The sequence below is a fragment of the Camelus bactrianus genome, chromosome 1 (assembly GCF_048773025.1).
Source record: "Camelus bactrianus isolate YW-2024 breed Bactrian camel chromosome 1, ASM4877302v1, whole genome shotgun sequence".
Lineage (NCBI taxonomy): Eukaryota > Metazoa > Chordata > Mammalia > Artiodactyla > Camelidae > Camelus > Camelus bactrianus.
In genome coordinates, this window is record NC_133539.1 from 50999652 (window position 1) to 51576367 (window position 576716).

Consider the following 576716-nt stretch of genomic DNA (forward strand, 5'->3'; position numbering starts at 1 on the left):
AGGAATATTTGAATTACCAGAAAAGCTGAAAAGCAAGGATGAGTAAGCTACTAAGGAAGAGTAGAGCATTCCTGCAGAGGGAGTCACATATGCAAAGGTGTGTGGCAAGTGCAAGGACATTGAAGAAATCCATTTTGTCTGGAGTTGAGAGAGCAGTGGGAGCTTGGTATAAGGAAGGCTGCCCTAGCTGGGTGGAGCCAAGACAGGCAAAGCTGTGTAGCCCATATTAAGAATTTTAAAAAGCACTTCATTGGAAAACAGTTAATTTGCTCCAGTAACACAACCTCCTTTAGCTCTTAGTTTTGTACTGTTAAGACACACTCATCCACGGATCAGCAAATACAATATTCAACATCTTCTAGATGCAAAGAACTGCCTTCTAATATTTTCCACTCTGGTTGAGGAGGTTAGATGTAGTTATATTTAATGATCTATCAATATAATCAATATAATCCTGCATACATCCTCAACTCCCTGCCCTTCTCTGAGTTACGGTAAACTTGGCAAAAACCACAATCCTGGCTATTTCAACACTGTATTTACTAAGTGCCTGCACCCTTACAGCTGAAACTGGAAGGAGAAAAACACTTAACCATGCTGACTTTAAATTCATGATCACCAATTTTAAGTGGGCCTTTAAAGATGACTGAAGACCGTATTACAATTCTCTGATCCATTAATTCTCCTACCCTCCTATGTGACAACTTTATACCTTCTCTCATGCTCAGTATCTCTTCCTCTGTCCTCAGCCTCAACCAGTGACCTTGCTTCCTACTTTATTGACAACACTGAAGCAATCTGAATAGAACTTTCATAAGCTTCCATCACTAATTCAATCCTCCGTCAGCATTTTTACCCACAAACCTGACTTCCAGAAGCTCAACAAAATCCAAACACAAAAAACATGAAGAATATTACATCAAGATACATAATTAATTGCTCAGAACCAGTAATAAAAAAAAATCTTTAAAGCAGCCAGAAAGAAGGCATTACAGAGTAGCAATCATATTTCTCATTAGAAACACAGAAAAAAAAAACAGTAGAAAATCTTAAATGCATTAAAAGAAAAAAAAATCTGCCAACCTACAATTCTATATCTGTCAAAAACATCTTTCAAAAATGAGGATGAAATAAAGATGCTTCCACACGTAACTGACAGAACTTATGACCAGCAGACCCCCAACTAAGAGAAATGTTAAAGTAGTCACTTGAAGCAGAAGGAAAATGATACCTGATGGAAATCTGGGTCTACATGATGAAAAGCACTGGAAAAGCTACAGGAGTAAATATATGAAAGTATGTTTCTAGTTCTTTAAATCTCTATAAAAGATAATTGAATACTTAAATATAATAAAATGTACTATAAGGCTTATATTACATGTAAAAGTAAAATGCATGGCAACAGTAACATAAAGGCCAGAGGAAGCATATTACTGTAAGGCTCTTATACTATTCCTGATGTGTTATAAAATTACTTGAAGGTAGAAGAAAATTATTTGAAGGTAGACTGTGGTAAATTAAAGATGTATACGATAAACCCTAAAGCTGTCACTAAAGTAATGAGTTAGAGCTAAAAGAGATGATATCTATAAAAAGAGATACTAGGATCCACTTGGTGACCTGAGAGTGAAGCTACAAGAGTGGACTTCTCTTCAGACAACCAAGCCTACCTCAAGACACCAGGCTGGAGAGAGGCATTTCTGTGGTGTTCTGATCACACATTTATGGAGTTTCTGAAGGGCAGTGGAGAGTACTGCCATTCACAGCAGACCTCTGTGCAGACAGGTGAACAGTAGAAATTCGTTACTACTCCACCAAGAAGCCCCCAGAAGAGTGGCTAACCTGGACATAGAAGTGTTGAATTGAAATCCACAGAGCATTTTTTACAAGAGTTCTTACCTGGGTGGGGTAATCCTCAGTGCACTTTCTTTCTATTGCCTCAGTATTACTGGATTAAAGAATAGCTGCTTCTTATTAGAAGGTTCATTTCATTTTCCATTACTTCCAACTTTATACTCAGAAGCACTGAGAATTTCAAATGGAGTATATTGAAGTAGGCTCAGTTTCTTTGCATCATTTCTGTATTCAATCTTTTTAATTCTTTCATAATCCTACTGAGTGTTTTTTAACTAAATTAACATAGCTCAAATGAACTGCCCAGCTCCTGTGGAAGTCACATACAAGAACATGAGATTTCCTATTACACACAACTAATGTGACCTTAAACAAATGTATGGAGGAACCTAAGTATGGAGTTACACAATAATAAGGGTATGTGAAGCAACTTATGACACTACTCTTGTGGAGAAAGAAGGCAGCCAGTTCTCAACTGGGCTTTTGGTGATGGTGCACCACCATCTAACCAGATTGTTGATGATTATTAAGTCTTGTGAAAATTCAGTTTCATGAAGACCCTTGTTATATTGCTGTTCATTGAGTTGCAGGCCTTGGGAGAGCTCCAGTGCTTGTCGCCCTAGCATTAATTGAAGGTGGAATGAAATATGAAGATGCAGTATAGTTCGTAAGACAAAAATAGTGTGGCACTTTTAACAGCAAGCAGCTTTTGTATTTGGAGAAGTATCGTCCTAAAAATGTGGCTGCACTTTAAAGACTCCAATGGTCATAGAAACAATTGTTGCATTCAGTAAAACTGGGGTGCCTGATGCCATTGCCTTGAAGTGGAACTTGAGATGGGACTGAATTTGTCATACATATTAGCCAACACGTTGGCTTGATGAAAAGTCTACTGAAGCTTCCATAGGAGTGTTGAAAAGCAGTTTTACCAGACCACAAGCCTGGCAGAATTACAGCCTCTATGTTTGGGTTATGATCAATCTATTTGGACACTTAGCAAAAGATTCTTGCTGTTCAGCATTTTAAGTGTGCTTATCATTTGTATCAACTGACCGTTCCTGAAATCACACAGTATTAAGTTGTCTTTAAATCTGTTCCCATGCCAGAGTCTTATCAACATGTAAGAAATTTAGAAAGATTAGGTGCCAAAATACCCAGCACAATACTTGTATATTGTTAGTATCATGTAGAACTAAAATCCCAGGAACTCTGGACACTCTGGACCTTCTGTGGTTTCTTCCTTCCATCATTTCACACATAAAAAGTATGGCCTGTATGGTTATTTGCTCACAGTATGTTTACATCTCCCACATTCATACCAGTGTACATCAGATTTGCTCCTTTTTTCTTTTTATTAACCAAGTCTTACTACGATTATTTAATGTCTTTCTATAAATCTCCTTTGCACTGTTATGAAAAACATTCATTTGAAAAATCTACATTGTATAGAAGCACATGTCTCCAGATAAAAAATCCTTACAGTTAATTTTATTGTTTGCACTTCAGGGTGCAACTTACAGGAAGGGCCTGAAAAAAGAGTGGGAGGAGGCTATTAAGTATTTTTAGTAAAATGTTGCCTTTGTCTTGTGCAGAACATGTAGAACATGCACTTTAATTTAGTAAATATTTTTAAAAGGTAGAAATATTTTGTTATTGTAGCTAAAACAATTCTTAATCATAAAATTTCTGAAACTCTTGTAATCCTTTTTCATACTTATCTGAAGTTGTTTACCAACATATTTTTGTTTGAAGTGTGATTACCAACCTCTCTTGCAAAAAAAAAAAAAGTGAATTTCTGCTAATGAATTAAGCAGACATTAATATTCTATATGCATTTTGGGCTATGTAACTTAATATTTGGATACTTGACAATTTGTTTTATTATGTAATTGATAAAATGGTAATGTGTGTTAACAAGACTGCAACCATATAATTTATACTGTCTGGGAACATACAGTTATAGTTTTGTGGGAGAAATAGTTTATCAGTGTTCACCAGCTTGTAAAAATCTAGTGCAAGAGCTTAAATATCAAATAAATAATGAAATGCAAAAAAAAAAAAAATTGTAAAAGAGATAAAAAATACTTGATTGATCTAAAAGTAGGCAGAAAAATGCAAAACAGGAAACAAGGAACAAATGAGAGAAGTAGAAAACAAATAACAAGATGATAGACACATATCAATTATTGCATTAAGTGTAAATGGTCTAAACACTTCAATTAAAAAGTAGAGTTTGTCAGATTGGATTTTTTTAATTGCTGCCTATAAGAAGAAATACACACTTAATATAAAAACGCAAGTAAGTGTACAAAGATGGAGAAAGATATATCATTCTAACACTAATCAAAAGAAAGCTGGAGTGACTTAATTAATATTAGACGAAATAGATTTCAGAGCAAAGAATATTACCAAGGGTAAATACAATCATTTTATGATAGTAAAGGAGCCATTAAATTAAAAAATATATAACAATTCTAAACATTTATGCCCCTAATAAGAGAGCTTCAAAATAAATGAAGCAAAAATTGATAGAACTGCAACGTGAAATAAAGTCAGAAATTTCAGTGGCCTTCCCTGAACAACTACAATACAAGTAGGTAGAGAATCAGCAAGGCTATAACAGGCTTGAACAACATTATCAACCATCTTGACCTGATTCACATTTATAGACTACTACTACAACAACCAGCAGAATACACGTGCTTCTCAAATAGATATAGAATTTTTAGCAATAATCTAAACCATAAAGCAAGTGTCAATAAATCTAAAAGGATAAAGTCATACTAGGTATGTTCTCTGACCATGTATAATTAAATTAGAAATCAATAACATAATGATCCTTGGCAAATTCCTCAAAATTTGGGGGAGGAAATACAGTTTTAAATAAGCCATCAAATAAGAAATCAGAACAGAAAATAGAATATATTTTGAACTGAATAGAAATGAAAATACAGAATATCAAAATTTATGGAATATAATTGAGATAGTACTTTAAGAGACTTGTAGCAACACCTATATTAGAAAAGAAAGTCTCAAATCAGTGAGCTTAGCTTCTGCCTTTAGAAATTAGACAGAGTAAGTTAAATCCAAAGTAAGAAGAAAGGAAAGAATAAAGATTAAAGCCGAATCAATAAAATAGAAAAGCAAAAACCAATGAAACTAACGGCTGAATCTTTGAGTAGATTAATTAAAACTGATGAACTTATAAACAAATTGATTAGGGGAAAAATTACATATAAATTACCAGTATCAGAAATGACAGAGGTGACAGATTCTACAAATACTTAAAGAATAATATAATACTTTGACCCTTAGTGCAGTAATTTTAACATTGTAGAAAAAATGGACAAATTCCTTGCAAGACATAGATTACCAAAGCTTTCTCAAGAAAAAAAAATGTGGATAATTTGAATAGCCCTATATCTATTAAGGAAATTAAAACTGCAATTTAAAAACACCTTACCACAAAGAAAACTACAGGCCTAGATGGCTTCACTGATGAATTCTATCAAACATTTGGGGAAGAAATATTAACAATCCTATATACACTCTTTCAAAATATTGAAGAGAAGGGAACACTTCCCAACTCACTCTGTGAGGCCGGCATTACCCTGATAGCTAAAGCAGAGAGAGGCATTACAAGAAAAGAAAATTACAGACCAACATCCCTCATGATTTCAGATGCAAAAATTCTAAGCAAAATTTTCATAAAACTCATTTAACAAAATAACTATGCTGAATGAAAGAAGCCAAACAAACAAACAAAAAAGGGCACTTACTGCATGATTCCATTCATAAAAGTCTCTAGAAAATGAAAGTTAATGTAGTAACAGAAAACAGACCACTGGTTGCCTGGGAATGCAAAAGAAGCAGGGAAGTAGGAGAGAGGTTTAAAGGAGGAAGAAAACTTCAGAGGATGCTGGATATACAGAGGATGGTTTCACAGGTATGTGTGTCTATAACACAGGTGAAATACATGCTTTAAATATGTGAAGTTTGTTGTGTGTCAGTTACACCTCAAAAAAGCTGTTTATTTAGCTTTCTCTGGGTGGTCCAGATATGAGCCAGATAAGCTCCCCAAGCCATAAGACCCCCCATTTCTGCTTAGCCCACCTCCAATTTCCCCATTCCAAATTCTAATCCGAGTATTTCTGAAGTCTTCCCTTCACTATAAAGCTTTTCTACTCCCCTCTTTTCTTTGAGTCTCTGCCAAATGCAAGTGATGGAGGATGATCCTTCCTGTATCATGCTCTGAATAAGTAGCCTCTGTTTATTCTCAAGTCGATAGTCTTTGTTTCCACAACTGCTTATATTTTTCATGACATTGATTGTTTTTAATATGGGGAAGATTTGTCTTGAGTATTACTATGAAAAGAATCATACTTTTCGTAAATTTTGATTTTTGAGATGTAAAAATACCTTAACTGGGATATAAATCTTATGGATCTCTTGTTGGTTGTGGGGAGCAAAATATAGGGAAGCTGGCCATCATAACCGAATCATGACTATTCTGGGCTGATTGTTGCAGAGGTCACGGTTTGGCTTCCTGGACTGATTACTACAGAGATTGTGGGTCAAGTTCTGTTGTTATATATCATCTGCCATTGTCTGTTTGAATATTCAGTCCCAGACCCCACCATAACTAGCAAACAAGAAACCAAGAGCGATGCAATTGTCTACCACTGCTCATGCCAATGAGTTGAGACTGGTATTCCTTCTAGATCTTATGTGGTATCATTCATAACTTCTGACAGAGTTAATGATAAATTTGTCTTACAGTCTTTTCTATTTGTATAATTCTCACCATTGAGAAAACTGCTTTGATTGTTAGGATAAACAATGAGTCAGCAACTCCTCCACGTAGAGTACCTAAACAATCAAGGGTGGTCTTCAGAATTTCCATCCTTGGTGGTTTATAGAACTAGAGTATCAATGTATAAACAAGTCTTTGGATAGTATTACTAATATGCATAAAGTCTTAGTCTGAGGCAAACAAGACTACGTGTTCTGGCTGCAAAAGAAGTAGTAGCCTTTAGGGGCCCTTGGAGATCAAGCAAAAAGATTTTATAATATGAAGTCTGAACCAAGAACTTATATGGTTGGATCTCTCTTAGTCTCTTCAAGATGGCAAGTATTTGGCCCGCCACCCTACAAAGGTTGTTGAATTCAAATTTAGAATTACCAGGGGGTCTGATCAATAGATTGTAATAACTGATTCTTTTTCTGGGAGAAGGGAAATTAGCAAAGTCATGAGTTAATGCGTTTAAGGTAATTTGTCCATGGAGGTGCAAGTGGAATGCCCATGGCTATAATTCTCTATGATCTCATTTGATGAGACTAGGATAGACTATAGGTTTTCATCGTGGGGATTCAATGATAGATAGAATATCAAATAGTAAGACTGAGGGCAGAGGGTACTATCTGGAACAATCTAAGAATAGTGTTACAATGAGTATGTTCTGATCGAACAATTATAAGAAACAGCGGGGGAAAGGAGAGAAGGGACCATTATGGATAGAAAACATCAGTGATCTATATAGCAAATGAAAAGGGGAATGACTGTAAGCAGGTCAAAAATAAAATAGGAATTAGATAGGGGTCCTGGTGCAATGTCTTAGTTGGAAGCTGTCCATTTTCTAAGCCTGTGTCCTTGTTCCAAAGGTCTTGGGTCAACTGTTTCCAAAGATCAGCTACTTCTAGAGAATCTGTGACAATCCTCAGCTTGAAGTCCCCTATTGGAGTAGCTGTCCAGTTATATGAAACTCAGTTGTTTCTTTAGCTGTGTTAAGTCAAAAGTTGACTTGCTGAAGTTTCACTAATAAATTTGTTGTGTTAAAAATGATTAAAGAAGACAATTCAGGTGACAAGCTTTATTTAACATTTCATGAAGTAGTCTCCTTTTGGAGAACTGCAAAGTGAAGTAGAAGGAAGGAAGCTTTTATAGGATAAAGAATAAAGAACAAAAAAGAGAAAAATAGAAAATATCTGATTGGCTGGGGCAACATAGTCAACCATGTTTGGATAAGAAGGCCGAGAGTTGGCTTGCATTTGAGGATTGATTGAATGACTAAGATATTTCTGGTCAAGTAGAGCATTTGCAGGGACGCAAAATTATCCAAGCTTTGGTTCATGATTGTGGCACCCTAGACAGAAGTGACTCCAACTTGGGCCTAGAAAGGTATTACAACAGTTGTTAACAGTACATAAGAAGGTCCCTTCCAGTGCAGTTCAAGAGGGTTTTTTTATTCAATGTCTCTTCCATTAGATGAAGTTTCCTAGATGATGATCATGAAAACTCAATTTAAGAAGTGTCGTGGGAAGCTGGCCTTAACTTGTTCATTAGAGGACTGGGTACAATATTGCAAGTACTCACTTGCGATATTTTGCTATATCTGCATGCAGCAGCAAAGAGTCTAATATCAGGGGTGAAATTTCTAGAAGTATGGGCCTTCCTGTCAACGATTCATAAGGATATAACCGATGGGTCCCTGAGAAAATGGATCATATGACCAAAAGAACTAGTGAGAGTATCTTTAGCCAGGAGAGCTCAAGGATTTCCAAAAGTTTTGCTAATTTTAATTTTAAAATTCCACTGGTTCATTTGATCTTTCCAGAAGTTTGTGGGTGGTAAGGACAGTCTAGTGTTTGAGAAAGACTAATGCCTTACAAAGTTCTTTTATAGAGGTTCACGTAAACCATGTGCCTTGATCACTTGATATAAAAGTTGACATACCCCAGGTTGGAAACACAAAATCAAGCAACTTTTTAGAGGCTGAAAAGAATTCTCAGCAAAGATTTTCAGTAAGGAAATGCTGTAACTTATCCTAAAAATAAACCCCATGGAGAGTGGGAGCTGGATAAAATCCACCTGAAGGTGCTCAATGGTCCTGGAGGCTTTGGTTCCTCGCTGGGCCTCATCTGTACAGTTTTTCTAGGATTATGTTGTTCACAAGTAAAGCATGTCCCCAAAATAATCTCAGCTGTCTTTTTAAAGTTTTCCCACCAATGTTGATTTAAGACAGTAATCAATTTGTCTTTACCATGATGAGTAGTTCCATGGAAAAATGCAGGTAACATCAACTTGAAGTCATCTAGTGCCACCAAATGGCTATCTCGAGGGTCCCAAGGATTATCTGAGTGAAGGAAACACCACATTTCTTCCATTCTTCCTTTTCCAAATCATGAAATTTTGAGGTGGATATTTGACAATGGCTTCTTTGACTCAGTCCAGAGATTCTTCTTTTAGGGGTTTGGCTAGTATAACCTCGGTTAAGGATGATAGTTTGGCAAAATGATCTACTAGAGCATCTTCTATCTCTGTTACCACAGGCCTCCATCTTTATAATAACCATCTCACTGGGAAGCAGAAGTGCATCTAAAACTTCCTTAACTCGTACACTTTTGATGGGGATTCCAGCAGAAGTGAGAAAACCTTTTTGTTTCTAAAGCATTATGTCCTACTCCAGAAGCTCATCTACTATCTGCATATATGTTTACTCTCTGGTCTTCAGCTAGTTGACAAGCTCTAATAAGTGTTATAAATTCTGCCATCTGGACTAACTGCCCCTCAGGGAGAGGGCTATCCTGTAACAGAGAGTTCAGATCAGTGATAGCATTAGTGATAGCGTGAGCATCTCCAGCTTCAATTTTGAAGTATGACTCATCAACAAATATCAAGTCAGGATTCTCAAGGGGAGTCTCTAATAAAGCGGAGCGAGGTACAGAAAGCTCCCTAAGATGATTGTGAAGTACCCCTTCTTCTTGTAAGGGCAGGGGAGTGGCAGAATTCAGGGTGTTGTAGCAGTTGATAGTAATGTAAGAGCGAGAGGGCAACACAAGTTCCTAAGAGGTTAACTGACTGACTTAAAAGTGTTGTGTGTCCACAGTGAAGTCTTTACTCCATGTGGAACCATAAGGTCAAGCAGGGAGCCTAGAACTAATTCAGGAGAAGCGTCAACAAGTTTTGCAGTGGTAGCGTTACCCCAGGACAAGGGGTATCAATCAACCCTGCAACTGGAGTGAGGGTGAGGCTACATTAAGTGGTTTCTTTTTAACTTAAATTTTTTATTCTGAGATAATTATAGGTCTCATGCAGTAGTAGGAAATAATACAGAGAAATCCCATGTGCCCTTGACTCCCTGTCTCCCAAAGGCAACATCTTGCAAAACTATACTGGTAATAAAGTTCACACTTTAAAAAGTGATGAGTTTTTGATGGTTCTCATGAAGTCTGTTTAAAACCAAGGTGTGTCTAGAACACTCATGTATAAATTGACAAAAGGGTTTGTTGTTGTTATTGTTGTTAGGGATATCTAGGGAGGCGGGCTGTTGAAGAGCTTTCTTCAGATTATAGAAGGCTTGTTTGATACTTGGGCTCCCAGAACAGAGTGGCTCTTAATGAAGACTTAGCCATTTCATAAAGTGATGTCACAATCTCAGAAAAATTGGCACCCACAGTGTGAAATATCCAGGTAGACCTAGGTGTCAACTTAAGTGAAATGTTGTGAGAAGTCTAGGACAAATTTGGATAGTCTTCATCCTGTCATGAGAGAATGTTTTTCCCTCCTTAAATAGGTCATGCCCTAAATAACGGACTGTGTTTTGGCAAAATTGCAATCTACCTTTTTTTGAAAGTTTATGCCCCTGTTCTGCTAAGGCTGAGAGCAAGGAAGTGGAATCTTTTTTTATCTGAATAAAATCAGATATCATCTACATATTATATCAGAACTGAATCACAAGGGAAATTTGGATCTTTTACTTCTTGATTAAGGCCTTAAAAAGAAAGGAGGGGGCTTCAGTGAACTCTTAGGGCCTAGCTGTCCATGTAGAGTGTTATCCCATCAGTTGAAGGCAAAAAGGTATTGACTGTCCTGGTGTAGAGACACACACCAGGAAAGGCAGTCAAAGACCCAAGGGTTGTACTTAAGGGCCGGAAGATTAGGAAAAACCTGTGAGTTATTTTGAATACCTACCACTTGTGTGCTATGTCTACACCAACGAAGAAGTTGAGCAAAGATGGCAGACCTTAGTGTAGAAAGATTAGTGTTGTTGGAAAATATTTTCTAGTTTATCCCAAAATCTCCTATAGTTTCATCTTTTTGCTTGTTGCATGATTGAATTATGCAATCAACTCTTATTGGAAATGTTTCAGGTGTGGCTTTTAGGAGATTTTGACCTACTTTTATGGCTTTTTTTTTTCACTCTAGAGTTTATTGAGTTTTGAGCCCTCTGATTGATCCTGCATTGGAAGCAGGGGCAAAAATTGGGGAAGTAGGCAGTCATTGACCAAGTCCTGACTTTTCTGGGTTATTTGCTGCATTTGTGGTCTAACTTCTCGAACTGGTTGCTGCAAAGGTTGTGGGTCCAGGGGCTATTGTCATATATGGTCTGGCCATTGTCTGCTTGTATGTTCAGTCTCTCACAGTGCAAGCTTGTCATTGATACTTTTAAGGCCTGGCTGGTAGACCATGTTTTACATGTGAGCTATTGAACTATATAGGTATATATATAATAACAATATTTGGACATACAGCATTTTATACTTTCTAATACAACTTCAAATACATTCTTCCCCTCTTTTATCCTTACAGAAATCTTGTGATCTGGGAGGTTAATTACCTAAGGTCACTCATAGGATTTGGGCTAGAAGTAGAGGAGTCAGTCATCATATAGGCTGATTTGTAATCTAACACTCAAATTGTCTGGTATAGCTATCACCTATAATGGCTTTAAAATAAATATCTTGGGCTCTGTGCGCTGATAAAATGTCTGTTCCAATTGCTTCTAAATTCATTATTTAAAGTTAGGATAAAGCCTTGAAGGGTTATAGCTCCCTTCAAATACCTACAAGGCTGTCATGTGGAAGAAGGATTAGGTTTATTCCTATGGCTCCAGAGGGCAGAATTCACAGCAGTGAGTGGAAGAGAGGCAGATTTCAATTGAAATTATGAAATATCTTTCTAATAATGAGACACCTGCACCCAAAAGAAGGGGCTGCCTTGTGAAAGGGCCAGTTCTTATCTCTCTTAGTGTCTTGAGTAGAACTCCATGATTCCATACCTCTAGAGAGTGCTTGAACTGGCCAGGTCAGCTAATCTCAAGGGACATCACAAATTTCAAGTTTATTAAATGTTTTTAAATCATAAAAAGAGGCATAGACATTTTAAATCCAGCCATTTAACATCATTTAAATTCTGGATGAAATTATTATGTTTCTCAAAAACAGCTCTATTTTAAACTTTACCCCTAGACTCTTCCTTGAATTATTAATTTTGTCCTTATGCCCATATATTTTCCAAAAACATTGTTTAAAAAGTGGGGGGGAAAAGTTAAGTCTTAATAAAAGTCCTAATAGGAAGTCATCTGATTCAATCTTCCATCTGCATCATTTTCTGATGGCACAGTTATAAAACTTTATACCAAATGCATTGCTCTTACTTTTGGGTGTTTTAATAAATTGTAAGAATTCAATGAGGTTTCAAAAAGAGAGAGAGAAATCCCTTCCTTTGAATGGTAAATGCTATGATTTTAATCTGTAATCGTAACTCTTTGAACGTGATCTTTTTCTTCTTTGTGGCTTCTTTTTTAATGCTCCCTCAGGTTAAACGCAGTTATATTCTTTTCTAGTTTACAAATAACTTGAAGCTGAAATACAACAGTGAGTCCCCTTCTACATCTGAATTGTGATTGTTTGATTTTGTTTTGCAAGGACTTCCGAGGAATCCTCTTCTCAATCTATCCTTTACCTGCCCCTTTTAACTGTTTACATTGAACCCCCTAATTTTTGCCTGGAGGTACTTCTTTTTGATTTTGGGTTCCTCTCTTTTGAAAGACAATATAGAATCCCGGGGATTCTGCCAAATCTAAGAAGTCATTGCAGAAGTCAAGAGGACAAGAAGCTGGGGCAGAAAGAAATGCCCTCTGCACAAATCCAGTTGCTCTGAGTCGTCTTTGACAACTTCCGGGACCAGACTTAAGGTGGCATTCGAACTGTTTTCATTACTATGTCTATATAGTTTTACATGACTGTAATATTTACATATGTATACGTATGGCAAGTGGACAGAGAAAGCAATGACGTGAGGCTCCTTGAGAATAGGTGGTGATAAGGAAATAAAACAGGTGTTTGGAGAGGGGTTCTGTAAGAGAAGGGAGAACTGAGAGTTAATACCCATCATTCAGACAGGCAGTTCTCTACAGGTAGCTGACTGGAAATGTGAACTCGTGCACCCTCTTTGGGGACAGGCTGTGTTGCTTTCTATTTCTTTGCTTGCAGCCAGGTGCACATTTATTTGAAACGGAATGAATTTTCTGCTCAATGGCCGGTCAGGTTAACGCTTCAAGACTAGTGGATATTTCTTTTTAATGTCTTCAATGCTATTTTTTCCTTTTTTTTTTTTTTTCTTTCTTTCTTTTTGAGATTGAGGAGGAAGAGCTCGGTTTAAATTCTGGTTGGGTAAGTGGGGGATTCTCAGAAATGAGAAAGGGGGAAGGAAACGGACTTAAAAGCCAGAGAGCAAAGCACCAGCCCTCGGCCCCCACATCCTGCGCACCCCCTACCTCCGCCCCGTGACCTCCCGAGGAGACCCCAGGCGGCTGCATCAATATTTGATCAGCTTTTCACCAGCGCGTTGCCAGCACTCGTCGGCGGGGCTTGCCAGGCATCGCCCGCGCTACGCTGAAGCCCGCGCCGGCGCCCGAAGGGGCTTCGGAAGGACCGGCTCTGCGCTCGCCCTCTCCGCAGGACGGCTCGGCTTCGCGGCCGGGGCGCGGCGCCCACCATGCGGGGCTGCACGCGGCTCGCGCTGCTCTGCGCGCTGCCCTGGCTCCTGCGGGCGGCCGCGCCGGGGCGCACGGCACAACCCCTAGCGCAGCGCCGCGACCCCCGCGACCCCGCCAGGGGCGCCGACTTCGATCGCATCTACAGCGGGGTGGTAAGCCTCAGCACCGAGAACATCTACTCCTTCAACTACACCAGCCAGCCCGGCCAGGTAAGGCACTCGCTCCCCTCGCTCGACTCCCAAGAACTTGCCAGATGTCAGATCCTGTTGCTGCTCTAGGTCCCCTGGGAATCGACCGCGGGAGACCTCAGGGGCAGGGGACCCTCGTTCCCTTTCTCCTTCAAGGCAATCACTGCCTTGCTCGAGCTGCTGCATCCTCTGCCACCGGCCTCAGGGACAACTCCGCCTCCTCTCGCGCCTCCCCTGGCCTGGTCGCTGGCGTTTCTGGGCTTTGCAAAGGAGCTGGTTTCCCCGCACTGTCTGCGGGTCCTGGCCCCCTGCTGGCCTTTCTCTAGGAAGGTCACGATTTCTAGGGCTGCGGAGGGAAAGGACCGCACCTCTGTTCCTAATCCCCTGCGAGGAAGGAAGCTCATCCCATTTGGATGAGTCTGCCAGACCCTTCTATTTCATAGAGCATGGGGAGGGAGAGCTGCTCAGAATCTAAAATGGGAACGTGTGAGAATGGACGCAAGCTGCAGAACCTATGTGCATGCGAGTCACTTCCTGCGTTTCTGTACCCTTGTCACACGTATGTGCTTCAGAGAAGCTAGAGGACCCGGCCAAAGATATCGGGACTGCAGCCATCAGCCGATCTATCCAGGTTTTGATTTCATGTCAGAAGGGATAGTTGTCTTAAAGTTCTAGACCCATTTATGATGAAAAATTGAGGTTAGATAAGGGGAGGAAATGACTGTTCTAGCAACTATTCCTTTGACACATATACTGATTGTATAAGGTAAGAAAACGCATAGTTAGCTTTTCCCTTCTAATACGGTGTCCTCTGAGGCACAGAGAAAACTCCTCCGTGTACTTGCCTCTAGACCTTCTTCCCAAATAAATGTATGTAAATGTATATGTATACATATGAATGAATGTATATGCATCCCTTTCTATGCCAGTATTCCCTACTCCCTCAGGAAATTCCAGAACCAGATGATTAGGATACCAAGATATGCTTCTCTCTGTGACTCTTACTTAGGAGCAGAACTCAGAAACCTGGGCGCTTGGGTAGTACTGAGCCAGAGCGACCAATGTGCCCATCACCACTCCCAGACATTTACCGAGTGTGTGTACTGAGCAAGTGCCCCATCTCCAGTGTGGCACCAAATCCTAAGCTTGGTCCTCACCCAGTCCTGTCCCCTGCTGACCTTCAGCGCACGTCCTGAAGTGAGCAGAGTGGCTGTGTGCGGAGTCATTCCATTGAGGATAAGTGGGAGGGGCAGTTTTTACTCCCCAGGTTCCTTGTAACCCACCTCTTCCAGTCCAGTGTGCAGAATTGGACCAGCTGCCATTGTACATGAGGTGTGTTCCCAGCCTTCTGACTGGCTCAGAACAAATGAAACCTCATGGTCTCTGGGTGTCTGTCACTTTTTCCCTAAACCACTGGTAAGGAAACTCAAATGATGTGTGCAAACTAAAACCTGGCATCAGGCTTCAGTGTTTCTTGCACTTCTACTCGGAGATAGAGTGACCACTTTTTAACTTTTGCTTGAGCCTTTCCGCTGGTAGTATTGGGTGAGCTCCTCTTCCACAGCACAGGTTGCACTGTTTGCAGTTGGGGTCACCTGATTGACCTTCCTAGAAAACCAGGAGATACTGAGGACGGGGCAGAGTCCTGTTCATCTCTGTACCTTAGTACCTAGCACAGTGCTAGGCACATAACAAGTTTACTGATGTTTTTGAAAAAAATGAATAAATAGGGGAAGAAAGATTTAAGGAATCTTTAAGCTAAAACTAAATAAAATATATACTTTTTAGTAGGTTAAACGTGAGATCATTTCATATAAAAACAAATTTTTAAAATTGTTCTGAGATTATACCCTTTCCATTTTGCCTGTATGTATGTATAAATGTTCTTTATTTTATGAAACAGTGGTGATAATTCATTTTTTAAATATCTTTGCATAATACAGGAGAAAGCTACCAGCCCCTAAAATTTTACTAGTCTGAGAAATACAGTTGGGAACCATGGGACTGGCAGATAACTCGAGTTTTTTAATTATTTTAATGCCAGTATGCAATAATATGAACCAGATGTCCTCAAATCTTACAGCTTTCGGAGACCTCTCTTTAATACGCAAGTAAGACAGTGGAACCCTCAGTCCACTTATTCTGGAATATTGTCCTCCTCTCCCTCCAGCCCTGTATTCCTGTCCTTTCTCCAGAGACAGCATTTTCTGAGCTAGCCATCCAAACCATTACTCTGTTTCTCTTGATGGCCTCCTCTCTTCTTGGTCTCTTTTGCTTGTGTTGGATACCAGCACTCCTTCCAATACCATGAACACAATGCTGTTGGATACAGCAGAATTTTACTGAAGGTGTGCAATACCATAAGGGAATTGCAGAACAGCACAGGACAGTAACAGATTTAATCAGAAGCCTAAGCAACACTGTCCTAACAGTTTCCAGCTATTCCCCCACCAGGAGGAATTTCAAAATGGCAGCACATCTTCTTGGCCACCCCTCACCCCATATACTAGCCTCTCAGTCTCTAAATTTTTGTTACTCTCTCACATCAAGCAGTTTTGCCTCCATTACCAACCCCAAACTCACTAAAGGGCTCTGCTAAATAAAGATCTATGACCCCAAGAGCAGAAGCTTGGCGATGACCTTTTTCCTTCAACCTGAACAAAGTCTTGGCCCGGGCTCCCTCCCCTGAACGGGTCATTTCTCATCTACCTTTCTTCAGTGCAACAAAGAATTTGGCTTAGAAAAAAAAAGGCTAATTTTTTTTAGTCTTAATCATTTTTTTCTTTCCTCTTCAAGCCATTAATATGTTTGCCGTTATTTTTCCTTCAGCTGGGAGGAGAAAGGCTATACTAAGTTTAGTTTCAGGGAAGAGAGGAAACTGCTGTGGGAGAATTTGCTCCTAATCTTTCCTGTCAGCCACTGCGTTACCCAAGCGTGTCATGCTAATTAACCAAGCTCGGCACCAGGAAAAGTCTCACATGCCTTCTAGGCAGAGAATAATGTAAATATGAAGTTGCCATTAAAAAAAATATATCACTGAAAGAATGGAGTGACTGGTTTAAAGAAGGATAATGAAAATAATGGTGGAAGGTGCAGGTTAGGCAAGATCGTGGTTCATTTCAGTACCCTGAAGGGGTAGTGTCTGGAGACTCCTTTTAAGGGGTGCAGGGTTCATTATATCAAACAGGATGTTCCATAACTGCAGGGCTAGGGCCAAACTAGAAGGAAATCACCTTGTTGAGAAAGTCACCAGGGATATGTTTGACTGGGACAGAGGGCACAAAAGCAGGTTTATTGGGAAATGAGAATAAACTTGTAGAGACAGGTGGTGACAATAATCAGATGTTTCATATGAGCTAGATGGTGATAAGCCCTTAAATAAAAATCTAACCATCCCCCAACAAGATGTCTTCTCTGAGGCTTGCAGTAACAGAACTCATTGTTCGCCACAGATTTTTGCATTTGAAATGTTTACCTGGAAATATTTCTTTTATTTTGCTTAGTAAACTGAGGCATTTATTTTAATGACATATACTTTTCTATGCCCAAGGAACAAGCTTTGGCCTTATGAATGTCAACCAGTAGTTGTATATCTAGAACCAGTTATAACAGCATCTCAGATCTAGATTCAAAAAGCCTATCCAGTTCTCATGAACAATGAAATATATGTCAGGTCATTCCAGCGGTAACTTCTAGCCTCATGCATTACTACTTACGTAGAAGAATTAAAAACTTAGATGTGACAGCCTCAGTTCTCCCAGTCTGGTAGGTGCTCTCCCTGTATTCTTTATAAACTAAGGCAGAGAAGCCTCCTCTACTGTCCTCCCACATCTTCTTACTGAACTGGACTGTGTTTGTGATGAGAGAATCATCTCATTAGCGCATTATCTGGGTGATTGGTTACAATCTCCGTCAGTTTGGGCTGTTAAGAGTACCATACACTGGGTGCCTTAGAAAACAATCATTTACTTCTCACAGTTCTGGAGGCTGGAAAGTCCGAGATCAAAGTGTCAGCAGATTTGTGTCTGGTGAGAGCTGGCTTCCGGGCTTGTAAACAACACTTACCACTGTGTGTTCACATGGCCCGGAGGAGAGCTGAGAGAGAAGTAAGCTCTCTCCTGCCTCTCCTTATAGGGGCACCAATCTCATCATGAGGGCTCCAACCTCATGATCTAATTACCTTCCAAAGTCCCTACCTCCAAATACTATCACCCTGGGGATTGGGCTTCAGCATAAGAATCTGGGGGGTGGGGGGACCACAAAGATTCAGTCTGTAGCAGTCACCTCTCACATTTTCCCCTGCAGCTCTGAACATGTCATAAGGGTGTTTAGGGGATGACATTCCTCCAGTTATGAGTCTGATTTTATGGGGAACCCATATTCTGTCTGCCTTGACCTGATCATCATATGCTAAATTGTATAATGAATTCTGTAAGCGTTTGCTGTCCAATGTGGTAGCCACTATCTACAAGTGACTGTCAAGCAACTGAAATGTGACTAGTCACAGAATGAGATGTACTGTGTAGAACACACACCAGATTTTGAAGACAGTATGAAATAAATAACATAAAATGTGTCATTAGTGTTTTTAGTGATTATATGATTAAATGCTAATATTTTGGATATATTAGGTTAAATAAAATGTATTAATACAAGTAACTTCGCCTGTTTCTTTTTACTTTCTTAATGTAGCTACTGGAAAATTTTAAAACACATACGTGGCTCATATTATATTTTTTTGGACAGCACTGCTTCAAGTACTGCAAGACTTTAGAAAAGTCATAATGTCCCACAGATATCTTTGTTGGAGGAAACAAGGCATGAAAAGGTCACGACAGATAAGCAGAACTTGGGTAGGCAGAGAGAAAGGGGAAAGACCTTTCAGATACGGAAAAATATACCCTATTTCTTTTTTGGCAAGACTACATCAGAGGTGGTGGTGTGTATATTCCTACCAGGAAGCACATAATGTCTGGTTGTTTCTTTTTTGTGGTGATAGACATCACTGATCATGACTGCCTAGTTTCATGAATTCATTAGGAACAGTAAAATAATATTTAACTGTGTCCTTTATTTTTTTCATTTATAAACTGGAATACGTCTATAATGAGAAACCTCTCGTCATCAGCTATTTGGTTGCCTTAAGCTACTGTTTGTAACAAACATGGAATAAAATCTTCATTTTTCACCTTTATTTACCAATTTTCAAAATAATGAGTTGGTCTCCTAGCATCCTATAATAGTGATCAATGAGATTTTATTTAGTGTTGTCAGGAGCTCATGAGTTTAAACATATTTGATATATTTCAATCCATGGTAGTTACTATCCTTATTCAAGTTCCAAGTGTTCATGTCTGGCCAGTGAAAGCCAACCTGCTTTGATAAAATCTAAGTGCTCTCTGCCATCTTCTGGGCTTTCTGGCATGAAAAGTTATTCCAAGCTCAACAGGCTCAGTGCCTGTCTCTGAACTGGAATCAGCCATTTCTCCAGGAAGGTCAGGTTCATTTTAAGTGAGCAGTAGTTTTTAGAGACCATAGTTTGAGAACTAGAGGCCATTACTGCTAGCTGACTTATAATTTTTTTCTAAGCCTTTTCAGTGGACAGAACTAAGGAATACATAATGGGAGTTCATACCAGTACTTCTAATTTAGATTCAGAAATGCAGGTGTTTTATTTAACCTCAATTGATTTTACATCTATATTTCATTTCCTTTCTCCTGTGCCAGAAATCTTAGTTCTCAACTAAGTTACTCATTTGCTTTTCACCCACAATATACACAGAACTGTTTTAGATAACAGTACCAACATCACCACCAACAGTAAGATTACTGGCAACACTTTAAGCTTTATTTTCACAGTTCCTTTTACCTTAGGGTATGTTTCATTATGAACGTTGAGTCAAATTACTGTATTTTTAAGTAATGTAGCATAGTTTCTTTCAGTGCAGCTATGTTATCAGCTTATTAGGGTCATTTGTTTCATTTTACTTTTGAATTTTAGGGATACTTCTTAATTTTGTTTGAAAATTAAGAAAATTCTACAAAACATGGTGTATTCAAAGATTTGGGGGTTTGTCATTTTTAAAAATTTTTGTTAATTTTAAATTTTGATATATTAGGCTAAAGTGTCCATTTTTTTAATATTATAATAATGCTTCTATTTAATCTACAGACCTTATTCAAATTTCATCAATTTCCCAATATTGCCTTTTAGAACAGTAACAAAAAAGTATTTTTTTTTTTCCTTTTTGATCCAGGATCCAATTCAAGAATACACACTGCATTTGGTTGTCATGAATCTTTAATCTCTTTGATCAGAAACAGTTCTTCATTCTTTCTTTGTCTTTCAGGACCTCAACACTTTTGAAGAGTACAGCCAGTTACTTTATAGATTGCCCCTCAATTTGGATTTGTCTGATATTTCCTCAGGATTAGATTCAGGGTATGCTTTTGGCAGAATACCACAGGAGTGATGTATCCTTAGTGCATCATAGCAGAGGCACCTGATGGTAGATTTTCCTATTACTAGTGAGGGTAACATTGATTGTTTGGTTAAGAGTCTCTCCCAGGTTTTTCCACACTGTAAAGTTACTATTTTCCTTTTGTGATTGAAAAGTAGTTTGTGGAGCAATACCTTGAGATTCTGTAAATATCCTATGCCTCATCAAAGCTTCATCCATGAGTTCTAGCATTTATTGATTATTCTTGCCTGAATCAGATATTACTACGATGGTTTCCAGCTTGTGATTTTCCTTAATTTCTTATTCCTTCTATATTTACCGGTTGACATTCTACTGTAAGAAAAAGCTTTTCTTCTTCCCTATGTATTTATTTATTCTTTATTTATATCTGTGTGGGCTCAGATTCTTTTTCCTGTTTAAAAATTTTTTAATTGAAGTATAGTTGATGTACAATATTAGGACTCCTAGATTGTTCTTTGATCCAAATACTCATTGCTTTAATTTACATTAAAGTTTTGTTATAAATAACCTATAACCTATAATTCTAAGGATTATGTGATTTTTTTTCCTCTTCAGATTAGTCATACTCTACTATTATGGGCATATTAAGAATCTCTTTGGGGGGAAGGGAAATAGCTCAGTGATGGAGCATATACTTAGCATGTATGAGGTCCTGGGTTCAATCCCCAGCACCTCCATTAAAAAAAAAAATCTCTTTCACTCTAACCTAGGAAGCAGATTTCTCCTCTTTCCTTCTTTCCTGTGATGTTGTGATTTATAATAAGAAATATACATTTGGTCTTTCACCCCATTTCTATCACAGCATTCCTAAAACACTTGGAATTTCCTGAGTTAAGAGTGATAAAGGCATCTTGTTATTCAAACATTGAGTGTATGTTAATGATGTGACTTTGGGAAAGCCTCTAAGGGGTATGGTTCTAGTTGCCAGGGGAACCAAGCAGGTGATTGGAAGGTTGGAACTTTCAGACCCACCACCTTAACCTTTGGAAAGGGGTGGAGGGGAGAGGGGCTGAAAGTTGAATCACTTGTCAATGGCCAATGATTTACTCAATTATGCTTAAGTAATGAAGCCTCCATAAAAACCCAGCAGGACAAGGTTCAGAGAGCTTCTGGGTTGGTGAGCACGTGGAGACTGAGGGAGAGTGGTGTCTCCAAGAGCATGGAAGCTCTGTGTCCTCTACCCCTCCCAATACATACCTTGCTTCATGCATCTCTAATATCTGGCTGTTCCTCAGTCGTATCCATTGTAACAAATGGGTTATCTAGTTAAGTAAAATGTTTCTCTGAGTTCTCTAAGCTGCTCTAACAAATTAATCCAACCAAAGGAGTGGGTTGTTGGAGACTGATCTATAGTTGGTCAATCAGAAGCACAGGTGACAACCTGTACTTCCAACTGGCATCTGAAGGTGAGGGAGGGCAATCTTGTAGAACCCTTAACCTTTGGGATCAGATGCTATTGAGGTAGATAGTGTCAGAATTGGGCTGACCTGTAGAACATTCAGCTAGTGTCTGAGAATTGCTTGGTGGTGTGGGGGAATAAAACTTCACATTGTAATTGGGGGTGCAGAATTATACCTCCTATCACTAGCAAAATATTTCAATGACTTTTAAGGAATCAGAAGGGAAAATGACATCATTGATTATCTTCTAAGCATCTATGGGGACCTATTATCTAGATCATCTGGGTCTCCCGAGCAGATCTGCCTTTAGACCACTTAATAAGTACAGTAATTCTCAGTTTTGAATTTGCAGTTAAAAGGATAGTCATATAATTCTTTTTTTATTCATGAGAAATTGAAAGCCAGAATAGTAAAACAAGTTATATGAGTGATAGCTGAGGCTAGAATCCCTGAGTATCTTATTTCAGGTCCATAATTTTATCCATAGTAAATCCTGGACTATAGAGTTCTTGGGATTTTTTTTAAATGTAGGTTTTCATCACTGGTTTCTGAAATATGATAAACTTTGCATGAATATGATAAACTCTCTGGGTGGTGAGATTATGAAGTATTTTAATGTTCTTTTCTGTATTTTCTAAATATTTCACAATAAAAGTTAAAAAAAAAAGGAAAATTTTACTTTTACCCAAGGCAAGGATAATAAACAACCAAGGGGCCGAGCAGGACTGGGGAAGAGCACTGGGTGTGGCACAAGGAGATGTTTGTTTTTATCCTTTTAACTATCTGCGTACCTCCAGCAACTTCTCTTCCCTCCCTCTGTTTTATTTTCCCCACTGAGAAGAGAAGATTGCATTTTTGATCCTTTTTCAAGCACTAAGATTCAGTGAGTGCTCTGACTTTTTTCTACCATGTATGAAACTGTAATTTTTTTCTTAACTATAGATAAGAAGTTTTTTCTTGCCAAAAAGATCATTTCTCTTTGTCATATAAAAATAAGTAAGTGAAAACTTTAAATTACTGTTTCCAAAAAACTACTCTTTTTTTTTTTTTTTTTTTTTTTTGGTATTTTTTTTGAGAAGTTTCCCATAAGGCTCTTCACTGCCTGGAAGTGGTTTTGTTTTGTTTTGTTTTGTTTTGTTTTTTTCCTCCAACTTTGCTACATGTGCTGAACTTGGATTCCAATTCCTTTTTGTTTCTTGCTGAATGTGCTATGTCAATAGGCTTACTGTAGTATTGGATTTGGTATTTCAGTTGTTTCGTGTAGATTTTACTGCTGTGATGGTTCCTTCTGGGGGGTATTTTAGGTTCTTATACAATATGTTGCGATCTTCAGCCATTCTGCCTTTCCTGAGCTGGTGTTACCTGAAGTATCTCCTAAGTCATTTCTCACTGTTGACTTGAATCTAAAAAACCAAGGGACTTGGAGATACTAGTGATACTGTGAAACCTCTTTGCTGCTAGAAGTGTCAGCACTTCTTTCTTTTTTGCAAATAGAAGTAACCACACCTTGTTGATAATTACACGTTGCCATGAAGCACCCCAGAGTATGTTAGCCAGCTCTTCCCACATTGTTTAATGCTGGAGATAACTCAAGTTCCGTGTCAACACACCAAGATGGAGCGTTAATGATTTAAAGGCACATCTAATGAGCTATTTGAACTGGGGCCTCACCATCCTTCCTGCTTATTTGCTAAGAAAAGTATCAAATATATCATGGGCCACCAGACAATACAGTCATAGTGTTTTCTATTTTGCTAAAAAAAAAAAAGATAAACGTTGATTTTTTTTTCTTTTCTTGATTATTTAAAAAATGGAAAACTCTGAGGGGGCAAGTATAGCTCAGTTGTAGAGTGCATGCTTAGTTTGCATGAGGTCCTGAGGGGTTCAATCCCCAGTACTTCAGTTAAAAAAGTAAAATAAATATTAACAAGTAAGCCTAATTACCCCCCCAACCAAAAAAACAAAAACAAAAAGGAAACTTGGAAACTTTGAGGTTTTTCCAGTACATTAATTGGCCATGCAAACCAAAACAAAACCTAAGGACCATGTTATACTTAAAACCTAAAGTCAGCAGTAAGAACAACACTGTATTTCATTAAGTCCTCAGTCTAGGATCCTTCAGTTTTTCTATAGAATAATAAGTTTCTAAGAGTGTATGTAAGTTGATTTACATATTAGCAGGTAGTGCTCCATTCCTGGAGAAGGAAGACCAAAGCTGAGTGTTACATAGCAAATGTAAATGATACATTAAATGTTATTAGTAATAAAATTAATTAAAATTAAATTGCTCTAGTAATTAATTACTTCAAATTCTTATTACCCTATCTCCTCAGTTTATTTGAAGTGACAGTAATAGCCAAAGACATTGATTTTACTATTGGGAAGAAGTTTTACGCAGATGTTAATTTTGTTACCAGATTGAACAAGGGAGTTTTCAATGGGTTAAACAAGAAGAATGAAGCTGGTTTGAAGGTGTCTGATACTGAAAAATGTGTCCAGAGGAAGCTGAATTATAAGCCTTCTTTCCTGATAAGAAAGATATAGGAATCTTCTTTGTCACAGCTCTCAAGAACTGGGAAATCTCTCTGTTTAGACCACTGAAAAGCTTTTTAGGGGCTAGTTCTCAACCCATGACTTTAAGGAACTTTATTTTGGACCCAGCCTTCTACAGTTGATCCCAAGAATGGCCAGAGGGTGTCAATATGGAATTATGAAAGTATTGGCTAATTAAAAGTGAATATCACCTATGTTTTGGTTAGACGCAAGTGTTTGAATAAAATACTTCATTTCTGAAAGCGGTGGCAAAATTAAAGTTTCTCTAACATCATCAAGTAACATGTTGTTCTAAGTAAAAGCATCCTCTGGCCACTTAGGGTACTTACAGTTGACACTATGGGCCTTTAAGTGTACAGATAAAAGTTCTCTTCTCCCTCTGCCTAATCTGGAATGCAAAAGATTTTTGACTTTGTTAGCTTCCTCACTGCTCCCCCACATGTATATATTTTTAACTAGGCTTTATTTTTCACAGCAGTTATAGGTTTACAGAAAAATTAAGCAGAAAGTTCAGAGTGTTCCCATATATCCTCTCCCCACTGTCACACAGTTTCCCCTATTATTAATATTTTGCATTAGGATGCTACATGAACTGATATTGATGTTATACTGGCCTAAATTATTACTAAAGTCCACAGTTTACATTAGGTCCACTCCTGATGTTGTACAGTTCTGTGGGTTTGAGAAATGCATAGTGTCATGAATCCATCATTATGGTGGATTGTACAGAATAATTTCACTCCCATAAAAATCCCCTGTGCTCCACCCTTTCATCCCTCCTTCCTTTCCCTCAAACTCTAGCAACCAATGATTTTTTTAAACTGCCTTCATAGTTATGCCTCTTCCAGAACATCATACAGTTGAAACCATACAGCATGTGGCCTTTTCAGACTTGCTTCTTTCACTTAGAAATACGCTTTTGAGTTTCCTCCATGTCTTTTCATGGCTTGATCGCTTATTTCCTTTTAATGCTAAGGAATAATATTCTATTGTTTAAATGTGCCGTAGTTTGTTTATCCATTCATCTATGAAAGACATCATGGTTGCTTCCAATTTTTGGTGGTTATGAATAAAGCTACAGGAAACATTTGGGTGCAGATTTTTGTGTGGACATAAGTTTTCAACTCATTTGGGTAAACACCAAAGAACTTAATTCCTAGATCATATGGTAAGAGTATGTTTAGTTTTTAAGAAACTGTCAAACTTGTCTTCCAAAGTGGTGTACCATTTTGTACTCCCACCAGCAATGAATGAGAGTTCCCATTGTTCCACATCCTCACCTGCATCTGGTGTTGCCAGGGCTTTAGATTTTAGCCATTTTATAGATGTATAGTGATACCTCATTGTTTTAATTTGCAATTTCTAATGGCATATGCTACTGAGTATCTTTTCATATGCTTATTTGCCATCAGTATATCTTCTTTGGTGTCTTTTCAGATCTTTCGCCCACTTTTAAATTGTTTTGTTTCTTTACTATTGAATTTTAACTATTCTTTGTAGATTTTGGGTACCAGTCCTTTATCAGATACAAGTTTTGCAAATAGTTTCTCCTTGTCTGTGGGCTTGCCTTTTCATTCTCTTAATAGAGAATTCACAGAGCAGACGCTTAATTTTTTTTTAATTTGAGGAATTAAAATTAAATGATCAATTTTCCCCCCGTGGATCATATCTTTGGTGTTGCATCTAAAAAGTTGTCATAAAATCTAAAATCACTTAGATTTTCTCCTATGTTATCTTCTGGAAGTGTTACAGTTTTGAATTTTAAATTTAAGTTTATAATCCATTTGGGATTAATTTCTGTGAAAGGTATAAGGTCTCTGTCTAGAGTTTTTGTTTGTTGGTGTTTTGTTTTTGCATATGATGTCCAACTGTTCCTGCATCATTTGTTGAAAAGATCACCCTATATTTTTAGTATTACAGTACTGTGCATGTGTATATACATTTATAGCCCGCCTTGGACCAAAGAGTTTGAAGCATCTCCTTACTTGGGGCTCATTGTTCTTACCACTGTTCCCAACCTTCTCCTCTGTTACCACCACCCCTGATCTCTACTGTTCTCTTGTTGCTCCTTTTTTCTGTGTATCTTGTGTCTCTCTGCATCTTCCATCCTTTTAGTCTTTCAAATGTTCTGTGAACACTGTGGGCTCATCAAAGGTCTTCCTCTTCTCTGGTCATTTGAGGCTTTGCTATTGGCAAAGATATTCCTTCTTCTGCATCTCAGGACATATGTTTGGTTCCTTCCTTCCTGATTCAGAGCCATGATGAATACTCTCAGTCACTGGAGATCTGGTCTCCCAATTTTTAAGGTTTTGCTATAGACTATTAATAATACCAATGGTGTAGGATGAAGAACATACATTATTTGGCCAGTCAGTATTTATTTCTGTTGGCTTCATGTGCCATTATTTCCTTTATTCAGATCAACAAGATTTTCTTTGTCAAGTCTGCTTAGCTAGAGAAGTGTGTAACTGGTTTTGCATTTGAGACTTTTTTTCTGTTTCTTTTTAATCACTAAAAGAAACATAAAATATCCCTCAAAACCATAAGAAAGGGATAATTGTATTTTAAACTTAAGAGCTAAAAGGACCTCTTAAATCACCCAATCTCTTCTCACTTAACAGAGAAAACTGAGTTGGTAAAATTAATTGCTTGTCCAAGTCCTGTAACTAGTTTGAAACAAAGCCAGGAACAAAGATCAGGTTCGTGAGGACATTTCCTCAGGATATTCCTACTAAACCACTTTCCCTCCCACAAGAGAATATCTGTCATGCTTTTCAACGGCAATAAAAATAATTTTTAAACACCATAGTTATACTGTCACAGTCAGGTCATTTGATCATACAATTTAAGGGCTTCATGTCTGACTCTCTTACAATACTGAAAATTGAAAAGATGATTCTCACTTTTGTTTTTCCCCATGAGTTGTCCACGCATCCATTTGCCTGTGTAAGTCAGGCAAGCAATGCTGACACTAAGTAAAACTGCAAGTGTGACAGGTTTTCTTCATTGTTTCCCAGAGCCACAGCCACCCACCAACCATGATCTTACCCTGACACCCTGTGGACCAGTCTTCATCTTTTCTGGGCTTTACTGTCATTGATGCTGGGTTCCTTCTTTGTGCCAGACACAGGGCAGCTTGGAGACCTAAGCAGTTAACCTGTTACTCTAGGGCAGTTGATTAATCCTGAGAACTGGTATTTCTGGATCCCCACCGAATAGCCATGAAGATAAGCCATAGCAAACAGGAATAACTGACTACTTCTGTCCATCCAGACCCAACTGCCCTTGTGTGGACAAAGTGACTCACAACTATTTTAATTTATCTAACTGAGAGTGTACGTTATGCTCCTCCCCAAATTAACATGTAAATGCTCATGGTTCTATTTTATCCTCTCCAAGAAAAGGGATCCTATATTTGTCCCCGCTCTCTCCCCACTTCATCTTCACTGAAAGGGGGTAATTATAGGTTTTTGGGAGAAAGACAATGTTCATCTGGGTAATAAAGGGATAAAAAGTGGAGGCTAAGGAGAGAGGCAAACAGGGTGAAGTCTGAGTGTGCAGACGTGGATTGGAGAGATCTGCGGACAGTAAGGCTCAAATTAGTTGTCGGGTATGAGTGAAGTAGAGAAGGAAGGAGGATGTGGGGTCAGGCAAGGTTACTGACTGCAAGCAACAGAAATCAACTGGCTACCATAAACAGAAAAAGAATTTACTAGGAGGCTATTGGGTAGCACCCAAACCTGAGTGACCAAGCTCATGCTCTGGGGACTCAGAGAGACTACACTGCAGGAAACCATAGTCACGCAGCAGGAATGGTTTGGTCAGGATGCTCATCCAGGTACCACCACCTCCTCTGTCATTGGATGTGGTCACCCTTCGATGCTGCCATGGTCCCTACTGTTGTCATCATTGCCAGTGAATGTTAAACTCTCCCTTCATCTTTGTATCATTTAATCACCATTGAAAGTACCAAGTGGGAGCATCCAGCTATCTGAGTGTGGGCCTCATATCTGCCCCTATGGCGTCCAAAGGCAGCCTCGCCTCCCGCAAAACTCATCCAGGGAGGTGGAGGGGAGGAAGTTCCTCTAAAGGATGCAGGTCATTTGGATGCTGGGTAGCCCCCAAATCAACCCTACCAAAAGTCTTCACGGGGTGTTCCCAAGCTCGGGCATTGTGGGAAGGCAGCTCTACGGACCCAAACATAAGTAATCAGAACCAAGATATGACAAGGAATATGAAAGAAATCTGGGCTGCTGCAGGCTTCTTTGCCGGTTTAAAGAAGAACATCTCATCTGAGTGTCAGAGAAGAATTCAAATCGTATATATCATCCCTGCCACAGCGTTTACTCCATGATTAGGAATAGTTTTGTCTCTTAAATGTGGCCTTCCCTGAGGCCTCTGCTGCTTGTCTCAGGACATTTTCTTTGAAGATTTTGAAGAGGAAGAAGTTTGCAGCTGATAGGTTTTGTCTTGTTTAGAAAGCAGTTTCCTTTAGGTAATATTTATATCCTGACAAAGCTTATTTAAAATTGTAAGTGGCGCCAGTCCGGCAATAAACACCACTACAGAAATAAGCAGCTGATAAGCATCAGCTCCTAACTCTGACAATCATAACAGTTTTGTGGTGCGTTTCCATCTTTAGAGCATGAATTAATTAGGGCTCAGAATAACGCTGGAAGAAACGAGCCTGCAGAGCAATCACTCAGCAAGTGGATAAAATCCTGGGAGTAGATCCTTGCATTCTGCCTTGAACCATAAAATAATTCTTTCTTCCTGTTCGACCCCCTCACAGGATAAGGAGTATAAGCAGGAAATAGAGAGGAAAAGACAGAAAAGAGGAAAAGGAGTCACACACAGAGATGCGCAGACTCGGGGACCTGAGAGTTGGTGAACTAGCAGAGGCCCCGGCTCTTTCCCAGGAGCCAAGCCCGGAGAAGCCTCATGCCAGAGGGAGGGCAGCGGGAGGGAGGAACCAGTGCAAAGTGTGTGAGAAGCCCTCGAGAGACAGAAGATGGTCGGCTCCTGGCGTGAGAGGCCCTGGGTAAGGAGTGGGTTGGGGGACAGCTTTCTCCTGGTGCTGTTCTGCCCTCCTCATGTTGGCCCACATGGACTGCCGCCTGGCCTGCCTCCTCATCCTTGTGAGGGAGGAAACTGGCAGCACCAGCCCAGGGCTGGCTGGGCTCACGGGATAATGTCTGTGGAGGCTGGAGTGGAGAAGAATAACCACTGTGCCCTTGACCACCTGACTCTGAGTGATCCCTGCTTCCCCACTGCCCTCTTCGCAGGGCAGAGGACAGCAGATAATGATGGGAGCAGGAACAGTGGGGACAGAGAAGTAGAAGTCAAATTACCAGCAGGGGGTAGAGGGGTGGGCAGACTGGATCCCTGAGGGCAGGTAAAAGGGGCTCTCCAGCCTCCCAGTTCCTGCTTCTACTCTGAACTCTCCTCACATTTAGCTCCTGCCCTTTGGGGTTCTCAGTACTACCTCAGGTAGCTGATACCCCACAGAATCAGAACTCACAGGAGAAAATAACAATAGATCTGCAGAAAGAAGTCACGTGAGAAACGTCAGCCTTTACCAAATGTAGCAGAATTAATGAGCAGAAAGAATAAGATCTCAAAATAAGCAAGTATCTTCGAAGAGATACTGATAGGGGAACACCATTAAGATGAAACAGGTTATAGTTATAAAGATGAAGCAACTGGAGCTCCCAGATTTAAAAAAAAAAATCATCCTGCCCACATAAAGACCTCAGCAGTGGGTTGGACATTAGAATGAATAACAGATTAGAGAACTGAAGGGTCCAGAACACAAACAGATGAGGAAATCGGGAGGGCAGACCCAATTATGATGTCAGCAGGGGCCCCACAAGAAGAAAACAAATGGAGAGAAAAGAAAATCTGTAGAAAGAATGCTGAAGAATTAAGAACAGCCACTTCCCTGATGTCCTGGGGTGTTTTTCAGGACTTGTCGGAAGCTACAACCTTAGCTGGGCTACCTCACTCATATAAAAACAGTAATGATGTGTAGTGTGTGTCCTAAGAGTCAAAAGCATGCTTGACTCCAAATAAGTCACAGATAAAATCCTCAAAGGGGACAAAAGAAACACATGGAACAGTTAGCAAATATTTAAAAAAACATGAAGATATGATGTAATTGAGTGCTAAATTGGGTAGTACGGGCCATAAGTTTTATGCAATTAAACGGCGAGATTAGGGTCTGTTAGGGTCTTCACTCGACTTGACACCAGTTCTTGTGAAAAAAAAAACATCTAGGCCAGCATTTCCCAAAGTGTGTTCTTGTGAACCCTTGTTCTGTAGGACAGTCTTGGCATTGGATGTGAAAGGGTTTCCAAGTGTAGTAGAATTTGGTCGTGTTTTAGACTGCCCGACATTGAGCCCTATTCCTGTAGTTCTGGGGGGAATTCCTCATTCATGAGTCTGCACTGGAGGCAGAACTCCTTCCACTATAGAAGTGGAACAGCAGGCATCTGCTTTCTCGCCACCCCCCCCCAACTCCCACCAAGCTCAGGCTTGGGCACGCAGCTCCCATGCTGCCAATCAGATCTGCCTTCCCCAAACTTTGCCTTGGGAGACAGTGATGCAGGGAAGCAGCTGCTCAGCAGCAACAGAGGCAGCGCTGGTGTCCAGGAATGGCCATGGCATTGGGGTGGTAGCACTTAAAACCTTCCAGAGGCTTTCTATTGTCCTAAAAGTAAATCCCCCATCTCCCTGACATGACTTTAAGACACTTCAGTACTGTCATGGCCCTTCACGCACATCATGGTTCAGCCAAACTGATTTTCCCTTAATTCTTCAAACTTGCTTCTTGCCTTTCTCTCCCTCTGTCTCTCTCTCTCTCTCCCCGCCCCCCTCTCCCCTACTCTCTCTACCCCCCTCTTCCCTCCTCCCCTCTCCTTCCTTCTGTCTGCTACACTGCTCCCTTTGTTTGGGCATTTCTCTTGCTCTGTCCTGCATTTTCTGGTTAATTCCTACTCATCCTTTGGGAAAATATTCCCCCTGAAAGTCTCCGTCATGCCCTTCCACAGGAACCCGAATGTTAATGCACTCGTCCATTGAACTGGTATTCTATGTGCATACCTGGGATCTCAGTGAGGGCAGAGGCTATGTCCACACTGCTTAGTAATGTCTCCTGGGCCCAGAACAATGCCTGGCACAGGAGGGAAAGTCAAATGTTTACTGAATGAACAAAGTTCATTCTAAAGTAGCTGGCAGAATCCAGACTGTGTAGGGTTCTATATTCCTGGCCTGCCAACTATTATGCCTCTCTTCAGTGACCACCCATGCTTTTATTGGAATTGAAATGTTTAAAATAAAATTTAAATCATAAACCAAAAGAGGAAAGCCTCTTTGAATTTATTTTTGTCCAGATTATTGTTGGCATAATGAAATTGGTGAGATGGGGTCTGTAAAGGAAAGTGCCCTGAATACAAAATGCTAAGAATCTAAAAGTATAGGGAATAAATAGCTCCCAAGGGATAAACTGCTCTTTTCAATGAGATGAATGAGCTGGTCCAGGAAAGCCAGAGGCCAAGTGTGAAAGAAAATTAATATCCTACGTCAGGTGGACCACATAACCTTCTCCACTGCCAGGGGCAGTTGTGCTTATAAGTGTGTCTCCACACATGGAAAACAGTCAGTAACCGATTGATTGGTGAGTGTGTGGGACTGGAAAAGCACTGCCCCAGCCCGGAGCCTGGGTGGGACGGCTCTGCCTTCTGGTCTGCCTGGTGCCCAGTAGGTCACAAAACAATGGTCACCCATAGTCTAGGGAGGTGGGTAGCCTGGGTGTTACTGTTCCCATTCTACAGGTGAGGAAACTGAGACCCAGAGAATTTAAGTGATTTGTTCAAGGTCACCCAGATAATAGAGGTTAGTGCCAGAAATAAAACCCATATCTTTCTTCACTAAAGCATAAGTTTATAGAAGATGGCTTTTCAAAGCTGAATCAGGCAAGGGAGGTTTTAAACAGTCACATCAATAACTACAGGAATTATTTTAATGCTTTTCTTTAAAAAAAAAAAAAGTATAACCTGTGATTAAAGCAGCTCAGTTCCCTGCAGTAGTTATAAAAATTGTGGGATGAAATGTTTCATTTACTAGGACTTTCTAGCCTTTAGTAAAAAAAAAAAAAAAAAAAAAAAAAAGATTCAGAACTGCAAGGCCACTTTGCTCTGGGGCAGCTGTTTTGATGCAACAGTCACACAGTGGACTCTCCCAGCAGGCCTGCCATCATTCAGCACAAAGGCGCTCGGCAGGTGGGCACAAGTCAGCAGTAAGCTGCTGGTCAGGGAGAAGTACTGAGTCTTGGAGAATGACTTCATTACTTAAAAATCCTACAAGTCTAATGCTATGGGTTGACTTCTGTCCCCCCATAATATATGTTGAAGTCCTAACCCCTGGGACCTGTGAATGGGACCTTGTTTGGAAATAGGGTGTTTGCAGATGAAATCAAGTTAAGATGAGGTCATTAAGGTGGGCCCTAATCCAGTGTGACTGAAGTCTTCAGGAGAGGGAAATCTGGACACAGGCAGGCACAGAGAGGAGAACGGAACGTGGATCAGACACACAGAGAGAGAACGCCATGGGGACAGAGGCAAAGGGCACAGTGATGCAGCTACAAGCCAAGGAACATCAAGGATTGATGGTCACCACCAGAAGCTAGGAAGGGCAGGGAAGGATTCCACCCAGGGTCTCAGAGGGAGCATAGCCTGACTGATCTTGATTCCAGACTTCTAGCCTCCAGAACTGTGAGAGAACACATTTCTGTTATTTTAAGCCACCCAGTTTGTGGTACTTTGCTATGGCAGCCCTAGGAAAGCCACACACCCAATAACATGGAATCTCGGGGGCACATTTCTGTCCAGTGCAGCACTAGCTCCATCTTCATGTTTCTTTTCCAGGGAGAACAGTGGAGAAATGAGCCCTGTTAATTAGATCAAAGACAGTGCAAAGTTCTGCAGCTGGCTGGGGGTGGGGGGTGGGAGAGACACGCACACTGTAATCAATGAAGTCAGCATAAGCAGGTCAAGCATTAGTAAAGATGGACTATGGCAAAATGAGCCAGGAAAGCCATGAGAGTATGTTTTGAGGACTGAGTGCCATATTTCTAAATAACAAAGAACCTGTATAAAGTGAGAGTTGTTGCTCAGAAGTGGGCAAACACAAACACCAGCACATCGTGACTTATTTATGATGGTGAGGATGATGACGATGGTGATGGTGATGAAATTTTCAGACATATAAACAAGGACAGAAAACGAAACGAACACCTATGTACCCACAAGTCAGCTTAGGAAACAAACAAACAAACAAAATTTAAATTCCTGCCTTACCCCCACTCATCCTCTTCTTTCATCCCCCAAAGTAACCATTTTGGGGAGGCGGTTTTTCATAGGTCTCCTGATTTCTGCATATCTTACAGAAAGATACTGACTGAAAATTTTCTATTCTGTTCTTTCAAGGACATTTGTATAGAGAACAGGCTCGGAAGATAGAGACAGTGTCCCTCTCTGAAGCAAAAGTCAGGCAGGTTTACTGCCCGTTATAAAAGATGCAGTTTCCCTAAGCTCACAGCTCCTCTCCTGTAGTTCAACCCACTGCACGTATGTAGGCATCCAACTGGGCCCATTTACATCCCCTTCATGGCACTCAGGGGCAAGAGGAACCGATGCAAATGTGAGTGTGGGTGCTCTTGATGCATGCTGTGACAAGACCAATAAAGTCTTGCCTCTAACCCAGGGGTCTGGGTCTTCTATCAGTTATCGATGGAACTGGAAAGTGGGGTAAAGTCTCAGATCCTTCAAAGCTTTTGAAAACAACTACCTTAATTTCGATGTTTATTACTTCCATGTATGTATATTTTACTAAAGATAGATAGATAGATAGATAGATAGATAGATAGATAGATAATCATTTTACTTCTTTACAGACTTTATGTAAATGGGATCATGCAGTGTATCCTTCAGCAACCTGGTCTTTCTTTTTTGGGGGGGGGGGTAGATAATTAGTCTTTCTCTTAATTTATCTTCTTCAGGGTTATCCATGCTGATCCATATTCTAGTTCATTCATTTCATTCTTGTTCATGACTCCTTGTGCGTATGTAAGAGTTTTTCTGGTGTGTAAACTTAGGAGTGGAGATGCTGGAATGTATTGTGAACTCCTCTTCAGCTTTAATAGATATTGCCAACTTGCTCTCTGAAATGGTTGTACCAAGTAATGTTTTCGTAAGCAGTATGCTAGAGTCCCTAGTTCTCAGCATCCTTGCCAATGCGGTGTTGTCACACTTTGGAGGCTTTACCTTTCTGGTGAGTGTGAAGTGTTAACATCTTTTCGCTTGTTCTTTGGTCATTCTTCTCTTCAGTTGCCGTTTATATCCTTTACTTGATTTTCTATTGTGGTGTTGTGTTTTTCTACGAGTTTTAAGGATTCTTTCTATATTAAAGATACTGATATTTTGTCTGTTAGATATGTACAAATAACATCTCCTGTTCTGTGGCTTGTCTCTCCCTTTGCTCATGTTGTTTACATAGCTTCTTGATTTCACAGTAGAATAGCAGGAGAAGCCTATATCCCCAGTGGTGTTCAGTGGAGTCGGGAATTCAAATAGTGATAATAACATGATCTGACCAAGCACTGTGCGGAGACTGGGATGTAAGAAGCTTGGGGTGTAGTCATGGTTCTTCAATAGCTGAGCATCCTTGAGGAAGTCACGTCACCTCTATGTCTCGGCTCCTCTTCTATAAATGGAACCTTTGGACTAGATGATCTCCGAGTCCCTTTCCAGATGTACGGTCCTCTAATACTGTGAGTCAGGGTCATGTGCACCAGGCAGGCAACAGCAGGACCTACGTGAACAAGCCCAGCTTCACTATAACTTGGGAAGTAACTGACCAGCCTATGTGGTTTTTCCCGTCCTCTGGGTGCCCACAGCACCTGCTCACATTGCTACTATATCATCACATTATGCTTTTGGGGATAACATCATCTGTTATCCAGATCATGAGCTCCTGAAGGACAGGGTTGCCTTTAAGATACCCTTAGTGCCTCCCCAAACTCCTGACTCAGTGAATGTTTGATGAATGATGGAGGGAGAATGGGAGGGTAAGAAGAAAGAATGGAAAGAGGGAAGGAAGGGAAGAAGGAAAGAAGGAAGGAAGGAAGGAGGGAAGAAAGGAAGGAAGGAAGGAGGGAAGAAAGGAAGGAAGGAAGAGAGAGGGAGAGAGGAAGAAGGGAAGGAGGGAGGAAAAAGGGAAGGACAGAAGGACCAAAGAACCTAAACACCTCCAAGATGTACACCCAGTGAACATAACACAGTTACTGAAACAGTTACCAAGTTATATTTGTGTTTGTAACAAATTTGTTTTACAATGTTTGTTGGATGAAGGAAGAGAACCATTAGCAAATACTATTGTAGCTATTTCACAAATGGAGTCAGTTTTTCAAGATCACACTGGAAAACAATGGTATGGCTAATAATGGAAACCAATAATCTCTGATTCTTAATCTGATGTTCCAACTAACAAAGCCTACAGTCTCATTATTTTAGCAAAACCAAACTCAATTTTGAAGCAAACTCATTTTCATCCTCTTTATGCAACAGAACTATATTACTTATAATTTTGAACTTTTCCCTACTGACATGTTCTAAAAGATTAAAAAGGGACTGTCTAAGCTTTAAGACCTTTCATAATTCTGTTCTATATAATATTAGAGATGGGAGCACTTCAATAATTCTTCTGTCTTAGTTATAATGCAATTCCCTGCTTGTAGTAAACATAGGGAAAAAACAACATATATATATAATAAAATTGCTCTTATTGTCATGACAACAGGAAAAAGCAACAGGAGGGGAAAAATCTTGGCTCTTAAGAATGGTCTGTTACAAGGTGTCAGAGTCCATTATGCATTGTCAATACCTTCATTTAGTTTTGCCTTCATATGGTTTACTTCAGGGCTGCAAATGTAATCCAACTTTCTCAGTGGCATTTAGCCTCTGGAAAAGCAAAGCAAAATTTGAACAGGACTTTTTATCCTTTCCTGGGGTGGTGCATTATCTGCTCATTTTGAAAAACTGCCCAGTGTTTTCTATCTCCTACTCTAATGTATTTTTTTAAATTATTATGTGAGTATCTCTGAGTTTTAAAATTATAATTAGTAAGATCATCATTAAATAATAAAAAAGTAAGTGGATTACAAGAGCCAGACCAGGAATAATAGGGTGTGGAGATAAAGAGCAGACTGCAGTAACCATGACAGTGACACATCTGCTCTGCTCTTCTCCCAGAACACCTACCTCCTGCTGGCCCAGTTTCAGCCCCACCAGCCCCACCAGCCTCTAGACGTGCTAGTGATGTTGGTGATCTCATGGTTGTGCATCTCGGAATAATGGGCCCTTGGCGAGTTGCTGACAAATGGGGCCATCCGCTCGATGGTTTCTTGGAACAGTACTTCCAAGGTGTGGGCTCCAATCCATGTGCATCAGAATCCCCCAGCAAGCTTATGAGAAACACATTGTTTTTAAGTTTTATTCCTGATCTGCCAAATCAGAAATGCTGGGGGTGGGCTTGAGGAATTTGAATGCTAAAAGGCACACTAAAATTTGAGAATCACTGCCTTAGGGTAAAGTGTGAAAAAGAAAAAATGGAGGGGAATCCCTTCTGGCACTAAGTACCTACGAAGGGAGGAGGAGGCTGCAGCCTAGGTAACGAAAAGGGAAGCAGACAAGCTAAAGATGAAGCTGGCCTAGTTCACAGCTTTCCTGATGTTTTTACCTCGGTTCTGACTGCCATAGATTTAAGCTGGAGAAAGTGTGCTCTAAACACATGTGATGTGTACAATGCTGGCGTGTGTTTGTGTTATGCACCTCAAAAGTGAGCCTGCTTCTAAGCTAATTAATTTTGCCAGCACCAAGGATGCCAAAGGTGATGTTTTTCAGCTTCCCAGAAGAGCCAGGCAGGTAAATAGTTAGAACATGGTATGGTCCACAATGAGACAACACTTCACACCCACTAAGATGATTATAATCTAGAAGACAGACAGTACTAAGTGCTGACAAGGATGTGGAGAAATTGGAACCTTTCACATTGCTGGTAATGCAAATTGCTAGAATATAAAATGATGCACCTTTTTGGAAGACATTTTGGCAGTCCCTCAGAAAGTTAAATGTAAGAGTTACAGCATCGTCCAGCAATTCTACTCCTAGGTAAACACTCAAAAGAATTTAAAACATATGTTCACACAAAAACTCGTTAACAAATGTTCATAGCAGCATTGCTTGTAACAGTCGAAAGGAGACACAACCAAAATTTCCATCAACTGAAGAATAAACAAATGTGGTGTATTTATACAATTGGAATATTATTACTAATAATATTTCAAAACTTGACCTAGATGAAACCTGGGTGTGGCAGGTTGAGACCTTTCCAAGAAGGGTCTAGTGGTCTAACATCCATTTTCTGAAACCCACTGTTCCAAACTGACCTTTGTATTCTCACTATTGTATCTTACACAAAGTCATTTGTGAAAGGAGTCTGTACCAGAGAAGAAGTCCCTTTCAGGAAAGTCAGGTGCTAGCAGACTTTCCTCTAAGGCTACTGGACTGAAGGTGGCGTTGGTGGTTTCCGATGCACGTGTGAGTGAATGGAAGAGTGTTTTAAAAAGGTTTATTTAATGTGGATTGATATTGTAATGGAAGGCTTAACTCGGGATCCTGGACTGTCACTTGCTCCTTTGTTCTCCACCCCCTGAAATGTACATGTGCTTCAATAAATTTTTCTCACTTGTCAAAAACAAACAAAAAAACCCCCATGAAAACCAGCAATAAACAGAAATGAAGCATTAGCACATGCTACAACATGGAAGAACCTTGAAAACATTATGCTAAGTGAAATAAGCCAGATACAAGAGAGCATATATTATATTATTCCATGTATATGAAATAGGCAAATCCATAGAGACAGAAATTAAATTAGTGCTTATTAGGCTTTGGGGAAGGAGGGAATGAGGTGTGAGTGCTAATGGGTACTGAGCTTCTTTTTGGGGTGATGAAAATATTCTGGAATTAGGTAGTGGTGATAATTGCACAGTTCTGTGAATATACTAAAAACTTCTGCATTCTACACTTTAAGAATGGGTTGTGTGGTGTGTTAACTATGTCTCAGTTTTAAAAAGTCATGGAAGAAAAGTCTAAGAAAAAAGGAATAAATTTGACTACATTAAAAAAAAAATGCTTTGTAGTTGTCTAGAGGAAAAGCTATCTTCTGTTCTCTTCTACTCACACTCACGATACTTCCAACACCAGATGTGTGGGTCTTCCACACATCAAGCAGTTTTGTGACACCGGCTGGATGTCCTACAATTGAATTCAGTTCTGACACTGTCTACCTGGTATTCACATAAGAGCTCATAGGTTAAGGGGTCAGTCCTACAAGACTGCCCACCTGCTACCTCAGATGCCCATTACAAGTCCAGATTGTCACCTATGCTCTGACCAACCATCTATAAATTGGAGGTTCTTGTGACCCACCCCCCAGGTTTGTTTAATTTGCTAGAGCATCTCAGAGAATTCAGGAAAACATTCACTTATTAGATTACTGGTCTATTATTAAAGGATATAACTCAGGATGTGCAATGTGGAAGAGATGCACAGGGTAAGGTCCAGAGGTGTCCCGAGCACAGGAGCTTCTGTCCCCATGGACATGAGGTGCTCCATACTCCTGGCATGTGGATGCATTCACCAACCCAGACGTTCTGCAAACTTTGTATCTGGGGAATTTTTATGGAGGTTTCATCACATAGGCAAGACCAATCATTAACTCAATCTCCAGCCCTCTCTCCTTCCTGGAGGATGGGAGGTAGAGCTGAAAGCTCCATGCTTCTAATCATGGCTTGGTCTTTCTGGTGACCAGTTCTCATGGTGAAGTTCTCCAGGAGCCCACAAGTTTCTTCATTAGAATGAGAGAGACTCCTATCACCCAGGAAATTACAAGGGATTTAGGAGCTCTGTCAGGAGCCAGGGGAAAGACCAAGTATTAGAACCAAAGATGCTCCTAGTGTTCTTATCACTTAGGAAATTACAAGGATTTTAGGAGTTCTGTGCCAGGAATTGGGTGCAAAGACCCTATTTTTTTCTATTATTTCACAGTGGTAGTAACATAGAATATAGAGGTAATCAGAGGCCACATGGGGCTCCCCGCAAGGGAGGGACACCTACTTATTTGGTAGGATGGGGCAGTATTAGGGAAGACTTCCCCAAAAAGGAAGAAGGGATGAAGAGGAGAGTAGAAGGCCAGTTACTGGGGATGGTGCCCTTGTGAGAAATAGCAAGTAACTGGGCTTTGGGGGCTTGGCAGACAAAGAAACTAGAGGAAGAGGCAGTGACGGAGAAGAGCCTGGAGGGATTCAGATCAGTGGAGAAAAGATTGACTTGTTAATAGGTGGTGTTGGGACAACTGGAGAGCCATGTGGAAAAAAAAAATCATTCCTCATAACCTATGTTAGTATTAACTACAAAGGAATAGAGATTTAAATATTAAAAATGTGATGCCATAAATGACTAGAAGAAAAATAGGCCTCAGTAACCTGGAGTGGTGAAAACTTTGACTCTAATTCGAAATCTAAGCAGAAGTTTGAGAACTGTGGTTACGTGAATCTAGTCAAGCCTCTAGCTCTAACTGCCTGTCTACAGGAAATACAGGAGATAAAAGATCCTGTTCAATGACACCACAGAGTGCAATCAGCAAAATGTGGAGCCTGGGTACCTCAGGTTTGTACTGCTCCTTTGTGAACTGCTTTCTTTAACAAATAAATGCAAAAACAGAAAAAAAGGAAGGAGGGTTACTTTTAGATTAAAAGATGCTCAAAATACATATCAACCAAATGCAATCTGTGGATCTTGTTTGCTCCCCCCAATTAAAAAAAACTGAAAAAAAGCACAACTTTTGAAACAAATGAAGAAATTCAAACCCTATGTGGATATTGGATAATTTTAAAGAATTGTTATTAACTTTATTAAGTATGATCATGGTAATGTGCTATGTTAAAAAGAGGAGGCCTTATCTCTTAGAGATATAGACTGATTTACAGATGAAATGGTATGATCTTTGGTATTTACTTTAAAATAATCCAAAAAGGATATGTGTGGGAAATGGGAGGTAGAAATGAAGTAAAGTGGTATGTTTGTTAATAATCATTAAAGCTGGATGGTAAGTACATGTAGATTCATTATTCTATTTTATATTCTTATAAAAATCCTGTTCTCATTCTTTTGGGAATAAATCTGAAAATTCCCAGAGCCCCTGAAGGCCTTTTCAGCAGGAAAATGCCAAGATGAAACTGGCATCTGAGGGGTATAGCCCTGGGGCTAAGAAGACTAGATAAGGTGCTGTCAGGAGGTGATGGTGATAAGGGACTGGATGAGGAGAATGTCGAGGTCAGGGAGGGGAGAGTCAGGGTACGGACAGTATGAAGGAGGCAGAAGAGGCAGAACCTGATGACCATGGACTGAGAAAGCTAAAGAAGTAGGAAGCAAGGGTGACTCTCAGGTCTCAGGCTCAGATGAACGACTGTGTGCTGAGACCATTCAACAAGCAAGGAAATCCAGAAGAAATTAAAGTTGAGGGTGAAGGAAGTGATAGGTTCCATTTCAGACAGGCTGAGTTTGAGGTGCACATGGAACATCCAGAGCTTAGGAAAGAGATCTGCACCAGAGATGGGGTGTTGGCAATGATCAGCTGCCGCAAAATTTCCATGGTAGCATGTAGAGTGTAGGCACAAGTAAGCGCTCCTGTCAAGAGTGAGCACTTCTTATCAAATTAATAAATTACTCCTGGACCGTTGTTACATTAAAAAAGCAAAGTGGCTTAATCAAGAATGATAGCAGAGACCCACACAGTAATAATCTGTGACATCCATGCTGCTCTGTTGCCTCTCAGTTTTCACCTTGAACATGTCATAGATCTCCAGGGTTTAACTGCAAGCTTTTCTTGTTTCATTTCTTTCCCCTGATAAAGGTGTTTTCAAGAGAACACTAAGGCTTGAGTGGGAAGGGATAAATTGGGAGTTCACGATTTGCAAATACTAATTACTATATAGAAAATAGATAAACAAGTTTATACTATATAGCACAGGGAACTATAATTAATATCTTGTGGTAACCTATAATGAAAAAGAATGTGAAAACATTCTTGTATATGTATGACTGAAACATTATGCTGTATTCCAGAAATTGACACATTATAAACTGACTATATTTCAATTAAAAAGAATGCAAATTTTAAAAGAGAGAGAACACTAAGGCTTTAGTATATTGGGGGAAAAGAAACATCATGAGAAAGATCAATTTTTTCTTTTACACTTCACCTTTTTCCTATTGTTCTTTCCGTGTTGCCCATGGTATTATAAAAACTGAAGGAAAACACCAAAACCATCTAGATCCAGGGGCACAGTTCAATGTCCTGTCTTTTAAACAGCCGTGGTAGCGTTCAGTCCTTGGGATGACATATGTATTCAGAAGGAGCCATGCGGCTGCTGGTGTAAAACAGCATTTTGTTTCAGGGACTGATTTATGCCTTGGAATAGGGCAAAGAGAAGACGACTCATCCCCTCTGGTATCTGTTGTTGGGGGAGCATCAGGCCATCTGCTGGGCTTTAATAAAACGTGACACTAACATTTTGGTTTGAAGCACAGAATAATTTTCCAAACCAGAATTAAAGTTTGTCAGCAGTTGAGGCACTTGCAGGTCTTTTTTTGTTTTGGGGTTTGTTTTTTTTTAATAAAGATATTTGCATCTTTAGTATTTACATTCAAATAAGAAGAGAAGCACATTACGCTCCTTTTTCTGTCCTGGGCTTATTCTTGTAATCTTGTGTTGACTGCCCAGTCCAAGCTTCTTGGCCCGGCATTTAAGGCCTCCATAATTTGGCTTCACCCAAGACCACTTAAATCAGAATTTTGGTGGGTTGGACCAACATCAGTTTTAAGTCTCCCCTGATGATTTCGTTGTGCGATCACTATTGAAACCATCAGTGGTTACAACGTGAATGTGGAGAAGACAGCGAGGGCATTTGGATTATTTATCTTATTGATCAGAAGCAAATGTGAGAAATTAAAGTTTTTCGGAGCTTCAGATGGCAGCCACGATGTTTGATGTATATGCATGTGCATGGGTGTGTGACTGGTGTTACCGCTCTCTGTCCCGGCTGCAGGTGAACGCTGTGCGGGTGTATGTGAACAGCTCCTCGGAGAACCTCGACTACCCGGTCCTGGTCGTGGTTCGCCAGCAGAAAGGGGTGCTGTCCTGGCAGGTTCCTCTGCTTTTCCAAGGACTGTAAGTGGATCTTTCCCCAACAACTTCATTACACTTGTTTTCTTTCAACATCCTAGACCTTAATTGGTTTTTTCCTTAATGAGGAGAAACCAGACATTCGGAATGCGGACATATTATGCATGCTAAGTGCAAACAGTGGTCATGGTGCATGCCCCCAACCTGCTCAGCTCTGTTTTGTTTCTGTCTTCTTTGAGGTGCCCATAAGCACTCTGCCTAGATTTGTAGCATCTGGAAGAACACTTAGCATTTTAATACTATCCAGAATGTTCTGTTGTTCTTGGTTGGTTAGTGGGTCATCCACTGAGTATTTAAGTCATACTCAACTTAAAGGAGTAACACCTCCCCCATTCTTTACAATGTTTACCACGTGTGCTTTCTTTATCTTGTAATATTTATTGAGCACTACCAAGTGCCAGATGCTGGGGACACAGTAGTGGAAAACAACAACAAAGTCCCTGCCTACTGGAGTTTATATTTTTGCAGGGAAAACTCTCCAAGTCACTAGAGCACTAGTAAGAGCAAACCCAGAAGGCATGCAGACATGGGCACATAGTACAGTGTTTAATCATTTTTGGAGGTTGAGGAGTTTGAAGATTGAAATACTCTGATAGCCTTGACTTGGACTCTGGGGCTTACTTTACGTTCATTTAGAAAAACCTTGAAGAGTGGGAAAAGGAAATCAACTGGTTGTTTTATCGGAAGAGTTTCCCCTTCAAAATCCGGTATTTTTTCCTGATTTAATTAGAAGGATGGTTTGGCGTGTTCACAGCCTAAGTGAACTGGCCAGCACTCAACAGTCCTCTCATCCCTGTTACCACGCCACACAACCCTGTGCCAAACACACTAGCTCTGCAATTACTATCAGTAAGTCCAGTATGAAATTTTAAATGTAAGGACTTGAAATGAAATTTAGGGAGAAGTGAAGTGAGGTGTTTCTTTCCCTGCTTGTTCATGGAGTCTCTTTCTACTTCTGGCTGGTTTTACCCTCGTTTGGCTGCTGCAGATACCAGAGGAGCTACAGCTACCAGGAAGTGAGCCGCACCTTGTGTCCCTCGGAAGCAACCAACGAGACAGGACCTCTGGAGCAACTGATCTTTGTGGATGTAGCATCCATGGCGCCCCTGGGTGCCCACTACAAACTGCTGGTTACCAGGATCAAGCACTTCCAGCTGCAGTAAGCGGGACTCCTTGCAGCTTTTCTCTGTTCGCTTGTCAGCACGTCCTGCGCTTGCGCATGCGCACTTCAGCTGCCTTGCTTCCTACCTTCTTTCCAGATCAACTCTCAAGAAGGAATTCATCCGCGTAGCATATTGTCTTAGCACGTTCTGAATGCTGCTGCTCCCAGCTGGGCGGCAGGGCCTTACTCCGTGCAGTGGGGAGGCAGCAGGGGGCTGGAGGAGAGGGGAAGGGTGTCTGACCTCAGAGGTGTATCTGTTTCCCAGGGTCTGTGAGGGCCCTGTCCTCTCTGTCAGGGCCCTGTCTTCTCCGTCGTCCAAGCAAGAGGCATTGGTGACGGGTGCTTTTGTGTTACTCACCAGTGCCACTCTTCTGAAGGAAGATCTTAAGCTATTTTTTATTTTTTATCATTAATACTAAGGAACTGGAAGTTTTCTCCTTCCGGTTAGGAATGTTCATAGGTTGAAAGTAATATCGTTATACGGCTTTGTCCTTTGTGCAAAAACTAATGACTATTCCCTCCTCCTTGCACTTCCATCCTTGAAATCAAATCAGTTGGGATACAGCATCTCAAATTGTTTATATTAGACATGGAGTATAATAAAGTTCAGTTGAGGGCATGGTCTCTAAAGAATCTACGTTATTCCTATAAAATATTGCATAAATCTGTGTGAAAATGTGAACAGAGAGGCTAAGGTTATTCCTTCATAAGGGCCAGAAAATTCAGGGAGTTTCCAGTCCTGTCCTACTCTAAGCCTTCTCAAGAGTTCAAACCATTTCCTCCCCTCTCTGTATTTTAAATAAATTTTTAAAAGATGTATTGTTAAATGGTTATATGAAAATTGGGATTTTTACTCATCAAAAGGTATCATTAAGAGAACAAAAAGACAAGCCATGGACAAGAGAATATATTTCCAACACACATAACTGACAAAGGGCTCATATGCAGAATATATACAGAGCCCCTAGAAATCAATAAGAAAAAACAGGCAAGCTCTTGGCTCCTGTCCCCAGTATCACCTATTCTTCTGTAGCTCTGGCTTCTTATGGGCAAGAATTTTGGAGAATATGAGTCTGGACCCTGCTCAGAGTTGAGGCTGGCACCCAGTTGGGTGCAAGGCCAGACTCAGCTTCAGTGGAACAAATAGGTTTTCTGAGGCAAAATTGTGGCGATCTTAGGAGCAGAAAATATACTTGAGAAAACAGTCTTGTGACCTGGACCTCTCACTAGAACTCTGGGACAGAGACAGAAGAATCTCAGATGGGGAATCAATGTTTATATTTACCCATTAAATATATATATTTATATATATATTTATACACACACACACACACACACACATATGTGTGTGTGTGTGTAATACAAATGGACTCAAATATGCCAAGTAAAAGACAAAGAATGTCAAATGAGATTCAGAAAAAAAATACTAAATATATGTTGCTTACAAGAGTACAATCTTTTAAAAAGAATGTATAAATGTAAATAAAAGGATAGTAAAAGAAATACCACACTCTAATACTAACCAAAAGAAAGTTGGTGCAGTATGTCATATTATACAAGATATTTCTTAATTCAAGGTGCATTACTGGATATAGAGAGGTATTTCATATCTTTAAAAGAATCATTTACCAAGAGGACAAATTTAAATTCCAAATTTGTATGTACCCCATAATGTCACTTAAAATATGTAAAGCAAAATTGCAGAATAAAAAGAACTAGACAAATCCATCGTCTCTGTTAAAGACTTCGTAGCTAATAGAATAGTGGGCCAAATTTTAAAATATACATACAAGATTCCCCCACTATGTGAAAGTAGAGCATTTCTATCAAACCTTTTACAAGCTGACTGGCATAAAGCAAAGAAGCAATTCCCTTAGGATACACCTTTCTAATGGATGCATAAAATAAATTGAGAAAAAGCACAGATGCTCACAGACACAGTTCAAAGGTATGGCAGCTTTGGTGCGTAGATGCTGAGTATAGTTCCACTATCACTGCTCAGAGTGCACACTGCAAAACAAACGCTGAGTACTGTTTTTACTTTTCACCTTTTTTCGTAAAAGCAAAACTCTCCAGATTTCTTTTGGTTAGTGAAAGCAGGTACTAACTAGAGAAGTGGCATAGAGCAAATTTTTGAAAAATGAGGAATAACAGTATACAGTAATTAGAACAGACATTGGCAAACTATGGTCCACAGACTGGCCACTGGTTTTTATAAATAAAGTTTTATTGGAAAACAGCCCTACCCATTCATTTACATATTGTCTCTGGCTGCTTTCACACTACAATGCCAAAACTGAGTAGTTGGGATGGAGACATTCTGGCCCTCTAAGAAACATAATTAATGAACTTGAGCTAATTAATGTATTTTGAAAACTGTATCTCAATATGATAGAATGCCTAAACATTTTAAGTGTAGATGCAACCTTTACCAAAATTGCCAAGCTCTCGTGCATGTCTTGATATATTTCAAAGGACTGAAATCCTTGTATATGGAATTCAGATAGAAATCAACTACAAATTGGTATCTAGAAAATCCCCAAGGGTTTGGAAGTTAAGTAGTCTACTTCTAAATAACTTATGAGTCAAAGAAATCAAAATTAAAATTAGAAAATGTTTTAAACAAATGATAATGAAAATATCCAAGCTTCTGAGATGCAAATAAAGCACAGCTTAGAGAAAAACCTGTAGCTTTCAAATGTATATGTAAGGAAAGAAGAATGACTCAAAATCAAGGTGTTAAGTAACCATTTCAAGAAGTTGGAGAACTGAAAATAAAATTCAAAGAAGGTAGAAGGAAGTACTAAAATAAAAGCACAAAACAATGAAACATAGAACAGATTGACAATGGACAAAATCAACTAAACCGCAAATCAGTTATTTGAAATATCTAGTATTATTTTTGTACCTGTGTAAAAAAAAAATTAAAATGGCTTGCCCATGGAAAAGAGACTTGAACAGACACTTCACAAAAGAAGTTATCCAAATGGTCCAAAAACACAACTTCATTAGCTATCAGAAATGCAAATTAAACCTATAATGAGATCCCACTGCGCTTCCCAAATTGCTACACTTTGAAAGAACCAACAATGTAGTTCCACTCTAGTTATATACCCAACTCCTAGATATAAAATTGTGCTATTCATTCAATGGAATACCACACAATAATATAAATGAACAAACTACTGCAGTCCCTAACAACAATAAATCTCACAAATACAATGCTGAGCAAAAGAAGCCAGACAAAAGAAATACATACTGTTTGATTGCATTTACATAAAGTTTAAAAACAAGTGAAACTATTTTGTAATATTAGAAGTTAGGACAGTGATACTTTTCAGCAAGAAAGAAGAGGTGCATGATTATGCTGACTTGGTGAGAATTCATTTAGATATATACTTACGATTTTTGCATTTTTTTTTGGTTGGAAAGAAAGGTGCTTTATTCAGGAGGCTGGCAACTGGGGAGAAGGTGGACTTGTGTCCAAGAACCAACTCCCTAACTTTTCTAGATGTTTGTTACACTTCAGTAAAAAAGTTACTTTTTGAAGAATCAGAATATTTAAAAATATTTATATGCTACTTTTTTGCAGCTTGTTTTCCATATCAGAATTTTCTGTTCTGGTACAAAGCATTCCTCAAATTTTATAAAGCAATTTATTCTGAAGTCTGTAGCCAGTGGAGTTGCTAATAGGAATCAAATATCTGTCTTGGTCTTCTCTACAGCCCTTGACAGTATATACCCTTAGATGGACAGGTGGATTAATGAAAGATCAGAAAGATGGAGAAGTAGTTACAGCATTTTTTCCAAGTCACTCCATTAATTTTGGTGTAGAAAAAAGTGACATGATAACTTCAAGAGCAAAGAATCCCCCCACCCACCAGAAGAAAAAGACAGAAAAAGATCAATTAAATCGAAGTCTCTAGGAGGGAGGTTTGAGCATTATAGAATATATATTTTTTAAGTTCCCAGGTGATTTTAATCTGCAGCCAGAGTTAAGAACAAGTACATTTGAGCAGTTTCTACATATGGTGCTTATGTTTGTTTTAATAGTAAATTTGTTTATGATATTAAATAATGTGGGAATTTGTGCTTGTAACTTGAAGGAGGTAGCAGCACATTACTGCTCTGAAGTGCAGACTGAACTTCAGAGAAGCCTTAGCTTTACTAATTGGTCTCTGTATCTGACCTGTCACTGTCACCTGGGAGCAGTGTACTTGAATTCTAGGGCTGGTATCTGTGAGGCTAATTAGACCCTTTGGAGAACTGAATTCTGTGACACTGAAGTCATAAGGTCACAACTCTGTGCGAGTGTTAGTGAATGAGATGCGTGTGGTGAAACTGCAAATCTATTCCCTCATGTTGTCTTCTGTTTCCATCTCTCACAATGTGACTTGACCTCAGCAACCAGACATTTAGAGAATTTCAAAATGCACAGTTACCAGGGCTTTTATGAGACTAAGATAAGCCTGAGAAGAGATGGTAACTGAGATCTTTGTGTCTCTTCCTCCCTGGCTCTGGATTGTCCTATACAAGCCTTGCTGGAAACCCAGAAATCCAGAGGATGATGGTAAACAGACCAGAACTGAGGGCTGTGGTGAGATCTGGCCTCACGTTGCAGTCCTTGCTGTATGTTTTTCAGCAGCAGAGTAGAAGGTATATGAAACACATTCTGGGATTTTTTTTCTCTAGAATCATAAATCTTAAGAACAGAAGGATCTTTGGAAATCAAATCCACTCATTTCATTTTTACACGTGAGCAAACTCATGCCCTGAGAGGTTAAATGATTTGTCCAAACACACAACTATGAAACGGCAAAATTAAGACTAGATTTGCCTTCTGACTTCCAGTTCTGTGCTCTTCCCACTGTAACATGCTATTTCTATTTTCTGTTGAAAATTGTCCTCCTAATTTTTGTTGCCCTAAATATGTTTCTCAATTCCATGAAGTATTTATTTAAATCCTGCTTAAAAAATAAAACTCTGCCTTAAAGCATTACTCCTTGCCATCTTAACTCTCCCCTACCTGCCTCCACATACACATACACCAGCTCTGCCACCGCTCCTTTTCCCAGACCCCACTGCCCTGGTGTTCAGTGCTGCAGAGTGTGACGTTGCAGACAGGGAAGGGCAGGAGGCTGTAGGGACTGGCAGGCACCTGATCCTGGGGTGAGAGGAGCTTGGAAGGGCTGTTAAGAAATGCAGATAGTTGTCTAAATTGTGACAATTGTGTGGAGGATGGATTCGAAGGGGACAAGACCAGACGCAGAGAAATTAGAAGGTGATGCAGTGGTCAAGATAAATAATGAGATGAGTCGAAGAATTTGGAGGTGAAATTGACAAAACTTGATTGGATACGAGGAGCAAGAGAAACGGGAGAGTCAAAGATGACCTTCTAATTTGTCGATGGCGGTGCCACTAAAAGATGAGAATTTTGAGGAGGGGAGGAAGAGATCAGTTCACTTTGGGACATGTTGAACTTGTGCAGATGCCCAGCAGAGTATTGAACATATACCAGCATGACGATCAGGAGAGAGAGCTGAGTTACAGAGAGCCGGCTGAGTAGAAATGCTTTAAGAAGGCTGGGCCACGCGATGCCTGAGGCGGAGTTACCCGAGATAAGGGGAGAGACAGGCAGTACTCAGCCCTTGATCTCTGAGATCTTGTATGCTGCACCAGGGAGTTTAGACTTCACCTTTTAGATCATGGGAGCCACTAAAGGATTTTAAGCAACAGAATATCATGAACAGATTTGATTTTTAGAGATGACTTTAGTGACCATGTGGAAGATGAACTGGAGAGAGAAGAGGCAAATACACACATGGGGATAATTTAGTAATTCAAAAAATATATGCAGCAGAATCAAAAATACAGTCCCACAAGAGTACTTGCAGCCTTCAACCCTCCTCTAGCCTACTAAGTGAAGATCTTGACACTTTGTTTTGAGAGAGAGTTTTGAGTGCGATAGCTCAGCTACTATGCTGTGAAAAGTAGAGATTTTTTAGAAAATGGATGAGTGAAAAGGCTTTTATAACATTTTGCTATGTGTCATATTATGTAATCACTCTTTAGTATTTGGGGGGTAGACTACAGTAATGATTTACATTACTTTTCAATTTTTTTTTCTTATTGGATGCTCTATTGAGCAAAGAGGTGCTTCAGGTGGAAGCACGTGTATCCAGGTTACTATTATACTAATAGAATCTTTAAGACTTGGTGAGCAATCAAATGTGGAAGTTGATTAAAAAAACAGGGAGTCCAAGATGACTCTAACAATGATGTCGTTAGTCATCTAATGACTTACTAAGAGACGTAGCAGGTCAGGGTTAGGGAGAAGATAATACATTCCACTTTGATCATATGGAGTTTGAGGTTCTTGAGGGACAGTCAAGTGCAGAAGCCCAGCAGATAATCACTCTTCTGTGACTGGAGCTCAGGAGACAGCCCTGGGCTGAACATGGAGGCTTGAGGTTCACTGGAATTGGTGTGGTTTTCTTGACAACTGAAGTGTGTGTGTGTGTGTGTGTGTGTGTGTATGACTTTAATGGCAATTTAATATATATAACTATACATATAGGAATGAAAATGTATGTGGTGATGGAAAATGAGATCAAGAATATCACTGCAGGTCACATTCTCAGTTAAGGGATGGTCTGAGAAGCAGGAATTCTTGGAAGAAATTGAGTCAGCATAGCCAGATGTGTAGGAGAAACCCAGGAAATCAGGTGTCTCAGAGCCCACGGGAAGAAAGAGTTCCAAGACGAGGGAGTGGTTGTCAGTGTCAAATGTCACTGTCACAGAGAGGTAAAGAGAGATAAGGATTAAGTCACTGGATTTAGCCATTAGAAGGTGACTGGCAGCCTCAGGGGGATGGCAGGGAAAGAATGAATGAGAGATGAGAGCAGAGTACTCTTTTACCAGGCTGGTCTGTGAAGGAGAGGGAGGCTATAGAACATCAAAGGAGGGAAATTAGGGAAAAGAGGGGAATTTTTGTTGGGCTATTTTTGTTGGTTATTTACTTTGAAAATGGTTGAGACTAGAGTATATTTCTAAACCAAGGGGTAGAAAGGCAGATAAAATTTATAGGAGAGTTGGGTTTTTGTAGAATCAAAGTCCCAGAGAAGGGAAGAAAGGTCAGTATTTAGCACATGCAGAGTTCATACTTGGACCAGAGCAATGAGGTGGAGGGGTACAGGTGATGGAGGGTTGGTGGAAGATTTGGGATAAGCAAAGGCAGTTCATGACAGATGGCAGGCAGTAAGGAGATAACAGGAAATGATACCCTGAAGTCCACAGTCCAAGTGCACAATCTGGTGTAATTTCCCTCAACAAACAAAGGGTTTTGAACGGCCACTGTGCTCAGTGGGGGGGGGCTTTGCTATTGTAAGATGAATACGATGCTCTGAATCTCACAGTCCTCTCTGGTCCTCACCTCAAAAATGACTTAGCTTTGGTCTCTGCCTGTGTTTCCACTTACTACTGCTTCCCATCCCCCTTTCCTTTTTCTTGGGCTTTATTACCCGCCTGTATATATTTCTGCGCTGCCTCCCTATGGGCCCCTCTCCTTCTTCTCCTCCTGCATCCCTTACTTGCACACCCATCTCTCTTGCCCTCTGTTCCTTTCCTCTTTCCCTCTCCCTCCAGCTAGCCAGCAGGAGGACACAAAGTCAGCTTTTAGGCTTTCTTATTTATTAAATAAACATTTGTTTCCTGTGCTTAATTTTTTTTAAACAAGTTGAATTTTTTTCTACTTCTTTCTCTAAAACTAAAGGTATACATGTGTCTCAGTTAGATTTGCTCTGTTGGCTAATGACCCCTGATAAAATAAACCTCCCCCACCTCTGTCAAGGCCCAGAGGGAAGGAAGCAGAGCCTTTCATCTGCAACAGACACTGTGTTGATTTTACACACTGTTGACTCCATGAGAAAGAGAAGACTTCAGTGTGATAGTCTTAAAAGAATGTGTTTTCAAAGTCTGCATGTGTTGTACTAGTGAATAAAACATAAAGAATAAGGGGAAAAAAAACAGAAAATTCATATTGATGTCCATACATTCAATGTTACAACAGGAATTCAAATGACAGGGGAGAATTTAAAAACAAATGTTTGGCCAAAGAAAACTCTTTGCTTCTGGAAATCTCAAGCTGTCTGTTGCTAGCCAAGAAAATCAGCATCCCCTTCTTTCCCCTGACCTGGCAACGAACAGAATTGAGGGCCCCGTGTCGCCCTGGTAACAGGAGATGACACTCCCCACACTGCTGAGAGCCACACACAGCACCTCAGGGCCTGACTTTGGCTGCGGAATCTCGGGAGCACACACACAACTGGATTGGACGTCGACTTTGGCTTCTTTAGGTGACTTTAGGCCAAGTGTTAATAACCGTGCTTCAGCAGAACCAATCCTTGACTCTGATGATGATTTCTGCTGAGAGTGGATATATAAACATTGCACCCATTGCTAAATTCTAAGCCTAGTCTGCTGACAGCCTAAATTGTCATTACCTTTAGAAATAGTGCTCAAATTTTATGACTTCTAAACAGCACCTCCAATTACAAACTTCCTACTTAAATATCTTGGCACGCCATTTCTAAAGGAATCTTTAATAAAAATTTGTTAAACTGTTTAATTTCTATAAAAGGAAAATTAGGAATGGAAAGAAAGACTCTTTAGAGTGAATCAAGGGGTGAAGCTGCGGAGGGGGCCCAGGAGAAGTTCAAGTTCAGGTTCCCAGAAATGCAGGCCACCCTGGAGGGCTGGGGTCATGCCATTCCCCAGATGCAGGCATTGAGAGGGCAGTGGGCATGTAAGAGTGATCTTCGTAACTAAAGGTGAGGCAAGAACCAGAGAGAACAAAAGCCTAAAAGCAGCCCTCATGTGACTATAGAGGAGACCAAATCTGTCACTGTGTTTTCCGGCCTCTTGAACTGCTTCACATACGTTCCTTCCAACCGCACCCTAGGCTACAGATGTCTGCGTCCCACACGCTCCTCACACTCTCCTTTTCCCAGTGCTGGCTCACTGCTGTCTTTCCCAGAAGAATGGAAATATCTAATAAAATAATTCACAGCAAATTAATAATTGGAGAGAAAGTAACTTCATTATATTCTTTTGGTGGCATGTGCATTTTAAGAAGGGTCTTAGAAGGTAATGCCTAGCCCCAAGAGACACAATCTTGGATGGAAATGGAGACAATTTGGGGGTGACCAGGGGCAGGAAGAGCTTGCTCCTATTCCTAGGGACCCTTCCGTGGTGATTATCTAGACACCACATTTTTTTAAAAAACGATCTTTTGCCATGAAGGCATCAGAATTATTTTGAAGTGCTATCTGAATTATGTAAAAGGACCTCAAGCCCTCTTTTCCTCTCTCATTCAACCCACTTCTGACACCTAAACTCTGTGCTTGATTGTAAAATCTTAAGAGAATCCAAAGACAAAAGTGTCTACAAAAGCAAACAAGTACTTACTTGTATAGGTATAACTTCATGGGTATATAAAGACATAAAATTGATCCCTTCCCCAGTTTGATCATTCTTGAGAATTGAAACCACCAAGTTCCAATGCAGTGTACTTGTCACTTTTATGGACCCAGAATTCCCTTCACAAATGGTAGGGCTGTACTTGCATCTAGTTTAAGATAGCATCCTTTTAAATAAATAATTTTTGCTCGCTAACTTCTGCTTTTCTCTCACTTTCCCTCTTTCCCTCTCCCCCTTGCACTTCTCAGGACAAATGTTGCCTTTCACTTCACTGCCAGCCCCTCTCAACCTCAGGTAAGTGAAGGGTTTCAAAGTTATCATAATTCCACCTGTTGGTGTTACCCAAAGAAACCATGGTAACAGAATCAGCATGTGGTGTTGCCCTTAATCTTTCACAACTTGAGCTATATTTGTAATTTTGGAATGTTGTTCATGTAACTGGGATGTTAGACACAGTATTTAACCTTATCACCTGAATTGGTGTGAAATAGGAGGCATGACATTTGTCTGCAGATGTTCCTGGGCTCAACCTTCATTCATCAAATTGTGAGCCTACTATGTACCAAGCACTAGGTGCCAGGGATGGAAGGTGAAGAAGAGAGAGATGCAACTGCTGCCTTCACGGACCTTATAATCTGGATGGGGGTAGGGGACAGGGAGTGGAAGGTCACCACTAAACAGATACACAAATAGTCAGTTGATCTGGAAATACAATAAAAGTAAGACAGATTTTCATTTCTACAGTGTTATGGGTAAAATAAATTAGTTTTTTATGTAATAAAGAAAGAATAGGAATGTCTAATAATAAAAATTATTAGAAGAATTGATATTTGTGTTGTGTTCTCCATTAGACTATAATCATAAATAGAATAAATAGATGAAAATTTTGATTGATTCAGGCTGCTTTTCTAATGACACTTCTAGTTACCTTCCTTTTTCCTTTCATAGCTTCTGAAAGAGTAAAGTCTATGCAAAAGCAAGCTTAAAACACATTTATTTAATGTCTTGATATTTATTGTAAATTCTGTAGGCTGCAGCTTTGGCTACTTATTTTTTGCTTTGGATATGCTAAAACTGGGATTAACATATTATATGGACACTGTTATAAATCTATTACAACCACTTGTGAGCTGGTAAATATTTAACAACGGGTTCTCAGAGAGAAAGCCCTGATTTGTAGCGTTTGCCCATTTCTGCAGTGTAAATACCTCCACCATGGCCGGTATCAGGCTGCCAGCGCCAAGTCACTGAACACTGAGTTGGGGACTGATGTGCACGATCAGCTCCCCAAACCTGCATGAGCCGACTCCCACACACCCTTTCAGAGTTAAATTTCCCACCAGCGAAAGCCTCCACAGTGCATAAATACTGCCACCCAGTGACAGAAGAGGACTCCAGGTCCACAGTCCGTTGCCTTCAAAGTTACTGGCCACTTAAAATATGAAATATTTGAAAGCACTCATTGCTAAGTGCAATGGGAGATATCTAGAAGCCGGGCGGGAGCGACCTGCACCCCAACTGCAGAAACAGTACAGTATAATAGTCCTGCACAGACCTATAGACAATATGATGTACTGAATGTTGTAACGTACTTTCAGTTTGTAGACTGAAAATCAGTGATGACTATGTATCATAGCTTCTTTGTATTAAAAAAGTATTAAATATTAAAGCCTAAATAACTTATATATAAACCCCAAACTGGAGTAAAATATACTTAGAACAAATTAATGAAACAAAATAGAAGTTCTTTGACATCTATGAAGGTCTTACTTTACTTGTAACTGTTCCCATTTTGGCCTATATTTTTATACCCTCTTCAATTGTAGGAAAAATTTTCTGTTCCTATAAACTCACCCAAACTCTTGCACATACTCAGACAATCTGCATCACCACTGTCTGCCTCTATTCCTGTAGAGAGAAGCAGGTCACAGAAACTGGGTAGGTAATCAGGGTTTAAGATGGTGATTTTCAGCCTAAATTCCAGACATTGCTTTGCATCTTTGTCATTTGCTTCTTTCTGGTAATTATCAAGGCAAGGGGTTTATTTGGTGGGGAGGGTTATGGTAATTTAGAGATAAAGAAGATTGATAATACTTTGGCATATAGATAAAGTTTCAGTAGATGTCTACTCTTTGCACAAAACCATATCTGAATATATATGATGTTCATTATTGCTAATAGTAACCATAATAATGCTTTTGAGTCACAAAGTATGGCTTCCCTAAGAACCAAGAATACCTGTGGGGAATTACAGAGTATTCACCTTCAGAAGAGCCCTGTATTATATGTATTTGAATCAAGCTCCAAACTGAAAGCACAAAATGCAGCGGGTTCTTGCGAGTGTCGCTGCCATCTGCTACGAGGCATGAACAGACTTCCAGACAGCAGCGTTGATGACACTCTTTAATCTTGAGATTATTTTTTCCCTATCAGAAGGCTTTGGGTTATTGAAAAAGTTCTATTTTTATTGCTCTGGTTCTCAGAATAAGGTTAATAAAGAGGATGTTGGAAAGCAAAATTAAGTTTACCATGTTTTGCCTCTCCTTTAATGTGGTAAATTTATTAAAGTCCTAGGATAGGGGCTTGTTTCATCTGGTTTCCTCAAAATCTTCATCACGTATTTCATGTCGAGCTTGTCAGCCTGTTACCATATTTGTAATTATTGGGCAGAAGTCCCCTTCCTTCATTGTTAGTAACATCTTTAAAACTCAGAGTTAATAAATTTTTTCAGTGGATTTATAATATAAGTATATAATTAGTATAATCCCTATTATAAATGTTTCCTTATTCTGGTGATACATGAGAAATACTTTTCAATACTTTTCTCAGCCTGCCCAAAATTGTGAACATATTTCAGGGGCATAGATGTAAGGGCTGGTCTCTTGAGTCTAAATGTCATCTCATTATATTCCAGCCAGAAAATAGATTCTTTGGCAAAAAAAAGAAGTCTAGAGGAAGGGTAGGACCAGTGCTAATTTTTGCCTATGGGAAGGTGGTTAAGATTGTTGAAGAACAGGCTTATCTGCTTTTCAAGGTGGAGCTTCATATTTCAAACTGACCACACAGAGGCAAACCTTGTCTCCTGTTACATTTCACATATCTCTAATTCAAAAGGTTGCCCAGAGGGAGGGGGAAATCTTCTTAAATCTAAATTGGAATGAAATGTAGCAAAGTTCAGTTGAGAAAAAAAGACCATAAAAATGGTAAGGCAAGACTGTATGAACTGGCTACTTTGCCTTGTTCACTGCTATACTCCTAGTGTCTGAGCTCTGCACAGAGCTTTTTCTCAACATGCAAGAGATGAATGGCTGACAGAAACACTGGAGGCTTACTGAGATTCACAGCTGAACTTCGTGCCCAATATTACTCTTACTCGTGTGAAAACAGTTTTGAGTTCGTGATTGTAAACATTTCTTAACATTAACAAGTCTTGTCTTTCTTTTCCTCATTCTCAGTATTTTCTATACAAATTTCCTGAAGATGTGGATTCAGTTATCATTAAAGTCATGTCTGAAGTGGCTTATCCATGTTCCGTTGTCTCAGTCCAGAATATCATGGTGAGTCTTAGTAACTCGTCCCCCTTCCAATTTGGAGCATTATATCGTCAAGGATAAAGGATAAAGGAGAGCAAAGGGTGAGCGCCATGTCATCCTCCTAGTATGTATCTCTGACAAAACTGCTAAGTGATAAAAACATCTTGTGCACACAAGTGGGCAGTCTATGTTTGTGGCCATTGATCTGGGGAGATAGAGAATAGCTGACGCTTCACCAAAATAGATAAAGGAAGGAAGGGAGGGAGGGAGGGAAGAAGCATCATGACGAAGAACAAGGAAGACCAAGTGGGCGGCACAAGAAAAACAGAAGCCTACTGTAGTTCTATGTTTTAAAATTTTTATTGTGTCATTAAGCCCTTTCTGCCTTGTAAGGTGTTAGTAAAAAGTGGAGAAAGTATGATATACTTTAAGACAATCTCTTAAGTTCTCTTTGATATAAAGTGACCTTGATTTTAGAGAACATGGCATCAAGTTTTAGGAAGACTCTTTTATGACTGTTCTGGGAGAAAACTCTTGATGGTTTCTGGCTCAGTAAGGACCCCTCCTCTGTGATCCAGATAGTATGTTTAGTATGTATAGTATGACATCAATGATGCTTTTTATGCCTTATGCACGTTACAGTGCCCGGTGTACGATCTCGACCACAATGTGGAATTTAATGGTATCTATCAGTCCATGACCAAGAAAGCTGCCATCACACTACAGGTAAGACAACACTTCTGTGGTCATTATTGTCAATGATAATGCACATTTTATAATCAGGTTACCTACTGGACTTAGAGAAACCTAAGGGATTACCATTCACTGTGTGCCTTGAATCTCTTTCCTTTCTGATCAATTTTAAAACAAAGATTGCTACACCTGGGTGTTGGTGGACAATGCTGCTCTGCCAGGTGCCCCACCCCCCTTGGGGAATCTTGGGAACCTATGATGCAGCAGGACATGTATATGACGGATTGCTTAGGGAGATGAGGGCAGAAGATTCCAATCTACTCAACAGGGGATGCCAATTTAGGGTAAAGTTTATCAGATCCATTTAAAGCAATTAAGCACATTCTACTGACACAATAATGTAAATCAACTATATTTCAATGAAAAAAAACACATATTCTAATAATTTATACTACTAACAGTGACCAAAAGAGAACTTCAACTCTGGGCAGAATGGACAGGTTCAAGGAAATATGAACCACATTTATGTAGCAGTTTGCCCTTTTGGTATTATAATTAAATTATTGTTTCAATGGTAATTTTATAGCAAAAATGTACACACGCATCATGTCAGTATATTTTCAAAGAGATTCCATCCCTGCCTTTAGAATGGTACTTACTTGAAGTATCTGCAATTTGATCTGTTCTCTAGGTAAGGAGATACTGTCTATTGAATAATAAGCTATAAATGAGAAAAGATTAATTATAATTTAGGGATCAGACCTAAAAGCTTCTATTAGTCAGGCTTTAATTTTCTTTTTTTTTTATCAATTGAAGTCTAGTTGATTTACAATGTTGTGTTAGTTTCAGGTGTACAGCAAGGTGATTCAGATATATATATGTATATATATGTATATATTCTTTTTCAGATTATTTTCCATTATAGGTTATTACAAGATATTGAATATAAGTCCCTGTGCTACACAGTAGGTCCTTGTTAAGCTTTAATTTTCTAATGTCTCAGATTTGATATCTCAAATATCTGCTCTTGTTTTAGTATTTATTTTTCCCTTAGCACCTTAGCATTAAGTGGTTCCAAATTAAAAAGGACAAAATAAAAAACCACAGTAGGAAACTCAGATTTTACATCATCCAGACACTAAATTAACAAAGTACAAAGCTTTTCAGTACATTCCTACTTTGAATGTGTTTGGCAATAAATTATTCTCTTTTGAGCCCATGATTCAGTCTTGGGCCATTTTCTCAGTAGGTTAAAGATAATATAGAAATTTTGAAATAATTAAAAAGTCAGAATTGTAGAAATACACTGGACCTTAAAGATCATCTTCATTCACAGATAAGAAACTGGGACACAGAGAAGCCCATATAGAGAAAGTCAAAGCCAGGACTATGACTCAGGCCTCCTGATTGGAGCCTTTGCTTCCCTAACCTAAATTATGTATTTAACTGTTGACTACGTGACTTCTGAGAAAGTCGTATTTCATTAGATTTTAAACCAATAGAAACTTAATAAAGTCAAGCTAAAACTGCTCTAAAAAGATAAAGTTTATTAATTTAAAGAACTTAATATACAATTACTACATAGGTTGTGGACATATTTTTTATATGGGATCTATGATAGTTCCAAGCACACGAGTGGGTACAAGACAGATTGAAATGAGAACAGTGTATGTACCTAATTTCTTAGCTGTAACAATTGTTTTATTGTGGATAATCTGGAGCAGATCATGGGCATGTGAAAATCCTTTCTAACGAGTTAAGGAGCAGGGGTGAGCTTTACTTTTCTTCTCTTTCCTCTTTCTTTTTGCCCCCACCTGCACCATTTTGGACTTCCTCCCTTCTTCTCACTATCTTTCTTTCTCATGCAGAAGAAGGATTTTCCAGGCGGGCAGTTCTTTGTGGTGTTTGTGATAAAGCCTGAAGATTATGCTTGTGGAGGATCTTTCTTCACCCAGGGTAAGCAATAGTGAGGAATAGTAATGCTAGTATATTATTTACATAATAAATGTTAATATATTCTCTTCTAATATGGCTACTTAGAAAAGCCGAATAGAACAGCATGGAAAGGAGCCAGTAACTGATTTTGGCGCCTTCCAATCCCTCTTGACCTTCTCTAGTTCCCACTAAGTGAGATTCGGCAGCAGTGGCTTGGCCAAGCAGTCTGAGCATATTTGAGGAAAAAAATAAAGGGAAGAAAATAATAGATCTCAAGACAGTATGGATACTACAAAATGCCATTCAGTGCGTTGAATCTGTTTAAAGTCTTGTACTCCCTCCAACCATGTGAGGTACGTTCACTCTGCTGGCCGTTCACTCAACAAATATTTATGACTATGAAGTGATGACCTTGTATGGCAGGTCAAGGATCACCTTCTAACGTCATTTTGGTAGCTAGCAGTAACGGGCCCACTTACATTTATCAGCAGTCATCATTTCCACAAGGAAAATTCAGGGGTTTCAATTCCTGTTGCCAAAATTGCCCCTTTCAAGACAGTAAGTAAGTAAAGTGGTAAGACTAATCCCAATGACAGAGACTGTGTGAGCTCTTAGGGACAGCACAAATGGTCATGGGTAACTACCCAGTAAGTATCTTGGGAATGGAATAGGCTACTGATTGAAAACACAGACCCCCAGCAGCTGATGGGGATATGTGATCAGCACGGAGAGTACTGCTGAGTGTAACATCATTCCCTCGGTAGCTAGGTGAATTTTCTTCTTGTATGTTCTTTAATCTCTTAATTACATAGCTCCAGAGTTTTGCCAATGTCTGATGTCCCCAGTAAACTAGAAGTTCTTTAATATAAGAAAAAACAAATTGTCACTGGCTAGAAAAATGCAAACCGGAAGATAAAGTAGCTATCTATTTTTTTGCTGCTGTTTTCTTCAGATGTCTGTGGCAGACTGAGTTGTATGATATCGGGAGAAGGGTCACGCCTTCTTCATTCAAGGAGGGAGGCTGCAGTCTCATTTACGTCCCTTAGTGCTACCAAAATGCACCCAAGCAAAGGCTAAATTGAAAGTTTTAACCAAAAGGAGTATTAGATGGTTTGAAGGTTGGGGGGTTGGGTTTTCCTGCAGTTTTTGCTAAAAGAAAATTCAGCAACCAGGGTTAATTCTGGACAGTTTTGAAACAACTGTTCAGAGGAGAGGTCAGGAACCTAGAATCTGATCCATTGTGCTTTGTTCTTTTTTACCAGAAAAGGAGAACCAGACCTGGAATCTACAACGTGCAAAGAACCTTAAAGTGACCATTGTTCCTTCCATTAAAAGTCAGTATTGGCACTAAGATTCAGTGAAGGGATTCCTATGGCAGGAAGTCGATCATGTAACTCAATGCTAATGTCATCCTTCCAGAGAAACATAATAAAATTAATGTTTATTTTAGAGATAGAAGAGAGAATCAAACCACTCTGTTAAATCCCTTGCAGAAGGGAAGGGAACTCAATTATGAAGTATGTATGGGAAGCCCCTTCCCGGCTTCCCCTGGGAAGTCACTGCCATGAAAGGCAGCCATTTATGGATCATGTCTGGGGGACCTCCAGTAGCTTTGCTGCTTTGAATGCAGATATCTTAGGAATTAAGAATGGGTGTGATGCAGATGGGCCCTTGACGCTGTCCTGTCCCAAACACGGTGCTCTTTTCTCCTGAGGAAATCCTGACCAAAGTTGTTTCTCTCCCCTCAGAATCCGTTTATGTGAAATCCATTCTTCTCAGTTTCCTCATCTTCCTCTCCTTCTACTTGGGATGCCTGTGTGTTGCGTTGGTTCATTTTATCAGGTATGTCAAGGATTTCAAGAAATGTCAATCCCTTCAACTGTCTCTGCTTTTAGTGATTAGCACATTAGACTTTAGAGCCATATTGACTGGATTCAGATCTACCTTAGTCACTAACCGTGTGATCTTGGGGAAGTTACTTAACATTTCTGTGCTTTGGTTTCCTCATCTGTAAAATGAGATAATAATTTACCTCATAGACTAGCATAATTGCAGTGTTTATGTCAATATTCTGCACTGAGCAAGTGCTGATAGTTATTTTCATAGTTAATGAAACTTCAATAGAAAGACAGCTTGGGTATTTTTTTAACACCAGAAAATACTCAATATAAATATGGAATGTAGGAAATGAGTTCTACCTAATATGGAGATTTAGAAACAGCTTTAAACATTCCATCAAAAAGTAAAATTAATGCCTAAGGTAAATCTTGAGGTATAATAAATAGCAAGAGTGACAGATACATCTTGATACTATATTACCAGGTGCTTTCTCATTGTGGTAGCATCAATTTTACAGTAAAATGTTCCCTGAGAGAAAAAAAAAAAAAAAAAAGAGAGAATCATGCTGTAGTTTGACCAAGGAACTTTCTCTCCCCAAGAGTTTGGAGCCCCAGTGAAAAGAGCTCCAGTCTTCCCTCACATGTCTGAGCAGGCCTGAACTTCGAGAATTCCATCGTTTGTTTTGGTCTCTGTGAAACAACTACAGAGGACTGGCAGGAGGTACAATAACAAATGTTCTCTCTCCTCTTGAGCATGGAAAGAACACAAAGCCAGCGCAGTGTTTTCAGACTGTTGGGCAAGATTAGCCTTATCTGTAGAAAAACCTCACGGCTGCCACAGTGATACAGCTATCCCAGTGATACAGGCCTACCTCTGACTTAAAAAATAACCCCCTTCTGTGATCTTTATGAAGCTTTTCTGTTGAGAAACTGACTTCAAAACCCCCAGGACTACTGTTGGTCATATCTGGGACAATTTGAGCACCAAAATAATTAAGAAGAATAGTAAGTTATAAACCACTGAGAAAAACAGAAATTCATGAATCCGTATCAATCAGAGAAGGAAGGAAGGCAGGCAGGGAATGTGAGACAGAGGGAGGGAGGGATGATGGACCTAAATGCTTGCAGATATACATCCAATGAATTCAATGAAGTTACTCAGACAGATACACATTAGGGAAAGGAGCTGTTAGCAAATACTGACATAGAAGGGAGGACTCTTGCCCACAGCAGAACACCAAACACTGGTAAATAAGGAGAGTGCTGGCCCTGGAAAATCACCATTCTGCAGAGGTCAGGTTAAGAATCATCAATGAACACTAAAACTAGGAGGAACTTCTGATGAGGATCAAGGTATCTGCATGGTCTTACAGTGGATCCCCACAAATTGCTTAGGAGTTGAAAGGGAAAAAACAGAAACTACCCAATAGAGAAACGAGATGATTGACAGGGTGATCAAAATTAATATGACCAAGGGGAAGATGGACACTGTGTGCCTCCAGATGTGACACTCTGAGAAGGACACAGTATCACTTCGGCAGTATTCTAGCCAGAAATACACATTTGGAATATAATCACGAGGGAAAATTTAGATGAACTCCAAATGATGACCATTCCATTGAAATGTGTCACAAAAGACCAAAAAAAAAATGGCTGTGGAAATGTTCCATATTGAAGGAGACTAAAGACATATGGCAGCTGAAGCCAATACCTGACCTCAGATTGGATCCTTTATTAGAAGAAAAATATGCTATAAAGGACATTATTGGGTCAATTGACAAAACTGTAATAAAGACAGTAGATTCGATAAGAGTATCATATCAATGTTAAATGTGCTGAATTTGACAACTACACTGTGGTTATATAAGAGAATATTTATTCTTTGGAAATATTCCAAAAAGTATAGAACATATATGGGTGTTCTATATTCTGTTCTTCTTCGTACAGCTTTTCTGTAGATTTGAAATTATTTTCAAATAAAAAGTTAGAAACAAAAACTCTAGCCTACAGGCCAATATTATACCTGGAAAGTATATACATTAACTGATTATCAGCTCAATTAACTTTTCAGGTCACAATCATTAACACTGAATAAGTGTTCTACATCAGGTACTGTGGGGGGCCCTCTAAGCAGATTATCTCATTTAAAGCCCCCCTACAGTAAGTACTAGCATTATCATCATTTGACAGTTGAGGAGATTCAGGCATTGAGAGGTCAAGCAATTTGACCATGAATTCACATCCAGTAAATGAAGGAGATGGGATTTGAACCCAGGCAGCCTGGCTCCAGAGCCTTAGCTCTTAAGCAAGCTGGTCAAGATAGGTCTGGAGTGGTCAGGGCATGTGAGGGAGGGCAGTCCTGATCAAGGAGACCAGATCAAAAGCCTGGCACCCCAACTTGGATTTGGTTCGAAAGGGGTGCAAAAAGCTGCCAATTTTAACTCCAATGTACTTAAACATAATGGAAAAAGAAGTTCATCTCTTCTGCCTGTCTTAGGAAGATGGTCTCTCCTGCTGATGTTTTAGATTTTAGAAAGTAAGATCTCATCTCTTTAGATAGCTAGCAGTTATAATCAACATACAAACAGACAAAAAATGAAGCTAATAGCTGGATATCAATCTCCCTAGTGTTGTTATTCGGCCTGCCTAAGCAAGCAGAGTTTTTGGAAGTTGTGGTCCAAGGCTCTGTTGAAACCTCTAGCGGCCAGACTGTTTTGCTACAGTCAACTGCATAAGCATGGATTCTTTCCAAATATAGAGAAACTGAAAATAGAAATCTGGAGACATAAGGCATAAGAACTACTTGGCATTCTAAACAGACTGAGGGAAATGCTAACAGAACTCTTCCTTCATTGAACTAAGCAGAAATAACAAAGTTTTCTTCAAAACCAAGTCGAGCCAGTCCTGGAGCAGAATGCCATTTGCTTGTTGAGCGCCCCATATGTTATTCCTAATATATATGGGCTTTGCAGTACATGCTATGAGATCAGGATGAAAACACTGATAAGTGACATGGTGCCTGCCCTCAGGGAGCTAAGAATCCAAAGTGTTTTTATGCTATATTTGCTCAACCCTAAACTCCATTCCCTTCCCTTCCCACCCTCCAGCCCCAATTCATTCAACAAGTATTTATGGAGTCCCCACAGTGAATGGCAGGCCCTGGGCCAAGCACTGCCTACATTAATCCTGCCTCTTGGTCACCCTGCCAGACATTGAGTTCAAACTGCATGATCCTGATTACTCGTCATTCCCTTGATTCCTGTATTAGTTATCTATTGCCATAATAGTGCTGCATAAAAATTGGCCATAAAACTCCACTGGCATGCAACCATATACATATATATATATATGTAGTTGCATTTGTTCCCAAGTCTATGCGTCAGCTGGAAGATTCTGCTGATCTGGATGAGGCTCAGAGATCTCAGCTGGGTGTGGTCATGGAGTGAAATCTACTAGCCGGTCAGTGAGGAGCCGGCTCTTCTAGACTGGCCTGCTGCCCTTTGTCTCTCATCCTCCAGCAGCCTAGCCCTGGGTTATTGTATCTCCGACAGGTAGAAGAAGAACGCAAGGCCTCCTTAAGATGTAGATTCAAAAGTGGCATGATATCACTTCCCCCTCCTTCTATTTATTAGCCAAAACAAGTGATGAGGCCAGTCCAGATTCAAGAGGTGAAGATATAGACTCCACTTTTGATGGAATAGCTGGATACAAGATGAGGTGTAGCCATTTTTCAACCAGTCTAGCATGGTTCTCATTTACTCTTTTCCCCTTTGTTCACTGGATACTGCCTGCCTCATCCTAGCTTCACAAATCATTTAAATCCTCTAATAAAGAATTTTATCAACTCCAAAACCTAAGACAAATGTGCATAAAGCCTGTAATAATACAAACATAATCCAAACACATCATCTCTTATGAGTTCGTGTAATTGCTTGCTAGTTAACATCACTAAAATTGTTTTTTTAAAGGGACTTCACTAGACCTTCATTTGCCAGCTAGAACATTCGGACCCAATTGTAACTGCTCTCCTTAATAACATGTCTTGTTTACTCAACAAATATTAAGTTATTTCCTGTGTGCTGGGCCCTGGCCTAAAGGTAGGAGATACAGTGGTGAACCAGACAGTCTAGATCCCAGCACTAATAGAGCTTACACTGTACAAAGGAAAAATGTATAAGCAAGCAAGCAACTAATAAGAAAATAATTTCAGCTAGTGACAGGAGGAGAACAAACAAGTGGTGTGACAGATGATTGGTTTGGGGAAGCTACTTTAGAGTTGATTTGTTCAGCAGGAAAGACTTCTCAGAACCAAGATCTGAATGGCAAGAAGGAGCCAGCCATGGAAGGATACAAGATGAGGTGTAGGAACAGAAGAGGTATGAAAAGAAGTTCTTCCCCCAAACATACCAGGATCAGGAGTGCACAACTTCTAGAGCCCCCAACAGAAAGTAAATAAGACCATGTACCAAAGCACAGGCATGTCTAGCCCCCAACTTTTCTCCCCTCTCCCCCTACTCCAACCTGACATCCAAAAGGGAGACTCATTTGGGGGAAGAAGGTAATTCACATTTTAATTTTTGATAGACATTTCCATTTAATATACCTGGTTTTAAAAATAATAGCTTTATTAAGGCATTAATTCATAGACCATAAAATTCACCCTTTTTAAAATTTAGTGGCTGTAGTATATTCACAGTTGCACAACCATCACCGCTATCTAATTTTCATCACCTCCAAAAAGAAACCGAGTTCACCAAGATTACAAGATCAATATGCATAAATCAACTGTATTTCTATACACTAGCAATGCACAATTCAAACATGAAATTAAGAAAACAATTTAATTTACAATAGCATTCAAAAATAATAAAATACTTAAGAGATTTAACAAATTAAATTTAAGATTGTATATTGAAAACTACAGAACATTCTTGAAAAAAATTAAAGAGGACATAAATAGATGAAGAGGCATTCTGTGTTCATGGATTGGAAGACTTAATATTGTTAGGATGGTATAGTAGACAGAATAACGGCCCCCAAAAGATGTCCATGTTCTAATATTCAGAACCTGTGAATACGTTACTTTATGTGGCAAAAGAGATTTTGCAGATATGATAGTTATGGAGATTATCCTGGATTATCCATGTGGGTATCATGTAATCACAAGGGTCCTTATAAGAGGGAGGCAAGAGAGTCAAAGGAAGTTGTACCCCTACTTCTCACCATATACAAAAATTAACTCAAAATACAACAAAGATCTAAATAAAAGAGCCAAATCTATAAAACTCTTAGAAGAAAACATAGGTGTAAATCTTTGTGACCTTGAATTAGGTGATAGTTTCTTAGACACAACACCAAAAGCACAAGTAACAAAAGAAAAAAAATAGGTAAATTGGGCTTCATCAAAATTAAAACTTTTGTGTTTTTAAAGGATATTGTCAAGGAAGTGAAAATATAACACACAAAATTGGATAAAATGCTTGCAAATCATATATCCCATAAGAGTCTAGTATCCCAACTAAAGAATTCTTACAACCCAGACAGAAAGAAAAATATCTCCATTTAAAAATGGCACTTTTTGAATTGAATAGACATTTCTCCAAAGGAAACACACAAATGGCCAATAAGCATGTGAAGAGATGCCCAACGTCATGAGCCATCGGCGCAATGCAAAGCAAAACTACAATGAGCTATCATTTTAAGCCACTAGGATGGTTATGATAAAATTGTTTAAATGGAAAATAACAAGAGTTGGTAAGGATTTATAGAAATTGGAACTTCCCACATTGCTTAGTGGGAATGTAAAATAGTTCCTGCTATAAAGCTGCTGTGGAAAACAGTTTAGGAAAAAAAGTTAAACATACTTGACACCCAGCACTTCCATTCCTAGGAATACACCCAAGAGAATTTAACACATATATCCACACAAATACTTGTACACAAATGTTCATAGCAGGGTTGTTCATGATAGCTAAAAAGTGGAAACAGCCAAAATGTACATCAAATGTAAACAAATAAATGAAACATGGTACACCCATACAATGCAATATTACACAGCCATAAAATGACTGAAGTGTTGATTCATGTACCACACAGATGAATCTTGAAAGCATTATGCTAAGTGAGAGAAGCCAAACAAAAAGACCACCTAAACTACTATTCCATTTATATGAAATGTCCAGAATAGGCAAATGTATAGAGACAGGAAGTGCATTAGTGGTTGCCAGGGGCTGGGAGGAAGGGAGGACGGGGAGTGATTGGTATGAGTTGAGATTTCTTTGGGAGATGATGAAAATGTTCTGGAACTAGGTAACAGTGATGGTTGCACAGCTTTGTGAACACACTAAAGTTCACTGAATTGTGCACATTTTAGGGTGCAAAATTTATCTTTAGGGTGAACTTTATGGCATGTGAACTACCTGAAAATAAATGAAGATGAAAATAAAATTAATGAATGCATATATGTATGTATGCATGTGTGTGCCTAGGCGTGGAATTGCTGGGTCATGTTGTATCTCTGTGTTTAACTTTTAAGGAATTGCCAAATGGTTTTTCAAAGTCCCTGCTCCATTTTACAGTCCCACAAGCAATGTATCAGAGTTCCAGTTTCTGCACATCCAAAGGCCCATTTTTAGGGCCCATTTGTCCTCACAGAGAAATCTGCAACAAAGTCTATAGGGAACGAGTGTAAAATGCTGGGGTTTTTGCTGTCTTAGGAGCATGTGTATGTGCTTGTTTGCAGGTTTCAGAGAAAATCCATTGATGGAAGCTTTGGTTCCAATGATGGTAAGAAAAATCCCTGATTTCGATTCAAAATGATGTCAAGAATGTGGCAACATCCCATTTGGTACTTCTGTCTCTCTGCCTTCTGTGATTTCCAAACCCCCCCGCCTTGGTTTCTATCCCCCAGAGTGGTCTAATCTGCAGTGTTTAGAAAACAGAGCTAGTGAGAGCCAATTTTTATAGTTGATAATTACTGAGATATGGAGCTCACACTAAGGACCTTCGCTTGGAGTGTTCCTTGTACTTCTCCACAGCCCATCTGTCAGCCATTCATCTTTTTTAAAAGTTTAATCTTTTCTGGGATATAAGTTGTTCATACCTATCTTATCCCAAAGCTCATTTGTGAACAACAGTAAGGATTTATTGTGTCAACACGAATGCAGAGTGTACTTTTCCCAAATTGGGATAGAGGGTTTTTTGTTTGAGGATCTAGAAAACTGAAATATTTTAATCTAGCAAGTGTAATAGAGTATAATTACTTCAGAAAATCCAGAGTAACTGATTATCCAACCATCGTAATATGCCTTTTCCTCCACTCTGATATTTTGAACAGAGAAATTCAGTTGCTTGATCTTTCAATAAAACATTTTTAAATTAAATGTCCTAATTTAAAAATTGAGATATAATTGATATATAATGTATAAATTTTGGGTGTACAACATGATTCTGTATTTGTATATATTGTAAAATGATCACCACAAGAAGTCTGATTACCATTCATCACCACACATAGTGACAATTTTTTTCTTGTGATGAGAACTCTTAAGATCTATTCTTTTAGCAAGTTTCAAATATACACACAGTATTATTAACGATAGTCATCATGTGGTCCATTACATCCCCAGGACTTATCTTTTATAACTGGAAGTTTGTGCCTTTTGCAAGTGTCTTGTTTTTGAAAAGCCTAAATCAGCATGAGTTACTCTCTGTCCACAAACTAGCTGGCATGTGGAAAAGGACTGATGAGGTGAGACCTGATTTTTAAGTCACATGCAGCAGATGTTGAGTTGTGTGTTTTCTATGCTTAAATGAGCCCACAGGATCTCAGAAAGACATAAAAGGACCCCAGGCCCCACCCAGCAGGAGCATCTCTCCCTCTGCCTTCCTTTGACTTTTGTCTTCCTTAATGTCAGTGTGTTTGTTTTTCCAGCCACCCAGGCAGTCTGTTTCAATAACATTCAACAGTCAATATAAAAGGACACATGCTCTAGTGTCTTTAAAATGCCAAGCACTACTTCCCGTTTTATTCATAAAATGTTAAGATGAAATGTCGTCTCTCTAGGTCTTATCCTTTTTCCTCCAGAGCTTTCCAGGTTTTGCTCTTCTTTCAGGCCTAGTTAAACTTAGAGAGCCTGATCAGGTGGGTCCCCCTGGTGTGCTGTGAATGGATGGGCTGTTATTTTTATTGTATGAGTGAAGTCATTTTATTACTGCAATGATAATGAAAGGAATTCCATGTTCGGAAGGGTCTCCTGCACAGTGAAGCATTGGTGGACAGAGCTGGGACTTGAGCCAGATCATTGTCTAAAATCAAGAAGGCTCTGAAAGTGAGCTGAGAGCTAGAGGCACCCTTCAGACGGCAAGCAGGAATGCATGAGGGACCCCTCCCCACTGCCAAAAGAAAGAATAAAGATGCATCAGTTGAATTCACGTGGCTGCAAGTGACAACAAAGTACATCATAAATATACCTAAACAATAAGGAATGTCTCATCTCCTGGAAGTTGAGCAGAAGAGTGGGCTTCAGGCATGACTGACTCCAGTTGTACTGGTCCTTTTTCCTGTCATTCCATTGGCTCTGCTTTGCCCCTAGGGCTGCTGGTGAGATGGCCAGGTTTATGCCCTCACCTGAGAAGGTCCAGAGGCAAGGACTTTTTCAGAAGCACCTACCAACCTCTCTCATGTTTCATTGGCCTAGAGTGGACCATATACTTATTGCTAAACCAGTCACTGCAAAGGAATAGATTTACCTACAGATTAGTCAAGCCTGCTTATAGAATTCGGGTGAGGTCTTCTTTTTTTAGACCAGGGTTCCTCAGACTTAACATTATTGACATTACAGCCAGATAGATGATTCTTTGCTGCTGGGAGCTGCCCTGTACACTGTAGGATGTTTAAATGCATCCTTCACCTCTACCTACTAGAATTCAGTAGTACACTCCCTCCCTGTGACAACTAAAAATATCTCCAGACATTATCAAGTGTCCTCTTCGGGGCAAAACGTTCCCCCCACCCCCAGTTGAGAATCACTGACTTAAAAATGTGGGCTGCCAGGCTCAGGTAGGGATGCCTGAAGAAAATCCCAGTTTAGTTAGGAAGTAGGGAATAGGAGTGCTCAGCACAAAGAGCTTTGCAATAGGGAGGAAGTAAGGAACCTTTGTAGTGCAGAGAAGCTACTGAGAAAGGTGGCGCCTGACCACTGGTGAGGCAAGACTTTGGTGCTTCAAACAAGAGCAAAGAAGACAAGCTCTACCATAGGTAAGAACCAGTTAGTGATTCTTAATCATCTCAAGCAGAGCACTGAGAAACCAGCCTGGAGGAAGAGACAGAGAATGTGTGGGACCTTATTGAAAGCTAATCTGAGACATTCAGGGGAGGAATGTCTTTGGAGAAGAGCAAGGATTCAGAAATGTCTTTATCTCCTAAGGGCCAGTATCGGTGTGACCTAGGGGGCTTCAGGAAACTTAATAGAGCTCAGAGCTACAGGAAATGCCCCAGGGGCTGATGCCCAGAAGAAATGCTAGGAGCTGTGCCTGAAAAAGGAAGGGGATCCCACTAGATTTGGCATGTTGTCTGCCCGAATCAGTGTGGAACTAGACATGTGAGGAACTGGGCCTAATGCTTGCACCTTTGATATGCCTGAGGTGGATGAAGCAGAGCCAGGTCCCTATCATGTGCCAAGTTGGTGGCAGCTCTGTGATAGTTATGTAATGATAGGAAGCAGCATTTGGAAAATCTGTCAGCTCTCCTGCATTTGTTTTTCTTTGATTTGCCTGCAGTTTTTAAAGTTGTATTTGAAAGAAGCATGCTGACAGTGGCTCCAACTGTACTAAAAAGCAGAAAAAAAAAAAGGAATTTCTTTCATACTTCCTGGAGTAAAGAAGGAAATAAGACCCTGGAGCCCAGGTGAAGTAGAAATAGTGCTAATAAACAGCAGCTTCAGGCCACAGAGGGACTTTCTTTCTGATGTAAATGGACAAACACCGTGCTCTCCGTTCATCACTTAGAGCTTAAGACAGGGGCCTCTGGTAATCTGAGGGCCTCTGTACAAGGCTCTATGCTCTAAAAACATTTCCTCCAGTGGCTCTATTAGTGGAGAAACCCTGCGTTTCACGTCCTTGTTACAGAGCCTGTGCAGAAATTCAGTTACCAACTGGAAAGAGAGACGGACAAAGCCTGCCTCCCAGGCCTCGGGGACCACGTAGGCTGTTACCACGACCTTGGGTGCAGCCCGAGAGGAGGTTCCTTTCTCAAGTGGGAGAGCTTGACAAACCTGACATGTTTGTAGATTTCAAAACCAAAGGACCAATCAGACCCTTCCCTGGATGGAGCTGTTACTGAACCAGCCTTTCAGCAAACAGCAGGGTCCAGGAGGGATGAGACAAGCCGTGCTGAGTGTAGGGCAGCTGGGAGCACAGGCTGTCTCAGTCTCTCTGGCAACCGGTCTCAGATGCCAGTCCTAACTCTCCCCTCGGCTCTACCCAATTTTAGATGACTTTCCTTGCCCAGTTTTTAATTCGAGAGGATTTTTCCTTTTACATCCTTCTGCAAAGCCTAGTGGTTTCCTTCATTTTCTCCTCAACTTTTGAAGCAAAACATGAAACTAGTCGGAATAGGTAGCCAACTGGTGTAAAAATGAAATCTCCTGGCAGCCTGTTCACGTCATTTCTGACTCCCTCCTCGGCTTCCAGCCTCCTGAGTCCAGAGATAGAGGAGCGCAGGACAATTATAAATAGAAATTCTGTCCCTGAAAGAGCCAAGCATGCTCAAAATGAAACGAAGTTTCCCTCCTCACATAGAGCATTTAACACAGAAGGCAAGCAAGCAAACATACCCTCTTCTAAGTTAGTAAAGTAGGCAGATGGCAGAGAGCTCAGAGAAAAACATTCCAGAACAAGTTTCCTCATTAAGATGAGCTCATTCACAACCTTACACATTTGCTTATTCCCAGCCAGAACGTCTTGGTCTGTCCTATAAACTGATACTTTGTGCTTCATTCTGCTTTCTAAATACCCTAGAGTTAACTAGAAATACGGCTTGCGTTCCTGGAGCATCGATCACACTTGAAGTTTGGGAGACTGTGCTTTGGGTTTTGCATTCTAAGAAGGCCTTAGACATTAGAAAAGTTAACAGTGTACCGTTATCCTGTGTCGGCCAATCTCCTAGTTAACTGTACATATGAAAGTGCGCAGATGTAAAACACTTTTATGTGCTGGCAGTTGTACTGCACGTGAACATCTTGACGCTCTTGTCCACCGCAGAACCACTGGTGCTGCGGCTGCCTCAGGGGGAAAGGGACTAGCGACTACATCAAAACCAGGTCAGGCTGGATCGCGAGCCAGAGCAGAGTGCAGAAATCAGCAGTCCATCCAAGTCTGAGCAACAGCTGGCTTTTCCCTTTTAGTGAAGTTGTCGCCTAACAAAACAATGATTGTTTTTGTTTGCTCGCTTGCTTTGATTTTATTTTTTGTAGGTTTTTTTTTTCCCTCTTTTGATTACACACACAAAAAAACTGCCTCCCACAAGCCGTTTCAACCCCCTGCTACTGCGTAACACAGGCATTCTCCTTGCTTGCTTCTATGCCCTGTACCAGAGGGCTTCCCTGGAACACCAAAATGGCAAAAAGTCTGGATTTTATGCTTTTGTATCCTTCTTCACTTACTCTTTACATATTTAATATTTTTAAAAATTACATCTTAAACAAAGGATGTAAGCTTGTGGTTAAAAGTAGGGAACTTAGGCTGGAAAAGAGAAAAATGTGAAAGATACTGAGGGAAATAGGAAAGCTATGTCACCTGGGGCTGAGATGCTAGCATGACCCAATAAGGAGTCATAAACAAGCAGCAGCAGCAGCCAATCTAAAAAGCAAACGTCGCACTTAGATACTTCTTTAAAATATGAGTTTACTCTGGTGGAGATACAAATGAGCCTCTATCTCCTTGTGTCTTGCAAAACGAGCACTTCATGAAAGTAACACTCTTACTGCGAGTCATTCTGATGTTGAAGGAAAATCCTTTTAAATTTTTTTTCAATTAAGAAAAGTTTTTTTATCATCCTGTAATTGTTTATTAATGATTCCATAATTAATGCAGTTTTTAATACATATATATTTTTTCAGATTCTTTTCCATTACAGCTCATTATAAGAAATTGGATCTAGTTCCCTGTGCTATACAGTAGGTCCTTCTTGTTTATCTGTTTTATATATAGTAATGTGTATCTGCTAATCCCAAACTCCTAATCCATCCACACCCCTTCTATTCCCCCCCACAGTTTGTTTTCTATGTCCAGGAGTCTATTTATGGTTTGTAAATAATGGGTTTTTTTTGGTTCCACATATAAGCAACATCATATGATATTTGTATTTCTCTTTCTGGCTTACTTCATTCAGAATGACAATTTCCGAGTCCATCTATATTGCTGCAAATGGCATTATTTTGTTCTTTTTTATGGCTGAGTGGTATTCCATTGTATAAAGAAATAACTTCTTTATCCAGTCATCTGTCGATGGACATTTAGGTTGTTTCTATGTAAGACAGTAAGTTTTAACTGCGACCTATACAATGACCACTACCATCCACCCACGATCGAGGAACTCTGGGCAAATTACTTGACCTATCAGTGCCTCCCTTTTGTTATCTTTAAAATGGTGATAATAAGAGTACCCACCTCAGAGGGTTGTTGAAAAATAAAAAGAATAAATTCTTGTGAGGAACTTAAAAGAGAGTCTGACACACAGTAAGTTTTCCATAAACATTAGCCAGCAGTACCGACAGTAGTAGTGATAGTAGTAGTGACGGCAGCAGTGACAGTGGCAGTGACAGTAGTAGTGACAGCAGCAGTGACGGTAGTAGTGACGGTAGCAGTGACGGTAGCAGTGACGGTAGTAGTGATAGTAGTAGTGACAGCAGTAGTGATAGCAGTAGTGATAGTAGTAGTGACAGTAGCAGTGATAGTAGTAATGACAGCAGTAGTGACAGTAGTAGTGACAGCAGTAGTGACAGTAGTGACAGCAGTACTGACAGTAGTAGTGACAGCAGTAGTGACAGCAGTAGTGATAGTAGTGACAGCAGTAGTGACAGTAGTAGTGATAGTAGCAGCAGCAGCAGCAGCCCCTGCGGCAGTGGCGATAGTAACAGAGGCATTAGTCGTAGCAGCAGTACTAGTGGTGGTGGTAATACTAGTAGTACTAGTTATAGTCAATAGTGGCAGCAGCAAAACTCTATGCTGTAACTATGGCCAAATCTGTCCTAGGCCAAAAAAAAGCCAGTCAGACTGTACCTGGTATCTTCCCGTCACTCTGTTACTGTGCTCAAAAGACTGAAACTCTCATAGTTAAGAGTCTGAAAGTAACCTGTCTCTGTGTCTTGAAGTTGGATGAAAAGCACAGATGGTGTTGGTACCATGCCGCATATTTATGGGTGAGCCCAGGAAAGCCAAGGAACATCTACTTTCTCTAAATAATAAGAATGGTATCAAGGAGTTTCCAAGCCTAGGAACCATGCCAGGGAGTCTGCATTGTGAGAGCCCTGGGAACAGCTTTGCCTGCCAGGAACGCTGCATTAGCCAAAGGCCTTGCTGTCCAGCTGAGCCAACACCTGGCTAAGCAACCAAGAGAGGGAAGGAAATTGAGTCTCCGAGGCCAGTGATGTGTCTCTCATCACCTGGCTAAATGTTTTGAACTTAGGATTTAATTATTTTCCTTCGAGGAGGAAATGAATAGGCACACAGAGTAAAAAACATGATAAAGCCTACAGACTCGCTCACAAAACTGGGAATGTGTTTTTTACTGCCCACCGGTGGAAGTGAAGTTTGAAATCTGGATGAAGAGAGTTGACTGACAAACAACAAATTGTTTGAGGCTCTTGGTTCTTTCACAAGCTTTGCACGCTGTGGCATTAATGTAAACTATAGCAAACTATGTTTTCAATGAAGAAATGGAAATATATTTACAGTGAGGATATTATAGAATATCTTCAGTTATGCGTCTTCACTGAAAATGGTTTTCTCTGCAACAGTATGTGAAGCTGACCAGTTAACTCACAGATGTCTTTGCCGGAGGTGTGATACAAGCAATCTGACCTCCCAGAAAGAAGATACTTTACTGAAATTCCCAGCAGCCTGACAATATCCCAGATCCTTGACAAAGCTCAGGAGGCAGCATCCTAGAGATTATCACACTAAGTGAAGTAAGTCAGACAGATAAAGACAAATGTTATGGTATCGCTTATATGTGGAATCTAAAAAAATAATACAAATGGATCTATATACAAAACAGAAACAGATTCACAGATGTAGAAAACAGACTTATGGTTACCAAAGGGGAAAGGGGAGGAAGAGGGATAAATTAGGAGTTTGGGATTAACAGATACAAACTACTATACTTAAAATAGATAAGCAACAAGGACCTACTGTATAGCACAGGGAACTATATTCACTATCTTGTAATAACCTATAATGGAAAATAATCAGAAAATATCATATAACTGAATCAGTTTGCTATACACCTGAAACACAATATTGTAAATCAACTATATTTCAATTAAAAAAAAAATTGGTGGCAGCAGAGAAACGTTCTCAGGCATGTTCACAGATGACTGTGGCCCCTGGAGATGAGTCAGAGAAACTGCCTTGATGCCTGCTTCCTTGTGGTTTCTGCTCTTTGTCCAGCCCTGCCTAATTCTCAGAAATGGATATGCTCGGTGGGATAGCATCTTTCCAAATAACCAGTGAGGTTGGGAGGTGTTTTTCTCAGCTGCTTGTGGTGGGGCGGCCCCAGATGACACCCCCAGCCTCTCAGAGGAATGAGTTCACTCTCCCTGCTACGAGGAGTACTTTATTGGAAAACTCTGAGGAGCATCATCTTAGGGACTGTTTTTCTCTCACTGCCAGCAACCATTTGGCAACAGATACGTCTATTCTACCTCTGAAATATCCCGAAATAACCCATATTCCTGTACATCCCTAGTTCATGTTGTCATTATATTTTGCTCCAAGGAGTGCAGATTTCCTTCCTATCGGGACTTACCCTGCCTATAGTTAGGGTACTGCTAACGGCTGTGACAAGTAAACTTCTGATTACAGTGCCTTAACAGCAGAACATCACAGGTGTTTCTGTTCAGTGGTGGCCTTCCTCCAGCAATTCCGGGACCCATGCTCCTTCGTTCTTGTGATTCTGCAGTAGTGTCAGGAGGGAATCAGCAATTTTTTTTTTTTTTGTAAAGTGCCAAATAGTGAACATTTTAGGTTCTGTGGGCCCTACAGTCTCTGTTGCAATGGATCAATGCCGCCATTGTAGCCAAAAGCAGCTACAGACATATTCAAATGAGCGTGGCTGTGTTTCAGTAGAACTTTCTATATGAATACAGAAATTTCCATTTTTACCTCTCATGAAATATTATTTTTCTTTTGATTTTTCCTCCAACTGTTCAAAAAAATTTTAAATCGTTTTTAGTTCAAGGGCCATACCAAGACAGGTGGAAAGAAAGATTTGGCCTGCAGACCTTAGAATTGGCCTGTGGACTCCTATATTAGAGTGAAAAGAAAATCAAATTTAAAATCATATGGCCTGATGATTCAAACTACTTAGAATGGTGTTCTTTCATTTTAGCAGCTGGACATAAAGTGTTCGCCTCTCTGCTTTTCTTCTCAACAGGCTCTGGAAATATGTCGGCGTCACATCCCATTGCTGCCAGCACCCCTGAAGGAAGCAATTATGGGGCAATAGGTATTTCTGACAAGAGTCCATTCAGGGAAGTGTTTCCTGGTTCTCCAGAGAACAGGATACAAAGGGCCCTCCAGCCACTGATAAACTGGGAGAGTGGGCAAGGCATTCATTGTATGAGATTGTGTTTTATTTATGAGATGAATTGGCTGGATGATCTGGAAGGTTCCTTCCAGCTCTTAACTTTCTCCAGTCCTACTGTTCTGTTTCTCCAGTCTGCTTAGCCCCACTTGAGCAGAATTTTCTCCACTAGTTGCCATCAACTCCTGTGGGGACTTTTTTCATGCCCAGCCTGAGTTTAGGGCATGAGAGATGTGTCAGAGTCTGACATCAGGGAGCCCAACACCAATTGACCAGCTGTTTCATTCTCAGGTTGCAGTGGAGTAAGGGCGATCAGAAGACTGAGGCTGTGTGTGCTGCAGGTGAACCTGGCTGAAGCCTAGCAATCTTGCATTTTGGCTAACTCCATAACTAAACCTGCTCAGTGCCACCCAGTCATTCACATGGCAGCCCCTGGACTCATTCAGTGGCCTGGAAGGGACAGAATTCTGATCCCTGTCTCCTTAGCGTTGGAGTGCATTGATGCTTCCATGCACTTCCATGACGTTTGGGGGCTGATGAATGGTGTGCCTTAAACTGTCAGTGTAGAGGGGCTGGGAATCCTGTATTCCTGCCCTGTCATTCTGTAACTTCAAGAAGCATGTGGGCTCAGTGCTGGAGACTTATTTCTGGCTCTGCGAGCACAGGGTTTTTTTTTTTAATCACTGAGCAGAAGGAATAAAGTGGAAGGTAGGCTCGGCTCATGTGCTCATTAAGCTGCACAAATTCCCATCTGCTCCGGGAAACATTCACAGGAACACAAGGATTCTTCTTCCTGAGAATGTTGTTTTCATTATATAATTATAGATACAGCATGTGGGGGAATTTCTGTGTATAAATACTTGAGCCACGAGACATGTATAGCTGCTGGATATGTGCGTGCTTACACATATATATGATAGATGCTATACATAAGGATGTGCATGTGTCTGTTTATATATTTATGCTCATATTTTAAAATATGAAACATGATATATAAGCATATTTTTGCATCTAGATAGTTAACAGAGCAGATGCCTTTATATTATGTATTCAGCCCTAGAAATAGACCATTTAAATGTAAAAATAGGAGAAGGGGAAGATTAGAAGTCCATTGAGGAGGAATGGAGAGAAAGAACAGGTGTTGTGGGTAAGGAATCGGTTTGACCGACACGACATTTTCAAGAATGAGCTAGTCCTGTGCTTTTTGCCAAGAGAAGTGAGCTCCATGGGTTCTTCTGGGCTGGGGAAAGCAGATGAGGCTTCTCCGTTTCAGATGAGTCCAGCTCCAGTCCGGGCAGGCAGGCATCCTCCTCCGACGGCGGGCAGCCGTGCCAGTCGGACTCCGACAGCTCCGTGGAGGAGAGTGACTTCGACACCATGCCAGACATTGAGAGTGACAAGAACATCATCCGGACCAAGGTACCTCTGCCTGGCCAGGCGCCGAGACAACAGGAACTTCGGGAATCGATACAACCTCAGCAATGCCCCAGTTTCCTTTAGTAGCTTTTTTAATTCGGGAAGTCAGATTTCCCAGGGGGCTTTTAATTTTTTTTATTTTAAATTTAATTTAATTTTACTTTTTTTTTTTTTAACAAGAAATTGAATACAGTTCCCTGTGCTATAGGTCCTGGTTGTTTTACCCAGGGGGCATTTTAGGTGAAACTTAACCACATACTAAAAGCACTGCTCAGTTAATGAACTCTTCTTCTGGAGGGAGGGAGTGAGAGAAGTAAAAAGAACAGCATTAAAATGCTCTCAGGGTCTGAAGTGGCTGATTGTGGACAAAAAAAAGGAGGAAGGGATCCAACCAGATGGAAGAAAATGTTCATTTGCAGACTACACCTTGAAAAACTTCCCAGTTCTGTACATAAAATCTTTTAGGAGTAAAGCTCATTTTTTTCCAGCTTGTATTTATGATAGTGTTGTATCCAGTAAGGGCTATGAAGGTGAACTGCACAGTTTCAACCCTGTAATTCCAGGACCACACAGTCGATATCACTGAAAACTGGGAAATAAATTCTTGAGATTTAAGAAACATTAGGTTTCCCACATCAGCCAATCCTTAATATTCTAAGGAAATCTTAGGATTTTTAAAGGTATCGTGGGAAAAGCACAATTAAACGTCTTGTTAAAGAACTTAATCCCTAAGGAGGTGCTGAATTGAAATGTGTAAAGTTCTCCTTTGTATTTTATGCAAGAAATCCAAGTACAGTTTTGCATTCTCTTTTTATTTGGCATCCCAGACGTTTCTTTACCTGTCAGATCTGTCCAGGAAGGACCGGAGAATTATCAGCAAGAAATATAAGATTTATTTTTGGTGAGTAGATGACCAGGAGAGCTATGGCTCTCTTTAGTAAAATTAAAGTTTTCTTTGTAAAAGCCACACTCACTTATGTGTTTAATGAGGTACAGGTATAGGCATTTAAAGGATTCATGACACATTCCATAGGAAAATGGAGATAAACCACCAAAGGCAACAGCCCTAAATTAAATAAATACAAAGCATAAAGAAGAGTGGTAGTGGAACCCCATATGTTCAGGGAGCACACTAAATCGTCTTCCAGAAAGATGTCCTGAAGATAACATTAATGTCACCATGTTCGATGAGGCATGTTAAACTGGAGCTATTCCCTCATCTCCTCACCAGGACTTGCTTTGGGGAGAGCCAGTGATTTCAGGGACAAGATGCCTCGAGCACCTCAGGGTAGCTGGACGCTACCCTGGGAGAGATGATGCCACCAGCCAATGATAAATGGACCTTTGGTAGTCACACACACACAGATGCAGCCTCCCTCCAAGAGGAGAGTCTGAAGTGCCTGATAGGGTCCCCTCCTTCCCCTCAGAAACCCCAGGCTGACACTTGTGATAGCCCTTCCCATTCTTTTCTCTGGGAGGAGGCCCTTTCTTGTGGATACAGAGAAGAGGGAAACAAGAGGCAGTAGGGGCGACACGAATTCCATAGTGGGACCATCATTTAGGAACTAAGAGATGTATCTTAAGAGAGCCACATCCCCTTGGTGTGATCCATCACCCAACCCCTACTCTCTGATCAATTTAAACTAATAATATCCTAGAGAGATAGGACCTCATTAATAATTTGGTTAAACCAGAAGCAAGTATTATTTACATTGTTTTGAAAATGATTGTATAAGAGGAAGACTGGAGAAGGAGGAACTGCATAACCAGTTTCTAACTATTTTTGTGAGTTAACGAGGGAGTTATGGGGTAGGAGGAATTGTCTTTTGAAAAAGCAAAGATTCCGTTGTTAACTGAAAATAACCATTTCTGGTTCTCTCTGCCTGCCTAGGAACATCATTACCATCGCTGTGTTTTATGCACTGCCCGTGATCCAGCTAGTCATCACCTACCAGACAGTAAGTGCTGCCCAAACCAGGAGCCCCAGCTTTCATACTGCAGGGAGAGATCTTTGCTGTGACTTACACAGGAAGGTATAACCTGAGCCCTGTCCGAGAATGAATTCCCCACTTGGGTTCCCGTTGGATTTCCCCATAGCTTCGTCTTTGACTGACCTTTAAATCTAGCTCCCGACTGTTTAATCACAGAGGAACCTGGGGCCTCTTGCATTATTCTGTCTACCAATCTGAAATGATTACCTTGCACTCATTTACTCTTGGTATCTATCAACTATGTCTATTTTTTACCAGTCTGAACTTTTGGTCAACATGGGATGATGAGTAAATAAAGTTCCAGACAAAAGCAAAGAAACCTGATGTCTCATGTAGCCTGTGCTCTGTCATTGAGGGTAAATATTTTTTTGTAAAAGTAAAAACAGCTTCACAGAACTAATAAAATATTAAAAGAAAATATACAATAAACACTAAAATAGAGAAAAAAACCAAATAAACACAAATAATAGTTCAAACAGCTCTAGAATCCCACTGCACCTTCATAGAACCCTAGGGTCCAGGTTGCTTAAGTAGCCTTCACTGGGATCTGTTATACATGAAAAAGCCCACTTAGAATAACACAAGGCTAAAGGTGTTTCTAATGCAATAGCTCTCAAACTTTGCTGTGCGTTAAAATCATCTGAGGAACTTTTTAAAAGCCCAGTGTCCAAGCTGTACCCCACACAGATGAGATCAGTCTCTGACAGGGGAGTCAGGCATCAGTATTGATTAAGCTCCCAGTGATTCCAGTGGACAGCCAAGTCTGAGAGCCAACAGTCTCACAATATTTCCCCAATTCCTTAACACCTGATGAGGACAAGGACTTTATGAAGTTTGAGCACCACAGTTTATAATCCAAATATTCCCTCAATACTTTGGGGCTCTATCAGAAGATACAGCTGTGATGTGCTCTGAGAGGGTTCTTTTTTATTTTTAAAATTTAAAATTTTATTTATTTACTTTTTTTTAGTGGAGGTACTAAGGATTGAACCGAGGACTTTGTGCATGCTACGTACACACTCTACCACTGAGCTATTCCCCTCTCACCCCCCACCCCCGGAAGGTTCTCAATGATAGAGATAGTGATAAATATGGAAAACTGACCACACCCCTCCTCGTGTCTACCCGCCCTGTGGTTATCATTTCCATGCAGAGGATGGGATACTCCTTACCCTCCCAGGATTTGACAAGAAAATAGGATGTACCCTGACAGTCCTAATAAGCAGGTCCCAATGTTAGCATCCTTTCAAAGTCTTTTTATAATGACAATAAAGGAATCATACTCAGCTGAATTCTACCCTGAAGCCACATAATGAGGGACATAGACTATTTCAATTCAAAGCAAGATGGCAGCATTTAAAGGAAATGTGTCTGTTCCACGTAGAGGTGGAAGGTAACAGCCCATCTCCTGCTGAGAAGGAGCACTGGTTACACTGTAAATCACTGACAGGTTATCATGGTGAGCACTGTCTGCTTTTTGTGATTTCAGGCTCAGGGGACGGACAAACACTGCATTGCCTCTTCTCACTCTTGGTTTTACAGGTGGTAAATATCACTGGCAACCAGGACATCTGCTACTACAACTTCCTCTGTGCTCACCCCTTGGGCGTCCTGAGGTGAGCCCAGTCCTCTGGTTGCCGTGAGGCAGTGAGAGATGCCTTTCTGTGTAAAGTGGTGGCTTCTGTTTTTAAAAACACTAGAAGCCCTTGTGGAAAACCCCCAATCAAGAGACTAGAGGAACGAAACCAGGAAGTTGAGACCAGGTTTCGGGGCCTCAGGAAACATTCCTAAGAATGATCTGCTGAGGAGAAGGCAGGGATGTTTTTGAAAATATATCGGGTCCGTAGATGTGATAACCCATGTCCATGGGCATGAGCTGCCAGTCCCTTCAACCCATTAAACAACCTTATGAGGCAGATAGGATGATTATTACCCCCATTTTAGGTGAAGATGTTAAGGCTTAATTAGAAAGGTAGGGACTTGCTGAAGGTCCCTCAACTGTTAGTGGCATTAGGACTCACCCCTGGGCTGCTGCTTCCAAGGCCAGAGCCAATGGAACACGGTTAAGTAGGAAAGGCATTTGCCCGGGAGTTGGGAGCCTGGCTTCTTGTTCCAGACCTGAATTAGCCTCGGTTTCCTGAAATAAATCTGCTGGCTGTGACCACCAGATGTTCATCCTGAAATTCACAATTACAGAGCTCAGCACTGACACATCACATGCATCCTTCGATGTGAATTCACTCTCACAGTGCAGCTGAAACACTCAGCCAAACTGCTGGTCTTTGGGGCGACTCTCTTTCCAAGGAGTCGTTCCATGCCAGGGCCACCAGGACACGAGAGGACTGGGTGGGTGTTAGGGAAGCCCAGAGGGTGTTATTGGACTCATTATCACAGGCGAAGCCTCCCAACATGAAGGAGTTAGGTTAAAGATGATCTCTGATGATTTTCAGTCCTGAAATCTTATGAAAAGATTATCAGTGGAAAACACAGAATGCTGAGTTCACTCTCTCGTTCATGCCTCCGTTCAGTCTCTGAGTCTCTCTGATGCCTTGACTCTCTCGTGTTCTCTCTCATCGCTTTAGTGCCTTCAACAACATCCTCAGCAACCTGGGCCACGTGCTCCTGGGCTTGCTCTTCCTGCTGATAGTCTTGCGCCAGGACATTCTCCATCGAAGAGCCTTGGAAGCCAAGGACATCTTCGCCATGGTGAGGAGAGGGTCGGTGGAGGTGGCAGCCAGGGAGGGTTATGGTTCCAAACAGGATCTGTGGAGGGCAGGGACATCTGGCCAGATGGTGTGACGATGGATCATGTGTAACGAACCACACAAGGCCAGAGCACGGGCTTCCTGGTTCTGTGGCCAGGTCGCTAATGAGTATCTTTCCACTGACCATGCTTCCCCTTTTTCAGGAGTATGGGATTCCCAAACACTTTGGTCTCTTCTATGCTATGGGGATCGCACTGATGACGGAAGGAGTGCTCAGTGCTTGTTACCACGTCTGCCCTAATTACTCCAACTTCCAATTCGGTAATTAGAATTTATATCAACTACACAGACTTGAGTAAGTGTCGTATCCTGGAACTGTCTCAAAAATGCCAAGGTTGTGCTTGCAAGAATTAAATGACATTTTACATGACCTGAGGGTACCTCGCCACGGGGCATGGTTTTCCCACACTGGACCATTTTGTCCACCTTTCAGGCTAGAAAATGCTCAACACTACGTGTTGATCCCGCAGCTAGATATGCAGGTGGGCAATGGGCTAAGCGTCAGGCAGTAGGTCTGGTAGAATCCACCAACAGACATCTATGGAGAGTTCCCTCAGTGTAACTTGGCTTAATTTAGCAGTTTGCTTTGGGTTGAAAGTGTAGAAAACCCAATTTAATCCAAACTGGATTAAATAGTAAGTATATTTATCAGCGCACCATCTGAATGCCCAGAGGTGGAAGGGCTTGTTGTGGGTGCTTTACCTGGTGGCTCTGGCCCCATTTCTCTGAGATCCCTTGGTTGTGCCCAGCCTGCATGCTGATTTTATCCTCAGGCTGTCTTCCCTCATGGTGGCAAAAATGGCTACATCAGGTCTTGGCTTCCTACCTCCCCACTACGATGTGTAGAGGAAGGAGCCAGCTGATTTCCAACAGGCTTCACTGGAGAGCAAGGAAACTTCTTCTCCAAAAACCCCCAGATAACAGCCCCTCACACCTTACACAGTTATAAGCCCCTCCAAAACCATTCTCTGTGTGCTGGTTAGCTCAGGACTGGGCAGCTATACCAATCACTGCAGCAAAGGAGGTGGGGTTACCTTTAGACCAATAAGACCCATCTCTGGAACCAGGGGTGCGGTTACCGATGCAAGTGGGCTGAGAGGGTGTGCATTTCTGAGCAGAAAATGGACTAAGATATTTGAGTTCGTAATGAGATGCTATTAGGAGGGAGGAAGGGAACAGCTAACGCTGGTAGAAGGCAATTAACAATGTCCTCCACACTCGAGGAAGAGGATTTTAAAAAGTCATTTTGTGTTTGTCCTCTAGCCCCTCGCTGTTAACTCAGAACACCACTGAAATTCTGTCACATTTTAATTTTTTTAAATGAGAAAACAATTGTAATAGAGAAAACCATAGAGAACAGCATCATTCACCACTCAGAATGAACAAATGCCAACGCTTTAAAATATCTGCCTTAAATCTAATTTTTTAAGGAATAAAATGTTGTGTAAAGTTGAGGTCCTGTTCTGAACTGCCTTCTAAACTTAATCCTCTCTCTCTCTCTCTCCCAGAGGCAACGACTATGATTAATTTGATATCTATCCTTCCAGTTTGCTTTTGTAGTTTTTCTACATTTGTAACAACTTAATAATTTATCACAGTGTTCTGCATCCTTTTTTCATTCAACAATATGTCCTAAGATTTATTAATATTGAATCATGGATATCCAGTTCATTCATATTTAAAGATTGTCATTCTGTGATAAAAATATACCGCATTTATCATTTCCTCTGTTGAGCAATACTTAGATGTTGCAATATTTTGCTGGTACAGACAGTGCTGCAGTGAGTATCTTCATCTATGTCTCTGTACACATGTGAGAGGAGGTTCCCTGGGACACCCAGAGGTAGAATTTGGGGATCACCTGGCTTATGCATCTTCCGTTTTACCAAAAACTGCCAAGTTTCTCTCCAGAATATTAATTCCCACTCCAAGTGAAAGTTTCCAATTCCCCCACATCATCACTAAGGTGTTATTGTTAGACTTTTAAGTGTTCTGCTACATTTTTGAGTAACACGGGACATTGCATTGTTGTTTTAGTTCGCATTTCCCTAACCCTCATGCAGCTAAGCCACATTTAACTTGCAGCTGTTTTCCATTCCTAGGCTAGAAAACTGTATGTACTAGCAGTAACCCGTGTGGTTCTATTTCAGGATGCTGAGAAGGACCTCCGACGCCCACCTAGGCGTCACATTGCCCTGTCATCATTAGGGGTCCTTTTGTTGTGCTGCCTGAACAGCAGCACTTGTACACAAACCCCCTGCAAGTAGGGATAGTCTATTATCCATCAAATCACCTGACACTCTTCTGCGAACCAGGAACACCCCTTGGAGGCGGGTAGCAGCGGAGTGTGTGGGGTTTGCCTAGAGAGGCTGGCGTGTGGAGGTCCCCACGCTGTCTGAGGGCAGCACGTACTCCAAGGCCTGAAGGGAGAGGGTTCTCTGAGGCTGAAGGGAAATGACCCTCTGGCTTCTCCTCAGACACCTCCTTCATGTACATGATCGCCGGCCTGTGCATGCTGAAGCTCTACCAGACGCGCCACCCGGATATCAACGCCAGCGCCTACGCCGCCTATGCCTCCTTCGCGGCGGTCATTACGCTCACCGTCCTCGGAGTGGTGCGTCCCTCCCCAGCCCGGCTTTCAGAAAGTACCCTCCTGAGAGGTTGTTGGTTGTTTTTTTGGCCCTCAGGCGGACAGGTTTGCATTAGTCATAATCCTTGACTCGTGACAGACTCTCATCACTGGTCCGTTCGCGGCACTGCGTTGTTTAGCTAGCATTTTTTTTAATGGAGGTAGTGGGACTTGAACCCAGGAGCTTGTGCATACTAAGCATGCACTCTACCACTGAGCTATACCCACCAACCACCTTTAGCTACTATTTTTAATAATGTAACAGGCACCTGGAATACTGCCCCCGGACAGTGCTAATATAAAGCTGGGACCTAACTCAGTGAGGCTGGAATAGAGATGTACAGGGTCTTGGAACAGAGTTTGACTTGAAAGAACAGAAAACACTTCCCAAACGTGTGTGGACAACTTTTAGTTGTCTTCTGTTACTTGAAGAGCATCAGGCCCCAACTTTAGACCTGTCGCCTCTTCACCTACTGTTCAGCTGCCTCGCCTATTTCTTCTCTTTCCCATTTTCTTTGGTCAGGTAGCCATTATTCTGACCCAGGTGCAGTAAGATCTCCATGAGCTAAGAGCAAGGGGAAAACCCAAAATGCACACACAGCTTGGATTTTGACTCCTTCTGCATACACAAGAGACGGAACAATTTCAGCGGGCTCTCTGGAGACAAACGCAGATGAAAGTAACTTCCATCTTTACTCCTAGGTGTTTGGGAAAAATGACATCTGGTTCTGGATCATCTTCTCCGCAATCCATATTCTGGCTTCTCTGGCCCTCAGCACCCAGATCTACTACATGGGGCGTTTCAAGATAGGTGAGTCACCTGTTACTTTACATGAAACACGGGGATCAACTTACCCTGAGAAAGAATTGTCTTCATTTATCCTAAACCAAAGTGTTACTGGTCACTGTGAGCACGTGCTTCGAATTCCGTGTGTGTTTAATAGCATGAATTCTCTTCAAGAGCTTCCCGTCCTGCGTAGGATTGCAATAAGCTGTTATCACTAGTTGTAACTTCAGCCGAGAAACTGAGCTTGGTATACCTCAGAGTGGGGGCATGCCTCCAGCCCCAAGTCCCAAAGGCTTTACAATTCATCAAACCTTGAAAGTGTGTTTGCAGAATGGTATATCATCACACCACTCATTCTATCTGGAAGAATATTTTTCATTTTTAGCATTTAAAAGGAGGATTTCTCTAACCAGGCTAAATGGTTATCAAGACTGAATTATATATCACTTTCAAACTTGGGAACTGGAACTTTTTGAGGCCAATTTGTCAGTCTTAGAGGCTGGACACCTGCAGAATGCTGACAATGTGGACGTATCACATTAGAACACCAAGTATTCTACAGAAACCAGCTTCTTATCTGCTGTTGGTCAGCCATCATACATAGGAGCAGGTTCAAGTCTTTTTAGAGCATTTAAATTTCACCAGTCATTTTAAGGTCCAGGAAGTCAGACTGAAAATTCATTTGTGTATTTCAAGAAAAACCATTATAATATAAACATAGGCCCATCCCTAATATTTCAGAGCCCAGAGCAAGACTGTAAAAAGAAGTACACACACTATGTATATATACTTTTAAGCTCTAAAGCAGACTGGAAAACCAACAAACTGATAAATATACTTTCATTACAACCTAGAAGGTACAGGTTCAAATTTTAAATTCTTAGGTCCGTGGAAGAACAGTCCAGAACATAGCTGTACAGGAGAGCTGGTCCCCAGCCCCTGCCCCTCTTTCCTTCCTGCCTCTGGCTCTGTCCTGCATCTAAGGGGTCTCCTTGCCCCTAGTGGTGCATACTCAAGTCGTGCCACCTGCCCTCAGGAAGATAAACCAGGGAACGGGGCTGTGCAGGCTTTGAGAGTAGGCTCAGACCATCAGAGCAGGGAATTCTGGGGTCCAAGAACTCAGAATGTGGCCTGGGAGGAGAAGGAGCAGTCCCTTTGCCCCACAGACTCGTCATTCATTGGGGAATGGAGGCCTTTAAAATATGGCACCCCTCTTGCCCAGATCTAAGAGTGACTAACTCTACTTAAACAAGTGGCTTTAAGAGTAGGACCAAATAAAATAATCTCTCATGTTGGCAGTTTGGTTTTCCCCTTTGGCATGGTCAGTAGATTTACTCTTGGCATTACAAAGCCAGTCCACCTCCAAATGCCCCAGTGGAAGCATCAACAGACAGTTGTGTAGAACATTTGGTACAGCACCCAGCGCATGCCCAATCCTCCCCACTGAAGAGTTTGTCTCCATACTGAGAGTTTAGTTTGTATGACTTCCCTCAGTCATACAAACTAAACTCTCATAAGGAAAATTATATGAGCACTGTTTTTCTAGGTTCTCTGATTTGGAAAAATAAACTTGAAAACAGATATATGTAGTGATTGTGACCATTAATACATAGAGAAGCTTTTAATACATTTATACCACCTTTGCCCCATGCAATTTTACAACACTGAATTCATTTACCTTTTTAAAAAGGAGAAATTTATTGTAGTCTATTATAACCATGTGACAGTTTGTCAGGGTCCTCACCAGAAAAAGATGTCACACGAAGACTGAGCAGAAGGACTCTTCATGAAGACAGGGGTGGGGCAGAGAAGAGTGGGAGGAAGAGCACAGTAAGTAAGCTGGGGCCAGGAGCAGAGCAGCTTTACTGTTCACAAGCCCGAAAGGTCATGGAGAAAGTAGCTACCAAAACGTGGAAGGAGGGCATCGTGGAGAGGAAGTCTCTAGGAAAGGAGCAGCGGTTTGGTTGACAGACAGGCAACCTCACAGGGAGGGCAGTGGGCGGATAATACTTTCAGCTCATTCGCCTTCCTCTGTCCCTCCAGTCTCCTGCTGGGGTTTCTCATTGTCCAAATCTATGGGCAGTGGGAGACCCACTGAATGGTCCCTACAATCAGCCTCCCCGGGCGTGGTGAGGACAGAGAGACATGGCAGTGGGTCTGTAGGGGTAAAGGGAAAATAGCCCTTGCACAACTTAACTGTTTTAAATTTCTGCACTTAGGGAATCTTCCCCAAGTGGTTACAGATTTACCAGAGTCAAAAGGAAAACCTGCTATTTCATCTTGACGATTGCACCTACATTTAGTCCAAAGGCAGGAAGCTGAGTTAGTGGACAGTTGTTCAGGCAACACCAACCTCTCCGCCCATTTCATAAGCTGCCTTTGCTTTCTTAAATCACAGACTCCTTTCTCTGTGGCCCTTGGGTCACACTTGAAAGTAAGGGTGGACACAGAAAAGGCAGCAGCAATGAGGCGGAGCATTTCTTAAGTACGACAGAAAACTGTAGAGCCACTTGCCCTGATCACTATTGTGTCCCTTGCTTCCAGAAAAGGACCACAGGGAGAGGATGGATTGTAAGTCGCCAGTGGTGCACAGAAGTATCAGGAAGAGAGAAAAGTCTGATTTGCACTTTGAAGAATAGTGAACTTCTGAATGTTTGAGACAGGCAGAAAGAGTCTATGTTCTTTATGATGAGCAAACAAGATTAAAGTCATCTGTTTTGAGAGAAAAATAAAATGACCAGTAGTTTACCTGTTTGGCTTCTTACAAATCTTTTTTTCTTTTTTTCCCCTTATTTCTCTGCTTACCACTGATTCAGATGGGTCTGACACAGGTAACGTTCAGCCATCCTCCCCAGGGTTTTCTAGATTTTTCTCTTAAAGAAGCAACCTGCCCGGCTGACCCGCCAACTCTGCTCCCTAAATACCCCCTTCCAGATTGGGCAGGACTTGGTGGGAAGGGGGTGCAGAGAGAGGCTCAGAGGCAGGGAAGCACTCCAATCCAGCCTGCAGTGCACCTCTTCTGGGCTGTTGCATGGATACAGCCCTCCCTCCTTCCTCCCTCACCGTATCTATCTGGGTTAAACTGACCCCAGGGGTAGCCTTGAAGAATAGCAGCATTCACAACAGAGCTGGGGTCCACGCTCACTGAAATCCTTGCTTTGGCAGCCCCCAGCCTTGCCTGTGACATCCACATGTGGATGGCTCACAAAATGACAGCCCCACCTGGCCCCTGACCCTGTCCATGTAACAGTTATAACCTGCACCCTCACTGTTTTTTATTCCATCCTTTTGAAGGATTGCATTAAAAAATCTTTCCTGTCTTTTTCTCTCCCATCTTAACTTATGTTCCTTTAATTATTGTTTCAATACACATTCAGGCTTTCTAAGAACATACTTAGTAGATCCCAGTATCCCCTGGTTCAATCCTGACTTATAACCACACTGAGAAATATGTTAGAATTTTTGCAAGCTAAGATTTCCCATGGTCTAGAGTCAGCAGATGTTTTAAGGTGACTTTTGAGAGGCCCCATAACATCTCTGCTGTGAACAAAGCACCACCAGAGTAAACTATAAACAGAGGAGAACTGGAAGCCGTAGGAGAGCTGGCCAGCTGCCCAGGCGCCTTGTGATTGCCTGTTACTCGTGTGGACCTTGCCTGCCTTTCTGTGCAGACACGGCACGCAGCCGTGGAAGCACAGGTGGTTGTGGGCGCCATTGTTTAAAACAAACATTTATTGCCAACCTCTCAGATGCAAAGCACTGTTTTTCTGAGGTGAAGACAGTATCGTCCTGCTTGGGCCATAGGGGAGTGTTCTGTATTCTCTCTGATTAATCCTTCTTACCATGCGACTGTGTCATCGGCAGATTTGGGGATCTTTCGGCGCGCCGCTATGGTGTTCTACACGGACTGCCTCCAGCAGTGCAGCCGGCCTCTGTACACGGTACGTGCGTGTCCCCGTGCTCCCTGCAGGAGGGGCAGGCTCGGGGCAGTTACTCAAGGCTCCCTAAACCAAGAGGGGCAGGTGGCCTAGGGTGGCTGAGGTCCAGTTAGCGAGGGAAGAGGTGTCTTGCTTACCCTTCTCACTCTAGGCAAGCTGGGATGGTTCCCTTTTTATACATGAAAAATTGCTAGTATATAAAGAATACACATATACACACTAACTATTAGACAGTGATGACTGCTGGGGGGGGAGGATCAAGATAGGGTGTCCCCAGAATCACTCCCAAAGAGGCAGATTTCATTTGTCAAAGTGAAAAAGAGGGCACAATTAGTAATGACACTTGGACTGTCCCAAGCAAACTGGGGACAAACTATCCCTCCAATCACTCTCATCAGAACTTACACTTTCCACATTAGACGTGTTTGCTTTTTATACATTGTTTGATTTTTACAGTAAGCAAGAATTTTTTCACCAATAAAAATGAAAAAAAAAGAAAAAATTTATAGAGGTTGGGGTATAGCTCAGTGGTAGAGCGCATGCTTAACGTGCATGAGGTCCTGGGTTCAATTCCCAGTACTTACAATTAAAAAAAGAATGCTTTTTCAAAATTGTAGTTATTGCTTGATGGTGGAAATACACTTTTAAAAAGTCTATCTTGTGGTTTTCAGTATACTACACATTTCTACCCTAAGCAGAGGGATCAGGGCTCTGGTCCCAGCTGCCCTGGCGTGCTGGCCATCGGCCTTGGGAAGGCTACATACCTCCTCTGAGCCACTGCTCCAACCCCTACACAGCGCTGTGGTCAGAACTAGTGATGCCATTTGGGCCTGGCATATAATGTTTATAGTCAGAAGGATTTTTACAGAAAGGTATGTGGGGATGTTTCAGCCCTCGAGAGCCTAGGCAGGAGCTGTGGGCACTAAACCTTGAGAGAATTGAGGCTGGCAGGTTTTACTCAGGTGAGAATTTAAAAGCCCATTAGGACCCGTATTCTTAGAGATAAGTGTGCCTTAGCTGTGAACCACGAGGGGCAACTAGTGGTTTGGGATTTTTACATGAATTGATGCAGGCTGTCTTTATTTTTTTTTAATAGACTATTATTAGAGCATTTTTAAAGTTTTTAGTGTTTTGGAGAATGCAGAGATTTCCCATATACCCCCTCCCCCACACAGGCACAGCCTCTCCAATTATCAACATCGCCCACCAGAGAGACACATTTGTTGCAGTCAATGAACCTATGGTAACATGTCATAATCAAAGTTCATAGTTTACATTACAGTTCACTCTTGATTTTGTACAGTCTCTGAGTTGTGACGAGTTTGTAATGACCTGTATCCATCATTAGAGCATCAAAGTCGTTTCCTGCCCTGAAACTCCTCAGTGCTCCACCTGCTCTTCCACACTCCTCGCCCCACCAACCCCTGGCAACCACTGATCTTTTTACTTTCTCTTTTGTCTTACCTTTTCCAGAATAATATAGTATGTAGCCTTTTCAGATTGGCTTCTTTCACTTAATATGCACTTACTTTTTCTCCATGTCTTTTCATGGCTGGACAGCTCATTTCTTTTTGGTACTAATATTCTATTGTCTGAATGTCCCACAGTTTATTTATTCATTCGCCTACTGAAGGATATTTTGGTTGCTTCCAAGTTTTGGCAATTATGAGTAAACCCGCTATAAAAAAAAATATGCTCAGGTTTTTGTGTAGGCATATGTTTTCAACTCCTTTCAGCAAATACCAAGGAACATGACTGCTGGATCCTATGGTCAAAGTATGTTTAGTTTTCTAGGAAACTGCCATACTGTCTTCCAGAATGGTTGGACTATTTCACATCCCCATAAGCCATGAATAAGAATTCCTGTTGCTCGCCACCAATTGGTGTTATTAGTATTTTGGATTTTAGCCTTTCTAAGAGGTGAATTTTTTTTTAAATGAAGTTATTTCCTCCAAATTTAATGGATCGCCCATAAAGAGAATCCCTACTTTTAAATAGATGAGTGGCCATGCAAATTAAAGCATAATCAGGTAGCTCCTAAAAGCTGTAAGTAGTAGATGAAGGAGCAGGAACAGATTGTGAGTAAAGCACACCAGAGGAACTGTTCTTAGAGACAGACCTTTCCTCTCTATTTTCTCCCCTACCAACAACTTTAATCTTAAGGCCATGTGTTTAGAATCCAGGAGCCCGGGAGCTGCAGGGCCTCCTTGGAGAGTAAGGGGTGGGAAACTAATTAATTACAGGTCAGTCCCAAGAGCTGCCTTAGAGCCCACCAGCTAACACAACGCAGGGGAAGAGTCCTTGGTTACGCAATACTAGTGGTAGAATTCTCTTAACTCCTGAGTACTCAGCACACACCGAGAGGTGGGCCCTGGTGACGTCCCATCTGTTTGCAGTCAGAGGCTTTGCCATTTAGTCCTCGCAGAGGATGAGTGTCCCACCATAGGTGCAGCCCTCTTCAAACCACAGAAAAGATTTTTTTCACTAAGGCGATTGTTTTCCCATATTTGATGCTTCCCCTACAGCAAGTTTTAAGAAAGCAGAGTTTGCAGCTTCTCATTTGATGCCTTCTTTCCTCCTTTCCAGGACAGAATGGTGTTGCTCGTCGTGGGCAATCTGGTTAACTGGTCCTTGTAAGTAGTCTTAGGAAAACATGTTTCTCTGTAACATTGTGGTTTAGCTCTCCTTGGCTGCCATTTTTATAAAGAAATCTGAAATTCAGGAGAGCATAGGACTGTGCTTGTTCTAGAGACTTGAAAGAAAGCTATTTTCCTCCCACAAAGAATGTACTAGGAAACTGTTGTGCACCAGAAGGGCCTCTCTTAACCCACTGAGTTCAACTCATTGATGCCTTGAGTTCAATTGTTCAATAAGACAAATGTCAAATTTGTTCTATGTGGATAAATTAGATTGAATATATATGCACATAGACACACACATATATATATAGAGAGAGATGAATTATGCCAGCAGTTGCAAAATTGCAACAGTTTTAAAGTCTTTTTTGGAACTTTCCATAAAGGCTACCTAATAGGCATTTCTCTTCCTTACTAGGTGTGCGCATAAGTCTTTCCTATTTCTTTCTTTCCCTCTGGTTCTGTCTTCCTAATCCACCTATATCATTCTTCTTCCTTTTTTCCCCTCATTATCACCTTGGCCTTGTTTCCTCAAATGACCTCAAAAGTAGAACAGTGCAACAGAAGTATATTTTTGCCAGCTGTATTTCCTGTATCTACTTTTTGCAACTTATTCACAACTTTAAAATGTGAATGAGTGATATTTTACTGATCCCTCAAAAAATAAGTTTAGCTGCTTTTCTTAGTGGTTCTTAGCTGATAGGCTCCTCTGGGTCAGTGGCCTTTGCTAGAAAGATGACTCCCTGCTCCTCCCCCCTTTGAGACATCAGATAAGAAGAAGGAGGCACACCATCAGGGAAGCCAGAATCAAGTTATGAGAATTCAAATCTTATTCGGGGGTCATATGCTTGTGGAAGAAACCTCCCACAATGTTGTCACCTCAGGGATTCCCTTGGGGAAGGTCCATACCTGTGAAGGATTGTCCTTTACTCGGGGACAAGTCGAGATGGGTGATGCCTGGCCGTGGTCACCTGCGATGCTCTCCTGATCACCCTTTCAGGGCAGACCCGACAGTCCTGGTGACTCTGTAAGACAGGGTGCAGGTAGGAGATACAGTAACCGGGTCAGAATCACCTGTCTTGCCCCTGCTTCTTACAGCCCTAAAATCAAACCCACAGTCTGTTCAAAAGACAAGGTGGACAGCCTCTTTCTTCTTAGACAGGAGCTCTGTGGGACACCAAAACCTGTGGGAGTGAATGAGGCACAACAGTCACTAGTACTGTGATTGCCCGGTGGGCGGTTACCTCCCTCAGTTTCTCCATCCTCAGTTTCCCATGAACATTACAAGAGATGGAGTGATCTAATATGAACCTTGGATGTTATTTTAAAACTCACTCTCACACAGTCCTGAAGAACAGTGGTGTGTGTATGTATTCATATATAGAGATGTATGAATAGATATGTGTATTTATGTATGTATACACAGAGACAGAATGAGAGAGAGAATACAGATGTGGCCAAATGCTAATAACTGATAAATCTGAGTGAAGGGTATACAAGAATTTTTGGTATACTGAAGATTTCAAATTCTGAGAGGGTAAAATTTCCCATATTATATAGAATAAAGTCAGCTGGAATAAAAAATTAAGAGTCCATTAATAACAGCTTTACATTAAAAATACTTAGGAATAAGCTTTGAGAGATGTGCAGAATCTTTCTGCAGAAAATTTAATTTCCTCATTCGGAGACACAGAGGAAAACTTAGCTAAATGAAGAGATAGTATGCCCTGGGTGAGATGATTATTGTAAAGATATCAATTCTCAGGCTAATGTGGAAATTTAGATTTAGAAATGGAATTAATAGGATTTTATTTTGAAATTATTTGCCTAGTAAAACAAAATTTCCAATGGTCTCTGCAAAAGAAGATTAACAGAAGAAAGGAGGGGCAGAGGTAGATAATGATGGCCCAGAATTAGCCAGTAGAACTTTCTGGAATGATGTGTCCTATACTGTACTGCCCGATACAGCAGCTATTAGCCACTTGTGGCTATTGAGCACTTGAAATGTGATGTGACTGAAGAATTGAGTTTATTTTTAATTTTTATTTAAATAGCCACACGTGACTACCATATTGGATCGTGCAAGCTAGCCTAACCAGATAATCTAACGTATTATAAAACAATAACTCCACAGAAAGGCACTGATCTGAAATTAGAAATATAAATTAGTGAATCAGAATGAAGAGGACAGAAATTCAACTATCTATGCGTGCATGGTGTATGCGTGTATTTATTAAAAACAAGCTTTTCAAAACCAGGAGATAAAGAAGGGCTACCGAATAAAGTCTTCTGTTACAACTGAATAGAAATTTGGAACAAATTAAGGCCAAACCCCAGCCAAAATGAACTTCAGAATTAGACAGCAAACATTTGATATTGCATGTCAAGCTGATTTTTAACATAATTCTACTTCTAGTAGTCTATTCTAATAAATTAATCTTAAATGCAAAAAGAAAAAAAAACACAGTATGTCTGAAGGTACTCATTTATTGTTGCAGTGTTTTTTATGAGAAATTCAACTGAAGGACAGAGAGAAAACCAGACAGGAAGGGTGATAGTACATCCACATACAGTAACTTTATAATTCATTAAAAATGAATGTTCTGGAGATGTAATAAATTGAAAGTTACTTATAAGTTTTTTTTTTCATTCCCCTCCCACCAAAAATGGGGTTGGGGGAGTGAAAAAGCCAATAATGTTACAAATCCACCTTCATGGCCACAATATAACTCCTCTGTGTGCTCAGTGCCCTCTTCGGACTGATCTATCGACCCAGGGACTTTGCTTCCTACATGCTGGGCATCTTCATCTGTAACCTGCTGCTCTACCTGGCCTTCTACATCATCATGAAGGTAAGAGTGGCGGCTGGGAGCCGGGTGCCGCAGGCCCCCCAAGGGTGGTGGGTGCAGTTTGGCGGCATCTGCTCTCACCCGCAGCTTCGCAGCTCTGAGAAGGTCCTCCCGATCCCACTCTTCTGCATCGTGGCCACTGCCGTGGTGTGGGCTGCCGCCCTGTATTTTTTCTTCCAGAATCTCAGCAGCTGGGAGGTAAGAACAGTTTTCTTTTCCAAGATGATGTCCTCTCTCCATTTTGCCTTTTTGACCTTCCTCCCTCCTTCTCCTCGTGTGCTTGTTGCTGTCTACTTTTTTATATTCTCTAATCTGAAAGCTTTCTCTAAAAGGGATGGTTTTAGGAGGGAGAGTATAGCTCAGTGGTGGAGTGCCTGCTTACCATGACAAGGTCCTGGGTTCAATCCCCAGTACCTCCATCAAAAAATTAATTAAACAAACATAATTCCCCCCGCCAAAGGGGATGGTTTTAAATATCCAAACATAAATGTTCAATAAATGGCACGTTGTCATCATTATCAGGGTGGTGGTTCATAACTGTGGAAGCCCTACCAACACTGCAAATGTGATCGTTATGTGTCGTACTTTGAGTACGACCCTGTTCCCAATGGATGTGTAATATGTACAAAGACCTTGATTAGTGTATCTTCTCCAACTTTTGCATCATAATCACCAACTGTATGCCCAGGCACAGGTTTTTATTAATCCATTTCACAGGTTTTTATTAATCCATTTCACCTAGGAAACTGGTGATATCATCTGAGGCACCGAACAGGGAGGAAGTCTTAGGTCTCCATCATCATCATCACCACAGTCAACTTTAAAATATTTTAATCACCCCAGAAAAAAACCTGCACCCATTAGCAGTGACACCCTATTTCTCCCAAACCCCTTAGCCTTGGGCAACCCCAAATCTACCCTTTGTCTCTACAGATCTACCTGTTATGGAAATTTCATATAAATGGACTCACATAACGTGTGGTCTCTGAGTCTGGCTTGCATCACTCAGCATAATGTTTTGCAGGCCCACCCATGTGTAGATGTATCAGCACTTCATGTCTTTACTGCTGAATATTCCATGGTGTGAATATCCTGCATTTTATCTGTCTGTTCATCAGCTGATGGACATTTGGGTCATTTCCACTTTTGGACTTTTATGAATGCTGGAATGCTGCTGCTGGGAACATTTGTGGACAAATTTTTGTGTGGACGTATGTTTTATTGGAAGCTAACGTTTTGACACAGGCATCTAGTAGCAATTTTGTAGATTTCCGGATACTCAGCCTTCTAAAGAGTTGAACTGTGGGCCTGCTGCCCCACATCCTGTCTCACCTTCTTCCAGGGAACCCCAGCCGAATCCCGGGAGAAGAACCGCGAGTGTATCCTGCTGGATTTCTTTGATGACCATGACATCTGGCACTTCCTCTCTGCGACTGCCCTGTTTTTCTCATTCTTGGTGAGTATATAAAACCTTTTCATTTCCTCTCTTTACATCCTGTGCTCTTTTTTCTCTTCCCTTCTTCCTTACATCCCTTTTGAATTTTTAATTTCCCTTTCCAACTCTTTATTGTAATTCATGCAGAGATTTTTTTTTTACATTGTATCCTTTGGTTAGATCTTTATTTTCCTCTTACTCTTCAATACTTTAAAGACACAGAGCGATAATGTTCCTTCAGTTGCATAGTATTTGGACTGATCTGGTGATTAGAACTCACATGCCCAGGTCCCCCAGAACCGCTTTTGGCACTGGCTACAGTTTCAACAACATTAGGTTATTCCTCCTTGTGCTGTACTCACGTTCCTCCCTGTCTTCCAGTCTCACTGAATTTCTTACAAATAGTTTACGCATTCCTGGAGCGGCTCAGGAGAGCAGCCAGGCCTCTGTTGCCTTCTAACCAGACTCATCCAATTCTCTCCTGTAGTCCCTCCATTTTTTTGCCCGAACACCTTCGCAGAAGCCATGCACACTATAACAACCCAGGACGATCATTGTTGGCATCCTTTCATCTTAATTTTGACTTTTCCAAAATAAGAGTCCGTGGTGCCTGTACACAAGGTCAGTTAACAAATAACATCCTTGCTAGGCCTTCTGGGTTCACACTGCCCACTTAGCTTTAGTCTCCACCATGTAACCTCAAGAGTGGAGCAGGGCTTCCCCCTAGTGGCCAGTTTGGGAAGTTTAACCAATCTCTACGAGAATCATTCCTTTCTGCTTTTTTGATAGGCACTTTCTCTCAGGTCGAGCTTAGAGTTCCATGGGGAGAGAGTGGTGATACAGGGAATAAAATGGAGGATGAGGGTACTGTTCTTACTCAGTAATATTCTATGCAACAAGATTTCATTCTCTTTAGGCTCTGACCCAAATGTCCCCTTCTAAATGACAGATGTCCCTGGCCACCCCCCAAAATTTTTTTTTTTACCTCTCTCCATCCCATACTTCCTATAGTCCCTCCAGTTTAATTTTTATCCTTAGTACATATTACTATCTAACGTACTAGATTTTGCTCATGCATTTGCTTCATGTCTGAAGGCCTCCATCAAATTTAAGCCCCATCAGGGTAAAAGATTTTTGTCTCTTTTGTTCCAAACATAGTTGATCTAGAATATCACATAATAGACCCTTGATTAATATTTGAATTAACTAATAAATGAGCTATATAATTATAGCAAGTGCCTGTTAAGAGCATGGCACTGCAGGAAGCTGCAGCAAACACAAAATCAAGTGAGAGCACTTGTGAGTCTGAGAGAGAAAGCAGGGACTTACTGCGACTGTGTTCCTCTGTCTCTCTGCCCCTCTCCTCTCAGGTTTTGTTAACCCTGGATGATGACCTGGATGTGGTTCGGAGAGACCAGATCCCTGTCTTTTAAGCATCCAGCATTAAGAGCGGGGAGTGGGAGTGATCGATCTTGGTGCTGTTTCATGAAAAATACAGGGACTGCAGCAAAGTAACCACTGCCAAATGCTCCACGGGTCCTCTGTCGGTCAGCTCTGTACACATTCACACAGGGAGGAGAGATGCTGCAGGGCGACTCAAACCAGCAAGAAGGGAGGCAGAAGGGAAGCCATGGCTGTGGATAGACGCAAGCCCTGCAGAGCCAAGACATTCACCACCCCTTCCATCACGACTCAGACATGGACAAAAGCTGCATCAAAGTCAGCGCTCTGTCCTGGGACTCCTCCCACCCTCACCTGAGACTTGCAGCCATAGGGGAACCATGCTGCTCTCTTGTCTCCAGCTGCCTCCCTGCCCAGAAAGGCCAGTACCTCCAATTTCCTGCCCAGAAACTCAGGGCCGGCCCCCTGTGCACCTCTGTAACATCTGCTGCTCTAGACGTCCCAGAACACAAGCCCGCTTCTCCAAGGTCCTGGGATGATGGGACTCCTTGCAGTCTGGTAGAGGACAGACCCAAGGCCCTACCCACCTGGGACAGACGTTTTATAGCACAGCTCGTCACCTCTTCAGCAGGAGTCAGGAGTGCTGTATGCATCCCTCTGGTTCCCAACCACATGAGGACTGACTCCAGGGCCATGCTGCACACTCCTGGCGGGTAACTGTCTCCGGGACCAAGGCGTGGGCACTTCCCTGTTCCTTGGTGTCTTCATGTCACCGTTGTGTGTTGACCCCATGACTCAGGCTCTGCCTTCTTGAGAAGGCCCTGTTAGTCCACCAACGAGCTCTACAGGGAAGGAGAAACCAGAAACCCCTTCCAGCAACAGGAGGAACAAGAGAAATGACCAACAGCACTAAGAGACTGGTGACATTAGCAGCAAGCAAACAAGCCTCACCCTAAGGCCGGGGCTTCTGGAGCAGATGCAGCGAAGGCAGAAGCACTTCCTCGTGCCTCCAATCCAAACAGCTCATTCTGTGCCCGCATCACCCTTGGGGAAGGAATAAGTGTTCTAACCAGGGGCACCGCACTAGGGCTCCTGTACCACCGGCCAAGCCCCCCTCTCTGCTGCTTTATGCAGATGGGGGGCTCCAGACTGGCTCCTGAAGTTCTCTCTGGAAGTCACTCTCAGGGGGAATGCATTCCACCCTCCTCTCCATTTGCAAAGAGCACGGCTGATTTAGGGTTGTCTCTTTGTTGCACCTGATTCACATCCTCTCCCCAGTACATGTGAAAAGCTCAGCGTCCCACTCCACTCTGTCTGGTAGCTCTGCCCCCAGGAAGTCCTGTTTTGACCAGATTCCCTTGTTACCTACAGGGTGATGTCATCAGAAAATTGACGTACAAATGTGCACACATGATGTATTTGCCTGTGAAATTGAAGTCCCCTGTCACTTCTCCTTTCCTGACCCTGCACTAGAGAAACCTATCAGCCACTCTTTTAAAATATATTAGTCTTTCCCTAAAATATTTGCATAATGTTCAAAAACACTTTTTGGAAGGTTGAATAGCAAACTTGCCCTGATTTTTAAAAACAAAGATATTTTCAATGAAACATCGTGTGATTTTTTTCCCAGAATGCCCCCAAATTTGTAATTGGTCTTCTGTTACTCTTCATTCCTTAAAAATTGCTGGCTTCCATAGGCCATATAAAGGCCACCTATTAAATGGTTCCATTAGTCTAACATCTAACACAAATTTCGAACCTGTTTAACTTTCGCTGATTTGACCTAATTCATTTATTTTTAGATAATAATAAATTTTAAATTTAAATAAAAGTTTCAAATCAAAAAAAAAAAAAAAAAGGAAGAGGAAATCTGAACAACAAAATCTGTGCAAATAGCCCTGTGCCTGAAGTAAACACATTGTAGGACATGTTACCTGTTTGGTAACTTGTTTGGGAAATATGTCCATAGAAATGGGGAGGGGACCCTGTAGAAATGGATGGATTGTGCTGTTGTATTTTTTTTTTCTGGATGCTTTTTGACAATGTCTTGTGCTATAAACTCACACATTGTGGTCAGCTTTGTTCTCAGCAGCAGGACTAAAAACCCAACCCTGCTCTTATAAACATCAGTTCTAAATGTACGTGTTGCAAGTTCTTTCTGCAATGCCGACTCCAGGTTGGAGGACACAAGGAAGCCGTTCAGCTGCACCTGTGGGGCTGACAGGACCACGGGTGGAGGGGCAGCCAGAGTTACTCCTGGTCCCTCATCCACATGCAGTGCAGGCCACATGCAGTGCGAATTCTGTCTGTGCTCATGGCTTCACTCTCCAAAAGAGAAGGGAACTGAAAGCCAAGTGCAGCAGGAGGGTAACCGGAGAAAGATAGCCACTGTGAAGAGGCTCTTGGCAGAGAGGCACCGAGTAACAAGAGCAGTCCAGCTGGCGGACAGAGACGTGGTGGCCAGAGGGGCAAAATGGTGCACATTAAAAAAAAAAAAAAAAGGCCTCTTCGCACCTCTGATGAATGCGGGAGAGGCAGCCCCACCTGTTAACGCTGGAGGGTTGAGGGATTAGCTCGGTTTTATTTTAGCAGCAGCAAAAGCCAGTGGAAAACCAGAGTCTATCTGGGGAAGGGACTTTCCATGACCGAAGGCAATCACCAAGTCAGCACCTGGGGCAAAGAAAGTGGCAGCTGCTGCTTTGTAGCTCCAAGCAGCCACCAGAATGTTCTGTGGGGTAGCAAAATGCATGTCAGTAAAACAAATACTCAATTGTTTCTCCTCCTGGGAGATTGTCTCTCTGAAACTTGGGGAGGGAGGGAGGAAAAACAAAGATAAACATTCTTCGTAGAAGGAATAGTTGAGTCCGAGAAAAATTCTTAAGTCAGACTTTAGTCACCTGCTTGCTGTGTGACCTTGGGCAAGTTGCTGGAACTCTCTGATCTTCACCTACCACATCTACATGACACTACTTGAGGGTGATAAAGGTGGAGATGTGCAAAGTACCAGGAGCAGTGCCTGCACAGAGATGATCCTCACATGCACCTCTTGAATCCCGCAGAGCTGCTGGGCAAGGGCAGGTCTCCCTGCTCAGCTGGCAGCTCATGCCTCTAGGCGCCCTTCATTGAAACCAGCTGTGCAATTTCCTGTCCTCAGTTACAGGAGGCCCTGAAGAGGCTGGGAGGCCTCTTCACCTTCAGACAAACTGCCCAGAGTTATCAAACCTCCCCGCCCGCCCCAGCATCCCCTACCCACCTTTATTGCTGCATTTCACTACTCTTACTCCAACACAGATGAAAAATCACTACCAAAGCTGGGGCCACGTGGAAAGTCTGGCTATGTACAGTTACACCTCATTACTGCCAGCTCTACCCTGGGAATCTCAAAGAAAACCTAGATTTTTCTCCTCTCTCTCGAGTAGCTATTACTACCTCGGTCCAGGGGATGCCATTTATAAACATTCCTGCCTCCCCTGCCCACCCCCTACCCCTCGCCGCCACCACCACCCTTATCACCAGCTGTTCTATAGGGAAAGCCTAGATGAAGGGGGACTTCAACCTGTGGGACAAAAACAGGTCCCAGGAAGAGAAGGTCTGGGAGGGTCACTCCGGTTTTGAAGTAATTCTAACGTCTTCTGGTGAAACTAAAGAAAAGCGTTATGAGTAAAGAAACAACAGGCCTCTGCCTGAGGCAGTGTAAAGCCTTTGCTTACCATTATTCTGCCCAGATTACAGCCGCTTTTGTTTTCTTCGGCCGTATTACGGAACCAGGTTCGTTTCGCCTGATTTACAGCAACCAAAACGCTGAGACGCAGCGGTTTGCAGCATGGAGTTAATTCCGCCAAGGAAACCCCGCAAGAAGAGGGGGGAAACAAATCTCAAATCTTCCTCTCAGAAGGCAATGGACCAGGGTATACAGGGGCTAGGGGATGAAGAAGCAGGCTGGTCTGAGGTGTGGGGAGTGTAAGGACAGCGATCAGGAAAAGGTGCGGGATTGTGGTTCTGCGCAGGGGTACTTAGGCTACAGGCCTCTGCTCGCGGAAAGGTCACCGAGGGCGCCGACCCTCGCGCATGCCCAGTTGAGGGATCGTGGTCCCATCTAGTCTTAACCAGCTCAGCTCCAACTGGAAGCGGCTTATGCTTGGCTCAGCTGAGCTAGACTCCACCGGTTCACAACAACTTGGGCAAACATCTTATTGTTTAAGCTAACTGCCCTTCGAAGGACAGGCAAGTTTTAAAACAACCTTGATTAGTGAAGGCAGGTGAAATGGATTTGACTAATTACCCACAGTTTCAGTGGGGACAAGATATATTTGCGTGACTACGTTTTACTGTATTCTCGATATTAAGGCAACATCGTCAACAAGTTTAAGTGGCTGCTAAATCTCAGGCCTTAGCACACATGAATTCAAATGAATGTGGCGAGGGTTATGAATCAGCTTTCGTCAGTGAGTTTCCTAAAGGCCATAGTGGTGGAGTTTTCCCTTGGACTGGATTCCTCTGCAAAAAGACACACACACACACACACACACACACACACACACACACACACACACACACACCTCTTTTTTTTTTTTTTTTTTACTTTTTTGACCCCAATGAACTCCAAGGGTAAGGGGGCTGCATTTCTTCCTGAGGTTTCCTGAAGGGTGGTCTTGCTATTCTTGGTGAAGCACGGAGAGTACTAATTGGTGACCATCCTTCACGTGGAATTACCTTCTGCTCCCCAGTCTTAGGGAAACAGAGCTCTGCTCTCTTTCTGAATAGGTCTAGATTGGAAGTTTTCGTAATTTTCCCTGAACAATAAATTTTTTAAAATTCCCTGGCTCTGTCCTACATCTTTTTCATTGCCTTGAAGTTCCTGTCACCTAAGACTTACTGTTTCATCGGAGATGAAAAATAGCTAACCACCACGAAATAGCCTTGAAGTCATATCACATTTTAGTCGTGCTAGATAAAGTCTGGGTTTCCCATCTCGTGTCCCAGGATTAGAGTTATGATTTAGTAAACAAGAGATTTGAACAGAGAGATTTTCAAGTCTGGACATACAACCCCACCGTGGCTGGCTCCTGGACCCCTAATTTCCTCTAACTCTTGACGTTCTTTGTGAATTAGGACACTACGGCCTTTAAACGGAGGATTATCCAAAATAATTCAAAAGCACCCTCTTTTAGGGTGCTGTAATGCTGCCATCACACAAAAAAAAGTTGATTTGCATTTTATGATTTTTATTACACTGCTTATCTGAGCCTTTCGCAAGCCTGCACACCCAGATCTAGGCAGGCCCCTTAGAGGAAGAGGACAAATTCAGGCCTGAGGTTTATTCTGCTTCTCTCTCCACGTGGGACACTTTATAAAGTAACTTGCTTTTCGGGGGCCCATTTCCCCTCTATCCTCTCCTTCACCACTTCTCTTTTCACTTGCACAGAATCAGAAATACTGCTTCAGTCAGTAGTAAATCAAGAAGTATTTGGTGGGGAGGGTATAGCTCAGTGGTAGAGTGTGTGCTTAGCCTGCATGAAGTCCTCGGTTCGATCCCCAGTATTTCCATTTAAAAAAAAAAGAAAGAAAGAAAAGAAATATTTGGGCCAAACACTGTGAGGAACTGGGCACAGCAATGGGCAAAACACACAGGGTGTTTTCTGTCATGGGGTCTGTGGTCCAAAAGGGAAGATACACATAAAACAAATAATTTGTTAATTATAAGTAGGCAAAGAGCTCCAAGGAGAGAATGGCCTTAGGAGAATTTTATCGTTAGGTGTAGAACAAAAAAAGTCCAAATAATTATCAGCAAATTTTATCCCCAGACATGAAGCCCTACATTACTGATACAACATAGCATCTCTCTCAAAACCAAATTCCTAGAAAGGATATTTAGAAGGTCTCCAGAAGAGACCTCTGCAGGGAGGTGCAGGCTTTTTCCACTTGTGGTCTCCAGATCTACTACACAATGAAACAAAGAAACAAAATAATCAGAGGGGACTCTGCTCAGTATCAGAGAGAGGGTACCAGTTCTCAGGGATGTACAACTTTGAAATTTGTACATTTGAAAATTGACTGTTGCTAAGATTGCTCCAACCACGTCAGAGGATTTCAAATTGACTTTCAAGTGCTAGAACAATGTAATAACTAGGTGGCTGGAGCATTCAGAAGAAGGAAAACTGAGATGAGGCAAGAAATCTAAATCTAAATCTGAAAGACTGAATTGAGATTCAGTTGAAGGTCAGGTTCAAGCGGAAGGGCTTTATGAAAGCCTTGGGGGAAGAGAACTATGAGATTTCAGCCTGAACCATCCCTAGAAACTACAAATTTGGAAGAGGGCATTAAACAAGAAGGTAAACTGAGGCTTAATTGGGACATGGAGGGGAAAATAGCTACTTCTTTGAGTAATGGAAGTTAAAGAGTAAACTGGAAGGAAAAGAAAGTTGTTTAACTTCCCGAGAAGCACCAGATGGTGGAGTTGGTGGCACACAGGATGGAAAGAGCCTAGAGCATGTTGTTTTAGTGAGAACTCTGTAAAAAGGGTGGGGGAAGAGGACTGGGCCAGAGGGGGATGGATAAACTTTTGATGTGATGCATTTATGGGTTTGATTTTGTTTGTTTTCAGGATGGCTAAAAGCAAAATGAAAGGGACACTTGGGCTCCACTGAGCTGAGGCTGCTGAGCTGGGCAGTATTTGAAAATATGGTATTTGAACTAGCAGGAAGCTTAAACCTATTGGGCTCTCACAACATGCTGTGTCATGCCCAGAGGAGGAGAATATTGTGTCCTCTCCAGGTAAAAGGGGAGAAATCAGAAAAATAAGAGAGATAATTTGAACTGACAACCTCAAAGTTTTCATAAGAAAAATGAAAGTCCCGGTTTTAATCCCAGCAGAGAACAGAGATCTGGGGACCGAGATGGTTGGGGTGGGGATCCTTTTAATCCATCCTTGAAGAAACAACAGCTACAAACAACAGCTACATCCCCCTAATTGTTAGGAATTCTTAGGAATTGCAACAACCCCTTCCTGCTGTCCTTTTACTGGGATTTTACTGTTGAAAACTATTGCCCTCAATTCCCATCTCCCAACCTCTACCAGAGTAAAGTTGGCAGAACTGATCATTAAAACAGCAAACATCTGTCATCAGGCATTCTGCCAAAGGTTTTATATACACTCCATGTTTAATCCTGAGATACTTACCACCACCAGCCCCGTGAAGTCAGTATTATTACTATTATCCCCATTTCCCAGATGGAGAAACTGAAACTTAGAGAAGTCAGTGTTCACCAGGTGAAGTGAAAGGTTCAGAAACTTAGATGAACAGCCAGAAATGAGTAACAAATTAGGTAACAAAACCTGAAACAGGGAAGACAGTGTTGCAATGAAGATTCAACTTTTATTGGCGCTTGTATCTGTACATGCAAAACACACAGCTTAGAATTATATAACCATTGACCATGTTAACAAAAAGAGATTTTTCAAAACTTCGGAAGGTATGTGTCTGTTATATAAACCTGAGTAACAATGAAACCTATTGTGCTTTAGGAAAGCCAACCAGTAAAATTGCAACTTTGGATCATTTGGGCTCTCTAAACTGGAATAGCAGCGTTCATATGAGGACTCTTCCTTAAATTTCTAAGTTTATAAGGTTAAGGACCAAAGTCCTTTTTATACATTCAGTGATTGCATCTGGCAAAGGTGTCAGGTTTCAATTGGGAGCCCGTTAGTTCAGAAACAACAGTGGAGAGAAAGCCCAGGAATACAGTGGTTTTTTAAATTTCCTAAAACACATTCAGAGACTCAAAAAAACTGTCAAGAGTCAAAAAGTCCTCCAAAGCTGCTCTCAAAGTGATCTTTGCTGGTCCAGTAGATCAGGCAGAGTCTACAACTCCCATGCATGGCTGAACCATCTTTGTTCCTGGTGGCTGGGAGTGGTTTCATTCCACCACGCTGAGACAGATACTATACCAACAGTCAACAAATGGTACTTTCCCAACGATTATTTAAAACTATATCAGTGAATTTTTCATGTTTTGTAATGTTAAAATCCATTGGTCTGTCTTTCATTTTGAATGGATCTTTTCACCCCTGCATGGTTTTGTAGCAGCATGCCTTGGTCACTTGGAAAATATTGGTTCACTAAATTGTGCAAATCTTTCAAACATTCACACATGTAATTATATAATCACTAACTTTAAATATATATCTACACATATTATTCATTTATATCACTACTTATCTCATCAGAGAGGTCTTAATGGGAACCTGTCAAGCTCACTATAGTGGATACAGTGAAGGGCTCATTCCACTTACTTTGTGAGAAAATGTCCGCCAGATACCAAGTCTGAATAACCACAGGTTGTGGTCATTTTCTCAGCTAATAATAGTAGCCCATAAAGGAAGCCACGATTTCATTCTGCAATTCAGCGCTAGTGCTTTTCCTTATGAAAACCACCATCCTCCAGTTTGCAGTGGAAGTGCTTTACGTTTGCTTTCCATATGCTCATGCAATACTAATTTGATGTTTCAAAAGAATATTAAAAGGAAGTGTACTCAAGAGTGAAGATTTAATGAAATTATTAACTTGTGCTTCATCAAGGAGATTCTAAAGCAAAACTGCCTTTTTTTTTTACTGTGAGTTTATGATTATTAAAAATACAGTGATTGTTAGCACAGTTGTCATGCCACTGCCTAAAGTCCCAGCAGTTTTACCCACCGTTCCTTTTGCGCCATCAGTGCACATGTCAACACAGTATACAGGCATGCCATATCTTAGTATATTTCGATGTCACAGGTCCCCTAAATGGGTCTCGGAGCGCTCCAGGGCTACACTTTAAGAACCACTGCTCTAGAAGTGTTAGTGTTTTACCTTTTACATTTAGGTCTATGATCCAACTCAAATTAATTTCTGTATGTGGTGTGAGGCAGGGGGGTCTAGGGCTTTTTTCTCTTACTATACTGATATCCAATTGCTCCAGCCCTAATAATTGAAAAGACCGTCAAAAGATACTCACTGAAATGGCACTGGCACCTTTGTCATCAGTCAGGTTTACTATATGTGTATAATCTATTTCTGAAATTTCTGTTCCCTTCCATGGGTCTATTGTCTATGCTTGTGCCAGTAATACACTGTTTTAATTATTAGAGCTTTATGGTAGTTTAAAAAAATATGAGGTATAATTGACATATGACATTATATTAGTTTCAGGTGCACAACATAATGGTTTGATATTTGTGTGTGTTGTGAAGTGATTACCACAGTAAGTCTAGTCAACATCTGTCACCATACATAGTTACAAAATATTTTTTTCTTGTGATGAGGACTTTTAAGATCTACCCTACTAGAGCAATTTTTGAAATCTGGTCCTTTTAGGTCTTTTAACTTTGTCTTCTTAAGATAGGCTAGACTATAGGACTTTTACATGTATATAATATAAATGTATATTTTAAATATTATATTTATATTAAATATTATATAAATTTTAGGATCAGGTTGTCCATTTCTATCCAAAAAAAAAAAAATCCCTGCAGTGATTGCAGTGGCAATTGCATGAATCTGCAAAAAAAAAAAAACTTGAGGAGAATTGTCATCTTAATGACATAGTATCATTTCTGCATTTTGGGGGGGTCTCCCTTAATTTCTCCAAGCAATATTTTAAATTTTGGTAAGTAGTTTTATTCCTTGGTAATGCACTGGCTGAGAACACCAATAAAATGTTGAGTAGATGGGTGATAATGATTATCTTTGTCTTGATCCCAACTTCAGGGGGAAATTATTAAGTATGATGTTAGCTATAGTTTGTTTCTTGGTTTTTTTTCTGGAGATATGCTTTATCACATTGCAGATGGTCCCTTCTCTTTCTCTTTTGTTTAGAGTTTTGACCATAAATAGATGCTGAATTTTAGCAACTGTCTGAGTTATATTTTTTTGCCTTTATTCTCTTAATACAATGAATTGCATAAATTGATTTTAAAATGTTGAAACAATTTTGCACTCGTGAAATAAACCCCATTTGGTCATGATGTACTATTCTTTTCCTATATCACTAAATTCAATTTGCTGACATTTTGTTTAGAATTTTAACATGCATGTTTATTAGGGATATTGGGCTATAATTTTCTTTTAGTATAATGTTGTGACAGATTTAGTATCAAGGTTATGTTAACTTCCTAAAACATGGAAATGACCCCTGTTTCTCATAAGTTTGGGCAGATTGGTATTACTTTTTCCTTTAATATTTAGAGGAATTTCCCACTAAAACCTTGAGGGTTTTTTTTTTTATGGGAAGGTCTTTAAAAAACAAAACAGCTTTATTGAGATATAATTCACATACCATGAAATTCACCCATTTAAAGTGTACAATTCAACAGTCTTTAGTGTATTCACAGAGATGTTCAACCATCATCACAATCAATTTTAGAACATTTCATCACTCCTCAAAAAACCCCATAAACATTCACAGTCACTCCTCACTTTCTCTGAAACTCCCCAACCCTAGGCAACTGCAAATCCACTTTCTGTCTCTTTAGGTTTGCCTATTCTGAACATTTCATAGAAATGGAATTATACAATACGTGGTAAGAAGGTTTTTAATTGTAGATTCAACTTGGCTAACAGGTATAGGAGTATAAAGATTTTCTGTTTTTTCTTGTGTTCATTTTGGTAAATTGTATTTTTCAAGAATTTTGTCCATTTCATTTAAATTGTCAGTAATATTGGCATAAAGTTGTAAGTAATCTTTTATGATTTTAATTTTTGATAATCTTTTGTGATGTCCCCTTTTCCATTCATTTTATTGATAATTTATATTTTCTTCTTTTGTCCTGATCAGTCTTTCTAGGAGCTCTTTTGTTTCCTTTTTAATCTTTTTCAAAAATCAACTTTTGGATTTGTTTATTTTCTCTGTCCTATGTTTGCTTTTTCCTCTGCTTATTTGTCACATTTTCCTGGACATTGTATATATTTCCTGGATATTGTACATAAATGAGCTGCAAAGACAGAAGTTGTGTCCTTTGCCACGAGGGAGGGGTCACACTTTTCCTCTGTTAGAAGGTGGTTGGGCTGGGAGCTGGATGCAGCGGTAGTTAGAATCGGTTCTCTTCTGATTTTCAACGTCTTGAAGGTGAGACAGCTTCATCCAGCAATTTAACTCCTAAGCTTCATAAACCTGTGGGAGCGTTCACTCTGCCTTTTCAACCCATACTCATCCAACGTCCCCAGAGGGCAAAAAGTAAGGCCAGAGATCTCACCGCACCTATGGAGGGCTTTTCTCCCTCTGAAATTTTGTTCAGATATATTCATATAATCAGAGGAATTTTGTCTTCTTATATTGATGGGTTTTAGTATCTTTTAAAACATGATTTTTCTAATTTATCTCTTTGTTCTAGTTGGTGCAGTGGGATTGATAACCTGCCAGGATCTACTACATTCTATCTAAAAGTGAAAAGTCCCTGGATACCTTTTTAAAGAGATGTTATTAAAATCACTTTCCTTTAAACATCGAACTGAACTGGAAAGCTAACAAAACGTTAAAGTATATACAGCTGTTATAACTTTGCACATTCACTTTAGGGAGGTTGAATTTATGCATAGTGGTTGCATTTTTATGGGTTGTATATCCTTTGGGGCATAGTGGGGCTCCTTGTCTAATCAAAATATATCCTACATCTGTGTCCTCTGAATGAGAGGCAGTGTGCGCTGGTGGAAAGAACACTAAACCCTTGATAGTCAGAATATTGAGTTTTATTCTGAACTCGAAAGAAGCTAGACAAGGAAAATATTATGAGCATTAATTTCCTGGAGTACATGTGGGAGTAGACGATCCCTAAGGTCATCATTTTACCTGTTTTAATACTAGGATATGTTTTATACATTCATAAGACAAACATTTCAGGTGTAAGTGAGATGACCACCCAAGTGTCTGCTATCCAATTCAGCAGAACATACCGATAGTTTTGAAGTACCTCTCTTGATACCATCCCCTTCTCCTTTCCAAGTATCCATTATCCTGAACTTTGGGCCTATCATTTCTTTAACTGATCATTTTTACTATATCTGTAGGCTAACACTAAAAAATAAATTTTTTGATTTATAGGCATTTAAATTTTTTATAGCTTTACACTGTGCAAGTTCCTCTACAACTTTTTTCCCCTCAAACTTCATGCCTGTGAGATGTGACCAAGCTGATGTGGGTAGTTGTAATCAAAGACCTAATTCTTGTCCCAAAGTTCTGTGCTTCTGGTTCCTCTACTACAAATAAACGAGGAGAGTGTAAACTGAACCATCTCTCAGTTCTCTGCCAGGTCTGAAATTCTACTTCTACTATTTACAGGAAGTATAGAGGTGCATAGTTTGCTCCAATAATCTAGCATGGATCATAATTATGATTTATTTGAGGTTGACTCTGATCAGAAACACAATCCCCATGGGAAATGTGTCATGGCATCCTTTTTAGTCATTTTGGCAAAATTTAAATATTACTTGACTATGCAACTTCAATATGCAAGATAAATCGCTTCAATACAAGATTTGAAGTGGCACATGCAATGATCAGAAAAGACAGAATTCACAATGCAAAAATGCAAAGTTTATTTTCTTAAATAAAATACTATATTCATATCTATACAAATAATTATTACAACCATTAAAATGTTACATTTACCAATAAAAATTTTAAAACTTTAAACAAGAGCATGGTTCAGAATATTCACACCCTAATACAATGCATTTGTAAAAAGATGTCAAAATAAACGGGACCTATTCTTATTTACAACTGTAGGACAATCCTGATCATATTATACATATCTGCTCTGGATTCCATTACAAAACAAATTAGTTCCCATTAGAATTATAAACCAGGTGATTTACAGTAATAGGACACAGTGCACAGCAGACATTGCTGGCGTGAGAATAGATACAAATATTACATACACTATCGAAAGCACTACAGTTAGATTTTTTCTGGTGATTGCCCTACAGTAAGCTTCTCACCCAGTGTATCTATAAATAATTTGTGAAGGTAACTATGTTCTCAGATTTTTCCACCCATTTTTACTGAAATGAATATATATGTGTGTATACACACACATACACACACACATACACGTATATATATATATATCTCTTGTTGAAAGTGGAAGCAAATCTTTTCTTCACAGTAACACAGCTGCAGCATTTTGAGCAACACTGTCTGGTCCCTTTCTTCTTGGAAGATCAACAGTTCAACTCCCTGTAAAGGTTAACCAATATAGTCAAGTCCAGTGCCTCAGTGACCTCACAGATGAAAAATGGTTCTAAGACTTAGGGGATGAGGGAGCAGAGATCCAGAAAAGTGAAGAGAGGATTTACATGGAGTAAACTTTTAGTTCCTATGACATAGTTTGGTGTATAGTTGTACACACAAATGGGCCAAAAAAAAAAATTAATGATCTTTAAAAAAAGTGTTAAATTACAAATGAAGAATTATCTTCTATGTCTCATGAAATCTCTAGTGACAGATTTTGCAGTCATCCAAAATAACACCAATTTGGATATTATCCCCAATGTTTTCAACCGGAGTTGGCTGATGTTTTTGAAGCATCTGAACACATGCGTGTGCCAGACAAAGATTACAGTTGATGGGGTTTGTGCAAATCTAGAAATAAGGATGTTGAATGACCACCACATTCAAGCTCTGAGTTTAAAAGGAGTTTTGCTTCTAACTAGTAAGATTTTTACAAGATCGGCATCAAGGATGGCTCAGAGAACGTAAGGCAACAGTGAGAAAAATCAGCTGTACTTGGCGTCGAGGTGTTGGATTACACTGAGCACGTGCCATCCTGGCTGGCCCGTTGCTCTTAACAGGGGAGTGGGTGAGCAGTGCGTTCCAATGGCCAGCCTTAGGACCAGAGGCACGGCTGCGGGTAAAGTGCGGTCCCAGGGTAGAGGCAGGTGGGCGTTAGAAGCTCTGGGTCTGAGAAGGCCCTCAACACTTCTTACCTGCACACCCGGATTGCCTCCATCTACACTTGTCCCTCACAGACTCCAGCAGAAACACTCTTAAGTGCACAAAGGAAGTGTAGAATGCAGGGAGAATATGGTTAAGTGGAAAAGAAAAAAAAGACCTTTTTACGTTGAATTCTGGGGAAGGAGAAATGATATCACTCAGCCAAAAAGGTATCTGAGAAGCAACTAATTTCTGCCCTTTAATTTGCATACAGGTTTCATAACATTATCACTGAGTATTATTGCCCTCTGGAAGTACACAGCCATAGGTGATGATCTCCGGGCAAAGGCAGGATTAACAGAGACAACAGAACAATGACTTCCAGGTTCCTAAGGATATCAACCCAAAGCCATCTGATTTTGGTACCACCTTTGCCTTTCTTTACTCCTCCATGGGATTGAAAAAAACAAGTTCTCCAAAACAAGGAACAGAACTATATGGCACATCAAATATTTTAAATCAACTTGAACTACTTCTGTTTTGAGAAATTCTTGTTACCCCTTAGTAGAGAAGGAGATGCAGTGGTTCCCAAAGCCAGGCACTGGGAGTCACTGATTTGGGAGCATGAGTCCCTTTCACACGCTGATCCTGTAGATGCTGGACCCCACCCAATCAGTGTTTCAAGGCAGAGGCTAATCACCCTGCTAAGGAAATGACCACGGTCCCTGCCACCTGTTTGACATGGTGCAGATGGAAGAAAATAAGGGCCTGGGTATTTATGTATCAAAGGAAGGACAGAGCTAAGAGGAGGCGTATTAGTGAGTCTTTACACTTTCTCAAATTTTCAAAACTTTACTCTCATTAAAATGTATTTCCACATTTTTTTGGAGTATAAATTTTAGCCTCTCCATAAAATAGCTCATGTCAGAAGGCAAGAGCAAGGCAAATGAATTATCTTTAAAGTGTTTGAATAATTTTGTATTTTAAGAAGGCTGATTTTTAAAAGTTGATCCTCATTGCAGTTCACCCTGATATGTGACTGAAAATCGCTACAAAAGAACATTCCCTCCTCAATCTTCTCTGATACGTTACATTTTATAAAGCATGATCACTCTGGAATTCTCACTCCTTACTTAGAAGAAGGGTGCCAGCTCTGGTACACCCCAGAGATCTTATGATAAAAACAAAAATAAATTTCCTGAAGCAGTATAAAACATCCCAAAACGACCTATATGTACAAAAAAAAAAACAAAACCAAAGTTGATTTCTTTTATCCGTAACTGACACATTTAAGTTTTTACATGATGAGAAATCTAAAATTATTCACGTCGTCAGAAGCTACTGTGTTAAATGTTTAGATGAACCAACTACTTTCTGAAGCTGATTCTGTATGACCAATAACAATATGAGAGAGAAAAATTATTTAATCAAGGACTCACTTATACATAAGTCTGTGTATTTCTAGAAATTACAAATTTATTTGTGAAAGTGGCTTTATATTCTATAGACATATATTAGTGAGGCATGAATAACATTAAATTTACTATAACCAAAATTGACGATTTCTCTGCCATTCCTTCACCAAAAACTATAATCCAGAGATCACTAGATATTAAATAATAAATTTCCTTCCCCAAATCATGTAGCTCTAATTATTAAAATACTTAATACTGCTGGTAAATCTCATACATTCATGCTTATAAATCAAATAAGATTACTGTGCTCTGAACACCTTCAGAATTTAATTTCTATATAAAATGGCCTCATATATGCACACGCCTATAAGATAATTAGAGCTACATGTAAGCAGGGGCCCTGTTACTTGCAGATGGTCACCTCTTTCCTCAGATGGTCAAATAAGCCTTACTTCGGGGTAGAGACTCGCTTGGAATGAAAGCCCTGAGGAATGTAAATGCTATCTCTAAACATTGCTGAGCAGAAAAATACAATTGATGCAACAGAGAATTGCCTGCAAGTACCAACCAGGCTTGAGGCTCTTCCACTGCAATGTTCAAATCGAGCTTCTCCTTACCTGTGACCTTAGTTTCAATTCCAACAGTCCCTGGTTCTTCAGAACCTAACAGCCACTGTGCGGGGGGAGCGGGGCTGAGGGGGCGAGGTGGGAGGGCAGAGACAGAAAGAGCCATGAGAAAGGGAGAGGGAGGGAGGATGAACAGCTGAACCCATTGAAAACCTTCCTTGAAACTGGCAGATTGGACCTTTCAAGTTCAAAGAAAAATCTGAATGTTGAAGCTTAAAACTTAGTTACGATGATTTTTTTAAGTTATAAATCTCACATTTTTTCTCAATTAAACGTTAATATGGTGTTGCCTTGTGTAAGTAACTTATTCACAAAGCTCTCCTATTCCTCCCTGAAACCATTTTGAAGGGAGAAAATATAGATGTTTCTCTTGTTTTCAGTATTTTTTTGCCCTTAGGAGGTGGCTTCAGCCGGCGGCGGGAAGAGACAGGAGGGTCCGGTGAGAACAGCTGAAGAGGCACAGACGACCCTTTTGCTGAGTCTTTAGTAGAGGTATCCGCTGGAGTTAACTGCTCTTACCAAGCCTTAGGAGGCTTTTTTAAGCAGAAAAAAAACAAAATGCTGGTCCTTGGCTTCACTTTGTTAACAGAGCAGACACAACACTGTCTCTGCATCTCTCCCTCTCCACCCCATTTTTGGCAGAATGTAACCACAACAAAAAAGTAATGGGTTTAGAATATGAGTGTATATAACTGTTTTCTTAGTTTTTAATAAAATTTTCAGAATTCAATAGATGAATTTTGAGTATACATTTTAAAAAATGTATTACTAACTTTAGTGGAGCTTTAAAGAAGCCCTACATCAGGTTCTTCTACATGTCAGCAGGTCTCAGGTCCCAATTTCCCATTTTCAGATGGCAGGCCTGTTTTTAAAGAGCCACTTTAAAATCTATGTCTGAGTGCACACACACTCACATACGCAGACGTATATAAAGACCATTTTTTGAAGCACCATTTCACATCTACCATCAGAAAAAATAATGAACAAATTCATCCTCTCATGATGATTCTACTATGAAGGGTAATAATGCAATACACAATGTCATATTTTAAATATAAATATCAGCAAATGAAAATATTGACAGAGCTTAAGACTCTGCTCAGAAATACTCAAAAAGTAAGGCTCACATAATTATGTAGATTCCAAACGCACTATTTACTGATCAGCCCCTGATGATTAAACAAATGTAAAAGAACTTATGTCAAGATCGAATAAATAGAATGAAGAGAGAAAACTAAAACAACACTCAACTGATGAAGCAACCATCTTTAACTGAACACGTGCACAACTCCACAGCACAGCCGCTTCTATCCTGATGCAGTGCGCAAGCACAAGATGGAGAACATCGATGTACTACGCTCTTTAGCTTTCCATTTTTAAGGCTACTTGTTTAAGGAAGACCTTTGCTTTACAGGATCTTGGCACATTAGAGGATAACACGGCTCCCTCATTTGGAGAACAAGACATGAAATTCAGACAATTTATGCATTGTTATAATCAAGAAAGAAGCCTCTACCTAAACCAAACCTGGGTAATAAAGGTTGATTAAAGAACTCATTTATTTGCTAACTGCTCGACTTTAATCATGCACATTCATTCTACATGAATTCAAGACCTGCCGTGGATGAGAGACTGTTCTACACACTGACACTGGCCCGCAGTTGGTTATGAGCCATTGTGTTACATCGAACTGTCTGTATTTTTGGAGAGCAACTCAACTACCTCAACTATCTATTTTACAAATTATCAACAATCAAGTAAGATTAAAATCTAGGTTCCTTCCTACCACCCAAGCACACTCCAAGATGACCTCCCCCAACTTCCAGTCAATGAGTATCTAGGGGATATCAGATTACAAATCAAACTTGAAAATGCAAATCTGCTTGGAAAATTTCAAAAGCACACCATGCAGTTGAAAATGAATGATAATTTGTTTTTGACAACCCAGTATTCACATCGTTTCTGACATGGCTTCCTTACATTCAGAAGATAATTGGAAATTGATTATACAGACACAAGGAGATACACACACAATCTCTCTCTTCCTGTGCAGGTATGTGTGTATAAACACACAAATACATGTCTATAATCTCACCCATTACATTTACGTTCAGTTGATCGGCATTTAAACAGCTGAACTGCAATCATGACCTAAAATATGGCTTATGTTGTGGGCAGGTCTGTTTGAGGACTGCTTGGAAGAGTCGGAGGCAGAGGAGTTTGCTATTGTAAGCAAAGGTGACATTGCTGAGCCATCGGGAAGAGCTGTAGCTATTTCTGGAAACAAAGATGTCATATTAAAATTGGATAAGTGAGAGTTGGTCATGTGCATTGGTGGCATATCAGGGAGAAGAGGAAAACTTGGTTGGGCAAAACCAACAGGTCTGGGAGGAGATAAAATGGATCCAAATCGGTTATTTAAAGTTCCACTGTTTACCTTCTCTGTGCTAGGATTTGAGAACATTTGATTAGAAAAGTAGGGGATGGAAATATCATTGGACAGTGTAGGGTGAGCAGGAGAGTATGGGGGATAGAAGGAAGGTAGAGTATTTTGGGGATCTACAGGGATAAGGGCTGGAGTCCGAGTGGCACTAGGCTGAGTAACCTGTGGAATGAAAGAAGTATTCGCGTTTATTGGTGGATTCATGCCACCCTCGGGAATAAAAGGAAAACCAAAATTTTGTGATAGTGTGTGCTGGTCAGGTGCTGAATTGTCATTCGGAACTTGTGGGCTATCAGGCATGAAACGAACAATACTTCCTCTCTTTTCTGCAGTGGGTTGCTGGCGTCCAAGAATCATACTGCCACTAGTAGACAGAGGAAGGTGGGGAAGACTTGGATCAAAGACATTACTATGTCTTTGGTTTCCAGAGCGATTCCTTTCAGGCTGACGAATTTTGGAACCACTGCTGTCTTGCAAGGGATGTCTTGATCGCTGGGGAACTGAAGAATTAGTCTGACGTACGGGAGGCCCTTGGTCAGTGTTTCCATGAGACACAGACGGATGTGGCAGAGCTGGCCTTGCAACCCCATGCATGTTGCTTGTGACTGGAGGGTTCATGTGGCCCTTGGTCCCGTGACTGTCAGTAATCCTCATGGGATTGGACTTCTGCACAGAAACATTGGGACTTGTATTTCGACCTTGAATATCTCCTGAAGAAGAAGAACTCGAAAAAGGAATATTCAAGGTGCTGTTCCTGGTGTTAATTGCCCCTAGGGACATGTCACAACTCTCCCGATTCTGACTCTCACCCTCTCTTCTAATATGGACACTTTCATGAGTTGGGGGACAATTATATTCAATTGCAGAAGGTGGGCCACACTGTGTATTCCTCTGATGTTCTGAGAGCGATCTCTGGCTCCCAATGACCTGATCACCAAGGTGAGGGGCAAGTAAACTCTGCATGAAACTCTGGTGACACGTATTTTCACTGTCCCTTGGTGGGATGGCATTTCCGGTCGGGATGCTCTGAACTGGTGGATAAGGTAATCTCTTTTGGCGGTCGATTGGTGGTGGACCAGGGTTCTGACTAATTCGAAAAGCCTGGGACTGCATACTCCTCAAGGAGGACACAGGGTTACCTATTTCATTATTTCTTGAAGACTGTACTTCAAAATTACTCTGAGGCTGCTGACTGGCTCCACTTGGTTTAAATGTCTGACAGTCAGAAAGGCGGATATCTGAGGCAACGGTATGGTCCACACGACCCTGCATATTATGAATGGCCAAACTCTTATTTCTGGGAACATCAAGGTAGCTTCTCATTTCAAGCTGATCGGAAACTCTGGAACCCTGAATCGATATACCCATTCTCTGCTCTGAATTAGAAGATGTCTTTCCAATGAGTGCCTCCGCAGAATAACTTGAAACTCTATTTCTCTCTGGCCTGTGTGGAGTACAGGTCATGTCGGAAGGCCTCGTCACAATACTTGGTTGGGAGACCATCTGCTGCTCTATGCCTCTTGATGTCAAAAGCCTCTGCATTGGATTATGCCCAGGTACATGTTCAGAAGAAACCCCTGAGCCTTGTGGCCGGCTTCCTACATCCTGCTGCTGGTGCATAATGTCTTGGTTGAGATGGTTCTGGGGATGGTTATGGTGGTTCCGGCTCGTTGAGGGGTTTTCACAACTCTTCTCGGGCTGGGAGCTCCCGAAGTGCTGCTGCATCTGCTGCTGCATCTGCTGATGGTGGGGGTGAGGCTGACCACTCTTGGGTCGGGACTGGTCATTTCCGTGGTGCTTGGGTTGTAAAGCAAGCTGAGAGGTCTGAGTGCCCTGAACAAGATTCCTCTTCTTCTGCATCTGAACTTCCTGTTGCAGAGTTCTCTGTTGGTGGATGCTGTGGGGCTGAGAGTGGACAGAGCTCTCTGCGTGAGGGACGTGATGCTGCAGTTGATATAAGTGATGCCTTTCTCTTAACTGCCCTGCTTGCTGCTGTTGCTGCTGCTGCTGCTGCTGCTTTAAGTAGAGATGATTACTGTGCAGGTGAGGGACCCCTTGAGCTGGAACATGCTGTTGCAGGGCCTGCAGATGTTGGCTGGCCTGGGTTTGTTGCTGCTCAGCAACAGAAGGCTGAGAACTGCACTGAACCTCATTCTGCCTCAGTGCAGGGGCCACGAAGTTGTTACCGGGTGGAAATAATCGTGTAAGGCCATCTCCATGGGTGGGGTTGCTGATTGGCACAACAGAATTTGAAGAGTTGGGAGGGATCTGACCAATCATCATTTGAGTTTGCTCGGAAATGCTGTCTGGAGTTCGGCTCATCAGGGACAGACCCTCAAGCCGGAGGGGGGCTGGTTGACAGTGCTTTTGACGTTTGGCTGAAGACAGTAAGAGGTCATCTTGGACAGCACGCTTAGCAGAGTCTTTGCGGTTTTCATGACTTGGCTTTAAGAGGGACTCTTGAATCTGTGGATTTGGTAGGGTACCAGCCATGGTATTTAGCTGTTCTTGGGAGTATTCGGTCATCAGAGACGGTCCGGGGGGCTGACTGCCATAGGAGCTAGATGAAACCGTCAGATTAACCGTGGCTGGAACAGTTGCTTGCTCTGAAGTTTGGGATAAACCAGCGCAGCTGACCAGAGGATGGTTGATGCTGCTCTGATGGATAAGATTGTTCACACTTAAACTGGTGATGGTTGGTGGCTGAGAAGTGGAAACCTGTAAAGCAGCATTTGACGTTTTAATTCCTATAGAACAACTTGGTTTTTCAAGGGGCCTATCCACAGTTGCTTCGACCGAATCCTGAGAATGAAATTCATTTGGTGTTGCTTCTGCCTGTCCTGGGCCATTCTCTTTAGATATCTGTGTTTTGAAAGGCTGGTCTCCCTCTAAAGAGGATGCTTCAGAAGATTTTGAAGTAACTTCCCTTATATCAGCCTGGGTGCCAGCTCTTCCCTTCTCGAGGTTCTCCTGGTCAAAAATAGCCCTCGCTGCCAGAGCGACGATATCAGTTTGCTCCACAAAGGTGCAGCTGTCACACGTATTAGTCGTCGCATTGCTGGTGACATCCTCTCTAGTTGTCTCAGGAAGCATGGATGCAACTGAGAAACTACGACTACTGCCCGAGCTGGTCGACATGGGAGAGTCAGCCTGCCTACTGAGCAAAGAGCCATTAATAACCTCCTGATCAGGGATGCAGGAATGATGCTGTCCTGGATCTCTGTCATCACTGTTCATCAGTAACAGCTCCTGTTTCGGATGTAAATCAACATTTGAATCAACTATCTTAGAATTTCCTGAAGAAAAGTCAGGAGGGTCCACCTGGACTGAAAGAGATGATTTCTGAGGGTTTTTTTCTTTAGCAAGACCAGACAGCAATGCAGTTAAACCCTGCCCCTTTAAGAGACCTGTGGTTTGCACTGTATCTGATGGATCTTGCTCAGCCCTGCAAGGTTCAGCAATGACTTCTACCTCAGAAACACAGTCTGTACTTGAAGTGCTCGTGGTAGATGACAAATCAGAAACCTGAGAAACCAAAGCATGGGGATCAGTTGCAGGTGAAATCAACACGTTGGCGGAAGTGCAGGATTTGGCAGCATCTGGCAATGCCAAACCAATTGGTGGCTTATCCTGAGACATCTCTCGTTGCAAAATGGGGGAAGAATCTTTGGATTTTGCTGGGGCTACTGCAAAATGTTCACTTGTCACGGATTCTTGGGAGGGCAAGCTAGACTCTTCTGCTGACTTAGATTTAGGTACAGACTCAGGTATCACGGGTTCAGAGTTGAGAACATCCAAAGAATGTGAACCAGAAACACTTACACTATTTGCCTGGGACACAGTGACAGAGGGCAACACAACAGGGAGGCTGTCCAGCAGTCCATCATTACACGATGGCTCTGCTGAGCCTTCGGTGCTGGGGAGGTCTAACTTGCCCACATCTCTGACTGGATTCAGGGTGCAGGCTGACTTGTTAACAGCTAAGTGTTTCTTGCCACTTGGCTTCTTATTCAACCTTTTGGACTTCATGTTAGGCAAACAAGCCACAGTGTTCACTGAGGGAGTGGTCACTAGATTATAAGTACTGGGTAGTGTGGCTGAATTATCTGTTGTCATAGGAGGTGCTACAGTGGTTGTTAATGAAACACAGTTAGCCAGGGTGGTCTGACTATTTGCAGCAATCGGAGGATTCGCAGGCTGGCTAATAGACAATTGTACACAGCTTTGCCCAGCCATCTGTGATATACTTTGATTGAGGCTGGCCAAAGCGCCAAATGTATTCAGGGCAACATTGGTATTTGGATCTTCGCTGGTGGTGGGCTGAATAATTTGCATAGGGGTTTGACTTGTAGTTCCTGATGAAGACATCACAGGCTGCAAAGCAAAGAGCTGTCCATTTAAAGAAATGGTTTGAGGCTGTTGTGGTTGGTTTGACATGGTAACAGAGAAAGTTTGTGTTGAATTAGATGTTGATAAAGATGAAGGTCTTGGTAATATGTGGACAAGATGTTTACCTCCAAAAGTTTGTGGAGTCGAAACATTTTGCACTGAATTATTAGACCCTATTATCGCATTGGCTCCATTGACAGGGAGTCGAACAGAACCAGGGGGTGGAGCCGAGAGGAGTGGCAAAGGATTCTGATTAGCTGCCTGTATGATCACTATCTGCTGACCTACTGTTTGGTTGGGAACCTCTGCCCTCATCATTGTTGGGCACGGGGTGGTGCTGGGTGGCTGAAGAATGATCACGTTTGGATTAGCTGGGGCTGCATTCACAGCCGACCCCACTGGCTGAGCCATCTGAATCACTTGCATTGCTGAATTCAATGGAAGGATATTTTTTGGAGGCTGAGATTTAACTTGTGGCTGGGCAATCAGTGGCTGCATAGGTAAGGATGGACAAGAAGGCAAGGTTACAACTACTTGCTCAACTGGCTGCACATCTGCTAGAAAGGAAGTATTCAGGTTGATGCCTGGAGCCACCTGTCTACTGTGGTTGGCTGTGGTGAGGCTGGTACCAGACTCACTTAATACTGGAGTCACAGCAGAAGACGGTGTCTGGCTTAAGGGCTGAATAGTGTTTCCTGCCAATTGCAAAGTAGTCCATGTCGTCTGCGTGTTTCCAGCTGAGGAAATTCGGGTAAGGCTATTCATGTTTTTTAAATCTGAAGCACTAACAGCTGAAGAAGGCAAAGAACAAGAAAGGGTCCAACCATTGTCTATTGGGTTTGCAGAAAGGGAGCTGACAGGAGTGGTGGTCTTCCCTCCTCCAGGGGCAGATGAGGCCACCACGGCGGTAACACTTGTCAAGTCTGCACCCTTGCTCGTGCTCACTGGACAAGAGTCACTCACAGATCTGGGAGGCTGGGAGCAGATCGTGGTGGTAACAGAAACAACAAAAGTGGTTTGAAAATCACTTCTGAAATCCTGTGTGCTTGAGCAGGACTTGCTTCCAGAGTGCACTTTAGTGGCAGTTGCTGAGGGGATGGAGATGCTTGTGGCACAAGGGACTGTTTTCTTCAATAATTTGGGGCTCTCGTGCCCGTTCTTATTTTCAGAAGAATTTTGATCATTTAGACATGGGTGCAGGGAACGATGCTGCGGAGGTTCAGGCCCAACAGGAACAGCGATCAGTGAGCCACTGGTGGCACTGAGCATACTCGATTCGCTTTCGGAGGTGGAAAGCTCGAGAATATTTTGAGCAGAAATGGTAGCAGGAAGACAAAGGGGAACAGGCTGGTTGGCAGCCAATGCAGAAACTGTAGTCTGCTGCCATGGCTTGTTTTCGGGAGGGTAAACTCCAGAAATAGACACTGGAGTCACAAGATTGCAAGTCCTCTGCACTGGCACCACGTTGGCAGTCTGCTTTTGTAAATTATGACCAACATTAAAGGTTATCCCTTGAACAGCTGTTCCCTGGCTGTTTCCACCAGGCTGACTCCCATTGGAATAAACAATGATATTTTTTTGAACCTGGTCACTGGGAATAACAACAGAGACCTTTGAGTTTTTAAGATTTCCTTTCCAGTGGATGGTAGGGTCATCATATAAACATATGTCGTTTGCTTTTAGTAATTCAATGTATCGGCCGTTTTCCTTTTGAATTTCTTCCAGTTGTTTACGTAGCTTTTTAATTTCTTCAGCTACAGTATCGAAAATAAAAATGAAAAAAATTATCTCTAAATGTCAGTATTTACAATAATTTAAGAAAGCGTTTGTATAGCAAGCTACTGAATCTAATCTTAGCATTTGAAATACCTCAGTTGAGAACCTTCAGCTCTTTTCTAATACAAGTTCTTTCTTCTTCTTAGAATGGTACCTCAAACCTCTATCCCAGTCCTTTTAAAAGTATATATATATATATATATATCTTTAAAGGTCAACAAGGCAAAGGTCAAAAGTTACTCATAATGTAGAAATCTCAATAATCCCAAATTCAAAAATTCCCAAGTGGGCAGCTACCAAGGTGATGCAAGGAAAGACATATGGATATCATGGTAAGATGCTGGGAAAATAACACTATCAATATAATAGCATTTAAATGCTGCAACAGCCTACATTACTTATGATGGTAATAGTCTCTTTTATAAATGGCTTTAAACTAGTTTCTATTTTACCCTTTGAAATAACAGAGACCAAGTAGAACACATAAGAAGTAGGGAGGTAGAGCACTGAAGAAAGCAAAAACAGTGAAACTTGCATTTTCCTTGGCAGGGCCAGTGTATGCAGACTACTGAATAGTGAAGATGTCTGTGACACCCTACACCCTTCCAAGGGGCAGCATCACCCAAAGGTCCTACTAAGAGTCAGCCCTGGCAGCTGGTATTTATGTTCTGTGACCCACACACCCCCACCTGCCTTGTCACAGTGGTAGGTACTCCCCCCTCCGCCCCCTGCCCCTGCCAAAGCCAGCCAATCCTCAAGGCCAATCCCCTATAAGGTAACCTGATACAAAAAGTTCTGTTCTAACAAGGATGAGTTGAGACTAGCAGATTATTTTTTTCAGATATTTAAACTGAGAGACACAGAAGAAAGAGGCCCATGTGCCATGGACATTAGAAATTAAAGGACAATTATAATGGACCAAATAATAATGATGATTGTTCTCGCTTACTGCACACTTACTCTACACCTGGCACTTTTCATTCATTGTCTCATTTAATGACGATGATGACAACAAGGACAAGAAGCACTTATCAAGCATTTACGATGTGCCAGGCTTTGCTCGAAGTGCTTCACCCGCACCACCTCCTCTAATCCTCACAGGAACCCTGAGATGGGACTGCGTATTGTCATCACCACTTTCAGATTTCAGAGACGGGCTCAGAGTAGTTACAGAACTTGCCTAAAGTCAACCAGACAGATGCTGTGATTATCCTCATTTGAAGACAGGGAAACTGAGACCTGGAGAGGGTAAGTAACTGGCCAGAGGTGCTGAGTGAGTAAAGGAAGCAGAGACTCAAACCCAGGTGGGCCTGACTCCCAAGGCCACCGCCCTGACCACTATGCTAGACCGTCGCGTGGACAGGGAGTATGTGGAGGGAGCTGCTGGGAGAAGAGAGAGCGCGTGCATGGAAAAGAACTAAGGAAAGAACGATGCCGGAGACGATGACACACTCGGACTTAAGCTGCCTCAGGTGCCACCCTAACCCCTGGCCTGGCTGTTCAGCTTTCCCTGAGCCTCCTGCAACCTGTATTTTTTCAGGTTTCCCTTTTCTCTAAGATCAGTTGATTGCCTCAGACTCTGGGCTGTGAAACAAAGGAGCCCTCATTAGAAAAGTCTGTACATCACTCTAGCTTTAGCATCCCTTTGGTGGGTACCTCAAAACGGTGACCAAACACTCACTATATATCTAACTGCCTGGCAGCATCATAAAACAGGGCCTGGGTCATAAAAGACAGCTGACCGCGGGGAGCAGGTAAGTTGTTATCCAACTAGAAGTAAACGAGAATTTGGAATGCCGAGCTTCTGGATCTGCTTTCCAATATCCTCACTTCTTTTACAGTGCACACAGCCCAGCACTGCCCCCACCTCCGCAAATCCTGCCTTTGTTTCGCTCCTTGTAAGGTGACCTACTGACTCGTCACAGGCATTTCTCTTTGCTCTCGTCAGAGACATAAATAAAAGACAGTTCAAACTGGCTTCCTACTTGAAGTTTCATGCTTGCCTGGGGTATTTTTCTTTTCTGCTGTTATAAGGAAACTTCTCCAGTGCAAGTGGGAAAACAGAACTCACCTGACAGCGTAAGAAAGTCACCTCTAAAAATCAAGTATCATTAAATGATCAGGCAGTCTGACATACACATTACATGCAATATAAACAACTGTGAACTCAATGTTTTGGCCTTCTGAGTTAATTCACAGTTACGTCTTGGTGCAGGCATATGTTTATCTGTGTTTAAGTTACACTGAGCAGGAGTCTTCCTACATCCTCTTGTGGGATTCCCCTAGCTGGAAGAGCCAAATAGAATAAAGGAGATTCAGTATTATTTGTACCATGAGTTAAGTAAACTGGAAGCACAGGAAGAGTATAAAATCAAAATTATTTATGCCTACAAGATTAGAGTCGCTCAAAGAGGGAAAGAGGTAAACTGGGATGAATTTATTTGCAGCACTATTCTCACAGACACACTGAATGCATGGTCTTAATAATGGTTTTGGGTAAAAAAAAAACCCTTCCGTACGCTAATATAAGTCGCATTGTGACACAAAGGCCTGAACACTGAAAAAACAACAAAGTAAGAATCTTAACATCTTTACCTTGTTCATTGTTTCCTCCGTTAAGCAGGAGTTCATCATTTTGCCTTTTCAACTCTGTTATATATTTAAAGGCTTGGTCCAGGATCATATTCTTGCTCTGCCAAAGAAAATCGACCATTTAAAGGTTTCACTGAGGGGTAAGAACTCGCCAGAAGAAAGTTACAGCTTTGGCTTTATCACATGTATGTGATATGTATCTTTTCAGAATCTAAAACTGGCACAATATTCAAATGCTTCTACTGCTCATCTTTCATTTATGAAGTGTTTATTGAGGCTCTGTTCTAAGCACTGGGGATGTAATAAAAAGGGGGACAAAGTTCCTGACCTTGAGGAATGTTATTTTATTTCTGAGGAATTATTATATATTTCATATACATTTATATAAAAATCAGGTAGTGATAAGTGTTATGAAGAAAAATACAGTAGGGTAAGGAGGGGGCCAGAGAGATGGCAGAGGCTACTCTGTGCTATGGACTGAATGTTTGTGTCCCCCTACAATTCATGGTGCAACCCCAATCCTGAAGTGATGGCATCTGAAGATGGGGTCTTTGGGAGGGAATTAGGTCATGAGGGTAGATCCCTCGTGAATGAGATCCCTGCCCTTAAAAGAAAAGACATGAGAGAGGTGACCACTCTCTCTGTGATGTGAGTTCACAACCAGGAAGAAAGCCCACACTAGGAACCGAACCAGCTGGCACCTTGATCTTACACTTCCCAGCCTCCAGACCTGTGAGAAATAAATTTCTGTTGTTGAAGCCACCCAGTCTATGGTAATTTTCTTATAGCAACCCAAACTAAGACATTCTGCTATAATCTATTTTGCATAGGGAGGCTGGGGAAGGCCTCCCTGTAAGGTGATATTTGAGCAAAAACCTGAAGGGAGTACCAGGAGGTACACCCTGTGGATATCTGGAAGAGGAGGGCTCAGGCAGCAGGATGAGCAAGGGCACAGTCCCCCAGGTGGGGCTGAGCCTGGCCTGTCAGAGAAATAGAAAGGAGGTGAGCGGTCTAGAGCAAAGTGCAGAGGGGAAGAGCGGTAGGAGAGAGGCCAGAGAGGGCCATCAAGAGCATGAAGAGAGTTTAGATTCAGTGTTATTCTTCATTCTGTCAACTACAATCACAAACTATTCTAAACAATAGGTTGAGATAATGTCACTTGATTGAGTTTGTCATCATGCTCCCAGTACATTCTATTCCTAATCTTTTCCAAAGACTATATTTTATGTCAAAGTTCCGTTACTCTTTAAACTTTTAAAATTGATAACATAATATATGCATATGTCAAAAAAATATAAATAATATGAAGGGATATAAAACGAAAAGTACGTTCCTTTTGACTTTAGCCCTCCAGACCCCTTTCCAGAGTCAATGTCCATAAAGTTACTTGTGTATCCTTCCAGAAATCTATGCCAATACATGCATATACATGTGTGTGTATATATATGTATATAACTTTTAAAAAATCTTTTTTAAAAACCCAGATAGAAGGATACTATTAACAGTATGTTACATTATTTTGTTCTAATTAAAAAATATATACCTTGGATAGAATGGTCATTTTAATAATGTTAATTCTTTGAATCCTTGAGCATGATATATCTTTTCATCCATTTGTGTCATCTATGATTTCTTTCATCAACGTCTTAGTTTTCCAAGTACAGGTTTTTAACCTCGTTAGTCAGCTTTAGTCCTAGGTATTTTAATCTTTCTGATATAACTGTAAATGGAATTGTTTTCTTAATTTCTTTTTCAGATAGTTTGCTGTTAGTGTGTAGAAATGTAACAGACTTCTGTATTAATTTTGTATCTTACAACTTTATTAAATTCATTAACACATTGATCACCTACTATGGATCGGGTGCCCAGAGGAAACACAACTGTTACCCAGATTTGGTGATGTGATGATCAATGTGTTAATGAATTCTAGTAGTTTTCTGGCGGCATCGTTAGGATTTTCTATGTCTAATATCATGTCATTTGCAAACAGTGACAGTTTTACTTCTTCCTTTCCAATTTGGATTCCTTTTATTTGTGCTTCTTATCTGATTTCTGTTGCTAGGACTGTCAATACTATGTTGAATAGAAGTGGCAAGAGTGGACATCTTGTTAAAGGACATGTTTTCAGCTTTTTACCATTGAGTATGATACTAGCTGGGACTTGTCATTCATGGCCTTTATTATATTGAGGTATATTTTCTCTACACCTCCTCTGTTGAGAGTTTTTATCATAAATGAATGCTGAATTTTGTCAAAAGTTTTTTCTGCATCTACTGAGATGATTGGATTATTTTTATTCTTCAATTTGTTAATCTGCTGTAACACATTGACTGCTTTGTAGATACTGAACCATCCTTGCATCCCAGGGATAAGTCCCTCCTGATCATTGTTTATGATCCTTTTAATATACTGTTGAATTTGATTTGCTAATATTTTGTTGAGGATTTTTGCATCTATGTTAATCATATTAGTCTGTGATTTTTATGGTCATGGATTAGAAGGATTAATATTGTTAAAATGACCATATTACTCAAGATACTCTACAGATTCAATGCAATCCCTATGAAAATGCCAATGGTATTTTTCACAGAACTAGTACAAATAATTTCAATATTTGCATGGAAACACAGAAGATCCAAAGTAGCCAAAATAATCTTGAGAAAGAAGAACAAAGCTGGAGGTATCATGCTACTTAATTTCAAAGTATCCTACAAAGTTACAGTCAACAAAACAGTATGGTACCGACACAAAAACAGACAGACAGAGCAATGAAACAGAATAGAGAGCTTAGAAATAACTCCATGTGCTGATGGTCAATCAATCTATGACAAAGGAGGCATAATATACAATAGGGAAAAGACAACTTCTTCAATAAGTGGTGCTGGGGAAATGGACAGCTACATGTAAAAGAATGAAATTAGAACATTTTCTCACACCATATACAAAAATAAACTCAAAATGGATTAGAGATCTAAATGTAAGACCAGAAACCATAAAAATCCTAGAAGAAAACATAGATAGAACATTCTTTGATATAAATCATAGTAATATTTCTTTGGATCTTCTCCTCAGGCAAGGGAAACAATAGCAAAAATAATCAGAAGGGACTACATCAAACTAAAAAGCTTTTGCACAGTGAAAAAAACTATCAACAAAACAAAAAGGCCGCCCACTCAATGGGAGAAGATATTTGCAAGTGATATATCAAATAAGGAGTTAATATCCAAAATATACAGAGAACTCATACAACTCAATGTTAAAAAAACAAACAATCCAATTAAAAAATGGGCAGAGAACTTGAATAGATATTTTTCCAAAGAGAACATGCAGATGGCCAACAGGCACATGAAGAGATGCTGGACATCATTATTACCAGGGAAATGTAAATCAAAACCACAATGAGGTATCACCTCTCACCTATCAGAATGGCTATAATGAAGACAACGACAAATAACAAGTGTTGGCAAAGAGGTGAAGAAAAGAGAAACCCTGTGCACTGTTGGTGAAATTTTAAATTGGTGTAGCCACTATGGAAAACAGTATGGAGATTCCTCAAAAAATTAAAAATAGAATGACGATATGATTCAACAATTCCACTCTTGGGTATTTATCGGAAGAAAACAAAAACGCTAATTTCAGAAGATATATGCACCCCTGTTCACTGCAGCATTATTTACAATAGCCAAGGTATGGAAGTAACCTAAGTGCCCATCAACAGATGAATGGATAAAGATGATGTGGTATATAAATATACACAGTTGTAAAAATTTTGCTACTTGTGACAACATGGATGGATCTAGAGGGTATTATACTAAGGTATTATACTAGAGGGTATTATACTTATTATACTGAAATAAGTCAGACAAGAAAGTCAAATACTATATGAAGTCACTTATATGTAGCATCTGAAAAAACAAAACAAATAAACAAGCATAACCAAACAGAAACAGAGTCATAGATACAGAGAACAAACAGGTGACTCCCAGAGGGGAAGTGGGTAGGAAGGGAAGAGAAATAAGTGAGGGAGATTAATAGGTATAACCACCAATTACAAAATAGATAAGTTATGGATATGGAATGTACAGTGTAGGGAATACAGTCAATAATTATGTAATATCTTTGTATGGTGACTGATGGTAACTAGCCTTATCACATTTATCATTTTGAAACAGACAGAAATATCAAATCATTATGTTGTGCACCAGGAACTAACATAGTTTGTCTGTCAATTATATTTCAAAAGCAAGCCAACAAACAAACTTACAGAAAAAGAGATCAGATTTGTTGTTACTAGGGACAGGGAGAGGAGGAGGGGAAACTGGATGAAGGTGGTCAAAAGATACAAACTTCCATTTGTAAGATAAATAAATACTAGCAATGTAACATATAACATGATTAATATAATTAACACTACTGAACATTATATACAAATGTTAAGAGAGTAAATCCTAAGAGTTCTCATCACAAGGAAAAAAATTCTTTTTCTATTTCTTTAATGTTATATCTACATGAGTTGATAGATGTTCACTAAACTTATTGTGGTCATCACTTCATGATGTATTAAGTCAAATCTTTATGCTATATACCTTACACTTATACAATGCTGTATGTCAGTTATATCTCAATAGAGCTGGAAGAAAAAAATAGAAGTTAAAAAAATATATATATCTTGGAGATACTTTCATATAGCATTTAAATAACTTTATCTATGCTATATTTTCTAAAGGTGTGTCTATTTTATTTACAAGTTTATTACTGATAAATATTTAAGCTGTGAAAGAGAAATTTCAGTTTTTTATTCTTCAGTTATGTTGCAGTAAATGTTTAAGTTCTACTCCAGTATGTATATTATTAAATATCTCCAGTATTTGATCAATAGTTGTCTTCATGTAGGAGTCAGTGATTTAGGGCTTTGGTTCAGCAAGTTACAATTTTGGGTTCCTTAGGCTGAGTCCCAGTAGAAAACCAGTATAACCCAGAAAACACTTTACTTCAGACAAAAGAAACTAAGATAATGTCCTTTCTTAGAGCAAAAGCTGAGACAAAGGTAGAATCTGATAATGCCCACCTACTGCTTCTCTGTTGCAGATGGAGGTGGGGACATGTAGCAATGATGAAGAAAATTTTAATCTACTCAGCTTCTGGGAACCAGAGACTGACTTCCATTGCACACTCTAGGACATCAGAAAAAAGAAATAATTATGGTTTCCTTTCAGAGAAACTTGTAGGGAGTAAAAGCCAAGAGGAGGAATAGTTTACTGGGCAAACACCAATACCTACTGAGCAGCTACTCCACATTGAGATATGGAGAAAGAAAAACAATCAGAAGACAGAGTGCCTGTCCTTAAGTTTGCTTTTGTGTTAAGGAAACCGAAAGTCCATTTTAAAGAAGACTAAACACATTTATGTAATATTAGGTACCACCTTGCAGGGGAGAATGACAAGAAATTAAAGTGTAAGACCTTGCTGAGAGAAACAGTGTTGAGAAGTGAACAAATTCTGGCCCTCCCCTCTGAAAGCCTGGGAAAGTTGAGGATTGTGAAGCTTCAAATGCCACAGAAGGTGGGGGGAGGTATGGGGTTAAACTAGAAGGGACTGGTAGAAAGACTCTTCCTTTGCAGTAATAAGAACTGATCCCCTACATAAGCGTCCTATACATCTGGACGACTTCCCCTTCCTCCCCAACCGCAGGAGACAAGTTTATTTTCTGTGAAATTTGAACCAAGGCCTCAAGGACAGTTACTTGGCAGAGAAGTGGACAAGATGAGACTTGGACAAGATGAGGTTCCAAAGTGAATGGGTGGGGGGGGGTGGGGGAGGGTGGGGTATAAAGAAAACTCTGCTTCCTAAAGCACAAGACTATAGCACCCTTTCCCCAACCCAGCTCCCAGAATAATGGCAACTAGCCTTACACTCCTCTTCCAACCATTCTCATTCCTAGGCAGGAGGCTGAAGAAATCCTCTCTGGAAAATAAAAATTAATAGCTATCCCCCCAAAAAGAAAATCTACAATACTGATATTTTTCAGTTCAACAACAATAACACTAGCTCACCAGCTAATCACTAAACAGGGGCACCAAAAAACAAGCCTGTTCAATCAGCTTTTTAATGCCTCATTCTCAAATATGAAAAAAACAGTTAATTATCACTAAACATTTAAGGAACATCTCCAAAAAGAAAGACAAAACATCAGAACAGAGGGGGAAGAAAGGAAATCAAAAGAAACAAAGACAATATAGAAAATAGAAGAAAAAATTTTAAAAAGCAAAATGCTGTGTAATATTCTCAAAGATGAAATGATATTATATCTACAAAACAAACGTGGTAAGAAAAGGAACAAAGAGAATAAGAAAAAAAGACTTAGAAATTAAAAACATGAGAGCTGAAATTAAAAACAGAAGAGTTGGAAGAGACTAACTAATTGAGATTGAAAAAGAAGGGTAGAGAGTTCTAGAAGTAAAGTCTCAAAGGAAAAACAGGAAAAATGGAGATTATGTGGCAAATTTGACCATGTAGAAAACTGTACTAAGAGACTCTTGGAAATGTGAAAAGAATTAAAGATAGATATATAGAAAATTGAGAAAATGAAAAACACTGAAGCAATTATTAACTTCAAAAAACCAAAAGTAACATATAAAATGAAACATAATAATAGCACATTGTGGGGAGAGTATAGCTCAACAGTTAGAGTGCATGCTTAGCATGCACGAGGCCCTGGGTTCACTCCCCAGTACCTCTATTTAATAAACAAACAAAACCTAATTATCCCCCCCAAGATAAAAATAGTAGATTACTTGGGTCAGCTGTAAACAATATTTATACAGTCTTGACAACACGAAAACTGAATACTGATTTAATCTAAAGTGATACAATTATATTAGAAGGATTAGGCAAGGAGAAGCCAAGGGAAAAGCATAATAAAAAGTCAAAAGATAATATGTAAAATGGAGAAAAGATTTAAGCATGTTATTTTGAAACATAAAGGTAAATACTAGAAGGAACATTTGAGAACGGGCACCTCCAAGGGGCTATATTAGAGTTGGGAAGCAGGTAGGTAGGAAACTATTTGCTATTTTTAGCTTTTTAGTGCTATTTGCTATGTGTATATATTAATTTTTGCATATATTACTTTAATTAACAATTAACCAAAAAAGGCTAACACAAATTATGATATCTTATTTTTAATGGAATATCATATAACCATTGGAAAGGAAGGCGATCATATGCCATATGTATCATATCATATCTACAAGCAAAATGTGTCCCACTGAGTGAAAATGAAAAGCAGGTTATAAAACAGCACTGGGTGTGTATGAAGATATATTTATAAAGCAACGTCTGGGGAGATGTGTAACAAGATTTTAATAGTGGTTATAACTTGGGAGTAGGATGTCTACTTTTTAAACTTTTTTATGCTTTCCATATTGTTTTATTCTGTTTTCAGTGAGCATGCTTTATCATCATTATCAGAAGAACCAAAGAGTTATTTCATTAGGGAGAACTGTTAGCCTTAATAAACTGAGATATAAGTACCAGTGAAGGTTGACAGGGCGTGGGGAATAAAATAGGAGGAGATCCTTAAAAGAGTCTAGGTAAGAACTTAAGGAGAGTAAAGAACATGACTGGCAGAAAATAAATTAAATCCCTGGTACATACAGTGGCAAATACATAAATATAATCACAGGACTGATTAATTCAAGACCTTAATGATCTAGAAATTATATGGTCCATTTGATCGTGTAGAAGACTGTACCAGAAGACTGTTGGAGGTGTGGGAAGAATTAAAGACAGGTATACGGAAAATTAAGCAAAAGAAAACCAATGAGGTAATTATTAACTCCAAAAAACCATTAGTGGCATGGAACAAAAATAATCACTCCGAGCATAGAAACAACTTAGGAAATTATCTGTTCACAAGTAATGAATGAAAGTAAGAGTGGATCTCTTACCTGTTTCAGGGCAGGGGAACATGGGATCAGCTCTCCAATTCTGTTTATCCCAGCATTGATTTTCTTCTTTCTATGCCTCTCCACTAGACAAAAGAGAAAAACCATTTATCAAACCTTACAGTACTACTGCCAACGTGCCTCATTCTTCCTGGGTAAAGAAATTTTAGGTAAAAAAATCCCTAAGAAAGTCTTATCAAGCAGTATCTACTGAATACAAACAGCTACAATAAGATCTCTAAGAATGTCATACTCAAAGTCTAGTGTTATGGAAATGGATTTAAGCCATACTTTTATTAGGATTTTTTAAATGGGACCTATAATAATTAAATTCAAATTATAAACAAAAATTTCTAATATTATATTGTTAGGCCATTATTATATTTAAAGTAATTATTAGAGACTTGAATAATAACTAAATTTCAAGAACTCACTAACAAGTTATGTTACTAGAAAGCTGCTTCTTTATATACCTTTCTAGACAGATTAAAAAACCTTAAAACACCTTCTAGGCTATGACCAGAAGGCATTTTTGGAATAGTAACAGCTATTAGTTGTGACTTAAATAGGGGGTCTGGGCTATTCATTTTGGCCATGTCTGATTTTCCCATCTAAGAAACTGGGACAACTGACAACTTCTCAATTAAATGAGAAATGTTCCAAGCTTGTGTGTGACAATTTAAAAGGTTGTGTGAAAGGGGCAAAAAGATACAATAAATGATCTAAATAGTTTCTATAATACACTGTAAACAGAAAAATTAGTCTTGGCTATTTTCTGTTAGTTTTCTAAAATCTTCTTTTTTAACAAAGGATTTTAGTGCTTCTAAGAGGATGAGTTTTCAGACTGTAGCATAAGTAGGTTTTGTTTTGTAAAATATATACTTTTTACTTCATAATCTAGCAGTAAGGACATCCTTTTTGATGACATTGATTTACTCCCTCTTAATAAATTACTATCAGGTCATATTTATGGCCCCCTGTGACATTCGATTCCAATCATAAAATTTAGTTCACATGGCCAAAAAATTAGAGTTATTTATATGGCCAAAAAAACAAAAAACAAAAGAACCCCAAAGCAATAAAGTATAGCTCACTTTTCTTCTCAATTCTCTAACAATAGTATTTGTTGTTATCTAAGAGCCGATTTTTTAGTGCATGTAGGTTAAAAAACAGTAACAACATTAATACTCTATCCACAGTGATGAAGGGGAATTCAAAGGCAGAAACTCTCTGGAAAATAGCAATATCCCACCAGTATTCAACATATCTTTCCACAGATTTAAAAAAAAAATCCAAAGGGTCCTTCCCTTAGTGAAGGGAAGATATTATTTACAGAGTAATAGAAATAAACTCTAAAATTTAACTGAGGACTCCACAGCTTAATTTAAGACTATTCACATTTCAGGTATCTTTAAGATCTACAGCTTGCTGCTCATTTCCTTCCTACTCCTGTAGGTAACCAGTCCCTCTATAATTTCCTCAGAGACATGTACTCTTCATTCTATTCAGGAGAAGTACATCTGGAATTCCTAAGAGGGTGAAATCACTTAAAACACTAGCTCCAGGGTTATATCAATCCTTAAATTATCTGAATAGACAATGAATCAGAAGATGATAAGGAATCTATCCTCATGAGATTTAGGGAGCATTTTGTCAATTAAAAACAATAAAGTACAAACAATTATATATGAAATAAATAAGCTAAAAGGATACGTTGTACCACACAGGGACTACAGCCAATATTTTATAATATCTATAAATGGAATACAACCTTTAAAAATTGTTAATCACTATGTCGTACAGCTGTAACTTACATAATATTATATATCAAGTATACTTCAATTTTTAAAAATGCAAAAAGAAACAATAAGGAACACTTTCTTAAAACATAATGAATAATGGTTCTGTGCTTATAACATAAGAACATAATCAACTGAAGCATAATTTCATTTTGAACGCAACAAATGGAAATAAATAAAATTTAAATTGTTGTTTCTACCTGCATTGTGTGTCTCCCGGTTTTTCTTTCTGAAACAAAAAGTATAGATAAAAGAAACATGAAAATTACAGGAAAAGATTTTACCACTTTATATTTTGAGAACCATTAAAATTAATTTTATGAATTTGTATTTGTTGCATCAATAAGAAGCCATTTGAAGAAAAATTTTCTTAATACATATTATGGTATAAAAATCTAACTGCAGATACAGCAATATAAATTTTGAATCCACAATTTCTAAAAATAACTACAATTCTCTATTTTTCCATACCCATCAGCTGGGAAGTAAGTCAATCATTAAAAACCTTACCTATGTGGAAAATGTAATTAAGGAGCTAGTCAGCTCTCAAAGTGATGTGGCAAGTACTGCTGACTTGAACAACATGGGTTTGAACTACATGAGTCTACTTACGGAGTTTTTTCAATAGTAAACACTACAGTATTACAGGATCCACAGTTGGTGGATATGGAGGAACCATGGGTAGGAGGGTCGACTACAAATTACACATGATATTCCACTGTTTGGAGGTAGGTGCCCCTAACTACAGTGTTGTTCAAGGGTCAACTGCAGATGATTTCTGATGTTTGCTCTGGCATCTGGCCAGGGGTAGGGATGAGTGTGTATAGGAACCTCATAATCCCCAGGGAGGGAGGCGTGGCAGCCACCAGCACCTATGCACTAACAATTGGCATCTGAGCCATCCTTTGCATTCTTGTACCTGAGATTTTCCAAACACTTACATTTTCTTAAAAGCTAATCTACTAAAAATACCGATTTTCCCATTTATGTACAATAACTCAATACATTAGCATTCTCTAATAGCTATTTGATAAGGAAAGAGAATAGTGATTTTAATATTTTAAAATGGAGGCATTGGCCATGCAATTCTAAGCAGAAACACTGCCCAAAATGCGAGAAATTCTCAAGGATATATTATATAAAGAACCAGAATTAACATTGTAATGTGCATACTGTGATGTGCACATTGGCATTAATGGTTTGTAATGTCACAAAAATGTCTATTCAGACTGGCTTCAGCCTAAATGAACTTAGCATCTACCACAAAGACTAATATTGAATGCAAGTGAAAACTTCAGGAGAAACAAAACATTTAGTGTGCATTAGGTATCATATTATTTTAACTACTGATAGTCATATGACTTGCTATACTGCTAGTAGAATTAAAAGGACAGGTAAATTTTAATTACATACTCCCTTTCAGTAAATCTATTTATATTTATCCACATCTGTTTTTGAAGAGTAATGGTTTTCTAGGCATCTCAGTGAAAGTTCCCTAAGAACTACCTGTTTAGTGAAATGGGGACTCACTCAGTTTCTTATCTGCCAAAACAACATTGTTTTTGGACTGTGTCTTCATACCTGTGCTGCTTTTTTGTAGGAGTCTCATTTTCTGTCATTTCTGGCATGGTTACAGTGATAGGAACCTGCAAGGTAGGGAAAGACATATCAGAAAGTTTAAAGTCATTCTAGTATCTTAAAGAAATGGATTAATAGCAACTTGAGTATCAAGATGCTAGAAAAATAAAAGTGATACTGTGAAAAAGCACTATACTATGTGGTATGGATAGAAGAAAGTATAAGAAAACAGGACAAGAAATATAACTAGCAGATGGAGAACATGATGAATGTCAAATGTGACGTATAGCCAGAAAGTGCTTGAGAAGATTGGAGGAGAGAAAGATCATTATAGGCTTGGAAATCAAGAAAAGCCTAAAGAGGGTGTAGGTTTGAGCAAGACCTGGAAAGACAGGTAAAACATACTTGAGCTGGGAGAGTATATTCTTTAATCATGATACTGTTTGTTCGTGACACAAAATTTAAAACAATGATCCTCCTCTCTGTACACAGAAAAAATAAAAGTGACACGTGCACAAACATGTCATATTCCATACATGGAGGCATTCATTCATTCACTCATTCATTCCCTCATTCGCTAGGCTTCCTTTAAACTGTTAGAAGTCTTAAACATTATCTTTGGAGAATCATTAGAATCTGAGTTTGAGAATGAAAATTCTATTTCTATTTAAAATATCATGATAGTAAAGCATGTATGCACTACAGGGAAATATACACTGATGCCAGAAAAGCCTGAAAGCAAATACATTAAAATAGTAATCATATTTAAATAAGGTCAGGAATATTATAAGTGACCTCTTTTCCTTTTCTGCTTTGCAAAAATTTTGTAATGACAATTTTAATGCTTGGGATTAAATCCCAGGGCTTGACAGCCTTTCAAAAGAGGTCTGTCCAGGTGGGATGCCTGCTCTGATACACCCAAGGAGGTGCAGGTGTATGTTCCCATTTTCTCTCTAAGAGAAAAAGAAGGCAACAAGTATGGAAGTGAAGTCAGCGTGAGTTCAAAATCCAGTTCTGCCTTTTCCTAGCTGTGAGGTCCTGGGCAAGCCTTGTAACCTCTTGGAATCTCGGCTGTGTCATCTATAAAACGGATCATAATCCCAGGATCTAGATCATAGGGTTGTTTTGAGAAAGGAATGAAATAATGCAGGGAGAGCACAGCAGCCTGGCGCCTCGCAGGGGTAAGAATTCAGTCAACATCAGCCATGAATAGTGAGGAGGTATTTCAGGTATGGCTTTAGCTCTAGAAAGGAGGGGAAGGGTCCTGGGAAAGAAGCAGAAGTAGATGCAGATAAGGTCCCGACTGGAGCAGACTGAGGAGAAATGAGTGCTCTTAATCCACTTCCAGCAGCTAATTCCACCTTCTCCGTAACGTTTATGAAGTCCCATAGGAGTTCACATTAGCTAACCATATACTGATAATGTGGGACACGTGAGTAAATAAATCAATCCCTGTCCTCTTTCTCACCCACAGGCTTGCAGAATTTCTTCACTTTTGACTCCTGGTTTCCAACGCCTCCCGTTTCTGATCCAAATCTATCATCTTCTGCCAGAAGATGGTCTATAAGTTATGTCTTCTTCTTACTACACAAGAGAAAAATCAGTAAATGTTTATAGGTTTCCATTAGCAGCATGTGAAACAAGGACTGGCAACCTTGGCAGGCAAATTTTCCATGGTATGAAGGATGATCCTGAATTCTCCCCACCACCTGAAGGCTGATGAACCTTAGTTGCTTTCAAGTCACTTCCCAGTGGGTAAATGCATGCTCCACCCCCACAAAGAGGTAGTACTGCAGCCATTGGACAGTCTCCAGGGGGCGAGTCTCTCCTTTCTTATGCATGCTCCCTGTCCTTAGGTTTTCCTTGCCCTCTACCTAGCTCTTACTCTAATTGTCCTCAATTCTAAAATTATCTTTCCTTCAATCTCCTACTTCCCCATTCTCTCTTGTGAGAGTGACTGAAAACTTACTCATGGACCTTCCTCTAAGGCACTAGGAAGACAGCTCTCAGATCTGTACACTGTATGTACTCCAAAAAAAAAAAAAAAAAATGCAGATTTGCAGGCTTCATCTCAGACAAATGACAAGTGCTAGGTAATGCCTAGGAATCTGTATTTTCGACAAGACATCTGGGTGATTTTCTTTTTTCTTCCTTTTTTTTTTTTTCAATACAAAAAAAAAGTTTGAGAAACTTAGTTCTACTTTAGGGCAATGTTTCCTAAACATTCTGGATGATAAGAATTACCTGAAGGTACTAGTTAAAAAATACAAATTCTCAGCCCATCCCAGACCCGTTGAGTCAGTCTCTAAGGAAGGAATTCCAGCCTCTAAGGGAGGGGTCTGAAATTCAGTAAGTGCCCCCAGGTGGTTCTCATCAGGTTAATTAGGAAGCACAAGCAGGTATCTTTGGTGAAATTTCAGGCACCTGACTAATAGTCTAATGTAGGAGAGATTGTTTGGGACATGGAAGACAGTTGACCAGATGATTTTACCTACAAACCAGTAACGTCAGATGTGCCTTGTACCCATCTGAGTCAGCATTTGGTCATTAGTAGCACAGTTCCAGTTGTTCCGCTGCAGCACTTTTGAAGGTTTGTGGATTCACGTTACAATTAAGACGCAGTTAAGTAAAAGTTTTAATTTTTTAAACATCTAGAATCTTAAAGTAAATGACACCAGAGGCCTATCACATAAGTGAACACATTTAATAAACTGCACTGGGCTGAAAACCAGTAGTTTACTGAAAGAGGAATGCAAGTGCAAATCAAAATCATCCAGTTTACCAAATGTCCTCCTAAATACCCATCTCAAAAACATTTTTACCAATTCAATTAATCTAATTCAATGCAAAATTATTTCCATGTCCAACTTCTCCAGATAGTAAAATTGCATTCCTAACACTGAAAAAGAACATTTATTGGAATAAAGAACTATGTAATACTGTCATAAATCCTTGTCCAGTTATTAATTAACCTACTAATAATAAAATGGCACTTTTAATACAATATTTATATAACTAAATATGAAAATACCTTTTAAGGTGTCATGAATTTTTAAAGAAAATTGTCAAAATATTATATTAGTAATCTATAAATTACTTTTCATGGTAAGAAAGAATTATTTCTGAAATAAGTCAAACTCAGTGGTTCTCAAAGTGTGATCTTCAGATCACTTGCATCAAAATCACATCTTTTAAAATGTTTTTTCTCCTTGAGGTAAAGCTTCCATGTAAGTAAAATGCACAAATTTTAGTGTAACATTCAATGGGTTTTGACAAATGCATACACCTGTGTGACCTAACCCCTATCAAGGTACAGGATGCTATTATCATCAGAGAAGTTCTTTGACAACCCTTTCCAACCAATCCCTTCCCCTGTTCTCACAGAGGCAGCCAGTATTCTCTCCACCAGAGAACTTTATAATGTACTAATTGAGAATTCTACTGCGTCGAGCTTTTTATTCAGCATGTTTTTGAAATTCATGTTGTAGTTGGTTCTTTTTTTACTTCTGAGTATGAATAACTGTGTGTGAGTTTAAAACACAGTTTATTTATTTTTCTGTTGATGGATACCTGGACTGTTTCCATGTTTTGGTTACTATGAGTAAAGCTGCTACCGAAGAACTTTGTTGTATACAAACAATAAATGCTGGAAAGGGTGTGGAGAAAAGGGAACCCTCCTACACTGTTGGAGGGAATGTAGTTTGGTGCAGCCACTATGGAGGACAGTATGGAGGTTCCTTAAAAAACTAAAAATAGAGTTCCCGTATGTTCCAGCAATCCCTTTCCTGGGCATATATCTGGAGAAAACTCCAAATCGAAAAGACACACATACCCCAATGTTTATAGCAGCACAATTTACAGTAGGCAAGACAAGGAAGCAACCCAAATGTCTATGGACAGATGATTGGATAAAGAAGTTGTGGTGTACAGATACAATGGAATACTACTCAGCCATAAAAAGGAGTGAAATAATGTCATTGGCAGCAACATGGATGGACATAGAGATGATCGTATTAAGTGAAGTAAGTCAGACAGAGAAAGACAAATATCATGTGATTTCACTTATATGTGGAATCTAAAAAAATGAGACAAATGAACTTATTTATAATACAGAAACAGACTCACAGACACAGAAAATGAACTTAGTAACCAAAGGGGAAGGGGGGGGAAGGGATAAATTAGGAATTTGGGATTATCAGATACAAACTACTATATATAAAATAGATAAACAACAAAGTCTAATGATATAGCACAGGGAACTATATATTCAAAGGCTTGTAGTAACCTGTAATAAAAGAGTGTGTGAAAAAGAATACATATATATGTATGATTGAATCACTATGCTGTACAACAGAAACTAACACAACATTGTAAATCAACTAGACTTCAATTAAAAAAAAAAAGAACGTTGTTGTTTAAGTCTTTTTTGTGGATATAGTCTTTCATTTCTCTCAGGTAAATACCTAGGAGTGGAACTGCTTATCAACTGCAGTTTCACTGCAAGGTATTGATCCAAGAGAAATGAAAAACTGTATCTACAAAAAGACTTATGTAAAGAACATTTATCACACTTTCCTGAGAGTGATAGTGCCATTTTGCACTTCCATCCACAATGGTGGAAGAGTTCTGGTTGCTGCACAGCCTCACCAACACTGGGCTTTTCCTGTCTATTAATTTTAGCCATGCTGGTCGGTATATAGTGGTATTCCATTATAGTTTAATTTGCACTTCCTGGATGACTGATAATACTGAATGCTTTTTTACGTGCATAATAAACCATTTGTAGAACTTCTTTTATCTACTCATTTCTTTTACCAGCTTTTTAATTGGCTTGTATACCTTTTTATTATTAATTTATAGGAAGTCTTTATATATTCTGAGTTATTTATATCTTCTGGATACTTGTCCTTTGAAATATATTTTAAAATACTCTGTCCCATTATGTAGCTTGTCTATGCATTCTCTCAATTGTGTCTTTTGGTGAACAAAATTTCTTGATGAAGTATAACATCAATTTTTCTTATCAAATTTTTCTTCTATGATCATTTCTTTTTGTATCTCGTCCAAAATACCCTTACCAATCCTCAAGATATTCTCCCATCATTGCTTCTAGAAGATTTATAATTATAAATTAATTAATCATTATATTTAGGTCAATGATCCATATTATTTATGGCATGAGGAAGGGGTCAAAGTTCTTTTTTTCACCCATATGGACATTTAGTTGTTTCAACACCATTTGTTGAAAAGATGTCCTTTCTTCAGTGATATTTTTGTTAAAAATCAAATATCCATATAAGTGCAATTCCATTTCTAGGCTCTCTATTCTATTGCTCTCTATTCCAATCTGTCCTTACAGTATTGCCACACAGTCTTGATTAAGCATGTGTTTATTTATTTTATTTTTTATTTTTCCCTTAATGGAGGCACGGAGGATTGAACCCAGGACCTTGTGCATGCCAAGTAAGCACTCTACCACTAAGCTATACTTCCACCCCCACAATATGTTTAAAATACAGATTCCTATACTCCACCCCAGACCTACTGAATCAAAAACATGAGAGGGAGTGTGCCAGGAATATGCAGTTCTAACAAGCTGCCTAGTTAATTCTCATATACCCCGAAGTCTGAGAAATATTACATCACTTTAACACTCCTTCTTCTAAAACTGATATAAATTGATGAGCTCACAAAGTAGGGTTCACATGGAAAGACCAGTGAACTTGGAAATAGGAAACCCGAACTCTACCTCTAAACTTGCTACTCAATACCTAGATTTCATTTTATTTACCATAACCTAGGGCCTAAGTTTCTTCATATGTAAAGCAAGAGGGTAGGTCTAGACTCAACCATTCAAGTATGGATTGAGTACTTACACTGCCTAGGAATTGCAGAAATAAGGATGAATACAGTCTAGAACAGGGCTGTCCAAAAAGACTCTGTTCAATGGAAACGACACTGTCCATGAAGTCACCATTAGTCACAGGCAGCTCTTAAGCATTTGAAACATGGCTAGTGAGATCATGGAATTAGTTTTTTAATTTTATATATTTTAAGTAATTTAAATGGCCACTTTTGCCTAGAGGCTACTGTATTGGACAGCACAGAGAATGGAAAAAATTAGTAAAAAGATGAATTAAAAGACTGGTTAATGCATGTCAACTTCCTGGTTTTGGTACTGTCCTACAGTTATAAAAGATGCCACCTTTGGGGGAAGCTGGGTGAAGAACTCATGGACTCTATACTGTGTATCTCCTTTTGAGTCTGTAATTATTTTAAAATAAAAAGGTTTTAAAAGTGAATTTAAAAATTGGTAACTGCTGGGGAGAGGGTATAGCCCAGTGGTAGAGTGCATGCCTACCATGCATGAGGTCCTGGGTTCAATCTCCAGTATCTCCACCAAAAATATAAATAAATAAACCTAATTACCTCCCCCTTAAAAAAAAAAAAGAAGAACTTCATTCCTTTTTATTAAAAAAAAATTGATAAGTGCTACCTTAGAGATTTATTAATAAATAAACAGGTAAGAACAGAGCATCAAGCATGTTTCTTGTGGGACCCAAAGAAAACTAGGTCTTGGAGACTGTATACAGGATTTTGCCAGGTGGAGACGGACAGGGAAAATGATAGGAAGTAGAAGGAACAGCAGTTGCAAGAGCAGTGAAGTAAGAGCAGTCTGAGGACTGCACCAGGACTACACAAAACACGGGAGGGAGGGAAAGAGACAGGAGGGGAGGGCAGGAAAGGAACTTGGCCCAGACTACAAAGGAATTTTCTGTGCCTAACACATTCATTGTATTCAGATTTTATCTTAAGATCAGTGGGTCTCAAATAGCAATCCACAGAAACTAGCATTGGTCTGAAGTAAAATGAAGCCCGCTGGTCCACAGTAAAATGAAAAAAAGGACAATGCCAGATAGGATACTTACTTTTTTATTGACATACAACTTACATACAATAAGTCACTAACTTAAGTTCATTGCTCCATGCATTTTTATATATGAATACTCCCATGCAACCGCCACTCAGATCAAGATACAGAATATTACCAGCATCTGAAAAGGCTCTTTCGAGGTCCCTGCCACTGAATCCCTTGAAGTTTCTTTTAAAAATATATATTCAAAGAAGAATATATATTTCCAAAGAAGACATACAAATGACAAACAGGTATCTGAAAAGATGCTCAACATCATTAAAACCACAACAAGATCTCACTTCACACCTGTTAGAATGGCCACTATCAAAAAGTCGAAAGATAAGTGTTGGCAAGGATGCGAAGAAAAGGGAATCCTTGTACACTGTTGGTGGAAACATAAATTGGTTACAGTCATTATGGAAAACAGTATGGAGGTTCCTCAAAAAATTAAAAATAGAACTACCATATGTTCCAGCAACCACACTTCTGGGTATATATCCAAAGGAAATAAAATCACAATCTTGAAAAAATATCTGTACTCTCATTTATTGCAGCATCATTCCCAGTAGCCAAGATATGGAAACAACCTAAGTGTCCATTTACATGAATGTTTGTAGCAGCAATGTCCATAATAGCTAAAGAGTTGGAACAAGCTAAATGTCCATCAAATGATGAATAAATAAAATGGAATAGCCACACAATGGAATATCACTCAGCAATAAAGAGATATAGTACTGATACATGCCACAGCATGGGTGATCCTTGAAAATATTACAGTAAGTGCAATAAGTCTGATCCAGAAGGTCACATACTGTGACCTTTACATATTCCATTTATATGAAATGTCCGTAACAGGCAAATCCATAGAGAAAGAAAGTAGATTGGTGGTTGCCAGGGGCTGAAGAGGATGGGGAATGACTGCCAATGAGGAAGAGGGGCATCTTTTGGGAATGATGAAATGTTCTAAGATGAGATTATGGTGATGGTTGCACAACTCTACAAATATACTAAAAACCACTGAATTACACTTTAACTGGTAAACTTCATGGTATATGAATTATATCTCAATCAAGATCTTCAGGAAAAAAAGAAACTATTTGATAGAAGTTTCTTTGGACAATTTGAAATTCTCTACCCATTCATCTTTTTCATCAGTTGATGAATCAGCTTTCTTTCAGCATACAATTTCAAAATTCTACTTTGCTGCCAATCATTGCCAGTTTCCCTAATATGGGGAAAATGTGAAGCCACCAGAAATAAATACTGGCATTTACTTAAGATTAAACTCAGTCTAACTGTTCAGTGGCAAGTTGTGTTTTCTTCCCACCAGGAGCAAATTAGTGGTAAAGGTTAATTTAATTTGTGTCTTTAGATACAATGAAGAGAAAAACCTAATTTCTTATCATAAAATTTTTAAGTTGGAGTTCAAGTATCCTAAGTGAAAATATTTTATGGCACATTACTGTAACATTGTCCATGGGTTGAGGACAAATCTCTGTATTTAATTGTTTTGCTGCTGTTTAATGCATTCCTAAGTATTTTGCAATTATTTTATATGTTTAAAAAAATGGCTACATAGATATGCAATTTTAAAATGTGTTTTATTTCTTCATATGAGATCTCTACTAAATCCTTAGTCCTCTCCAATCAAAATGACTTAGCCTCCTGAACTAGAACATGATCCATGGAAATTATAACACAACTAAGTTTAAATTCCTGGTCTGGGTCACAGCCATTAAACCACTAGCCCATTTTATATTCTAACAAAAATGATCTCTATTTATTTTAACTGCCTTGCTTTAACAGTTTTTCCTTGTAATAAAAGTAATATATACCTAGAAAACAAAACAAGGCATAAAGAAAAAAATTTAAACTATTTTCAATCACATCACTCAATAAGAACTCACAAGAATCCCTGCTAACATTTTTATGAGTTTCCTTATGGATATTTTTCTATACATATCCAATTTTTTACAAATATTAGGCCATAAGCAATGTTCTGCTTTTTATGTAAGGTGGGCATTTCTCCATGTCATTAGATATTGAAAACTGTGATTACAGAATTTATGTTTAATATCTTAAATACAGTACTGTATCATCTTATTAGTGCTTTGAGGCATCTTTGCTCTCTGAATTTTGCTAGATGAGCTACTATTTGCATTTATCTTCTCCAGCATTTTAGGTTAATAACTCTCTACTGGGATGTTCTGTCACCTGGTCTACCTGGTTTAACTCATTAAATATTGAAATCTGGCATACTTGTATCATAGTGAAGAATAGCACAGGGGTGCTTTCCACACACAAAAGAATCCCTCCTCTATCTGTGTGGTTTCCGCAGCTGCTCTCCATCTCTGTGGGACATTGAGGAGCTGTCTGAGTATGCTGTGTTGTCTTCTGTGTTGTGTAACTGCTCTCAGAGGTTCTAATTTCCCTTGCCATTAAGGAAATATGACATCCTTTAACAGTGTCCTTTGGCTCCTTCCGGTCAATCACAGCACCATCATGCTTGGTGCAGTCAGTCATGGAGGTTTCATATATGCCAACCTTGAGACACCATGACATATAAAAGAACATGAAATAACAAAGACCTGCTTCCATTGTGAAGTTGAGTCAAACTACATCTCGAGAAAAAGAAATCAGCCAAAGGCATAGTAATTTGCTGAACACAGTTTACATTTTTTATTTTTAAGCTACACAAATGAACTGTTTGTAAAAAATAATTATTTTATTGAGATATAATTGGCATATAACAGTTTCAGGTGTACAACATAATGATTTGCTATTTGTATATACAGCAAAATGTTTACCACAATAAGTCTAGTTAACATCCATCATGACACATAGTTACAATATTTTTCTTGTGACAAGAACTTTTGATATCTGCTGTCTAAGCAACTTTCAAATATTCAATACAGTATTATTTCAGAACTCATTTCTGAAGAGTATAGAAATGCGTAAGTTAAATGGAAAAGTTACTGAGCTCTATAATCACACTCTTCAAGAATAACCACTGTAAACAGTTGGCATTTTTTAGACCTTTTCCTTGCTCTTGGCCATACAAACTACAAATTCTTCTGGCTCAGAAACTATATCATAATTTAAGTCAAAGAGAACTCCATGCTTTAAAGCTTTTTCATAAAAACTCAGTTGTAAAAACAATCCCTGCTCTTTGTAAAAATTTGAAACAATATAGATGTACATGAAGTACTAATGCCCCTCTGCTTTTAACAGTCTGGTGGTATCAACTGTAGATATTTTTCCTATGTATGTCCAAGCAATTACTTATGTACATACTAGTAACTGTTATACTGAAAGAGCAGGACACATAAAATGCAAATAGTATAAAACACCTTCCAGTCCCAGTTCAAATCTCCCCTGTGGGGTGATCTTGCTCCTTGGATAAAGTTTAAGGCATATCCCATGACTTTACTGATCACAATTACATATTAAAAATCCTCTAGTCATTTCTTGTCACAAAACAAACCATTGGGAATACATCAATACAGTTCCTTTAATGTGGGTAATGCCTCCCACCACCCAATCTCTTGCACTCTCTCCCCACCCTCCAACTTCTGCCTCTGTTCTTACAGCTCCAAGTTCTTTCTGCTGAGGAGCCCTTGCCCCTGTCAGAAAGTGCCCAGACCAGCCCCCTCCTGAAGGAATGTGGAGTCACATCTGGTCCACAGAAACACATACCTCTCCAATGCAACAACTCCTAGAAATTTACCAAAGTATATCCATGCATGTGCCAAAAGACATTTATTCAGGGATACACAAGCAGCAAAAGACAAGGAAAGGCTCATCAAAAGGAGACTGATTAAATATGTCATAGTATTATGTTGAACCACCTGAAATTGCTCAAATTTGTTATTTTCTGCCTCTAGAAACTGTAATTTCACATGGTTCAATCTAATAGCTTTATCCATACAAAGCAGTTATATGCACTGATAGTCAAATATATAAATTTATTTATTTATTAATTCATTCATTTGTTATAGGCCGTTTTGTGCCTTCCCCAAATACACATGTTGAAGTCCTAACCCCCAATACTTCAGAATGTGACTGTATTTGAGAATGGGATCTTTAAAGATGTAATTAAGTTAACATGGGGTCATTAGGGTAGGCTCAAATCCAATATGACTGGTGCTCTTATAAGAAAAGGAGATTAGAACATAGACCAAACAGACATAGAGACAACCACATGAAGACACAGCGGGAAAGCAACCATCTAAAAGCCAAGAAGCAGCTTCAGAAGAAACTAAACCTGCTGACACCTTGATCTTAGACTGAGCCTCCAGAACTGTAAGAAAATTAATTTTTCTGTTTAAGCCATCCAGTCTGTGTATTTTGTTACAGCAGCCCTAGTAAACACATATAAACATATATATATATATATTTACACACACACACACACACATATGTACAGTACTATGTAGGCAATATATTACAAGTTTACTTATAACATACATACATACACACACATGAATATATGTAATATATACCTGTAACATATATATACACATACACACATATATATATATTCATATACACATACATATTCATATACATATGTGTGTATGTGTATATATGTTACAAGTAAACTTGTAATATAATACTTATCCTTTGGGATGGGGAGAACATGTTAATAAATGCACAGAATTTCTCTGGAAGGATTGCCCTTCAGGAGGGGAACTGGGGAATAGGGTACAAGGGAGACCTACTGTATATCCTCATATGCAATTTTAATTTTGCCACATGTACACATTATGAATTAATCTTTGTCTTTCTAATAAATGCATTTAAGACTGTATTTCCTCAAGGTACAAGTTGGTCCACAGCCCATAGATTTTGATATGTAATATTTTCAATAGTTATTAATTTCTAAATAGTATACAGTTTTAGTTACATTTTACAATCATTTTTATATTTTTCAATTTTTTTAAACTTTATTATAATTGGGGGGTAATTAGGTTTATTTATTTATTTAACTTTTAACAGAGGTACTGGGAATTGAACCTAGAACCTCATGCATGCTAAGTAAATCATTTTTAAATGCTATACTGAAAAACAAATAGTAAACATTACTCCTAACCCTGTCCTTTTTTTGGAGGAGGAAAATTAAAGTCTCCATTACCACCTATTCAGTTCCACCCTTTCCAGTTGCTAGTCAATTTGACACCAAATTTCTTTCTTTCTACAAAGTTATTTACATGTACATATAATTACTTGCACATAAATTTATAAAAATGGAGCCATGCTCTATGTCACTCTGAAATATGCTTAGTTTTTACTTAGAAATACATTATGGACATCTTTTCAGGTAAGTACATATCAATTTAACTTATTCTTTTTAATACCTGCATAGCATTATGCAGCATGGATGAGCCATAATTTATTTGTTTCCCATTGATGAATACCCCTTTTACCCCTCTTCCTTTTTTTATTTCTGAGACTTTTTGCTTGTTTTGCTATTAAAAACAATGCTGACAAAAAAGGGCTGCAATCAACATCTCTCTTTTTTTTTCCAGTTGAAAGCAACAAAAAATATCTTATTGCTTAACTTTCACCTCCATGATGACTGGTGAGGCTGAATACCCTTTCACATGTTATGAATCATTTATATTTCTTTTTCTGTTGTCTTTATTATCTTGACTTTTTCTTTCTTATAATTTCAACTTTTATATCCTCTTCAAACTGAGTTAAAGTAAAAAGTTTTCCTAGTATCATAGCAGTTTTATTTCTTCTTTTTTGGTTCCCTTTTTTTGTTAATTGTGTGCATGTGTGTGTGTGAACTGTTTCCTTGCAACATGACTGGCAATAAATAATTTTCAATTTTCAGAATTTGAGATTTTCTTTGTAGCCCTCTTACATGATATATTTTTGTTAAGTGTTATATGAGTATTTAAGAAGAGTGTATTTTTAGCTCCTTAGGTATAAAGTTTTATCAACTATTTTTAAAAGTTTGTTGTCTGGAATTAAACTTTGAAAACAAATTACTATGCATTTTCTTCCATTCAACATTTGCCTGGAGTGTGTATGTGTGTATTTTATTTTTAACCTTTCTGCATTATTTTGTTTATATTTGTCAAAAATAACACATATCTGGAGATTTGTTTTTACACAATTTAAAAGCTTTGTTTTTAAAAATGAGAATGTATTACAGTCACATTTATTTTAACTATTGCTATATTTGGTCATACTTTGCTCTTTCTCTCTTCCCTCCTCCACTGTTTTTACTTTTCCTTGGCTGATTTTTTGTTTCTCTCTATTTTCCTCAGAGTCTTTTTCCTCTTATATCTACTCTATTCATAAATAACCTTAACAATTTTAAGAAACACAGTGAAGTGGACATTTGTTCGATATCTTCTCCTGTCCACCTCATGAAGTTCCCCTCCCCAGCACAGCCCCTGTGCTTCAGTAAATGGGCCCTAGTAGGTCTTGGCAAATGATTTTTTTCTGACCACAGTGATTGGTCTCAGACTGGTCCAGTTAAAGCAAAGCTCAGGACTTTTCTTTGACAATGTGGGTTCCCAATTTAAAGAGAGAGCATGTAACTCCAAATACTTAACTTGCAGGCATCTTGCAAAAGAGGGAAGTCAGTCTGAGGATAAAACTGACACATAAAGAAAAGCAAAGCTGACAGGACAATGCTAAGAGAATAGGAATCACATTCCAGTAACTTAAAATATAGTAATATTAAATTTAAATATATTTTTTTCAATTAAAAACAGTATCTATGGTCTCCTCCTCTACAACTACAGAAGCTGAACATACTCTAATTCTTACCACCAACTGTCCACCATCCCCCTCTGCCTGGGATTCACTGAAATTGTGCAGAATTTTAGCTCTGGGGTGTTAGTTCTCCTCCTAGATACATATTTCATGTCCAACAGCTCATAATTTTCTTCTTTGTTCTTTTGTACCACATTTTGGAAGAACTCCTTGGCCTGATCTTCTAGCTCATAATTAGTCATCTATGACAACCATGCTGCCTGCTATTGAAGTTTTCATTTCAGAAAATATGTTTTCAATTTCTAAAAACCTTCTTATTCTTGTTTCTTTTTAATAGCACTCCATTGCTATTTTATGGAAATTATATTCTCTAAAATCTTTGAGGATATTTTTGAAGATCAAATATTATCTTTTATGTATTACATTGAATTTGTTTCCTCAAAGATCAATTTCTCTATGTGTTCAGCTTGGTGTCCCTCTTTCATCCTGCTGATTTTCCTGAAATATTTAGCAGGTCTCGGTTAGCCAAACTGGTAGCGAAAGTTGGTTTTCCCAGCACAGTGATTCTCAAGTCTGGATATGCTGTAGAAGTCACCTTTCTAAAAAAAGCTCCGTGATTTTAATGTGCATCCACCACTAAGAACCACTGCTTTAACATATGTGAATATCACTCTTATCTAGTAGCTTAGCCCGTTAAGAAAACATTGCAATTAGCTGTTTTAATTAGTCCTAGTACAGCTGTTCTGAAGTCCAGCTGTTTCGATCACTGTTACCATCTGAATGCATCCCCTTCAAAATTCATATGTTGAAATCCTAATCCCTAAGGTGATGGTCTAAGGAAGTGGGACCTTTGGGAGATGATTAAGTCATGAGGGCAGAACTCGCATGAATGGGATTGGTGCCCTTATAAAAGAAGGCCCGGAGCGCTTGCTTGCCCCTTGCACCACATGAGGATGCAGCAAGAAAACAGGCAGTCTGCCACTCGGAAGAAGCCTTCACCAGAACCCAGCAGTGCTGGCACCCTGATCGGGACTTCTGGCCTCCAGAACTGTGAGAAATAAGTTTCCGCTGTGCCACCCAGTCTATGGTACTTTGTTATAGCAACCAAAATGGATAGCTGAGATAACCAACTCAACTTTCAGTCTCTGAGCTTTAGGGTCTTCTGGAATTGTGTTGAGAAAACTCACCTTTTTAGTGTTTCCCCTGTACTGGGTTGCAGATTTCTCCATATTGTAAGGTTTTCCATCAACCTGATCCTTAATGCTTTTCATTTTTCATAAAGCCCTCAATGTTTCAGATCTTTAGATGATATCTTTCCCAGCTTTTCAAACTAACAAGGATGTGTCCTTACTCTCCCATTTTTAAATTCTTTTTGTTACTGAACTAGATTTTTTTCATTATACAAATTAAACATCCTTATATTACTTACATTATTCTGAAGGATTTAAGTTGTAAAAGAAGTAGTCTTCCCCTATCAACTGTCCTCCTCAAACTTCCTAACACTACTCAAGTGGTCACAGCTATGTTCCTGTTCTTCCCTTTCCACACTCTAGTCCTTGGAAGCGAGTATTAAGTCTAGCCCACGCTCAAGGAGAGGGGCATTAATCTCCAACTCTTGGAGAAAGGAATATCTAAATACACATTTTCTAGAATTCTTCTGCAAAGAAGATTTGTCTCCTCTCCTCCATTTATTTATTTAGTCACTTATATCATTATGGACTCACAATATTTATTTTATTCTTTTTAATGCTGTATTTATTATTCAAATTATTCAAGCTTTGGCCATTGGGTACTCTGGTGTCCTTTTCACATGCCCCTCACCTTCCCCCACCCCTGCTTTTTAGTACTTCCTTACTTTTTGGCACTGCAAGATGCTCCAGACTCGTCTTGTGATATATATATATTCTATTGGTTCTGTTTCTCTGGAAAACCATGACTAATATCATGAGTAATCAATGAGTATGTTGATGAAGGAATGAGTCTAACAGGGGCAAAGTAAAGAAATTTTACTGTTATCAGTAATACAGACCCTCTCAAGGCCCCCCATATTCTTTACTTCACATGAATGAATGAATGGTAGAGTGGTATGGGACTAGCCTTAGATATCAGACCAAGGATCAAATCTCAAAGTTGACATTTACTAGCTATTTGGTTTTAAAATAAGTATTCCTTGAAGTCTTAGCATCCTCACATTTAAAATTGGGAGATGATCACGAACCCCTCAAAGAACTGTTACGAGTTTACATGATAATACATTTAATGGGTCAAAGTTTCTGGTACATAGCAAGAGCTCAATACATGCTTGCTGCCTTTCTTCCATTTCACCCCTCCTCCTCCCCCAATTCACTGGGAAGATGAAGGTCATCTGGTTCGAGTTCCTTAACTGGATCCTACATGTACCATAACAGACCTCTGTCTATACATCTATCCTTTCAGCTTAGCAGAACATCCTAAAGCTAACTCCATCATCTGTAGACAGGGATTCTATTCTTGATCTTTTCCTCTTTAGCACTTTATTTCCTCCTTAACTATTCCTCTCTTGCTTCCAAAACACAAAGAGTTTCCTCATATTGAACAAGAATTTACTGCCTTTTCTGTCAATCATTCTGTTTCTCTCCTCCTGTTCCTGTGAAACTTCTCACCTTTCCTTCACTGGCCAATCCCTCCTAAACCCATGGCAGTATGCCTTTCGATCGCTCCTGTCAGCTGAAAATGCTTTCTTAGAGATTGGGGACTAGTTTTCACCAGACCAGAGGTCTTTTCTCTGTCTTCCTTCTCCTCTCTGCAGGATGTGAGGCTGCTAATCTCTCCCTTTTCTTGAAATTCTCTCTCCCAGGCTGTCTTCCTCTCCTCCAATTGTGCATCATCTTTCTCTAACAGGAATCCTTGTCTTTCTCTCACTTTGACTTCCAAGGCTGAATGCTTTTTTTCTATTTGCTTTCTCCTTACAAAGTTTCAAGTTGTTTCTGTGTAAGGGCTGTTTATGTTTTTACAATAAAGCTATCTTTCAACACTGCTCTTGTTCCAAATCCCTGGTTAGGCAAAGCTCTTTTCAGAATCATTCATTTCCAAACCAATGAACAAGTCTGTCTGCAACATGTTAAATGGCCTTGAGTCTTAAGAGACCTGCTTCCAATTTCTCCAATTTATCATTGACACCAAAACTTTAATCTGGCTCTAAACCCCAAAATAATCTTCAGCTCTTCTCACCGAATCCTATCAATTTTTTTCCCCACAATGTTCATCTCCTCATGTTTGTTACTACCCCCTTAGATGAGTCCCCATTTTACACAAGTCTGGCTCTTAACAGTCTTTTGCTCCAGTCTTTTCCCTATCCTTCAATGGTTCTGCACTCCAGTATCTCAGTAACCCTTCTGTTGCACGGTATCCCATCAAGTGCTTCTCCTGCTCCAGAATCGACAGTACCATTTCCCAAGATCTACTGTATCAAATCCAGACTCCTGGATCCTAGCTCTCATGACTCTGCCTGACTCTACCTTTGTCACTGACCGGCCTCACTCATCCACTTCCCCCTAGGACAGCACGCATAGGAGCAGGGCTAAATAGCAAATCATGTCATCTACTCTTCCTTCCTCTCTCTCTGATTCAGAAAGACTCTTCCCTGTGCTTCTTATCAGCTAGTGTATTTCTTGCTAAGTCTGTGTATTTTCCCCCTGAAATAATCTTTCCACTTTGCTCTGCTTATCTAAATCCTATTAAACTCTTCAAAGCCAAGTGCAAGTCTGTCCTCCTCTAGGAAACCTTCCCTAATATTTCCAGCTAACACCTTCTACCTTCGTTCTGGAATCTATCACTCCAACTTCTTAGCCATCTTGTTACAAAAAACATATTGTTTCTCTCACATATTATTAACCTCTCCTTCCCTATTAGTGCTTTTACATTAAAATATATTATTCCTTTTTTCCATTTAAAAGACCCAGAATTTTTTTCTTTCTTTTTCTGACCTTGCCACAGCTCCTTAGGTGTTCCCATTCTTTTCTCCCTCCCTACCGTCAGGCTCCTTGAACAGGTAATTTATACCCACTGCCCTTTCTTTCTCACTTCCATTCACTCTTGCACATGCTCTACCACTGAGCTATACCCTCCCCCACCCCTTCACTCTTCAACTCCCTGTTACCTGGTTTTTATTCCTAAAACTGCTTACATCAAGCTCACCAAAAGATCTCCACCCTGCCAGATCCCATGAACTCTGTAGGAAATACCTTATTTGGGGGCTTCTGGCAGCAATACCTCGCTTTTCCTTTGGTGAGCTTCTCTGCCTCACTCCTGGGGTCTGACAGGACCATCAAACATGGGCTCACCTCTGAGGTGGGCACAGGGCTGACCCTAAGACTGTGCACAAGGAGGAAAACTGTCTGAGGCCAAGTTAGCCCCACAGATCATGTGACCCTAGAAGCTGCTTTCTGTGGTCTTCCCAAGGCTTTATCATTCATTCTACGTTTCTTCACTTCTGTGAGTTTACCCAGGACCTACCCATCAACTGCCATCTGCTTACATTAGTCAAAGGCAATTTCTGTTGCTCATAACCAAAGCAAAATGGGTCCTGCAAGTGGAGTAGAGGTAGAAGTGGTACCTCTCATGGTTACATTACAAATTTCTTCTCCCTGTCCCCTTCACTATGGCTTCTGCTGCTTAAGAAACTACATTAGCTAAGGGGAGAATGCTTTTGCCAAGGGATCCTACAATGACTTCATTAATTTGGAGGGAACAATGTCTGGGGCTCTTCGTGCAGCCAGGCAACAGATAAAAGGGAAGTTACAAGGACCAGAGATGGGAGTTGGGAGAACCCTGGGGCACCTCTTTTTCCTAAATAGCACTACAGTTATTTACTACTGCTACACTACATAGACAAGACCTGCAAGGGCTCAGACCTCTCAGGAATAAAAGTTTGCAAACCACATGTGTCTGACTCTAAAGTCTACGCATACCACTCTCTACTGATGTCAATCCACCTGCAGCTCCTTAATCAAGACATGCCATCTCTCATGGCCATACCTTTGTACCTGTTACTCCATTTGGAATGCTCATATCAACCTTCTTACTGGGAACTTCTACTTATCCTCTTTGAAACCTTCTCTGATCCTTGGAAGTTAGTCCCAAACATCCTGACATAATACATACTCCACCGTGTCTTAACATGAAATACACTCTATATGCTTATTAGCTTCTCCCACTAGCCTGTAAGGTTCTAAATGGTAGAAGCTACATCTTCCAAATTTCTATCCTCAACAATTAGTACTGAGTATGGGGGTAATAAATGTCTATTGAAAGAATATCTGATCTACCTTAATTTCCAATGTTATTAATCATTGCATCATCAATTTTGAGTACTTATGTTTAAATTAGTTAATGAATAATGTATTTAATCCTTTAATTGTTTGATATGATGTTCTCCAATTCTCCTAATAAGTCTAAAAACTTTTAAGACCTTAGTTCACACCATTTACTACTTTCATATTCTCTTTAGCACCTAAGAGTAATGGGCACATGGTAAATATTCAATAAATTCTTGATGAACTGAATTAAAAACACAGTATTAGCACATTAATGGGAGCAACTTATCATGCCCTACTGATCTAAGTAAAAGATCTGGCCTTCTGAAGTAGTGCAATTGTACCAATACGGAAAATTTAATGAGAAAAAGAAAAATTATCCAATTGGACAGTTAACAGCTTTTCTCTTAGAGTTCCACAAATATTTTATGGATAACTAGAGTCAACTTCTAGAGCTCAGAGTAAAAGACTCAAGGTATATATCTCCATGCATACTGGCAGGAAGATTACATGTTTAAGGGGTCTATCACAATCATAATTACTTAAATTCCACTAATCCTTAACAAGTCCATAATAGGGGTATAGGACAAAGAATTTAATAGCAAAAGCAATTAATGCCAAATCAACCTATGCTAAAGATGTATATGGCCATTCTTGCATAATTTATAACAAAACAGACATTTACCCATTCAACATTTTTGCAGTGACTACTAATGACAACTGCTATATTAGGTCCCAGAAATACAAAGATGAAGAAAACACAGTTCCTATGTTGGTGGGGTTCTAGCTCCACCATGTTGCAATGGTGTTTAAGAGTACAATTAAATGGTACCTCCTGGAGTTGCTCAAACATGGATGATCTGGGTAGCAGCCTGGTGGAGAAGGTGGATAAACACATACTTAAAGGCAATGTGTGTTAACAGAGAAATAAGTACAAGCTGTTATGGGCCACTGAAGAGAAAACAATTAACCTACTGGAGAAATCAGGAAAAGATATGGAAGAAACTGACATCCATACAAGAATTCAATGTGAATTAAGGTATGAGGAAGCTACCCAGACAGAAACATCTGGGATGGACTCTAACCTGAAACTACAGTTGCAGGCAGAATTGGAGGGTTTCAAAGCAAACCAATCCAATTGAAAGCAAATTGCTGCAGAAGAGCAAAAAATAAAATACTCTTGGCCATTAAGTTTGAGAATGAAACACATATCCAAAAGAAGTTAAACTACCACATGTTGTAAGCATAAAGGGAGTCTGTTAAACAGTATATAGAATGAAAGTTCAAAGGAAGCCAATCACTAAGAGAGAGAGCTGTCCAGGAAAACCTTAATTAGAGCAGAATTGGAAATACTACTGATGGGGAGAGGAAGTACAGGGAGGGGCATCCACATGCCTAGGAAGACAAATGTCATTAGCAAAAGCAGGAACCTGAACTGCCTATGTGTGGGACCACAGGGAGGTTCATGTTGGGAAGCAGGTGGGGGGTAAGTTGGACACGTGAGTGAAGGCCTAATTTAGAAGAGCCTGGAACACAAGCGTGGTAGATTGGACATTATTCTAGACACACAGCAAGTAGTTCTCAACACTGACTGCTGAGTAAAAACACCTAGGGAGCTTTAAAAAGTACACCTATGGCTGAGGTCACCCCATATCAAAAGAGAATCTCTGGGGGGAGCAGCCTGGGCATTAACATGTAAAAGCACTAAGATGATTCTACCGAACAGCTGAACAGTGAACAGTCGGGATGGAGACTCACGGGGTTAAGAAGACAGAAAGGGAAGGCATGGCAGATATCGTTAAGACTAAAACTTGATAAACCCTGTTTATAAGCAACAGTTTTGAGCTGACTGCCTATTGAAGCTTATCTTCTAACCTGAGTTAAACATTCTGTTTTCTTAGTGTTTCTTTTCCTTTGTTGACAATGCCAAACTCTGAAAATAGGAAAACAGCCCATTAATTTCTCTTGTGTGACTGTTTCACCATACAGCTCACAACTTCAGAATTTTATTCCATGATGTCCCACAAACAACTAACATAAAAAGCAATTATTTCAATCCTATGCTGCCCTTATATCTCTGCAATGAGGTGCTTTTATTGTAAGGAATGTTCTAGGCTGCATTCACGTTTGGATTTTATAAAACTTCTCTTTTAAATAAGAGAGCATGTAATACCTATGTGTATAAAATTGCTTGTACTAGAGCAAAATGTAAGATTAAGTAGTCATTCTTTACACTCTTCCTGCGATAGGATTCTGTTCCTAGTTTCAGATGATTACAAAGTATTTTGCTTATTTTGTAACAAATTATCAAATACTTTTGCAGTACTTCACAAATAAAGGGAAACAACAAATGTATCCCATACAGTAACTCTGTACTACATCAAAGTGTCCTGTGTAGGAGGAAAAAGTCATCAAGGTGATTATAAAGTTTGACAGCCTGTTGATCCTTCTAAAAGCAGGTTTGCTTGTCTGCTTGTTTTTTTTGTTTTGTTTTGTTTTTTACGAAAAAGCAAGGTACAAAATATGCTTCAGAATCCATGTTACTCACGGAAGGGTTTATTCAAGAAATATGCATTTTGTTTATAAGTAAGCAACTGTCTTTGTTATGCAAACTTCAGTTAGCCACAACTGTCTTGTTTTGTGTGGCGTTAAGTCAACATATCTACTTAATAGTAAAAATGGCAGGAGAACATAAGTTGGAAGTCTATAGCTGGGATCCCACGTGTAGGTTTATTCCCAGATAAAGTTAATAAATTCGAAGGACCGTATCTCAGTGTGTAACCATAGTGAGGGGGAGTGGGGAAGAGGAAAAGGGGGCAATGAGTATAGGAGAACTCAACAATCACAGTGTTAAACAGGAGTCCAAAAATATTTCCTCATAAACATGGAACTAGATTTCAAGAGTTGGCCATTCGCTTGTACCGCTCCTATTCAGTAAGGAAAAGAAAGGCTTCTAAAAAGAAGACGAAAGCCTAACTCTCCGACATAGGTGTTAGAGTTAAAAAGCAAGTCACTGGAGTCTGACCAGTGGGTCCGAAGGAAATTCGGAGGGCAAGGAAAGAAGAGGAGATGAAGGAGACAGGAAAAGGTGAAGGTGGCGGGCAAAGGCCATCCGGTGTGAACCTGGATGCCCAGCTCTTTATGCCCCGGGCAGCGTGGAGGCTCTCTCGCCCCGCGGGCATCGGGGGGTCGGGACGCAGCGCGAGCCCCCCACAGGCCTGGCACCAGGGGGCGCGGGGCGTCTGGAGGTCGGGGAGAAGAGGGGTGCGCGCACCTTCCGCGCTCGCGCCCCACCGGGCTCCGTGCGCAGGGGTCCCCAGGAAGAAGGCACACTTTGCGCAGCCCTTGCCTCCGGGTGCAGGGAGGGGGTGGGTGGAGCAGAGCCCGGGGCCGCCCCCCGGAGCCGCCCCCGCAGCCCCGGCCCCGGCCCCCGGCCCTGGCTGTCAGCGGCCCCCTCCCGCAGTCACTCACCCGCGGGCTGCGTGGTCTTGGCCGCGGCGGCGGCGGCGGTGGCGGCGGCGACCCCCGCCTGGGTCATGATCTCAGGCGGGTACGGCAGGGGTGTCCGACCACCCGGGCGAATCTCTCCGTCCGCGGCCGCCGCCTGCTCCTCTGGGGCTGGGGGAGCGCGGGCCCAAGCCCTCCTCTCCCCCCGCCCCCGCCGCCTCTTCTTGCGGCCACCGCCGCCGCTGCGAGCTCTAGCCCTCAAGGCCGGAGACCCGGCAGCAGCGCGGCCTCAACTTTCCCAGCCCCCCTCCCCCCGCCCCTCCCCGTCCCTCACCACCCCTCCCGCGGCCGCCGCTGGGCAAGCGAACAGCCTACCCTGGGTGCGCTGCGGTCCCGCCCCTGCCATTCAGCCCACCAACCCGGACCCGGGGAGGCTGCCATGATAGCCAATCAGGACCCGAGACGCTGTTGCGCTAGGCTAGAGGGCGGGAGGAGGTGGAGGGAAAACCGAAGAGCGAACGGGCCTCGGGCGGCCCAATGAGGAGGGCCGGGGGGCGGAGGTGTGCAAGTTGGGTTGAAGGAACAGGAAATATTCTTAAAGGTAGAATGATGGGCAGGACGGAAAGCCAGTACGTGAATGGGAAAGAGGTGGGCCTGGTTCCTTAAAGGGGACGCCTTGAGAATCTAGCAAAAGAGGTGTTTTAAGAAACTTCTTTGTATCCTGTTTTCTGTTCTGTTTTCTACGTCTTCGATAGGAGTTTGGGACTGGAACAACTGAAAAGGAAGAGGGCACAGAAAACTTTCAAGAACGATTAGAGAGCTCCTCTTAGCCTAGAGGGCAGGAAGGCGGCATGATACCTCTGAAACAGGAGGTGGGGAAGAGAAGAGATTGAGGACGCCTCCCGCTGCCCCTTCACTGAAAGATCGTTGCCGACCTGAAGCTGCTGGAACTTGTAGGCTGTGGTCATCTGTCGTTTTTCATTTGCCGCAAAGACGGATTCCTGCGAATTGGAGATGACCGTGTTCAGCAATGTCTTGGTGGCCTTCTAGCTGGGGGAAGAGAGTATGTGGCATTGGGGGATGGGGTTTGAAACTTCAAGCTTGGGATTCTAGAAACCTAGATCTGGGAGATATAGCGCCGCCGTGACCGAATGGAAACCCAAGGGTCTCTAACTCCAAGATGGGTTTGGGGCCCTGGAGCTGTGGTTACAACTCCTTTTTCCCTGGTTTCACTTCATATTTCATAATTCCTCCCCTCCTGAAACAGGTGTCCTCCACCTAGCGGTGGTTGAAGATTTCCTAGCGCTTCCACAACCAGGTTATAAATGTCCCAGATGCTACATGTCCAAGGGCTAGACCAGATAACTTCCAGAAGGTGCACGCAGAGCATGGCATAGTGGGAATTACTTGAGCCTTTCTGCAGAGGAAGCTGACCTTGTATGGGATAAAGGGTAAAGTTAAACAGTAACCACACCTTATGTTTGTACAGCAGTTTAAAAGCTATGATGAAACAGAAGGTCTCAGTGTTACTTACAAACTACTGCACTGTAAACAGTCTAGAAATTTTCTTTAACTCCTGCATCTTGGCATACGAAGTTCTAATTAGTCTCTGAGTGGATTTAGCACACTCAAATCAAAGCTGCAGATGAGAAGGACCCTAGGATTCAGAGCCTAATAGTAATGCTAATAGGACCTCCATGAATTTGTATTAGTTAGCATGTCTAGCTGTTGGAAATTTACATTGTGATCAGAATATAAGGTATTCTGATTTAAAAACTATTCTGGTTAATACATACCATACCTAGGGTGTGTATGATTTTCTAAGCAACTATGATGCATCGAGTTTAAAGTAAAATAAATAGTTTTTTGATGGTTCAGAAAACAGACATTAAGAGATTCTTTAGACTACCGTTAAAAACATACATTAATACCTTTCAGGCACAATTTAGGTGTGTTAAGAGAAATTTATATTTAATAAAAGGTCTGAATGTTAGCTTTTTCATTTAAAAAATGAAGCCCAAATCATGGATCTTTTCATTGACTTTGCTTATTCAACATTGGTGTACTGCTCAAGATATGAGAGGATAATATCGAATAATCCACCAGTTTTCAGGCTGACTGACATGCTTATAGTGCCTACACATATAAACTATGGTGGCCAAATGAAACTGGTCTCTGCCTCCAGGCCAAGTCCATTTTCACAGGGCTCGAGTGAATCTGATTTTCACCCACATAGTTAAGACCTTTCAGTGGCTCTAATACTCTTTGCATGACTTAAAAGCCTCTTGCTTTTATCTCCAGTTTCATTTCGTGGTATCTCTTTTTTTTCCTACTCCTGGGGATTAATGACTAGTGGAGGGGGCCCGCTGACAGCTGGGCCAGGGCCAGGCTGCGGGGACAGCTCTGAGCCCTGTTCTACCCACCTATTCCCTGTTTCCAGAGGCCAGGGAGGGCTGAGCAGTGTGCCTCCTTCCGGAGGACCTCTGTGTGCAGACCCTGTTTGGGCGTGACCGTAAGAGTGCACGCACCCCTCTTCTTCTCGTCCTTGCCCCCAGGTGCCAGGCCCGTGGAGGACAGGGGCTCACTCTGTGCATGGGGTTAGATAGGCTCCTTGCTTGCATCTTGTTTTTAGACATTTTCAGAAATGAATGGCAGCGGTCAACTGTTTTGCAAAGTGGCTGTAATATTCTGCATTTTCAACAGCAATATATGCAGATTCCAGGTACTCCACATCATCACCAATCCTTGATATTGTCAGTCTTTTTAATTCTAGCCCTTATAGTAGGTGTTGAAGTGGTCTCTTGTATTTTAATTTGCACTTCTCTAAGTACTAGTGTGTTGTGCATATGTTCATGTATTTATTGGACAGTTACATATCTTCTTTGGTAAAGTGTTCAAATCTTTAGCCCATTTAAAAATCATGATGCCTGCCTTATTATTGAATTGTAAATGCTCTATATATTATGGATAAAAGTTCTTTCTCAGATGTACGTTGTGCAGATATTTTCACCTAGTCTATATCTTGAAAAACAAAATTGCTTTTTTGAGGTATGATTGATCTACAATAAACTGAACATATTTAAAATGTACAGCGTGGCAAGTTTTGACGTTTGTAAACATCTGTGAACCATCTCCACAATCAAAAATGGACATATCCATCCTGCTCTCAGTTTTCCTTCTTTCACTCCTTCCTCTTGCCCTCATCCTGTTCTCCAGGCAACCACTAACCTGTTTTGTCACTATACATTCGTTTCACTTTCTAGAATTTTATATAAATGGATTTTTCCCATTTATACTCACTTCTGTTTACTTTCAATCAGCATACTTTTTTTTTTTGATATTCATCCCCTCTGTTGTGTGTATCAGTAATTCATTAGCTTTTGTTGCTAGGTAGTATTCCATTGTTTGGATATATTGTATATATTCACATTGGTGGACAGTTGTATTGTTTTTGGGTTTTGACTATTACAAATAAAGATGCTAGAACATTTGTGTACAAATCTTTGTAGGATATCTACTTTCATTTTCCTTGGGTAATACTTGGGTAAATATCCAGTGGAATGGCTGAGTCAGAATCTAAATGTACCTTTTTAAAAAAATTGCCAAACTATTTTCCAAACATTTTATATTCCCACTAGTAGAGTATGAGATTTCTGAATTGTACCATCTCCTTGTCAACACTTAATATGGTAAGTCTTTTAAAATTTTAGTCATTCTAATAGGTGTATAGTGGTATTTCATTGTGACTTTAATTAGTATTTCCCTAATGGCTGATGATACTGAGCATCTTTTCATGTACTTATCAACTATTTGTATATCTTTTGTGAAGTTATGTTTAAATTTTTTGCCCATGTTAATTGGGTTGTTCATTATATATTGAGTTTTAAGAGTTTTTTTTTTTTTAATGAATTCTGGATACATATCCTTTATCAGATATGTGATATGCAATATATTCTCCCAGTTCTGGGTTGTCATTTTATTCTCTTAATATTGTTTTTCAAATAGTAGTTCTTAATTTTAAGTCCAATTTATCAAATATTTCTTTTATTAATTGTGCTTATGGGATCATACCTAAGAAATCTTTGACTAACATAAGGTCACACAGATTTTTCTTCTGTTCAAGAAGTTTTATAGTTTTGTTTTATATTTAGATCCATGGTGCATTTTAAATTATTACATATTGTGGGAGTATGGATCAAAACTTGTATTGTATTGGTAATATGGATTATATTTTTGTATTGGGAAATCCAGCTTTTCAAGTACCAGTTGTAAAGATTGTCCTTCCTCCTCTGAGTTGTCTTTGGGCAAAAATTAATTGACCATGTATGTGCAGCCCATATTTCTAGACTCTATTCTGTTCCATTGATCTATTTGTCAATCTTGACACCAATACTGCACTGTTTTTTGTTTTGTCTTTTAAAATTTATTTTTTAATTGAGGTATACTTGATTTACAATGTGTTAGTTCACATGTACAGCAAAATGACTGTTATACATATACATGTATGTTCTTTTTGAGATTCTTTTCCACTATAGGTTATTACAAGATATTGAATATAGTTCCCACTGCTAAACAGTAGGTCCTTGTTGTTTATGTATTATATATATCATACCACACTGTTTTAATTGGTGCAGCTTTATAAGCCTTGAAGTCAGGTAGTGTAACTTCTCCAATTTTCTTGTTCTTTAAAAATTTGTTTTCACTATTCTAGGTCCTTTGCATTTCCATTTAAGCTTGTCAAGTTAAAAAAAAAAAAGCCTGCTAGAATCTTAACTGGAATTTACAATTCAATGTGGGGAGAAATTATAACTTAGTATTGTCTTTTGATTCATGAATGTGTTCTCTCCATTCATTTGTGTCTTTTAATGTTTCTCCTAGGATTGCTTTATAGCTTTCTGTATACAGGTTTTACATATATTTGCTAAATTTATCCATAAATATCTCATATGTTTATGCTATTGTAAATTTTTTTAGTTTAAATTTCTAGTTTTTATAGCTGGAAAAACAATTGATATTTGTATACTATGGCCTTGTTGTACTAACTTACTAGTCCTAGCAGTTTTTTTTGTCATAGTATTTTTTACTTCATCATGTTATCTGCAAATGAAGACCATTTTCTTTCTTTCTATGCAATCTGCATGCTTATTATTTCTTTTTCTTGTCTTACTGTACTGGCTAGGGCTTCCAGTGCAACATTATATAGAAGAGGTGAAAGGAGTTATCCTTGTCTTCTTCCCAATCTCACATATAAAGCATGAAGTTTTTCACTATTAAGTATGATGGCAGCTGTAGGCTTTTTATAGATGACCTTCCCAAATTAAATTCTTTTTTATTCTTTTGTCACTGAAAGTTTTTGCCATGAATGAATGTTGAATTTTTTTCTGCAGCTATTGAGATAATCATGACTGATATTGTTTACTGTTTTCTTGTAATGTCTTTGCCTGGTTTTGGTACCAGTATAATGCTGTTCTCATAATATGAATTAGGCAATCAATATTCATTTCTCTACTATTTTCTTGAAGAGTGTAGAATTGGTATTATTTCTTCCTTAAATGCTTAATAGAATTCACAAGAAAAGCCACTTGGACCTGAAATTTTTTTTTTGTGGGACTACAAATTCAATTTCTTTCATACAGTTAAAGCTATTCAAATTACCTTTTTAAAAATATATTTGACTTTTTTTTGGTAGCAGCTTGAGATATAATTCACATACCATACAATTCACCCACTATGGCTGAATAATATACCATTTTATCGATAGGAAATACTTTGATAATCATTCAGGTAATGAACATTGGGTTGCATCTACTCTTTGGCTACTATGAGTAACACTGCTATGAACAGTCATGTATGAGTTTTTGTGTGAATGTATGTTTTCTCTTGAAATTATATACCTATATACCTAGGAGTGGAATTGTGGAGTCATATGGTGACTCTATGTTTAACCTTTTGAAAGAACTTCTAGACTCTTTTTGGGTAACCTGAATGATTGGCATCGTTCAAAAAATTTGTCCATGTCATTTAAGTTGTTGAATTTATTGAATAAAATTGCTTGCAATATTCCTATTATCTTTTTATTGACAGTAAGTTCTGAAGTGACGTCCTCTCTTTCATTACTGATGTTGGTAATTTGTGTCTTCTCTGTAAGGGGTTGGGGTGGGGATTGGTCAGTCTGGTTAGAGGGTAAGTTTATCGATTTTATTTTTTCAAAGAAGTAGCTTTTGGTTTCATATAGTTTTTCTACTCTTTATTATTTTCAATTTTATGACTTTCTGCTCTTTATTTCCTTCTTTCAGCTTACTTTACTGAACTGGCTCTGAAATGGCTCTTCTTTTTTGGTTTCTTAAGGTGAAAGCTTAGGTCTTTGATTCAAGATCCCATATACAAGCAACAAGGATCTACTGTGTAGCACAGGGAACTATATTCAGTATCTTATAACAACTATCATGGAAAACAATCTGAATCACTTTGCTGTGCACCTGAAACAATACTGTAAATCAACTATACTTCAAAAAAAAATCTCATATACACATTTAATGCTATATATTATCTTTTAGTTTTATCCAAGAGCTTTGATATATTTTCATTTTCCTTCTCTTCAAATTTTTTCTAATTTCTACTGCAATACCTTCTTAAGACACCTAAGTTATTTTGAAGTGTGTTGTTTAATTTCCAAATATTTGGGAGATTTTTTCCAGATTTATTATTTTCTTATTTAATTCTGGTGTGGTTAAAGGACATCATTTGCATGTATCAATCCTCTTTTATTATATTGTGACTTACTGTTTACCAAGAGTTTGAAATCTCCAGTTGTAATTGTGGATTTGCCTATTTCTCGTCAGTTTTTTCATCATATATTTTGAAGCTATGTTGTTATGGTCATACTCATTTAAGATTATAGTCTCTTGGTAAATTATCCTTTACCATAAACATCCCTCTTTATTTCCTGGAAATACATTTTGTTCCAAAATTTACTTTGGTGTAATTTAGTCACTCCAGCTTTCCTTTGATTAGTGTGCATGGTATATCTTTTCCATCCTTTTTCTTCTAACTTACGGGTTCACTTATATTTAACATGGGTTTCTTATAGGTAACATGTTTTTGGCTTTTTCAATCCAGTATGAAAAATCTCTGCCTTTTAATTGGTGTGTTTAGACTATTTACATTCAATATAATGATCAATAGGGTTGTATTTGAAGTTTCCATCTTACTATTTGTCCTATCTCTCCTTTGTTTTGTACAATTTTACACCTTGCCTTCTTCCACTTTAATATTGTTCTTTGTAAAAGCTGGGTAATATGGAAATGTGGTATTTCAACTTTTCCCTTATTAGTCAGCATTTTGGTTGCTTCTAGTTACTTACTGTGAACATTATCATACAGGTGGCTGGCTTCCCTCCATTTAACCCCAGTTTGGCCTCTTAACTGTGACCTTGATAAAGTTACCTTCTCTAAGCCCATTTCTGAACCTGTAAAATGGAGCTAATGAAAGTTTCTACCAAAAAACATTGTTGTATGAGTTAAATAACTTATATAAGAGCATCAATCATAGTGCCTGATTCTTGGTAACCCTTCAATAAATGTTACAGTAGCCAGTGAATCCAATGCAAGACAGTGGGTTAGGCCTGGCAGTACATAAATATTTTCAAATTCCCCTCACTTAGGCAAAAATAAAGCCATAGTTTTGTGAATTGCCTTATTAGAGTTCCTTTTTCCATTATTAATTGTATTTCCTTTGTGAATTACGTCCTTTCACTAGGAAAAGATTTCAATGTCTTTCTTAGATATGAGCTCTTTAAACAGAGTAACTTTGAATGCAACATTTTGTAGGCCTTTTAAATACACATTATTTGTAATTTTGTTAAATCTGACCATATTTTTAAAACTCTGTGATTTTTATAACTTACCTGAAGGATATGCCTGTGAGAATTTTTAAAAACTTCACTGTTTTGCAGACATTTTTATAGGCATTTTATATTTACATTCATGAATGTCGTATATCACTTTATCTCTTCCATTAGTTTATTCACCAAGTTTCAAAGGAACTTCATGTCTTGTATAAACTCATAGTTTCTACGAATTCCTGATACTTGTGTCTAGTTTTTATTAAATTTAGTTGGTTCTGTATTGAAATGTTGCTGAGATACCATGGGCTTTTCAGTTCCAAAGATTTTACAGTGACTATTGCCCCCTACCTTTAGGTATTAAAAGAGTAATACCAACATTTGTTTTGTATTGAAAGCCAAAGTAAAAATTGACTTGAATGTTTTCTCTAAAATTCTGTAGTTTATTACGCCTCCCAATCCAACACAGTATCTCATGGCAACTGGAATAATGAAACAATGTCATGTTTGTTTCCTACCTGACTGATCACAGGGCAGGGCCATGCCCCTCTCTTTCACTGCTGTACTGTCAGTGCCTGAGCCCTTGTGGGTACACTCCCTGACCAAATCTCTGTACTGAATTCTACAAGTTACAGGAACATTTTTTTTTAAAGGACTGGCAGTAATCCAGGAACCATTCTCTAAATTTGTCCCAGGTTACATATTATTAGCTGGATTTTGATTTGGAGGAGAGACACTATACTAGTTTACATAGGGAAAGAGGGCTTGGCGAGAGGAAGCTTTCAAGTATGTGGCAGTTTCGTTGTTAAAACTACACTAAACTAAACACAACCAACTAAATAACACAAGTCTGAGGAAATGTGCACAGTATAAACAAAGGTCATATAGACTTGCTTATATGTAAAATAAATGAATTGAATCAAGTCCCTAATAGGTGGTCATTCCTAATGTCAGTCATCAGGGGACAAAGTTTGTGTTAGAGAATAGAAACCAAAATGATGAAGACCTAGGGAGGAAGAAATTTACTCTTTGGATCCTGATGCTAAAGGTCAAATTGTGTGGAAGATCTTTCCTAACTTGGCTGATAATATAATCTCCAGCTAAAATGCAGTTGAGCTGGTCTGCTGTTTCTAAATTGTAGCTTTCTCAAGGCAGTTTACAATGGGATAGGCTCAGTCCAGGGGGACAAACAGCAGCTCCACAATGTAGGTTGTATGGTCTCTGTTATATAAATTCTGAATTTGTATACCTTTTGCACTCCTTTTCATACTTTTAGTCTCAGCTCTTCTATGGGAATTAGGCTTGTTTATACTCAAACCAATGTTAAAAGAAATCAAGTCAGTGTACAGAATATTCCTCTCCACTAAGTTTCTTTCGAAGTTAAATTCAAGACCCTTGGAGACCGCGGCTGTTATTTTAGTAAAGCTGGCCTCTACTTAGACATGAATTCTACATAAATTAGAATTTTACTTCCCTTTAAAGAGACCATGATTATCTGCCTGGTTCATTTACACATCCCTAGAGCTTAAAATAGCAGGTGCTCAATAAACTCAAAAACAATTTACGTCAGCGAAAGGCAGATAACTTTCACACAAAGGAGATGGTAAGGATAAAGTTATGAAACTGCTTTTAGGGTGCTATAATAAAGCCCTCATCTTACCAGATTTTACTGTTCTGTATACTAATTACTTTAAGTTGTGTATTCAAATTTCACCTGCATAAGCAGCTATGCTTATATTACCTGTCTTATTTTAGTACAGACAGTTTGATTTTACTTTAGTATACAGCCTGCTAGTGACGAATAGGATTCAAGATTGTTCAAATACTCATAGAGAACTTTTAATATTGCCAATTTGGTTTCTAAAAGATGAACTAACTAGATGAGCTCATAAGTTTGGTCAAGGAAACGAAGAAAAACATTGTATCCTGCACCTCCTCTATAGTTAAATTAACTTTTAAGCAGAGTACCTTCTTTCCTTAAAATGGTATATAGCTTCCTGTGCCCTTTCAAAGGTATTAATTTTTACATTAAAAACAAAGAAAAACATTATAGTCAGGTATCTTTTTGAAGCTCAGCGATTTAACACACGATTTAATTTATATTACTTAGATTCCTTTATAAACTCATATGTCTTGAGTTTTTGAAGATAGCAAATAAGAGTAAAAGCTGTGACTAAATTCAGCTATGCAGCAAATTACTTTCAATAAATCAGGAAAATTTAATTCAAAGTCCACAAATTCCAAAACATCCCTTCTCCCCTATAGACTGTATCTTCCCAAATGTTGGACTTAAGCTTCCATCACAAATTAATGTAAAACAGGCCATATTTCTTTGAGATTTAAATTCTAGGCTGTTAAAGCAGTTATTGATTCTTACTAACTTTATGCTCTCAACTATTCCTGAAGCGGACTTTGATTCTAGATGAATAGTTTTCACTGAGGAAACTGTTTTAAATTTAGAGAATTGGAAAGGTTGAGAACTTCTGTCCCAGTAACAGATTTCGTATTCTCTGACTTCACATTCCTCAATGTTCTATCAAAATAACTACACATACATTTAAAAATCTGACTCAAGGCCTTTTTTCCATAGGGCTATGCTACTTGGCTGTATCTTAAACTAGGACTAAATTCCTATAGTACAGCATTGTAAGGGAAGTCCAATTCAGGACCCTCTGCCACACGGTTTATTTCCCGAAAAAATTCTCATAGGCTCACCACTCCTACTCACTACAGTACCCAACTTCCCAGGAATGTTCACATCACACAGCTAGAAAAGCACCTATCTGGGAAATGGATTAGTGTTATGAGCCCACCTAGCTGAAAAACTCAATTATAAGAGCAGAACTATTAGGCCCACTCCCTATTTCTTTAACATTCTGAATAACAGCGCTTTCTAACCTTCATTTAGCAAATTAAGCCCTTTAGAAGAGTCTTTTCCAACTTTCTTGCTTTGGTTGTCAACAAAGTCCAACATTTTCTCCAAGCATAATGTGGTAGCCAGGTCCACTGATCTCCACCTTCTGGTATTAATATCCTGTGTATTCTCCTCCCAAACTGTACCAGGCTGGTACAATAGTTAGTCTGTGTAACTAACGAAATATGGCAGAAATAATAGGTATGTTATTCTGAAGGTAGGTCATACAAGCGTATGGTTTCTGCTCACTCTCTTGGATCACTTGCTCTGGGGCAAGCCAGCTGCCAGCTGTTAAGACAGGCAGCCCTGTGGAGACACCCACATAGTGAGGAACTGAGTTCCTCCAATAGCCAAGTGAGTCAGTCATCTCAGAAGTGGCTCACCCAGCCCTAGTCAAGCCTTCAAGATGATGTAGCCCTGGCTGACAGTTCTGTAACCCGATGAGACCTCAAGCCAGAGCCATCCAGCTAAGCTGCCCTTGGACTGCAGATTCAGAAACTATATACGACGATAAATGTTTGTTGTTTTAAGCTGTCAAATTTTGGGATTATGTGATTAAGACACATCTGACAAAGATCACCCATTGTTTCTTGAATGGAATAAGCAAAACTCTAATTCTAACCCTTTTTACTAAGATATTGAGTTAATTTTGTTAAAGACAAAATTCTAAATTCATGTTTGTTTGATACTCAGAAAAAAACTTAAAAAATAATTCCCAATTCATTCAACATAACTATCCTTTCTCACTGTTGAGAGAAAAAAATGTGAATATACATTATCTGTAGTCAATGTACAATGCTAATTAGATGACAACCTAAGGTGTCAGTTTTTTTTTTTTTTTAAAACAACAATTTACTTTCAAAATATAGCAGCAGTTAAGACAGCTCTTTAGATCTTATATTTTCTCTCACTGGGACTGAACTACAGATTCTGGGCAGTGTTTGTAGCAAGTTCCAAATGGTCTGAATTAGGAGGGTCTGATTACACTTGGCCTATTTTAGTTAGTTTTAAAGTTAGATTTTAAAGAAAGGTGAAAATAAATAACGTAGTATGGGCAATAGTAAACAGTGACTACATATAGTTGCTGATCTCAGAATTCAACACAAAATGGGGTTTTCTTTGACATTTACCAGACATCACAGATAACTACCAGAACATCACATAAGTTTATTTCAGATGTAACAGCAATGTTAAAATCAACAAGTTTAAATCTTAACTGCACCAAGTAAACTTAGCCATTTAAGTATTTTTAAAGTTATTCCCTCCAAAAAACTGAGGGAGCTTTTCTTTTCCACCCCACATACCATGGTTTCCCAATAGTTCTGTTTTTGGAGGACTTTCAATTGATGAATAAACTGCTTTGGGGGTATTTCAGAACTTCTTTCCCCAAATGAAAACTAATCTGGACAAATTATATATTGCATAGATTACTCAGCAGATTCTTTTCTTTAGAACCTCAATGCAACTACCATACAGTATAATTTTTAACCTATTTGCCCCACAGAAAAAACTATCTGTCCTGAAAAAAATGATGGATATATCCTGTGATCTTCCAGTTAAAAGAATTGTTTTACCTCACTGATAATTTTTATCATGTTTCAAAATAACCAACTCAACATGGGACATTATTTCAGTCTTTACTGACCCATAAGCATATGAACTAGTGCCCAGCTTCTACCTTTTCTACATCCTCCTCCTCCATTAAGTGGATGGAATTAATATAAGTTTGAAGTAGGACAATTATCCCTTTACAAACATTTACAATTTAGGTGAAAGTCATTGACTAGTGTGAAAAAAGAAACACTATGATAGGGAGCCTACACACTCAGTTCAAAATTTTATATTTTTTCCTCCATAAATAACATGTACTTAATTGTCATGAGGCAGCTATTCGGTTTTCAATAACCACATTTAGGGATACATTCATAGGACTGAGTAGATAGTCCAGGTGAAATGGTTATAGAAATAGAGGCAGTGTCATCTCACAAAACTCATTTATATATCAAAATCTATTATGATATCTGGACATTTACAAAAAGGATGAATTCTTCAAACTAATTATGCCTTCTGTAACTCAAGCACTCTTCTCTTGGCAAGAGCAAGCTGAAGCTTATCTATGAAGGTAAAGGTGCTTAATGCTAAATTTTTCTAAGCTTAGACTTGGACTGCTTAATAATCTGACACCCAAGAAACCAGCATAGTCTTTCTACATTTTTACTATCCTAAGATTAGAACCCTATAAACTCATTCTTCAAATATCTTCCTTTTCTATATTATTCTTGGCACTCAACTAAGACTGTTGAAGTCTACTATACCTTGTACTTTCACATTCTCAAATAAGAACTTAAGATCATAAAATGTGCATAAGCATCATGTAAAATAATTTTGTCACTCAACATATTTGGAGAGATGAGACTTTTATGCCAGAATTTACATAAGAGGATAAATATTATGAATCAATCTTCCTTTCAAAGTCAAATGAAAATTCAAGCCCTGTGCATTGTTTTAATTAAGTCTAATGAAAACATTTCTTGGGCCACCAGTATTGGCAATCTAGAAAATTTTAAATATTGGAGATGGGACTATGGAGGAAAACATGAAAATTTCAAATGTCTTCTATCTTACAGAAAGTTATCAACCTGTCAAAGCTACTCCCTATGTGCCAGAAAATGATCGGACATAAACCAGTCCCGTCAGTAGAGGAGGTCACAGTGACATTTGCGTTATTAACACTCACTTTTCCAAGAATAGAAGCAATATGTTTAACAATCCCCACTCCCCCAAATCCTTAAACTCAATATCATAGGCACAGAATGTAAGCAAATCTGGGATGTTCTCCAACAGATAAGCAATAGCACAACTATGTTATTCTCAAAAATACTGTCTAGATATTCTTTCCTATATAATCAAATGCTCAGTGGCCACACTTCTAACAGCCTGCATTAGCTGACTTTAAATGAATTTATTGTGTCACAAGTCCATCTAAGCTTCCTTTTAGGTATTTTTAAATATGTCCAAGAGACAATACCTGTTTCAGGTTTATTTAGGGGCATCGATCTATAAGGACATCAACTCCATTTTTTAAGGTTAGACTAACTATTGTGGGTTTACTGAAGAAAAAGGACAGGAGAAAAAAAAAAAGCGAATCACAACAAACCTCTTTAGGTTAGTTAAAGGACTTATCTCTAGCTGGGATATTAAAAAAAATTAATCTCACCAGCCCACACTCTAAAAGTTAATGCCACTAATAACAATCAACAGCAGGAAAAGTAAACCTGCCAACAACCAGCCCACTCATTAGCAAAAAAGCAGTTTAACTCAAATACTGAGACCAAAGTATAACACTACCTACCCAAACTGTCCCACCCACCCTCAGCCGCCAGCAAGGAAGGAAGAAATAACTGCTGAACAGAACAAAATAAGCTTAGTATTTCTTACAAGGATAACAATGGTCCAACTCCTGAGATAATACTCAGAAGGACAAAAGGTGGAGTGAAGGCAATGTACAGGGATTAGTATCCCACAAACAGTCTTGAAACATCCAAAGTACCACAAGCACACTAAACTTGTCTATGAATTAGAGGACAGGATATTGCTGCTGCTTCTTTTTGTCCTTTGAAATATACAATACTTTGTAGACTCTGCCCTTCAATGTGAAAGCAGGACACTTAAGGAAAAAGAAATTGACACCCCAATTTTGAGACCATATATCTTAACTGTGAAACTAAACAGATCTATACCTTTTCCTTCCTACAATCAAAACACCTCACAAAAATAGGAAAACTAAAACAACCCAAACATGATTAATTTTCAAAGTCCTTGAAAGTTTAAAACTTTTAGCGAAAGGGAAGGAAGGAAAAGAGGAAAAACAAGAATAAGGAAGGGGGAAGGCTTTAAAAGAAAGAGGGGGGAAAAAAATCAATGGGCCTCTCTTTTATTTGGCGACAAGCAAGTGCAAGAAAGTTCATTTGTAACTTGTTCAGTTGTCTGTCTTTTGCACATCTGCGTTCTGGCCAGAAGGGACTTTGAGGTTTTTCTGCAGCACATGAGCATCTGCAGGCTCTATTCTCTTATAGTAGTTCTTCTTTGTCTCAATAATCTCAAAGCCAAACTTCCTGTAGAAGTCAATTGCAGACTCATTGCTGATCTGGACATGCCTGAGATATAACAGGGCAACAGAAAAAAATAAATAAAAATAAATTAAGATTCCATCAGCTTTTATCTGTCCTTCACAGATAGCTTCAAATTGGTTGGCACTGGAATACCGCAGATATTTTAGATTCTCTTTAGTAATCAACAAAGATTTAGGTATTCATTTCAGGGAAACTTTTGATAACAAATTTACACTTCTAACTCTTAACATTTGCAAGACAGCTGGCTGAGATTAGGAAATGCAGGAATAGTGCTTACTCTTAAAATCAATCAAGATTGGGGGAGGGAATAGCTCAGTGGTAGAATGCATGCTTAGCATGCATGAGGTCCTGGGTTCAATCCCCAGTACCTCAGTTAAAATAAATAAACCTAATTACCTCCCCTCCACCCCCACCAAATCAATCAATCAATCAATCAGTCAGTCAGTCAGTCAGTCAAGGTTAAAGTACCCTAGCTATCATAACATTTTGTATTGTAAGGGGAGAAAGATTCCTGTAATAACACATAAAAAACAAACAAAAGACTAGGGTCTCAAATGCTTGAATATATCCTCCTTCTGACTGATAAAAAACATGCTAGATTTTGATAGTAAATAATTTGTGCTTCCTCAATTACTCCTCAAAAGAGCATTATATAATTTACTCTCTCCTCTGCCAAAGTGAAAACGAGAATAATCTTAGTATCTGTACTTTAAAGACTCCACAGTTGTGATCTCAGCCTTGGCTCTGAGGTCTCTTAAGATCCAAGTACAGATCAGCTAGGTACTCTCTGACTTTGACTATTAAATTCTACTACTAACTGAGCATGTCACTGAGCCTTGAGCAGAACTCAGAGAGTGCAAACAGATGGCATGAGAAAAGTAATATTAATGGTATTAATTTCTCAAATGATGAAGACTTGAATTTTAATCTTGGTTTCACATCTGTGAGTTTGGAGCTCCCACTCCAACGTAATAAAGCAAAACGAGAATGTTTATCTCCCAGGCTCCTTGTCTATTATTAAACCAAAACAAAATAAACTTCTAACTACTACTTCTATGGTATTTCCAAAAGACAATGAAATGAGTGACTGGATTTTAGATTTTCTTGTAAAACTTTTCATTGCCAATTTATTAAATTCTTTAGATAAGAAGATTAAATATGACTTTACTTACAGATAGATGTTGTCAAAAGTGCCATCTTTTTCACAGATGTTTAAGACATGATTTAACATTTTAGTTCCTATTAACAAGACAAAGAAGTAAGTAATCTCATAAAAATCAATCTTTAAATTATATACATCCAACCCCCACCTTGACACTTACTGAGTCCTAATAGAATCTGAGGTAAACACTAAACATCCTGAATTTCCAAAATTGTTCTCTCTACATTACCTACTGTGTTTCAAACTGGTAGCAGAAAAGCAATCTTTATATACAGCCCTTCCAGGAAGAAGGAAAACAGAAAAGGCAAAAAGGATATTAATAACAAATATATAAAGGGCTTTCGATTGAATTACGTTAACAAATAAACAGTTCTTTTTCACCTTATTTTACAAGTAATTCAGTATCCCTTTCCCAATATTCCTAGAAGAGACAGTTTGACTTACTGGGTCAGAAACTGTAGCAATGTACTTATGTTTCTTTGAAGAAAAAAATAAAAACAGGGACAAAAACACAAACAATTTTACCTATTCCTAGCCTTCGGTATGGTGCCAGACATCCTAGCGTCATGATGTAAAGTCTCTTCTGGTTCTGTGAATGATCCACCCTACAGCATACTGCACCTACTGCAATGTCATTGAAATAGGCTGCCATGGAAAATATAAAGATACAAAGTTCAACAGACAAAATGACACTTTTTGTTGATTTTTTTCCCCTCCCTTTCTATAAGGACTAAATTGTTGCTATCAGCATTAAATTTTATCAGCTACTTTGAACATCAGTAAGCCTCAAAAATATCCCATACCTTAAGAATTTAAGCCTCCTCTAGAGTAAAGTTAAATATGTGAAAATACAGACATAGCCTAAATAAGAAAAGATATTTAGCATTTCCTTTTAAAATTCAAGTATGTTATCTTGATTTTTCTCAGAACTTGGTCAGCCCTATTTTCTCACTTGTTGTAAAACTAGGAGATTACATCAGTTAACTGTTCCCCTCCCCATATTAAAAATTAGAGGTGAAGAACATGAATAAACAATTGAAGGGAAGGGGTGGGGGAAGAAAAACATATCATACCAAGTTTTGCTAGCTCGCCAACCTCCAGCACATCTTTGTAGAACTTGTCATTGTAGCTGACTGGAAAGATGACCTGGTTTAATCTCTTCAACTGTTTAATATTGTGTGGTGTCACATCTCCCAGCTCGATCCGGCTACTGGAACAAACCAAAATGTACTCAATAAAATATAATTAGCTTCATTTGTTAAGATTAACATATTAAAAGGGTACAAAGCCTTTTTTACATGATTGATAAATCCAACCCTTTCTTAAGTGATTTTCTATTCCTATGAAGATTTCCACTTTTAAGCAGATTTTGCCAGTCATTCCATCCAGATTCCAACTCATAGCTCTTATACAATTGTATATATTTAGAGACAAATACAGTAAACAACAATTACTAAGAAGGCCAGAATAATATTTTCCATAAATGGCAAAATTTTCAGAAAAACTTAAAGGTATCTATTACTGATCAAAAAGAGTGACGATACCTAATTGGCAAAAGGGTGGCAAATAAGATTTTCATACTCTGCTGGCAGGGATGAAAACAGATACAGTATCTCTGAAAGACAATCTAGCACTAAGTACTAAAAAAAAGTCTAAAGAGTATACATCTCCTTTTGTCCAACGTATCTCATTCTAGGAATTTATTCTAAGGAAATATCAAAATATGCAAATACCATGCATATCAAATAGAATATACATTTGACACAGGAAACACACACATCAGAGTCACATGGGGTGGTATTCACAATCTAGACTCCTGGATCCCATCCCATACCTTCAGAAGCAGAATCTCTGGAAATGGAACATGGGAATCTGTATTTCAAAAACAAAAAAATCCAAACAACAAACCCCAACCTGAAAACTACTTATCAAGAACACAACAGTAGCATTGTTAAGAAACCATTCTTAATCAAAACAATGGGTTCCATGGGAAAAAATTAAAACTATAAAGTTACAGACTCAGTAACAAAGTCATTTTGCCTACAGAGCTGTCAACAAAAGAAATTAATAGCTCAAGTCAATTTCACTATCATAAGCTAAAGGTTGATCAAAAGTGACAAGACAAACCTAAATAGAATCTACATAATTCTTCTTCCTATTACCATTAGCACTATTATTAGCTACTTATATACATTATTTGCCTTCTTAAAAATTTTAACAGTGGGTGGTAAAAATATTTAAAGAAAATGTCAAATCAAAATAAAAATGAGTTCAAAAATAAGTAAAACAATCTAATGCCAACCAAGCAGCTAGGAAATGATATAGGTTCTACCACTAGGTGCTAGTTCTGGATCAGAATGGTATTAGTCAATAGCAGGGAAACGCAAACAATACAATCTAATTAATCATTTACATCATATGCACATAGATTTTGAAAACTCTCTGTTGGAGAAATGACTAAACAAGAGGGTTAATCATCACACTTTTATAATGGTAAAAAAGAGAAAAAAAAAAAAGAAATAGAAGGATCTGAACGTCCACCAATAGGGGGACTATTAATGAAATAAAGCATGATACATTTATATTATTAGCATAGTAAGATGCTGATATACTGGTTCCTGGGGGAAAAAAGCATATTCCAAACATATATTTATATATATTTCCAACTTTTGTTAATATACACAAAAATGTTTGAAAACATATTAAAAAAATGTGTAGTTAAAACTGTAGATAATTTCCACGTAAGTAAATATGCAGTAACTATGGCCTTTCTCCAGAATATTTGAGAACTAAAATGAATTCTCTTTCTGAGATTCATGTCTTCCTTAACTAGGTTACATCTCATTCACAGAACAACTTCCCTCTTCATTAAGGTACATCCTGGCTTTCTCTTCTTTAAGGCTGAAGTAAACATTTCATCTTAAAATACAGGATTCCTTAAAATATAGGGATCACATCTTACCTAGTCTATTTTTGTTTTTTAAAGAGGATTCCGCCCATTTAGTTAATTAACATAACCATCACCTCACTTCTTATAGCTGGAAGTTTGTATTCTTTTACCAACTTTTCCCTATGTCCCCTACTCTGGCAAGCACTTTTCTACTCTTTCTATGAGTTTGACTCCTTTTTTTTCCCCCCAGATCCCACATGTAAGTGATAACATGCAGTATTTACTTATCTTTCTTTATTTGGCTTATTTCACTTAGTATAATGCTACTTTTTAATTTATTATTGCATCACAAATTGGGTTCAGTAATTTTTAAAAATGTAATATAGCTCATTATATTGATTATACTTAGAACACACCATTTAAAAATTACTCCACTGCACTTAAAAGCCAGTGTCTGACAATAGTCAAGACACAGAAGCAACCTAAATGTTCATCGACATGACTGGATAAAGAAACTGTGGTATATTTATACAGTGGAATACTACTCAGTGATAAAAAAGAATAAAATAATGCCATTTGCAGCAACATGGATGGACCTGGAGATTGTCATTCTAAGTGAAATAAGCCAGAAGGAGAAAGAAAATACCATATATCACTCATATGTGGAATCTAAAAGAAAAAAAAAGGAAAAAGAGGACACTAATGAACTCATCTACAAAATAAAAACAGACTCACAAACATAGTAAACAATTTTATGGTTACCGGGGAAAGGGATAAATTTGAGAGTTTGAGACTTGCAAATGATAACCTCTGTATATAAAAACAGATTAAAAAACAAATTTCTTCTGTATAGCAGGGAACTATATTCAACATCATGTAATAACCTTTAATGAAAAAGAATATGAAAACGAATATATACATATACATGCATGACTGGGACATTGTGCTGTGCACCAGAAATTGACACACTGTAACTGACTATATACTTCAATAAAAAATTTTAAAAAACTGATCAATAAATAAACTAAGAAATTTTTAAAAAAGCCAATGTCTGTATTTTAAGAATGACTGAAAAATTACATTATGAAATCTAATAGTAAAACAATAAAGGAAAACTTAACAATCTAGGAAGTTAAGCTTCTAAATTATAAGTGAAAGAACTTGTTTTTTTTAAAGGTTTAAGAATAATTTCTAGGAAATTACCATGTTTCAAGTATATTTACAGTTTTTTAAAGGACCACAACCAGGTTATTTCTTGATTTCATACAGAAGGTGTGGTAGACTGAAACTAATAAAAGTTAAGTACTAAAAAAGTTTCCATTAAGGGTGGGCAGATCAAGACTAAATATAGAACACAATATTGAATCTTTAGGGAATAAATAGCTTAATCTTTCCCGCCTAATTAAAAAGAAGTATGTCTTGATTAAAAAAAAAAGTCCAACACCATAGAAATGAGTTAGATGTACTTAGTCTTCTAATATCCTTTTATGTACATATATACAGATATTTTAAATTTGAATATTGTTTGGTAGCCATTTAAGAAAGAAATTTATCAAGTTTGATTATTAACAGACTGTCAGCCTGTGCTAGAAACATAATTTCAAAATGTCTATTAAATATAACTTTGTCAGCAAAATTCGCCTTCAAATACAGTTTAACTTTTGTGAACATGATATGTCTGATTGAAATGGAACACTTCTGTAATCCTGATCACTTAGCTCCAAATTATTTTAAGATGTGGATATTCTAAATATATCAGAGTAATATCATCAACTTGTAAATATAATTCAGCAAAGAACAGGCAGTATCAAAGGCATAAACATAGAGGGCTATGTAGAAATGTCAACTAAATGAGAACATCACTTGACTGTAAACAACCAAAAAGCTTTTAAAAGTTAAAAGAACTTGATTAGAAAATTAAATAGAGATTTTAAAAATTCTACCCGTGGATCTAAAATTTTCTAGAGTTCTTAAGAACATAATAGTTGCCTATTCAAAGCATAAGTCAGTTGTACTTCAATAGATATTTGAGCAGCTATGAGTTAACACATGGAATGCAAAGGAGTTCCTACCTAGCAGGAAATAGGGGTACACATAATGCAAAGAACAAAAATAATACTATAATGGAAGTAACTGTAGAAAAAGTAGTGAAGGATGAATAGGAGTTTGTTATGTGGGAGGGCAAGAATTTCAATCTAAGGGAAGGGTAGAACAGGAACAAAATAGCAATCATGTGTTCCTGAAACTAGAGGCAGTTTGATATGGTAAAACAAAGTATGCCTTGTGTAAATGTGGAAACTGGGGCTGGAGAAGAAGGAGAACCAATTTCATGCTACATGTTACTTTCTTACTTCCTTTAAGTCTCTTCAAATGATACTTAAGAAGTCTTAAGACCATACGTATTTGAAAATGTTTTAAGTTGATGAATCTATCCTTTTATCATTTTGCAATGTCTCTCTTTTTGCTGTAATATTCCCTGCCTTAAAAGTCTACTTTGTTCATCAATACAGACATACCATTTTCTTCTAAATAATGTTGTATGGTGTATCTTCTACCATCTTTTTACTTTAAATGTCTGTGTCCTTATATGTAAAGTGTGTCTTTTTCATAGAGATCATCATGTTAAGTGAAGTAAGTCACACAGAAAGACAAACATCATGTATCACTTATATGTGGAACCTAAATAAAGATACAAACTTTATTTACAAACCAGAAATACACTCACAGACATAGAAAACAAACTATGGTTACCAAAGGGGACAGGGGAGGTGGAGAGATAAATTAGGAGTTTGGGATTAACCGATACTTACTACTGTATATAAAATAGATAAACAAAAAAGATCTACTGTACAAGAAGGATCTACTCTATAGCACAAGGAACTATTCAATTTCTTGTAATCAGCTGTAATGGAAAAGAATCTGGAAATGTATTTATATATGTATGGATATGTACAACTCAACTGCTCTCCTGTACACCTGAAACTAACATTGTAAATCAACTACACTTCAATAAAAGAAAAAAAAAATTTAAAGTACATCTTTTTGTAAACAGCATATGCTTAGAGTATTGTTCTTTTAGTGTGACAGAGTATTTAGTCTGTTCAGATTTAATGTAATTATTGGTTGCATTCTATTCAAGTCTACCAGCTTGTAGGTTTCTATTTGTACCAACTATTAGATGTTCCTTTATTTTCCAGCCTTTTGGGGGATCGATTTTCCTTCTTAGCTTAGAAAAAAAACTTTTAATAGTTTATATAAAATTAAATTCACTTTTTTAGGTGGAGAGTTCTGAGTTTTGACAACTATGGATAATCACACCTAACTACCACGATTATCAAGATACAGAATGGCTCTATCACCCCAATAATCACCCACATGACCCTCTGTAGTTCAGCTCTACCACCATTCCCAGGCAGCCATTAATCTGTTTTCTCATTCCCGATAGTTTTGCCTTTTCAAGAATATCACATAAACAGAATCACACAATACACAGCCATTTGCTAGGCTTGTTTCATTCAGCATAATGCTTTGAGATTCACCACACTGTTGTATCAACATTCATTCCTTGTTATTGCTCCATTGTATGGCTGTACCATGGTTTATCTTTTGGTTGAAGGGCATTTGGGTTATTTCCAGTTTTTGGAGATTATGAATAAAGTTGCTATAAACAAATTTCTGCATAGGTTCTTGGGTAAACATAAGTTTTTCTTTCTCTTGAGTAAATACCTAGGAGAGTTAAGAAACTTTCAGTTGCTCTGCATCTAAACCAGCATTTGGCACTAGCAACTTTTTAAATTTATGCCATTCTAATAGGTGTATAGTGACATTTCACTATGGTTTTCATTTGCATATCCCTAAAAAATGATGAACATCTTTTCATGTACTTTTCTGCCACCCATATATCTTCTTTGGTAAAGGAGCTCTTGAAATCTTTCGCCCATTTAAAAACGAAACAAAACAAAACAAAACAAAACAAAACCAAAACAAAACAAAAACACCCTTGGTTCTCTTATTACAGTATACTATGAATACATGTCCTTTGTAAGATAAGCACCGAGCTATACCGTCCCGACTGCATGTGGGGTTTTTTTTTGGTGGGGGGTGTAATTAGGTTTAGTTATCTATTTTTTTCTCTTTGAAGTACTGTGGATTGAACCCAGGACATTGTGCATGATAGGCATGCGCTCCACCACTGGGCTATATACCCTCCCCCTTGTACTTTTTAAGCTATGTATGTCGCAAAGGATTTCTCCCAGTCTGTGTGACTTTTTTTCCTTTCTTAATAGTGTTTTTTAAACAGAAGTTATACATTTTGATGAATTTCTTTTGAGGATCATGCTTTTCAAGGTCATATCTAAGAAATCTTTGCCTAAGCCAAGGTCACTAACATTTAGATTTTTGTTTTCTTCTACAAGTTTTACTACATTTAGGTGTATACGCCTCCACCCCTTATATCCCTCTCATTGATTTTTCTCTTAAATGGCCTCTTGAGGTATGATTTATAAACTATAAAATTCACCTGTTTTAGAATATGAAAATGAATTTATGTATATTCATGTATGACTGAAGCATTGTTCTATATACCAGAAATGGACCCAACATTGTAAACTGACTATACCTCAATAATTAACAAAATTCATCTGTTTTAATTGTACAATTCAATGGCTTTAGACTATTTACAAAGTTGCACAACCATCACTTCAATTAACCTGTAGAACACTCACATTATACCCTAAAATCCCTTGCAAACATCTGAGACAAATCCCCTTTCTTACTCTAAGCTGGCCAATCTACCTTCTATAGACTTATCATTTCTGAACATTTCATACAATATATGTGATTTCTTGAACTAGACTCCTTTCACTCGGCATGTTTTTGCGGTTCATCCATGTTGCAATTTGTGTCAGTAGCTGAATAGTATTCCACTATATGAATATACTACATTTTGTTTATCCATTCATCACTTGATGGACATTTTAACTGTATTTACTTTGAGATTATAAATAATGCTGCTATGAATACTGCATACAAGTCTATGTGCAGACGTGCTTCAGTTTTTTTTTTTTTCTAGTAGATAGCTAGAAGTGGGACTGCTGGGTTGTATGGCAAATATGTTTTACTTTTTAAAGAAACTGCCTTGGTAGACAGAATAACGGCCCCCAAAGTATGTTCATGTTCTCATCCCAGGAACCTTTATTAATATATTATTTTATATGGAAAATGGACTTTGCAGACGTTATTAAGACCTTGAGATGGGAAAATTTCCCAAACTTCGTGGGTGGACCCGCTGTAATCGCACAGGTCCTTAGGAGTCAGAGATGATGATGTGATAAAAGCAGAGACGAGAGATTAAAAGATGCTATGCCGCTGACTTTGAAGACAAAAAGGGTCATGAACCAAGGAATGCAAAGCAATCTGTAGAAGCTGAAAAGGCAAAGAAACAGTTTATCATCTAGAGACTCTAGAAGAAACAATCCTGTTGTATCAATTTCCTAGGGCTGCCTTAACAAATTACCACAAACTCAGTGGCTTAAAACAACAGAAATGCATTCTAAGTTTTGGAGGCTGGAAGTCCAAAATCAGAATGTCAGCAGAGCCATGCTCTCTAGGCTCTGGAGCAGAATCTTTCCTTGCCTTTGTCAGCTTCTGGTGGCCTCAGGTGTTTCTTGGCTTGTGGCAGCCTAACTCTAATGTCTGCCTTTATCTTCACATGGTCTTCTGTGTGTATATGTTTATGCTCTCTTATTCTTATAAGGACATTAGTCATTGGATTTAGGCCCACCCTAATTGAGTATGATCTCATCTTTATTACATTTGCCAAGATCCTATTCCTAAATAAGGTTACACACTGAGGTTCCAGGTAGACATCAATCAGGTAGGCTATACCTACCTTGATTTTAGCATAGTGAAATCCATTTCAGACTTTTGATCTCAAGAACTAAGATAATATGTCCGTGTTGTTTAAGCCACTAAACTTGTAGTAATTTGTTACAGCAGTAACGGAAAACTAATACATTGCTAAACTATTTCCCAAAGTGGCCACATCATTTACATTCCCACTAGTAATATATTAGGGTTCCAGTTTCTCCACATCCTCACCAATGCTTTTTATTGAATGTCTGTTTACAGCTATTCTAAGTGGTGTGAAGTGATAATTTCACTGGATTTGCATTTCTCTGACTAATGATGCTAAAACATCTTTCCATATGATCATTAGCAATTTATGTATCTTCTCTGGTGAAACGTCTATTTAAATCTTTTGCCTATGGTCTAGGCCTGGGAATAAACCTAGAATTTTTGTTAAGTCATTAAGAAAATTCTCATTTTAAAATTGAATTGCTTATCTTATTGAGTTGCAAGGTTCTTTACATATTCTGGATACAAGTCCTTTGTCAGGTATATAATTTACAACTATTTTTTCCCAATTTGTGGCTTGTCTTTTCATTTTCTTAACAGTGTACCATACTACTGTAGGTTGTTACTAATAGGGGAAACTGGGAACTATCTGTACTGTCTTCACAAATATAAATCTAAAACCATAACTAGAACTATTCTGAAGTAAATTTGTTTTTTTTTTAAAGGAAGAACTGTCAGATTAAGAGATGGTGAGACATTTCAGCCAACTGCAACATGAGGACCTTTATAGATTCCGATTTAACAAACCTATTTTAAAAACACATCTGTAAGACATATGAGAAAAACCAAATACAGACCAGGTATCAGATCACAATATGGCATTAGGTGTAACAGTACTGTAGTTATTTATGATATTACCTTTAATACTAAAACTCAAGAGTAGAAAGCACTTGAAGACTCATTTATTCTTTACTATCTGAAAGAACATAAGGAGGATAGAGCTTCAAACCTTTAACAAACTACAACTTCTCTATTTCCAGCTGTACCAAACTTTCAGTTTATAGAAGGGAAGCTGAATGAGATGAGAATAAGCCTTCCATACTGATACAGACCTAATCTTCTAAAGTCAGCAGTCTCTAGCCTGTCTTTGTCTTTGGTGTAAATGGCTACATGTCGTGACTTGTGTTCCTAACTGAAACTACAATGTCCCTTGATATCCACTGGGGACTGGTTCCAGTACCCCTTGACGTACCCAAATCCATAGATGTTCAAGGCCCTTATGTAAAATCGCATAGTACAGTTGGCTCTCCATATGATACTGTCAAACGCTTTTTAGAATGATCATTTTAAAAAAATGCATTTATGTAACAGTTTAAATGCCACCTAATGTGACTGGATGCAATGCTGCCATTAAGTAGATACAAATAATTAGCAGAGAGAATGAACATGGACCTTTTACATTAAGTTAATTTGCAAGGAAAGAATTCCCTTTTGTAACATCGCTTTAATAGTTGTTTCCTGGAATAGAAATAAATAATGTACAATGTACATCCTCTGATTATGGGAACACATCACATTACCAAGAATGTCTGCAGTGAGAACATGTGAAAACAGAACTATTAATACTTGAATTTTAGGGGTAAAAGAGTATGAGCCCATAAAGGTGTCTGAGAAACAACTGTCAACAGAGTAGGGGAAAAATCTGGGGTAGTAGTGTTGTGAAAGTCAAGAATGGGTTCCAAACTTGGCTATATGGCAGAATCACTTTGCCAGTTAAAATTTCAGATTCCTACATTCTACCTTGGACTCTTTACTTTTATAATAAGCATGTTACTTTTACCACACAAATTTAACACCTACTCAAATTAATAAACTTCCCACTGCATGTGTGTAGATTTCTAAGTCCAAGGGGTCTGATGAGGGACATAGAGACTAAAGATGGGCATAGACAAGTGGAAGAGACCACTGGAAAAAATATGCTATATGATCAGGGTGGATTTCACATAAAAACGTTAAACATCTCCCTTATGCAAGCAGTACAGTATGTTATACTATAGCTTTAATGTGTGTAACATAGTACTGAGGAACTGACTCAAACTGGCCCGACTCTGAAGCTGCCTTTAAATCACTACACTGACTGCTTGCTTCAGATAAGATTTCAATATAATTTAACAATATAGACTATCTTAATTTATCAGTTTAAGACCTCTACTCTATAGATAAGCTCCAAATTCCTGGCCTAAAGGTTAAATCAGCTGTGTGGCCACACAAATTTGACTCAATAGTTTTTTGCTTTTTCAAGTTAAGTTGGTTGCTAATATTTAAATCAGAAGACTTTACACAGTCTACATTTCTTATCTTATTTTACTCATTTACCTTTGTCTGCTTAGTCCCAGGTTCCTGTTGGCACTAGAGTTCACAACCCTAACTAAAAAACTGAAGACAGTAGTTGTTAAAGAAACTAAGTCATTCTCTTAGCTCAAGTAAACGCATGTGACATTTCATTTTCCTTGTTTTTCAAATCTGTAAGAAACCCCAATGCATCTTCATACCAAAGTTTTTAGATAGAGGATCTAAAAGAGAGGGTCAGGCTGACATAGCAGAAGTATGCATAGAAATATGAACCAAGTCTTTAGATCTGGAAAACACAGCTACTTGCCTCCTACTTTAGGGAGCCCATTAATTTGTGTCAGCATCACAACATTGGTCTGTTACTGAGTGGAATCTCATATAGTCTTAGCACTTACAATATGGTAGTAGGTTTATAAGAACCTTTGGCTTATAAAACAAGCAGTGTGATAAAATGAGGTAATGCTTGTTAAGTATTTAGCACAGCAATATCAGCTAATAAGCACTCAAATGTTCCTAGCTTTCAAAAGTAACATCAATTATGGCCACAACTGTAAAAACTATATTTAGTAGCAATATTCTGAAAGGCCACAAGATGGAGATATGACTACACTAAAGTGGGTCTTTTTATACAAAGTATGAATTTTAAAGTAGTTATATAGCAAAAAGAGAAAATGATGTACAGAAAAAGCTTGAAGCTTTTACACTTTAGATGGGTATTTAAGTGCACCTTGGTACAAAATTTTAGTTCCTTGGTCACTTGTTATGATGAATGTTTGATCTGGAAGGGATCTTAGAAGCCACTGGTTCTACTCCCTTTCATTTCAGATGATGGAATGGAGACAGATGTGCCTGGAGTTATACGACAATTATCAATAAAGCCAGAATCAGGCCTTTGTGAATTCCCACTATGGTGCATTATCAGCCACATTATATGACTTCCTTCAAAAGAGTCTTCTTTACTCCTCAAGGTTAGGAGAGAGAAATACCTAACCCAGAACACTTACCTAAGGTGTACTGATAAAAGGTATCTGTATAAAATCTAAAGTCTTTTAGCAAGGATCAAAGCATGTCCAGGGTCCTTTAATAAAAAATTTCAAGAGGCTTAGAGGATAGATTATTTTTTTTCCTAGCTAGCAGTAATCTGGTTCTAAATACTTGCCTTCAAGCAAATTGCATGAAAGAGTTATACCTCTAAAGTATAAATTCCTTCAACCTAAAAGTAAGCCTACTCAGTGTTTATCAAAGCACAGCTTAAATATTAACTGCTCATGAGGCCTTAACCTGCCATCTTGCTGATTTCCACCTCATCTGAACTATGGTACATAGTAGTACTCTTCCATGGCACAGAACCTCTGCACTGACGAAGTGTTTATTTTCAATCTTACCTCTTCTATCAAACTACAAGACTTAGGAAAGGACCTCAAATGTTTCAAGGAACTAACTTACTTTAAGTAAATCCAAGAATCTCTAGGCCTTTACTATAACTGAAAAACTCTCACCTCATCTATATTTTAGAGCAGAGTTTCTCAATCCTTGTACTATTGATATTTGGGGCTGGATAATTCTTTGTTGTAAGGGGCTTTCTGGAGCACCGTGGGATGTTCAGCAGGACCTCTAGCTTTATCCACTAGATTCCAGGAACCATCTCACCCCATTGTGACAACTAAAAACATCTCCAGGTATTATCAGATGTCTGGAGTGGGGTGATGGGAGGTGTGCTACTCGTTGAGAGTCACTGTTCTAGTGGTTTAGCAGGTATCAAAAAAAAAAAAGTGGTGGTGAGTCAATCATTTCTCCAAGCTACATGACTGCCAAGTATTAGGTGTGTAAAAATCTCAGCAATTATTTGACTGGGTACCAGAAGTGCTAAATACACACAAGGACAAAATATACTCAAGGCTATACCCTAAAAAGAATAAAATTACTCTGAAAAATTTTTTCCCATGTTCAGTATGTTCAATTAAGAGAACTCTTTCCCAGCTTTGGCTTTTCCCCTACTATCAGCTAGGTGTTAATGTTTTTACTTCCAAATCTCTGAATTCAAGCACATATTCCCAATTGCTTACTGGGTATCTCTGTAGGAATCTCAAATTCAACACAACAAGAACAAAACTCATTATTCTCTATCAGAAATTAGAACATCTACCTCTATTCTCTACCTTGATGAATAGCCTCATGATTCATCCAATACAAAAATTTAGTTTTAGATGTACTCTTATATCCCATTTTAATCCCTATTAATTCTGCCTCCCAAATATCTTCATAACCTGCTCCTATATCCTCTGTCTTAGCAGTATGGTTCAGGCCATCATTTCAACCCAAATTGTAATAGCCTAATGAAGGGGATTAAGACTAGATCCAAGGAGACAAAGCCATCACAATGCAGTCAGAATAATCCTTCTAAAACACAAATCTGACCACTTTACTTCTCAGCTTAAAATCTTCCAAAAATTGCACACGATCTACAAAGTAAAATTCACTTGGCCCTTCATCACCTAGCTGTGGCCCCTGGCCTAGGTGTCTTCCCTCCCTCTCCCTCCCACATTGTTTTTTGGCCATATAAAACTACTCAAACCCCTAGAACCAACCAAGCTTTATTTCCTTCTTCACCCACCTATGTGTCTGTTTTATACTATACTTATTGATACATCAGTAGACTATGGATCCTATCTGAGAGCTGTTATGAGGATTACACAAGAATCATTGCCTCGCACATAGTAGGTACTTAACAGTGGAGGACAATACATAGCTATAAAAAAAGTAAAAGTGGCATGAAGGGGAAGGATGGGAGAGCAGGTCTCAAAAAGCAGACACAAGAGCAAAATGAAGAAAGCAGCTTAAAAGAGAACAATTCATACATGATTTCAAAGTTTTATTTCTTGGTATCATAGAAAGCTAGAGCTGATAGAAACCAAGGATGGCAAACATGTGGCACACATGCCATTAGTAATTAATGACATAACCTTTTTTATTATTATTTTTTTGCAGTCTGAGAACTCATCAAAGCTTTCATCAGATTAAACACAATACTGATAAGACACTATCCACAGATTAGAACTGACACAAAAACTTGAATCTTTGGCCTTTCCCATTCAGATTCAAGTTGTTCTCTTTAAAGACAAAGAAATAAAGGCCCAGAAGTCAAGGAACTTATTAGTGACTCTACTGATAATTATTATTGGTGGCACACTGAACTATAAAATGTGGTTATTTCAGTTCAAATGTTTTGCCTTATAAGTCTCCTTTTTGAAGATAAATTATAGAACAAATAATACACTATACAGACTGTGGGTAGGGGGAACGCAATATATCTTTAAACATACTTTAGTTTTCTGGAAAGAAAAATAAGAAATGTTTAAAATGCTCCCAAGTACAAAATATTTTTCTTGCTTACCCTAGTTTAACAAGCTCTACATATAAATAATATTCTTTCTAATGATTTGGGTCCTATACTGGCACCACTGACAGTACTTACTAAAATTTGAAAGTCTCAATCCCATTTTCTAAAGTACATTTTGTGTTGATAAATGCTGGAGAGGGTGTGTAGAAAAGGGAACTCTCCTACACTGCTGGTGGGAATGCAGTTTGGTGCAGCCACTGTGGAAAGCTGTATGGAGATTTTGCAAAAAAACTAGGAATAGACTTGCCATATGACCCAGGAATCCCACTCCTGGGCATATATCCAGAAGGAACCCTAATTCAAAAAGACACCAGCACCCCAATGTTCACAGCAAAACTATTTACAATAGCCAAGACATGGAAACAGCCTAAATGTCCACCAACAGATGACTGGATAAAGAAGTTGTGGTATATTTATACAATGGAATACTATTCAGCCATAAAAATGACAACATAATGCCATTTGCAGCAACATGGATGTCCCTGGAGAATGTCATTCTAAGTGAAGTAAGCCAGAAAGAGAAAGAAAAATACTGTATGATATCACTCATATATGGAATCTTAAAAAAAAAGACAAACAAATAAAAACAGAAACAGACTCATAGACATAGAATACAAACTTGTGGTTGCCAGGGGAGAGGGAGTGGGAAGGAACAGAAAGGGAGTTCGAAATTTGTGGATACTGACAGGTATATATAAAATAGATAAACAAGTTTATACTGCATAGCACAGGGAAATACATACAAGATCTTGTGGTAGCTCACAGTGAAAAAGAATGTAACAATAAATATATGTATGTTTATGCATGACTGAAAAATTGTGCTCTGCACCAGAAATTGACACAACATTGTAAACTGACTATAACTCAATAAAAAACAAAAAAAGAACGTTTTGTGTTCTGTAATTTGAAGTCAAAAAGCAATCAGTAATCGAATTAAAAACCGGGAAGTTATGTAAGTAAGTTACATCACAAAAACATAAAAATGGCCAGCAAAAGTGGGAAATGTCCAACTTCACCAAGTAATCAATAAGAAAGAAAGAAACAGAAGGAAAGAGAAGGACCATTTATCACCTGATCAGGACAGTAAAACTAGAGTTAAGGCTATATGTGTATTATGTCCTCTAAACCAACTTGAAAAGAAATTGTTACTTCTATCATTTGTAGAAATACTCAATGTATGCCACTTATCCTAGACAAAGGTAACTTATACCACCCATGACTAGAATGACAGCCACAATGTCTTCCTCCATTTCCTTGAGGTTTCTGCAAGTTCAGCCCTTGGAAAAGAGTACACTCTCAAAATTGCTACTGTCTTTCTGGAGGTCAACTGGAAACAAATATCAGAGCTTTAAAAATGTCAGTACCTTCTGATCCAAAAAATTCACCTCTAGTGAATTATCCAAAATAATTTAGGATGTGTATCAAGTAGTTTTATATACAAGCATTCACTACAGCTCTATCAAGGACTGAGACAAGAAACCTGAACTTGGAAAACAAGGTTTTTCCCTTAAGAACCGTTTCAGCAGTGACAGGGGTACGATACAGGGTGTACCAGCTCAGGCAAGGCAACTATATACTTCTAATCCCCTCCCCAGACAAGATGACTGGATTACAGTATTTTAATCTAAAAACAGGAGTGGTCTCAGAATCCTTTACCACAGAGATATAAACAGCCACACCTTATATTTACCATCTGGGAACTAGATCCTAAGGAAGGAGATTATGTTTTAGACAAATTTGGTTTTTTCAGGGTCTAGCACAGCACAATCTAAGAGAAATATAATTTGAGTTACATAATTAAAATTTTTTTAGTATCTATAGTAATAAAGACAAAATAAAACACATGAAATCATGGCAAAACGTAATCAGAATTTAAATTAATGTTTTATCTTTAAAAAATCTTTTTTTCACACTAAGTCTTTAAATCCAGTGTGCATTACACTTACGGCACATCTCAATTCAGATGCTAATTTTCCTTCGAAATATTTTATCTGTACTTCCATTTCATAAAATTCATAGTAGGTTCACATACCCAAGTTGTTCCAAACATACATAAAATCATCAGTTTTAAATATTAACTTAAAATTTTAATTCAGTTTCTCATTAACACAAGACACATTTCAACTGCTCAATAGCCAAATGTAGCTAGTCACTACTGTATTGGACAGGACAGGACTAACATTTTGCCAAAAAGGTAGGCACTGAATGGCATATGGGAGATGATGGAAAAGAAAAACACAAGAAAAAGCAGTGTTTAATGATAGCACAATAATAATTTTGTAGTTATTAAACTATAATCCATACAATTCTCACTTCCATGAAGAAAAAAATGTTTCTATTGGTTACTACTGGTATCCTAATGGTTTTTGTAGTCTGTGCTTTTTTTTCCTTTCAAACACATAAAACTTTACTTAAAATATGAGTTTAATAAATGCAAAGTCATACCACATGACAGGAAGGGGAAACAATTTTATAAATCCGTCTAGCTTCTCTCAAGTTCACTGGTAAATTAAACAAGTTAAATTAAAATTTCAATGTGACTTTTTTTCTAAACTTAACAAAAATCATTCCAGAAAACACCTGAAAGAATAAACAGTTGAAAATAATTGAGAAATTTTTGAAACTAATGATGAGGATTTGTTATTAAATACTTGGACAAAATATCTGTTGTGTGTATATAATAACATGTAACCAAAATTTATAATATGGAAAAAAACCTTTTATGACTTAATAATGAAAAAGCAACCCAATTTAAACATGGACAATGATTTAAACAAAGACTTCACAAAGGGATATGGATAATAAACACATGAAAAGATGTTCAACAGCGGTTGCCATTTGGTAAATGCAAAATAAAACCACAATGAGGTATCACTACTCACATACTAGGATAGTTAAAACTTTAAGAGACTGACAATATCAAGTGTTTGCAAGTGTGTGGAACAATCAGAACTGATGTGCAAAATGGTGAAAGCACTTGTGCTTTAAAAAAAAAAAAGAAAACAGGGGCGGGGGGAGGGGATAGAGACAGGCACTCAGTGGTAGAGTGCCTGCTTAGCATGCATGAGGTCCTAGGTTCAATCCCCAGTACCTCCATCAAAAAAAAAGTAAATAAAAAATTTAAAAAAAGAAAAAGAAAAAAGGACAGCCATTTAAATAATTGAGAAGGTATATCTTTTCAGTTGGCACAAAGCTGGAAGCCATAGCTAATACTGGGAAGAGAAAATTAGGAGTCAAAAGGATTTCCACAGGCCAAAATAGACAATATAGCTATTAGTTTGGTCTGGCAAAAGTACTGGCTTTGAAAGATAATTCTTTAGACGGGTGGCCTTTAAAAATCTTTTCCAACCCACAAATTCTTTATTATACTTTGTTTTGTTTAGAACTTTACCAAGAGCTGTCCACAATCTGGGGAAGAAATTACAACACTGATGGCAACAAAGCATTACTCACCAAGGCACACATCTGAATTGGTAGTAAATGTATTTTCTAAATTATACAATGATTTTATTTATAGACAGATGCAAACATCTTATGATCTGTGGTGTAGATGTACTTGCTTATTTGCATATTGAAATAGGTATCTTATTACAATTTACTTTCCTTTTATTTCTCCTTTATATTAGTTAGGACATAAATTTTTTAAAATTGTGGTACAGATAGATTATATCTTACACGAATTCATCTCAACATAGCAAGGGGACAAAACAAAGTGTTTGTTAAAGTCCACTATCTTAATTAACATCCCACAAATTACTGGATTCACAGAAGCAACACGTATGAATTGCAGGTTTACTGAATTTCCTGAATCCACTTCAGCCTCACTAGCCTTTTCAGTTTTTCCTGAAAAAAAAAAAAAACAAAACCCAAAACCAAAACCAACACTTTTTTATTGAAGTAGAAAATACACATGGTAAAGAGCACAAATCTTGTCACAGCTCAATGATTTTTAACATATGTATACACCCGGGTAAATCAATGCCCAAGGTAAAGATACTTCACAAAACTCCCTTGCGTCCCTTCCCAGTCCATAAACATTTCACTTACTGTTCTATACTATATTATTGCTGTTTACTTTCCTATCTTTACTTTGTTCATATGTATTCACATCTTGTTAAAGACATTTTCATTAGAACTAGTTTACATCTCTTTACTACAATTGAAGGGGAAGTGGATTCAGTTTTACTTTATATTATATTGACTAATTACATTGCCATCTCAGTCATGGCTGTGTATGACATACCTTCTTGTTTGAATATAACCTTTCCCAGAGAGGAACAACAGATAAAAATAATCAGCTTACCATCCACAAATTCAACCTACAACGTCCCTGGTTCATAAAAACAAGCAACCTCAGTAAAAAGGAAGTAACATCTTGTAATATATCCCAAATTTCTAGACCATGCATATAAATACATGCAGCAATTAATAACTGGAAATTTATCTACTACGGAGGAAAGGCAAATACATGCCAATATCATGGAATGTCCCACTGCTACTAATAAAAACTAAAAATATGAAGAAAAAGCAGGTAAAATGGTAAGTTTTTAAAGTTTCAGAATGGTAGACAATATATGCAACAATGTAAATATTTAAACAGCAGACTAATTCAGAGCCAGGAGTTCTGCATGTTTCCAATTTTAGATATTTCTATTCAACTTAAACTTCAGTTAGCTAAATATATGAAATAAACACAGCAAATAAAATTTCATACAAAAACCACATAATCAGGACCACTTATGTTTCATTTTCACGGGCCTTTACAAATCAAGAGTCAGGACTGGTAACACTGACGACCTTGTTCGGGGTGATACAGAGCTTGAACTCAAGGAACTTAAAATCTTTTAAATAACATCCACTGTCTTCATTTGTTCAGTGTCTTAAGGACAAGACTTACAACTGGAAAAAATTTTTAAGTCCCATCTTAACTAGGATTTAGTTCATCTGTGAAGTTAAAGGGACTATTCCTGCAAAATCATCTTGGAAGTTTACCATTAAGAACATAATCTTAAATTCCCAATCGTAAGAGGTGATAGGAACTAGTCTAAAGGACTCTATATTTTAGGCATAGTTGTTAGCATAAGGCACAGATTCAATAACTATAAATTTCCACTAAATTCGGCAATTATTCATTTTTGAAGATTTGTCTCTATCAGGTTGTTACATATAAACAACCAATTTAAATAAAAAGATAATTGCCTCATGAATATATCAACAGAAGGTAGACTGTGAATAATACTGCTTCTTGACCCCACTCCTATTACCAAGTTAGTACCAAGAAGAACATTGCGTCGTAGACAGACTGAGCTAGATCAAAGATATGGGATCTAAACATTCCGAATAATTTAAGTTCCTCCTCTTTAAATCTATGCACAATCTCAACACCAGTAACTCTTCAGCCTCATTTTTATCACTTTAACAAAGACAAATGAGTACTGAGTGCCAATGAGAATACAAAAACAAGTAAGAAACTGCATCTATACTCAAGGAGGAAAAAAAAAAAACTCGCCAAATTATACTGGATCATATATAAAATAGCCAAACTTCCTAGATCATGATTTAAGTGCAGCACATACTTCCCATATCCCTCAATTAATATCCTGATAGGAACTCTTTAGAACTTGATGTAGAATAAAGCAGGTACTGTGAAAATTTCTTCATGATTTCTAAACTTTAACACAAAACACGCAATTCAACATCACAGTGAATTTCCAGTATTTAAAGCAAAATCAGAGTAAAAGAATCACGTTACAAACATTAGGTCAAATTCAACTTTCTTGGACCTCTTCTGCGACCTCACTCACACATACACACCCAGGCAATATTCAGACCCTTGTTTTAGGCAATATGTGATTACTTCGAACACTGACTTTTATTTCATTCTCAAAAGGGCTGCTGAATAGTTTGAAAAGCTTCACTAACTCAAAACACAGTTACAATTCTTTAACTGACTTGGTATAACAGCAAAAAACTCAGCCATCTCAAAAAGCTTTTAACATTGGTAAGATTCCATTTCTTTCTCTAAGGAGGGTAAAGGCAAGCTCTAAAATGGCTAATTTAGTCAATATTTTACAACACCATGTTATGTAAATAATACCTTAACAGTACGTAATTCAATAGTAAGGTGACATTTTATCCAAATGGAACAGTCGAACCAAAATAATCCCCAACTGTATCCAAAAGGAAACGTGTGAAAGAATATAAACTTTACCAAACACCTGAAGAAAGCTTCATAGTAACCAAGGACCACCTTGAGGCACAGGGGCAATAGTGAACTGCTGGAGCAACAGCTCCACCTACTGATCAACAATACTTCCTTAAACATTTTGGCACACCCCAAGTCTACAGTGCTCACGCTCTCCCCCTCCTCCACTCGCTCTGACCCAACCCAAATCCAGTTGAGTCACTAGCTCTTAATACTCATCTCCTCGCTCTTTATTCCAATTCCTTCTCCGTCCAGAAGGTTCTGTACGGCTTCCAAGTGTGAATAAACCCGAAAAGTGTCAAAGACCACAGTTCTCAGTGTTGAGCCTGGATCTGAAGAGGACAACCAGCCCGCTCCACTTGGAGTGGCGGGCTGGGGGTGGCTCTACTGTCTGCTCTCCTCCGGGGTAGGAGGCCCCACGCATCTAACGAGAGCTTTTCCCCGCGGCCCAATCCGCTGCTGGTCTCCACTCAACCCGCACTCGTCCTCCGAGCCCAAATCTTGGGTTCCCCGGTCGTGCCTCAGCTGGCCCTTCAGCCCGCCAACAGCCGGAGTCGAGCCTCCGCCCCCTCAGTGAGCAGAGGAGCCCAGAAACCTCCCTCCGCCGGGTCTTCGCCCAGTCTCTCCCTTCCTTCGCAGCCCCTCTCCCCCGCCAGTCGGGCCCTGCCCGGCTGCCCTTCCTCACCCTTTCATCTTCCCCGCCTGCTGAGGCCGTTGTTACCACCGATATCAACGCCGTTGTCGTCGCCGCCCTGAGCTCTCCGCGCCCTCAGCTCGGGCCACTCAACCCCACCAGCCGGCCTCCTCGCCTCGAGCAGGGAGCTGAGAGAGTGACGGAGGCCGCGAAAGTCGAGCGCGGCCCTGCGTCTCCGGAGGGGGCGGGGGTGTCTCCTGCCGCCGCGCTGGGGCCGCCGCTTCTCCACACGTGCACACGGGGCACTTGCCTCCCGCCTGCCGCCGCCGCAGCCAGCCAGACCCGCTGCCGCGCTGTGACCTTTCACCCCGCCCCCTCTGCGCGCCGGCGCGTCGGCCGCCTCGCGCGCAGCCGCACTGCAGGCCTCCGCGCACCCTTCCCCCTCCATCTCAGGACCTCCATCTTTCTACTGGGTTCGGCCCTCTGGCGTCATCTTCCTCCTCCCATCCCTTACGACACAACTTGTGGGGCTGGCCCGGTAGGCCCTGGCGGTAAAATCCGGATTTTTCCACCCCTCCCTTTCCTCTCCCACTTCTACAAGATCAGTCTTCCCCGACCCAGTTCTTCCCAATTGGTAGTCTCCAGAATGACCTTCAAACGCTCCTGTCTTCCTAATAAAATTTTATAAAGCTGGTTCTTCTAATTGTAAAGAAGTCTGTGGAAGACTTAAGTAAATGAGGTGATTTTAATACAAATAAACTTAATAACACTTGGTCGGATAACTTGGCTTCCGTCCAGCACGTTTCAAATTCTGGTATCACGTGACTGCCTCAAACCTTTAAGCCTGGGATTTTACCGGCGGGCCCCAAGGGGACGGAACTCCATCGCCATTTCCGGTCCCTAGATCTTGGCGTGTACGTCACTTCCTTAGCAATGCACTTTAACCCATTGCACCCACGCGTTCTGCATTGCTCTTTACAACATAATCTTTGTGAACGTATTTGTTTTTTTCCTAAAATCTAATCGCAAGGAAATTAATGTTCAAACAATCCGCAAAAATACAGGCCCCCACGATGCAGCGAGCCCGGCTGGGGAGCACAGGGCGGAGCTCGATGTCACGTGACTGTCTAGGCCCGCCCCCCTCTGCAGCTGAAGACTTCCCCTCCCGCTGTGACAGAGCCTCTGGGTCTGTGATCGGTACAGTTTCTGCATCTCGCGCCCCGGCAGGTGAGCAGCGACCGGTAACCGGCGGCTAGTGGGGATGGAAGAGGTGGGAGGAGGAAGAGAAGGGAGAGTGTGAACGTTGGCCTCTGCTGTCCGAGGTTTCCTCCCCGCTGTCATCCTGCACTGGCGAGGAGCTCATTTCTTCAGTTCTCTTGACCTGCTCCCCACTGTGGTCGCCCCTACAACCTAGGGATTTGAGATGTACACCTTTTCTGGGGTTGGGGGTGAGTGCGGCCATTATGGCTTCCTATTCGGAGTCTTTGGGGCTTCGGATAGTGGGCTTGGTTTCAGGCATTCCTTGTGGTCTGCAGTAGCCTCCTGGTCTCAATTCCCAAAGCCCATTCTTTGATGAAGGCCTTGCACGGTCTTTACCTTCAGCCTAGGGCTGGGGAGCGGGGAGATAGGAAAAACCCTGGAGGCAGAGGCGTCTCCTGTGAGACAGGCTTGGGAGAGAATGTCACTGATGTGGCCCTCACTGCGGAGTCATTGTAAAGCTTGCTTCCGAATGTGCATTCTCAGTAATTCTGAGTTTTTATCTGACATCCCTACAAGAGGCGTTTTATAGATGTTCATAAGCTTTGGATGGAACTGGAAGGATATAAGGGGGCCTTTTATCTTTCTCTTACCTGATTTTATGGTGCAGGAAGGGAGAGGACAGTTAAAAGAATAAAGATACACTAGGTTCAAAATAGGCGATATTGGTAATGCGACAGTCTCGTTTGAATGGGGAGGTGCTGAAAGATGGTATTGCGATGTCACGATCTGCCGGAGACCCAGGCTACCTTACGAAAAGTGACTTCCCTGAAAGGGAAGTGATTCTTCAGAAATTAATTGGGCTGGAAAAATAGTTAAACCAAATGTATTTGACGGTAAACTTAAAGGTAAGGAGGTTAAGTCGAGATATTGTTGACTTCATATTTTTGGCCTTTGACATCCTCTTTTGCCGTTTCTCCCTAAAATCCTACTTAATTGCCACTCTCAATCAATTCCTTGACCAGTGGTAAATTTATATTAAGTAGCATTTGTATCCCTCCTTAGCTTTCCCCATTTGTAAACCTCCAGGTGACCTGTTCAGATTTTGATGAAAAGTATTTTGTGAAAACATAGAAATTATGTTGTTTAGGTTTTTGCCCAATCCAGTGTGCTCCCATTTCATAGGTAATATAGTAACCAGTGTTTTGACCCCAAACAATGTGCTTTAGGGAAGAGTGTTTTTCTGTTTGAGGTTAAACTCTTTTATTTATACTGCAAACTCTGAAAGTCCCTTGGTTCTTTTAAATTGGAAGTCCTTACAGAAATTACAAATTTTATTTTTAAAATTTAAGTTATACTTTTTCTTGGTCTGAAAAATCGTATTCTTAGATAAGCCTTGTAGTTTTCTAGCCAGTGTGATTGAAAGAATCCATTAAAAAGCCGAAAAATGAGGAAATTGGAATCATTATCTTTGGTGGGTGTGATTTTTGTTGTTCTGTATCTTCCAAATTCTCTACAATAGACTGTTCTTATTAAGGGGAAATTAAAATTCTAGAGTAAGAGCAATTTAACAAAATATTTTATAATAAGTTCCAAATAGAAAAAACTAGCCTATGGATACTCCTTACTAGAAAATATAATCTTTGAGGTCTTTCTTGCTTTCCTAATAGAGAAGACTACTATTTATAATTTATAATTTTAGTATTTTATACATATGACTTATATTGGACAATAGCACTAATCTATTGATATATCTATGTATCCATGCCTACTACCAATATAAATATAGTTTTATCCCTTAATTTATTCCAGTGTGAGGTTCCCTGATCTCTGGAGGAGAGAAGAACATAAGCAGTGTTACCTTATTGCTCAGGTGACATTCCACCAATAAGAGGAATTCTTTAAGTGTCCTTGAAATCCAAACCAGTCCTTTCTGGGTGAGACTAAAATGGGATAGAGAAAAACCAGCTAAAAAGGATGGAGTACTAGAGGGGAAAATATCAATATGAAAGAGGATGAATGAGTTTGCAGTTTTACTTCACAATTTCCCTTATTTTAGAGAACTTACAAAAGCAATAATTTAACCACTGATGGAATTTGGAAGATTGGCAGTGGGAATTTATGACTAAATTACTACTAAAGTTGAATTTGAAAAAGAGCTTTGACATTATATACAATTTGCACACACAAACAAGTGATTTGAAGCTCAGAAGCCATTTCTGAGGCTAGCTTTATCAGTTTATGAGTATTACATGTAGAAATCTTAACATTCATTAGGGAATTGTGATGTATTCCATCATTAAGTGACACACAAATGTTTCTGTGTTAGGTCTCTGACACCTCTTATGTGCTTATTCTTAGGTTTTTTCTCTGTCACTGCCTTTATAGATTATGGCCACCACCAAGAATGCTTTCTTCCATTGTGCACACAACTAGCTACTCAGTCCTGTAGACTATTACGCAATATTTTCTGTTTCTCTATTTTCTCTTCTGGCAGATTGTATTTAATTACTATTTGCTGGGCTGTTCCTTAGTAAACTATAAAGCTCCTAGCAATTCAAGGACAGTGTCTTTACTGTTACATCTTTAACACCACAATTCTGAAGTACCTGGTAGGCACTCAATAAATTATTGAATGAATGTTTGACAATTGGGCAGGGAGATTAAACTACTTTTAAAAAATTCTACTGACCAACTTATTTTCATAACATGTATGTTCATATACATGTTTGCAGCATGTTTGGATGATATGGAAGGGAAGAAAAGAGGAATGAGTTGTATTTAATGAAAAATGTGGCTCTGAATAGGCTACACGTGATATAGCACTAGACTAAAAGTCAGAAGACCATCATTTAGCACTGCCACTTTAACTACCTGCTCTTTTAAGTAAAGTTGGGGTTGACGGTTTAGGATTTGATACTGAGGAACCTTCCTGTCAAGGATATTGTGATTGCAAGTGAAATAAACCCTAGATAATCCCTATGAAAGTATTTTAAATACTTAGTGTTATTTAAATGTAAAGCAACATATTGCAGACTTTAAGAGTAGATTTCATAATCCTGTAAACCTGGGTTCAAGTTCTGGTTTTACCACTTATTTAAGTTGTGTGACCTTGGACAATTTACTTAATCTAAAATATTTCCTTAAGTTTAAGTCTATTCCATAGGTACTATTAAATTAGATTATGAATGCAGAGGGCCTAGTACATACAACGTACATGTAAAAAATTAACTTTACTGATATCTAATTTGATTTTATATATTGAATTTCTAAAGGAGACTTTTAGATAATCCTATAAAGTTGAGCAACAAGTTTGGTGTATGCAGAATGGGGTAGAATTTGAAATGAGGCTGTTAGAAAAAAAAACAGCAAGAAAAATATACCTTCTAGTAAAGATTCTAAAACAGATTTATTAATAGGTGCCGAGAATACCAACATAAAGCCTATTATCTTGGTAACTGCAGTGACTTAATATTTCCTATATAAAGATTTTCCAAATCTTATGATCGTTAATATGTGGAATCAATTTAAGGGGGTATTCTATTTCTAATTAATATTCCTGTATACAGTGGACTATAAAAATATATTAAAATTGTACTGAGTAGGTACAATGTATAGTAGGGACTTTTGAGTTTATGCTCATGTTTAAAATTTTTGCCTTTTATTTTAAATATTTTTATATCTTATTTTTTCCTCATTTGGAGTAGATGTAGGAATATAGAGAACACAGCAGAGATGTGAACTAGAGTAAAATTTTTCCTTTCCTAGATTGATGATTCACAACAATTAGTGGTTTTGTAATGGAAAATATCAGTAAATTAAACAGTAACCGAAGTATAACTATCATGAGTTTATTTTTCACCTTACCCTGAAAAAAAAGATTACTCATTTGTTCTAAGGAAAAATTTTATTAAGAGATTATTGAATATTCTCTTTAATGTTGTTTTTGATTGTAATGAAATAAATTGTGATCAGCAACCATGTTTTCCATTTAATTTCTTTCTTAGAGACTTTAAAAGTTTATTTTCTTTTTTCCTGTTGTGGACTGAAAGTGACTGGTTTTTATAAGTGTATTCTTTTATGTATATATAGTATGTACATAATATATATGTAGTAAAGACAGCTGAAATAAATATATATTTTCATAGTAATAAATGTTTGTTTTTACTTCAAACTATTAAAGCCATCTTTAAAATTACTCACTACTGTGAATAAAATTATTTAATGATTATTTGAAACTCCTCTTTATATTTGTTCATAGTTAGCTCTGTTTAATAAATTTCACAACTGCAATTAGGTTTTAAAAATTGATGATATTTCATAGATATTTTCAGATTTAAGTTATGTTTTTTTGCTTGCTTTTTTTTGGTGTCACTCTTATGGCTAGCTACTACGATAAAAATTTCAGTTTTGAATCTTAATGCTATCTGTTGAAACTATTGTTCTTTTGTTGATAAACCTTTTAAAAGTTACATCAACAACATGCTATGTTTTATTTTCTGAAAAATAATTAAACTCACTTCATTGAAAATAAAATGGTTAATGCATACAAATGATACAAAAACTATATATGTAGAAATAATTGTATATGCATATTGAAAAGATGAACAGAAATGCATGAAAATAAGGAATTATCTCTAGATTAGGAAATTAAAGAAAGATTTAAAATTTATTACTATACTTTCTATATATTTGAGTTCCTACAATCACTAGTCGTTGCTTGGGCAGCAAAAATTTTATTTGATGTGGAGAATTAAGGCATTTAAATAATGATTTCTTCTTAATTACTTGGATGTCTTAAGTGAAAAATTTTGTGTGTGTCTTAATTGAAGTATAGTGGATTTACAATGTTGTGTTAGTGTCTAGTATATAGTAAAGTGATTCAGTTATACATATATATACGTATTACTTTTCATATTCTTTTCCATTATGGTTTATTACAGGATATTGAATTTAATTTACTGTGCTGTACAGTAGGACCTTGTGTATCTGTTGTATATATAGTAGTTTGTATCTGCTAATCCCGAACTCCTAATTTATTCCTCCCCTGACCCCTTTCCCCTTTGGTAACCATAAATTGTTTTTCTATGTCTGTCAATCTGTTTGTGTTTCATAAATAAGCTCATTTGTGTCATATTTTAGATTCCACATATAAGTGATATCATATGGTATTTGTGTTTCTGACTTATTAAGTGGAAAATTTTGACTTATCCAGATAATTGAAAAAGTTATTTAATTTTTTAAGTGCAGATTTATTTTTAGGCCTACGTCAGTGCAGCAGAATTTTAAAAAGCAGAAGTAAATCCCAGCATATAAAGGAATTTAATACATGGTAAAGTGATACATATTTTAATCCCATGGGAAAAAAGGCACATCTATAATAAATATAACTGATGCAACTTGTCTGTCTAGAAGAAAATTAAATTGAGCCAGTACTTTGCAGCATATGCAGAAACCAATTTCAGATGGATTAAAAGCCTAAATATTTTAAACAATAAAAATATTAACTCCTAAAATTTTTCTACATACACCCTCTAGACGTAGTAATGACCTTTTAAGCTGACATAGGAAATCTAAAAGTCGTAAAAGTAAACTTAGATATATGAAACTACATAGAAATGAAGAATTTTTCAATGGCAAAAATAAAGGACAAAAAACAGAATGAAAAAATATTTGAAATATGTATAACAGATATGGAGTTAACATTTGTAAGAACTATTACATATTAAGGAAAAGTGCACACAGTAGAAAAATGGGTAAAACATGACCAGAACTTCAAGAAGAGATATCCAAACATTCCACAAACTTATGAAAAGATGTATAACTCCGCTAGTAATCAATATACTAACAATGAAATATTCTTTTCTGATTAGCAAAAATTAAGCTAGTGGAGATGTAAATTGTTAGTTTTTTAGTATACAGTCAGGCAATATCTGTTAATACTGAAAAAACATATTGTATCCAGCAATCCCACTCTGTTGGACTCTTTCCTTAGAAATAAAAACACTAGTAAGTAAGTGTTCACATAAATGTTGATTGCAGCATTGTTTGTAGTAGCAAAAACCTGGGAACAAAAGGAATGCCTGTCAATAGGGGTTTTGATATGTAACTTATAGCACAGGCATATTATAGAATGTTTTTGAAGTCAGTTAAAAGTAGGAGTTAAATTGATGCTAGTGAATCAAAAGGATTTCCAAATAAAAGAATTTCCATCACTTATCTTAAGTGAGAAAGGCAGAGTTTAGAGAAATGTATAGAATGAGATTCCATTTTTGTAAAACAGTTGAAAAACACCATGAGTTTTGTATATGCCTGTATGATTGTCAACATTGGAAGGAGGAAATAAGCAAAAGAGAAAAAGAAAAAAGACAGGGGTGTCCACAGTAATGTGTGCGTGTAAAACTACATGTTTATGCCAATCTGTACAAGACAAATTACAGGAAAGACTAGTCATCAAAATGTTTAGTGGTTATCTCAGTTCATGGATGGGCATTTCAGGTAATTTTTATTTTCTTAACCCTTTTCTATATTATGAGTTTTTATTTTTACAATGAACATGTAGTAGTGTTTCTCTAATTAGAAAAAAAACCAATACTACCTTTTTAAAAAGAAAAGATCTGATAGGTCAAAGAAGGAATTAACAAAAGGAAAAGTTCCATTTGAAATGGCTAGAAATGGCAATTGTCTGGAATTTTTTTGTTTTGATTCCTTAGGTATCTGAGGGGAAACTGTATAAATTACCCCAATAATTCCGTAAATTCTCCTTATTTTTGTGTATGTGATAACCCAATAAGAAATTATCACTAAAAATGTACAGGAAAGTGATAGGCATTACCAGATAGGGTTACAAATTGTATCTCTGGTGTGAGTATTAAGTCCTCCAGAAGTGCTTTCTGTCTGAGAGTTATAGAGCATATTGTGCAAGTATGGAGTCTGTCACCTGACTTCTCATGATAGTCAGTACAAGGAAAAGCTCACATTTGAGTTTGGTTAATAAAAAAATCAGATACAAGAGTAACTCTCCTTAAGAAAGCGTCAAATAAGAATGCCTTTGAAGAAGCAAAGTTTAAAGTATTTGTAGTTATTTAATACTTGATTTCAGTCCTTTTAAGAATCTGAAGTTAATATATCAGTCAAAGCCAAAATAGAAAATGGCAGGTGCTGTAGAGTGAGATTTGTTGGATGTTTAAAGCATCTGTATTTGTTTTCTTATGTTGATTTTTTTGTTTTCCCCTTTTCCTTACCAATTTTATTAACTTAATTATATGAATATGTTCTTTATTATAAACTGTACAAATTTTTTTCTTCCAGTTTTTTTGAGATATAATTGACATACAGCATTGTATAAGTTTAAGGTGTAGGGCATAATGATTTGACATACATACATTATAGAATGAGTACCACAATAAATTTAGCGACATCCATTGTCTCATTTGGTACAAATTAACAAAATTTAAAAAAAAAGTTTTTTTCATTGTGATGAGAACTCTTAGGATTTACTCTCTTAACAACATGCATGTATAATATTCAGCAGTGTTAATTATATTTATCATGTTATACATTATATCCCTAGTACTTATTTATATTATAACTGGAAGTTTCTATGTTTTGACCACCTTCATCCAGTTACTCCTCCCCCTGCTCTCCTACCTCTGGTAAGCACAAATCTAATCTCTTTTTATATGAATTTATTTGTTTTTGAAGTATAATTGACCTACAACAAATACTAATTTAGTTCCTGCTACACAACATACTGATTCAATATTTCTGTACATTTCAAAATAATCACAAGTCTAGTTATGTCACCCTGCAAAGATACTACATACTTATTGACTATATTCCCCACACTGTACATTTTATACCTATGACTGATTTCTTCTGCAACTAGAAGTTTGTACCTCTTAATCTCTCCCACCTATTTCTTTCCTCCCCGAGTCCCCTTCACTCTGGCAACCACCTGTTTGTCCTCTCTATTTATGACTCTGTTTCTGTTTGGTGATGTTTGATCATTTGTTTTGTTTTTTAGATTCTACCTATATGTGAAATCATATAGTATTTGTCTTTCTCTGTCTAACTGATTTCACTAATACCCTCTGGGTCATCCACGTTGTTGCAAATGGCAAGATTTCGTTCTTTTTTATGTCTTGAGTAATACTCCATTTTATGCCTACACCACATTATCTTTATTCATTCATCTATTGGTAGGCACTTAGGGTGCTTCCTTATCTTAGCAATTGTAAATAATACTGCAGTAAACACAGTGGGGTGCATGTATCTTTTCTAATTAGTGATTTTGTTTTCTTCAAATAAATACACAAGAGTGGAATTACTGAATCATATGGTAGTTCTATTTTTAATTTTTTGAGGAATGTACAAATTCTTTTTGACAAAAGTTTGAGTATATGTAAATAAAAAGTAATTTTAGAGAAGCAACATAGCAAGCACAGAGGTTAGGGGTGTAGGCACTGGAGTCAGACTGTCTGGCTCAAATCCTGGCTCTGCTACTTCCTAGCAGTGTGACTTCGGGGAAGTTCCTTTTATCTTTCTGTATTACGTTTTTCTCACCTTTAAAATAAGGATATTAAGAGTATATTTATTTCATTAAGTGTTGTCAGTATTAAATGAATAAGTGATTAGAGGAGTAACTGGTACATAATAAAAACTATATAAATATTTAGTTACTATGTTCTTTGCTCAGTTAATTATATAATTTATCACTTGGCTTAATTGTTTTAGCACTCATTGAATCACTCAGTATTTTCTTTCTTTTTTTTTTTTTTTTTTGCTTTACAATTTTCAAGCTTCACACACATGATTTCATATAATCCTATAATAACCTTTGTTTTTCTCCTACCCCTATGTTGCCCCTCCCCCTTTTCTCTTCTCCACTGATAACCGCTAGTTTATTCTCTATATCTGTGAGTCTGCATCTGTTTTGTTTTATTCACTAGTTTGTTTTTTTTTTAGATTCTGCATATAAGTGATTTATTATAGTATTTGTCTTTCTCTGTCGACTTATGTCACTTAGCTTAATGCCCTCCAAGTCCATCCATATTGCTGCATATGGCAAAATTTCATTCCTTTTATGGCTTTGTAGTATTCCATTTTGTGTGTGTGTGTGTGTGTGTGTGTGTGTGTGTGTGTATCACATCTTCTTTATCCATTCATCTGTTGATGGACACTTAGATTGCTTCCATACCTTGGCCATTGTAAATAATGCTGCTATGAACATTGGGGTGCATGTATCTTTCAGATTAGTGGGGGTTTTTTTTTCCAGCTATATACCCAGGAGTGGAATTGCTGAGTATATAGTAGTTCTTTTTTTTTTTTTTTTTTTTGAGAAACCTCCATACTGTTTTCCACACTGGCTGTACCAGTTTATATTCCCACTAACTGTACAAGGTACCCTTTTCTCCACATCCTCTCCAGCATTTATTACTTGCAGACTTTTTACTGATAGCCTTTCTGACAGGTGTGAGGTGACATATCACTGTGGTTTTTTTGGGTGGGGTGGGGTGGGAGCTAATTAGTTTTGTTTGTATATTTATCTAATGGAGGTGCTTGAAATTGAACCGAGGACCTCCAGCATGCTAAGTATGCATTCTACCACTGAGCTATACCTTTCCCCCCTGACTGTGGTTTTGATTTGTATTTCCCTGATGATTAGTGACAATGAGCATCTTTTCATGTGCCTATTGGCCATCTGCATTTTCTCTTTGGAAAGATTCACTTCTGCCCATTTTTTTAACTGGGGTTTTTTTTTTAATTTCTAATTAAGTTGAATGGATAATACCTGTACAAACATAGTAAAAATTATGTATTCATTCATGTGTATGTTTTTTCCCTCTCTCCATCCTTACTCTTTTTTCCCCATATATTTGTTCACAAAAGTAGCATTTCTTCATGTCATTCTAGACCTTACATTTTTCGCTTAACAGTGTTACCTTGGAGATTTTTCCACATTGATATGGTTAAAGATACCTTATTCTTTTTTAATAATAGTCTAATATTCAATAGTACTAATATACCATCATCATCATATGTAACATTTATTGAGAGTTTACTACTGTTTCAGACACTTTTCTTAATACTTTATTTAAATTAATTCATAGAAGGATCACAATAACTTTATGAGATAGGTTTTTTTTATCCTTATTTAACAAATGAGACAATTTAGGCATGGCATGTTTAAATGCCCAACAGTTACACACAGTTCATGAGTAACAGGACTTTGGATTTGAACCCACAGAGTCTCTTTCCACAGATAACTATCTTAATACCTCTGAATGTGTGTGTGTATATATACATATATTCTCTCATACTGCCACGAGTTACTTATGTAGTCTCCATTTAACTGTGAAGTATGTAAGTTAATGGACATTCCAATCTTTTACTATAAGAAACAGTGCTGTAATAGATATTTTGTTAATAGGACATGTTGTATACATAAAGTAAATTTCTAGAAATGAAACAGCTGGATCCAAAGGATTTTGTACATTTTGAATTTTGGTGCCAAATTATTCTCCAATTTAGTGATACCCTGAAGGTCAGATTTGTCCTCAGTATTTAGCAAAAATCTGCCATTTATCTTAAGTCTTTGGTAAGCTGAATAGCTGAATGCCTATAACATTTCTTTCATCCCTAGATTATGTGTTATCTGCTATCATGTAATATCATAGTTTACCATCATATCTAATCATTGAAACAGGTCAGTATAAGAATAAGTTTGACAAATGTCATGACTTTTTGTTACTTTCAAATAACGGTAAGCAGTCTAGATATAACTCAAAGTACTCTTTATGTGATTCATGCATTGAAATTCTTATCAATTGAAGTTTGAATGTAAATTATTGGAGGAGTGAAATGCTACAATTGTTAATAATTGTGGAAATCGCTGATTTTAATGTACCAAAACAATTATGTTAGAACTTTCAAATAGTAAATAGGGAATCAGATTGCCAACTAATATGAACATTGAGAATTTGATAGCTAGTCAAATGTAGGAATAACTATCTTTTCATGTGAAAAATGGGTTGTCACTCTATGAGTCCTAGTCTTAGGTAATGCAGAATTAGGCAGTGAGGGGCTTTACTAGAGCTACAACATGCACAAATTATTTTGAATATAACATACTTCTGTTCAGTTTTCTCTATTTTTTCACTGTTTCAAGAAAGGGAAAAATATCTCTTATTAATCCAAAGAACAGGCTAATTGATACCAAAGTCTTCAATGTGATCCAAAGCAAACACTTAAAATGCAGAATGCTCAAGTCCCAACTTGGTACACCTACAGTGCTTGAATGCAGATTTATAGTACCTGCTATTGTTCAGTGGTGTGTATGTGTGTATTTTAAATATGATCGCATCCTCATGCAAAGATACTGTTGGATAAGGAGAGTGGGGGAGGTCCCTATGAATAGGAAAAGACAAACGGACTGTTAATTCTTTATCATGAGTTATTTCTACCTCAGATAAGAGTGGTATGAAACAACAGACAATAACTATTTCTCTACCTTCACCTTCCAAATGAATCACTGAACCATAGCAACTTTGATATCCAAAATATTACTTAGCTTGAGTCTTGGGCGACAGACCCTTCTTTGCCTCATGGCTCAAAAGTTCACTCAAGATAGGGTTAAGATTTTCCTAAATCCTCACCCAAGATACTGCCATTAAGCCCTGTTCTGAAACATAGATGAGTAAGTACTTTAGAGGCATATCTGACTAGTATACTCCTGAACTAATAAGGGACTGTGGAAATTCCCAGGATTTGCTGAACTTGACCGGACAAGAAGGTGCCCACACAGCCTTGTCAGGAGCCACATAAGTTCATTCTAAACAAACAGGCAAAAACCGGTTTGGTTGTTTTCAATGGTTCCCCTTACAGTGCTACTAGGGTTAAGATTCTCCATTAGTCTCATAAGCCATATAATCTTTTATAACTATTAGTTGACAAGTAAAAAGAAAATGCGATGTGTTCGGTGTAAGCATTATGCCTTTATAGGATTCATATTGTCAATACTTTGTCCTTTTTTAAAAGAAGTTTTATGGAGGCATAATTGACGTAATCACATATATTTCAGGTGTGCTGTTTGATGTTTTGATGTATGTGTAGATACTTGTGAAACTGTCAGTATAGTGAACGTATCCATCCACCCCCAAAAGAAGTTTCCTCATGCCTCATCCCTACCTTCTATACCGCCCCACTACCCGTCCCCAAGGAACCACTGATTTGTTTTCTATCACTATAGGTTAGTTTGCATTTTTTAGAATTTTGTATAAATGGAACTCTTTTTTGGAGTGGTCTGCCTTTTACATGTTTCAGTGATGCATTTCTTTTTTATTTCTGCACTCAGCAATGTGTATTCACTGTAAACCAAAAATACCACAATTTGTTTATCCCTTCACTTATTGATGGATATTTGCATTGTGTTTCTACTTTTTGGCTATTATGAATAAAACTGCTTTGAACAGTCTTAAAAGTCTTGGGATATAAGCTTTCATTTCTCGTGGGTAAATACTGAGGAGTAGAATGACTGGATCGTATGGTAGGTGCATGTTTAACTTTGTAAGAAACTGCCACATTGTTTTCCACAGTGGTTGTGTATTTTACATTCCTAGCAGCAGTATATGAGAGTTCTAGTTCTGCGTCCTTACCAACACTTCCTATGGTCAGTATTTTAAAATTTTAGCCATTCTACTAGGTGTGGAGTGGCATTTAATTGTGGTTTTCATTTGCGTTTTCCTAATGGTGTTAAGCATGTACTTACTTATTTTTCATGTATTTTTTTGCCATCCGTAATATATCTTCTTTGGTGAAGTATATGTTCAGATCATTCGCCCATCATTTTATTTTTATTTTTTTCTTATTTGTTTGTTTGTTTTGATTTTGATTTCTTTTGATGGAGGTACTAAAGGTTGAACCCATGATCTCATGAATGCTAAATAAGCATGTGTTCTACCACTGAGCTATGCCACCTGCCCGCCCATCATTTTAATTATGTTGTTTTCTTATTGAGTTTTGAGAGTCCGTTTTATATTCTAGATCTAAGTCATTTATCAGACGTGTGCTTTACAAATATTTTCTCCCAGTCTGTTACTTGTCTTTCTGTTCTATTTTAAAGAGCAGAAGTAATTTTTATGAAGTATAATTTTCCAATTTGTTCTCTTATGGATTGTGCTTTCTAGTGTTGTATCCAATAAATCTACTTAATCCAAGGTCACAAGAAAGTTTTTTTTTAACATTTCTTTATTGATTTATAATCATTTTACAATGTTGTGTCAAATTCCAGTGTAGAGCACAATTTTTCAGTTGTACATGAACATATATATATTCATTGTCACATTTTTTTTTTCTCTGTGAGCTTCCATAAGATCTTGTATATATTTCCCTGTGCTATACAGTATAATCTTGTTTATCTATTCTACAATTTTGAAATCCCAGTCTATCCCTTCCCACCCCCTGCCCCCTTGGCAACCACAAGTTTGTATTCTATGTCTGTGAGTCTATTTCTGTTTTGTATTTATGCTTTGTTTGTTTTTAGATTCCACATATGAGCGATCTCATATGGTATTTTTCTTTCTCTTTCTGGCTTACTTCACTTAAAATGACATTCTCTAGGAGCATCCATGTTGCTGCAAATGGCATTATGTTGTCGGTTTTTATGGCTGAGTAGTATTCCATTGTATAAATATACCACATCTTCTTTATCCAGTTGTCTGTTGATGGACATTTAGGCTGTTTCCATGTCTTGGCTCACAAGAAAGTTTTATAGTTTTAGGTTTTACATTTTGGTCTGCCATCCATGCCTATTTATTTTGTATATGGTGCAAGATATGGATTGAAGTACCCTTTTCGCATTTATATATCAACTTGATCTACCACCAACTGTATTTTCTCCACTAAATTGCCTTTTCACTTATATCAGGAATCAGTTTTCCATTTATGTGTGCGGTTGTATAGCCTTTTTGTGCTAATATTTGTTTGTAAAATTTAAAATAATAGTAACAGGTGGAATAATAGGAATAAGATTTTATCTATTCTTTGTAGAATTATTTGGTGCACTAGCACTCATAATGTCAAACAAAACAACCACTAAAACTATAACATTTATAACTTTTAACACATATTTTTCTTCTTTTATATCAGAAGGTCATTCTGTGGTGGTAATATTTGGCTTCAGCTTTGACCTCAGGTAAATACTGATTTTTAAAATCTTGGCCATTGGGCATTAGGCCGAAATGTGTATTTAGTGCCCTTCAGAGGGGTTGTATCAATTATCACTCAGTGAATGTGAATGCCTGTTTCCCACACACCTTTACCAGTACTGTCACTAAGCGATATTTAATAATAGCCTGCTGTGTGTCAAGGCGCTTTACTATCTAATTGTGGTGCTCATTGAACAAAGCAAATATGGTCCCTGTTTTCCTCACACTTACAGTAGAGACAAACATTGAAAAATTCTGTTCACAGATTTTTAATTACAGCAGTGGCAAGTGCTAGAGAGGTGCAATATTGAAGGCTATGAGTGCATTCCAGGGGAAACTGGAAGTTAATTCCTTAGCAAACCATACTATTGAAAACCTCCATCTGTAATTAAGTCCTTCTCTCCCTACAGCCAATTCAGTTAAATAAATCCTGGTTATTAATCATAGAATACTAGGCAAACATGTTGAAAGGCAAATGTCTTGCCCTCTAAATTGAAAACATCTGTGCACTTTTGACTGAAGTTATAACTTAAAATCCGCATTGTGAAGTGTTTTTTCACCTATATTAATCAGGATTCTTTTCCTCTTTCATCCTCAGTTTATGCTTTACGTCATATTTTTATTGCAAAGATTTCATGAATTCCTGAGTTGGTGGTGAACCTATTTAGGGTGATGCTTTAGTTTAGTTTGTTGGCTCTTTTCTTCATAGTACATCAAATAGAAGAGTATGATATTACTGATAGTATCTTAGATTAGATGAAATATGGTATTATTTCTAGGTAGGAGAGTGTGTGTAGGGGTTGCTCCTGTGAGACAGCAGCGTAAGAGTACCCTTATGGATCCTTAGTTGGTTGCCTTACCTTGGCTTCACCTAGTCGGTGAGTTAAAGTGAATGAAAGTATACTAGCAAAATGTAAAAATTAAAAATACTGCTTCTGAAAATAAATCCTAAGGAAAAGTATATAACAAATGCTTATTTTCTTTATTGTTTGTATCATTTGACTACCTACATTCTTGGTAAGTTAAGATATAAAATCAGTGACTCATTTTTTCTTTGTAACCTGCAATCAAGAAATATTCTAAAAGTTCACACAAAAGTCTTATGGGTATTAATGTTAGCTTCACTATAACTTTTAACTCTTCTGTAAGTTTTATCTAAGAAATAAGAAAAATAAGAATTTCTCACTGAGATACTGTTTTAGATAACTTCATTATTCCAAATTTATGATAGTATATTAAATAGAAATTTTCCACTGCTATTCCCTATAGCAAAATTGTGTTGAATCTGTTTTCAGTAATATTCGTATTAGTCCCAAATTTGCCCATTAACTTTGCAATTAAATTTATATATGTTTTTACTATTATAATCAGTTATTTATGTTTGTGTTATAAATGTAGGCATTAATAAAATACAGCGTTATGTGTTGTTATTGAAAAATCTTGGTTTTTTAGGAGATAGATATTTTAGGAACAGTCAATTCATAGTTGTTTCTCTACTTCCGCTTTAGTTTGTCGATGATCTGTTACGTCATCTTTTTTCATCTCTTCCCTTTTGCCTGCATATTATCATTTGTCACTGTAATGTAGTCAGTTAATAATAGAAAAGAGGCATCTTTTTTTTTTTTTAAGGTAATGAAGGTTAAAGCTACTGGCTAAAATAAAGTCTTCTGAATTATTTGTTATTAAAAGCTAATTTTTTTAATTGAAGTACAGTCAGTTACAATGTGTCAGTTTCTGGTGTACAGCATAATGTCCCAGTCATGCATCTATTACGAACATATACATACATTCGTAAAAGTTTATATGTTAAAATCAGACTAAATTTGGGCTTCTTTGTGCCAAAGCTCTAATCTTGAGTGGATTGCTTAAGTCTCAAAACCTGTTTCCCAATCAAACACTTGCCTCATAGGACTGTTTTTAAGGGTTAAATGAGATGTGTTTGTTATAATGCTTGGAATGTGATATATGCTTAACAAGCAGTAGTTGATATTATTTATTCCTAATTTCAGAACATTTTATTGAGTTACTGCTGTGCAAGGCTCTATCCTACATGGAGGGAAGGGAGTAAGAAAACAATACATATACTCCTTGAAGGCAGGGATACTTGAGTCTGTTCATATGACAGTTCTACCATTGGTCATAGGCTTCGAGCCTGTAAACTCATACCATAGAACTTATACACTAAACACAGTATTTTGTTATTCCGGTTAAAACTTTGGATTGTCACACTCAGTATAGTTCAGTTTTATTTATAAAAATTTGAAGTGGAAGGAATCTGTGATTGTTTGCTTCTAGGAATGCTATCAAAACTGTTTATGGCTAAGCTTGTCAACAAGCCATAAGCATATGTGGCTGATATGATTTGAATTCTAGCCCCCACTTAATTGTCCACTATAACTTTTATCTTTACTATTTCTTTTACAGAAATGCCTTTATTTTGATAAATGAAGAGGTGTATGTGCCCTCAAAAATTTTTATTCTTTTAGGAATAGATTTTTCCTGATTCTGTTAGTCCAGTTTGCCACCTGTGATTTTTCTGTACTTCCCTACGCTGATTCCCCCTTTTGTCTGCACATTTCCTTGTAGTCCATCTCAGTAATTTTTGTGAACTATTTAAGTAATGGCCTTATGTTTGCCTGTATTCTTAACCTTTTGGTCTATCCATTTAAAAAAATAGCAGTATGAAATATGTATAGTATATAAAAATATTTATTCTTGAAACCCTTTCCTTTTTTGTTATGTTGGCTAATTCAGTGGACTCGTAAAGGCAACAAGAACCCAGATGCTTTCTGTCTTTCAGTTTTGCCATCCTTAGCAAGGTGGCCTATCGGCTTAGATTTGCTTTCTTTAGGATCTCACGGTGGCTGCATGTCCCATGCAGATGACCCAGTCACGATGGAAAAGGTATTTCTCATGGCCTGTATCTTTTGAAAAAGCAAATAAATCGTTCCCAGAGGCTCCCCAACAGACTTTACCTTACTGTTTATTGGTCAGAATATCATGACATGCTCATTTCCAAACCATTCATTGGCAAGGGAACTGGAATTACCTTGAAAGCTTACCAAAATTTGAACCAATTTAGGGTTTTGCTAGCAAGATAAAAATTGGGAACTAGTTACGCTAATCAGTAATCTGCCACATAAGCCTCTCTAACGGTGTTGCTAGGTAGGTAGAGTAAATAAAATGAATAGGAAAGTGCTTCACAAAATGATTTAGTACTATATAAATATAAGGTAATGTTATTTCCTGGAATTCTGCCTATTCTATACTTTTGTTATAATTTATAACAAGCATAAAAATATTAAACAGATCATGATGCATTTCCATAGGTAAATTATGTGTGAAAACAAGTATTTGCTTTTGACCAACTAGATTCTTCATCTTAAAAAAAAAATCTGTTATTTCCAAAGACAGTCTTCAATCAATTGGATAGAATGTATTTTTTTCAAGTGTTACGTTAAAACAATACTTCATTGTCAAAGAAGTGCCCCTGTGTCAATGAAGAATTTTGTGTGTAAATAAATATTGTCTTGGAATCTTGGTATTTAGCTTTTATATGACACGTCACTCTTGACTCTAGCAGCTCTATCATCCAACATTGGTAGTAAAAACATTCCTGGAATAGTGAAATTACTAGGTATAATGCATTAACCAGTAGCAGTTTGGAGGAGACCTTGTAAAATGGAAGGAACAAAAGCGAGCCTCTGCTGTTGGGATTTGCCACTGCAGTGTTCTGCAGTGTGTGGGAGAGACTGATGACTCATTAGATCAGATGGTTGCCTGTGCTATCTGGATTTTTCCCCTTCTATAGCAGGGTATTTTTTTTTTCCTCAATCTTTCACAAATATGAGGGTAAGGGGTTTCAGTGTGTGACTATTAGAATCTTGGCTGTAAATTGCATTTACTTTTTATCCTCAAAATAGGAGTCCAACAGCTAAAGGTAAATTTTAAAAAATACAATCATTAAGTTGATTTCTCTGAGTGCAGCTATATATACTACATGTTTTCATGAAGAAACTATTTTTTGGGGGTAGGGGAGATAATTAGGTTAATTTATTTTTGTTATTATTATTATTATTATTTTAATAGAGCTATTGGGGATTGAACCCAGGATCTCATGCATGCTAAGCAAGCACTCTACCACTGAGCTATACCCTCCCCCTGAAAGCAACTATTTTTAAAGTAGGTATCATGCTTTTATTTTTTAGATTGAGAGTAACAATAATAGCTGCATATTGTATTAGAAAGGAATTATTAAGTAGCATATAAAATTTCATGTAGCATTAAATCATATCATGGTAGTTTGGATTGTATGGAGATTTGGCATTAGATTAAATTTCAATATAATCCAACTTAAAATATAATTTGCTTATTGCAAGTTAAAACATTTTAGGAGGTTATTGTCTTAACATTTTTAAAAGCCTGTGCCTTTTCATATAGAAGCATAAGCATTTAATGGTGAAGCACAAGGTTTTAGTGGGGCATTTTTATTTCACTGTTTTCATAGATAACAATGAAGGGTGATTAATGGATATAAATTAGTATGTTGTGTGGCCATGCCTATCAAACTGCTATATGCTTTGCCCTATTCAGTTGCTAAGTCAGTATAATATATCTATCTAATTTATCATTTTTATTTTATTGTGAGGAAGAAGCACTTTCACATTTTTCTTATAAAACAGATATTGTATATGATGAAGTAGAGTGCAAAACTTGTTTGGATTAAGAGAATTTATAAGAACATACAAAATCCCAGCTAAAACTGCTATAACATCTTACTGTCTGTCAAGATTCTGGAAGGTGGTGGGAAGGTATTCATTTTCATGTTTACTTGTTTTTCTGCAGTTGGGGTGCTTTGGTGAAAAAGCTTTAGAAGTGCAATAGGAACCCTTATTTCAGTGCTGTGGGAACTGCAAATTGTAATGTTCAGAGAGCCTGTTACCTTGGAGCAATCCTTGGAAGTTTCTCAAAATGTTTAAATGTTAAAAAGTTGGAACCTGAAACTTTTGGACCAAAGAAAACACATTTTCCAACTCTATCAGAAAATAGTACTTGAGGCTTCTTTTCCTGTAACTACTGGTGTTGGGCTCTATGTAGGGTTTATGTTGAAGGAGGAGGAGCAAGTTCTTTGTAGAAATGAAGGCTTTCTTTGTACGGGGACCTGAGCTCTATACTCGTTACCTGAGTTAACCTGATGTAACTAATTTCAAAATAACTAAGAAGACAGGACAAAAATTGTAGTACTTCAAATGTGAGTCTTAAGTTTCAGTTACATAAGGAGTAATCAGTTTGTTCGTTATTTAATTATTTATTTTTATTTTTTTATTTTATTTTTTAAACATTTTTTTACTGAGTTATAGTCATTTTACAATCTTGTGTCAATTTCCAGTGTAGAGCACAATTTTTCAGTTATACTTAAACATACATATATTCATTGTCACATTTTTTTCGCTGTGAACTACCACAAGATCTTGTATATATTTTCCTGTGCTATACCGTATAATCTTGTTTATCTATTCTGCATACACCTGTCAGTATCTACAGATTTTGAAATCCTGGTCTGTCCTTTTCCACCCTCCGCCCCCTTGGCAATCACAAGTTTGTAAGTTTGTATTCTATGTTAAGTCTATTTCTGTTTTGTATTTATGTTCTTTTTTTTTTTTTTTTTTTTTAGATTCCACATATGAGTGATCTCATATGGTATTTTTCTTTCTCTTTCTGGCTTACTTCACTTAGAATGACATTCTCCAGAGACATCCATGTTGCTGCAAATGGTGTTATGTTGTCAGTTTTTATGGCTGAGTAGTATTCCATTGTATAAATATACCACATCTTCTTTATCCAGTCATCTGTTGATGGACATTTAGGCTGTTTCCATGTCTTGGCTATTGTAAATAGTGCTGCTATAAACATTGGGGTGCAGGTGTCCTTTTGAATTAGGGTTCCTTCTGGATATATGCCCAGGAGCAGGATTACTGGGTCATATGGCATATCACTTCACACCAGTCAGAATGGCCGTCATTCAAAAGTCCACAAATGACAAACGCTGGAGAGGCTGTGGAGAAAGGGGAACCCTCCTACACTGCTGGTGGGAATGCAGCTTGGTGCAGCCACTGTGGAGAATGGAGATTCCTCAAAAGACTAGGAATAGTTTAGTTTGTTCATTATTTAAGTATTCTGGTTTCTCTGGAATCAGGTGTCAAGAGGGAGTCTGGTATGTAGGATGTTTCTTAGGGATCAACACATGTGAAAGGAAGGGACAGAAGCAAAGTTGGGCAGGGGAAGAAGTTGGAATGCAATGCAAGCCTGATAAAGCCTCAGCCAATTGGGTGGGGTATGTGGAGTGAGTATTTATTGCTTGTAAGAGTGTCCCACATTGGGCTGACGTGGTGGAGTTTTTATACCAGTCTTTTATGCTCTGTGAAGAGTGTGAATGTGGACAAGGCACCTCTCTGCATCTGAGGCCGACCCTGAAGGGCTGACACCTGTTGGCTATCTACTGACAACCCTCCCCGTCCTTCCTTGAAGAGGAATCTGGGTGTTGCATCTCTGTATCTGATAAGACATGTCTTAAGGCAGAGATGGTTGTCCTCTGTACCATGAAGGATTGTTTGGATGCATACAATAGAAATCAGTGTAGTTAATTTAGAAGTCACAGAAGGCAAGTGCTTAAAGAGCATCGGCTTTGGAATCAGACTGCCTCAGTTCATAATCCCACCTTTATTTGCTGGTTTTGTGATCTTGGGCAAAGTTACTTGCATCTCTAGTCTTTAGTTTCCCCATTTATGAAGTGGAGGTGGTATTAGGGGGTATGGAGTTACTCTGCAACTGTTCCCTAAGTGCTTATTCCTGGCCCAGGCACTGTTTTATTTGCCCTCATGAAACTTGGCATTCTGGAGAGTGTACAGACAAAAAACAAATAAATTAAAAAGAAAAATTATATTCCTTCAGGTGCTATGAAGAAAAGCAGGGTAAGAGAATTGAGGACGACAGTGGGAAGAGGGGGCTATTTCATGGGAGTGAGGAGAAAACATTCTAGACAGGCACAGCAAGTGTAAAAGTCTGAGTCGCTGGAGCCAAGATTAAAATTTAACATGTTAAAACATTTAAAGTGGACAAAAGTGCTTGGAGTTCCTGCATTTTATACTTTAAAAACTGGTATTTTTATAATTTTCTTATTTTTTCCTGAAAGATCTTTTAAGAGCTCGTTTTAGGATGTATTTGCAAACACTTCTCTGCATAAAACACAGTGGGATACAAAAAGTAAAATTACTCGTAACCATCATATTTTTCTCCTCTTAACATTGACCTTTTTTTTTCCTTCTAGTTTTCTGCTTATTGACTATATTCCCCACACTGTACATTTCATGCCTGTGACTCATTTATTTTGCAACTGAAAGTCTGTGCCTCTTAATCTCGCATTTCTTTCCTCCTCCCACTTCTCTCTCCCCTCTGGCAACCACCTGTTTGTTCACTTTGGAATGTTGATTTGTTTTTTAAATTCCACATATAAGTGAAATCATCGAGTATTTGTCTTCTTCTGTCTGGTATATTTCACTAAGCATAATACCCTCTGAGTCCATCCATGTCATCACAGGTGACAAAATTTCATTCTTTTTTACAATACCCCATTGTATGTGTATATATATTTTACATATATATATACACACACATGTACTGATGGGCACTTAGGTTACTTTCATATCTTGACTGTTGTAAACATTGACTTTTAAAAAAGTAGAATAATCTTGATTTGCTATGTAAGACTATTAATCAGATGAATGCAAATTTATGGATCTGGTGAAAAGCAGATAGATACTCAGATACTAAGTAAATTTATAGAATTATGAGTTAGGCTGTCGATTCTCTTCCTGGTATGATGTCACTGTTCCAGATACCTGCTGTCTTTGGAGTAAATTAACCAATATATGCCTAAAACTAAAGTTAAAAACTATAGAATCATCAGTTTCCTATGATGGCTAGGATTATTCAGCTGAATGATAAGTCTACAAGGTATCTGACTCATGGACAAATTCATTTGATTTCCACTAATTATTGCTCGTAACATTTGGAGCTTCTCACTGTTGTTTTAAAGAGAAAATGTGTAAATACCTATTTTAAAAAATCAGAATAGATACCATTATTACCTCATGAACTCTCTAGGACACCTTCATGAACCCTAGGAGATTTGAAGCATCTGTAAGGAAGATCTACGGTATATTCTAATGCCTCCTTGTTCATCTTTCAAATTTCAACTTAGCCTCCTCTAATCATGCTTGTCCTGACTTGAGTCTAGGTTAGATGCCTCTGCTTTGTGCCCTTCTAAATCAGCCTGCACTGTTCTTATGAGAGCATGTTTGTCACTTTGTAACTACTTTTGCCTTTTTATCTACCAGACCAGAAGCTCCTTGAAGGAGAGATTGTGTCTACTTACTCCATCATATTCTTAGGCTATAATATAGCACCTGGCACATCATCAATGCTTAAAATAAAATCTACTTAGTTTTAGAAAATAAAGTTACAGTAAAATATACATACTAGCTAAGAAAAAAAAAAACTAACCAAGTGACTAGATTTGGTTCAAGTAACAAGAAAATAAATATATTAAGCACTTTTTAGAAATTAGGCAGTATTAGCTTGTACTAACAGAATAAAGTTAATAGCCATGAGTATTACTTTTCTGTCAGGCTTACTGTTAGGTGTTTCACATCAACCCTAATAGATTTTACAGATGAAATGAGGCTCGAAAGATTGAAAGAATTTGATTTGCTCAAGGACACAACTTATAAATTCATACTCAATTTGTCTGACTCAAAGCCTTGGTCTGTTTTTCAATGTAAAGAAGCAGCAAGAACAGATGAAGAGGTACTCTTCAGTACTTAAATAACGTTTAGAATACAGTTTTTAATTTTGTTTGCTCTGTTTTAAAAGGAATATTGACATCATGAAATACTTCCAGAATAGGATAGCCTCAGGGGAGAAGGATCTGAAAGAAGATTGTCCTTTGAGGGACAGCTGAAGACCACTAAAGAATTTCCATGGAAAGGGAACATACTCTGTGTGGCCACAGTAGTTGGAAGAAATAAGGCCAGAGGGTAGAAGTTATGGGGAAGTAGATTAGAGCAGATTTCTAAAAATAGAATTGAAGCCCTGTTTAAATTGTAGGTATTACTGATGGAATTTTTGTAAGCATTTTACATGGAACATTTTTGACAAATTGTGATTTAGTCATAATTCTGGGATAGGTGGTATTTTCAAATGAAGATATTAAGAAAGTTCAATTTATCCACCATCTCCTGCAACATGTCACTGGTAGAATCAGGATATTTCCTAAGTCTGCTGACTCAGTATTTCATGCTATTTCCACTTAAACAGGCAGATGACTGTGTATCATGCATGCTTTGTACGAAATGCCCTACAAATTTGGGAAAGAAGTTAGACTGTATGGTTATCAAGTTCTCTTCTGACTTTGAAAATCTTTGATTTTCTGAAGATTGAAATTTGACCTCATTTGCTTGTTGACCACTTCTTTAATGACTTTGCCCAACTCTTTTACCAAATGTTTTCATCTTTAGACTTTGGTTTTTTCCTTATTATCTAAGTAGTTTCTAGAAAAACTTGTTTCATCTTTTTATATTCGAATCTTTCGCAGTCTCATTCCTGCTTACTCAACAGTCCCTTCCACGCATCTTTAGGAGCCTGGAAAATCCTAGTAAGCCAATTTCCCCTTTTCTTTATTTACTTCCTCCCTCAAATGCTCTTCCAATTTTATCTTCCTAATGGAACCAAAATCTTTGCCTCCTTTTTTTTTGACATTGTGGTGGCAGTATCAGGTTTATTTTTTCTGATGTCATAATACGCACTAACTTCATCTTTATCAATAAATTACCAACATGGTGCTAAGTCTCTGTCTTATCATCGATATCGTCTTTAAGTTATTGGTACTTGCCTCTTTGATCATATTCTCACTTGGAAGTTCTCCCATATCTCCATGTGGTTTTTCTCTTTAACTGTTTTTACTCTTGGCTTGTTTCTTTAATCACTAGATTCTTCCCTCAGTCCTGTCCATCAGACAGACCCTTCTGACCACACTAAGTGTATTAAACGAGAATTCCACTGTTAATGACTTTATTGTTAATTCGTTGATACCTTAGTTAATGGATTACAAATTGTGTTCCATGGAGCTTCCTTCAGGGGCTCCAGAAAGACTGAAAAACGCTACTCAGCCCTTCCTGAATTAATCCCCAAGGCTCAGCACTTGGTTTTCTTCTTTCTGTATTCTTTCTATCTGGGCTCAACTCAGCTTTGAAACTTACTTTCCCCTCACCTGTTCCCCCCTCTCATCCCCATTGGTTTACACTTTACCCACATCCGAATCAGTTTTAACTCTGCTCCCAAAGTGTTGTCATTTTGAACACTTAAGTCATTTTGCCTTATGGTACAGTTGTTTAAAGCCAGTGGAAGCTCCTTTTACTCACAATCCTTATTCCCTAAGTTTAACCCAGTGCCTTTTCCTTGGTGGGGACTCAATAAACACTTAATAAAGTGAATTCCATTTGTTACCGAATTAAGTAAGGATCCCTGTTTGGGCTCTAGCCTAGCCTAGGCCCTCTGCCTGCCTCTGTAGGGAATTGTTCGTGCAGCCAAGAGTGAAAGGGAAGTTGAGATTGAAGCAGGGCAAGGTTTTAGTCAATGGCCAGAGAATTGAGAAGCAGGAACTTAGTTTACAAATCAACTTCTCCCCTTAATAGCTAGAGGGATTCGCTTTTAGAGAGGAAGGACAGTGGGGGTAGAAGTGAGACTAATGATGGGGAGGCATATGCATTAGTTTTCTAGGAAAGAGGCAGGGTTTTCCTGGAAATGGGGTGCTACCCCTTTTCTGTCCTTTTTTGGTCGGTGACTTTCCATCTTGGCTGCCAGTAGGTGTGTCACTAGGACACTGATGTAGTAAAATCAGTGTAGAATGAGACTCAGAGTCTGTCGGAGGTCAGATTCATCTCTGTCTTCGTTTCATTTGGTTCTGTCTGGTTTTGTTTTTCTCTTTCTATGGCTTCCTTTCTTTGTGTCCAGAACCGGTGATTTAAAGATGTTATGTTAGTTCCTGTTCAAGGGAGGGGTTGGTGGTTTTCAGCAATGGTCTGGTAGTGCTGTGACACTCAACCAATAACTATTTCCAGAGCTTTTCAACTTCTCACAATGCCTGCATTCCCTCCCCTACTCTGATATAATATATGAATTAAACATCATTCTTCTCCTAACAGTTCTTCCTCAATCTTTGGTTATTTCCTATTGTTTGTAGGATAAAGTGCACCAGGCATTCAATTTAAGACCAACAAATTAGTCTCTCTGCCTTTGCATCCTTATTTCTCACTAACTGTTAACTGTTCCTGAATGGAATTTTATTTCCATTCTTCTGTTCTTGTTATTTCCCCACCTGGAATGCCTTTGCTCTCTGTCTTTTCTTAGTTTAGGCTAATTTTACCTGACCTTCAAGATGTCTTCCCTAAACAGTCTACTCCCTGAACTTTTAGTAAATAAGTCTATTATTTGGCACTTTATCACATATTGATCTGTGACCCTTTATGTTTGTTTGGAGACATTATTTAGCTTTTTGTATATATATATAAAATATATATATTTTATCTCCATTATTAAATTGTTAATAATTATATGTTAGACCAGCAGTCACAAAGCAACTTTCTACTTTGGGATCTGTAACCAGTTTTCCATCTGGACCTAAATAGAAGTCTTTAGGTTTTTCAGATTACACATCTATACAATAAAGACGTTGAATTTCTTAAACTGTTCTGTATTGTGCTGAAAAAAGGAAAAAAGGGGGGGGGATGAACCAGAAAAAATTTAAAGATAGATTATTCATTTAAAATTTTTAATGTAAGATATAATGTTTTAGATGGTAAAAAATAAAGTAGTGAAAGAGGAGGGAGTCATGCTGCAATTTTAAGTAGTTGGGCGAATAGTCAGAGAAGCCTCTCAGAGGAGGGGACTTCTGAGTGAAGACCTGAAGATGGTTACAGATGCTGGTATCTGAGAGCAGAGTACTGTAGGCAGGAGGAACAAGATGTACAGAGACCCTGAGGCAGAATGTGTGTGTGTTTTGAGAAATAGCAAAGACTTCCGTGTTTATGCAGCATGATTAAGAGGAAGAGTCAGGGAGATAATGGGAGGGCAGGATGTTGTAGGGCTAGATAAGCCATTGGAAAGACTTCACATTGTTTGTTACACTCCTTGGTATTTTGTATGGAATATCTTGCATAGGGATATATAATCCTGAATTTTAATAACTGTAGACCATCCAGGAATGAGGTACTTTTAACCAAATCTTACGAATTTTATATTATCTTTTACTTTGAATAAATGGTAATTACTCAAGAATACAGCAGTTTACTACCTATATTGGTTCTTTTGCTTTAAGGTTTGTAATTATACTTTTTTTTCCTTTTTTACCATAGTTAAATTAACATGATGGATTTCTCCAAGCTACCCAAAATACGTGATGAAGATAAAGAAAGCACGTTTGGTTATGTCCATGGGGTTTCTGGACCTGGTAAGTAATATATAATAATCTCAATAGTAAAAATTCCTAACATCAATTAATGTCTTTTCAGGTGTTTTAGGCAGAAATTCAGGAGTTTCTGTTCCTCTACATAAATTCTACCTGTTCTTAAAAGATTTCATAGCTGCTATGAGACTGAAGTAATGCCTTCATCATAAGAGCTCCTGTAACATTTATTATCAAAATTTGATAATTATTGAGGTACTAACTTGGGATATCCTGTTAATTATGTAAGTGTATAATTGATGTTATACTTCTTAATTTCTTTTGTTAAATCTGAGCTTAAAAAGCTATAAAGTTTATGGATTAAATATCTGTTAATGCAGTTTGAATTTTGATAATTGCTTTTAGAGCATTTCTCAGAAATATCAACCTTGGGTCTTTGCATATATAAATCCTTCTGAAGGGTTACTTCATATATCACATAACTAGCTATCTGTCGGAAAAGACTCGGTAATGAGAATGGAAAACAGTTTGTTCTGCCTATACTTGGGGTATTGCATTTTAAATAATAAATCTCTTTCTAGTATTCATTTTGTTATCCCACACTTCCACAGCAAATTATGATTCACAGTTTCCATAGATAAAATCTGCTCATTGATTTATAATCTTTAGTGCCATGGAAATTCATTTTTCCTTATGTCTTTTTATAAACCCCATGTTATAGTCTTTTTTGGTTGTTGTTCTAATCACAGTGGGTGATGACCCTTTCTTGGTGTTAATGCAAATGAAGACCTTCAGTCACCGTGTGTTTTTATTTTTCCCTAAAAAGCTTTTACCGCTTAGAACTTGGTGTTTGAGCTTGAAGCTTAAACTACACATAAGAACTTTCAGGAAAAAGGCAAAAGAATACCATCAAAAGAGTTTAGTTTTCTGAAACTTACAGTAAACTCCTGGAACCTGTTTATGATTCTTAAGTACTTAATGAGATAAGAGAGAAATGCAATCCTTTTTGTTTATGAAATATGGTTTTAAATTTCAGTTATCTCTGGCATTTCTGTGCATTTTAATTATTCTTAATATGGTAGGTACAGAGATTTAAGTATTTATAAAATTAATACATTTTCTAACAAAAGTTTATGTTAGTTTATGTTCTAACATAAGTTAAATATTAATACTTTAATAGTTTCCACTTGAATATCACCTAACTCATAGTTCTAATTAATTGTATCAGAAAGCTAAATATTAAAATAGATTTATTCTTACACATATCTGAAAATGTGCAACCTTCACTCCCTACCAGAAAAATAATTTTTGCTGATAACTGTGTGGCATTCTACCATGCTACTAGCTAAAGCTCTTCTTCTAATTTTAGTTTTAAAGCTTTTTTAAAAATTGTTCCAAAAACCATCATTCCATGTAGTATAGTGAGCCAGGTTGATCAAAACTTGCCTCACTGCTACTAGGTAGAGTTTGCCTTATAGAACTTCAAAACAAAAATAGTTTTCATGTGTATTTTATAAATTTTATAAAATTTATTTATAATTTATAAATAATCTTTAGCCTAACAAATTTATTCTTTTTAGCCCTACTGTATCATATGCTAAAAATGTACCTTTTTGATCAACAAAACAAAAAGACAATGTAAGGGATGAGATATGACTGGCAAGGGGTTAATATCCAAAATATACAAACAACTCACATAACTCAATATCTAAAAATCAAACAACACAATCAGAAAATGGGCAGAAGACCTACATAGACATTTTACCAAAGAAAACATACAAATGGCCAAAAAAGGCATGAAAAGATACTCAACATCACTAATTAGAGAAATGCAAATCAAAACCACAATAAGGTATCCCCTTACAGTAGTCAGAATGGCCATATCATCAAAAAGCCTGCAAATAATAAATGCTAGAGAGGGTGTGGAGAAAAGGGAACCCTTGTACACTGTTGGTGGGAAAGTAAATTGGTGCAACCACTTTGGAAAACAGTATAGAGCTTCCTTAAAAAACTAAAAGTAGAGGTACCATATGATCTAGCAATCTCATCCTGGGTATATATCTGGAAAAGATGAAAACTCTAATTTGAAAAGATACATGCATTCCCAGTGTTCATAGCATCACTATTTAGAATAGACAAGACATGGAAACAACCCAGGTGCCCATCAAAAAGACAATTGGCTTAAGAAAATACAGATACAGATATAGATATATAGATGTAATGGAATATTACTCAGCCATAAAAAAGAATGAAATATTGCCATTTGCAGCAACATGGATGGACCTAGAAAATATTATTGTTAGTAAGTCAGGCAGAGGAAAAACAAATATTATATGATATCACTTACATGTGGAATCTAAAAAATAATACAAATGAATCTATATACAAAGCAGAAACAGACTGACAGACATAGAAAACAAACTTAATGGTTATCAAAGGGGAGAGGGTGGGGAGGAGGGACAAATTAGAAGTATGGGATTAACAGATACAGACTACTGTACATAAAATTGATAAGCAACAAGGATTTCCTTTACATAGCACAGAGAATTATATTCAATATCTTAAATAATCTATAATGGAAAATAATTGGAAAATATGTGTATATATGTATATATATCTACACATATGTATCTGTCTATATATAGGCATATATATATATGTCTATATATATATATACCTGAATCACTTTGTTATACACCTGAAAGTGACACAATATTGTAAATCAACTATACTTTGGTTTTTTTTAATGTATCTTTTTGTGATACTGTATGTTCCATAGTAGGCATTTTATTTTTCCTATGAATATATGAGGGAAGTATATTATTGGATTGATTGGATGTTTTAATTATCTGAAACTGTTCAGTCTTAAGTCATCAAAATACTCACTTGTTCCTTACAGTGGTTACAGCCTGTGACATGGCAGGTGCTGCCATGTATGAACTGGTGAGAGTGGGCCACAGTGAGTTGGTTGGAGAGATTATCCGATTGGAGGGCGACATGGCAACTATCCAGGTATATGAAGAAACCTGTATCCTTTTTGGTTCAATTTCTGGCCATTTTCTACAAATCAAAATTTGAAGATTTATGGCAGCATCAGTGCTATCAGAAATGTGAAATGTTGGTGTTGAAAGAAACCTGATTTATATAGGAGTTTATTGAAGAAAGGTACTAGGAATTAGTGCTCTTATTTTAAGAAGTTAGTGTTATCTTCTGAACTTTCATTGTTCTTAATATTTTAGTAGCTCACAAACTTTAGGGAGAACCAATTAGAATTTTTCTACAGAGGGACACATATTGTAGAAGATATCATCAACAGAGTAACAACATCCATTTGTACAGTTAAAAATCTCCAATCATGATTTCTACTTAAAATAGTAAAGCCAGTATTATGTCAAATCACTGTGTTGTACACTTGAAACTAATATAATATTGTATGTCAACTATATAGTTCCATAAAAAAAATGAAGTTAATAAACAGCTCATATTTATTAATCTTTGAAGTTTTATGTACAAGGAATATAATAAAAAAAAGTAAATCCATAAATAAATCACAACTCTCTTTGTTCTGGGTGATATGTTACAGTATAGCTTCAGCACTAGGAAATATTTACTATTTGGGTACCATAATTTTGACTTTTAAATATAGTATTTTCAATTTTCTATGAAAAATAAAGATAAAAGATTAAACTTTATGGGGAGGAATGACTTTTTTTCCTTCTCATTTATGTGTTTTACTTAGATTGATTCTTACTTAGGTTGATTTATGTATTTTACTTAGAAGATGAGCATTATGTCTTTGACTATCTATCAAGATTTATTTGGTATAACTTTTTTGCCATATTAAAATATATGCTTAAGGTACCTTTTCTCTCTGTGTTAGTACTGGAGTGCTAATTCTAAGCAAAATAATCTGAAAATTTTAATAAAATTAAGTCTTTATAGCTATGAAATCATCACTAATCAAAAGGATTTTTTCTGTTAGATTTATCTTTAATCTTTTACATGGTTTGAAGATTTAAGATAAACAAATGAACATATGTGTAGTGACAACCCACTCCACCTTTGTCATCCTGTATCTGGCCCATTTTCAAAACAGAGATGCATGTATGAAGCCAATTTTGTTAATTTTGCTTATTGTGTATTCTTCTAGTTTGTTATATGAACCAATATAAATATATATTTTTCTTTTTCTTTCTTTTTTTCCCAAAAGATAGCATATTATATCCACTGTTTTGCACCTTGTGTTTTTCACTTAAAAATACATATATTGTGAAAGATAGATAGATACATGATAAATATAGTAAAATGTATGTAGATCACTGAAAAATTCAACTTTTCTGTAGGTTTGAAATATTTCATAATCAAATATTGGAAATGAAAATATATTTTGGAGATCTTTCTAGAGCAGTTCATAAAAGTGCCTATTCCTTTTTACAGCTACATGAAATTCCAGCATATGAGTATGCCATCATTTATTAGTCTCTTAATGATCGTTAAGTCTTAAGTTTTTTGGTCCTTTCTCAGTCTAAAGAGTTTAGGTCTTTGTCCAGATACTAATATCCTTTTTAGAGAACTGATCTTCCTCACCAGTGTAGTTGAAGCAATGTATTATGGAGAGGCCTTTGCTACTATTTTTAGCCCTGTGGTTCCCAAATTATGTACCAAGGCACTCTGGACAGCTGTAGTAAACTCATGTGATGCTCCAGGATATTTTAAGTTTTTGCGGTTAACACAGGAATATTAGACATCTTGTCAGATACCACATAAACTAGTAGCTTGAGATAATAAACAGTTTTATTATTTGACTGCACTATGTTCTTGTCAGTGATGTCATATCTTTGTGAAGCTGAGTTTTTGGCAATTGCTAAGCTAAAAATCAAGTATATGAAAATGATTGTGGAATAGGCATTCAATCTGATTCTAAGGTTTGAAGATTGTAGAATACCCAGCAGGCATATAAACCCTATTTGTAAGAATTGAGGTTATTTAAAAATGAAGTTAAAATATTCTCTTTTTCTTTCAATTTATGTATATTTTTCTTTCAAAGTCCTACTTAGTTATGAGGATGTATATATTTATTAAGATATTTGGACATAACTATTTAATATCTAGAAGTTTTAAATATATCTTTTGTTGTGGGTCACTATGAAAAAGTTACTGAAACACTTAAGATGCTGTGGACTGAAAGTCTGAGAATATCTGGTTTAGCTCCTTAATTATCATTTCTTGTTAAACTGTGGTATTTCCTTTTTAGAGAATCTCTTAACTTTCATAGTGAGTTTTCCTCAACTACTGTTTCCAGCTGGTGTGTCTGTTGGAGATCCTGTACTCCGTACTGGTAAACCCCTCTCGGTAGAGCTTGGTCCTGGCATCATGGGAGCCATTTTTGATGGTATTCAGAGACCTTTGTCAGATATCAGCAGTCAGACTCAAAGTATTTACATTCCCAGAGGAGTAAACGTGTCTGCTCTGAGCAGAGATGTCAAATGGGATTTCACACCTTGCAAAAACCTACGGGTATGTTCTTGTAACCAAGAATTCTAAAGTTGTTGAAAGAATGTGAAATGAGTGTTTCGTGAACTATTTTGTACTCTTAGTCAAAATAAAAATAAAGCACAGAAACATAGTTTACACTTTTCTTTAGATCTACTAGAAGGATTATAGAACTAATATATTTTATTGATAAGTGAGGCAAATGATTTAAATAATAGCAACTGTGAATCTACTTGATGTTTATTGAATGTTAAACAGCTTGACATTGATTTGAACATTAAACAGCAAGTGCATTTGTTCTCTAGGTTGGTAGTCATATCACTGGTGGAGATATTTATGGAATTGTCAACGAGAACTCACTCATCAAACACAAAATAATGTTGCCCCCACGAAACAGAGGGACTGTAACTTACATTGCTCCACCTGGTAATTATGACACCTCTGTAAGTATCATAGAAACCTTTTCTCACAGGTGACCCTACTTGTGTATGATAGTTGCCCAGCTTTAGTGCTCTAAATAGTTATATAATTCATTTAATATGTAGGTTTTAAGTAACTCCCATAATTGTTTTTTCTTTAAGATTTTTTTCTTTAAAACTTGGGCTTGGAAATACAGAAAACAAAATATACTGTTTCTTTTTGAGGAGAAATAGCTAGTATAAGCTACCTTCTTAACTTACGCTACATTATTTAAAGCCCTGATTCTTTAGACATAGAGTAGATTTTGATTTTAATTGTCAGTCTCTATTTACTTAATGAATTGTATAATGGATTACATGAATTCTTACTCTGAGTGACTGATGGTCACATCATATCAAATACAGGAGCCACATAATAGTCTTTTGGGTATGAAGATAGCTTTATTGAGAAGACCATTGTAACGTATAACTTTTTCCCAATAAAAAATGATAAAAGAACAATTTTTTAATCATTTCACAAGAATAGGTCTGTATTCTACAACATATAGAAAACAAAAGAGTTAAGATTGAGATTCTGGGCAATCAGCTAACCTTACTGACTAGCTTAGAGACTCACCTGTACATGAAAGAGCAACCCTGAAGTAGATATTTCAGATTCATGCATCAATGAAATTACAGGTTTCTCTAGGTGTATGGACTTTGGGATTGTTTATGAAGAGGTAAAGCCATCTCAGTGTTCACAAATATTAAAGAGTATTACTCATTGTCTTTTTGCTTTTATAAGTGATTTAAAATATTTAACTATATTAAATATTTTAGGGTTCTTAATAGACTAATATTTTTCATTAAAGCATTATAAGAGCATTATAATAAAATAAACAAAACAAAGAATGGAAAATAGATTATAAAGGCTTTCATTTCTTCCTTGTCAGTCCCAGGAGTATCTTCTGTAGCCTTTATGAATTTTCCCTGTGCGTAGTCATATAATTTATTTAACTATTCTTCTGTTACTTGAGTTACCTCTTTCTCAAAAACTTCTAAATTTCTTTTTTAAATCATTAAAATGGTAATAAATGCACTTGGTTGAAAAAAATGAGAATGATATATAAAGATTGACAGTAAAAAGTGTAGATCTCCCTCATCACCTCCCTACCCCTGGAGAGAAATCTGGATTCACTTTGTTCTTAGGGGAAGGAATGTTCATAAATTTGAGTGTACTTAAAATTCTGCTGTATTTTTATAGGATGTTGTCTTGGAGCTTGAATTTGAAGGGATAAAGGAGAAATTCAGCATGGTCCAGATATGGCCAGTACGTCAGGTTCGGCCTGTCACTGAGAAGTTGCCAGCTAATCATCCTCTGTTGACTGGCCAGAGAGTCCTTGATGCCCTTTTTCCGTAAGTTTGAGCTGTGTCCCATGGTTTTCCCTTAGAGTTATTATAGGTCATTATTTTTTCACTTTTTTGTGGGTAAAGGTTTTATGTGCTAATCCTATAAGTTTTATCTAGAGAAATATATTTATATTTTTTCCAATGCTTATTAGAGTCAAACCATTGAAGATTTATTTTTTCATAGTTGCAAAGGGAAAGTATTCTTAAATTTTCTGAAAAAATAAAATGTACAGAAGGAAACCTGTGCCAAAACACTATAACTATTTTTCTTAAGTTATTCTAGAATTAGTAGATTGATGTTACTATAAATTGATGATTTCTAAAATCATCTGCATTCTCTATGCTACCCAGCAATCTTTCTTAATTTGTAGTCTGCTCTTTGCCATTTTCTTCATTGACTGCTTAAAAACGTCCTTTCTCTTTAAATTGTAGACGTCACCATATCCTGCTTTACTTTCAGCGAATGACTTCATCATTTGATTCACAGAAAAGGCTGAAGCAATGATATAATAACTCCTTCACCTTCTCATTACCAACCCATATGTGTCCCACTTACCTTTTAAACTCTTACCCTTCAAAACTGCTTTCTGTGTTGTTCTCACCATTCTCTCTCATAAGATCTTCAGTCTTAGACTCTTATTAGTCAGTACCTCCTGTTTCCATATCCTTCACTATCCGGCTTACATTTAATAGTCTATCACTTTTACAAATATTTGCCAGTATTATTAAATTCTCTTGTTTCTTTGTCTTCTGTCACACCCACCTGGCAAATACCAACTGTGAATCAGTCCAGCTGTCTCCTTCTCCCGAATCTCCACAGGCTGCTGAGAAAAAGAAATAATAGGTGCAAGTTGGTATCTCACTACTGTGGCACAATCTTTCTACATTCCCCTAATTATCATTCTCCTGCTCTCCTCGGTGACTATTTCAGCCCTCTCCTCTTGCCTCAGACCTTCAGCTCCACTCTTCTTTCTCCTTCATTCTTGGCAAATGATCATGCTAGATCCTTCACAGAGAAATTCTCATGAGAGCCCATCAGATTTGGAACTCCTTCAGTTAACATGCATTCTCATCCATCCCTTATTCTCTTCCTTTTTTTGGAGTTTATTCCACCTCATGTCTCCTCAAAGACCTCTCATTAAGTGATCCTCCCTTAACTCCCATGTAATGAAAAAATGTCTACCCTCTACCCTTCCTCCATTCTACCTTCCACTGCTTGTCTCCTCATCTTCACAGCCAAACCTCTTGAAAGAATGAATTAGTTGTCTTCGCTTGTCCCCCTCTAATTCACTGTACTCCTGCTCCACACCTCACTCCAGACTGCTCTTGCTAACATCGTCAGTTACTCCTATACTGGTAACTCAATAACCAAGTTTTAGTATTTTCTTAATTCTTACAACTTGGGATATTGCTCTCTACTCCCCTCTTTCTTTGCTCTTCTGGTTAGCTTCTGTCTACAAGAAGCTATTGCTTATTCTCCGTTGCAGGTTTCTTCTCCCTTAACTTTAATATTTCTTCCGAGTTTTTCCCTCCTCTAGGGCTTCCTCTTTCCTCACTATATATCCTATCCTCTGTGGATGACTTCATTGTATGTGATGATTCCTTAATCTGTATCTTCATCCCAGATCTCTTCTGAGTTCCAGGCTCACATATCCACTTCTGATTATACCTCTCCTTTTAAATACAGGTGCCTCAAAGTCAGTATGTTTAAAACTAAAATCATCATCTAATCACCACTCTTTTCCTTGAAACTTTGCTGCCTCTCTCAACAAATGGCATTATCATACGTCTCATGGATGCCTAATTTAAAACCTGTGACTTCTCTCAAGGATCAGTCTTACCCTTCCCCCACATCTAAGTAGTGAACTAGTGCTATTACTCTATTCCCTAAATATTTTGTATCTGCATTTTCATCCTAACTCCACGTCATTAAGGATCTTACCCTAATTCCTGCAATAATCACATTTAATCAGACTTCCCATCTTCAGTCTTGCCTTCTTTCTAAGTGGTTGTCCAAATTACATAGTGATCCAACTAAAACACATACGTGATCCTGCACTGTTTTGCTCAAAACCCCTATGTGCTCTTTATTGCTCTCAAGTCAAACACATACTCCGTAACTCTTTACAATACTACCCATGATCTGGCTACTGCTTACCTTCCAGTTTTGTCTCAGCCAGTTGACAGCCCAACTGCTTCATTATACACCATCTTCCAGGCTTACTGAAGGACTTTTAATTCCTTAAGCAATGCTCCCTTTTGCCCCTGGACCTTTGTGCATGCTTTTGCCTCTGTGTGGAATGTTATTTCCCTGTATCTGGCTAATTTCTATTTCCTTTTAGGCCTTAGCTTCTTTTGGAAAGAATTTCCTAACCCCACTCCAGTACATTGTCAGACTTTGTACCCCTTCCTATGTACTCCCACAAACCTTGGATGGTCTCTATGATAGCACTTTTCACATTGGATTGTTGAACTTCTAAAGTGGGGCACACTCAGCCCCACCTCACTACCCCAGCTTAAAAGTGATTTGAAAGAGGTATACAGAGCCACAGGATGAATAGATATACCTTCTTAGTTTATCAGAGTCACTGAAATGTTTGAAGGAGAAAACATTTTAATGCATATTAGTTTTATATGAGAAAGTTCTGTTATGATTATTAAGGAAGCAGTGTTTCTGTGAATTTTGTGATAAAACACACTATTACAAAGGAATTTCCGTTAGCATTATATCTCATTTCTTCTGCCCAGACCGTCCTGCCACACACACACACACACACACACACAGAGTGACATTCACTTTCCTCTGTCTTTGAGGGTATTTCACTCTTCACTGCCACTTTTTAGGGAAAGTGTGAAAGTGGTTGCTATATGGTATTGTAACCACCAGCTGACTCTCCAGTGTACCACACTGGAGGGTGAGCTCTGTGAGTACAGAAACATGGCTATCTTCTTTGCTGTTGTCTCTCCAGCATCTCCAAGCATAATTTTTAGTACCTAGGAAGTACTTCATAAATAGTTATTGAATAGGCAGAAGGGGTTTGACTTAACACCTTAATAAAAGCCTTTGTTCATTAACCTTTGTAGCAAGATACAAATTTCTTAGGTCTTCTTATTTATTTCAGAAGGCAACTTTCCAAAGTATTTATAATTTTCTTTTAGCTTTAATTCTTACATTGTCCTTTCATAAACTATGTAAGCATTCAGAATATCTTTAGTACTATCTTATCTACCTGATTTTTATATTCCTGTCCTCCAGTTACCTTACAGAATGTATTTTAGCTGTTAAAGACGATAGAGATGATTAATTATAATGAACAACATACACTACTATAGGTGCAAACTAGGGGAGCAATTACTGTATATCTGTATATCTATCTTTGTAAGCGTGTATATAGATACAGATGACAATATTTTAAAGTGCTTTCTTTCTTTAACTTACATTTCCATGTCATCTACTTTATTTATTGGTATTTATTAGCAAGGAAAGTAATCCATACTTGTTTTCTTTGTTTAGATGTGTACAGGGAGGAACTACTGCAATCCCTGGGGCGTTTGGCTGTGGAAAGACAGTGATATCGCAGTCTCTATCCAAGTATTCCAACAGCGATGTGATCATCTATGTGGGATGTGGTGAAAGAGGAAATGAGATGTCTGAAGTCCTCCGGGACTTCCCAGAGGTCCGTATCTGTGAAGCTTTAAATACTATTCTGGAGAAAAATACCACAAAATGACATTTAATAAAACTTTATGTTGGGTCTGGAGCAATGCTCTCATTTGTTAGGATCTTTTAGGGAATTTTCTAATTATATTTGTGATTCAGTTTGTATATTCACAGAAAGGAATTTGAATTTTTCAGTTAAACACTTGAAAGTCTCTTTTTGCGTTCTGGTGGTTTTCAGTTAATTGGGAGGAAGTTGAAATAGACAAAACACTTATAAGTATGAACTTTACATAGAATTTTATGATCTACTTTGTTACTATAGTAATATTTCTTTTTCCATAAAATAATGGACTTCACTTATGAAATGGAAATAATGGCTATTTACTTTACAGCACAGTGGGATAGAGGGAAGAGGTTGGAGTGATGGGGAGTATTACTTTGGGAACACAGATTATAAGAGGAATTAAATATAGACAAGCTGTGGGAAAGGGACTATTTCTATTCTATTTCTGTTTAGAAGCAAAGGGATCACTAATAGATTGTTTGCCTGTAGCTCACGATGGAAGTTGATGGTAAGGTAGAGTCAATTATGAAGAGAACAGCCCTGGTAGCCAATACCTCCAATATGCCTGTTGCTGCTAGAGAAGCCTCTATTTATACTGGTGAGTATATGCATTGGAATAAAAGCAGTTAACATCGGTTCTTAAGTTTAAAGCTAGCACCGAACTTTTTCTTTTACAAAGAGCTTTTCCTTCATTCTAAAATACATTCACACATATAACCATATTCCTAGTTTTAAAAGGTATTTCATTTATTGACTTATCTTAAGAATATGTCAATATAAGACATTTATAGAGCTGCCCCAATCTTTTTTTTTTAACATTTTTTTATTGAGTTATAATCATTTTACAATCTTTTTTTTTTTTTTTTAGCAGAAATGCTGGGGATTGAACCCAGGATCGCATGGCGTACATGCTAAGCATGCACTCTACCATTGAGCTACATATATTCCCCACCCCAGTCTTTTTAATGATTTTAAAATGATACACCCTCTACTACTGTTTGTTTTTTCCATTACATGCTTTACCATTGATCTATCTCTGAATATATGTGTAACTCTGTAACTTGAATTATGAGCTTTGAATTGTTGTACTATTACTGCTGGATACAGAAGATAAGAGTGTGTTCACATACTATCTTCTATCTTTGTACCCACTTCCATCTCAGCTTTCGGTACTTTTATTTCTACATTTCAGGATTTATAATATTCACATTCTGTTCTGTAACCATAAATCCAATATTTGTGCTAGCCTTAGACCTAGTAAATGGAGTCAGTGCCTGCTGGCAGCCTCTTTAATTTCTCCAATTATTTCATGATTGAAGAAAATTTGACTTTTGGAAGTTTCTTCAAGAAAGGCTCGTGGAAACTATGTTCCCTGAATTCTTGTTTCTTTGTCAGTTTGGATTTTTTTTCTAAATTTTAACAGTTGTTTGGCTTGAGTGTGAAAATTTTAGATCAGTATTCCTTTCCTTGAGAACTCTTATTCCAGCATTAAATGTTGAGGAGAGATCTGACACTAGCCTACTTTTTCTCATTTTACAGGTGATTTTTCTTTTTGCCCAAACGAATGTCTCCTTAACTTTGAAATCTTATAGCTTTCTTAGGATATATCCCAGTATTGCTAGTTTTGATGAGTTTTTCCTGAGACATAGTGTACGCTGCCCCCCACCTTTTTTTGTTTTTGGTTTTTTTTTTTTTTGGTGGAGGTGCTAGGGATTGAACCCAGGACCTTGTGCGTGCTAAGCACATGCTCTACACTGAGCTGTTACCATTCCGCCCCAGTGCCCCCTTTCAATCTATGAATATGTCTTTTATTTTGGAAAATTTTTGAGAATTCTTTCTGAATTGTTTTCTCTTCCTCTATGGTCATCTTCTTCAAACTAAACATATTGTGTCTCCTTTATCTGGTTCCACATGCATCATTTCCTCTCTAATTCTTTTTATTTAGCCTTTTGCCCATTTTTTCACAAGATAATCAGTGTTGCTTCTAAAACAACCTTTATTTTCTTCTAGCTCTCTGTCAAGTTCTGCTGGCTCATGAAACATCTTTTGTGATCTTACTGTGTATTCCTTAAGATTTTTATTTTGTGGTAGGATGCATTATTAAGATTTTTTAAAGTTAATTAATTGTGGTCACAGTTTTCATCTGTTCCTTGGCAAGTTCATTGTTGTATTCTGCTCATCTGTCTTTTTTCCTGCTTGTATTTTTGTTTAGTTCCCTGCTTTATTATTACTACTGTTCATTTTTGCTGAAGTTGGGAGGGTGTGGTTGTTACTATGGTCCAGGGTAGTAGGAATTCTTCCTGGTAATCTGTAAAGTTTGTTATGGCATGGAGTTGTGTAAGTTATTTTACTTTTTCTTCTTTCCTGCCAACAAAAATCTGCAGCTGCAAGGCCACCTACAATGAATTCTTTCTCTTCTACCCTGCCTCATCCACTGTTTACTCACTGAAAAGGAGTGCCTACCTGTGTTTTATTTGTCCTCATCTCCCTGCTTCTCCTTGATGCCAGACTCAGTTCAAGGAAGCCCTGCCATTAGCCCTGTACCCCTTTTGCTCTAGACAAAGAATTCTTGGTTTTGCCCCTCAGGATGTAGCTTCTTTGGAGAAACTTAATCTGGGATGTACAGCCTCAGGTGAATTCTTGGTGTCTTCACACGCCCTTGTTTGTTTTTTTATCTCATTTAGTTGGCTTTCCTCACTGTTTTGTTGTGAAGCTAAATATAGCCTCTAGTTTTTAACAATAGAGTTCATATTTCTGTTTTTCTTGTTCTCCTTGCTTGGTGGTTATTTTTATGAGAAGGAGAAAGTGACATATTCATCTACTGTTTTAAGACAGGACGTCTTCCTACTTCTTTTAAGTGGCTGCATGTATTCCTTTGTATGGATATATGATAATCTATTTAACCTTTTGGTGGACACTTGGATTATTTTTTGCTCTCACAAACTTCACCCCATAAAACATCCTAATGCTTGTTTTTAACACATTTATATGTTTTACATGCATGTTTCTTTGTATGTTTGTCAGATAAGTTCTTGGAAGTAAAATTGCTAAGAATACAACTGTTAATGCAGATTTTAGATTCTGATAGATCTTCAAAAGGGGTAACAGTGGACAAGAATTCTGTTCCTTCACATATTCACCAGTGCTAACTTTTTCAACACTTTCTGATTGATGATAATTGTCAAACATACAGGAAAGTTCAAAGAATGTTACAGTGAACATCCATGTACCCCACGCCTAGATTCAGCAATTACATTTTACTGTCCCTGCTTTATTAGATGCCTATTCAGTCTGTACTTCTTACAGTGAGTGAGCATCTTTCCTGTGTGTACTAACCATTTGAAAACTACCTTCTGTCCATTTTCCTGGTGGATAGTAGTTCTTCATCATACTGATTGGTAAAGCCCTTTGAAATCAGTCTTTCATCTGTTATGCATTGCAGATGTTTTCACGGTTTGCCCACCTTTTGATTGTCTGAGGTTATTTTTTTTTTCTTAAGACTTTGTTCATGGATTCATGTTTTGGAAGCCACAGAAGTCAGCATTTTTTATTCTGAAAGATGTAATGTGATAAATAGTAAAGTTCTGAATTTTCCAGCAGCAATTTTGTTTTGCTTATATAGGCCTCTGTTTCTTTACTGGTAAAATAAAGGAATTAGGGTGGGAGATTTGTGGGTTCTTATACTGTAGCAACAGATACATTTCTAGTATCTTAGAGTTGTATAGTACTTTGTACTTTTCAGAGGACATTTACATACCATTTGATCAGATACGTACAGATAGAGGAGGCAAGAGTTATTCCATTTTAACAGATTAGGAAACCACACTGGGAAATGAAGTTACTTTGCTAGGGTTGATGACAGAACAGGAACTAGAACTTTTTTCTGTATATTAGCTTCTTCTAACTGGTTTAGTGTATGTCATTTTACAGAACAGGACCTGATCTGCATGGCAGAATGATTTGGATGATTAAGATTATTACTCATGTTAATAACTTTTGTTGCTTTTGAAAAATAACCAAACAAGCTAATCGGTTGAGGATTTTTTTGGTGCATATGTATGTGAGATATATAGACAAAGCTACATTGGAAATTAATTTCAGACTTAATTATCTCAACAAAGAATGGGGGGAGAATCTTTTCCTGCATTTAAAAAATGTATATTAGGGTAGACTGGGCTATGATAAGCCCAAACGTAGAATTGCTCAATATAATAGATATTTATTTCAGATGGTCAGGGGACTCTTTACTTTTTGGGGCTGGGACCCAGGCTGAAAAGAGCTCTTTCATTTCAACACATACCTTCCAGGGGCCCTTGGGAGTTCTCTTGCTCAGTAAGCAAGAAGGGAGAAGTAACATGGAAGGATGTGTGGCTTTACTGGAGATGGAGCACATTACTCTGACTTACATTCCATTAGCTAGGGGTGAGTGAGTTACTTGCATATCTAGATGCAAAGGAGGCTAAACAATAGAATTCAGCTGTGTGCCTGAAAGAACAGATTTTGGTGAGCAGCTAGCAGTCTAACTTAGGAACATATTGCTTTAAAGTTTTCTTAAGGGTGGAAGAATCAGGATTACACATTATAGGATTTTAACTTGTAATATTCTTCCCAACTTAGGAATTACACTGTCAGAATATTTCCGTGACATGGGCTATCACGTCAGTATGATGGCCGACTCTACCTCTCGATGGGCTGAGGCCCTGAGAGAAATCTCCGGTCGCTTAGCTGAAATGCCTGCAGGTGAGTCTCGGTATTGCTTATTATATAAGCAAGACTGATAGGATTTGGGGGCTGGCTTAGAACCTGTCTTTGAAAATTTCTTTCCATTTTTCAGACAGTGGATATCCTGCATATCTTGGTGCCCGTCTGGCCTCTTTCTATGAGCGAGCCGGCAGAGTGAAATGTCTCGGAAATCCTGAAAGAGAAGGGAGTGTCAGCATTGTAGGAGCGTAAGCACCCAAACTGTTTACTTTCCAGGAGAAAAATATGTCATTTATTTTAAAGAGACAGTATTTAGCCCCCTGAGGGTAGTGATTTTTAACCAAGGTTGCACTCCAGAGTCACCCAAGGAGCTCTTTAAAATACACATGTTTAGGTCATCTCTACATCTTTTGATTCCATAGATTTGTCTTGACTGATTTGTTATATTCAAGTCACAATATCCTAGGAATAACTTAGAAAATTATAGACATGTTAAGGTAAGATTGTATCATGATAAAAACAGTGTGAAGATTCACAGTCCCTACATAAAGCCATACATTGTTCTCAGAGCTTTTCCTTCCTTTTGTTTCATCTGTTTGATTAGAACAGTGAAACTGACTATAATTAAATATCCATCTCACTTCTCAAACTAGAAAGCATTTAATAGTTATCATTCTTATTTGTAACTTAGTACTGGTTTTTAAGGTTTTTGAACAAGATTTTCTTTCCAAAGTTCATTTCTAAAGTTATTTATACAAAAAGTGGCTTTCAAAAAATTGCTTTTATATGCAAGTTATTTTTCATAAGCATTTCTAATGACTTTTTCTTCTTTTAAATTTAGAGTTTCTCCACCTGGTGGTGATTTTTCTGATCCAGTTACATCTGCTACGCTTGGTATTGTTCAGGTATATCTTTTCCTAGTGTAGTCAACTTCTGAGCCCCACCTATAGGCTGTCCTAATGTTATCCATGTCATTGTGAAGTATTAATATAATCATTAAAGAGTAGGCAATGGTAAAGTCTGTTTTAGGAGCATTCTTACTACTAAAGGCCTTTAAAGCTGTCTGTTCTTTCTTAGCTCTTTACCTAGAGTTTATAGTAGACTTAGTATCCAGAAATGGAAAATATATCCAGGGTAGCAAAGGTTTATTAGTGTTATAGTAATACCACACTTTGAGGTAGAGTAACCCTAGGTATAGAACAAATGGGCCCAAAAACACATAATGGCAAAAGCTCCATGGCAGTTTCTTTCTCCTTATGGTCTGGCCCAAGGCAGATGATCCATCCAAGAGTGGCTCTTTTCCATTCGGTGGTGGTTTCGGAGACCAGTGCTTCTTCCATATTGTGGTTCTACCTAGCCTGGCAGTCATCTGCATCTGCCTGGTACAGGGGAAACTGGAGAAAGCACCCCCACTTTTTGAACCTTGGGCTCAGACATGGTCACCACACTCATTCTGTTAGCCACACCCAGATGAAAGCACAGTGGAAAAGGTAGTTTCTGCCTAGGCAGCAGCTTCCCAGTGACAAGGCATGAATTTTAGTGGATAGCCAGCCAAGTTGGCCATTAAAAGACACCTAATTAAAAAATGTATATAAACCAGGACTATAATTTTTTTTACTGTTGATGTATTTATGAGTCTCTGCATTGTTCATATGGGAAAAGTAGAATATTTGCCTATGTTTCTGTCGGTATCAGATAAAAGGAAGTGGCAGGGTCTCAATTTACAACTTTCAAGGTGTTTTCACCTTTGCTAAAATTTTGAATTTTAAATTGCAGGGAAAAGAGGAGCCAAGTTAGGAATTCATAAAATTTATGTGAATGTTTGGTCTCAGAAAAATGACAGATCTTTTTGGATTGGCCCTTAATGATTAGGAACTGAATTTATTCAAAACATTTAGAGGTTTTAATTAAAGTGAAGTGGCTATCTTAGTAAATATTTTGTGGTTTCTGTGGTCCACCTGTTTATATTATACAGTAATAATCTTTAAAACTGTACATTTTTTTATCCTATTAGATTTGACACACTATTAAGGAAATCCAGATAAATTTTGAATTTGATTTGTAGATACTGTCTATACTGAAACTGAAAGGAATACATTTTTTAATTGCAAATTTTATTCTGTTTCATCTAAACTTGTGTATACCAAAAAGACAAATAATTTGACCAGAAAACTATAGAATTGCATATTTAGGACAAACAAATAATACTTTAAAAATTTTTTTTCTATTTTTTAAGAAAAATCTTTTGTTTTTTAATCAGGTGTTCTGGGGCTTAGATAAGAAACTAGCTCAACGTAAGCATTTCCCCTCTGTCAACTGGCTGATCAGCTACAGCAAGTACATGCGTGCCTTGGATGAGTACTATGACAAACACTTCACGGAGTTCGTTCCTCTGAGGACCAAAGCTAAGGAGATTCTGCAGGAAGAAGAAGACTTGGCAGAAATTGTGCAGCTTGTGGGAAAGGTGAGTTGTAAAATCCCTTGAGGACAGATCTGTGAGTACACTGGAGTGTTTTAAGGACATATAGAACCTTGGATATGCAGATTCTCACCTGGCAAAGTGAGTAGTTATTAAATATCTTTTAAACTAATAGAATTTTAGATTATTCCTTTATCCAGCAGACATTTGAGGAGCCTGCTTGTACTGTGTAAGGTAGAAAGATGATTGATTATCTATTGTTGAGTAACAAACCACTCTGGTATTTAGTAGCTTAAACAGTGTTTTATTGCTCATGGTCTTGGGGTTGGTTGGCTCAGTTGGGCCTTTTTGCTTGGAGTTCCCCTTACAGCTGCAGTCATATGGTGGCTGAGACTGAAGTCATCTGAAAGTTTCTTCCCTCACAAGTCTAGTGCCTGGGCTAGGAAGATCAGAACTGCTAAGCGTTGTCTGGGCATTTCTCTGTCCGTGTGGTGTCTCCACATGGCAGTTCTGGGCTCCCAGAGTGAGTATTAAAAAAAACAAGTGGAAACCAACAGCCTCTTAAGGCTGGGCCCCAAAACTAGTAATAACATCACTTTTGTCTTACTGTTTTGGTCAGAACAGCCACAGAGCTTGCCCAGAGTCAAGGGGAAGGGCTTGTACTTCACAGCAGTCAATTAAAAGAAGTAACTAAATTGTTAGGGCCTTTATATTCTTTTTGACCCTTTGGTCCTGGTTATATTGTGGATGAGAAAGAAACACTCATACAATTTTATTTCTTGAAACAGAATGTACCCATTATCCACCAAATTAGAGGTGGTAGATTTAGGATCTATTAACATACATATTTGCAGGAGTACCAGGGCCAGGAATTTAGAAGGATTGGAATCTAGTTCATTCAGTAATTAGCTGTGTGACCTTAAACAAGTGACTTACATTCTTGTGTCTGTGTGTTGACGTTTCAAAAGAGAATAGTCCAATTAAACTTAGCCAAATTAAATTTCGAAGTTGAATAACTTCTCAGATAGTATGCAGTACTAGTCAGGACCTCAGAATTCTCTGTCTGGTTCTGTTCTTTTTATTATATTGTAAAGTCACCTCCTAAATTGTTTCTAACAAAGGATAGTATTATTAGATAACTAGTACATATTAAATGCTCATTATTATAAATGAGTACTGTGGCTTTATAAGAGGAACTAGGAACAGAAGTCCTTCAAAATCAGACAAAGACAATACAAAAAAAGATAATTACAGGCTCATTTTGTTTATGAATGTGGGTATAGAAATTTAAAATTAAATTTTAGCCTCCTAAATTCAGCAAAGTATTAAAAAATAATAAAGTAATACATTATGAGCAAGTGAAGTTTAGTGCTCATAGATAACGCTACAGTCTTCTGCAGTTAATTCACTGGGCCTGTCCCTTTCCCACAACTCCCAAGAATCTTTACTTGTTAGGCTGTTGGGGTGGATGCAAAAGTTAAAGCTTTCAAGGCAATGATATTTCAAGAGTGAAGTTCTGGAAGAGCAGCACTAATAAAGTAGCTCTTAGATACAGATAAGTAGTACATGCTTACTGCACTTTGCATTTACATAGTTCTAAACATCATGTAATATAAAAAACAACTCTTTGTGGACTGTATAGATTTTTGTGAAACAAATTTTAGACTGAGATAGTTCAAGTAGTTATAATAGCAAGCCAGAATGTGAAGAAGAAAGCATTTAAAAAGAAAAAAAAAATCTGTCTATTTGTATACCCATGTTCATAGCAGCACTTACAATAGCTGAGAGGTGGAAGCAACCCAGATGTCTTTTAATACACACACACACACACACACACGGGAATATTACTCAGCCTTTAAAAGGAAGAAAAATTCTAACACATGCTACATGGATGAACCTTGAGGACAATATGTTAAATGAAACAAACCAGTCACAAAAAGACAAATACTTATATATAAGGTATCTAAAATAATCAAATTCATAGAAACAGGAAATACAATGGTGGTTACCAGGGGCCAGAAGGTGGGGGAAGAAGAGTTGTTTTATGGGTATAGAGTTTCAAATTGGTGAGATGAAAAGTCATAGAAATTTGTTTCACAACAATGTGAATGTACTTAACACTACTGAACTACACTTAAAAATGTTAAGATGGTAAATTATATGTTTTTCACAGCAAAACAAAAAAAGGATATCAATCAGGAAGCAATTGTGAGGTGAATTTATTAATGATAGGTGATTATGTGTTCATTACGTGGTTTTGGCTTGCTAATTGATTCCAACCATTGGTCCCACATCATTGCAGTAAATTTCTAAAATGTATTTTTTTTCTCTTCTAGGCTTCTCTAGCAGAAACAGATAAAATCACCCTGGAGGTAGCAAAGCTTATCAAAGATGATTTCCTACAGCAAAATGGATATACTCCTTACGATAGGTATCCCATCCTGATTTTCTTTTTTTATTTGAGGATATTCTGTTGAGTTTTAAAGAAAGAGCTGCCTACACATTAAGAACTTTTTTCCCCTCATACAGACACGCTCTGACTCAAAGTATAGGTTTATTTTATTTTCATAGCAGATACCTAATGATCCAGTTTGTCCCCTTGTTTTGATTTGGCTCATGTGCCCAGTTGTGACAGTATTTTCACTCATTATCCAACCATCTTTAATGAGATTAAATTGTGGCTTAGTGTGCAGAGCCTGGGGACCATTGCCTCCTTCAGAGGCTTTTCTCACTGCCTGTTACCACAGCCCATGCCCTTCTACTCTTCACCTAAATAATTATACTTTTCTGCCTCATTTTCCACAAGTCCATTCTTTTTCTTTCTACCGGAGTCCCTGTTGGACGTCCCACCAGCCCATTCTACTACTGCCCAGGGCTTGCTTTTTTTCATTACTGTCTCTGCTACTGCCATGGCTTACTTAAAGTTCCCATTTCTTTCAAACTTTAATAATTTGAGCCCTTTCATCACGGGCTAGCTTTTCTCCCTTAAATCATATTTGGCCCCATATGGGACTGAAAGGGAACTGAGCAAATAGGTAGATTACCAGAATGTAGTACAAGCAGAAAATATGACGGATATCATCAGTAAGACTCAAAAATCTATATCAGGAACTTAAGAAGCTCTCAGAATCACCCACACAAAGATAACTCCACAAAGGGAAAATTCTTTGAGAAGAGTGTAATGGAGAGTGGGAATGAAATTGTGTATGCGCATGGGTTTAAATTTCTCAGAAAGTTGATTAGAGTGCATGTGATCCAAGTTGAATATTAACTTGTGTGTCTTTATTATTAAAAGGTATGGATAAATGGAAATGAACACATTAACAGGGAAGCGGACGGCTTATTAACTTTAGGAAATTGCCGTTTCCTGCTTTCCTATTATTTATTAAACCTTAACCCACTATCACAAGGGAATCTTCACAACTCAGTTATTTTACCATTTGGGTTATGCCTTTAACTGCACTGTACAAAAACAAACCCTCAGAGAGTCATTAGATTGTAGCAGTACTGTTTTGTCATTCTTTCTGTTTGATTATTTTAACAGATAAAAATCAACATCGCTCTTAAATAAAAGAATACATAGCTCCATCTCCCCATCCACCCTATATCCTGAGACATCTCTGTCCAAAAACTCTGGTTAAATATTACTGATCTTTTCCACTGTCATTTTTCATTCCTTATGTATCATGCACTAACTATAAGTAGTATACATATTTAAATAAAGAAACTAATGCTCTGGCATTTTATGGATGAAGTAAAGAGTATGAACTTGCTTTGCATTTTGTTTTTGTGTATTATTTTGACTTTCATTTATCCTAGGTTCTGCCCATTCTACAAGACAGTGGGGATGCTGTCGAACATGATTGCGTTTTATGACATGGCTCGCAGAGCTGTTGAAACCACTGCCCAGAGTGACAATAAAATCACGTGGTCCATTATCCGTGAGCACATGGGGGAGATCCTCTATAAGCTTTCCTCCATGAAATTCAAGGTACATGTCTTTCTACTATAACCTTTATTTAGTAGGAACTGTTTCTTTTAAATTTTTTAAATATTTGGGTCCCAAACCTGGTGTGTGAAACTTGTACTTACCATTTTTACGCACGCTTAGGTTTTATAAAACCAGAACAGACCTCAAAGTTATGTTCAAATAGGAATTCTAGTGATAAAGATTATAGTATGTCACGTCTGAAATAAATGCTGACATATTTTGCCTTTTGTCTTAACTGCCGGGCAATTTAGAGCTAAAATCACTGCTAAGCAGCAATTACCTTACCTCAAGAGCCTGTTAATATCTAACCCCGTGCTCATCTGAAATGACTTCTGCTGTTTACTTCTTTCAAGTATCCTATTACACATCATTTTTAACTGTTAAGTGGACTCTTACGGACTCTCATTCTTTGGAAAGTACACAAGATATAAATAGATAATTAAATGAAATTATCTGTGGAAACTCAAATGCATAAGACTGTTTTTAAAATATTTGATCCATCAAATTGTATTTATTTCTAAGTCAAAACATCTAAGTATATTTAATAATCTCCTATTGAGAAATTGAGAATGATTCTCTGAATGCATATGTTATGAATATAGTGTTTGCGCTGTAGGCTGAAAGTAAATTTGAACAAATAGACACTTACTATAGCAAGAATTTTAAAATATTTACACCCTTGAGTCCTGTCATTCTACTTCAAAACATATAAGCCACGAAAATAATCAGAGATTTTGATATGGATGTATGTAGAAGATTATTTATTAAACTTCTTAAATGTCATCCAAAAATGAACAGAGCAAACAGTACATTGTGACATGTACATTATGTCAAAAATATTATGAAGGCATTAACAGCTTTTTTTCAAAGACTATCCAAGACATAGGGAAATAATTATGGTATAGTGAGTGAAAACAGTCAGGTTGCAAAGAGATTCCATATGAAATTTGATCCAAATTTTATTTTTAGAAATTATACATTCGTAGGAAGAGGATAAAAAAATATATGCAGTAACAGAGTGATGACTTCTGGTAATATGACTTAAGGTGTCTTTTTTCTGTTTACAAGTACATTGTTTCAAATTAACATCTCATTTATTTTTTAATGTCATAAGGTATTTTTCTGTCGCACTGTTTTGTGGCTGAAGAATAATATTTGCCTGTTCTTAGGTATTTAGGAAATTTTTAGTTGTTGGTATGGACAATTTTGTTCATGGAGTTGGGTTTTGTGTATTTTCCTAGTATATGTTCTCAGAAGTGGAATGATTGGGTTAGAGAGCTTAATCACTTTAAAGTCTCTTTTATACATATTACTCAATTAAGTTGCTTTCCATAAGGATTCTAAATGTGATGCATTTTAAGATTATTTCAGAAGTCTTATTCCCTGTCCCAGTGTGATACTACCAGATCTTGAATAGTAAATTCTATCTGGTTGGTTGGACTGTTCCTTCATTTATATGCTTCTACTCTTGAAAAAAGAAAAATAAGGTAATTCTGCCTCCTGCCTATGTTTTACCAGTGTACCTCACTTAGCCTAGTATTCAAATATATTAAATAAAAATAACTTACTATGTGTTCTGAAAATTATTTCCCAAAGGTAAATTGAATTCTGCAATGTCTTTTTTTCAGGATCCAGTGAAAGATGGTGAGGCAAAGATCAAGGCCGACTATGCACAACTTCTTGAAGACATGCAAAATGCATTCCGTAGCCTTGAAGATTAGAACTGTGATTTCTTTCCTCCTGTTCCTCAGCAAGCTCTCATATGTGTATATTTTCCTAAATTTCTCATCTCAAACCCTTTGCTTCTTTGTTGTACAGCTTTGAGACTAGTGCCTAAGTGTGTTATCATTTGTCTCCCTGTTTATTTGGTAGGTCTTATATAAACCAAACATTCCTTTGTTCCAGTGTTTGAAGAGCCTCCCTGATCCTTTCTCCGAAGTGGTGAATGTAGTAAATATGATACACAATGGCTACACTACTGTAAACTTGTATGTAGGGCGATGTCTCTCCTTGTCCTAGGTTTGCCCTTTCCTCATCACCATTAAATTGTAAACAGGACTACTGCATGTACTCTCTTTGCAACGGATTTGGAGTAGAAGGACAGACTGCTATACATTTTGACAGGTACTTTGTGAAACAACTCAATATCTTTATGGTAAAGTTATTTGCCACTTAGCATTTTTCTAAGTAATGCTTTGCAGGAAATAATTGCTTTTTTTTTTTAACATTAATGTTAATGTTCCAATTATGCATCCCTTCTCCCAGTATAAATCAAGAATATTTATGGGGAACTGTAGTGTTTTTAAAACAAGCGTTTGTGGGGCTCAGCACAGTATATGAATCAGTAAACTCTAAAGAAGTGAAAAAGGAGCCAGGTGGTCAAACTTAGATTAACATCACCTTGTTAAAGCCTATTTTATTTCATTAGGAAAAATTCAGGATCAAGGACTATTCTACTCCATTACTAGGAAATTCTTTTTAAAATTACATTTAAAACAATCACTGAGAACTTGATCCACATCACACCCTCTTCCTTTTCTCAAACGTCTTAGAAGCCTGAGCTTCTAAGAATCATATGGCAGTGTGATGGGCAGTAAGATGCCACAGGAAAAGATACTTAGTCTTGGTTGAAAGCTCTCTGCACCTTTAAGGACCAGCTGGGCTATAGTGATTCTTGGGGCCAGAGTGGCATGATGTTTTTACAAGATAATGACATGTGTCACATGTTTCTTTGCTTATTGAATTTTTGAACTACCAGTTTACTGATTGTAGAAAATACTGCTTTCTTTCATGTGGTTTTTTGATTCACTGGCTCAAAAGATTTTCCAGAGTGTCTGTAGCTATAGCAGCATAACAGTTTCCATTCTGTTTCGTAGGGATGAAATTAATCCTTGTAACTTGCTGATAACAGAATCTGGGTCATGTGAAAAAAAAGATCAGTTCTTCCTATCTTTTAAGTATATGTTTTAAAGTAACTAATAGTTTCTGCATTTGTATGATATGGCACACTGCAGAACAGTTCTGAGAACAGCATCAGTTTCCCATTAACTCTTTCTGACCAATTGTGCTGGCACCATTGCTTCCTCTTTGGGACAAGGAAAGCATTATGTGAACAAGTGCAACAATCTCAAATACCCAAATGTAATAGCATAAATAAAGTATTTATTTTATGCCTCAGTATATTATTATTTAAATTTTTTGGTAATGTATTTCTTTTGGTCCATTAAGGAAAGACACAGTGAAGTAGAGAATTCAGCTGTGTTGGTTTAAATCCTTGCAGATTGCATGTTCTTACAGTGGCCTGCTGTTCAGGATGGGAATTCTCCCATGCACCTTCTTTTAACCTTTCAGAATAATTGAAGATAAAAATTATGCAGTGGTTTGTTGAGATGTGGACGTAATGGTGCTGCTTAATCAGTTTGCTTCCAATGTGGCCTTCTACCCAGAGGCCCTAAGACCAGTGGAAATTAAAATAATTTCAGAAACTTCCGATTCCTACCTTAAACCTACCAGCAAACTAGGATTGTGATAGTAATGAATGATACATGATGAAGAAAGTTTGACCAAGTTTGTTTTTTATTGTTCTCAATTTGCAATGTACATTCTTACACCTTTTAAGACTGTGGATGAATGGGTGTGAAGACGCTAGAGAAGCTTTGCTCAGATATTCATTGTAAGTGTCCCTTCACCTGTATGTTGTAGAATTTCAGGTTGGTCACTGATCATATTTAGTAAGAATGTGTTAAAATTACAACAATCTTTTAAAAAGAGGATGCAGTTCTATATTTATTGTGCTGTGCCTGGTCCCAAGTGGGGCCAGTTAAACAGATTCGTATGTATTTTTCCAGTGTTAAATCTCACACATTGTACCCTTTGAAAATTTCCTTCCATCCTGAAGAACAAATAGAAGAGGTCATGTACATTGCCTCCTTATCCTTGAGGCTTCACTATCTTTGTGTTAAAAGTTGTGTAAAATTGTTCAAGTCTATGAAAGAATAAAAAGTTGATTTAAATTAACACTTTTTCTTTTTTTGTGAGTGTGGCAAGATCTGCTAAAAAGCATGTCACCTTATTGTATTTTGACTTGTTTTCAGTATGAACTTTAAATTTTTTTATTTCTCCCTTTATAGATTGTTACTTAAGATCATGAAACTGAATTAGGCCCTCGCTATAGACTGCAAAAAATCCTGTAATTATATATCAGTGTGCTTTGGAAATGTACACAGAATCCCATAGCACTCTGAATATTACATTAAATTGGGAAAGTGTATGGTTTCTAAAAATACACTTATAAATTAAAGGAAATCAGTGTACTCTATTCTATTTTTGGTAGGTGAACTAAAAACTTGTAATTCATGATTTTGCAATTATTTACAATCCAGTGTACCAACATGTTACATGGTATTTTATTTCTTAAAATGTATTTTTAACAATTTCCAAGGGACTAAAGAAGCAGTGTGAAAAGCAACTCTACATTGCTATCAAGTGCCAAGTTTATGTAAAGAAATACTTTTTTTTAATTGAAGTATAGTCAGTTTACAGTGTTGTATCAATTTCTGGTGTACAGCAAAATGCTTCAGTCATACCTGAACGTACATATATTTGTTTTCATATTCTTTTTCACCGTAAGCTACTACAAGGTATCGAATATAGTTCCCTGTGCTATACAGTATAAACTTGTTTATCTGTTTTATATATACCTGTCAGTATCTGTAAATCTCGAACTCCCAGTTTATCCCTTCCCACCCCTTTTCCCCCTGGTAACCATAAGTTTGTTTTCTATGTCTGTGAGTCTGTTTCTGTTTTATAGATAAGTTCATTTGTCTTTTTTCTTTGAGATTCCACATATAAGTGATATCATATGGTGAGAAATATTTTAAAATTTACAGGAACACTTATTCATTACAGAATATTTGGGTGGTTTTTAGTCTTTTTTGGTTAAAATAACCCAATACCCTCGGGTTATCAGTTTTAGTGAATTGCTACAATATAAGAGCAATTTTCCCAGGTCGGGTGTGATAAAATGCTACTAAAGCTGTTCTAAGGGCTCCCTTTTAGTTTGAATTCCCCCAGAAGTTGACCCTGAGACACATTTTTGAATGCAGGCAGTTTATTTGAGATGTAATCCCAGGAAAGCACCAGTGGGGGAATAGAGAATTGAGACAGGATAGAAGGAAGTCAGTAAGTGTTCTTATCAAGCAAGTCAACACTTTGGAGCACAATCCTCCTGGGGAGCTGTGGGAGCAACTGAAAAATCTACACGTCAGTTATCTCACCTGGGGTGCAAGGGGACTGGCACTTTCAGCAGTCACTGGTTGACATCCAGCTCCTGTCAGTTGTCCACTGAAGTCTGTGCCCACAAAGAGTCAGTGCCCAGCACGTGCATATAGGTAGACCAGGCTCCGGTGGCCACAAAAAACCCTCTGCAGAGAGATGTAGGTGCTGGCAGTTGGGAGGTCAGCGGAAATAGCAGTCGTGGCCAAGGAGATTTGGGTGGGGCACTCCTAGCAACCACTTCAGGCCTCTTAAGAACCCAGGGGAAAAGATCATTGAATCAGTAACTGAAAAGCCATTGTTCTGCAACATAAAGAAGCACCTGTAAAAGATCAGGACACTTTTTGAAAAGAGTTTTTTTTAAAGAGAATCTTTTCAGAAAGATGTTTTTTAAAGAGCAGATAGTACACACACCAGGTACGGTTATAAATAGCAGATGTGGGGTTTAATGCTCCTGAAAGTAAAGCAGCTTCTTGGTTTAATGGGGATTTTGATCATATATTCCAACTTCCTCATAATACAGAAGAGAAATTGAAGTCCAGAGAGTTTGTTGATTTGCCCAGTGTCACACAGCTACTTAACATCAGATTCGGGCCTCCTAACGTCTAATGTCTCTTTACACTAAATTATACTGTATATATTTTCTTTATGTATGTATTCTTCATTCAGACTAGGAAGTTGGGTTGAAAAGATGTGACATAAAGTAACTAGAAGAAATGTAGGGAGAAATGACTGGCTAGCCAAGGTGCTTGTGGGCAGTGTGTTGACTCAAATCATTTTTTAGAAAGGAAATGTGTTTGAGTAACTTAGAGTTTGAGCCAGAGTTTAGGAAGATAAGCCTAGAAATAGATCACCATTTTTACCAAAATTATATAGAGTTCTTTAAAGTGGGAGAAACAAGAATATAAACAAAAATAAATATCTTACAAAGGACTTGTATCCAGAATATATGAAGAACTCCTACAAGTCAAAAAAAAAAAAAGGACAGATCTTAATAGATAAATGGATGAAAGATCTGAACAAGCACCTCACAAAATTGCTGAATAATGTATGAAAAAGATGCTCAGCTTCTAGTCATCAGGGAAATGCAAATTAAAATTACCAGATGATACCATTTTATATGCACTAGACTGACTAAAATGGAAAGGACAGAGAATACCAGGTATTGGTAAGATGTGGAGCAACCGGAACAGTCATACATTTTTGGTGGGAGCATAAATTTCTACACATTTGGAGAACTATTTTGGTGGTAACTACAAAAGTTGAATTGGGAATAGCTAATACACAACAGAAATGGATACTTACATGTTCACCAAAAGACATGATCGAAAACATTAATAGCAGCACTATGTGTAACAGCTCCAAACTGGAAAGTTCCCAAATAGTAGTTTAGAAGAATGTATAAGTGGATTGTAGTATATTCACACAATGAAATACTATAAATATTCTCCAAATATTAACAGTTTTACATGAGAGTTAATGCAACAACATTCATGAATCTCACTAACAGTGTTTAAAGAAGCCAAACAAAAGAAAGTGTACTGTATGATTCCATTTATACAGGATTCAAAAGCATAGTATATGGTGTTGGAAGTCAGGATAGCAGTTACGCATGGTGGGGAAGGAGATGGTAACAAGAGGGTGGAATGTGGGGGGCTTCTAGAGTGTCAGTAATGCTCTAATCCTTTAAATTTTTTAATTTTTGTATTTTTTTAATTGAAGTATAGTCAGTTTACAAAGTTGTGTCAGTTTCTGGTGTACAGCACAATGCTTCAGTCATACATGAATATACATATTGATTCTTGATGTGGATCGTGCCATAGATGTTTTTATCTTGTCAAAATTTACACACGTGATTCAAGTACTTTTCTGTAAATAGGTCATACTTAATGTTAACCCAAAACACGATTACCCTTAAAGGATTTCTATTTATTTAAAGTAATTTTGCACTAAGATATGTATAGGGGTGGCTTTTAAATGCTTTTAAATTTTACCTAATAGTAAAGTGATCACATTTTTGTTTGATTTTTAAACTTGCACTTTTCTAGCAGTGGTGATAGATTTGAATTTTTTGATTCAGAAGCTCTTGGTTCTGTTTGCAGTTAGTAACTTACTTTGCCAGACAGCTGACCAGGACTTGGGGAATAGATTGTTCCTGGAACAGAGTGACACTCACCAGACTGCACAGTCACGGAATGCAGAAACTGTTGGCTCATTAACAGTGCTATATAGCAAGTTATATACAAATATGTATTCAGATGTCCATGAATACATATCACAGCCCTCAAAGCAGCAATGGATGACTGATAAAAGCAGGTTTGATGTTTTAAATAATTATACATGTCTTAATTAGCTCTTTCCCAAACTTGTCTGAATATAGGAAACATGGGACTGTGTTAATGGAACAGATTCCCAGGCTCTGCACCAAAGCAACTGAATTGGATTCCATTCTAGTGGAAAGGTATAGGAGTCAATTTAACAAACATCCCAGGTTAATTCTTACCACAGGGCAAGTTTTGGAAAACAAATATCTTTATTCAATGCTTAGATATTAAAAGTTACATAGAAGACTTAAGACTTTATATATGCTCCAAATATTAAGTTTTACCACAATCTCAGTATTTTAAGAATTTGCTTTTTACTGGCTTTAAACAGTGCTCTACAGATTCACATGTATTCTGACTAATTTTATTTATTTATTTATAACTTTTTTTAATTGAGTTATAGTCATTTTACAATGTTGTGTCAAATTCCACACTTAGGCTTAATTTGTCAATAAAATTATAGAAGAATATAATTTAGTTCCATATTTTTAAAAAAGCGTTTATCCTGGGATTCAAAATTCCTTTTTCTTTAATCCATTAATAATTTTTAGTCTGATTTTCAACTATCATCTGAGCAGCTCTTAGACTGTTATAACTCCCAAGTAGGCAGTACATCTAGCATTTACTAATGACTTAAAATTGCACTCAGAGTTTTGGACTCCTTGTCTAAAAGCCAAATTACTTCCAATCACATAAAATCATATTCATGGCCTTTATTTTTAAATTATGTGCTTCATTTCAAATTCTTTATAAAGACCTTTTGACACTTATCCTAAAAAATTGATTTAGGGCAGTATTTCCTCAAGCATAGCATTGCAGGTTGGGTTCTTTGGAAACATGCTGAGACAGAGATGTGGGTACATGTTGTTCATTTGGAATCAACACTTGAGAAACACTGGAGAAAGGAAGGGAGTGAAGCAGGGTTGGTCATAGAGGAAATCAAAATACAAAGCAGGGTTGGCAAAGCTTTGGCCTCTCCAGTGGGGAAGCTCTGGAGCAAATATTGCTGATCAGTGTTGACATGCATCAGGCTGAGACACCCAGGCCTTAATACCCCTGCCTCTCTCTGTTGACCTCCAGGTTCAGGCTGCCCTGTAGGGATGTGACCTCAGGTAAGGTGACATCTGTAGACCTGATCTAGAAGGAGCTGGCAGCTGAAGGCTGTCTGCTGACCACACTCCTGGCAGCTGGGCAACAAGTCGTCTTTGAGGGGAGAATCCGTACAGCACACCTCTGTGTCTGTGAGATAGTTTTCAGAGAGAGACAGGTAAATAGTATCCACTTTAATTCACAGAGGCGAACATGTACTTCATATCCAAGCTTTCAAGAATTTGCTTAGGAAGGAGGCCAAGCTAGTAAATTTTTTTTGAAGTGAGTCATTTTTAAGAAAAACTATTAAATATGGAAAAGTACAGGCAATAGGAAGATATGGCAAAATCATGAAGGCAGTCTTCAAACCAGACATTTTAGCAACTCTGCTAAACAGCCTGACTGTCTTAGTGCTTGTTGAAATAGAAGTGCTTACTTTACCTCAAGTAAATATTGGCTTGATTCCATATAGAAATTCATCATCAAATGCAAAACTCTTCAGGAACTGACTAAATCGAAAATAATAAAACATTTCTTTACATTTGAACCATGTGACTGTTAACCTAGTCAAAAACTTAAAATTAAAAATGAAATAGAATAAACTGACAAGAACCGTTTCAAATATATTTCTTTCCTGTAACAGCATTTATTGGTATTAGTTTGACTAAACTATTGCCAGATTAGTAGTAGTTTTGTGGTGAGCAGAATTAAATAAATCTCTCATCTTTATAGAGTTGCTCAGGCAAGAAATTACACAATGTACCTCTGTAGCTACTTTGTATCTTTGAGGTGTTTTTTTTGGCTTCTCAAAGGAAATTTTGCATATACCACATTGCCTGTATTTTACCCCAAGTTCTGTGACTAACTTATTTGAACCTTCCATTTGTTAGATTATAACTTTAGTTACAATTTTTTGCTCATAAAAAAGACCTATGTCATAGCAAGTCATCTATCTATATGATATCCTCAAAATGTATTTTCATGAGAAAATTAAATTAATCCCTAGAAACTTTGTAAATAGAAACACAGGCTATTGAGTCCATATATTGAGCAGAAGGGGAAACATGCATCTTGATTTTACAGCAAATTGGGTTGAAGTATAAGCAATATCCATTTAAATGTTATGAAGTTAAGATGTTATAATTACACTTCATTAAGATAACTTACTCCATAAACATGACAGAAGCAAGTAAAAAAAGATGAGCTTGCTCTTTTGGAAAAGAATTCCTGAGTTATAGCTACATAATATGTTTAAATGAATGTAAATATAATTTCTTTAACATAAGCAGTTCTCACTACTGTCCCCATCATCTCCTGAGAAGTCTGCTTTAACAATTATCTCATACTTAAAAGACTATCAACTATTCTGGTAGGCTCTTTCCCCTTCATCTAGTAGCAGCGATAAAATATGGTCAGTAAGACATAAGTTCTTAAATTAGCTTGTCCAACTTCAAATCCCAACTCTGTTACTTACTAGCTGTATGACGTTGGCAGTCAAGTTACCTCTTTTTTCCCATCTGTAAAATAAGGATGATAAAAATATCTCCCCGTTTTAGTTAGGATTAGGTTCAGCTTGAGTGACAGAAATCCGAAACAGAGTAGTTAAAATGAGGTTGAAATTTATTTCTTTCACATAACCGTGAGCATTCCAGTACTGGGAAGGTGGATAGTGAACTTCAGGTACTCAAATTTGTTCTTCTCCATCCTCAGTACATGTTTTTCCTCCTACTTGGCTGCTCCAGCTCCTACCATCAAACCTACATAACATATTCCAACCATCAGGAATAAGAAAAACATGTCCTTCCCATTAGGACATTTCTGATAACATAAAATTGACCAGCCATCAGTTACAAGGCCACACCTAAATACAAAGAAATTAGGAGATGTAGCCTTTATTCCAGGTAACCATGCATCAAGACAAAGATCAGCGTTTCTCAATGATGGTAGCATCATCCTTAGGGTGTTCTGGAAACTTAAGGGTGTTAAAATTTGTCACAATGAATGTATATTTGTGTGTGTGTGTGTGTGTGTGTGTGTGTTCTTTGAGTGGGGAGTTCTTTGCAAGTGATATTTAGTGGGCAGAGCAAAGATGTTATTTATTTCAAAACATGAAGGAATAAAGAATCATCCTGTATCCTGAATAAATTTCACATGTTCCACCAGACATTCTCATAGGTTAAACACTTGCCTATCATTGTGTCTTCATTAATAGAAGTTCTGAATTTTAATACTGTCAAATTTATCTATTCTTTATGATTGGTACTTCTTTGTGTCTTGTTTTGGAAATCCTGGAATCCATGAAGATATTCTCTATTATCTTCCAGAAGTTATATTATTTGTCTTTCACATTTAGGTGTGATGGGAGGTAGAAGAATCCAGATTCATTTCTCCACACGAATGCCTTATGGTCTCAGAACCACTTACTGTAAAGTCCATCCTTTCCCTATGACTGTGCAGCACCACTTCTATCACAAATCAAGTATTCTCACAAGCGAGGAGTTTCTGGGTTCCCTGGTATTTTTCATTGCCCATATTTGTTTATCCCTGTACTATTACTACTTTGTCTTTATGACTATAGTTCTTTAAGTTTTGATATATAGTGGGACAAATCTTACTACTTTGTTGTTCTTCAAAGTCATCTTGGCTATTCTTTGCAATTCTATATAACTTTCAGAACTACACTGTAATTTTAGTTAGAATTACATTGGTAGTATTTGACATTTTAAAATATTGAGTTTCCAATATATGAATATGGTACATCTCTCTATATTTTGTTTCTTTAAAGCCTCTTAATATTGATTTATGAAAAAATTTTCAAAAATGAACCTGATACAACTCTTGATAGATTTATTCTCAAGCACTTAATTTTATAATTGGCAATGCCTGTATTTATTTAGTGATTTTAAAAAGTTTTTAACCAGTCATAGGGGAGGAACCCACAGATATTTGCCCATTCACACTCAGAGCAGCATTATTCACAATTGCCAAAAGATGAAAGCAACTCAAGTGTCTAATTATGAATGAATGGATAAATTAAATGTGGTATGTACATGCAATCGAATATTATTCAGCCGTAAAAATGAAGGAAATTTCTGACCCATACTATAACATGGATGAACCTTGAAGACACTACACTAAGTGAAACAAACCAGTATTAAAGGACAAATACTGTATGATTCCACCTATATGAGGTTCCTATGGTAGTCAAATTCATAGACAGAAAGTATAATGGTGACCAGAAGCTGGAGTAAAGAGGTATGGGAAAATCATTGTGTAATGGATAAGGAATTTCAGTTAGGAAAAATGAAAAGTTTTGGAGATGGATGATGGTGATGCTTGCACAACATTGTGAATGTATTTAATGCCACTAAATTGTATACTTAAAAATAAAGTGGTAAATTTTGTGTTATGTATATTTTACCACAACAAAATTCAAAAATGAAAAGAAATGGCATAAGGTGTACTCCACAGAGGTGACTACTTTTGTTTGTTTACACTTCTGAAAAATTTCCATACACACAAATACATACTTAAAAACACTCAGAAGCATAACATACATGTTATTCTGTATCTGTGTTCTTTTGTACTTAATAGTATGTGTTGGAGAGGTAACCATTTGACTAAATAAACTTCTATATCATCCTTTATAAAGGATGTCCATCCATAGATGACTGGATAAAGAAGATGTGGTCTAATTATGTGGCCCACTCTGTTACCTGAACTACAGATGGAACTCTATCATGTGTTCTTTAAATCTCTCAACAACTCTAAGAAGGGCTTACTATTATTTTTCCTCTTTTTTCCAGATAAAGAAGCAGATGAAGCACATAAAAGAAACTTGCAGAATAGATAAACAAGATTACACTGTATAGCACAGAGAAATATACACAAAATGTTAATAACTCACAGAGAAAAAAATGTGACAATGAGTGTGTATATGTCCATGAATGACTGAAAAATTGTGCTGAACACTGGAATTTGACACAACATTGTAAAGTGATTATAAATCAATAAAAAATGTTAAAAAAAAAAAGAAACTTGCATACAATCATACAGCTAGTGAACATTGGAGCCAGGATTTAAAGCCTCTTTTATTTTACTCAAAGCTTTTTCCCTCAACCACTCAAAAATATACCTTCTGTAGATTGAAGACTTTCAATGACTCTTATGAAAAGTAATTTAACCTTTTTCTTTTGATTTTTTAAAGTATTAGATAGCAGTGAACCCAGATGCTAAATAAAAAGGTGTCTGAATATTAAAATCCAGTTTTATTTTTAACATATTAATGGCTACTACCAAAAATGTTTTGGAGTTAAAATGTGCAACTGAAGTAAACGGTGAGGTGTTAGGAAAAAAGAGAAAAGAACACAAGTAAAAAAATTATTCGTAGTTGACCCTGTTGGTGAACCGCCCGTAGGCACTTTACCAGGCCAGTTCACGTTGTCCACATGAGTGCTGACTGCTAAGATGCACAGCAGCACGTTTGTACTGAAACTTGCCCTCAACCAACAGAAGTAGCCGCATCTGGCAATGCCTAGAAGGTTAAGCATTCTGTGTCTGTGCTCCCCCCACCCCCCACCCAGTGGTCCTAAGCCAAGTAAGGGTATCATCCTGCCTCAAGGTGACATGTCTGTGATGACATGCACACTCTAGAGCTCCCTGTGGGATCAGGCTGAGGATAAACTTCAGCTACACTTACATAAGTATCTAGTTCTTTTCTTTCCTGCTTCCCTTGTAAGTTTCCCCTGCGCAGCACTCCCTCAGCAAGTCACTTGTACAGGAATCTCTCAGGCTCAGCTTCTTGGGAACGGAATCAAACCCATTATCTTCCATTTCCTCCCTCTGTACCATTTTCTTCTCTTCTTAAATTCTTACTCAGTGGAAATAACTACCACGATTTTTCCAACCATGTACAATATGGTCAGACATTTTATTCTGAGAAGTTTTCACTGAAAGAAATCCTTCAAACTGTAGCCTTCATTTTGAGAGAATTGAGAATTCAAGTGCACATATTTTCCTTCTGTGACTTTCTTCTGTTCAAGGATCTGAACCACATACGGATGCTGTTTTCCGGGGGTTGGACTTATTTTAAAATGCACCGTTGTGTGGTTCAAGGCAAGATATTAACTGATGTTAATGTTCTCTTCTCCGTTCCCAACAAATATAGCTACACAAAAAAAATACTATAAATTTTACAATTTATATATATTTAGCATTGGGTTCTAATTATCGTAAGTACAATTTCTGTTCTTATCTTTCTTAGGCAGAATTAATACTTATCCATGAATCATTATGATTCAATGCTAAATTGCTAATGCTCTTGCTAAAGATTTTGAAAAAATAATACTCCTGTGGCCTGTTAGATTCAATGAAATAGATAATGTAGTTTCTATATATGTCTAATTGCCAGGAAGAGTATTTCATAAAGGAAAACATTGTCTCAACATGTTTGATGATCTCTGAATTTAATTACACTATCAATAGCCTATCGGAAAACATTTGCTTATATCTCCGTAAAAGCAAAGCATTCCTACTTAAAATAGTGATGCTGAAATTGTGAGTGAGGTTAATAAATATTACTAAAGCAAAGGAATAGGAGAGGAAAGTGAGAGATGGCAGGTCAAATATGGGTATGTTTATTTATTTAGCACCATCGGTTATAAAGCTACGTTCGATAATATAAGGAATCCCATTTCAGAAATTGGCTCGAGGTGGATGTAAATAATTTACAGTTTAATGAAATGAAATCTAGAAACCCAATACCTCTAGCAAATGATGTAAGAGCTCTCTCAGCTTGCTCTTTTCTCTTTTTATCCCAACATCAGTTTCTCTTTCACGTGTATCCTTAGATTTTGCTAGTCTCTAAAGTTGTTCTGTCCAGTGGATCTTATCCTAGTCTCCCAGGAAATATGACCCCTTTCCTTATCTTAAGCCACGTTTTCTCTTTTGGCTTTTTCCTATTAGGCTAAAAATATATTCAGGCCACTTGCATCTTACAAAAATGATTCAAATCAAATCCGAAATCTTCCTGTCAGTCCAACATTCAATGAGCAACATTTGCATAGAAAGACAATTACTTTTGTTAATTGTTTATTTTTTATTAACTTAAAAATACTATGAAATGTATCATACATACAGAAGAATATATAATATTTACAGGGGCAATTTAAAAAATAGCATAAATATGTATGTACCCATTACTCAGATTAAGAAATAAAACATTCAAGGAACATAGAAACCCTCTGTGTTTCTACTCAGTTGCATCTATCTTCCTCCCCCTAAGGATACAAATCACTCTGAATTTTGTATTAATAGGTCCCTTGTTTTATTTGCAGATTTACCACCCATGTAGGTGTTCCTCAATAATATATTCCTTAATTTAAAAAAAAAGAAAAAAAATCTGAGAAGCATGCACCAATCTTCCTGTGTAAAGGAAGAGTGACATTGCCCCATCAGATAAAGCATCTAGAAGAAAATAAACTGAACAGAGCCTATGATTTGACATCAGGTTCCCTGAGCATTAACAAGAACCTCTTGTAGGGAAGTCAGGAGACAAGGGCTTTACAGAGTCCTGAGAGCATAGGACTCATCATAGTTTGGGCCCCTGGACCTGATAACAGATATTTAGCAAAAATATGGTCAGAGAGAGTGGACTGCTCTGTGTTTTCTGCTTTTTAACCTCTTCTGGCTACTTCCTACTCTCAGAAGGACGTCAAAGCAGAAACCTGTGGAGTGAAGCAGCAGAGCCCAGAGGGAGAATAGGAACTTCACAAACTAAGTGCGGGAAGACTCTGAGCGAGGCCCTGGGGGGATTCTGTCCTCAGCTAAAAGAAGGTCGATGGCTACAGGGATCTTGGAGATGACAGAGCTCAACTGGTGTGTCCCCTGAGTTGCACTGCCCTCCTCTAAGGTGGATGTCTTCTGTAGCTCAGCCCCAGCTGTCATTCTGGGATCTGCCTTCAGCATCTTCTTGGGAGTTCCCTTCATCTCTCTCCTGGTTCCATTTCCTGTTTTTTGGCATCCCACATTTTGTCTTTACTGGTCTCTCAATGAGCAGTTTCTCCTGTAGCTTCTTTCTCATGTAGGGTGGTAACTTTTTTGAGACACTGTACACCTTAAAATTTTAGAGTTGCCTAGTAGCCTGGAGGTGGGGAGATGATCTAGGGAAGTAACTGCTTCTCAAACAACTTTGACTTTCATTTTTTTCCCTTATTTTGGCTACTATTCTACTTCTTCTCTCCTTTTTATTGATCACCAATTCCACACCAGTATTTTGGTACTGCTAATTCTTATGCTTTTTGAGGATTCTGTGATATGAATTTGGTCTCAGTTTTCCCCACTACCAGTTTAGGACTTCGCTTTCTTAGTTTTATAAGTCAGTTTAAGTCAGTTACCATTTGTCCCCCTGCTTTCCAGAATGAATCACGGCCGACCCTTTGATCCCAAATGTGTGTGAGTGACATTGTGTAACTTCCAAGGCTAGGTCATTAAAAGGCGTTGCAGCTTTCACCTTGGTCTCTTGGATCAGCATGCTCTGAGGAAAGGCACTGCCAAGCAGCATCTTGGAGAAGCTCATGTGGAGAGGAACTGAGGCCTCAAACAAACAGCCAGCACCGGGTTGCCAGCCATTGCATGAGACACCTTGACTGTGCTTCCTCCAGCCTCAGTCAAGCCTTCTGATGACTGGAGCCACACAGGATTACTAAGGGCAATCTCACTAGAGATGGTGAGCCAGAACTGCCTACCTAAGCTGCTCCCAAATTCCTGATCCACAGAGACTGTGAGAGATAATGATTATCATTATTTTCAAGGCACTAAGGTCTTGGGTGATTTGTCATATAGCTCTACTAATTGGAACACCACTGAGCCCAGAGAAAAACTGATTGCCTTTCTTTCTGCTATTACTTCCAGACTCTTCTACTTCACTTTTCCCCTAAAACCCCAGCTCTGACTTTCATGCCAGAAAACCACGCCACAGACTGCCTCTCTTTATTGCAGTCATCTGTCAACTCAGTTTATATACTCTTTTTTATTGAAGATTTTTGTAAGTTGTTCACGGTCACTTTTCTCTGTACTTGCTATTCTTTTTTATGCTTGGTTCCTTTATTTGAGGTGCTATAACAAAATACCAGAGACTGGGTGGCTAGTAGACAATAGAAATTTATTTCTCACAGTTCTGGAGGCTGGATGTCCAAGATCAAGGTGCCAGCATGGTTGTGTTTTGGGGAGCTCCCTCTTCTTGGTTCAGAGCTGATGACTTTTCTCTTGTGTCCTTACTTGATGAAAGGGTGAGGACCCTCTCTGAGGTCTCTTTTATAAGGACACTAATTTCATTCATGAGGACTCTACGCTCATGACCCGAGCACCTCCCAAAGGCCCCACTTCCTATTACCATCACATTTGGTCATCAGGATTCAGCATATAAATTTTGAGGGGACACATATAAACCATAGCACTTGGTGATTTCAATACCTACCAAGATCGTATCTCCAATCCCTTGCTTCTTAGTTCCTTGACCTCTCTCTCCCCCATGATCTTATCACCCACTCTAGTCAGCCATCTACTCTCATATTCGCATCAGAGAACTTTATAACCACAACTTGTCCACAATCTCAATTTCAAGCACCATTCTTATATTTCCAACTCACTACCTCTAATTTTTTTCTTTAAAAAATTAATTTGTTTAGCACAATGTCTATGAATTTTGCAGATAAGAAACAAAATGAGCTTCTTCCCATCACATTATTATTTACATAGAACCTACAACTTTTAAAATTGTAGTTATTACCAGCAATCCTTCAATTCCAACTAGATTTACAGACCTTTAATCCTAACACTTTTCATTGTCCTTCACACTCTTATAACCTTGCTTTCTTCTTACCCAGGATCCAGGGACAATCATTATTATCAAACACTTGCATGCACACTCATCTCCCTTGCTCCTCTTGTGCTTTGGCATAGTCACCTGGTAAAAATCAACTCTAATGAAATCCAATTCCACTTATTCTGTGCTTGCACTTGTGCAACTGTAGAAAAAACATCTGTGCAGGCTGGTTTCCCTTTATTGATTTATTTTTCATTGGTTATAATAGTTTTTAATTATTTGAAATAAGGAAAACTGCAAGAATAGTACAAACACTTCCCATAAACCCTTGATTCAGATTCTTCAGTTATTAACATTTCTGTGTTTGCTTTATTTGTTTTATTATTCCCTCTCTCTACACATAATTTTTTTCTGAATCATTTGAGCATGAGTGAAACCTAAATACATCAGTTAAAACTAAATAAATATATATCAATATATTTCCTAAAACAAAGACATTCTCATCCCTAACCACAGTCCAATAATCAAAAACAGGAAATTAGCATTGAATAAATGCTATTATCTGCAAACTTTTTTCAAAGTTTTCCAGTTGTCCCAATAATGTTCTTTATAAAACTTTTTTTTTTTTTCTGTTTCAGGGTCCAATTCAAGATCACCTATTGCATTTAGTTGCCGTATGTCTTTTGTCTTCTTTAATTTGGAGCAATACTTCAGTCTTCCTGTGGCTTCATGAGCTTGGTATTTCTGAAGAATTCAAGTCAGTTATTTTATAGAACGTCCCTCGAATTGAATATGTCTGATGTCTCCTCATGATTAGATTCACAGCATGCATTTTTGGCACTACACAGGTACTTTGCTTTTCTTGTTGAATGATATGTTTTATAGATCTTTCCATATCAACACTTAATCAGTACTTAAGAGTTTTATTACTGTTATTATTATTTGGCTATTATTTTCCTCAGTTATTCTTTCTGTCCCTTTCTCTCTTTTCTCTCCTTCTGGGACTTCCATTATGGGTATGTTGGTACACTTACTGATGCAGCAAAATCTCTTAGTTTCCGTTCATTTTTCATTTTTTTTCTTTCTGCTCCTTAGACCGGATAATCTCAACCAAACTATCTTCAAGGTTGCTGATTCTTCCTTCTGTCTGCTCAAAGCTGTTCTTGGACCCCTGTAATTTTTCATTTCAGCTAGTGTATTTTTCAACTCCAGACTTCCTATGTAGTTGCTATTATTTCTTTATGGACATTCTCTGTTTAGTGAGAAATTGTTCTCACGGTTTCCATTTTTGTATATGGTTTCCTTTAGCTGTTTGAGCATGTATAAGATAGTTGATTTAAAGTTTTGTCTGTCCAATGTCTGGGCTTCATTACAGGCCAGTTTCCATTAATTCTTCTATCTGGACCATACCTTTTTGCTTTGTCTTACAAAAGCCTTGTAATTTTTTGTGTTGAAAATTGAACATTTGGAATATTATAATGTGGCAACTCCTGAAATCAGCTTGTCTACCTCCTCAGAGTTTGTTGCTTGTTCTAGCTGGTTGTTTGGTGACTTCTATGAACTTTTTTTTTGTCGTAAAAAACACATAACATAAAATTTACCATTTTATCCATTTTAAGTGTACAGTGCAGAGGCATTAAGTGCATTCATATTGTTGTGCAGCCATCACTACCATCCACTCTTCGGAACATCTTCATCTTCCCAAACTGAAACTCCACATCCATTAAACAACAGATTCCCCACTCTGCCCTGCCCCCAGCCCCTTGAAACCACCGTTCTACTTTCTGTCTTTATGAATCTGACTACTCTACATACCTCATAAGGTGAATTAATTTTGGAAAGTTTATGCTCTTTATCATGGGTGGCATGGAAATCTCTATTCTGTTAGCTTACTGATTTGACAGAGATTTCCTTAAACTTCGAGAATAAAAAAGAGAGAGAGAGAGAAAAGAAAGGAAAAAGATCTCCCAGTCTTTGCATACGGGCTGCATGTGTGTTTTGGCCTGCCTTCAGCACTCAGCCTGGCAATTTAGAGCTCTGCCTTAGCTTTCCCTTTCTGCAGAGGCTGAAGGTCGGCCAGAGGTGAGAGCTTAGGGCCTTAAGTCTTTTCTGTGCCTGCTCCCAGCTCTGAAAATGTGTGTGACTTTCTAGATTCCTTGGAATTTGTGGGGGCTTTTGAAAGCCCTTATTCCCAGCCTTTCCTCCCAGACTTTTCAGATCGGCTATTGTTTGCTTCAACTGTTTTCCCTTGTCCCAGGTGGCAGGAGCTATTACAGAATTTGCCTTCAAATGGTTTCCATAAATCCCACCCTCTTCCTCTTGCTTTAGGTAGAGGGCCCTGGGCGATGCTGAGTTAGGTGGAATAAAGGCAAATCCTTGAGCTAGTCCTTTAGGGAGCCACCAGACGGGGCAAAGCAAACAACCAGAATTCTTTAAAAGGTTCTCTGCTCCAGTAGTAGAAACTGGTCCCAGGAATGTGGGCTACTGTGAAGCAGGGGGTGGTACCAGGGTAAATTAAAGTGTCATAGAGCTCGCTTACTGAGACTCAGCTGTTTTTTTCTTAATTAAGCATTCCCCTGATCATTGTAAGCTTTTGGTTGGGCTCCAGAGTTCCAAATAATTAGGTCCGGACAGTTTTTGCCAGCTTAATTGTTGCTTTCGTGGAGGTACCGACTTTTAGAGTTCCCTACTCTTGCCGTTTTTGTTGCTGTTACTCCCTCTCATTCCCCCCCCCCTTTTTTTTTAAATCGAAGTATCGTTGATTTACAATAGTATATTAGTTTCAGGTATACAACATAGTAATCTTCCTTCTATTCTTTAAAAAAAAGAATTGGGCATAGAATTCCCACGGGCAGATGCACATAGTTTATTTAGCCAGGCCTTCCTTCATTGATAAACATTTATTTCCAAATTTTCCTAATGCAAACTTTTCTCCAGTGAATATCATTGCACATTATTTTGTGTGTATGCAATTAAATCTACAGGAAAAGCCCCAGAGGTGGAGCTGCTGCAAGAGTAACTGCATTTTGTGATTTTTATAACTATTGCCAAAGTGCTATATCATTTTATGTTCCCACATGAGAATTCCCGTCAACAGAATGTGTTCTCAAACTTCTGTTCTTTTGTCAATCTAGAGGTGAAAATGATATTTCTGTGTGGTTTTAATTTCTGTTTCTTTTATTCTGAGTGAAATTGGGCACCTGTCTTTTATATTTTTTAACTTGTATTTCATTTCTGGGAACTTTATGACATGTACTCTTATCATTTTTTTCCTTGAATGTGGTTTTTCCATTTCAGTTTCCAGGAGCTCTTTATTTATTAGTGTGATCTCACTTTAAATACATGAGCATGAATCTCAGTTAAGTATTGGTGTTGCCCAGCAGGCCTACTGTTTCCCTACTACGTCAGTCCATTTGTTTTCCTAAGGTCCCAAGTAAGTATTTCGTAATTTCTCCATTCTCCTCAAGCTTCCAACAACTTGGCCTCCATATTCAGTTTCAGCTTTGGGTGTTATTTCACTGAGAAATATCCCTGCCCTTCAGCCAAAGGAACACACCTGTAGGGGAACAACACTGGGTTCATTGGCTCATTGCCGTGAGGGTGAAAGTCCACTCTGGAGAGCCACAAGGGCATCTCAGTAAAAGGGTGATGGAAAGGATTTACCATAGGGCTTGGGTTTATGGGAGGTGATTTTGGGAGTCAGGATTCAAGAAGCGGGGATTTTCCCTGAATTATATGCTGTCAAAAAGCTGCAGGAATTCTTTGACTGAGTATCTTCATAAATCTTACCTAGAAGATGGGAGGGACAAAGTGAAACTAAACTGTCACTCATATTAGCCAGTTTAGGGGGACATTTGGTCATTTTGGTGGTTTGAACCAGGTGCACATCTTTGTTTAGACATGGATATGGAAATGGTCTTGTTTTTGTCTTGCTCTGCCAGGGTCACAGAGCGGCTTTGTTTAACATGGGTGTTGTGTGAAACCTTTTATGTTCAGCAGGGCACCACAGCCTGGCTCTGAACACCCTCTTTCGACCCTAAATCCCCCCTCCAGCCACCATCCTATTTCACTGCCTCACTTAAAGCAGAAGTCTTCCCATCAGTTGTTTATCCATGCTGCCTTCTACTCCTTTCCCTTTTCTCTTGAATCTGCTCTCCACTGAAATTGTTCCCGTCAAGGTCACTAATGACCTCCAGATTGTTAACACAGAGTAAAACAGAACTAGTTTCAGTTCTCATTCATCTGTTGGCAATATCTGTCATCTTTGACTTTTCCATCTTCCTCGAAATACTTTCTTTATTTGACTTCAGGGTAAAGTCCTCAGCCTCACTGACCATCCCTTCTCAGAATCTTTGCTCTTTCCTCTTCACTCCTCAACTTCTACATCTTGGGGTGTTGCAGGAACAAGTTATGAGATGTTTTTACTATTTATGCTCACTCACTGAGTGATCTCATCCACGTTCATAGATTTAAAAACCACTGATATTCTGATAATTCCCAAATCTTTATCCTCAGAACTTCAAGTTTCCGAATACAATTTCCTATTCCATATTTCCACTTGGATGTCTAACTGGCACCTCAAACTTAACACATTTAAAACCAAACTTAGGTTGAGCCAAGTTGGCAGAGTAGAGAGACTCACAGCTCGCCCTCTCCCACAAATACACCAAGAATTACATCTACAAACCCATTGAATCGCCCAGAACACCTACTGAACTCTGGCAGAGTGTCTCTCATTTTGAAATGTAGGAGGAGTCTCACAAAATCCGATAAACAATAAATTTATACTATATAGCACAGGAACTATATTTAATATCTTATAGTAACTTATGGTTAAAATGAATATGAAATATATGTATGAAAATGAATATATGTATGTTCCTATATGACTGAAGTATTGTGCTGTATACCAGAAATTGATGTAACACTGTAACATTGTAAACTGACTATACTTCAATAAAAATATATTTTAAAAACCCAAATGCATAGCTGTTCCCAAATTGATCTTCTCTTAGGCTTCCTTAGCTCAGTAAATAGTTGCCGTATTCTTTCAAGTGTCCAGGCCAGTAGTTTCAGAGTGCTCCTTGACTTCTCTTTCTCATACTACACAAGCAATCCACCAGAACATTATTTTAACTTTCCTTCAAAATGCTGCATCTGCAGAAGCTGATCATTTCTCACCGCTACACTGGTCTGCAACACATGTACCACCACCATGCTGGTTCAAGTCATCATCTCTCATCTGAGTTATTGCAGTAGCCTTATAATTGGTCTCTTTGATTCTGTTGTCCTTTTTTAACCATTAAAAAAAATCTTGTTGAGGTGGGTGGGGGAGGTTATTAGGTTTATTTATTTATTTTTAATGGAGGTGCTGGGGATTGAACCCAGGACCTTGTGCACGCTAGGCACATGCTCTACCACTGAGCTATGCCCTCCCCACCATCACTGCCCTTTTATCACCTCTGCCCCTAACATTTGTGGAGCTTGGGACAAGAATATAAATGGATGCCCACATTTGTGTAAATCTGTAAAAATTATAAAGCAATAACTTAAAATATCTTCTACTTTCCTACCTTGGCAAATATACCTCTACAAAGACCTAAAAGACCAATTAGAATTTAGAGTTCTTGGACTACCCAGAGTTCTATGACCGAAGTAAGTGATGTAGAGATAACAATTTCTTGGTCACTAGCTCACAACCTGCCTTTCTTCCATTCCAGCTCTGTCTCCACTCCCCACAGCAGGGACCATTGTGTTCATAGGCATACGGACATTCTAGTCTGTATGTCCAAGCTCCATCCACACCCGTTACAAAGAGCCACCCCTTGGTAACTCCACAGGACTTGGGTGTGCACAACACTGATGTCAGCCACTCTTGGAAGAACAGACTTACGGAGGAAGCCTTTGTGGTTCTTAGAAGTGGACTTGGGGCAGTTTGGGCAAGGAATTCAGGATTCTGGTTATTTGGAGTGTGGTCTAGAAAGGGAGGAATGTGGCCAGAGGAGGCCTAGAGTAGAGCCCTCTAAAGTAAGGCTCAAGGCAGGGAACTTTCTTATCTGGAGGTGAGGTCAGACTCCCCTTTACAGTCTGTAAGGGGAAAGGACAGCAATGAGGAGACCAGTCAGGAGGCCGGGGGTCCTTTTATAAAGCAGGTCTGATCATTCTCACAAACCTCCACGGGCTTCCATCTCATGCAAAGGAAAAGCCAGTCTGTACGATACCTAAGATTCTAGAGATCTGACTTGTCCTCATCCACCTTGCCCGACTGATCTGGTTTACTCTACTCCTTCCCTTGCTAACTTGCCTCTGTCCACACTGGGTTCCCTTGTTGCTCCTCAAACAGGCCCGGTACTCTCCTACCCTAGAGACTTTTAATTGAAAATTTGCTCTGTGCTAGAGGTTCTGCTATTATATACAGATTATAAAATCTGAGCCCATTATTCATACTTATTATGGACTGAATTATTTGTATCCCCTCTAAATTAATATGTTGGAGCCCTAACACATAGGGAGGCTGTATTTGGAGTCAGGTAGTAATTAAAGTTCAGTGAGGGTGTAACATTGGGCTCTTAATCCAATAGGATTAGTGTCCTTATAAGAAGAGGCACCAGGGAGCACACCATGTGAGGACATGGCAAGAAGGCGCCATTTGTAAGACAGGGAGAGAATCCTTATTAGAAATCAAATTGGGTGGAACCTTCGTCTTGGACTTCTAGCCTCCAGGACTGTGAGAAAATACATTTCTGTTGTTTAAGACATGCAGTCTGTGGTATTTTGTTATGCAGCCCAAGCTGACTAACACAGTACTATGCCTTATGTATCAAATGAGGACACAGGCAACACGAGATTAGATGAGCTGCTAATGTATATGGTGGAGCCAAAGTTTGAATCCAGACACTTTTTACTTTGGGGCCAGACATTTGTTCTGTCTGGCCAATGGTATTGTCTACTCATGTCCTTTGTTCATTTTATCTATGAAGGGTCTTATTTTTATAAATTACTTTTATTGAATATTGAGTAGATAGAATAAGTACATAATAGAATACATACATATATTTTGAAAGGTACCCAGAATGACTATGTAACAACTTTATATCCCTGTCCAGTTTGAATTTCCCTATGCACCTCCCTGATTCTAAACCCTTTCTTACCATCTCAAAGGGAAATTTGTTCCTATCATTTTTTTCTTTTTGCTTCTCTTACAGTTTTATTATATTTGTATCCTTTAACTGTATTTACAGTATACAAATTTTTGGTTTTATGTGTTTTGAAATGTTATAAACTGAATCTTATTGTATTTTTCTGTGACTCATTCATTGTAAATTGGGTCTAAAATCTAAATAGTGATTGACCTAGCCCAACCTCAGGCTTTTCCTTTATTAGATTATTTTCATCTTTTCAGCCTTTACAAATGATTTAAACTGTTTAGTGGAGGCAGCACTGTCAGGGGTTCTAGCAGGGAAGGATGAGGAGAGTGAAGGATGCAGTGACGGCTGGGCAAGGGGTGTTAAGGTGGGATGGATGAGGACGGAGTCTGTGCAGCGGATGAGCTTAATATTGCACATTGACGGATATATGGCCACTAACTGTAACTCATGATGTAGGACTAGATTCTTTTGCTATAAAGCACATTCTTGGGACAATTGGTATAACTCTAATGGGGTGTGAGAATTAAGAAGTAGCAATATAATGTTAATTTCTCAGTTTGGTTGGTCATGTTGTTGTTGTTGTTGTTATTATTATTATTAATGTAGGAAATACCAAAGCATTCCAAGTTGATGGGGCACAGTGTTAACTGCCAAGTCTGAAATGGTTCAGGGAAAAGGTTATTGTAACATATTTGCCACTTTTTTGTAAGCCTGAAATTGTTTCAAAATTTAAAAAAAATTTAAATAGTTTAAAAATATTTTGCATACCAACCACATTCATCTTGTACCATTAAAAAAAAAAATCCTGGCATTTTAAAACTATTTCAATCCAAAGAAAAATTCTTGGTGTGGCTTCTGGTTCAAAGAATTGGCAGTCATTATTTTTCTCTTTTCAGCCTCTCCTTGTATCCCAAATTGAAGGACAACACAACTCATGCAAAGTTTTGCAGGACAAGGACAAGAACCTATCCTTCTTGATTATCTTATTAGGTAATATGTCCTTCAGCATGCAATATATATTTTAAAAATATATTCAATATCTGTCTTTTTGTGGAACTGGATTTGCCTCTTTCCCTCTCCTCAGTTTTACATTATGATTATATTCAAACATACAGAAATAGAAGAAGAGTCACCGAACAGGGGTATATCCCCCACATAGATGAAATAATTGTTAACATTTTGCTATTTTGCTCTCTCTCTATTATCTTTGTCTGTTCAGGCTGCTGTAACAAAAACACACAGACTGTGCAGCTTAAACAACAAACTTTTATTTCTCAGGGTTGTGGAGTCTGGGAAGCCGGAGCTCAAGACACTGGAAGACTAGTGTCTGGTGAGAACCCACATCTGTAAACAGACCGCAGTCTTAGTATGTTCCTACAAGGTGGAAGCCGACTATGTGTCAGTACATGAATTTGGGAGTAACACATTCATTCTCTGGCACTATCTTTGTTGAAGCATTTGAAATCAAGTTGCAGACATCACAACATTTCACTCTTAAATCGTTGAGCATGAATTTTCTAATAACAAAGGCACTCTTCAACATAACCCAAAGTATTAATTATGCATATCAATACATTTATCCTAAATCGTTCACTATTCTGTGACACCAGCTCTAATATACATTTCATATTATAAGATACATTCCCTAGTTGCCCTAGAATGTCTTTTATAGCTTTTTTCTTTTTTGGAACCAGGATCTGCAACACTCAATAGCCTTTTACCAATAAGTTCAATCCCTCATTTGAAGGAACAAGACCTTGCCATGCAATTCATTTTTCTGCACATTGGAGCAGGGTACATATTATGAGAAGCAGAGCAAAGGCTTTGCGAGGGTGATTTGTGCCTACAAGCCATTTCACGGTAGGTGCAGGAGTTTGAGACTGGGAGGTAGGAAAGGACAGGTTTTCATCCTGATGCCTTGCAAAGACAGGCCTACAGGCTAACAAATTAACATTACATCTTCAGGAGTTAGCCAAAGGCGGGGATCCTCAACGACCGCCAGAGGGCGCAAGGGGCGCCGACAAGGTGGCCCTCGGAGAGCGGGCGGGTGGACTGGACGTTCAGGGCTGGGAGCCTCGAGCGCGCGTCGGGGGTGGGCGCGGGGCGCGCGCCTGGCCGCCCCTTCCCCGCGGCGGGGCGCGCGTGCGCGGTTCCTTGGCGGCGGAGGGATCAGCGATGGAAGGCGCTCTGATCGTTCGCCAGGTAAGCGGCGCCTGGCTGGGACGGGTTTCCAAACGGTGGTTTTGCCCGGCGGCTTTCTTCACGGAGGTTTTTTGAACCCTCTCAGCTTGTGAAAATTACTTCCTCTCTTCCCTTTTCTGGGTGCCCTTTGGGATAATGTGGAAAGTTGTTACCGAGGAAACGGTTTCCTGTGCTTCCTGCGAGCTTTTTCCCCTGGGCCGTGGTGGGAAGTCTCCCCTGTGGGCGCGCAGTGCTGGCTTTTGGTCCCCCAAGAAGTCCTAGTCCAGACGCCTCAGCCCCAGACCCCACTGTCGTGGTTCTGACCCGGTATTACGTTGATCGGTCTCACGCCGTTCCCTTCACTAACAGCTCTTGATAAAAGGGCTCCGAACTCTAGTTTAAATCACTGTGCTGTCAACCACGTTTTTGGTTTCAACTAGTTCTGGTATTTGTTTACTACTTGTAATTTGTTATTTGATAAACTTTTGTTGCAGGACTACCTGCGTTTCTGAGCGCTACCCTCATTGCTTTTACATTGGCTGTGAGTGTATGTTTTACTTTTAGAGGATCGCAGTCAGTGCAACAGCTTTTATTGGGGAGCATTTTACAGTTTATAAATCGGTAGAGGCAGAGAACTGCTGGATGAACAAATAAATGAATGCATTATTTCTGTTGATTCTCAAAACATTACCATAAAATAGGCCAGGTAGATATTCATGAACCCAAGCTGTCACTCATTCAACTGTTTTCCTTGGCACTGCGTGTTTGGGATAAGACGGTGAGCTGCACGGACGTGATCCCTGCTCTCAATGAGCTTGCTGTCTGGCCTAGAGAGCGTTGTTGCCCCTATGGAGAAAGCTGATTTAGAGAGATTGAGTGACTGCCGGTGACCACACAGCTAACAAGTTAGAGAGATAGGATTCTGTTGTGGCCACTCTACAAAGCCAGAATGGACCAACCACCCTACATTTGATTTGAAGATAGAAAATGATGATGCCAAACACACACACCATGAAGAGGTTTATTACTTATATATAAAGGCTTTTACTTATATGTGTACACAGTGAAGAGGGAAGAGCAGGGCGGTCTTCTCAAGCAGATCCCAAATGACTTGAAAGGGCAAGGAAGGAGGCTGGCTCCGGGATTTTATTGTGGTTAGGGGTAGGGTCAGGGGTCCTCTATTTGGACAGAAGCTTGCTTGTTTGACTCTCCCACCCACACCCAGGCTCTCTTAACAGTTTGCCCATTTGAGGGACAGAAAGGATGCAGGAGACGTGGGGCTTAAAAGCTGTTAGCAGGTTAACATAAAAAATGGAATGAGACTCTTTATTACAATTCACCCCTGATATCTGATGACTGAAATGTACCATTTTCATTTAGTTGAATTTGAACTTGTTTAAATAAGCCTTTGTGGCTCTTGGATGAAGCCTGCAGCCTGAAACCAGTAAGGAAGATGAAAGTTCCCTTGAATGCTTTGTTCAGGAATCCAACGATGTGTATTTTGAGAAATAAAATGAGTACCTTGGTCACTGTCGGTAATGTCTGGAACTCTTGATGGGGATAAGGAGTGTCTTGATGAGGCCTTTTATTGTGGCTTTAGTATTTGGATAGACACACGTGACCTTGATTTATATTCTGAGTATCTGAAAGAGAATTCCAGAGTTCTTTACTCTACAGGGTGTAACTCTTAGGCAGTGGCCCAAGGGTCTGTAAAAATGTGCAGAGGGAGCCAGTTGTTGGCCAGAGCATTCAATGTTAAGATAAGATAACTGTGGGAAGGTCAGCCAGTTGTGCTGACCTCCGAGTCCTTTCCTTCAACAGGAACATCCTGGTTCAGGGATGACAAGCAGTAGGTGCTCAGTGAGCTCCAGCATGTGCGTGCTGGTGTTGCTGTCTACCGAACAGCAGGTTCGCCCATCAGACTTCAGATGGGAGCTTGAAGTCTTGAAATCCTATTGCTGTTCACTCCGTTGAACCCAGATCAGTCTCCAGGTATTGAAGGGGTTCAGGAGAGAGGTGACCTCTTCTAGCACCATGACATCTGACAAAGGAATGAGGTCAGGGGAGGCCATTCCCACCTGTAGGTGGGATATGCCAGAGGGCCCACATTTGGTTCTGTCCTGCATCAGGAAGTCCTCAGTGGCTGTGCTGACCTTACAAGGTGCAGCTTCCAGGACCCAAGGGATAATGGGCAGCTGGGTATGGAGGGTCACAGGCTCAGAGCTGGTGAGAGCCTCTGCTTCCAGGAGAGTTTAGTGTGCTGTCAGTAATTGCTGCTTAAATGGCATATAGTGTGGAGTGAGGACATAGTTTCTTGCATCAGAAGCCTATGGATAACTTATGGACATCACAGGTGGTCCAGAGACTCCAGGAGTCCTGAAAAGAGGCTGCTAAAGTCTCTACAGTGAAGGATTCTTTGTGTGTATATGCGTGTGTTTTTTATGGGGAGCAGCAGGGAGGAAGTAGCACTGTTGGGAGTGTCTGTTATATTATCATTTTGACAAATTCTAGAATCTTTTTTGGGAGGGGGCCCTATTCAGGGTGGACTGACCTGCAAGTAACAGCATAAGTAGGCATTAAGTAAAATTTATAAATGAATACTATATTGCCTGCAGAATCCAAAAGGACCTAAAAGATGTTGGACTTGTTTTAATGTTGTGGGTGCAGACACGGTCAGTAGATGTTTCTTGACATTGTCATGGATGGAGTGGACCTTGGGTTACTAAATAGTTTTCAGGAATTTATCCAAGATAGTAGGCCTTACACTATGTGTGGGGCAATGACCCATCCTCTTTTCATGAGTATTTGTATGCCCTGAATGGGTGTGTCAAAAGAATGTCCTCAGAGGAGGATATAATCAATGTAACATCACACCCGTTCTCCTGGAGAGATTTGGATACAGTTACCTGTAAGGTTGTATGTGGTGGCAAGGCTTTTTAAGGTACCCTGTGGGTAGCCAGGTAAAAGTATATTGTGTTCCTCTGGAGTGAAGGCAAACTGTGACTGAGAGGTCATTGAAAGAGGCATTGAACAGAGCATATCCATCACATTTATAACATCAAAATATCTACCAGTTTCTGATTGGATGGTGTCAGTAACTTCAGTAGTATTAGGTATAGGGGCCTTCATGGACCACAGCATCAGGGATACAGTAATCACCTGTGAGGCACCATTAATTTCCCACCTTTACCAGGTCACATTGGGCTATTAAATGGAGAAGCAGTAGGGATAATCACTCTTTCACTAATTAGGTCTTATATAATAAACCTCAATCTTTGAAGTCCCTGTTTTATTTTACGTTGAGCTATAATAACTATTTTAACTAGGGGTTGGGAAGTCATCCATGGGTTCCCACTTTTTAAAAAGCCTTTTTGTAAGCCCCAAAGACTTGAGTTAAATTTATTACCATTGAGTCAGAGCATCCTTTGGCACTGTGGGATATTCTAGGGTGAACTATACTACAACCAGGGAGAATTTAGGCAAGGTGGCAGTTCTGGTAGTTAAGGTGAGACATACCTATTTGTTGTCTATTTTATGTTGAGTAATTCCCCTAAGATTACAGACGGTATCTTGTTTAAATTTAGTGATCTCCATGTATAACTATAGTTTGAGCTCAGTATTGATAAAAGGCGTAAAGATCTTCCAGTTGATGCATTTTAGCAGGTGTTGAAGTTCATTCAAAACCTATGCTGTAGAGGTGCAAAAGCCAGCCTTTATCTTTTGTTATATAAATTATTTTAATACATTTTGGATTTCCAGCTGGGTCAAGTTATGGACTTCTGTTTCAATTTTTTTTTTTTTTTGATTGGTTGGTTTATGTCTCCTCCCTGTATCCAGCTATGTTTGTTTCTTTTTCTCTCTCTTTTTGGTAGTTAGTCAATGTACTTTGGGAGGAGGGGGTCTTCTCTATCCTCAATTTCTTCCTCCAGAGAGCCTCAAATCAGGATCACCAGGGTTGGGGGCTTCCCTCATAGCAGTGGTTACTTCATAGAGATCAGGAAACTCAACCTTAAGTTGAGTTTGAATTAGTTCTTCGCTGTACTGTGCGAGTGCCACGGTGCTTTCCCTGTAACCTTGAGGGTCAACATTTTTGTTACAACAGAGGCATAGGTGGCAGTGTCAGTTTTTGAGTCCTTTTCTCTCCCTTTTTTACTCCATAGTGACGGCTCTTTCATGAGTGACCACCCCATGGGCCCCTGTCTCGCACAGTGTATAATCTTGCCCCTGAGTACTCTGTAGGTTGAGGCCAGGGCCTGGTTGAGACATCTGATTCTGATATTTTATTTCTTCATTGTTTGTATAAAGCAAAGGTAATTACCCAATTTCCCTACCAGTGGATAGTCAGGTTGTTTCCACTTTCTTAGTATTAAAAACATTGTTGACCTCATGTCCACATTAAATCTCTGGGGCGTAGTACATCTATACCCATCTTGGACCCTACCAGGCATTGCAAATTATCCTCCAAAGAGATGGAACCAATTATTACTCCTGTTACATTGTATTTTTTACTGTTTAATTGTTCCTCTAGCTGACTGTGAACTTCTGGAGGTTAAGGACTTTATTTTACTCATTTTTGTTTGTTTGTTTATTATTTTGGGGGAGTGGGGTGGGGAGGTAATTAGGTTTACTTATTTATTTTTAGAGGGGGTACTGGGGATTGAACCCAGGACTATCTGTATGCTAAGCATGCGCTCTACCACTTGAGCTATATCCTCTCCCTTTATTTTATTCATTTTTGAATTCTAGTGCCAACTAAAAACTACCTAATAAAATAGTAGTAGTTGGAAAATATTTGTTGTATGTGTAACTCTATGAACTATAGAAGGGAAAACATATTGATTGCTGTTTTCTAAAAGCTTAAATATTGTCCTTTTAATGTTTACTTGTGTATTTTGAATATTAACTCTTTTCTTTTTTAAAATGGGCATTTCTCAGTAAGTAATTTAAATTGTTTGATACTTGTTTCCAGGTAATAAATGAAGGAGATTCAAGCTTTGCTGCTGAATTCCAGGAAGAGTTAGAGCAAAATCCTAGTCCAGTTGTGGATGAGAATAATATAGCTAAAAAACAGGGGCTAAATTTATATAACTGGAGTGGTGACTGGAGCTTTTGGGTAATATATATTTTTCTCTTATATCTTCATTTTAATCATAAATGCAAGTTTTCTTTCAGTCTACAGCAATTCTTATACTATTTATAATATTTTCTTATTAGCTTCTAGATTTTAGATATTTAAATTTTAATCCAGAGTCCCACAGACATTTCTGGTTCTGCTCTCCTTTGGCCACTAGGGTGCACTGTTGTCTGGCTTGATGGAGTAGAATTGTCTGCTTCAGTTTCCCTGGGAGAAAACTACACCACAGAATTGGACTCCACTCACATGGTGTTCATTATATCGGCAAGAGACTAATGTTGTACAGAAACTGTATTTCTCAATGTTAGTGAGAAGCCAGCTATTTTACATGATTTTGGTTAAAGAATTGCTTCCTGTACCTAAAAGAAAGTTTGACGATGTTTGACCTGCAGTGTACAGTGATTATAAGGTAGGTTTCAAAGCTAGGAGTTTCATGTTCTGTTTGCACTGTGCTCACCTGGTTGCGTATCCTGGATGTGCTTCAGGTTTCCCCGCTGTGAAATGAGATAGCTGCTTGTTGACTAGGTGCAGAGAGTCTTTTGGTAAGAACATTTCTGTTACCATATGAATGCCAGCAGTTACTGCATTGAAGGGCTCATTCTAAATCTAATAATTCCTGTGAGACTTATGAACCATTTGGTAGAATCTGGTGTAATGCAACTGTAAGTGAAATTTATATAAGATTATAAGGAATATATAGTTCTAATATTAATTCATTAGAAAGCTCATCTCTAGAGGATCAGATATACTTGGTAGCAGAATTTCTTCTAATTTTAAAGTAGACTAAAAAATAATAATAGGTTGTAAGGATCAGGACAAGCACCATCGTTCTGTTCATAATTAGCAGCTCACTTATTGAATGCTATTGAATCTTAATATAAATAATAGATTCTTACTTCCCTTTAAACCACTTACCTCATGAGTTTTTTTTTTTTTGAGCCATATCCTAAGGAAAATATTTAATTGCTAAGAAATATACTAAAATAACTACACATCCTAAAAATCATGCCATCTATATTGATTCAATTATTTTGGTTGCATTTTGAGAAAGCTTATGACTGTTGGAGTGTTCTCGTCCTTCTGCACTGTGATTTTTATAGCTTCCGTTATAGTGTGGAAAATCTTTATAGCTCCAAGGGCTATCTACAGGGCTAAACAGTTACTGTGGCAGACTTAAAACAACAAAAAGGGTAAAGCAAGAAAAGGAGAAAGCAAAGGAATGAGGGGATTTAGAAATACAAGGAGAGGAGGGGAAGGTGTAGCTCCAGAGGTAAGAGTGCATACTTAGCATGCACAAGGTCCTGGGTTCAATCCCCAGTCCTCCTATAACAGTAAATAAATAAATAAGCCCAATTACTTACCCACCAAAGGGAAAAAAAATAAGAGAGAGGAAAACAGAGGTCCATGTTCTAAAGCTCTGCTACTCAAAGTAGAGTACATGGCCCCAGAGCCAGGCATCACCTGATTAGAAATGCAGAATGCCAGGCCCAGCCTCAAACCTACTGAGTCAGAATCTTCATTTTCACACGATCTCCAGGTGATTCGTATGCACATTCAAGTTTGAGAAGCGCTGATTTAGAGTGTTGAATGTCCACTTTGGCTCAGTTTAAGTTTCTATGCTAATTGCAAACCCTTTATTTTGAGGACTTTTTATATGAATTCAGATGGACTAGACTGAGACAAATACAACATCTCAGAAGTTTTACTGACCTTTCCAAAGGTCACTTATCCAGAAACCAGAATTATCAGAACTTAGACGCAAACAACAAAATGGAGCCTGAATAGCTAAATCAGAGGTCATGCTGATGGCTCTCATAAGAGGAGAATCCCTCAAGCCTTCGTTTGGAATTTCTTTAATGTATTTTTGATATTTTTTTTTAATAAGCCTAAATAAGTAGGTTCCCATTGTGTAGTTGAATAAATTATTGGAAACAGGAATTATTTGGTGATAACACATGGACAAGAGCAAGAAATGACAGCAGAAACTCAAAAAGTGTAGGAACCTGGGCCTCTTACTGTGGAGGCCAATGGCCCATGCTGATCGTTGGCTCTAATGTAACTGGTAAAAACGATGGCTAAGAAATCTGGAAAATAAATAATGCATTTTTTTCCCCTCTGCCATTTTAAATCCACACGTTTCTACTACTTGTTCCACCATGTTGCCATTTTCATGTTCTCGTGGCAATAACACAGGAGCTGAATCAGTACAGTGAGATGGCAGAGTTCACGGAGGGAACCAGAATTAACACAAGGAAGACCAGTAGCCTGACAGGAAAAGATTCATGAGGCACAGGACCTGGTAGTTAAGCAAGGAATTAGTGTCTGAGCCATTTTACTGCAACATCGAAGGAAATCTGTGCCTTTTCACTTTAGGGAAGTTTCTACCAAAAAAGACTGGTAACTTTGTAAAGTTTGGTATTTAAAGAGTTAAGCCCCAAGAACCTGAAAAATTCACTCATGTGGAATACCTCATGTATTCTGGCCAGGCTAACTGCATTGATCTAAATGTAGTGAATTTAGAGGGCAGCGTGATATCATTGAACAAATTAGAGTTTGGGAACAAAACATCTGGGATAGAGTGCGTGCATCTGTTTAACCTGTTTCCTTCTGGTGCCTCACTTGTAAAGTTAGAGACTGGGCCACAGTATTGCAGCAACGGTGTGTCTTGAATCAATAGGAGAGAAAGAGGGGTTTATGGCCAGCAAGTGATCGTAATTTACAGCCCTGAAAGCTGTGTGTCGGTCATAAAAAACTCTGGGCATACTCAGTGAGAGTATATCACACGGGGAACACTTCCCCTTAACGTTGTCCCAGTGGTTGAAAAGGTTGAAAGGTCCTGGATAAGATTATATACTATTTGTAATATTAGAAAATTATTTTGATGCTTCCCACAGATACAAAAAAAATTGTGAAAAAGTAACAAAAAGATACAAGAAAGTGAACCAAAGTTTACTGAAGTTTTTTTCCCCTCCTGAGGTTGATTTCTTTTACACCCTATCCATTTAACTTTATGCTACTTATTAGATTGGCAAGTGTCTTTCTGACAGTGGGACTTTAATTTAAATGAGTATGATTAAATCGCCATAGCATTTGATAATGAGATCAACAGCTGCAGATTTTCACTTTCAATCTTGTAATATAAACATAGGAATCTTGTTTCATTTGTTTTTTAATTTTAAAATGAAAATATTTAATCATAGTATGTGGGAAATGAGTTTTGTCGTTGACTTAATTTTTTTAATTTTAAAAATATATTTTATTTTATATTTATTTATTTTTATTATTCTTATTTTTTAGTAAAGTATAGTCGATTTTACAATGTTAGTTTCAGGTATACAGCAAAGCGATTCGGTTATGCGTATACATACATATGTATTTATTATTTTATATATATGTATTTTTAGTTTCTTTTCCATTATGGCTTATTACAAGAAACTAATATAGTTCCCTGGGCTATACAGTAGGTTCTTGGTGCTTATCCACTTCACAGATAGTAATATCGTTAACTTTTTTTTTTTTTGAGTATAGTCAGTTTACAATGTTGTGTCAATTTCTGGTGTACAGCATAATGTTTCAGTCACACATATACATACATATATTCCTTTTCATTATAGGTTACTACAAGGTATTGAATATGGTTCCCTGTGCTATACAGAAGAAGCTTGTTTATCTATCTTATATATAGTAGTTAGCATCTGCAAATCTCGAACTCCCGATTTATCCTTTTCTATCCCCTTTATCCCCTGGTAACCAAAGTTTATTTTCTATGTCTGTGAGTCTTTCTGCTTTGTAAATAAGTTCATTTGTGTTTTTTGTTTAGATTCCACTTGTAAGTGACATCGTATGGTATTTTTCTTTCTCTTTCTGGCTTACTTCACTTAGAATGGTGATCTCCAGGTCCATCCATGTTGCTGCAAATGGCATTATTTTATTCTTTTGTATGGCTGAGTAGTATCCCATTATATAAATATACCACATCTTCTTTATCCAGTCTTCTGTTGATGGACATTTAGGTTGTTTCCATGTCTTGGCTGTTGTAAATAGTGCTGCTATGAACATTGGGTGCATGTATCTTTTTGAATTAGAATTCCCTCTGGATATAAGCCCAGGAGTGGGATTGCTGGATCATCCAGGGTAAATCTGTTTTTAGTTTTTTGAGGAAATCTCTATGCTGTTTATTATGATGGCTGCACCAAACTACATTCCCACCAACAGGAGGGAGGGTTCCCTTTTCTCCACACCCTCTCCAGCATTTATTGTTCGTGGACTTTTTAATGATGGCCATTCTGACTGGTGTGAGGTGATACCTCATTGTAGTTTTGATTTGCATTTCTCTGATAATTAGCAATACTGAGCATTTTTTCATGTGCCTATTGGCCATTTGTATGTCGTCATTGGAGAACTGCTTGTTTGGGTCTTCTGCCCATTTTTGGATTGGGTTGTTTGTTTGTTATTAAGTTGTATAAGCTGTTTATATATTCTGGAAATTAAGCCCTTGGGAGTCACATCATTTACAAATATTTTCTCCCATTCTGTAGGTTGTCTTTTTGCTTTGCTTATGGTTTCCTTTGCTGTGCAAAAGCTTAAATTAGGTCCATTTGTTTATTTTTGCTTTTAAGTCGTATCATTAACTTTTAAATCTTAATATAACAATAAAAATTATGTGAAATGAAGAAATTAAATTTAAAATAAAGTTAATAGCAGATAAATATTTATGCTTTGCCCTTTAACGGTTAACAAACATACATAGCAAAAGAAAAAAATATCAAAAAACAAAGACTTTTTTTTCTTTCTGTCTAAAATAGTGGTGTATTCCAGGTGGATTAGGTCCCGGAGGAAAAGCATACAGAGATCTGCAGCAGATGCATTGATTTAGCGTAACTTCTCTTAGTGATGTAGAGCTAGCAACTATTGGGAGCAGAAAAACACCTTTGAGATGTTCTCTTATGTATGTTTAGAAGATGACATACTTTCCTGGATTTTTAAATAGTAGTATTAATGCTTTGGGCAAGGTACTTACTATTAAGCAATCTTTGTACTTTGGTATTTTGTAAATATTAAGTTCCCATTTAAAAACATTTGTCACTTGTAAATATTTATTTTTTAGTAGCTGATTTAGTTGATATCTGCATTTTAAAAGTGGAGGGATTTATAAAATTTTCTGAATTATGTGATTAAAATTATAATTAAATTTGTTTAGAGGTTCTTGATGTGTTTTTCTTCAAATAATTGTGTATTTGGAAATCTTGGCAAATACACATAGAATAAAGAAGATATGAAATATCAGATCCCTCAGATCTTTGATTTAGGACAGGAAATAGGAAAAAAAGAAAGATGAAGTAGGAGAATTTTAAAAGAGGTTAGAATTCAAATTTGTCTTTTTTTTGGTTCTAAAATATTTTAAGAACAACATAACTCTAGATTTTCAAATATTATGCACATACACAGAAATAATAACTAGTATACCTATGTTTTAATAAAAATATTAAATTTGAATTTTTCTAGATCATAATTTAGTTTTTCTAATTGTACAAAAACCAGAAGTCTTGATTGTGTGCTTTGTCATTGACTTATGATCATAGTCATGTTATTCATAGGTAAGCATTTCTGCTTATAAGTGGGGCATAAAACTTGCCACAAACTTGATTTATAGGTATATCATGATGATTAACTAATGTTGCACTATAAAATTTTTAAAAAGCCCAAAAGGGTTAATTAGTATGTTTGTAACATACTTCGGCAACTTTGGAGAAGAAGCTTCCTGTAATATGTGATCTTCCACAACATATCTTGGATTTATTCAAGCTAAAAATGATATTTTGGGTTTTCACTTTGGAAACTGATAAAAAGAGTAAACTCATTTTCCAATTTCTGTTGAATTAAAAAAGATATTTTACCCAATTAAAAAATTCAATTATAGACAGATATTGTTTGAAAAATAGATATCTTTTAACACTTTTAGATTTAATTGTAAGGTGACAGGAACTAACATTTCTGGAAATATGGAGAGAGAACTATTTAACTTTAAAACTCTTCTGCTACGAAGTACCTGGAAATGCTGGATGAAATGTTACAAACATCTTTAAAAAATGCTTTTCTAGGCTCACAAGATAGCAAGTGAAATACCTAGGGCCAAAAGGAGAAGAGGGAACTGATTATGGGAGTTGAAAGCACGTGAGCTGATGCTGAGGCAGCCCTGAGAAGGTTATTCGTCTCAGTACAGGTTTAATGGCCACACTGGGATCAGAGGTGATGCTTTGGATTTGTAGGAATTGGAACTGAGAACTCTTTATAAAGCCACGAGTCTTGAAGAGTTTTGCCCTCTGTGAAAGGGGGACTAGGAAAAAAATCCACCTACATCTGCAAATTAAAGACAAGGAAGCTTGTCTATCTAAACTAGGCTTGGGGTGCCTAACTTAGGAGGGGAGTCTTCCAAAGAGTACATAACTGTGGTCCATCTCTCATGAAGTTTTGGGACTTGGATTTAATACTTCATTAGTAAGCAGGGGGAAACCCTGCAAAACTTCATGTAAAACTACCAGAGTGATCTTGTATTACCCTAGTCACACTTTGCTCAATCATTAGGCTAAATAATTTTAATTGCACTATTTCTCTGGTCAATATGTTAATGAGTAGTATAATGCCTAATGGTAGGCAGTACAAAGAAGGGTATGGGGTATTGACATCTGAATCAGCCTTAATAGTCCTTCAAACATTGTCACCTCTCACATAGGATTAACACTTTATTTAAACCCTACCAACCTTTCCATCTTTTACTTTTTTTTTCACTTGTAGTTTGAGATAATTTTAGATTCACATGTAGTTGTAAGAAATCATAGAGATACTCTGTATCCTTTAAACAGTTTTGCCTAATGGTGACATCCTGAAAAACTGTACTAGAGTATCACAGCTAGCATATCGACATTGATAAGGTCAAGATATGGAACATTTCCATCGCAGCAAGAATCCTTTTTATAGACACAACCCTTTTATAGACACTGCCACTCTCTTTCTGCTCCCTGCCCCTACTTAACCCTTGGCAACCACAAATCTGTTTTCCATTTCTATAATTATGTCATCTCAAGAGTATTATATAAATGGAATCATACAGTTATGTAATATTTTATATTGGTTACTTTCACTCATCATAATTCCCTGGAGATCCATCCATTTTGCTTTATGTACCAACAGTTCATTCCTTTTTAATGCTGAGTAGTATTCCATGGTATGGATGTATCACAGTTTAACCATTCATCCACTGAAGAACATCTGGGCTGTTTCCAGTTTTTGACTGTGATGACTAAAGCTGCTATAAACATCTGTGTACAGGTTTTTGTGTGAACATACGTTTTCCTCTGGGATAAATGCCCAGGAGTGCAATTGCTGGGTCATCTGATAGTTATGTGTTTAGTTTTTAAGAAACTACCAAACTTGCCCAGAGTTGCTGTACCATTTTACATTCCCACTAGCAAAGTGTGAGTGATCTAATTTCTCTGCGTTCTTGACTTCTTGCTGAGTGTTTTTTATCGTGAAAAGGGTCCTTCCATATAAATTTAAATTTTAGAATCCAGCCATATTACATTTTATTGTGCTTCGCTTTATTGCACATCACAGACATTGCATCTTTTTTTTTTTTTACACATTGAAGGTTTGTAGCAACACTGTTGAGCAAGTCTATTGGTACCATTTTTCCAACATTTGCTCACTTTATGTCTCTGTGTCATGTTTTGGTAATTCTTACAACATTTCAAACCTTTTCATTGTTATATTTGTTATGGTGATCTGTGATTAGTGATCTTTGATGTTACTGTTGTAATTGATTTGGGAGCGCTGTGAACCACGCCCATGTAAGAAAGCTATCTTGATCAGTAAGTGTTTTGTGTGTTCTGACTGCTCCACTGAGCTGCCGTTCCCCCATCTCTCTCCCTCTCCTTGGGCCTCCCTATTCCCTTAGACACACTATTGAGATTAGGTCAGTTAATAACCCTGACATGGCCTCTAAGTGTTCAAGTGAAAGGAAGAGACATCTTTCACTTTAAATCAAAAACTAGAAATGATTAAGCTTAGTGAAGACGGCATGTGGAAAGCTGAGAGGGGCTGAAAGCTAAGATTTTTGCATCATTTAGCCAAGTTGTGAATGTGAAGGAAAATTTTTTGAAGGAAATTAAAAGTGCTACTTCAGGGAACACACGAATGATAAGAAAATGAAATAGCCTTATTGCTGATATGGAGGAAATTTCAGTGGTCTGGATAGAAGATCAGACCAACCACAATATTCCCTTAAGCCAGAGCAAGGCCCTAACTCTCTTCAACTCAGTGAAGGCTGAGAGAGGGGAGGAAGCTGCAGAAGGAAAGTTTGAAACTAACAGAGGTTGTTTCATGAGGTTTAAGAAAGGAAGCCATCTCTGTGACATCAAAATCCAAAGTGAAGCTGCAGTAAAGTTATCTAAAATATCTAGCTAAGATAATTAATGAAGATGGCTACAGTAAACAACAGACTTTCAGTGTAGACAAAGTAGCCTAACATTGGTTTATGGTCCAATACACTTGATATTACCAGTCTTTAAAGTTTTGCTAAACTTAACGCATTTGAAAATAATACCTTAGAGAACCTACAAGAACAAGACAGCTTCCTAGAAAAACACTAACCTCTGAAAGACTCAAGAAGAAATAGAAAATCTGAATAGACCTGTAACAAGCAAAGAGATTGAATTACTAAAGAAACCAAACCAAAATAAGAACACTTCACAGAGAAAAGCTTAGTGCCAGATGGTTTCACAGGCATATTCTACCACATGTGTAGAAGAACTAACACAGATCCTTCAACAGCTCTTCCATTTAAAAAAAAAAAAAAAAAAAAAAGGAGGAATACTTCCTAAGTCATTCACTGAGGCTAGTATTACCCTGATTCTAAAACCAAAATTAATTGGTTTTATACGCTGCATTGAACAACCTGAAAGTGAAATTTTGGGAAGAATTCCATTTATAATAGCATCAAAAGAATAAAATACTTAGGAATAAATATAACAAAAGAATTAAAGACATGGACACTGAAACTACAAAGCCTCATGAAAGAAATTTTAAATTACATAAAGAAATGTGAAAAGATATCCTGTGTTCATGGATTGGAAGATTTAATATTAAGATTGCAATACTTCTCAAACTGATCGACACATTCAGTGCCATCCCTATCAATATCCCAACTTTTTTTGAAATTTACAAGCTGACTATGAAAATGCAAGGACCAAGAGTATCCAGGAGAATCTTGAAAAAGAACAAAATTGGAAGATGCAAACATCTTGATTTCAAAACTTACTACAAAGCTACTGTAATGAAGACAATGTGGCCCTGATAGTAAGGCTAGCCATCTTATTTTAATAATCTTAGATTAATGGAATGGAATAGAGAGTCTAGAAATAAACTCACATATATGGTCAATTGATCTTTGACAAAAGTGCCAAAATAATTCTCTGAGGGAAATAGTCTTTTTCAACAAATGATGTTGGGACAATTAGATATCTACATGCAAAGGAACAAATTTGGACCCCCTATTTCATACTACATATAAAAATTCAAAATGGATCATAGACCTAAATGTAAGAATTAAAATGATAAAACTTTTAGAAGAAGAAAACATAGTCGTAAACCTTCATGACCTTTGTATTAGGCAATAGTTTCTTAGATATGATATGAAAAGCTCAAGGGGCAAAAGAAAAAAATAAATAAATCGTACTTCATCAAAGTTATAAGCTTTTGTGATTCAAGGAGTCCATTAAGAAAATGAAAAGACAACTCACAGACTGTGAGACTATATTTGCAGATCAAGTATCTGATAAGGGACTTGAATCTATAAAGAAGTCTTACAGCTTAATAATAAAATAAAACTAACCCAATTAAAATGTGCAGAAATTTAATAGACATTTTCCCAAATGTATGCAAATGGTGAATAAGCACAGGAAAGGGTATTCAATATCAATCATCGTTATCTAAATGCAAATCAAAAGTACAGTAGGATACTGTTTCATACCCTCTAGGATGACTGTAGAGAAAAAGACAGACACTAAGTGTTGGCGAATATGTGGAGAAACAGGAATCCTCATACATTGCTTGTGAGAATGTAAAATGGTACAGCCAATTTGGAAAATAGTTTGACAGTTCCTCAAAATGTTAAAAATAGTTACCATATAAGCCAGCAATTCCACTCTTAGATCTATACCAAGAGAACTTGAACATGTCACACAAGAATTTGCACATGAATGTTCATAGTGGCAATATTCATAATAGCCAAAAAGTGGAAACAAAGCTCATGTCCATCAATTGATGAATACATAGATAAAATATGGTATATTCATATAGTAGAATAATATTCATTTATGAACTGAAATGAAGTAATGTTTCATGCTACAATATGGATGTACTTTGAATACATTATGCTAAGTGATGGAAGAGAGACACAAAAACTACATTATTCCATGGCTCCACTTATATGAAATTTCCAGAATAAGCAAATCTACAGAGACAGTGGATCAGTGGTTGCTAGCTGAGTGGAGGGGGGAATGGGGAATGACTGCTAATAGATATGGGGTTTCTTTTGGGGATGATAAAATTTTTTGAGAATTAGATGGTGGTGATGGTTGCACAGCTTGTGTAATTATACCAAAAGCCACTGAATTGTACATTGTGGAAGGGTGAATTTTATGGCATGTGAATTATATTTCCATTTTAAAAAGTGAGTGTCTTGTTGGCATGGCACTCTAAGTGGATATATTCTTTTGAATTGAATGGAGATTGCTTGGGGAGAAATGGGCTCTCGGACGAGATTCATTTACCTCTCTAGTAGTACCATAATTCTTAATTTAGCCCATTCAGTAAACTTAAATAATCATTAATTCTGCCCATCAGTATTTTTGTTTCATTTCTTTCTGTGTACATATTAGATATGTGTTTCTCTATGTTACTGAAATGAATGTAGCCATGTGGCTATTTTTTGTCAATGAAACGTGAACAAAATGATGTAAGTCATTTTTAGGTGGAAGCCCTTAGAGTCGGTACACTATTTGCCATGTTTCTGTCCCCGGATGTAGAGCCTTTATGTCCCTGTATTAGGACAGTGTAAAGTTAAGCCTTTCGCCAACCCACAATGTTCATTTATATTTAAATGAGAAGTAAACCATTGTTCGTGTAACCACCGAGATTTGGGGATTTCTTATTACTACATTACAATCTAGTCTTTTATGACTAATGTACCAAGTTAGTTTACTCTTTATTTTTTTGTCACTTTCTTTTCTTCCAATCTGCTATCAAAACTGCTTTAAACACCTGCTTGTGAGGTTATGGAGTGGCCACAGATACTGATCACTGAGACTGTCCAGATCATTTTTGATTAGCTGGATGCCAGCCATTAGGATTTTTGGACCGCAAGATGATAGCTTACTGAATTTTACTGTGTTTACATACATAACTATGTACCGAAAGTATTGGAATTACTTAGAGTGAGAAGATTTTGTTTTTGAAAATGATTTTAGAGAAAGGAGAAATTGGGACCTTTCAGGACAGATACTTAAAATAATTAAAAAAACACTTATCTTCTTGAGGGCATTATGTTAAGTGACGTAAGTTAGACAGAAAGATAAATACTGTATGATATTTCTGTACGTGGAATCTAAAAAAGCTGAACTTGTGGAAACAGTAAAATGGTGGTTACCAGAGGTTAAGGAATGGGAGGATTTGGGTAGATGTTGGTCAAAGGGTACAACTTACATTTAGAAGATGAGTAGTTTTGGAGATCTGATGCACAGCATTGTGACTATAATTACACAGAATATAGTTATACAGTTAATAATACTGTATTTATATATTTAAAGATGCTGAGAAACTAAATCTTAAATGGTCTTACCACAAAAAGAAATGATAATTATGGGACATGAGGGAGTTGTTAGCTAATGCTATGGTGGTAATCATATTGCAATATATAAATGTATCAAATCAACATGCTGTGTACCTCAAACTTACACAATCTTATATGTCAATTCTCAAAATATTTTTTTAAAATGGAGAAAGACTAAATGCTTTCTAATATGAGAAAAAAATTTTTTCTTCAATATAAAATAGAATGAAATAATTTTGAATAAATTACGCTGTTTCCATGTTGTAAAACTTAAAATTGTAATATAATTTTTGTATGATTTCAATTTTGATAAATTTTAGGTATTTTTTTAAAATTTGGAAATTGAAAAAAAATGAAGAAAAAAAGTAAAAAAGATTACCATAAGTGGAATTACTTGATTAAAGTCTATGTGTTGTCTTTTGATATGGATAGCCAACTTTTTTTAATGTATCAATTTACACTCCTAGCTGTAGTATGAGAGTATATACTAGTCTCATTACACTTTATCCTTATTATGTAATTTTAGCTTAGTATAAATTATGTAATTTTCGTTTAAAATAAATTTGACATCTTCATTTTTAGGAAACTCTAAAATTAGATGAACCTTGATGAAACATGTCATCATTATGAACACTAATTATTGCCTAATCTTGTTATTCAATTGTTGCATGTAAGTGCTTCTCAAAGTGTAGGCTGATTTATAAAATGGAATTAATTATTTTTTTAATGAGTGGTAGAGAGGATTAATTGTTTTATTGCCTTCAACCGCATATGCAGTTTTGTGTGGGTCAGTATCTGACTTTCTCTAATTTAGGAGGGGAATGTATGACACGTTCACAGTGGTATCAATGGTACTTTTTAATGAGATCCTTTCCCCAGATGTCTCTGTTGGATCCTGACCTCTAGGATTTTTGCTTAGAGGAATTTTTTTTGTATAAAGATGCTCTGAGTCAGTTATTTTGAAGTATTCAACAAGGTCATATGCATATTAATTTTTGACTTGCAGGATTCTTCACAGCACTTCTTATGTCATTCTGGCCAATGAATATGACTCACATCCTTTATCCTAGTATTGCTCTCTATTTGTTGATCTTGTTTAGAGTTTGTTGGTCTTCTTGAAAATTTGCTGGTTTTCATCAGCTTTGGAAAGTTTGTAGCCGTTAGTGCTTTCATATATTACGTCTACTGCATTCTCTCTCTTCTCCTGGGACTCCAGGTATGTTAGACCTTCTGACTGTATCGTCAGACTTTTATCCTTTCTTCTGTGTTTTCCGTTATTTTTATAGAAACATTTTTTTATTGAGTTACAGTCCTTTTACAATGTTGTGTCAAATTCCAGTGTAGAGCACAATTTTTCAGTTATACATGAACATACATATATTCTTTGTCACATTTTTTTTCGCTGTGAGCTACCACAAGATCTTTTATGTATTTCCCTGTGCTATACGGTATAATCTTGTTTATCTATTCTACATTTTGAAATCCCAATCTGTCCCTTCCCACCCCCCGCCCCGTTGGCAACCACAAATTTGTATTCTATGTCTATGAGTCTGTTTCTGTTTTGTATTTATGTTTTGTTTTGTTTTGTTTTTTTAGATTCCACATATGAGCGATCTCATATGGTATTTTTCTTTCTCTTTCTGGCTTATTTCACTTAGAATGACATTCTCCAGGAACATCCATGTTGCTGCAAATGGCGTTATGTTGTCAGTTTTTATGGCTGAAAAGTATTCCATTGTATAAATATACCACAACTTCTTTATCCAGTTATCTGTTGATGGACATTTGGGCTGTTTTCATGTCTTGGCTATTGTAAATAGTGCTGCTATGAACATTGGGGTGCAGGTGTCATTTTGAAGTAGAATTCCTTCTGGATATATGCACAGGAGTGGGATTCCTGGCTCATATGGTAAATCTATTCCTAGTCTTTTGAGGAATCTCCATACTGTTTTCCACAGTGGCTGCACCAAACTGCATTCCCACCAGCAGTGTAGGAGCATTCCCTTTTCTCCACAGCCTCTCCAGCATTTGTCATTTGTGGACGTTTGAATGATGGCCATTCTGACTGGTGTGAGGTGATACCTCATTGTAGTTTTGATTTGCATTTCTCTGATAATTAGTGATATTGAGCATTTTTTCATGTGCCTATTGATCATTTGTATTTCCTCCTTGGAGAATTGCTTGTTTAGGTCTTTTGCCCATTTTTGAATTGGGTCGTTTGTTTTTTTCTTATTAAGTCATATGAGCTGCTTATATATTCTGGAGATCAAGCCTTTGTCAGTTTCATTTGCAAAAATTTTCTCCCATTCCGTAGGTTATCATTTTGTTTTGCTAATGGTTTTATAGAAACATTTTGAGTCCTAGCATGATGTTGTCTTTACTGGAGGGGATTTTCATAAACAGGTACACCTTGATTTATTGTGCTTGACTTTAGAGTGTTTCACAGATACTGCATTTTTCACAAATTGAAGGTTTGTGACAACCCTGTGTTGTTAGATGATAACATTTTTTAGCAATAAGTGTTTTAAAATTAAAGTATATAGATTATTTTTCAAGATATAATTCTAGTGCATACTTAATAGACTACAGTAGAGTGTAAACATAACTTTTATATGCACTAGGAAACCAAAGAATTCATGTGATTCACTTTATTGAGATATTTGCTTTATTGTGGTAGCCTGGAACCAAACTTGCAATATCTCCAGCATATGCCTGTGTTCTGTCATGCAGTCTGAGATTGCCTTTTTCCAGTTTTAAGGATTAAGATGACTTGAAGCTGGGCTCTGTTATTCCCTGTGTTATTGATCTCTGATTTTATTGTGTTGTTGACAGAGAACATATTTTGTATGGTTTTAATCCTTTAAAATGTATTGAAACGTGTTTTCATATTGTCTATCCTGGAGGATGTTCAATGTGTGGTTGAAAAAAATGTGTGTTCTGCAGCTGTTGAATAGAGTGTTTTATAAAATGCTAGTTAGGTATAGTTGGGTGGATAATGTTTTTTTCCCCTCCAGCTTTACTAAGGTATAATTGACAAAATTACAAACTATTGAGAATGTACATCATGATTTGATGTAATATACATTGTGAAAGGATATCTCCCATCTAGTTAATTAACACATCCATTAATATTATTATTATTTTTGTGTGAGTGAGAACATTTAAGTTCTACTCTCTTAGCAAATTTCAATTTTGGTTATACAATGCAGGGTTATCAACTATAGTCTTCATGTTCTACATTAGATCCTCAGACCTTATTCATCTTCTAGCTAAAAGTCTGTACCATTTTACCAAACTTTTCTTCTTTCATATACCCCTAACCCCTGGCAACCACTTTTCGACTGTTTGTTTCTGTGAGTTTGACTTTTTATTTAGATTCTGCATAAAAGTGATACCACCAGAATTTGTCTTTCTCTGTCTTGCTTATTTCACTTAGCATAATACTCTTAAGTTCTATCTATGTTGTTGCAAATGGCTGGATAATGTTGTTAAAGTCTTCTATATCCTTGCTGGTTTCCTGTCTAGTGGTTCTATGTGTTACTGAGAATGGATTATTGATATTTCCAGCTGCTGTTGATGGATCTGTTTTTTTCAATCGTGTCATGTCAGTCTTTGCTTTATGTGTTTTGGGACTCTGTTGTTAGTTGTGTATACATTTATCATTAGAAACATTGCTTGAGGGAATACAGTATACATCTTAACTTCTCACAGTATACTTCAGATTACTACTTTAATTCTGCTGAAGTATTAAACGTTTGCTCTAACCTAGCTCCAGTATCTCTCCCCTACTTTGTATAATTATATATCTATATCTATTTCAACATCTACATAAAATTTACATATTTCATGTAAATTTAACTTTGTGTTATCATATTATACATACATTGCATCTATATATTTCATAAACCAAACAATACTATAATTATTACTTTGCAGGCTCTTAGGTCTTAAAGATGTTAAGAGAAAAACTGGAAAATAGATTTGTATTCTCTTGTATACTTGTCCCATACTACCACTTCTGGTGCTCTTCACTTCTTCTTACTATTTAATAATTATTTTTTTTATTTTTGTAGGGGGAGGTAATTAGGTTTGTTTATTTTTAGAGGAGATAATGGGGATTGAACCCAGGACCTCATGCATGCTCAGCATGTGCTCTATCACTTGAGCTATACCCTTGCCCTCACTTCTTCTTATGAATTTGAGTCACTATATGGTGTTATTTCCTTGCAGCCTGAAGGAATTCCTTTAGTATTTCTTACAAGGCAGGTGTTCCATTGTTTATGATGAGAAGACAGCCGTTACTCATACTGTTTTTCACCTTTATGTGATGAGTCATTTTTCTCCTGCTGCTTCCAAGTTGTCCTCTGTCTTTCAACAATTTAAACTGTGATATGTCTAAGTGTGAATCTCTTTTCTTTATCCTATTTGGGGTTCATTGAACTTCTTTGATATATGCACTGTTTTTCATCAAATTTTGAATATTTCGGCTACGATTTATTCACCTTTTCCTGCCTCCCTTTCCTTCTGATACTCCCATTACATGTATTTTGATTCAGTTAATGTTGCCACAGGTCTCTGAGTCTCTTCTTTATTTTTTTCAAAATTTTATCTCTGTTCTTCAAATTGGTTAAGTTTTACTAATCTATTTTCAATTTATTGATTCTTTCTCTGCCATTTTGAATCTTTTGTTGAGCCCCTCTCATGAATTTTTTATTTTGGTGATTATCATTTTCAAGTCCAGAATGTCCATTTTGTTTCTTTAAAATTAAAAAAAGATCTATTTGTTGAGATTCTCTACTTGTGGAGTCATTGTTGTCATACTTTTCCTTAATTCTTTAAACATTATTCTCATCAGTTCTTTGAAAATATTGTTAATAACTGCTTTGATGTTTTTTGATGCTAAATCCGTATCTGGGTACTATGAAGGACTCTATTGCCTGCTTTTTTCTTTTCTTAGTATGAATCACATTTTCCTATTTCTTTTCATATTTCATAATTTTTGTTGAAAATTGGACAGCTTAGATAATATATTGTAGCAATTGTGGATTCTGATTGAATTTTTTATGCCCCTAAAGCTTGTCATTGCCGATTTTTGTTTAGTAACTTGTGTAGAGTAAATCTGTAAAATTATGTGGAAGAGAATGTCTTTGCTCAGTTTATTATTATTGTTGTTTTCTTGTTAAGACTGGCTTCCTGTGGTCACCTTTTATGTCAGCTAATGATTGGTCAGAAATAGTGCTCAAACACATAGAGCCAGTAAGGCTTTTCCCTTCTGCTGACAGATCTGTGTATTGGGTAATTGGGTAATGTATTTGAAGTTCAGGTCATTTTTCAAGTTTGTCCCAGTTTTTATGTTCCCCTGAGACTTCTTGTATCTCCAACCAGGAATGCGTGGATAGTTTGGGATTTCTCCACTCTCTGTTACACATGCCTGTAGTCTCTGTTTAGCTAAGTACATGGAGAGTCTATCAAGTTCATCTATGGCTGTCTCTCCTCCAAGATCTCTCTGTTAAGCCCCTTACTAATCTGACAGTCTACTTGTTTTTTGTCCTAGTTGAAACTTCAACCTTGCACTTACTTGGATAGCTTCAGAATTTTTCCTTTTACTTCTGGGCATAGGTTTCTGTTTTCCACTCTGAATCATCTCAGCCTCCCTCTGTCACCATAGCTGCTAGTTTTCATGGCCTGTTCCACTTTTGTAGAACTACTACATTGAATTAACTGGTGGGGGAGGAAGGGTAATGGGAGCAGGCAGAAAACAGTGTCACAGACTTCTGATGTTCACACACAACTTCAGTAGATTTTCATGAGAACATATTTCTCAGCTGATTGTATGCCTTTGGTCAGTTTCCAGTCATTTGAGATGATTGTTTTTTGACAAGTTTTTTTTTTCAGCTATATATTTGATTTTACAGAGAAGATTTGCTGAACTCCTCATTCCATCATCCTGGAAGCATCCTTTGCTTTCTTTTGGTGTTTTTTGAAGTGTTTTTTAAAATGTGGTTTTTCATATAAAGGCATACAAAATATTGCATAAAAAGCATATAATTTTAAAGTCCATTTTACTGTTATTTTGTAAGAGACTATAGTTCATTTAATGAAGATTATAATTAAACAGAAAATTAATCTTTTTATGTTGCAGATTTCAAGTTCCACCTATAAAGACAGGAATGAGGAGTATAAAAGACAGTTCACACACCTACCTGATACAGAGAAGCTGATAGCAGGTAAAAAAGACAGGAAGTTACAAAAAACCACTTTACTACTTCATCAAAATAGAGCTCATGAGTGACAGTATTTGTAGAAAGTTTAAGTCTTTATACTCAACAGAAATTGTTTTTCAATATAAGCAGCATCTTGTTATTTGTAATTAGGCAATGTAAAACTGAGTTGTAATTTGGGGAGGAGTGATTTCTGAAATACTAAGTACAGTTGACCCTTGAACATTGAGGGGGTTAGGAGCGCTGACTCTGCAGAGTCAAAAATCCATGTATAACTTACAGTCAGCCCTCCATATCCACTGTCCCTTTGTGTCTGTGGTTCCACATCCACAGATTCAACCAATCACAGATTGTGTAGTACTGGAGTATTTATTATTTTTAAAAAGTTCACATATATGTGGGCCTGCACAATTCAAACCCACGTTATTCAAGGGTCAACTGTAATCACTAGGACCTAAGAGGAAATTATTTGTCAGTTTCTTCTGGTGCTTATTTCGTGTGGTTTTATGGGGAAATTTTAAATTTGATGTTTAATATATATTACCTTTCCTCAGAAAAAGGTGCTCCTTAACGGTTATAGAGCATTTTTTATAAATTTTTAAGGCTTTATCATTACTCATGTAATCTTTCAGGTAGTTTTTTTGAAATAAGCTTTAAGAGGAAAACTTAGTTATAGTTCTTACAGAAGTGCTTTATTTTGCATATAAGCATAATATAGATTCTTTACAATCAAAATGAAGAGCAAGGTTTTAGTTTTAGTGTATACTTCATTTAAACCATTTATTCATGGGAGTTTCTCAAATTTCTGCTGCTGTTGGTCAATATTCAGTTCAGTGTAACTGAATTTCTAGAGAGTTCAGTTCTTTAAATATCATAGTAATGAATTAAAACAACTTTTAAAAACATTGGGAAGTAATAGTCTCATGAGAAAATGTTCAAATATGGCATAAGAGTGTATGGTGAAAAGTGCATGGCCCTTCCAACCAAGACCACTCTGACCTTCTTCTTGAGTAGTAGCCACTTTTAGCAAGTTCTTATATATATTTCCAGAAATTTTCTGCATGTATAACAAGGAGAATGTACATATATTCCTAACAGAACTTAAACAGGTGCACACTCTTCTTACTGTTTTCAATCTTGTTTAGAGCTCTTTCTATTAGCACTACTTATGGATCTAGTTCATTCTTTTAATGGCTGCCTAGTAGTCAGCTGAATGAATTTTGTACCATAATTTGTTTAACAAATCCCCTGCTGATGGACATTTTGATTGATTCCTGTCTTTCACTACTACTACTGGTGTTACACTGAAACTTCTCGTCTATTTGTTTTGGCACACATGTGCCACATGTATTGTAGGATAAATTACATGAAGTGGAATTGTGATAAAAAGGTAATGAGCATTTAAAAGGTTTACATTATTGCCAAATTGTCCTTCAAAAAGGCTACACCAATATTTATTCTCATCAACAGCATAGGTGACTTCCTGTTGTGCCACACCACAGGAACTTTGCTTAGGCAAAATTTGGTAGGTAGAAATGGCATTTAAATATGCATTTCTTTAATTATGAGCGAGGTTGAATATCTGTCTATAAACCATTTGTATTTCTTTTTCTATGAAACTTTCTCTTCATAAACTTTGCCCATTTTTTTCCTAGTGGATATTTTTCTTTTTCTTAATTTGTAATAGCTTGTTAGATGCTAAAAAATATGTGTTTTCATGTGTATTGCAAATGTTTCTTGCCAGTTTGTCACTTGAAATCAATGACTTTTCATGGAAAACTTTATGAAATGTATTAAATTCATCACTGCTTTCTTAAAAAAAATTAATCAGATGATACAGTGATACATACTCATGATAAAGCATTAAAGCCATATAGAAAAATATATATAAAACATTGAAAATCATTGGTGATCCTACTACCTATGTGTAATTTTGTTTAATATTTTATAGACAAATTTCTGAACATCTTTTAGTGTGTATATATGTTTTCAAAAATTTACATTTTATATTTTTCCTCACTGTTATAATAAACTTGTTCATTGTGTAAAACTTGGAAAATATCAACATTTACAAAGTAGAAATCCAAAGCCACTTACAATTGTATTATTCAGAAATAATGTCAATGACACACACACCTATAAAATTAAAATATAACATTGGGATCATTCTGTACAAGTGCCTTTAAGTTCTTAGCTTTAACCATATATTGGATCACTGTCTTCTGAAACAGAATGTCCTAACTTTAACCTTTCATTTATTAAAACAACTCAGTATTATTTCAGATCCACAATATTGTACCTTATAACTTAGTTCAATAAACATTTATTAGCACTCATTATGTGCCAGACACATGCTGTTTCTGAAGAACTTGCAGTCTGGTGGGAGAGCAGACATATAAAAAAATCACTAAGATTCAGGGTGACATGAGCAGTTTTAACAAGATACAGAAGTAGTACAAAGGAAGATGTAACATCTTGGAGGAAGACAAGTATTTTAATTTGGAACATGTTGAGTTTGAGTTGCCAAGACAACTAAAAATATACATATTTTATGTATATAAAATATTATCTGGAAATAAAATTTAGTATATGCTACAGAAGCCTTTAACTGATCTCTGCCCTAGCTTTCCATGCCTTTAATCTATTTGGTACTGCAGCTTTAGAGGTTTTTCTACAGTGCAGATCTGATCAGATCAAAACCCTTCATGGATGGTATTCCAGTGACCTTGGAGTAAAGCTGGCTTATGTGGTCTTTCATATATTTTAAATATCCTCTCACCCCTCATCTTTCATCAAGTTCCCTTTAGTCTGTAGCTTTTTTATGGCTGGCAACAGATAAAATGGACTAATTCCTTAAAAAATACAAACCACCAAACCTAACCTAAGAAGAAACAAATAGTTTGAATTAAAGAAGTTGAATCTGTAGCTTAAAAACCTTCCAAAAAATAAAAAGAAAAGAAAGAAAGAAAGGAAAACAAACCTCTGGGCCTGGATAATGTCGGTGGTGAAATCTATCAACGATTTATGGAAAAACTATTATCTTCCCTTCCAAAAATAAGAAGGATCACTTCCCAACTCATTTTATGAGACTAGTATTAGGAAAATCCCAAAACCAGACAAAAACATTCCAAGGAAAGAAAGACCAATAGCTGTCATGAACATAGAAATGAAAAGCTGAAACAAAATATTAGCAATTGAAATTCATCAGTTTATTAAAAGGATTGTGGTTCATGACCAAGTGAGGTTCATTCCAGGAATTCCAGACTAGTGCAACACACACAAAAAAACCCCCAAAAAATCAATCAATGTAATTTATCATCTTAACAGACTAACTGAAAAACCATGTGTAGCTCACAGCGAAAAAAAAATGTGACAATGAATATATGTATGTTCACGTATAACTGAAAAATTGTGCTCTACACTGGAATTTGATACAACATTGTAAAATGACTATAACTCAATAAAAAAAAAAAGGAAAGAAAAACCACGTGATCATCTCAATAGATGCAGAGAAAGTATTTTATGAAATTCAACATTCATTCATAATTAAACTCTCAGCAAGTTAGGGATAGAACTTCTTCAACCCTCCTTAGAATTAACTATGAGAAAGCTACATCTGACAGCTTACTTAATAATGAACGAGTGGATGCCTTGCACCTTAAATTAGAAAGAAGGCAAAGATGTACTCTCTCACTCCTCTTACTCAGCATCATACTAGACGTCATAAGTGCAGTAAGTGCAATACACTTGAAAGGAAATAAAAGGCATATACAGATTAGAAAAATAGGGAAAAAAACTAACTTTATTGGAAATAGACATGATTATTCATGTAGAAAATCTCAGATAATCTACAAAAAAAGTTCTAGATTTAATGAGTGAGTTTAGTCACGTCTCAGGATTGAAGATCATTTGAGGGTAAAAGAGAATCATATTCATTTATACGAGTGATGAGCAATTGGAATTAAAAATATGCAGTTTACATCAGAACCTCCCAATAATAGAAGTACTTAAGTATAAATCTAACAAATACGCAGGCTTTATATGCTGACAACTGTAATGTATTGATATTGGAAGTCTAAATAAATGTTTTTAGATTGGAAGACTCAATATTGTTAAGGTCTTAATTCTCTCAAGTGAAAAATCCCAGCAAGCTTTTTTGTGGATGAAGGAACAGACTGATTCTAAAATTTATATGGAAAAGCAAAGGAATTAGAATAGCCAAAACAATTCTGAAAAAGAAGAACAAAGCTGGAAGACACACATTACTCAATTTCAAGACTTATGAAGCTACAGTAATCAAGACAGTCTGCGATTTGCCAAAGGATTGACATTTAGATCAACGGAACAGAAAAAAGCCCAGATATAAAATCATACAAATACTGTGAACTGATTTTTGACAAAGGTGCAACAAAGGCAATTCAATGGAGAAGATTTAGTTTTTTCAACAAATGGTGCTAGAACAAATTAGATGTCCATATGCGGAGAAATGAACCTTGATGTTTACTTCACACTTTATACAGAAATTACCTCAGAATGGATCAGTTACATGAATAAATATAAAACATTGAACTGTAGATCTTCTACAAGAAAACATCTGGGTTTTTCTAGAGAAAATCTCTGTGACTTTGGATTTGATAGTGACTTTTTATATGCAGCACCAAAAGCATGATTCATACAAGGAAAAACTGATAAATTGCACTTTATGAAAATTAAAATCTTCTGCTATGCAAAAGATGCTGTATGAAGAGTGAAAATAGCAAGCCACAAACGAGGAGAAAATAGTTGTTATCTGATTTGAAAAAAAAAAAAAAACCCACTTCTATCCAGAATAGAAACTGTTCTTAAAAGTTAATAGTAAGAACACAAACAATCTAGTAAAAAATGGGCAGACACTTGACCAGAGGAGATATATGGGTGGCAAATAAGTGTATGAAAAATTGCACACTATCATTTGTTACAGGAAAATGCAAGTTAAAAGCGCAGTTAAATAAACGACATACCTAATAGAACTGCTAAAATTAAAAATGAAAACAACTGACAACACCAAATGATGCTGAGGCTGCAAAGCTATAGGAACTCCACCTTGCTGGAGGACGTGAGTGTGGCTGACTCTCCCACATGGAGCTCACCGGTCAGGTACCCGATACCTGTCCCTGGTCTAACCAGCCCTCTTTGTACCTGCTGATTCTAAGTGTGGAATCTCTGCGGTGGCACAGGGAAGGGTGGCTGTTGTCTCTACTGCAGACTTCTCTGGTATGTTTTTTGAGCTGAGGCTTTCTGTTTGGTTTATCCATTAGTATCAACTTTCTGTCTTCTAAGAATGTATTAGAACTGCTAGTTGGCTTATGTACCGTTCTTATACCCACCCCTCAGCATTGTTATAAATCGAATCTCTTTTATACGTCTTCCCTGTCATTTCAAAGGAATTTTGGAGAAGGAGGGGAAGTAAACCCATGTCAACTTCATCAAGAAGGTCTATGTACTAGTTTTGTACTAAAATAAGTGTTTACACTTCTAAGTATGTTTATCGTTTTGAATGTATTCACCTTGGAAGGAACAGATGCTTACTTCAGTGATGTTATTGCTCAAAACATTTTTTAATTTCTCTGATTAAATGAGTGAAGAACCTAGATTTTCATGCTGGAAAATGTTGTGTTGGGGAAATATAATTAAAAACAAAATATCCTGCCAACCCAGAAAACCTCTCTAACAAAAGTAAAAGAGAAAGGAAACACTTTGCTTTATTATTGAATAAACATTAATTTAGAATGTGATGTGCATCACAGGGGATCTGCAAGAGACTGTAAAGGCGGAAAGAAATCTTTCCCTTTTATATAGGCAGGTGGATACAACCCATTACACATGTTCTAAAGATAAATGATAACTAGTCCTCAAGAAAGAGGACTTGACAGCACCATATGTCACATCAGTTCATCTTAAATTCACCAGGTAATTGGGGCGACTGTGTTAGCTGATTGACTTTATCCAAAGGAAAAAAAAACTCACATCTTAATGTTGCAAGTTAGTTTTGCAACTTGGAGCCAGGTGCCCTCAGAAGTTAGGCTCCCACCCACTGACAGAAATGGGTCATATCTTTACTGATGTTTACATTTGAAAGAGATGGCTCCCAGGTCCTGGAGAAAACTTACCTGTGTTATAAAATTGGCAGGAGGCTTCTTTTGCTTTTAAAGAGATTTGCATCTCAAAGGTGCAGAGAAAGAATTTTCAAGTTTTCTAGAGAAAATACTCTAAGAGAGGAGGAGAGTCTTTTTCTCTTTTCACCAGGGAAAATTAAGTTTTTTCTTTTTCAATTTGTATTTACCTTTACAGTTTTCTCGGGTAAAAAGCAAAGGAAAAAAAATCAACATCAGGTATAAAAAATGAGGATGATTATCTTTTGTATTTTGTGTACTAAATCTCAAAGCAGTCCTAAAAATGTTGTTCCAAAGAGTCTTAAGCTGTATCAGCTTCATTGGGCTACCAAAGATGATTGCTGCTAGGAAAGAATATTTTGGGATATGTATTTCCTGACATGATTGTTTAAAAAACATATTCTCTTAATTCATTGTCATTTCCCTCATGTAGATATGCCTAAATTCTTCTGTAAAACTGAATAGTGCATCTTGTTCATTTAAATATGTGTATACTACTTATTGTGCAAGCTTACTGTGGAAGTATATGGTGCTGATTCACTCCATCTGTATTCCTGTAACACTTACATGTTTCCAGTGTATTCTTTGTTATAGTTATTAAAGTAAATCTTTAAGGGTTGGAGCTATTCAGTTGTGCTGAAGTTGATCATGTGATAACTTGTGAGTTGATGTTAACACACACATTAAAGTGACGTATGTTGCTTGGTTAATTTTCTTAATGTAATTCTAACTTTCCAACCACCAATAATAAAGTTATAAAATCCATAAAGCAATTTTTGACACACGTTATTTTCTTATTCCATTGTAGATGAATCAGACTGTTAATATGACTCAAGTCAGGTAGAATGTTGCCTTCTGAAGTGCTGATTATTACTGTGGTGCATGTTTGTTTATCTGTAGGGAAATTGAGAGCAAAAAAAAAAAGTAAAATCCTTCTGCTTTTTAAAAAAAATTTTCCACTTTTTGCTTAGGACATATTGCTAGGAAGCCATTTTACAAAAAATCAATTTTAGAGAGGTATAAGTACATTGCAACAAAACACACCTGTTTTAGGGAGACTGTTTTTAAAAAACTACTGAGAAAAGTCTGTCAATCTATATCAAATAGTCTTCAGTTGAAATAATCCAGTTAGTTAGTGTGGCTGTGAATAGAGTTAATGTAAAATAGTGCAGTGGTTCTCCAAGTGTGGTCCACAGACTCGCAACTTCAGCGTCACCTGGGACCTTGCTGTAACGGCAGACTCTTTGTCTGAGCCCAGACATATTTAATGAGAAACTCTGGGGAAGGGGCCTAGCTATTATCTGTATTTTAATAAATCTGCCAAGTATTTCTGATATGATGGTTGAGAAGCATCTAATTAATAAAATGTTTCAGTGATTTAGACAAAAATTTCAGGATACCTCAAGTGACCTTTAGCCTAACCCCTGTTTTAGAGATACATACTAGTAAATGGGTAACTCAATTTGCTCAATTATTTACTAGGATTTTTTTGTTTGTTTGTTTGGTGGCATCTCAGTTTTATTTTGCTGAAGGAAGCATTGTGAAAGACTGAATTCCTTTGCTCAATTTTTAGTATTTGCTTAGAAATTTAACATGACCACATTTAAATATTTTGAAGTTCATAACCACAATAACTTTTTCCTAAAATTGCTAATCATTTTATATAGTTTAAAAATTTTCTGTTAGCCTAAATCTCCTCATAGAAGCTCTTTATATCTTGTATTACCAGTAATTTAGCAATTCTGTTTACATTAGCCGCAGAGCCAGATCTTCATCTTAGAGGCATGGTATTAACTTGTTGGTAGGCACTGGCATTTTTCAGAGCACTCTTGATTTTGCTGGACGCTTGTGCTGAGGTAGGGAGGATCAAATTTGAAAGTAACTTAAAATGTATACAATTTTTAGTTATCCTTGCTCCTTCCTTTACCCTTACCCAGTATCTAATTAGCTACCAATTCCCCATCAGTACTACCCCTTAAATACCTCTGAATCTAACTACTTCTTTCTCTAGCACTGTCCTCTCCTGGTCTGAGTCATCATCAGTTTCCCCCTGGATTTCCAGTGGATTTATCTGAAGTCATTCTCACAGTGTGATTGAAGTAGTCTTTAATAATTTACATCTGACCATGTCCCTTCCATTTAAAATTCACTGATGGCTTTTCATAAAGTCCAGAGTCTGCCATGGCCTGTGAAACCTTACATGATCTAGCTTCTCCAGCTTCTCTAGTGAAAGAGATCTGTCTTTGTATAGTTGCGCAAAGGTGCTGTTTTCCCCCCATACCACAGGGCCTTTGCACATGCTATTCCAGCATGGTCCAGCTGACCCTTTACTGATCTTTAGATCTCAGCTTAAAGATCACATTTTTGGAGAACTTTTCTGAATATTCTCTCCCTACCTCATCCCTCATACCTGTACACCCCTTGTTATATGGTCTCAGCTTTGTCCACATTTTGATCATTATACTTATTTTTGTATTTTCTTTTTATTGTATGCCTTCCCCTCTAGACAGTGTTCCATGAGGGTGAGGTCCATTTCCGGTAACCCTAGCAACTAGCAAAATATCTGGTTATCTGGTGTTTGGTGCCTGAAGTATATGGATAAATGAATGAATGAATGAATTAGCTAATGAATAGAGCGATGACTTTCCATGTGTTAAAATAGCGTAAGATTTACGAAGTTGCCAGATTTTTTTGGTATGTGTAAGTAACCTGTTCCTTATTTTTTTTGTGTGTATGTAGATTATGCTTGTGCTCTTCAGAGGGACATTTTGCTTCAGGGACGACTATACCTTTCAGAAAACTGGCTTTGTTTCCATAGCAACATCTTCAGATGGGAAACTACAGTAAGACATATTTTCACTTGATTTGCTGATACAGATAATTGCATAGATAGAAATGTATCCAGCCAGCTTAAAAATAATGTAATTAGATTTCAAAGCAAGTTTGTATTTATATATCTATACTTGTATACATCCAAATATATTTATGTGTAGTGTAAGTGTGTAATATATATTTCTTAATACATTGAGCTCCATTTGTACACATTTAATATAGTTGGGAAAAGAGATTTCAGGTTGAAAAAAGCTTGAATATACCTCCTTTTGGCTGCCAAAATCATGTCTTATGTGACAGACTGAATTTTGCTTGTGCATTTGTGTGTATGTGTTAATGTGGAACATAAAATGTGACAGACTGAATTTTGCTTGTGTATTTGTGTGTATGTGTTAATGTGGAACATAAAATGTGACAGACTGAATTTTGCTTGTGTATTTGTGTGTATGTGTTAATGTGGAACATAAACACCCACGTGTCTTCTCACACTGTATCCTAATATTAGATATAGGAGCTGATGGAGGAAATTACTGAAAGGAAGATGTCTGTTTACTGTGTTTTTCTCAGAGAATGTAAGCCTGTGCTTATTAACTCCTTCAGGTTTTTCGCCTGAATATTCTGGATTAGATTGATGTAATGTTGGTATTTTGTGTTGTATATGTTTCTGAGAAATGCATTTTGCAATTTTTCATTCTTTGTTATGTGTTTAGATTTCTATTGCTTTAAAGAACATAACCTTCATGACCAAGGAGAAAACTGCTCGACTCATCCCGAATGCTATCCAGATTGTTACAGAGGGTGAAAAGGTGAAAAACGTTTCTGCCTTTGCCTTATTACATGATGTGGAGAAAATCTGCCTCATACTGGTCATCAGTGTTGGGAATATAGGCAATTGTTGGAGTTAGGAATATCTAATAGAGATACACTGTATTTAATACTAGATTTCTGTGTACTTATTGGTTGCTGATTAACTTTAAATGACAGCTAACATTTTTTGTACTTTATAGTTTACAGAGCACTTTCTCCCAGGTTTTTTCATTTCTTCATTATTAGAGGTGGATAAGGTAAGCATTATCAGAACATCCTTATTATTTCTAAACACCCTAATAATTCTGTGATTGTTGGTGAGTCAATAATATGTGCACAATAGAAACTTAATGAAAACCAGTGGTTCTGGTGAACAGAGATTTGGTAACATACAAATAAGCACAGGATCATTACAGTCTTCTTTTAGAATGGCGACTTTCTTTAACTGCCATCATTTTTTATTATCCACTACAATATCCATCATTTCTTGGTATGAAGAATCTTTCTCTCTCCACCTGGAAAATTAGTAAGGGCTTTGTATGTGACATTAGAAACATAATGATGAGAAAGAAATAAGGAAGGAAGGAAAAACAGGAAAGTATGGAAGGGAATTATGGAGAAGGGAGGATAGAAGAAAGGAAGGAATGAAGTGAAAGAGAAAAGAGGAAAGAGACAAAGGAAAGAGTAGGGGTGGGGAGAGAAACACAATCGAGATTGAATCATTGTCATGATACATTTTAATCTTGTAAAGTTTCTTTCACATGAGCTTTCAACTTTCAGTTTTATTTTTAAACGATCTCATCCCTACACTTCCGGGTACAGTACAGAGAACTCTTCTCCTCTGAACCATTTGAGAATAAGTTGTCAATAACGTTCTGAAGCCTCATCATCCCAGACATCACTCCAGATAGTCTAGCATGTACTTCCAACAACGACATTCTCCTATATAACCACAACATCACCATCAAATTCAAGAAATTACCATTGATGGTTATCACCATCCAATCCTCAAACCCCCTTCAGTTTCCTTGGTTATCCCAGTAATATCCCTTATAACAGATAGATCGATTTGGAAATATATGTTACATTTGGTTGTCATGTTCTTTAATTTCCTTATTTTGGGCTAGTCTCTTAGTCTTTCCTTGACTTTTGTGCCCTGACACTTCTAAAGATTACAGGTCAGTTATTTTCTAGGATGTCCCTCAATTGTGTTTGATTTTTTTCTTATGATTAAGTTTAGGTCATGCAATTTTCACAGAAATAACACAGAAGTGATGCTCTGTTCTTTCCATTGCATCCCATTAGATGGTACATGATTTAATTTCTACCATTACTGGTGATATTCACTTTAATCACTTGAATGAGGTGGTGTCTTCAGATTCTACTGTAAAGTTAGACTATTTTCCTTTGTAATAGCGTTTTGTGGTAAGCTACTTTGAAACTATGTAAATATACTATACCTCATCAAACTTTAAATTTATTCACTTACTTATATCAGTATGACTTCATAGTTTCTTATTTTATTCAGTGAATAAATGCCATTATTATTTATTTTGACGCTAAAATTGTCCCACATTTGGTCAGTGGGAGCTCCCTCAAGCTGACTCTTGTGTCCTTTTGACTATTCCCAGCATTGTTTGAACATTTCCTTGGTTTTTAGCATAAGATGTTATATAGGCCTTCCCTGCCTCAGCCCTGGAATCAGCCATTTCTCTAAGTAGTCCTGGTTTCTTTTAGGGGAGACTGATTTTTAGAAGCCAGTGTGTTCATTGCTATTGAGGTGTCACTGTTTGAACCCTCTAATGGGCAGAACAAGGGGATATACAATGAATATATAAATTACACACCCCTACACATAATACACATACATATATATCCCCACTTACACATCTGTGTTTACCTACCTACCTACCTGTCTGTCTATGACAAATCACCAGTTCACACCAGTACCTCTAATTCCAGTGCAACACCACAGAGTTCATTTTTGTTTTCTTCCTTTTGTATTTAGCTCCCTTCTCTGACTGAGACAAACCAGCCTCTTCTTATCCTTAATATGTTTACTTCGTTGATCAGTAACCCATCTTCACCTCCCCTGCTGCTCCTTCCCCACGCTTGGCTTCTGACACTTTGAGTCAGGCTGCTTCCCATCCCACTGCCACACGGGTGCTCCCATCCCGTGAGAGCTCCGCTCACCCTGCTTGGGGTGACACCCCCTGCCGAGCACCCTCCCTGTTTTCCCTGTACGCTGCGCCAGGTCACCGCTCCAGAGGGATGCCCTCCGTCTTCTGCTTGTGCTCTGACATTCTGTGCTGGTCCACCACCGTGCGCAGCTGCCCTCCTCACCCTGCTTGGGCTCTGACTCCCCAGCACAAATCCTCCTCATGGATTCCATCACACTGCGTTGCCCTTGCCCGCTCTGGCTCTGATGTGCCTTGGTGGGCGCCCTGTCCATGGCTACACTGTTCAGCGTGCTTGGGTTTGGACATCCACACCAGGCTCCCCCATTCCATGGTCGCCCTCCTTGGGCTCTGATTTGTGCCCCTCACCCCATCCTTGTTTTCATGCTGTGCTCCAGATCACCCCCATATGTGGAAGTCATTCTTACCTCCTTGGGCTCTGACACTCCACACAGGGCAGCCCTTCTCTGCAGACCGCTTCTCATTTTTGTCTGGTTCTGACAATCTGCCTTGGGCTACTGCAGCTCCTCTGCCCTTCCCCTCCCCTCGCCTCCTCTTCTAGGTGGAAGGGAAGGGAACAAGACCTAAAATAAACATTCTTAATTTTACAATTAATATATGTGATGAGGAAAAATCATAAATTTCTTTATGGCAGGACAGTCAAACTAAATCAGAACTGAAACACACATAACAACCACCTACACACCCATTTGGGACGAGCCTTTCCCGGTGTCTGGTGTGCACCTGCATTACACATTAACCAGACCTCCTCAAGGCAGGAGGATGTAACCAGCCTTTGAGAAGAATGGTCCCATTCTTCAGACGTCAGCACTGTAATTTTAAGATTACTATTTCTCTTTCCATCCTGTACAGGGAGTTGCAGAGACCTAAAGGCTTGCTCTGTACATGCACACCTGAACAAACATCTCTGATTAACTTTATTTATAATGTTAACCTGTTAATGTGATACATCATTCTTTGTCTAACCATATCTCTAATGCTTGACCAGTGGAACAGACCTCAGAGCTTTCTGAAAGACTGTCTCCTGGGTTATAACCCTCAGTTTGGCTCAAATAAAATTCTCTCTTTTCTTTCTAGCTTGATAGTTAATTTGAGTTTTTGTCGACATAGATATCCATTGCTAACAATCCATTAAACAATTCAAAAACTACCATCCTACTTCCATGCCTGTAATCCCCGATTGCCTGGCTTTTTTAAAGGCAAATACTGTTATCAGTTTGGTATGTATCTTTTCAGACCTTTCAGACCTTCTTCCTTTGTACTTACGTGTATGTATGCATCTACATAAGCATATAGTTTTGCTTTGTCTTTAAAGTAAATGCTGTGTTTTACATGTTATTCTTCAGTTCTCTTTTCTTAAAAAATAGTGTAACATTATCTCTTGGCATCACAGGTTAGCACATAGGATAGGCCCATCTCTGTTTATTAAAGTGCTATATAGTATATTTCATAGGACGGACTTACCATAGTTTCCTTGACTGTTAGTTCATTTCCATTGTTCTGTTGTTACAAGTAGTGCTGCACTGAACTGTCTGACCATGCTTTCTTAAGCTCACATGTGTCTCTTTCTCATATAGGTAATGGAATTTCAAGGTCAAGCATTTTAACTTCAGTAATGATAACAACTAGGATTTGCTGAACATACTTGTTCTAGACACTGTATTAAGTTTTTTACATATATTTTCTCAGTTCTCACAAAAAATTGCTAGTATAATTATTCTCATTTTGTAGATGAGGAAACCAAAGAAAAGTGACTCAGAGTCATAGAACTAAGTGGTAGAGCCGGCACATGAACCCAGGTAGTTTATTTGCAGAGACCCTTGTCCGGATTACCTCACTATATTGATTCGGTGATCTCTTTTCCCATCATCATGGGAACAAAAGTCTACACTACTAAATATTTATCCCTTCCATGTACTCTGTGATTAAAGGAAGGTTAATCAGGGCACTTTTAGTTGTCTTAGGTTTTAACACACATTCTGTGCCCCAGCGGCTTAGAGATGTCATTATCCAGAACTCCTTCCAAACTAAGCTTATTATTGAATCAAGATTTATTAATAAATTTTTAAAATTACATATCTAACAAGGAATAAAATAAGATGGCAATTTACATAGATTACCCAGAAAGATGGGAGTGTTAAAGAGCTGAAAATGTGATTCTGTACAGAGAGGATAAAGTCCATAGCAAGGCCTTTAGTTTAAGAAGAGGGAATTAGTAAGCATAATACCGTGGTGAAAAGTGGTGGACTATGACATTTTTCTTATCTGTATATGTACATACAAGGTTGTAAGGTGATTAAAATACAAAAAGCAAAACAGTTTGGTCTAAGAAAAGGAAATAGTAAATAGTAAATAGTGATCATTAGATCCCATATTACATATGCAATTATATTTGGAAGAGCTCCCAGATATATGGGCCCCTGTTATCGAAAGTTTTGCTTTTTGAAGAATATTATATAAACAAGATTTCAATTTATTAACTGGCAAATATTACTTGAAAATCTTTCTATGAAAAGTATAAATACCCCAAATATAATTTTGTTTGGCATTTTATTTAATAAATCAAACAGAACTGGGCTTTCTCATTCCTAAAAATAACCAATCTGAAAAGTCACTAACTGGGGGATGAGAAGAGATGGTACACTGAGAGACTGTATTTAGTGCTGCCACTTGTCATATTTTCTCATAAAATCCTATTTTATGATGTGACTTTGCAAAAATCAGTTATATGCAGAGGAAGAGATAGGGCTAAAAGCCAACATGGGATTATAGATTGAAACATGCTGTTTTTCTTCTACAACATGTAAATCAAAGTTTAGTGTTAACATGGGGATTTTGTATCTATAATCAGTTGAGATTAGGTATTTCTGGATTTTTTAGAAGATAATATAATTTTGAATTAGGATACTTAAAAAAAATCTATCTCTGAAATCCACTTGTATTTTTTTTCTTATTGTTTGTGTATATTTGACTCAAATGGCCACCATATCATATCTCTTTGCAAAGTTCAGAATAAATAAAATTTTAATTTTTTCATAAGTTTACTTAGATTGACTTTAATAGTTAAACTACAATAAACATAAATAGCTACCCATTTCAAGCTCCTTTCCCTAGTAAATATTGATAAAATTGTATTTGGTGTAAGGCACAATTTAAAAAAATAATTTGTTCATGCACCAATTACCTGTTTTTCTTCTGTTGTAACAAAAAGTTTAACAAAAATAGTATATGAAGTAGGCAGTGGTGACCTACTAGTTTGCTTTGACCATAGCAAGTGCCAGCAGACCATTGTGACAGATACTTTCCCCTTTTTTTCCATGATGCTAAAATTGTTGTATTATTTGTCTTTGCAGTTTTTCTTTACATCTTTTGGTGCCAGGGATAGAAGTTACCTCAGTATCTTTAGGTTGTGGCAGAACGTACTATTAGACAAGGTAAGTGTTCACACCAGAGGTGAGTGCTTGTTATAACAGCGACCTCCCAATGTGTACCTAAACAGTGTTTGTGAGTTGAAAGCTCCTTTTTATTTTTATGGAGTTAATTTTGACTAGACTCTTCAAATTCCAACAAGAAACTTGAAGTAACATAAAATCCATAGTTACAAGTTAAGATGTTAATTGTAACCCCCAGGGTAACCACTCAGAAAATAACTTTAAAAATATGGTAAAAGAAACATAAAGGGAATGAAAATGGCACACTAGAAACATCTGTTTAACACATAAGAAGGCAGTAATGGAGAAATAGAGGGACAAAAAGACCTAAGACACAGAAAACAAATTACAAAATAGCCGACATTACATTAAATTGTTAAACCTAAGTGGATTAAACACTTCTAGCAGAAGGCAGAGGTAAGCAGAATGAATGAAAAAAACATGATTTGACTATATGCTGTCTAAAAGAAACACCTTAGAGGTAAAGATAGAAATTGATGGAAAGTAAAATGATGGAAAAAGATACACGATGCAAACAATGATCAAAAGAGAGCTGGAGTAACTATAGTAATATCGGACTAAATAGGCTGAAAGATAAAAATTACTAGAGACAAGGAAGAAGATTTTGTAATAATGAAAGGGTCAATCCACCTGGAATTCATAACAATTGTACACTTACATGCATCTAATAAGAGAACTGTAAGATTCATGGAATAAAAACTGACAGAACTGAAGAGAAAAATTGACAATTCAACAATAATTGTTGGGAGATTTCAGTACCCCACTATCACTGATATATAGAATACCCAGACAGAAGATCAAGGAAACAGAGGAGTTGAACAACACTATAAACTAACTAGACTTAAAAGACATCTATGGGACATTCCACTCATAACAGAATATACATCCTTCTCAAGTGTACACGGAACATTCTCCAGGAGAGAGGCCATATACTACGTCATTAAACAAGCCTTAATAAATTCGAAAGGATTGAAATAATACAAAATATGTTCTCTAACCACACTGGAATGACATTAGAATTCAGTAACAGAAGTAAATTTGGGAAATTCACACAAAAAAAGTGGATATAAAGCAGAACACTCCTAGAAAGCCAAGGGGTGAAAAAAGAAATCACAAGGGAAATTAGAAAATACTTTGAGTTAACTGAAAGCAAAAAACCCCAGCATACCAAAGCTTATGAGATATAGATAAAGCAGTGCTTAGTGGGTAGTTTATAACTATAAACACCTATATTAAAAAAGAAAAATGATCTTGAATTAACTTTCCACCTTAAGAAATTAGAAAAAAAGAGAGAGGTGAAGCTCCAAGCAAGTAGAAGCAAGGAAATAATAAAGATTAGAACAGAAATTAATGAAATATAGGATAAAAAATAGTGGTAATCAACATAACCAGAAGTTCTTTATTTGAAAAGATCAACAAAATTGACAAACCTTTAGCTAAGTTTACCAAGAAAAAAGAAGATTAAAATGATTTCATCCAGAAGTAAGAGTGGTAACATTACTACTGACCTTACAAAAATAAAGGGTTCATTCTCTGAGCAATTGTGTGCCAACAGATTAGTTAGCCTAAGTGAAATGGACAAATGCCTAGAAAGTCACAAACTATTGAAAGTGACTCAAGCAGAAATAGAAAATCTGGATAGACCTATGTCAAGGAAAGAGATTGAACTAGTAATAAAAAAATCTACCTATAAAGAAAAGCACAGGCCCAGATGGCTTCATTGGTGAATTCTGCCATATGTTACAGTAGAATTAACACCAGTCCTTCACAAAATATTCCAAAAAACAAAAGAGGAGGTAACACTTCCCAGCTCACTCTATGAAACCAGTATTACCTTGATAGCAAAACCAGACAAAGAACCCCACAAGAAAACTACAGACCAGTATTTATGCTCAATGTAGACACAAAAATCCTCAACAAAATAGTAGCAAACCAAAACCAGCAATACACAAGAAACATTATATGCCATGATTTATACAAGGTTGTTCAACATATGAAAATCAATCAATATAATACACTATATTAGAATAGAGGACAAAAACACGACGTGATCATTTCAATCAGTACAGAAAAAAATTTTAACAAAACCCATCATCCTTTCATGATTAAAAAACAAAACAAATTAGGTCTAGCAGGGAATTTCATTAACCTCATAAAGCTCATAGCTAGCATATTTAATGGTGGAAGACTATAATGCTTCCCTCTTAAGGCCAGGAACACAACAAGGATGCTCTTTCTTGCCACTTCTATTCAACATTGTATTGAAGGTTCTAGCCAGAGAAATTAGGCAAGAAAAATAAGTAAAAGACATCCAGACTAAAAGTGTAGAAATAAAATTGTCTCCATTGGCAGATGACATGTTTTTGTATGTATAGAATTCTAAGAGCACCAATAAAAACATGTTAGAACTAATAAGTTCAGCAAGGTTGCAGAATACATGACCAAAATACAGAAATAAGTTGTATTTCTATATATTCACAATAAAAAAACTGAAAATAAAATTTAAAAAGTTTATAATAACATCAAAAAAGAATAAAATACTTGGGAATACATTTAACAGAAGTATAATACATGTACACTGAAAGCTGCTAAACATTGTTGGAAGAAATTAGACTTAAGTAACGAAAAGAATCTCATGCTTACGGATTGGAAGACTTAATATTGCTAAGATGGCTGTACTCCCCAAATTGACCTGCAGTTCAGTGTGATCCCTATCAGAGTTCCAACTGGTATTTTTGTAGAAATTGACAAGTGAACCCTAAAATTCATATGGAAATAGAAGGTACCCACAATAGCAAACAAATCTTAAAAAAGAAGAACAAAGTTGGATAAATTAGTCTGTTAGGGCTGCCATAACAAAATGCCATAGAGTGGCTTAAACAACAGAAAGTTATTTTCTTAGAGTTCTGGAACCCAGAGGCCCCATCTCCAAATGCCATCACATTGGGATTTGGGGATTCTACATATGAATTGGGGGGGGCATAATTCAGTCCACAGCAACCTCATTTAACCTAATTTCCTCCTTAAAGTCTCCATCTCCAAGTATAATCATATTGGGGGTTAGAACTTCAACATGTGCATTTAGGGGGATACAATTCTGTTCCTAACATTGGAGGACTTACACTTCTTGATTTCAGTGTTTACTACAAAGCTGCAGTAATCAAGGCAATATATCTCCTGGCATAAATCTAGATATACAGGTTAATGGCATAGAATTGAGACTCCAGAGATAAAATCTTACACTTAACCAATCATAAATTGATTTTTGACAAGGGTGCCAAAACAATTCAATGGGGGAAAGAATAGTCTTTTCACAAAATGGTGTTAGAATAACTAGATATCTACATGCAAAATAATAAATTTTAACCCCTACTTCATATTATATACAAAAATTAACTGAAAATGGATCATCGACCTAAGTGCAAGATCTATAAGTATAAAACCCTCAGAAAAAACTGTAGCTGTAAATCCTCAAGCCCTTTGGATTAGACATTGGTTTCTTAGATAGGACATTAAAGCTCAAATGACAAAAGAAAAAAATAAGATAAATTGGCCTTCATCAAAATTAAAAACTTTTGTGCTTGAAGGGGTCCATTAAAAGAGGGAAAAAGACAACTAACTCATTGAGAGAAAATATGTACAAGTTATATATCTGATAGGTATTTGTGTCTAGAATATATAAAGAACTCTTACAACTCAACAAGAAAAAGACATATAACCAATTAAAAATGGGCAAAGGATTTAAATAGTAATTTCTCCGAAGAAGTTATACAAATGACCAAGTGCATAGAAGATGCTTAGTGTCATTTGCTATTAGAGAAATGTAAATCAAAACCATGAGATACCCCTTCACACCCATTGGAATGGCTAAAATAAAAAGACAGATTAGCAGATGTTGAAGATGTGAATAAATTGGACTGCTCATGCATTGCTGTCGCATCATAAAACTGAAAAAATTGATAAACAGTTTTGTAGTCTCTCAAAATGTTGAACATAGAGTTAGCATATGAACCAGCAATTCCATTTCTAGGTTTCTATGCAGGGGAATGGAAAGCTTACGTTCACACAACAACTTGTACTAAAATATTCATAGCTTTATTCATAGTGACCAAAAAATGGAAACATCCTCAATGTCCATTAACAGAAGAAAGTGTACATACAGATATACAAAATGTATAGTCATACAATGGAATAGTATTTAGCAATAAAAAGGAGTGAAGTACTGATACATGTTACAACATGGGTAAACCTTGAAACATTATGCTACGTGAAAGAAGCCAGTCCTCAAAGAACACATATTTGATGATTCTATTTTTATTAAATGTCCAAAATCGGCAAATTCATAGAAATTGAAAATAAATTTGTGAACAGGGGAGGGAGGAATGAGGAGTGACTGCTAATGAATTTGGGCATCTTTTTGGGTTGATGAAAATATTCTAAAATTAGTACTGATAGTTGTACAACTCAGGATATGCTAAAAACTACTGGATTGTATGCTTTTAGAAAAGTGAATTTTATGGTTTGTGAGTTATATCTAAGTAAAGCTGTTACTGAAACAACTGGTTTGGGAGAAGAATAGAGCTTTCCAGCTGATAAGAAAGGCTCCTCTGCAGTGAGAGCTCAAACACCACTGGTGGGAACTTGACCTCTCCCCACCACTCCCCAGATAAGCCCCTCATTGGAGTGGACGAATTTTGCCTGCGGGATTTTAGGATTGAATGCTGTAACGAATTTTCAAACTTTAGGGAACCTGCTAAGATTTGGCTCTTTCAAACAGTGCTTTGCTCAGATGCTTTCACTTTCCTGGAGTTCAGGGTAGGGGTGGGGTGGAGGGGCAGGGGGAGTGGGATACGATGCGAAGTGACCTGGAAGTCGGGAGGTGGAGGAGAGAGAGAAGAGAGAAGCGGGTCGTGTAGGGAAGCGTGCCAAGCACAGACCCTCCTCCCTCCCTTGCATAACAGACAAGGCTGGCAGGGCAGCCCCAAGACCAACCCCCACTTCCTTGAGTCTTTCTTGGCGTTTGGGCGCCCAGTCTCCCTCGGAGCCCGATGCCCATGCTCCTGGCCTGGGAGATGCTCAGGCTGGCAGGCCTGCGGGTGCCGGGACCAGCAGTGCCTGGCAGCCAACTGCAAGAGCACAAAACCGCTGCACTGAGGTGTGCGGCCCGACAGCCCCACTCTGCCCTTCCAGGTCGTGCTGTGGAAAGCCTCCGCCCCGCAACTGCAGGCCCGCCGCGTTCAGACGCATCATCATAATTACAGATGGCTGCTCTTACTGGCATAGGGCTGAAAACTACAATGTTGCCATAGGGACATGGCTAACTCTACCCCAAACACCAAGTTGTTTTGATTGCTCTGGAAATACCCCGGGTGCATTATTTAATTCTAACAAGGAGCTGCTACCGCATCCCACGTTCGGTGATACGCTGGATCAGAGCGGCCTCTCCAAATCACTTTCGAGCTTACTGCACGAGAGGAAATTGGGATGCAGCCTCAGGAAAACAAATACCTCCAGGGAAGTGATAAAGTGCAGGCTTAGCCAGGGGGAAAACTGAGATCTGAAATGTAATGAAAAAAGAAAAACAAACAAACAAACAAAAACCTCTTTGAAGTGGGAGGAAGAGAGGGAATTCCAGGACTCTCCTGAGGCCACTATAGCGGATAAACGCTGTCTACCGACTGGAAGTAAAATCTAACCCTCTTTGGAAAGATCCTGATGTCAGCTGTGTTCTTGATGTGCTCAGAGGAGTATCAATGTTTTTACGGTAGTTCTACCTTTCAGATCTTTGGATTATTTGGTTATCTTTAATGTTGAACATGCAATTCTATTCCAAGTAGACGCAGTGCTCTCATTTTAATAAATAGAACGATGACCATTTCTGCTCTATGGTAGGACAAAAATCCACATTTACGCATATACTATATGTTAAGTGCTATACAGAACTTAATGAAAGTTTAAGGTGAGATCTCAGTTTTAAAATTATCCTAATTGGAATTTTAAACTCTGTAGAATTCACCCAGAAAAGGAATTAGAAAATAAAATCAACAACAAAACTACCCTTCCTAGTGATCTTTGAAGAACATTTTTTTAATATACTAATATCTATAACAATAATAGTAACTCTCACTTATGAAGTATTAGGTGCCAGACATAGTGCTAGGTGCTTCGTGTAGTCTCAATATTGTTTGTAATTTTACAAGTCTCAGTTGTCTTCTAGTTTTTTTAAAGAAATTAAATTTTGGTTAGATTTCTTGATCTTTTGTAATACTATTTTTAAAAAGAAGGAAAAAATCAAAATCCATAAAATATACAGACTAACTAAATTCTGTAAGACAAGTAATGTGAATAATAAATTTTACATATATTCAAAATATTTTTAGAAGATTTAAATTTAGAATATTATATTTATTACCGGATTTTGATATAATGAAGGAATTTGAGAATAAAAGTAAATATGTCTGATTTTTGCTTACTTCTTGCATAAGGGGGCCTTAAAAACAAAGCAGATTAATCTAGATAAAAGATTAGTCCATTAAGATTAATACAACAGAGTGATTTTAACTCTATGTGTATGTATGTGTGTTTGTGTGTATTTGTTTCTTCAGTAAAATAAATCCACAAAAAGGAAAAAAAGCTGGAGGCAAATATAATGCCTTTGAAAAAGAATGCTTTTTTAAATTTTATTGACGTATTGAAGTTGATTTACAATATGTTAATTTCTGGTGTACAGCATAGTGATTCAGTTATATATACATATGTATACATATTCCTTTTCATATTCTTTTTCATTATAGGTTATTATAAAATATCAAATGTAGTTCCCTGTGCTGTATAGTAGGACCTTGTTGTTTATCTCAAAGAATGCTTTTTTAAAAAAAATTTCATTTCATTTTTTGTTTTTGGCAAAGAATGCTTTTAAAAGTACATTTTTTTTTCATTCATTAGGTTCCTCTGATGCATTGCTTCAGAAAGAACAGTTTATTTCAGATATTTGGCTTAGCTTGCCATAAGTCTTCAATGTTTAGACATGCTTACATTATCACCGTGGTCATTCATGCTGTAATTGATATCCCTTCAACTTAGTTCACAACCCTTGAGTTTGGCACCCTTCTCTAGATAGCACATTGAGTATTTGGGGTTCGTAGGGCCAGAAGAGCGTGTCAGCTCCGTTCTTTGAAACAAACAATTGATGTTTTCTTTTTTTTGTATAGAACCTTGGTTTAAGATGAGTCCCTAGGCCCTTCCCTACTTGATTCCTCCACTATTTTGTTGCATTTAAGCCCCTCCCCCTTCCATGTTCTGTACCAGGTCAGACAGTCTTGCTACCTGTTTTTGCATGGTCCACAAAGTAGAAGTGATTTTACAATTATGTTTCATGACACAATTATATGAAATTCAAATTTCAGTGTCCATTAATAAAATTTTATTGAAACACAGCCATGCTCATTCTTTCTGTGTTGTCTGTGGTTGCTTTCACACTGCAGTGGCAAAGTTGAGTAGTTGCAACAGAGACTGAATGGGCCACAAGGCCTGAAATATTTACTCTGTGGTCTTTTACAGAAACAGTTTTTGGACCTCTGAACTATACTGAAGCCAGATTTATTTATTTTTTTGTTTTTTTTAACATGTATGCCTGCTAGTATTAGCTTCTTGCTTAATACCCATTACCCTTGGAATAAAATTTTAAAGTTTTATGTAAGGACTGTATGATTTGGCCCCAGCATGCTACTCCAGCCTCATTAATACTTTTCTGTTTCTAGTGATATTATTGTATTATTAGATTTGGGATTACTGATACTAATAATATAGGCAGGATGTGTACAGAATCAAATTATTCATTTTGCACTATTTTTCTCTCAGAGAGATAATAGCAGTCTCTCTTGCCAGTACATGGGAGCTACTAGGAAGCTAGCTCTTCATGGAAATTGAAGAGTACATTTTGAAAGTGAATATTTAAATCCAGGGCCTGGTAGAGCAGAAATCTGTGCTCATTTTAAATTATAAAGCTTAAAGAGACAGAATGGCTTTTAGGCTTATTCCCAAAGGGCAGAAGGAAGGGGCATGTGTCAGGACTAGGGATGAGGTGATGAGGGGAGCTTTTTCAATGTATACAAACCCCTCCCTCTCCAAATTCTGTTACATGTCTCTCCAGCTTCTATTTTGGGAGTCTCTGATTGAAGGATGACAGAAGGGTATCCTGTTTCTCAAGTGGGTTAAAAGAGTTTAAAATAGTTGATTAATTGTACTAGTATGTATACAGAAAGAATATGTCAATCTGGAGGATGCTTGGCCAGACTTAGGCTGAGAATTTAGGACTTAGGGCAGAAAAGCAATCACAGAGGCAGACTTTGATCACTAGAAAAATATACAGAGATGAGTCATCAGGCCCTACCAGTGTCACAGTAAATTGTCCCTTAAAACTATCTACCTGTGCTGTACTCCATGTTTATCATGCACATTTCTGGTGACAGTCTGACTTCCAAGGTATTCAGGCACCTGGATGGTAGAATGATTGAAATTTGAAATCTAGAAAGGATCTTTTCCCTACTATGCATTAGTGTATTTACTACAGAGCATGTACATGCAGCCTGTGAGTGTGGCTCGTTTAAGTCGGCCACTCTGAGTGCTCCTGTGGGATGTTGACAGTGCTGAGGCCTTCCTCCAAATAGTGGTCAATTTATCAAGGTTATGTCACCTTTGAGACCTTTTGGAGGCCTGTCATCTAGCCTTCTCCAGTAGACTCCTCAGCCTTATCAAATCCTCTTACTCTTCCTAATGCCCCTCTCCAGTGATTTTGGAATTACTTGGAAATCTAGAAGTTTTCCAGTAGTGCTATGAATCTAATAAGTGTAACAGCCAGACCTAAATGGAAAAAATAAAGGCACATTGATAGCTATTTTAAGTTCCATTTTCTATATACTAGCCTGGCAGAATAGAAATATTTGTATTCATATATATTGTTTCCTATTTTTTAACCTTTCTGGTTGGTAGAACCCTCCACCTGTTTTCCCTTGGTCAGCAAAGTGTGCCTCATCCTGCCCAGTCACCTAAGCCAGAAACCTGGTACATCCTTGTTTCTTATGTCTTCTTTGCTAACTTGCCATGTCCGTCATTAAAGCTCTCAACGTTTCTAGCTTGAACCGTTATAATAATCTCCTAAAGATCTTTTTTTTTAATTGAAGAAAAATTGATTTACAACATTGTGTTAGTTCCTGGTAGACAGCATAATGATTCAGCTCTACGTATATATAAATATTCTTTTTCATATTTTTCATTATAGGTTATTACAAGCTATCGAATATAGTTCTTTGTGTTAAAGATCTCTTTTTAATACTCTCATCTGTCCTTTTGGTTGTTTCCAAAGTAATAGTAATTTTAAAAGTGTATCTTTTAGAACACATTTCTGAATTTGTTACTTTTCAATGTGAAACTAGAAGGTGGCTTTTTATATTTTGACACTGTGGACTCCATGTTCTTTAGCGTGACATACAGGCTCTTCATGACCTGGCTGCTGCCCCTCCCCCATGGACTCTTTCCTTCTCCCTCCCTGTGTCCCCCTAGTCACCCAGGTGCTGCTTCACTCCTCTGCACACTTGCATTTGCCATACATGAGCTCATCTTGGCTATTTCAGCAGCATCTCACACCACCGCATGCTCTATTTTGAAACACCTTCTTCCCTTAATTTCCATATCATTCTTTCTGAACTGGCCTCTACCTCTCAGATATTTCCCTTGTTCTTTTTTTTTGCTGGGCACCCGTCTCCTACTCAGCCTTTGTGTGCCAGGCTCTCTTGGGGCCCAGTCTTAGGTTCTATTTTCCCTCTTAAACCTATTAAGCTTAGTTCTGCTCTCTATCCAGTGGTTGACTATAAGGGATTTTTATATTTAGCAGAAGTATATAAAATCATTTACAGTAGAGTTAATGTATATTTTTCTCATAGCTATTTGGTTACCGTAGTAGAGTGAGGATACCTATCTATGGTTTCGGTCAGTGAGAACTGCTATAATATGTCAAAAGCACTGGTTTTTAGGGAGTAGAACCTAGCCCCCTCGTGTGCTCTCTTCAGTTTGAGCAAGTGGTATCCTTCAGGGTCACTCTGGTCCCTCATTCTGCTGTTGTATGAAATGATTAGGTTTTAACAACCCTTCCCCTCCCCCAAAAGGTTGATCCTTGCAGTGCATCAGGTAGCATTTGACTTATCTATACACCTTACTGAATTAAATGGAACAGCTAGGTAGAAATTAGGGCAAGATTTGATGTTTCATTTAGAGGAAGATTTTTCTTCTGGGAAATAAATTAGAACTGATAGATGGGACTCTCCTCAATGTTTATTATAGTCCAGGTCCCTGCCAGGAAGTTATTCTGAATAAAGTAAAAAAGTATTTGTAAAGGAAAGAATTATTGAATAATCAAGATGTAAACTTTTCAATGATGAAAAATATGCTGAATACTTATTGGAATTGCTCCACCTGAACAGCTGGTTCTTCCTGCCATTTCTTGATGTTCCATTTCCAGTACTCAAGAGATGCAGTCCTTGATCGTTGTAAAGGGTTAATGCAGGCATCTGATGAGGATGCCAGTACTGAAGAAGTGGTATATGAAGAAATGATGACATTGCCAGAATGGAATAGGAAGTATTAGCATGGAAAAGAAAATTTAACCCTTAATATATTTAATTTAAAAAACGAGGTTAAAATAGTATTGCGTAGGCAATTTACATAATTGAGCATAAGCAAGATATTTTCATTTGCATTTTATTTTTTCTAATTGATGTGTAGAACTGCAAAAATTGGATACTGTCCCTTTAATAAAACCCTGTTTACCTACCCTGTTCAAGTAGGAGTGGCTTTAGGAACCTGTAGAGCGAGGTGTAACTTCCAATTCTGCGTTCTGTCTGGCAGCCTTGGAAAGAGTGCTGATACTACAAACCAGGAAGTGACAAATAATGTGCTTTAAATTATAATAGAACTAGCCTTTTATAAGGAAAAGCTTCTCATAATAAAACTAGAAGATTGAAGCAGTGATTCTACATAGTTGTCATTAAATGTTTGGAACTCTGCTGCAGATACAGACTTCAAGCATGCTTAGAATACAAAGCTTTCTGGGCCAGACATTGATCTGACTTTTAAGCCTTATCTGATTACTGCTTGATTGTCTTTATTTTGTTCAAGTGCTCATCAGGGTGAACGGGGGCTGGGGGGGGGGCCTCCCTCCCGCTGTTTGCAGGTAAGTGTTCAGTCTTTGTTTAAAATTTAGGTTGTTTCTTATGGTTACTTAACCTTGGCTCTGCTGGTGATTATTGAAAGAATTGTGAATATCAGTCTCGGTATATATTTTAATGTTTGAATGTTCAGCATGACTGTAAATAACCATTTTTGTCACTTTGCCAATTTTGTAGAAAAGTTCATTTTTACAAATTAGCAAATCTATAAGATTCTGAATTAAATGGGTTCTATTTTGTTTACCATTAACATTATTTATATTTAATTAATAGATTTTAAAGTATAATGAAAGTACTGTGCTATTAACCCCTGAGAGTTTTTTGATAGTATTTAAGACATTTACTTACATAGTCAAATAAAATTGTATTTTTGTTATTACTATTTTACTTAAAAGCTTTATTTCTTTCACTCTTAGGTAGCTGTCTCAGTGTTTATCATTGTCCATATACTTGCTTTAGTTTGTTTTTGGAATAGTTTGATACCTATTATTTCAGAATAGTTTTTATAAAAGATTAATCTTCCACAAGTATATTGAAATATTGCTTGTTTCTCTTTATAAAGTTAACCATCCACTTGTGACACTAAAAGTACTTCAAAGATAATGTCTTTGGAATATTGAGTTAATTATTAGTATGAGCTAACTGCTACTGTGGAAAAAAAAAGCTCACAAATGGCTCTTGCTGAGTGGGAGTCAGAAAAGAAATGTCTAGGGGTGTACCTTCAGGGTCGAGGACAGTGGTTCCTTAACTTTCTCTACCACTAGTGATTTTTAAAGTTTTTTTTCGATGAACAGTATGCTTCAAAAGACTTTTTGTCCACCAAATAAGTGGTGTATATTAAATAATAAAATGTTAGAATATTATTGTTTATTAAGCCTGAGATAACCCCTCTAGGATAATAAAATTCAGCCCCAAACAAAGAGGCCTGACATTTTACTTAGCTTGAACAACTTTATTGTAGGTAACTGTTTGGGTATTTTTGACTTTTTGAAATGCTTATAATAATATCTAAAGTTTCATCAACTACTGTTGTGGATCCTAGGAATTTGAGAACTAGTAGTCTAAAGTGCAGGAATTTTCTTCCGAATGTCTTTGAGTTTCCATGAAATGTAATAATGAAGGTCGCATAGTGTAATGTAACAGACAAAGATACCATAGCTACTAGACAGAGAGGACAAACAAGGAGAAAGAAAAAAGGAAGTGTGGTACTTATCGCTGGGAGTATCGGGGAGGAATTCAAGGCATTTGTATGTTTTAGCCCCGTAAAATCTCTCTATATTTATTCCAACTATTTCCCCACTTAAAATTTTACTCCAGTTAGGCTGATAAACTACTCATTGACTTCCAAACAAATATTATTTATATTTTTCATGTATTTATTCTGTATTTTTATGTAGGTTCCCTCTCCTGAAATTTCTTCGTTTCTCCATTTCCTCCATTCATGTCCTTCCTTCAGCTCAGCTGAAGACCCTTCTCTAATGTGAAGCCTTATCTGACCACCCTAATCCACAGTGATATTTCTTTCCTTTAGACTTCTGTATCATGTTGATTCTACTGTACTTTAGTACATAATAATGTTACAGTTTGTCATATTTAATTTTTACTTAAAAGTCTCTCACGTTTCTTCAGCTGTAAGTTGTTTGAGAGCAAGTAGTACATCATTTTTATCCTCCTTGGCATCTACTGCGGTGGGACACATTTGGTAGGTTCTGAATAAATGTCTGTTGAATGAATGAGGGATGTAAAGAATCTTGCCAATGGTTGCTTCAAGTGTTATGCTGCCTACCTCTACCTTGCTTAATCATGTGTTAACCATCTAAATGTTTCTAAGAATCAGACCGATGGTTATCATTACTATTGTTGTTTTTGTTTTGCTTTATAACACACGAGGTTTCTGTATTAGATAATTTAATAGTGATATGATACCTACAAAGAAAGACAAGCTGAACTTTATTAAAGGTAAATCAAAAGAAATATTCTGAATTCTCGCCTCTTGCATTTTATATTTTAGAAAAATGTAATTTAAAGTTTATTGATATATGAGGTTTTAACTGGAGTTAAAATATTCAGATACATTATGGATTAAGAAGAGGGGTTCTGAATTGATGATTAGAACTCTGAATGGTGACCCAGTGGTCATGGTAAACTGATTGGCTTGCAGAATTTAAATTGCAGATTAGTAGTTGCCAGGAACTACGAACAGAATATTTTATGGAAAGGAAATTTTAAGTCTTAACCTCACATTGACAGTAGTTACTCTATTACACAGTTTAAAATCATCATTTACGTATTCTCAGTATCGGCTATGCCAGATAGGTTTTGTTAACTCACTTTTTATAGATGCGGAAAACTGATGTCTAGAAGTCAAGTAACGACCAAAGCCACACACCAGTTGCTGCACAGCGGGTCATTTTGACTTCACTGTGTTATATACTATGTTGTTTCCCAATGGTCAGTGTGACTTTTCTGTTGTTCTAGAGCCTGACCAGACAGGAATTCTGGCAGCTGCTCCAGCAGAACTATGGCACTGAGCTAGGCCTAAATGCTGAAGAGATGGAGAACTTGTCCCTATCGATTGAGGATAATGTGCAGCCAAGGTACCGCAGAACATTTTGAAATGTTAAAATTTTATTTATTATTAATCAAAGCAGATTTATTTTAGATTTTACTAATTGAGACTTTCAAATTATTTATTCACCCTTGGGTGAAATTTGCCTCTCGGTTCTCCGGTTCTCCAGTTTTCTGTAGTGGAATGAGTGAAAGGTGAGGACAGAAAATAGTTTGCTAAATTGGCAAGCAAATTCAGGTCATATGAGGAAATGTTAACTTTGTAACATTTGTCACCTAGGATTTGCTTAAAGCTTGATGTTAGCAAATCTTTTTACTAAGGATCTGGAGAAGTACCTAGTGAAATCTCTGCACTTATAAATAACAATAAAGTAAATTAGCTGGTCGGTATTTAGAGGGATACAAAGATAATACGACTTTTTCTCAATGATACCCTAGCATAGTGCTTGTCATGTAATTGGCACTCAATAAATATTGAGAGCATTAATGAAAGGAGCTTACAGCACTACAGGGAGTGCAAATAATTGTGATAATAATTGTTGAAAATGACAAGGGCCAAAAAGAGCAATAGATAATGTCAGAAAAATTCAGAGCAGAGAGAGATTATTTTTGACTGATGGGAATTCATTTGGAAGAGTGGACATTTTTATTAACCTGTACAAATAAAAGTGCATTTTGTCCAGTGGTAATTGAGGTCATAACAATAAAAACAGCTAAGGATAATACACTACAGTTCTATAGCAAACATTAGCTGAGTGAAAGGAGCCAGCCACCAAAGACCATATATTGTGTGATTCCACTGTTACGAAATGGAGTCCAGAATCAGTATTATCCATAGAGACAGAAAGTAGCATAGTGTTGGCCAGGGTCCGGGAGTGACTGCTGATGGGCATGGGGTTTCTTTTGGGGTGTTGAAAATGTTCTAAAATTAAACAGTAGTGATGGCTGCACAACTCTGTAAACCACTGTACTGTACACTTTAAATAGGGTGAATTTTATGGTATATGAATTATATCTTAATGAAAATTATGTAAATTATTTATTAAAAAATTCTGTGGCAAGTAAGTCTTAAAATGGAAATCTTTTGAAGTTTCCATGTGTGTACAAAAATTTTTCTCTGTCTAGATAGTCCTCTAGCTATGCTGATCCTATTATCCTATTTATATTGTGTCAGTTCAGCATTAATATTTTACAGTCTTTTTTACACAGTTGCACATGCATACTTTATTAGTTTTCTCTAAAGTTAAAAATTTCAATTGTACTTCTCTCCTTGTAAAGTTTACTAGCCTCTCTCAGGTACTGGAGTTGGGTAGAAAAGCAATTGACATAATGCAGAGAACCTAACATTTTTGTAAAGAAGATCTGGATTCTAGTCTGGAGTTTGCCACCAAGTAGCTGAGCAACGTCAGGCAAATTGCTTAACCGTTCTGATCCTCACTTTATTCATCTGTGGAAGGAGGCAGTTAATCTGGATGATCTCCAAGGTCCTTGCTGACTTGAAAAGTTTCTAGTCTTTGAAGACAGAAAGAATAAATATTTTTGATCAGCTGCTCTACACACTCCAATGTCCAGCTTTTCTCTTGGTGACTGAATGTTCTCTAAGAAAAGGTGTGCAGGGGGCAGGGTATAGCTCAGTGGTAGAGTGTGTGCTTAGCATGCCCGAGGTCCTGGGTTCAGTCCCCAGTTCCTCTATTAAATTTAAAAAAAAAAAAAAAAAAAAGAAAAGGAAAACGTGTGCAGGATCCTTGCTCTCTCTTCTGCTCTTTTCCCTATTCTTCCAACCTCTGAGAGAAACATGTGTCTCAAACCTTTATTTCCCCAGCACCTCCATCTTCTTTCTCTTCATTTTCAATCTTCCCTTCAGTCTCCTTCCTCCTTTTTTCTTTATTTCTCCATAAGCCATCTCCATCCTAAAAATCCTCAAGTTCAGACACACGGCTAGTGGTCTAGTTGGTTTAGGAGTTGGTTTTGTTTGTTTGTTTGTTTGTTTGTTTGTTTGATTCCCTCAGAGTCCTGCCATTCTGCCCGACCAGGAGTGACTGACTGGAGAAGAATAGAGTTGAGAGGCTTTTTTAGCTTTTCTGTTTCTTCCTCAGGATAATATGGCTTAAGATGTCAGGCTGTTACTTTATTTTAGAAGAGCTTTAAGTCTAAATGTAGCAGTGATTGCATGGGAATAATAATTGCTCAGTAGAGTTGAACACTGGAAATTAGATCCATTGTGCTTCTTTATTATTTAATATACTTTTTTCTTCTCCTTGAAAGAGGAAAAGCAGTTCCCAAGACATTTATTATAGACTTGTCCCTATAACTACTTGAAAGCTGTTTCTTCAGCCTTAGGAATTTCTGTTATAAGAATGAGAAGAGCAAGAAGGGAGGCATGGAATGTGAATGGGCTCTGTGCTCAGACATTAAGAGCTTCCACTTCTGGGAGGTATTTGCTATGGCAGCTGGGACTGAATCCCAAGGAAGGAGATCTAAAAGTGCCTTCTGGTGCTGCTTGGCATCCAGTTCAAATATCTACCCTGCACCTTTTGAAGATTCTTCATTGTCCACAACTAAAATTTAAACAAGCAATGTTCATTTTATTAGTTGCTGTTATGGCCACTTGTATTTGGTTAATTTTTAATGGTTTCTGAAGCTTATAAAATCTTTTATGAGCATGTATTATTTTTTGCAATGATGTCAATTTGCATGGGATTTAAGAAGATAGCTTTGTTATAAGTAGAAGCTTGTTTGTTACATTACAAAAAACGTTTGTTGTCAAAATGCTTTATTACAGAAAAGGACCTCGATGAGGAGGCTACATCAGTCATTTGTGTGGCAGTGACCTTGTTTATGTTTCTATGGTGTGTTTCTTACAGAAGTCCAGGAAGAAGCAGCTTGGATGACTGTGGGGAGAGAGATGAAAAACTATCCAAGTCAATCAGTTTTACCCGTGAATCAATTAGTCGGGTTTCAGAAACAGAGTCAATCGATGGAAATCCACCGAAAGGGGTTAGTGCATGATATCCTTTTTAAAATCTAATACTGCCATATACTCATCATAATGGAAGATCAAATAAAAACGCAATATACAAAATGTTTAAAAACTTTAGATGTCAGACTGCTCCGGTATTTTAAGTGAAGAGTTTTAAGCCTGTAAGTAGCAGAGGTTATATGGGAATGAGATGTGGTTCTGTTCGGAATTGGATATGGTTCAGAGTTACCAGACAGGTCCCTGAGCATCAGTCTGTAAGGCGGATAGACACCATTAAAAATATAATAGGGTAGAGAAAGTCGTAATTAGCAGAATTTTTCTCTGAGTAGGTAGAGTGTATACTGGAAAGAATCTGTGTTGAAGGGGAGATGAGAACCCTTAGCAGCATGCTTGAGTAACAACAGACGCTTGTTAAGGTGAAGACTAAGGCAGGCACGTCCAGTTAATTACTGGGTTTCATAATTAGTTTCTTCCTTTATTTTATTCAAGCATTAGTATAAGCCCATTAACTTTTTTATTTTGGTGAGTTTCTATCGCTTGAAGTCATTATAGTATTATTATTATTATTATTACTATTATTATTATTATTATTATTATTATTATTATTATTATTATTATTATCATTTATACTCAGCTTTTCCCCTCTGCCAGTAGGAGCCCCTTCAGGTTGGCTCCTTTGTCCTTTTGGAATAATCAGTAATCTTTGATGGCTTCCTTTCTTTCTGGTACCATAATGTGTCACAGGCACAATTTGTACACTTCTGTCCCAGACTTAGCATCAGCCATTCTCCTAATGAACCACAGTTCTTAGTGAAGAGTGGTACTTAGAGACCACATGAGGGCCAAGAGTGTGCAGCTTTTGTTCTTCTGACTAGGGATGCAAGTTTGGGGCCAATGTTGAATTTCTTGGTTTAGATCAGAGCATTGGCTTCAGATTCTACCTCTGCTTAACCTTCTATGCCTTTGTTTTCTTAACTATGAGGACACTAATACTCCATGGAGGTTTTTTTAAAATAAAGATTAAATGAATTGATACATGTGAAAGTGCTTTGAACAGCCCCTAGTACATATTAAGTATTCAGCGACCATAAGCAGATTATAACGGAAGGTGAATCTGTGTGTGGCCAGCACTGGACCTTTTCTACCGTCTCTCGTGGAGCTCCCAGTGTCTTCTGTGAAAATAATGTTGGGAAGACATTGAAACAGAATATATTTATGTGAAAGCCCACCAGATTATCAGCTTACCAATCAAGCATCTATCTCAGTTGAATTTTGTGTTGTAGATTTCATGTAAAACTTCAAGATACCCTTAGGAACTTACTGCTGGTGCAAGGGAGGTGATTCTGAATGCTAATCCCTTTATACATTCCTATTGAGAAGACCAAACCACTCAATTTTGGGGTGGTAACAGGACAAGGGATCTCTTGCAGTCCTCTCATTCTTCTACAAAAGTTTGACTTTGAGAACTGATTTCTTGAGTCCTTCATAGAGCTTCTTTGACAATGTGTTCTGTACCCGCTCTTGGGATAGTCAGCCTGTTGGTTCTTCCTTCTAGTTTTGTCCCTAAAGGAAGTCATATTTTCTCTAAGGAAAGGGAATGGAATGTAGAGGAGTAATTTAATGTTTTAAGATTGATTATACATTCATTGATGTTTAGCGTAGATGTTTTCAGGTTGGGAAATAGAAATAATATAGAGATTTGGTCCTTTCCTTCCTTTTGCATTCAAGAGCAGTAAGGGAAGATTCTCAGATGTCATAAATATCATATGTCACTTATTTTGTTTCATTTTTACTTACAACAAGGTTGTAAATAATAAAAAGTTAGAAATAACATTTTTTGAAGAAGAAAATAAGTTTCTCTCAAGTTATAAAATAAATAGGCTTTGTGAAAATTCAGGAAATGTAGAAAAGTATACAAAGAAAGAAAAATTGTCCAGATGCCAGCCGTTCAAAGATAGTGACTGTTACTTTTCCTGTATCTGTCCATGCTCTTTACAATAGGAACTGTATCTTAATTAGAAACAAGAGAAATATGTGTGGAAACTTACTCTGCTTAGCATCTAAAGAGGCCCTGGGTCAGCTAAATAAGCATGTTGCCTTGTAATGTGGAAATCCCAGATAAATCAAGGCTTGATTTTAGCAATAATCTCTGCTTGAAAAAAATCAGTCCTCTGACTAGGATAGTATAATCCTTTAATAAATTGCGTCCTGGGTCCCAGTTGTTATTCTGCTTTCTCGGTGGCCAGTGGAAACCGATATCCTCTCTAGAGCTGCTTCTGTTGTTCAGTGCTGCTCAAGATCTCTTGGGGCAGGAAGTATAAAGATTATATATATGTTTTTGCTCTCTTTCATCTGCTTATACACAGGCAGTACAAGAAAGTACATTGCTGTGTAGTGTATATTTTTCACACTGTTCTGTTAAGCCTAATTATAATACTATTCTTTTCTACTTGAATACTAACACAGCAATAGCATTCATACTTTAAAGCCTAACATTAAATTTATTATAGAAATGACATATCTTTATTAAACCATTCCCAGATAGTATGGATAACATTATATATTGAATATATTTTGATGCCCAATTCTTTAGTCCCTTAACAGCAAAGCAACTGTGTTCTTGAGTTTGCTGTGAAATTAATTTTCCTTTTTAATTCTCTCTCCCACACTGTACTCTTATGTGACTTTTCTCTCTCTATTTTCTTTTCCTTTCCCCTTTAGTTACTGGTCTTGAGAGATGGGTGAGTTCTCTCCTCTGAAATGATGGGGCAGGTATTGTCTGGGGAACTAACTGGGTTTGACTCCTCTCCCTACTGCACTCCAAAGAACTGACTGTTCTGTTATTTTTAACTCTGTCCCCTTTCCCTTTGACTTACATGAGTCACATGTTGTTAACTGTGAGTTCTTTCTGTATGATGTTCTTCATACATTTGCTGTTCAATAATGTGTAAGAAGATGACTTTAGAATGGTCTATACTATCTACCAATATTTTATGAATTGAATTGGAAATTTAATGCAAAGATAGCAGACAAATTTTTCAAAGAGCAGTATTTCCAAATGTCTTTATTATTTAAGATCTCACTGTTTGCCTTTTAGGGATTAGGGAAAGAGGAACCCCAAAGTGAAAAACAGACCAAGAGTCCTTCACTAACTTCAGAGAAGAGGTTAAGTAGAGTGCCGTCAAAATCACTGGATGTGAATAAAAATGAGTATCTTTCTTTGGACAAAAGCAGCACTTCAGATTCTTTTGATGAAGGTAAAGAATTTCTTATTTAACCTTTAGTAAAATTTAAGTTACATCTTTTAATGTTTATGTCTTACATGTGCGCAGCTTGAGACTTTAGTTGCGTTAGATACAATCTCACTCTATAAAGAACCAAAGAAGGATGGAAGTTAACAGGAAATAGGGGAAAAGGGCTGCTAAGTCTAACCTGTCATTTCTACTTTTCAGAAGCCTGGAATTTGAAAATCTTCATCACAGTTAACTTTTAACATTCCAAACCTGAAGTCAGTGGAGATGGAGCAGTAGCAATGGACAAGCAAACTTTTTTTCCTTTGTACCTCTTAATCTCCCTAACCTGCTTTTCTCCTCTCCCACGCCCTTCCCCTCTGGCAGTCACCTGTTTGTTCTCTGTATCTATGAATTCTGTTTCTGTTTAGTTGTGTTTGTTCATCATTTTGTTTTTTACATTCCTCATATAAGTGAAATTATACAGTATTTATCTTTCTCTCTCTGACTTCTTTCACTTAGCATAATATCCTCTAGGTCCATCCATGTTGTCAAAATGTCTAGATTTCATTCTTTTTTTGTGGTTGAGTAATATTCCATTATATATATATAATGTATATGTATGTGCATTTTCTTTATCCATTTATCAGTTAATGGGCACTTAGGTTGCTTCCATATCTTGACTATTGTAGCTAATGCTGCAGTGAACATAGTGGGGTACGTATCATATAATCTTTTTGAGTTAGTCTTTTTGTTTTCTTTGGATAAATACCCAGGAGTAGAATTGCTGGATTGTATGGTAGTTGTATTTTTAATTTTTTGAGGAACCTACATACTATTTTCCATAGTGACTGCACTAGTTTACATTATCACCAGCGGGGTTGGTGATATCATACACGGGGTTTCCTTTTCTCCACATCCTCATCAACACTTGTTATTTGCTGTCTATCTTTTTTAATCCTTTTTGGGGGGGGGTAATTAGATTTATTTATTTATTTATTTATTTAATGGAGGTACTGGGGATTGAACCCAGCACCTCATGCATGCTAGGCATGCACTCTACCACTGAGCTATATACTTTCCCCCTTTTGCTGTCTTTTTGATAATAGCCATTCTGACAGGTGTGAGGCGGTACCTCATGGTGGTTTTGCTTTGTGTTTCCCTGATGATTAGTGATGTTTTCATGTGCCCGTTGGCCATCAGTATATCTTCTCTGGAAAAATGTCTGCTCAGGCCCTCTGTCCATTTTTTAATCGGGTGGGGTTTTTTGCTGTTGAATCGTATGAGTTCTTTGTATATTTTGAATATTAATCCCTTATAGGATGTATTGTTTGCAATTATCTTCTCCCATTCAGTAGGCGGCCTTTTCTTTTGGATTATAGTTTCCTTGGCTGTGGAAAAAGCTTTTTAGTTTGATGTAGTCCCATTTGTTTATTTTTGCTTTTGTTTACTTTGCCAGGGGAGACAAATCTTCATAAAAATCTGCATAGTGTAACACTATAATTTTACTATTTTCTTTAACCACAAAAGAGAGAGTTTCAAATCATGTTTTTTTTTTTTACTTTCTCTAAGTTAGAACCAGTTGCCTGGGGCTTATCATGCTTATCAAATGGACATTTTAAGGAATCTTTTTTTTTTTTTTTTTAGCTGTAAGATTATTGACATTGAAGTCAGTGAAGCGAGGAGACAATGGGAAAGATCAAGAACCAGGGCAGTGACTGACTACATTCAAATTTCAGGAAAGGGAACAATGCCAGTGGAGTTTTGCTGTACCTGCTTTTGTACCAGCATGTTATTTTAATATTTCTACTAGAGTATTAGTAACGGGGACTTATTGTGGTTTGGACCTGTCCGAATGATTGTACTTGCTAGTCCACTTACTATTCAGCTTAGATCTGGTTTGGGAACCCCTGATGTCTGTTTATTACTATTAGTGAAAACCAAATCTATGAAAACCAAAACTAAATCCAAGTCAAATCTAAATCAAATCCAAATCAAGTCCAAGTCTAAAATCAAATCCAAATCAGGTTCAACCTTGGTTTGGGAATACTGAAGTATCTTTGATGGAAACCAAATCCACACTCTCAAAAACAGAAAAAAAAAATTGAATAGTTCCTAAAAATCATAGAATGCATTAAGAAGACAGTTTTTGAGTTCTTTTGAAAAGATAGTTGAGAGGAAGTTTTTTTTAGAAGGCTTGAGCACCATGAATGACTAGCCGCTCTTAGTGTCCTGGCCGCTGATGAGCAGCAGGTGTGAATTAGCTATCCCCTGCCTGGCTGAGTCTCTAACCATAGGAAGATCTGCTCTGGCACCCAGTGGCCAGACACGTAAGTGACACCAAAACAAAGAATTTGTTTCCCCCTCACCTTCTCTTTTATAAGAATGGTCCTTAAAAAAAATCCTTAGTTTCTTTACTGAGTATCTATAAAATTAACATCAATGGTAAGTTACTTAAAAGTTAACATTAAAACTCATATAAGCTGTTGTCTAAATCTAGAAATAAAGAAAGAGCAGTAGCGATGTGGTTTCTGTGTTGCATATGAGCCCCAATCACATTTTGCTCCTTGTTGGCACCCCTTTGGCTTTGCAGTAGTAAGACCTCCCATGTAACATTCAGCCTTCTGTTTGTGGAGGCTTTCTTAAAGGTGTATGAGGAGACTTTTTTTTCCTTCTTAGATTATCATTAGCTAAGCAATCGAACTCTCCTATTGCTTTCCCTAAGCGGGTTCCAAAATCTCAGGCTTATCATATTAAGTGGGTGTTACAATGAATTTAATTTTTACCTTCTGAATGTTGTGAGGTTCTGAAGACACTTCATGTCAATGAACTGGGGAGACAATGGGAAAAGTCAGAAGAAGTAAACCATCCTAGGAATTCTGGACGTGTGTATGTGGATTTAGAGGGAACTAGGTAGATGGCAGACTATTTTATTTTATTATTATTATTTTTTTCGTCGTTCACCTTTTTTTTACTTTTTTTTATTGAGTGATTGTCATTTTACAATGTTGTGTCAAATTCTAGTGCAGAGCACAATTTTTCAGTTATGCATGAACATATATATATTCATTGTCACATTTTTTTTCTGCTATGAGCTACCACAAGATCTTGTATATATTTCCCTGTGCTGTACAGTATAATCTTGTTTATCTATTCTGCATTTTAAAATCCCAGTCTGTCCCTTCCCACCCCCCCCACCCCCTTGGCAACCACAAGTTTGTATTCTATGTCTGTGAGTCTGTTTCTGTTTTGTATTTATGTTTGTTTTTTTTTTTTAGATTCTTCATATGAGCGATCTCATATGGTATTTTTCTTTCTCTTTCTGGCTTCACTTAGAATGACATTCTCCAGGAACATCCATGTTGCCGCAGATGGCGTTACGTTGTCAGTTTTTATGGCTGAATAGTATTCCATCATATAAATACACCACATCTTCTTTACTCAGTCATCTGCTGATGGACATTTAGGCTGTTTCCATGTCTTGGCTATTGTAAATAGTGCTGCTATGAACAATGGGGTGCAGGTGTCATTTTGAAGTAGGGTTCCTTCTGGATATATGCCCAGGAGCAGGATTCCTGGGTCATAGGGTAAGTCTATTCCTAGTCTTTTGAGGAATCTCCATGCTGTTTTCCACAGTGTCTTGCTTCGTGCCTCGATGGCAGACTATTTTAAACTGAACATCATTTTATTTAAAATGATAGTACTTGGATGTACCATAGTGAGCAGGCAGAATGAAAAAATAAGAGGATCTCTCTCTTTTCTTTCTACCACCCATAGACTGTGATCTCTGGACTATTTGATGTAGAGATTCACTCTAGACCCACATGTCCCTGAGAGGACTCACAAAGCAGAGCATCGGGAACTGCCTCATGGAGAGAGCTGAAGTAACTCCTAGCCCAGTCCCTTTGTGTGGAGTTTAACTGAAGCCCAGAGAGGGGAAGTTAGCCTAGGATCTGCTTTGACTGGCTGCTTCTTTTTTTAATGTTCTTATGCTACACTGGGCAGTATAGAACCCACGAAGATGGAAGGGTACGCTTTTTAGGGATATTCCTGTACTTTCAGAAATAGGTTCTTGGCTTCCAGCTCCTGAACAAAATGCTAAGCATTGTGTTCTCATCTGTTAAACCATATTACTAACTTAGAACTTTGATATATAATGATTCACAGAATGAGCTACAGAACCTTATTTTTCTGGAGGGTTGTTGCTGATAGGCTTTTCTGAGCTTATTAAGTATTTGCCCAGTTTGGGGGAGGAGTTCAGAGTATCTGAGAGGATGCTGGGACTTCCCTGGCAAATGAAGATGAGTTGACACAATGTATCCACATCCACTAATACAAGGAAATTATGAGTGTGTTTTCCACCAGTATAATGTTTGTGTTGCTGTCAGGATTTACGTCTTCACCTGCCCTACTCTATCATGTCGTGGATAGCCTGAGACATCTGCCCCAGGAGGTAGAGCCTTAAGTGGAAGCTGACAAACTGGCCTATGGCATGAGACACCTGGGCTAGGTCATGATAACACAAAAGTTAAATTCAATTTTCTATGGCTAGGATTAGAACTTGGTGTGACAAGGTTCCCTAAATAAAGTCACTTTTGCTGAGAATGGAAGCTGGTTCAGGCAGAGATTATGGAGGTTCACTTCAGAGGAGTGAAATTGGAATCCACGATCTATGGCTGGCAAAACAAGGTGAATTCGAGGCAGTGCCACACAAAGAGGAAGCATCAGGTGGTGCTTATGAGTTAATAAAGGTGAGGACAAGTAGACCTTTGGGGAAACCCAGAGAAATAGCCATGGGATAGTCTTGCATGTCGGGGAAGCCGCCATGAGACTAAACCAGGTAACTATGACCCAGTTACCCAAGTCAGGGTTTTGAACAAAACTCTCAAATTAAACTTGGTCTTCCAGGTGTAAAGAAAGCCCTCAATCTGAGTCAAAAAGACAGCAGATCACCAGTTTTTAGAAAATGGAAGATAAGTTGTATGTCCTTAGTTACTCAATTAAACTCCAAATTACCTGCCCAGTACATTTCCTTGCATACGTACCTAATACATTTTTCATGTACCCTTAAAACACTGTCAGCATATGGTTTCAGTTTTATTCATGTCCACATCCTTCTCAAACTTATCTCACTTTTCCTACCATTTTGCCTGGTCACTTTCAAATTGATATGTTTGAAATAGTATTTCTTTATTGGAAATAGTTAGCAACCTCCTACTGGGTTGAATGGTGTTCCTTTCCCCATTTAAAATGCCACCTGTTAGCTTAATATGTTCCAGCAATATTATTGGTAATGTTACTTGCATAGGAGGCTTTAAAGTACCATGACTTTCATAAATAAATAATTCCAGATGGAAATAGTTTATTTTATATCCTTACTTCCTTGAACAAATTTTCACACAAAAGGTATTACTGTTAATTTCTGGTAGTGATACCACAAATTATATTTTTATGTCATGATATAGAACATTTTATCTAATAATGGAGTTTAAATGAAATAGAAGATATTGTACTGAAATACTTATATGAGTGTAATTTATTTCCTTCTTAAATGTGAACAAGAAACTTAAACTTTTGACGTTCCAGGACTCCTTAGAGAAATGGCTGCCTCTAGGGCTGGGATGGGGAATGTACAATATGAGCCTGGAACATCTCGTCGTGCCAGAATAGAAAGAAGTGCTTGTGAAAGGAAAAAAGAGGCATGTCAGAAAGACATAGGAGTCAGCCTGAAAGAGCTTCTAATGGCCAAATTAAAAAAACTGTGAGCAGCAAAATGAATAGTGCTAGTACTAGATTATAACCTAAAGTATGAAATAACTATTCACAAGTCCACACTGATCCAAATGATTAAATAAATACACAAATGGGGGAGAAAGCACGAGTCTGCCTTAAAGAGTTCCAAATGATAAACGTAGACACTCCCTCTTCCAGGAGGTAGAGTTTAACTCTCCCCTTGAGTATTGGCTGAACTTAGTGACTCATTTCTAACAAATAGAACATGGAAAGGGGGAAATAGTACCTTTGCAGTGGAGAGGCCTGCCAGACACTGCCTTAACCAAGTAATTAAGGTTAACATCGTCATAAATCATGTTGTTATGTGTACCCTCTGAGTTTGAGAAGAAGGGCACTTCACCTTTGTGGTCTTCTTCCCCAAGATCCAAACCCCAGTCTAGTCATGAAAAAACCTCACATGAGCCCAAATTGAAGGACATTCCCTGTAATACCTGACCAGGACTTTTTTGATATGTAAGGCCACTGAGAAACAAGGAAAAAGTGAAGGACTGTCAATAGGTTGGAGAACACTAAGGAGGTAACAGCTAAATGCCACATGGTATTTGGGGCTGCATCCTCGTACAGAAAAAGACATTACTGGAAAAAATAGGAATAAAGCCTCATTTAGTTAATTGTACATCTAAAATTAATTTAAAAAAATAAAAGAAAAAACATGGTTGCAAATTCAAAGTCCTATAAATAAAAACAGACCCTCAGATATTTTTAGTGTTTTCAATAGTCACTTATTCATTAAAAAAGTTATTTAACACTTACGGTGTGCCAAGCACATAATGTACTTAGGTGTTTGAAATCAACATGGTCCCTGCTCAGATGGAACTTAGAGTCTAGTGCAGGAGAGAGTCAATAAGCAGATCACTAAGCCAGTAAAAGTATAATTACAAGTCAGGATGAGCTCTGTGAAGGAGATGGGCAGGATCAACAGACCCACCTATACTTGTTTGCTCTCTCTGAGTATATGAATTATTTTTACAATGTACGTATATTACTTCTGTGTCAGAAAAAGCTATTTCTCAAGCCTAACTGGGAAGTTACCTCACAGAACCTTAGCAAATTACCTTGTTACAGTGATTCATTTCTATGCCAAAGGAGCCATTACTTGCAGTGAGAGCTTTTGCCTACACATAGTATTGTTGCAGGGAGAAGGTAAATCAATATCTACCTGAGATCCCTAAGTTCTTTGCACCTGCAGCAAAATAGGGAGACACAAACCATTTCACGGAGGAGAAAAAGCAATAGGTGGGGTGAAGGAAGGCAGAGCTAGAAGAGTTTTTCTGATTCGTAGACCACTGCCTTTTACTGTGAGACTGCCCTCCATGGCTTAATGTGGATAGACGCTTGACACAGATAATTCTTAGAGCTTGAGTTCTGAAATATGAGGAGCTTTTGTCACAGTTTTATTCTGTACTGATGGGGCATAATCCTTGAAATAATCAATAATTCCAGTCCTGAAACCACTGAAATTTCACATTGGATTGCTTTACTCTATTTCCTGTATTCTACCAGGCTCCTATTCCTAGCTGTCCTTTTTCTTTTCTTTTCTGTTCTTTTCTTCTAAGTTAAACTCCTCGCAGTATAAAATAGAGGTTGTTTGTGTGCTCTGGAGCTGGAGTGAATTCAGGTTCCAAGTCAGTCACTTACTTGCCTTGGAGCTTTGGCAGCTCTCTCAGTGCCTCAGTTTCCTCATCTATACGATGGAGATGAAGATGTTCGTTCCTCTTATCTCACAGGACTGCTGTGAGGATGAGATAAGTGAATACTTGCAGGGCACTTAGCACAATGCCTGACATATGATGAGCATCACAGATGCATGGGCTATTTTATATAGTGTTTCCAGGGAATATGAGGAGAGGTGAGCAGCTGTTGCTTCTTCACTCACTACCAAGAACTTTCAGCATCATTATCGGTCAGGTTCTTAGAAGAATGTCATATTCCACTGGGCTTTATTTAGCTTTGAAGGATACTTTCTGGAAGGATTTTTTTTTAATGTGTGTTACTGAGAATAGGTTGTGAATACAGTGATACTTGTCTTGGGGGAGTGAGCTTTAAGTCAAGTTTGAAATATTATTCAGGCTAGTAAGTTAGTGAGTGCAGAAGATATTAGAGCCATTCATGATTTTATATGTGAGCATTCAGAAATAGTACCTGCTAATTGCTGTGGTAGATACCACCCTGTGTGTCTCAGTATTGCCCTTGTCACTTTTGAAATACTCTTTTGAGTGCTTGCTTTGGCAGCATGTATGCTAAAATTGGAATGATACAGAGAACATTAGCATGGCCCCTGCACATGGATGACGCACAAATTCCTGAGATATTCTTTTGAATGATGTATTATGGGAGTTTGATATGATTCAAGTTAAATATTTCTATATCTTTTGGGTTTTGATGACTGACATATTGATCATATACATATACATATTAATTGCTATACATCATTATGTATAGTTATATAGAGTACACATGTATGTAATACCAACCATAGTTTTAATAGTCCTCTAATGTGCTGATCATTGTACTCACATTTAAAAACCATTTTGTGCTCCCAAACAAATAAAACAAAACCTTGAAATTACCTTTACTTGATTTTCTTCCCTTTTTGTTCTGTTTTTTTTGTTTCTCCAGAAAATATTCCTGAGAAAGATCTTCGTGGAAGACTTTATATCAACCGTGTTTTTCATATCAGTGCTGAGAGGATGTTTGAATTGCTCTTCACCAGTTCACGTTTTATGCAGAGATTTTCCAATTCTAGAAATATAATAGGTTGGTCTTGTGTTTTTGTCTAACGATAAATTTGGGAGAATTTTATTATCCTTAGTGGGTTGAGCGTGTATAAATTGATTTATGTTGTCGGGAAAAATTAGACGGGCTTTGATCTTATTTTGGTGATGTATAAACTAGTATTTAGATATTTTGGCTAAATGCACATATAAATAGTATAATTGTTCAATCACTCAGATCCTACCTACAATTAAGTTCAGACACTTTGAGAACTAAAATTCCCTTTATTTATTAACGTAGCAGTTCACTTGGGTTGAACCCTGTTTAAAAGGGTTCCACTGTGTAACAATTAGATTCTAGTAGAGTATAAATTGGTACGATTACTTTGCGAAATGGTTTAGCAGTATCTACTAAAGCTGACTCAGCAAGTCTTTCATTAGGTATATGTATCCTTCAGGTACACATGTACTCTGAATGACATGTATTGCAGTGTTCATAGCAGCATTATTTATAATGGCCCCCAAACTCAAAACAGCCCAAATATCCACCAGTAATAGAATGGATGAACAAATTGTGTATGTTTACATGGAAGAATTCTATATAGCAATGAAAAAATGCAAACTGCTACTACTTATAACAGTTTGAGTAAATCTTACAGATATACTGCTGTTATTAAGCAAAAGAAGCAAGACACAAGAGTACATACCATCATTTCTTTGTACAAAGTTCAAAGACAAGCAAAACTAATTTATGGAAATAAAATCAGCACAGTAGTTAACTGCTGTGGGAATCTGGGTGGGTGAAGACTGGGAAGGAGCTTTTGGGATACTGGTAAAGTTCCCTAAGTTGATCTGAGTAGTGGTACACGTGTGTGTTTTCTCTGTGCAATTTCATGGAGATTTGAGATTGCAATGTCTATGGTCTACCTTAATGAAACTACCAAAAATGTTCCAGTTAGGAAATCAGTTATAAAAGAGATTTCACTGATTAAATGTTCAGAGTTCTGTTTTGGTTAACATCTCAAATAAACTTGTCATTAATTGGAAATTGAATTTATCCTAAATATTTCAAGGTATTTTATAAACTTTGGGAGCACATGATTTAGCTTGCTCTATAAAATTAATTTGACAACTGCACTAGCAGAGATCCGTATGAGCTGAGTTGTTTGACATAGTCAAAGAGAAGGTTGTTCTAGGATCAATTTAAATGTAGTTTATAATCTAGCCATTTTATTAGCCACTAGATATTATTCCTTTATTTGAAAGGTTTATGTAACCATAGCTACATATTCATAGATTACATCATTGATAGGGATTCTAGATACAAAAAAATTTTTTCCTTACTTTCATAGTAGAGTAGCAAAACAATTTCTAATTGGTATCTATTGAGTCTTGTGATTATATTAAGAATGCCATGTTTTCAGAAGTCATTAATTTTTGCTGTTCTTCCAATTTTAAAAATGTGGAATACCTGAGGGCTATAAATCTTTCTTTTCACTCAGTAGCTTATACTTAACTTATTTAAAAATGTTTTATTGAAGTATAATTCATTTATAATGTTTTAGTTTCAGGGGTACAGCAAAGTGATTCAGTTATACATATGTATATGTATATATTCTTTTTCAGTTTCTTTTCCATTATAGGTTATTACAAGATATTGAATATAGTTCCCTGTGCTATATAGTAGGTCCTTGTTATTTATCTATTTTATATGTAGTAGTATACCTATAACTTGTTATATCTGTTCTGAATCTATTTGGTATTTTCTTGCTATTCATGTCTACCTGAAGAACTTGGTATTTGAAGCGTTTGATACATTATTTCTCTTAATTTTCTAAGATGATGACTGTTGATATTGCACTGCCATTTTTATGGCTGAAAAGCCCTCAAGGAACTAGTATGTTATTCCACGATGATACTAAATGAAGTTTGTTTTTTGAATCACAGCTGCATTTGGTGTCTGATAGCATATCCAGCTTCAATTTGAATAGCTTTATTTGCTATCTGATGTTATAAATGGCTTTGGCTAATCCCAAGTATAAACACTCCCAGACAAGTTGCTGTTAGACCTAGAATTAGTCAGAGGATTTGCCCCAAAAGAGATAATCTGTTTATGACTGCACAGCATTATGCTATCTTCTGAACCTGTTACCTGGTTATCAAAGTTTTATTTCTTGAGAACGGGTTTCAAAGTCTTCCTTTAAAAAATACTAAGAATTTAATGAAAAAAATTTAGTATAGTCAGTTATTTGTGGATTTAACCTACTTGCAGCACTAACATGGCTATTACTGGATTTTTTTTTTTTTTAGTTAGAGAGCTTTTAAATTGATATTCTTTTAAATCTTTGCTTACAGTTGCTTGACACTACTTTTGTCATTCAAAGCTCAATTTTAAGTCTTTTTATTCAACTTTTTATTTTTGAAAAAATATGAATCTTGAGTAAAGTTGCATAAATAGTATAATAAAATCTATACCTATTACCTAGATTCACCAGTCTTTTTTTATTGCAATAAAATGTACATAACATAAAATTTACTATTTAACCATTTTTAAGCATACATTCACATTGTTGTGCAGCCATCACCATCACCCATCCCTAGAACTCTTCCATCTTCCCATACTGAAACTGTGTACCTATTAAACAGTGACTCTCCATTCCCCCTCTCTGCATCTCCCGATGACCGTTCTACTTTCTGTCTCTACGAATTTGACTACTTTAGGTACCCTCATGTAAGTGGAATCTTACAATGTTTCTGTCTTTGTGACTGGCTTATTTCACTTAGCATAGTGTCTTCAGGGTTTATCCATGTAGTAGTATGTGTCAGAATTTCATTCCTTGTTAAGGCTGAATATTATACCATTGTATGTCTGTGCCACATCTTGTATACTTACTCATATATCAGTGGAGTTTTGAGTTGTTTCCACTTTTTAGTTATTGTGAGTCATGCTGCTGTGAACACTGATATACAGGTATCTGAGTCCCTGCTTTCAGTTCCTTTGGGAATATACCTGGAAGTAGAATTGGCTCATAAGGTAGTTCTATGTTTAATTTTTTGAAGAACAGCCATACTGTTTTCCACAATGGCTGCATCATTTTACATTCCCACCAGTAATGCATAAAGGTTCCAGTTTCTCCCCATCCTAGCCAACACTCTTAGTTTCAGTTTTTTTGTGATAATAATTATCCTAATGGGTGTGAAGATTCACCAATTTTAAAACTTAATTACATGAGAGGATTCTTAAATTACTTGTTCTGCAGATCTTGCTTTTTTCTCTTTTCTTTCTTTTTATTGAAGTATAGTTGATTTACAATGTTGTGTTAGTTTCTGGTGTACAGTATAGTGATTCAGTTATATATATAATTCTTTTTCATATTCTTTTTCTTTATAGGCTATTACAAGTTATTGAATATGGTTCCCCTGTGCTATGCAGTAGGACCTTGTTGTTTATTTATTCTGTATGCAATTCTTGCTTTTAATTACTTCAACTCATTATATCAAAATGGCGCATATGTCTTTTTGTATACTGTTGCCATTTTTCCTTATAATTTCTTCCCCAGTTTTTTGTATCATGATGAGCTTTACCTAGGTATTGGGGGCTTGACTAGTCCAAAATTTTGTTAGATGATGTTCTGGCACATGATATTCCATAGGCTTGTTGGTAACATTGGTGAAAATACAAGTGGAAGAGACACTTTTATCTTTGTTGATAGTTGCTTTGTTGAATGGTGTGCAGTTTCAGTGGCAGAATTCAATGACATCTTTAAATTCTGTTGCTGATTAACAATGGATTGTTTGTATAGTTTTTCTAAAACAGGCTGACATATGACCAAAGTGATCTTTTGAAAAGCGTTTTAGAATTAATTTTGTGTCTTCTTTGTTGCACACCTAAAATAAATCATTTTTACAGCAATTTCTCTATCATAGATTCCATGGTTTGTGATGTTGTCTTTTTAATTTATTTGAAGAATTTTTCTAGATATGCACAACTCAACTTCAAGATCTCTTATTAAATCCCTAGACCTAGCTGTATCAAAGAGGTTGAGTAAAATTGGATATATCATAAAGTGTTGCTTCATTCCTTTGGTAATGGGCAGTGAATTAGATAAAGGCTTCTTTGTTTTAGGATTTGATGACTAGCAGCCAAACATACTAATTGCCTAAGTCCATTGTGCTGACAGCATTAGGCAATTGAGTCAGATCTTTGAGTAGAGTTCATGATGCTGTTACTGATGTTTTCCTAGCTTGTTAAGTGACCTTTGCTGTCTGGTGCTATGTCCTAAAGATATATTTCTGTTCAAAGTATGTTTTTACTCACTGTGTTGTAGCTAAACAAAAGAAAATTTTGACCAAGATCTTGCTGTAAGTACAGAGAGATTATTCTATAGTTTTCTTAATATAGAAAAGGTTATATAGTTTATTTCTACTACAGCGCCCCCCCCCCTTGATTAAAGATCTTGGCAGATAAGCCATTAACATTATGTGATTTCTCATTGACATGATTTCTCCACAAGTTGGGATCAGCTCATATTGCTGTATAAAGACAAATGTCTTTCAGGGTTTTGTCCTCAGCACTGGAAATGTTGAAGCGTTCTGTGTCTGTTAGATAAGGCCAGCACCATTACTTCTCTTCACAGGTACAGGGAACTTTACAAAGAAGCCTACGGGTGAAACGACTTTTAATTTTATCTTCTAGAGAAAAGGAAAAAAAGTGTATTAACAGACAACAGTTCAGAAGTAAATGAATCAGAGATGGGGTATATGTCACATAAAAGAAGAGTACCTAACGTGTAATTTTAAACTAATAACACACTTACAGGGAAGTTAGGACTGCTCAAGAATAAAAATTTAAAAAATTCAAAGCTTCTTCTTTGATTCCATTATAAGCCATACCCTTCAAATTTCTAGAACTAACTCTTTATATTTGCTGTGATTAGATGTAGTATCTACCCCTTGGAATGTAGAACCTGGAGGTGACCAACTGAGAACCATGACCTACAATATAGTCCTTAATAATCCACTAACTGGAAAGTGCACCACTGCCACTGAAAAGCAGGTATGTCTACACTGCTGGTATTTCAAAAGAATTGCGTGTGGGAAGAGAGAAGATGCCTGTCATAGTCACCAATTTACAGGACACTTTCAACAGATAAATGGCAAGGAGGAGAAACTGTTTGCAGTTTAAAAGAGATTTAAGAAGTATATCAGCTAAATCAACCCAATCCTGATTAAAACAAAGCAACTGTAAAAATGTATTTCTGAGATTTAAGGAATTGTTCATTTTTATGTGCAATAATGGTATTGTAGCTATATTTTAAAGAAAAGACTATTTATCTTTTAAAGGGATATACTGAAGAATTTATAAAGAGATATCCTGACATATTTATGGGTGAACTTATATTGATGTCCAGGATCTCTTTTAAAAGTAATCTGACAAGACAGAGGATGGTGGTGGAGGGAGGGCTTGGGGGAGGGGTGCAGATGAAGCAGGACTGGGTAGGAGTTGATGCTGTGGAAGCTGGTTGATGAGCTTAGGAGGGTTCATCATACTTCATTCCTACTCTTGTATACGTTTGAAATTTTTCATAATAAATGGTCTAAAAAAAGACACTACTAGAATCTGATTTACAGGATCATGTCAAAGATTAGGGCCAAATAACTAGATGACTGCTCTGACATAAGAGGAGGAGGCTGTAAGTTATTTAATGTCCTGTCTACTCTGTGGCCAGAGTGGCTCTGTCATACTGTGGGGTTTGTGTTTGGCCAGCTTGGGTTGAAGTATAGTGTATCTGTTCTGCAAAGTTAGAAAATATCTTTTAACATCTGAATTAGTTGTGCTACCGTAGTTTTTGCCTGTTAGTGTTAAAAAGGACTTAAAATTTTTTCTTCAGAAGATTTTCAAACATTTAAGAAAAGTTTGGTATTTTGGTATTGGAGAGTCTTTGATAACCTCAGAAGATAAGTAGAACAGGTAAGGCTAAAATGAGAAAGGTTTGACCAGCAACCACTTCACATCCTGATTGGGGAAAACAATGTTTTATTTGGTTATCTCCTCCCTTCACTTTTTTGGTGAAGGGTGGTTTTGTTAAACTTTGATTAATTTTTGGGTGGAGTCTTTGCTTTTGTTTAATTGAATTTTGAATTGTTCCTCTACCAGGAACATTTAAAATTCTTTATAAACTAATACTACCCATAAGCGATGATATAGTTCCTTTCTCCTCATGCCTCAAACAAAGAAAAAAAATAGGTATACAGTGAAATAATAAAGAGGTGGCAAATCCTATTTCTGTAGGTCCCTTCTTCATTCATAGAGCGCACAGCTAACTTGCAGCTCTTCTGGCTTTGCACATGGGCTTCTCATGTCTTTTGTAATTTGTGAGAAGGAATGCTAGTCTATATGTTCTAAATTGGCAAGGAATTTGAAGTATGAAGCACGTACATGCAAGAATAATTAATCTTATTTTGGCAGAGACTGTATAAAGACAGCCGGGAAGCACAATTTTATTTGGTAGATGCAGAAGTACTGACACATGATGTCCCCTACCATGACTACTTCTATACCCTGAACAGATACTGTATCATCCGATCTTCAAAGCAGAAATGCCGGCTGAGGTGAGCTGCTGTAAATGAGTGTTTTAGTCAGGATAGGCTAGATAATGCCCCAGTAACATATTAATCCTGAAACCTTAGCAGTAGCTTTACACAACAAAGCTTTATTTCTTGCTCAGATTACATGTCCAGCTGTGGTCAGCAGAGGGATGGGGATCCTCACTTGAGGTCCCAGGCTGAAGAAGGCTTTATATCCTGGAGCTGCATGATTGGGAATATGTGTCATTTCGGTTGCCACAGGAAGAGAGAGCTGTAGACTTGTGCTCAGAGTCCAGTGGCCAGAACTGTTCACAGGACCCTGTTTAATGGCAGAGGGGCTGGGATACTTGAGCATGTGGTGAGAGGTAAACGACTCTGCTGCGCTGGGGAATCAGAAACGTGGGTGCGTTGAAGACAGTGCTGGGCCATCGCACACGTGGCCTCGTCTCAGCTGGTATAGTTACTTTCAACTAATGTGTGACCACTGGAGGCTTTTTATACAGGGCATGTAAAAAATCTAAAACTTATTTTGAGCCTTTATTGCTATTTAAGTAAAGAAAATTCAGAGTGTGAGAAAGGAAAGAAATAAAATACCAAGTTTTTAGAAGGAAAATCTGATGAAATTATTAGCAGTGCCCAGTAATTTTTTAAAGAAGTCATTATCAATGAACAATTTTTTTAAATAATCATAATGACTTTAAATCCTTTTGGCTTTCCACTGAATTCAATTTTACATTTAATTGCAATGTTAATATAATTAAATCCTGTCCTTTAAATATTCTTCTTTCCTCCTTATTCATTAGGGTTTCCACAGATGTGAAATACAAAAAACAACCGTGGGCCATTGTCAAGTCTTTAATTGAGAAGAATACCTGGAGTTCGTTGGCGGAGTATTTCAAACAGCTTGGTTTGTCAATTTCTTGATTTATCTACTTTTGTGAGATGGCATTTATTAACAGAATGGATTAACTTTTCATTTGGATTCATAGCAGGAAGTGATCGATGATGTTGGAATAACCACTGAAGTGGTTCCAACTACCCCACTTGGAATTTCAAAACTTCTAGTTTTCATTGGTCTACCAAACACTTAAATAATGCTTATATGCCAGACGTTGTTCTGTGTGCTTTATAAATATCAACTCATTACAACTCTGTGAGATGTAACCACTTTCCCCCCATTTTACTGAAGAAGAAGTATTGAAACACAGAGAGAGAAGTTAAGTGAATTGTCTAAGATCACACAGTTAGGAGCTGTCACACTCTTCCCTCTGCAAGGGGCCAAGGAAGCTGATTGTAATGAGGGACTGCGTAACATGATCACAGATATGCACTTGTGCTCACTAAGGTCCGAGAGTCCTTGGACCCACACCTCCCTTACCAACACTGCTCTCCTGGATTAATGCAGCCCCACTTAGCAGTGGTACCATGTGCATGTGTGGATTTGGTGGAGGTGGGCACTAGACGCGGGGAAGCGATTTAGTTCTGCTTGGATATTCCTTAAAATATACATGAGGGAAAAATATATATATGCATACATGAGCATAATTAATTCTAGTTAAAGAAAAGCTGGTTGGCCAGTCAACTCAGGGTAATTTAAGGCTTCATCATCCAGTTTGTTGATTATTTTCTGTGTTTTTTTGGTTTTTTTTTGCCTCTTTGACTATTTCATTATTAAACTCCTAATCAGGAGCAAACAAAATGAAATTGAAAAATGAGTTTGGCCACTGGATAATGAGCTTCTGATAAAAAATCTGGTGGAGGAGAAGGTTGAAACAGGTGACAAAAATGAGGTTTTTTGGTTGTTTGCAGATTTTCTTTACTAATGCTTCCTTTTTTGAAAACCCTCATTGTAAATTAGAACTATTGTATGCTTTGAGTTTGACAATCAAGTACTATAATCTATCTTGGAAATCTTTCTAATGCTCCAGTATAAGTGGGTAGCCTGTTGGTTCCATAGCTGAAATTGTTACATTAATATTTAGTAAGGCACACGGTGAATTTGCTCTGATAATTCCATCATTTATTAAATAATACAGTTCATTCTTTCTAGAATAATGAAGCTTCATTATGGGATCACTGTACACTCCAAAACTTTTCATTAAGAGTAAGGTTTGCAGGGGTGGGTATAGCTCAGGTAGAGCACACGCTTGGTATACCCAAGGTCCTGGGTTCAATCCCCAGTACCTCCATTAAAAAAAAAAAAAGAGTAAGGTTTCAATCTAGGCATTAAGAAACTAAGTAATAGTTAAAGAAAGTTACCAAGACTTAAGAAAAAAAAAAGCTGAAAACAAAACAACCACCAACGCCCCTGTGTCTGATGGTTGAGATGGTTTCTCCACTGCTTAAAGATTTTCTTCCTTCTTAGAATCAGATTTGTTAATGGAAGAATCTATCATAAATCAGTCCATTGAAGACCCTGGGAAGCTTAGTGGCCTGCGAAGGAGAAGGCGAACATTTAACAGAACAGCAGAAGCAGCTCCTAAGCTTTCCTCTCAGCGTTCTTCTGGAGACATGGGCTTAGATGCCAAAGGGGATATTACAGGTAGCTGTTACCTGGTAAACAGATGAAAGATTTCAGTTTACTTATATGGAGCAGAATATGCCTTTTGTTTATATGACAATGTCTATTAGGAGATCTCCCTTTCTCCTCTTCTTTGCTGATAATGTTTGTCCAACTCTGAATTCCTTAACGGTAACTACAATATAAATATAAAGGAGCAGTTGCAGAATGGTGGGTGTGTGGTCAAAGAAATATTTTATTGGGCCCACATAGCAATTTAAAAATTGGACATTTTTATATAAAAACTCAGATATGACAGCCCTGGACCCACATCCCTTCATAGCAACAGTCAGTTGGTACTTAGTAGTAGCTGCCCATTGACTGAGTGTGCGCTCCCCCAGGTCACCAGTCTCCACCGCTGTTACCCACTGCTGGATGCTTCACTCATTAATTTCCTGCCAAGCATTTACAGACATTTGATTTCTACCCTGGAATCTACTACAATGATTGTATGCTTTTAATCCTTATGTACTGTCAGGGCCAGCGCAGCAAAACTGTAAACATGGAATTTGACTTCTGTTTTTCCCCACCCTCAATTTTGAAGACATCCTGCCCCTACTGTTATTCCCTCCCTCTCAGAGCTATGAACCTGTCAGACCTTCTCATCCTACATTATCAAATCCTCTTCTAAGGCCTATATCTTAGTGTGAATATGCTTTTCTGCCGTTTAAAATTAATGGCTCTTTAATTTTGGAATTTAAAAGTTTGGGCAACAGAGGACAGATGAGGATGATTAAAATATTTTTTTAAGGAGGGAAGCATTATACATAAACCTAGCTCAAATATTATTTGCAGAGATGGAACTTAGCTAGAGATTGTACATGATATATTGCATTGCGTATTTAATTTTAGAACAAACTGATTTGTAATACAGGCCAAATTTGCAGGACCGATACAGGATTTCTTTTTGTAACTTTGTTTTGTATTACTGAGGATATCAGAAGTCAAATGAGGGGGTGCAGGGAATTCACCCTAAATCACTTTGTCTTTACAAATAATTTTCGAAGTTTCTTTTCTGGGTTATTTTTTCAAGTAGAATTAAACTTTTACCAGTTATAATCACAGTCTTGATTCTAATGTGGCCTTTTTTTGTGATCTGCAGGAAAGAAAAAGGAAATTGAGAGCTATAATACCGTCCTTATCGTGGTAATGAGTATTTTGTAAGTATTTGGCTTTTTTGTTTGTTTTTGGAGATCCAAATCTGTAAGTATTTGTTTTGAATGCTTATTACTTGTGCCTTCACTTGTCTTTTAATGGTTTTCAAAGGGATTTGAACGTATCTATATTATTGTAGAGATTGCACTATTTGAACAATTTTGACCTATAAAACCAGTAATTTTATATGCTTTAGTCTGATAGTTTTTGAATGATTTTCAGAGTAACTGTTAAAGTTGAGGGAATACCAAATACAGACTCAGTAAATGTTTTTGTTTTTTAAACTAATCTGATTTGTTTCTACCATCATAGGTTTTTACGGCAAGTTCCCTAAATTTAGAGGCAGTATTTATATATGCAGGCTGGGGAAATCCCAGTAATGCTGTTTTACTCTGTTTAGACCAGAGGTCCTTACCCTTTAAGAATCACTTGCTAAAATACATCTTTCTCAGCCCCAATCCTACAGAGTAAGTCAGTAGGTCTCAAGCAGGGATCTGGAATGAGTAGTTATCTAAAACACACTGCGCAGGTTATTCTGGTGCAAGTGACCCGAGGATCGTACGGCGAGAAATCCTGGGGCAGTGAGTCTGAATCTCTATTGGAGTCTATTCAGCCAGTCATAGTTAGACCACTGTTATCTCCATGGCTGTACTTGAATGTTTTTTTTTAAATCTTTTTATTTTTAATTTTTTCTTTGTTGTTGTTGTTGCTTATTTTTGTTTTTGGGGTTTTTTTTTGAGGGGGGTGGTAACTAGGTTTACTTACTTATTTTAATTGGAAGTACTGGGATTGAACCCAGGATCTCGTGCATGCTAAGCACACACTCCACTGCTGAGCTGTACCCGCTCCACTGTGCTCGAATCATGAGGTAGTCCATCAGATTTGATAGAATTGCTTCTGACTGGGTGATACACTCTGTGTATTTTTTGAAATGAAGTTCTTATATCAGCTGTTTTTCCTAATTATTGACTTGAGAACATAAAAAATGTTTGTTGTGTCTTTGAGTTTTATAAATGGTTTCCACATTCTGCTTCAGTTGGTTTGCTATGACAGTTTTGAATAGTAAATGTTATCTGTGATGTGTTGTATTACTTTGCTGAAAATTTATAGTCAGATGTTGAACTGTTGGTCTATATACCATTTCAGTGCCACAGTAATTTCATAGATTTGATTTTCTTGCTACTACCTTGGTTTTCATGTAGGAAATTTCTTCTTCTGGATGGGCAAAGGTGAATTCTGTGTATTTTTAAGGGGAAGTCAATATTTTAACAGAAAAGATGAGAGATATGATGCCACTTATATATTTGCATGTGTGTGTAATTAGAGATACATTCATTCAAAATGCTGCTGTGAGAATCAACCGAGTAAGTTCATTTAATACATAACATTCTATATATGACACCGTTAATGTATGTTTGGGATTTGACACTTTGTCTAAGTTGAACTAGAAGAAATTTTTGCTGAATGGTGATTTTTATAAAATTTGTTTTGGCTTCCACTGGGAATAAGAGGTACATCACAATCTACCTAAGATCAAATCCATATTGATCATTTCCTTTCTGAAGTGCAGTATTATGCCTGTGTAATTACTTAAGACAAAAGCACCCAAAAATAGATCTTGAAAGCTAACACAGTAGACTTCTCAGCTGGTGGTCACACGTCAGCACTGGCCGGGCTTCCTAGCAGAGAGAAGAGATGTCGCGGTCAATCCCAGTCTGCTTATTTGAGGACTTCATTGTCACTAATTACCTTCCAGCTTTTCCCTCAACATCCACTTAAAACTGAAAAGTAATTATTTCATAAAAGAAAATAGGAATACTTGATTTAAATAATAATAATTGGAAACCAGTATGGATAATACACATTTTTTAAGCTTTTGCATGTATATTCTGTATTAGCAATGCTTTGGGTCTGAATAAGAACGGATTAATCAGGTCTGATTTGTGCCACCTAGTTTGCTGTTGCTGGTTTTATTGAATGTGACGCTGTTTCTGAAGCTGTCAAAGATAGAATCCGCTGCTCAGTCCTTTTACCGCCTTCACCTCCAAGAAGAGAAATCTTCAAAGTAAGTCTTTTCTTCCCCCCAACCTCTTATTATTTCAATAATGCCTTTGCTGCAGAAAACTTAACTCCAGTTTTAGAGGTTTTGGTCTGCCAAACTGTTCTGCAGTCATAAACTTTTTTGTTTTGTCTGCAGACTTATAGGGCACTGATGATTTCTTGAAATGAAAGACTAGAAGCTATTCCCTCGATTTTTAAGATGGTATTTTTCTTTCAGTTTGGCCTCCGATGTGGTGTCAAGTACAGAAAAAATTCGAAAGAGCACAGACCAGGCCCATCATTTAAAAGGAGTGCTCCGGGAGTCCATTGTGATGCTCGAACAGGTCGGCAACTCTGGGTACCACAGCACTTACTGCTCTCATCCCAGTGCGGGTCAGCTGCCCCTCTGGTTGTGATGGAGTGTTTACTATCCCTTTAATTGAAGAAATCCCCCCTCCCAGAGGCAACTGTCCTTACCAGCTTCTGAATTATGCCTTTTATGTATATAGTCACTTGTCCTTTTTTTTTTTTCACAAAATGGGAGCATACTATACTCATCATTGCATACCCTCTTTTTTCAATATATTTTGAAGATGTTCCCATATCAGCTTGTGTACATCTACCACATTCTTTTTATTGATCCTTCTATATAAAATTTTATACTTCATATTAGCTCTTTTTGTAGAAATGGTAGATATTGTATGCACTGCTCATTATTTTGTTTTTATCTATTAATTATGTATCATGGAGAAACTTCCATACCAGCATATACAGTGCTTCCTCTTTTAACAGCTGCATAGAATTCAGCTGTGCATGTATGCCAAAATTATTTTACCAGTTCTCCATGAGCATTTAGGTTATTTTGATGTTTTGCTATACGCTTTATCTCTTGAACATAGTGTCATCAATATATACTGCTTGGTACTATAAACCAAAACTTAGGATTCCCTTTGAAAAATAAAGATTAATACTTCCATCATCATATATAACATGCATAGTTTTCAAAATTGAAAAATAGAGAATAGCTGAAGAGAAGAAAACCTACAGTTCTAGTATTCAGACATAATCACTGTTAAAATTTTGTTTTATTTCCTTCCTTCCTTTTCTTCTATGCATTGGTTTGTTTTTTCGAAGATTCAGTTATTGAGCATACCTTAGGGTACCATGCAGGGCACCAAAGGTTACAGCTTCAACTCATGCTTTTCAGATGCACAGTTATCTCCTGTTAGCAACTTTCTCCTCCCACTTAGCAGGGAATGGATCATTTTCTCATTTTCCCTTTCAGCCTCTCCGCCCCTTTCCCTCTGACTCTTAACTTAATGGCTATGCCACAAGGAGAAAAGAGGCTTCCCCTCTCCTTCTGTAACCAAATCTACAAACCTCTGTAACACTGCACCCCTGTCCTATTTTGCGCTCCCGTTAGAGGCACTGCTCTGCCGACCCGGAGGCAAGTCCCAACACTAGTTGGCAGGAGACTCCATCCATCACCCCTCCCGCTTCCCCATCTTCAGTCTCCCTCATTCAGCTGGATCTTTACCATCCGCACAAGCCCCTGCTCCCTTACCTCCTCCGTTAGAACACCCATGTTGTCCACGTCCTTCTCTACCCACTCACCCATGTCTGCTCCCTTTCACAGTCAAGCTCCCAGAGCTGCTACTCTGGCTGTCACTGTTTTATCCTTCAGAACTCATCACTTTTTTAAAGGTTTTGTTTTCGCCAAAATCACTCACTCACATAAAGAGTTAACTTGTCCTACAAGGTTTGTTCAGAAAAATAGCAACCCCAGTACCCTGGGCTCCATTTCTTTCCCAAAGAACAATCTTCAACTCTTTTGGTTCATTCTCTGGGTGTTCACCTCCGTGTTTATAAACAACAAGCATGTATTGATACTTCCTGATTGTTCAGTTTTAGACATTATCTTTTGACGTGCTATTCTGGAAGACCAGGATTTTGTTTTCTTTTACCTCTTCTTGCTCCCATTTCTAATTCCCCCATCCTCCCAAGGAAGTTAGAGTTTTGGTTAGCTCAGTATTCAGTGTTGGCTTTGTTTTGAGTAAGTTTACTGTTCTGAGCTGAGCCACAGTATGGGCCATGACTACTTTTTCTTTTCTGTGCTTTTTCTTACCCCTGAAATTGTCTTATTACAGTCGATTCATTTATTATATTATTTATAAGTGTTTCATCCCGATGCTCCCCCTCCTCTCATAATCTTCAGTCACTTAGGTGTTCTGTCCATGGAGCCTCTGCCTGGCTCCAGGCAGGCCTGATGGCTTCTCTCTGGGTGCACAGCTGGCATCCTGGGGTCCCTGTTTCCTTTATCCCTTGCTTTCTGCTTTCTTGGTTTCCTCCCTCGTTTTCATGGAGCATATCCTCTAGTAGAAGGAGGGTACGGAGGTAGGTATTTTAAGACTTCATCTGTCTGGAAAGTTTTTATTCTACTCTTCCCCTTGATGAATAGTTTGACAGGGAAGAGAATTCTAGCTTGGAAATAACATGCCTTCAGAACATGAAAGGCATTGCCCCGTGGCCTTTTGGCTCCCAGTGTTTACTACTGAGAATTCTGAGGCTGCTCTCATTCCTGATCCTTTCATCTGGGAATTCAGGCCCTTTTGTTCTGGGAAATGCTGAGCTGTATGGCTGATGACTTCCTCCCCCTACTCTCTCTCCCCGACTATCTGTAGTGCCTGTAATCAGACATTGGCTTTCTGTTGGACAGGTTGTCTAATCTTACCTCTTCTTTCCAGCTTCCATCTCTTTGTCCTTTTGTTCTGCTTCCTCAGAGGTTTCCTAACTTAATCTTCAAATTCTTCTATCAAGCATTTCAATTTTTGCAGGCAAGTTTTTAATTTCAAAGAGCTGTTTTCTGAATTTTCTTTTTTCAACTGGCATTGTGATCTTTTTAAGTGACTATATCTTTCTCTCTGACCATATTACTGATAATTAAAAAAATTTTTTCTTCTTCTTCTTGCATACCTGCTTTCCAGCAAGATCCTTTCCCCCTGTTTTGATTTCTATCCTTAGGGCTAGAGGATTTCTTTAGATGACTGTAGTTTTTTATTGTCTGCCTGTGTGGATTAAAAGTTCCTAACATGTGGGTCAGACTGGTCTACCCTGAACTTCTTGGTAGACCTGGCTGGGCCATTGGTTGAGAAATCCTGATGTCAGTATCTTTAGGTCTTTCCTCTTGGACTGGTCAGTTTCCACAGAGAAGACTCTTCCAGTCTCCTATCTGAAGGATTAAGGGCTGGCTGCCAGCACTTTAGGAGCCTAGTGAGAGTAAGGGATGGAGGACAGCAGGGCAAAGGGATGGTCTCAACTTTCAATATACATATTTTTGTATAATCCCCATTTTTGGTACAGTGTCTTTAAAGATGTCTTGGTGTCCTCCTGGCCAGATAGTCAAAGACCCTCTGTTTTATCCTCTCCAGAAAATAAAATTTTAGGCTTCTGCCCAGGTAGTAGAAGAGGCCACATGTCCAGAGGTTCAGCTAGTCCTTCTTATTTCAGTCCCTTTCTCTTTATTCCCACTTTCAGAGACGCCTGTCAATCCCTGGGGCTTTTGAGGATGTCTCAGGGTAAATTTGGTTGGTTTTCAGCTTTCTGTACTGTTAGCTTAGGATTCAGCGTTTTCAGGGCTGCTAAGTCACCTGTCTGCTTTCCAGTTTCCAAAGTTGTGTTACTGTTGTTACCTTTTCTGTTTTTCCCGTCCTTGTGGATTTATGCCTTAAAAAAATCCCTTTGCTGTGCTCTTGGTGGGGTTTCAGGAGGGAGCAAAATTGGATGCATGTATTTCATCCACTCACTCAGTCTTCAGCCCACTCCTGCCAGGACTTGTTCCCCTATACCTTCTGCTGATACTGCACAAGCTAAGTTCCCCAGTGACCTCTGGCTTTTAAAGTTAATGTACCTTTTTTTAGTTTTCATCTTACAGTGCCAGCATTTGACAGAGCTGATCATTCCTTTTTTGAAATGTATCTAATCTTGCCTTCTTTAGAACTATGGAAAAACCCCCAGCTTTATTGTGATATAATTCACATACTATAAATTCACCTTTTAAAGAATTTTTAGTATATTCATGAAGTTGTGCAACCATCATCACTATCTAAGTCCAGAGCATTTTTATCACCCCTAAAAGAAACCCTGTATCCATGAGCGGTCACTCCAATCCCTCACTCTCTCTGCTCCTGGTGATCACTAATCTACTTTCTCTTTCTGTGGGTTTGCCTATCTGGACATTTCATATAAATAGGACCATATAATATATGGTCTTTCATGCCTGGCTTCTTTCACTTAGCACGATGTTAAATTGCTTTTTGCTGGTTACAGCCATCTCCTCTACCTGACCTTGTCCTGACCCAGTGCTCCAGGCTCTGCCTTAGATTGGTTTCCCTTCTCCTCTGCTGCCCTTTAGGTGATCTCAGCCACTCCCCTAACTTGGAAAACCACATGTGTCAATGGCTCCCAAAGCATCTCTCTCACCCTGACCTCTTCCCTGAGCACCAGACTCAGACAGCAGCTTGCCAACTTGGCATCTTTGCTTGGATGCTAACCAGGCATCTCAAACTAATCGTATCCAAAACAGAACTCAGTTTTCATCCTGAATCGAGCCCATTTCTCCTCTAGTTGACCTAATCTCAGAAAATGATACTATCACCCTCCAGTTGTTCAAGTCAAAAACTTAATACAGTGTGTAAAAACACATATACATACGCGATTATTTGCTTTAGTTCTGTTTCCCTCACTAGTCTGCAAGTCCCGTGAAGGCAGAGACAGTGCCTATTTGGTTCACCGTTGTATATACCCAGTGCTTAGCACGGTGCCCAGCATATCACAGGCAAGCAAAGGATATTTGTTGAATGAATGACTGGACGAATGAACACAAAAAAAGAATAAGACCTAATTCTTGCTCTCAAGTTGCCTACAGTTTTACTAGAGAAATCAGATACCTATATGTATTGTTAAAGACTGTTGAACAAGTATAAAATTAAGTGTCAAAGTAAGTAGTAATGCTTTGGGAGGTTAGAGGCAGAACGATTAGGGAAAACTACATGGAAACAGGGGGTACAGTAAGTTTTAGAGAGGTGAAGACAAACATGAGCCTAAGAACAAATAAAGGAAGGGACGTGGAACTTGAGTTGTTTAGGGGCTAGTGAGGAGACCACTGCAGCTTCAGAAATCATTTAAGAAAACAAACCCTTCACCGTGGAGAATTTGATGAATAGACCTACTGGGAGGTGGCGCACACAGCAGTACGCTGTAGGAAGACGGGCAGTGCTAGGGCACGTGGGAGGAACTGCAGCAGTCCTACGACAGATACCCTAAGGAATCAGTCAGTCTTTTGTTTGGGCACCAGTAAAAACAAGGTTCTATTAAATGTAAACTCCTGGCATACAAATAATCAAAACATTTCAACAATCTGATTTTGAAAATTATCTTTGCAGTTGAAGAGCTCACTCATTATGCTTCAGAGAACCTTTGAGCTACTAAATAAGAACAAGACTGGCCTGGTTGTCAAAAGCTAGTGATCTTAAGGACTGAAATTGTAGGACCTACCTGGAACCAAAAGAAAACATCTTGAAGGAAACCAGAGGATGAAGGATTTCAATCGTCATAGGAATATTTCCGTATTTTCTCCTTATTCATATTAATATGAACGTTCTTTTTAATAACATTTGAGAATTAGTCTCTGATGGCCTTAAGAAACCATCCTTTCATTATACGTAATTCTAAGCTGTGAATTTCTCCAGTGAAGTGTGAAATATTTGGGGATTTGAATTTCTGCGACACAAAAAGAAAAAGAGATTCTGAACTGAGCTGTACGGCCTCGTTTTCACAGTGAGGTTTGAAGTTTGATGCTTTATGTTTATCTGTTAGCACAGAACCAGTATGCATCCAATAGGCTGCTCTCACAGTTGAGATACATTGGAGAGGATAAAGAAGACAATATAAGAAGAAATCTCTTAAATCATTACTAACTTTGAAGGATCAGTTTTCAGGCATATAATGTTCAGAGGTTTGTGTACTGTAAATACTGCAATGTCTTCATTTATGTATCATGCAAATTCAGTAGTCAGACCCTTTGAATCTGCATGTTGATTATGATCTGAAAGATTCTTCAAGCCATGTTGTATCTCTCTGAAAGAAATAACTGTTTCTTCTTCCGTTAGCTATCAAAGATGAGATTATCTTGCCTCTTCATACCTCAAATGGCAGAAGAGTCAATTCTGGAAAAGGGAACATGTTGGATACCAACTCTCAGAACGAAGAACCATGCTCTGAGTTTTAGAAACCAGAAGATTATGTTAAAATCTGGGCATTTAGTGACAGATCAAATGAATACTTGAACTAAGCTTGGCTTCAGCTTAGCAAACTTTCACAGTGGAAATGAGCTGTCTGGTTGAAAATAATTTGTGGATTACTTTTAAGTAGCCACGTAAGGCTTCATTTACTCATTCATGTGTGTGGCTTTAGTCAGTAAGTTATAAGCCAGACACAAACATTAGCACTTTGATAAAGACTTTGAGGGGCATCATCTCCCAATACAAGTGCACTGACGAGTTGTAAGTCATACATTAGCTTTCATTAAACTTTTTAGGCATATGTGTTTCAAGTCAAGTGATGTTGCTGGAACAAGAGAAGGAGAATGCAGAATAATTTGTATATATTCTCACTGTTTGAATAACAATTGCCTTTGGCTAAATATTGTTTTTTTTGCCCAGAGTCACCCAAAGTACATGGATTGCTAAAGTCATTTTTGAGATGTGGGTAGAGAATGAAAATATTGACTGGATTAGAGGGAAATGGGTTTCTCTGGCTGAATCCCAATTAACTCACCTTGGGGTGCCAGTGTACCTACCTGAAAGTTTTTTTGGTAAGGATTTATGAAGTGTGTGGCTGTGAGCAAGAGTGGATTGTCAACTTGAGATCTTGTTCTCTGTTAAATTCACAGAAATGATCAGTGACAAGCTGCATATTTTTGTGATGTTTCTTTAAAACTTGTACTTCATAAAATACCTCAAAGAAAATTACCAAAGTAAGTCGCTTTATAAATTATGACTAAATATGTATGCAGAATTCAATTAATTGTATTTGAGCCTATGTAAATTAGACATCAATAAAACTCAAAATCTCTAGGTTGTTTTTCTTCTTTTTCTGTTAAACCCTCCCAAATCTAGAAGGCCTATTTTAGTGAAAACATATACATGGGCCTACACTCTTTTTAAAAATGTGTAAAAATAAAATCCCAAGAGGACTCTTAGGACTCTTCTCTTAGGGCAGTTTCGTTTCAAATATGCAGCCTGCTGGAACTAAAGTACCAGATAGGCCTGCTGGTCCAGTGTAGCGACTGCTAGCCAGAAATCATGAAAAAGAACAAGTTGGGTAATTAACAGATCAGGGACAGTGATGGGCCTTTAAGAAAAAGGTAGCGAATTTGGGGGCGGTACGGCGGTAATATTTTGCAATGGAGCTCTCCCCCAACGCCTGTTGCTGGCGTCTGAATGAAGGCAAACCGACCCACGGGTCTCACGTACTTAGGAAACCCTCCGGGTTCCAGGGTTTCCCGCATTTCCGTCCCGGCGCCTTCCCGGACCCGAAGCCTTTGGAGGCTGCCCCGCCCACGCGCCGCCAGCGGGCACCGGCGGGGCGGGCGGGGTCCGGGCGGCCACCCCTGGGGAAGGGCGGGGCGGAGGTGCGGGGCCAGCCCTGCGCCCCGCCTCCGGGGCCCACTCCCGGGAGCGCGTTCTGCGCTCTACCGCTCCTCCAGGCGTCAGGGCCGCGGGCCGGGGAGGGGCCTCGCCGGCGGGCTCTGCACGTGCGAGCGGGCGGGCGGGGATCCCCGGCGCCGGGGGCGGGGCACCCGGAAGCGCGCCGACCTGCCGCGCGGAGCCCTGCGGGCTGGGGGTCGGCGCGGACGCCACGGGGAGGCGGGCGCACCGCCCCGGCGGCGGCGGCGGCGGCCGGCTGTGGTCACAGGTGGGCGGCGGCGGCGGCGGCGAGGGCGCGGCGGAGTGGAGCCGGAGGCCCGGAGACTCCAGCCATCACGCCCCGCGGAGCAGACACCGGGAAACGTGTCCGCGCCTCCGGAGGAGCCGACCCTTCTTCCCTCCGCCTTGGCTTCCTTGGCTTCAGCCTCACCTTGGCCCCGGAGCGCAGGTAACTTCCCTCTCAAGGTCATTCTTCGGGCGGGGCGGTGTTCACGGCCCGCCCACGTCCTCACGTTTGGCGGGGGCGGGAGAGGCGCGCCCAGCTCGCTACGGAGAAGTCGGGTTGGACGGCGACCCCGGGCGCCTGGTGGCCTCTCCGGAGCCGGGTCGCCGGCCCCAGCAGCCGGGGACGTTCGCCGGCTCCAGCGGGTGCACGCTTTGTCTCTGCCCGCGTCCCTGACGGTGTTTCCACCCACGCCTAGGCTGCGGGCGGGGACCGCTCGGCCCTCCCTAGCCCGCACCCGCAGGTGAGCGCAACCACCCGCGCCCCGGCTGTCCCGGGCCGCGTAGTCGGCTGTCGCTATGGGAACGGCTGGTGCCCAGACAGCGCCTGTTCTGGGTGGGGACCCCGCGGTGAAGGCAGCTTGGAGCCCCTAAAGCCCTAGAGCTGTCTGTCTCGACAGGTCGAGCCAGAAAAGCCTGATGAAAAGGGGGTCCCCCATCCCCCTCTTCTCATTTTTTATTTCTCAGGCATTGGCGGTTAATCAGAGAGAGGCGTGGATGGGTTTACAAGATGTGAGTTGTGTTCTTTCCACCTTTACCTTCTGAGGGCCTCTTATGCCTCACGGTGACAGGTGGAAATCACGACCGAGAGGGGCAGCATGAAGCCGGTGAAGAAAAACAAAGCGGAAGAACCTGAATTGGAGCCCCTGTGCTGCTGCGAGTACATAGATCGAAATGGGGAAAAGAACCACGTGGCTGCTTGTTTGTGTGATTGCCAAGATCTCGATGAAGGGTGTGATAGGTAAGAGCAGAGTGTTTCTTGATGCTGACCCTACTGGCCCTTTTGAGAACTACCGCGTATACTTTCGGCTTGGCCATCCGCAGCATTGGAATTTGCTCTTCATCCTGTTTCCAGTTATCTACAGTTGAGAGTGTCAAGTGTGAGAATTTTTAAAAGATACATTATCACTCAGTAGTGCTCTGAGTATTGTTCAGCTCAGTTTACTAAGACATTATTAGTTTTCATTTAAAGGGAGAAGATGATGGAGAGAATGGGCGGATAAAGGGACAGTAGACAAGATAAATGTATGAAAAATGCAGGCCAACAGAATCTGTAAGTTTAAAATGAACACATTAGTACTGGAAAGTTCCTACATTCTCAGTGTTCTCTGCATTCAGAGACTGACACCTTGGGCCCAGATTGCACTTGGCCGAAAAAGGCCTTGAGGGTTTAAAGATCATTTTCATGCTGTTGGAATCAGTCTCACTCCTTGTTTCTGGGGAGGAAGTGCAACCAGAAGGCATGTCCCTCCCCTGGACTGGCTGTTTTCAACATGAGCAGCAATACTGTCTTGATTGATCCTATCGTATTTGGCTCTTATTTTCTCCATTATCTCGTGTTGGAAATTGCTATCCAAAAAAGGTAATTTTTTAACATCTCTGAAAAAACTTTGTACCAAATGGTAATAATCTGGTTTTTATCCATCTTCTAGATAATTATATATTTAAAACTTTTTATCACATGGAAAGCATAATGTGGGGAGAAAAAGAATGGGGGAAACTTGCTTTCCCCATTAATAATTACTTCTGGTTGAAAAAAATCATTGCAATGGCAAATCGCTGACTTAGAGCTTAGTGGGTTAATCTCGCCATGAGAAACATTCTTGTAGACTTCTGTAGTCTAGTACCCATAATCCCTTTGTGATTCTTCCTTAACAGTGTCTATTGTCTTTCTTACGGGTGTCTTTAAACATGGGTTCTTTAAACTTAGTCTGAAATCCATACTGAAAAAATGGAGCACTTTGCTCTAAATGCAGAAATAATGCCTTTTCCATAATCTCTATCACTCAAGTCTGCAGCTCTTCCATTAACCTGGCTCTTCCTCCCTCCCAGCCCTTGAGTCCTTAGCTGTCCCTGAGTTCTCTTCTCTCCATACCCTTCTCTGGAGATAAGCTTCCAGAATTTCCACAGACCCTGTGTTCTATATGTCTTCCATTCACATCCAAGTCTAGCCCTATTGTTTAAAGTTCTAAATTTCTAAAATCAACGTTATCATTCCTTAAACTGTTCCTTTCCCTGCTAGCCCAAGTGTGCAAAAAAGTCAGTACCACCTGTCACCAAGCTCGCTCATTCGACTCTTCCTTATGTAGACCTGTGCCCTACGGAACTGGTTTGCTCCCTGGGCCCAGGACAGGTTTTGAGCTGCACACACCTCTCTCCACTGGAACGCCTCCCTGCCCCCTCTCCACCTGTATAGATAACTGGCTGGCAGTCAAAATCGAGCACAGATCCCACCTTCCCCACGCCTCTGATGACTCTACCCAGAAGTGTTTCCTCTCCTCCAAGCACACTGTCTGAATGTAATAGTTCATTGGGCAATTTTGCTGCTGTCACTTATCTAACATTTCTTGAATTCCTGTGTTGTTTTCACAGCTAGATTGTAAATTTGGGATTTTTATGTCTCTACACCCACCCGAGTCTGAACAGTGCTTGTATGGACTATGTATGTATTCCTATGTATTTGTTTCATGGAGAAGTGGTTTTAACTGTTAAATACCTAAGCATTATTTTCTCATTCATATTAGAAAGTGATACATGAATCTGAAAAACTCATGGTTAGTAGTAAGGAGGTAGAATGCTTGGCCTTTGGCTCCTTTATCAGTTATCTGCTGTTTGGCCTACAGTGTTGAGTGGTTTTTAATTCAGCAAACCCATGTGAAGCGCCTTCTCTCTGTGCTCTTTCTGAATAGATGGATCACATGTAAGTCCGTGGGGCCAGAGACCTGTGAAAGAATCATGGATACGATCTCTGACCGCCTCCGAATTCCTTGGCTCAGGGGAGCCAGAAAAGTTAACATTAGCATCCTCCCCCCACTCTTCCTGCTGCCTGTCTTCCTCCGCGTGGCTTCCTGGCACTTCCTCCTGGGGGTGGTGGTTTTGACCTCCCTCCCTGTGCTGGCTCTGTGGTACTACTACCTCACTCACAGAAGGAAAGAACAGACTCTGTTTTTCCTGAGCCTCGGACTCTTCTCTCTGGGCTACATGTACTACGTCTTCCTGCAGGAAGTGGTCCCCAAAGGGCGTGTGGGGCCCACCCGGCTGGCTCTCCTGACCTGCGGGTTATTTCTGATACTCCTCGCCTTGTACAGAGCCAAGGGCAATCCAGGCTACCTCAGAAACCCAGCGAGCAATGACAGGTCTCCAAGCGGCAGCCAGACTGAGTGCCTGATCAGAAAAGGGCCGGACAAGACCAAAGGGTTCCCTGGTGCGGATCTGTCGGGCGGTCTCAACAACCGCACGCCCAAGGACGAGGCCAAGGGTTCCTGCAGGACGGCGGCTGGCAGCCCCACCAAGGTGAAGGAGGACTGGTGTGCCAGGTGCCAGCTGGTGCGGCCGGCCCGGGCGTGGCACTGCCGGATCTGCGGCGTCTGTGTGAAGAGGATGGATCACCACTGTGTCTGGTATGTTGGAGAAATCTGGAGGCTTGCGGAGGGTACATTCACATGAGATTCTGGCCGGGCTTGATCTCCCTTTGTGCCGTCCTCAAGTCTCTCTCCTTCCCAGCTTTACACCTTGCGGATATTTGTGGGCTGTTCTGATGTTCCCACTTAGTCATCAGTTTTTCAAGTTTCACAAATTTAGTTCTTTTCAGTCATTTCCTGAGGTTTTTTTTCCCCCTTTTGCTTTCTCTTTTGAGCTGCCCCTCGTTTTTCTTCTCCTTTCTGAGAGGAGTATCTACAGTTGAAAGATTTGTTTTACAAATTGTTTTTCGGAATTGGTATAGGTGTATGTCCCCGTGCTCACAGAGATCAAGGAAGTGTTTTCCTGTATTTTTAAGTGACTCTTGTCCTCTGACGATGTATACATCCCTCATCATTTTGATGCTACCAGGGATTTCTAGTCTACCTTATTGAGTGAAGGCCTTGCCGGATAAGTCCCTATTTGGTTATTTGTGGAGAGCTGGGCTTTTTTGGTACCTCCCTGCTGGCCAGTGACAGATAAGGACACGTGATGCCCCTAAGATGTGCAGTACAACTTTTAAAGAAAATGTTGTAGCTTTACTGCACAAATCATGCCATTTGTTTTTTATTTTTGTTGAGGGAGAAGTGAGGAGGTAATTAGGTTTATTTATTTATTTTAATGGAGGTACTGGGGATTGAACCCAGGACCTCATGCTTGCCAAACACACATTCTACCACTGAGCTATACCATTCCCCCAACTGCATCAATCTTAAAGGGGTGTGATTAATTCAGATGTGAATGCTTTAAGTAGCTGTTTGCAACTTTATCACTCTTGAGGTGTTTGTGGTCAGTGAATTATGCTTTTTATGTCTAGGATTCTGGTCTCCTCAGAAAGGGATGTGGGGCAGGGTAAGGGTGCAGACAGCCAGGAGGGCACAGGACCCAGGGACAGCTCTTTTCTGGGGCTTTGTCTTTAGGAGTAAACAGGTGTTTTCATTCTTAGGTTTTCCTCGTCTCTGTCTTCATTTATCCTCATGAGTTGCCTGTGTGTGCCTGTGTTTGTGTGCATGCGGGATGGTGGTGGTGGTGGGGGCCCGTTTACAAGTGCTGGTTTGCAGAGGGCCTGACAGCCTCAACTGTGAGCTGGTCTCTGCCCACTGGGGCGTCCTGTGCTTGTCCTTTAACTAATGATAGATTTCCCTCTGCAAAGAGCAGAGAATAGAAGACTGTATCTCTCAGCAGACAGGTTTTTAATTCCCTAAAATTGAAAAACAAGAAAACTTACTTTTTAATAACTGAAATTCACATTATCCCTGTTTTAAAAGCTTTCTTGTTTATAAGTGAATTATACAGAGAACTTCTTAAAACATGTTTGCTTTTCTCCCCCCTGTGCTGTTTTGAGGATAAATAGCTGTGTCGGAGAATCAAATCATCAAGCATTTATACTTGCCCTTTTGATCTTCCTGCTCACCTCGATGTATGGGATAACACTGACCTTGGACACCATTTGTAGAGACAGAAGTGTCTTCACAGCTCTCTTCTATTGCCCTGGAGTTTATGCAAATTACAGGTGAGACATGGATACCATGCACAGGGGCCCCCGAAGGAGGGAGTGGATTTGCCGTGAAGTACAGGGCTGTGATTTGCTGCTAGGTGGGGCGTTTTCACCCAGAACAGAGCAGCTCTGGGATGCTGGGTATCCCTGAAATTGCCAGCACCGTTGTGTGGCGGACATGAGCATTTTTCTAGGGGGATGTCAGAAGGAATGTTGACCTTAGAAAGTGAGGAACTAGTGCTCTCCACATAGGACGAGACTGACTCAGGGTCTGCAGAGTCAAATGACCCCTGGCATGCCCGAGGTAGTGACGGCGGACCTGAGATGATAACTGAAGTAGCAGTGTCCAGTCTCTGTGTTGTACAGGGTCTCTTTTGTCATGAATATCAGGGAACTCCTCACTTGACTGCTGCTTCCTGGTGCTTTTTAGCCCAATCTTGATTTACTGCTTCTGACGCTTTTGTGAAGTGCTCACAATCTCTGTGACCTTTCTTTTCTATTTAACCTCCATTGGTTTCTCCTGTTCTACTTTTTTTTTTTTAAAATCACCACTCATGATTACTGTGGTATCTAGGTCAAAATTTCCTTCAGTGTGTTTAGGTTGGGGCACATTTATATAGCGTGAAGATCTCCGTGCTTTAGCAGAAGCTGGAATTTTTTAGCTTTGGCCCAGCCTCCCCCTCCCCTAAAGCCACAGCCCCCCCCCCACCTATGTTCTTTGTTTCACCCCCTCCAGCAGTTTCCTGACATGGGTGCCCTGTGGGGCTCTGGTCCCCTGTCTGAGCTGGGGCAGCTCTGCCCCCAAGGTCTTTTACTTTCTTCTCACTGTTTTCAGTGCAGGCACTTCTTTTTACGAGTCACCATTAAAGATCTAGACATTCTTGGCACTGGAATAGATGGGCCCTCCTCCTGAGGTTAAGGTCCTTTCTCCTCGGTGCTGAGTCTCACAGGTTGTAAAATACTTAAGTAACTACTCTTAGTGGGTTGTGATAAGTGTCCTAGAGCAGAGCGTGTCTGTTTGTAAGCACGAGTTTTCTAGACTTTCTGTGGGCCACGTAAACGAAATGAGGAACGTAGTCTTGCCACTGGCTCTCACTGCTGTTGGCAGGCAATTCGTGTCTCCTTGTGGGGCCTTAACTGTGGTGGTTTAATCATCTCTGAGGTCCCTTTCAGCTTAACAAGTGAGGACTCTGAATTTATTTTCTGCTATCTCATTTACAAACACTGAAAATAATCAATTGGCGGACAGGAACAGGCAGCCTCTCACCGTCTTATTAATAAGCTGGCGGACTTTCTTGTCCCGTGTGATCCTGTGTGGGTTTAGGAAGCAGGATTTGAACTGGGCAGGGGCTCCTCCAGAGCCGCCGAGAGGAGGGCAGCTGGTGCGGGCAGTGGTCCTACCTGCGTCCACCAGCATCGCACCGAAAAGAATGGAGATGTGCGGCTCCGCGCTGTTCCTGGGTTCGCACTCCCAGCTTCCTTGAGGACGTTTATAGCAATCTCATGGTGCCTGCCTTTTCTTCTGAGTTAAGAATAATTGAGGGATTATTCACTTAACAAACACATTTTGAATGCTGTGATGGCAGGCACTTTGTTGGGTGTGTGGGGGATGCAAAATGCAAACATTCGTTTAGTATCACCTACTAGAAAGAGAGTCCCCAATAATTATAAAACAGAGCATGTTAGCAGTCTTGAGTTAAGCAGGCTGTTGGTGTTGCGGGGATAGAAAAGTATCTTCCAGTTGGGGTGAGGGGAAGGCGCCAGAGGCCTTAGGAGTAAGTCCTGCATGTGTGCAATGTCACAACGGGGACAGCTCCCTGCCTGTGAAGTGGGCAGCCCTGACCCGCCTCTTCCCGCTCTTAGCTCGGCTCTGTGCTTCACCTGCGTGTGGTACTCTGTGATCATCACAGCGGGCATGGCCTACATCTTCCTGATCCAGCTGATAAACATCAGCTACAATGTGACCGAGAGGGAAGTGCAGCAGGCCCTTCGGCAGAAGACGGGGCGCCGGCTGCTCTGCGGGCTCGTCGTGGACACAGGCCAGTACAGTCGGGGCTTCCTGCGGAACTGGCACCAGTTCTCCACCCTGGGCACACACCCCTTCCACCACCCTGCTGAGGACATTGTCTGAAGTGCCTTCCGTGCGGATCCGGGGTGGCTCCCTGCTCTGCTCCCTTGCATCGTGCACTTCAGTACATGCAGGATGCTCGCGTTTATCCCCAGTTTCTTAAAGGCATTTAGGGCCATGCTCAGGTTTAGACACTGGACTGGGAAGAAATTAATTTTTCTGACTTCACAACTTAAGGGATTTTTATATCGAAGCAGTAAAAGTAGAGCCATTCCTTTCCAGTCACCTTATTAACTAACTCAGTCACCGGAAGTTGAAAGGGTGTGGATTGCTGATGCACAAATTGATAGAAGCAGTTCCCATCCATTAGTATGCAGGGGGGAGGGAGCTTTGCATTAGGGTGGTTCTAGTCTCTTTCAATTCCTAATAGCCATGTGACCCTTAGTCGAATCACTTCCCCAAGTCTCAGGTTTATCTGTCACATGGGGTTCTGATGCCTGCCCTGGTACCTCACGGACTGGCTGGGGGTAGGGGGGTTACGTGAGGGTCACGTGAGGGATGAGGTGTGTGGAAAGCACTGAAAAACGACTAAAGCACCAGAGAGGCGTGAGTACTATTAGGAGAATCCTAAGACTGGAAAAAATGTTTGTAGGCCAGAACATTGAAGCCAATATTATTAGAGTAATCCATTTTCAGCATTTCAGTGAAAAAAAATCCCCAAACACCATGTTGTACAGTTCTGGGAACTTCTGTTTCTGAAGTATTAGACATTAACTACTCAAAGAGGGTAGAAGATGACCAGGTGGATTTACGCTGTTGTCTCATCTTGGAAGGACAGTTGATAATAATTATAATTATTGCTAGTATAATGTACAGTGAGTGGTCATGAGTTTAGGTGATGAGTTCTTACATTTATCTTATGTCTTCTGTATGTATTCTGTTTGGATTTACTCTGAGTAACTCCACTAGGCATCAGTGTTTTTTCCTTTTCCTTGTTTTGCCTGGTCAGGTGCTAGCACACTTGTGACGATGGCTGGGTGAGAACAGACACTCCTGTGGGGAACATTTGACTCTTTCCTGGGCAGGGTGGCTGGTTAATATCAAGGGCTTGACTTTTTTGTTCATGTAAGTAATTCAGACACTGTCAGTAATAGCGCTAACCAGTAATATAGCAAAACCCAGCCTTCTGGTGTTCACGTTATTCTGGCCTGAACTCTTCTTTGAGGGGCTGATGGACGCCTTCCCACTTAACTTGCACATGACTTCTCATATACCTTTCTCGAGATACAAGTATCTCACTAGGAGAGAAGAAACAGGGCATATATGGTTTCCACTAATTAATGGATTACTGTTCTTCCTTAGCTCTTTCTGACTTGTTTCTTTAATCATAACTCAAAAGGAAAAACGTGTAAAGGATTAAATATTTAGAGTGGGTCTGTGCTACCACCGAATTAAGATGAGGCAGTTTCAGATGGGGAGCAAACCCTCTTGGAATATTTGGTTCTGTACATGCACGTTTTTTTGGAACCTCAAAGAATTCATGAGCCATTACATTTGCCTTAGCTTATAGCTTAATATGGGGGAAATATTGCCAGCTTTTTCAGTCTTTCTGTGCATGCTGCTGTAGCAAGAGGTTTATAAAGGTTGAGAAAAAATATTGCTACTTCTACGACTCTACCCTCTGCAGCACCATCCCTAGCCCTGCCGTTTATCAGGGCTGTCCTTAAGCCAGGCACCACGTCGCTATACAAGCTTGTCGTTGGTCTCCCCAGAGACGGATTGTTTAACGAACGAGAGGCTCTGTATTCCACAGGGATGAGCCAAAGAGCACGTGTGGGGATGTTAGCTGAGTCTGTGGTTTACTGTACGGTGATGCCCTATCTCTGGCCCAGAATCAAGCATTCATTTGGAATTAACATTGGAGCTGATAAAACTAATTCCTTTCCATATAGGTTTGAGATAAGAGAGAGGGCAGTAATGTCAAAGACAGCACACATGGCCTGAAATCTCTGCTTGTAGTCTCTTGAGTGCCAGATGTATAGCCAAATCTGATTGTCTAGTGATTGATAATGAAATTCAAATTAATATAGTCAGCAATTTTGGCCTCTTGCTAGATATTTAACAATCAAAATGTGGTGTGCTGACGATGAAGAGCACCCAGGAGACCAGCCATTTGGCGGAATTAGGAATGATACCACTTTTATAACCACCACCCCTAACGGGGTTACCGGGATGGGGCAACTCACTCAGATGAGGACTCCCTGTGTATTATTCTGACTTGGAGTTAAGGTGCTTGTTTGAAGTTCCTTGAGAACTTCATGATTGGCAGCTTACAGAAGAAAGCTCAAGCCTTTGAAAAGCTCAGTGGGTTTGTAGACGTAAAAGCCTATTGAAGTATTTGTACCAAAAGGAGCAGCAAACAAGGGGCAATCTGTGAGCTGTTTCTGTAGACTCGGGGACTTCCTTGGTCGGTGCTCCTGGACTTTTAAGCCTTTGTATGATCTGGAACTGTTAGAGGGATTTTTGTCCTTTTAAAGGACAAGGCCTCTGAATGAGTGAGTCCCAGAGACACATGGGGTGGTGGTGGCCGTGGGGACTTGCCCTCCAGACCTATAACCAGCAGTGTCTTGGCCATAGGAGCAGCACCCCCCAACATATTTCAAACAAGTGGGTTCCCTCCTTTCACCCCGCATCCTCAGCCTCTGTTAATAAACATACTGGATGTGGAGTTCAGTAAATGATCTACTATATTCTGACCACTTACATTACTCTCAGGCCATGTACTATTCCTGGGGAAGAGAAACGAGTCCATTTGGAAGATTTGAGGTTGAAATAGTTAAGGATCAGGATTGCACAAAGGGAGAAAATCCTTCAATATTTAGAAATGTTATGATGCTCAAAGAGTACTTTGTGGCTCCAGCTGGGCCCATCTGAAGTGAACTGACCATTAACAGTGCCTCTTTGATAGGTATCTTGATGCTGCTGAAGTCAAGCCATAAGTGTGTTTTAGGGCCCTGGGCTGCTCATGTCAGGCACCTGTGTGTCTGTGTTTACGAGACTGTCAGTCTCTGCTTCCCAAGTACTGGTGGCTTCCTTTGGTGGATGAAGTCATGTTGTCTTCCACTGCACCATCTGCCTAGCAGAAAGACTGCTACAAACTTTCTCTTATGCAATAGTCCTTGGTATTTCTAAAATTTTTGGCAAGAGAAAATTTTCTATACTAGAATCTTCCACTGCCAGAAAACAATGCTGGTAAGGTTCTCTGTAATAGTGACCATCTGCTTAATAGACTATTTCCTTTGGGTAGGACATCAGCTTTTTATTATAAAACAACTAATAGAAGCAAAAATAAGAGTATCTAGAAGCACAGCTTTAACCAGGATGTTGAAAAATTAATGTTTTGTGAGGTTTAAGGATCTCTTTAAATTAGGTAGGTTTATACTGACAGCTTCATTTTAGCCACATTTTGGTACACTGCATTTTAAAAAGAATTTTCTCAAAGAAGAAATGCATAATGGAGACTTTTGTTTGAGGCGCCCATTTGGAATCTGGTTTTCTCAGCAGCAGCTTGGCGGGTGTGCCATTTTGTCTGAGACACTGCAAAGGTGATGCGGGGTGAGAGTGAGCTGTGCTTCACTGAATGCGGAGTAAAATTCGTTACGTTCTTGTGGATATCTGTTGTGATTCATATAAACTTCTTCTGCAAAATCAGCTACATTTAGTCCTGTTTCTAATGGACAGTTATCCCCACTTCCCCAAGTGTTTCGTTGTAGTAGCAGCAGCAGCAGGCCAAAGACGGGATAGTTCACGGAGACAGATTTCCTCAGAGGCTGTGACTATTGCTGAGCTGGGCTTGTGACTTTTTACGACTGTAGCCTCCCTGATGGCGCCTTTCACTTTTAGAAAATTCATTCTTTCACAGCAGAGCTTTAAAACTAGAGCTAGTCTGTTTCAGTTATCGATGCAACTAAAACTCTGTTTCTTCAGACGACGCCCCTGACCAGATGCCACGTTACACAGCTGGCAGGCTCAGCTTGTCGTCCTGTGGTCTGAGTGATGTGATGGTTTGAGTTGTTAGGGCTTCGGAGCCTTTTCATTTGATCACACTTCTGGGTCTGACAGACTAAAGGAAAGCCAGGAAAATTTATGGAATGTTAAATTCCGTGTTAGAGTTCATATTTAATGTAACTGGCTCAGCACCGTTAAACGGGATTTCCGAAGCCAGCTCTGGAGGCCGTGGGCTGAACATTTTGCACTGTTTTGTACTTGTGATCGTATCCTCTTATCACCTCAGACTCAGACACAAGGCCTTTTAAATGGAGATTTAAAAAATTACTGCCATTTATGTGAAATAATGTACTGTGACCAAGTTGTTTAAATGGAAAATAAAGTGCTTTCTTTAAGGAAAAGAGTTGATGTTTCTTGGTGTGTCTCCTGAACTCTTCAGCTTTAAGAAAAGCCTGCTTTAGGGCTGGGCTGCCTCTTTGGCAACCTGGATGTCCCCATCCTATGGATTTAGAGTGTCCCTACCCCTGAGCTACTGTTTTCCTCATGGTTACCGTTCCAGTTCTGTAGGCCAGGAATACTGCCTACTTGGGCATTTCATTAGCAGTACCATTTTAAACCATATCTTTTAAGATAGTGCAGCAAGAAACATAGGTCATTTATTAAGTTATTTACTAAGTAGGTCATTTTCTAAGTTATTTTCCTGCATCTCTTTAGAAGGTTGTAAAAGTAGATAAAATGTCCTCGCTGGCCCAATCAGAATGTGGGCTGCTGAAGACTCAATTTCTAATTGATGCTTGAGGTGAAATAAAAATAAAATAAAGCTGAAGAGAGAAAAAACTTAAGCTTTATGGGATTTATTTAGGCCCCTGGCAGGTTTACTTGAGGAATTCACCCTTCCTTGTCTATAGGCTTGGCATTAAAATAAAATTGGTATTTTATTTCTGGGTGCCAATATCAGCCAATATTCTGTAATTGTACTATAGATAAGAAAAAACAGTGATTTAGATGGAAAGAGGTTAACTATGAGCTACTTTTAGTCCCATTTCTTCAGTGGCCATTAGTCTTAAAAAGGTTTCAGATGATGACTGTATAATCATATCAAAGGAAAAGATGAGTGGGGACAGGGACATTGTGGAAGAAACCAAGTTCGGTGTAGGGTGCTCTTTCCTATCCGAGTAAATCATAGCACATCTTCCATAGAAAACAGATCTAAGTGTTGTAGCTAGATAGCCCTTCTAGGGAGTAAGAGACAATAACAGTTTATTGAGCAACACACACAATTTTATTTTACCAACTCAAATTTTCAACTTACCAAATAGTAGTTACCTCGGGGCTCAAGGGACTATTCTCATTTTACTCTGATTTTACCTGTGCATCTACTACCTGAATTTGTTGTAATGAACATGTATTTTGTAATGAAGATTTTTTTCTAGCAGGTACCCTTTCAGACAGTTCACAGGAGTGTTTTGTCAGTCTTTATGTTCTTCAGCACTTTGAAGATGAAAACATTCTTTGAATTCAAGATAAGTATCTCAACAGATCAAACTGAGCTGAGGACTAGAAGACAGAACGAGTGTGTTGTTTAGAAGTTGCAATCAGGAGAGTGAACAAACTGCTGGGCTGCTTTGATAGAGTCTTTAACTTTTGGAACTGCCTTCTTGCTTATCAGAGTGCACCGAAGAGAGGTATCTTTGGTGCCCCCACTTCTCTGAAGCCAGGACACGCTGCTATCCTTGGCAGCAGCTGCCTAGAGAACCTTTTGATCTGTGGTTTTCCATCGGGGTGGGCAAAAGGGACAGGGTCTGGCAGAATGCCTGTTGCTGCTGCTAAGGTACTAGACGGCTGACCCTCCTTTTCTAAGTACTCACTACTTTTAATTTGTATTTAATTAAAATTACATTTGTCAGCAATTCACCTTACATTATAAGGACCCATTTTCCTTCACAGCCTCAGGCAAGCAAACACTTGTCTTTTTTAAAGTTTATGATACTATAAATAGATAGGATAGGATACATTTGAACAGCAGAGCTCTAGACTGTTCGACTGTTCCTTTGGATGGTCCCGCTGTGGTAAATGCTTCAGCGGACTGACAAGCAATCCACGAGAAATCAAGAAGTTCAAAGTCACAAAATACTTTCTCTGATCCAAGAGGTATGTGACAGAACATAAGCCAGGTATATGTGTGTCTGTGAGCGGGTGGAGATAACACACAGACACACAGACTGACGCCGACCCCGTTGGCAGCCCTGGTCCGTGTTCACCGGCACACCAAGGCCTCCTCCCACCCAAGGGCCGAGCACCCGACTGCTGTATGAGTCACAGCGGTGCGAACATCCGGAAATCTGGAAGAATTTCAGCAACCTTCCTACGGAGCTGCTCTCGCCTTTCTTCTTTGCCTCTTTCTTCCTTTGTAAATTTTGCAAACTTCTTCCATGTCTGAAATGTGGTCCAGAGAATCCTCCTTTAAGAATAAGAAGGAAAAATGTGAAATGCTAAGGAAAAGCTGACTTTCCATTGAACTGCACTGCAAACTTTATGGAAGGAATCTTTATGTGAACAAAATATGAAAGGTATGGAAATCACAATATGGGTTCAGACAGTAATTTTATGAAGATGATAGAGCAACTGAGGAGGATGGGAGTGACTAGTAGGTTATCTTTTCCATCAGGTGGTCAGTGAAGCCCTCTGTGAGGTGACACCTGAGCAGAGCAGCTGGTGCCTCTGAGTGCAGGCTGTGAGATGTCCTCCTCAGGGGACCTGATGGCAGCCCGCACCCTGTGTGCAAGACAGGACAGCGGAGTAAGGGCTCCAGTGGTGTAAGCCCTCCAGGCAGAGATGCAGGGAAAGCACATGCAGCACGTGCCAGTTATAAGCATCAAGGTCCTGGTGCTCGGCCCACTGGTAACCTCAACTCCAACAATGGTCTTTTGAATTTGAAGACAAGATACCCTAGCATTACATCCTGAAAAATTGGTTCTGGAGGGTCACATGTTGAAGCAAGGGTGTCTGCTGTCGTAGGGAGGCAGGCGATGGCCTTTTAAAGTAGCACAACTATGGGATTCCTTAGTGTCCACTAAAGCTGAGCACCAGGGATACAGAGGCAGACCAGTCTGCCCAGGAAGGGTTCACCTGGGGGAGAGATCACCTCAGTGCAGTGGGGGCTGCAGGGCTGGAGGTAAGTGCTGGTAGATCAGGATACTGCCTGGTCTGGTGGTGAGGAGCATCAGAAGTTTTTTTAAGAGATGATGTCTGAACTGGGTTTTTTTGTTTGTTTTTTTTTTTTAATATATAACTTTGATTTGTATTTTTAGTGGCGGTTGTAATTTTAAAGTGATAATTTGAATAGAATTGTTTTTATTTATGTTGTACTATTTTATGTGAATAGAAAGTGGTATTTGTTAAATGGATGCTAAATTGTTCATAATCTTTAAAACTTTTTTCCTTTTTTACAGATTTCTTTATAGATTATTACAAGATAGTGGGTATGATTCCCTGTGCTATATGGTAAATCCTTGTTGCTTATCTATTTTATGTACAGTAGTTTGTATCTGCTAATCCCATATTCCCATTTGTCCTTTCATCTATCCTTTCCCCTTTGGGAATTGTAAGTTTGTTTTCTGTGTCTGTGAGTCTGTTTCTGTTTTGTATATACATTCATTTGTATTATTTTTAGATTCCACATATAAGTGCTATCATATAATAATTTGTTTTTCTATCTGACTTAATTCATTAAGTATAATATTCTTTAGGTCCATCCATGTTGCCACAATGGCAATATTTCATTCTTTTTAATGGCTGAGTAATATTCCATTGTGTGTGTGTGTGTGTGTGTGTGTGTGTGTGTGTGTGTGAAATATATATTGTGTATGGGGATACATACACACACACATTTTAAGCCAGTTGTTTGTTGATGGGCACTTGGGCTCCTTCTATGTCTTGGTTATTTTAAATTATGAGCATTGCTGCTATGAACATTGGGATGCATGTATCTTTTTGAATTAGAGTTTTCGTTTTTTCTGGACATATACCCTGGAGGGAATTGCTGGATCATATGGTAGCTGTATTTTTAGTTTCATAAGGAAACTCCATACTGTTTTCTATAGTGGATACACCAATTTACATTCCCATGAACAATGTACAAGGATTCTTCCCTTTTTCCACACCCTCTCCAGCATTTATTACTTGTAGACTTTTTGATGATGGCCATTCTGACCAGTTTTGATTTGCATTTCTCTAATAATTACTGATGTTGAAGATCTCTTCCTGTGCCTGTTGGCCATCTGTGTGTCTTTGGAAAAATGTCTGTTTAGGTCTTCTGCCCCTTTTTTGATTGGGTTTTTTCAATATTGAGTTGTATGAGCTATTTGTTTATTCTGGATATTAACCCCTTGTGAGTCCTGTCATTTGCAAATATTTCCCCCCATTACATAGGTTATCTTTTCATTTTGTTGATAGTATCCTTTGCTATGCAAAAGCTTTTAAGTTTGATTAGATCTCATTTGTTTACTTTTATTTCTTTTGCTTTCGGAGACAGATCTAAGAAAATATTGCTATGGTTTATGTCCAGGAATGTCTTGCCTATGTTCTCTTCTAGGAGGTTTTATGGTGATATATCTTAACATTTAGGTCTTTAAAATGATTTTGAGTTTTATTTTTGTATATGGTGTGAGGGAATGTTCTAATTTCACTGGTTTACATATAAGCAGTCCAGCTTTCCCAGCACCACTTGTTGAAGACACTGTCTTTTCTGCACTGTACATTCCTGCCTGCGTTGTCATACACTAACTGACCACAGGTGCGCGACTTTATTTCTGGGCTCTCTGTTCTGTTCTGCTGACCTGTTTTTGTGCCAGTACTACTCTGTTTTGATTACAGAGTAATCATAGATCTTGTATGTTGCTTTTATTTGTTTTTCATTTGTCTTTCTGTCTGCTGTTCTGATTGGGTGATTTTCATTATTCTATCTTTCAGATCATTTATGTGTTCTGTGTCATTTAGTTGGCTATCCATTGCTTTTAGATTGCATTTTATCTCAGAAATTGAATTCTACATTTTTGACGGGTTCATCTTTTTAGTTTCTAGTTCCTTGTTACAGTGATCTGTGTTTCTTTTGATAAGCTTTCTTAATTTAGTCAGCATTTTTATTACCATCTTTTTGAACTTGGAATCTGGTAGACTGGTGAGCTCTTGTTTCATTATTTGTTCTTTCAGGGGATTTTTCTTGCTCTTTTTATTGGGACCAGTTCCTCTGTCTTTTCATTTTACTTAACTGTTTTTCTCTTGAATTTATAGAGACAGAGAAAGTTATCTACTGGTCTTGAAAGAGTGTTTTTATGTGGGAGCATCCCCGTGTAGACTGTTTGTGTCCAGTATTTTTGGTGCGAGGGTTGGTTTTGATACGGATGCCAGCCACGTCATTCCTCAGGGTGTGCTGGCCGTTATCACCTTGATGGGGGGTGGTTGGTGTTGGGGGATCTAAATCCCAAGCAGAGCGTGAGGCAGGACTTCCTCTCTGCTCGGTGGCAGTCGCCGCCCTGTCAGGTTCCCAATGGTTGGAGTAGAAGCCCTGAGGGTGAGGCCCGATCAGACTGCATTCCCCTGAGCGCGTGCCCTGCCCCAGAGTTGGGGGAGCGCTGAAGTGGGGGAGGCTCGTGCACTTAGAGGTCCAGTGCCCCGCCTGTGTAGGTGTCCGTGGCTCTGCTCAGATGCAGCCCAACGTCACGTCTCTTCCCGTTGTGTTTGTCCCACATTTAGTGCAAGGTGTGGTGTGGACTGGCTGGGGCTGGAACGTTCACGAGGCTGGGGCTGGGGGGTCAGGGAATTATGGCTGCAGGAAGTGACGTGGCTGTGCTGCCACCTGAGATCTGGGCTGCTTCTGTGGCACTCTTCTCCCAGGACCTGTCTGCCCCAGGTCCAGTGCTAAGCTGTGGTGCGGAGTGGGTGGCTCTGGGAGAGGAACCCTGGTGTGTTCCTGCAGCACCGCAGGAGTGAGCTCTGACAATGGCCGCTGCTGCCGCCCCACCCAGCTCACACCCCAGTCCCCCTGGGCCGTCTCTGAGCAGCTAGGCTGAGCCTTCTCCCTGGGCTTGCCTGTCCCAGATCCTGCACTAAGCTGCAGTGTGGAGTGTTTGCTCGGCGGGAGGGTGAACCACCACGTGCTCCTGGGGTCCCGTCCGGGTGAACGCTGACCATGGCTGCTGCCACTCCACCGAAATCACACCCCAGGCTCCCCGGCGCTCTCTGCGTAGCTTGACCGAGTCTTTTCCCAGCGCCCAGGTGGCCCAGATCTTGCACCACGTGGGTGTGGAGGGGGCAGGGCAGAAGTGTTCTCCCTGTTCTGATTAGGGAGTCCAGGAAGGTGGAGCCACCGGTGCAAGGCTCTCTCGCCATGGCTGTTGGCAAGACAACTTGTGTGCGCTGCTTGAAAGTAGAGTCTAGGCTTCTCCAGCCCTTCTCTCTGTCCCAGCAGTTCTCCCAGCAGCCAAGGGGGCTGTCTCCTCTGTGCAGGACCCCAGGACTGGGATGCCCAGATTGTGGCTCCACCTGCTCCCTCCCCAGGGCGAGGTTCCATCTGTGCAGACCTCCTCTTTTCAGATCCCTCCCAGGGGCGCAGGTCCTGGCCTGATGCCTCTTCTCCATCCTACCCAGTTAAGTGGAGATCTTTCTTGCAGCTTTGGTTATATGGGAGATCTTCTGCCAGTTTCCAGTTTTCTGTGAGAATTGTTCCACATGTAGATGTATTTTTGTGTTTCTGGGAGAGGTGAGCACCACATATTCCTACTCTGCCATCTTGATCCCTCCTGAGCTGAATTTTTATCAAAGAAACAGCTTTCCTAGAAGAGGACACATCTTGAGTACAGGCAGAGGCAAGAATAGCTTTTATATTTTCACAACTAGAGGCATAGATGGAATTTATTCTGGCTTTCTTGACCTTTTAATGAAGCTCCCCTAGAATGTATTTCAGTCTCCATTAATTTTATGGCTGATGGCTGTTTGATGTTTCTGATAATGTTGATTTTTTTGTTGTTGTTGGAGGAGGTATTACTGTTAAGTTAAAAACAAAACAAGAGCCTCAAGGAGTGGCGCTGCTTCATCTGCTTTCTTCCATCCATCCAGTCCATCACTTACAGCTTCCTGTACTCGGCCGTATGACCCACTCCCAGTCCTTGACCCCACTGCCCACTCTCACCTGCTGTTCACACCTTTTTCTAAATGGGGCTACATTCCCATTTTCTGACTTCTACATTTTAGCTCCTACTGTTCTACCCTAACTGAAGTGCTCTGCCCCCTGGGGGGAATCTTCCTAGATCATCTTCACCTCCATTTATTTTCCCGTCCTCCAAACTCCTAAAGCGCGTGGTCACAGTCACTGGTTTGGTGCTTATTTATAGTATCTACCTACCTACCATCCATGTCCATCTATGTCCATCTACCTACATCTGTCCCCCTGAGGTCCACAAGCTCCTTGACGTTTTGTGTGAAGCTCTGTGTGATGTGCACGTGTGCATTTTCTGGGGAGCAGGTCTGTGACTTTCATTACTACCTCACAGGGCTCTAAGACTCCAAAGTAGTTAAGAACTGCAGTACCAAGGCAATATCAGAAATTTACCCAGAAGTACTGGTTCAGCTGGGAAGGACTGGGCAAGTGCATGGCTGGGCTCTACCTGCACAGCAACACAGTGCCTGCTGATGATGAAGACTTAGGTCTGCTGACATCTCTTAGTCCTGCCATGTATAAAATACCAGACTTTTTATAAGTCTATATTCTTTCATTCAAATAAAACTGAATTAAGAACTCTGAATGTCAATTTTAAGTGTTAAAGTTCCTTTTAAAAGATCTGTGACTACATATTAGTATCACTCCTGCAGTAAAACTCATTCATTCATTCATTCGTGTACCAAGTACTATCACATACCCATGTATTGGGCTCTGTCATGCTGAGAATACAGCAGTGAGCAAGATGTGGTGGGGACGGACAGACAACAAACATATAAACAGTGATAATTTCAGAGAGTCTTAAGTGCTATGAAGAAAACAGGGCAGGTTATTGGACAGACAGGGATGGAGGCCAGTGGTGTGCATTTGAGTGGAAACCTGAATGGTGAGGAGATACAGGTCACGTGAGAGCTCTGAAGCAGGTATGAGTGTGGTTTGTCCAAGGAGCACTGAGAGAGGCCAGTGGGGCTGGACCAGGGAGAACGAGGAGATGCATGGGAAGGGATGAAGTCACAGCAGTGCTTTTACATCAGGCAGACCCTGGCTGAGAATTTATTTCTTGTTGAATGCATGGATTTCCATACCGATTACGTAACTTCAAACCCTGAATAGGACCACCATCTTACTATTTTATTTTAATTGACAGATGAGATCGAATTATTAGAAAAATTGGGAAGAAGACTGATTTAGCAAGAAGAGAATGATTTGGAGTCAGAAAACCTGACGGAGTCCAGGGTCCACCATTTGTTATTTGAGCACCTTGGGCAATTCACCAACCTGGTTGTAACTTCAGTTTCCTTCCCTGAAAACGGGAATCCTGACGTCCGCCCCCCTCCCCTCCGGCCTACACTGCGGTCAGATGAGGTGGTGTGTGAAAGCCCCCTCACTGTCCTGTCACATCAGGCAGCTGCCCCAGGGAATCTTTCATTCTGTTTTTGGCAGCTGAGAAGCAGAAAACAAAAGATGTTTAATAATAATACATTAACATGACAATAAACAAAAAAACAGCTATTATTTTGGGCCAAGCAGTGCATTAATTGAGGTCCCTTGTTACCTTGTTTTGTCTTTACAACAACCCCATAAAGACTGTGGTTCTGTGGTTATCCTCGTATAAACGAGGACCAGGGAGGTTCAAATGAAAGCATTTATTCAAAGGCAAGTCCTCTGAATCCCCTGATTCATTGCCTATTTATTTTAGACAAAATTAGAATCAACTTGCTTACGTTTTCCCAGCCCACGGATTTCAGTATCTGTAAACAAAGATGAGCAGGTGTTGCTGGAGGTGGGCGCCCTCCCAGCGACACAACAGGAGTACTTATAGAAAAACAGACACACACACCACTCCACAAATGAAAACAAGGCAACCCAAAAGTCAGTGTAGTGAGAAAAGGGACACGTCTACACGTCCACAACTGTCTGCACACCTCAGAACCTGGACGCACGGGCCCGCCGTGGTAACTGATGCTCGGAAGGAATGACATTAAATCCCCAAAAAAGGGCAGGCAGGTCACTTGTTTACTCTCAAAGGGAAGTGCAAGATGGAAATTTAGAACATTCCTATCCAAAATGCTTAAAGTTAGAAGACAAAGAAAAAGTGTACTTACATGGAATACTTACTCCTCAAGGACTGAATTAAAGACATCACTATATTATAAATGTTAATAAGACATAGTATGATTCTACTTTTATAAAGTTCCAAGCCTTGAAGTCTGCATACTTAGGAGGTAAAAATAAAAAGACGTACCAGGAAGTGTTCTCCACAAAGGTCAGGAGAATAGTTTACCTTCAGGAGGGAGAGGCAAGGCCTGTGATTGGGAAGGAGCCTGGAGGGACTTCAGAGGACAGCAGTGTCCTAGACCTCACGGTGGTAACCAGGGTGTCCATTTTATACAAGTTCTGGATATTAAGCTTTATTTGTATTATTTAACCACTTTTCTATATTTGTGTTATATTTCACAATAGATAATGTTTAAAAGAAAGAAACTTAAAACTATATGACAGAGAACACAGTACCTCTGCTTAGGTGTGTTTCAGGTATTCCCATCACTTTATTCTCTTGCCAGTCCTGTGAGGAAGGGAGGGCAGGCTTCCTCCTCCACCTCCTCATTTTAAAGATGGGCCCCTGGAGTGCCAGGGGATTTCCTATCTTGTCTGCACCCATGTGGTCGGGGGTGAGCTGGGACTCCCTCCCCTGCCCAGTATCTCTGAGTGCCCAGCTCTCCTAGCCCCCGCCTCAGCTTTTCAGACCCATTCCAGGCACAGAATCTACTGCAGAGCAGTTGTGAAGCCAGTGAGTGAATTTCTGTAAAGATCAAAGCCTCACCTGTCACTGTGCTCCACCGCAGTCCTGTGCTTGTTCTGAGAATCGATCTTGGCCTCCCTGACCATGTTGCACCAGGCCTGGAAAACCTTCTTCTGAAGAAACTGTGCACACAGTTTTTGTAATTCTTCCTCAAGATCAATCAGGTACTGGGGACGAGGACAGGAAAAAAGTGAGACATTATATCACAAAGAATTCGAGCAAATAAACAGTACAAAAGAGAAAGACAAAACAAAGGAACAACGGATAAAACACAAAACAAAGGAACAAAGGACACTGGAGGCATAAGGAAAAAGGCTAACGTATCAGCTCAGGTCATATCCTCGGTAATGTATTAAGAAGATAATAATGTAGTCAGAGGAACAGAAAACTAAAGGGACAGGTTTCTTGTAAAATCACTTAAGCAATTATGGGACAAGAAACTAATATAAAAACAAAAGCTGATGTAATGATGTTACAGGTGGAGGGATACTCTGTGTGAAAGGAAATGTGCTTAAGATTTTTTACAAAAAAAAAATTGATTTGACATTTTCAAATTCATTTCAAAGCAATGAATTGACTCTTCCATATTGTTCCTGAAAGAACACCATGACTGTTGATGGCTGGAGTGCACCTGATTTTCTTACACAGGGTTGAGCAGAGACATGTATTTATAACTCCCTTGCCTGTGGCCTTACCTGCAGCCAGCTCCGGAAGACTCTCCTAAGCAGTATTTGGTCATAAAATTGATCAGCCCGGGCCACTTTCCTAGCCAGGCTTTCCTGACTCCACTGGAACCAGGTCAGCAGGCATTTCCTCTGGAGGGCCAAAGAGTGATGCTCTTTGGCCACCTGAACAATTTTTTAAATGAGAAAAGGAAATTATTCCTTGTATCTTAAAACATCAAAGGAAATACACATCACTGTGGCAAGTGATGCTGTAAACCACATGTAGGCAGTTACCAGAGAGAATAATCTTAAAGACATTCAGCCTACGTCCTAAAAGCTTTGACTGCTGGCTGTATTACACAGGGATTTTAGATTCACAACATGCATAGCTTTTCAGTGCTGACTCCCTGAAGACCACAGTGACTGGCTGGTTATTAAGGACATGGGATAAACAACCTCCAAAACCATCATGTCACTTGCATTGAGTTTTGAAGCGAGTGGCTGGCAACATTCTTGGTTTGTTCTCCTGGAGCTTGGGCAGCAACTCCCTAACAAACTTCTCTTTATTACGTAGTTAACCACTGTCTAATTGAGGAAATGCCAATACTTTCAATTAGTTGTGCAGAATGAGCTATCACAAGCACTGAAATTTAGACATTATTAATAAACCACAAAAACATTTGATAGAAAAATAACATGATGAATAATTTAATGTCTTACCAACTTAAAAGGCTCAGAGTATCATTCTATCAGAATAAACACACAACTCAGACTCTGTAGATTTAAAAAAGTAACTGTTACATTCTTTCAAGAGGTCAGAAGGAAAAGCCCTCTGTTTAGTCCTCTCCAGACAATTACACATTTTTCTAAGTCTCGTCCTGCCACAGCACTGTGCATGTGACCGATTCAGGCGAGTCCCTTGGCAATCATACACAGTGGCCTAAATCCCCGTCACAGGAAGTCTCTGTGGCACCTGGGAGCCAGAAACATACAGCCCCCTACCCTCCTCCCTGCGCTCCATCCTCTGGGAAAACACAGAGATCCAGGGAGAGAAAGATGGTCAGAAGATCCCTTAAAAGTTCTGAAAATGGTTGTTGGAACAAATGGAATACAGCACATTTGAATTTAAGGGGAATGCTAAATAACTCTTCTGGGGGGAAAATGTTAAGCCAGGAACTGTTTAACTGGACCCCTTTTCTTTCTTAATTTCTTCTATCCCTTCCTGGGAGCCGACTCTCGTGGATGAAGAAGCTGCCCTTTCCTCTTACTGTCCTCCAGAATGTCTCCTTTTATTTATTTTTTTTACTTTCAGCTGACAGTTGGTATCTAAACACACCTCTGATTTCTATATAGCATAAAAGACACGCCCGAACTGGGCAGGAGTTTTGGAGGAAGGCGTTGCTGAACTCTGTTCTAGCTTTGTAACCAGTGTGCTTGTAACCTTAGCAAGTCAGTTCTCCTCTAAGGCTCAGTTCCCTTATTTACAAACTGAAATAGATGGAAGAGAATTGCTGATGTTCTAAAATTCCATTATTCTTTGTGGTAGGCTGAATAGTGGCCCTCAGGGATGGCCACATCCTAACCCTGGAAATACGTTATTTTACATGGTAAAAGGGATTTTGCACATGTGATTATGTAAAGGATCTTAAAATGGGGAGATGATCCTGGATTATATGGAAGAGCCCTAAATTAATCACAAGAGTCCCTGTAAGAGGATCAGCATCAATGTGAGCTGTGGCGTCGAGGAAGGTGCTGTGGGCAATGAATGCAGGCAGCCACGAGAAGTTAAAAAAGGCAAGGAAACAGTCTCTCCTGGGACCCTCCACAAGGAACCTGTCCTGCTAACACACTGACTTTGGTCCAGTAAGTCTGATTTTGGACTTCTGACCTCCAGAATTTTAAGATGATAAATCTGTTGTTTTAAGCTACTGTATTTGGGGTAATTTGTTATAACAGCAATAGGAGACTAACACACTTGTTACAAACTAGAGAGGTGATTCTCAAAATGTGGTGCTCAGGTCACTGGGATCAGAATCCCCTGGGTTACTTTTTAAAAATGCAGATTCCCTGACACACTGTCCTCCACCCCACCTTTGCCAAAACCCCAGACCCACTGAGAAGACCTGGAGGTGGGAACAGAGAGATGCATTTTTTCGTTTTTAAGTTCTCCAGATGGTGTTATGGATAGGAAAGTTTGGAAATGGTTTCAGGTCTGTGTTTTCCTGTTTTTATTTTAATTAGATTTTTAAATATTTAAAGCCTATAATTGTCATTTTGAGCTCAAACTCCTTTTTCTATTTTTACATTCTTATGAATAAATTTTTAAAAATTTAATTTGGTTATTCACTCATAGATTATTTTATTTCTAAACTTTATACCTTTCTTGATTTTACTTGGTCAAAATCAGGGACCAAAAAAGCAGAGCTGATAAGTCTGTTAGAGTGTTTTCCACTCCCTGTCTGCTTTTCTTTTGTGTATTAATAATTAAAAATAATAGACAACAATCAGATAAAATAAAACAAAACTAGGAGCACTCAACTGGATAACAAACTATCTGATAAAACCAGTCTTTGTGGCAGTATATTACAAGAAGCAAATTTCCATTCAAATTTCAAATTTCATTTCCAGACTCATTCACTCAGAAGACTAAGGGTCAGCCCTTCCACATCATTACTAGGAAAAAGCCAAAGCAAAACAGCAATGGCTTAGGGCACAGATGGGCCCAGGCCTCCAAACAGGAGCCTAAGTCACATTCACAAAGGTATGGTACTGAATTTAGTGAGATTCTTAGGATATAGAACATTACTGTTCATTTTTAATCCTGGTTTCCATAACCAAAAACATTAACCTACTTTTCAGTATTAACCTGACCAAATGTGTAAGTAAGAGTAGTCATAACCAGCATGCATTACTAACCTTATTATTAAATAGAATTCTAAAGAAAACATTTTATTTATTTAGAGCTTCTTGATCATGTAGTTAACACCCTATTCTATGCACTGGATATATCTGAATTTCAGTGGGATTTGATTTCATTTGTCTGTGTGGTAGGGTGGATTACTGTTCCTGATAATAAGATTATACACTCACACTTGCATGTGTTTTCATCCTGCCTCCCAGGGGAATAGATGTGGCCTCTTTCTCTGCTCAGTGACCTTGAGTTTGGCCCTGTGACTTGTTTGGCCAGTGGAATGTTAGTGAACATGATACAGGCAGACGTTTCATATGCGTTCACGTAACTGGGTTTGGCCTTTACGTGTCAGACATCTGCCAGGTGAAAAGCATGCCCCGAGTAACTGCTGGAGCCAGAAAGAGAGGCTGTGGAGAGACCTGAGCCTGATCCAGACTGGCCCACAGATACGTGAACGGGAAATAAACAGCTGGGCTGTAATCCATGATGTGCTGAGGCTGATTGTTAGGCAGCTTTATTGTAGCAGAAGCCTGATTAGTATACCTTACGATAATTATTTTTCTCTTTATTACAGAGCTATACACTGCTGAAGCTGAGAGAGGCCTCTATTTATCTCACCTTATAGGTCTCTAATCAAAAATTTGCTCTAGTTTTTTCTTTAACCTATTCAATTACAGAAATCTTTATCTACCTTGGAAGACCAAATCCAAACTTCTACCCAAAACAAATACACACACTCAACTCATTTATCTTTCTGACTTTTAAATCACAAAACAACCTCCAAAGCCTAACTGGGTGTTTATCCTATTTGAAAAATCCACTTGCTAATTTAAGGGGTTCAGAGTGTGACACTATACCTGGACGTTTTGCTTGCTTTGCAATCTCAACCTCTTCCAAGGTTCCAGACCTTTTCTTCTTAGCAACATCTTTTCATAATGTTCTTTGGCTATTGCTTCCAGCTGCTGGTTCCTTTTAATTCTCTTCTGCTTCTCTAGTTCTTTCTGGAAAAAATAAAAGAGGCAAAATGCCAAGGAGGACCCAAGATGGTGACATAGGAGGTTCGTGAATGTCCCTCCTCCCTTGGATGCATTGAATGTGTAGCTACACAGGGAGCAATTCCCTCTGAAAGAAATCCAGAAACTAGCTGTGTGATTTTTCCATATCAGACAAATGAGAAAATACCCACATGGATACACAGAAAACAGCCACAGGAAAGGCTGAGACACGCTCTCATCACAAGCCCCATCCCTGCCACAGTGCAATATATAGGGAGGGAACTCCCAACTCCCAGCTTCTCCCTGAGGACTGAAGGGTTTGGACTGTACACCTAGCAACCAACTTTAAAGACAACCATTCAACCAAGGGATGGCCCTTGCCAAGACACCTAGCTCTGAAAGCCAACAAGGCATGTGTCATGAGACACACAAGACTATACCAAACAAAGAAACAGGTCTTAATGGATGTGTGAGTACTCACTGTGGCTATCCTGCTAGGGCTCAGCCCCGAGAAAGCAGGCAAAAAAGCCTGTCTCCCAGTCTTTCTCTGAAAGGGATTTGACTACATACATTACAAGCTGCTGCCTGAGAGTCCAAGTTTTAATTGAGCAGCATCTAGAGGGCCGGGCTGCATCCTCTCCAGAGGCTCAGGGAGCCTCTGGGTACTTCCTTTGCCTTTCCCCTCTGGTTTACTCCAAAGATAAAGTCAGATTGCCAGCATCTCTCTAAAAGGAGCTTGTACACACATCTGGCACCCTAATTTTTTGACTGCCACCCAAGGGATGGATCCCTGGATTGCCAATGAAACTTATATTCTTAAGTCCCATAGGACTGTAGCAAATGAGCAGGTTTTAAATGGGCAGAGGAGAACCCCACTCCCACCACCTTGGCCACCCAGTCCTGTGCTTATACACCTGGGTTCAGTGAAAGGGAGCAGGAAAAACACACATCTAGTTTCTCCCTGGAAGGGTCTTAACTACCTACATTCTCAGCAGCTGCCTGAGGGTACAGCTTCTAATCAGCCTGCATCAAAATGCCGACTGAGATCCCTCCCTTTGGGACAATGATAGGTCTTGGAACACGCTCAAGTACAGGAGTTACTAGGGAGAAGAGAAAATGGGGCAGAAAGCTTATTCAAAGAAATACTGGCTGAAAATTTCCCTAACTTGGAGAAAAAAACAGATACCCAGATCCAGGAAGCCCAAAAAGTACCAAATAAGATGAATTAAGGATACATACACCAAGATACTTTATACTTAAACTGTCAAAAATTAAAGAAAAGGAGAGAATCTTAAAAGTAGTGACAGAAAAGAAACTTGTTATGTATAAGGGCACTCCCATCAGACTATCAGTGGATTTTTCAGCATAAATCTTGTAGGCCAGAGAAGTGGGATGTTACATTCAAAATGCTGAAAGAAAAAAAGCTGCCAGTCAAGAATACTCTACCCAGAAAAGGTGTTCTTCAGAATGAAAGGAAGAGAGCGTTTTCCAGACAAACAAAAGCTGAAAGAGTTCATTACCACTAGACCAGCCTTACAAGAAATGTTAAATGGACTTCTTCAAGGTGAAATGAAAGGATACGAATTAGTAATATGAAAACATATGGAAGTATAAACTTACTGGGAAAGGTAAACATATAGTTAAATTCAGAACATTCTTAATATTGTAATGATGGTGGGTGGGTGAATCACTTAAAACTCTAGGGTAGGTTAAAAGACAAAAGTATTAAAAATAACTATAACTAAAATAATTTGTTAATGGATACACAATATAAAGAGATGTAAATTGTGACATTAAGCACATAAACTGGGGAGGGGATGAAGTGTAAAAATGTAAAGCTTTTGTATGCATTCAAAGTAATCAGCTTAAAATAGACTATTATAACTACAAAATGTTTTATTTAAACCTCATGATAACCACAAAGCATAAACATACAGTAGATGCAAAAAATACAAAGAGAAAGGAATCAAAGTATATCACTACTGAGAATCATCCAAACATACAAGAATAAAGCAAGAGAGGAAGAAAGAAACAAAGGAACCACAAAACTGTTAGAAAATAATTAACAAAGTGGCCATAGCAATTATACACCTATTAATAATTATTTTCAATGTACATAAATTAAATTCTTCATTCAAAGACAGAGTAGCTGAATGGGTTAAAAAAAAAAAAACAAGACCCAACTATATGCTTTCTATGAGAGGCTCACTTCAGCCTTAAGGATACATATAGACTGAAATTGAAGGGATGGGAAAAGATATTCCATGCAAATGGGAACCAAAAGAGAGCAGGGGTAGTTATAATTATATCAGACAATATAGACATTAAGCCAAAAACTATTAACAAGAGACAAAGAAGGTCATTATATCATGATAAAGGGGTCAATTCATCAAGAGGATTTTAAATTATTTTAATATTTATGCACCCAACATTGGAGCACCTAAATAAAGCAAATACTCACATTTTGAAGGGAGAACTAGGCAGCAATACCATCATGGTAGGGGACCCACTTTACACAACTGATCTTCTAGGCAGAAAATCAGCAAGGAAATGTTGGACTTAAATGACACATTAGACCAGAGGGACTTAACACATACACAGAACATTTCATCCAACAGCAGCAGTGTACAAATGTACATGGAACATTCTCCAGGATGTTAGGCCACAAAACAAGTCTCAATAAATTATAAAAGACTGAAATCATATCAAGCGTATTTTCCAAATACAATGTAATGAAATTCGAAATCAATTACAAGAGGAAAACCGGAAAATTCACAAATATGTGGAGATTTGACAACATGCTTGTGAACAATCAATGGGTCAAATAAGGAACCAAAAGGAAAATTAAAAAATGACACAAATGAAAATGGGAACACAACATACCAAAACTTATGGGATGCAGCAAAAGCAGTTCTATGAGGGAAGTTTAAATGCTTACATTAAGAAAAAAGAAAGCTCTCAAAAAAACAACCTAACTATACACCTCAAGGACCTAGAAGAAGAACAAATTAAACCCAAAGTTAGTAGTAGGAAGGAATAAAGATCAGAGCAGAAATAAATGAAACAGAGATAGAACGGCAATTGAAAAGATCAAAGAAACTAAGAGCTGTTTTTTTTAAAAAAGGATAAACAAAATAGACAAATCTTTAGCTAGACTAAGAAAAAAAGTTCATACAGAAGACAAATAAAATCAGAAATGAAAGAGAAGACATTACAACAGATAACTGAGAGACACTAAGAATCATAAAAATACTATGAAAAATTAAATGGCAACAAGTTAGATAACCTAGAAAAAATAGATATATTCTAGAAACATGGATCACAAAGAATTAGAAAATCTGAACAGACCAATTACTAGTAAGGAGACCGAATTGGTAATCATAATCTTGGATTTTACACCAAAAGCAAAGGTAACAAAAGCCAAAATAAATAAGCAAGACTATATCAAACTAAAAAACCTTTTGTACAGCAAAAAAAAAAAAAAAAAAAAAAAAAAAAAAAATTAACAACAAAATAAAAAGGCAACCTATGGAATAGGAAAAATATTTGTAACCACATATCCAATAAAGGGTTAATATCCAAAATATAACTCATATAACTCAGTAGCAAAAAATCCCATATAACTCATTTGAAAAAAATGGGTAAAGGATCTGAATAGACATTTGGTCCACAGAAGACATACAAATGGCCAAAAGGTACGTGAAAAGGTGCTCAACATCACTAATCATCAGGGATATGCGAATCAAAACCACAATGAACTATCACCTCACACCTGTTAGGATGGCTATGATCAAAAAGACAAGAGGTAACAAATGCCAGTGATGTGGAGAAAAGTGAACCCCTTGTTCACTGTTGGGGAATGTAAACTGGTACAATCACTATGGAAAACAGATGGAGGTTCTTTAAGAAATTAAAAATAGAACTACCATATTATCCAGCAATCCTACTCCTGAGTATATATCTATAGGAAACAAAATCACTATCTCAAAGATATCTCTGTACTTCCATGCGTGTTGCAGCATTATACACAGTAGCCAAGGAATGGAAACAAACTAGGTATCCATTGATGTATGAATGGATTAAAAAAAGCACTAAAAAATATACAGTGGAATATTATTCAGCCCTTAAAAAGGAAATCCTGCCATTGTTGATAATATGGATAAACCTTGAGGGTATTATGCTCAGTAAAATAAGCCAGACAGAGAAGAAGAAATACTAAGTGGTTCACTTATATGTGGAATCTTAGGGAAAAAAAAAAAACAAAACAGGTTGAACTTACAGAAACAGAGTAGGATGGTTGTGCCTGAGGGGTGGGAGAAATCCTTCTTAAGAGAACTTAAGTGTTCTCCTCTCTTAGTAAATTTCAACTATACAATACAATATTATCAACTATAGTCACCATGTTATACATTAGGTCGTCAGACCTTATTCATACACAGAAAATATATGAGGTGATAGATATATTAATTAACTTGATAGGAATCCTTTTATAATGCATATGTATATCAAATTATCGTATATGTATGTACATTTTATCTTACAATTTTGTCAATTACACCTCAATAAAGCTGAAGAAAAAGTAAAGATGCAATGATCTAAAGACTCAACAAATAGCTAATTAATTTAATTTGAATATATAACCACTAAAAATTATGTTAATCATAGTAACATAACTCTGGAGCATTAAAAAAAAAGGAAACAATTCTGCCAAGAGAGTGAAGAAAAGTTCTTCATGAATCCTACAAGAATCAGGGCTATGCACATCCTTGGATTTATTCAGCATTATTCACAGAATGATTTACATCTCAGCAAGTTACTAGAAAGGAAAACATTCAGTTAGGGGAGCAATCCGTATTTTTCCCTCACTGTTATGGGCAACCTAGCAATATAGCCCCTTCCTTCAGATTATGGGGTAGAAATTTATATATAAATAATCTTATTCAAATTTTAAAATACTCCATACTGCATTAAAAGTCTAGTGTCACTCATGCAAGTCACAGAGCAAAAACAAAGACTTTCGACTGTCTTCACAGTAGTTGTCATCTATGCAGTAAATACACAAAAAACACTTATTTTAAGCTTCTTTTTCTTTATTTCCCACAATTTCACTTCAAGAAAACTGTTGTGAATTGGCTGGTTCTGACAAGCTACCTAATTGTCCAAACCTTCTCTGAGAAAAAAAAAAGAGACCATCAATAAAACGAAAAGACACCTACAGAATGGGTGAAACTATTTGCCAATGATGTGACCGACAAGGGACTAATTTCCAAAATATACAAAAAGCTCATACAGCTTAATAGCAAAAAAAACCCCAAGCAGTCCAATAAAAAAATGGGCAAAAGACCTCAACAGACATTTCTCCAAAGAAGACATCCAGATGGCCAACAGGCATGTGAAAAGATGCTCAATATCACTAGTTATCAGAGAAATGCAAATCAAAACTACGATGAGGTATCACCTCACATCAGTCAGAACAGACATCATTAAAAATAAAAAAATGCTGGAGAGGATGTGGTGAAAGGGAATCCTACACTGTTGGTGGGAATGTAAATTGGTGCAGCCACTTAAAAAACTTAAACAGAGGTTCCTTAAAAAAAATAGACTTACCATATGATCCAGCAATCCCACTCCTGGGCATATATTTGGAGAAAACTATAATTCAAAAAGACACATGCACCCCAAAGTTCATAGCAGCACTATTTACAACAGCCAAGGCATAGAAACAACCTAAATGTCCATCCATAGATGAATGGATAAAGAAGTTGAGACTACATATATATATTTATATATGTGCACACACACACACAATGGAATACTACTCAGCCATAAAAGAACAAAATAATGCCATTTGCAGCAACATGGATGGACCTGGAGATTGTCATTCTAAGTGAAGTAAGCCAGAAAGAGAAAAAAAATACCATATGATATCACTTATAAGTGGAATCTAAAAAAAGACACAAATGAACTTATTTACAAAACAGAAACAGACTCACAGACATAGAGAACAAACTTATGGTTACCGGGGGGAGGGGGTGGGAAGAGATAAACTGCGAGTTTAAGATCTGCAGATACTAATATATATAAAATAGATAAACAGTAAGTTTCTACCATACAGCACAGGGAACTATATTCCATATTTTGTGGTAACCTATAATGGAAAAGAATATGAAAAGGAATATTTGTATGTATATGTATGATGGAAACATTCTGCTGTACATCAGAAATTGACACAACATTGTAAACTGATTATACTTCAATAAAGAAAAAATAGAGAAGTCATTGGAACATTTCTAATATGGAAGGGAGATTTGCTCTATCTTCCAATCTAAACTACCTGTATCTGTACCAATTCCTCAATGAATATGAAATTTCCATATTTTCTAAAGCATTAAACCAAAATTACCTTTATAATCTTTATTACAGATGCTTGAGATATTGAATTGTATGGCCAGAAATAAAAATTATTTATGAGAATTTTCTTATGACTAGCAAGAGGAAGTGGAGGGCTAAGTAAGGAAGAAAACAAAAACTGGCCATTTTCACATCCACTTAAATGTCCCTGCAGCACTGAGGCAGCAGTTGCAACCTGCAGACAGGAACCTAACACAGACAGTAAGCCTCTGCAGAAGCTCTATGGCTTGGCCAACCCTGTTCACAAGCACACCTAAGTGATCTCCCTAGAATTACAACTCTACCGCTGGTGTTTTAGGCTCCAAAAGAAAACCATTTGTGATGGCTTGTGGGGAAAAATAGCCTTTTTAAAAGTCTACTTCTCCATGGAAAAATAGAAAAATATTTAATAAATCAGAGATCTGCTTTAGTCAAAATTTTGTATTCTTACACAGAAATTTAATTTAAATGTGTATTTCCTCCCTTGATTAAGGATTCCTCAATAAAGTTGATTGTATTTCATTAGTATTATTATACTTTTCATTTCCTTGTATGTAGAATGTTTATAACACACGCGTTTAAGATTTACTGGGAGGATTGCATGAAATGATGCTGTCTGCTTTGAGATGGCACTTACATTGGGGATCTATGCAGCCAGGGTTTCATAGAGCAAAATTCACTTAGGCTGAAAAGGGATACAAAATCACAGTGTCTTTCTGATTTGAACTATTCAGCAAATGACATGCAACAAATAAGACTCATTTGAATGAATATATTTACACATATCCATATATAATATATCCATATATAAATGTATATGTATGTGTGTGTGTGTGTGTGTGTGTGTGTGTGTGTGTATCTCACTACTGCTTTGAAAGACAAACAAGGAATTACAGCAAGAATTAAGAATCATACAGGGCAGTTGACACCACTCCTGCACTCTCCGCTTTCCATCCATTAAAGCCACCCTTCCATTGTGTTCTGGAACATATTCCCACTTATGTACTCCTGTAATTTATAGTTTTTGCTCTCTTGAAATCATGAATTTCTCCCTCACTACTAGATCATTCCCATTAACATGCAAATATGTGCTAGTATTTCCCATCTTTAAAAAACAAACCACCACCAAAAAAAAATCCCAATCATCAACAGAAACAAATCCTTCTTTGATCCCATGTGACCCCTATTACATGCATGGTCTCTGTTTCCTCACCTCCTATTCTCTCCTCAGCTCCCTGGAATAGGGCTTTCTTCCGAGCAACTCCACTGAAAACACTCCTGTCTATGTCATGAATAATCTCCAGATTGCCAAATCAAAGTGTCACTTGTCTATCCTCTTTTTAATTGAATCCAGCAGAATGTAGCCTGGTTAACCACCGTCACCTGTTACCAGAAATACTTTGTCCTCTCAGCTTCTCAACGGAAGATTCTCCAGGTTTTCTATCTCATTAGCTCCTCATCCTCTGAGTAATTATTCATATACTCTAGGACTTGGTCTTAAATCCTCATATTTCTTCTCTCTCTCTCCAGACTATGTCCCAAGTTGATTTCATTCACTTCCAGAGCATTAAAAACATTGACATGTTGTTGACTCCCAGATTCCTTACTACAATCTTTATGTCCAGGCTTATATATTCAGCTGCCTATTAGACGTATCCATTTGGATGTCCAACAGGCATCTCACATTCAACATCTCTTAAGGCCCCGAGTGGACCTTGGCAGAGGCCTCCTCAGCATCTGGCAGCTCAAACATCGTTTCTTCAGAGAGGCCTTTCCCATGTTGCTTTCCCCACCATACCTCTCCCTCTCTACTTCTTTAGTTGTTGGCTTGCTTACTGCCTGTTTTCCACAACTAGCACATAAGACTTGCGAGGGCAGGGCTACGGTCTGTCTTCTTTACTGCTCTATTCTGCTACCTAGGACAATGTTGAGCACATAGTAGGTGCTCTACAGACATTTGTTAAATGAATATAAATATGCTTGTTAGGCAATCATGAAAGACTTCACATCCTGCCTGGTTTTCTCTAATGAATTTATCTTTTCAACCATAAACTTGACCAACTGTCTATCAATGAAAAGCACATTTATACACCCATAAAAGTTACTGATAAGTATTTCTAAAAAGTAAGGTTTTAATAAAAATAAAGCAATAGGATGTTAAAAGGAATTCAGATTTTTATTTTCAAAAGGTCACTGTGGGAGACCTGTGAGTGGCTATCTTACTGCTGCACTCGACAGGCTATCCTGTCAGGGTCACAGGGACATTAAGCCACCACTTGGACCACCAGTGACCATGCTGCTGCAGGTGGTACTTCCTGTCATCACTACTGTGGCCCCCTCTTTGAAGAATGCAGCATTTCCAGGTCCAGGGGAATTGCAGGTAACAAGAATCTTTCCCAGGGGGCAGTCAGTCTTGACCCTGAACCACTTCTTCCTGAACATGGAGGACTTTGTCATGGGCTTATCCCTGCGGGATTCTTCTAGTTCCTTTATCTTAAAACTGGTGTCACAGGACTTATCTTGTATTTTCTATCCAAATAAATATATGTGATTCCCTAGAGACCTTTTCTATCATATCAAACAGTAGGTTTGCTCATCTATGTAATGAGAAAATATGGTCCCTCTGTTGTACAATTTGCTAATAAACTCAAAGAGCAAAAAACTGCCCACCTAGAAGAGATGAAGCAGGCTTCCATCAAACTCATCCAGGATGCAACGGATTTGGAAAATTCACAGCAGGCACTGGTTCAGAAGTGTCATTATCTTCTTGATGGTCAGAAGAATAACACCGCTATGGCCTTGGAGATTGCTAACTGGTAACAACTATATAAAGTATACAAGGAGGTAAAGAATCGCCTGTGCAGAAAATGATGTATCAAAAAGAATACGACCACATGAAAAACTGGGTAGAGAAACACCTTGCGCAGAGCATCTTTGCCCAGAAGCAAAAGAAGACAATTAGCAAGTGCATTTTAGATCTAAAGCTGCTTGCAAGGAAAGCTCAAACACAGCCAATCTATAAATGCATCTACCTCATTTGAGGCAGCTACAAACAGTTGATTTATAAAATGGAAACTAGTCCATGTGACAAAATCATTTTGTCTATTATTATAGACTGAAGTTACATTTTACCTTTCCAAAAAAAGAAAAGATTTGGCCTTGATACAGTAAGAGAAATAGAACAACCTATTAGCTAGTAATGTATTTCTCATCCTTCTTGCTCTGTATAAGCAGTTTGCTTCCAGCAAGAACAAAGCTGGACAGACAGCAAATTTGTGACTTTTTCTGAACCAATCAGAGAACTGAAGCCATCCCCAAATCTGGAAACAGGCACCTTCAGGGAGACACAACACCTAAACATTTGCGTATCTGAGGCAGAAGCTATCCTACACCACGAGCCAGTAAGATGATTAAATTTTGGTGACTTGCTGCAAGCCAAGGGTGGGCAGGCATTAGAAGGGTGAAGTTCCTAGGGGTCACAGTCATAGGGAAATTCCCACCTTTTTGCTCTAGAAATCCACGAGGCTCTCACAGAGAGGATCAGGGAAAATCCAGAGTTCCCACTGTGGTTCTGGTTGGCAGAAAGCAACACCAACCACTGAAAAATCTGCCCAGACTCTTTTCTCTGGCTTCACCTGCAAGCAGCATCACGTGAAAGCACTAGTGTAATGCCACTCCAGCTGGAGGAAGGGAACTCTGCCTAGACTAGCTTCCGTATCTCACCTAAGTGAAGGAGGAACCTCACAGAGGGAAGAGCTTTAAGGTCACAGACTGAGACACTGGATACTGAAAGGAGGGAACACAGGGCCAGGGAAAGGCTCTACCTCTAGAGAGCAGCAGAAATTCTTCTGAATGCCCAATACGGTGCACTCCAAAGAGTGAGACTTAATCAGAACGTTAGAGAATGCTCCCCTCATCCACAGCCCACCAGCACACTAGCAAACCTCTAGTAGTAACAGTGGAGTACAGCTGAAGAACTGCAAGAGAAAGACTCGTTCTGGGGACCAGCAGAAAGAAAGACCTACAGCCAAAAGAGGAGACAAAAAAAAAAAAAAAAAAAATCACTAGCAAAAACTGAAGTCTATGATGCCCATAGCAACAACAAACCTCAACAATGGTAACCACAGAAACAACAACCTCCAACATAGCCCAACTCCTGGCTAGATTAACACAAATCTCCACTACTAATGGCTCATTTATCTCAGTTTCTATTGCCCTGTACAATATGTCTGGCTTTCAACAACAACAAAAATAAGATATCAAAAGACAAGAGATAAACATAGTCTGAAAAGATAAAGTAACCATCAGAACAAGACTCAAATATGACAGAGATGTTGGAACTATCAGAGAGGAAGTTTTACATAACTTACGATAATATTAAAGACTCCAGTGGAAAAGGTGGTCATCATTTAAGATCAGATAGGTAATTTTACCAGAGACATGGAAACTATAATAGTCAAATGAAAATGCTAGAAATCAAAAACACATGGTAACCAAGAGGGCCTTCAATGTGCTTATCACTAGACTTGACACAGCTGAGGAAAGAATCACGTAACTTGAAGTTAGGGCAATAGAAATCACACAAACTGAAACGCAAAGAGAAAAAAAAGAGTGAAAAAAACAACAGAGCATCCAAGAGCTGTGGGACAGTATCAAACAATGTAATACAAGCATAACTGGAATCCGAGAAGGAAAAGGAAAAAAATGAGACGGGTAAAGCATTTCAAGAAATAATGGGTAAATAAGTCCTAAAGTTACTGTGAGACACAAAACCACATACCCACGGAACTTAGAGATCACCAAGAAGGGAAAACAAACAAACTACACCTAGACATCATATTCAATCTACTAAAAAACAAAGACAGAAAAAATCTGGAAGGCAGCTGAGGGGAAAAACCCATGTTACCTACTATTATGAACTTAATGTTTGTGTTCCCCTCCAGATTCATATATTCATGCCCTAACCCCACCCCGACTACGTGTGGCTGTATTTGGACATGGGGCCTCTAAAGAAGTAATTAAGGTAAATGAAGTCCTGCAGGGTGGGATTGTATCCTTATAAAAGAGACACCAGAGAGTTGACATACTCTATCTCTCCATCTGTGTGCATGCACTGCGGAAAGGACATGGGATGATGTGGTGAGAAGGTGACCTACTATATACCAGAAAAAGCGCTCTCACCAGAAACCAACAATGCTGGCACCTTGACCTTGGACATCCATCCTCCAGCACTGTGAGAAAATTAATTTCTGTTGTTTAAGCCACCTGCTCTGAGCTATTTTGTTATGGCAGCCTGAGCAGACTAAGATGCCTACAAAGGAACAAAGATAAGAATTAAAGCAAACTTCTTGCCAGAAACCAGACAAACAAAAAGACAACAGAGTCACATTTTAAAAATGTTGAAAGAAAAATAACTGTAACCCAGAATTCTTTACCTAGTAAAAATATCCTTCAAAGGTGAAGGAGAAATAAAGACTTCCTCAAACAAACAAAACTAAAGGAATTCACTACCAGTAGACCAACACTATAAGAAATGTTAAAGGACGTTCTTTAGGTAGAAGGAATACAATATAGTTAAAAACTCAGATCTACGTAAAGAAATAAAGAGCATCAGAAATGGAAGAAATGAAGTAAAATATAATTTTCAGCTTATTTTTAATTACACTAAAATATAACTGTTTAAAGCAATAACAGTAACAAGATGATGGGTATTTATAGTATATATGAAAGTAAAATATATGACATATATGACAATAATGGTGACCACACTCAGTCTTCCCCTTGAGATCTGAAATAAGGCAAGGATGCCTTCTCTCATTACTATTCAACCTTGCACTGGAAGTCCTAGCTAATGTAATAAGGCAAGAAAAGGAAAGAAAAGTATACAGACTAGAAAGGGAGAAATAAAACTGCCTTTATTGGCAGACAACATGGTGCTCTATGTAGAAAATTCCAAAAAGTCTATTAAAAAAAACCTCTTAGAACTAATGAGTTTATCATGGTTGCAGGATACAAGGTCAACATACAAAAATGAATTGTGTTCCTACCTACTAGCAATGAATAAACAGAATCTGAAATTTTAAAAAGACACTATTTACAACAGCATCACAAAAAGAAGTACCTGGGTATAAATCTAACAAAATATATATAAGATGTGTGGAAAGCTACAAACATAGCTCATAAACAGATCAAAGATCTAAATAAATGGAGAGCTATACCATGTTTACAGATTAAAGACTCGATGTTGTAAAAATGTCAATTCTCCCAATTTGATCTACAGATTCAATATGATCCCAGTCAATCACAACATGGTGCCAAATGTAGCAAGCTTTTTTGTACATATTGACAAGATTGTTCTAAAACTTACACAGAAAAATCAAGAAACCAGAATAGCCATATTCCGAAAAAGAATAAAGTGGGAAAATTCACACTGTGAGATTGTAAGATTATAAAGCTACAGCAATCAAAGACAATGTGGCATCAGCAAAGGACTACACACAAAGATCAACAGAACAGAACAGAGCTCCCAAAAAGACCCACACAAATGTAGTCAACTGATTTTTTTAAAAAGATTTATTTATTTATTTTAATGGAGGTGCTGGGGATTGAACCTAGGACTTCATGCATGCTAAGCACACACTCTGCCACTCCCTCTCAAATGATTTTTGACAAAGGTATAAATGTAATTCAACAGAGAAAAGACAGCTTTCTAAACAAATAATACTGGACAATTGGATGTCTATATGCAAAAATAAAAACAAAAACATGACACATACTTTACACCTAATGTAAAAATTATCCCCAAATGTACAATAAACCTAAAAGTATAACATAAAGCTATAAAAACTTCTTGAAGAAAACATAAGAGAAAATCTGAGTGACTTGGGTTTGATAATTAGTTTTTGGATATAACACTAAAAGCATATCCACTGAAAGAAAAAAATTCAATAAATTGGACTTCATCAAAATTAAACCTCTTCCTCTGTGAAAATCACTGCTAAGTGAATTAAAATACAAGCCCCAAACTGGAGAAAATATTTACAATCACATATCTAGTAGAGGACTTGGTCTGGAATATATAAAGGACCCTTAAAGGCCAGCAATAAGAAAATAACTCAAGTGAAAAATGGGCAAAAGATCTGAACAGACACTTTACCATATAAGACACAGAGACAGCAAGTAAACAAATAAAAGGATGCTCAACATTATTTGTTGTTTGGTAAATGCAAATAAACACCACAGTAAGATACCACTCACTACACACCTATTAGAATGGCTAAAATGCAAAAATAATTAAAAATTGCTGGCAAGGATGCTGGGACAAGAGGAACCTTCTGGTGGGTATGTGAAATGGAAAAGCCACTTTGGAAGAGAATTTGGCAGTTAACTATAAAGTTAAACATAGACTTAGCACACTACCCAGCAACCACACTTCTAGGTATTTACCTAAATTAGCTGAAAACTTATGTCCAAACAAAAACCTGTATGTGAATGTTTGTAGCAGCTTAATTCATAACTGCTAGGACCTGGAAGCAATATCAACAGAGAAATAGAGAAAGTATTCCAGAATAAAAAGGCTGTTTTTAAAAACTGGCCTTCAACATATAAATAAAAAGATTTTGAAGGATTCTGAGTAATGAGTTGAAAATACTCATGATAAAATCTTAGATGAAAAAAGAAGCTTAAAAACTACATCTACCAGGAGGAAGGTATAGCTCAGTGGTAGAGTGCATGCTTAGCATGCGAGAGGTCCTGGGTTCAATCCCCAGTACTGCCATTAAATAAATAAATAAACCTAATTACTTCCCCATCCCCTCCCCCAAAACTATATACACCTACACACACAAATTATCAACTTAACTATTAAAAGACAGCATTGCACAGAGAAAAAGAACAGAAGTAGGTATTCTAAGATTTTAAGAGTAGTTACTTCACTCCTGAGTTCATAGGTATTTTTTCCATCTTTTTTATATTTCCCCAATGTTCTACAATGAACATATATGAGAGGGGAAACTTTTTATACTGTTTATTTTTAAAATTGTCTCACTGCTTTACAGTAGCATGACCCGAAATTACTGAGTGGTCTATAAAAAGGGTTCTGTGGTCAGATATGTGTGGCTACTTGGCACACTGTGTCCCTCTTCTGGAAACTCCTGATTCCTGGTAGGATGCTGAAGGTTCTGAGAAATCAGCTAATAAAGAATCTTGTTTAACATGGCATTAACCAGCATTTAGCAAAGTTTTTTGACCACAGGACTTTTATTTTCTCAAAACAACTTAGTATCTCAGGAATGCCAGAATGGTGGAAAGGCCTTTTGAAGACTCAGCTTCAGCACCAGCTAGATGGCAATACCTTGCAGGTCTGGGGTAAGATTCTTCAGAAGGCTGTATATGCTCTGAGTCAGCATTCAATATACATGGTGCTCTTTTTCTCCCACAGCCAGTATTCATGGGGGCCAGGAGTCAAGGGGTGGAAATGGGATTGGCACCACTCACTACTATTAGCAAAATTTTTGCTTCCTTTTCCTTTAATGTTTCTGTTGGCCTAGAGGTCTTGGTTCCCAATGGGGAAAAGCTTCTACAAGTAGACACAACAATGTTCAATTGAACTGGAAGTTACAACTGCCACCTAGTCATTTTAGGCTCCTCATACATCTGAATCAACAGATAAAGAAGGAAGTGCTGGCTGGCGTGATTGGTCCTGACTACTAAGGGAAGACTGGACTACTGCTCCACAATAGAGGTGAGGGAGACGATGCCTGGAATACAGAGGACCCCTCAGGGTATCTCTTAGTACTACCATGCCCTGTGATTAAGGTCAAAGGAAAACTACAACCCAATCCATGCTGGCCTACTAACGGTCCAGACCCTTCAGGTCCCCCCACGACTGGCAGAGATGCTTGCTGAAGACAAAGGATAGGGTGGGGAGTGGAAGAAGGTAATTATAAATACCAGCTACACCCACTTGACCGGTTACAGAGCTGAAGACTGTAATTGTCATGAGTATTCCCTTCCTATTTTGCAACGAATATGTTTGTGTGTATACAAATCTTTGTTTCCTTTCCTCTCTTATTGTCTAATCATGTAACATAAGATGTACTGACTCTGTGTCATGGTATTTAAGTATTGTTAATTTCACATCATAACATTTAAGTTATGGGATACAAGGGGAAGAATAAACATCATTCAAGGAATTTACCTCCTCTTCCAGGAAAGGGGTTAGTTCATTTTTGGTTGTATCCTGGGTAGCTGTATCATATTAGGCGGAATAATCACTTTGTTGTTGTCTTTATTTGGAGACCAGGTACAGTTTAAGGAGATGTGTATGGGTGCCAAGTTGATAATGGCTGCTTGTGATTTTAATTTTATGTGTCAACTTGACTGTGCCAACATGGTGCCCACATTAAACATTTCTGAGTGTGTGTGAGGGTGTTTCCAGATGAGATTAGCCTTTGAATCCATGGACTCAGTAAAGTAGACTGTCCTGCCAAATGTGTACTGGCATTATCAAATCCTTGAGGGCCTGAAGAGGGCAAAAAGGCAGAGAAGAGAGGAATTTGCTTGTTTTATGCTTCCCGGCTGCCTGCTGAGCTGGGACATTGGTCTTCTCCTGCCCTGAACTGGGATTTATACCATCAGCTGCCCTGGTTTCAGGCCTTCGGACTTGGACTGGAACTACACCTCTGGCTTTCCTGGGTCTCCAGCTTACAGATAGCAGATCCTGGGACTTCTCAGCCTCCATAAGCCTATGAGCCAGTTCTTCATAATAAATCTCTTCCTATACATACAGCTTATTGGCTCTGTTTTTCTGGAGAACCCTGACTAACACAATTTCCAATTCAAATCTCTTTTCTATGAAAATATCTCTAATTTCTCCAAAATCCTCATGGATCTAGTCCTGTGTGAACTTCTTGTCCTCTTTTGGTCTCTGGGAGGCACAAGACAGGTGTATATTTTTAGATCTTACCTTCCTTTCTACCTAGATTTAATAACCTTGAAAGTAAGAATTTTCTCCAATGTTCATAGCAGCACTATTTACAACAGCCAAGACATGGAAGCAATCTAAATGTCCATTGACAGACGACTGGATAAAGAAGTTATGGCATACCGATACAATGAAATACTGCTCAGTGATTTAAAAAAAAGAGTAAAATAATGTCATTTGCAGCAACATGGATGGACCTGGAGATTGTCATTCTAAGTGAAGTAAGCCAGAAAGAGAAAGAAAAATACCATATGATATTACTCATATGTGGAATCTAAAAAAAAAAAAAAGGAAAAAAGATGACACTAATGAGCTCACCTACAGACTCAAAGAGATAGTAAAAGTAAACAATCTATGGTTACCGAGGGAAAGGGGGTGGGAAGGGATAAATTTGGGAGCTTGTGATTTGCAAATGATAACCTCTCTATATAAAAATAGATAAAAACCAAATTTCTTCTGTATAGCACAGGGAATTATATTCAACATCTTGTAATAATAACCTTTAATGAAAAAGAATATAAAAACAAAAACATGTATATATATGCATGCATGACTACGACACTATGCTGTACACCAGAAACTGACCATTGTAACTGACTATACTTCAAAAAAAAATCATGAAAAAGAAAAGAATTTTCTCTCTTATTTCTTCTGTATTTTCTTCCATTTGTTCATTCATCTACTCATTCAGTACGCTTTCTGAGTTCCTATGATATGCCAGGTGCATTTCTAGCTAATACAACAGTGAGCAACATCAGAATGTTCCCTTTACTCTTAAGGAGGTTACAGTCTATTTGCGGATTCAGAAATGAATAAAACAACAAAGAAACAGATACATAACTATAAGCCCCGGTAATGCTTTGAAGGAAATAGACTCTGAGTCCTAACCTAACCTTGCGTATTGAGGAGGGTGGGGCAAGGCAGGAAAGGCTAATCATGTTGAGCTAAGATCTGAGGAAAGAGTAGGTTTTCATTAAGTAGGTAGAGAAGAGGGGGGAGGTGAGAGAAGAGTGTTCTAGACAGAAGTTCTCAGGAGGGAAGGTGCACAGGACCACAGTATTGCACACAACAGGCTTCAAGGAGCAGGCGACTGAGCAAAGAGACAATACTAACCATTTTCTTCAGTCTTTTCTCCTCTCGTTTTTTCTCAAGCTGAGCCTCCTTTTCTTCTGCTTCTCTTTTCTGACGCTCCTCCTCTTGGGCTTTTAACTGGGCCTGATCAAGATTAGAATTTGTAAAAATCAGAACCCTCTCGTATTGTATGGAAATAAGATCTTTTACGCTGAGGGAAGTATCTACAAAAGTGCTTACCCAGTCTCTGGAAGAAGCCTGCACTTTGTATTAAACGTAGAAAACCTGACCTATAACTTAAATGTTTCTCCAAAAGAATCCTTCTCTACTTGGGAAGATGACACTAAACATGAATAAGACCATTAACTTTCCATCATAAAATGGTTACTTTTTAGTTCTTATTTTCATCTGTGAAACACTAGATCCAAACTATATACAGTATAAGAAAAAATTTCCTTCCATTTCACACACACACAAAAACCCCCTAACTGTTAGAAATGTTTATTTTTTCTTAGAAGGTACAACATTTACTTCTGGTAGTCAGGGTCAAAACTTTGAAAGGTAAGAATTACCCACGTTTGTAAACTTATCACGTTGAACACCTACCTATAACACGTTAGTATTGGTTATGCATAAATCTTCCAAGTTGCTGGCTCCCATCGACTTTCGTCGCATTTCCTTCCTGCTATACTAATGATGCTGACGTTTCCCCTTTCATCACAGAGCTCAGGCCAGGAGGCAAAGAGCCATTTCCAAAGCTGGTGTTACTCTACTGCCTTAGCAACCTTAAAACAAGCTAGGTCTTATTTTTTAATAAAGACCTATACAAATCCTTTTTCTTGCCTCAGTTTGCATTCTTGACTTATTACCAATTTCTCCTCTTCTTGTTTTTTCTTCCTCTCTGCCAAGATCCGCCTACGTTCAGCTCGCTGAACTGCTCTCTCTTCCATTGCTAGAAAATAGTAACAGAGTTCCAATATAAAAAATATAAGGAACACTGTAAAAGAAACTTCTCCATTTTACAGAACAGTTTAGTGTTACTGTTGAAGTCTTCTTTTAGGTTGAGAGTTCACAATCTCAGAAACATATATGTGTGTGCATAAAATTTATATAAAAATATAAATGTAGAAATTGTAGGTATACACATACACACCTCCTACAGGTTAAAGACCTACAATCCTATCCTCCACAATGATGAACAATTTGCAATTATGTTTTTGTTCACATCTATTAGAATAACCGTTTACTGCTTTAAATATTAAGATTATGTGTCTTGATGATACTTTTAGTATGTGAAACCCAGAAACCAGAATTTTAACTTGATAGTTCCTTTAATGAAAATAGAAAACTTTAATTACATCTAACAAATACTTTGAGAATAGAATCACTCCTCAAATCCCACTGAGTTTGCTACTTTTCCCTAAGTCACTGCATATATATATATATATATATATCTGTATATGCAACAACCACCACCACCAAACTGAAGTTTGGGGTCATGACGATTACATTTCAAACTAGTTTTAAGGCTTGGATATCCAGATGGGCAGGAAATGGAATTGTGTTAGGCATCTGAGAACTGGCATCTGAATGAATTTGAGTGTCAGACTCTTGTTCTTGACAGTCTATTAAATATCGATCCAAAAGAAGCAAATGTGCAAGATGGCCTGATAATATGACTCTGTCATCAGTTGGGGTTTCACAGGCAGAGGGGCGTGGGTGGGAGGGGTACCAAGTTCTGCTCCCGTAAGTCAGCCAATGGTTACTTTCAGTTCCTTGTGCTAATTTACAGAGAGGAAAATTTAAGTCCAAGTTTCAAGAAATAATCAAAAAACTTGCCAGGCTATTTCTTACAGATATTAAGTGTCTACTTTGCTGGAGAAAGAACAGTGGGGGTGCCACAGATGGCAGGAATGAGACGGTCTCTGGAGGCAGAAATAGACTAGAGGATTAAACTGCGAGAGCCCTGAAAAGCAGTCTGTAGCAATATGACTTTTTCTCACCTTTCCTAGAGCTAGTCATCAAAGACTACTTGAAAAGTAGCCTGGTGTTCCAAAATTTACTAACTCTTTGATCAATCAAGTATAAAAAAAAATCACACCAAACTGAGCATTTCCTGACCATCCTCAGTGGTGGGCAAAGATGGCATAAACTGCTGAACTTGGCAGAGAGTCAATACAAAGCATGCTAATTTCTTCACTAATAGGAATGGACTTCAGGCACAGTGTCCTCATCACTTCCTGTTAGGGCAGCAATCTTGCCATAGGTTAAAAATCAGATTTACAAACCACAGTATAACAGTGAAAGTGCCTACCACTACATATAAACAAATGTTCAGTGCATGGCTAAGTACATAGTGAGAACAATTAGCAGATTCACTAGGTGGGTTCTGAGGAATGCTTTTCTTCTCATAGTACTGTTTGGTTTAATAAGGATTTCTATGCACATCAAAAATGTTCTTAAAATGTCTGGCTTGTAGATTTCATTTCAAAAGCCTATCATCAAGGCACAACTCATGACAAAATGATGTAATTACTTGATGTGGATTGCTGTAAACTGGTCAATATTTTAATATTCACAAAATACAATGACAGGTGATCTTTATCAGTGTTTATTCTTAGCAGCTACTCAGTTTTCTCATTTGTGTAATTTGCCCTTTTTTAACTCACGTCCAAATCTCAAATTATACAAAAATTATAAAGCCTTTCAGCGTGTTTGTTTTTTTGTTTCTTGTTTTTTGTTTTTTTGTTGGCTGGAAAGGACAAAAAATTTGGCAGAAAGGGCAGGAAGAAAGTCATGGTGCTCTCTGGTGTATCCACTCCTCACATGTCTACTCATTTTAGACTTTGACCGAGTTCTGCCAAGTCTCCAAACCCAAGAAGGTTCAGTCCCAGCACATTCTACTCCAGGAGGAAAGATAACCATCCCCAAGGCCCCACCAAGATAGCCCTGCCTTTCAGTATGGGGTGAGGTGCCATCAGCTGCCTCCGGTTCCTTCTGGGTCCAGAAAGAGAATTTCGGGAGTCACTTCTACCACCTTCAGTCCCAGGGGAAGCAACAGGTGAACTGGGAAAAAAAAAGGGAAAAGAATTTAGACCAATCACCAGCTCATTCAAAGTCCTTGCACCTGAGGAACTCAAAGCATGTTACAAACTTTAATTAATCCTTACTCTCTGAGAGTATTATTATACCCATTCGATAAATTAGTATAATAAGGCATGGAAAGGTTGAGTGATTGGCCTGAATCTACAATGTGAGTCAGGCTTTCTGACTCCCATCCCATTGCTTCAAATCAATAGGTACCACCCACTTCTTATCCTCTCATACATATCGAGTATGTCACAAGTACCTCTAAAACCATCTTCAGTGGCTTTTGAGAAATTTGGGCTCTTATTTTAGGCTCAAAGATGTTTACTTTTAATCAAAACAACTACAAACTTAAGTGAGGTAATTGGCCATCCCCAAGGGCTGCTCCATTTGGACCTGATATTGTCCGACCTGGCTTCTCAGCCCTAAATATAATCAGAAACTCAGAAATCAAGTTAGAGCAAGTAAGCATTTTTCTTTTTTACTGGAGGAATAGTGACAGAACTCCTTAGACAAAGGGAGCCACAATGCAAATGCTAACTGTACAACTGGATCCTTATAAGCAGCCCCTTGCCTTAAATACTTGTTTGTCCCTGTCATACCAATCACAATGTATGAGACTTCTGTTTTGTGACTGCACAATAAAAGAAAAGGAGAGATTGTGGATTCTGGAAGCTGGGCAAAGTTCAGGAGCCTTTTGACCACAAAGTGGAAAACCCCAAAGAATGAGTACCAAGAGTGTTCTGACACAACGGACATACTTTGGAAGCACCTGGCAGGTTCTTTTTGGTTCCTCTTCTCCTCTCGGGCGTGACAGCAGGCAGCTCTGGGTGTCAGCATGCTCTGCTGCCCACCGAGCCTCTGCCAGCCGCTGGCTTTCCTTCAACTCCAGAATTGTTTTCTGCTGTTCCTGGAGTTTCTTCTTCTGCTTTTCAATCAGCTGTTGCTGGAAGATATGGCGGTTGTGGAAATGACCCATGCAAATAGGTTCTGCTTTCTGGCTGCTGGTTCTGAGCTTCTCGTTGCTGCCAGGCCGTTGGGAGGGCTCAACGTCTAGGGTCTCGAGCGGCTTATCGTCAGATGTATCCAGACGGACATTCTGGAGGGGAACCTGCAAGACACTCTTTGCTGATCTTCCCAGGTCAGGGCTAGACATACAACCACTGCTCCCTGAGGCAGGCTTTTCCCACAAAGAGGGCACGGCAGCCACCTAAGAGAGAAGGAACGTGTTACAGCTCAGCTATTTAAAGGACTGTGCTGATGAGACCCAATCCACCTACTGAGCACTGTTTTGTTCAATGGCATAACTGCCCTGCAACCCGGCCAGAGGCCACCAGCCTTAGTCCTGCGCATCACTCTTAGAACGTGCACTGCTGCTCACCACAAAAGCTGGGTAGGAGAGTGGGTTCAGCTGAATAAACCACTACCACGGTTAGGATATTTGTAATCAGAAAAATGTACTCTTAGAAATATCTCATTTGGACAGATCATTTGTGAATTATGCAAGGTTACTCCAGATATATATTATACAGGAGTTTAATCTGCATGAATTGACTCTGAATTCTGCAGGAAGCTGAAAATATTGTGGCAAAGGATAGAGTCTTTCTCAAGAATGTCTGAAAACTAAGGAATAATTACAAATCAGTAATAGCTCTTTAATGGTAATAATAGCTCTTTAATAACACTTCTTTCAATGCATCTCTTGCCACCAGTAAACTAATCACAGGGTACTTGTCTATTTCAGGATCAAAGCCTGGATTAAAGTTTACCATCTTCAGCTATTCCCAGACAATCTATTTGTGGGAAATATTTGTAAGCCCAAGATCACTGGGCAAATATCTGCAGTACATAAGAATAATGCTATCTAATTATATTTTGTATTAGTATATGGCTTAACAGTTTTCAAGTCTTCATCATGCAAGTCTCATTCAACAGACTGAGGTATCACACTCAATTACAAATTCTATACGAGGGGGAAAGAAACAGAATTCTTAATCAGAAAAACTTATCCTGGCTAAAATAATGTCACAGTTAAAATATCTCTTCTAGAATGGTTTGATTCCACGGACTAAGGTCTGGTAAGTTTTTAATTCTGCCATCTGCAGTGGTGCAAAGAGAAAAATACTGTGAACTACCTTATATCTTAGAAGTTTTTCGCTCTAACAGGGTGCCATACTTGGGAACTCAAAGATGTTTTTCATGATGATGGAAATACTGTCTATAGACTCAGCCAAAGTAAAAGATGTGATATATGGAAACTCTGAAATGTTAAATACTTTAAAAAATAGCCTTCTATTTCACAAATGTCAGTGGACATTTATTCATGAGAACACCTGCTTAAGCAATTTAGCATCAAGCAGTGTATATGTTTTAGGCCCTTTTAAATTCTGTGGTAATGATACATTATTAACCTAGCAAGACTATATAAAAGCCTTTTGAATACAGCAACAAGATTTCTTTTGGATCATGGTAACTTTTTAAGGTTACAATAAGAGAATGAAAGAAAAGCTTAATGGTACAAATTGTACTTAGTATAACAGGATTGAACAGCTTGAGTTAATTGGAGAAAACCACCTATTAGCTAACTGATAATTAAAAAAAATTCAAGATAGAATATATGTGTGCATGGTACATGAGTTTCTGTGACTGTATAATTAATGAGCATCTAACTATAGATTTTATATATTCATTTGTTTACTTTATATTATATGCTCTGGACAAGATTAGAGTTTAATAACCTACAGAGTCTTAGTATAGCCTTTTATTTTCATTTGCTCTATTTTTTACAATATTATCCTTTCTTGATAAAATCTTTTGTTCTTGATTTCAGAGATTTGGAGCCTTTTTTCTTGATTCTACATTATATATATGTGTATCTATCTAATATATATATATATAGACAGAGTAATTTTTCTGGTTTATGCAGATAACAAAAGATTTTCTGCTTACTTTTTTCCATTTAAAAATAACAGTGGAACTTTGTTAAGTAAAAGGTTTCAGACAGATTTTTCCTAAGATAGAAGATTATCTTGGGTCTCAATGGAAACAAGGTTATCTAACTGACATAAAGAAGGATAAATTGCCTATGGGAAGGGACCAAATGTTATGTAAGTCCAAAGAAGTATCCTCATGATCCCCCTTTGCTGAGAGACTAGGCTTAAATTAAAACCAGCCTACTTGCTGGCAGTACTCAGAATAAAAACCAACGCTGGGGACCCTCCAGTGCCCAGTTTAACTTCACACATCTGAGTTAGGTACTAGCAGTACCATGTGGAGGGATGGAAGGGGCCTGGGGTGGAGGTGAGGGGGCAGAGGACCTTCTCCAAAAGGCTTTTCAAACATGCCAAATGCAATTATGAAAGAAAAAACATAGAACTGTCTGTATAAAAATGTGTATAATACCCCAAACCATAAATTAACCAAAAAGACAAAACAAAATGAAAAAATTATAAAGTATATAATAAGTCAATAGTCTTAAAAATATAAAGAACTCCTATAAATAAGAAAAAGATAAATATTCAAGTAGAAAAATGTACAAAAGGCATGATGAGACAAGTCATTATTCATCTTTCCATACCCATTTTCAGATATATACATGATATATGTAAATGGCCAATATTAAAGTGTTTAACCTCACTAGTAATAAGAAAAAGTAAATGTCGAAGCAATAATAATATGAAAAACATTCTACCTGTCAACTTGGCAAAAATGATAAATATGTTATCAGGCAGGAAAACAGGCACTTCTTTGGTACAACCTTTCTGGAAGGGCAATTTGGTATAAGTTCTTAAAATATACACTCTATTTTTAGGTATTTATCCTAAGAGAAGCCTTATGGATGGGTGCAAAGACGTAGTTACTTATTCACTAAAGCTTTGTTTGTAATAGTGACAAACTGGAAACAACTTAAATGTCCAGCAACAGAGAAGGAGGTACACAGATTCTAGCTTGTGGTTCATGACAGAATATCACGCAGCCATTAAAAAGGGTGGCGCTGGATGGCTGTCCTTAACCAGGAGTTATTCATCAGGTTCACCTATGGAACTTTAAAAAAAAATATGGTGCCCCCCACCCAGAAATTGATATAGTAGGTCTGATTCTGTAGTATACTGTCACCTGAGAACTACTGTTGCAGAAGTAGACTTAGTGACATAGAAAATTCTCATGTTATATTGCAGAAAATAATTTTAGACAAACAGAATAATTCGATTATTATTACAAAGAAAAATACACTCCTACCAAAGTTGGTATAGAGAGAACATATCTCAACACATTAAAGGCATTTACAACAAACCCACAGCCAACATGATACTCAATGGTGAAAAGCTGAAAGCCTTCCCAATAAATTCAGAAACAAGACAAAGATACCCACTCTCACTATTTCTATTCAAATTGTACTGTAAGTCCTAGCCACAGCAATCAACAAGAAAAAGAAGTAAAAAGTATCCAAATTGGAAGGGAAGAGGTAAAACTGTGTAGTTGTAGATGGCATGATTCTCTATACAGAGAATCCTAAAGATTCCACACAAAAACTATTGGAATAAATGAATTCAGCAAGGTAGCAGAATATAAGATTACTATATACAGAAATCTGTTGCATTTATTTACACTAATAATGAAATATCAGAAAGATACCCCTCCCCCCTGCCAAATCCCATTTAAAATCACATCAAAAAATATCTAGGAATAAACTTATTCAAGGAGGTGAAAGACCTATACTCTGAAAACTACAAAACACGGATAAAGGAAACTTAAGGTGATTCAAAGAAATGGAAAGATATCCCATCCTCTTGGATTGGAAGAATATTGTTAAAATGGCCATACTACCCAAAGCAATCTACAGATTTCATGCAATCCTATCAAAATACTCATGACACTTTTCACAGAACTAGAACAAATAATCCTAATATTTATATGGAATCACAGAAGACCCAGAATTGTCAAGCAGTCCTGAGGAAAAAGAACAAAGCTGGAGGCATAACCCTTCCAGACTTGAGACTGTACTACAAAGCTACAGTAATCAAAACAGCATGGTACTGGCACAAAAAGAGACATACAAATCAATGGAACAGAACAGAGAGCACAGAAATAAACCCACATACCTACAGTCAGTTAATCTATGACAAAAGAGGCAGCACATCCAATAGAGTAAAGAGTCTCTTAAGTACGTAGTGTTGGGAAAGCTAGACAGCTCCATGAAAATCAATGAGATTAGAACACTCCCTCACATTATATATAAAGATAAACTCAAAATGGCTTAAAGACTTAAACATAAGACACGACACCATAAAACTCCTAAAAAAGAACATAGGCAATTCTTGGACCTAAATCATAGCAGTATTTTCTTAGATCAGTTTCCCAAGGCAAAAGAAATAAAAGCAAAAATAAATAAATGGGACCTATTCAAACTTATAAGCTTTTGCGTAGCAAAGGAAACCATCAACAAAACAAAAAGACAACCTATGGAATGGGAGAAAATATTTGCAAATGATGCAACTGACAAGGGCTTAATTTCCAGAATATACAAACAGCTCACATAACTCAATAACAAAAAAACAAACAACCCAATCAAAAAACAGGCAGAAGACCTAAATAGACATGTCTCCTAAGAAGACAGACAGATGGCCAATAGGCCCATGAAAAGATGCTCAACATCACTATTAGAGAAATGCAAATCCAAACCACAATGAGGTATCATCTCTGGTCAGAGTGGCTATCATCAAAAAAATCTACAAATAAATGCTGGAGAGGCTGCGAAGAAGAAGGGAGTCCTCGTACACTGTTGGTGGGAATGTAAATTGGTTCAGCCACCATGGAAAACAGAATGGAGGTTTCTCAAAAAAACTAAAAATAAAGCTACCATATGATCTAGCAATCCCACTTCTGGGCATATAGCCAGAAAAAATGAAAACTAATTCAAAAAGACACTTGCACAATGTTCACTGCAGCACTATTTACAATAGCCAAGACATGGAAACAATCCAAGTGTCCATCAACACGCAATTGGTTTAAGAAGATATTACACACACACACACACACACACACACACACACACACACCCCAGAATATTACTCAGCCATAAAAAAGAATGCAATGTTGCCATTTGTAGCAACTTGGATGGACCAAGAGAATATTATACTAAGTGAAGTAAGACAGAAAAAAACATAATATCACTTATATGTGGAATCTAAAAAATGATACAAATGAATCTATATACAAAACAGAAATAGCCTCACAGTCACAGAAAACAAACTTATGATTCTCAAAGGGGAAAGGGAGAGGGGGTGGTAATAAATTAGGAGTATGGGATTAACAGATACAAACTACTATATATAAAACAAATAAGCAACAAGGATTTACTGCATAGCACAGGGAACTATATTCCATATTTTGTAATAACTTATAATGGGAAATAATCTGAAATATATATGTATGTGTGTGTGTGTGTATGTGTGTGTATATATATATAAAACTGAATCACTTTCCTGTACATCTGAAACACAATATTGTAAATAAGCTATACTTCAATTTAAAAAAAAGAATATGACAAATAAATGGACTTCCTTTTCCTGTCTTATATCAAATTAGATACCCAATGACTTGACTGAAGAAAATGTAAAAGCTAAATACAATAAAAAGAGAAAAACCTGCATATGCCTGAATAGAGAAAAGACCAGATGGCTACATTTCAACGTGTTTTTGGCGGTATCTCTAAATGATGGAATTATTGCCTATTTTTCTTTTTTTCCTGTCATTTTCTCCTACCAAATTGCTACAATTAATACATACGATTTTTCTTATTAAGAAAATAAAAACTTAAATATTCCCCTCTTATAAATCACAAGCTTATTTAGACAGGAAATGCCTGATGATCAAGTAAGAGGCTTTCAAGAGTGGTAAACAATGCTTTACATATCTGTTCCTGAAGGAATCTTTCACTTAGCTGTTTTAAATTCCCTCTCTATATTACATTACTACCAAGTTTCAACTATACCAAAGTTTATGTGGGATTATAAAAGAAGACTCAGTTCAAGAAAATCAGCACTGACTGAAAGGTAACATCTGTGTACTGTAGCAGCTCTCATCTTTTGGATAGCCCAGGCCAGGCGACCTGACAACAGCTAACATACCCCAGGCTACACAAGTGTAAAACTCAAATGCAAGTGTTCAATAAACAGAAAGGCTAAGCAAAGGAAAAGCAATGCACCTCTCCATTTCTAGGTGGCTCCTCCACGGCTGCTGCTTCCTCAAGTAGACTGGTGCCTGATGACACGTTTACACTGAGTTTCCCTAGTGATGCTGCCTTCAGCAACTCGTTCATTTTCTTCCTAGTTTCCTCCTTTGTTACAGCCAGCTCTCTCTTCAGGATCTCTGCACGATGCCAATGCTGCCATTCTGTGAAGTGGCGCTGGAGAACTTGTTTCCGGTTATACTCAGCGGCCAGTTGTTGTTTTCTAAGCAACAAAGCGCTTCCATTAAAAAAAAAAGAAGTCATTTACAGCTTTTTAGTTGATAATATAAATGAAACACAAGTCCAAAGGAGTACCAGAAATGCTCCATCTTAACTCCAGCTTATCCCTTTTTTTTTTTTAAGCTCAGAGGAATCGTTTTATAAAATTCCCTAATGCAAAGGGTCTGCTCATAGAAGGCATTGGCACCTCAAGGCATTGCCTCAGAAGGAGTGACTGTTTTGGTCTATCACATCACAAAGGCATATTAAAATGTTTGATTACCATAAAACAGTTTCTGAGAGCTTTTAGAGGGGAAGGAGCAGAAATAATAGGTATACAGACAACTACTCTTAAAAATATGAATGCATGAGGGAGACATTCAGCTATACTTGCAAATTAAGGAAGACAAAGGTTTGCAAGAAAAAGAAAGGAATGAAAATTAATTACTGACAATTCACTTGTTAAGTAAGTATAAGACTTATACAAATCAACATGAAATTATGAGGGTAGATTTTTCAAAGAAGGACTTCATCAGAGAAAGAATCTCTAAAGAGAAGAACTCATTTACCAAAGCCACAAACTGAATGAATGAAGGACTGCCTTATGAAGATACTAAACACTAGAAATGTGAGAAGAACATACACAAGGCACTTGCTCTCACGGAACTCAATCACAGTCTAGTAGGCAATCTGGTTCACTTTCTTCCTAAGGAAGACCCCCTTTTGATTCCTGGAAATTTCATGATGTTAGGGGACATGACTGATTATCGAGCTGGGAACAACCTGCTACATTCCCCTCCTGAAGGGACTCTCCATTAGGAGATTTTTGTGGTACCAGCTGAGAATTCAAGAGTAGACGTCTCTGAGATCATTCTGTAAGTGGATGATTATCATCTCTGAAGAAGTGAGCAGTAGAGCTTGGAACTTATGTCACATCAGGGGTCAGTTTTGAGGTTTAAAGTCTAATATTGTTTAGACACCTACTTGATTTTATCTTGTAAAGGTGACTTGAATAAGTTCTCTATAACACTATTTGCATATCCATTTCTGTTCAACATATGTAATTCTTAGCTCATGAAATTTTGAGGATCATATAAAAAATTACAACGTTCTTAAGTCAATAAGTCAGGAGAACATTTCTACAATTCTTAAAAGCTTAAGTGACTTTTAAACCCTTTTTGAGTGGCACTTACAGTAAAAAAAAAAAAGTACTACTCTATGGCTGAATATAAGTTTATATGGGTATCTGTGTGTGTGTATGAAACAAAAGTATATATAATTGAAACAAAAGTTTCACCAAACAGTGTTTACCCTTACTACCAGAGATGTACTCTGATATGTCTTTTCTAATCTATTTTATTTTTTAAAAAATACACCTCATCTTGAGCCTGATTTTAGGATCCGTTAATGAGTTAAAACCCTTAAGTTGAAAGAGGCTACTCTGGAGTCACAGAATTTAACCTATGTCAGAGGAGATGGGTGAAACAATTAGTGAGAGTAGTGTCAACTGAAATAATGAAATTCAGGATAAACACTAGGAGCAATTCTGCCAACAGTATACCTCATTATATATAAGTGCTTCTTTCTAATGCAATGATAGGTACTCAATAAATACTTGGTGATTGACTGATGGTTTTTATAATAAAAACACAATATAGGCGGTAATTAACATTTATATATAATATTTTACTTTGATGGAGAAAAAGAAAGTATCTGAGACTGAACAACCTTAAAATAAAAATTTTAGAAGAAACAGAACAATAATCAGGTAGCAATGCAAGTAAGAACAAAGCTCCAAAAATATCAATGTTTAAATGGTGAAACAAACAAAAAAGCCCTACAGCATTTTACTCAAGTAAGTGGAAATCATAAATTTCCACAGGCTAGAAGATGTATGTTGCTCTGTCTGATTAATGTGAAATTTGATTTATATCAATCTGCTTAGGAAGAAGGAGTATGAAATTTACCGGATGTGTTAATTTCATGTTTTCACAGCGTAAACAGCCAAAAGATGCACTGGGGTTTTGACTGTCAAGGAGAGGATTATTTGGACAGTATGAAAAGAGAAAAATATTTCTGTAAATATAACAAGAAGACTAAACAGTTAAAAAAAATGTATGTTCATCATCGAGGTTAGAGCCCTCTCTATAATGATTACGTAGGGGATTTGAAGATGTGCATAAGATACCTATGTTTGTGGGAAGGGTAGAAACACAGAAGTTAGGGATCCAGAGACAAGACTGGTTGTACTCCTGCTCCTTTGCAGTACACTTCAGCAGAGTGGCAATATTCCAGATAAGCCAGCTTCTGCACTTTTTAAATGATGGCACTAAAAACATACATAATTCTGAAAGTGAAAAACCACTTAAAATTTCTTAAAAGCTCAGACATGATTTACTTGGGTATGCTAACCCAAGGAAATGGTTCCACAGTTCTCACATAATCATAAAATGAAGAACAGTGTTCCTTTATGGAAAACATCCTGCCCTAGTATGTTTCCAAGCTGAAATCGGGGAATTTCTGGCAAGAATATATAAATTGATCATTACAATGCAGAGAAAGGCAGCCTCTAAAGAACTAAGACTATAAAATATAATAGGTTTAAATAGGAATTTAAATATTAACCATGCTGCTTAGACTTAACACCTCAAATGGTACTTAGTTACTGATGTACATTCTAAAACACAGTAGTCAGAAGAACACTAACTAGGTACGGGACACTGGGCAAGCAACCGAAAGTTTCTAAGATAACTCCTCATTAACGGTGTCACCCTAACAACAACAACAAGCCTATCCTACAGGATTTTGTTTTTAAAGATGTAATTAAATTAAAAAAGAAGCATGAAGTATAAAACAAATTCATGTGTAAGGCAATAACACTATCTTAGGACAAGATTACTAGATATCTAAAAAGGGTCTTGAGTTTTTTAAAAGGAACTGAGAAATGATAAATAACCACATACGAGTGATCTTATTGAATGCTGAAATCTGATGCAGGACATAAAAATAGCAATGATGCAAACAGCTGCATTTGGGATGAGCAGGTTCAGCAGGAATAGTAATGAATAAGTTAATAATGCATTCAGTAATGCACCAGGTAGCTCCCAGGGAAAAAGTGGAAGATCACACAATTCTGTTTGAAAGAGTTTTAATAAAGTGAGTCGCCAATGCAAGAATGGTCCTCCTGCCTCTCTGGTAGACATAACAGGAGCTTTATCAGCTTTAGATGTCATGCATTTCTAGACTCTCTCTTGGGTACCCAGGTGAGCACAGAGGGAAGAACAGTCAAACATGACTGCCCTAAAGCATGCTGAAATCAGGAGTGCTAGGAATGGGGACTATCTGATAGTCCCTTTCAATTCAGCCTCCCCACCTCTAGGCTAGCCAGGTGAGTCCACATATGTGCTGGTTTACCAGTTTTCCCTCTAACTGAAAAAAATGCTGTCTTCCATTTAGTGATGATCTGTCACTCTCAGAAGATGGGACCTAAGAATTTCTATTTTTAAAAAGTTGTTTGGAAGACTGTAAAGTATGATAGCCAAGTCTATGTCACCCTTAAGTTTCTATCCTACTGTGCCTTCTGTTGCAATTATTTTTAATATTTGGGTATAATTTTTGACTTCTCCAGTTAGATTAAAAACTCCTAGAAGGCAGGAATGTTTAATAACTTTTTTAGTCCCCCTGCAGGTACTTAAGAAAGAGTCTAGTACATCGTAAGCATCAGTAAAGCTGACTGACTGAATGAATATATGCTATCAAACAGAACAAATGAATGAGTGGATGAATGAATGCCACAGTTTGAGGGATGTCAAAGGGCTGGTTTTTCCCCTGGCCTGCCACAGTACCTTCAAATTCCCATCACCTGCATCTTGGGCACTGCTTCCAGAAAATGCCTATTAAAGTATAACTTTCTTGGGAGGGTTAACATCAATTGAGTATTATAGAGACAGAGTGTAAGGGGCCACACGGACACAGGGAAGAGCTAAAAGTATGTTCCAGGGAAGACTCAAAACACTGGTTCAAGAGAGGGCAGGACTGAGGACAGTGCAGAGGTTAATAAGGGAAGGACAGAGATGCTTCCCAGGAAAAGAACTGAGAAATCAGGGAAGTAGGCTCAGGAAGGGCAGGTGGAGGATGCTGAAAACAAACCCTGCTTCTTCCCAGTTTGTCTAGGGCTGGCTGTAAACTGAGAGAGGAGGAATGGAAGACCTGGAGCCAACTTGCAAAAGTGAATATGCTAAAGAAATTAAAAATACAGTTCAAATTCCAATACCACCATGTCCAAAGGTCTGACTTAGCATGTGTACCAGAATTTGATTGTATTACCTTAGTGAGTGGATCCTTAGTTTAAGAGTCTGGGAATATCTGTCAACATTGCAATTGTATTACAATATTGTACTGAACTTTTATAACACTATTACCAAAACTACTTTAAAAAGAAAAGAGACAAGAAGGAGGGAGGGTATAGCTCAGTGGTAGAGAGTGTGCTTAGCATGCACGAGGTCCTGAGTTCAATCTCCAGTACCTCCATTAAAAAATTATAAACAAACAAACAAACCTAATGACCTCCTCCCAAAAAAATTAAAAAGAAAGAAAGAAAAATAAAAGACAAAAATTCCTATTAGGGAAAGCAAGGTGCATTTTTCAGAATAAAGAGATGGATGAGCCCTTGGGGTGGAGGTGAGGCTCTGAGCACAGGCTCAGTAAGAAAAGATGGTGGCTAAGTTATGACTAAGAAGAAAAGAGGGATCTCTTTTGATCCAAAGAGATACTGGGAAGAACAAAAAGGAAAGAAGGAAAAGAAAGAATCCCAAAAAGGCTGGGCCTTGCATGGGGGACAGGCCAGTAAGAGGAAAGCCCAGGTGGCAAAAGCAAATGTGGATGCAAGAGCTGGAGGGTAAGGACACAGCTGACATCTGAGAAACAGACATAGCAAATGTCTTCCATGTCCAGGTGGATGGGCCAAAGAACCACCTATGTTTTGTCAATCTGGTAAGAGTTTAGTTTCTACAATGAGTAACCCATTATAATAAATACTCTGTATCTCTTGAGCTCACTATTTAGAAAAAAAAATGCTTGAAAACGTTGAGTTAAACTGCAGGGGAGGAAGTAACTGAGCTCTTCATTCATCCACTGACTCACCCCTTATTTAACAAATATGTATTCAGCGTCCACAGAGGAACTGGGAGAAACTCCTATGCGCTTGGTGAAGAGAGTCCCAACTCTCCTGACACCCTCAGTCCCACTGACATTTCTTGTCTTTCTGCTTATAGTAGCTACGTTTGAGCTTTTTTCTCCACCTCTACTACCCTAACCTTCTTTGAACAAAATCACCCAACAATTTCCTAAAACTGTCTGCTCTAGAACAAAAAACAACATGCAGAGAGTCAGGGATTTGTAGGAAAGCAGCATCAAGGACAGTTTGTATCTAATACCTCCTTTCTTCTCATATATTTCTAGCATGACTTGTCATTTGTTAATTACTGTTCTCATTTTACATCTGTAACCATCTGAAGTCAGCTGCAATGTAACTGAAAACCATGGTTGTCTTAGGGAGCCATCACCTAGATGCCATTTAACTAGCAGCAGCATGGAGTAGGAAAAAGCACCTGACTCAGAATCAAAAGCACCAGGCTCTAGTCCTGGACTGGCTACTGCATGACCCTGAGAGAGCTGTTTACCTTTTCTGTGCCTTACTTTTATCATCTGTAAAGTGAGGAGCTGGATCAGATGCTCCTTGAGGTGCTTTCCTGCTTTAAGAATTTTCTGCTATAAAGTTTTATAGTAAAAAAAAAATATTATAAGTTAAATATTTTCTAACTCTGACAGTTAAAAAAATGTAGTACCCATTCTGAGCATTTAAAAATAGACACGTGAAAATAATTCACAGATATGAGACAAGAAGTTCTCAGAGGATCTTTAAAAAAAATTGGCACATAATGCTATTATGAAATCCTCACTTAGTGCTTTTATATTTAAATAGTTTAGTTGGAATGGAATCTCACATTCTTCAGATTTTTCTTCCAGCATGTAAATTTCCTAGACCACTTTTAACATGTCAGTTTCCACTCCCTTCATGCCCTCACTCATGATGCTTCTCCTTTCCAACACCTCCAATTTCTCTTCTTTATTCAACAAATCCAGCGTTCAGCAAGCTATCACCCCAAGTTCTTAGATCAATCACTAGGCCCTGAGAATTTAGAAACAAATTTTGAAAGAGCTTTTTTTTCCCCACTGAAGATTTCCTCCAGCATACTTGAAGAAAGGAAAAATTATCTAGGTCACCCTCCTGCTTAAAAATCTTTAGAAATTCACCTTTATTTACCAAAAAATGCTTCAACTCCCTATTCCAGCATCCAAGGCCCTTCACAAGTTGATGAACGTGACAACTATATGTTTGATGCTTTCCAGCCACACTTCGTACCATCACCTCGTTTCCCCATTTCTACCTAGAACATCCTACTTACTGTGCAGAGCCTGGCTCAAGACCCATCATCTTCTTTTTTTTTTTTTTTTTAAATTTTTTTTTTTTTTGTTGGCGGGGAGGGCAGATAATTAGGTTTATTTATTTTTTTAGAGGGGGTACTGGTGATTGAACTCAGGACCTCATGCATGCTTAGCATGCACTCTACCACTTGAGCTATACCCTCCCCCAAGACCCATCTTCTTGATAAAGCCTTTCCTGGCACTCTGTAGGAGCCTCCTCAGTTACTTCCCTCTACAAAGTTCTCAGCAGCAGCAGAGATGCATTGTGAAGTTTGTAATGCTAATCCATACCTGTACTGTTTCTAGATCTTGTTTTCCCCACAAAACTTAAGTTCTTTGAGGACAAGGGACCATGTGTCAGGCTCCTATGTATCCTCCCCAGGGCTGTCACAGGGATGCACAACTCCAGGGGGCACCATTCCCTCCTACATAGCAATGCTTTCACATACTACTCATTCAATTTTTCACCCAGGATGAATAACAGACGTGCTGGCAGAGAAGTGATTAAACAGAAGAATACGAACCACTCTCCACCCTCTTCCCACCACTAAACAAATGGTTCCTTCCACCTTCAATGATTTTGGTTCAAGAATGCAAAGTTGAACTTGGGAATGAAAAGAAAATGTATTTAATTTGAAGATATTTGAAGACAAATTCTGTGTAATTCACAAGCATTAGAGAAAGCTGATACAAAGGTGTCAAAAACCTCTAAATAAGGTGTGGAACAAAAAATGGGGGAATGGGAGAAGTCATTCTTACAGGTCTGCCTTCCCAGATGGATGTTCCTTGTGTCCCAATTAACTCTCTATGTGCAGACAGTGATTTTTATCAATGAGAATTACTGGAATATAAACCAAATTCTGTCTTCTAAAATGTAAGATGGTCCAGGGTGCAATGCTACTACATCAAAGGACAAGGAAAAAAGGAAACAAGTATGCACATTGGTATATTTTAATCAAATAATTTTTGCTTACAATTTTCAGTTAAATTTTTCTAGTTTGGGAGTAACAGAGAAAAACAGTGATGATCATATTTCATAAGTGGATGAGATGATTCCAGGGAACAGTATTTTTAATTTACTGTTAAAAAATATTTTATTTATTAATTTTTTTGTTTTTGTTTTGGGGGGAGGTAATTAGGTTTATTTATTTACTTATTTATTTTCATGGAGGTACTGGGGATTGAACCCAGGACCTCTGCATGCTAAGCATGCACTCTACCACTGAGCTATACCCTCATCCCCAGTAAACAGTATTTTTAGAATGTATTTCTGTATTCTTCAGGACGAAAGACATCCTAGACAAACATACTAGAAGGATTTTCATGGTATAAATAATAGTACCTGTTTTCTTCCCTAAGGTCATTTTCCATGGCTTGAGTCTCCCGCCCTAACTTCTGGGACCTTGTGTAGTCTCTCCAGGCCCGCAGGACCTTCAGTTGAAACTTCCAGTCAGACAGGGTCCCAGCTTTCCCCAGCTTAATTCTATGATCAAGAATCAGCTTGTGCCAGGCAGAGAAATACCGTTTTTGACACTGCAATGGAAACATTTGGAAAATCACTACTGATTAGTGTTTCTAATATTTACTAACGAGAACCCTTTCCTCAGATTTTTCCTTCACACTTTTTCTAACAAATGTAGGAACTGTTGTCTTGATGGAAGGGGAACAAAGCATAATTCTTTTATGTTAATAATGACAAGAAATATTCAAGTTATGCAACTAAGGCACCTCATGACTTAAACTAAAATACTTAATTCTCATTGTAAGGCACCAGTCCTATGGGAAGCTAGAGTAATCATCACATCTAAGATCTAAGTGAAGAGGCTTGTGTGAGAGGCTTGAAAGGCCTGCTTCCAACAGAACTCTCCTACCAGGTTGTCCTGGAGTTTAAAATACCAACGATTTAATTCATTCCTGTAATTAACACCACTGATGTCCTGCACAAAGGAACACGGGCGATCCCATAGGATGGAATGGGGTTTCTGGTCCCTGGGAACAAGACAGCTAGAAACAGCTTCAGCTGGGCCACCAATGACCATGTCAGGGCTTTTGTGAATAGTACCAGAGAAACCAGATACTCAGGCTGCTTGTGATCTTGCACTATGTGCATCTGGCAACATATCAGACAAGGTCTACTGACCTTAAGGATGTCCCCAGAGAAGTACTTACGGTCCTGGTCTAAGAAAATCTCTTGAGCTCTAGGCCTTGACTAGATCTTCTATCTTCACAGCAAACTTTATGTTACTACTACATCCAATTACTTTCAGCTCTTGGCCTTTCACCAGCCAAACTGTTTCATACTTCTGTCTGTGGTCATACTAATTTCTCTGTCCTTCTCTGCCCTCTCTCTGCCTACTTCAGGAGGCACCTGTCTCAGGAAGCCCTCCTTTTACCAATCACTCTCCCCAAATGTTGGTGCCATTCTACTGTGTTCCCAGAGGAATCTACACTTTTGGTCAAAACACTCATCACACTGTATTATAATCACCTGTTTACTAGTTTCCACAAGACTGTGAGCCTCCAGAAGGAGGGACTGGGTCCCATAAATGGGCATGGTAGATCTGAGAGTGGTACCAAGGGTGGGGAGCACTAAAACGGAACGTAACCTCAAAGGAGGTGACTCCGCGGGAGATACAGGAGATGCCTGCTGACCAGCTTCAAGAACTTGGTAGCCATACCAAGGTCAGCCCAATTTACTGTTTCTTTCTCTTTAAAAATACTTATCTTTCACAATTTCAGCATTAGTAAGCACCCACCACTGTGTCTGAATTTCAGAATTCTGAATAAAGTTGCTTAAGAGATCATTTCTACTTTTGAGAGGTTATAAGGAGAGAGAATATACAAATTAAAAGACCAATGACATACGGAAGCATATGTTAGAATTCTTAGAAATAGCCCATTTGGCCTGAAATCTTCTCTACATGAGAATCCAATTATACTCTCATTTAGACAAACTACAAAATCTTATTTTTTATAATTTTCCATTAGGAGAAACCATGGTAGTCTTTAAAAAGCCTTCATTCCCCTTTCATTGTGTCAAATGAGGGCACATTTTCTAGGCCTTCACCTTAGATCCCACGAAGGGAAAGGAGGGAGAAAGGAAGAAAGGGAGGGCAAAAGGGGGAAGAGAGGAATGGATGAAGAGAGATTTGCTGAACATAAGGTATGCCTTCAGTCATAACAAGGAAAAGACACACAGCTGCCTGGCTGAGGGGGTATGCCTTCTGCATTATTATCTGCTTATCTATCCCACAAAATACAGCATGAAAAAAAATAGTGTTTACTTGTGCACCACAGTCAAAAGAAAATATCCTGTATCTATTTACCAGATTCATTTAAGAGGTTTCTCTTAAATGGCTTGATGAAATAGTCTAGGAATAGCTAGTAATCTCTAATGTTAACTCCTGGAATATTTCTAATGATGTAACAGTACAAACATAATCCACCTTGACAATAATAGCACTACTAATGGTGTCTTTCTTGGATTTCTACGTTCTTTTTCTCTGTAAAGTTCAAAGCACCTCATGTATATTGTTTTATTAATTCATAGACCATCATTACAAAACAGAGAGACTGCAGATATAACTATGATTTACCTTACCAAGTTAAACTTCAAATAGAGAAGGGTTAAGGATTAAATTCACAAAGTAAAGAATTAGTAGTACACCTAATGCTAAAACTGAAGCATTCTGGCATCCTGATGACCCTTATCTACTAGGACAAAGTCTCTTCTAAAGAGAAAGAGCAAATTATTTGCTTCTTTTATCCTGAAAGAGAAAGAATTTTATACATAACTTCCTAGAGTAGAAAAGCATTGCTGGAAAATATCTGAATTAAGAAGGAGAAAATATGAGCTTATAAAATGCTATAGTCAATATATTTCTTTAAAAATACTTAAGTTCAGCCTTTGAGGGCAAAATGATCAGTTCTGACGGTCTATAATTCAGTTTCACTGCACAGAGGTTAACAGCAAAGTGACATATTAGTACAGCAACTGCTGTCCTGAAATCGACTTGCCATTGGTTTTTTTCCTTGTCTACTCAAAAGAGCAATCCCATTGAAACTTAACCCAACAAAAATAAAAGTATGAATCAGGAAAAGCCACTTGGTTATTCTTCATTCACAGCAAACATTATTCAAACAGGAGTCCCATAAATGTGTTTGGAGGAAAATATTTGGGAAAGGAAATACTCTGTCCTGTCTCCTCTGGGAGGAGAAGCTAGCACTCTGCTCTTAATGAGAAGGGACAAGACACAGACATACTTCCACAGCCCGTCTGTTCCCGCTCTCTATTACCCTCCCCCAAGCAGAGTCCCGGCGGGCTCAGGCCAGCTTCTCTTCAGCTCCACACTCTGGAACTACAGCAGCACTCTTGCCTTTTGCTCTTTGAAACAACAACTATTATTTAAAAACCACAATTGGGCTGGAAGAGGAATACGTTCTGTTTAAGCCGGGGAACTCAACGTCTTCACTAGACAGGCAACTAGTCTGACCTCCCTCCGTTTCTTACCTAGTTCATTTATTTCTGCACCATCCTTTTATTTCTGATAGATTCTCAAATGTGGTCATGCATTCTTTCACTAACTTTGACCATCTCTTTATTATAGTTGTGGTGATAATTAACGCTTGTTTCAGGTAAGTAAAATACTGAAAATCATTGTGGGAAGAACTGCTCCTAAGCATATATCTACAGTAATTTTTAAAATAAAATACTACAAAGTGAAATTCAGAAAGTTTTTAAATGAAATGCTTTTCTCTCTCCTCTCAAAATCTTCCACAAGACATTATTTGGTCGTTAAGGATTCCACTCAAGAGAAGAAATGACAGCTCACCCTGCTAAATTTATTACCTGCACTGGAGCTGCCCTCCTTCTGTTGGCAAGAAAAGCTCTTCCCTGAAGTGTAATCACATTGCTGTCACTGGGAATGATTGACGTTAGGTAGAACAGCAATTTGCTATCTAATCTTCATTGTAATTCTAATCCTGTCACTAGAGATGCTTGTTCTGATTAATGAAGTGGGTAACTCATCAAAATTCCTCAGCTATTTCCCTTTTGTCAGAAAGCTCGGTGATAATTGCATCAAAATTCTCAGTCATGGAAAAATAAACAACGAATTGTAAAGAGGACAAAAATGTCAACAACTTTACAATTTATTTTTGCCAAATGGAACTAGCCACGGTGCAACTAGTGGTCTAGGGGAGCTGGCCAAAGACGGAATGCTAGAAATAAAGCTACACTCCCCCAGGGCCCCAACAGACTCCTTTGCTGCTCCTGGGCCACAAGGAGCAGACGCCCTAATACTACACAGGAAAGCAATCCTTCACGTCCTTTTTCCTTTTTGGGGACCACTACAGCTAGGCAGAAGACGCCACGGATGCTAAGAAGTGCTTGGGATCTTTAAAAGGAGGATCTTTATCATGACAGAATGAATGTCCTGGGGAAGGAGCAGCACTGAAAAGCTGCTCAAAGAAAGGAGAGGAAATCACTGCGCCCCTTGCCCCCACCCACATACTTCTACAACTACATACATACTTTAGGGAAAATACATCCAGTTTTCAGTACACAGAGCTAAGACCTGGACTTTCTGTTGGGTCCTGTGGAAAAGCCCAGAGGCTTAGACTTTGACAACCACTGCTGTGTGAAATGCCAACACTGGCTACAGACAAAAAGCTACTTGTGTTATATACTTGAAGCTGTGATGATCGTTTTACTTCTGTATTTAACTTTTTTCCCTTCATTTTTTAAACTTAAAAACCCCCACCTTATTACAGAAATTTAACAAACATACCGAAAAGTAGAATAGAAGAATAAACCCCTTATTCAGCTCCAAAAATGATCAGTATTGTGCTAATCTTGTTTCATTTCTCTTCCACTAGCTGGAGTATTTAAAAATACACTCTAGACATCAGACATTGTATCGTCTCACCCATAAATGCATCAATATGTATTGCTAACAAAAGGACATTTTGTAAATTCTTACTATTTCTGCTAAGAAGTTTCAATCAATAATCTTGCTGTAATTATCTAATACTGTTTCACTGCAGAAGTAGAATTTCAAAAAGCAATTGCTTAGTCCCACCATATTAAATTCTCAATCAATAAAATGCTCTGGGGTCTTACAGAAGAATGCCCACAATGCAGCCTATAACCTGACTCTTCGCTAGGACAGGGCTCCTTTCCCAACAAAGTCTGGACCAGTTTTCATGACCTCATGCCTTTAGGGAAGTCAGACCTACTGTTCCCATTACATTCTCTTTCCTCTTTCTTCCCCTTTTAGACCCTCTTCCCCTCTCTACCAATCTCCACCTCCTGCCCATTCTCCCCCACTCCCAGGCCCTTCACCCCCTCTATGCCAAAAGTACGGCTTACCTCAGACTATATTAGACAAATGCTGGAGTCACCTCCAGGAGAGTCTGACAGTAAGACAATGACGTGATGTCGTTTGTTCCGCACCCATACGGTTCTTAAGATCCTTATAAATATTCACCAGAAATGTCCCATGTTTAGGGGAAAAGATACTCTATTCTGTATAATTTTAGAGAACGAGTTTATGCCAAAGGCTCTTAACTTTTTTAAAAGTAGAATTTAATCAGTACTTTTTCAAAAGACAAGGGGAAAAAAAGAACCTGAGATTAAAACAGCATTTTGAAAAGCAAATTGCAAATTTTGCAATGTTTTAGTAAACTAGCTCTCACTGTTTCTTCTGTGAGGAGGGGAAACCTGGGTTACTTGCAGCATGAGGGTAAGGAAGAGTATAATAACCAACTAAACACACAACCTCCCTGCCAACAACAACAAAACGTTACTTGGAAATTTTCCATAGAGTGGCTGTATGAAATAATACATAATAAGGCTTCAAACCCCTTCTAAAATGCACACCACACACTGTCCCTGGCAATAAACTTAGAGGGGAGAGTTAAATGAATTCCAGTATTCCTCATGTGTGTGCCCAGTATTCCAATATTTTTCTTATTCTTTAGTTTTATTTGCAAAGAGGCTTTCTCTTCCTTTCCTTCCCCAAACATAGGACAACATTACTGAAAGGGTGGCTGCTATGTTTCAGCTCAGAAATGGTTTTACTTTTATCAGGACCACCTCTATTACACAAAAGCAAGATCTTTGGGAAGGAATCATGCTACATGAATGAAGTTCTTAACTATAGTTTTCATCACCTTGTAAGAAAAAAAAAAAAAAAGCAGGCTGCTTTTCCATGTAGTTCCGCATCACCTCAGCTGAGTTTGGGCAGCCATTTGGAAGGCTCTATGCCACAAGCTTAACATCAGCAATGCCTCCTTCGGTCATTATTATCTTATTCTCTAACAGAGATAACTAACCAAACAAGCAAACCAACATCTTCCCCCACAGAATTCAGATTTAGGTTAGTGTCAACCCATCTTTCCTTGTTTTCTTCAACTTTCACAAGCAGGAAAGATCATAGATTTTCTTACCTAAAGAAGACATAAAATGTATTCCAGAATAGGGTGAGAATTAAGAAGGCCACTTTCCAAATAGTATAAGAATTTCATGGTTATCCCTTTTTGTTTCTACTAATTAGCAATGACAAGTGGATTGCTGAATCTTCCCAAGAGATTTCACTACAAGATCAAAGAGAAAATAGGATAGGATAGAAGTAGGAAGTTTCTATACAAAAACAGATGTTTTTGATAAAATAAAGAGGCCTGGCAATGAAGTGAGAGGGGAAAAAGCATAAATAGTACTGCACCTGAACTTGTGTTTTGGTATGAAAGCCTGCTCTGTCTCTCTCAGAAAGTCTCCTGCTAAATACTGTGAGAAGAGGGACCCCTCCTACACTGCTGGTGGGAATGCAGTTTGGTGCAGCCACCGTGGAAAACAGTATGGAGATTTCTCAGAAGACTAGGAATAGACTTAACCGTATGACCCAGGAATCCCACTCCTGGGCATATATCCAGAAGGAACCCTACTTCAGGATGACACTTGTACCCCAATGTTCACAGCAGCACTATTTACAATAGCCAAGACATGGAAACAGCCTAAATGTCCATCAACAGATGACCGGATAAAGAAGAGGTAGTATATTTATACAATGGAATACTACTCAGCCACAAAAATGATAACATAATGCCATTTGCAGCAACATGGATGTCCCTGGAGAATGTCATTCTAAGTGAAGTAAGCCAAAAAGAGAAAGAAAAATACCATATGATATCACTTATATATGGAATCTAAAAAAAACAAAAAGAAGAAGACAAATGAACTTAAATATAAAATAGAAACAGACTCATAGACATAGAATACAAACTGTGGTTGCCAGGGGGGAGGGGGTGGGAAGGGACAGCCTGGGAGTTCAAAATTTGTAGATACTGACAGATACATATAGAATAGATAAACAAATTTATACTGTTTAGCACAGGGAAATATATACAAGATCTTGTGGTAGCTCACGGTGAAAAAGAATGTGACAATGAATATATGTATTATGTATGACTGAAAAATTGTGCTCTACACTGGAAATTGACACAACATTGTAAACTGACTATAACTCAATAAAATAAAATTTTAGAAACATACTGTGGCCCAAATGTGATGTTAGAAGATTAGGGGAACAACAGAATCCAGAGTCAAAGCACAAAGAATACAGGAACCAGAAGAGTCTGAACTAGAGCAACTCCTAGAAACAGATGCTTTAAAGTCTCCCTGCAAAAGTTACTTGCCATTGGTTTTGTGCCAGGGAGCGGTTCTGTGCATGCTGACAAGAGCTTCCTATTATCCAGCTGCTCACTGCAAGCCAGGCAGGCACTTTCCACCTTTTCATCCCGCGGGCATATTTAGGCTGCGGAGTATCCAAGTTCCATTACCCAAGGGCAGTTTCAGCCTCCTTCAGAACTAGGCCAGGAATGTGGACTGGGAACAAGGAAGTGACCCCAGAGGGCCGGCTACTCTGGTGGTGTTTACCAGAGGACAGTCCCACCTCCAGCCAAGGCTGTAAAAGCCTGAAGAATCTGGTAGGTGGATTTTCCCTTGTCTCAGTTATGTCCATATGCCCCGAGGACATCTAAATGGGAGGTTCACTAACAAGACTACACATGAGTGACATAATCACAGTCACGGGGAAAGGGAAAGAAAGAACCCACCTAAGGAACTTTGGAAACAATTTTGGCTGATTAAGGCTAAAAATAAAAATAACTGTACAAATTTTACACTATAGTTAGTAAATTTGTTTCCATAGCAGTAGAGGTTAGCAATACTGAAACTACTTTTATGGTATACTAGGACTGAAGAAATAAGTAAATATATTTTAGGTAATAAGCTCCAGGTTTCTGACTGTCAGAGAAAGATATAAACAAGCAAGGGGAAAGGCTACACTAAAGCCTGTGGTGCTGAATTAGGGCTGGAGTTATCACTATGAAGTCACAATTACTTTAAAATATATACAGATAGATACAGAAATAAGTCACAAGTAAGGAAGGGGAAACGATAGTATGACCCTTGTGTTGTTGCCCTGGAATTGGCTGTATCAATATAAACCCATGGATTTTTAATTTGTACACAGACAGATACAGAAATTAATATAGTGTGTATGTATGTGTAGGACAGTATAAGTACATCCATTTCCCAGCTCTGTCTGCTGAGAGGGCCCGGAAACAGTGACACCCCAGTACCAGTGAGCAGGGCTAGTACTGGCTTGTGGTTTCTAAATATTATTCTCCAATAAAAGGAACCAAGATTCCATGTAGAAGTGGTTGATTCCAGAGCCAGGGCAGGGGAAATACAGGATGAGCCTGCAACATCTTGTGGTGCTAGAAAGAAAGGAAGTACCCAGAAAAGGACTTTGAAAGGGCAAAGGCATCAATCTGAAAGATTTCCTAAGGGCCAAGGCTAGAACAATTTGAGTAACAAAGTAAACAATAATATTTGAATATAACCCATCGGATAAATAGCCACAAGCCCACCCTGATGCAAATAAATAACTGAATCACTGAATAAAGAAGTGGGGGAGGAGGGACAGTTTTTCCTTCTAGAAGAATTTCAGTGAATAAATGAAGACAAGAAGAGGGAAACACAAAATCATTGTTAGACAAATACCACATTAATCACTGTTACAGGCAAGATCCACCAGTGGATGCTAAAACTGGTAGGCGAAAGTTTAAGGATGATAAACAGGATATTTGCATAGTTTCACAATATTTCCTCCAAGACTGTTACGAATTAAAAAGGGAAGAAACAGTGGAGGAAACCAGCAGACACAATCTTAAGTGACTGAGGTTGACATCAACAGAAATAAGACATATTAACAGTATGCACCCCTGACAGGAGTCACTGAGAGAGGCACAGCAGCACTGCTTACAGTATTCTTACCAAAAACGCGTAATCTCAACCTAAGCAGAAGAGAATGTCGCAAAGCCCAAACTGAGACACATTCTACAAAACACCTGACCAGAACTCTTCAAAAATGTCGAAGTCCTAAAAGACAAGGAAAGATTGAGGAACTGTCACAAACTGGAGTAGACTAAGACGTGACAACCACGGATGGAAAAAGGACATCAGTGGAAAAACAGGTGACATTCTAATAAGGTCTGTAGTTTTCTTAACTGTATTTAATGGTATTGTACCAATGTCAATTTCCTAGTTTTGAAAACTATACTGTGATTATGTAAGATGTTAACACCAAGGAAAGCTGAGTGAAGGGTACTCAGGAACTCCATGCACTGTTTTTTGCAATTTTTCTGTATGTCTAAAATTATTTCAAAATAAAGACTTACAAATATAGGTTCAAATCAAGCAGAATTTGTGGCAAAGTGGAGATAATTTATTCATAGTCTCTCATTTTTAAAGTATATCAGCTGGTCCTCTTAAAGCTGAGTAATCTGTTTTAATATGCCACTAAAGAGTTTTGTAGAACTCTTTATATGTGTCTAAAATTCACACCTAGCACTTCTTTCTAAAGCACATACAGTCAGCGTTCTGTATCCGCCAGATTCTACATCTGCAGATTCAACCGACTGTGGATGGAAAATATACGGGAGAAAAAATTTCCAGACAGTTCCAAAAACCCAAAACTTGATTTGCCGTGCTGGCAACTATTTACATAGCATTTACATTGTATTTACAATTATTTACATAGTTTTATGTTTTATTAGGTGTTGACCTGGAACAAATAGACTGCCAGGTATTACTCCGGTAAAGACGTATTACTCCAACAAAGATGGGTTTATTTGGGCTCTGCAACCATGGCGGGCCACGTTCAAGTTCTCACATGGCCAGGGAAGGAGAACTCTCATACAGGGGAAAAGGAAGCTGATAGGACTATAGTAAACAAAATGTCCATGGCTTTTCATTGGCTGAGTCCTTGCCAGAAAAGAAGTCTTTCTTCTTCCTGTTGGGCTCTGTTACTGTCACAGGGCATGAGGGCTCCCCTTTCTGGTCTTCTGACTCTACTTAATTCAAGGTTGTTTATTAATTTTTTGCATCGGTGTCATAAATAATCTAGAGATAATTCAAAGTATACAGAAGAATGTACATAGGTTATACGCAAACAACTACACTATTTTATATAAGGGACTTGAGAATTTGCAGACTTTGGTATACCGCTTGGAGTCTTGGAACCAATTCCCCATGAATACTAAGGGATGACTGAATTATTTCTACTTGTACAGCGGGCTTCAATAAAATAAAAAACTTAATCTTACAGGGAACACAGGTCTTACCCATCTCTTATTGGTTGGGTAACATAAGATGGCACTTTTTCCTTACTCCTTCCCAAGATGTACCCTTGAGTACTCATTTCCTTTTCTATTTTCTCTCAGAAACCTGAACTGTTACTGCAGGAGGATGTAATAACTCCATCTGTCTCTGAAGGACACAGCATCGGAGAGTCTTTGCCAATTTTTCCCAAAATGTTAATCCCAACTCTTAGTATTTCCTCCTACCACACTTCCCTCTCTATTCCTAAAGCCAAAACTCTGACCAAACTCTTGTTGTTTTATATCTGAATAATTATGACTTCTTGCCCATCAGTCCAAAACGCTGCCATCAAATATGTCTAGCTTTCTTAAGTGACTGCTTTACTTTACTACTTTACTTTTTCCCTCATATCTTAGTTATTCATATCATATTCAAATTTCTATCATTGATTTCCAGGGCCTTTGTAAACTATCCTACACTTATCAAGTCCCCTCAATCTCTTCTTGACATTCTCTTTTCTCTTGTTAAATCCATTTCACTTATACATTCATTCCATTAACTGTCACTGAATTTCATCAGTGCCTAAGGCCCTGGGGTGGGTGTTGTAGGAGATATAAAATAGATATATTTAGTATTTATCTCTTCTCATCTGACCTTCTCATTTACAAATCTTCCAAGTAATTCCTTTCACCTGAAATGTAATAGACCCCAAACTTACACTGTTGTCAATCCAACATCACTGAAAAAAATTTCTACTTAAGTAGCTAGAGGAAGTTGCTCATTTGTCAATAAAAAATTTGCCAGTTAATTTTTCAAAAAGTGAAACCAAAGAAAGAGAAAGGAGAGTAAAATAAAATGCAGACCATTATAGTAGAAGCACAAATATATCACTGTTTAGGATCTGAGCTACCAAAAGGCAAGTAACTTTCTGAATAATTCTTCTGCATAATCCAGAACACAAAGGTCCATAAGACTGTCAATGTGGAAGCCAAGCTTTCAAAAACAGCCTGAAATCTACAATAGTAGTTACACACTATTCTGAAAAAGGTTATTTAGTGAGACATCCCAAATTCATACCCCGACTTCCTTGGATCATAGAGTATGTATGAGTAGCCCCTGAACAGAGGATTGAAGCACCGCCCTATGCAATCGGCCGGCTGAGTAGCCGGGAACAAATGGTGTGGCCAATTCTGGCACTTGGGATGAGGCTCCACTGGGCTCAGTGTTACACTGTCCCATCTCTGATGGAGCCCTTTGTCATTTGTGCTACAGAATGCTGAATAAAGAGACACTGCAATTCCTACCTGGTGATTTTCCTTGAAAGTTTGGATTAATAACTCTTTCAGTTTCTTCTTTCTTTCTTTTGCCATTTTTTCTTCATCTAGAACAGTATGAACATTTTGAAACATGCCTTTCTCTGGATTTTTTAGAGAATTTTCTTCTTGCTTTTTCTTCTCTCTATTAATAACAATTAAAAAATACATGTATGAACAACAGACTTAACAATGAGTAATTACAACCTATCACAGTGGAATGAACACTGAATTTTCCATCAGAAGATAGCAATTTTTAGATCTGGTCCTAAAACTACATAGTAGGGAGATTTTTTTTTTTCTTTTTAGTCTTAGTTTATTCCTTTATACAATACAGTTAAATAAAATAAAATTGTTTTAATGTATTCTGAAAAGTAGAAAGCCCTATAGATATTTAAGTATTTTTATTGAATGATGCTTTGATGAAAATTTGAGAGATAACAACTACTAGGTAATCTCTAATACAGACATAAGTTCTCTCTCTTCTTATAAAGGGAGGCAAATAAGGACCCTTGGGTAAGAAAGGAATGAGATTCTTACCACAAGGCTTTTACAAGGTTTCTAGGACGAAAAATAATAAAAGAGTCAGGTGTTACTGAGGAAGGAGAAAATGGAATTTATATTAACTCTAGGACAGCTGAAAAGCGAAAAAATAAAACTTAATAAGGAAAAGGACTGCAGGCAAGTAGCAAGAACCTCTTAGAAACTTTGTCACTCATCTTTGTGATTATCTCTTTCTCACCTACCTATCTGTACTTTCCCCTCCAGGTCATCCCTCTTACACTCACCAATCCAAGCAAGCTCATAGCCATCGCCTTCTAATTGGAGTACATTAAACCACATAGGTATGTGTATATACATTATCAATGACATAGTAAAGCCAGCACCTAGTCAAGGCTCAGGATTCATGGGCTCTGGCCACAAACCAGCTGTGAAAACTCAGGCAAGTCACCTAGCCTTTCTGAATTTCACTTCACAGTTGTAGAAACTCAAATGGAAAGAGGAATGCCAGAATTACCTGCAGACATTCTTTCATTAATTCTCATATATCATACAGGCGACACATAACGTTGTATCTTATTACTGGTGATGTTAATCATCATTTGGTTAAGGTGGCTTCTCCAGTGTAAAGTTGATATTTTTCTCTTTGTAGTTAATAAACCTTTTAGAGAAGACTCTTTTAAACTATGCAATGAAGCAGATTTAGGGTACCTTACAAATAAACTAAAAAGCCTTATCAACAATATAATTTTACTGACTCTTTCCAAACTTACTAATGCATTAACAACATTATGTTAGATAGTTATCAGCAGACCAGAGCGGGCATTTAAAGAAACACAGTTTTAGCAAGGCAAGGCATAACTCAGTGGTTAAGAGCATGCCTACAAGGTCCTGGATTCAATACCCAGTACCTTCAGAAAAAATTAATAAAAACCTAATTACCTCCTCCCCACCCCCAAAATAATAAAAATGTGAAATTGTAAAAAAAAACTCTAAAAAAAATTGAAAATTAAAAAAAAATACAGTTCTAACACCATGGATCAAATTTTTAAAATAACACTAAAATATCTATCTGTTACGAAAGTAATATCTGCTCATTGTGAAAAACTGGAGAGGTATAAAAGCCATCCATCTATATTTCTACCCAGAAAAAAACCACTGATTAACATGTCAGTGCTGTTTCACTGTACAACCATTAATTATTAATTTCTCCAATATTTATGAATGTCTGTTATTATAAATAATGTTATTTTCATTATCTTTGTGCACAAATCTTTGTCTGGATTTCTGGTCATTTTCTTAGGATAATATTCCTATAACTGGAATTCCCAGGTCAAATGATAACATTTTCATGGCTCTTATTGTTTATTGCCAAATTGCTTTCTGTTAAGTTTAAATCAGTTCAACTACATAGAAGTACTGCATATTATCTGTCTCACTGCATCCACAGATAAGATTTTTAACTTTTAAAAGAAATGACTGGTCAGTGAATGTTCGCTGAGTGCCCACTGTGAGCAGTGCTTCCTGCTACCATCAAATGTTACTTGTTTTCCCAATTTATTTTAAGTCAGCCTAGATTTTTCAGGGCTTGAGAGCAATCTGAAAAGCAAGGCCGACCTTAGCAAGAACTCACTAACACTGGTGATTGCTTCCTGAAAGGAAAAGCATCTGGAGGAGGTCTGAGCCTGGTACTTGAAAGAATGAAGCCCACGTCCACTGCAGAGCAGTTTTAAATTGGGGAGGATGAGAGCAATCAAGAACGCAGTGGGGAAAGCTGTGGAGGCTGAGGGGGTGGAAGAGATTATCTAATAGGTCTTTGTGGCCTCTCAGTTTGAGTATTCAGCCACTTCAGGCACGTTGTTCCAAGGCTTTTGCAGTTTATGCATCCGTGCTGTTTCTCAGAACAAATACATTAGTTATTTCATTTACAAAGCTCATTTTCTGCATGAAGAAACACAACAGTACTACATCCAGTAAGGGCTACTTTGATTTCCCTTTTATGTTAGATATTGTTTTTCTTTATCAGTGGCAGTAAGGCAGTGGTGACTCTCTGTATCATTATTGGAAGATAAGACACTGAGGCAATTCACAATAGGATGAGGCACAATTAGCCAATGTGTATAAGGAAACGTGCCCAATCTTAAAAACATTCAGGAACCCAAGGAAATGCAAACTAACCAATATAATACCTATTAAAAGTGCAAAAATATTGAAAATGATAACACCTCCCCAATGCTGAGTGTGGTCCACTGCCAGCAATCGCGTAAATAAGTACAAGCCATTTGGAAAGAAATTTGGCAATGTTTCAAGAGTCACAAGAAGCCTATACCATTTAACTCTGTAATTACAACCCTAAGAACATAATTCAAAAGAATGAAAAAGCTCTATGCTTAAGGATGCTCACTGCACTACTGGTGAAAAGTCTGAAATAGCCGAAATGCTCACCAGTATGGGGAGTGGAGGTCATTATATAAATTATGGTATAAGAATTCAATGCAGTAATATACAGACCTTAGGATTCCAGGCAATGTGGTAATCACAACAAGCAGAATAACAAATTATATGTACTTTATGATTGCAATTAAGTACATAAACGGATCAAGAACAGGAGGAAACACGGAAAAAATGAAAATAGTTCATTTGTTAAGACGGTGCAAGAGTGGGTGATTTCTCTTCTGTGTTTTGTTATTGCATTGTTTGTGCATTTTAAAGAACTTTAGAGTCCTTCCAAAATGACTGCCTAAACAACATAACAAACCTTAATACTGCTCATCACAGCTGACTTACATTTTCCATGCCTCTTCCACAGTGCGTCTCCTCTCAATTATCTCCCTCCGAAGCTTTACCATCTCCCTTTGAATCTCCTCCTCCTCTTTCTTGGCCTCTAGAGCCTTTCTTTTCTTCTCTTCTTGCACCAGATACTGAGCCTCTAAGAAGGCCGATTTTTTCAGGGTCTTTTCAATTCTCTGGCGCTCCAGTTCTTTCTCACGCCTTAAGCGATTTTCTTTTACCTTGAGGAGAATACAACAAGGGTGAAAGCAGCCTTTCAAGTAGAAAGGGATATGCAAAACCTTAGAACAAATTTTGAAGATCAGAATACAATCACTTTGAAACATTCTGGCCCAGAACCCCATGGTATATCAGAAAAACAGGGGAAATTCTTTTGTTTACTGAGTAATGATCAATAGGAAGTTTTAAATGAAGTCAGGTAAGACCATTCCAAACAATTTGGGAACAATCTGCACCATGGAGAAGTTGAAAATCTAATGGGTCTGATGCCAAATTCTGGATTCTGATTTAGTAATGATTTCCTACTCATAAGATTTTCCAAGGTGTACATTACTGCTATTTATTCAGTCTGTATGCTAATTATAACTTAAGAAAAAGAATAAGGTTATTTGGGGGAGGATAAATTGTGAAGGCTAGAACAGTGATTTATTACCTTAAGGAACATCACGGCCTTTTATTCACGTCTATCATTTTAATATATAGATGATTCTGGATTATTTGGAAAACAAAATCATGAACTTCACAAATATTTCTGAATAAGCACAATCATTTTTTTCAAACCCATTAACTCTTTAAAGGCTTGACTAGCTATGAACTAAGGGGTGATCCTTTCTGTTCGTTAACTCTACCCTTATCTTACTCTCATGATAAGACTTCTAGATAATGGCTTTCTCTTAGTGAACCTTCTTTCCTCCCTTTTATCATAAATCCAAACCAGGATCATACTTCTACCCCAGTTTCTCTATCATCCCTAGTGCTGATTGAGCACGCCTTATGGTTTAAAGTAATCAGAAATTCATTGTTACAAAAAGACTAGACCGTAATTCTAGTCCGGTCTTGGTTCTGGACATATGGGAAAGACTTGGTCATTCTGACTTCCTGAAGTTCCTCTACAAAGCATTGAGATGTATCTTCTTCCTATAATCTACTATTGTCTTTGGAGACAAGAAAGTTCCCATATGCCTTTCTAATTCAAAACAGCTGAACTAGATTTAATTCAGATCTGCCCTCCCTTTCAAATTATAATCACAAAATGAGTGAATTTTTCAGTTGCCTAGAGAAGAATCATCATTATAACATTCACCAGAATATTCATGATATTAATATATTGATGTCATAATTAAAAAAACAAATTCAAGCAAACCCCAATCTACATATTTATATTCGGAAGTACCACATGTAAACTAATAAAGTTTAGCTCACTTCTCTCTTGGTCAAAATCAATTATTCTTTTGCTTGGTTCTCTTAAATAAATTGTTTCCTATCCTCAGTTTATGAGCATTATTTTTCTTCTGAAGTTCTTATATTTTATTTTTATTCTTTCTAACCAAACCACAGATGGCATCCTTTTTCATAATAAAGCCTAAATCTTTATTTAAGCTTATTAAATGTGTCACACAAAGATTGCTTCCTGTTATCCATTTTAATTTTGCTTTTCCCTCCCACCTGCTTATGTCTCATCTCCATGGTAAGACGAGGATCCTTCTGCCACTTCTTGTCTTGGTTTTCATTCATTCCAAGATCTTCCAGCATCCCAGAATCCACCACATCTTTATGGAGCAGATGGTCTATAAATTTTTGAACGATGGTACTTTCCTCTTCTTCCTCCAAGTAACCACATAAATCTGGGAGAAAGAGAACAACAACAAAAAAAGGAAAATTAAAAAAAAATTTTACTTCAGTATAATTTCCATATTTATATAAATAATCCTGGTACAATAAAAATAAAAAGCTATGAATGTTCAATAAATAGTAACTGATAATGCCAACTGGATGAGTAAATCCCTCAGCAAGTACCTTCAACTAAGAGGGAAAAACCTTCACTCACGAGGAACTTCCCTCACCCAAGTCACTAAAGACCCCCTCACTACCAAACTGAAAAGATACTACTTTTACATTTATATTACAAGGACCTAAACATCCTTGAGGAATCTATTGCTCTTTTTCAAAAAGGCTCTAATGTGGTATAACTGACATACAATAAACTTGTAAATATTTAAAGTCTACAGTACATTTTGACATATATAATTACCAGTAAAACCATCATTACAATCAAGATAATGAGTGTATCTGTTAGCCCCAAAAAGGGTCTTCATGCTGATTTGCAATCTCTTCCTCCCACTCCTCCCCATGCTCTCTGCCCTATCCAGGCAACCACAGACCTGCTTCTGCCAAAAGATTAGTTTAAATTTTCCAGAATTTTGTATCAATTAAATCATATACTATGTACTCTTTTTGGTCATGCTTCTTTTACTCAGCATAACTATTCTGAGATTCATCCATGTTGTTGTATCAATCGTTCAACCCTCTTTATTGCTGAGTAGTATTCTACTGTATGGGCATACGACAATTTGTTTATTCATTCATCTGGGGATAGACATTTGCTTCCAGATTTGGGCTATTACAAATAAAACTGTTATGAACATTTGTGTACACATATTTGTATGAATGTATGCTTTCTTTTCTCTTAGGAAAATGCCTAGGAGTGGAATGGTTGGATCATATAATAAGTATTTGTTTAACTTTTGTAAGAAACTGTCAAACTGTTTTCCAAAGTAGTTATATAATTTCACATTCTCACAAGCAAGGTAGGAGTGTTCCACTCCTCCACTTCCTTACCAATACTTGGTATGGTCAGTCTTTCAATTTAAGCCATTTTAATAGGTGTGTAGTGGTTACTCATGGTAATTTTAATTTGCTTTTTCCTAATGACTAATGATACTGAGTATCTTTCTTGCTAATGTTCTATTTAGTTCCATACATTATTGAAAATGGGGTTACTGAAGTTTCCAACTGTTACTGTTGAATTACCTATTTTTCCCTTCAATTTTCTCAGGTATGCATCATGTATTTGGGGGTTCTTTTGCTAGGTGTATACATGTTAACACTTGTTATGTTTTCTGATGGATTGACCCTTTTATTATTATAGAATGCCCTTCTTTGTCTTGAGTAACAATTTCTTATCATAATCTATCTTTTTCCTGATATTAACAAGCTGCTCTCACACTCTTTTGGCTACTATTTGCATGGTACATCTTTTCCTATCTTTTTACTTTCAACCTGTTTGTGTCTTTGAATCTAGAATGTCTCTTGTAGACAGCATATAGTTAGATATTTTTAAGTTCATTCTGCCAGTCTCCATCTTTTAATTAAAGCATTTAATCCATTTATATGTAATGTAATTCTTGATAAGGTAAGATTTACATTTGTCACTTTGGTGTTTTTCTTCTATACATCTCATGTAAGTGCTCTTTGTCAGGCTGAAGAATTTACCTTCTATTACTAGTCTGCTAAGGTTTTAATCAGAAATAGATGTCACATTTTGTCAAGTATTTTTTTCTTTATCTACTGACATAATCATATGTTAATAGTTTTAATAAACATTCTTTTTTAATAGCCAGGTAATATTTTTGTTCAATGTTCTGATCCAAAAACAAAAAGTAACTCTAGAAGCATAAGATGAGTGAAGTCTGGTAAGATACTAGATAGTAACAACAAATCTCAGAGATAGAACTAGATCCATTAGCACCAGATCTATTAGCAGTCTTATTGTATTCCAGATGTTTCAGAATAAATATTAAGTACTGAAATGCCTCATTTTAATAATGACACCACTAAACTAGAAAATATCCAGAAGGTGGCAATCAGTATATCTAGAAACAATGTGATACAAAGAACTGTTGAGAGTACTGGTGCTATTTAATCTAGAAAACTGACGAATATGAAGGATCAGATATGATGACAGCTCCCACAAAAAACGAAAAGACTGTTCTTGAAAGAGAGGACATGATATTACTTCCTATTACACTAAAGGGTAAAAGTTACTGAGGACAAAATCCTAATTTTCCTAGCAGAGAATTTATGAAGATTAGAGCCTCACAACAGCTGAATGGGCACCTCCCAGAGTGCAGGCTCCCTGTGCTGGGAGGTGTTCAGGTATAGAGTCTATCACCCCATGTTATGGATACTATAGAAGGATCTCTATTTGAGGGGGTGAAGAGGGTAGATCAGATTAGGTGATCTTGAGGATTCCCCTAACTTTAAGAGCTCATGACTTTGTGATTCCCAAGCTGGGGATTTTGTAGAGTCCTAAACAAGAGGAATGCTGCCAGATGAGTTCACCAGGGATGTATGAGTTATACATGGGGAGCTGCCCCACCATTGCCATGCCTACCCTTATGCCCAGGGAAAAAAATCTTTCTCTTTGGATGCCTTTGAGGAACCCTCACAAGCTAGCTATTTAACTTGTCTAACACTAGCTGTGTGTGCAAGTAATAACCTCCTTTATAAAGATACATGAAGCATTTTCTAAGTACAAAATGATATACCAATGTTTAAACATAGTAAAACATTTAAATAGCCATCAAGGTAAATGGTCATCCAACATATATAGGGGAAAAGGCACTCTTAAACAGCATTAGTTGCCATTATAATCATAAGAAGAATTGCAATTAATAAGACTATTTTAATTTTTAAAACATGAATTTACTGAGGATATAGATAAGTAAATTGAATCAAGAAAAACTAAAGCCAATTATAAAACTAAGCAAAACACCAAAAAGTCAAATAATATATCATTTATTATTCAAAACAAAAAGATTTCTTGGATACATCCATTGATGTTAAATCTTAGAACAATCAGATAAGTTCTTACCATCAAACCTGTCGTATTTCAAATGCCTGTTGGCTTCTGGCACAAGAGGGATACTCGACACAGTGTCTTCATCACCACCTTCCCCATCACTTGCTAGTTCTTGCTTAAGTTTGGTGTCTAACCAGTCATTGACCAATTCCTGAGCTACCAATAAAACAAAAGCATCTATTTAATATTTCAGTTACTTCAGAAACTTTCTTCATTCAGTTTTCATTCATTCAACAAATGTTAAGTGAGCACAGCATGTGTCAGATAGTGTTCTAGATGCTGGGAATACAGCAGTGACCAAAACAGGAAATATAAAACCTACCACCATGAAACTTATGTTCTAACTGGGGAAGAAAGACAATGAGCAAGTAAGTCAGAAAAACAGAGCAGGGGAAGGAGAAATGGTGTACAGGAGATGGAAGATGGGTGTTGACAGTTTTAAAGTTTTTTTCGTGGGAGGAGGTAATTAGGTTTATCTATTTAATTTTTTTAATGGAGGTACTGAGGCTTGAACCCGGGACCTCATACATGCTAAGCACACACTCTACCACTTGAGCCATACCCTCCCTCCTGATAGTTTTAAACTGGGTTATCAAAGGAGGCCTCACTGAGAAAATATTTTGAGCAAAAGAGGGAAGGAAGTGAGGAAGGGAGCTACGTGGCTACATAAGGGAATATTATTGCATACGCAGGGAAAACAAGAGCAGAGGCCCTAAGGTAGGAGAGTGTCTAGCGTACTGGAGAAACAGCATGGGGGCAGTATGGAAGGATGAATGAGATGAGGTGGAAGAGGTAATACTGGATCAGATTTGGAGCAGTGGTTCTAGATCAGGGGTGATTTTGCCCCCCAGTGGATGGCTGGCAATGTCTGGAGCCATTTCTGGTTATTACAACTGGGGGAGGTGATATTAGCATCTACTGGGTAGAGCACAAAGATGCTGCTAATAAACACCCTATAATGCACAGGACAGCCCCCACAACAAAAGTTATCTGGCCCAAAATAACAATAGTGCTGAGGTTGAAAATCCTTTCTTTGGGTAAGTCTTGACATTCTAGGTACTTTGGCTTTTATTCTGCGTGCAATGGGAAGCCATGGGGGCGGAGGGTTACAAGCAAAGAGGTGATGTATTTTAAGAGCATCAACTCCAACTACTATGTTAAAATAGACTACAGAGGAACAAACACAGAAGCAGGAGACTCCAGTTGGGAGACAAATATCCAGGAGAGAGGCGATAGTGACCTGGACCCAGAGTGGAGGTACTAAAAATGGTCAGATTCTAGAAAGTAATGTTTTGAGGTAGAGTTGACATGATCTGCTGATGGATTGGACACAGGATATGAGAAAAAGAAATCTATAAGGTTTTTGGCCTAAGCAACTGCAAGGATGGAGGTGCCATTTACTGAGACGGGGAAGGCCAAGGGAATAGCAAGTTTGGACAGAAGATCAGTTCAGTTTCAAACGAGTTAGGATGAGATGCTTATGAGACATCCAAATAGGGATGTCAAATAGGTATTGGCTATATCATCTGGACTTCAAGGGAGAGCTGAAGAAATAAATGTGGGTATGGTCAGCATACAGATCATATTCAAATCCAAAGGGGATATTTAAAGTGGATGAGATCCCCAAAGGAGGAAGGTGGATAGAGAATTGGTTCAAGGATTAAGCCCTGAGGAGCTCTGGTATTCAGGGGTGAAGAGAGAAGGCAGAACCAGGAAAGTAGATTAGGAAAGAGAAACCACTGAGGCAGGAGGAAAATCAGAGAGTATGATATCCTGGAAACCAATTTCCACTTGGATTTCTTTTTTAGTGACATTCAGAAAATCTTCTTAAATATATAGTTACGAGAGAAAATGTCTTGTTAGCATCACTCTCATCATTATAATCACTGTCAAACAGCTCTTACAGACAGGGCATGGGGGTTTCAACAAAGAAAAATGTCTATTTCAGCATTACCTTCATCACTGTTATCATCATTATTGCACAGCTCTAAGGCAATGGAGTGTCTCCATATAGTAAATAACGACAAAAGACATTTAATATAGATGGGAATGCATGATACAACAGAGAAAAACGAATCAAAGTGATAGAAACTAAGTGTAAAAAAGTATACTAGCAACAGACTCTACTGGCTTTCAGAGGAAGGTAGAGAAAGGGGGCAGATATTTACTGTGTAACCCTGTGTACAACAGTTTAGATATTTATGTGTAGAATAATTTATTTGTAGAATAATTCAGATCTACTGTATGCCATTCATATTAAATAGAGGTGTACTGTGAAGTTTCCAAAAAAACAAAGAAAGGGAATGTCCTGTGGAGGGTTCAACTGTAGGAACATTGTTCGATCAGAGGCTCGAAGCCTACCCTAAATCAGACTTTCTCAAAGCATGTTCCTCAGCACACTAGCTCTTACTGAATATCAATAGATAGTTAATGAGAGGAGAAAGAAGGATATAAACCTTTGAAAACCTTGTTCCATTCAGACACTAGTACTTTCTAAAGTAGATCACTAGTTTCTTAGAATATTAATACGTATTTCAAGATAAAAAGGGTTTAAGTCTAGGAAGCTTAGGAAATGGGGTAAGTAAGCTTTTTTTTTTTAAACTGCAGGACTTCTTGTAACCTTAAGCAGCTGAAGTATATTATATATTCCTATTGGTGGGGTGTGAGATGGGGTGGGCTAGACACAGCCTTGCCAATTTCTGAATCAATCTCCTTTCTCCATCTCCAGTGCTACCAACCACCTGAGACCAAGTGCCATTTCTGCCCACACAGACCACTGCAACAGTCTCCCACCGATCTTCCTTTCCTTCTTTTTCCCCTATAATCCATTCTTCATATATTTAAAAAACTATTACACTTCTGCTTAAAACCCTTCAATGATGTCTAACCATACTCAGAATAAAATCTAAATTCTTTCCCCAGGCCTACAAGCCCCCGTGTGCCATGTCTAGGCTCACTCCTGTAAGCTCATCTCCAGTGGGAAGCTCCAGCAACACTGGTCTTCCGTCAGTTCCTCAAGCACACCAAGCTTCGACTTTAACTCTTTTTGCCACCTTTCCCACTGCCTGGGATGCTTTTCCTCCATCACAGCTCACCTGACTCCTTTCTGTTATTCAGGTCCAAACTCGGATGACTTACGACTGCCTGCTCCTTCGTTTTTCATTTTCTTTATTCCCACTCTAGAATGTATACTTCATGAAGGCAAGGACTTGGTCTCCTGCTCAACATACCCTGTTCCTTCAGTGCCTAAAACAGTACCTGGCACAGACTAATAATTTAATATATATGCTGAATAAATGAAGAAATAATCTGAATAACTGGAGACATAAATAATCCAAATGGAAAATGGCTTCTGACTTTCCTCCAACCTCAGGGGCCTCTCCTTTCCAGGCTTCTTTGCTGGTCCCTTCTGATCTCTTCATCCCTAAATGGTGGAGTTCCTTAGGGCATCAGTAACTAAAATACTCAATTCCAGAGGAGCAAATGCTTTAGGGACGCAGAGAGGTGAGGTCAGCTTTAGACTCTCTTCATAAGGAACAAAGGTGATTTATAAACTAGTGGTCAAATTAACTGTATGATACTAGATCAAGTTAACACACTGCCCTCTGTGCCACAGGACTAATATCTATACTAACTAGTTAACTATGTTATGTCAAAACTGCCTCTGGATGTGGTTCTATTTCAAGAGACAAAATGGGCCTTGAATACAGCTGTACTTATGATACTGGAGTTAATTCCAGAGTAAATTAGCTTCAGGAAGTAGAAAGAAACAAAAATTAAGAACAAGAGAAAAAAACGCTTTCATTCTGTACTCTGGAATACATTATGATTTACGCTTTAGTAAGCTGTACTCCAAAGACTTGCTAACATCGTAGCGAAAAACGTATTCTCCTACCTTCTGCGTAGACTTCATCGTAATCCTCTATTTGCTCAGGTGTTTCCAAATCTACGATTTGGTCCCAAAGCCTTCTGGATAAATCTGAATTTCCAGCAGAAAATGCTTTCGAAACTGCAAATTCTGACGCTTTCTCAACTCTCTTCAATATGACAGGAAAAAAGAAAAAAGCCACTAAGACAACTTTCTTCAGGGTTAGAGAATTTTTCCCTTATTCAAGAATCTACTTTTCTACCAACCACCAAGACACGTTCAGTTTTTCATTTTTAAAGGAACTCTGATGTTGAAACATCCACCCTAAACAATTTCATTCATTAAACATGAAATTAATTATAGTATTTAACCAACTTTTAACAGGTGTCCACAATGTTTATATTTAAACAAAAAGCTATTTAAGCTTTAGATAACTTCTGTTTAGAGCATTAGTAATGGGTTCCTGACACCCTGGATATTTTATTTTAATAATAAAATATAATATTTTATTATAATATTTTATTAGTTTCCATGCCACTAGGACTTGCATATGAATGTGAACCAGAGGCAGGTAGCTACACTTCCTCAAATTACTACCCGTGAAAGGAATTTCCCATTGTGTATTAGGCAAACTGTAGGCTCAATAAAATTAGGATAAACAGAGTCATCGAACGTAGTCATCCAGAATATTTTAACTCAACAGTGAGAATATAGTAGAAACATGGCCAAATTCATGGCTGGGGAAGGGATTGGCAAAGGTGGGAAAACTCTTGGCATTCTGGTTTACCTGCGCAGTATTTAAAAATGTATTTTACAAGTAACCTCCCTGGCTTTGCCACTCCCCACAAACCAGCTTTTCTCCAGGCCTGCTGTGTTCACAGTTTTCCAACTCAGGTAATGACAACTCTATTCTTTCAGTTGCTCAGGATGAAAACCTTGGAGTCCTTCTTGAATCTACTCTCTGTTACTCCACATATAATCTGTCAGGAAATCTGTTGACTCTAATTTCAAAATATATCCAGAAGCTGACCCCTTCTTGTTACCTCCACTGCCATCACCCTGGTCCAAGGCACCACCCTTCCTGACAGGTTTTCTGGAATAGCCTCGTACCACAGCAGCCAGAGAAACCCCTTTAAAATGAAAGCCGTCTCATGTTAACTCCACTTAAACAGAGTTCCCTATCTCCCTCAGAATAAAAACTGAAGTTCTTCCACAGTGCTTCATGGTCCTGCACCATCAGGCCTCATGTGGGCTCTCCAACTTCGCCTGCTGCTCCTCCCGCTGCCCACTCCTCTTTGGCCACACTGAACTCCTTGTTCATTCCTCCTCAAAGATGACAAGTGTGGTTCCACCTCAGGCCTCTGTGCTTTCCTCCCCTCTGCTGACTGCTCTCCCCCTCACCTTCTCAAGTCTTTACTCATATGTCACCTTCGCAGGAAGGCCTTCTCTGACTATCCCATAGGGAAGTGTAAGCATCCTCCTCCTGGCTCTCCCCGTTCCCCTCCTCGGTTCTGACTTCCACTACAGCACTTATGACCTTATAATGTATTTTATTGGTTATTGTCTCCCTTAATGAGAACGTAAGCAGGGATTTTTGTCTTCTTCATAAGTGAAACCCCTAGCACCTAGAACAGTGCTCGGCAACAGATGCCCCATAAATATTTGTTAAAGAATGAATACGTAAAAGATTTATTTTAAAAAAGCTGCACTTTCCCGTAATTTATATTGTTGCCTGATCTATTTTGAGAATGATTTTTCCTCTTGTCCTCTGTGGAAAGACTGGGAGTACAACTGTCAAGACTTGCCAAGGGCTTTATCTTTTAAACTCTCAAAGGTTTCATATATTAAGTTTGAATCAGACAGAAGCAGAGGAATAAAGTTGTAAAATCAAGGGTAACTTGAAAAATACGTAGAAAATAGAACATATGTGAAAAGCTACAAATGAGAAGAAGGCATGATACAATCAGGGTCAGGAAAATTTCATTCATTCTTTATGAAGTCACTCAGATTTATTCTCTCTCGGTCTCTGATGTGCCCAAATCTATGCTGGTGGTATATGTCCTTTATTGGATGGTCACAGTATGCTTGGTACACAGTCCTTCCCTTTAAGGTTCTTAAATTCTAAGGCAAAAAAAAAAATGACATATGTTGTATGTGTTTGTATGTATGTACATATATATATATAAAAATATCTATTTGTAACTAATGTACAGATAATCAACTCTAATTTTTTAAATCAATCCCCACAAACAAAAAATAAACAACAAAAACAAGATTGTAGACTTAGCTCCTCAGGATATGGGTGAAAGAAATGACTTCACATGATACATCATCTCACCTGAGTTGGAATTTGTGCAGATTTTAACAAAGGAGGTAGAGAGCTTGGAGACAGGAGAAGGAAGGTTGATCTGGATCCTAGTGAAGGACAGAGACTGGTACAGATAAGTCAGGGAGTAACGAAAAATGTCTGCTTGGCTCTAATAGAGCAAGTGCTTGGGATATCACTTAAAATGAAGATTTGGGGAAAAAATACTAGATGATAGTAAGGATTAGAAATAATCTCTATTTCCTTGTTTTAAAATATTATATCCTTACAATATTTTTTTCAATTTAAATACACAGGAGACAGGAGAGGGCTCACGTGTCTATTTAAGAACTTATTCTTTAGATAAGTTGACTGAGGGTCGTTCTATTCCCAGGTCTGTGGGCACTAAGCGGAAAACAAAAGTAAAAGTTCTGTTTTCAAAGTTCACTTTAGTTTTGGTTTCATATACCATGTGTGCAGCAAACAACTCAAGAATGGTCTTAAAGCAATATAAGATGATTTTTTAAAAAACTGAGTATCTTCAAAATTTATTACTCAGTAACTATGCTATACAGAAGTATATAATTTATAAAGGAGCTTTCCTGGCATTCCTGTGACCTTAGAAACGCTTACTACGTGCTCCTCATGTCCCCCAGCACACATCATGACCCACTGGGGGCCTTTGGAACCTGCTGCCGCCAGTGCAGAAAGAGTAGCTACACGCTCTCCTCCACCTCCTCAGGGCCAGCAGGTACAAACACGAGTTCCTTGGCACATCACTATATAATAGTTCTGTGAGCAATATATTTTTTGAAAGTACTCAATTCTTTCTTATTCACCCTGGATGTAAGCAAATGCTTGATGCTGTATCTGTGTATATGAATGCCAAAATAGCTCCAAGGAAAAGAGTATTAGAAGATGGGATTAAAGCCAGAAAAAGATATCACAAAAAAAGAAAATTACAGGCCAATATCACTGATGAACATGCGTGTAAAAATCCTCAACAATCCAATTTAAAGATGAGTGGAAGACTTGAACAAACATTTTTCCAAAGAAGACACACAGATGGCCAACAGGCATATGTAAAGAGCTCAGTATCATTAACCATCAGAGATATGCAATTAAAACCACAATGAGGTATCACTCACACCTATCAGAATGGCTATCATCAAAAGGACCACAAATAATAAATGCTGGCAAGGACGTGGAGAAAAAGGAACCCTCGTATGCTGTTGGTGGGAATATAAATTGGTGTAGCCATTGTAGAAAACAGTAGGGAGATTTCTCAGAAAACTTAAAATAGAACTACCATATGATCCAGCAATTGCACTCCTAGATATGTATCTGAAAAAATGAAAACACTAAGTCAAAAAGGTACACACACTGCAATTTTCATAACAGCATTATGTGTAATTGCCAAGATATGGAAGCAACCTAACTGTCCATCAACAGAGGAATGGATAAAGATGTGTACATATATAATAGAATACTACTCAGTCACAAAGAAGAATGAAATTTTGCCATTTGCAAAACATGGATGAACTTGGAGGATATAATACTAAGTGAAATAAGTCAGGCAGAGAAAGATCAATACTGTATGACTCACTTAAATGTGGAATCTAAAAAATAAAACAAACTAGTAAATATACCAAAAAGGAAACAGACTCACAAATATAGAGAATGAAATAGTGGTTATCTGTGGGGAAAGGGAAGGGGAGAGGGGCAAGATAGGGGCAGGAGATTAAGAGGTATGAACCATTATGTATAAAATAAGCTACAAGGATATATTGTGCAACACAGGGAATAGATCCAGTATTTCAGAATAACTATAAATGGAGTATAACCTTTAGAAATTGTGAATCACTATGTTGTACACCTGTAACCTATGTAATGTACATCAACTACATCTCAATTAAAAAAAAGAAGATGGGATTAGGTGGTTGAGGGGTTCACTGAGGGGGGCATCTCAAGCTGAGCTTTAAGGGAAGGATCTGGATTGGCCTCTGAGAGAGGCTGGGGATCAGCATGAATCAAAGTAAAAGGAAGACTTGTCTGTTAGAGGGGAAGGAGATTGGCCTGAGAGGAGTCATGCAGCGTATCAGTAAAAGGGCTGTTATAGGTAGACTGATGTTACAGGTAGATTGATAGAGGACCTTCAATGCCCATTTGGAATTTATGGAGTTTCCTCTGATGGCAGGCAGAATCACTGAAGGTTCAAGAGTAGAGAACTGACACAATGGAAATGTTTAGAAAGCTCAAAGTGGCAGAATACACTGGACCAGAAAGTCAAGTCAGTCTATCAAATCAGGATGAAGATGAATTGTAAATCACGGTAGACTACTGCATTTGGATGACCTGCCGCAAGACTTAGAGTTCTATCAAGATCTGCCTGAGTCTAAATAACTTCAACATCCCTGAGGATGACTCACCGACATTTCAGCCTCAAGGTTTTCTTGATCTCTTGTATGCCAACAGCCTTCCCCTCAACTGTGCTTCAGCAACCCACTGACATGGTCATCCTGATCCAGGTCCCCCAGAAAATTTTCCATTGTTCAAACCAGATGCTGATAACCTCCTCTCCAACATCAACCTCCTACCCATCTCCCTCTTTCATTCTTCCTAATCCACACATTAGCGGTGTACCTAATCAAGTCCTCTAGTCACCATATGCCTTCTCCTTCTCCCAACCTATGAGTCCTTTACAGGGTGCCTTTCCTTCACTACTCTGTGTGGATACTCAGTTACTTTCCTACATAAGCCTCAAATCTCTTGTTCCTTTGCCTCTCCAATGAAAACCTTCAAGCCTGGACCAATCTGATCTACCAGTTCTTGGTACCACAAAAAATTATGGTTATCTGCTTCAGCCAAGTACCCAGTGACCTTCCTTTTCTGTCCTGAAGAAAGCCCTTTCTCAACCTTCACCATGTTCCACATCCTTTCCATGTATGTCCCTCTCTTCCACTTGAGTGGTCTATTCAAGTGGATTTGGAAGTCTTAGGTCTAGAGGCTATAACTGTTTAGGGTAGACCTGGAGTTGGGATTTATTATGAAACAAAGTCAGAAAAGAAGAGAGAAGTGAACAGAAGAGAAGCAAGAGGAAAGAGTGTTAGAAGAAGACAATGGAGGAGAGGGTTTCTAGGATAAAAAAGTGATAGCTGTTATCAAACAAACTAAAAAGTTTGAGGGCAAAGAAGAGACCACTAGATTTGGTCAGGAAGTCATTTATGACAACTTTCTGTGGAGTGGTAAGAAATGGAAACCGAAGGAAAATAATTGTGGACACAAGAGGGTAATAACAAATACAAGGGCAAGGAGTCCAGGCTGTATATCCAAAGACACTGGAAAAGAAAAAGAAATAGTATGGCTATCAGAATGGACTGTGGATGAAATGAGGACTTGCTGATTTTTTTTAAGAAAGGAAAGTTTGAGAGTATAATGAAGAAAGAGCTACTGCAGAAGTTTTAGAGGAATGATAAAAGAAATGAGAAAAAACTAACCAAGTCAAGCTGGCTGTCAACTGCATGAAAGAGGAAAATGGTGCAGACAAGTCAGAGCAGAATTTTTTCCTTGTTTTACCTAAATCTTCCACTCTGGAGGAGCCAGGAACTAAACGTACAGTTAAGCCTCACAGGGGCTTGGCACTGGGACTTTCAACACTGACATGCAAGCTAAGCCTAAAGGAGGCTGAGGAGTGGGCTTCCCAGAGGTAGCATCAAGGATGGTGGACCCATCTTACTGCCTTCTAAGTCAGGCTTTCTGCAGGAGCCAGGAAGCTTCCCTGGCCCCATCTAAATGAGAGCCCCCGACCATGTGCTTCCATTACATCCTTAATTCTCTCAACAGTTTAAACTAAGTTATTTAGCCCACACTGGACTATAAACTCTGGGAAGGCAGAAACTGTACCTGTCCCCTGCACTCTTTTACCTCCAGTGCCCAACACAGTGAGCTAGGACTTAGTAAGAACTTTATAAATAGTGGCTGGGTGAAAAAATGGTTAACAATGATTATATCCAGTCTAGGTTCCATCTGGCCTGATGCTCACAATGCCTGTCAATTTACATAAGTAACAGATCTTCAAAATACTATCAGGCTGAAGGATATTTCCTTAGGAAAATACTGCATGATTTTGAAACACGTGGTACACAAATGAATTGAGTATAGCAAGTTGCCAAAATGACACTCAGAGGTATGCACCTGAAGTGGTTTAACAGTACTTTCAACTTAAATGGTACTTGGACTCAAAAGTATACATCTCAGGCCTAGAAGAGGCCTCAGAGGTTATCTAACCCAATCCCCCCTTCACTAAGTGCTCAGATACTACTCCTCATTAGCCCTAACAAGTGACCGTTTAGAATCCATTTGAATACCTCCAGTGATAGAAAATACACCTCTGTAAGACTGCCTGCTCCATCCTAGGGTTGCTCTAGTCATTAGAAGATTCTTACTTGTGATGCATGTGTAACTTTTACCTATTGTATTGGTCCCACAGGTCAATGTAACTATAGTACAGTCTTTCCAGTTATCTGAGGAAGGCCACAATGTCTTCTCCTAAGGCTTGTCCTCCCCTCCTCCTTTAATCCTCTTCAGGTCATCCTCATGGCATTTGAGAGAGATGTCTACACCTGTTCTGTCACTCACACTTTCATAAGAATTACCATATCAAGAAAAAATACTAAGTATAAAACTGAGGCAACTTATACAGTCACATGGGAATGAAAATAGCGAAGTATGTGCAAAATGGAGACCTCTTAGTATTCCTATTCCATCTGATTATGTTTGACTCTAAATTCTCTTTCTATCTTAATTACGAAATATCCTTACCTTAATCCAGTGTTCCACATTATCAGGATCAAACACAGGCTGTAGAAAATATACACAAAATATGAGTACACAGCAGTATATTTATCAACTTTGCCATTTTAATCTGGCCTTCTGATTAAAGCACATAGACAAGTGTCCTTTAGTCTTTCTCCAAAGCATTTCATTAGAAAGTTCAGCAAAAAAGAATACAGAATGCCAACGGGAGGAAGAAACATGAAGGCTTCTCTGGAACATCTTCTGACTGTTTTTATCTCTTACCTAGGCCTATCTTGAGATTCTGATTAAACTGGTCTGGGGTAGGGCCCATGCATCAGTATTTTTTAAAGCTCCCCAGGGTTGAGAGCCAAGATAGAGGAGTGCTGCATATAATAATCCTTATAAAAACCTAAGCATCACTGATTAATTAGCCAGATCTTTCAAGTGTTAGGGAAGTAAATCTGCTTGGAGAAAGGTATGCACCTGTCCTCAGGCTCATCTTCTCAGGAATAATCTGTATTTACTTACAGCAGGGAGACCATTTGGTTCAATAAGAACTGGGGGGTGGAGTGAGTGATAACCAATTTCCCACTGTTTTACAAAGCAGAAAATGAGGCAGAAATCACATAAATTTCCACTCAGGTCAGTCAAATATTAATCTGAAATTAGAAATCAGATTAGTAGGATACCTCTTTTCTTCACTTTCTGTAACTTTTAGATGTTTGCAGAATTCCCTCTAATAGTCACTTAACAAATAGAGGTATTTGCTTTGCTAATAATTCAGGTAGGTTTTTAAGTAAATAAGGGGTTATCTAAACTAGCAACTGACACGTGGAGGAGGGAAAGGTATTATACTCTCACTTACATAACACTTCCCTTCAAAGAACTAATTAACCCAGCTGTACTGCTGAATAATTTTGTCACTGCAACAAAGAAACAGCTGATCCTGTTAAAGCACAATCGAACTTCAAGGCTCTTGTGATTTTACCTTTTTATCCTCTAGGCAGTAACAATGAGCAGTAGCAGCAAAAAAAATCGTCCATTTGGGGTCCCAAAAATTGTCCCCAATTTTTATCTTTCATCATCAAGTTTATACCCGTAACTCATTATGGATCCAGTCCATTATGGAACCTGGACAATAGGAGCAGACTGTTTCCAAGTCTCTCTAGTGGTCCAGTCTGCACCCTCCAGCATCTGGAACAAGATATTCCCCAAGTGGAGTATGTCCAGTGCATTATTTAGCTGGTATACTTAGAATAAACTGCAAGCACAATTGCCCAGGGAACTCAAAAAAGGTCATATGTGTGTACATATATATATTTAAGAAAGTGTAACTTAAGAGTGAAAACAGCTGTGAAGCTGCTCTGGCACTGAAAGGTGAGAAGCCACGCCTTTTGGTACTCTCATTTACATTTAAAGCATTTATTTTTGTGTCTGTTAAAAAGGTAGTCTGTAGAAAGCACACATCGTGTGACTATGACTTTGCACATGTCATTTATATATGTTTCAAGTTTAAAGAACGGTTATCAGTTTTCCCTGTCTGTGGGTGCTAATGCATCAAAGGAGTGACAAATATAAAGAGGCTCTGTTTTTTCAGTGTTGCTTGGAAATGAAAATAGCAAGGTTAATCAAGTATTGATATTGTCATTAACTACTTGCATTCCTGAGTTCATTTTAGATACTTTATGTAAAACTAGAAGGGAAGAGATATGAGGCAGAGGACTTAACATGAAGATCTTAGCCATCCAATAAAGTACAGTGCCCTGTGATTTGCAAAACATAAAAAAGAAAAGAAAAGAAAAGAAACCGTGTGGGAACTTCCCTAAAACCAGGAGTGGTTGGGAGATAGTTCTCGAATTCTCTTCACCAGGATGGGCATTACCAGGACTCTCCGGTTTTTGAGAAAAGCATTAGATAGAAAAAGTTCTTCCACAACGCTACCCAACAAAGCCGTAAGGTACCCAAACCCCAAAGTTTCTAGGCTCCCTTAGGGCGATGCTGGCTCTGTGTCGGTCAAGGCAGGGACGGGCCAGGTAAGGATGCCCCTTGGGGAAGGGGGAAGAGGGAAGAGGGAAGAAGAGCAGGTGGAGCCGCGGCTGGTCTCAGGGCTGGTCCCCTCCTTCCCTCCCCATCTCCACGAACTCCCGACAGGTATGGATCACCTTGGTGGGACTCGTCTTCCTTGTAAACTGTTTCCAGCGATTCAAACCCGTCCTCTTCCTAGAGGAGGACCTTTCCTGGGGCGCCAGCAGCATTTTCCAGGTTCAGGCTCGGACTTCAGGCAAAGCTGGAACAACCGCTCCTTTGCCTAGGATGCTTCCGGGACTCCCTGGGAGTTGTAGTTCCTCTGCCCACAAGGAAGGTGTATGTGGGGAGCCGCCGAACCACCACTCCCAGGAGGCTTTGCGCAGGCGGAACGAGTCCTCTTAGTTACCCATGGCAACAGCAGCGGTCTCTCCGCCTTGCAGTCGCCGGAGCTCGCTTTGCTCTTACCTTTGCCTTTTCCGGGCGCCCGGTGATGACGCAATGCTCCTTGATTGGCTCTGCATCGGAGGCGGTGGTCTAGGGAGTCGAGAATTCTGCAAGCCAGACACGTGGTAGCGGACGGCGAGGAGTTTGAGGGGTCTTAAGCCCAAAAAAGTTAGGAGTTTTGCAGGTAGGTGCCCCCTTTCTTCGTTGGTGTAGTGGCTGCTACGGGTGGATGAGTCGCGTGGCACCCAGACGCTTCCTGGTTGTGCTGCAGTACAGCAATTGTACTCCCGCCATGTCTCTTTCCCTCTTCTGGGTCTCCTGGTGGATTCTGGCTTCTGTAAAAAATAGATTCTCCCAAATCGTGTGAGCTTCATGGCATCTCTGAGAGAAAAATTCCTCCTTTCCACTGGCCTCTGCTCAAGGGTCACGTTTTCATGTGAAAGTTTTTTCTAGACTCCCAAGTCACTTAGGAGGTTAGGACCGATCTCGAATACCTCAGCTAAGGGCTTCGTAAGATCTGGGGCCGCTGGAGATGACCCATGGAGTGAAGATAAGTCCCTCGTTATTGACTAAGCCTAGATGTTCCAGGGCACGGTCCAAGCTGGGATACATCAATTCATAAGACAAGGTAAAGATTTAGAGCAGGAGCTTTGGACCCAACTACTTTGTCGTTGTATGACCTTGGGCAACTTGTTTAATAACTCTCGGACCTTCAGTTTAGTCATCTGCAAAATGAGGGAGATAGTACCTAAATCATTGGACTGTGATAACCATTAAAAATCAATATATGTATAGAACTCTGTTGGGAAACGTTAACTAAAGTAGTTTTGAGATTTGTGAAAATCTCAAGAGATCAGGGAAGCTGTTCCCTCAGACTATTAAAGTAATCAAAGGACCTGCTCTGTAACTTGAGTGTCCATCAGAAGGGTGATGGTTGATTAAACTGTTATGTCCAAACTATGCAATATCATGAAGTAGTTATTTTAAAAGTTAGCTCTGTGTCTCTTCTTCAGGAAGAATATTCATTGTGTATTTCTTGGAGAAAAGCAAATTGCAGAGAAGTGCTTACAGTATATTATGTTTCCATTTTTTATATTAAAAAACAACCCTCTCCCATATACAAGTATGTTTAAATGTGTGAGTTAGAGGCTGGGAGGATGGATAGATACAGAGGGGCAGATAAGGGAAAACAAGAACAGTTATAAGAATAGTATGGCAAAATGGAAAATATGACTATAAAATTACATCTTAACAGAACAGTTAATATATAAACATTGCATATGTTAATAAACAAGATGGAACTTCAAGTAGACTACCGGCCTGTTAGAGCACAGCCTCTAAAGCCAGACTTCTGTTATTTAAGACCTGGCTCTGCCACTTCCCAAATTGTACTTTACTAGCCTCTGTTTCCTCATCTGTAAAATGCACATAATAATAGCATCTGTCTTAGGCTGATATGATGATAGATACTAGTGGAGTTAATATGTGAAGAATGGTACCTGATACATAGTAAATGCCCAATAAATGTTGCTAGTATTGTTGTTATGTCTTTAAATAGGTGAAACTAATTTGTTAACTTTTATTGCAATTACTGATATATTTGGACTTACTTCTACCATTTTATTTTGTATTTTATTTTTTGGATGTGCTTTTTGGTCTCTTTTCCTGTTTCTTGCCCTTAGTTGTATTAACCAATTTTTCTTTATCTTCTCCTGCCCCTCCCCAGTGGGTTTGGAAGTTATCCATTGCAGTAATCTTTTAGTGGTTATTTAAAAATTCTTAACACACATACTTAAAAGTTTAACATTAGCATCATCTCTCTCCTCTTCCCAAATAGCATAGGATTTTTATAATGCTCTCCTTCTGAATGATTAATCTCCTCATCTTCCGTTACTGGTTCCTAGAACTTTAGAGTCCCTCATTTCTGTGTGTCTTTCTGAGTCAGCTCAGTGCACCATATTTTTTAGGAGTCCTTCAGACTTACTTCTATGCCATATATAAACAGTGTAGAGTGTGTATGTATGTGTGCATATTTATAAATATGTATGTACAGTTTTTCTTTCAGAAAAAATATGTTCACCTAAGCTTGCTCTTTTCCCTTAGCATATCGTGATCATTCTTCCATGACAGTCTGTAGAGAATTCATTAAGAAGCATTTAAAAATTCCTACTCTCTGGAGGGAATGGGGAGAGGGGAGAACTATGTGGCAGTGGAGGTGTCAGGACAGGTCCAATGCTGCCACACATGCAGGGAATCTTTGTTAGCCCTTGTAAAGGCACAGATCTACATATAGCCTGTCACTTGTCCTTCGAGTGATGAGTTTTTCCATTAACCATTATTTCCAAGTGGCTTTTCTAATGATTTTTTCTTAAGGCTCTCCCAGGAAGTGAAAGTGAATGTTGTATATTGAAAAAAGCACAACACCAGAAATCTTAGAAGAGACCCACAATGAGTGAAAGAGGAAAGAAAGGGATATGATATGAAGGCAAATAAAAACCAGATAATATTTTGAACAGATTCAACAATTTTCAGCATTTCTTTATATATATATATGTGTGTGTGTGTGTGTGTGTATATATTTATTTATTTAATATATTTAATTGAAGTATAGTCAGTTTAAATGTAGTGTCAATCTATTTTCAGCATTTCTAAAGTCTAATGGCAATCATATGTAACCTGGGATGTTAAACAGAGGTTAACTAAAGTGTTGGGTTTTGTTGTTTTTACCTGGAATTGAGTTAACTCAGCACAGAGGCATAGAAAAGCACATTATCTCATGCTCATCGGAAGGTTTGATTGTGAATCTTTTACGCTATTTATTAATAAACTGGAAAAAAGAAAGGATGAGTTTGATGGGGAGAGATAATGATAAAAATTAGTAGCATTCCAGAATCATGAACTTCATTTTTCAAACATAACTAGTTTTATCCTATGAAGGTTCTTCCTACCTTTATATGAATTTAGGTAAAAAAATACAACTCATGTGTATGTGTAAACTCTACAAAACTTAAACAACTGGAGTAAGGGGAGAAATGAGCAAATTCTTATCCTTAGCCCTTTCTGAAAAAACCCCAGACAATACAATTTCTTCCATTTTCAGATGTGTGTGACAGTAATTAAGTGCTGAGTTACTGTAGTATTTAATAACCTTAGTCCATTAAATTTTTATTAGTTCTTATTTATGTTTCAAAATCCTGTTGTTCTATTAATCTAATGCTCAGAATAATAGTTGATTCATTAACTTTAAAGTGAATTTCTCACCTTTGTGCTTTCCCCTGCTTCCGTTCCCTAGAACTTACTTAGGTTGTGAAATACATTCTTTAACTTTGCTACAAATGGCTTTAGAGCTCTGTTTAAAAAATTTTTTGTCACTTAAAATAAGGAGGTTATGTGTATTATCTGATAAATCAATAAGGAATATGATGGTATAAGCTAATGATTCTTGTATTTTCTATATTACATTCTTATTAGCCTGTACTTATATATTTTTTTAGCATAAACTTTATTTTACTTTAACAATTGTAATGTATAATAGCACGGCTTTAAAAAATAGCTTTTATATTACCCTTTGTTAAAACAAAACTTTTTCCCCTTAATACTCTCCATTTTTATGGGTTTCCATGTCACTTATTTTTGTGTCTATCTTTGTGATAACTTGAAAAAATTGGTCATAGAAAATTGACCAGCCTTTCTGCAAACACTTATACTTTTTTTATAATTCATGTTTAACATGAAATCACTTATTGAACTACACAGAAAATAGTTATTCTTATTTCTAAAATTCTAAAGACTATATTGACTATTTTATTTCAGTATAAAACTTATGACTCCCCAAAATATAATATTTGCATTCCTGAATATTTTTGAACTAAAGATAAATAATGTTTATTTATTTGTCTATTATTAAAACTGGGCTTAGCCTAACTGGCAAGAATTCCGGAGGATATGGTACTTACTGTAGAGGTGTAGTTTTTTAAAAATGCTAGATATCCAGTGACATTTTGCAAATTATCTTGCATGCCTGGTTACTGTTTTTCAGGGCATTTAAAAAAGTGATTTCCTTCAGTGAGCAATACTTAACTAATATAAATCCAACAAAGTAATTGACAATGTTTTCTGAATTTTTCCCCTGTGTATCTATGGCATTTAGAAAGTGTATCATTTTTTAAGTCAAATATTTTTCCTTCTCAGTTATAAAAGTAGTGGAACATTGCTTATAAATTGCATGGATACTCCACACAGTTTCTCGCCTCTACGTGGACACCATATGAGAACAGACTGGAAAATAATCCCTCCTCTCAGAGATAATGTCTGTTTATCTTTTGATGTATATTCTTCCATGTATTTTAGTAAACGCCAGAATGCTGCTTTGGAACCTGTTTTCTTCATTTAATTACATGTTAGGAAAACTTGCTATGTTGCCTAGTATTCTCTCAAATTAGAGAAGGAAAAAATGGATCGAATCAGTCATAAATATTCCCCAAGTCATGTGATCTTTCTCTATGTACATTTTCAAGGCTGGGAGAAAGTCTTGGCTTCATAGGACTCTTTCCATGGTTAGTCTTTACTTCCATCCTTCTGTTTGGTTTTCATCCACTCAGACAAAACTTCCATGACTGAATTTAAATGTGGTTGATGTCATCATATGGCTTTGGGACTTTGGGGAAGGTGTCTTAGTCTCCGTGTCTTTTCCCATTCTCCTATTCCTATTATCTAAAAAAATTCTAGACTGGAAGTAGTAACAACCATGCTGTCTTTTTTTTTTTTTTTTTTTTTTTTTTTTTGTAAGTTGCTTTCTTAGCAAAATGTTTAGCCTACAGATGTTATGGAACTTCTCCTGAATGTAAATGTTCTTTTCTTATCAGGACCTGGAAGAATCCCTGAGGATGAAGCTAAATCTTACAAAGGTAGTTAATGGCTGCCGCCTGGGAAAAATAAAAAACCTAGGCAAAACAGGGGACTGCACCATGGACATTCCGGGCTGCCTTCTGTACACCAAGACTGGGTCTGCCCCACACCTGACCCATCACACACTGCATAAAATCCATGGGGTTCCTGCCATGACTCAGCTTACGCTGTCATCACTGTAAGTATGAGACCTGATCATCCACATGTCAACTCAGGCAGCAGCTTGGTTACCTTAGTAAGGTGCAATAAAGAGAAAGACTTTTTTGCTTTTGTGTACAAAATTGGTAGATATTTTAGGATGAAATCAGAAGATAGATAACACGTCTTAGACGTCATCTGGCTCTAGTCTGGAAGCCATGGGCCAGGTCTACTTGTTAGAGCTGCTTCACTTTTCCATCCTGCCCTCATTGCCACTGCTCCCAGCGGCAACAGGGCAGGGAATGCTCTTAGGGGCTAAACTTGGGACCTAGGGGCTGTCTTCATGCACCAGCCTCAAAGTTTTCTCTGTCTCTGCACATGTACTTGCTGGTGCACTCTGGGGAAACAGAACTAATGGAGTTAGATCACTTGGTGTAATGTACAGACTTATCTTGCCCTTAATTGGAGAATCTGCTATATGGTCAAATAACTGCAGGACTGTGTTAATAACAGTGATTTTAAAGGGGCAAGGGGGAGAGGGAAATCCACATATTTTGAAGCAGTTGATCGTTGCCAATTCCTTTTCTCACAGAACCAACAAAAGGTCTTGCAAATTGAAGACCTTTATTCTGGCTAATGAACCCAACCTAATGAGTGGAGACTCTTAAATAATGGTGTCCTCAGTTGTTTGAGGCCACATTTACTGTCATGTAGCTGGTTTTGGTGAGGAGAGGAGGGCTTCATTTGTTGCATAACACGTACATTATTATGCTTCATATTTCCTGTTTTGCTTATAGGGCAGAACATCATGAAGTCCTGGCAGAATATAAGGAAGGAGTTGGAAAGTTTATAGGTAAAAATTCATCAAATTATTTGTGTGTGCCATGTGATGTATCGATTTGGAGGTTGGAGAGATTCTGTTTATTCTTTGATCTTTCATTCATACATTTACTTATTCATTAATTTAATAAGTATTTGTTGAGCACCTAAGAACCAGTCAGTGGGGATTCAAAGATGAGTAGGATATAGTTGCTGCCCTCGTGAAACTCAGAGCCTGGTTAGGATAAAGATAAACAGGTAGTTCTAGTAGAGTGTGGTGACTGCATCTGAAGGGTTAGGCTGGGACACATGTATCGTGAAAGCCCCGAGGGAGGAACACGTAACCTGCTGTAGGGTGAATATGGAGGGAGGTCAGAATAAAGACAGGATTCTGGAGAGAGAAAATGAAGAGCACCTTAGCTGGGTCAAGGGAGAGTAGGAGTTAGCCAGGGCAGGAGGTGGGTGCGGTGGTGCTGGTAGACAGGTGTGGGCAGACTAGGCGTAGAGCGAAGACCTAGGGGTGAGGAGCCACTTGGGACGTACCCAAGACTCCAAGTGGTCTTGTCATGTTTGAGCCTTAAGCATAAAGCAGAGAATGAAGACTTTACACTTAGCTATATTCTGACATGTTAATATTATCTTCTGTTCCAGAAATAGGATTTTAAATGCTGTTATGTTTGTCCATTTATTTATAGGAAAAGCTTAGTAGTGACAGCTAGAGAACCAATTCTTCTGTAGACCACTTTCTCCTGAAGCTTTTGTCCCCATTATCTAGGACTCACTTAAGTACATGAAAATCTTGCCTCCATTAGTTTTTCAGTCCTCTGCTTCTGAGGGAAACTGTGTGATGACTCGGTTGTCACCAAGCCCTGTATTTCAGTAGAGGGATTTATATAATATAGTTTTCCTTGATCTGAGACCAGGTTTAATAACCAGCTTTGGGTACAAGCATATAATTAAGTGAAAATAGCTAATATAAGCTTTCTGGAGATAATTGTAATAATTGAAATTGTGGAAAATAAGGTGGAGAACTGCAGAGATTTTTGTTGTTTGCTTTATATTTTTGGTCTTTTTCCAGCAAAATCCTACTTTTTTTTCTGCTGAAAATGTAGCATATGAAATTTAAGTACTATGTTTTACTAAACATTTTGAGGGATTTTTTTTTTAAACAAATACCTTTTTTGACTCAAGAACCTAAAAAAAAGGTCATATTGAGTCAATGAAACTTACTGAAAAGGAGATCAATTTGCAGTGTCCTACAGCTTTTCTGTAATTATGACCGTAGGGAACCATGATGTGGGGTGGATTTATTATTAATGAGATTACCTTTTGAGTGTATCATTTCATCTTTCCATCTTTCTAGTTCCCCTTGAATGGTACCCAGAATGAACATACTTGATGTTAAATTTCAAAGCAAATTGTGTAGGGTCAACATATCATTAAACACTTTTATTGTATCTCATATTTCAAGATAAACCTTTCCTTCATAGCAACTCACTATGTCATTAGGAATGAACCTTTACATTTAGTTCTTTTAGATTAGTAGATTTGAAAGTAATCTTTTCATTCACATTGATAGGCCTTCTATAATTCAAAGATCAGGTGTGTGCAATTTACTGTGTTTTAGAGTTGCTTTATCTGGCAGTACACATTATGAAGCTGCTCTCTGTTGTGACACAGTATGATTGTTGTTGTGAGTTGTTTCAAAGTTCCTTTTTGTGTTTTTACAGGCATGCCAGAATCGCTTTTGTACTGCTCCCTGCACGATCCAGTCAGTCCCTGCCCAGCTGGTTATGTCACAAATAAGGTGTGTTCTCAGAAAGTCCTCTGAGGCTGCAGTTCTGTCCCAGGAAGTCAGCCTGTTGTACCCCTCAGATTGAAGGATCCCCCTTCCTGCGATGCTGGCCCATTCCTGACCCCTTTAAACCTTCTCTCTATTTCTGTGATGCAGTGGCTGGTGCGGTTTATAGGACTTAGAGTAGGGCTGCCCAAGGATGAGGTTAAGGTAAGGAGTATGTCCTCAGCTTTTTCACTGCTGCCAAAAATTTGGGGGTCGAGAAAGGTCAAGTACATACCAAAAAAAGAAATTGCTATGATGGTAAAGAAAACAATAGTTTTTTGATACCATACTTTATTTGCAGTTTCAACAGCCTCAGGAAGAGTGGGGGAAAGTTGCTGATGGATGTTATCACATGTATGACTATATATAATAGAACCTCAGTACAGTACTGGTTGCTTTTAGAACAGAATTTGAAAAAGCTGGGTCTACAGCCAGAGATTTTAGCTTGTGAAAAAACAGTATCAAAAGAACTTCATTAAAAGTTTTAACCTGAGATGTGGCCCTATTGCATTATCCCTGAGGACAGCATTCTGGAAAAGCTTCAATATGTACCACTACTTTACAGGCACAGTTACTTTTCTTGCACCCACTTTTTTGTTATCAACAATATCTATTAATCTTGCTTAAGATAACTACTTTAAATTAGTCCTGAAACTTCTTTTTATTTTGTAATTTGATCTCAAAAGAAACAGTTTTGACCTTGATTTCTTAAATCCCATTTTAGAAGGGAGAAATGATTCATTTAAACATTGTTCTTATGCCAGAATAAAAAATTGTAGTTTTTATTCTGGCATAAGAAGATTGTATGCAGCCTCTCCGTTTACGTCTTTGTTAATCTTTTCTAAGAGGATAGATGCAGTAGGGGAACGAGTAGCCACAGAACATATAGAGAGTCTTGTGTACCGTGGGGTTTATGTCTTTTCATAGAATTCTGTATCTAACTCAATCTAGTAAACACTTATTAAACATTAATATTGTGTGCCCCAGACTGCTTTTGGAGTACAGCCATGGGTTGGGATACTCTAGTCAGACAAATATACAGTGGTGTGATAAGGGCTATCTTTTCTATGGAAGAGATTAGCACGAATAGCTGAAAGAGCTTGTTAGAGTGAACAGTTGGCTGTGCCTAGGGAAGTTGGGGAAACACTTTAGAGTAGGTGATATTTGAACTCTTTGTCTTGAGGATGCATAGTATTTTACCAGGCAAAGAGGTATGGGAAGGACATTTCAGTCAAAAGGAACAATGTGATCAAAGACAGAAGAATTGAAGTCTGTGGTGTATTCAGGAACAGCATGGGGTGGGAGAGAGTGGAAGACTGGGCTTCTGGAAAAGTAATAACAGAGAATTCTTGGATGCTAGCTCAGAAGTTGGCTTGTATGGCCACTGAAGGACTCTGTGACCTATCAGATCCCTCCTCTTTTACCCACTGTGTCAAGGATATTGAATTGCCACCCTCTCTCCAGCTGTAAAGAAGAATTAAATTCAGAATTGCTTTAAATCATTTTATTATTTTCTTTTTATCCGCATGTTACTCTGGCTAATTCCTCACCGTCTTGTTCCATGGCAGTCTGTGTCTGTGTGGGGTGTTGGAGGACGAGTGGAAATTACTGCGTCCAAGTTCATGGCAATGCAGCAGGCCCTTCAGCCAGACTGGTTCCAGTGCCTTGCAGATGGAGAGGCAACTTGTGATGAAGCGACTTCCATGAAAAGGGCCAGAAAGTCTGTTGACCGATCACTTCTCTTCCTGGATAATTGTTTGAAGCTACAGGAAGAGTCTGAGGTAGAGCTGTGCCCCCCACCACTCCTTTCTCTCAGAAACTCCAATTTTACATTCCATGGGACGCCTTTTCTGCTACTCCTCCTGCTGCTCCGCTCCTCACTTCTTGGTCTCTTTGACACTCTCCTGATTTTTCTCCTGAACGTTTAGATATTCTTGCTCCTTAGGATTCTGTCTTAGGCTCTCTTTTCATTCCACACTGTATGTTTTCCCTGGGTAGTCTTAACTGCTGAAAATTCTAAAATTGTGTGTATAATCAAGATCCCTCTGCTTAGCTTCGGAATTACACAACGATAGGCCTTTAGCTATGTTCTGTCGCTGGATTATTCCTCACATGCACCTCAGACTCAGACATAACCAAACTCAGTATCTTCTCTCCTCACATGTGCTCTTCTGTTTGCTCTGTCTCCCTTCCCACCCCAGAGATGGGTGTCTTTCAGGACTCCTTTTAATTATTAATTAGTATTCAGTGGGCCACTCCCCCTTGGTTCTGGGTCCCTAAATCTGTCTGGAATTACCACCTGAAGGCACAGTAACCTTATCACCCTGTGAGCTGGGGAAGATGAAGCTGGAGCAGTAAATAAGGGGTCTTGATAGCAGAGTTAATAAAGCTGGAAAAGGCAGCATTCATCAGGGGAGAGCAGAGGAGGCAGGAGAACAGAAGAGAGTGGTCAGAGGAGAAACTTCAGTATCTGTGATCATTCATGTGGAGTGATCCTGAGCAGTGATCAGATCCCCCTACAGCAGAGCACACTGAATTTGAGAAACATTGCTCTTTTGAGTTCATCAAAAAATATATATATATAATTTGGATAATAGGGTTAACATACATGAAATAACTAGAGGAAACTAACTTGTCCTTGTGAATAGAACTCTCAGTATCTGCGGTGAGAGTTCAGCGTGGGGATGTTGCTGTGGGTCTGAATTGTTAACTTTGCCAACAATTGTTTTGAGCCAGTACCTGTCCTTGTAGGATGAGTGATGTTTGGCTGAGTGGAAAGGAGGACAGGGAGTGTGACAGAGCATTATTAGAAAGGCTGGATGAGCCTCAAACTTGCCTCCCATGTTAAGTCAGCCTCACCATTTCCCATGATTTCTGTGTTGCTCAAATGCTGGGGTCCCTCTCTGTAGCCTGGGGTCCTACCCCTAGGCTACTGCCTTGGCATGATTATTGATAGGGCCACCTTTTACTCTTAAATATGTTCCATTTCAGGTAATAAATTATGTGATTATACTTCTTATACCCATGAGAATGGTTTCCCAGATAGCGCCGTGCCAGTCTCAGAAAGGGGCAGGCCTGTATAACTATCCGCTTTGTATGTCTAAGTATACCTTTTCCTCTTCCTGTGATTTCTCTCCTTCCTATTCACTGGATCTTCCTGTTCTGAATGCCCTTAAATATTGAAGCTTCCCCAAGGTTCTGCTGTCGGCTTTCTTTCCTACTCCATATGTTCCCTAGGCCAGGGGTGGCAAGTGGGTTTCATCTCAAGGTACTTGGAGCTGTGCCCAGTGCAGCAGGGGGACAGTGGTCTGCTGGCTGTGTCCGCCCCGGCAGCAGGCGTGCTGGGTGGCAGCACTGTGCCCAGCACCTCCCATTCTAACCTGGACAATCACACTTTCGGGTACATATCCATAACGTTCAGTCCATGTAGTCAGTGGCTAATACCTCAAAGTCAGAACACACAAAACAGAATAATCATCTTGCCTCAGCCTTCACTGTTTCCCTCAGATTCCCTATCTGCTCTTCTCATCATCTCCCTGGACTTCAGAATAGGAGCCAGGAGCCATCCTACGTTGTCTTCATCTCCTCCTCTGGCAACTCATCAGTCAAGTTGTGTTGATCTGACGAGGTTTCAGATCCTCTCTCTCTTTACCCCACTGCTGCCGTTGCCTTAGTCCAGATTCTCTTCCACTGGATGATGAACGTCATCTCCTGCCCTGTCCTTTAGCCCCACTCACCCTTAATTCATTCTCCACACACAGCCAAATCATCCTTACTAGAGGAACGGTCCGGTTGTGTCCCTCTTGCTTAAACCAAGAAAGGAAATTCCTTCCTCATAACATTCCAGGCTCCCTCCCCGTCCCTCTTCTCCCAGAGAGCCTCTGTTGACTTATGTTTTTCCTTGCAAGCCTTATTTTTTTACGGTTCCATACTTGTAATATGTACACGCCTGTGTGTGGTTTCCATTACATGAATATGATCATATATTCAGAAATGTGCTTATTGTTGCTTAACTCTATCTCAAATCTCTTTTCCTATCAATGTATACATTGCTAGATGTGCTGCTTTCTTTTTTAAAACAGCTGTATAGGAAGCCATACTGTGAATATATTATCATTTATTTAAGCCTTTATTGATGACACTTAGGTTGTTTCCAGTTTCTCATTATTCTAAACATCTTTGTAAATATACCGTGCTGCATATGAATGAATAGATTTGTAGGGAAGACGCTTTGAAGTGGAATTTTAGGTATAAAGATAAAAGCATTGACATTTTGATAAGTGTTGTTTATTTGCCCTCCCAAGAGGCTGAACTAATTTTTATTCTCTCTAGTTTTCAAGGCACACAAGTGCATTTCTCTTAACACTTTTACCTCATTATGTTGATGTCTGTCTTCTAACTTTTTTATCAGTGTGATGGGTGAAAATGGTATCTAATTGTTCCCAGTTTCCATTTCCTTACTTGTGAGGTTTAGTAAGCTCTCCATTTGTGTATGGAGCATTCACGTGTTTGCCTACATTTCATATTCACATATTTGCCTGGATTTCTGTGGGGTTTCATTTCCTTAGAGGATTTGTTGGAGCTTTATGTATCGTGTACACATTTATCTATTCCTCCAATGAATAAGTGAATAAGTTTGCCTTTGCCTTTATTGATAGTGTATTTCCCTAGGGAAATTTTAATGTTTTTGTACTCAAATATGTCAGCCTTCTCCTGTAAGCTTTGGCTTGCGTTGGAAGGCCTTCCTTATCCCAAGACTATAAAAATATTCAATATATTCTTCTAATGCTTATATAACTGTATTTTTTATGTTTAGATCTTGGAATTTATTTTTGAGGATGGTGTGCAGTAGTAATATTTGTTTTATTTTTTCCCAAATGAACAGTCAGTTGTCCCCCTCAAACGGTTCCACAGTTCCTAAATTTATTTCTAAGAGATTTGGAGGTAGTCTAAAGTAGACCAGGATAGTCATTTAAACAAATCAAAACTGTTGCTTTTGTTCTTTTCCTCTTGTACCAGCTTGGTGTGTGTTTAATTTAATCGAAGCTAAATCATGGGTACCTATGTGGCTTTCAAATTGTGTTCTCTGGAGCCCTGATTCTTGGGAAGGAAGGAGGGAGCACCAGCCCTCTGCACGCTTCACTTGAGATCTTGTCTGTCCATCAGGCTGCTGTGTAAGGCTCATTTAAATGAAGGTCTCTGCTACTGGAAACAGTTAAAAGCATTCAGTCCTTTCTTGCCTTAGGTCCTTCAGAAAAGCATGATCATCGGAGTGATTGAAGGTGGAGACGTTTTGGAAGAAAGGCTGAGGTCAGCACGAGAGACAGCCAAGCGGCCTGTAGGTGGCTTCCTTCTGGACGGCTTGCAAGGGAATCCAGCGACCCTGGAGACGCGACTGCACTTGCTGTCATCAGTCACTGCGGAGCTGCCCGAGGACAAACCGAGGCTAGTGATCGGTTAGGGGGCAGGCCGAACCTCCGGGGCTGCAGAGCAGGGGTGCTGCGGAGTGTGCATGGGTGTGTCCTTTGATATCTTGTTGATGTTCTTTCTGGGCTGATTCTGCTGAGGCAGACTTGGGGGGTAGTTCCCGTCAAGGTTTTCCTGCCTTTGATTTCAGAACGTAAACCAGAGGACATTGCCATGTGAATTAGTTTATTTGATCCTCATTGTAAGTGAGGGCAAGTGTTTCCCCTCATTCTTGTGCCAAATACAAATACTGTTCTTTATTCATTATAACCTGGTGCCTGGGGACAGGTATAAAGTCATATAGAACTCTGGCCTTAGTCAAGAGAAGCTGAGGATAGATCTGGGCTGCCTAGAGGAATGAATATGGGTCTACCAATAAGGACCTTTAAGAAGTTCTTACATTTGAGGCAGGTAGTTAATGGCATTATTTTTTGAAATCGAGGGAACTGGCAGCCCTAGTGTGGCTGGTTCTTTGCATAAATCACAGAATTCACTAGGTACTGGAGAGAAGAGTGATCTGCAAGATTCAAAGCTAAAAATCCCAAGGTTTTACTGTAGTCTGTTATCCCATTTGGTATGAATATTCATGCTTTTTTCTTGCAGACCTATTAAGAGGTTTGATTTTAGGGTGCTGCTTTATACCCCTCGGGCTGTTGAATAGTGAGTGTGTGTGTGTGTACATATATGTAATTTTATGCTTTCTGAAAAGTCCAGGTACAGCTTACAGTTAAGTGTATGAATCTTATGTATAGCTCAATGAATTTTACCCATATGTATGCTTGTGTAAACACCAGCCAGAACAAGATATTTCCATCATCCCGGCCAGCATTTGCCCCCCTCAATTTTAACCTAATTCTCTGTGTTCATTGCTTTCCCTCCTGTGCTCATTTCATTCTGGTGCAGATGACAATTCAGCACTAGTGTTTCTAGTCATTTTCTGGACTTCTTTTGAGTTAAGTGCTCACAGATGTCTGTTACTGGATTTGAAAGCTGGGATTGTCTTTTTTTCTACAAGTATGTAGAAATGCCAGCTTCATTTGGAGATGAGTTCTAAAACATTACATTACTTGAAGGAAACTGTAGACAGAAAAACCAGCACATATTTAAGGGTTCTGGTTGTTTAATATTACATAAGCCTTTTTTTTGGAGTTCTTTTAGAAATCAGGGCATCTATAAGCTTTTCTCCGCCAGTCTATAAGAGGGACTCTGGGTAGAAAAACAAACGTAAAACATAGCAGCCAGCCAGCCCAGAGCTAGTGCTTCTCCCCATCTCGTTTTAGTGGGAAAACCTGGTTGAATATTACTAACACTCTCGGAAAGCCTTACCCATTACCTCTAGAAATACCATCTCACTCTACCGTGCAGACTTTTTTAATGGAGAAAATACAAAGAATCAGAAAGTGAACTAGCTTCTCAGATCCTATGGGCCGAGTTGAAACTCTGAGAGCAAGAATTGCTCTGTAAATGAACTTACGAAGAATACAGTGGATAAAAAATGTCTTTCTTGAACCAATTATGAAAAATAATTATAAGCAAAATATAGTTAAAACATAGAAAAGTATTTGAAGGGGAAATAAAGCACATAGCTTTACACTCTCAAAAGACCTGCCTCTGTAGTGGGTAGAAAGGCCATAAAGTTCAGCCTGAGACTGTGGGGGTCATTTCAGAAGGAATGAGGGGAAAGGAAACTAACCTTTATTAAGCTCCTCTTTGGGGCCAGAAACTACACTGTGTGCTTTGTCAAATATATCATTAATCCTCATAATCAGTCTGTGAGGTATATATTATTGTTCTTGTTTTTAAACTGAGAAAACTGAAATACAGAGAGGTTAAGAAACCTTCCCAAAGTAACACAGCAAGTAAATAAATGGCAGAGCTGGGATAATAGTCCAGGTCTCTCTTCCTCCAAAGCCCTGTGTTCTTTCCATCACACCTTATTATCTGCTTCCTGCCACGCTAACCATGATTTTCACTATTATTCCTTTTAGTGCTTCTGGAAAGACTCCCTGATTTCATTCCTGGCGTTGTCCTCATGTCACCGTTCTTATTATTTTCACAGGCTCATCTGCGGTGTTAGCCGGCCAGATGAGGTGCTCGAGTGTATTGAAAGAGGAGTGGACTTATTTGAGAGCTTTTTCCCGTATCAAGTGACAGAGCGGGGATGCGCCCTGACTTTCAGCTTTGATTACCAGCCGAATCCTGAAGAGACATGTAGGTCTTGTGAAATTAATCTCGGTGTTATCCTTAAATGTCTTCTATTTCCTATCAACTTTTGGCTTGAGTCACAAGCCAGAAATATGTGCATGCTATAAAGCCAGACTTTTATAAAACTATGTCTTTGTTTCTTATCTGTGCGCCCTGGCATGTTGGCACACAAAACCAGGTACTTATTACTATATACATAGCTCATCGTTACTAGGAAGTGATTTTGTAGAGAGCAGAACCAAGAAAAACAAAACCTCTTCTATTAACCCGAAGAAAAAGAACAGTCAGAGTGAATTGTGATGAAAATCTAAGAAAAGAGAACCTTTGAACTTCTTGGTAAAAGTTTAATTTGTTTTTTCACAAAAGAATTCTTGTCTGCTTTTTGCCAACCCCATGCTATTAAAATACAGGAGTCTTACCTCCTCTGATCCTAGTGTTACTTTTGCTTTTTGGGGTTTTTTCACATACTGAGATGTGAAAGCTGTTTTCCTCTGCTAAGGTTACTTTGAAGCACTGCCATTTTCTTTTATTGCTCAAGTTATTCAGAAGTCGAGAAAATTAGTTTCAGATTCTAACATTTAACTGGCAGTAGGAAAGGAACCAGGATGTAGACTTTGGGTTGGGGTCCCTTGAAGTGTCTCCGCAGCGTCAGCCTCAGGAGAACATCACACCGCCTTCCCTCAGGCCTTCAGGGTGTGCTTTCCTTTCCCACTTCTTGCTCTCCTTTGATCTCTTCCTCTGTCACTGCCAGCCTTAAATTTGAGGAAGGCCAGAGACTTCTTTAAAGGTTTATCTTATTCCCTACAAGCCATTAAAATTTCATTCAGAACATGTTACACTTTTATAAGCTTAACCATTCATCTGAATGGAATTACTCTAGAAACAGAATAAATCAAGTTGATCAAATTCTTACATATAGGAGGTCAACTTTACTGTCTTTTAGGCAGACTAGAATGTAATGTATGTGGACAGGCATAGCGTAAACACTTTATAAATGTTCATGACTTCATTTACAAGCTAAATTATCTCTACCAGGACATAGGTGACTGTTAGTCATTCTGTACCGAAGAATATGCAAAACTCTGCCAAGAACCTGATATTGAGTTCTCTGGGGCAAACAAGTTCCTCTTGGGCCAGAGAAAGCCAAATTTCTCAGGAAAACTGAGTTCAGACGTTTTTATTAAACTATTATTATGAATCATATTTGCATGTGTGTATATAGTGAATTGAAGTTTATTGCCAATCACAAAGTGAAAATTCCAAAGGAATAAGTTGCCTAACATAGGCAGCAGTTCCCCCAGTGACAAGGACTTTCCGGAAAGCCAGGGCTTTATCATGCTTTCCCACATCAACATGCCAGTAAATGGCAACAAAATTAGAACAGCCCCGTGCTCAGTGCTCAGATTACGTTGCTTTTTTCTTTGACCTGGACACATTTACCTTCCTAGGACCATCTGCGCATTCTCCTTGGGTCAACCCTGAGATTGTTGTTACTTGAACCGAGAAGTACTTATCTACTTGACCCGCTTCAAAGCTGCTGGCTCTTTCATAGTAACTGGTGTTTCTTTTGCAATTCCAAGAATGTTCTTTCTTAAAGCCAAAAGTTCAAGGGAACAACTCAAGTCTCATTTAATTCTGGATTATCTGAGTTCCCTGGAGGGCCAGAGTCTCCATACAGAATACATAAATTGAAACCATATTCTATTTTTAATCTGTTTGGAACATACGTACAAAGCCCAATTAATTTGCATGTACATTATGGGAAGACATAACTCTTAACACATGCACACATATTTGTTCTTTCTCTCTCTCCCTCCCTCTCTCTTTCACACACATACACACACACACACCCAGCCAGACTTTTAAAATCATTACTTTACAGTGAGATTATATAATATATACTTGTAACTGTAATTGGCTTAGACACAGTTGAATTCCCAAGTTTTGATACTATAATATAGATAATAGGCCAGTGATCATCTTGGTACATATTGCTTTTATTTTCTTGTGCTATTTCCGTAGGATAAATTCTGAGGAATGGAATTACAGGGTCAAAGATCATGAAATAGAAACTAAAATAAATAAGGCCACTCTTTATCTGATCTTCATTCAAGACTTTTTGTTGGTTTGTCCTTCAGTATTACAACAAAATGGGACACAGGAAGAAATAAAATGTGTGGATCAAACAAAGAAAATTAAAACAACCAGTTGCAACCAAGAAATGACGTCATTTGAAATTAATCTGAAGGAAAAAAAGTAAGGAATTTTTTTGAGGTTAGATTTTGATTTCTGACTCTTTGATTTCAGTCTGTTTTAAAACTTTATGTAACTGTTCCCTTTTCAGTTGATGACTTCATAAAATATTTATAGTTGGTTATTGTTTGGGCCTTCTCAAATTCAGTTCCAGCAGAACTCTTTTTTTCTACAGATGAATCTGTGTACTTTGTCTTGTCAGAAAACTGAGGCTAGATAACTGCTGTCTTAGAAGAGCTGTCAGGAAGATTCGACCAAATCGACTGTTTGGTATTCTTCACTCTTTATGCTTACTTTAAATAACGACAGAGTGAAATAAGGATTTCAAGATAAAATACAACAAAAGTCTTAAATTTTAAGGAATTTAAGCCATCTTGATTATATACAGATTATAAATCTTGAATAAAATATTTGCCTTTATAAAGAATGAACTAAGTAAGATATCTTATAACTTTGTATTTGGCCAAAAGTGGTGATAATCAGTGAACCAGTGAGTGGTTTTTCTGTCAGCTTGGTCCACTCACTTCACTGCTGCAGTATTTTCGGTTTTATGTAAAGGGACATTCTAGGGATTCAGACTTATTCATGTCTATCTAGTAACAGTACAGACTTGAAAATTTATGAAAGAATATGAAATTCCTAGTTCTTATTTCTGCTGGGGCTTGTTGATTGTACGTCTGAAATGGTAATGTTTTCTACATTTAACTTCTTGAAAAATAGCCAAGGAGATATTCATTCATTTTTTAAAACAGGGTAATGTAAATGGTTACTACTAAAATTCCGTGTACATTATAGATTTAATTAGTAACTGCAGTATTCTTATTATCAGCACTGGACTTCAAGTTTTGGAGATTTGGCATTCAGATTGTAGCACTGCTCATGACTGTGACCTTGGTCAAGTCATGTGACTTCTTTCTAGTAGCTGATACAAGGTAGCACACACATTGTGGTTGGCATGTGCCCAGGAGGGTTCAAGCCCTTTACCATAATAACTCATTTAATTCTTGCAGCAACTCTGTAAGGTAGGCACTGTTATTACCTTGTTACATGACAGATGAGAAAGCGAAGGCACAGAAGGAGGTGAAGTGACTTTGCCGAGTGAGTTGTGAGCCAGGATCCAGCCCCAGGCGTGGCAGCTCCTGAGCCCTCCCACTCAGCCTCCTTAGCCGTCTTCATCAGTAAAGTGACAGTATAGTGCCCGTTTTCACTGGCGATTGCAGAGATTAAATGAGACAGTATAGGTAGAAGTTTTTTGTAAACTGCAAAAAAGCTCTGCAAGTAAAAGGTTGTACCGTGTCTTCTAACATTAATTCTGGAGGCGAGTGGGAGAAAAGTGTCATTCATCAGAACAGCGGCTCCTGACACTGCGTGCCTCTGCAGTGTGACTGCCCATGCTCAGCAGGAGGGAGTGCGCACCGACTCTTGCTGCTCCTCTGTAAGCCTCAGTCTACGAGGCTGCATCCATCAGAGGAAGATCCGAGTCTCCTGACTCATTGTGCTCTCCGTTAACTTGGACCACGTTGCTGTCTTGAGCAGTGCCCAGCACTGTGTTTGCCCAAGGTGTTATTAACTGTTGGTTTTACAGCAGCGGCAGAATAGGTAGCCTGGGTTGTAGATTTCTTGTTTTCCTCACTTTCTGGAATATCATGTAACTTCATTTCTCAGGTACCAGGAGGACTTCGGTCCGCTCGTGAGGGGTTGTTCCTGTTACTGCTGTAAGAATCACACTCGTGCGTACATCCACCATCTGCTGGTGACCAACGAGCTGTTGGCCGGGGTCCTGCTTATGATGCACAACTTTGAACACTACTTTGGATTTTTCCACTCCATCCGGGAAGCACTGAAAAGTGACAGACTGGCCCAGTTGAAAGAGCTCATCCACAGGCAAGCATCTTGAGACCCAGCAAACGCAGTCTGACCCTCACATGGAGCCTGTACCATTGCTGTGACGTGAGAAGAGAGAGCAAGAAGTGATCTTAGCGTTAATCACTTATATTTGAAAATAAAGTCTGCTCGAGTAAGGAACGTCTGTACCAAACTCTGCCCACGTGAGGCTAAAGAGACTTCTTCTTAAGACTTAAATGACCTAGATGGATCAGAATCGAAACATGACCTTTAATATTTCTACGCTAACTCTTTTAGGCAACAGAGATTCATTTAGTCAAAGATAAAAGCTTTAGATGTGAAGGGACAGCCTTGAAGTGAGGAAGATGAGATTCTGAGGGTTCACTGAGTTAGACTGGAGCTTGAAGGGAGATGATGGGTCAAAAGTAGCATGACCTCTGGACACATGCCTGCTGACCGAGAAGGCATCTGGCTGCTTCAAGTGTTCTCTTCATTTTGATCCTTATATTCTCAGGGGCCTCTTTTGGACACTTCTGCCTTCCAAGCTGTCCCAGCCGTGCAATCAACCAGAAATGACTTTTGTGACTTAACCAGGCTCATATCTCCATGGAATGTGGTGCTCACACATTGCCCCAGTGATCCATTGGCCCAGGGCACACTCTTCATTTGACCATATGGTCTTTCTGTGATTTGTCTCCCTAGAGTCAATGCAGTTGCCTATGAGGAGCTGAAAGTCTGCCTAACTGCTTTTATCTGTTTATACAGATCCACTGTGGTCTGCCCTTCAGGCTCATTCGTAGTCTAACCACATAATAACCATAGCTCCATCACTTGGGGAGATTCAGTCACCGTGTGTTTACTTGGACAGAGCCCTGGCCTGGCAGTTAAAGAACTGGGTTTCAGTTTTACTCAGCTGTGACACTTGGGCAAATCATTAACCTCTCCATGCCTGTTTCCTCCGGATTAAGTGGGCACAGGCATCGTGGATAGGAAATGTCTAAGATTCTGTCTAGCTCTAATCTTTGGGGAACAAGAAGTTTTAGGTTAGAGCTGTAGCCTTACTTGTGTCCTTGTTTATTGATCACTATTGACCCGATTTAAAAAAAAAAAAATGCAGTGGTGTCAGGACTCGGGCAACAGTAGAGATATCTGAGAGCCTAAAAAGAGATTTGGCCTGTGGATTTTAAAGTGGTTGGTAAATCAGCAGATCCTGAGGCTAGGAAGAACTTCCCTGATCACCTCTGATTCTATGAATTTTTTTTCTGCTCTCATTAGAGGAGTGATGTTCATGTTGATGGTGTGACAGGTGTTTTTTATTTTCTTTGTGCTTTTCTATATTTGTCAAGTCTTCTGTAAGTATATACATACATGCACGTGTACATACATAGTTTTTATAAAAACAGCCGCAGAACCAAAATGACGCCTTTGTTTTATTTATACCAGTGTGAAATATATTTGTCTTACATTCTTAAGCTATAGTTTTCTGTTTGTTCATTTTAGTGGGCATTACTGAACATTGTTTTTAATAATTTTGTGGTTACTGTACTTTTATGTGTTGGGTGCCCCTCGATGTGGCTTTATTAGTGCTTTAGGAATGCCCATGAATTTCAAAGTTAATAAATTCTGGAATTCATAGATATTCCTATAACCTCTCCAATGAATGGCAAGGGTACTTATGAAAGAAAAAGTTTCTATTATCAGGGATCTGATTGTTTTGAAATATATTGGATTGGACTTGTTCATATATTTATATTCCTGTTCAATTCCAAACCCATTGTTGGAGGAATATTAGTAAATATCCCAGAATCATATAAAATTTAGGAGTTTTATTTGTGTATAAAACACTGAATTCTGCCCAACATTGTCCATTTTTCTCGGTCTTTTTCTTATTAGCACATTTGAAAAAAATGTTTCTTTCTTTTAATGTAAATCTATTAAGGTCAATAGCCAAAAACATTTTTAATTAAAAAAATATACTAGTCTGGTTTCTTGTAAATAGTAATGAGTCTATTAAACAAAACATTAAATTTCCATGGTACCAGAAATGTTCTCCATTAGAAAAGAATTTTTTCTATGTTTACTCCATCTGGAGTCATTGTTTTAAATGCATTCACATTTAAATGCAGAGTCCAAGAAGGAGATTCAGGGATGCACCTGTCTCTTTAAATTATATAATCAGGGGCCTTGAGGCTGTGCTAGCACATAATAAAAAAATAATAAAAGTCACAATCTATGGGAGTACTTTATACGTGCCAGGCATCTTAGGAAATGCTTTCCATACATATCTCATTGACTCTTAGAACGTGGCTGTGAGGTGTTGATATTCTTATTCCTATCCTGAGTTTTTAGGAAGGTTGAATAGCCTGCCTGAGGGCTTACCAGGCATTTCTGTAAGGGGGAGTCATTTGCCTAAGGCCCCACCGCCAATCACCTCCCAGGTTAGACTTGGCGCCACCTGACTGTAACTCAACGGTTAACCACTGCACTGGCTCCTTGTGACTTGCTCCTGAGTTGCAGGGGCTACGAGAAGCAAGGACTAAATAGAGGAGCCTTCTGGCCCTGAGGTATAGGGTGCTTCCGGAGCTTTGCTACAGCTCGGTCCTGGCTCCCACTCCGGGGGGGAATAGCTGGCACTGGCTTATGTAGCCCACGGTACCTTGCTGGCACTGGTAGGTCTGCTGGTGCTCATCCCTCCTGCCCCTACTCTGGGGACTAATCACACCTTGAATGGAATTGAAAGGGTTTGGGTCTGTGATCAGTTAAAGTGGATTCTTGGGGAGGAATATTTTATTATGCCTGTATGCCTTGGTGGAGGAATATTTTAATATTCTCTGGGAATAAAGGGAAAAGATTCTTTTAAAACATTTTTTCAAACCAAATACTTGTGTAATTAAAGCATTTTAATAAAAATTTCAAACAAAGACCATCAAAAGGTCAAGACGGGAGTGTGTAAGCAACCGTCTTAGCCAGGATGTTTTTTTTTGTTGAGGCAGCTTGGAGCTCACTGAGACACCACAGAGTTAAATGATTATCTTGTGCCTTCCTGATTAGAAACAGGCTGCTCTCTGCAGTTTGATTAGTCTCATTCGTAGCTACGGGATTACAGCTTATTAAAACTGACAGTGCTGTGTAGGGCAGGGAGCCAGGAAGGTCAGCCTTACATGCTGGGCGAGCCACCAGCAAGGCTCTGACTACCTGAAGGTTTGGTGTAATTGGCATTTAATTTTTTTTTTCATTTCTTCTTTTTTTTTTTCTTCCTCCTTTTACACCTTTTCTCTCACTTCTTCCTCATGGGAGATCTTGACTTATGACAACATAACCCAAATAACAGTTGGGCAAACAAGAAAAGCAAGCCCAGTGTAAGCAGCATGAATTAGGGCAACCATACACCCTTGTTGCCCACAACAGTCCTGCTTTATGCCTGTGGTCCAGGCATAATTACTAACAGCACTCCCTTTTACTCTCAAAAGTGTGCCACTTTGGATGTGGTCACCCTAACGTGAGTGGTAGGGATGGTCAAGCTAGACAGCAGATACACCATCTAAATGGGACAGCTGCTACCCACCTCTCGCTAATTGCTGCTGTGAGTCCAGTGCTGTCAGACCTTTCAGACTCTCAGAGAAGCCCCCAAATCTGGATTTTCAGGCAAAAGCTCAGGAGTTTTAAATAGCCAGACAAATACCTCGGTGTGCCTAGTCTCCCACCTGTGGTGGAGAATCTGGAGGGAAGACTTTGGCATCTTTCACATTTAAGAGTTTCTCAATGATGCATCAAAATATATAGAAAAAGCACCTAGAGTTTGTAGCTCCTGCAGCTGATTATCAATTCCCACATTGAGATCCCCGTGTTGTGCCAACTCCCTGGCATGATCCCCAGGTAACTCCCAGAGCCTTTCTAAATCTGCCCAAAGGGAAGGATGTATCACCTTACTTGAGGGATGAGAACTGCTAGGCCTGGAGAAGAAAGACGAGCAGTCACTTAAGGAGGTTAAACAGACACATATTTCTTTCCAGTTGGCGTTCTGGCTCTCCTGCATCCTACCCTCTTATCCCTGGGCTGTGCCCTTCCAGGGTCAGCAGTGATTTCCCAGTACTCACTTTCCAACAATCCTTTCTGACTCTCAAGACCAGTCGGTACAAGGACTGAAGGGCTCCTTTTGCCCCTTCTGCCTTAAGAGCAATAGTCCTGGCTGACACAGTAAGAGCTCGATTACTGTTTGTCAAGTGAAAGAATACTCTCAGAGCAACGGAGGCATTATCTTCAGATTTTCCGCCCGCTGAGTACTGGTTAGACGTGACTGGCACAGCAGTACGTGGTAGGACCTAGTCTTGTCAGGGGCGGTTTCATCTCCCTTTACACTAGACAAGCTCCCAGGGACCTGACACATTTTTATTTTCTTCTTTTTCTCTGCTCCGCTTTCTACCATTAGCATCTTCCAGTGCTGGCCTCAAAGCAATTTCCCCTGCTCTGACAAGAGGAACTCATGAAGTTTTCTTTTGTTCTCATTCCTCACAATCCACTTTGAGACCAAGTTGAAGTTGCCAAGGAGTTGAAAAGGCCGGGCTCCCACCGGTAAGATTCAGAGAGGGATTAGTACGTCCCCTCTGCACTCTCTCACTAATGTTCTCTTCTTTCCCTGAACTGCCGTCCCCTGCTGTCTGCTCCTTTGTCTGAGAAACACATTTTCTCTTATTATTACCTTGTTCCTTGCCTCTCTCGGATGGCTTCGGAACAAAATCAAGATGTGGCTATTCATGGTCTTCTCTTTCTTAACAGCTTAGAGTCACTTCCTTTTATTTAGTCCATTTTCCCTTCCCTCGCGAACAACATAGTCACCTCTGCTTCAAATAAAAGTTTCAAAACCATTTTATAACTACTGCTTTATAGTCACTATCAATAAGGCACAAGAGGGAGGAGATCAAAGTAAGGGAAGAGAAACCAAAAGATTGAGGGGCTGAGGGAATTTCCAATAACTGAGAAACAGGGCAAGCATCTTTAGGACCCTTTCATGAACAAATTAGGCAAGATTAGCCCTCAAGCCTGAACATTACAAGCCCAATGGTCAGGTGAAGTTTTCCTCTAATTTTTATGAACAGAATGGGAAGATGGTCTCCCCTCTGATGATCTGTTTTCCTTTCAAACAGGTAAAGATAGTGCTTAGGACCATCCCAGGACCATTGATGTTGGTCATAAATCCTTTCACAGAACTTAATTACATAATAGAGATGAGTTTTCTAAGTCACACCTCTAAAAAGCTGAAGTATTCACCCACATTTTCCAGCATTTTCCATTCCCTACTCATTTATTCGTATTTTTGTTTAACAAACTTGTATTTTCATCACAATTCCATTTATCATTCCCCAGGATGCCTGCTGAAAAACAATACAAACTATGCAAATATATTCAGTTCCCCACATAGTAATTACACATCAAAAGAGAGAGAGTGACAGAGTAGGTTCAATTTTTTTCTTTTTTTACCCTGTATCTGACTTTGGTTAGACTCCAATTTCATGTTGTTTGAATAGAAAAGTCGCTTCCAGTCATGTTAAAAAGTCCAACTTCATTTTTCTACTTGAACATTCAGCTATTATCGCAAATCCAACATGTCAAAAACCAGATTTATTATCTACCTTCCTTCAATCAAACTTGTTCTCCACTTCAACTTCCTTGCCTGTCAATGGCACCTGTCTACTAGTCAATCCAGCTGGAAAACTTATTCCCCAGATGAATGATATACTTCATAAAAGGGACGGAGGTAAGATATTTTAAGGGAGAGATCAACAAGACTTGATGAGGGGTTCAGAGGATGCGCTTAAGGCATGACTCAAGGAAGACTATCACCTGTCCTTCCCTCAACCCCTTCTTGCCCGATCTCTCCTTTAGTTGTACTAGTCACTGCTACCAGGCTAAGCTGTCACAAATGTTATCTTCATTGAGATACTCCCTGGCTAAAAACCTGCAATGGCCCCCCAGTGCTATTGAGATCAACACTAAGGTGGCTGTATGAATTTCCAGGCCCGTCATAATCTGATGCTATCCAATCACCATGGGCTTTCCCACTTTTCCCAATGGTCCTCTTAACCCTACCGTTCTTCAAGGTCCAGCCCCAGAACAAAATCTCCCATAAAAACTTGCTTGTCTAGAGCCCTAGACTCTCAGGATTGGAAGAGGAGGAGCTTCTATTCTGGCTTCCCCTTTTCATAAAGGCGCCAACAACCAGTGCTCTAGGATCTGGTTTGCTCCAACCTACAATTCTGTTAAGCCTCATCTCCCAACCAGAGCATCAGCTCTGTGAGGGAAGGGTAATTCCTCAATATTTTCCTTGTCTGCAGCCTGCCCCAGCCTGCAATAATTGAAGGGGGAACATGAGGCTAGTCTTCTTCCCACCACATGCCTCTGTAGTATGCCCTCTGCTCCTTTGTCTTTCACGCATTGCTTGTCGCATTCCTCTTTTCATTGTGATTTGTTCAGTATTTCCTGTGTTCTAGCACATTGCCTTCTTTACTGTTCATGGTAAACCTCTGAAGTCAATAATCTCCCATTTATAAAGGAGAAACTGGGGCTCAGGTTAAGTAACTTGCTCAAGGATACAAAACAGGAGATCTAGAATTTGAACTGGGGCTCTGAAGCCCAGGATTTCCCACGTCATTCCCTGACCGCCCTAAATTGAGAGCATCTGCTCTCCTTTGGGAATGAAGGTCAGAGGTAAGTGAAGGCTTATGCCAAACCAAATGTCCTTGTGTCATCATCTCCTCTCCTGTTTGCCCTCTGGGCTATCCCCCATAATGACTCCCTGTTGCTCTAGGACACGTAAGTCAGGATGACTTAGTAGCTGTTTTCTTTTCCCTTTCTGGTCCCAGAAATCTGCAGCTGCATTTTAATGATGAGAGGGCTGAGGAGTCACCTAGAGATGGTAATTTTGTTTTGGTCAAAGTCTCATACATTTACATACAAATGAAACAAAGGGACATTTAAATTGTAGAAAGGGGGAAAAAATAGCTTAGCTTTTCTCCTTGTCAAAAAGAGGATTCTTTGGTGACACAGAGTATATAATAATAAAATAATTTATCAACCTCCCTCATTTTATACATAGAGATAGAACCCAGGCCCAGACAGAGTATGACTAACCCAAGGTCCAATAGGAAATGAGGGGCAAGACTGGCACAGGAGTGTAGGTTTCCTATCTCAGCCCTTCTCCCTGCCCCATCTCTTGTTCTGCCTCTATGCAGCCTTAGTTCTCTTAAACAGCTCCTACGTCATATACTGGGTGCTTGTGAAGGTTAATTTTATGTGTCAACTTGACTGAGCGAAGGGATCAAGGGATGCCCACATAGGTGGTTAAACATTATTTCTGAGTGTGTCTGTGAGAGTGTTTCTGGAAGGGTTAGCATTTGAACCCACAGGCTGAGTAAAGATCTCCCTCACCAACGTGGTGCGCATCATTCAATTTCTTGGGGGCCTGAGTAGAACCAAAAGGTGGAGGAAGGATGAGTTAGCTCTATTGTTGAGCTGGGACATCCATCTTCTCCTGTTCCCCAGATATCGATGCTCCTGATTCTCGGCCCTTTGGATTCAGATTGGAACTTACACCATTTGTTCTCAGGACTTTGAGTTTGGACTGCAATTACACCACTAGCTTCTCTGGGCCACCGAATATATATGTATCTCCTTACCATCCCAATTCTTTCCAATACCTAGCATTTACTCATTCATTCAGTCAAGAAAAACTTAACCACTTCCAACTAAGTGTCAAGTATTCTCTACACTTGGAATTCAATGGCAAACATCCCACAGAGAGCACCTGTTTTCTTGGACCTTACAGACCAGGAGTAAACTCAAAATTACATACATTCTATAGAATTAGAGAGCTTCACTTTGCTGAATAATCTATCAAATCATACCCTAACCACAAAAGAAGACTATTAAACTGTCCTAAGAAATGGGGGAATGTGGAAAATCACTAGATGACAATACCCACAGATAAAGAAAAATAAAAATGTTAAGAGGTGGGTTTTTTTTTTTTTTTTTCACTACTCATTATTGAAGATGTAGAACTGCCAGCCAAATGAGTGAGCCAAGCTTGCCCCTTAGCTGGCTGCCTGGAGGGCTCACACTAATTCAGTGTGAGTGGTCTTCGTTTTAAGGCTCCCAACAAATCTACAATCCCTCAAAAAATATGTTCCCATTTATATTTGAGAAAACATGGCTGGAACAATCAAATAACTACTTACAACTGTGTACTTTTGTTCCAGGAATATCTGGTTTGGATCCTATGCTGTAATTCCAACCTCACCCCCTTCCCACTCACTGGCACTTGGGGTCCAGAGTAAGACACTGCAATGGATTTATAGTCCATCTTCTCTTAATAAATGTGTCTCTACAGAGACATGCCATTGATTTTTTTAAACAGAATTTTGAAACAAGTGATCTAATCTCGATGCCTAGAAGATAATCACAGGAGTAGAGACCTTTTCTAATGACCCTACAATTACTCAAAACCTTTTTGGAGCAATATTTGGAAACAGAGTTTGGGAAAGGAGTTTGGACTGGAAAGCACATCTAGTTGAGTGTTCATAACCATAGCATTGTACATGTGCTTTACATTTTAGAAAATAACAAAAGGTCAGTTGAATCCATGCCTCATGAGAAGGTCAAGCTAAGTGATTCTGGTTATGATTTTTCTTTAAAGGCTGTGGGTATATGGGTCTGAGTAACTGCAAAGTAATCTACAACTGGTTTTCATATGCGATTTTGAAGTCAGTAACAAGATCCTAGTTAGGAAGCCACATTTGGAGTGTTCATCTGGAAAATAAAAAATTAAAGAATGAAATGGCAACTACTAACCTGTTTGGATGCCCGGTAATGTTCGCTGACAGGCGATCTATTCATTCCACAAACATATATTGCCTGCTTATATGTCCCGCATAAGCTGGGTGGTGGAGATTCAAAGCTGAACATGTCAGAGTTTTTTCTTTTGAAATCACAGCTTAATGAAGATAAACACTTCATTGCAAAACAACACAGTAGCCACTTTGCTGGTGGGATATACCAAGTGCCATGATATGAAAGGTTTTGTCACCATGTTTTTTGAACCAAAATAAGAACATATAGTTTGATGAATATAAATCTATTTGTGGGGGCAATAAGGGAAATAGTTGACTTTGTAATTTAAAAAAGGATGTGTAGAGTTTTAAGAAGGCAAGAGAATTCCAGGCTACTAACAGAGTGGTCTGGGACTTCCTCCCTGACTTGCCTGTGTTCTTTCCATGATGCCATGCTGTCTCTGATTACCCTTCTGTTATTCATCACTTACTCAACCAACCAGTTTGCTGACCGACTACACAGGCAACGCAAGTGATACAAAAGAAAGGAGTGTTGTCTCCTTTGATAAAATAAAACCCAGAACCCCCGAAATTTAGCAATCAATAAAGAAACAAACACAGCACTGCTATTCCACTTGAAAGGAATAATACCCTACTATAACCAAATAACCTAGACAGTATTCAGATTTCCTCCACCATCTCATTATTTTTTTAGAATTGGTGTGTTTGAATCAGCATCCATGTAGCTAACTAGTGCTTGAAATGTGGCTCGTCTGAATTGTGAGACACTTAGAGTGTAAAATGTACAACAGATTTCAGAAATTAAGCACATAAAAAAGCTGCAAACAGTAATTTTTACATTTGGAGACATATATATATATATAGATATACCGGAATGTTGAATGATATATATATATCGTCAATCTTCCCTTTTTTTATAAGGACACTGGTCCTATTGGGTTAGAGGCCTCTCTAATGGCCTCATTTAAACTCGATTACCCTTGTAAAGACCCCATCTCCAGAGGTCATGCTCTGAAGTATTGGGGTTTAGAACATCAACATATGTTTTTGGAGGGATATAATTCAACCCATAACAATGATATAAGCTTCAATCTGTGTAAAACTGAAGGTTCAATTAGTAAATTGAAGATAGTATGCATTGAGAAATTCACCCAGAATGTAGCCCAGAGATACACACATATACGTGTGTGTTATGTCCTGAATGTTTGTGTCCCCCCTCCAAACTCCTATACTGAAACCCTAAGCCCAGTGTGATGGAATTGGGAGGTGGGGCCTTCGGGAGTTAATTAAAATTAGATGAAGGCATGGGGGTGGAGGCCTCAGGAATAGGATTAGTGCCCTTGTAAGAGCCACTGAGTGCTTGCTTCCCTTCTCTGCTCGTTGCCACGTGAGGACACAAGAAGTCAGCAGGAGAGAACTCTCACCAGAACCCGACCGTGCTGGCGGCCTGATCGAGGACTTCCAGCCCCCAGAACTGTGAGAAACAAATTTCTGTTGGTTCTAAGCCACTCAGTCTGTGCTATTTTTGTTATAACTGCCTGAATAAGACAATGTATGTGTATTTATTCAGAGTACATATGTGTGTTATGTGTATTTATTTATTTAATTGATTTGCTTCAGTTAAGAGACGTGAAGGATAGAGTCAAAGGTTCCAGCATTCCGGTATATCTAATGGGATTTTTATTTCAGAAGGCATTGCTAGCAGCCTACCCAATCACCCTTGCCATTTCTCCATCCTTAATTGCAGTACCTTGATATTTTTCATGGAGGAAATGTGCCTAGCTAAAAATACTTGACTTCCTACTCTCCCTTGCAACTCAGTTAGTCATGTGACCAGTTCTGGATGGTGAGATATCTGCAGGAATCCCTGGGTAGGCCATTCTTTCCTTAATACAAAATCAAAGCTCCATTAGGAGAGAGTTCTTCACCCTATAGCGTTTCTCCCATTGCCTCTTACCAATAGACGAAAGTCTCAGTAGATTTTTTACAGAGTAATTTAACAAACTTGCAACAAACATAATCTCTACCTTTTGAAAAAGAAATAACCCTGACCAAGATGAACTGACCCCCAAAATGCAAAATGATTTCACATCGAGAAATCTATTAATATACTACACCACACAACCAACTAAAAGGGAAAAAACTGTATGATTAACTTAGTAGATACAGAAAAAAGAAAGCACATTTGATAAAATTAAACATTCATGCATTCTCTTATTTGTTCATTTAAAGGATAAAAGCAGCAGAGTAAGTTGGGGAGTTGAGAGTTGCTATTATATATAAAGTGTGCCTTTTATGGGTGACCCTTGAGTAGAGACCTGAAGGAAGTGAGGCAGAGAGCCTTGCTGATGTCTGGGGGAGAATGTTAGGGATATAGACTCTGAGAAGGGAACACATGTGCTTTTTAAGTCATAAAGACACAAACAACTAAACTTTAAGGGTAAAAGGAAACACCCTTAATTGGACAAAAGTTATCTATCAAAACCTTGCAGAAAGTTAATAATGAAACTAGTAAACTATATCACCACTTCTATTCCATATTTTTTCTGAACATCCTAGACAACGTAGTAAGATGAGAAAAAGAGCAAGAGGTACAAAAATTACAAAGACGTTCCAAAACAGATCTCATCATCAGTCAGCTTATCTGATGACGTAGGAAACGTAGAGAATCTATAAACTGTAAGAGTTAATCTGAGAGTCACTGAAGATTTCTGGATACAAGAGCAATATAAAATGATTAATTGTATTTCTATATTCCTGTAATAAGCAAATTGCAATTGCAACAAATAATGATATTTCATCAACAGTAACAAGAAAACTAGAAAGTGTCTAAGAACAAATAATACCCATTAGATCAGCAACTGAAATAGTTAACAACTCAAAAGATTTGAAAGAATATGAATAAATGGGATCTCATACAATAAAGATGGGGAAGTAAATTAATACAATCACTTTGGAGAAAAAATTTGATAATATCTACTAAAGTAGAAGCTGTGCAAAGCTTTCTACAATAATTTCTTTTATAGATTTATATCCTAGAGAAAATTCAGCAGGTACGCTCAAGGATATATGTATAAAAATATTCATGATAGCTTTTTAAAACAATGAAGACTTGGGAACAGATTGAATGATTATCAACAGGAAAATGGTATGTTTATACAGAGTTAAAATGAATGATTGAACTAAACCTACATGTATCAGCTTATGTGAAAAGAGAATTATCAGAGAATAGTACTTATATATGCTTCAAAAGCATAAAATACAGTACAATGTGGCTATATTCATATGTAGCAAAGCATAAACCATGATGAAAATGATAAACATTCAATGCCAAATAGTGATTCCTTCTGGGCATGGAAGGAGGAAAATGATATGAGGATGATTACTGAGTGTATTTGTAATGTAACCTTTCTTTTAAAAGATCTGAAATGAATATGACAAAATGTTACGGCAAAATTTTACAGAAAAATGTTAACATTTGATAAAGATAACAGGTGCACTATTATTCTCTAAAGTTTTCTGAGTGTTTGATACTTTTATAGTATTTTCAAAAGTGAAATAAATCATCTAAGAAGACATTTTTAATATCATGGACCACTCCCAGGGTTGCAGAGTTTAGTGTTCCTACCATTTGGACGTTCCAACTCCCTTCTGCACTCCTTGTCTTCACTTTAAAAAGTTAGTATGAGGTCATGTCTGTGTAATCGCCAGGGCAGCCCGACAAGAATCAACTATTTATTTATTCTATTTTTTTCCCCCCTCTCCTGACAGGAATTAAAACTCATGTTCTATCTCCAACCCCATGGTGTTGCTCATGGATTGATGTTATTAAATGAATAAGAATTTTGAAGTTTCTCCTACATTTTCTCAGATCAAAACCTGATAAAGGTTTGAAGGTGATGGTGGTGGGGAGTGGGAACACGGGTGGGACCGCATTACCTGACAAGCTTTGTTTTCTTCATTGAAAGTATTTACTCCTCTGCATTCGTAGCTTCTTTCTAGCTTCTCACTGAATTCTTTATTTCTTTTATTAAAACTTTTCTTTTTAAATTGAAGTACTGTTAGTTACAATGTGTCAATTTCTGGTGTACAGTGCAATGTCCCAACTGTGCATATACATACATATATTAGTTTTCATATTCTTTTTCATTTAAGGTTATTACAAGATATTGAACATAGTTCCCTATGCTATACAGAAGAAACTTATTTTAAAATCTATTTTTATATATAGTGGCTAATATTTGTAAATCTCAAACTCCCAAATTTATCCCTTCCCACCCCCTTTCCCCAGTAACCATAAGATAGTTTACTATGTCTGTGAGTCTGTTTCTATAGAACATTTTTTACTGGTGTAGTTGATTTACAATATTAGTTTCAGATGTACTGCCAAGTGATTCAGTTATACATATACATACATATATATTTTCTTTTCAGATTTTTTCCATTATGTTATTACATAGAAATCGAATATATTTCTTTGTGCTATATAATAAGTTCTTTATTTCTTACTAACATACCTTGCAACTTCTCTCTCTTTTTTCTAAACCATAATTTAATTTGTTTTCACTTGATAAAGCTGTTTTCCTACTTCCTTTCTATTTCTACTCTAGGCAGCACAATATCCCTTATCTCCCAGAACCTTTGCTCCCTCACTTGACCTCTTTTTGCAAATCCTGAGCAAGCCTCACCCTTATCTCCCCTTTCCTCACTCCATCTCAGTCTTCTGGACGGCTTTGTCTTTATAATATTTTCAAAAGTGAAATGAATCACCTAAGAGGACAGTAACATTGTTATCTCCTGAAACACTCCTACTTCCTCAGCCTTTCTTTAATCCCCTTGTGTGTGAGAACAGGGTAATTTTTTATTAAAAACAAACAAATGAACAAACCCTTAGTTCTCAGTGTTCCTTGCTCAAAATCCTCCCTAAAGATTGTTCATTTCTACCGGATGTACACTCAAAACTCTCATCTTTGCTATTTTCAGGCAACATATCCATGGTTAAGCACAAGTAGTAGACATTCTTTTATAGATAGATAATGTTTTCCAGTTTATACTTTCTTACACATGATTTTTTTTTTTCCTCCAACAACTCTGTAGACAGTACAGAGATCACTGCCCTCATTTTACCCCTGAAGAGGCTGAGGCATAGATTTACTCCTTAGAGTTAGTCAGCAGAAGAAGCTGGACTTTAATTGAAGTTGATAGAAGCAGAAAAGGTAGGAAATAGAAACCCCCACCTGTCAGGGGTTCCAGACAGAGACAGCCAACTCCCTGCAGAAGTGCTTCCTCCACTGGGCTCCACTCATGGGCTTTTTTGGAGGCAGGTGGTAGGTGAGTTTGCCTGGTACAACAAAGGCTCACTCCAATACAGGAACAGAAAGTATTTCAGTTCAACATAAGCAGAGTCTGGGAGAGAAGCCCAGGGACCTTGTGCAGATCCTGGAAGGAGGCAGGAAAACACCCAGAGGGGAAAAGGACAGGAGGAGAGTGGGAGGGGGACGGAGAGTAAGCAACGGAGAAGAAAAAAGGTGTGAAATAATTTGCCCCTAACTTGGCTTTATGAAAATTTGATATATGAAAATTCCTGCTTGAAAATGAGATAAATAAAGAGGTAATTATTTGCATTACAAATCAACTCTTCACTTCAAAAGAGTATTTACCGCAGGTGTGATTCTGTGATGTGCAACTTTAGAAAGGAATGTGACTTGGGGGAGGTGAGAGATTTAAACAATAAAATCCTGATTATAATATAATAGGAAATAATCCAGTGGTAAAGGGGGAGACATCTAAAGAAGGGAGTGGTTGTACAGGGAGCTCTCTGCAGAGCTCAGGCTTTTAAAAGGACATGCACAAAAGACAGAGAAAAGGGATTATAGATAAGCTTGAACACAAAGACTGTCATGAACCTTCAAGAACAGAATAAAGAAGACTAAAGTCAAGAATAAGCCTAGCCTTACAAAAAGTGGTAAAGACTGCTGTAAGGACCCTAAAATTTTTGTTAGGGTAAGGAGAACAAACATGGAGTAAGTAAGGTGGTGTAATGTTTAACAGAAGTTAAGTAGTTCTTACTTTTTCCTATTGTTTATTTTGCTTCTGTCTTCACCAGTGTGCAAAAAGGTGGAACAAACTGTATTTCTCTCAGATAACGTGGAAAGAGCATATTGATATTATCCCATTTGGAAAAGGAATGAAGATTCCCAGGGTCTGGGCATCAAAGACAGAAGACTTAGGAGCCCCAAGGCCAAATTTGGGGGGGAAATGGTGAAGAGAAGAAAAAGGAGGGAGATCAAGCCAGGAAGATGTTGAACTGCCCCTCCCCCGCTTCCCCACTGTGCCCAGATCTTGAGTAAATTCTACTAATACTTGGTAATTGGTTAATGTGAGTGGATTTCTTATGGAAATAGGAGATGGAACTCAGCACGGTTCCCTAGGGTACCTGGGGAAAATAAAAACCTACTTTCAGATGTAGGAGCCAGAGGAAGAGGACACCAGGATACATACCACATTCAGTTTTGAAAGGAAGGTGCAGGGAGAATGGAAGTCCCGCATAAGCGAGCAATTAAGAAAACACAGACCCTCTCTAAGTGGATTTATGTTCCTAGAGCTGGAGAAATGAAATGCCAGTAAACTGAAATAGTGTGCAGCACAGAGGGATTCTGAGAGCCTCTATCAGTAATCCTCTGGGGATTACAGCAATGGGAGAGGAGCCCAAAGGCTGAAGGCTTTTCACACAGAGGAACGGATTAGATTCTATCAACTGTGGATCAGGAAGCCTTGACATCCATGCCATTGCAGATGATTGGTTAAAGTCTAAACCAATCATAGTATTCCATTCCCCTTACCAGGATGGATTTTAGAGTGCTACAGACTTAGTCCTGGTTAATAAGACACAAGGGGAAATGGCCTGGGGAAACAGGTAAGGAAATGACATGAGGAGAAGTGTGATTCTGTTAGTGGATAGAGGGACCCCTAAATTAGGAGTCCCACCAAAGTGTGGGTCCTTGCCGCCAGCTGGGAAAGAATTCACTTAGCAGAGGCAGAGGGATGAAGTGAACAGCAGCTTTATTGCTCAGAAGGGGAAATGGAAGGAAAGTGCTTGAGCAGGGAGAACGAAAGCAAAGTGCTCAAACAAGGAAAAGGCACTCCAGCCGGGAGCCGTCAGCCAAGATGCCTGAGACAGCTCCGGCTGCCAACTGGGCCTCGGGGTTTTTTATTAGAAGCCTCTGCCATTGTTATCTTCATTCTGGTGGTGGTGTTAATTATTTTCTGTTACAGACTCCTTCCTCCCTTGGAGAAACTTCAGCGGGAACAAAGGAAGAGCTACTGGGGTATGTCCTGGATTTTAAGGAGCCAGCTGTGGGATAAGAGAAACGTCCTGCCTTTCCATCAGCTGGGTACATCCTTCCCCTTGTTAATTAGCCAGGGTCAGTAAGCCTGCCTGATCACCTCTCTCAGTTCTGCTGATGCAGCTGGGCAATGTTGTATCAAATAGGATTCCTGGCATTGCTCCATCATAACCTTGTGTTCATGGAGGTGGGGAGGCGGGGGGAACCAGCTTGGGTGCCAGTACTCTGAGACATTAGCAGAGAGGTGATCTGGAAAGAGCTTGAATTCATGGTGACATTGCTAAACCACTGAATCTGCCAGCCTGAAGCTCATACTTCTTGTTGATGTCTTCATAAGTTGTCATAACAAACTTTCTCAATACTTAAGGCAATTTCGAGTGAGGGGCTTTTGATATTTGGGCAAAGAAATTCTGATACAAAGGTATATATTGAATTCAACATTTCATTGATATTTTTATAATATTCTGGTTACAAAAGTACCTTGTGGTCCAGATAATGATAACTGTAAGTACATTTGTGGATGGCTGAGAGTGGTGAGAACCGGTGCAAGTTCTACAAATATTGTCTGACTCTGAAGATCGAAGCCTCAATGTTTCATCTGTAATATGGCAACATTTGCTCTGATGTCTCCTTCCCATTTGAAGATAACTCAAATCTCAAAGAAAATCTAAGGCAGAAGATGGAATTAAAATTCAAAGTGACTTCCCAGGCTGGCATGCTAGGATGAAACCAATAAGTTGAATAGATGACAAATCCAACATCCAGCACTGGCTCCAAAAATCTACGTCAGAAGTTCAAGATGAGGGAGACTTGGTTTAGTAGAACTTTAGTGGGAAACACCTGGGAACTTTAGTTGAGCACATATAGTGGATGCTGTTGTCTACTGCCTAGATTGTTCCTTCAGAATAAGGCAGTAATTCCCCCAGCTAATAGCCAATGACTCTCTGCTGAGTTCCTCTTCAGGTATGGTCCTCAGCTGAAGGGAGCCAGGTTGGGCCACAATTTTGGAGACAACTGTTTTTAATCATTGATCAATATGAGTTTATGAAAACCTAGTCCCCATGCCCAAGGGCAGGAGGAGTCTAAAGGGCCACCCCAAATCCAGAGAACTCTGTGGGATCTGCTGAAGCCCTTGTTACAACTGAGTCAGTGTGACTTGAGTCATATGACCTGGTGGAGCCTATGGTATAGAAAAGACCACTGATAGGAAGAGTACTGTGAGGATTTTATAGCAAGCCTCAATAGGAAAACCCAAATAGACTCCAGGACTCATAAGTGAGGCAAGTTATCTGTAGCCAAGAACTATACACGTTTCAAAAAACAGCTCCTGCTGTGCTATGGCTTTTGGTGGAAGTAGAGCACCTGACCATGGTTACCAAGCATCCATGCAGCCAGAACCGTCCATCATACGTCATGCCAGACCCCCAGCAACAATCATAAGGGAAAAAGTTATACATCTGGGATCAGGCATGAGCAGAGCCAGAGAGCACAAGTAAGCTGCATGGTAGGTGCCCCAGACTTCTGTGTCGTTCACCGCTCTTGCACTGATGCTTCACCCGTACTTCACACTTAAGGCTGCCTGGAGTGAGGGGAAAAGTTGAGTTTGGTTATGGACCAGTAAGATCAGTGGGTGACTGCAAGCCAAATATAGACTATTGTGGTCCTTCGTGGGTGTAGCCCCACTCAGGGGTGTCTCTGAGAGACAGAGATGAGGGGAATTCTTCTTAATGGACAAAGCCTCAGGCAGTATGACTCTCAAGAGAAATATTTTCAGTTATGAATATATGTCTTTCATGGGCAGCAGTGAATGACTTGGCCAGTCGACTCACCACAATTGAAGAAACAGAATGTCTTAGCTGGTCAATGTCAGCCAACTTCTACCAGTGCTGGTGCAAGAGGCACATGCATGTGCTAGAAGGTAAGAGATGGAGTCACCAGCCTAGCAAGGCAAACTGACTTTGATCACCAGGAGGAGGTAGTTCTGCTCTTACATAATGGAGACTGAAAAGAATACTCACTTGCCCATTTATGATGGTAATGGACGAGTACAACAACCATGGCCTGTGAAAGAGTGGCAAGGATAGGGTCTATGCATGGCCCCAAAACGTGGGCTCCCACTAGCTAAGTCTGATCTAATTATTGCGGCTGTTGAATATCCAGCCTGCCAGCAAAAGACACCAACATTGAGCGCCCAATGTGGCTCTAGCTCTCAAAGTGATCTATCAGCTTCTTAATGGCAAGTTTATTACAATAGGTCCTTCTATCTTGTGATGCCTCCTGATAGGAATTGACTGAGTTGACACATATTCCAGTATACATTTACCTTTCCTACTCAGTCTCAGCTCCACAGTGCTTATGTAATATTTGATCCACTGGAAATACAATCCTGTCAAACATTTCATCAGACCAAGGTAATTGGTTATATGATGGAAGTAAGGCTGTGTGCATGTGACCATGTGATCAGCTGCTTCTGTAACATATTATACCTCCCGGAAGCTGCTAGCCTAACAGAATGTGCAATAGCTTTTTCGATGCACAGTAGAGGCATCAGCCTGGAGATGATACCTTCTGATGATGGGGCAGCAGACTTCGGACAGAATATACACTCTAAATTGAAAACCGATATGTGGTGCTGATGCAATCAGTAGAATACGTGGATCTGGGAAACAAGAAGCAGAAGTACAAGCACCTCTGCTTGACATTATTCTCCCTGACGCACTGGAGGAATTTTGTACTTCTTGTCCCTGCAATTATGGACTCTGCAGATTTACAGGTCCTTGTTATTTTTTAATAATAATTTTATTGAGGCATACTGTACATAGAGTATAATTTACATATTTCAAGTGTATAATTCAGTGATTTTTAGCAAGTTTACCAAACTGTACAACCATCACAATAAATCAGTTTTGAAACATTGGTATTCTCCCAATAAGCTCCTCATGCCCATTACATCCCTGTTCCCAACCCCTGAACCAGGCAACACTGATCTGCTCTCTGTCTCTGTAAATTTGCCTTTTTGGACATTTCATATAAAAAGAATCATACAACATACAGTCTCCTGTGGCTTGCTTATTTCACTTATTAAAGTTTCTGACATTTGTCTGTGTCATAGCATATGTCACTAGTTGATTACTTCTCATTGTTGAATAATATTTTGTTGTACAGATACACTGCATTTTGTCTATCCATTCATCAATTGATGGACATTTGAGTTGTTTTTAACTTTTGGCTATTATGAATAACGTTGCAAAGAATAATAATGTGCAAGTCTTTGTATGGATATTTGTTTTAATTTCTCCTGGGTCGATGCCCAGGAGCAGAATCACTGGATGATACAGTAAATTTGTTTAAGTTTTTAAGAGACTGCCAAATTGTTCTCCAAAGTGATTGCACCATTTTACATTCCCATCAGCAATCTAGGAGGGTTCCCATTTCTCCACCTCCTAACATTTGTTATTGTCCGTCTCAAAGATTTCTACCTACATTTTCTATTAGAAGTTGTATTGTTTAGCTCTTACATTTAATTCTATGATCCATTTTTAGTTAATTTTGGGGGATGACATGAGGTATGGGCCTAAATTAATGTTTATGCATATGAATATCCAACTGTCCTAACACCATTTGTTTAAAAGGCTCTCCTTTCCCCAACAAATTGCCTTTGTTGAAAATCAGTTAACAATAAATGTAAGAATTTCTTTCTAGACTTTTAATTCTGTTCAATTGATCTATGTATCTATCCTTATGCCAATCCTATACTGTCTTGATAATTGTAGCTTTATAGTGAGTTTTGAAATTGGGAAGTAAACATTCTCCAACTTAGTTCTTCTTTTCAAAATTATTTTGGCTACTCTGAATCTTTTGCATTTCTATATAAATTTTATAGCCTGCTTATAAGTTTCTGGGAAAAAAGGAAGGTCGGTTTGACTTTTGGGAGGCATTGTATGAAATACATAGATCAATTTGGAGAAAATTGCCATCTTAATGATATTGAGTCTTCCAATCCAAGGCCATAGAATCTCTAATTCCTTGTTCTTTTAAATTTCTTTTTAAAATTTAAAAAAATTATTGAGATGAAATTCACATAACATGAAATCAACTATTTTGAAGTGAGCAATTCAGTAGCATTTAGTACCTCTATCTATTATGCAACCACTACCTATATAGTTCCAAAACATTTCCGTCACCCCTAAAGAAAACCATGTACCCATTAAGCAGTTACTTCCTATTCCCTCTCTTCCCACCCTTGGGAACCACCAGTCATCTTTCTGTCTCTATGGATTTACCTATTCTGGGTATTTCATATAAATGAAATCATAATATTTGACTTTTCTTGTCTGACTTCCTCCATTTATCATGTTTTTGAGGTTCACTCACATTGTAACATGTATTGTTAATTTGTTCCTTTTTATGGCTGAATAATATTCATATATAGATATACCATAATTTATTTGTTGATTAATCAGTTGATGGACATTTGGCTTCTTTCTTAAATTTTGGCTATTATGAATAGTGCTACACTATGTACATTTCCATGCAAGTATTTGAACATTCATTTTCAATTTGGGGATATATACATAGGAATTGCTGGCTCATATAGCAATGCTATGCTTGACTTTTTGAGATAAAGATCTTTCTTCTTAAAGGAGGAACATGTCCACTATGGGATAAGAATCCCATTAAGCTTTAAGTTATAGCTTCCACCTAGTCATCTGGAGCTCCTTGTGCCAGGAGACCAACAGGTAAGTGATGGAGCATCCTGGCAATTATACTTGAATCATGATCATTAGAAGTTAGGGATGTTGTTACACAGTGGGAACAGGGAAGAATACACCTGCTATCTGGATAGAATCCATGGAGGTATCTCTTTGTATTCCCTCACTTAATTTTAATGGTAATGGGGGAGTGCAGAACCTATAGCCTGAGAAAGTTACCATGTCCCTCAGGGTCATTGCAACAGGTAAGCCACCTAGACCAGTAGGGTGTTAATCAATAGTGAAGGAAATGTAGAGTAGATAGTAGTAGGGGCGATGATGAGAATTGCTTTGGATTTGAAACCAGTTGCTGTGGCAGAAGTTATAGTCCATCCCCCTGAACTTCCATAGGAAGAGAGACCAACTAGAATCCTGAGGAAGCTGTTTCTAGAATTTATTATTATATGAAGAAAGTGAAGTGGAATGTCACAAAGGGTGAGCGGTAGTGGATGTTGTGGTGTGCCACTCAGATCCCTCTTCAGGACTGAGGAATGTGTTCCCCCAGTTGCTAGGAGTGTTAACAGTCGAAAGCTTTCAACTGAAGAGCGAGTCCTTGCCTAAGTCCCGCCTCCGCCCCAGAGGTAGCCCTCATCCAATTACTGGCTGGGGCTGTAAAGGCCCTGCCCTCTCCAGAACTCCCTGTAGTATCATCTGAGTTCTTTGTGTGACTGCATCACAGTTCAACTCCTCCCTCTGCTGATCCTGTCTTCAAGTATAGGTGTTGATCCTTAAGGCATGTCACATTAAACATAACCATTCAGGATGCAAATTTCTTTCTTAGAGTTTCAATATGGGTCATGAAAAATTGAATATTCCAATCATGCAGAATAATGAGTCCACAGTTAAACAACATATAGAAGATTGAATTCCATTTTGGGGTCTCATATTTTAACAGAAATACTAATAACATGGCTACAACCAGAGGAAAGCAACCAAGATGAACAGTGTAAGAACATGTAACTTGAAGTAGAGATACAGGGATTGAAACTTTGGAGAACTGTCTTAATCACACAAAGGCTGTCATTGAGAAGAAACAGAGGAGAGAATAGGGACCAAGAGGTAGATTTTATAAGAGGGTGAATTTTGGTTTGAAGGAGGGAGGAATTTTCTAAAGGATGATTTGTCATATGTCTTGGGAAGAAGTGAGCTAACTCCTTATTACAGTTGGGTGATTGTAGATCAGAGATGTTAGAGAGAATTTCTACAATAACTAATGGATTGGACTAAAGTCCCCTCCAACTCACAAACCCCATAATTATACATTGTGGTGAATTTCAAACTTTTTAAGGGTCTTTACTATGGAGTCTTCTGGAGTCTGCTCAGATCACAATGCAAGAATCAATTCTGTCAGTTTTTCTTAAAGGGACCCTCCCCTTCACCTTAGTCAGTCTGAAGTGGTGCTGCATGGAGGGGGAGAGCCACATGATAGTTCCTCAGCTCTATTCCTCAATCCAGGGAGTTTCCTTTTGAATTCCTTTCTTTCTTTCTTTCCTTTTTTTAAGACACAGAGAAGCAACTGAGAATTGTCTTTGGACAGTTTTGATTTTCATTAATAAGCATGTTTGTAAGACTTTAGGGCTCAGAAGATAATTTATATCCTTCTAGAATTGTGTCTTGTCAGAGCTTAGAAATTCAGACTTATCACTTTTACTGTTAAGAAAGTTGAGCTCCAGGAAGTTTGCAGACTTGACTTGGGCCACTGAGAGGACTATATGCCGAGGTTGGAAACTGACCTCTTACATACTGAATGCCAGAGCTTTTGTACACTTCCCCAAGTCATCCAAGTTCCAAGTCCTCTTGCCTTTGGCGATCATGTTCACCATATTTTATGGATTTATTTGTATTCCCACAAAAAGATATGTTGAAGTCTTAATCCCCCCAGAACCTGTCAATGTGATCTTATTTAAAATAGGGTCACTGCAGACGTACTCAAGTTAACATGAGGTTATGCTGGATTGGGGTGAGACCTAACTCAGTGATTTATAAGAAGAGGGAAATTGGGCCTGGACACACAAGACAGAACCCCGTATGAAGATGGAAGCAGAGACTGGAGTTATGCTGTCAAGCTAAGAAACACCAAGGGTTGCTGGCAGCCACCAGAAACAAGGAAGAGGCAAAAAAAAGATTTTTCCTTACCGGCTTCAGAGATAGTATGGCCCTGCCAACACCTTGATTTTGGGCTCCAGCTCCTGGAACTGTGAAAAAATAGAGTTCTCTTGTTTTAAGTCACCCAGTTTGTGGTAATTTGTTACAGTAGCCCCATGAAACTAGAGCACCAGATCCAATGCTCTTGTCTCAGGCAGGAAAAGATGGAGTAAAGGCTCAGAGATCATGAGGAACGAAGATGGAGAGTCTTGAGGAATAGATGTGTTCTGCTCCTTTCTCCTAGCCCGGGGAGGAACAGAGGTCCGGAGGTCGCTTTAGCAAGCCAGCATCTGCCGTCAGTCTGGTGTTAGATCACGCCACACTCGGGCACTTGGCTGTGTGAGCAGGGAAGAGTGCCCTGTTAGGGACTCTCCAATTGCTTAACAATCTGACTACAAATTCAGCCAAGTATCCTGGGCACATGTAGGGAATAAAAAAGACAAGAGAAAAATCAGATTTCATGTGGGAGGCTGTACAGACTGTGCCTAATAACTTGAGACAATTAGAGAATCAGCAAAGAGAGAGCAAGGTGGGCTGTGAACCAGTTAGTTGTTGCTTAGGGGGAAATAATAATATCAATGATAATAATCTCTTATATTTGTTAGAGCTATTATAGTTGACAAAACACTTCTAATATTAGCCATTTAATCTTTAAATGGTCTATGGGGAAGGCCTTCAGGTCACCATTATATTAATGAGGAAGTTGAGGCGCATGGAGGTTAAACACTTGCCCAAGGTCGCTTGTCCCTGCCTGCACTCCAGTCTTCGAATCATTTCTGTCCGTCGTTTTTCCCAAAAGGGGGTCAGAGCCATCTTGGACGCAGCCCAGCTCTCTCTCTAGGGCACATCCTCAGAGGCCTACGGCCGTCTCTCCTCTCCTCCCAGTACCCAGCAAACTGCACCGCAGGCACTTGATGCACGACGGAGGAGGCTGGGCGATTAACTGAGGTGAGGGTAGGCGGAGCAAGAGGTCTTGCTCCTGGCGCACACTCCCAGGTTCTGCCTCTTCCGGTGTGTGTGCTCCGGAGCCGGAGCCGACACTGGCATCACCCTCGACTGAGTCTCTATGTCAGGAGGTAGTCATGGAAACTCACTCCCTTTCTAAGCTGATGAGGAGAGAATTAGGTAGAAAGGAGGAATCAAGTTAATTGCCTGTCATCTCCTCTCTGCTCTCTGTGTGTTGATTCAAATTAAGCTTTTTCAGTTTTCTGATGTCAGCAGGTACCATATGAACGGAGCGCAGGTCTTGGGAGTCAGGACCTCCAGGAAACAGCGAGTTCTCAGCGAATCCTTTAACCATTCTGCTTCTTTGTTTAGTTCTGACCCAAGCATTCAGGAAGACAAATCTCTTCACCTGACCTCTCTTGATTTCTGACCCAAACTCTCTGAACTGCCTTAATTTTAACAATCTTTAACTCTACAGCCGCTCAACTAGCCATTTCTCTTGTAGAGAAAAGAGCAGAGACTTCAAATCGAATTCCGCGTCTGTTAAAATTCACTGTAGCTCAGAGAGAAGTAAAGTGAGTCAATAATAAATGTTCTGCCATGTGTGTTGCCCACATGCAGGGAAGCAGAAGATCTTGAGATCTTCTGCCAGAGGTGTCACCACCAGCTCAGCTGCCACATGAGCAGAGCTGGAGGAGGTCTCCAAAGATAAGGCCCTTTCCTTCCCTGTCCTGTCCTGTCCCTAGGGTCTCGTCTCTACAGCCAGATGGGGTTATTTGAGATTCCTTGCATATTCCTTGCTTGTTCTTTTCCTTAGCTTTTCAGAAGTTTTCTCTGCCTGGAACACTCTTCCTACTTTTTAATTATGTCTCAACTCTGACAATACATACCTGGGAAGCCTTCTCAAGGCTGAATACGGAATTCCAAACGTCATGAATCCCTTTATTGTAGACAACAAATAGGTCATCACTGCAACCAGGATTTCATCCTCCCCACTGGACTATGAACTTCTCAAAGCAAGGACTATGTCTTCCTTGACCATGTTGCCCAGCACCAAGCACCATGCTTGGCGCATACAAAGTAATCAATCAACATTTATTGAGTAAGAGATTGATTTAGTTAATGAGTAATGAATAGAATATTTTTTTAGGATGGCGTCCTAGAAGAAGGAAATATTTACGTAAGGTCTTGAGTTGAATGTTGGTTGTAATCTACTTGAGTTTCCCTACTATTTGCATTTCACCCAAATAGTATGTGGGCTGCTGTGAGGTGTCTTTGGGCTCCAGACCTGGTTTGCCCCAAGAACTCTGCTCTGCTTTATTCAGGCCAACATCTCTCCTGGGATTTTTGGCCATACTGGCTCTCAATGTAGCACGCTCTGAGGTTAAGAATGTGGTTCATGGTGGGAAGTAGAGGTAGAGAGGACAGAATGCAGAATCCCAGGATGAAGAGGCCGAAGTGAGTGTTTGGGATTCCCCTAGGAGGATCTTCCAGGATCAGAAGGGAATTCTGGGAAGGAGATGTTGTCTAGGGGAAAAGTGCCTCTCAGTTTAATTATGAAGGTGACAATATGACTTTCTCCTTGTATCTGTATAGAGTGTATAGTTTTCATGGGGCTCTCAGGGAGTGCGGTGAAGTAGAAAGAGCACTGAACTAGGATTCAGCAGATTTGAGTACTTGTCTGTCATTAAGCAGCTGTGGGACAATTCTGAACCTCTGCTTCCTTTTCTGTAATTGAAGGAGAGGGTGGAATCAAATAGTCCCTCAGGTCTGTTCCATGATTCTGTGGAAGTAGACTTTGGGTGTTCCGTGTGACTGTTTCAGAAGTTGGACTTGGCAGTGGAGTGAGAGTAATGCCTTGGGCTGGGTTCTTCAGAAAGTCTAAGGTGGAGGTGGGTGGGGCAGGGTGAGGCTCTCTCAGGGATTTTTTTGTTCCATCTTTTTCTCACCACCCCTTTACCCCTCTGGTGGGAGGTGATGTGTCATAGTGTTTAATTTATGAGCTTGGGAATCAGGCAGATGCACACTTGACTCCCAGCTCTGCCACTTACTGACTGTGTGACCTGAGGCAAATTTCTTAACCTCACCCTGCCCCAGTTTCCTCATCTGTAAAATGATTATCTCCCTAAAGTTATCATAAGGGTTGAATTTGCTATCATTCTTCCTCACAAATATATTAATACCTATGCTGTTTATACCTCTCTCTTTGAAACTCTGATTTTGACATGAAATTCTGTAAGCTTTCACCCCACTGTCCCACCCGTTTGCTGTTTATTTTGCATGGAAAAACTTAGGTATCACGTACTTTTACTTCTTCTGATATTCAGTTGTCTCCATCTCCAGTTCTACTTGTACATTAAACCTATTAAGCTAGATGGTACCAGGTACAAAAACTAGTGGGCAGACAGCATTGTTATAGACAGTAACTTTTAAAAATTTTGGCATTGAAAGCGTTCAGGAGTAACAGTAGCTGACTCACTAAGGAGTATGTATTTCCTTCTAATAAATACTTAAGGGTTAGAGGAATGGGGCAAGGGAAGCCTTGGATTCCATATAAAGTTCCTGTGCATTCTGAGATTTTCATAGCATTGCAGCAAGTATCTATCATGCCTATGCACTAACAGGTCTTCACAGTAAATTTACTGAAGTTCAGGATGATAACATTTCATAAATTATCCACAAATTGTATCTTGATTCTGCAATCAATAAGAAATAGCTTCTATAGGTGAAAGGAAAAAAAAATGGTAAGAATATTCAAGTTCCTCACAGATGCAATTTTGAACGACATTAGCATGTTACTTCTATTATACCTTTCATCTCAGTTGTTGGAGTGATGATGTTTAGGATCTGCACTAGGACTTTACAAAGACTGTCCCAGTGATGGCTTTGGACTGCTACTCCGCCTGGTGTCCTTTGTTCTGAGGTCCCCTGGCCATCTAGGTGAGTCCCCACCACCTTTCAACAAGTAAATGGCCAAACACAGGAGAAGGTGGTGGGCTCCTTGCGGGCAGGAGCTGTGTTATTGATTGTCATATATTCAGAGCCTGGGAGGTGAAGAGCATTTTATAGACACTTAATACTCAATGGGCTTCAGGGTCTGAAAGTAATGGATCTCTGTTAAGCAGGAGACGGAGATGCCTGAGTAGGAAAACCTTACAGTGCTATGAAAAGCGTGTCTAAAGCACATCCTGAACCACAAGGTTCAACAGTGGTGCTACAGTGGGAATTGTCATTGCTTTTTCACTTCATATCCCCATATTGCATTACTGTGGAGTTTAAACTCTGAGAGTAAGGGGATGGAATCAAAGGGGCTTCTTAGCTAGAGCTAAAATACAGGGGGAGTAAGGTTAGAAATGAAGCACAGGTCCTAATGTGGGACCATGTCTTCCTCAGGGTGACGAATTTCTCTCACCAAAGGTAACCAATCAGATTCTATAGAAAGACAGAAGCCCTGGCCTTGCAGTTATATTTCAGGATAGAGTGAAGGAAAGCAATGACCAAAGGGAGTGAGCCCACGAAAATACAAGGTTAGCCTGACAGTCAATTAGAAGTTTGAAGGAAGAGAGACTGGCTGTTCTGCAAGATGGTTTACTGCCTGCGTTTTCAAGGACCCCTGGCAACTGGAGAGTTATGAGATCTGTTCCTTTTTCCTTCACTGCAATGAATCATGCCTCTGATGACAATCGTGTGTGTGTGTGTGTGGAGTCGTGTTCTATCAGCTTCTCTCTGAATTATTGCTTATCACTCAGGGGCCCCCCAACCACTTGAAGATTGCCAGGATGACATTCAGAGTTGAGCTGGGAAGGTAAGCCATTCTGTTCTGGAGGACGCGGTTGGTTACACCTGCCACTCAGGGATGTCCTGGCTCCAGGAATCTTCTCGCTGCCACATGCCAGAGGACATCGTATAGTCGTTCTGAGCAGCCCTGGCAGTGGCCCAGTGGCCTGGCAGCGAGAGGTGGGCACAGGGAGTGTTCTGTCCTCTCCTCCTTCAGCAAGACAGGATCTTGAGGAAGGCTTTGCGGAACTCGACATTGAAGGTGGTATAGATCACGGGGTTGAGGGCGCTGTTCACGTAGCCCAGCCACGTTGTGGCACTGTAAAGCTCCGGGGACACATGGCATGCTTGGCAATGCGTATTGAGAACGTGGGTCAAGAAGAAAGGCAGCCAGCAGACAATGAAGGTCCCTACGTTGCAAAGGACAAGAAAAACTGGGTAAGGGGTTTGCTTACTCCCTCTGTTGTAACATAAAAATGAGTCACAGCTGTCTCCTTTGTGGCAGCCACTATGCTGGAAGTTTTAATACCCTTTTAATTTTCACACCAACTCTATGAAGTAGGTGTGATTAGTAACTTTTTTTTTTGGATGAGAAAACTACATGCTAACGTCTTTGACTCTTCCCAGGCCTTTGCTCCTAAATCAATTTTCTAGTTTGATCTCTAGATAGTTCTTTACTAGTTTTTTTCTACTTCTCAATTCAATTCAAATATTTATTTAATGTCTGTCCGTACATGACATAAGCCTAGGCGCTCACGGGATAGAGAAGCAGACCTTAAAGGCACAATTGACACAGTTAGGTCTGCTGAGATTAACATAGGGGCTCCCTAGATGTGAGAAGTCCCTGAGATAGGAGAAGTTTGCAGCTCTTCAGTGACAATGAGCAGTGACAATGAAAGTCAGTGAACTGCCTTCACTAACTCCATGGTACCTGTGACCTTCCAATTTTTTGTTTCTTTATTTAAATAAAGTTGGTATTTTTCTACTATAAAAACTAGCACTGATTTTATTATGGAAAACTTGGTAAATGTGGAAAAATAGAGAAAAGCAAAATAATCACCCACCACCCAAAGACAATCAATCACTTTGACATCTTAGTGAATTAATTTTCAGTCTTTTTTCCTCTGTATTTAAAATAATCTCGATGTTATAATGCCATATGACAGTAGTTTTTTGTATCTCTGTTTTTTCACTTTATATTTGAAAATAGGTAAGCATTTAGTAAATATCCAATATGTGCCAGACACTTCTATTGAATCATTATTTATTGTTTGATTTATTCATTATAATTCCAAGTGATACACAAAATCTACAGCTCAATTAGGTGATATGTTTGGTTTCATAAATTTCAGTTTAGGTCTTTTGAATTTCCATCAGAGTTAACATTTACACACAAACTCCTTTCATTTATATTATAAACATTTATCATTAAGTACAATCATTGGATTTCCAATTTCTGTCAAAAATGGTTACCTTAGTATCCTCTGCCAGCTCCACTAAACTCAGTCTAACCCATCAAAATCCAACCCATCCCAACTTCACCTGACTCAAACTCACCGAGTACGATGACCAGCATCTGGGTGGCCTTCTTCTCCCGAAGTGGCATTCCCCGAGGTTGTAAGGGCCCCAGCTTCAGGGATGTCGACAACCTGCCGTTACTGAGTTTTCGAACCTCTAAGCTGAGCTTGGGTGCCATGGTGGGGCTGAGGGAGTTCCGAGTCCTCCCCTCCCTTTTCAACTCTCCTTCCCCTTCTTGGAAGCCTGGTCTTCCCAAGGCAGTATCTTGGCAGATGCTGTAGTAACGTTTCAGCTCCATGTGTGTCCTGCCAGGGGAGAGGGGCTGCAGGTGTAACAAGAGAGAGTCCTGACATTTCTGGGGATATTGTTTGTCTTCTGACTGTTCCTGAAAGGGAAACAGAATACAAAGAAGGAAGAAAAAAACATCATTGTGTGAAACCTACCGACAGTACATCTGAGAGTGGTGGGCTCGTGGGAAGTTAAGGTGAAAAAAATCTGCTTCTGTCTTTACAGCTAAAAAGTGTCTACCACATATAGAACATTTGAGAATCACAACAATCCCTTGGGGAGGGTAGCACAGAATTATAGCCTGGCCTTTTTGATTTGGAATGACCTGGGTAGACGGAGGAACATATTAAATGACACCCCTGGGATATAAACAGAAAAATCTGAATGTGGAAAACTACAAAACAAATTACTCAGCTTCTTCAACAAGTGAGTTGCAATGACAACACCACCACCATTTACCAGGTGCAAAGGGTGGGTCCTTTTTAAATTTGGTTCAAATAAACCAACTATAAAAAATTTACAAGACAATTGGGGAAATCTGAACATTGGATATTCAGTGATACTAGGGAATTGTTAATATTTTTGTGTGTGTGTGTGATATCTTGTGGTTAAGTGTTTTTATAAAAGAGCCTATATTCTTTAGAGGGTTTTACAGAAATATTTTTGGTTGAAATGTTATGTTTGAGATCTGCTTTATAACAATCCAATAGGGGTGTGTGACATAGGTGGGAGTGTCAGTTGAAGTAAGATGGGCCATGAGTTGACAATTGCTGAAGCTGGCTGATGGCTATTGAAGGATTAGTTATATTTATCTTTCTATTTTTTTATTTTTGAAATTTTCAATAATAAAAAATATAAAAAAGTAGGATTTTGGTCTCAGCTTCCTACTTAGTGGACACATCCTTGGGGAAGTTTAATTAACTTTCAATTAACAGAGGCATTTAATTAATGTCCCTGAGCCTCATTTGTAAAACAAAAAAGAAATGAAAATAAGTGGATTGGGATGAGTAGACTGAGAGTAGAAACTGAAGACATGCGGCTGTTTCCGGTGTTTTGGGAGGATGCATGTGTGCTCAGCCTCTGAACTTCATCCCGTGTTTGAAGAGTCAGATGCTGTGTCAATCTTGGGTAGAAGGTAGGATTCCCCAGCACCCTTACTGAAGCCATAAAAGCCAGATACTCGCTCTCCGCGACCTCCCCACCGGGCAGCTAGAACTCTGGTACATGAACCAAGCCCAGCCAGTCGGAGACTTGCACCTACGACCATGAACTGGAGCACAGGAAGCAGGGAGACTTCAGAATTCACTGAGCAGTGGTGACAGTCAGTGTCCAGCGTCCCAGGTATTCTACGCAGAGTCTTCCCTGGGTGTGAACAGCATCTTCTGAAGCTGTCCTTCAGCCTTCTCACTGAGTCTGAGCGCCTTGATATCCTCCCAGTAAATTCCCTTTTTGCGTAAGTTAGTCAGTGTCGGCAACCAAAACCCTCATTAGTCTCTCTTTAGTTCAAGGAACCATAGTTTTCCACTTACAGAGGGCCAAGTACACAGTACACACTCAGAAATATTGCTGAATAAATGAATGAATAAATGAATGCAAGTGGCCTTCAAGATGATTTAATGTTTTAAAAACTGCTCCACAGAGGTATTTGTAGGGATTTTATCATAACATTTTTTTTTTAAATTTGTTTTTCGTTTTGATGGGATTTTCTAATAACTAATATAAGTATATTGTGTCTTACCTGAATGACCATTGTAACCAAGATTATATTTATGATTGAGCTGGTGTCTAGTGATCTTCTAAAAGTGACAATATTTAACTTCAAATGCATTATATCTGAAACTAAAGGACTGGGGACACAGTTCTGAGAGTACTTAGGAAATCTCAGGTTTGAGAACTCTGATCTAGTACAGCTTGTCCCCATTTCTCAGATTTGGAAATTCATTCCTATAGAAGGAAAGTGATTCTTTCAAAACTGTGTATTAGTGAGTGTATTTTTCGGCTCTCTCTGCAAACTTTTATCACGACCTCCATGACTGACATGAAAAACACTGGGTTCCTTTGGATCTGGCTGGCGGAGCCCTCCACTCCCAGATGGCAGGACAGAACCTAATTCTCCACACACCGGGCAGTGCCAGCTTCTTGGTTCTCTAATCTCATTGTGGTCACCACTCTTCCTTCTTTTGTCCTTGGAGCCTTCTCAGAACTTGAATTTGCCATAGGCAACTTTAAAGCTATTATCCATTAAAAAAAATCATTTACAGCAGGAATCTGTAACTGCTACATGAGGCCTGTGTAAGAGTGGTTAATTAATTATACAGAGATTAGACAAGGCTCAGACCTTCATCATTATGGGCTTTTGAAGTTTCATTCCTAATATTTACTTGGCTGTGGTGTTCAGGGAGAAGAATACTGGTCTTTTATTTAACACCTTCAGGCCCCACTCCACACATGGCTTGCTTGGGGAGGCAGGGCTGGCTTGAATTGGAAGAACAAGAGTCACAGATCATGAAATTGTCTTGGCTTTTCCCACACTTAGTGGCAAATAGGCACTTAAAAGTCTCCCATTAACCTCCCTTGGCTCTGCGCATACCTGTTACCATGATGCGCTCCCTGTTCCCTCTAATGCAGGTGGTTCTGGGTGGTATCTTTATAACACATACATCCAAGAGTCATTGGCTCCAATCATCGGGATCCAGCCAATAGTCATGTGCTTTCTGAATATCATTAGATAGTTCCTATTCTGAAGCTCAAATCAGATAGGATCTCAGATCTGTTGTTTAGTATAGATACAACTGTGGGACTGGGGATAGATTCCATTTGAGGGTAGAAGTGAAATCAAGTCAAGCCAATGTCTTGAGAAAAGATCTCTTAATCTTTTCCTACAATCAGAGGTATGGCTTACTTACCATTTTCCCTGTGGCATCTGATGGAAATCTGGCCCTTATTGAAAACTGCCGAATGGGGTGCAGCCGCAGACAGGAGGACTAGGGTGGGTTGAATGGGAAACAGTTGTGGGTTAAGCTCTACGTAGTTGGGTCATTCAGATGACAATGCTTTGAATACAATATATTCATATCCTCAGCTTTGGGTCCTGACCTCCTGTTTCAGGGGGACCAATATTCTTATTCTACACAAGCCTTGGGATTTGAGTTTAAGACACTGACTCTGACTCAAGTCATCATAGGTTGATCAAGACATCCAATTTGGACCTGCCTTCAAGATCAAACTCAGTTTTTACTCTGTCTATGAAGCCCTTGAACATATTGACTTCTATTATCTCATAACCTCACCAGAATTTAATATTTAGCTGCTTAATTGTCTTCATCTCACATTTGGCAAACATCCCATTCAGTTTTAGGCTGCTCATTAACCTTGGCTGGAGGTGTGTTTTATTTGTTTGTCTAGGATTCCAAGCTGTATAATATTCCTTCTGTTTCTTTCCTAGCAAATTTCAAGTGATTGGCAATCATCCATTCATGCTTCAAGTACATCTTAAAGTGTTTGCCAGGCACGGGAATAAGCAGAATTTACAACCCAAGCAATTGGAAGATTTCCATGACCTTCCTTTTCAGAGTCTCGAAAGATCTAATAAAATCTGTCATCAGCACCCCATCCCACCAGCTGGTTAGGGTTTTGGCACAGAGGCAGAGTAAGGAAAAGAAGTTTCAGTGGATACCCAGTGATTCTTGATATGAATGGTCTGGCCAAAAAGCCATTTCTGGGAACCCACCAGCAGTGAATGGTAAAGCTGCCGCACTAAAACTTCATACCTGTGTGACATCTGAACTGCGGGCCATTTGGGGGCCATGGAAGACTTTGGAGGGAAGTAGAACAAGCCCAGAAACTATCCTATCAATTTACCAAGTAAAGTGTGCTCTAGGCAAGACTATCAACGCACTTTTGAGATTGGATTTCCTACTTCTAAAGCACAGCCAATGCCTGCAGATTAAAAGGTGGGTGTCAAACGTGTGTCCCCAGTGTAGCAGTACAGGCAAGGACATGCACTGCTGGACACAAGTCGGGGAGGCCTGGGGCTGGGTGCTGTCTTCCTCCTGCCCCTCCAGGGTGCTTACCTGCTGGGGGAAGCCAGGCCTGACACTGAGGCACTGACTGTTCTGTCGAGTGAGGATCCGTTTCCGTCTCCTCTGTCTCAACACCACATAGATCCTGGCATAGACGAGGACAGTCACTCCAAAGGGCAAGTAGAAGGACACCACTGACGAGTAGAGGACAAAGTCGGGGTTGGAGATGGAGCAGACGCTGGGGTCCCCTGTGAGTGAGAGAAGGGGAGAAAGCAAAGCCGTCGGCCAAGTAGGGACCTCAGCAGGGAGCACAAAACATGGCGTCTCCACCGCCTAATCTACATGGAGCATTGAGAAGCACTGGGGGCCGGTCCCATCTACCCCATCTTCATGTCCCAGGTTATGTGCTGCCTCCTCCATGGAGGCTTCCTTGCTTGAGTTTCTCAGTCAGAAGCAACTCTCACTTCCTTTATGTCCCACAGCCCTTTACTTTTGCCACTTTTGTGTGTTTAAGTTGTGAGGGTGGGGGTAGGGGACAGTCTCAGACACCTACAATGTCAACTTGCTGAGGATACGAGGTCTCATTCATCATTGTGCAGCTCACAGGTCACTTAAAAAGAAAATTTACCAGTGATTATATGCCAGACACTGCTCTACACTGGGGCTGCAAAGATGAATAAGATATGGTGTCCGCCCTTGAAGGAGCTCACGGTCTAGACAGACAGATGATCCCTTCCGCATACTGTGCTAAGTGTCACAGAGGAACGTGGCCTGGGGCGCTGGGTGGAGGGCCACAGAGCAGCTGACCAGAGGCTCCCTGGAGGGCTGGAGCTCCCAGTAAAGGGCCTGCTGGTGTGGAGGCATCAAAGGATGGGTGAATGCAATGAAAGAAAGGAGAAAGACTTCTTTGCTGAGAATGCCAGGTCTCCAATTGTGAATCCCAATTGTGGGGCAGGTGGTGGCTGAATGTAGGCAATTCTATTTTTCAGAGAATCCCAGTTATGCTCAGGAGTGCGATGGGAAAAGAGCCAGTGAACATATTGTCATCGTGGACAATGTGAATTGAGTTGTGTCCTTGTCCTTGCTTTATGTCCTGAAATGCTCCTGCCACTCTTCCTGAGGAGGTCCCTGGAGCCTTTTCTTCTGAACTCTATATTTTACACACTAACTACTACTTTAAAAAAAAACAGGAGCAAAAGTAGGTATAGCATGCTTCCATCTGTGTAAAAATCGACACACACACACACACACACACTCACAGGTGTGCTGCATGAGTGTGTGTATGTACTTGTTTCAAGTGTTATCTTTTAAGAATATTGGTGTTTACTTTTAGGGAGGGAGACAGGGGAACTGGTAATCTACATGTAAGGGTATATGTGTATATATATATATATATATATATATATATATATATATATATCTCATTACACCTTATATTTTATCATGTGCCAGTATTTATTTTTCCATTAAAAATATTGAAAGCATATGTCTGAAAAACGGAAAGTGAAGAGAGAACACAGAGCTATTTTGGGATCGCTGATCAAAGGAAGGCCCTCGATATACAATCACTGAACCCGCGCTGTCATCCCTTCCTTCCTCCCCTACATAAAAAACTGCTGCTTGTCCTTAGACTGAGTTTTGCAGCCTCTCCTGTGCATCCCATGAGGCTTGTCAGTAGGCGGAGTGACACTGGGCAGTGAGTGGGGCCCTGCCCCAACCTTCAGTGACCTGGCCTGGCCTGGGTGTGTGTCCTGCGGGCAGGGCAGAGTGAAGCACCACACATGGCAATTCTGAAAGCTTCTCTCTGCTGATTCCCCAGGGAAGTGGCAAGGGCAGTGAGGCACCCAGGAGCTATGCTTCTCCAGGAGATGAGGTACCTGGTCCTAATTATTTAACTGAAACAGCACAGTGCTGTCAGCACCATGGTCATTGAATGAATATATGAAAGATGAATAAATGAGCCAAGTGTACAGATGAGCATTTAGTTAAGCAGTCACTAGCTGATAATGGGGAAGGCCGGTAGGGGGACTCCCCATTCTCTGAGATTGGGATGTTTGTCCCAGTGAATCACAGCAGTTAAGGAGGAAAAAATGATGACGAGGACCCATCCACGTACTCATTCAACACACGCTTACAGAGTACCTGCTGTATTCCAGGCACTGTGCTGGGTGGTAAAACACCAAATATCTTTTGTGGGCTAGCCTAGGAACTCAGGTCCTGCAGTGACGTGAACGGCAAGGCCACAAGCAAGTTAACTTGAGAGATTCATGAACTTCTGGCTCTTTGAAGGATTTGTCCTCAACTTGTTTCCAAGATAGGAGATCCTGATGAATTTGATTTTACAATAAGCCTTTTAACTTTGTGCTTCTCAACCAAGCCCCACCACACCCAGCTCCAGTGTTCTGAAAGCCAGGTGAGGCGTTCTGTTGCTAAAATCTAAAAAGCCATCCTCTGTTTCCTTGTTTCCAAGGAAAATTAAGGCAGTTGATAAGACTTTAAGTTTTCCTGTCCTTGAAAGTTTCTTAAACCCTCGTCACCAGCTATTGCTTATCCATTCTGGAATTTTTAATAACACAATAGCTACCTGATTTAGCAGAAATTTTTATTTTTAAATTTTTTTATTGAAGTATAGTCAGTTACAATGTGTCAATTTCTGGTGTACAGCAGAATGTTTCAGTCATGCATATACATACATATATTTGTTTTCATATTCTTTTTTATTGTAGGTATTGAATATGGTTCCCTGAGCTATACAGAAAAAAACTGTTTTATATCTATTTTACATATAGTAGTTAGTATCTGCAAATCTCGAACTCTCAATTTATCCCTTCCTACCTCCTTTCCCCCAGTAACCATGTTTGTTTACTATGTCTGTGAGTCTGATTTAGCAGAAATTTAAATACTAGTTATTTTTCTTATCTGTGAAATGAAAGGGTCAGTGACCTTTAGGGTTTCCTCTAGTATTACCACTCCATCCTCCGCTGCCATGAGGGGCTCTTGATGTGATATTTGGCTCCTGATGGCTGGGCCTCTGCTGGGAGTGGGGGCAACACGGGTCAGCCAGACCCCAAGGCCTTGGAACTCTCTGTGACCCAAGATCCTGCCTTCTGTGTGTGCGCCCAGAAAGGCATGTCACTCTTTTCTTAGACAATAAGAGTGATTCCAAGTTGGAAGAAACTGAAGTTCAACTTTGCTCTGCCTCATGCGCTCTGACAATTCACAATCCCCCTGGCAGCCCATTTCATAAAGAGAAGAGCTATGCCAGGAAGTTCTGTTTTGTGTCGCACTTAGTGAACATCCAGCCACTGGTGTTGTTGGCAGAATCCTGCCCTTTCCTCCTCTACTTTTCATGAAGGGAGTAGGAAAAAAATGGCTGAGAGAAGTCATTTATATTGGGCTTTCGAATGAAGTAGGGAACTTCCTTACAGATGCAAGAGGTGCTCGAGGAATCCACATCCATCAAGATAATGAAGCTATGCTGTGAAGGTCGGACTGAGGCAGAGCAGGACTGGGCTCACGAGTCCTGCTCGCAAATTCCCTGAACTGCATTCTGGGGTGGGACTACCAGGCTCCTTTCTGACCACCAGCAGAGCTACCACTGTTTAGATTGTCCTTGGAGCAGGGGCATAGTTAAATGTGGAGGCAGAGGAACCTTTTCTTATACATAATAATAACAACAATAACACTAGCTAATATCTATCGGGTTTTTTACAATGGACCTGACACTTTAACACAGTATATGAATAAGTGGAGAGCTTAATCTAGTTAGTGCCTCTAAAAGTACTGGATTTGCAGATACTAACTACTATGCATAAAATAGATAAACAACAAGGTCCTACTGTATAGCATAGGGGACTATATTCAATAACTTGTAATAACCTATAATGGAAAAGAATATGAAAAGGAATACATATATGTATATATGTATAACTAAATCACTGCTATGCACCAAAAATGAACACAACATTGTAAATCAACTATAATTCAATAAAAATTTTTTAATTAAAAAATAAATAAAAAAATAAAAGTAAAGGAGAGAGAGATGAGAGAGAAGTGAGCCTGTATGTGCTAAGTCACAAGCCTTTTTTGCCTTCTCAATTCTATTTGAAAATTCTTTTGGAAAGATTTTTCTGAATTTTGTTTCTGGAACAATGATCTCACTGGTGGCAACAACACTGCAAGTAGTTCATCATTCTCCTTCACTTTATATGTTGACATTAACTGGGAACCCTGTCTAACGTCAGATTTTGAGACTAAATGTTACCAGCATGTGTGTATGTCTGTGTCTGTGAGCATGAGTAAGGCCACCCCCGTCAGCCTCCAAGAATGAGTAAGAGGAATCACACAGCCCAGTGAACGTTGGTGGGGGTTTGCTGCTGGCCGGGGTGAGGACTGCCTCAGTCTATCAGTGGTAGTAAGTGCCCTGTACTACAAATTCTAACTTAGAATGCATTTTCTTCCAGAAACAAGGATATAGAAGGTGGCTTAGTTATCAGACTAACCCAAAAAGCCCATTTAGAGTCATCAAAATGGCATTTTAGTGCCAGAGTCAGCCTCTCTAGTGGTGTTTGAGAATGTTGCGTTGGTGTGATGCACACGCATGTTTGTGTGTATAACGTGTCATTGCTGAGTGGTAATGGTAAGTGGCACTGAGTCATGCAAAGACAATAATGGCATATTTTAGGGACACTTTGAGTTAGCCAGGCAACTATTTGTTGGATAACTTGGCTACTTAACCTCTAATGTGGCAGAGAAACAAGTCTGACCTTGAGCAGGTGGTATGTGCTTGGCATGTCTATGTGTGTTATCCCAAATTAATCCTCACTTAATTGTAAAAAAAAGCTCTGTGAAGGAGGCAGAGGGAAATTATACCCTATGTAGGCTTAGATTCTAAAGTCAATGATTAAAACGAAAATTATATAGAGTCAAAATTCAATTAGTAAGTCCCCTCAATCACATAAAGATTTACAGGGTTTGATTACAACCTTGAACAGTAACAAGTAAAGCTGTATGACACATGCAGTAAGATGTCAAGTATTATAAAGAGTTAAAAACATGTAATTTCACTTTTTTTTAAAATTATTTTTTTTTTGGGGGGGTGGTAATCAGGTTTATTTATTTACTTAAATGGAGGTACTGGGGATCGAACCCAGGACCTCGTGCATGCTAGGCAGCCACTCTACCACCGAGCTATACCCTCCCCTCAAACATGTAATTTTAGAGATGAAGTTGCTGGACTTATTTGCAGGAAGCCATATATAAAAATAAATGTTGAAAACTTCCTAACTAAATACATAGACTGAATCTACATACTCGATTTTGCTCAGGTTTCTGGCCCGCTGTATTATCATTCCACATTTAGCAGTAGGGAAGTGTAACTCAGAAGTCAAGTAACTTGTTCAAGGGAGACACAGCTGTTAAGTGGTGGAACTGGAGTTCGAATCTAGGTTTTTCTGACTCCAGAACCTCTGTCTTCCAAAATGGATTTTGACTTCTAAATAATTGTCCAGCAAATGCCTCTTTGAAGACAATTTAAAAGTTAAGATTTGCCTGTATTTATACGTAATGTGTTACAATATAATATATCTGTGTAAACACAAGTACACAGCTATGTGACTTGTACATATATACTAGAAATTTATGAACTTGGAACATAGGAAATGAACAAGCCACTTCAAACGGACAGAACAAGAAATCTACATGAACACCAGAACATGAGTCCATTGGTTCTCAGTGAACACTCAGAGCTTATTGTCAACACCTACAACTTTACTGTATGTGCTAATAGTTTTCATTCAACACATGAAATTCCTGAGGTTGGAAGATCATGGTCATGGAACAGACACTGAAGGCACTGACCCTTATGAGGTGCAAATCTGGATCAGTGTCATAGCTAAAAATCCCAGACGTCTAGGTATACACAGTGTTCATCCATGTGTTCGTCCATCCATCCATCCATCCATCCAAAAGAAGATTTACTATGTGCCAAGTATCATGGCCAGAACTTTCATATATTAAAAAATATAAAATACATCTTGCAATAATTTAGGAATTTATTATGCTAGAAATGATTCTTACTGAGTAAAAAGTTAGAAATGGATATCCCACTCCAGGGCTTTTATGATGTTATTTTGCATTGTAAATCCATTATGAATTATTGTTTTTTCACTAGCAAAACCTCACCTGAATTATTCATATAGCATAGCTTTTTAACTGGCACATTTCTTCAAATGAATACAATGGCATTTCTTTCAAAATAGGAATAAGTCAGACGTTTCATTAATTAGGGCAGAACTTTATTCCTATGCCATTAACTGAAGAGGCTTTGCTTTCTGTTTTATTTATAATCAGTAAAGGCCAAAGCCTTGCAGTCTATAGCAACCTCATTTGATTACAAAGTGCCTTGACCAGGGGCCAGACATTTCAGCGCTGAGCACCACTCACAGCCACTCAGATGTGCTGTGACTCAAGCAGGCGTTGGAAGTGGGGGCATCATTGTTACCTGTAGTGTTGAAGCCAAAGAGGAGAGGGCAGGACACAGCAAAAGCCAGTACCCAGACGGCTGTGATCATGAGGGCCACGCGCCGACAGGAGCCCTGGCCTGTGCCATGTTGGTAGTGCACTGGCATGACCACTGCAGTGTACCTAGAAAAGGAAGGGGAGAGAGGATAGACGTGATGAGAGAGATTCAAAAGACAGGCTGAAAGAGATCACTGGAGAAACAATCGGGTTGATATGTGCGGCAGGAGAAAAATAAGTTGGTTGGAGAAACGTAGAGAGAGGATATTTGAGTGAATATGGAAGAAAGATTGAGATAAGACAGATGACGAACTCATTGGGAAAGGTGAGCAGAGAAAGGAAGAAAGAATAAAAAGGTTAGCAGAGCAACACGAGGCTGTCGGAGAGCTTCTCTCCCCAGTGCTGGTTGACAGCCCAGCAGATCCCAGCCTTGTATTCACACACCCTTGACCCTGAAGTCTCTGGGGATGGTTTTGGTGCCTTCAATTTCTCCCACAGTTTTTCAGATAATGATGGAACTGTGCCCAAAGAGGATGTTTATCCCTGCTTGTACCATAACATTAATTCTAACCCTCATAGTGACAACTATTCCAAGTAGCAGAGATTTTGTAAGTAGAGATGAGTAATATCTAAGGAAGGCTTATTTTAAAATCAAGTTTTCATGCTGTCTTAGTCAGTTCAGGCTGCTATTTCAAAAATACCATAGACTGGGTGGCTTAAACAACAAATACTTATTTTTCACAGACCAGGAGGCTGGGAAGTCCCAGAGCAACGTGCCGGCAGATCTGGTGTCTGGCGAAAGCCCACTGCTTGGTTTGTAGACGGCTGTCTTCTTGCTGTGTTTTCACATGGTGGGAGGGATGAGGGAGCTTTCTGGGGTCTCTTTTAGTAGGGGACTAATCCCATTCATGAGAGTGGAGCCCTAATCACCACCCATAGGTCCCATCTCCTACTCCCATCACACTGGGGGTTAGGATTTTGAGGGGACACAAAATTCAGCCTACAGCACAGGCCTTTACCTGGTCAAAGCATGGTTCCTTATTCTTATTGGATCTTGTCTTTTCTGTGGTATCTCCTCACATACATTTCCAGCTGCTTACTGGACTTACCTGAACAACTGTTCCATGGTTGTCTCAAACTGAAATTGTCTGAAACAGATGTAATTCCTTACATCTCTAAATCTGACTTTACTTCCTGCCTTTCTTCAAGACATCCACATCCAATACTTAGGCTTTTTTACTTTTCTTTGGCCCTTCCATGTCATTTGATCACCCATTCCTTTAACCTTTCATTCATTCAGTATTTATTGACTTCTTACTATACATCAGGCTCTGTTCTGGAAATATAGAGATGTGCAAATGGGACATTGCCTCTGTCCTTATCGAGCTTGGAGCTGAGTGGAGTGGAGGGAAAAACATGTTAATATAAAATGAAGAGTATTATGAAAGAAATAAGCTGGGTGGCATGTTTAAGGATAAGGGAGGCCGTAAGAAGGAGCAAAGCAACATAAGTGGATAGAGGAATGAGTGAGGCCAGAAGGCGCCAGCCATGAGTTAAGGCAGAAGAGCATTTTGGACAGAAGGATAGCAGGTCCTGTGAATGTGCCCATTATGGTGTCTTCCCCATTTATCCCTGCATTTCTTTTCTACCACCGTTCTCTATGATGGCCACAGCCCCCTGGCTGGTCTCCTGCAGCCAGATCCCAAAATAGATTTCATTATTCCCCTCCCTTACCCCGTGGCCCCCCAGTTGAAAACGGAGACGGGCAGGATTCTAAGATGGCCTCCCAAATTTATGCCCTGTAGAGCTAGAGGAACTCTGTGGTTAGATCACATAGCAGTAGATGGAGTTCATCAAAAAGGAGATTATCAGCAACCGAAACATCCATCAACAGAAAGATGTGGTACAAATATACACAATGGAATACTACCCACCGTAAAAAAGAATGAAATAGTGCCACTTGTAGCAACATAGATGGACCTAGAGATTATCATACTAAATAAAGTAAGTCAGACAGAGAAAGACAAATACCATATAATACCACTTAAACATAGAATCTAAAAAATGATACAAATGAACTAATTTACAAAACAGAAATAGACTCACAGACATAGAAAACAAACTTATGGGTAACAAAGGGGAAAGGAGGGGAGGGATAAATTGGGAGTTTGGGATTAGTGGATAGAAACTACTATATATAAAACAGATAAACAACAAGATCTTACTGTACAGCACAGGGAACTATATTCAGTATCTTATAATAACCTAAAATAAAAAAGAATATGAAAACGAATATATATGTATAACTGAAATACTCTGCTGTACATCGGTAACTAATGCAACATTGTAAAATGAACTATATATCCAAAACAACAACAACAAAAAAAAAAAAAAAAAAAAGAAAGAAAAGAAAAGAAAAGGGAGATTATCCTGGGTGGGCTTGACCTAATCAGGCAAGCCCTTAAAAGGGACTGGGCCCTCTTTAATCCAGAGAGATTCAAAACATGAGAAATAATCCTGCTGGTGTTGAAGGGGCAAATGGCCATGTTTTGGAAAAGATCATTTGGCAGAGAACTGCAAAAGGCCTATAGAAGCTGAGAACGGCCCCTGGTTGACAACAGCCAAGGAGGTGGGGACCTCAGTCCTGTAACTGCCAGGAACTGAATTCCACTGACAACCAGAATGAGTTTGGAAGATGAAAACCCAAGTCAGCCTACATCTCGTTTTCGCCCCGAGAGACCCTGAGCAGAGAAGCTACCTACACTGTGCACAGATTTCTAACCTGTGAGGTAAAAAAATGGATACAGTTTGTCACTGCATTTGTGATCATTAGTTACACAGCAACAGAAGACAAATACAATGTCAATTCTTAGCCTTTCCCAACATGACCTCAACTTGCCTTGCCAACCTGACCTCCTGTTGGTCCCTGACACTTACTTATAACTGCAGCCAAACTGTCTAAGTGATGGGGAAACTTCAACAGCCTTTGTTCAATCCATTATCCCTTTTCCTTCCCTGGATAGCTCATTCCTTCCTTCCTTTCATCCCACATCAGCTCTTCAGTAACTTGCCCAGTCCTCTCCATCTTACAGAGACCTCTAACTCTGAATGCAGAGCACTCCTATCTAATCAATCACGTTTCCCTTCTGCATGCAGTTGTCTTGCCTCATTACTGAACTTGCCTCATGGCTGCAGAGAGATAGCCCCTGATATGATTTAAATTACATGATGGCTCAAATCATCTTATAGCCTTGGTATTCCATGTAGGTCTTTGCACAAAGCAAGTCTTAAGAAGCTGTTGACTGACTGCCTCGTGGATCCTGAAGGCCTCCTTCCCCATAAGAGAACAATGTTAACCCTATGCCAGCTCAAAGGAGCTAATATGTACAGCTGGGTCTAAGCATGCTCGATTTTTCATGTCTTCTCAGCATCCAGGGAACCTGGAGGCCAGATGCAGAGCAGGAGCCTCCTTAATCCTCTTGTGCACCTCAAGGCTTGAGGCTGAGGAAGGAAAGGACAGACCCTGGGCTGGAGCATGTGGGGCACTGCTCCCTGATGCCCCTCCTGTATGTGCCAGCTGCCTGAATTTTCTGTGTCTGACATCTGAACATCTGGCCTTAGAGTTCATGTGTTAACATTTGTATTCCCAAAAGAACAGCTGGAGGGCTGAGATGGAGGCAGACTCTGTGGAACTTACCCTTGGCACCCTGATGGGTGACAGAGGTGGCTTCTTTCTCAAAAGAGAGAAATAGAGGTTCTTATTTAATAAGGTCAAATGAAGATCCCACTACCAACCCCAAGGGAAGCCCATGAGCATCCAGTTCCCTTCCCCTGGTGCACATACACTACCACTCCTCCCCTGAAGCCCTGACTTGGCAATGAAGGAGCAGGGCAAGTAGCACCTGACATTCTTCCGGGCCTCTCACTCACCCCAGGACTTTAGACTCTGCTGGGGCAGTGAGTTGGGGCTTCAAGTCAAATATGCTGACCAGAGCCTAGCCCTCAGCTGTGATCCCCGAGGTACCTCGGAGGAGAGGCTGAGCCTTGAGCCTGCAGCTGTCATGGCCAAACAGCTGTTGATGGTCGGGAAGGAAAGGTATGACCCTTCCTCCTGTTCAGACCTGCAGTTGGGCCCAGGCCTTCATTTGCATAATGGCCTTTGATGCAAAAGAACCTGACCATCCCATACCTTCAGTGGCCTGCTGCTTGATGGCTAACAACTGGCTCTCCAAGTGAAAAAAGCCCTAATTTATACCATTTGTCAACTTCTGTGGTACCAACACTCCCACCGTTGTCCATTTCAAGTTACACCTCAGGTTTAATAACTGGCTCAAAAAGCTCCCAGAATTGTGCCAGTCATCTCTCACCAGCCGTTTCGAGCTGACACCAAGCCCATCATTGAGAGCTGTGCACTTCCCTGAATCTGCTTTAATGTTCAGCAAAGGCTTGGAGGCTCCCACTAATTCAATGAGTCAGTGAGTATAGGGAGCATTGGCTCCATTTTATAAAGGAGGAATCAGCCACAGAGAGGTTACCTGATGACCCCAAGGTCTCACAGCAGGTGGTGGCAGAGCCCCGGAGGCTAGGTCTCTTCTGGGTGCCTCACTCCCTCTAAAGGGCACTGTTAAGTCTCTGAGGCCTTGTGGGGACAAGGGCGTCTCCAGGAAAGGTGGCGCTGAAGGGTGGTTTATACTCTGAGACCACCCGCGGCTGCCCAGAACGGAGCTTCTCCAATTAGCTTGATTCTATTAATTACCTAGGGGGTCCTGTTAAAAACACATTTCAAGGCCACGCCCTTGGGCATTTTGTTCCACTCCAGAAGTGTGTATTTCTAACAAGCAAGTACATCTTACGATTAGACAAGTTCCAGAAAGTGCATTAGGGAAAACCTGTATCAAAAGTTCTTGTTCACTTGGGTAAGAAGTGAGAGATGAGATTACATTTACATTAATCTTTTTTCTCCTTATTTTAAACACACAATTAAACTTTTAGCATACATGAGGCCCCTCAATCGGCTCCCAGGGTTTTTCCCCCGCTAGGAAGTTTGCCATAGGGGCTGAGACCGAGGCTGTTCCGCAATTGGCCACCGGAGGGCACCAGAATGCAGCAAGAACGGCGCCAGCTCGGCGGGGTGAGAAGTTCACTGCTCACCTGCGGGCTCTCCAGGCCCGGTGGGGAGGCTGGGAGGGAAAGCTCGGCACCCCCAGCTTCCTGCAGCCCTGCAGGGACCCTGAATTCCCACTCAAGCGGACCGCTCAGCCTCTGGTCTCCTCCCCATGACCGGCCTCAGGCGAGGGCAGGGCTGGGCGTGGGCCGCGTGCGCTCACGCCTCTCTTCTCGCTCCAGCGCGCGTGCATTGCGCGCCGTCCCGGCCGCTCCCTCGTCAGGCCCCCTCCCTTTGCGCTCCCAGCTTTCTGGGTCCTTCCTGGAGTGGCCCGCACACTGGCAGTGTGCACAGTGGGTAAGTCAATGGGCGTTGGAAACAGACTGATTAGCGTCTGAATCCCACTTGGCCTGCCGCCTATATTCCGTGTGGCCGTGGACCAGAGATCTGACTCCTGGGAGACTCAGGTTCTTCACGTGCACGATGGGGATGATGATTCTGCCCAACAGGGCTGTTACGAATATTGAATGAGATGATCTCTGTGAAGATTTTTTTTTAGCACAATGCCTGGTACATAGTAAACATTAAAAAAACAGTATTATTATTATTACTACTACTATTGACATTATTATTGTGCTAGCCCAAGAAATCTGTGATTGTTCATACCAGTGAGAGTTTAGAGGTGTCTGCCCCTTATTCCTGATTAGCAGGAAACATTAAATGTATTTATTTATCAAACAAACAAGTATACAGCACTTTCTATGTGCCAGGCGACTATTTGAAGTGCTTTACAAATATTAACTCATTTAATCATAACAACACTTTTGCTATTATCTCTACTCAACAGATAAGGGAACTGAGGGCCAGAGAGGTTAACTGACTTGCTCAAGGTCACACTGCTATTCAGTGGCAGAGCCAGGATTTCCAGCCAGGCAGTGTGGCTCAGAGCTAGGGGGCCCAGAGGACGGCTAAGTGCCTCAGAAAGGCAGTGAGCTGGAGTAGAAAGAGGCTGACTGTGCCCTTACTCCTGCACCTACCAGCTGTGTGACCTGGGCAAGCTTACCTACACAGTCTAGCCTCAAGAGTCTTGCGAAATGCAGCTAATATACCTCCCTTGCTGCAGTGTTGGGAAGGTTAGCAAAAGTGAAACGCTCTTGGTGCCTGGCCCGTAGTACATGCTGAAGAAACGGTAGCTATTGCTCCTGAGGTTGCTTTTAGACTTCCTCAAGTTAGGATTAGCACAGAGGAGCCAGGTCATTGCAGACAAAGGAAACGTGCCTGATTTTACAGTCCCAGGAAATAGCACCTAGAGAGGTGGACTGCCGGCATGGCCAAGGCCCCTCCCTCGGAGTCCCATCCCCACCTCCACCAATGAAGGGCCGCTCATTGGAACAGAATCCTGGTAGGGGCGTCAAAAGACGCCGGTTCTAATCCCAGACCTAAGAGGCTGCAGGACCCCACGTGTGCATGTAACATTTCCGCACGAATGAGTTAAGCTCGAATGCTCCTTCTGATTCCTAGTTCTATGACTGGGGTTTGCGCGCTTGTCACTCTGCTAAAGGTCTCAGGATCCTCGCGGGATTCTGCCTCCACCTGGAGCCCTGTCCCCGGGAGGGAGGTGTGTGTGGGGAACTGCTGACTGCGCCTCAGAGGAAGCTGCAGTGGGGGAGGAAGGAGGCTGGGCTGGGTGGGAGGGCCTGAGTCTAACTCCCCGCCTGGGTTTAATGAGCCCCGAGCTTTGTGAGGGCTGCTTTTCACCACCTTTTATTTGGTCAGACAGGGGGCTCAATAAAGCTTTAGTTCTGTGGACTCCCCTCATGGAATTGTTGAAGGAGAAAGCTTTTTGCAAATGACTGGAAAGCCCTTTGCAAATATAAAGTGCTTATTTAGATGCAAACGAAAAATCCAAGGTGCCTGTGACTCATCTGGTACCTATTGTGCTCGCTGCAAAGACGCGGAGGCTTGCCTGTGTGATGGGTGCCATTTGAGAGCCACTTAAAGAACTCCCTGGTGAATGAATTTGGTTGCATTATTCCTGGGCTCCTCGCGGAGGACTCGAATTCTCACTGCTCGCATGGTGTCCTCCTCCTCTGACACTTTCTCAGCCCTCTCCCCCAGTTAGTTCTGACCCAGATGCGGTGGGAGGGGGCTGGCCTACTGGGAGGCAGGAAGCCAAGGGGGGAGCGTGGGGGGTTGTCCTCACCCACTCTGCTTTTTAAAAAAGAAAAGGCGGCATTGATCCCAGCATCCAGAGCTCTGCCTGAGAATCTAATGACAATAGTATTACTTGCTTTCAAAACCCCTTTTATCATTTCCTTTTCTTTCCTATCTCTTACTACCCTGTTATTACAGATCAGGGCTTCATGACCAAAAACTGCTGAATCCATTTGGTCAAGTTTGTCAGCCGGGTGACTAGCATTGTGTGAAGACCAAAGGTCTGCGTGAGTGACTGCATTTTTAATGAATTGACCAGCTATTTGGCATCCCATGAACAGAATTTAATGCTGTGTACTGCAAACTGCTGTGAAGGATAATGGAGACAGCTTTTCCAAGGCCTATTTTCTTTCCTAGAAGAGGGAGGAGGCTCCATTTGGAAGTTTGGTGAGGACTGATTCCTATAGACTGCAAGCCAAGACGGAAGCATCCTTGTCCACTGGGGTCTAAGGCAGGACTTGTTCCTCGGGCTTCAGGTAGGTGAGTGCTGTGCATTCTGGGGGTTCTCCCCATATGGAACAGAAGCCAGTTCAAGGATTGTTCTTGTTGGTTGTGTCTTAAATGGTTCAAGTAGAAGTGACTATTAAGCATGACTGCTGCCAGCAGAATGGTGCTCTTGTGCAAGTTAGAATAAGATGCCCTCTCCTGGCTGACCAGTTGCAGAAAGGCACCCTCTCCTGATCCACTCCAGGCCTGGCAGTGGAGCCCTGGCCGAACTCGGTTCCCACAGCCCAGTGCAGGGAGCAGCCTGCAGTCTCCCCTGCCTGCCCGCCGTGTGTGAAGGTGTGAGGGTGGAGTGTCTAGGCACATTCTCAAAGATGGCAGAGAGCAGGGTCAGAACTGGGAGGCTGGGAGGGGGCTGTTCAGAGCGTCTCCTAGAAGCTGTCTTTATCCAGTTCCTCCCTCCCTCCTCCACAGCTGATCTTCTCCTCTCGCTCATGTCCTTTCTGAAGATGCATACTGTGATAGAAACCTTGACTACCTTCAGGCAGGGACCATGGAATTCAGTTTAATATTCTTTGTTCAAAGCTCTGTCCTGGGCACATCAGGGAGCCTCACAAGTGAGGAGGAGTAGGACTAGCATCATAGCTTGTGGTGGTGGAGGTGATGATGTAGTAAACCAGATGTAGTCCACGAGTTCTGTAAATAATATATTCCTGAAACTATCTACTGATTGTCCAGAAATCACACAAAAGACATAGATATTATAAGAGGAGTTCTGTTCTCAGAGGGCTAAGAATATTATAAAATCCCTAGCGATCCCTTTGCTTTTGAACAGCTTTATCAAGATATAGTTCACACACCACACAATTCATCCAATTTAAAGTGTAAAAACCAGTGTTTTGGGGGTATATTTACAGCGTTATGCAACCACGTCCCTTTATTTTTAAACACATTCTTTAACGGTTTTAGTTCCAACATTATGGACACATATTTAATGTTCCTTCTCAGGGTAGCTGATCAAGTAATGAAAGTCCAGTGATAGCCAATCAAATGCTGTAGGTCAAAAGGCCATCGAGTTGACTGGTTGGTTTGCAGTGCCACATTAGGATAGGGTTTTCAGGTACCTATCCTAATCCCTTTGGTTGCACACACGCAAGGATATTTAGGGCTGTTGATACAGAGGGCACAATGCTAGATCGTATGAATGTCACACTTGGGGAAGTGAGGAGGACCTGCATTAGGACTCTTGGCAAAGGGCAGCCTGGAGATGCCGCAACACCATGACAGAGGAAGCAGGGGAGAGTTCAGGCGTGACTGAATTCCGTTGTGGACATTTGGAAGGGCTTCACAGAAAAGGAGGCCGGTGTGATAAGAGTTGGAATGTGAGAGGGCTGGAGAGCAACCCAGACAGAGATGAGATGGGAAAGGTAGACTGAGGCCATAGAGTGGACAGCTCTGAATCTTAGGCTGTGAAGGTAACTTTAATTTTTATTCCAGGGACCAAGGAGACACTGAAGGGGTTAGAGTAAGGCAGTGGACATTTGGCCTTTACTTCTGGGGGAATAATTCTGAGAGTGGTTGAAGGGCCAGTTAGGGGGCTGTGGCAGAAGCCTGGGTGAGAGGACATAGGAACCTAAAATAAGCAGGTGCAGTAAGAAAGGATAGATGGGGCACTTTTAGAAAAAACTTCTGTAAGCACTAACTGCTAAGATGTGGGAGATGAGGGAGAGAAAGGAGTCAAACAAAATCCAAGATTCCAGGAAAATGACGTTGCCAGTAAGAGATAACCAAGTCCAGCTGGTTTGGTGCTTTGATGGTTTGAAGGTTTGGTTTTTAACATTTTGCCTTGTATGGAGCCAGAGATATATCCAGGCAGTGATGTGGTCTGGAAATCAGGGGAGAAATTAGAGGTGTAGCTGGAGATTTGAGAGGGCTTAGCACAAAGCCTAAATTATTCACTCATAGTCAGATAGACATGAATTCAAATCCTGGCACTGCTTCATACTAGCTATGTGACTTTGGGCAGATTCCTTAATTATTCTAAGAAGCTGGAAGTACCTAAGAGTTGTGAAGATGGAATGAGGAAGGCTTTGACTTGCCTTAGCACAAAGTGGTAAATTCTCAATAAATGGCGGATCCTATGTGGGGTCACCCGTTAGAGCAATGGAGTGGATGGATACTAGTCCTGGGAGAAAGAGTGTCAGAAGAGAAGAGGTGGCCGGGGACTCAGAGAAGGGAAGATCGGAGACTCTTGACTGGCAACAGAGGCCATAGCTGGAAAGCGACCTCCCTTCCCCAGGCACGCAGGGGGCCTGGAGATGTCCATGGAGCCATGGCAAATCTAAGACTGGCAGGGGACATGGAAAGAGGAGAGGAAACAAAAGGAGGAGGGCAGTGAGGAGCACAGGGCCCCAGAGCCAGGGCAGGGCATGCTGAGGGACAGAAAGCAATGTTATACTGGTGGAACGAACACATAGAGTCAAGTCAAAGATCATGGAAACCCACTCCAGCAACCAAAAGGCAGTTCTAAAAAACATCATTCTTTACTTGTTTTTCTTCAACTCTATGAAGGAAAGTAATAAATAGATCACGGAAGTAAATAACTAGATATGAAGATATCATTTATATCTTTCTGTAAGTAATAGTAAAGGACCCTTCTTCCCTACCCGCTCCTCTCCCCTTGCCCTCCTCCCAAAGACTCCCAAGATTTCCTGTCCCCTATCTCTGTCTTCCCTCCCTTTACCACAAACAAACAAAATGACAACAGGAGAATTTTCTCCCAACCGTGTCAGCTCACCTCAACTCCTTGTCCTCCTTCCCCCTTTCTCTGCACAAAAAATTATGAATCACAAAAGCCCCAAGGATAGTGGAAAAGCAAAACCAGGATCCTCTTTAGGGATCTGGGGGAAAGGGAAGCTTATATGATAGTTATTTCTCTTGGGGGACAGGAGTTTCATCTCACCTACAGACCATAGTTGAAAAGAAAAAGAGAGGAAAGACAATGTCCCAGTGGTAAGTTGTGCTTGGCAGTGACCCCAGTGCCCTCAGGGGCAAAGCCCGTGTGTCGAATGCAGCAAGAGCAGCTTCCCCGGGTGGCTTCCCTCACCGCCTGACCTAGGCACCCCCTCCTAAGCTGGGAGGGGAAGCCCAGCCCTACCTGTCGATGCTGATGGCACAGAGGTTCAGGATGCTGGCTGTACACATCATGACATCCAGAGTGACAAAAACATCGCAGCAAACTCGGCTGAAAGTCCAGACTCCGCCTGTCACCTGGGCATCAGAGACAAGGATGTTAGTGTTTCCCCCAGTGAAGGGACAACAACCCAATCAACTCTGCTGCCTTCCCTAGGCTGCCTGGTGCAGACTCAGACACGCCCTCACTTTTGGTACATCATTACCAAGGGTAGGTAGACGCCGAAGGAATGTCAGGCTGCCTAAGGTTGATTGCCTAAGAAAGGACGAATTTACGGATTGGGAGTGCTGGAAGGGATCTTCCAAATCATTTAGTGCAGCGTTTCTCCAAGTGTGGTCCGCAGTGGGGTGCTCATGAAAGATGGAGATTTCCCTAGACCTACTGAGTGGGAGTCTCTGGATCTGAGGCCCATGAATCTTCATTTTTAAATAAACAAACTCCCCTCTGTCCCATCACACCAATGTTTGCGAATCACCAGTTGGGTTCAAACTCAGGAGGCAACTAAAGCTCGTTGTGGTTAAGTGATCCTCCCTTCGATGCACAGCTGGTAGCAGGAGAGCTTGGGGACTGCCAGGTGCGTGCACTGTGCCAGAACCACCTCTCCGAGCTCTCCGCCCGGTGGAGAGCTCACCGTGTTCCAGGAAATAAGCTGAGAACACATTTTTCATAAAACTTAACTCCGAAATGGAAATCTCTCTGGCTGCTGGTTTTAAAGCTTGGAAGCTTTACCAACATCTGTAAGTGTCTATGTAAAATAAGTCAGTGTCAGTGGGCCTGCCTTCCACATCATGGTCCTAATCACTGAGAGTGGTGGGGAGGTGGTGGTGGGGGGCAGAAAGGTGTGTTCAGGGCATTGGAAAGGGGCCCAGATCCTCTTTGCCACTCACAGAATCAGTGAGATGGTTCTGACCTCCCGCATTTACACGTGTATTCCAAGTTCCATAACTCCTCTGAGTAGCACTCACAGGTAAGTCAGGAATTTAGGTAATTTATATTCTAGCACACTTCTGTTTTATTTGAAAAGATTTTGACGTAAACTAATTGAGCCAGAGAGATGTGTCAGGGAGACTATGACTTTGGTCCACAGGTGCCACTCTTGGGGCCCTGAGGCTTTTCTGCTCTTGCCAGCTTCCTGTCCCTGGGGCTGCCATTCTAGGGGACCATAGTTCTCAGGGAGAAACGTGGGCAGCTTTGTGCTCCTGGCTGTAGCTGGGTGTTCATGATATCCCTGCTGGGCAGACCCACCGACTATGTAAGAGAAAGGGGAGTGAAGCAGAGGGACAGTAGCTTCTTAAGGAAAAAACAGTGCAAGTGACAGTGCATGAAGACGTTGTTCTCATCTAGGACGCTTGTTACATCACGAGGTCATGTACCGCACATCCTTGTTTTATGGCACTAAGGCAAGGTCCTGAGAGGCTCTCTCCCTTTCCCCTTCCCTCATCACTTCTTTCCCCTTGGATTTATTTCCTTTTCAGCATCCAGTCTTCTCCCTATATTTGGCCCTCTCCAAACTCCATCATGAGAAACTCTACCAAAAATACTTCGTTTAAAAGCAGCAATGAGAAGTTCAAACTAGTGATGAAGTCATCATTTTTGTTCATTTAGGTGTGGATTTACTTTTTCTCTTTTAGTCCAACCATTTGACTATATAAATAAAGGCTTAGTAAGAATTTATGGAATTCTGAGAATGAAAAACTTTTTTAAAGGGACATGTATAGTCATAACATAATGATTTAAGGGGCCAGGAGAATAGAAGGTGGTTTTGCTCAGTCCATGGGACAGTTGTAAGCTGTAAAACTTCTTGCAAAAGGTGAATCTTGTATACTAAATCTCTCTTAACATATGTCTACTATGCAATTTGTGTCTTAAATTGGGGAAGAAAATCACTTTTTTGTGCAAAATTGTGAGTGCCTGTCTGTGAATGTGTGTTGGGGGACTGTGTAGGCGAGAGAGGGTAGTTAGAACAATAGTGAACTCCAGTGCTTGCTCCGTGTCTGTTTGTTTATTGGCTCATTCATTCATAAAGTGAGAATTTGTGATACTCCTAATACTTAGTTCATAGAAGGAGGGTATGTTATGTGTTTTAAGAGGTTTTTGAAAAAGTTCTTCAGGCCCTGTCCTTGAAGAACTTACAACTGGAGAAGCAAGGCATTCTTAAATAGAATAATTAGATATGAGACCCTAATATTGTTAATACAAACTAAAATTTATTGAGAACTCAGTCTACATGGGTCACCGGCTCACATGACCCATTCCAGAAATTTCTATAACCTTGACACTTTAGATTCTGATAACTTGTTATCAGTCACATTATCAGACTTCACCCACCCGACAGGAACAGGGACTTTTCCTTGTTGGTTGCTGCAGTCGGCCCCTAGAGCAGAGTCCTGCATGTAAATATATTCTGAAAGAATGAATGGTCTCTGACATAATCTGTGTTAATACTAAGAATTACCATTTATTGAATGCTTACTAAGTGCCCGATGTCTGCCATGCATTTTTTATGTACATGGCCTCTATTGCTGATCATTGTCCTGAAAGCACCATTGTTATCTTCATTGCAGAGAAAGAGGATAAAGCTTAGAAAGGTTCAGGGTGGCGTGGCTGGTAGAGGCAGCTGGAATGCAGGCTGTTACACACCCTGCTGTAGGGGAGTGTCAGGTGAGGAGGGGCGGCTGTTGGAAAGGAATGGAGGTGGGTGGACACAAGGCGGGAAGGAGGAAACTGTATGCTCATCAAAGATTTTATGGGACAGACTGCACCATCTCCCTTCTAGGGAACCAGACACCATCTGATTGCCTGTATCGCAGGGTAGCAGAGAAACAGTGCAGAACAGTGGAGGCTGCTGACTCTGGGCCTAGTGAAAGTACACACCTGGCAGGTTTCTTTGGTCCCTGGTTTCCTGAGCCCCGCAAGCTGCCCTCTGGCTTCCAGCCCCCACTGTGCGAGCCCATTCTGGGTGTCTTCTCTTCCTGTCTTTGATTCTAACATCAAAATCCCCCTTCCCTCCGTGATCTCAGCTAAGTGTCAAGAAGAAAACAATCTGATTAGTAATTCCCGCTACGGTGCCATCTCTTGGCCTTTCCTGGAGCTTACTCATCAAGATGAGTCTCTAATTGGTGGGATGAGTAATGGAAATACTTTTTTTTTTTTTTAACTGGAATCCTCCACACCAAGTAAATAATAGTGAGTGATCAATAAAGAGCTGAAAGGGCCAGGAACAAGCTAAGCAACTCTCACAGCAAGCGAATGAGGTAAATATTATTTCCAATTTGTAGATAAAGAAATAGAGCCTGAGGGGGGTTGAATAATTTGCCTATGGGCACACAGCTAGTAAAAGTCGTGGGAATTTCAAGCCCTTAATATTAACCGTTACCGTGTTTCACGGCTCGGAGGTCAGCACCTTGACACGCTGCTTCTGGGAAATGTGCTGTTTAACTCCATTCTGGTATCACAGGAGGGAGGGGAGTCCGCACGTCCGTCCACCCACCCACCCACATGCCCAGTGTTTACTGAGTGCCGTCTAGGGCTGCTCCTTCACTGGGCGGGTGTACTGACATGCATTAAACCGGTGTCTGTCCCCAAGGCCTCAGAACACAGTGTGTGCCTGTCAAGGGGAGTAATGTGTGAATGGGAACGGGTGAACCGAGGGCCCGGGAGATGGACACCGAGAAACTGACTATGAGGCGATACAATGAATGCTGACAGTGAGATGAGTACAGAATTGGGAGAACGTGAAAAGTAAGGTGATTTTTGAAATTAAAGCTGAAGGAAAACAAACAAAAAAAGCCTGATTGATTGAAGGCTTTTTAGAGACATGATTCTACCTTCCTCCTAAATTTTAATGAATAACTCACTTCTGAATTATACAGCAGCCAGGTGGTGTTACTCTCAGTTGCTAATGAATATAACTAACTCCCTTTGGCAATACAGAAGGTGGGAGAAGCACTAGAGTGTCTTCAGGTACTAAAGTTGGCTATTGATTTTCAACAGACACAGCCTAAGGCAGCATTTCCCAAATTTACTGATAAGGCAACATTTCCCAAATCACCTGAGGCTCTTGTTAAAATGATTCTTAGTCCCCACACAGAATGATAAGTCCCTCCAGGGATTCCTGCTGCCTGGGAGGTTTAGGAACCACTGGTCTAGGGGGTGTGGGGAGCATGACTTGATCTTCGGAGATGCTGGTCCCTAGGACTCCTTAAGCATCCTTTATTCCTTGGGTCCCTTTGGCCTCCTGGTTCCTTCGCAGAAGAATGTTTTTAAATGCGTAAATAGAAAACAATTGCTCACAAAAGATACGAGTTGTATTAAAATACAGTTACCAAAAATTTTTAAAAATATATGTGATTCTTTAATAATGCATTAAATGACAAGACCTAGGGGCAGGTTCAAAATTCCCGTAGTTTCAATGTACTGATGAATGGAAATGGTATTTCAGTGTCTGCAACAACTGTGATGCAATTTGAAAATATAAATATCTGCAGTTTCTACCTATGACACTAAGGATTTCTTCTGCTGTGGGTTGATACTTGCATTCATAATTGAAGCAAGTGCTTAATTTCGGTTTAGTGAAAATAAAGAAGTGATTTTGTTTATATCCAAGTTGATGGACTCCCCAGATTAAGAACTCCTGCTCTAAGGGATGGATTTTTAGTTGTTTTGGGGAGATATCCAAGGCTCAAAGATGGAGTTATTTCTCTGATTAGCCTCTTCACTCCATTTTTGTTTGCCACATTTTGGCATCTTTTCTTTCTTCTCTCTCTCTCTCTCTCTCTCTTCAGGAAAGGATGGCTATGGGACAAGATAGGGCAATTTGCAAGGATTTTTCACTTCTCTGAATCCTGATTTCCTCATCTGTGAAATGGGGGTTTTACAGATTAGTGGTTCCTACAAGTCAGTTTGTAGCACATGGCCAGCTGCCTGCGCAAATCAGCTGGAGTGGGAGTGGGCCAAGATGAGAGGCAGTTGCTATAAACTTCCAGGACCCCTCCCCTTGGACTTGCAGTTTGGTAGATCTGGGGTAGACCCAACAGTCTGTATTTTGAACAAGCATCTCCCTGTAGTGAAGGTTTAGCTGAGGTGCATAAGAATTATGAAGGAGCCCACTTACAGTACAGACTTTGAGGCCCATCCCCACAGAGAACCCCGTTCACTAGGATGTGGCCAGACATTTCTTGAGGTCAGATTACACTTTAGAAATGACAAGGGACATGATCTCCAAGCCCTCCAGCTTCAACAGTCTACAGCTTTCATCAAAATCCAGACTTTGGTGGAGAGACCATAAGAATCTCCTGTTTTTGTTTTCCAGTGGGGAGCTTTTAAATTGCTATCATCTGGGGTTTTTTGAACACTGGTACAAGTCTCCTTAAAAGAGTGTTGATTTTTAATAATTAATATGATTACAAGGTCCAAAGGCACCCAGAACAGTGTTTCTTTCCTGTCATCTCTATCTGACCAGGATCACTCTACGTGAGTTTCTCTACCTGAATCCACCTGGTACTTTTTGGATTGTCTGTATTACCTAACCCTCAAATCTTTCCTCCGATCCACAGTGGGATGCAAGTCCTCTGAGTTTAGTATTCTAAATGGTCCCTGGCTGCTTACACTGCCTTTCTGCCCTGATACAAGTGCATTAAACATCACAAAAGGTGCTTAACCGAGTGGAACAAAATGGGATGTTTGTGCTTGGAGAGGGAGCTCCAAACAGACGGCAGCTTCTAAAGCAGGAAATTAAAAACTTGAGAGGGAATCTGAGACAGAACTGTTTGGTACAGCACAGTAAAGAGTTTTCATGAAAATGTTGCAAACTGGATTAAAGAGACAGCCAGGCCAGGGTGCTCTGGAATATAACTTCCTCTGAGGTCACCGGCACGGTTTTATCCTCAACTTCTCTGCTAGGCCTGAGGGCAGAGAAAACTGAAAAAGGTCGGTGACTGGCTCCTGCTAGTCCTTTTTTATATATTGCTCAAGCCCAGGCTTCGTGTGCCCTATGTTGAAAATGGTACCAGTGAAAGCCACTGTGGTGCATATTTGCTGACTGTCTTCTTTTCCTCTTTCTAATAGTCCTTGGATTCCACTGGGAACCCATGAGATTCCTGAGCTGTTGGTGTGTTCTGTGGAAGGTACACATAACCTATGCTAAACCACTATTCTATTCAGTGATTAGTTCAGAGAAAATCGTGTACCATAAGCCAGTCCAATCAAAGGACATCTTGCCTCTTCTACTAGCACATGGATTTTCAATCTTGCTGTGAATGACGTGGTGTGTACACATGAGGTCTGTAGTTTACCCTTTACTTATGGATAAAGCCAATATATGGAAGAAGACGGAGCTGAGAGAATTGTACAGAAGTAGAACTGGAGCCCTGTTCAGACTCTGCCTGCAGTCCACCCTGCCACAGGACTTTTAAAGTTCTTGGTATGAGAGCCAATGCATTTTGTTCATTGCTTAAGTCAATCGGAGTCAAGTTTTCTTTTACTTACAACTAAAATTGTCTTAACTGAGATATTTATAGATCGTACTTTTTAGTTATCAAAGCACTTTTTCAACTGATGACAGTTGAGCTTAAATCAACCCTGAGATAGGGAAAATGTAGTTGTCACACTCATTTTATTCATTTAATTCCATGCCTTCTGACTCCCAGTTCTGAGTCTTTCTCATAGCATGACCCTGCTATCAGAATAACATTCATCCCAGTGAATTCCAGCAGAAGCACAATGTTATGTGACATTTTATTGTCTACCTCACCCTCGTATCTTCTTTTTTAATAAAACCCACCCTTTCGCTTTTTCTTTTCTGTCCTCCCTCATAGCTTAAAGTGGCCTTATGTTCCCGTTCTGGCCAGTTAAACTTAAATGAGGTCCCTTAGGGAGATGTTTCAAGCCACTCCAGGGAAAGGAATCTTTTTTTCTTTCTCTGCTGTTCCTGCCCATCCTAGTTTTGAATAATGCCATGATGCTGGGGGCTCTTGTGAGAAGCATGAGGAAGGGAACCAGTTTACCAAGGATGGTGAACAGGAAGAATGGGAGAGTCTGGTCCTTGATGACATCTGAGACAGCGGAACCAACACCAGCAGAACTTCCTCCAGAATTTTTGTGGTTATGTGAGAAAAGTAACTCCTATTTGTTTAAGCCACGGTGAGTCAGATTTTCCAATATTTACAGCCAAAACCTAGTTAACTCATATATACTGGTGTCTGGCATGATGAGCCATTTTTCCTTTGAAGAAAGATGTCTGGCCAATGTGAGCTGGTATTCCTTTCAAACAAGATGGATATATTCAAGTCAAAGCACAGGAAGGTGTGAATTTGGCAGCTAATTTCCCTCCTTCGTGGTGTTCTTCTCATTTGTCTTTCCTCCTGGGGGCCCTCAAGCCTGTAGCAGTCTCTGTGGTCAACACCGCACCCTTTCCTCTTTTCAGGGGGGCCTTCGGGTATGATCATGTAATTACTAGACCTGCTACTCAAACCGCACCATCATTAGGACAAGTTAGTGAGAGTAACACTTTGCTCTTCTCCGAGACACAGAAATTTATATATTCACAATCCCTTTGAGAGATTAAAGTGCTCTTTTTTCTCATTAAAGCACCCAGTCTGCTTCTGGGGTCTGCAGAAAGCAGGCAGGCATTTAAGATTAAGGAAAATATGTAGACTGGGGTGGATGGGGGACCTGGTCCTTTGGAACAGAACCTTCTGTTATCTTGGCTAGCTGTCTGCTGATGATGGCTACTTAACGTCATGCTCTAGTTGAGACAGACCCTTAGTTGACTGTTGGGGAAAGTGATGCAGAGATATTAAGTTGCATTTCCTGGAGCCTTGAGGCAAGCGGGTAGGACCAAAAAGATGTCCCAAAGCCTTTTTCCCAGGGGAGAGATGCCTCTGCTCCCTCAAATCTTTTTTGTATAATTGCAGACTTATGTGACCATACTCTTGATTATTGAACACCTACCTGTTATAAATCACCTGTTGGACAGAGGTCATATTCGTTTTTATGAGGGGAAACAAGAGCTCCCCCAGAGCTCTTCTCACAGGGGGAAACCCACAGGTAGAACCCGTAGAGAGAGAGTCCACTTCACTAAGACCAGATTTCATGCTGGTCCTCTGCAGACTCAGGTGCTCTTCTGTGCTCATTAGTAGAGTGGGGCACCATCCATATTGGCAGGTGTGGCTCGAAAGGGATGCCATGGGAGTCTAGTGTGGGAAAGTCACTATGTCCGTCTCCTATTCCCGTATCTGCAGATGTTTTCCAATGTGGTCCATCCAGGTCCCTGGAAGCAATCACAGGTGGACAGCCAAAGAGTGCCCCAAGTGGCTTTGTTACAGGCACCAAAAACCTGGCTTTATTTCAGAGGCAATTAAAATGCTTATCAGAATAAAGGTCCTCTTCCTGCACTTCTTTCTGATATTCATCTTCCTGGAAGACTTAAGAATTCTTGTAGTATATAGGGATGGACAGGAATACTTTTGAGGGAGGTATGGTGATGTTGTGAATCATGGACTCATCCATCCCTACTGGGCTGTAGCACCTAAAATCTGCCTCACTCTTGAACAGAAATATCATTTGCCTCTAACTCCTTTTCAGTGTCATTCTTAAAAGATAAAATAAAAGTAAATAGTTCATTGTAACAATAAACGTAGCTGCAGATGAGAGAAGCAAGAGTTGCCCATCTAATGCATACACTGCAGAACAGATTCATTTACTCATTCATATATCAAGTATTTATTTGGCACATATTATGTGCCAGGTAGTGTGTTTGGACTACAGGAAAAAAAAAAAAAGAACAAAGACATAGCTTCTGGCTTCAAGGATGTCTCAGCCTAAGTGGGTTGACAGAAAAGTGAAGGTAATTACGAGACCCTTTGCTATCAGGATTATCCTAACTGGGAAAAATAAATGCATATTTTTTCCTCCAAAGTATTCCCTTGGCCTTTAGATCCATCCCAGTCAGCCTAGTTGTTTTTATTCTTTTCCTTTTCTTTTCTATCTTCTTGATTTCTTTCCTTTCTGTCTCCCCATTGAGATCATAAGTCTAATTTTAGTTCCCAGTCATTCTTTAACGCGGGTACTCGCCTAAGCAGTCTATGTTCAAGGTTTTTGCTCTCCTGTGATATGTCATACTTAATTAACTGTCATCTTTACTATTAATATTAACTGAGATATTAATTTGATGAATTTTAATTTCTCTTAATCATAGCATCATTTTGAGCCTTCATTGGATACCTCTTTAGAATGATACACAGTGCAGAGGAGAAATATTAATAGTATGTTAAGGTGTTTTAAAAAAAAACCTCTTTAGTAATTGCGTGTTTTCCTGGTAGGAATATCTGTTCTTGAACAGGTGCAGGCATCTCGATTTCCTTGTTAGCAAGTGGATGTTTTGTCTTGATCACCTCCTGACTCTGTTTTGCACTTTCAAATGAAAATACTTTCAAATTTAGGAAATGTTTCTCTCCAGAAGAATTCTCCAGGGTCTGCTGCATTATCTAACTGGTGAGGGCTCTGTACTATTAATGGAGGCATCAAAAATATAAATTTGGTCTGTTCCTTTGGAAGCAGAATCTGTGGAGTGCTGGTACCCAGGAGGAAAATGCCGAGTCTGAGGGCAACTGAACCATCAGAAGAGGTCTGATCTATTTGCAGACTGTTCTTTCTCTCTTTTCCTCTCATTAATTTTTTTTTTTTAATAATTGCTTTTGCCCCTGCGTGCCTCCTGCACATCCTCACCCCTGTATACATTGAAACACTGATGAAGATGGCCACTGGACTGCCTTCCCCAACCCCCCATGTCTTTGCGACATGAGTGGCACAGAAAGTAAACCTGGTGCATTTTTAGGAAGAGTCCCATCGCTCAAGTCCAGTCACCCAGATGCTGGAGGCCCAGGAACGGAATCATTCCCATCTCCCTGGTTTTGATGTGGTTAAGTGATAAAGGATATTGGCTGCTCTCAAGACCTTCAGTTCCCTCATGAAAGGGAGAATGACAGGAGCTCTCCTGCCTCAGACTCTGATCATGGCTGGGAGAATTCTGAGCCCAGAAGGATAGGAGTTCAGGGAAGACAAAGACAAGCACGACATGTGGGCATCTTGCACTCGCAGCCTACTCACCTCCAGGTACACCACCCAGGGCATCACCAAGGTGGCCACCAGCAGGTCTGCCACGGCCAGGCTCACCACCAGGTAGTTGGTGGTGGTCTGCAGGGCCCGTTCCCTCAGCACGGCCACACACACCAGACCATTGCCGAAGACGATGGCCAGGATGAGCGCGCAGTAGGAGAGGGCATAGTAGGCGTGTGGGCGGGCCCGGCTGGCCCCTGTGGCGTTCTCTGCCGCACAGGTGGAGTTGATGTGGCCACCCAGCTGGCTCAGAGATGCCATGGCCTCGAGGGAGAGGAGCAACCCCAACACGTTTCCTGGGAGGAGATGGAGAACAGTGTCGGTAAAGTCAGACCTTTTGAGTTTGGCTGCTTGGATACGTTTTAGAATTTATCGCTTCAACAAATATTTTATTGAGCACTTTTAATATGCCGGGCAATATTCTAAGCACTGGATATACAGCAATGAAAAAAGCGATAAAAATCCCTGCCCTCATTAAGCCTCCATTCTAGAGAAGAAGACAGTAATAAACAAGATGAAAAAAAGATGTAGTTTATTCGATGATGATATGTGTTTTGGAGAACAATAAATTAGGGAAGGGAGTGAGGACAGGGTGAAGATGGTGTGTGTGTGAGTAGGGTGTCTGAGTGCAGTTCTTAACTGCGGTTATCAGGAAGCCCTCAGGGAGATGGTGACAACTGAGTCAGGACCTGGAGGACCTGAGGGAGCCGTCTGTGCAGATATCCAAGCAGGAGGAACAGCAGGTCCAAAGGCAGGGCAGCTGGCATGTGGAGAGCACAGCAGGGAGGCCAGTGTGGCTGGAGCCAGGCGAGGCAGGGGCAGAGGGGAAGGATGTGAGGTCGAGAGGTTGCACAGGGCCGCTGGAAGAACCATGCATGGACTCTGAGTGAGATGGGGAGTTGCTGCAGGATGGGAAGCCCAGCTCTGCCGCTTCCTAGCTCTGGGGCCTTGGGCATGTTACTCCACCTGTCTGAGCTTCATTTTACTTCTCTGTAAAATGGGGGAAGTAATGGGACTCATCGCATAGGGATTTTGTAAAGATTAAATGAGCTATTATGTATGTAAGACATTGACAGATGTAGAAAGCTATGTGAGCATTAGCTCTTTTTCTCTTTTTGGTCTGTTTCTCTTAGCTTCCCATCCCTCTTTCCTTGTTTCCTCTCTCCCACCCTCTGTTGCCCCCATTTGCCTTTTCCCCTGCCTCTCTCTGTCTCTCTTCACTTCCTTCAATCTCCCACTTTCTCTTTTGGATCTTACGAGGTAGGACATGGTGGGTTTGGGAGACTGGGTTGTGGGAGAAAATCTCGAGAGTAATGGGGGTTAGAGGTAGCTCAGTGGTTTTTATATTTAGGGGAAAATCCACGTGTGATATTTTATTTGAAACATCCTAATTTTTAAAGATTCCTTACCAGTTTAAAAAATCTTTAAGCCTATGAAGTCTCCCATCTCTCCCCCAAATTCCACATCCATGGCCAATGACCCATGCATCACCAGGTTTTAACCTCTGACCTAGTCCAATGCCCTCATTTTTCAAACAGGGAAACTAGACCCAGAGAGGTGAGTGACACACCTTAAGTCATACAGCTTCTTATGGGCAGAACCAGCATGCAGGGCCTGTTCCCTCAGCACGGCCACAGACACCAGACTATTGCCAAAGATGATGGCCAGGATGAGCACGCAGTAGGAGAGGGCATAGTAGGCATGCAGGTGGGCGGCCCTGTGGAGTTCTCTGCTGCACAATGCTCTGCTTTGGCATCTGACAGCCATAGCAACTGTCATGCCACTATTGCAATGGGAAAAGCCAATCCGCCAACTGTGAGGACTTTGGACGCAGAGTGGGAAAGGCATCAGAGCCCATCAGCTGCCCCAAGACATGAGCCTGTTGGGGCCAGAAGGGGCCCTGGGCTCTTAAACTTAGGTTTGTGTGTGTCTGTGGGGGACAAAAGTGACCATGTCCTGAAGAAAAATAAAGAAATACCTGTGTGCCAAGGGTAGGAGTGCATCAAAGCCATGCTTGGGGAAGCACAGGCTTATCGCCCATGGTGTGGCTCTGAGACCTGGGTAAGAGTGACTCCTGCCCCGGGCTCTGTGCTTCCGAGGACCCTACTCTGGACCCCATCTGGTTGTACCCTCCCCCCAGGATGAGGTCATGCCCTCCCATGGCACCAAGGAGCAGATCCACCAAAAGTCCACACCCATCCTAGACCACACTCTGGGTACCATGATCACAGGATTCTCTGTCCAAACTCCTTGGAGCCTATTTCTAGGGTGACATGGGCTTTGTTTTAGATCTGTTGCCTCAAGGGTAGACTGTGCCAATATGTGTGGGACCCCAGGGTTCAAGGCGTAGCTCATGGAGGAGCTCAGATGAATAGCTTGGATGTATCCTGAGGTGGAGGGTGAAGAGGACAAAGTCCCTGAGATGGAGTCCCTGAGGGCTTCTTCTGCCCTCTCACATTTTGTGTGCAACTCTTGAAGGGCCTAGGAATCCTGAATTCAAACCTGGCCTTCCAGATTATTAAGAAGGTACCTTTATCAAGACAGGAGGATTAAATATCTCATTCAATGGTCTGTTGGTTATAACTAAAATATGTAGACACGGAGTATATGGGCCTCCATGGGAACTCTTGCTCCAGGCCCCTGGCAGAGGTAGAGGCTGGCTTGGTGGCCAGGATTTGCTCTCAATTCTACTAACTGCAGCTCTCCTTTGATTAGGAGATTGGCTTAATCGTGGCTGTCATTTTATACCTCATTTTGAATGTTTCAGCCTGGAATGTGAACCTGTTAAAATGAGCAAATAATTGTAAGGGGCGAGTGACTTGGAATGAATTCAGAGAATTGTTAAAAAAAATTGTTCTTTATCTTGGCACACTGTTTGCACTCAATATATTTTAAAGCATAATAATAATTTTTGATAATAATTATAATTTTCTCATTATTTGGAGAAGGGCAGCCACTACCCCAGAGATAGCACTGTTGCTGCCAAGAGCTTTCGGAAAAATGCAATGCTTTCTGATTGTTCAAGGATATTTTCACCTTTGAGGCAGGCTCAGTCCCAGAATGCCTTTCCCTCTGCAACTGGGCCACCTTGGAAAGCAGTGGCCAGAAATCACTCTTTCCTGGGATCTGCAGTTGGCTAATGATGTCGTAGCCTCATCTCACCTGTCAGGTAGGAGGGAAGCATAAAACCTCAGGATATTTGTTACCATCTTGCTGGACATTTTACTCTGCTGAGGTTTGACAGCTACTTAAAAATAGTACAGCTGAGTGTCAATGACTAATTGTATGAAGGGAACCCCTCAGCTCTGAAAATCAATTCTGAGCCTGTTGTTGGAATTACACTCTCATGAATTTCTGATTGACTTATTTTTTGCATTGCATGGTCTCTGGTCTTAGATTCTTTATCATGGCAGGTGGGGGTTAAGCCTTGGTTGTCCAGGCAGTTCCTGATGCGTTGTGGGTGTGGGAGATGAAAGCAGAAAATGAGAGAGATGCTAGATTACTCTCTACTCCTACTTCTCAGCTAATTATTTCAACTTCCTCCCTCCTTAGATCTATTTTTTTTTTAAAACCGGCATTGGTTATATAACAAAGAACTGGGCTAGGTTTTCTCTTTTCTTTCTCCTTTTGATAGATATGCTAACAGAACTCAGGCAGGAGAAGTAAAGAGCCTAGAGAATGCATTCACTTAATAATCACTCCTTAAGTATTTCATGATAGCCTGGCTTCCTCATCATAAAATGAGGATAATCATATCCACTCTATAGGGTTATTGTGGCAGTTAAATAAAATTATATATGTAAATACTTGGCACTATTGACAGCCACGGCTGGATAGTTCTTTGCTGTGGGGGGCTGGCCTGTGCTTTGCAGGATATTTAGCACATCACTCACTGGATGCCAGTAGCGCTCCCCTTCTCCCAAATTGTGACAATAAAAAATGTCTCCAGACACCATCAAATGTTCCCTGTGGGCCAACATTGCTCTTCCCGTTGAGAATCATGGCTCAAACAGAATGTCTGGCACAGAGCACTTGAAATGTAGCTTTTATTGTTAAAGGGCAAGTGGGGATAGGTGAAGGGGTCAAATAAACTACAACTGCAGACTGTCTAATGGACTTGAAAATTAAAAGATTACTGATGACCTTGGCAAAGAGCATTAGTGAAGAGTGGGTGAGAGGTGAGAAAGTGGAGAAACTAAAGACTAGAAGATTACTGCTGGTCTTACTCTTTTAAGAATCATTACATAGAACATTACTGACAAATTTTCATGAACCTTAGAGTTTCTTACAAAGTATTGACTTATCTTGGTCTTTACAGTTTATTCTAGCATCTCTTAAACTGAGTGCATGATCTAATAAAAAGCAGAGGGACAGAGTGTGGTCAGGCCCCCATCCTCTGTGACACACATCCTGCTTTGCTGATACTCAGTCCCTTGGTGTGGACCTAGAGTCTGCCTGGAACAGCTGTGAGTTGCCTTGTTTGGGCTTCTGGTTCCGTTTCAGGCTCCCACTGAGTTTGTTGGGAAGATATTCATTATGACTTACAGGGTTTTAATTATTTGTTCTCTTTCCTTAAGAAAATTGAGTTAAGCCAAAAAAACAAACAAGAAAAACAAAAACACCTTGGGTTCTTCAAACTCCTTTTGAAGACACTAGTCACTCCCACTCCTGGCACTAATACTTTACAGACGTTACCTTGGGTTAATGTTTATAGTAACTCTGAAGGTGGTTATTGATATCTTTCTTTTACAGATTAAAAAACTAAGACAGAAGGTCTGTAACTTTCCCAAGATTACACAGTGTGCAGGGAGCTACATTGAGCCCAGCTTTGGTCTTGTGGCTCCCTAAATCCAAAGCTTGGGACTTATTTATTGTGTCTATGCTGGGGGTGGAAGTTGAGGTGGGCAGTCATTTCTAGATAGAAATGATTTCTCCTAAACCCAGAACAAAACACCTTGATAGCAGAGTTGCAAGACCAGTTAGCTATATCATAGATCCCTGTCTTTTGCCGTCTCTAGCTTTTCACTCAGTTATATCCTGACCTCTAGTCTCCAGAGCTTTTCTGGCTCTGGGCTTCAGTGCAGACTTGCTGTATTGCCTGAAAAAAATGGATGATTATAGCTAACATTTAAAAGCATTATCTTATTTAAACCTCACAAAAACCTGATGAAGGAAATAGGTGCTATTATCCCCATTTTTGCAGATGAAGAAAATAAGAAAGGTTAAGTATCCTGCTGAGGTCATACACTAGTAATTATGAAAGTGATTCAACGCAAGATCTGTCTGTTTCCAGAGCTCCATGTTCTTCACTTCTCCATTATTGGGGTGAGGGAAAGAAACTTGAAATGGGGACTAATTTTAAAACCTTGCTTTTTCAGAATATCTTGTGCATGTCACCTGACCAAGCTCAATGAAGTCAATGCAGGTGCACACTGCACATAGAAACAGTGGGAGTTACATTGTCATTATTATTAGAGGTAGTCTTTAGCATTTCTATGTCACTTTATTCTTGAAAATTGCTGTCTAGTTTATTTTCTGAGTGAAAATTCACAAGTGCATTGAAATACACAGCATATTTATATATTTGGGCACATTTATATTGGGCCAATGTATAGAGAAAAATTAGAGATGGTTACTGAGATCCAGTAGCTAAGTAATATAGTTTTTTTTTCCCTTAATTAAACTTGCCCAATAAAGTGGAGCATCCCCACTTTTCATCACAAATTCTAATATCTGATCATCCTACCATTCTATTCAGAGATAAAATGGGGAGCTCAGCAGATTAGTCAATCAATCAATAAGCAAATATTAATTGATAACAAACTTCAACACATTAGAAATTGAATTTAATATTGGGTAAAATCTGCTTGATGTTTTCTTTAATTCATATTCCATAAAAAGCAACCTTCTGTATAGATGCTTTAATATCAGACATTCATTTGGAAACTGCCAATATTTTTCTTGCTCAACACCCCTATACAGTGCTAGCCAAGCAGACCCTTGAAAATGTTCAAACTATAAATAAACAAGTGTCTAAGTAAGAATCTTTTTCATATTGTATCTGCTTCTCTTTGGCTACAAAGGATCCAATGTTGTGTCAAGCAGCGATTTTTCACTCTTACCCAAGTACAGACATTTTACTGACCTTTTAGTGTCAGTTAGCAAAGGGCTTCACCTGTAAAGTGCAAACAGGCATGCAGAATGAGTTTAGAATCCAAGTTGCACTTTGCTATTGCTGCATTATTACTGTGCATTCATTCTGATAGTATTTGATTAAGCTAAAGGCATGAACTGGAACAAATGCCTAATTGCAACAACTTCCATTGACCCAATAAGCTACATTAAGTAATGAAAGTCCCCCAATTAAACAACAGTACCTTCAAAATCATATGCCATCATTAAAGAAAATATACACAATCATCATCTCAAGTACTGTATATCTCTGTTGGGAACAATTGGATTCTGACTTGGAAACAGCCTGACTTAAAATAGACCATGGAAAACAGTGCCTCTCCAAACCCTCAGCCCTGGATTACCAGGGTGCTGAATTGGGGAGTTTAAAATAAGAGACCCTTTCAATTAAGTAAAACCCTTAAGAGGAAAACAATCAACTTTTTTACAAATCCCAGGAATAGAAACAGCTTTTTGATTTTCCACCTTTTAATTCTGCCTAAATATAGATTCTAGAGCCCATGAGGATCTAATTTTGGGGAAAAAAAGAGAAAGAGAACAGGTTTCTACTGACCAGAAAATAAGGAGAAAATGAACACAGTTTCCTTAGGGGTTCAGGTTTTTAAATAAGAGAGGGTTCAGAGTTTTAATGCGTATTCTTAGAGAACCACGGAACCCCAAGCTGATTAAATAACCTGTCAGAAAAACACTGTGTTTTAAATTAGAAACAGAAAGAGAAATTACTTACCCTGGAAATTTCTTCTGGTTTCTGGAGACCGTGGGGTTTAGCACCTCAGGTCCTGCAGCCATTTACTGACAGCAGACATACCCAAGCAAAGCAAACTTTACCTTTCCCAGGACACAGAAGCTGTGAAAATAAGCAGAAAGAAAATCACCCATTTTTGCCTCTAAGGTGAAATCACTTGTATGCTGCTCTTCCAGCTTCCCTATTAGACCTTACTGCATGTTTCATAGCTGCTTTTGAATGCATCGTTTTCTCTAGAGGATTTGGGAGGGACCCTAACTGAGTGTTGCTTGGGTCAGCCCTTCAGAGGCTCTGTCCTTGGTGCTGAAAGAGAGTTGTGGCAGGCAGAAGCAGGATCCGTTTTCTACCTCGCTCTCCTCTCTTCCCTCTGCCTCTATGTGCTCGGTGCTATGCTTTTTAGTACATGTGTGTTTCCCCTTCAGTGCTCTTTTGAATCCCAGTTTTTCCATTGTCTTTACTTCTATACTTTAATTTCTCTTGAATAATTTTCACCTTCCTCAGTTTAATTCTCATTCCGGCTTTTGGTGGGTGTAAAGATGATTGGTATAGAAGAAGGAACAGATCAACAAATTGATACAAGTGGTTAATAGAAATCAGTACAATTTAAAACACAATTGACAGAGTAATTGAACTTGGAGGTGTAAGCCTGTCTTGGAAAGTAACGTTAAAGGAAATATATTACAGTGGGTGCAAAACTGAGGCATGAAGTATAACTAGTGATAAAGATGAAATAAGCTTGATACTGTGAGAAATGTTAAAGGTTTATTTAACAGGACTCCTTGTTTTCAGAGAACTTTACAAAAATATTGGCCAATTCATTCTTACTGCTCCTCTGAGATACATGCGAGTATTATTTCTTCATTTAACTTTAGACCTGGCTAAAGGGAGATGCAATGAAGGGCAATGTCTGTGAAAGTCAGTCTCTGAGGCAACAGTAGAATTTAGACAATCTTCATTCATGGGCACCTTCTCTTATAATATTTAACCATAGAATCCTAACTATTCCCTACTCTCTTGTTTTTGATTTCTTCTCCTTCCTTCAGAAAGTGTGGTAATTCTTTCACCACTTTCTCTGCCAGTAGTCCATTTGCTTGGCAGCTGCAGGGCAGACTGTCCTGGGGAAGCTAGTCCTAGTCTGACAATGATGGAGACCTCTTCTGGCTGAGAAAAGCAGCAGCAACATGGTCTAAATACTGCTATTAATAACAGCTATCATTTATTGAGCACATTCTATTAGCCAGTCATTTTAACGCATTCTCTCTTTTAATCTTTCAACAACCCTAAAAGGTAGGTACTGCTTTTACATCTATAATTTATATATAGGATAATAGAAGCTTAGAGAAGTTGAAATTATTTCTGAAAGTCACACAGCTAACAAGTAGTTAGCTAGAGCCAGAATTTGGATCTAGACATCTTAATTCTGGAGCATGTTCTCTTAACTGCTATGCTACATTTCTCCCAAAGGTGGAAAACATAGATTTCCTGGGAGACTGACAATATGTCATAGAGAGTAAGAGTTATGATGACAAAAATGATGATATCAATGATACAATATTGTTATGGTGACTTACAATTTATGAGGCATTTTCTAATTCATGTTCCCATCTACATCTTACATAAATCCTCCTGATGCCCATTTCTACAGAGGTTATTTTGGGTTGAATTGTATGCCTCCTAAATGCATATGTTGAAGCCTTAACCTCAGAATGTGATTATATTTGGAGATAAGGCCTTTAAAGAAGTTATCAAGTAAAAATGAGGCTGTTACGGTATGCCCTTATCCAGTCTGACTGGTGTCCTTATAAGAAGAGGGGGAGACACCGGGGTGACACATACAGAGGAAAGGCCATGCACGTGAGGACACAGCAAGGAGGTAGCGTTCTGCAAGCCAAGAAGAGAGTCCTTAGGAGAAACTAAACTTGCCAACAAGTTGATTTTGAACTTCTAGCCTCCAGGATTGTGAGAAAATTAATTTGTGTTGTTTAAGCCACCCAGTCTGTGGGATTTTGCTGTGTAAACCCTAGCAAACTAATACCGAGGTTTAGTGAGGTCAGGTGACATATTCAAGGTTGCTCATGATTTATGGGGCATAAATGTACCGATATGTGGCATAACTATATTGAGCATGCCCTAAAACTGGAGCTCCCAGCTTGAATGTAAATCCCCAGAGTCTTCTTTCCTTGGATTTGAGGACCAAGAAGATATGCACTGTCAAGGTTTGGCCTGCCAGATATGCAAAAGCAGAGAGTGTGAGTAGAATTAAGCAGAGTCATATTGAAGAACTCAGGGCCTTAATTGCTCATTTTCAGCATCATGGTTCCACTTTGAGTATCCTATGTTTATTTTCTTTACCATTTGATGATAACTCTGCCTGATAATGCATGAATGAAGCAGGAAAGCTCATATTTCTAAACCTTCAGTGTTGAGAGTATGTGATGTATCCTCACAGAGGACATATAAATGTGGTGGGCAAAATTTTCCTCAGCATTTTTGTAATGCCTTCTTTGGCAAAGTTCAAAGGACGAGAAAGAGGGATAAAGTCTTATTCTAATTCTATGCAGGAGCAACAGATAGAGAAATTAACTGATGTGCACAAAGTCACACATCTAGGCAGCCAACTCAGTCTCCACTCAGCTGTCTCTCTGGTAGATTCCCTGACTGCCTTGGAGACAGGAAGGGAATGGTGAATGAGGGGGGTCCTTTCTCTCAGAACAGCAGTGTAGGTGAAGATCAGCAATTGCTCCTTTTAGTCTAACACTTTTCATTCATACAACACTGAACAAGTTTCATTCTTTCAAGTAAATGGAACTCTTATTCATGGTTGACATTGAAGATTTTGAGATCTGCCTTGAGGGAAGGACTCCAGAACGCCTACAGAACAGACATGCTTGGGCAGAAATCAAGAAAAATACAGATCATTCTCTTCATTTTCCTTCCAGGAGCCCATCTCAATAGCATGACTGGAACATTCTCCTGTGCCAGTCAAACCTGCTTCATCAGGGAAGTCTATCCTTTGAACCTGAGCTGGGAGGTTTAGAGCCAGAGTTGAGAGGTAATGGGTTTCTGATACATGGGCAGGCTCAGTGGTTTTGTTTGAAAGAGAATTGGTGTGATATATTACCTTCTAGTCTTTGAAATGCTGCTCCGAGGTAGCAGTTCTTTGGTTTCATCACAGGAATCTTGCCTTCAGCACCAAACATTGAGTGAAACGTGACTTTCTCACATTGCTTTAAACTGCCACAGAACTCACACTCAGCAGGACTGTATGGAGACCAAATGAGGCTGTGTGGGGAGCCAATTTTCAGGACCCTGAATGAACAGAGGGACATTTTGTTTCCTTGTATCAACATGACTAGCATTTCTTACTGTGAACTGATAGATTTGATTATCGTGATGATCTTAAATTGCATGAATACTATCAAAGAATAGCCCTTTGCTGTGCTTTTCACTGGATTCAGGCCTCACGTTGTAGATTGCAAATATAATTTGGCAAATACAGTAAGTGGACCAAGCAATATGGTTGCTTCTTCCCAAGCCAACCCCCATTGCTCGCTGATAACACTGTAGTCTTCCCATAGATGAGAAAGCCTTAGGTTTTATGTTTGAACTCACTCTGCTGCTGTAATAAATTTATTGAAAGAGAAAAATAGCTCAACTTATTTATTATTGTCTAGTACTGGGCTCCAGTCTATCTTTTACAAGAGAATAGCAACAAGTTACAGAGGAAGCTTCCCAACCAATCAGATTAGTACCCTCTCCACTCTTTTACAAATAGATTAAGAAGGAAGTAAATAAGTGACATTGTCTTATGTTTGCATCAACTTTTCTGTGTGCTTGCAGGTTACTTTCTTTTTATGCTTCCATCTTCATTTGTCCACCTATTTTCTTCCTGTTTTTCCTACCCTCCATCAGATAATCTTTCATTCCTTTACCTTTTTCTCATCCCCCCTCCTCAATATTCTATTTCTTTTTTCTTCCCCCAAATACATGTATATATTGGGGAAGAAATGGGATTGGGTGTGGGCTAGAAATAGAGAAATTTGTATCTTAATTACTTTGTCATTTGTTTAGAAAGGACTTTGGGTTGATGAGTATGGCAGGTTGTATCTCCTAAAGATGATCACAATGATATCACCCATCCTTCACGCTCTCCTGGAACCTTGCCACTCCACCATCAAGAGGTGGAGTCTATGTCTCTCTTCTTGAATCTGGTAGGCCTTTGTAACTGCCTTGACTAATAGAATGTGGCAGAGGTGATGCTATGTGATTTCCAACGTCAGGCTCTGAAAATGCCATGTACTTCCATTTTGTTCTCTTGAGACACTTGCTCTTGGAACTCAGTCACCATGCTGTGAGAAAGCCCGGGTAGCCCCTGCAGGGGTTTACATGGTGGGGAATCGAGACAGTTGTCCCACAGCCCTGGCTGAGCTTTCAGCTGAAAGCCAGTATCCACTTGCCAGGCATGAGAGTCATTTTGTAAGTGGCTCCTCCAGTCTCCAGTTGATGCCATGTAGAGCGAGATAAGCTATCTCTGCAAAGCTCTGCCCAAATTTCAGATTCATGAGCACAATAAATGTTTGATACTGTTTTAAGCCAATACTTTCATTGTATAGCAGTAAGTATTACACTGAGATTCAGTCTTTCTAGAACTTGTCATACTTAGTGTTCAAAGGAACACATCTCAAATTCTATCAAGTCCCATCACATTTTGAAGCAATCGCCATATAATTATTTAGTGTGTTTTGTTTGAATCTCATATGCTTTTAGGTACCGATTTTATAAAACTGTGTTACTCAAAGTGTGGGCCATGTACCAGGAGCAGCAATAATAGCTTCACTTAGAAAGTTGTTAGAAATGGAAAATCTTGAGTACGACCCCAGACTTGCTGAATCTAGAATCTGCATCTTTACAAGATGCTCAGGTTATTCATTAAAATTTGAGACACACTAGTCTAAAGAACAAACCCTTAAAAGAGATGCAGTTATAGACACTACATGAAGAGCATATTATTTGGTTTCCACTTGTTTTTATTGCTTCCCTGGGAATCAGGAGGCTGTATGTGTGTGTGTCGGGGGTGGGGTGGGGGGGAGATGAGGGAGATGGAGGAGAAATGTTGTGACAGAAGTAGAAATAGGGAGGAGGGTATAGCTCAAGTGGTAAAGCGCATGCTTAGCATGCACGAGGTCCTGGGTTCAATCCCCCATACCTCCTCCAAACATAAAGAAATGAATAAACCTAATACCTCAAGAAGAAGAAGAAGTAGAAATAGCTGGGAAAGCAAGAATCTGGGAGCCCAAAAGGGGCTGAGAAACTCTAGACTGGGTGAGGCATATTTCAACTATTTTCATTAATGGGTGAGGGACATTATGGGGAATAAGATGGAGGGACAGGAGAGGTTCTTCAACTTTTTCATAGTTGACAACATTCTATTATAGACTAGGTTCTGCTTTTCTTTTTTGCAGTTACCTGCATATATATATGAAAAATAGATGTTTATTTTGTAAAAATATAGTTTTAAACCCTTTCTCAGGAGGAAATGTTCTCTAAGATTAGAAATGACTATGATTACTGTTGTCATAAACTGAGGTTGGAGTGTTCACACACCATGCCTGTCTTGGGTAGGTGCCTTTGTAATAGTTTGATCCCTGCCCTAGAGCACAAAGGAGCTCCTTTATCTTCATATCTGATTTTTTCAAGATTCTCAGCATGTATAAAGTATATTTGCAGTCCACTCTCTATGGGCTACATTTTTCTAATCCTCAAAAGTTCAGTTCTCCCCAGTAGACAGGACTTGTAGAACTTTGTATGTTAATGACAATAATCTTGCATTCAGTGGTAGCTTTTGTCCCCTCCACAGTCCCTTTGCAAACTTGTCATTGATGTCCAGATATCCTAGTTCACTGCCATGATTGAAATACAGTCATTCCCAGAGTAAAGAAAAATGACAGACTATTACAAAGTAGCTGGTTTGAAGAGGACAAATATTAGCATCTAAACACGGGTATTTGGTGTCACTAGAACTCCTGGGGGAATTTTTAAAAATTCAGATTTATTGGGATGGCATTCCTAGTCCTAGAAATGCTCATTTCCTCCTCTTTCCTATCTTATTTTCTCTTAAGAGAGGGTTTCTTTCCCAAACTGGCTTTCAATTGTCCTATGGATGTTACAACTATTTCAAGGATGCCATATTAAAGTGCTGATGGTCATCAGTTTCTGGTAACATTAGGGTACTTAGTGGACCCATAACTGGTAGCTCAGGCACATGGATTGTGCTTGTACCCATCCTGATTACAGCCCTGAAATGAGATACTAGAGAATTTCAATGTAGTCATGCTGCCTATGCCTTAGGAAGAGGAAAGAAGAAAATATGGGATATGCTCCTCTCTCCACAAAGGTATCCCAGTGTGCTTCCTAAAATATAAGGGACAGAATCAAGTTTATTGTTTTGGCTGGGGCTTTGACAAACAACAGAAAACCCTTTTCTCAACTGAATTAAATGTTAAGGAGTTGATTATCTCTTGTAAGATGTGCAGAAGTAGGTGACTTTACACTAATTAATTAGGGATCATTTTTATCTTTCTGCTCTGCCAATCTCAGCATACAGGTCTTGTTCTCAGGCTGGCTTGCCTAATGGTCACATGATAGCTGCAGCAGCTCCAGGTGTTCATATTTCTACAACAACATCCAGAAGTGAAGAGACCTGCTTTTGAGATTAGGAAACCCATTCCAAGCAGTTCCACACCAAATTCTCTTTATGTTTCATTTGCCAGATTTATATCATATGTCCATGCTTGAACCAATCACTAGCAAAGGGAATGGAAACACTGCTATTGACAGATTTATCAGGATATTCTCCTGAGTCACAGGGAAAAGCTTGGATAACTGAATAAAACATGAGGTTTTGCTAACAAGGAAGAAGGTAGAAAGTGGCAAATGGCTACCCTTGAGATTAAATGAACCCCCATGTTAAAGAGAATAATCTAAAATGCTATAAGGAATATCATTACAGCATTAAAATGATTTTAAAAAGAATAACAATAATCATGCCACTCAAATTAATTTCATTTTGCAAATTTTATTTATCTTTGTCCACACGCACACCTACTTTTACATAGCTGAAATCTTAATTTTGTAGTCATTGTTTATTATGTAAAGAAATTGTGAGTAATATATGTTTACATTTTACATTACTGTTATATTTAATGACTAAATTCCCTTTTAGTTATTTAGTCATGTCATCCTGAGTTGACATAACATTTTAATCCAGCGTCTATCGTTTGAATCTTTTACTGTTATTAATATCACTGTGATAAAGCTTTAAACTGATATTTATATTAAGCAAACATGAAGTGTAAGGTTGTTACTAACACACAGGAAAAGTGATGGTAAGTAGCTGAAAAATCATCAGACTTGGAGACTAGAGCTTTGTCTCTGCTATGTGCTTGCTGTGTGCCATTTGACTGGTTTATCAACTTTTGGCCTCCAGTTCTTTCACTTGGAAAGATGAAGTTGGAAAAAATAAGTTCTAAGATCATTTCCAGCCCTAACTGTCCATAATTTTATGAATTCTAAGATTCTTTGGAAAGCATCAGTGCTTGGGCCTCAGGCTAGGGTACGTACTTAATAGAGGCAAAGAGATTGAAAACTGGTGGCCACGTTGTGCCCGGTCACATTTAACTTGGGTTTAGCCAGCACATTTTTATGTAAAGTGAATGCAAATGTTTTTTAGAGAGAGCAGGCACTGTCCATTCTGGCCGTAGTTTTCTCAGCTCTGTCATTTCACACTTTCTACTTTCAGGGCTACCCAGTTGCCCCGAAGGGCTTTGAGTTTGCAGCTTCTGGAAGGACGTAAGACTGTAGTGGTTAAATAAATCACCCACCTGAACCCAGCACCCAGGTTTCCATGGAAGTCTTCCTTCGGAGGACTGTGAAAGGCAGCCTTACTTGTTTGCAAGATCTATTGATGGTTTCCATGCTATGCACATAAACACCTTGTCAGGCACCAGAGACAGGTTGGAGAGGATGATTGATGGGAGTGGGCTTGTGAAATCACACCTGCTGTCACAGCAGATGGGGAAAGAAGCCGGAGTCACCTGTGGAGTTGCTGATCTTTTTTGAAAATTCACTTCTTAAAACGTTACTTTAGCTCTTTTACATACTTTGGAAAGAGCTAGTATTACAAACCAGACGCTAGGGGAACGACTACTGTATGAGTTTTCAGGAGTATAATTTCAGTAAAACAGCAAGAAGCCTTCACCAACCAGGTGAACTGGTGTTTGAGCTCCAGGGTGGTAAAGCAACTCTTTTTTTGCCAAGCAAAAAAAAAATGTCATTCAAGCTGCAGTTTCTGGCTGGCTGCCTGCTGGCCATATAGGCCTGTCCTCAGTTATTTTATCCCAATCCATGCAGAGCATTGCCTTTGGAGCACAGAATGCAATCCAGAGAGGGAAAAAGAGAGAAAATAACTATGCACAGAGAAAAACCAATGAATGGGCCATGGGAAGCATGGACCATTACACCAAGAGGGAATCCATGTGGATCTGAGGAAATGCTCTGAGGTCTGCGTTTTGACCTCATTTGTCGTTGGCCCTGTTCTACACAACTTCGCCTCATGTTATGCTAATTTTACCTGATAGCCAGTTAAGAAAATTCATTCAACAGCCAGTTACTGAGTTTATGCTACATTCATTGCACTGTTTCATGGAAGGCACAAAAATGTGTGTTTGGGTGGGTAGAACATGCACAGGCCCTCAGCTAAGAAGCAAGGGAAGAGTTTAACGGGACTAAGCAGGAGGCTTCAAGGCAGAGGACTCAAGGTGGGATATAATCAAATTCAAATGAACCCTTCAGATAGAGCTGTGTATGAGGAAGAGAGAAAGCCCACCAACTGAGTGGACTGGGAAGACTTTCCAGAGAAGCTGGAAATTGACTTGGGTGTGACAGTGCCTAGGAGTGAGGCTTGAGCTAGGGTCTGGTGAAGGAGAACAGCATCCCCGACCAGACTCCAAAGTCGCAGGCAGTTCAATTTTTCATTCATTCTCTGTTTGTTCAACAAATATTTCCTGAGCATCAATTTGATGCCAGATCTGTTTTAGGCCTGAGGATACAGTGGATAATCATGACACACAGATCCTTCCTCTGGTAGAGGAAGAAAGAGAATGAAACCAACTAACAAAAGAAAGTCTCAGGTAGTGGTGAGCATTACACAGAGATGTAGAGTTGGATGATGTGACAGTGATTGGGTGACTATGGTAGAGTAGGTGTTTTTCTTGCTTCTCTGAAAAGGTGATGGCTAAGCTCAGATCTGAACAACAGAAAAGCAGTCAGCTGTGCAAAGGTCGGGGGAAGGGTATTCTTGGCAGAGGGAACAGCTGGTGCGGAGGCCCTGAGATGGAAACATGTTTGGCACATTTGAGAAGGCCAGTGTCACTGGAGTGTAGTGGATGACAGGAGGGTGGAACAAGGTGAGGCCGGAGAGGGAGCATGCCAGATGGTATCAGAGTTTGGATTTTATTCTAAGTGGGATGGAAGCCATTTGAAGCCTTAAGCTGAGAAATGATATATTTGATATGCAGATCTCTCTGGCTGCTGTATGAGAATGGATCACAGCAGGAGCAAGAGAAGAAGCAATGATGGGTGAAGAGGCCACTGTGGCAATCCAGAGCACGTGGGTGGTTCCTCGGACTCCACTGGTGGTGCTGGAGATGGGGGAGAGGTAAATCCATTTTGGTTAGATATAGACAGATTGGATATAGAGTTGACAGGACTTATGGATAGACTGGATATGGGCACGAGGGAAATCGAGCTGCCAAGACAGTGATGGAATTGGACTTGGTTATTAAGAATGTGCAAGCTTCTCTGAAATGCTGATGGAAACTCTGTCATCTATCATGAACAGCACTGAGGTCTCCAAACAAAAGTAAACATATTGTGGAAATAAATGAAGACCAACTAAGTGAGAAACCAAAGGCAGTTCATTCAGAGCGTGCTATGTCAAGGGAATCAGCCACTACCATGTGTGTTTTGGTAGAGGTTCAAAATTAGGCAGACACCCAAAGGCAGGCAGCTTTTTAGTGACAAAAAGGGAAGACTTCCGGCATGCCCTGGTTGGCAGCTGTTGGCATGAGGAAGCTCTAAGTGGGCTGCCGGGAAGCAGGTCGCCCTGGGTGATTCGTTAGGGGTGAATATTTGGCTTTCTCTGGTTGGTTCTAAGTTGGAAGTGGGGACAAATATTAGGGAATTCATCAAGTTATTATTGATTAGTTATTATGATCAGTTATTAATCAAACCCTGGCCAATTTTTCTGAAGATTGTTACATATGCTTCCTGGATTGTCTCTAGAGATAGCAGCCTGACTTCCTGCAAGTCTAATTTGTAGCAAGATGGCTTCCAGAGTTATTAGAAATGATGGGTTGGTTTCCTGGACAGGTTGTTGCAGGTGGTAGGGCAAAGTTCTATTTTTATATATGGTCTGACCATTGTCTGAATGTATATTCAGTCTTTCAATGTCTTGATTAAACTTATTTTTATTTTTGAAGCAGGTCATAAATTTCTATATATTCCTTTCTCCAAGCTCCTGCATATCTGCTCTCTCCACCTGTCCATGATTTCCTGTTTTTCTCTCTGTTTCAATCTCAGTTTTCTACTAGAGATTAGGCTCCCCTTCAGTGGCTTATACAGTTCTCACCTCTCTTGGGTGACTATTTTATGACAGATACTAATTGAGCTTTCAATCCCAAGACCCGGGGTTGCTTATTGACATTTATAGCCACCGATTCCAATTGTCAAAATGACATTCTCTAGGGTGCAAAGCATGGTTTACCAAATAGGACCAGTAGGTGCACTTTGTTACTGGTCTGAGACAAGATCAGTGCAGAAAATGAGAGTAAGCATTCTCTCAAGAGAAACATTTATAATAATTTGACAAAATAATTTTATCTGTGTTAAACATAATATTTAAAGTTTAGACTTATATGCTTTTTTTTTCATTTCACCAATACAGTGTATGGATTGGAAAAAAATTTTTTAAAGCCCTGAACTTTCATACATATAGTTTGAGAAGTTCTGTGCTAGCTTTCTGACAGTGGCCAGCACCAGGATATCTGGCATGAGGAGAGAAGTAAAGAGGACGGCGGGCAGTTAATACTTCCGTGGGCCGTCAGGGACAATGGCTGGCCTCGCTGACGAAGGGATGCTTCTCCAGCTGGGAAGAATCCCTCTCCCCGCCTCTCAGAGGGGATTTTGAGTCAGCTGGGCCTGCATTGGACTTCTGCTTCTCAAGCTCTGCTGACACAGAGCATCCCTACTGCGTATGCGGGCCTTTATGGCTTGGTGGGCACAGGTGGGGTGGGGAGGGGTTGGGGAGGAATGCACTTTACTTGTATCCTAACTGGAATTCTTCTCGAACACTCTCCCCTCCCCTTCCTGGGGTTTATGTGTACCTAAACCTTGGAGTCCTTCATACATTAGAGACAAAGGGATACAATATCAAGGTCTAGCAAGGAAATATTTTTTAAAAATCATTTTTATTTATTTATTTTTTGAGGGGGAGAGGTAATTAGGTTTATTCATTTTAATGGAGGTGCTGGGGATTGAACCCAGGACCTTGTGCATGCCAAGCGGGCGCTCTACCACTGAGCTACACTCTCCCTACTAAGGAAATCTTAAAATAAGCATCTTAAATTTCATTTTTTTCCAGTCTTTTTGTGGGTGTAAATGAACACATACAAGAGTTGGAGTGTGTGAGCCAGTTTCAGTTAGCTTTTTTTGTGGAGTTCGCTGAGTAGATACAACTTAGATTGTCTTGTTGCTCTATTCTTTTGTCACCACACATTCTGGAGTTTTCTGATCAGTTTTAGTTTAAAATATTCTATCCTATGAGTAAATTCTTATCTGTCAGATCGTGTGTTCTGATTTTTGGTTCATAAAATATGGTCAAAGTGTCAACTAGCTTCTACCCCTGTTCACCTGGCTACCCGAGATAGCACACCCTAAATGATATCCCAAAATGACACAGCCAGTGTCACTTTTGTCCACCTTAGTTTCCATCCAACTGGTGGTTCTCCCATTTATCTGTGTCAGAAGGCATGCCATGGCAGGATTCCCTAACCCTGAACCCACTGTGCTTTCTGCCCTTCATGTCTCTAAAGAAGGCCAGCGTTCCTGATCTAACACAACCGTGTTGTCAGCTTTCCGTGTGATGAACTTGGACTTACTACCTGCTTTCTTCTGTCCCTTTGAAGGCAGGCATGCTGTCTTGTCTGGGAAAAGTCACTTCCTACCTTGCCTCCTTCCGTAGGAAAGACAGACATAGTCTTGTAGCCTATTGCAAAGATTTTTTTTTTCCCCTTTGAAATCACTTAAGTAAAACAAAGTCTCCTCTTGCTTTCAAGTCATTTTTCACTAATGTTCAGAGCAAAATCTGCTTCATGCAGTCATCCACAATGAAAAGGGAACAACTTTCCTAAGACTTGGGGGAGGCCTGTCTGCTCTGTTCTTAGGAAATTCCCCCAGGCAGGTATCTCCAGTCAGCTCTAATCTGCTCATCAGTGATTTTCTTTCAAAAGTAACCACTTGAGGTTGAGCCAGAGACTTGTCAAGCGATTGGTCCTTGTGGGGAACCAGGAAGAAGGGAAGTTGGGTGGGTGAAGATGGGGGGGCTATGGAGGAGCTTATGAATCTGCTGCTAAATAGCAGTGAAACCTTTTCTGAAGGAAGACTCCATGAATTCTAGGAGGAGACTATTATTTCACGCAGTTGCTTTGTTTTATTTTTATTTTGTCTTATTTGCAGTAACTGAGAGATACTTTCCAAAATCTCTGTAAAATGAAGGCCAAGTATGTAGTCAAGGGATGTCAAGTGATACTGTGTTGGCTCACCAGACACGACCAAGGACAATGACAAACCCTGCAAAAGTGTGAACGTCAACATGAGGCAGTGTTAAATGTTTGTAATCACACAGTCAGTAAAATGTATAACATCATGAAAATACCTCAAATACAAGTTAGCCACGCAAAGTAACTAAGTTCCACAGCCGTCTTTATTTCTCATGAGATAATAGAGATGGGCAAATAGAGACACTAAAACATCAAGTGACTTTTAAGTTATTGGCCTTGTGGTTGAAAATCTAGATAGTTTCACTTTGGGGTTTGAAGTTAGTGCAAAGTGAGGAGGCATAACTAGTATGTTGCAATGTTGGACAGTGCAATTAGGGTTCAAAAGGGTTAAACAGAAAGCATTTATAACACTATCAAACAGTTTAAAATTATAAAACATCTTGGTCGCATGTAAAATACCAATTGATCTAAGCAGAGTATGGGGAGATCTGACTTGACATTACTTATGGGACTAAGGCTTTGGGGGCAATGATTGACTGGATTGTAAGTTTAAAAAGATCTAGCGGTCTGATTAAAGAAAATGTCCACAAAACTTCAAAACTGTGCAGCCTTAGGCAGTATAAACAAAAGTTTACGAAATTAGGGAGGAAACATTCCCTTTGTGGCCCAGACTGCCGCTGTAACCTTTAGAATGTCATTGTGGAACAAGAGCACAGTTTGAGCAGGGTGGCCACGTTGGTGGAGCCATCGGTATCCATTATGCAGGACTAATGCAGTGTCTTTCATGCTAACTATGCTTCATAATCACCCCTGATTTTTTTTTTAAATTGGACTATAATTGGTGAAATGCCCATATTTAAAATATGCAGTTTGAATGGTTTTAACATAAGTTGAATACCCTTGAAAATATCTCTATGATCAAGGTAGTCAACATATTCATCACCCCTAGAAGTTTCCTGTGCCCATTGTAATCCTGCGCAACTATCCTTTCTGTGTCCAACCCCCTCCCCCAGGCAACCACTGCTCTGCTTTCTGTTCATATAAATAGTTTGCATTGTGAAGAATTTTTATTTAAACAGAACCATACAGCATGTATTCTTTTTTACCTTTCACTTGGCATAGTTATTTTGTTTTATATCCATTCATGTTGTGGTTTGTATCAATAGTTCATTTCTTTTTAATGTTGAGTAGTATTCCGCTGTTAATCCATATCCAGTTTTTGGTTATTAGAAGCCATGAACATACACATACACATCTTTGTATAGATGGGTGCTTCTTTTCTCTTGGATACATTCCTCAGAGTGGAATGGTTGGACCATGTAATAGATGTAAAAGAGTACCACACTGTTTTCCAAAGTGTTTGTACTATTTTACATTCCCACCAACAGTGTATGAAAGTTCCAGTTCCTCCACATCTTTATCGACACTTACATGGCCAGCCTTTGAAATTTTAGTCTTACTGATAGATGAGAGGTGATATTCCATTGTGGTTTTCACTTGTGTTTCTCTAATGAAAAGTGATGTTGGGCATATTTTATGTGTTTATTTACCACCTATATATTTTTGTGTTGGTGAAGTGTCTGTTCAAATCTTTCCCCCATTTTATGTTGGACATTTATTTTCTTATTATTGAGTTTTGAGAGTTCATTATGCATTCTCGATACAAGCTCCTTATCTGATATATACTTTGCAAGTATATTCTTTCCAGTCTATATCTGTCTTTTCATTCTTTTAATAGTGTGTTTTGAAGGGCAAAAGTTTAATATTTTGATGAAATCCAATTTAGCAATACTTTCTTTTTAATGTATTATGTTTTGATGTCTTATATAAGAAATTGTGCCTAACCCAAGGTCAGAGACTTTCTTGGTTTTTTTTTTTTTTCTAGAGATTTCATAGTATTAAGTTTTATATTTAGGTCTATGATATATTTTGGGTTAGTTTTTGTTTACAGTACAAGACATGGATTGAAGCTCATATTTTAACATAAAGATGCCTATTTTCCCCTACCATTACTTGTTGAAATGGCTTTTCTTTCTCCATTGTGTTACCTTTGTTCCTTTGTCAAAAATGAGTGTCCCTGTATGTACAGGTGTATTTCTGGGATCTGTTTTTCATTCCATTGATATATTTGTCTATCAATGAAAACAATCATGATTCCAGTACTACACACCCTTGATTACTATAGCTAAGCTTCGAAATTAGGTAGTGTCAGACCTCTCTGGCTTTGTCCTTCTTTCTTAAAGTTGTTTGGCTATTTCAGGTACTCTGTATTTCCATGCAAACTTTAAAATCAGCTTGTTCCCCAAAACTATATAGGGGTTTTAGCTGGAGTTGCATTTATTCCATGGATCAATTTAGGAACTCCCTATCAATGTTGAATCTTTCCACATGTGAACAAAGATATGTTTCTTCATTTATTTAGGTCTTTCTTAGTTTTTCTCAGCAATATTTTATAGTTTTTAGTGTATAGGTCTTTCATTTATTTTCTCAGATATATTTCTAAGGGTTTAATATTCTTAATTCTATTGTATATTACATTGTTTTATAATTTCAATTTCCTATTATTTGTTGGTGATGTATAGAAATGTACATTGTTTTTTACATTTGATCTTGTATCCTAGAAACTTGCACTTATTGGTTCCAGTGGGGTTTTTTTTGGGTAGGTTCTTTTGGATTTTATACATAGATAATCATGTCATTTGAAAATAATGACAGTTTTATTTTTTCCAATCTGGCTGACTTTTATTTCTCTTCCCCTTTGTTTCTCTGTCTCTGTCTCTCTCTTTCTGGCTCTCTGTCTATGTTTCTATAAACATACATATATTTAAAAATTCTTTCTATGGTTCATTTTTGATAATTCCCGTTTTTATATCAAGTTCACTAATATTTTCTTCTGTGATGTCTAACCTGCCATTAATGCTATTCAATCAATTTTTCATCTCCCAAATTGTAGTTTTCATGTCTAGAAATTCAATTTGGCTATTCTTCCTTTGCATACCTCAACTTAATTTTTTGATTATAAAGAATGCAGTTGCAATAATGGCTTTAATGACCTTATCTGCCAAATTTAATATCTGTGTCAGTTCTGGGTCGCTTTTGATTGATTTCTCCCCCACTCGCATTATGGAGAGTTAATAACTATTGGAAATAACTCCTGACTGAAATTAAAAAATCTTCTGGTTTAACAACTGATTAGCAGGCCTAAAATTAAACAGTCCAAAATATAGTATCACATCAGGAGATTCATGAAAAATGTCTTTAAAGAGAGGCATATATATTATTAATTGATTGTTAAGAACTTGAAAGTAGAAAGTATGCTATTGATGAGAGGAAGGAAAAAATATCTCTATGAATAAAAATATAATAAGAACAGCAACAACAAAGAGATGTAATTAGAAATTCAGAGACAACTGAGTGCATATGAGAAAGTCACATTGTAAATATGAAGTAAATGACACTGTATGATTAGAACAATTGATGGAAATGAAAAAGTAGCACTTTTTGAAATAATGAAGCAAAATTTCAGGTAGTTCAGGAAAATGAAGTGGCTCAACTAATGTTTCGTATTCATGTGTGGTTTCTTTGGGCCTGTTATAATTACTAGATTTGATCATGTTCCTGTGATGTATTTAGTGTACCCTCTTGAAACTAATTTTTCTTTTTTACAGGCTATTTTTCCTTTCAGAGGAGCCTGTCCCTATTAATTTTTTTCAAAGTTTCAACTTTTGTTCTTTTTTTTTTTTTTTTTTCTTTTTTTGGTGGGGGTGGGTGGAGGTAATTAGGTTTATGTATTTATTTATTTTTAGAGGCGGTATTGGGGATTGGACCCAGGACTCTGTGCATGCTAAGCATGTGCTCTACCACTTGAGCTATACCCTTCCCCTGCTCTTTTTTTAAATTAAAAAATATTTTTGCTCTTGCTGTTTAATCTTAATGGTTGGTATCTTCAGATGCTTAAGAGACAGTTGATGAAGTATTAGTTCTAGAAACTTAAACTTATGCCCATTAAGAAGCACATTTTAAAAAACTCTCACACAATCATTTAACCTTCTTAATGTTTTTTCTTTTTTTATACCTCAAAAATTTCTTCCTGTTTCAAAGAAATAATTTTCTGAAGTTCATTGATGAGGTTTCCTTTTATGGATGGTCTTTGACTTCTAATGGTTCGACTTAAGATTTTTCGACTTTATAATGGTGTGAAAGCTATTCAGTAAGGACTATACTTGGAATTTTGCATTTTAATCTTTCCCCGGGCTAGTGATGTGTGGTAAGATGCTCTCTGGTGCATCCGTGTTGCTGCAAATGGCATTATTTTTTCCTTTTCTTTTATGCTTTTAATGGCTGAGTAGTATTCCATTGTATAAATATAGCACAACTTCTTTATCCAGTCATCTGCTGATGGGCATTTAGGTTGTTTCCATGTCTTAACTATTGTAAACAGTACTGCTATGAACACTGGGGTGCATGTATCTTTTCAAATTAGAGTTCCCTCAGGATATATGCCCAGGAGTGGGATTGCTAGATCATGTGGTCAGTCTGTTTTTAGTTTTTTGAGGAATCTCTATACTATTTTCCAAACTGGCTGCACCAAAGTACATTCCCACCAACCATGCAGGAGGGTTCCCTTTTCTCTACCCCTCTCCAGCATTTATCCTGGAGATCATCATTCTAAGTGAAGTAAGCCAGAAAAAGAAAGAAAAATACCATATAATATCACTCATATGTGGAATCAAAAAAAAAAAAAAAAAAAGACACAAATGAACTTATTTACAAAACAGAAGCAGACTCACAGACATAGAAAACAAACTTATGGTTACCAGAGGGGAAAGAGGGTGGGAAGGGATAAATTGGGAGTTCAAGATTTACAGATACTAACTACTGTATATAAAATAGGTAAACAGCAAGTTTCTTCTGTATAGCACAGGGAACTATATTCAATATCTTGTAGTAACCTATAAAGAAAAAGAATATGAAAATGCATATATGTATGTATATGTATGCTTGAAACTTTATGCTGTACATCAGAAATTGACACAACCTTGTTAACTGACTGTACTTCAACTGAAAACAAAAAGAAGATTCTCCCTGGTGATGCTGGGGCAGTGGCATTGAGCTGCAGCTCCCAGGCAGCCACACAATCACGGGAATAAACAACCAATATACCTGCAACCATCTGTACCCATACAACCATTCTGGTTTTACTTTTGGAACAGTATTCAATAAATTACATGAAATAGTCAACACTTGATTACAAAATAGGCTTTGTGTTAGATGATTTTGCCTAACTGTAGGCCAATGTAAGTCTCCTGAGCATGTTTAAGGTAGCTGAGTTAAGCTCTGATATTTGGTAGGTTAGGTGTATTTAAAGACATTTTCAACTTAGGATACTTTCAACTTCTGATGAGTTTACTGGGATGTAACCCCATCATAAGTTGAGAAAGATCTGTAGTCGCTTTCTCTTGCTATTTCTTTCTATTCTTAAGGGAAAAGCTGTCTGTTAGAGTGTTATACAATTTGAACACACACAGGGGTTCCTTTGCCTGGTCCAGCTGTTGAATAATCATCATGAATAGTACCAAATTGAGTCTTATTTCCTACCAAGGAGGGTTAGAACAGACTTGGTCCTCATAATTAGTCATATCCAGGAAGCACTGTGCTCAATTTAAAGATGCTGGCACCGTCATACTGACTTTTCAAAAACATTTGTAACATAAGGTGACCTGGTTACAAGAAGCTACCAGGAAGATTTTAATTGCTTGAGGAACTTCATCTGATTCTTGCAGTGACTCCAGTTATGGCTATTATCCAGTTCACACCTCCTTTCTCTACCCCACTTCATCAGTTGAATGAAGCAAGGTCATATATTAGTACAATAGCATTCACATAGCAACTATCCATTAAATGTTTGAATGAAGAAATAAATGGTCTATTTTATTCACCAGATACCTGGAAACTAAAGTTGAATAATTCTTCCTTCATTTAAAGTTCCATAGACAGATGTTTATAAGCTTTGGTAGGAAAGTAATAGTGCTCTCAAATAATATTTGCTGCCAATAATTGCACTCTTTGATATTTATCAGGCTCTTTCTAAATCCTTTATATGCATTATTGCATTTATATCTACAATACATTGTGACCTAGGCATTGTTATCCTCATTTTATAGAGGAAGAAACTGAAGCCTTAGAGAGATTGGGTAACCAGCTCATGGTCATCTTCTCAAGGGACTGCAGAGCTGGGATTCAAACCACAGGGTGCTTGGATTCAAGCCCTGAGCCCTTAACCACTGGTCTAGATTGCCTTGGGAAAGGCCTGAGGGGAACTGAGGTGAAAGATGATCTAACAAAGGCAAATTTGACTTTTGCATGAGTTTTACCTGAGACTATGAGCTGATGTCTGTCCCCCCAAGTATCATAGGGGAATATGGTAATGTCTCCCCTAATTCTTTCTCAGATTGTTACAGCTAAGAATCTGTGGAAAATATAAGTGCCCTAGAAATGACAACCAAGGAAGTAGCTGTTGGTGAAAGCAAATCTGACCTCCCTCATCCTCTCCACAACCTTTTTCATATCCCAAGTCTGACAGGGCTATACTCCAAGGCATTCAAACTGTTTCCTGTACGAGTCTCTGCTGATGGTTGAGAATTTAACATTACCATTTGTTGAGTACCGTTTGTTGAGTGGTTTAAAAAAGAATTGTGGTAAAATGTGCATAACATAAAGTTTGCCATTTTAATCATTTTTAAGTGTATGATTCAATGCCATTAATTACACTCACAATGTTACGCAGCCATCACTACTGTGTATTTCCTTTCATCATCTCAAACAGAAACTCTGTATTCATTAAGCAATACCTCCTCATTCCTCCCTTTTCCCAGTCCCTGGTAACTTCTAATGTACTCTCTGTCACAATGGTTTTACCTATTCTAGATATTTCATGTAAGTGGAATCATACAACATTTGTCCTTTTGTATCTGGCTCACTTCACTTAAAATAATATTTTCAGGGTTCATCTATGTTGTAGCATGTTTCAGAACTTCATTCCTTTTAATGGCTGTATAATATTCCATTGTATGTGTATACCACAATTTGCTTATCCTTTCAGCTGTTGATAGACACTTATGTTGTTTCTGCCTTTGGCTGTTGTGAATAATACTGTTATGAACATTGACATACAAATATTTGTTTCAGTTCCTGTTTCAATTCTTTGGGTTTATACCTAGGAGTAGAATTGCTGGGTCATATGGTAATTCTATGTTTAACGTTTTGAGGAACAAACTCTTTTCCACAGCAGCTATACCATTCATATGCCATCAGCAATGTATGAAGGTTCCAATTTCTTCACATCTTTATCAGTACTTGTTATTTCTTTTTTCAAAAATAGTAGCAGGGGAGAGGGGGAGGGTATAGTGCAGTGGTAAAGTGCATGCTTAGTGTGCACGAGGTCCTGGGTTCAATCCTGAGTACCTCCATTAAGAAAATAAATAAATAAAGGAAAATAAATAAAAACACAGTTCCCCTCCCCCCGCCCCAATAATAGGCATCTTAGTAGATATGAAATGGTATCTCATTTTGGATACTGACAGAACCTCACCTTGGGCTCAAGTAGCCTCTCAAGGTAACTGTGCCTGGGATGGCCAGACACTCTTTGAATGGGACCACTGGTCCATCCAGTAGAATCTAAATCTTTCTCCCTCCTGGCCTGTTGTGAGTCTCCTCTGTGCCTTTGCTTCTCTTGCTCAGGGCAATTTACTCTTCAGCATGCCTGGTAACTCCAAGAAGAGACTCTGGCAAATTCAAGTCTCTTCTCTAGTGTAAAAATGATAAACAATTAGCAGCGAATGTAGAAGACTTCTGGTCCAACATCTGTATTATCTTATCACAGTCTCTTTGAAATTCTCCAGTGTTGAAGAATTTCTGTCACCCTTGGAAAGAGCCTATCCCATTGTTGGATAACTTTTGTTGGAAATATCTTTTTTTGCTTTTAGGGTCTCTGTGTTTTCCGTGACTTCTACCCATCGGTCTTTGTTCTCTCCCTGGGGCAGCCCTAGGGTTGTTCTTGTTCTTCTCCCACATTGGCAGCCATTCCAATAACTGAAGGCAGCTCTCGACTCAAGTGACTTCAAGACTTGTTTATATCATGTTCTTGAACCTGCTCATCTCATTCAATTTGAGAGAGTCTGTATGTCTATGGTTAAGGAGGGTGTTTTTCCTCCTAACCGTACAGACATCTTGAAATGTGTTGCATCTATGAAGTCTACCTTTCTCCATCAGTTTGTACTGTGATTTATGAGTGAGAGGCTTCACATACTCAAGGAGATGCTGCTAATGTTATGTTTACAGATCTATGTATATAACTTTACGTACGTTATGTTCATACACACACACACACACACACACACACACACACACACACACACACACACACACACACACACACATACCATTACTAACAAGTGTTAACATCTAATTTCCTCACCCTGTAAAGAGAATCCAGCACTGCAGTAAAGCCTTACTCTCCCATCGCCTTCATAGGCATGGCAGTAGAGAGAGTAAAGAACTTACATTTTCCAGTCCCACAGTACCTGATTAATCTAAGGGTGTCAGATAGCACTGTCTATGCTTGGAGTTGATCAAACTGATTCGAAGTGAACTTCCTGCCTCTCAAGCCAGTGGAAGCTTGGAATAGATTTTATGATTAAAGAAATAAGGAGATATAACATTTCACACCTGGGTGCTGTGGAGTAAAATTCATACCACTGCTTATGATTATTTGGTTATATCTTGTTTATGGAGGTTTTCATAGTGGATTGTCCAATTGAAATTTTAACACTACACCAAGGAGCTTGTCTATTTTAAGCATGTGTCTAAATAGAGACGGTCTTTTAGAGGTGGTTAATCTGTATTCCTGTGGCTCTTCCCAGTTTATGAAACATTATTTTTTGTTTCCTCCAATAATATTATAGGCAGGGCTCATTACCTTCAATTTTAAAGATGAAGAGACAGAGCCTCAGAGAGATGAAGGGACTATCCCAAAGTCACACTGGTGAGCGGCCTTCAGATGCAGACTTTGGATTCCAAGTCATGAGTGTGATCTCAGCACAGAGTGGGGCACAGCAGGAGGCTGTGATGCTGGAGATGTTGCTAATGTTATGAACCCCATAGATTCAGCCCCATGCCCTACTCTGTGTAGTAGTGAGAAGCTCCGGCAATGGAACTTCCAGGCTGCCTTTTTTCAGCTGGTACCAGAAAGGGTGGTTAAGGGTGAGGAATATCAGAACTGCCTCTTTTGTGGCCTCCTATAGGAGAAATAGCTTTTTTATAATGAAAGTATAATTTATACACAGCAAAATGCAGACACTGAGTGTACACTTTGATCAGTTTCAACAAATGCAGATACTCATATAACCCACATATAATCAAGATGTAGAACATTTCTATCACTCCAGAAACATTTCCATCACTTGGTGTCTCATCACAATCAACCCCTGCTCTCCCAATCAGGTTTTCCTGCTAAATAACCTCAGTTCTGATTTCTGTCCCATAGATTCAGAGAACTGCTTTCAGATAGTTCTGTTTTGGTCACCTATGGGAAAGGCTAGACTGGCAGCAGGGACTGTGTCATCTCTTTTGGTTGCCATGGTCATCCTGGTAGCAGGCTGCATGTGAGCCCCTTGGATAAAGCTGCCAGCTTATGTCACTAAACAGAAGCAGTGTCTCTGTGACAACAGCTCCCTTCTGCATTCACTAGGCAATGTGACATTTAAGCAGCTTTGAGACCTCGCCTGAGGCTTTTGTTGGTTTGCCCATAACATACCCCTGGAATCAAGTTATTTTGTTGAGACAAAATGAAACAGCAGCCCCATCCCCTTCTCCCTCTGGGGAGAGTGGGTTATAAGCTCATAATCTACTCTGGGGTTCCCTCTTAAGGGACCGATTCCCCTGCACACAGGGCTGGGAAGACTGAGTCATGCTCTAAAACCCATGAGCCAACATCATTGTTTTCAATGGCACCCATCACTACTCCCATTTATTTAGTGGTGACGCTGTGGTGATTCTGTCTAGGTGACCTGCCTATGGAGGCCACTTTCTTTTGAGGAGGGAAATAGGTTTGGGAAATTGAACTCTACCCAGAAGGTGGCAGGTAACTGAGTGGACTCAGACTTTCTAAGGAGAAAGACCCTGCAGCCCAGTCCTGTGTCCCATACCTGAGCCCCATTTCTAGCCCAGGAAGCTCTCTCAGGGGGTGGGGTCAGCCAGGATGGCCCCCCTCCCACCTCCACAACTGTTCTTGCAAGTTCTTCGTCTGCTGTCTTCTCACACACAGCTTGAGTGAGGCCAGTTTGTACTTGGAGAAAGATCCAGCTCATGATTTTCCCATCCTCGGCTGAGACCACTCTCCGCCCTCATTAGGGAAGGTGCTGGGAGAGGCTGCAGTGGAGCACATTGCCCAGCCCAGCTGGAGGCAGCAGCCGGAGGGAGGGATCCATTTCTCTGGAAAGTGTCCCCGATGTGCTCTTCTTGGCCGTGCCAGTGAAGAGCAGGGATGGGGACCAGTTCATCTGCACATTCCTGGTCATGAAAGAGAGAATGGATCTAGATTATAACTGGTTTTCATTTGTGATTGCTTATCTTTGCCTCCAACTGGAAAGCTAGAGTGGGGTTGGCACTCGGCCATGGCCGCAGGGACTCTCAGCCTTTTCATAAATGCATGGAGAAATGGGGTATCACCATGGACAGGGGGCCACGGGTCAGGTGGGGCCCAAGGACCTTATGATTTAAGAAAAAGGTTCCAGATTCTTCTTATTTCCTTGATAACTGATAAGTCAATTTTCCCAGTTACTTTTCTATTACCCCCATCTTATTCAAAACTGCACAGATTCAAATAACCCCACTTCATCTATACAAAACACATAAAAAGAAAAGACAGACTATCAAGATTCTGCTTGATTAACGTCTTGGGAGATAGCTCACATGAGTCTTCAGGGAGGAAAATAAATGGCTCTGAGCCTGGGCTGTGTTCCTAAGGCCGACCTTGTCACTGCCTACGCGGGGAAGGCGACGGAGGGGATGAAAGCTCTGGCCCCAGCGTGATTACAGTTGTACCCTTTACAGGACACGGCCGTGTTTCTGGCATTCAATTATGTTTGCTGTGCATGCGTGCATACACTCACACACTCGCGCACAGGGCTGGAACTGAAATCATCTCAAGTGAGAATTCTTGTGATGCATTTATGGGGCCTTGCGTTTGACAGGTTGCTACCTAGTTATGGACTAAAATCTCACCAGGCACCCCCATAGCTTATCGCCTGTCATTTCAAAACAAAGACATCCTGCTTCCCCTTTCTGTGTCACATCTCATCGGCTCATTCTCAGCAGAATCTTACTTTCATTAGGAGCTCGGTGCCACCTCCCTGACTTTCATCAGATGAGAACTTGAAAAAGAAAAAGAAACCCCCCCCCAAAAAAAAAACCCATTCCATGTTTTGACTTGGATTCTAGGTGTTATTCTCTCAGTCCAGCTTGAAAGAAAAAAAGCCCACCCCACGAGGGGGCAGGCTGCTTTCCTGTCTTCTGCCACCACACAGCCTCTGAAGTGTGTGAAGAAGAGAGGAAGAGACAATTAACACTCAGCCCCAATCTGCATTTCCTTTTTAGCTGCCATTTACACGCTGCTCAGGTTTTGAAAACCAGCATTTCATGCTACTCCCCAGAGAGCCAGCACCAGCTTTAGCAGGATCCATCTGCACAGCAGTCACAGTGCTGAAATCTTCAGCCAACCCAGAATTCATCTATTTATTTTTTATTTTTTGAAAAAATGAGGGAGAGAGGGAGGGTGAGCTGCGTGAGCCAGCGAGCTGGGTGAAAAGAACAGATTAGAATCTAGTCACATTTAACACATACACTTGACCAGTCCCTGCGCTGGTCTAGGCAGGCGTGAGTCCGTGGAGTTTTCCTTTGATCACCTTCTAGATTAGTGTGAGCGGCAGATGAATGAGCGAGGGCCCTGTGACAACAGGGGACGGCAGGCCGCGGCAGGAAGGACACACTGTCTGAGCCCCTGCACCGCTCATCAGCCTGCGTGTCAGCCGGCTCTCGGCTCTCACTGATGGGAGGGAGTGGAGAGAAACGCCGTCCTGGGAAGTCGCTGCTGGTGTGGGACGAGTTACAGGATGCTTCTGGAGGAGGGAGATGTGTATCATCAACTCCTCAGGTCGGGCCAACTTGCTTTATTTCCTCCAGCCCGTAAAGGGTTGAGAAGTGAAGCATCATAGCTTTGATAACCTTTGTTATTTTATCATTATTATTTTTTAAACTGAATTCAACACCACAGGAGGTCACAGAGTCAATGGTCACAGCTGGCTTTTAAAAAGGGGTTGAGTCATTTTGTGATTGGTAAAACTGAGACTCAGCCTGAGATGGGGGTAATCAAATTTCCTGCTTCAAGGCATCAGTTGATCACAACAGGGGTCAGAAAGAAGTGTTTTTCTCATACAAGTCCTGGCACAAATATCTAGGTGAAGCAAAGCAAAGCAAAGCAAAAAAAAAAAAAAAAAAAAAAAAAAAAAAAAAAAAGCCAACTTTTTTTTTTTTTGAGAGAACAGCAGAGCTGAAAAGCCCAATGAGTGCTCTAATTCCATCTAGCTCTGCTCAGATGGCAGTTGTGATTATAGTGTTACAGACACATTTCCCAACTAAGCAGGGCAAGATGGTACTCTCTGCTTGGGCCCTGATTTCCCCATGGATGGGCACAGGTGTGCTCAGATGGGGGAAATACTTCAGGGCAGGAGTAGGATGTAGGGTGAGCACATGTCAGTTGAAATAGAAATTGGTGAGTTAAAAAGAAAAAGATTCACAGTAGCCCAGCGTGCGCCATGGGCGCCGTGACAGATCAGGCCAAGCCACGTGCTCTCGGGAGACGAGGGTGTCTGCGGCTCTCGCAGCAGCACAGATGTGTAAGTCGGCCTGCTCAGCCCACCAGAGGTGGCAAAAATAAGGCTATGATAAACAGCTTTTGTTTTTCTGGCTGTGTCCTTACTAGGTGGGACCTCCAATCCTTCAAACTCTCAAAATAGTCTTTGGAGTCGCCCGTGACAAGGATGTCCCACTTCTGCTGTTCTGAATAATGCCACCAGAGTCAGACTGCGTGGGTTCAAGTCCCAAATTCATTCAGTCAAAGTACATTTAAAAGGAGGACCCGCTATGAATGGGATGCTATCTGCAGGCTGAGAAACAGCAGTTCAGGTCCTCAGGTAATGCAGGCTCCTGTGAAGGAAGACACATGTAAATAAATAAATGACTGAGTCCATCATATTCCAGACAGAGATCAGTGCTAGGGAGAAATGTGCCCTGGGGGGTGGTTGGGGAGAATGATGCTAGATCAACTAGGCAGTGAGGGGCTTACTTCTGAGGTGAGTTTTCAGTACAGACTGAAAGGAACAAACCATCTAGGGGACAGAATCCTGCAGGAGAGGGCAGCAGGCATGAGGCCGGGGAGCGGGGGCAGGGCGTGCTCAGTGCATCCCAGGAAGGGTGAGGAGGCCAGCTGACTACACAAGTCTAGCTGTCAAAGGGGAGGTGGCGGCTGGACTTTTCCCCCGGGGATGATTGCAGCTAGAGAAGGGAAAGGACCTGAAGGCTGAAACCCTGGGAGATTCCTATATCTAAATGTTGAGGGAGACGAGGAGGAACAAACAAAGGAGACTGAGCTGGCCAGCTGGTGAGAGAGCTGTGTTCTGGGAGGGAAGGGAAGGAAGCATTTTAAGAAGGAAGATGTGAGCCCCTGAGTCAAACGCTACTGGAAGTTCAAGTTAGGATGAGAATTTGCCAGTGCATTTAGCAATGGGTGGCCACTGGTGGCCTTGACAAGAGCTGTTTTAGTAGAATGAAGGGAACAAAACTCTACTTGACAGAAAAGAATTGGAGAGAGTGAAGACAAGCATTTTGAGGAGTTTTGTCATGAAGGGGAACAGAAATGGAGTAGTAGTTTGATTTAGATGTGAGATCAAAGGAAGTTTTTTGCTTGTTTGTGTTTTTGATCAGAGAAATAACATCATATTTGTAAACGGGTTCAGTAGAGAAGGAAAAAGGCGCAGAAGCAATGTTGTAGGGTGGGCACGAAGGGGAAGGGGCACAGTGCAAAGCGGAGGGGTTGGCTTTAGGCAGAAGACAGACAGTCCATCACAGCAACACGTGGGAAGGTAAAGTACGTGGACACAAGTGCAGAAGAAATGTAGATGTGAAGGTAGAAACTTGTGTAAGTCCTTTCTCTGATTGATTCAGTTTTCTCAGGGAAGTGAAGTTATCTGCAAAGGTAATTCCCAAGGAGGAGGAGAGGGTGTTGGAGGTTGGAGGAGAGAGAGAACAGGTGCAGTGGTTCCCGGTGGACTGGGGAAATACAGTGACTGACAGGTGGCACTGGGGACCCACGTGGGGCTTGTGATAACGACTGAAGTGAGACCAGTCATCAAGGTTGTTTCCTTCGGTGCCGTTTAACCGCACAAGTACAGGCATGGAGAAAGGAGAGAGTCGGCTTGAACGAGGCCGAGGGTTTTGCCAGCTGAGTACATGAAGGGAGAGCCGGCTGAGGCTGTTGAAGGTACATGCAGGGAGTAACACAACGATGGAATCTAGGCTAGGAAAGAGGGTGAAGGGGAGGGGAGGGGTGAGAGGCTAGTCACAAGGTGCCAGGAACCGTGTCTTGTCCGTCCTGGTGTGGTCCAAGAATTGTTGGAGCTGGGAGCCCAGAAAAGATGAGCTGGCAAGAGAGGAGGCAGCTGTCCCAGAGGGAGGTGTTGGAACAGAGTGCAGCTGCTTTGCAGTTGGTGATGTCTAGGCGGTGGCCTGAACACGGGCTGGCTGGCCGAGGTGGGTAGCCGTGAAGTCGCTGGAGCAGAGGCGCTGAAAGAGTGCGGGAATGGCGCTTGGGGAGGAGCATCTCCCTGCCAGGCGGCTACCCCTCGAGGCCCCCTTCCTGTTGTGGTTTACATGGGTGGTGCCTTCTGGAGCCCAACTCCCTGAAGTTTACTTGGATGTTGAAAGCACCAAAAATTATGGTAGAAGTAGCTTTGGAAATAGTCCAACTAATTAAAATCTTCAAGGAATGTGTGGGAGGGAGGCAGCGGTCAGTAATCAGGAGGGGAGAGGGCCAGTAAGGAGGAAGCCCAGCTCACCCCCTGCTTGGGGACTCTGGAGGAATGGGAGGGAAGACAGACCACGTGGGTGGCTGCTTGTTCTCTGCGTGTTTGTTATGTGACTCTGGGGGAATTGTTTAACTTCTTTATGCCTCAGTTTCCCCAAATGTAAAATGGAGAAAGTAACTGTCCTTTACAGTTACATGGAGTTGTCCTGAGGATTCAACGAGGTAATGTATGAAATGTGATTATCGTGTGGCATACGGCCCTGAGTGGGTTTTTTTTTTTTTAATTGAAACAGTTTTATCAGTTATCTGGGTCACCAGAGCCCCAGTATTTTTGAAGGGACAGAATGCGCACTTGGTGGGTTCTGGGGAGCTTCTCAAAGAGAGCGAGATGCAGGCTGAGACTGGACGAAGATGCCGACTTAGCCATGAGAGGTTCAGAGGGGAGGGTGAGAAAAGCAGGCCCGCTGCCAAGACGGAGCAATTAAATATGTAGAGGGCTGAGAGGCTTGACAGAAAAAATGGAAGTAAAGCATGTTTCTAATCAGAGCCGCGATGAGGGCTGCCTGGAGGCTCTATTGGTAATTGATGTGCCTCTGACAATAATTAGAAACAATTTCTGGGGACTTACGGGGTAGAGTCACCTAGTGGTGTTATTTACCATGGAGGGCAGTGTCTGGAGTGAAAATGGATGTTACTGTTTCCTCAGAACCCATTAGAAGGCGACTTCATGGTGAATAGATTTTTCAAGATATTTGACATTCACTGACTTTCTTTTTAACTCCTCTCAGTCACAGAGGCCATTACTGTAATGACAACACCTGGATTTATCTCTGTTAATGGCAGGAGACATGTGAGAGATAAGTCCTCTCTGTGCGGGCCCCAAGCTCATGAATTTAACCGTTCTGCCTCCCCGAGCCGCTGAGCCCTGAGGGTTCTGGGAGTGCAGGTGGCCTGGAGTGCAGCCTCAGACCAAGAGTGACTCACCCTCAAAAGGCAAGGGACAGGATTAGCATGAGTGGTGTTGCCTTTTTCCAGTGTGACCTTTATTTTATGTCACTTGGGATTAAGTGAGATAATGTATGTGAAGTGCTGAGCTCAGAGCCTAGCACAGAGCAAGCACTCAGAAAGTGTTGACTCATTAATTGTTACTTTTCTGTTTTATTCTGACAAGGCTTAGGGGCCTTCCATATTTGGCTTTCTTCCAAGCCCTGAGGGTGTGGGAGGAATTAGGGGTGAGTCAGTGGCATTATTGGGCCATGAAACTAGTGGGTTATATTCTCCTGGCGAGGCCCAAGTTTCAGTGGCTTGAGTTTTTCCTTGCGTGGGCTTTTCTTGGGGCATCAGCCTGTAGGCGAGATGCCAAGTGGTGGTTCACCAGCAAGGGTGTCACACGGGAGTTTGAACTTAAAGCTTTCTATGTCAGACAATGTGCATTTGTCTTCTGCCCTCTCTGCACTGGCAGCCAAGTGAGAGCAGTGATGTGGTGCTCAAGGAGCGGGGCATGGAGTGTGACACCTGTAATTGTAACCCAGGCTCCAGGCCAAAGGAGCAAAGCCCACTTCACCAGGATGAGAAGCAATAGTGAAGGCTTTTTGAGGTCTAAACTCTACAGATGGTTCTCAAAAAGAATGTTACTGGCATTTCGGGAGGGACGGTTCTTTGCTGGGTGGCACTGCCCCAAGCAATGCAGGATATATGGTGCCTGTGGCCAGCTGCCCAGTAAATGTTAGGAGGAGCTCTCACCTCACAGGTGCTGCAGTAACCAAAAAGCCCCCCCCCCATGTCTTAACCTTCTCAGGATGGGAACCCCAGTATGAGGGACAACATGCCTAGTACATCCTCTCTGCAATACACCTGCACACCAGCCTCCCGGCCTTGGTGGGGCCCCTTCCTGCTCCTGGGTCTTGAATAGGGGAGGCTAACTGTGTGAGTCTCGTGGTTGAACAAATATTTAAAGATCGCAAATGCTGACTGCCTCCTCCTTGGGGATGTGACCCTCTCTGAAAGGACTGTACTAGTCACCCTGCCCCCAGTGGGACATGTAGGTGTCTCACTTCATTACATGCCACTAGCAGAGGGGAGGATTGACTTTGAGGCTAATGAAGCTTAAGATTTGGAGTCTCTTCCAAGGCCCGTGTATGGCAGAAACTTGATAAAATCCCCACCTTTCAATCCTAACATTTATATGACATTATGATCATTTGAGAAGTTTGGCTGTGGGATTGAGACAGGAGGGAAGGGAGCAGGGACAACCATTAAAAGAATGACACAGCAGTGAGCACCACGATGGCAGAAGACTCAACCCCCAGTAGACCTTGAGCTTCATTATATGCTCATTGTAATACTTTAGCATGGTGAATGGCACTCCCGTGGGTGCCATGACAGTTCTGAGGTTAACCATAAAAGGTCATAAAGTGGGTGGTGGCCCAGTACCTGGGAATCCCAGCCCCTTCCCCAAAGTCATTGGTATAATCTTCCCACTTGTTAACATATGAAGTTACCGAGCCCGTAAAAAGGAGCAACCCCTCACCTCGTGTCCACTCTCCCTTCTGAGTAAAATGGCCTGCATCCTGCCTATGGAACGTGTATCTCCTAGGCCCCTCTGTTGCTCTCTCTTGTCCTGGGAGATGACCCACACTCTGTCTGTGGACTGTGCATCTCTCTTAATAAATCTACCTTCACCCTACTATGGCTGGCTCTAGAATTCTTTCTTGCACGAAGCTAAGGACCCTCACTTGATGGGGCTCGTCCCAGGGACTCGGACACGGCCATCCTCTTGTGCCCCATTTTTTCCTTCACCAGAATGATATTAAGAATAGCTACAAATTATTACCAAATTATGGTGTGCCAGGCACCATATTCAAGAGTCCTGTGAGTTCATTTTTTTCATTATTATCTTCTTTACGATTGAGGATTGAGATGCAGAGAGGTTAGTGCCTTACTTAAGGTCACACAGCCAACAGGCTTAAGAGTCAGGATTCGAACTCCGACGTTTCTGATTCCAAAGCCTCTGCATTTGGCAGCATGCCTCTCAAGCGGGGGAATAATTAATACAAGGAGGGGCAGGTCAAGCAAAGAGAAGAGCTAGGTGAGGGGGACAGGGGACATCAGCCTGAGGGAAGTTGAAGAGTGTGGCAAGTCCAGCCCAATCTGGAAGTGACTCTGAAGACAACAGCGCTGCTGCCGTCCTCGTGCTGACCAGAGTGCGTGAAGCTATCAGACCCGCCGGCTCAGGAGCCAGGCAAATAGACAGAAAAAGCAGCAGCCAGCATTTCGCCCAGGGTACGGGAGGGGACAGCTGTTTGAGAAGAGTTGTTGGTAAAGATTCGGTACTTGGAGTACATGTTGGACAAGCACAGGTATCAAGAGTGCACGGTTTCAGGAAGCAAACTCACGCACACAAGAAAGATACACCCCAGCGTGGGCTCATGTGAGGCAATAGCAGTGCCCAACAAAGAAGAGAATTCCAGAGAAGCCAGAAAGAAACACATTTTCTTACCCAGTTTTTTGGTGGGGAAGAGTTTGAAATGTACAAACCCCTTTAAATCATCATTCATTGTGGTGTACAATTATGCTTAAATAAGCTATGTGCAATATTCATTACATAATGTAGATTTATTATCAACAACCCCCTTTTATGTCATCATAAAGAGCCACTGAGTAATTTGACAATTAGCAAAATGAGAAATGCACATGCTCTGTGAGCCACTTGTTGGAATGTGTCTTACAGAACCACGCGCTTGGGCACAAAAGCTATCTGGACAAAGATATTTAGTATAGCCTTGGTTGAATAAATGATGGTTTAGCAGACAGTGGATGATTATGCAATTAGTAAAAAAGTTTTGAATAGATGTTATATCAAGTAAAATAAAGCAATAGGTAAAATACTCCTATTGTGCAACATGAAACACAGTCTTCTTATTTAAAAACCATTGTTTCGGTAAGTATATGCCCGCACATATTTGTGTAAACATTAAAGAAAAAAGTCTGGCAGGACCTTTGAGAGCTGAAGTCAGAAGTAAGAAGGAATTTTCAGTTTTTACTTTATTCCCTTACTCAAAAGGTAGACATGATAGGATTGTGGGTGATTTTAATTTCCTTTTTGTGCCTTTTCTGTGTTTTTCCAAATTTCCTATAACGAACCTGTGTTGCTTTTATGATTGAGCTTCTTTTTTTTTTTTTTTGTGGGGGGGATTGTTCTTTTTTTCTTTTTTTGATGGCTTGGGTGCATTTTATTGGTTTTCTTTCAGAAGAGATTGCTTTTTATATATTTTTTGTTTTATAATTACATAAAATACTTACACACCTCAAAAGTCAAGTTTACAAGACATAATCAAAAAGTCTAACTCCTGTCCCTATTCCCTTTACCCTATTTCCTCCCTCCCTTTTTAAGTAACTTTTCATTTAATGGTTTACTCTGCCATTGTATACAAGTGCACCCTGCTTCTCTGATAAATGATAAAGTATCTGCTTTTCTCCACATTGCTTTTTTTCACTTAACAGTACATCCTAAAGCTACTCCTCATTCCTTGTAACAGCTGCACAGAACTCATCATGTGTTGGTACCATAGTTTATTCTACTAGTCGAGCTTCAGATTTTGAAGCTTGTACATCATGAAGCTACACCTTGAAGATGTAGA

At 39.0% G+C, this 576716-nt stretch overlaps 9 protein-coding genes, 1 long non-coding RNA gene, 3 other non-coding genes and 2 pseudogenes across 29 annotated transcripts; 11 read left to right on the forward strand and 4 right to left on the reverse strand.

The window, feature by feature from the left end:
• The first annotated feature begins 2148 nt into the window (after positions 1–2148).
• Positions 2149–2648, forward strand: LOC105081569 (protein tyrosine phosphatase type IVA 1-like; annotated as a pseudogene).
• A 10319-nt stretch (positions 2649–12967) lies between these two features.
• Positions 12968–101054, forward strand: SIDT1 (SID1 transmembrane family member 1). Of its 6 annotated transcripts, none has more exons than XM_074363683.1 (25): positions 12973–13843; positions 42487–42608; positions 43612–43782; positions 53511–53556; positions 56718–56819; positions 57438–57521; positions 59357–59444; positions 60686–60757; positions 61172–61265; positions 68004–68047; positions 76917–76988; positions 78340–78485; positions 79310–79383; positions 80374–80440; positions 82016–82089; positions 83056–83179; positions 83382–83499; positions 85716–85852; positions 86570–86678; positions 90519–90595; positions 93179–93225; positions 95975–96080; positions 96165–96275; positions 97420–97533; positions 98000–98860. In XM_074363683.1, the coding sequence occupies exons 1-25, from the start codon at positions 13634–13636 to the stop codon at positions 98048–98050; spliced, it is 2460 nt and encodes an 819-aa protein (XP_074219784.1). In that variant the 5' UTR covers positions 12973–13633; the 3' UTR covers positions 98051–98860. The 6 variants fall into 6 exon arrangements, with proteins under 6 accessions (XP_074219795.1, XP_074219791.1, XP_074219787.1 ...); XM_074363677.1 differs by lacking the exon at positions 98000–98860 and adding an exon at positions 98883–101054 and having other exon boundaries at positions 12976–13843; XM_074363686.1 differs by lacking the exons at positions 96165–96275; positions 98000–98860 and adding an exon at positions 98883–101054 and having other exon boundaries at positions 12972–13843.
• Positions 91107–91177, forward strand: TRNAV-AAC (transfer RNA valine (anticodon AAC)). Its single transcript has one exon. It is a non-coding gene; the product is annotated as a tRNA-Val (tRNA).
• A 10404-nt stretch (positions 101055–111458) lies between the features above and the next one.
• USF3 (upstream transcription factor family member 3) lies at positions 111459–160109 on the reverse strand. 2 transcript variants are annotated; one of them, XM_074363710.1, is made up of 7 exons: positions 159796–160108; positions 138851–138966; positions 137386–137450; positions 136005–136033; positions 134009–134091; positions 126063–126159; positions 111459–123445 (listed from the first exon to the last, which is right to left on the reverse strand). In XM_074363710.1, exons 3-7 carry the CDS (start codon positions 137430–137432, stop codon positions 116985–116987), a joined length of 6717 nt encoding a protein of 2238 aa, XP_074219811.1. In that variant the 5' UTR covers positions 137433–137450; positions 138851–138966; positions 159796–160108; the 3' UTR covers positions 111459–116984. The 2 variants fall into 2 exon arrangements, with proteins under 2 accessions (XP_074219811.1, XP_074219822.1); XM_074363721.1 differs by lacking the exon at positions 138851–138966 and having other exon boundaries at positions 159796–160109.
• Positions 143707–143781, forward strand: TRNAG-ACC (transfer RNA glycine (anticodon ACC)). Its single transcript has one exon. It is a non-coding gene; the product is annotated as a tRNA-Gly (tRNA).
• An 11566-nt stretch (positions 160110–171675) lies between the features above and the next one.
• On the reverse strand, positions 171676–197536 carry NAA50 (N-alpha-acetyltransferase 50, NatE catalytic subunit). Of its 2 annotated transcripts, none has more exons than XM_010970817.3 (5): positions 197212–197536; positions 176897–177030; positions 176349–176468; positions 175834–175900; positions 171676–174685 (listed from the first exon to the last, which is right to left on the reverse strand). In XM_010970817.3, the coding sequence occupies exons 1-5, from the start codon at positions 197217–197219 to the stop codon at positions 174508–174510; spliced, it is 507 nt and encodes a 168-aa protein (XP_010969119.1). In that variant the 5' UTR covers positions 197220–197536; the 3' UTR covers positions 171676–174507. The 2 variants fall into 2 exon arrangements, with proteins under 2 accessions (XP_010969119.1, XP_010969118.1); XM_010970816.3 differs by having other exon boundaries at positions 176897–177033.
• A 699-nt stretch (positions 197537–198235) lies between these two features.
• ATP6V1A (ATPase H+ transporting V1 subunit A) lies at positions 198236–251238 on the forward strand. 2 transcript variants are annotated; one of them, XM_045507341.2, is made up of 16 exons: positions 198324–198387; positions 212506–212551; positions 225035–225129; positions 227984–228112; positions 230387–230601; positions 230883–231020; positions 232240–232391; positions 235900–236062; positions 236600–236708; positions 240728–240850; positions 240945–241059; positions 241653–241716; positions 243072–243275; positions 245567–245661; positions 247050–247221; positions 248850–251238. In XM_045507341.2, the coding sequence occupies exons 3-16, from the start codon at positions 225045–225047 to the stop codon at positions 248940–248942; spliced, it is 1857 nt and encodes a 618-aa protein (XP_045363297.1). In that variant the 5' UTR covers positions 198324–198387; positions 212506–212551; positions 225035–225044; the 3' UTR covers positions 248943–251238. The 2 variants fall into 2 exon arrangements, with proteins under 2 accessions (XP_010969120.1, XP_045363297.1); XM_010970818.3 differs by lacking the exon at positions 212506–212551 and having other exon boundaries at positions 198236–198387.
• Positions 251239–273939: 22701 nt separating this feature from the next.
• On the forward strand, positions 273940–360727 carry GRAMD1C (GRAM domain containing 1C). Of its 5 annotated transcripts, XM_074363768.1 has the most exons (19): positions 273941–274082; positions 279031–279174; positions 297225–297309; positions 306195–306298; positions 306998–307093; positions 307295–307351; positions 312646–312726; positions 326445–326563; positions 329399–329531; positions 332612–332771; positions 341157–341294; positions 346189–346307; positions 347721–347863; positions 348643–348746; positions 350205–350381; positions 351502–351559; positions 353509–353619; positions 353833–353938; positions 359036–360727. In XM_074363768.1, exons 1-19 carry the CDS (start codon positions 274056–274058, stop codon positions 359114–359116), a joined length of 2043 nt encoding a protein of 680 aa, XP_074219869.1. In that variant the 5' UTR covers positions 273941–274055; the 3' UTR covers positions 359117–360727. The 5 variants fall into 5 exon arrangements, with proteins under 5 accessions (XP_074219886.1, XP_074219878.1, XP_074219869.1 ...); XM_074363785.1 differs by lacking the exon at positions 350205–350381 and having other exon boundaries at positions 273940–274082; XM_074363777.1 differs by lacking the exon at positions 279031–279174 and having other exon boundaries at positions 273940–274082.
• On the forward strand, positions 340754–340855 carry LOC123613096 (U6 spliceosomal RNA). The gene has a single exon (XR_006720446.1). It is a non-coding gene; the product is annotated as a U6 spliceosomal RNA (small nuclear RNA).
• Positions 360728–361290: 563 nt separating the features above from the next.
• Positions 361291–374542, forward strand: ZDHHC23 (zDHHC palmitoyltransferase 23). Of its 3 annotated transcripts, none has more exons than XM_074363815.1 (5): positions 361291–361748; positions 362374–362543; positions 364492–365202; positions 366606–366773; positions 368622–374542. In XM_074363815.1, exons 2-5 carry the CDS (start codon positions 362401–362403, stop codon positions 368887–368889), a joined length of 1290 nt encoding a protein of 429 aa, XP_074219916.1. In that variant the 5' UTR covers positions 361291–361748; positions 362374–362400; the 3' UTR covers positions 368890–374542. The 3 variants fall into 3 exon arrangements, with proteins under 3 accessions (XP_074219916.1, XP_074219923.1, XP_010969123.1); XM_074363822.1 differs by having other exon boundaries at positions 361608–361748; positions 362270–362543; XM_010970821.3 differs by lacking the exon at positions 361291–361748 and adding an exon at positions 361803–362046.
• A 257-nt stretch (positions 374543–374799) lies between these two features.
• Positions 374800–456329, reverse strand: CCDC191 (coiled-coil domain containing 191). 3 transcript variants are annotated; one of them, XM_010970819.3, is made up of 17 exons: positions 456156–456329; positions 454018–454056; positions 446919–447060; positions 443036–443179; positions 439828–440006; positions 438160–438383; positions 434863–435016; positions 423236–423426; positions 415165–415411; positions 408719–409167; positions 407824–407936; positions 405740–405822; positions 404913–405014; positions 387287–387430; positions 383549–383701; positions 382875–383020; positions 374800–375295 (listed from the first exon to the last, which is right to left on the reverse strand). In XM_010970819.3, the coding sequence occupies exons 1-17, from the start codon at positions 456246–456248 to the stop codon at positions 375151–375153; spliced, it is 2748 nt and encodes a 915-aa protein (XP_010969121.1). In that variant the 5' UTR covers positions 456249–456329; the 3' UTR covers positions 374800–375150. The 3 variants fall into 3 exon arrangements, with proteins under 3 accessions (XP_010969121.1, XP_045363121.1, XP_074219902.1); XM_045507165.2 differs by having other exon boundaries at positions 415165–415426; XM_074363801.1 differs by lacking the exon at positions 456156–456329 and having other exon boundaries at positions 415165–415426; positions 443036–443174.
• Positions 376236–381565, forward strand: LOC141577707 (uncharacterized). The gene is made up of 2 exons (XR_012507018.1): positions 376236–376338; positions 381198–381565. It is a non-coding gene; the product is annotated as an uncharacterized LOC141577707 (long non-coding RNA).
• Positions 396108–397995, forward strand: LOC105081646 (ATP synthase peripheral stalk subunit b, mitochondrial pseudogene; annotated as a pseudogene).
• A 165-nt stretch (positions 456330–456494) lies between the features above and the next one.
• Positions 456495–477411, forward strand: QTRT2 (queuine tRNA-ribosyltransferase accessory subunit 2). Its single transcript, XM_010970824.3, has 9 exons — positions 456495–456649; positions 461331–461551; positions 462309–462364; positions 464061–464137; positions 465739–465951; positions 469416–469615; positions 471696–471847; positions 473980–474097; positions 475760–477411. Exons 2-9 carry the CDS (start codon positions 461352–461354, stop codon positions 475989–475991), a joined length of 1248 nt encoding a protein of 415 aa, XP_010969126.1. The 5' UTR covers positions 456495–456649; positions 461331–461351; the 3' UTR covers positions 475992–477411.
• A 24862-nt stretch (positions 477412–502273) lies between these two features.
• DRD3 (dopamine receptor D3) lies at positions 502274–537425 on the reverse strand. Its single transcript, XM_074364858.1, has 7 exons — positions 537156–537425; positions 527013–527125; positions 516077–516219; positions 509626–509822; positions 505450–505586; positions 505304–505351; positions 502274–504156 (listed from the first exon to the last, which is right to left on the reverse strand). Exons 1-7 carry the CDS (start codon positions 537423–537425, stop codon positions 503820–503822), a joined length of 1245 nt encoding a protein of 414 aa, XP_074220959.1. The 3' UTR covers positions 502274–503819.
• Positions 537426–576716: the final 39291 nt, after the last annotated feature.

Coding starts and splice junctions, on each gene's coding strand:
- NAA50 (XM_010970816.3), bottom strand. Junction 176,469..176,896: donor TGGCGAGCTAGCAAAACTTG/GTATGATATGTT, acceptor TTTCCATGGCAG/CCTATTTCAATGACATTGCA. Junction 174,686..175,833: donor ACTTTTGACAACATCTATCT/GTAAGTAAAGTC, acceptor GTTATATCTCAG/GCATGTCCAGATCAGCAATG.
- SIDT1 (XM_074363677.1), top strand. CDS start 13,634: ATGCGGGGCTGCACGCGGCTCGCGCTGCTCTGCGCGCTGCCCTGGCTC. Junction 56,820..57,437: donor TCTCAGTCCAGAATATCATG/GTGAGTCTTAGT, acceptor TGCACGTTACAG/TGCCCGGTGTACGATCTCGA. Junction 96,276..97,419: donor AGAATCTCAGCAGCTGGGAG/GTAAGAACAGTT, acceptor ACCTTCTTCCAG/GGAACCCCAGCCGAATCCCG.
- QTRT2 (XM_010970824.3), top strand. CDS start 461,352: ATGAAGCTAAATCTTACAAAGGTAGTTAATGGCTGCCGCCTGGGAAAA. Junction 464,138..465,738: donor CTGGTTATGTCACAAATAAG/GTGTGTTCTCAG, acceptor GTTCCATGGCAG/TCTGTGTCTGTGTGGGGTGT. Junction 469,616..471,695: donor CTGCCCGAGGACAAACCGAG/GCTAGTGATCGG, acceptor TTATTTTCACAG/GCTCATCTGCGGTGTTAGCC.
- CCDC191 (XM_045507165.2), bottom strand. CDS start 456,248: ATGCTGCTGGCGCCCCAGGAAAGGTCCTCCTCTAGGAAGAGGACGGGT. Junction 443,180..446,918: donor CGATGAAGTCTACGCAGAAG/GTAGGAGAATAC, acceptor TTTTATTGGTAG/CTCAGGAATTGGTCAATGAC. Junction 405,015..405,739: donor AACAAGAAGAGGAGAAATTG/GTAATAAGTCAA, acceptor AATCTTGATCAG/GCCCAGTTAAAAGCCCAAGA.
- GRAMD1C (XM_074363768.1), top strand. CDS start 274,056: ATGGAAGGCGCTCTGATCGTTCGCCAG. Junction 326,564..329,398: donor GAGGATAATGTGCAGCCAAG/GTACCGCAGAAC, acceptor TGTTTCTTACAG/AAGTCCAGGAAGAAGCAGCT. Junction 347,864..348,642: donor AAGCAGAAATGCCGGCTGAG/GTGAGCTGCTGT, acceptor CTTATTCATTAG/GGTTTCCACAGATGTGAAAT.
- DRD3 (XM_074364858.1), bottom strand. CDS start 537,425: ATGGCATCTCTGAGCCAGCTGGGTGGCCACATCAACTCCACCTGTGCG. Junction 516,220..527,012: donor TGTGCCATCAGCATCGACAG/GTAGGGCTGGGC, acceptor TTCCTTTTCTAG/GTACACTGCAGTGGTCATGC. Junction 509,823..516,076: donor CTTTGGCTTCAACACTACAG/GTAACAATGATG, acceptor TCTCACTCACAG/GGGACCCCAGCGTCTGCTCC.
- ATP6V1A (XM_010970818.3), top strand. CDS start 225,045: ATGATGGATTTCTCCAAGCTACCCAAAATACGTGATGAAGATAAAGAA. Junction 236,709..240,727: donor AGAAGCCTCTATTTATACTG/GTGAGTATATGC, acceptor TTCCCAACTTAG/GAATTACACTGTCAGAATAT. Junction 245,662..247,049: donor GGATATACTCCTTACGATAG/GTATCCCATCCT, acceptor CATTTATCCTAG/GTTCTGCCCATTCTACAAGA.
- USF3 (XM_074363721.1), bottom strand. CDS start 137,432: ATGCCAGAAATGACAGAAAATGAGACTCCTACAAAAAAGCAGCACAG. Junction 136,034..137,385: donor CCTACAAAAAAGCAGCACAG/GTATGAAGACAC, acceptor TTTTTGTTTCAG/AAAGAAAAACCGGGAGACAC. Junction 123,446..126,062: donor CGGAGGAAACAATGAACAAG/GTAAAGATGTTA, acceptor TCGATACTGTAG/CTGAAGAAATTAAAAAGCTA.
- ZDHHC23 (XM_074363815.1), top strand. CDS start 362,401: ATGAAGCCGGTGAAGAAAAACAAAGCGGAAGAACCTGAATTGGAGCCC. Junction 362,544..364,491: donor CTCGATGAAGGGTGTGATAG/GTAAGAGCAGAG, acceptor CTTTCTGAATAG/ATGGATCACATGTAAGTCCG. Junction 365,203..366,605: donor ATGGATCACCACTGTGTCTG/GTATGTTGGAGA, acceptor TGCTGTTTTGAG/GATAAATAGCTGTGTCGGAG.